The 528,313-nt window shown below is 38.9% G+C and overlaps 8 protein-coding genes and 4 long non-coding RNA genes across 49 annotated transcripts; 3 read left to right on the top strand and 9 right to left on the bottom strand.

Annotated features, from left to right (window-relative positions):
• Positions 1-5,102: 5,102 nt before the first annotated feature.
• EXOSC3 (exosome component 3) lies at positions 5,103-9,359 on the bottom strand. 3 transcript variants are annotated; one of them, XM_040563018.1, is made up of 6 exons: positions 9,237-9,359; positions 8,887-9,042; positions 7,870-8,370; positions 7,618-7,767; positions 6,775-6,926; positions 5,103-5,398 (listed from the first exon to the last, which is right to left on the bottom strand). In XM_040563018.1, the coding sequence occupies exons 2-6, from the start codon at positions 8,998-9,000 to the stop codon at positions 5,197-5,199; spliced, it is 1,119 nt and encodes a 372-aa protein (XP_040418952.1). In that variant the 5' UTR covers positions 9,001-9,042; positions 9,237-9,359; the 3' UTR covers positions 5,103-5,196. The 3 variants fall into 3 exon arrangements, with proteins under 3 accessions (XP_040418952.1, XP_040418953.1, XP_040418954.1); XM_040563019.1 differs by having other exon boundaries at positions 8,890-9,042; XM_040563020.1 differs by having other exon boundaries at positions 7,870-8,291; positions 8,890-9,042; positions 9,237-9,353.
• Positions 9,245-47,149, top strand: MAT1A (methionine adenosyltransferase 1A). Of its 5 annotated transcripts, XM_040563015.1 has the most exons (12): positions 9,245-9,359; positions 10,828-10,908; positions 11,820-11,912; positions 13,450-13,508; positions 37,373-37,450; positions 38,276-38,398; positions 40,098-40,210; positions 41,744-41,887; positions 42,600-42,818; positions 44,994-45,176; positions 45,690-45,823; positions 46,401-47,149. In XM_040563015.1, exons 3-12 carry the CDS (start codon positions 11,893-11,895, stop codon positions 46,465-46,467), a joined length of 1,140 nt encoding a protein of 379 aa, XP_040418949.1. In that variant the 5' UTR covers positions 9,245-9,359; positions 10,828-10,908; positions 11,820-11,892; the 3' UTR covers positions 46,468-47,149. The 5 variants fall into 5 exon arrangements, with proteins under 5 accessions (XP_040418949.1, XP_040418947.1, XP_040418948.1 ...); XM_040563013.1 differs by lacking the exons at positions 9,245-9,359; positions 10,828-10,908; positions 11,820-11,912; positions 13,450-13,508 and adding exons at positions 27,936-28,030; positions 29,614-29,773; XM_040563014.1 differs by lacking the exons at positions 9,245-9,359; positions 10,828-10,908; positions 11,820-11,912; positions 13,450-13,508 and adding exons at positions 28,096-28,110; positions 29,614-29,773.
• Positions 47,150-69,225: 22,076 nt separating this feature from the next.
• LOC121072850 (pulmonary surfactant-associated protein A-like) lies at positions 69,226-71,279 on the bottom strand. Its single transcript, XM_040563005.1, has 3 exons — positions 71,085-71,279; positions 70,373-70,450; positions 69,226-69,723 (listed from the first exon to the last, which is right to left on the bottom strand). The coding sequence occupies exons 1-3, from the start codon at positions 71,230-71,232 to the stop codon at positions 69,347-69,349; spliced, it is 603 nt and encodes a 200-aa protein (XP_040418939.1). The 5' UTR covers positions 71,233-71,279; the 3' UTR covers positions 69,226-69,346.
• Positions 71,280-77,916: 6,637 nt separating this feature from the next.
• Positions 77,917-92,035, bottom strand: LOC121072849 (pulmonary surfactant-associated protein A1-like). Of its 2 annotated transcripts, XM_040563004.1 has the most exons (8): positions 90,987-92,035; positions 89,678-89,802; positions 84,695-84,770; positions 84,339-84,429; positions 82,379-82,523; positions 81,480-81,554; positions 80,478-80,555; positions 77,917-79,317 (listed from the first exon to the last, which is right to left on the bottom strand). In XM_040563004.1, exons 5-8 carry the CDS (start codon positions 82,506-82,508, stop codon positions 78,941-78,943), a joined length of 660 nt encoding a protein of 219 aa, XP_040418938.1. In that variant the 5' UTR covers positions 82,509-82,523; positions 84,339-84,429; positions 84,695-84,770; positions 89,678-89,802; positions 90,987-92,035; the 3' UTR covers positions 77,917-78,940. The 2 variants fall into 2 exon arrangements, with proteins under 2 accessions (XP_040418938.1, XP_040418937.1); XM_040563003.1 differs by lacking the exon at positions 84,339-84,429.
• A 7,072-nt stretch (positions 92,036-99,107) lies between these two features.
• Positions 99,108-122,778, bottom strand: SFTPD (surfactant protein D). Of its 8 annotated transcripts, XM_040563002.1 has the most exons (9): positions 122,730-122,778; positions 119,963-120,088; positions 113,934-118,824; positions 112,439-112,551; positions 107,037-112,280; positions 104,377-104,585; positions 102,294-102,401; positions 101,596-101,685; positions 99,108-99,896 (listed from the first exon to the last, which is right to left on the bottom strand). In XM_040563002.1, exons 6-9 carry the CDS (start codon positions 104,567-104,569, stop codon positions 99,517-99,519), a joined length of 771 nt encoding a protein of 256 aa, XP_040418936.1. In that variant the 5' UTR covers positions 104,570-104,585; positions 107,037-112,280; positions 112,439-112,551; positions 113,934-118,824; positions 119,963-120,088; positions 122,730-122,778; the 3' UTR covers positions 99,108-99,516. The 8 variants fall into 8 exon arrangements, with proteins under 8 accessions (XP_040418936.1, XP_040418933.1, XP_040418931.1 ...); XM_040562999.1 differs by having other exon boundaries at positions 107,037-107,168; positions 107,422-118,824; XM_040562997.1 differs by having other exon boundaries at positions 107,037-107,612; positions 107,751-118,824.
• A 5,634-nt stretch (positions 122,779-128,412) lies between these two features.
• On the bottom strand, positions 128,413-142,971 carry LOC121072847. Its single transcript, XR_005821414.1, has 5 exons — positions 142,762-142,971; positions 142,132-142,222; positions 135,699-135,911; positions 131,072-131,445; positions 128,413-130,894 (listed from the first exon to the last, which is right to left on the bottom strand). It is a non-coding gene; the product is annotated as an uncharacterized LOC121072847 (long non-coding RNA).
• A 554-nt stretch (positions 142,972-143,525) lies between these two features.
• On the bottom strand, positions 143,526-181,942 carry LOC121072843. The gene is made up of 8 exons (XR_005821412.1): positions 181,380-181,942; positions 180,072-180,161; positions 174,471-174,535; positions 159,993-160,089; positions 156,018-156,124; positions 154,119-154,289; positions 149,520-149,730; positions 143,526-145,298 (listed from the first exon to the last, which is right to left on the bottom strand). It is a non-coding gene; the product is annotated as an uncharacterized LOC121072843 (long non-coding RNA).
• A 160-nt stretch (positions 181,943-182,102) lies between these two features.
• On the bottom strand, positions 182,103-396,553 carry LOC121072842. 2 transcript variants are annotated; one of them, XR_005821410.1, is made up of 5 exons: positions 396,082-396,553; positions 327,304-327,392; positions 190,097-190,269; positions 185,854-185,958; positions 182,104-183,260 (listed from the first exon to the last, which is right to left on the bottom strand). It is a non-coding gene; the product is annotated as an uncharacterized LOC121072842 (long non-coding RNA). The 2 variants fall into 2 exon arrangements; XR_005821411.1 differs by lacking the exon at positions 327,304-327,392 and having other exon boundaries at positions 182,103-183,260.
• Positions 230,083-392,143, top strand: RASGEF1A (RasGEF domain family member 1A). Of its 8 annotated transcripts, XM_040562992.1 has the most exons (14): positions 230,083-230,448; positions 341,496-341,610; positions 366,999-367,178; positions 373,940-374,068; positions 379,157-379,294; positions 382,726-382,947; positions 383,249-383,323; positions 383,526-383,618; positions 385,245-385,347; positions 385,643-385,722; positions 386,355-386,546; positions 388,045-388,168; positions 388,403-388,475; positions 389,494-392,143. In XM_040562992.1, exons 2-14 carry the CDS (start codon positions 341,569-341,571, stop codon positions 389,516-389,518), a joined length of 1,476 nt encoding a protein of 491 aa, XP_040418926.1. In that variant the 5' UTR covers positions 230,083-230,448; positions 341,496-341,568; the 3' UTR covers positions 389,519-392,143. The 8 variants fall into 8 exon arrangements, with proteins under 8 accessions (XP_040418926.1, XP_040418921.1, XP_040418924.1 ...); XM_040562987.1 differs by lacking the exon at positions 389,494-392,143 and having other exon boundaries at positions 230,228-230,448; positions 388,403-389,477; XM_040562993.1 differs by lacking the exons at positions 230,083-230,448; positions 341,496-341,610 and adding an exon at positions 342,636-342,865.
• Positions 396,554-401,054: 4,501 nt separating the features above from the next.
• CSGALNACT2 (chondroitin sulfate N-acetylgalactosaminyltransferase 2) lies at positions 401,055-433,031 on the bottom strand. 16 transcript variants are annotated; one of them, XM_040562973.1, is made up of 10 exons: positions 432,944-432,991; positions 425,093-425,207; positions 417,864-418,021; positions 415,477-416,718; positions 409,692-409,908; positions 409,077-409,178; positions 407,267-407,445; positions 405,627-405,721; positions 404,149-404,230; positions 401,055-403,016 (listed from the first exon to the last, which is right to left on the bottom strand). In XM_040562973.1, exons 4-10 carry the CDS (start codon positions 416,132-416,134, stop codon positions 402,724-402,726), a joined length of 1,626 nt encoding a protein of 541 aa, XP_040418907.1. In that variant the 5' UTR covers positions 416,135-416,718; positions 417,864-418,021; positions 425,093-425,207; positions 432,944-432,991; the 3' UTR covers positions 401,055-402,723. The 16 variants fall into 16 exon arrangements, with proteins under 16 accessions (XP_040418907.1, XP_040418919.1, XP_040418906.1 ...); XM_040562985.1 differs by lacking the exon at positions 417,864-418,021 and having other exon boundaries at positions 415,477-415,989; positions 416,504-416,718; XM_040562972.1 differs by having other exon boundaries at positions 425,093-425,203.
• Positions 433,032-444,888: 11,857 nt separating this feature from the next.
• On the bottom strand, positions 444,889-528,037 carry RET (ret proto-oncogene). The gene is made up of 20 exons (XM_040564043.1): positions 527,857-528,037; positions 483,817-484,068; positions 481,873-482,166; positions 481,161-481,402; positions 478,895-479,096; positions 478,235-478,434; positions 472,165-472,423; positions 470,984-471,109; positions 470,316-470,426; positions 466,457-466,576; positions 464,648-464,904; positions 463,248-463,395; positions 459,473-459,580; positions 457,700-457,914; positions 457,471-457,593; positions 455,989-456,059; positions 451,677-451,814; positions 449,516-449,615; positions 448,290-448,437; positions 444,889-446,394 (listed from the first exon to the last, which is right to left on the bottom strand). The coding sequence occupies exons 1-20, from the start codon at positions 527,900-527,902 to the stop codon at positions 446,237-446,239; spliced, it is 3,318 nt and encodes a 1,105-aa protein (XP_040419977.1). The 5' UTR covers positions 527,903-528,037; the 3' UTR covers positions 444,889-446,236.
• LOC121073261 lies at positions 474,201-488,100 on the top strand. Its single transcript, XR_005821587.1, has 4 exons — positions 474,201-475,416; positions 479,355-479,363; positions 485,967-485,972; positions 488,087-488,100. It is a non-coding gene; the product is annotated as an uncharacterized LOC121073261 (long non-coding RNA).
• Positions 528,038-528,313: the final 276 nt, after the last annotated feature.

Here is a 528,313-nt window from a genome sequence, read left to right as displayed (position 1 = left end):
TACAGCTTGAACTTTTCACCCATTTCCTTCTGAGGGCATATCTACCCAGATGCTGACACAGGTTTCAAACAGACCAGGCAGTAGTCATCTCATTTGGAGGATGTACATACTGACACAGTGCTTGCTTTCAACCCCATCCTGATTCTTGGGAAAGAAAAACAATCTATCAACAGCCTGGACACAGACCACAGACTTATCTCAAGTTAGATCAGTGCATGGTAGTCACTGAATAAACCAAAGGACCTGCAGGTCTTTTGAATGTTTCATTCAGATGAGCACTTCATAGTGGGGAAAAAAAAAAGAAAAGACTGGTGCAACACCATCCATCTAGACAAGAACAGGAAGAAAGAATTAGTAAGTCTTCTTAAAGGGTATACAGATGCATATACAAATCTCTTTTGGCAACAGCCTAATAAACACTGAATCACAGAAAAGCCTATCAGTTACTACAATAGGTAACCAACGCCTCTGGAAAAAGCTGATGAGGTCATTAAACCTTCTGTGTTTTTCAGTCCAGTAACTTCACACCAGACTGACTTTGTATTGAGCCCCTTTTTATATCACCTTTCTTCAAAAACGAGTTTTCTTTAAGGTATGTTTTACATAATTACCATTCATGAAGCTCCCTCCACTTTCTACTCATTTACTGTGTTGGCTCCAGCTAGCTTTATGAGTACTGAGATGCTCTGTTGTAAGGGTAACCTCCTGAACAAACATTAACCTTTCAAACACAAGCTCAGAAGCAACAGATACAGGAGTCACCTGCTCCCACAACAGCAGGCACTCATGGGAACAAAGAGGAGCATTCAATCGATCCAGTAACTCAGGCACAAAGTTGAAACAGTCAAATACAGTAATAAGGAATTACAGAATTTATGACTGAGAAAGAAGTAAAGCACCATCTCAGAAACATCAGTTAAGTTCACCTACTACAGAAAAATCTTCCTTAAACTTAAGTATTACAGAAGATGTGAAGATACAGTGAAACAGTTTCCATACTGGCAAAATCATTGCCTCAGTGGAGAACCCATCCCATGCTATGAATAGGACAATCCATTGCTCATACAAATATACTTGCGAGCTTACATGAAATATGCCTTTTTTTTTTTGCATTGCTTAGTGTAATTAAAGCAAAATTGAATCTAGGTGGCCTGTAGTTTACTTACCTTGTTTACTTAAGTGCTACCTGTACCATGTTTCTATTACATTTTTAAAGTCTTCTCACATTAGGTAGGACATTGAGGTCAAGTAAAAATTGGCTACTACCTACTACTCTGGTTATGAGAACAGTGATCAAGCTTCAGGCCCTACAGGCAAAAACAAGCTCTTGAGCATCCCAAAATACCCACGCTGATACCACTGAAAAGGCAGTAACTCTGTATTTGAGAGATCAAGGCATTGAAGGAAAATAGTTATTCTGCAGCAGTCCTGGTTAACTGCCCACTACTACCTGATTTCTGTTAAAATCCCAACACTCAAAACTGTTTCTATGCTTTCTCTTTCAAGTTGTTGGGACAAAATTGACAGGTTTCATTCTTTACTATAAACTTCAAAAGTCTAATAATCTTGCAATCTATACAAGTCATTAGTAAGGGCAAGGCTGCTTCTAATACTAATACATCTAAAAGTGCCCTATATTGTCCTTAAGACAGCTCATCTCGACGTTCAGTCAATTTATTTCATAAAGTTGGTTCCATATACCTAGCAATAGTAGTATATTTTCTTTTAATATATGCGCTTACGCAAAGCTTGGAGGTGGCCAATTTGTAAGGTTTAATATAATCTGTTGATTTAGCTGTTATCAAAAATTGTTCAAGAACTAAAGAACAGAATGGGGCTTTCTATAACAAATCTAGTCTTCTCCAGTAGCAGATGAGCAGCTCTTAATATTTAAAATCTGGGACAAAATTTCCGTGACCTCTTCTGTTAAATAAGATCTAGGTTAGAAAAGCAAAACAAACCTACTATGAAAAGCTTTGATGTCAATCTGGGTCATTTTGACAGAACTTGGCTAGGAATCAAATAAACACCCCAACAAACCTCAGCTGTAACTCCTAGTTGTAAGGTAGCAATGATCAGGGTGCAGTAAGCTTCTCATCCTGAAGAGGTACAGCCACACATTAACCATAGCCTTAGAGGTAAGCTCTTAATCTTCTTATCACACTGAACTATTTGTATGTGCAACTTTCTTCTGCTAAAGCAAAACAAGCATGTTTTATTCTCACACTGTGTTTCAACACTTTTTCAATTATCCTTTGTCTCCACACAACACATCAACATAGGCAAGCTCACAAACTATCTATTTCTAATGTATTCTTTCCACCGTGAACTTTTTAAGTGGTTGTGCTCATCTTTGGGAATGTGCTGTGTCTATTGACATCTATAAAGTTTAATTTTCTTTGGTAACTTTCACTACAACAACTTGAAAGAAAAGCAATATAGCTAAGCACACAATGTCCATTCATCCAGCATCTTAAATGACTTTAAATGACAACTTAAATTGACAGGGATGTATATCATGCATAAAAATTAAACAGGAAAATGTTCCACTAAACAACATACATTTCACATCCACAGCATTTCTTCTGGTAGATCCATTTTTTTTTTTTAAAACATGCATTCATACACCTTTAACAGGGATGTGAAGAACTTCCTGCAACATTTCCAGCAGAATATGTAATTAAACATCAGGCTTTCCTCATAGATCCAAGCTATTTAGTATGTTACTCTTTCTGATGATAAGGGTTTAGTCACTGATCCAGAACTTAAAAATTCAAACAGACTGTATATTGTCCTGCCAATATTCAGTAGTGGCCTGAACATTTTGTTCATAAGGTAAACCTGGTCAACTGTAGCCATTGCTTTAAGGAATGTATACAGCTTTCTTTCCTGATTAAAAAAGCCAATACTGTCTTCTTTAGAAACATTTGCTTTAAACATTTTTCCTCCTATATCCACTGTGACTTGCATTACTGCTTAAATTGTCAGTCTTAAGTGCAGCAAATACTAAAAATAGTTGGTAATAGGGGTAAAATTCAGGTACTTGGGGACACATCATTTTACTGAATTAAAAACAAGCATAATTTTAATGGATTTGTTTTTGTTTGCTGATCTTGATTTAGCTAGGGTTATATTTGGGTAATAACCAGTTGGCAGCGAGACAGAACAATGGGTGGTGTGAAATAGAGCACTAATGATGGAGAACATTTTCAAGGTCACCAGTTGATATGTTGCACCACAAAAGCAGCATTTTAAAGTCATGGGTTGTTCATTTATCATGCAGGTTATACTTAAAACTCAGATTTCTGGGAGGGGGGAAGTTGCTTAGACAGGTAAAAAAGGTAAGACTAATTGCATTTCAAGCCACAACTCTTTAGGAAGTGATCTACAACATTCCCAATTCTTGTGGTTTTACCATTATGATCCAAGAACATTCACATGGAAAAGCAGCAGTTAGCTCCCTGAAATGTGATTTGGCAAATGCTTTTCTTATGACTCCTGTTTTTCTAATAACAGACCACTCCCATGGGCTTTGGTTAGCTTAAGTTGAGAAAACACCAGGGAAGAACAATTACCAAAATCCTTATTAAATTACAGCATCTCTTCATGCATAGCATGAGACATTTATAAGCCTAAAAGGATTTATGGGATGTAAGTCTTCTTAGCTAGGAGAAAAGGAAACAGGTGAAGATAGAGAGACATATAAAAAGACCTACCAAGCCATGTAAACAGTACCCTAAATGCTAAATAGGGAGGACAGTGAAGCAAAGAATTCTGAATTGTAGCCATTAGACCCAGACAAACACCATTAGAGTTGGGTTTTTACTGAATCAGGGGAAGCCCTAGTTAAGCATATGAGTCATAGATGTGGCTCTGAACTGAAGGCATTTCTTAAAGAGCAAGATGCTAAAGAAAACCACATCATCAAACACCATGGACTGAACTTGGATGAGAGAGTAGGAAAAAATGTTTCAATTTGGAATTAAGTTTTAAGGCTTACTCAAATTGTTTAATCATTTTTTTTCTGGTGTCTTAACTATTGCTTCTCAAGCATTCAGTTTAAGAACATCTAAGTAATTGCTTAAACAGCTACCTTCACTGCTGTAGTTCATTTAGTGAATAGACAAGTTTTTCTCCCACAGGAAGCAGGTGTCAGTAATCCCCCCTCCATTACTCCAGGGATCCTTCTCAAAAGGTCAGGAGCAACCCACTCATACAATAAAATACACTGACATATCCTTCCTAGAACAGCATTTCCTCTATATGCATGTGAAGAACTATCACACAATGAAGCCTAATATAGCTTTATCTGGAGATGCTGATTTTGTCAAACATGAAGCAAAGATGAATCAAATCTTTGTGACGTAACTACACAAATCTAAAATGTCCAGAATTGAGAAATACATGGCTCTTCCTCCAGTGATCTTCAGTTCAACTCTATTTAAAAAGCACTAATAAAGGAGTCCTAAGTGACTTCAAACAGCACTGCCATTAAGTATATTTTTAGCTCCATTACACCATCAAGTTTCAAGCCATCAAGTTTCCCGAATGTTTGCACTGAAGCTATATCCTAATCACTATTCCCTTAAGACTGTTAGCATGGTTATCTTTAGGGAAAGTGGCAATGCCACTGTGATGATACATTGTCTTATCTGATCACTTGCCTCAACTACCCTGTATTTACTTGTGGTACACCCTACAATTACTTTCTTCTATTTCTCCACCTGTGTTTTTATTCCCAAATTCTGTAAGAATATTAAATAATCAACTCATCACTATATAAATAAAGCACCTGATCAGAACAAATGACCTACAGGATGCTTTCAGCTACCCCCAAGTAAACATGTACTGTTTGAAGCTCTAATACTAAGAAGTAAAAGCAAATATATGCAGTTTATAAATCAACCATTTTTTTAATGGAAGACTTAGAATTACACCTCAAAACTCAACTAACAGAAACTTTTATAGACTCTCTCCGCATTCTCTCCACATCAGTCAAAATTCACAACAGGCAGGGTTTCATAATCACAAAAGTAATCCTAAATAAGGCAGGACCAACTGAGTAGATGCAGGTAATTGAACAACAACAAAAAGTCTAGGACTTCATTTGGAATATCACTTTTAATATAAATATTTTGTATACAAAAATAACCAAAACACCCTGTAGTTATCTCAAATCCTCAAGTTGTTGTCTACTTAATTTCCTGATAGTTTGGCAAGCGCTTGTTTTCTCTGCTCTGAAGTCATATACTCACAGGCTTCTAAAATATTTACTATAATTAAAGTCTGTTGAACTGTTTTTGCTTTTACCCATATTCTTCCATTCATTCCCAGCACCAGCTCAAATGGGTACAACTGTGACAACTCCTGAATTATTTCACATTTGGGAGCCAAGAGCCTGTAAATAAGATTAAAAAAGAAAGGAAAATGTAAACATTCACATTTGATAAACACTGCATTATTTCAGTCAGTAACTAAGCTGCAGCACTGGTATTATGGGAGCTATTATAACTACTCCAAAAGGTTAGATGATCCAGTTGCGTATCCATCCAAAATAGTCATACAATATCAGATTTTTCATTTTCCTCTGAAAATATATGCACTTAAAATACAGCACTTGTGAATTTATCGCTGTTTTTCTAACTAGATTCAGAAGAGTTACCTGAAAAATTTAAAGTAAATTGTTTCTTTTATAATAATTCTATAATTCTCCAAGTTCTAAAACTACTGTTTGTCAAAGCAACATTTTGAAGTGCTGTTACTTACTAGTTTAACACCAGAGGTAAAAATTTTTCCAAACAACAATTCCCTTCTCCTCCTTTAGGAGGCAATACTAACACAATTAGATGGAGACCTTTTTAGTTTTATATCATAACACATCTCACATTCAAATCAAGCTTCAATAAGCTTTTTCAAAGAGAAAAACATATCAAGAGTAAACAGTAATATACTGTTATTTCTTTACTCACATATACAGATAGGCCACAAACCAAATCATTTACAAAACCCAGATATGAAATAGCTACTTCGCATTTCTAGATTGCTTTTCCGAAGAACAGTCCCCCTACCACCTACCTTAATCACCAAAACAACAAAGCTTGACTATCATTTACCTGTATCAGCTGGTACTTCCAGATAGTCACAGAAATCTTGTATTTACCACAGCATTAACCTAAGTAACTCCAAAGTTTGAAATACATTTCAAAGACTGAAGTGTTTCCTGGGTTAACATATCAGTTTTAAATGAAAATTCTACTTTTTTTTTTGTATCTGTATCCTTATTTCAAGGTAACATTTTTCTTTGGAAATTATAAAATAAAGTGTATTGATGTGAGAAGATCCCTTTACTTAGTGGGGGATGTAAATTTAGCTGACAGCTATCTCATTAATCAGAAAAAGAATTTTCATTTAAGCTTCAATACAGTAGGTACATACTGAAACCACACCTTGAATGTTTGATTCCCTCAGGTATGGTTGTATTTTCTATACTGCCTTGGCAGCCGCGTCCCTTTTTTTTTTTTAAAAAAAAAAGCAGGTTACAACACAATATGGAAGAGCATCTGGATTTCTTCAGGGGGAAAAAAATGTGTTATTTCTGACTCAAAATACATGCATCTTCCATCCAGTAAAACTAGTATAAATGCACTAGAACAACTACGACTCATATCCTGATTATTGGTTAGTCCATACTTCTCAGAGTATAAATAATTGTGCATGTTCTACCTAAAACTACAACCTTACATGTTAAGGGTGACTAGTTTTCTTGGTACTTACTTTCTTATCAGACCTAAGGAAACTTTAAAGAGGAATCCATCTTCTCCAATTACTCCCATGCCACTTGCTCTTCCACTACTGTCTATACAGACCATCTCTGGTTCCATGTCTTTATTTGCTACAAGGAACTGACCATAAATAAGGTCTCCCACCTAAACCAAACAGTGTCAGAAAGCAGAAACTATTACACATGATCATACTGCACATTCATAACAAATATTCAATTTATAAAGATCCTCCAGGATGACACAAAATAGTTGTAAAATATTGGTGAAAGAAAAGTAAGTAGAAATTTTTATTCTCTTCTACTAAAGACAGCTTTCCATATGAACAATAATATTGTATCACTACTAGAATCTAAGAGACGTTTACAAAAAATACAGTATTCTATTTTATGGAGGTATTCTTTTCTGTTTTGAAATACCAAACATGAGTTCATCTCCTTCTCCAAACTTTAAGGATGTTAAAAGTCAAGTCTAAGCAGCTTACTCTTGTAACTGTTTATCAGGACCACAAGAAAGCCACACCAGCTTATTTTGCTTTCCTTTACAGGCCATTTTACATTCTGGCGATGGTATTTCAGCTGAACGCAGAAGCAGTGACATGCACGTGCCATGCTTTCAGCGGTGTTATGAAACAACCCCCGTTTTCTCCCAGTATCAGCGTAAGAGCTCGTTTTACAACCTCAGAGTGCCCCCTTGGGGCGAACATTACCGCACGACCAGCATCTACCGCTGGCAGCATTATGGAAGAGATAATAACAAAGCAACGTTTTTGCTTTGCCGTCCGGCTGACCCGAGCACCCGTGGATGAGGAGAAGCGGTGCCGCCCGGCTGGCGCTACCTGCACGTTGGGCCGGTTCCTTTTGGTCGCTCCCTCGAAGGCCAGGTAGGACAGCGAGGCCTGCTCGCTCCCACCGACGTCCAGCCTGAAGACGTCCCCCGCCCTGGCGGTCACGATGCCGATTACCTGGTCGCCCTTCACCGGCACGTACTGCGGGCAGCGACACGCGGCTCAGCCGGGGCCGAGCCGGGCCCCGCAGCAGCCCCTCGGGAGGGGCCGGCCGAGCCCTCCCCGCCGCCCCCCGTCCCCTACCCGCTTCTGCTGCGAGTCCACCCAGTAGGCGCCTCCCGCCGTCGCCCCGCCGCCGCCGCCCGGCTGGCGGTGCCGCAAGAGCCCGCACTTGGTCACCAGCAGCCCGGCCGCGCAGCGCCGCAGGCCGGGCCCGCACAGCAGCCGGCCCCGCGGGGCCGCCCCGGAGTCCAGCGGCAGCTGCTCGGCGTCGTGGTCGGGGCGGGCGGGCAGCAGCAGCACGTCGCCCGGCAGCACCACCTGCCCCACGCGAGCCTCCGCCGCCATCTTGCCGCTGCCCGCCGCCATCTTGCCGCCCTCCGCCATCGCCGCCGGGCCCCTCCTCCAATCGCCGGCCTCCCGCCGGCTACGTGGCGAGCGGCGTTGCTTAGCGACGCGGCAGCACGCGCTGCGACCGGGCCGTTGCGACCGTTCGGGCCGTTGGGGTCTGAGGGTGGCGGCCGGGGCCAGCGGGCAGAGGCCGTGGGCAGACGACTGGCAGCCAGGGCCGGTCTGCAGGGCGAGGTGCCTGTTGCCGCAGGGGCAGTCCCGGGATGGAGCTTGGGGAAGGGAGGCAAGGTCCTGGGCTGCGCTTATATGGAGCTGGGGGCAGCGGGTGTGGGTGGGGGCCGCAGGTGAGGGCGCTCAGGGCACTTGAGGTGCGCCTGAGGGCCTGTCTGGGCGCCCACCCTGACAGCCCGCCGCCGGCAGTGACTGCCCAGCCGCCGCCCCCTCCCGGCCTACCGCCTTATTTCCATGCAGTTTTTTTAATGCTACGTGCCTAAACAATGAGTGGGGGCACACAAAACTAAGCACTTTTCTCTACCGTGCTTATTATAGTTGATCTATCATTCGAACGTTTAAGAACTAAATCAATATTAAATGTAAATAACTTTCCTCTATTAACTGCCCGATTAAATTAGCTATAATAAAATAAGAGCTGTAATGTCATATCCAGTATTTGGTACCTGAGTCAATACTTCTTAAAAACCCTAATTTAATTCTGACATTGATGACTAATGTATGTCTGTTTGTTGTTAGTAGATCTGAATGGAGTCTCAATATCTGAAGAGATGCCTGGGAAGTTGCCTGAAAAAGGGACTGGCAGAGGTTGTAGAGCATCGGCCAGCAGACCCAATAGAGTACCTGGCACATTGGATTTATAATTACAAGAGAATCTTAGATGAAGAAAAAAAGGTGGATATATAGTGGATAAATAGTAAATGAAATGAAGAATATCAGATCGTGTCTAGAGATAAATCACAGAAAGTTTAAGAAATTGTGTAATATAAGTTATGGGAAAGATGTTGAACAAATATTTTATGACAATATAATTGATGGCTATTTAATCTCTATGTTCTTTAACTGATTCTGTGTTACCTCTGAAATAGAGAATGTTGGAGAGGATTGAGCTGGAAAAAGAACGGGAGGCAGCCCTGGAAGAACTTGAAATGTTAAGAAAAATGAAGGAGGAAGAGATGATGATTCAGCAGAAACTCGAAGAACAACGTCAGGTTAATAATATTAATAATAGATAATTATAAAAGCATATGATGTTGTAGAAACTTGTACTACTCAGTATGCCTTTATTCTCTGTATACTGATTTTGAGAAAAAGGTAACTAACATAAAACAAGTATTTCAACCTCACTTTTCTAAATAATAAATGAAATGACCAGTCAGCAAGTGGGAAGAAAAACTTACCTGTGATGTGGTAAGATGTAACCAAAAAAATGAAGGAACATAAAGTAAAGAGGAAATACCTTAAGACTTATGTGAGAAATAAAATAAGCAGACTGTCTTCTGTAGGTAGTTATGAACAAGAGGTGGTGTAAATAAAGCTAGAATTCAGTACAAAAACTTTTGACAGGCCTGCAAGGAGGCCTAGGAGTAATAACCACTCATTGTCTCAAGATATTTCAATGTAGTATCAGTAAGGCAAAAATGGTAATGAGAATGTATACACAATTATTGATTCCTGAAAATAGTTGGGAATCAATTAATCAATATTGCATATTTAAGCAGCAGCGGGCCCTGATTCTGTCCTTAGCTATTTGAGCATTCTGCTGACATAGCAGTTTAAATCCTATACTATGTGGACTTGAAATATGAGAACTAAAGACGACATCTGTGTTTGAAGTTGTCCTTCATGGATGAGTGTTGTGAATATGACCACCTGTGTCAGACAGCATGCATGCAAGAGCCTCAGTTGTGCATGCTGCTGTATTAATGTAGATATTATTTACTGGATTTTTTTTTTTAATTGGCTCACTTTCACGTGATCAAATCAAAAGTGTGATTTAAAATGTAAGCTGATCATATTAAGCGCAGTTCTGGTGTAAGATGAGTTCAATCTATTTCACTTGCACTTTTTTTAAAATTTGGAATTTACTAATTTGGAAACCAAAAGTTTTGTGCAAAGTAAGTAATTTTAAATAGTATAAACGAAGAATGCTCATACTAGACATGTTTTTTAACCCAATTCACAATTTTGATTTTGGTTATGTACTCAGGCTTGTTTTGATTGTATGCACCAAAAAGGCACGTGGAAACCAGTTGCTACAACATGACAATGTTTGTACTAACTATTCACAAAAGGCTACAGCAAGCAGTATTCTCTAGGCCCTAGTGTATGTTGAATGTGAATGCTCAGATTATTTGGTTTCTGAAGTCCTGATGTAATAGGGCTTGCAAAGAGTGAACACATTATATTAGATATTTCCAACTGGAAAATGTAAAGGTTGATGAAGGTGGTTAATCTAAATAGCTTATCATTTTTATTCATAAATTTGATTCTATATGATTCATCTGTGAGATGAAGTCAGATGATAGTGAGAGGACTTTATATTATTAACATAAAATTGTGTTTCATGCCTTTTTTTTTTAAATATTTCAACCATGAAATACATTGGAAGCAATGGGGTGGGGAAAATGGACATGTATTTTTTTCCTTCTAATTTGTCCCTTCATTAAATGACTGCAGAGGCAGTTGGAAGAAGAACGTGCGAAGCTGGAGCTGCAGAATGAAGAAGACAAGATGCAGTTGCAGCAGAAGGATCAAGAGGTTTAAACCAAAGCTTAATCAACGGTTTAAAAATGTTGTTAATCAGATGTCTTTTCTAGATGCAGTCACTAAAGACAAAACACAAGGCAGAAACCCAGGGTTGTTGTATTAAAACAAATTAAAAAGAAAAAAAGTGAAAACTGGGGAAGAATGTCTAACCCCTTGCTTCCAGTCTGTGTTTTATACTTGAATTTTCATCTGTTGTATTAGGTTTCTTTAGTTTATGTTCAGAACAGAGCATAAATTTATTGCAAAATCTGGCTTAAGTTTGGCTTAACTTTTATGAGAAAGTGTTATAACATAAACATGTCTAATTTAAATATTTATACAATAATGTTTTACTGTGTGGCAATGCCAAGTCATTTGCTGTACCTGGGAAAGGGACTATGGCTGGAATTGAGATGTCTTTTAATTCTAAGATCCTTGTGGTTCCCAGGTATTTATGCTAACAGGAGTGCGTATACAGAGGTCCATGTAAATATATTGTCATATAATGCTATTTCAGTAAATAATATAGACGGATATTTGCCATAGTTAACTCAGTAAAGCTTTCAAATCTGAAACACTTCTTAAATTTACAGGGACCACAACATTTTAGAGATATACATGTTTTTAGAGCACTGTTGAAATACTGATAGTGTATAATTGTAGAAAAATGACTGTGAATGTGACAGGGAAAAATGAATATAGAGAAATTTAAACCATAAATTCATGTTATTTAAAAAATTATAAAAATGGTATAGACAAGCATGGAGTGACCCCATTGACTAACACATTTGTGTAGCATGCATCTGAAATATTCTCTTTATATTAATACATAAAGTCATTTTAGCATATCTGAAGTATTCACTGTAGATAATTACTCATGACATGGAATACTTTTAACTGAAAACACATTTTCATTACCACAGGGAAGTGAAAAGACAATTGCTGAACTTACAGATAGACCTGGAGCACCTAATTTGACCACAGTTGAGGAGCTAGATGAGAGTGGACAGTTTGAGGTAAGTGTTTAGAAAGAATGAGGAGACTATAAATGATTAATTTTAGGGATTTGCTTATCTGTGTTGACATATCAAAAGCTAAGACTGTTCTAGTTAAAGCTGTGCTGTTTCTCTCCTGTGATCTTAAGGATGGTATTTTGGCCATAATATTCAAACTGTCCTTAGCCTGTTGTCTGGTTTGTGTTAAGGCATTCTAAAAGTCTCTCTACGTTGGCTGGTGAAATCCTCAAGATTTAAGATGCTTGCCCTTTTGGATTCAGATGTGCTACAAATGAAAGCATGAATATTCTCAAAGAGGAGGCAGCCTTCTTTTGCCATGTGAACAGATAGTCATACAGGACATGCACTAAATCATGAAACATGACTCACATTTGAGTGAAGTTATTTGTATTTTTCTGAGTGGTTCTGATTGTTGGTGCAGCAGAATGCAGTCTTGTGCAGAGATATCTGAGCAACTGTTTAACAAAAAAGACCAGGTACTAAGAGTGCACAGTGCTCATTGTGGCAAAGACCCACTGAGATTCTGGTTGTCTGAGCCCCATGCCGGCATGACTACTGCTTTCAGTACTACAGCTGTGACTGAAGTGTGATATACAGGCAACTTCCACGCCTGTATTTTTTTTTTCTGTTTGTACTTATCCAGAGAACTGAGAGGACATCAGTCAACCTTCATTTATTGTAAGTCATGGCAGTACATTTAACAGTTGATGCCAACTCATGTGAAATCTTCCACTTTATGTGCATTCACTGTAGATAAGAATATTGTTACGTCTGTCTTTTTTTCAGTTAGAGTATTCCAAGTGGTGTTATTTGAGATTTTGGTAGATTTCCTTTTTCCTGTATTAGCCTTACTGATTTGCTCACTTGATTTCTGACATCCGTAGTACAATTCGAGCTCAGAACTTAAAATTGTGGTGTTAATATGCTTTATGTTTAGGGTTACTTTAGTGAAAAACAGTATTATAAGTGTTTTCCAAATATAATTGTGAATATATCTATGAATATACTTAGGGCCAGTTTTTCACAGTTACTTTGATATTGCCAAGAGGTAAATCTGATGAGATCTCAAGGTCTTGTCTAGTCCTAATTTTTATAATTTTCTGACAATTGAATATTAAAAACTATTCATGAGGCTTCAGGCATATTTTATGTGTCCTTAAATAAGTGAATTGCAAAACCAGAAGTGCAAATGAGTACTAAACTTACTTGCTGCTTCTTTTATGTATCCTCTTCAAAGTTTTCATGCCTAATGTGGTTTAAAGTTGGATTATGTAGTCCTTTGATGATGTTATTTCAGCTTTTCCAGTGATACATTTGTTGTATTAAAGTACAAATCAAGGACAGATCAATAAAATGAAAATATATACACCTGTACTGCTGAAACTGTTCTGTTCTCAGAATCATAATGCTTCATCCAGACTTACTGGATCTTATAATAAAAGTCAGGTGATTGTTTAATCTTTTTTTTTTTCTTTTTACAAAATTCAGTTAATGCTGGCAACTGATAGACTGATAGAACTTTTTGTGTTCTTTTTAGACTGCAACAGACGTCATGGCAGAATCAGAACACGAAAATTCCCAACCGATCTGAAAGCAGTAAATATATTTTCTATTCATTGCTTGCTGAATAACTTTCTATTCATTGATTGCTGAAGGGCAATGCCTTAATTTATGTATTTTATATATAGAACTGATTTGTATACCTGTTATTTCAGTTTCCTTGCTTTCTGGGTGTATGAAGTCTCTTAGTTCTGGCATGCCATGCTACATTTTTGCTCTTAAACCAGAGTAGCTGTCATGGATGACTTGAAGGAATAAAACTGGAGTTGTGATAAAAGCAGCAAATATATATTTTATTTACTGCCCACTGATTCTTGGAGAGTAACAACTTAAAATTCATATGGATTTTATAGATATAATTCATGTATCAAGGTTGTTTTGGAGTAAGGGCAACAATATGATAATTTGAATCAATAATAAAAAAAAGCGAAAGATCAAAAAAACTTTACAAGAATTTGAAAGGTTTCTGATATTAAGAAAGCATGATATATATATATATATATATGTCAGGAGATGGAGAGAGAGTTCTATACATCAAACTAAATGCAAAAATTTAGTCAGAAGATTTATGCCATCTAGAAGTAACCTTCTCACTCAGTAGACAGGTGTACTAAAAGACCTTCTGCGTCTAACATAGAAATCATGAGATACTTTTTGTAACTCCAGGTGTTTGCTCTGGAGTTTAGATAAACCTTTCTGGTTATTGTGTGATATTAGGTGAGCTACAAGTGTCTGCATGTCCGTTTTGGTAAATCAGGTCTTAAAATAATCCTCTGCATTTGTCTTGAATTTGCAAGTCAATAAACTATGTCTGTGTTGATTATCTTTGCTAAATACCATTATTGGTTTTCAAAGCCTCACATCTAAAATTTTGGAAGAATATTTAATATTTTCCATATCTATTTAAAAATCATTTTTATATCCCTTAAAGATTGCATTAATTCTTATCACCATTTTCTGTAATCACTGATACCTTGGTACAGGTCGTAAAGAATGTTTCATGTCTATTCATTATAAATGGAAAACACACCAGCCTTGAGAAATCCTCTGCTTCTTGGTTTAAAAGTGTCTTCATATCTCAGTGTCTTCTAATAGCATGGGTTACTGGACAATTAACATTAGGATATTGCCAATATTGTATGATGTGATACTCTTTGTTACGAATTCAGTGCGTAGATAATGTATTTGCCATTCTTCAAGTGTGGGATGAAAGAATTTTTTGGGTAGTTTCACTTTAATTCATTTATATTATAGCTAGCTTTAAGATCTTTCTCTTTGGAAAATGTTAAAAATAGGTATACCCAATAGGCAAAGGTCAATCATGTAATAAATAAGGTCAAACATGTAATAAATATTTTTCTGCTCTAAATAACTTGTTCTGTTCATGCAGCTCATACTAGGCAGGATCCTATCAATTTTTTAAAAGGTGTGCACTGTTATTTTTAATATAGTAATATATAGCTTTTTCCTTACATATAATAAAGTTGTTGGCCATTATTTAAAAAAATGCTATCACCCTCTTTATTGTCACATTGATTTTATTGAAGACGCTATTAATTGTTTATATGCCTTTTATGACATATATTTTCCCAAAAGGGAAAAATGGCATTTCCCAGGTATAAATATTTACAAATGTTGATTTAATTAGCAAACTTAACAAAAATTAAACAAATTTAACCAAAAATCATGTTATTTAGATATGTTGACTATGAAAATTTCAGCCTTCACATTTAGTTAGGACATATGCTTAAGTTATAAGACAGGATTTTAAACATGCTAGTAAATAATTCTAATTACTAATTCCAACAAGTGGCTTTCATTGTCTATTTTTTCATAACATTTGTGTCTTCCTTTTATTTGGTTATATGTGTGTCCACTAGAGTGCATCCTTAAAAAAAACAACAGAGGTGGCTGTGCCTGTTACAAACCATGATTATTTGTCATTTTGTTTCATCTTGTTTTAATTGTGACTTTTTCTTTGTGATCTTTCCATTGCTATTTCTCATTTTCTTTCTAGATAGCATTTGAATTTTCAAATGGAAACTTATCAGAAAATTCCTTTAGCAAGGGTCAAAATAAAAAGGCAGATTCCAGTTTACTTATTCCTTTGCTGTTATATTAATCTGATCATGTACATAAAGTACATAAGAAGAAATAAGGTGTTCAAATATCGTTCAAGAGAATTCCCATTGTTCAGAATCTGATGTGCACAGACCTAGTGCACTGATTGCCTCCTGCAGCTTTATAGGAATTCTTATCTTAGATACGGGATCAGAGGGTAAAGTATTGTTGGTTCAATACTTTCTTAAGGTGCAAAACAGTTGTAGGTAACTTGGAAATGTTACTGTAGTATACAACAGGGATGACTTCTGCTTAGTTGTCTAAGCTAGGATGGAAATGAAGGCAGCTTAAAATCACTGCCTTCTCTTTCTGTACTTCAGTCTTTGGAGTATAGCTAGAATAGAGCCTGGAACAGGAGGAGACAAGGAGGAAGATACCGTTCCATTGTTACTGCAGATGATGTGATTCCAGAAATGTTAGTACAACTTAACTTTTGCATAAAATCTAAGGGTGTATATTGAAAAAACAAAACAAACAAACAAACAAAAACCAACAACCCGCAATTACCTAAGTTAAGCTACAGCTTTCTTTTCCATCAGAGGCAGATAATAGAAAATGTTGGTGAAAATATCATAATAAATACTGACAGAAGATTTACGAAATTATACATTTTCCTTTCTTCAGACCAGGAACAGACTTTTTTGGTCTGTTAAAAGACCCCAAGTACAGATTCTCCAGAGAATGTGCTGATAGTGATGTACCCAATCACAGCTGTTCTCATTCCAGCAATACTCGAGCATAAGGATGCAAACAGATATGAAGCCCAAAATAGGACAAAATGAATCAGTTTAACTACCAGTCATTTCATAAAGATGGAAATTCAGCTCTGCAATGTGAGAAAATTCTCCTGGAAGGAAAAATATATGTTGCAGCAAGCACATTTTTATGTTACCATTTAACAGAGTAGGCTTTATTAAGTAAACAGTCCTCTTGTGATAGGTGATTTTCCTTCATAGTCTAAAGAAACTGATCCTTTTGTAAGCAAAAGCTTTTCACAGCAACTTGCTAATGGCAGTGAGAGTTGGATGAATTAGTTGGGATTAAATGTAAAATTGATTTCCTCTGAACTTTGCTAATACAGTTTACTTACATTTGAAGTCAGCTATTATTTGTTTTACTTCTGTCAAGTTTTCCTGTTCTTAGGTTAGATAAAGAACAGTGTTGTCTACTGACTACAGCTAGAAGAGAGAGGCTAATCCTGATGTTACTGATATGAACTGATGCAAATTTTAAAATATCTTACCAGCTTTTTTGATTATTTTATTTTATTTTATTTTATTTTATTTTATTTTATTTTATTTTATTTTTTAGGTTTGTTTGGTTTCTGGCATTACCATTACCACTCATGCAGTCTTTGTGCTATATACTTGTGTATTTGTTTCAATTCAGATGATGGAAGAAACTACACTATTATAAACTTTTATGTAGATATTATTGGGCTAGTACTAGTGGAAGAAAGGCAAGATAGAGGAAGATATCATTTGAGATGTCACAGTGTAGCGAACTTTTTTAAGAAGCAGAGGGCTTTGATTCACGGAATTTGAGAGCTCTCAGTTGAATATCCAGCTTAAATACTCTGGATCTTCTCTGTTAACCTGTGTATTCATCATTATCATAAACCAAAATCAGCGTTTATTGTAGATCTGAATTGCTGGGGTTTATACCAAGTTTTCTTTGAAATTTTTCTAGAAGATGCTACGTCATGAATGATTATATCCATTAAGGCCCTTTACTGAGATGCTCAGTGCTTCCATTTTATCCTCAGTTATATGGCACCTAAAGTCAATGGCTATTTTGAAAAAAAATTGGGACCACTAGTTTCTTAGAATAGTCCTTTGACTGTTTGAACATGAGTTCATGAGGGTGAGGTTGAAAAACAAACAAAAAAACCCACCACCATCACCACCAACAACAAAATGACTATATTAAGCCATTTGCCATTTTATTATTAATACCAAGTGTGGTTGTATTATTACCCAAAAGTAGAGCAACAGACAGTCAAGTAATTTAACAAGTAGAGAAGGCTCAACATTGGTTTCTTGCTAGTTAATCTTATTCAAGCTGTTATTTATTAAAAAGGCTGTTTTGGTGTTTCTGTAGTGACACAGAAACATATACTACACTAAAAATCAAAACTATTCCTCCCCATCAGTTTTGCATCTGGCATATTTTAAAATTTCAAACATACTTTAAACAACTATATGAAGTTTGGGCTCGATTTAGAATAAACATTCAATATGAAACATTCAATATGAGACATACCATATGAAAGTTATCTGAATTACCTTACCCTCTCTAAAGAATATTTAGAAGGTTTAGGAGTCTTTTAACAAACTCTCGAAGGAGATTTTGCCACTTTTTGCATGTAGTCATTCCTGGATATAATAATTGGAGATGCTATTATTAAGGATTTTTTCCCCATAATCTTGGGAAAGTGGGTGTGAAAAACATACTATTTTAGTTTGATGTAAAACCCATGGGCATTTGAGTTCAGCAAATGTTTCTTTGGACAAAATAAATGATTTTACTCAGTGGTTTGTCTATAATTTAGCTGTGATCTTGCAGATTCCAGATAAAAGCATTAGCTTTTTCTGGGGGAGTAGGAAGTATGTCTGAACTTGATCAAATGTCTACTTCTTTTTAATGAGCTGAATCAAATTTCCAGCTCTGTAATAAATAGAGCTGATTTTTTTGTTGTTGATTGAAAAAAAAAAACAGAGCAAAATGTATACATATTTTTTGTTGTTGCACTGAGGAAGTAGTCTTTTAAGGATCTCAATTTTGTTCTCACTGAATTTGCTGAAAAAGCTCTGGTTGAAATCATTAGTAAGAGGGTTGTGCTCTCTACTAATGTAAGCTTGAATTCTGCCTCTGAGAACTCATCTCTTCCTTATTAAACTTTTACTATACTTAATTTTAGAACGAGAAAATTGATTGATTCAAACTATGTGTAGGGGAAGACACTGCAGAAGAGAAGAGATTCATTGTGGCAAGGAGGATGGGAGAGAGGGAACATTCTGACAATAAATCTTTCCCATTGCAGCAGCAGGGCACTGCAGCTCCCCTTTGCTCAGTTTCAAGTCACATTCCTGGGAGTGTGTTGGGCTTCTCCAATCATTCTGCTCCATTTCTACCCCACCTCCCGAATGTAGTTTCTTCCAGAAATGACTGGCTGCATGCAGACACACCTGTATTTGGTTCATTATTATCTTAAGCAATTTTGGTTTTGCCACTGATGTGTTTAGTAGATAAGTTTAAAAAATGCTATTTATTTAACCGATAATTGTAACCCTGGAAACAGGATCTGTTGTTTGTTTCATTGGAAACCTAGCTGCACTGAAAAGTTACCCTTAGGCACTGACAGCTGAAAATTTCTAAAGCTGGGACTGCTGTGAAGTTCTGAGGCAGCTGTTCTTCAACATTTTTTCAGTGCTCATATGTGTCTATATAAGTGGAGTCTATAGAAAAAATGTATCACTATTATTTTTCTCCCTATGGCTTGAGCTATGTGTTACTGTATTTGCTTGTATTTTAAAACTATTCAGGCAAGTTTCTCTACAAGAACTATAAGTCATCCTTCTGAAACATTGTCTATCCTTATCTCAATAGAGTGTGTTTCTAAAGACACTAAATATATTTAGAATTGAGGTTTTCATCATTGCTCAGACCTAGGCCATAGGTAACGTTCTCCTTACCCTTCTTTTGTGACTTTTCTGATTTTTTATTTTTTTTTTAGTCTATCACCTGGAAACTCATCACAGTTACATGATAAATGAATTTGTCTTAGAATTTTTCTAAGCTTTGCTTGGCACAAAAAATCAAGAGAGTACAGGCAGACCTGTATGTTCCTAAATATTTGGGCTGACTCTTGAAATACAGCAGAGAACTGTCAAGGCAGTTTTCCGGTTTTTGCTGCATTTTCTTCAGATATTCTTCAAATGCCAAGCAGCAGCTACAACTGTTGCCATGCTATTCTGTGACTACAAGAAAGTTGCCACCTGTACATGTAGAGGCTCTTGCAGCTGGGAGCAGTACACCAACACTATCTTTTAAATTTCTTTTATTTTGCAAAGACCATGTAAACTTTAAAAGAAAAAATCCACTGACTATTCTGTGTTTTGCTTTGTTTGGGAGGATAAGTAATTCGTATTTATTAAGATAAAATTTTATTACTTGTAGTATTTCAGTGTTGTGAACTGTAAACATAAAACCTTCAGTTTTGAATAGGTTCAAATATATGTGAATTCAAAATCTGGAAATGAGTTTTGAATTCTAATTTTCTGTCTGTGTAGAGAATACTTTATTTTCTAAGGAGATAGGTCTGTGCTTACTGAACTTATTGGCAGGACTCTCACTTGAGTCCTGGTAAAACATTTGTGCCAGTTGTGTGAGAATGTGTGCATGTGTCTTAAAAACAATTACACATTACAATCGCTTTGCTGACCTTACTTCTAAAGACTTACAGAATCCCAGTGACATATTTTGTGGTACTGCAGAGGTGGAGAGGTAATGAAATAGAACTGATCACCCAAAACCTCTGAATGCCTCCTTCTCTGACCATTGCTGTTGGAATTCTAAGGCATTGATAGCAATTGGGAAGTAGTTAATAATAAACTATTATATGGGCATAGTATTAATTTTCTCATTAGCCAGGATTTCTACAGGTACAGAAAAGAGCATGTCTTTGAGGAGTTGGTTTATGATGGATGCCAATTTCAGTATTAATTTTCAAAAGAAAATACCTTCTGCCTAAGAGACAGAATTAATTAATCGTGTGAATTTGGGAATTTAAGCACTCCTAACACAAAACTATTTGTATGAAGAACTGGAAGGGATAAAAAGTCAAGAGATGAGAAAATATTAGAAGAAGGAGATACACCTAAAAGCAGTTCTTGCACTTGTTTAGTGCTGAGAACTACAACCCTTGTAGGGTAATGTTCAGCTTGGTAAAGAGTGTAGCTGCTAGTTTTTTTCTTCTCCTTCCCTGCCTAACAGAGCTGCAGGCTTCAGTTTCCTTTTACAGGGCTGTAACTGAGTCTGCTTCCTTGAGAAGATGTAGTGTCACTGGTCCATTGTGTGGAGTAATGTGATTTTGGAGTAATGTGATGAGCATAAACTGAATACATTGCAGAAATTAAAAAAAAAAATCAATCCTTAAGAACTACATTCTGAAGTTTATAGGCTTAATTTACATTGTGAACACTGACACCAGATCATAGTCGGGTTTATTTTGGTTAGTTTTAGTCCTTCTTGTATGTTTCAGTACAACAGGAAAGGTGTGACATTCGTAGTCCTGACATTTCTCTTTGTTAAAAATGTTCCTGTTGTTAAGGATCGAAGCAAGAGGTCATTATACCTCACAAGTCCCACCTTACTTTTCAGGCAGACCATTTGGCAGAAAATTAAAATCTGTCCTCACAATAAATAAATAAATAAATAAATAAAATAAAATAGTTACACATCTTCTAGCAGGGGTGTCTGGGTTGGTTTAGCATTCTTTGGTGGTTCTGCTGTATTTTCCAATAGAGAATGACTACGGTGTCAGTCACAAAGAACATGAGGAGTAAGAAACCACTGCATGCACATATTTTTGTAACTAATAATTTTGGAAAGATTAATAAATTATCCTTTTTCTTTTTTTATATTTTTCAACTTTGGTAATCCTACATGTGACTTATTAAAAATTTCTTTTTAAAAGGGTATTACTGACACTTCACTCATGATAAGCATTCTGTTGCAAAAATAATGGCATAGAGAATATGACTCAATTGTGCACTCAGCACACCTATAGCTCAGAGCCTACTTGTTATAAGCACCTTCGGCTCATATATCTCATTTCTGTGTATTGTCATGATTAAGTGCTTCCAACCAGCTTGCGATGAAAAAATACTTGTTTAGAAATGGAGAAAAAGGAAAAAATTCTCACGCTGTAGAAAAAAATGTGTGCATATATATTTACATTTAATCGTATGAAAAAAATGTAGAGACCTCTTAACCTTTATCATTCCTTTCTAGTTGGCTATGAAACATTTTTTAGCCTGATTATTTTAATAATTTTTGGAAAACAAAACAAACGGGGGAGGTGGCTGGGTGATTCCTTGCACTGCACATCTTATGAGTTTTTGCTGCCATACCCCAGAGTTTCCTCTCAATACAGTATTTCAAAACGAATTCAAAAAACTGCAAGTCAGCCTTTCTGGAATGCAATTTAAAATGCCAATAGCATACAGTAATAGATGTTGAGCTTTATTTGTCTTGTCTTGAGAAATCAATTTTATTTATTTATTTACAAATGTGAAATATACTGAAAAAATCCTGAGACTTTTAGTCTGTAAAACACTGGGCATTATAACAAAACTGTGAAATGGCAACTATATCTATAAGCCTGAAGATATTTTGGTGGTATTGAATTTTTCCATTCTATATTCCATCTATAAATAGTAATCCATAGAAATTTTTATGTGCTCCGGTTACTGTATGTATTTTTGTCTAGTACCGTTTATGCTCTTGTGTTGGTTGATGTTACGTGCCCTTCATCCATTAATGTTCTCTGGTTAAGCACACATGTAAGAACATTTTGGCTGTGTTTTATTTAAGACTTGTTTATTTGAAACTGCTAAATGACTAGTTGGAGTGAAGTCTTTCAGACATAGATGAAAGATAATGATGTTTGCTGTCTGATAATATATTTGTCCAGCTCAAGTATGTGAAATTGCTACTTGAATGGCAGCCTTCCCTGGATGAACCAACTGGTGACAAGGTCAGGTTGGGGGTGTTTCTGAAAGACGTAACCAATCAGATTATGTGCATAATCGGCACATCCCAGAGCACTGGTAGTGCATTTGAGCTCTGTAGCGATGATGGTGGGAGTATTTCTGGAAACTTGTGAATAACCTCCATGGATAGGAGTAATGACTAACAAAGTTGTTGGTTGTATGTTGTATCTTTTTTCTCCAGATATCCGTATAAGCCTAATTCTGGAGTGTACAGCATTGTGCAGTCATTTTCAGTCATGCAAAATTAAAGTAAAATTCTGCTATGCATTATTGACTAGATTAATACTGAGTATACAAGTAAATGTGTTTGTCTGGATCAAGCAATTTCCAGTACGCAAATATTTTCATTGTGAGCATAAATGAGCTACATCTGCAAATATTGGCTGTTGGGACTGTGTAGGTCAGGCTGATGGTTGGACTTGATGATCTTGAAATTCTTTTCCAACGTAGATGATTCTATGATTCTATACACCGTGCATATAGGGCAAGTATATATGAACATTTTTGATTATTAAATGGTTAAGAAAAGTAATTTTAGTCCTATACCACATGAAAAAAAGGTCCCTTCTTGCATTATATATCTAGAAGAAATAAAAAGCATCTGAATTTAACCTAATGTTCCTTGTCAGGAAGCCAGAACTTAGGGATTCCACAACTATGTTCCTGCAAATAGGTTCCTGTAACCTCACTTCATGTACTAGAGTCAATATTTGTTTCAAAGTCCAAAGACCACCTGTACTGTAAACATCTATGAACGACTGTAGCAAAAACTGTTGGGTAATGGCTATTTGAATGTATCAGTCTGTTTCCTAAGGTACTGAGGAAATCCTAATGGTTTACATATATACACCAATAATGTTGTAAGACATGTAAATGCAGATTGTACAGATCCCAAGCTGCTAGAAGACTGTTGTGTTACCCTAGCCAAATTGTTTTTGAGATAAAGATCTGTGGCTGTAATGGGATTTAGTCTGGACAGGTGATTAGACCTGTCATTAGCAACGAGGAGTCCTAACTATTTGCTCAGAAAGGAACTGCGGCTCTGTATGTATCTGATGTATGATCACACCCCTTGCAGTTGAACTTAAGGGTTGTGCTTTGTTACGCAGCAGATGACAGTCTTTCCCAACTGACCATGACAACTGGAAAAAACATCCAAGGAAAATACATAGATGGCTTTTTGTAAGGTTTGAGGGAGACCATATATAATTTAAGAATTTTCCATTCCTTTCCAGGACATAACTTTAACAATGAATGGGTTAAATTATTAAATTTATCATAAATATCATAAGCAAAATCCTGAGTTATACGTTATCATGTTTGCAAACTAAAAAAAAGGCTTTTTGCTACATGAGTTGAAGATGAAATAGGGCTCCATTCTATCTCATCATTTATGGAGGACCCATAGAGGGTTTATGATTCTGTTGTAGCAGGCCTTCATATAAGGACGTAACACCAGCAAATGCTTTAATAGGAAAAAATGACAAAGACAGAACTATTATATAACAGGAAGGTTTAACGCTGTTTAAGCAATAGCATATTAAAAAAAAAAAAAAAGAAGAAAAAAAAGATGTAAGTGAAACCTTAAACTTCAATTACTGTTGTTATTTTTCTACCTTTTCTGGTACACCAATTCTAATTTATGAAGACTGATTTAGAAAAAAACAAGCAATTTTTTGTTATTTAACATTATTATGCAAGAAACTGAGGTGTCTATCTAAGGGCTGTTAAAAATGCCTGACTTTGTAAACATGTACTTAATTTACAGACCCTTGAGGAATGATCTCAGGTTTTAGACATAAACAGCTAGGACTTTTATTAAAAAAATCAACAGAAAACAAAGTAGTATTCAATTCTCCATAGTGGCACAGTTCTGGGGAAATAATGCTCCCATTGAAATTGCAATCAAGACTACATTTGACTTTAATAAAAGCAAAATTTAATCTCCAAAGTAACTTTAATTATTTCATAAGAAGCACCTCAGAGTTGCTACTTCATGGCCCTGGCACACATTACTTAATGACATTATGCTGAGCAACCTGCTTAGGTGGGTCCTGTTTTGAGTAGGGTGTTGGACTAGAGACCTCAACCTTTCTGTGATTCAGTGATGTGTCAGAGTAGAAAATTCAAGGTCAAACATGTGCAAAGAGGACAAGCACATACGATATGTGCAAAATTAATTATTTTCTTTCTTATTAATAGTGGAAGAATCTGAAAAGACTTCTTAGGAAGCAGGGAGGAAGGTAGATGGGAGACACAGCAGAGAATCTCTCTGAAGCTGAAATAACTGTGGATTAAGTCAGATAGAATACACAGTAAGAATTTACTGTGAATTGGTATTCACTCAAAAATTTAGAAAAAGGCTCAAGGATGAAATCAAAAATGAATTGCTCATGGTGGTGTGCAGAGTTTGCAGGAGGTCCCAGACTCCAGAGTGAGAAGGAGAAAGGTGGTATGAAAGAATAAATGCTAGGTGATAAACATTCATCACAGAACACATAACATTTCCTTTCTTTGTGCAATCACATTTTTTTTTCTGTCCCATAATATTTGATTTTGCCCTGAATGGTTATGGGTCAGTGAAATTTTACACCTGCATGTCTGAGAGGCCTTGAGTCAGAATTTTCAGGTAATAATAGTTAGAGGTGAGAGTTTTGAAGCAGGTGGGAGTTCTGTGTTGAGTTCCCGATATACAGGCTCTATTGCTTTGCTTGTCATTCTTTATGCTAAAGAAATAAACCCAACTAAACAAATCTTTCTTATGTTAACTTCAAAAACAAAATACCCCCCCCAGCTTCCTTAAAACAAAATATACAAGATAAATCAAATTTTTTTATCAACAAATCAAAATGTCCTCAAAGACATCTTATGAGGCTTCCATAATTTAATGCTTATTTCTAATAGGAAAAAAAGATGACCTACAATAACTTCTTGAAAACACACTGTTTGTACTAATATTAAATACTTATTCTAAACAGCACTGATGAAACTGGTATTAGAATTATTTCCATAAACAGTTAGAAGACATATTTCTACATTTTCGACATAAGTGGAATTTATTTCTACATGTTCCACATATGTTAGGAGTAATTTCCTTGCATGATTTTGTAAAGTGAGAATAAAATAGCAAGATAAGAAACTTAACTGTTAGTCTGTTAAACAGTTAACATCTTATCTGATGATAAAGTTGAGAGAACAAAACAAAAGTATTTGGGAAAACACTTTCGTATGTGTTATTTGTATTCATGAGGTATTCCTGTGTATTGTTAAAAGTTAAGCATGAGTTTTGGTCCTTTAATGATAACAGAAGTGTAGTTATCATGAAGTGTATGCTCTCTACAAATCGATTTGTTTTTCAGTGCTTTTGAAAGTTGTGGTGAGAGAGCCAATTGCAGAGCTTAAAGAATGGTTTTCCCATGCCTGATTCTTATCATGTAGGAGACCTGAGGAGTTCTTGACATAATTTCCTCATTACTCAGAAGGAGTTACCTAAAAGTTGCCACTGCAGTGAAATGGTACGAGCAAATTGAGTCTAAACCTGTACTGCTTCACCTGTACAGTGAAAATATGATTTTTTTGCAGGTAAAGTAAGGATGTCCAGTTCTTAAGGACAGCTACCTTCTTCCTTTTCATTCTGTTGTGGTAGTTTGGAAGCGTTTTATATCTAAGCTCATTTTTCATTTCTACAGATATCATTCATTCAGGTAGGCTCCATTCTCAGTGTTTTATAACATAAATAGGACATCAGTAGAGATATGTAGGGAGAAAGAAAAGAGTGAAAAGAGTAAGCAAAGGGAAAAAAAATGAAATGTGTCTTAAATAACCAAAAGGATGTAAGCAAGACAAGATGAGTGGAGGGGAACAAAGGATAAAAGCTGATAAGGGCAGGAAAGAAGGTGAGCAAGTAAAATGAACTGATGAGACTATGTCATGAAAGGTCTAGGGTCGAGGTGATTTATCAGTCATATCTGTCTAGAGAATCAGCAGCATCAATAGCAGTCATTCATAAAATTCTTTTCTAAGTTACTTCTTGTTCACTTCGTTACTTCCAGGGCTTTCTCAAGGCTGCCATAAAACCGTGCCTTCCGACAGCTGACAAATGTTTTATGAACTAGAAGAGGGGTAGTTTTGCAGAACTGCTATGAGTAAAAGTAACAAGAACATGGAATGGTTCCAAACAGATTACAATTAATAGAAAGAGTTGCATTGCTATTCCAGTGATTGGGATTGTCATTACTGTCAACATGAATAAATACTGAGAGTATTAGACATTGTAATTTTTACATTACAGTTGTCTTGTCTTTAGCCTCATTTCAAAGCACAGGAGTCATACAGCTTCAGAGGATTTTGCCTTTAGGTATCTTTTGAGTAAAGGTCACAGAATATAGTCTAAATATACTTAAAACAATGATGGATAATAATAGGATTTATAAGAAGATTTGCAGAGAAACTAACTTTCTTAGGGCTCAGTACCACAAAGCTGTTGAGTATTGCAGTAAAGTTAATAGAAATTCTGCAAGCCTGTTACACTAATAGATGAGTCACTATCTGTAAAATGGAATAGGGAAAAATGCTTATATCAATCATTATTTTACTATCTTTTTTTTTTTTTTTGGCATAGACAGGAGATATACACATGATGGTAGAGCTCTATCTTACCTTTTTACAAATATTTAACAAGTCAAAATTGTCTGCGAAGAGAAGCCAAATTAAACATTACCTAACCCTACACTGGTGTAGAGTCCTGGAAGATGTCCTGGAAAAGAACATGCTGAGGTGCTTCATGGCCATAAAGCAAACGTGTTGCTTTTGATAGTAAAACCACACCTGGAATCAGTTCAAACTGGAGGTTTTACACAAGTTATGTGAAATGCAACTGTGCAGCATTTCTAAAATACTATTAGCAGAGAGGCTATTGTAATGAAGGGTGACCCTCCAAAGGTCTCGAGGACAGATGCATTTAACTAGGCAGAAATGAGTTCAAAAGGAAGAACTGCAAAGGTAAAATAAACAGGGACTGCAAACTCATTACTTGTGTGTCAAATTAGTTGCAGTCTTCAGCATTTTAAGAACTTGCAATTTTTATTTTTAAATAAGGTTATATGAGAGGAATAAGGTTGTGTGAGAGGCCTGTTCCTACATTTTGCTTAAGTGTTACCTTAAAAAAAAAAAAGGTCTAGTCCCAAACTACATTTTCTGTCCTTAAGTGGCATTGAAAAACAAGAAAAAGCAAAAACAGAAGCAAGAGAGAGTGGAAGTTACAGACTGAGTATTCAATCTTGTCTGCTTTTGCTGGAGGATTGCTTGTAGAATTAGAATGAGAACTCTTATGTGTACAAAATGAGTTCTTGTCAGAGGTGTTTCATCCGTTCCCCTCATGTCTTTCTGTGTTTCCATGGAGAAAAGCATTTGCATTTAAGAATGAATGATTATCACTGACATTATTTTACTTTAAAAGTTAATATAATTTTTTAATGTTACTGATTAACCAGAGTTAATATAAGTAGTTACTCTTTGGTCTTCTTCTTTTTTTTTTTTTTTTTAAATTCCATTTTTCTAGGTGTTATTAATGCAGGATTTATTCAGACTGAGATAGAATCCTAGTGTCAGTGGGGTGATGACAGTTTACTCCAGAGAAAGCTATGCCTCATAATGTGTCCGGTACGTGAATTCTGCATCATTAAGTGCAACCAGTGCTTTTCATTCTCTGGCATGAATTCTGTGTACAAGAATACCAAGAGGTTGGTTTTTTGAAACAAACTTTTCCATGTCAATGATCGTTAGAAGGGGGCCAGTGCTACAGCAGATTACTGGGGAACATTCACAGAAGTTGATCATTATTTTCAGGAATGTTGGTAGAAAGTGAAAATTGTAATGAATTCTTACATTAATATGTAGCAATGCAGAAATTTGAGTCCAAGGGACTAGTCTTTTAGAATAATACTGACAAAGAGTTTGAAGTAAACTAAGTTTTTAAACTGAAGAGCAGTAAGGATGTCATTGCTGTCAAAATTGCAGGGGCTATGGTACAAGCAGCATGTTATTTGTTCCAATCCAACTATCAGGTACTTTAACATCTGAGTGAATGATTAAGAGAGTATGATTCAGTGTTCATTGAAGTAAAGGGAGAATTTGATTTTGGTAGATCAATGGTTCGGTCTGAGGTTGAGACTAGAATGATTTCTGTAAATGAATTAAGAATAGTTAAACTTGTTTTGTTTTGTTTTGCTTTAATGGTGCTGGGCATTTTCTGGGTCTGCCTCATGTAGATATTTGCACTTTTTTTTTTTTGTATACAAGCTTACACAAAATGCTGTCTGTCTTCATACCTGTCATACCATCAGCATATTCCAAATATTAGCCATCTGACTGAAGACATTTTTAGTAGTGGAACTGAATACTGAGTACCCAATTGTGGCAGTTAGTGTATTTCTGTGGGTTACAGAATGTAATATGAGAATATCATTCTCAAAAAGAAAGTTAAGATGGATCTTAATTAACAGAAAAGAGGACGAATGAAAAGGAAGGCTAAAGCTGAAGGCAGAGGTCTGCATAAATGAGAAATTTGTCATGTGCTATATCTTATCAGGTGTCTCTCGTCTCAAATGTGCAAGAGTAATGAATGAAAATGAAAAAAATATTTCAGGAGAGAATGCTACGTTTCAAGAGATGAAAAGGGAAAAGTAAAATCCAGTTGCATAATGCAGAACAAACTTCTCCCAGTCTTTTGCTACAAAAGACGTGCATTTGCAGATCTTTTATCTATCCCTGTAAAACCACAACACACGGTTGGAAACACAACACAGATCCCAGAATAAGGGGAGACACAAACTGAAGAAGCAGCTAAACTGAACTGTCAACAGTACTCCTGGATTACTTCATTCTCATTAGAGTTCCTATGGTATCCAATCTTGCATGGGTTGAATCTAGCATGTTGCCAAGAACAAAGTTAATTAGTGAAATATCCCCAAATTAACTAACTCCCCTACCAAGAAATGGGCTCTTCCATTTTCCTCACATGATTATCTGGGCACTTTCACTTTTCCATATATAGGAGCAGCCCAGGGACTGACAGATCAGGCTAGGTAGGGATACAGACTTCAGGCACATGCATACTCCTTGCATGCATGCATGCACAGATACAAGCCCATGCTGAATTCACACGCTGAAATTCAAGTTAGTGTTACAGGTAGTAAGTGAAGACGGTGACAGTCCTGCTAATAAAGAACCTTCACCTTTAACAGAAGGCACTAAAAGTAGAACTCTTCAACCACATTTTAAAATAATCCACCTGGAAAAGCATCACAACCATGAATGGGCCAGTGGATGGTTTATGTGATTACACGCTGGATGATGAAGGGGCTTTCATGTTCACATCGGAGTCAGTAGGAGAAGGACATCCAGGTAAGAAGCCCACTGTGGCAAATACATAAAAGAAAAAGTATTTTCATTTTAAACATTTTAAAAGCCTGAAGAAGTCTTAAAAAGAAGTTTTAGAAGCCTGAGGAAGTTTTAAAAGCCTGTTGTTAATCTTATAGAAAGTCTTTGTAACAGTGATTTTTACATTATTTCCATTGGACCTTTTCTACATAGTGATAGAACTGCTATAGCTAGCAGTAACTGCCATAACTAGAGAACTGCTACAACTAGGGTGCTTCCAACAGGACTTCATGTGCCTTTGCTGGGTGTGTGTTACAGTGGGGAGGGCAGTGGGGTTCATGGTTGCTACTCCTTCCTTATCATCTGATTTTTTTTTTTCAGTAATACTGTGGAGACACTACTGTATCTGACAGTTCTGTATCTCTGATAGACTAGAATTTCACATATGGATAAGAGTGCATAGCTTGCTTCTCAAGTTCCATATCCTTAGGGGTCCTGTGAAACTGCCTTATATATATGCTATGGTCTAAAACTGTCACCTATGACAGGAATATCTATGAGCAGGCTATTTTAAAGCATTTAAAAATCAGTGGTCCCACCAGCTGCATGTAGCAAAGTCACTGATAGATTTTCCCCCATTTCATCATCTGTGTATAAATGCAACGTATGGAATTGCTTAAGCAAATAGCAGACAGTTATTTGCTAAAATTTATGTATGGTCAGCAGAGCTGAGTTTGATTTTATAGAAAACAAATATTCATCTACCCTAAGCATGTACCTTTTGTCAACAAGTGTTCCCCCAAATGAATCCAAGGGACAATAAACTCTTTGATGTCCTGAAAAGCGTATTTATTTTAGAACGCAATTTGGCATCCTGTACTTTGTGCAAGGTTTTTTTTTCAGATATGTACTCATGCAATGTAAGTAAAGCATAAACGGTGGATGGCATAGGGAACAAAAAGATCAGAAGTGAGAATTTTATATCAATAATTCTGGTACTCCTCTATAATATTAATTATTAGTGCAGGTCAAATCCATGGCTGATGCAATTGAGTCCATTGCTGTCAATTTCAAGGCGGCTACATCAGGTTAAGCCAGTTGGGGTTCTTTCTGATGTAACACCATCAGAAAATGACAACCATATTCAGTCCTTGGGACGTAGGTTCCGTCTCAAATTTGTGTATAATTACATCCAGCAGCTGTAGAACAACATAGTGTCATGGAAAAAATAACATTATCCCATAAGGTGATTTTAAATTGAACAATGATATTTCTGAAGATGACAGGTCACAACTGATACTACTCTCATCATTTTCTAATCCCCTTGGGGCAACAATAGATAAGTCTCAGAACAGGAAGAGATGTAATCCAACTTAGTCCCCAGGTTTAGCTTTGTCCCTTAGTTTCCTTTTCTTAAACAGTTCTCTTTTTTTGTTTCTTGTTTTAGAATTTGACCTACTTTTCAGTTGTTATTCACATTGCCTTCTTTATTTCCAAAAACCCTATTGGCTCTCGGTAAGCCTTCTTTTAAGTCCTGTTAGCATTGTCCATCTCTGAAATGGATGTACATTTGAGAAAATGTTATCACTTGTTAGATTTGTATGCAGCATCTCATCTGGCAGAGCATGCCAGATCTCCGGGTATTTTGAGATTTATAGACCCAAGAGATTTGTTGAAGGAGTGGAAAGTTGAAATTTATTGGACTTTTTCAATTCTGTGATGCTTGTATTTTTCTAAGCAACATAGGTCTTTATATAGAATACTGAAAACCCAAGCACCCATGACAAAAGAAAGAACCAAATGAAGTGAGAACAGGATGACAGTAAATAACTCTGGGTGGTCCTGCAAATTCTTTTTCCTGAACACAATCCGGCAATAGGTCTTAATGGTCTCAGAGACGTGTCTAGTTTCTGACAGCAAATTGTCCTTTACTTCCTGGCCAAACCACCTTTTTCCTGGCTATGGTTTTACTCTAGAGGTGTAGACATGCCATTAGCTTTTTATCACCCAGGAAAATCTTGGCTCTTTCTTAAAACTGGGGCCAGTGTCTGAGGCTTGGGCTAGTTGGGCTTTTGATGTTATCAGTAGCGCTAAACTTCTATTGTGAGTTTTGAGCTCCTCTGTTTCATATCAAATGGATAATTTGCGTGTTCTTGATTACTTCCCTTCTGTATGTGATAGTATAATTTTGCTAGAGGGCATTATGTGAAGTAAAGATCCTGAACCAGATCCTTGTCTGGTGGAAATTTGAATTGTTCTGATTATATTAGTTGAGGATTGAATGCACTCGTGTAGTCTTCCTTCATAATAAACAAAGCAGGGGAAATTACATACTTATTTATTTGAGTATATAGAAAGCTGCCTTATATCTGTGCAGTGCTTTAAAGCTTTGTGTAATTAAGAAGCTCAGATTCCATAGAAGCAAGTAATAGCTGCCAATAATTATCATATAGGCGTTACCTATGCTCTCCAAAGAAACCCAGAGAACCAGAGAACTCTGTTCATCCCATCTTCTCAGTCCCACTTCTTCAAAACAATGTGGGTATAAAGTTTTGGACTCCCTTCCAGAGGGTCTTTAAACTTGGCATTTAGTAGGGTGAATTCCAAACTCTCGGAAGACTTACATATAACCTCCTTCTTTTTAATATAATAAAAACACATGAATAACACGGTTTTTTTCTTAGCTTTTTTTTTTTTTTTTGGTCATTGTTCCATTTTGCTTCATCCAGAAATGTCTGTCCATGCTGCACAGTGGTTTCATTGTGCTTTGAAAGACATTGTGTGTTACTCTGACCCACAATGTCTTACAGGTGCCAAACTGCTTAGAATTAATTCCTTCCCCTTTCTGGTGTGGCATCAGGTGGACTTCCCTGCAAACCGAATGTCATTCAGTTTTCCAGTAAGTATCAAGGAGTCTCTTTTAAAATATGGGAAAAAAACATCTGCTAAAAGCACCTTCAGACTTTCAACTATGTTAAAAACATGCTTATCTTCTGGATGTCCACAGAAGAAAAATTACACCCACACACCCCCAAGAAAACAAACCAGAACAAAAACCAAAAACAGAATATGCAGATCTTTCCAGCCAGTTGATGTTTGCATGTCTGATGTCTAACATTATATACACTTAATATATGTAATTGTTCTGTAAACTGCACAAAGAGAACATGTAAGATAAGCTCTTTAAACAGTGCAGTGTTAACACTGAAGTACCACTGCCATTAGCACTCCTGAAGAGTGCTTTTAAATAGCACTCACTCCTTTTAAATAGGAAAAAAGTAATACAGCACAATTCAGCTATATGAAGTCCTACCAGTGAAACTTTTTTTGGTTGGAATGTTTATTTTTTGATGAAGTGTTCAAGATAAGTATCTATGTTTATTAACGGTTCATTTTTCGTAAGAAAACTGAGAATTGCTCAGTTTCTCGTATTTTGAATGCATAATTTCACCTCCAAGTGCTGTTAACATAAATAAGGTATCCTTAAAAATAGTGCTACCCAAAGTGATTTTGATCACAGGTTTTTAAGAAAATAAACTTTACCTTTTGAAATGTTTAATGTTTATTATATTTACTGCATGATCAAAGCCAGAAGTGTGGTAGTACCTGTTTGCGGTTTCAAAGGGTGGAGCTTTTTGAATTAAATTTTTGGTTGCTACTGTTGTTCATAGATTTTATTTTTGATGAATGTGTGGGGAGATCCCAAGAACTTGCAGATATAACTGATTTTAGTTACAGAACATATAATTTTTGAGGATATAGCACTACTAACTGTTATGCTCGTAATGTAGTCTAGATTCACATAATAACCTACAACCAACTATGCAGAAAGATGCTTGAAGATCCTCCTAATTTGTGGAGATCACCTTTGTTGTTGAATACCTCCTTTACTTCATAATTTGACAACTGGGCATTTTAGTAGGGTTTATCATCAGCTCTCCTAAACTCATTCATTGCTTTTATAGTTAGCAGGAGCAAGTTTTATGGCCAGTTGGCATCTCTGCCATAAGGCTAGCTCTGTGGCATGGTTGGATTTCTTAATAAGAATTGATGGTTTTCTAATACTTTCCTGTTTGTTCAAGAAATCCTTAAACTAGACGTTGCTTTTTCAATATTTATCTTACTGGATAGTAATTCACTTTGTAAGGGTATGCATGAACTGCGTTCTTACCTATGGTAATCAATGTTTTAGATGATAATGCCTCACCAGAAGTTATCCCTTATGCCTTCCCTGTGTTTTTTTTTTTTTTAAGATAATAATAGACAGACATATTCTGTCATATGTAGCAGCTATGAGAGAAATGGGACAGTTGAGATGAGGAATTTAAATAACAGAATGAAAGGCGCACAAAGCCTGCTAAGTATTGCTAAATATAGAAATGCCTGGTTTTATTTTCTATTAGAGACCTTTCCTAATAGAGAGACCTTCAATATGATGCATTAAGCAGCTGATCATCCTTCTAGATTTCTCTTTCTGGTTTTGATATTTGTGTCCGTATTTGTCAACAAAGGTGTCTAGTTGCACCAGGATTCAGATCTTACACCAGCAATCAGATCATGCATGAATTATCAAACTCATTTGTCTGAGCCTATTTTAATCCAAATTGGTTATTTTCAGTGATTGAAATTGTCACATAGTTTTTAAAGACCAGAAGGTCTTCTGATACATAATCTAGTCTGAACTTTATACGCAAGTAATGAAATTTCATGCAAGAATTCTTCAAACATGTTATTAAACTATGGCTGAGTTTCATTCTTACTTTTAAAAAGATTTCAAAAGTAAGTTTTGAAGGAATAAGGGATCCTGCAGAATTCTAGATGGATTTAACTTTTTGAATCTTCATCTTTCTCTCTTTATTTTCAAGCTATCAAGTGTAGTTACATTATTGCCCATCAGACAGAAACTTTTCCCTCAGTATACCATCTTTCAGGTTTTTCGAGACTGTGACCCAGTACTGTTATTTCCTCAAGTAGGTTACCTTTCCTTCAGCCTTTCAAAACTAGATTGATCTTGATTAATTTCATCCTTTAAGGCACACTTTTTTGATTTTGAGATGTTTTTCTCAGTCTGTCCTAAAAACCTCCCAATAGCTTCTTATAAGTCCACTTCAAATAAGGGGGCTTATAAAAAAGGTGGGAAGCAACTCTTTGCTCAATCGAATAATGACAGGATGAAGGGGAAAGGTTTCAAACTAAAAGAGGGGGGATTTAGATTGGAGGTTAGGAGGGAATTCTTCACTCATAGGGTGGTGAGGCACTGGAACAGGTTGCCCAGGGAGGTTGTGGATGCCCCATCCCTGGAAGTGTTCAAGACCAGAGGTTAGGTGAGGCCCTGAGCAACATGATCTAGTGGGTGGCATCCCTGCCTATGGCAGGGGGGCTGGAACTAGATGATCATCGAGGTCCCTTCCAACCCAAGCCATTCTATGATTCCATGATCTTTAAATACCACCACCAAAGTCGAGTATTCCTGGAGCAGTCTCGCTGATGCTATTATATGAAGATAATTCCATTTTTGTGGCTGACTCCTCATCTGGCTTACTATCATGAGCTTTTCAGAGTAACACTTCGCTGAGATAAGAGTCTCCAATTCTGTGAAAGTAGACTATATTCTTTGTTCTCAAATGTTTGATGTGCTATTTCGTTGTGAGGGAAACAGAAGAGCTGCTTTTTTTTTTTTTTAACCAATAACATGAAGTAGTGTAGATACTAATGATGTACTTCATGAAAAAAAAAAAGCATGAAAACATCTTGCTACATGCACTTGCTGATTTTACTGCCTACTAATGCTCCCTTGAAACATTTTCAGGGAAGTTTTAGTTAAGAAATTAATTTCAACCTGCAAAATCTACGTAAGGTTCTTTGTACTGGATAGGCGCCATAAAGAAGAATGGGGACAAATTAGTAATGGGATTACTTGTGTTCCTCTTGAGTGTTTTGGAAAGTCTGCATATAATAAATGATATATTACATACAGGCAACTTTTACTAGTATGGGACATTGACATCTAATGCAGATGAGACATGCTTCATGTAGGACAAGAACAGGATAAATTTTTTTATGCCATAGAAACTTTGCATGATGAAAAAAGACTGTACAGCAGTCTTAATCACTTGGAGTTTACTGCAGGGCATTGGACATGCACTAAGAAGGTCATCCTGTCCCAGTTGCTCTGCTGTCCCACCCAGGTAATCAAAAATTATGTATTTTCATCTGTTTTTTGTTTTTTTTTGCTTTTCTGCTTGAAAATATGGCTTTATTGTCTAGTACAAAATTGAAAATGTGAAGAGAGCAAGCAGAGATACATTTTAATCAAAGTCCTGCTACCTTTGTCCCCAGTCTTGCTAAACAAGGTTCGTTTGGAATTCCAACTAAATTGCAAGAATGGTATCTGATTCCTGTTTGGTAATAATTGTCCCAAATTTAGTAATCCACATACAGTCCTTGTGAGGCTGAATGTTCCACTGCAGGCTACATTTGCTAAACATATTTTGTGTTCATTTTTTTCATATCAAAGTGGTTAATATAGGAGATGAGTGTCATAGTCAGATTAGTTATCTAGTTTCTGATTTTGTCCCGCTTATCTAAATGTACCCCTTCCTCATGAGATAAAAAAGAATTTATTTTGACTTGAGATTAAATGTAGAAAAACTCAAATGCCATAAACATGGCTTTCCAACAGATTGGGTTGCAAATGGCAAAGAAGAAGATGTTTATTTTGCCACACAGCATGTTATGGCAACACCTAAACATTGTATGCAATAATAGACTTTTTTTTTTAAAAGAACAAAATCAAAATATATAAGAAATACTACAATTTTTAGGTGATATGCATTGTTATGGATGCTGCTCTTTTGTGTTCATTAGATTAGCTACATTATTTGATAAAGATTCATTATTCATTAAAAAGGTAAGAAGAAGAAAAAAAAAAAGAAACAGAAAAGATAAACCTGAGATGAAACCTTTGTAGTTGGAATGTCACTGAGGATATACTCAACATTTAACTCAGGCAGACATTAGTTGGTAGCCCCTTCTTGTTTCCATATTTGCTCCTCACTCACCCATCTCAAGTGGGATGCAGAGATTAAGAGCAGATGACATTGCAGGATGGTGGGAAGCAGTGAGAAGAAGCAAACCTGAAATAGGTGCTTGACACTGAGCTGTGCATTATGTGTAGTGATTTAAACTATTAATCAGGCTTTATCAGCTGTGTAACTCAGGTACAGTCTAACTTTCTGCTGGGGAGATGGAAGTTAGTGGTGGAATATTACCTTCTTGTTAGCATACTGCTGTGGCAGACAAGGAGAAGGCAAGGAGTAGAACGTTACCTCAGCCTCTCAGGTAATTCTATGCATAACATACTTGTTTCACACTGATGTGCAGAAAACTACAGGTGAGGTTGTAGTCAGTATTAGTTTACACCAATAAGTAAAAGTTTCATCTATCTATTGGTTTTGCTTGCAGGATGTTGCATGTGACTTTTTTATCTATTTTGCTTAAATGCTTCAGTAGTAAGCAATAAAAGAATTCCTTACTAAAGCACTTACCTACTCAAATGGATGCAAACAGTCTACATTTTGTATTAAGTACCCTGGTTTGAATAACAGCTTTGATGTCTTGCAGATAAAATCTGTGATCAAATCAGTGATGCTGTGCTAGATGCCCATCTCAAGCAGGACCCAAATGCCAAGGTTGCTTGTGGTAAGTTGTTTGCTCCTTTGCTTTAAGTCATTACCCAGTCGCTGTTCTTTTATTTTTGATATATGTGCAAAGAGCATGAAGGTGTCATGTGCTAACTCATTTTACTCTCAAAAAATATGTAAAAATTAATAGTCTTCAAGAGAAGGAGAGACAAGAAGGAACAGAAGTTTTTACAAAGGCTGAAGCCTGAGCAGGTAGCAGAAGGATAGAATACTACAGAAGGACAGACAAGATTGTTAATTTTGTGTGTTGACTGAATATTCTGAGAAACAGATTGTATTTCATCATGGTGGATTTTTTAAGGAGTATTTGTATGTTGTTAAAAAGTACATTTTGTATGTTGTTGAAAAGTACATTTACTATATTTATTAAAGTCCTCATTTTTCAGTGTTAGACCCTGTAACTGCTTGTTTTCTTGATACCTCTTCAGACAGTTGTACCATCAACCCTCAGCTCATTTTTCTAGTTCATTTAACTAAACCCCATCCTCAAATTCTTCCTCCTTGGGCTGGAGGCACGTTTTCAAAATAGATAATCACTGGAGAATTATTTAGCCTCAGAATATATCTTAGAGTGATTAAAGATTAAGTGGATTTAAAAATCACAGTTTAATACTACATTTCCCTAAACGACTCCGTATATCACTGAATCATGAAAGGAATTGGTTGTGGAAGGAGCTAGTATTGCCAAAAATATGACTAAAAAGTACTAATACTGTATATATCCAGTATATTTCTCTAAATCACCATCATCACAAACGTAGTTGTTTGTCTTAGCGGGCTGGTTATTCTGCTACTTTAATCCTGTTTCCATCTCCCTTTTCAGAGACAGTATGTAAAACAGGGATGGTGTTGCTCTGCGGGGAGATCACATCTCTTGCTATTGTGGATTATCAACGAGTTGTCCGAGATGCAATTAGACACATTGGCTATGATGATTCAGCTAAAGGTTGGTGGAAAATCTTATGAACTCCTTGAAGAGCAAGCAATAGGCAACTGCAGACCAGGTCTGTCAGCACTTCCATAAGTGGGCTTTAGCAAGCCTGATAAAAACTGAATATCCTGTGTGAAAGCTGCTTATGTGGTGCTACGTGATATGCTTTCTGGCTTTATCCCTGTAAGTAGAAAAAAAAAACATCATATATTAGTTAAAACTGAAAAGGAGAAGGCAGAATCCACTTTTATCCATGAACCTGAGCCACAGAATCTACCACTAACCCAAACTTGGGAGAACGTGAATCTGTTATTTGGCAAGCTGATTAATGCATTTTGGTCAGAAAGAGGGGGACGAAGAAACTTAGTTCATTTTGTTTTATCATTACGTGTTTGCACTGCAGTAGCATCCAGAATTTTCAGGCGGAGAGCAGGTATTCACTGTACAAGGTGCTCTATTAGTTCTGAACAAACTCCTAGGCTGAGCAGTCCAGGTCAGGTTTGTGTGTTGTATAAATGACAGAAAAGACAAAATGATTTATATATCAGACACATTCCACCATCTGATTTGCCATGTATCTCTTTATACACTATGGGTGTTCCAAAGATGCTGTTAACAATAATTACATCTTTTAAGGGCTTTTATTTAAAAACAGTTTTTTCCTGCAATCCTTCAATAGCTATCAAATTTCCAGGGAGAATGTATTGGAAGAATATTACAGCAACACATCTGCAAGTTACCTCTATTATGACATAGCAGCAGGGCTTTCAGAATATACTGTCAAATCCATTAGTTTGTAAATCTGATTTTTACCTTAACAGCCTAATGATAAGGGCAGATGCAGTGACCCAGTAAAAAACACCTGCTATGCAGAAGTACACAAAAGGGTAAACCAATTGCACACAGACATTGTTTACTTCTCTATTTAGCCTACTTAAAAGAGGGTGATGAGGATTCTTCAAATGGATCATATGCATATGGATGTGTATGTATGTTTTATTGGATGAACGCGAGTTTGGTTAGCAGTTAGCAGTAGTTACAGTTTTAGAAAATGCTGGATTTGGAGAGATGCAAATTACTCTTAATATACCTAGTGAAAGGTGGAAAATTTTGCCACAATCATATGCAAGTCTTTGAATTTATTTTTTAAATCTTCCTTTTGGTCTTTGAAATTAATGTGAAGTCATTTCCTACTTCCAGATTTTCTGTGAGACTCAAATATATATTTTTTTTTTTCCTCTGTCTATGGCTCTCACACAAATTCCCGTAAGAGATTTAGGTGCTTACTCTACATGTATTACAAATAATGTACCAGGGAGCAGATCCTTCAGTTGCTGTAAACATCAGCTCATAAGAATTTATAAAAAAAAGGTTTTCAACATTGTTTATTTAGGACAGGCTCCCAAATAGTCAATTTTTTTAAAAACTGGTTTTCTCCAGTTAGCATTTCCTAACCTGAGTTGGCTTGGCAATAGGGTGCCAATGCAAGAGAAAATAAACAGTAACAATCAATAAAGGTGACCCTGTATACCCTATCACCTCCTCAAAAGAATGAAAGTGTTGTATTGACAACAATTTAACAAGAAATAGTAGTTAGGTTGTGAATTCTGGATGTGGTATCCTTCAGAATGAAAAATGTGTTGTATGGTTACATATTACTTTCCTTAATTGTAACAGAAGAAAATAATTTGCCACTGTTCTTTTTTCTAAATAGGCTTTGACTACAAGACTTGCAATGTTTTAGTGGCACTGGAACAGCAGTCACCTGATATTGCCCAGGGTGTTCATCTACACAGGGATGAAGAAGATGTTGGTGCTGGAGATCAGGTACACATGACATCACACCTGAAACATTAAAGCTGTTTGAATGGAAAGAGCTTACCCCATCTCATTGCCCAGTTTTCTAAAACAAAGCCCATCTGAAGATTTGCACACTTCCATCTTGGGCTAGCCCAGAATAAAAAACATATCTTTATTAAAACAGTTGGAAGTTGTTTGAGGGCAGGCTTTTAAGTGGTGTTTGTCATGGTACTCCACAGAAGTCAGGAGAGCTCTGTCAGTTTGTACTAGCTCGGAATGTGTCCTTCAGAAATTAACAATTTCTTTTTTTTGCTTATGTTTTTCATGTTTTTGTTTAGGTGTTTTAGATTCCTCAGACCATTCATCTTGCAGCCCGATTTGTTTTGTACAATGGAATAAACAAAAGATCTTACCACTTTCACAAAGCTCTTGAGATTTTACACAGCAAAAAATTAGGCGATGCTTCAACTGTCTGCAGCATTAGTACAATGAAGGCAAATATGCCAGAGTACTTTTAATTCTCCTTTATTTCCCAAAGGCAGAGATCTGTTTTATTATAGTAGGTGTTCCACATAATTAAGGCTGTCCAAGCTGTGTTTCTGTGAGCTAAATAACACATGTAGATAATTACTGTGTTCCCAAGAGAAAGATGCTAACATAAAAACTCCATAATCTGACTGATGCCTATATGAATGAGTTTAACATTTACAGTAGTTATCATTAGTAGTAATATCTAGTTTATAACAATGCTTTTGAGAACCATAAATGGAGATATCAGAGTCCAGGAGCCAAGCTAATATTGTTCAAATAAACATTGAGGACTAAATTAAAATGTTTTTATGCTGTCATGGAGACATAATACTACATAAGATGAAAAGATACCTGACTTTCTTTGGCACTTTCATGATCTCCCTTACTGTTGAATATCTACCTCTCTTTATTATTTTTACATCACAACATATGCTGGGTGAGGAGAAAGAAAATCCTACTAACTGCTTAACAGATAATGTGATGCAGGGAATGTGACTGCATAATAGTAGAAGCTGTGACTAGAAGCATGCGGTATTGCAAATCTCAGGCAGGTACCTTAACTGTTGAATAGTACTTCTTTTATGCAACATTGAAATTCCATTCCACTGAGATGTCAGATGTGAGCTGCAGTAGAAGTTAGTGGCAGTATTCATACATAAAAGCCTCTACAACCTTTCCAGACCAGGAAGAACACCTTTTGTATGACAGAATAGCCCTGATATTGTTTTGCTCAAACAGATCTTTTCTTGATGAAACTTTTTTCAGAGAAACTTCTCAGTCTTTGTCCACATTTCTAGCCCAACATGGAAATTTTCAGGCCCTCAGTAAAAAATTCTTGGAATGCGGTTTGTTTCTCATTACACTGTAGCATGTTGGAGCCTGATCCCAGTTTAGGCTTCTTGGACTGTAATGTAAAAAGTAGAAAGTAAACCTGAGGGTACTGTTTACTTTTTGTTTCAGATGAAATCTCATAGCCTTTGGTTGTGGTGCTTTTTAACAGTAATTGAAGTATCTCTTCTCCTCCTATAGGGATTGATGTTTGGTTATGCAACGGATGAGACAGAGGAATGTATGCCTCTAACAATTATTCTTGCTCATAAACTGAATGCCAGGTTAGCAGAGCTGAGGCGCAATGGAGAGCTTCCTTGGCTGAGGCCTGACTCTAAGACACAGGTAAATATTGCCGTCATGCTGGTTTCTCTCTTTTACCAACAGAGTAGAAATCCAGTCACTTATGGATAGTCCAGGTCATTGAAAACTATCACTTTTTACTTTTGCAAAATGTTATATGTTTCTAAAGGAAAAATCAATGGTGTTTAGAGTATCAGGATTGCTACTGTATAAGCTACAAGTAGCAGATAAAGAACTTGCAGACTTATGATAGTCTCTTTGACTGTTGGAAAATGGTTAACCTGTATCAGAGTGCTAGATGCATTAACCATATATGGGTGATGGAACATTTAACCCTTTAGATCTAAATGCTCGGTGCTGGTTGAAAAAGTGACAGGAAATTTGAAGGATTTATTTGTATTTAGGGATTTAGACTGGCCTTTTTTGAAGATGCACTGAGAATGTAAATTTTTGAGGCTTGGGAGTTTAGCTAGAAATCCCAACCGAAAGGCGCATTGTGGACAGTTTCATAGAAAACCAAATTGTCAATATTGGGTCTTTTTTTCCTCACCACTGCATAAATGAAGAATGAAGAAGTAGGGTTCATCCCATGGCAACAAGGTGAGCAGTGATCATTATAATATCAACATTGACATTCTGCTGCAGTTTTTATCTTGGAATAGCGTAGCATGAGGTTTGATGTATATGTAGCTACAATTTATGGTAACTTTGGATTGCTTTTTTTTTTTTCCCCCCTTCTCCCTGCTCTATTCAGGTCACTGTTCAGTATATCCAGGAGAATGGAGCAGTCATCCCAGTGCGTGTTCATACCATTGTGATATCCGTACAACATGATGAAACCATTTCTCTGGAGAATATGCGCAAAACCCTGAAGGATCGTGTAATTCAAGCTGTTGTCCCTGCAAAATACTTGGATGAGAGAACTATTTATCACCTTCAGCCTAGTGGACGTTTTGTTATTGGAGGACCTCAGGTTTGTATCATATTATTTTGTTGTTTTTATCAGCTTGTCATTGTCAGTGGGTGCGTGCCTTAACAGAAATGCTCAGCTCATCTGGCACATCAGTCCTAAGTTGTGAGAAGCAACCAGCTTATCACTATAATTTTGTGTGTCATTGGTATTCTAGACTATGGACAAATGGAAAGCCAAACTTGAGCTGTAACTTCTAGAAAATCAACCTGTGGCAATCATGGCTGCATGCCAAGCAGAAGGCTACACATACGAAATTCTTCAGCTGTGCACTGAATTGCACCCATTAAAAAATGCAAGGCTTTGAGGTGCGCACTAAACTGCACAAATTTTAAAATATAGTATAATTACCTGTAAGTCAACCAGCAATACCTTTCCTACTCTTGTGGTGGAACTGTATTGCTTATGTTTGCATGTACAAACATAGGCATGTTGCAGCGTATGTTTGCAGCTTTTTAAGCCTGGGATAAGTTTCCTTAGTGTGGGTCAATCTGCTTGTGTGTCCATGGCCTTACAGCCGCTATCATCACCGGACTTGCACAATTTACGATGTGTTGCAGCAATCAGAAAATTACTGTTTCTTTCCTTGTCTGTTATGTCTTGAACTTTCTGAGTACCACTAAGTTTTATTTTTAATAAAGCAAGCTATGGAAGGCTGTCTTAAACAGCAGCTCCATTCATCTAAGGAAGACGTGTACCTCACTTGGGGATTTTCACCTTATGTTTCCAAGCATAGCAGCCCCTTGAATTCTGGCTGTGCCATAGTCAGTCATTTTGCGGCTATCACCGTTTTCCCAAAAGCAACACCTGCTGGTAGTATAAGGACGTCACAACTCATTGCAAAAGTGACTTCCACACAATTTATTTGTGCTCTTCAGCCCCTTTAAACAGAAATGTGCTTTTTTTCTTTTCACCTGTCCATTTCTCTTCCTCTCACTCACTTCTGCTGTCAAGTCATAAGGGCACACAAGGTGTTCCCACTGCACCTGTCTGTGTCATAGTCAGAAATTAAGGTTTGAGTCAAACAGAAGAAGCCCAGGAGGACAGGGTCTTTTAGGCAAGCTCAGCTATCTGCAATTCAGATTTTCATCTCGCTGTTTTCTTAACAGAATGGGACAAACAGTGCCAAAGGTTTTATTCTGTGTATATGCTCAGTCTTTCTAAGAAAAACTTTGGCTTTCCACTTGTGTTTGCTATGCAAACATTCTAGCAGTCAAATTTTACTGGCGTGATATTCTACAGAAAAAGAATTTTAAACCTGCCCACACAGGTGGGAACTGAATGTCAAATTTGACTAGGTTTCCATTCACACCAGAACACTTAAAAAATTATTAAATAAGGGGTCAGACAATTAGTCAGGTAGTGATCAGCTAACCAAGATCGAATTAAAATATCAAATACTTATAAGGAGCAATCAAGATAGCTGCGCAGGTGGCTAGAAGGTTGTCTGTGTTTCGTTATTTAATATCTTACAATTTTTGCATATAAGTATCTGTTCTAATGTTTCCTTCTCAGTTACGTTTAACGGCATTTACTCCATACGTGTTCTGTATCGTTTGCATAAGAGTATAAATATTTTGAAGCTGGAAATGTGTTTTTAGCATATACTTGTATGACAGTCTCTGTAATGATACTGCACCAGAAGTGCTGAGTGCTAGCCTCCATGTAGTGGTGTATAAGGTAGCACTGGCATACCTTAAATTAAAGAAAAAGACTTAATATACACACAACTTCAGATTTTGGCCAAAAGATATGAAAGCCTCATCTATTTTTTTAACCCAACATAAAATCTCTCAGTGGTTCATATATGGCATGTATTTTGTTAGCAATATTCTGTATTCGGTTTGGTTGTGGTAGATAGATTGCATTTAAACCAAGGCTCCCATATTGTTCCCATATTTTTGAAGCAGGCATTGAATGCTCTAGCTATCTAGGTGTAAAGCTTTTTGGTTGGCTACCAAACACTAGTCATGAATGGCTTATTTTACGAATCTGACTTTAAAGAGCATTTATAGCCACTGTTGCAGCTCAGTGAGACGAGTTAATTCCTTCAGCTATCCCACAACAATCCGTAAGTGGAGAACTTATATATGCATTGTCTTCTGAGGGCTGCATAGTCTTGTTTGAGAGTTATAAAAAAGTGGATTGTAAAATGGCCCAATTCTTTTACTGATTCAGGGTGACGCTGGTGTTACTGGTCGAAAGATCATTGTGGATACTTATGGTGGCTGGGGAGCCCATGGAGGCGGTGCCTTTTCTGGAAAAGACTATACAAAGGTGGACCGATCAGCAGCATATGCAGCCCGTTGGGTGGCCAAGTCCCTTGTGAAAGCTGGGCTCTGTCGCCGTGTTCTGGTTCAGGTATGTTTTGTTCTGAATGTTGCTTTTCTCCAAAAGATAGTTCATTTTCAGCTTTACCTTGAACAAATGTCATACAAGACACTGTACTAGAAGCTGTCTTGCTGTTGGATTTGGGGCTGAAGAAAGAAAGATGTTGATGTGCTTGGTTCAAGACCTCTGTAATGTGGCTAATAGCGCATCGGCTTCTTGAAGCTGGAACATTTTACTTAGCTTTCATTTTATCGGCTGTTTTTCCAGACATTTCCTGAGCCCTTAACCCTCTGACACTTACTGTCATGAACATGGGATGACTAGATAATGAAGAGGAAATTTGTCCAGAGACATCAGTATTTTCAAAGGTTTCTTTTTCTTTTCTTTTTTTTTTTTCCTACAAATACAGATTATACAATTACAGGACATGAAGCAGAGGCCTTCGGTTTCCTCAGAAGGATCGGGAATGAGTGCTTTGGTCTCTTGCATTCTCTTGCCCAGCAAAGTGCCATACTTGATAATTGCATTGTATTTTTGCTGTAGGTGTCTTATGCCATTGGAGTAGCTCAACCACTGTCCATTTCACTATTCACGTACGGAACTTCACAAAGAACAGAGAAAGAACTGCTGGACATTGTGCACAAAAACTTTGATCTTCGGCCTGGAGTCATTGTCAGGTATGGAAACACATATATATGTAAATATCTTGGCGATCACATCTTAGAACTGATTACTTGAAAAACCATTAGATGTTACAATTTAATAATTAGCCTCTTAAGCTAGCATGGAATTGTTCTATGTGCTACAAAAGAGACTTTTTGTCAGACTTCATAGTTGATAGTTTTTATGGATCCACCAGCGTGCCATATCTTTAAAGATGACAGCTGTTTTCCAGTTTCATACACTTTCAGCCTTTGGCCTTATATAGTCTACAGAATTGAAATGAATAATTTTTTTATTCCAAGAATTTTAACTTTGCTGTGAAAAAGAAATATGTTTTGTTTTATGAAAGGAAATAAAGATACTTCTTTTCCATTAAAATTCATAATTCTTGTAGCCCTAAAGTACTTCATGTTTAAGTTCTGTTGTCAGTTTTATAATTCCTATTTGAACATGTTCACCAGTGTGTTTGCATCTCCAGAAAATGCCTCCTAGATTAAGGGCGTGAAATGGGTATCAACATCAGGATTTTATTGATAAATACCATGATTATCATAATGTGAAGAATTTTCTCATCTTTTTTATTATTCACAGGGATTTAGACCTAAAAAAAACCCATTTACCAGAAAACTGCATGTTATGGTCACTTTGGAAGAAATGAATTCTCATGGGAAGTGCCTAAAAAACTTGTATTTTGACACTTGCTCTCTATGTTTAAAAACACCAAGGAAGAGAAGTCCACTAATGTGAGGATGCTTCCAAAAATCAAATCCGACAACTTTGTATTCAAGAAATGGAATTTTAGATTTTAAATGGAGAGAAAGAAAAGGATATTTTCTTGGAAATTGATTTTTTTAACCCTCAGTGTCTTTCATTATCTAAGATATAAAAGACAGAGTCTTTTTTAATCAGCATAAGACAACAAAATGCTGTTTACTTTTTATTGCTGCTCTGTTGGTTCTTTTGATAAAGTCAAAGTATAACTCAGGTACTCAAACCAATGGCTGAACCTCAAACCTTTCATGGGCAAAGGAAAGGATGACTTTCCCAACTCTGACTAATGGTCAGCAGATCTCTTGCTTCTAATTAGACAATGGGAAATTCTGGGGTCCAATTTCCTTACTGGAGTTAGCATTGCATGCAACTGGGGGTTGCTTTGATGGGAGAAGGCTGGATATCACATAACTGTATCTTGGCCTCATCTGTAGAAGATGTTAACATATACATAATATTTAAATCTTCTTCACTGGGTATGTGCTGTTACTGTTGTGTTTCAATTACCTGTGTTTTTGAAACGTGTTCTCCTATAAAACAATCATACAATAAAATGCTCTTTCCTACCATTTATGCCTCTTTTTTTCTGTTTTTAATGTTACAGTATAATGGTCGGCTCCACTTAGCCTCTTTTACTCTTGTAGGATTGTAGTTTATTAACAAAATTGAATTTTAGTATATTTTGTAATTGTGATATAAAGTTATTTTTCACTACACGTGATAATTGGTTAGTCCTTCTGATTAATAGAAACTTGGTGAAAATGTATTAGATTTTTAACTCGTATGTTTGCACTTGACAGTATTCTCTCCCTTACTTTTTACTCCCAAATATTAGGTTATGTTTATTGTATTGCTTACTAGGTTTTATGTGATTTTGAAATAAAATAAAGTGAATAGAAATAATTGCAAAAAAACATTAAAAAATATATATATTGTGAGGTTAAAATTTGGACCACTGCCCTGTCCAGCAGTCTCTCACCGAAGAACTAGCCGCTAGATGGCTGTGTGTCCCTCTACAGCTGTGGGAGCAAGTCTGTGCAGAAGGTATGTCCCCATTTGTGCCCGTGCTCGGCTGCTCGGTCCTGGTACCAGTACACTTACTCCTCCTGGAGATGGTGATGCCTCGCCTCTTACCAGCTTTAGATAACCAGTGTATATGGTGGATTAGTTAGGTCACTTAACCTTAGCTTTATGGTTTAAGCAGAAGCCTGTTAGTTCTTCTACACTGAAGCCCTGCCACCCCACGTTTCTCTCCAAATTCACTGTCTTTGTATAGTGTCACCAAAACAGATGTTGAGGTGGAGAATGCCTGACTGATGATCATTAAAGAAAAGCTGCCATTTTCTTCTTTCAGTCCATCACAAACATAACTTTGTCTGATCAAGCCAGAAGTTTTTCCACTTTATTAATTATACTAATGTGCTATATGAACTGTGAGTTGAGCAGAACAAGTAATAGGTTTATGCGTAGCATCTGATCTCGTTGGAACATTAATCAGACCTGTGGACACATTTTGGCAGAAAAATATGTTAATGTACAGCTGCACCTTAAATAATGGTCAAAAATTTCCCAGGGACTATTTCCCAGCTGCATATTGTTCATCATGCAAGGAAAAAGATTGTTGTGTGTGTCAGCCTCAAAAATATAAATTGTTTGGGTCCAGGTCCGATCAGTCTGCCTAGAAACATAAACTTTGGCCTTCAGTATTAAAAAGTTGTTTTGCTAATGAACTTTTACCTATCAGTAATGTATACAGGGACTTTTTACTAATTAATGAGGATGTCCCTATTCATGCTGCCACAGAACTATTTTGTGGAAGCGTGTTATGGTTCAACTTACAACCCTTTATCAAGACTTCCCTGAGATGAAAGGAAAACCTATCTTTGTCAGGGCAATGGAGGCCCTGCTGTTGGCTTCGCTGGGCCAGGATCTCCTGGTCATAACAGGTTATACTGCAACTAGCAGAAGCAAGCAAACAAACACAAAAAGACACCTGAAAGAGTGCTGTATAAATAAATGTGTTGTGTAACATGACATGAAAGCAGAACATCCCCGTCTCAACAAAAACAAACACCTGCAGACAAAACGAACAGTTCTACTCTGACAGCAACAAGAACAACCATTAATGAATTTGGTGCGTTTCTTAAATGTGCATGCATTCCTAGGATAGGTGATGTAAAGCATAAAACATATGAACCATAGGTTCAATATATGCTATAGGAGTCCCAAGAACAGACTCCTTGTCTGGGGGCTGGGATGTGTGGGCGGGCTGGCCTGGTGGCCCCGCAAGGCCAGACAGTGGGGTGATGGTGCATGTGACAGGTGGCCTTTCAGGCGTGACACCAGATCCTGCATTTTACAAATGGAGTCAGTCACATCTCCAGCATGTGAGCAGTGTCCAGATACTGAGCTAATCCACTAGTAAAGGATAGAAATGATCAAACTTGTGTGGCAATTTTGCTAGCTATTCAGCTTGTCCTATGACTAGATATGTGTGTGAAGTTCCTGGTCCCCTTAAAAAGTACAAACTACAAATGGATATACCATGCTACTGATGATAGGATATACACAGGGAGTAGGTTCATGTTCTCAGGACTTTTTTTCTTTTTTTTTTTTTTCCTGCCACAGTTGCTGCTTTGTTTAATTTGTATTTAATAACCTAGAAACTGGAAAACATAACTTGCCCTCTTTACTAAGTAGCTGAACTCTGGATGTTACAGGATAATAGTGTGCATCCCCTTGATCCAAATATATGTAGCCATTATCTGTTGTTCTGAGCTTTCTCTTGGAGACTGAGATACAGGTTCGGGCCCTTTCTGCCTACCGACATTGTCTATATGAGTGTGCACGTGTGTGTGACAGACAAACACGGATAGATAGAGTGAGAGAGAAGGAGAGTGAGAGCAAGAGCATGCAAGAGAGTGCATGCAGTAAATCTGTTTACAATACAACATTAATTAATCTGAACATTTCCCAATGGGGCTGGCAGCAGCCACAGGGAAGCCAGCCTACCCCAACAGTAAGGAGCACCTCCCCTTGCCCTCCCCAGCCTCCTCTGGCAGACTGTCCAGTGGCTTCCCAGCAAGTTAGACAATACCTGCGTCCCCCATCCCATCATAGTGTCCTATCACACCACTGCCTGGTGCCCGGCGTGGTGCAAACTGGCTGCCCAGCCAAACGCAGCCCCGTGCCTGGCATCAGCACTTCAGCTTCTAGGCTCCACAAGCAACGGGTAGCCAGGCCCTGATCTACCACAGCAAAAATGCAGTTCGGCTCCTGCCTGCTCTGGGGAACGCTGCTTTTTGTAAGTTCAGCAGACTTTCTTACAGGTAAGATAATGCTGTTCTTAAATATGAATTGCAATTACCTAAAAAATGACTATCTCAATGAAATGAGGCATCCCACTTGGGAACCCAGGCCTGGGTAGCCACACATAGGCAATCAAATTGTAAACTGTTTAGGGTAAATCGATACTTGCCGGGTTTATTCACATTTGAGCCCTGATTGCTACAGATATACAAGGTAGCACTAGCACTGCAGCACAGTGGCACAATTCCCATAAACAAGTACTGGTTTTTGAGCTTTGGGGTTTGTGTGTGTGTGTGTGTGTGTGTGTGTGTGTGTGTCTGTGTCTGTGTGTGCGCGCGCCAGAGGGGATCATTAACCAACTATGTACATGCTTCTCTGTTTGTCTTTTAGATTTTTCTGGAATTGGAGTTTTTGCCAGTCCAAGTGACTGCAAAAGTGCAACCATCGATGACGTGAATAAGTGTCTTGAGGTAAGAGGCTGGCTGTGCTGTCCAAACCTGGAGAGGTAGCACACACCTTTTGCTGGTAGTGGGAACAGCAGGGCCCTGCCGGGAATGCACGCACAGTGGGACACGAGCATGCTTGCTTTGGCACTCCTGTCCCGCTTTGTACATGGTGGGAGGGGAGGGAGAATACAGGCATTTGACCTGCTGTGTCTTTGACCCTGTTACTGCCAGTCAAAAGCCTTATAGATGTATTTTGCAGTTTTGCTTTGCTCCACATATACAAAGGTGCTTGCACCATCTCTTTTACCTCACATGTATAAAGTTTTCAACTCCACCTTCAAATATAACATTAAACATTTTAAATATAAGTAAAGCTAGTTAACTGAAAGCCTCTGCTTTATGACTTTTTGCCCCTACCTTCTATGGACTAGGTATACCATAAGGGAGTGACCAGGCAGCAACCCTAGAATATGGTAGAAATGATATTTCTTTGCCACATATGTGTGATTGATGTCCATCGCTTTCACCAATGTCTCTTAAAGCTTCAAGACTAAGAACCAGAGTTACCTATTGCTGATGAGTGCTTCAGCATCTGGTAGTGAGAATTGCACTGTCCCTTTTTCCTGTGTCTGAGTTCAAAGTAATTGGTATCTGGCATAGTGATGGCAGACACTTGTGTTTTGGTTGTGGAGTTTACCACAGTCTTTAACTATCCACATGTGCGCGTAGGCATATACATATGGAGAGGCAATATATATTCTTATCCATGTAGAGCAACTGCTAGATAAAAATACAGAAACTTATTTGTTTACACACATTCACAAATATCTACATTTACACACATGCACACACACAGAAAGTCTGTGAGATGCCAGCATTCACAGACAAGAATGGCAAACCAACGTTTTATACAGAAAGAAGACACACACAGCTGTTTACAATTATGTATTTTCGCACATAGAAGAAAAACATCCATACCAGTCCTCTCTTTCAAGCCCAGTAAAATGGAAAAACCCTCTCCCTCTTTTCCTAAATCAATTCCCAGGCTTTTCCTCCTCAGCTTATCCTTTTTTCCTCCCTATCTCCATAGAAATATTCAGAATGCTTCCCTGAAATGGTCAAAAAAGGTGGACGCGATTCCCTCAATCGCCTCATCTGGATGCTGCAAGAAAGTCTTGATATTCTGCGACCTAGTCAAGACAAATGTGAGACCCCTACAGCAGCCATGTTCCTCTTTGTTGGGTGTTGAACAAAGCAGCAGTGGAGAAGCCACAAGATCATTTTTTTTTAACCTGCAGTCAGAATGAGCTAACTGCCCGCACTTCCTGAGGGACCAAAAAAAAAAAAAGTTAAAAAAAAATAAATCTCAACAAGAAGCCAGCAAGTAAGGTTGCTCAGCCACTGCTCTGGCAGACAGCTGGGAGGCACAGCAGTGTCTGTGCACAGCCCAGCTGAGCTGCTGAGCTGCTGAGCTGCCTCGCAGAGGTGGTGGGGCCTTGGGGTGGGCTTTTCAGTCATATTTTCCCAAGAAATACTTGGATAGTTTTACCCACAACAGTACTGAATGCCGGTGCTGTGATGAATGCCACTTTGATTCACTTTTAAGGCATAACTGGGGCTGGCAGGGACTTTGATGTCACAGTGACAAGTGATGGAAAAATTGGGTGTTGCAAAAAGAAAAAAAATAGGGCTTTAAGCAAACAAAAATGCTTACTTTGCCGAAGTCAGGTAGAGGGGAAGTTGCTACCCAGCAAAGGTCAATGATCGTGCATATAGTTTGCTTGGGAAGAGACTGTTATACTCATTTTCACTTGAATGTGTTTTTCTTCTTTCTTTTTTCTTACTCCATCTGAAAGTTTGCAAGCATTCACCCCAATGCCCACAGCCTCTGGCCCCTAAGAACGGTGGGCTGGTGTGTGTCACCATCGACAGTGTTGAGTACTGCAAACCCATGTGCAACAAGGTAATAGTCACGGTTCACTGCTACTAGGTTGCTGGCTTTATTCATTAATTTACAAGTGTTTATTGTGTAATGCATGATTTTTCTTGGTACACTTTTTCTGCCCTTGGACAGGGAGAGGGTGTAGTGTTTGTATTGATCTTCACTGGCTGAATGTTTCTTCATTTACGGTTACTGTGATGTATCCTAAGACACACCTGTTTTTCCCATCCTTGTTTCCCAAGGGTTATGACTTCCAGTTCCTCAGAAGAAGCAGGCTGTATGAAACCTGTGGCAACATCACTGGGTTTCCTGGACGACTCAGATGGTTGGGGGGCAAACACTGGCTGTTTGCAGGCGTGAGTAGTTCTCAAACATCTGGGCAGAGGGATGGAGGATCAGCCTGTTTTGTTTTAAAAAGGGTGGCAAGAAAAACAGCCTTGGCACACATGAGACTGTGAGGGCTGATGCTGGGCCAGCAAACTGCTGCACCAGAAAGCAAGTTAGTTTTAAAACTACCACAAAAGCCTGTGCTGATGAGCACTGCTATTTCAGGTTGGCTTAGCAAATAGGACTTGCATGGCTTAGGTTTGTGGGATGGTGCACTTTTTTTAACTGAAAGCATTTATCGTCTTGATACAAAACCTACACTGCCCAGTGGCTGTGTGACCAGCTGGATTGGCAGTGGCAGCACACAGCTGCAGTTTATCTTGCAAGTGTACTCGAAGAGCCTCAGTAAAACTGGCCAGCACCTGCAGTATTCACTGTATGTGCACACAATAAAACCCAGCAGCTGTCCCTCAGCCAGCAACACCACCATTTCATGTGGCAGTCCAAGGGTTTTAAGAATGCTCCCATTGCTTCCAGCAAGCAGTGTGTGACCATCTGAATCCGTCATTATTTTCTTAATTTAAAAATAAACGTGAATGCACATACACAAAAATATGAACCTCTCTCTCCCCTATGGTTAATGAAAAATACTTGACTGTTGACTGTGTCTTGTAGCTAGAGCAGTTGGGTTTCCCAAGGCTTAACAAAGCAATCATACAGTCACTTTATGCCAGGTTGAAGACTTCAGTCTGGAAAATGGGAATGCTGGAGCTTGTTTAAAGATTGGGACAAATATGCCTGGGTTTAGCTATGTAATTCAGCTGCTTCTTTTGTTGTTGGCTTTGATCTTTCCAGCCTCGGAGACGGCCGTGAGTGGAGCTGATTCTGCCTATTTCCCTGCCAACAGCAGCTGCCTGCACACATTAGCCTTCTCTGAGCCCGAGCAGCTGAACATTTTCCTCAAAGAACTTGCTGAGCAAGGCGTAGACATCTCCAACCATGACAAGCAGGCGGACTGTCTAATGTGTGGTTACTAGCGCCGAGGATGGCAGGCCCAAAACGTTTGTGCCACCAGCCAAGTGGCTGTCTATGGTCGGACATGGGTATTTTGATGACAGAAGCAGAGCAGTGAAATCCCTGCTAAGACCTGCAAACATACAGCTTGTATTTCATTAGAAAGTTAGCAATCATAGTCACCATTTGACCTCAGCTCTTGCGCAGAGGCTACATAGGCTAAAACTAATCACATAGCTCACAGTGGGGGCATTTCAAAGAAAGAAGATCACTTTTTTAAGCCTTAAATTTGTCTAAGCGGAATTATAAAAGAATTACAGTTGCTTAATGGATGTGGTCAGTAGTTAAACACAGTAATTGTTTTCAGAAATCACTTTCTCTCAAGGTCCATCTTTATGATGAAAGGGCCATAAGTGAATTACTTTCACCATTGCCAATCAATCACTGTTGTTGCTCTGGTGACCATTAAAGCAATGCAAGTCACAACAGCTGTGTCTGTAGGGTAACTCTTTATTCACACACCTGTGTACTTGGAGGTGAAATCAGACCTTGCATACAAGTGCTCAGGGTGCTGTGGTTCACATGAGCTACAAACCAAAGCTCTGCAGTTTGTTGGGGGACAGTTCAAATGTCTCTCGCTTTGTACTTATGAGCTTATGGATGTCCCACAGAAGTACATACCCTTAGGTAGAGTTCAGTGCACGTCTAGCATTCCAAAAGTGCCCTGTGTGCTTGCTGTAACTAGATAAAACAGCAAAAAAATCGTAGCATTTCAGGCCAGCACAAAATGTGAGAAATGGGATTGCCCTAAACTGATGAGCATTGATTGCCATAAACTATCTGATATTTTCATCATATCTTCTTAGGCAGAGGTTGTGGTTTCTGCAAGTTGTGGCTTAACTTCAGAGGAGGAATACAAAAGCAGATGAGGTCTGGCTGATAATATGGTTGGGACAGGCTGTATATAGGGTAGAGCTCTAGGGCTTTGGACTGAGTGCAGGGCTGACTGGCTAAGATGCTCTGGTGTCAGCACAGTAGTGCTGGGGCAGCTCCTGGCCCTAGCCCAAGATTTCCAGAGCTTCTGACTAGTCACCCTCCCCAGTATCCCCCTCTTGATGAACAAAGAGCCAAGTGATATTTTTTGTCATTGATTCTTTCCAAGAAATATAAAACCTCTTGTTCTTTCTCCTATCCCTGTCCTTCTATGAGCGCTCCCTCTTTTACACCACCTCATATACCCCCTGTGCTCGTGTGTACACTGGAAACCCAAAGCCAGAGAGTAAGAAGCATAAAGAGCAGCAAACTCTGGTTGTTGGCTGCCTGGCATGTAGTGTGAGTGAAGGCCAAGACAACACAGCACTGGCAATCCAGTTTATTTGTGGAGCTGTTGCTACAGAACAGACGTGTATGTGAATTATGATGAAATCTAAACAGAAAGCTTAGTTATTGCTTGCTTGGTTTGCAGTGGAATCCAAGCTTGGGGTTTTGTTTTAATTTTCTTCTGTTGAGCAAACACTGAAGCCATGGATATGAAGACAGCCAGCTCATCTGTTTGTGTTTTCTTTCTCTTCTTTACCTTTTCCCTATTCTTGTGAATCTCTCAGATACAGTGGTTACACTGTACATGATGTGTAATTGACCTTTACCTCATTAATCAGTTAAATGATTCAGATATATAACATTATTTAAGAAAAATTACACACTACTTTTCAGGTTTAGAATCCAGTCATTACAAGCAAAGAAAAAAAAATCAGTTGCCTTTGGGCCCAGAACCAGCCAGTCATATGACTATTTGTTAACATAGCAATTACACCAATGAAGGGATGACTTGGCTGCTTTGCCTGCATATGAACTGTAAGGCAGTAACTTAAGTAGTCACTGTGTTGGTGAGAAAAATGCTGTAGTCTTAAAGAAAAGCAAATGTTTTTCAATCATGGGTGAGTTTGTTTATTTTTGGCAAAGAAATCATGAACAAAAATGAAGTTATAATGTCCTTGAGTCTTTCATTTCCAGCCAATTCATTATCAGCTGATACTCAAATGCAATATCTATCTGAAGCACTGAGTGCCTTCCATTATCGTTTTTCTATTGGTACTAAAAATATTTTTCTCTGAGTTATATTGAGCTATTCTAGTGACTTTCCAAACCATCTGACAAAAGAAAAGAAACACAGCATCGGATTTTATGAGGAAATCAAGCCCATTGCTCTTGTAAAGTAACAGAAACTGTTAAACCTGTGCATCAGAAATCCTACTAATGGGCTTCACATAATATGGAAGAAATAGGCTGGAAGGCTTTAATTTGATATTGCATGAATTTGATATTAAGCTGAAAATTATTTTTGTTATAAACTTGCAGAGAAGCTGTTTTGTTCTATTCCCACTGTCCAAGTTACTATTTATATATGAGAAAGGGCAGTTGAACCAATAAGCCTATATGACACAGTTAAAAACTAAAGTAAATTTAATCACGTTATTTCCCAGAGTAAATTTGCATAATGTAATTCAGGCAAATAGTTGCTTTTTGTTTGCATTAACTTCAAGTTGCCGTCTGGCCAGGCATGTCTGAGCATTGGGCTATGCCTCCTGCTCCTGCCCCAGCCCCTGGATGGGGAGGGCTTTGTGTTCTGACACAGGATTTAGGAAAGAGAAGAAAATTCATATAGAAGAAAAGAAACAAGCCAAAAAAAAAAAAAAAAGAAAAAAAAAAAAGTAAGTTTTCAGACCAGACAAAAGAAGCACAAGATACTTATTTATTGCACCATTGTCTGTTTTTTAGGTTTCACAGTACAAACAAACTACAAAACCTGCTCCCCAGACTACACTGCTTGCTCTTGGTATGTCCACAACTTGTCAGTCATCGCAGTCAAAGGCTTTGGCAATATTTACCATGTAACTATAGAGAGGCAGGCTTTACTGGTATTAGTTAAGGGAATACAATTCTGAACTGTGCTTTCTTCTCTTTCAGTCCTGTTTTCGGTCCATTATAATGCAAGAGAAGAAGTTAATCTAGGAACCGAGGGACCGATAGTGATTACAATGTAGACCAGAAAATGGAAGGCAAAGTGCTGAAAACTGTAGTAAAGGAAGACAAATTTCTACACATCCTCTTTTTACAGGAACTTAGCAGCAACGGAGTGGGAAAAGCGTCACTTAGGGATAGATCCTAGGCAGTAACTGGTTCTGTGAAATCTCATAGTTTTGAAGCATCCTATAAAGTGATGCCTGGCTGGCTCACACAGAGCCTTGCAGCGAGATCGGAGGCACACGCTTCATTCTCCAGATCACCACTGCTGCGGGGGGCAGGACCATAAGGAAGCTCATGATCAGTACTGTAGCAAAAATGACCAGCAGTATTTCCCATGGTGCCAGGATTGTTTCCACCACCATTTCCTCCATGTCAAGAGTTGGAAGCTGTAAAGCAAAAAGCACACCACATTACTTTCTTGCAAATATGACTGTATAGATGTGTTTGTTTTACCTAGCAAAGGGATAGGAAACAGAGGTGTGAAGTCAGATTCATGATGTGTCAGGCGGTCAAACAATGCCTGTGCTGGATGGCATTATCGAAATGGCAGCTCTAGCACTTTTCAATCTAGTTCTTAATTTCATTTCTCAGAGTGGAGCACTGGCTTTGTTCTTGTGTGTTTTCCCATCAGCATGTGATGGGGAAGTTAAAGTGTGTCACTGGGGGTCATCTTCCACATACGGGACCACAGTTAGCAGATTAAAGACGTTACTGCTTTAGAAATGAATATTGCTAGTCACTTTTTGATATTTATCTAACAAACACATTGCTCACCAAGTAGGCAAATCAACCTGATGTTAGTGAGTAGAGCTGATAAAGTGTCTGAGGAGAAGGAGAGGGAGAGGAGGTGGGAGACAAATTGTGTTTGTGTGTGTTAAAGACTGGCTCACACAAGGACTGGTTCCAACTGGCATCGACATGACACACCACCAGGGAGTACTTTTCTAGAAACCTTTTCTCAGGACCTGTCGCCAGCTGTCCAGCAAAGTGTTCTCTTGGGAAGGAATTTCAAATGGCTTTCCAGCATTTTAAGGTTTTGTTTTCCTGGTTTAGTTTAGTCCAACTTTAGATAAAACCCAACTGACTAGCTGGACCACGCTTTTTTGCACATCAGGTAGAGTAATATGTGAGTCAGCCCAATTGACCTGCTAAACAAAATGGAGGCCCTCTTGGTCTTGGAGAGTTGGGGAGTTTCACCTCACAGAGACGTTCACCTCTGTCACTTGCTAAGCCTTGTCTTGAGGAATAAGCCCACTTTCCCTGGCTGCAGGCCCCAGAAGAGTGCTCGCTCTCTCTTTTTCTTGTCACCCTTTGTTCCCTCAAGAGCCGCTGTGGAGGATCAGCCTGCCCTTCCCTTGTGTCTCAGTGGCAGTGGCTGACTTTGGTGTAAGACACCATACCGACACACGCCCCCCCCCACAAGGCCGCGCCTGACCCTAGTGCAAGCCTTTGCCAATGGCCTGTTCAAATGGTGTCAGTAAGGCCTCACCCCCCACACCTGGAGCAACACCACACAAAGTTATGCTGACATCTACCAAAGCTAAAGCTGAGGATAAGAGGATATGATGGAAGGAAGGGTGCTCTGTGAGTCATTTGCCATCAGGTATTTTATTTTATTTTATATAATTTTTTATAATTTATATAATTTTATATATTTTTTATTTTTATTTTATTATTATTATTTTTTTCTTTTCCTACAAAGTGGGCTTTAGAAACTGTGTTTGTCAGAGAACTGCAATGGATGCTCAGTAAAGAATTATGTGTTTTATGAATGACTGCAGATATATTTTAATGAAACCGTTAAATCTGTATAAAATTAATTTCTGTTTGAAATGCTTTTTATTGAACACATGTGAAGAGGTTTAGCAGTCAGGCCGCGGCATGTACTTGCAGAGCAGAAGCAGAGCTAATGTCTCACAACTTTAGTACCATAAAGTAGAAGTAAAAGCAGAGCAGTTAGGAAGGGGTTAGATCACATTTGTTTTGAGGCAAGGAGAAAGGGCTGTTTACAGGTGTGCCCTAGTTCATCAAGGGCTGGCTGCAGCGCCTCAGCACAGGCCCACACACCTGAATGCCATGATGCATATAAAAGGGGTGGTTGGGGGTAGCAGGGCTTTCCCAGAGCCCCTTGCCAGTGTTGGCTGGGAGGAGGTTTCCTGAGGGATGGTGGTGCAGCCTGCAGCCTGGGCTTCTCTGGAGGACGTCCAAGGTTTGTCTTTAGCTATTCAAAGTGGGGATATAGGGGGGTTCAGTCATTGAATCCTGATCCTTACAAGAAGAATAAGATGTAAGCAGGACTGAAGAAATATATTTATTTGGAAGAAGTAGAAAAAAATGTGTATTTGGAAATTAACAAGCTGCCAACAATTTTGTACCTGGCTTAAAAGCATTAAAATCATACACAGTTAGGAGCATTGTACTGAGGTCTGTAAGGAGAAGCATCAGATATCTAATACCAAATCCTGCAGGGTTTGTTTGCGTGATGATGTTCCTTAACAAAGGCTAGCAGCCTGTTAGGCAGACTCTAGCTGGAGCTTTGCTGGGCTGCTAAACATGCAGGACTCTGTTACTTTGAGTCAAGTCTTTGCTCTCTGGTGTCAATGTTTTTGTACCTATGCTCTCTCCATTTGAGGTACCAGCTCAATCTTTTTTTGAGGGAAAGAGAGAGGCTTAGCAGAAAACCTGTTCTCCTTCCAGACTCAGCTGTGTCTGTGCCTGCCCTGCAGCAGTGCCGAGACCCTTCCAGAAACTTGAACCCTTTGAAAGCTCATGTTAGGTTTTACACTTCAGATTAATGCCCACTCCTACAAACTAGAGAATGAGATGGAGGGTATGGGTGAAGCTCCCCTAGCTCAGTGCCTGAGGCATGTGTGAGGCCTCCCCACCAGCCAAGCACATACCTGTGGCAGGATGGCTCTGGAATGCCACTTGCCAGGCCTGTTCCCCGTGACACTCTCACCTTTCTTACGGCATGAGATTTTTTATTCTTCCCTCTGTGCGTGTGTGAAGGTAAGTGTGTGTGAGACCACTTACTCCAGGGGAGGCAGCTGTGGGAGAAGGGCTGCTTGGGGAGCTGCCCTGTACTGCTTTGTTGCTGACACACAGCTGCATGGGTAGTATCAGAGGTGGGCCTTCTGTCCTCTGTCCAGTTGTCCTTGTCCATTGATGAATTCTTTAAATACCTTAATTTCTGACCTTGTGCTCTCTCTTTTTCTCCCTCAGGCATTTTCTGTCAATGTCTTGCTGCTTCTGTCTCTAGGTTTTGTTTTGATTCCTGCTGTTTATTTCACTCTCTTCCTCATTCCCCTCTTTCAGTTCTTCTGTTTAGACAGGCTATTATTCAGTTGTTGTCTGCATAGGAAACCCCCGTCCCCGTTTTCTGTGATGCTGATCCCTCATCAGCAGATGGTGAAGGGAGAACATCCACTTAGAGTACCCAGCAGGCCTCTCACCACAGGCTTGAGGTGATGAGAGTGGAGAGACCACCCCTTTCTATAAATGCTGGCTGTTTGAGGAGGTCACACCAGTTAAACTGGCAAAAAAAACAACTTTCAGTAATCTTCAGTTGGATTATATCACATTGTGTGGGAAAGAGATGGCATCCTGGATGCTGGGTATGAAGGTAGGCTCTGCTCTCTTCCTCTACTGAGAAAATAAGATGAGGTGTACTTCGGCACATGGGCAGTAGAAGCACCAGAGGAAGGCACCCTCTGCTAAGTCCCTTGCTGAAGATGACCTTGTTATGCTTGGATAAGTTGCTTGAATATGGTTGCTGTGTTGCAGTATTGCCCCTGGCAGTAATGCAAAGGTCAGACAAAACCCTATGCAAGTCTGTGGGAGAAAACACTCACTGGGAGGAGTCAGCTTTAGTTGGCCTTTCTGAGGAATGGAAATGCTCTGCAGGCAGAAAACCGTGGTGAGGATGATATAGCAGAGGCAACTGCACATGCACCCCTTTGGTCTTTTGGGGACTGAATAGGTCAGGAACTGTTCCTGGCCCTCACTATATGATGAGTGGGACATGCCATACATCAGTATTACTCTTTTACATACCTTTCAGTAAGAAGCCTTATAAATAAGTTAATTTTATGACTGGAACATGTCCCAAATGCAAATAGTCTGAAAAATAAGTCTGTTAGACTGCATTGCTGAGCAATTAGCAGGCACTGAGGCTGGAGGCCATGACCTTCCTAAATGTTGCCTATCAGTGTCAGCTAGCCTGTTTCATTCAGTGCAGCTGCATAAGATCTGGAGCTGCTGCTGAGATAATGAGGTGTTTGTCACATTGTCAGTACTTGATGCACACAAGCTGTGTGGTTAAATCTTCCCAAACAGCCAGTAACCCTACTAACTTTCTAAACCTCTCAGGTTTGATTATAGGAGGGTACGAATGAAGAAAAATCAAAATAATGGTCAACCAAGACATTGCTCTAGAAATGTATAAACACTGCTGAGTTTCTTTCAGAATAAATACACGGCCACTGGAGCTCTGCAAGCTCTTTATCAACTAAAATCCTCATCAGTAAACATATCAAATCTGGTGTCTAAACCACAAAATATTTTGCAGTGAAGGATGCTCTAGATTATCCCCTAAACTTAACAGCTCTCCAGAAGAGCAAAGGCCTTTGTGAGGGCTGGAGATGAATGCAATAAATGGAATGTAATAAATGACTTCTTTGGAGAAGCATACAATGATGAGGACATTTGAGAAAGAAAAAATAATAAATTAATATTAATAAAAAGTGGGGGTTTCTGGTTGCACCCTCCATTGCCAGCATTTCACTTAAGATTTATCTGAAGCTATGTACTAAAGATTTTTTTTCTGAGCTACAAATGATGGAAGACCTCTCTGGACACTAAAGAAGGGGTTTTCTTAGTACAGTTGACAGACTTTTTTCTTAAAAAAATCACAATTCTATTCTTACACCCTTACACCCAAAACAGAATTATAACCTTGTGACACAAGTCTGGAGATGAAGCTGGTATGCTTCATTAATTGTTTAATGCAATCTAAAGTAGGTCTTGTAAAACACATCTTAATTAGCGGATTGCTTTGCTGCTGCCCTTATCTTAACACAGATCTGTTTATGAATGGTAATGTCTTTAAGATGATGGCACACAACTCTTGCAGAGGACTACAGAAGCAGGAAACAAAGACTTGCATTATGGTATGTTTAGGTGATGCACTTGTCTGCCAGTCTACAGCCTGCTACCACACAAAAGCCAGAAACTATTTTGTCTGCTTGATTTGAAGCTTTTACTTATGATTCTTGGGGGGGGGGGGGTTGGGCGGGGAATCCATGTAATCTATTCTTTGACAAAGGCTGCTCTCTTCCAGTGAGGTGGATGGGCAGAGTCTGCTGAGACAGCTGTCTGGTGGCTTCTGCCCTGCAACTAATCTGCAGTCTTTCCCCACCAGCTGAAACTATTCAAGAGTGCTTGTCCTGCCTGCTGCAGGCATTGCTGTAATGAGTGTTATCTTTGATTTCAGCTGCAATGAACCTGTGTTTAAATACAGCTATTTTTCCTCTGCTGATCTTGCATTTTCTCCAAGTTACTCATGAATATCTTTCCTAGTCTTAGTTCTCAAAAAAATGAAAAACCTGATGAAAATCCAAATGTACTTATCTGCCTATCACAACTGGGGTGGTGTGGGGAGTTACTCTTCCTCAGTGCGATGAGGCCAAATGGTGAAGATTTCAACACAGTTATACAAAAAAGGCTGATTTACTAACTACAGAACTAGTGTTAAAGCTTTTACACAGCCTTTATAAGCTCATGGGGTCACTGTAACATGAGAATGTCCCTGAGCGAGATGCTTGTGGGAGGTGGTGGCCTCCCAGTCTGTTACTTGCTCTCAGTTGTGGGTCCTCTGAAGATGCTTTGCATGGGGTGGAAAGATGATCTGGTATCTGAATTGGCATCAGAAATATCTATTTATATAACTCATCCTCCTCCAAACTTCAGAATACTTGACTATCTTGTAATTTTTCTCTCTACTTGGAAAGGTCACAAATCTAGTACCGCTGACCAACCTCTACGTACAGAGAAAGCAAGTTTTAAACTCTTAATGGCTGCACTTACAACTTTACAAGGCTCCCAAAAAGGCAGAATGGATCAAAGCCTACAGGGCCTGTTTTGTATTATCAAATTGAGTTATATTCTCTTGTTTCTATCGGGCTATTCTCTTCACTAACTACAGCTTTCAGTGTCAACCAAAAAGCATCTGAGTAAAAGACAGTTGGAGATGAAGAAGAATGTGGACAAAGGCTGTTTGCCTTTCCTCATCTTGAATTCTAACAGAAAAGCTGCAGTTTCTCATCTTCCCTAACACAGTATTTCAGGTTTAAGCACATATTTACAGGGTTTTAGAAAGAACCAATTCTCTGTAAATCCTGTGACTCTTGCATGATTGCTGGAGGTAAATAACCTCAGGCAGGGGGGAACCTCAGTGCTTGCAACAACAGAAATTCCCGACTGGTGAGCTACTCAGTGCTCCTTTTACAGAGTAAAACCCTTGTTGCTAAATATTTGTAAAGCAAGCGTAAACATGCCTCAAGCTGACACTTGCTTAGAGGCTTATGTGACCGAGTATTTATGGAAGCACATCAAGGAAATTAGACCCTTGACTAATGTCCAAACAGGTGAATTCAGTGTTTAATTTTGTGCTGGGTGGCCTGCTCTAAGATTCCTCTTTCTAATGTTACTGGAAACTCTTGGCAGCAGCACTGGGGTTCTACCCCAATGTCATTTGTGAAGACCTGGCTGCATCAAAGAATGTGGCCTTCAGAAAGACCTATCAGCCAGAAGTTTTCTATAAGGACTCTAGGCCACTATTGCGCTGTTCACTAATACCTGAGGATCAGTCATTCCCTTTTCCTTCCCCATCCCAATGGGCATAGTCCTATGGTGTATAAGCTTGGATTTTCATTGTTATGGAAACACACTAAAACTAGAGCAGACAGTAAAAAAAAAAAAAAAAAACTATGAAGTGTAGTTGTATGACAGCTTTTGTGAATACCTTGGTCATGCTCCACTTTGTGTAAGTAAACAAGGCAAGCCCTACTTCTGCAGTGCTTGGTTCCTAGTCTGCCTTCCTGGCAGAGATAAATACTACCAAACTGAATGAAAAAACAGGACTGACAGTACTAAGCAAAAAGATAGATGAAATGTTAAAGACCGAATATTAGTTATTTCCTTACACCTACATTTGTTATTTTAGCATGTTGGAAGTCCCGCTAAAATACACCAGTTCAGAATATCAGATAAAACCAGATATGTGGTATTGTGTTTCCGGTTTCATGTGTAACAGGGCCTGCAGCTCTTTGTGGGAGGGGTTTTACAACTTAGATGTGAGAGCTACCTAGATAGATGCATAGATTAACTGTTGCTTTAGCACAGCTGGAGCTGCAGAAGGCTTCCTGTTTTGCAGATGTGAACACCTCTTCTAAGCAAGTACTTGTTTTAATGGAAAAACAAGTCAAAAGGGCTAAATCTGCAATAATGAACTTGTTCTGCTTGCTGCTCTTCCTCACTCACTGATCAAAATCTTTAGACTTCAAGTGGAGCAAATGAGTGTTACCGTGTGCTGATTCTTGAACATAGCTGCCAGCTCCCTATCAGCATTTAAAGATTAGACATGTCTACACAATTTTTTGGAGAGGCCATCACTGCTGCAGTGTCCCTAGTCTGCCTTGTAACAGTGTGTGGCAGCAGAAAGGTGAATCTCTGTGCTACTTTTCTGACCTGAAGCCAGAGGTAGCAAAGAGCAGGAATGTGAAAAGTTCTGAAACCTGGGGTTCTTGTACACTGATAAACTAGAAATGAGGGTGATGGTCAAGAAAGCTATCACTGCAAAAGTGTCGCTTAAAGCTCCTGTAAAATCCAGAAATCAAATCCATCAATTTAGTAGCTTAGAGAAAAGGCCGTATTTCAACTGTATAAAACCTCAAAGATCAAACTGCACTCATCCCTAAAGGTCCTATGCTTTCAAACGAAGAGTGTTCTGAAAATGTACTGAATCATAAAATTAAAAGAAATCTCCCTGAATTGGCTTGTATTACAGATTTGCCTCTACAAGTAACAACTGAATGAAGTGCTAATTATAACAAATACTTAGGCATTCATTTTAAAAAGGATTTCAACCTTTCCACAGCATGCTGTAATTTAGTCTGATTAAAGTAAAACCAATCTAGCATTGTGAGTAAAGTCACTAATTACAAATTTAGTTGAAAAAATCTTAAAATGAGATTTGGCTACCAAAATCTAATCTAACTTCTAAAATCTTACACATGATGAAGACAGAGCTTATTTAATAACACACAAGCAGCTCAGAACACTGGGATTTGGCTGATGGTGCCTTTAGTTGCAGTACATTTCACCTTATTTTTCTAGAAAGCAGGTAACTAAAATGAAAGTTAAAATAAAACAGAAGACTCTGTCTTTTAAAATATGCATGAATTGCTTTGGACATGCAAGTTCTATTTTTTTCTATATTTCACCTAGCAAGGTGTTTTTTATCCTAGTTCCTGGCATGTCTGTTAGTTTTTTCACTCTTAAAAGTACAGTGGAGGGCTATATACACCTGTATGCCAAACAGACATTGCCTATCCTCAAATGTTTAAATGCTTTTGGAGGGACTCATACAAGCTCAAGGTCTGCTAACTTTAAAAGGAAAATAAAGCATTGCCTTACGCAGTGCACTTGCTGACATAATAAACTATTTAGCAAACTGACTCTCTTGATACTAGCGAGCTTAATATTAAATACATGAATAGAAACTTTACATTTTGACTACGTGAAATAAGTTCTAACTTTGCCTGAGGTGTGATGCAGATGAAGCAACAAATTTGAGTGATCCTGTAGGAATTCAGCTCTTTTCCATCCACTCTTACCTTGTTAGTGTCCCCAAGGTGTGTTGCAAGTCTTGCTGATGAAACTGAGTAGGTTTGTCTGGGCATCCATCCTCCGTCCAGCAGCCTGAGCGTGCACTGGAGCTGTGCTAAACCTGCTGGGGATCGTGAGGGCAGCGGGCCCCTGAGCCGAGGTGCGCAGCGGTGCACAGGTACTTGTTTGTACAGTGGTGCCTGCACCACCTCCCACTTGCTGGTTCTTAAAGTGGCACAATCCTTTTCAAAGCGAGGGTGAAGCAGTTCTGCCTTGACCACGGTTTGCTCGGGACCAGTAAAACAACACCCTGCTTGTTCACTTGTGCTCGAGCTGCTTTAGGAGACAGTCGCTTGCGATAAGTGATGGCTCTCTTTCTGCCTGGAAACCACTTGAGCTTTCTCTGTAAAAATCATATTTACTCATAGTCAATATTCTGATAATAACCAGTCAGAAGCTGAGTTATTAAGTGAGAGCACAGGAAACCTTCAGAGTATGAAGGCTGACAGCCCCTAAGGTTGTTGCAGATTCAGGGGGTTCAGCCACCCAACTCCCACAAATGTAGTTTGGTTCAACACTTGCTACTTGTGAGCTTAACTTTAAGTATTTAAAAAATCATGGCTGTGTTATCTATTACGGGGAGTAAGAAGCACATAGAAACCCCTTCAGGGGTTTTGCTGTACAATTCAGGCTCTACTCCACACTGGTGTGGAGGTGGCCTTGCATAGCCCCTAAGAACTGACCCTCTTACCTGTACGCAGTGCCCCAGAGTCATGACCATCACATTTGGAAGTGGTGCTCTCCACTGGCTGAGATATTTGAAGCACATCGGTTTGGCTTGTCAGCATGCTGGGCGGTGTTGTTGTACACCCACGAGACCTGGTACATTCACATAAGGCGCAGCTGGTGTTCAAGGTTAGAATTGAGCAGATTAGGTTTTTAAAATATTTTCACAAAGGTTTCAGAAAATAACATTGAAGTAATCATTAATGATTGTTCTAGCCTTGGGCATTTTCTGTCTTTCTACAAATCAAAGGATTCTGTGCTGCCCTCTCAGTCAGATTTTGGAAATGAATGAAATAGGTGTCCAAATGCTGTATGGATTGGGTTTTCAGGTTGGGACCGCCGGTTCCAGACCTGTCTGCTGTTGGCAGGGTTGCTGGAGGGACTGAAATGAAGCAGAGTAAGAAGTATTTGCTTTGGCTGAGGTTTTACGTCCTCATCTGGTACCACAAGTAGAGTGACTGGACAGGGTTAGCATCTGTAGCTGCAGGGTAACACTAAGTACCTTACCCTCTCCCTGGGGAGTCCATGGGGGAAAATGCCCAAATATCGGGCAAACATTTCTGCAATGGCACATGTTTGCTAGACACCCATTTTCTTTTAAGTACTTGCAATTTTTTCTGATGTTGAAATGGTTCTGTAACCCCTGTAGATAAGCAAGGAGATGTTCTGATACTGAAGCTTAAGTTTCCAAGATAGGAGACATAAAATAAAAACTTACCATGTCTTTAAATGTTGGTGGGGGTCAAACTTCATTCTTAGGCTGATGTTAATTGTTGTAAGCTTCCTAAACCGCATTGAAATACGATGAGTGGAAAACTACTGCACGAGGTGATGCCTGTGCTCCTGTTTCCTTGTGCTTGTGGCAGAGGTAGTTTCACAACAGGAGTCACGCAAGGCTGAAGGCTGTGGGCGGGTGAGCTGGTGGGTGCAGACATTTACTGGTAAACTGTAAAACATTTCTGAGTAAGAATATAGTTTGAAAGTGAAACAGTGCCTGCGAACTCTTGATTCCCCATTTTCCCTCGGCATACCTGTTTCAAACTGGGTTAGCATAGCAACATAATAGTCTACCTAGACCTAATATGAAAGGATTCAATGTTTTACGTTGTGATTGTGATGCCCAGAAACAGTGCTCTAGTTAACAGCTTGTGGATCTTATCGCATGCTAAACAGATGTGTTGGATAAATGGAGGACTTTGCTCTAAAAACATTTCTTTTTATAGGTTTGGATAACTTTACCATTCCAGGAACAGGGAAGCAGTCCTATTTCATATGCATTGTTGTGATGAAGAATCTGAATATTACCAGAGTGAATAATTAGGTACCTTGTGGAAGCAAACCACCTGCAGACACCAAATTGTTCAAGCAGAAAGGTGTCTTGGTCTTATGTTGGTCCTGTAGCGTTAATCTACTGAAGTAAATACCTGTAAGATAAATTGCTTGGTTTGCAGAGAATAACAGCAAGAGTGATTCGCAGGCCATGACAACAAGCAAAGAGCTGAACAGAGGCCAGGAAGATTGGTATCTTTCCATAGAGCACGTGGTGAGAATGTGTACCCAAATATTCCAGTAATTGAATTTAAGCCAGCTCAGCAATGCCATGCACAGCCAGTTGCTGCTCTGGAATTGCAGGGATGTGCATGGCTATGGGGCTGCAAGCAGACCCCTCTCTGGCCCCAGCATTTGCACCAGTTGTGGGCTTGCCTTCCTCCCCCCCACTTACCTTTATATGTTGATGGTTTGGCCTCCCCGTCACCCAGGGGGAATGAGGAGCTGGTCTGGCTCTAGGCCTGCATGTTTCCTTGGTCGGCTCCCTGTGACCAAGCTGGGACTAAGAAAGCTCATGTGAGTGGGTGCAGCTGATAGTGAGTCGTTTGGCCTGGTGTGTATGGAGGTGTGCCTAAATGGTCAGCCAGCCTTTGCTCAATGTATCTGTGGAGCTTATGCAGAGCCTATGGTGTCTAAGCTATGCTGGAGTCAACTGCCCAAGAGGAAGGAAAAAAATTCACAGACATCTCTGGGTGCATCTGTTGTACTGCCCAGCTCTACCTTTGATCTTGGGAATGCCCAGCTTTGGTTGGTGATTGGACCCCAGCAGCAAAGCTATTAAAAAAGCTTTGTTTTAAACAATAAATTAGCTTGAACAGGAGGGGACAAGCTCTGAATGGTTTCTGCAATGAGCACGGAATACAGGTGGCTTCCAAAACCCACATTTCCACCAGACTTAGCCCCAGGGAAATCCTGCTCAAGATTTGTACAGCTCTGAAAATGCCAGTGGTGCCTAGAAATCAGCACTGGGTATCTGAAACCATCTACCTTTTGGCTGAAATAAATTGACATTCCCATGGCTCTGCTGATCTCACCAAACTCCATGGGCACTGTATCATCTTGTCTCCTGTGCATTTTCTTCCACACCATGTCCCACATGGCATGAGATGTTGGTCTTCTCATCCTGCTAACGTTGTGTCAAGCAAGCCATTAGGAGTTGCTAGAGGTGCTCAAGCCAGGTGGCTTCTGGCCACTGCTTTTTAGGTATATGAGGATTAAAGACCTGCTGGTTCTAAAGCTTTCCCGTGGGAAACGTTAAGATGGGTGAGACCCTCTTGTGGTAAGGTAGGTTTGGTGAGGGAAATCTGGGAACTAAGGGGATCAAAATACAACTTTAAGGCTCGTGGTTACAGAGGGATTGGAAGCTTTTGTAGCTGCAAGTCACTTTAGGTATGTGCTCAAGAGATCTACTTTTTTCTCTTGTAAAAAGTCAGCAGTTGAAGAGAGCATAGGAACACATGGGCAGTCTTACTGAGAGAGTCAGTGGCATTGGACAATCAGAAAGAGAGCAGACAAAATGTTCACTGCTCTCATTATAATGAGTCTCTTTATGGATGGTATTAGTTCAGAAGCCAGATCAGGCTGGGAAAGTAACTTTTATTTTTTCATGCTGTTATCTTAGTTCACTAGCTACAAATGAAGAAACAAGGGATGGGAAAAACAATTCCAGGGACCCTGCCAGACAGCAGCAGGAGGGAGCACTAGAACTGGCAGACAATAAGGCGATTCTGGTTGCACTTTTTGTTATTCCAAGTACCATCAGTGTACATCTCCACGCACTCCTCTTCCCCTTTGCCAGAAGGCTCGTTTGGATGCCAGTTGGTATAGCTCAGTTCAGCACCATCCAGGAACTGGAATTTGCCTGGAATTAGAGATTCCTTTATCCCTAGGTAGGCGTACTTATTGAACTGTTTCACAAAGTACAGAATGGCATCATTCTCGCCTGCATTCCTTGGAGTGGCAATAGAACCCCCAGCCTCTCCACATTTTTTCACTGTAGCGTGGAAATCGGCTGTTTTCCCATTGGTAGCAAATATTTTTCCTTCAGATGCTGTTATTATTCCTTCCAAGTGGAGGACTGCAGGAACAGGTGGAAGCTGTTAATCTTTTGTGCATTGCTTTGTAGTTATTTTGCTGCTAATTGTAATTCCCACTGCCTATTTTCCTCCATAACTTTAAGTTAAACCCAGAAATAATTAAAGGAGAGGAAAGCTTAAAATCAAAGATTAAAAATAGAGAAAAAAGACAACCCCTAAAAGCTGTATCTTTACATTTAGATAAAGTACGCTATTATTCCCTCTGAGTCTAGCTCTACTGCACAAGCCGTCTGTGATGGCTTGCAGAATATAGAGATAGTTGTCAGCCCTTGAGTGAGTAGGATCTTAGATATGATCTGGTTGTGGATGTTTTGGTATTTTTTTTAGTATTCAGTTTCTATTAGGGACATGACAGATGGCCATGGAGCACTTTTGCATAGGCAGAGATTTTAGTCCAAGTTGGATTTGTTTGCAGCCATACTTCAGGGCTGTTAGCTAGGCATCTCCCCCTAGTTACAGAAAACTAATGCCCCCTGCCCCCCTGTCAGTTATCACTATCTGCCACCAAACAAAGCATAAATGTAATGAAAACTCTGAAAATTCTGCTTTTTCCTGAGAAGCCATTTTGTTGCTCATCTTCTTTATGCCCCCTAATCAAGCTACAGCAGAAAATAAAGGTAGATAAATTACCTCTTTCAAGTTTGGAAATCCGATCTTCTAATTGAAGGATAACATCTCCCATTTCTTTGCCAGGAAGTGATTTGAAGCCTAAAAGCAAAATCAGATTATGCACTTTGGTTCGCAGTTTAAATCTTGGCTTTTAAGATAAAGCAGAGGTAATTGTGTGAAATTAAGATCAATCCTTGCAACTTGACCTGTTAGTTCATTGTTGCTTTTTAAATAAGGGATTATTTCATACATAATATTTTTGAGTATAAGGAACAAATTCATGGCAACTACTTGCAGAGATGCTTATGGAAAACGTGATTTAACGGGCTGGGTTAGTCTTTAATCTACAAATGTTTGAGACGGTCCAGACAAAAGACTGGCAATTGCACAGTGGGTTTGTTTGATTTTTTTTAATGGTATTTTGGGACTGTTGACAGAATTCTTCAGGCTCTTCAAGCACTTATTCACAGTTCCAACCTAACACCTGGCAACAAGTTTTTTGTGCCCTGTTACGGAAAATGATAACCTTTTCTTGATGTGAACTGAGCCACTGAGTCATTAAGTAGGAGAGTTTTAAACATCTTGCTTCATACAGGAAATTAATAAAGATCTGATTATTTTTCATCAAGTAGAACCCACATCAATTCACATAACATAGCACTGGGTTTATGAAGCATAAAGATGGAACACAACAGTGTATGTAAATACAAAAGGAGCTGGTAACTACAGGTACCTGATATAAAGCCTTCAGCTATCCCATTTTCAGGTAAGATCCTGAAACCGGGCACTGGAAACTTGTGTGCTGGGTTACCTCGAGCACAGTAGGGGAGCAGGAAAAGAGCCACTGCTAAGATTCTGTGGAACATCTGTGGTGACAGCATTATTCAAAGCCAAATATAAAAAAGTCTTGGTTTACTCTCCTGTGTAGAGTCCTGTTTAAAAAAAAAAAAGTGTTTCAGAACTTTGTCTGGATTTGAAATTTCTACTAAGATACCCTCAGTGAAATGAATGTGATTGATAGTTGTAAAGCTATGTTACTTAAGAGGTATAGAACGACAACAACAAAAAAACCTTGTCCCTCAAAACCCATTTTTATACAGCAGATACTATCATATGCCATTTTTCCCATGGAACAAGCTATAGTTCCAGTGTTAATCTTACAGAAGAGCAACAGACATATGCTTTGGTAAGAAAGAAACAGGTTAAGGCAAACTGGGACACTCTCTATCAATTTAAGAGGGAAACAATTATTAATATTCACCTGTTAAAGTATCTTCACTGCAGGATATATCCTCTGTCACAGTATGCTAAAGTTTAAATAAAAATGTTGAGATGCAGATATCTAAACCAGAGAGGTTCGTGAACAGCTTGAGAGAATTAAACACATTTTAAAGAGAAACCTTTTTAAGGATGTTTAACTTACCTGACAGCTCCTATAAGAAATAGGAAAGGCACATTAAATAGTCTAATTTATAGGGTGTGTAACTTGAGATTCATCTTATCTATGGCAAATACGAAGAGTGTGTAATATGATATGAATTTGCACATGAATAGAAATTTCATGACCTTTAATTTGAATGATAGGGGTTTTTCTTCAAGAGGTGAACACTTGAAATGTGAGTACAAAATTTGAGGGTACTTTGACTTGTAGAAACACTTCCGCATGTTAGAAAAAATGGAGTACAACAAGCAATTTCTCAATACTTATTTGAAATACTTGATATTTCCACAGAATTGCTGTGTAAATGTTAAATTGCAAATGTCAGTTAAGATAAGCCGAAATAAGGAGTTTACCTGAAGCATAATATTCATCAGGAACACCCCTACAATGTTGTCACTTTCAATATCACGATAAGTCCTCTGTCTGTAATTACTGAAGACTTGTAACTAAATAGAATCAAACAGTAGCAACAAAGCCAGAAGACAATAGTACATCACTGACTTAAATAACCTACAGATTACTCTAGGGGAAGTTTATATATTACAAATAACAATTCTACAGTACAATGTAAGTCATGGTTTTATCCAACAGCAAAATCACCTTTGAGTGAGGAAAAAGCTGCTCTGTATCATTCCTGTAATTACAGAAGCCTTAAGGCATGGAGTCTCACTGAAATGGAAAATGTTGCTATGCATTTCTAAGTTAGTCTCAGCTAAGAGTTGTTTCCATCTAACTGGGACTTGTAGGAATGGAGTTTCAGGCTGTGTTCCAGTTCAAATAAGTAGGTGGGATCACAGCATCCTTGTGTCAGGACAGCATCCTGATGTTGCATGAAGGCTAACAGCTAAGTCGGCTGAGGAATGGGTGCTTTGAGGTTAGACAAGGAACGCGAGCAATATCCATACTGGCCTAAGATGCTACTGCATTGAAGCAAGCCTAGATCACCTCTGTAGGTATCCTGTACTCTGCACCCTCACAGGGTGTTACCTCAGCAGCTAGGGTGGGGTCCTTTGCCATTGGTGTCATACCCACAGAGGCCTGATTAATTCCCTGCATTGTTTATCGAGTGCCCTGGAAAAGGCACCAGTCCTGTGAAAAATAAATAAGCAATACCAGTTGTATGTGGGCCAATTTAAATTTGCATAAGTAACCTTCGCTTAAATTTTCATGCTAAAATTTGAAGTTCCTAACTTTTGAGTGTTTGACTTGGTCCTCTTAACGTTTTTTGGCTGAGGTTTTCTAATTGTTTCATGAAACAGACTGTGAGGCAGTTACGTGGGGTCCAGATAAGCCCTAGCAAAAGACACTGGCAGAACCTGGGTGTTTGCATCTATGGTGGGAATGACTTCAGCACTTCAGCTGCATCTGGCAGAAACTGTGGATTAGGCAGGTGTGAGAAGGGCTTGGCCTCTGTTAGTGAGTTTCATGTGCTGACTGATGGCCTGGGAAACCGAAGTTGCTTTGTACGCTTCCTTCCAAGAAGAACTGATGTGGATTTGATAAATTGTAAACTTTTCTCCTCTCAATTTTCATCAGCATATTGATAAGATGGAACAAGCTAAAATACTTTAAAATATTTGCATTTCTACTGCACTTGTTAATGCTTAATAGAATAATGTAATATTCTTTATAATTATTTTAACTTGTAAACTATTATTTATAAGCTTTTTTATTTTTAATCACAAACTCAACCAGGTTCAAGGATATGGGCCTCACTGAGTACAAATAATTTTTGAATATTGAGAACTTTTCGTCAGTGTTTCTGCATCTATTGTTGAGAGGCTTTATAATTCCAGTGCTAGCGAAGCAAATTAAGGAGAATGACAGCTTAGTGTTATAAAATGTAGGTAGGTAAATAAAACATGCTGAGGACGGAAGTCTGTCAACACATCTTCCTTAGCTGCTTCAAGAAATACAGACACTGAAAACTAATTTTAGGTTATGAAAGTGGGTACATGTTCCTTCCATGAGCCTGTTTGTTAGCATTTCTTCTATATATTTAACCTCCTGAAAGGTGTGCATATATATATATATATATATATATATATATTTCCTTCATGGTGCTAGTCATACCATAGATAACTTTAAATTCTCTCCTTATTCTCTCAGCTTGTATTTAAATGATTCCAACCCTGTTTATATATATATTTCCTGTTTACCCTGCTTTTGTGCTGTTCTGCTGCTGTTCCCATCCTATCTCACCACAACCTGGTCCTGTACTTTCTGCATGTCCTTTTCTATGTGTCCTTGTCAGACTGCCCCCTTATGCCTGGGAGTAACAGGAAGAGTGCAGCACATGTGGGATGTAGCATCTCCCCTCCCAGTGCTGGTGTCTGGCAGTGCTTCTCAGAGGAGAACTGAGGCTATTCTTGCTGAGCTTTAAAACCATGGAGCAAAGAATTCAGCAACATATGAATGCCTGAGAGGACAACCTTCAGCCTGGCATCTCGTTGAAGTTACAAGCAGCATTTTAGAGCAGAAAGTCTTAATTTTACCCGTAGACAGCATGATCAGTGTTTGTAAATGCAACCACCATCTTGCTCTGCTGACCCAAGTCACATGTGGAGGATCCAAGTGGAGGTCACTTGGTGTCTCCATTTTGTCACTTTGTGCAGCTCAGCTGAGAAACAGAGGAAGAAGTAGTTCTGTGTTTATAACAGGTAGAAAGCAAAACAATATCTCTTCAATGGTTCTTACTAGCAAAATAGCTCTCTAATGAGAGCGAGAAGACGACCTCAAGTTTATGAACTAGTTGAAACTATTTTTTTCATATATTCTGCAGTTGTCCACCATTATCTGCACAAGAATGTTCAGTTGTTCGCTACTGTCCTTATGACCATAACTGCAAACCCTGAAACTTCAAGGATTAAGGTGCTCTTGGCTCCTGGGCCTCAAGGGAAGACATGGGTGAAGGTTTCATTCCAGGCTTCACCTGGCTTATCACCCTTGAGCCAAATGCCACCAAACCCTAGTTTCCTAACAAGTACTTCAACTCAAATCCAAGTTCCCTTATTTTTGAAAGGTGCTACTCTAATTTCCAAACATCCTGTATTGATCATGCTTTAAACCCAGGTCTGTTTGTGCAACTGTAAGTTAATGCAATTTTAAATAGTAGACTTCAACTTCAGATAATGAAATTTACTTGCAATCTGACTCTCTTCAAGGTCTAAATAAACGTGCGTTACACCATTACACAATGCACTCAAGAACATTGTTTTCCTCTAGCTCAGAAGAGTTGTAGAAGGGCCATTAGCCTTTCCACCTCTTTTCAGTGTGGTTGCAAAACCAGCTAACAATTATCCTGGCAGCAAATATTTCTTCTCCTGCTTACACTTATTGTTCTAAGGAAAAGCTGTAAATAAATGTAAAATGTATGATTAACCTTTACCTTGTATTTGTAACAGTGGTAGGATATTGCAGCATTAGGTACTGGTGTTTTTCCACCATGTGTGGTCTCCTAGAAAAGAACAGAGGAATAATATAATTAAACTTAAAAATTAAAAAGTATAAGGGAGGTACTGGTCACAGTTTCTACAAGATAAGGTAGCCCTACCACCCTATGTCATGTCCTGTCAGTTACCGTACTCACAAAGTCAAATTTGAGCTCAAGTTTCTGATGAACAAAGGGACTTGTTTTCATCAGCTTTTCCAGAAAAATCAGGAAGCCACTAAAAGATGCTTATTTGTTGTAATCTAAGGTCAATTTCTTTACCTGTGGCAGGGATTTGTGGGGGAGTGGGGGGAGGTAATAATATTTCTAAGATAAAGCATCTATTAAATTACACAGTTATTAGAGGATATCACTCTAGATCAGAGATCCCCTCTGAAATCAATATCCATCATTTTTATGGCCAGACAACCCCCCCAATGTTAATTACATACTGTAATTAATAACAATTGTATTAAACCTGTTATGTGATACACAACCCTCTTGCTTCAGAAGATACTGAATTTTTGTGACCTTTTAACTTTCACTAAGATCTCAATTTTCAAGATCTTCTTTTATAACATTTGGAAAGTGAAAATATTTTCTGAATTGCAAGATCCTACTGTTAGATTGCTTATCTGTTATCACAAATAATAAAGACTAAAAATAATAAAGACAAAAAAAAAACACTAAAAGACTTAAAAATGAAAAAGACTAACCTGGATTTTTCCGGGTCTCCTCACTATGTACCACTGATACAATAATGAACAGGGACAACTTATTGCATTCCTCCTTTTGCCTGGCCTCCTCTCTCTTCATTAAAAACAAACAAACAAAAGTTTCCATTAGTACACGTAAACGCAAAAGTTGGATCTCTCACTAAAAAATAGACCAATTTAAAAAAAAACAAAACAAAGAAACTGACTGAAAGCATTTTAAACGTTATTTGAGAGTTTAAATTGATATGGTTACACACACATGCACAAAATGCTAGCTAAAAGAACAAAACAGTCTGGGGATGCTTTTCTGCAGAATATAAAACACCAATCATGTAACCTTCTACTACTACACCAGTAGTTAAAAATTGTTATACCTTCACCAGGCTTTTAATTACTACACATGAATCCCATGAGATACAAATGAATTACAAATATATCTGTAGAATATGGCTTTTACTGGGGAATTATTTCTTCTAGGCATGGTGGGTGACACTGGATTGCATATTTTCTGAAGTTGATAGGAGATAAATGTCCATGCAAAAGAACATGGACTCCATTGTTTAACAAGAAGACAGGAAACTAGCAGATGTTTCCTTGATATCTTCAGATTTACGCATGAGCAATAAGTTGAGACTTTGGGCACAGAAAAAGGAGGGCCACCTCAGAATGGCATAAGAGGAAGGGTAGAGTATAGAAAGAGAAGAGCTGAGTATGACTGACATTATAGGGAGAGAGATTTTATGAAAATAACTGAAAATTGTTGTTTGCTTACCTGAATTGTTTCTGTTCTTGGAGTGAGCCATAGACATTAAAATGCTGTCTAGCAGTTCTTTGACTTGATGAGTTTTCATTTTTAAACAACATGCGTGTGTTTGGTTGGGTTTTTCTAATACTAATGGCTTAAGCAGAAAAATTGTACTCGGCGACCTAGCTTAGATGCTTTGCTTTTTGATGTAGTAAAAATTAGCTTTTGACACAAAAAAATGTTGTGTTTTTTGACTGGATAAAAAGCACTTAAGTGTCTTGAAGTATAAATCTATTTACAGATAGATGATATATTATGATAAGTCATTTGGAAGATTTTACATATTAATGATTTTAGTAAGAACCTTTTATAGTCATATTGTAAACATAGATGTGATGGGAATAAATCATTGATTAACCAAAGGAATAGGATACTCTAAAGATAGTTGGAGATCTATGTAAATTAATTTGTGAATTTGTTTCAGATAATAAATTAGCTTGTTGGTAGAGTGATTTTTATTTTGGGGTTTCTCCAACATGATGTTGTTTTATGCCATTTAATCGTCTCACTTTAACAAAAAACCTGTATGTTTGAAATACAAAAATTGTTAACAAGGTTTACTTGTTAAAATATTAATTATTACCATTCAAGAAGTAGAGGTAGTTTTAAGTAAACCTTAAAAATTTCTCTGGCAGATGCAGTGCAACATGTCAGAGTCAAACCTAAGAAAAGTAAAAGGTATTACTTTAGTCTTACCTTTTTTCAAGGTAACCTGAAAGTGAGATTTTTTGTCGCGGCATGATCTATTCCCTTCCCATTTGAAAATTTTGGTGAAAATGGCATTATCGTCATAGGTTTCCACGGAAGCTATTGTGTAAAGCAGTTTCAGACTTTGAAATCTATCCAGCTTGCTACTGGGCATACCTTTCCCATTTCCACAACCCTGTCCATTCTCAGATCAGTTGAACTGTTGTGTGTGATGCTGAATGTGAACCGTCTGCTGCCAAAAGTATCCCCTCATCTTCTGTCTGAACATCCTAAAGCTTTTCTACTCGACAGGGCTTAAAATGACCACATGGACAGATCCCATTTCTTCCCCAGGCAGGCTAGGACAAGAGATGACAATGCCCAGAGTCACGTCTAGGTTCAGACGGTCTCCCTGCACAGAGCCAGTTGTGGGGGAGGAGGAGAAGGAAAAGGGTAGTATAAAGTAAAAGTTTTTATGCATGCATTTTAATTTCAGTACTTTCGTTTCTCCCTCAGGTTGAGAGAAAATGAGCCCACAATGAGAATGAGCCCAGGACTTCCCCACTGCAAGGTGAGTGACAATTTGCTACTCATGGTCTTTTACTGAGATTCTACTGCCCAAATCAGCTACTCAAACTGAGTGGCAGTGGAAGTACTTTCTGAAAAGACTGTTCTGGATCTTAGGGGTTTTGAGTCATAGTCTGACTTTGTGGTTTCAGCAGAAAAATAGTTTTTCTTTGACTTGATTGAACTTCCAATCTTACCTCTGCCCCCAAGATAGTGTGTGCTTTGTCAGTGGTTTGGGAGATGGACAGGCGGCCTTCTGCAGTGGTCATAGTTTCATGAGAGAATGTGATATTTTAGCAAAAAATGCAATATTTAATATTTTATATACATTTTATATGTTTATGAAGATCAAAGACAATGTTTATCAGTGTTTTATAGCTTCTGATTTAACTAAGAAAATTAATTGCAACTGGCACTGTAAATTTTTTTTGTAAAGGGAGTTAAATGCGGAAGCTAAACATATCAATGCATGCTTCAATATGACACAGTGTAAGCCCTATAATTCTAGGAGATAGGCAAATCCCAACACCTTAATTGCTCCAGTAAAATCAGCCTTTGTTCATCTCTTTTAACACATAAATTACTAAATACTTAGAAATGCTTCCACTATGAAGCCAAAGGCAATTTTTAACCAATATCTGAAGCCAAACCTTGGAATTTTCCTCTAGTCTTCACAAAGACCCAGTGCACAGAGACAGTCTGTTGTGACCATTGAATTCTGAGCTATTCCCAACCCTCCAAAATAGAGAGAAACATATCAACTTAAGCACATTTTAATTAAGTTAATCACCTTCTACATTTGGAATTTTCTTAAGGATAAAAAGATACCATAATATGATTCGTTTTAGATTTTCTGAGATAGAACAATATCAGAAATTGCATAAACGTGAAGCGTAGGTTGTTTCATTGTCTCCATACTCTCAGGTGCCTGAAACATCATTCTTTAAAATTCACAGATTGTGAGGCGATACAGGTTGCATTTTCTGTCATTCCAATTCCCATTGGTGTGCATCTCTACACATTTTTCTGTCCCTTTGCCATTAGGCTCATATTGGTGCCAATTGGTGTAATTCAGAGGTGTGCCATTCATATACTCAAATTGTCCTGAAGTCTCACTCTCTTTAATGCCCAAATAAGCATAACTGTTATACTGTTCCACAATCCCCAAAATAGCTTTGTTCTCCTCCTTATTCATGGGAGTTGCAAGAGTTCCTCCAGTCTTTTCACAGGATTCTAGAGCAGATGAAAATATCACTTTCTTCCCATTGCTGGCAAGTATTTTCTCTCCTGCTTTTGTTATTTTCCCATTCAAAGTAAGCACTAAAACACAAAAAGAAAAGAGCTAGTTAGCTTTCTTATTTCTTGTGGCATATTAATGAGAAAGCAAAGACAGAAATCAAGATGATGAAGAGGAAATTAAAAGTTGTAAGAGGAACAGAGGAGGGAATGGATGAGGGCAAGAATGAAAGTGAAGGGAGGAATAAAGATCTTCAGAGTTTTACGAGTTCAATAGGTGTCCAATAAGTATATTGCTATGCTGCTTCTGACCACAGATGGTCTCCTCCAAGACAAGGATGTCGTACTAACAGTTGCTATGTACAGTATCATCTCTAATAGCTGTGTGTACTCCCTAAAGAGGATCAATTTTGTTTCAAATTTGAGCAAAGGAAACAGAGAAACGATCATTATTTTTGTGAACTCAGTACACAAAACTTTTTCTACCATCTTTAATAACTTCATTGCTGGTAGATAGAAATGCTAGCAATAGGGTACAAGGCTGAGAAGTTCCAATGAATCCATGTAGAAAGTGCAACATCATTTGCAATATATATATATATGTGTGTGTATATATATAAACCAAATCCAAAAAAAAAAAAAAACACCATTAAGTGTTCCTGAGAACTCTGCATTTTATTCTCCTACTAAGAAAGTACCTTTCTTTACTTTGGTTCTTATCTCATGTTCACAAATGGAGTATACTTAAGTATATCTTGTCTTACAGTTGAAACATGAATGACTTTGTAAAATCCAAAGTATTATTCCAGGTTGTCTCATGAACAACCTTTATGTTACTTACTGGACATCTATTTGTATTGAGCGTTATTATAGCATCTAAGTAAATTCAACTAATTCTGAACGATCTTAATAGATAACTAACTGCACAATTATTGTTTTAAAGATAACACAGACAAACCTGATCTTATTCTATGCTGTCAATAATGGGAGTAACGATTTTAAGATTTAGGTCTAGTCAACCTCTCTGAAGCCAAAAATTAGTATGTGGCAATACAGAAAATGAACACAGGCCCTACAGTATTCCTAGAACAGCTCATTGGTGTCTCACATCAAGTTCTAGTTTTGGAATATAGGACCATTTTTCAAGTGTGATTTCTTTTCTACAAGTCTCAGTTCTATAATTAATTTTGCCCATTACATTTGAAAATGATTGATAGCTGAAAAAGTGAAAATGGAAAAATTACCTCCTTCAAGTCTGGAAAGTCGTTGTCTGAAATTCACTAAAACATTGCTGAATTCAGTGTCAAGCGAAATAGGTAGACCTAAACAGATAAACATAGAAGTTATACAAGCAAGAAAAACTAGGTTCTGCTGATAGGAACTATTAATTGGATAAAACGTAGCTATTTTCCAAAACTAGCTAGTGCATGATGTATTTTAACATTGCGTGGGGTAAAACAAATATTTCCCAATACTTTGTCACTTATTTGCTAATCTGTATTAAAGAAAAAAAATAAATAAATCCCTCTGAAATGCTCATAAATTCACTTCTGCATAGAGAAGGCCTAATAAAACTACAAAAGAAATACTTTCTTTTTTTTTTTAATCTAGCTTGAGGTCTTATGTGTGTCATGCCTATGAAAGTGTAAAGATCATAAGATAAAGTATTTGCCTATGGCTTTGCCAGGGATAATTTTTCATTCTCATAATTGTTACTGAACAGGCACAAGAGATATTTTTGAGAGGGAACAATTCCTGTGGCATTAAACAAAATTCAACCTATATAATTTTCTTTTTATTCTGCTGAATGGATGCTTTGTGTATTTACAGTGAGATCTTATTTTAATTGGAACTGTAAATGCTGATATAGGTGGGTTTCCACATAGGTGGAGTGAAATACAGAGTCCATCCAGCACTGGATGTTTAAGATGGGAACTGACTGTATAGGTAGAAACTTATTTCATACAAATTTCCACTGGTAACAAAGGTCCTACATGTAGTACAAAATTACTGATATGCTTCTCTGATGGTGTTCCCATTATTCACAACTGAAACTAACGGGAACGTAGAAGCATAAAAGATGTTGCACCTGAGTTGCAGTGTTCCAACACTTACATACTGTGCTTCACAGCCAGTGAAAAATAACATTACACCCAATAGAGAGAGTTATTTGTCTGATAAAACATTATATAGAGATCAGCCTTTTTCACTTGGTATTGCAATATCCCCTTTTTGTCATTTTTTACCTTGCAGCCCCGTGGGCGCTTGAGGTTCAGGAAGCCTTCCTCTTCCAAAAGGCCACATTGGGCCTAGAACAGGTTCTAGAAAAGAGAAGCAAAATTATATATATATAATTTATATAATGGGTGTGTATTTGGGAAATTTCAGTATACGATAGAACTTACATGTAACAAATTGCAGTTTGAGATTATGAATAACTTTGTTAGCACTTTAGCCCTGATAATGGACCTGGAGAAAATATTTCCATATAGAAATAAAATTACCCAGTGTGAATTATATGCCTTACCAGACTCCTTTTGCACATACCATCTTTGAATACTATAGAAACATACTAGGCACCTTTTAATTACACTTTAAAATGCATATTGGGATAACATTTTATTTATAAAAAAAAGAAAAAGAAAGCTTCTATGCTTTTGTTATGGAATATATAGCACTGGAAAGGCAATACGAACTAGAAAGGTTTATTTATTTGTTTATATGTATTTCTATGTTTAAGTATTGATAAACTGCATTTCCCCTCTTCTCCCAGAAGAGAGAGGAGCTCTTCCTTTTAGAAAAAAATTAAACTGACCATTTACTCCATTCGTTCTTTCCCTCTTCTGCCTACCACTTCCTTGAGGACACATGTCCTTCTGTGTTAGCTGCTTTTATTCATTCTGCCTTCGTGACAAGGATTTTTTCCCCTGAAATTATGTTTGTTGCAGGCTGAAAGTATGGGCCAAAAGGTCAGGTAGAAAATCTCTCTCTGTATTTATTGGAACTGGAAATACGTAGACATTTAAATAAACCTACTATTGCCTTATTTTGTCTGAATGAAAAGACAACATAAAGAGTTTTTTTCCTTACTGAAGACTTACAGTTAGTACATATGTATTACAATGAAGACGATCACTATTCTTACTTAGTAGTTGAAGTAGTCCACCAACTCCAGGGATATCGGATAGCTCAGGAAGTCCTGGACAGTTGAATGCATGGCAAGGCACTAGCAAAGCAGCTGCTGCTGTGAGCATGCAGAATGAGTAAGACATCATGGTTGTCCAGGGCAGCTGTAAGAAAATGCACATATTTGTCAGGCAGTGATTCTGTAAGAAATGTAGGCATTGGCTTATATAATTGATTTTTTTTTGTCTCGAAATTTGCACTCTTGCCTTGTTCAAATAAGGTGTAGTTTGAGGTATAAGACTCGTTTTGCTACCATTGCATAGCTTATGCACAAAATTGTTTCTAGACTGATACAGATTGCTATACTTATTACAGAATGACAGTTACACCTTTGGGAATAGTGGAGACATATCTTCTTTTTTGATATCACTGACTATTTGTAGGATTAGTCCTTGAGAAATGAGCTCAGATATAAAACTGATCAAGCTTAAGACATTACTTGTCTGTTAGGCCTATAATCATTCAATGAAACATAGACGTATATGCCACCAACCTGAAAGGTGCAATCTGTTACAGTGGTTCTTGTGATATTTTGGAGCTAGTTAGCAATCTCTTTAAGCACAATATTGTTTAGGGACATTTATTTGAAATAAGTTTTACACAAGGGAAAAGTTTCATAGCTCTATTGACATTCCTATCTTGTTTTGAACAAAATTCCACAAGATTAAAAATGGCAGTTAGTCTTGCAGAAAATGCATGTTTGCTGGTTGGCAACAGGCCCATTCATCATATCTCCGCTTATTTCATCTTTCAGGTGTAACATTAAGTAGGGTTATAATCTCGGTGCTGAGATATGAGTAAAAAGCACTCTGAAACTACAGATAATGGCTTTACAATGCAGCTGCCGGGTATGCAGCATTGTCTAATGCTGTGTGGTTATAAAACCTGAAATGATGAAATATAAGACACCATGGCATGGAGATATCCAGTTATTATATGAAAAGCAGAATCAGAATCTCAGTTTATTATTAGCGCCATTTATTAAATGGATACTCTAAAGCTGGATTGAGCTTTAAAAAATAAGAAATATGGCTTCATCTGCAGGACTGACTTTATTGTAAAAGGCTTTTGACATTATCCTAGATCTGCAGCAATAGTGATTATATTTAAGGGCAAAGCCCACTTGTTCATCTAGAGGCATGTCTAATTAAACTCAGCTCAATGGGACATGCCCCCAAACAATATTTATGTCATAAATTTCAGCCTTAAGATGCATATAGAACTGTTTGAGCAATACTGTCTGTCTCTCGTTGCCAGGAATATCCACCCTAATGAGTACATTTCAAATCCACCTGAGAACATACATGCAACATTAAAAGCACTGTTAAGTTGCATGTATTGAATCTGAGGTAGGATTCCTCCTGGTAATACCAGCTGCTTTAGGCTTTTTTTTTGTGGTTGGAACTAAATGATCTTTAAGGTTCCTTCTAACCTGAGCCCTTCTATGACTCCACAGAGCAGATTATTAAAGTCCCTATCAGAAGCCTACCTTAGGTGGCTAGGCATACTTATGTCCCTGAGATAAGGAAATGCAATTACAACAGGTACATTTCCTCTGGTGCTGATCATCCAGGGAATTACATTTAAATGGACTGTTGCACCCAGCTCATAATTGGATCATGATGCAGAGTCAGAGTTCTGATTAGTTAAATAACAAAATGGAAAAACAGTTCTTTAGTTTTAATCCAGTTTGAATGACCTTCATCTGTAACTACAATCTGGTGTCCTACAGGCATCTCTGCATCTAGTAAAATTACTAACATAAGAAAAGTGAAAAACTAAACAAAACCAAACAAAAACCCACCACCTATTAAAGGGAAATTTAATTTTAAAATAAATATGACCACAGAAATGAAAAGGAACAGGTTTGCCTTCTACCTGAAGTTCCTTGTGATTTATGAGAAGCAAATTCAACTTACCTTTCTGCTTCAAAGTGAAATGAAAGAGCAGCTTTCACAAGTCCCCTTTATATAGTGTGGTGCTTGTTAAATGACACTGCTGAAGTGGAGACTGGATAATCAGGGCACAAATGAGACTTTTTAGTTTTGCTTAAACACTTTTTATGTGAATACTGAGAACAATTTTAAGGGCTGATAAATTTAACTTTCTATTCTTATAAGAAAAAAAGTTCAATTTTATATTTTTAATGGAGAAAAAGTAATTAATCTAACAGATAACTCCAGATTTGTACACCCATGCAAAAGGTATAAAAATATAAAGAAACCTTCAATTAATCTAATTACTGCAAAGATATTGTTACAATTGTTTTTCTTACCTGAAATAAGAGCAGAAATGACATGTGGCCATGCTTTAACAAACAAGTTGAAGAGTTTTTAGTGTCCTTTTCTTTCCTTAAAAAAAAAAAAAAAAAGCTTATAAAAGATCTATGTTTAAGTCTTTCATGATATGCAGCAAAGGTTTGAATGCGGATTAGTCATTTTATAAAACCTCTAATCCCACTGGTTGAAATTATGGTAGATGAAAAAAACTGCTGTTAAGTGTATAAAATGTAGGTTAGATAGTACCCAGTAGGTAAAATGACTTGCTTGTGAATGCTGCTGTGGTTTGTGAATGGCACAGATATAGGGCAATTTAGCACAAGACATTGGCAGTTCTGTTTCTGAATGGCTGCAGACCTCTGGGGTACCTACAGCTCTGAGAAATTTGTGTAGCTGCAAGATAAGATTAAACTCAATGAATCTAGATTTTGTGAAGCAATATTTTAAATGATAAAGTGCCCAAGTTCTTGGGAATCTAACTTACCAGAACATGATCTCGTATAGATCCAGTTTCCAGGCAACGACAACAGTTGTAATGGTTAATACTGATCTGTGGTGCTACCCACATACATCTCCATGCATATGCATGCAATTTCAATATATGAACAACTTTATAAATCTTTGCAGGTTAGTGCTACTTTTTCCACCGAACAGTTTGTACTTCGCAAAATTAAATACAGAATTTCAAAATTAAGCAGGGAAGTCAATGAAACCCCACCAGGTACACACTATCTCTGTTCATTCAGGAAAGTGTGGCATAAGCAAAACAAGGTCTGTAATGGCATAAGATGTATAAAAAAAATGACAAATTATCTTGTACACCCCCCCCCCCCCAATTAATATGAATTTCAGAACAATTCTTCTACAATGAGCCAGATTGTGCTTGCACAAATAAGCTGATAAGACATTGAAACATCATCCACCATGAATGATTACTTAGTCATTAGATTTACTTTCCTTTGTGAAGTAACAGAGAATTAGGCAAAATAAATACACTGAAGAATAAGGCGGAAAGAAAGTAAATATTTTTTTTTCAGCAACCTGGCAACCTGTAGAATAGCTAAAAGGCTCAGTATTCTGAAATCTACAGGTAAGCTTATGTGGCAATGGCTGAAGATTTTTAACAGGGTAACACCCAAAAAAATTAAGCCAACATACCTGAGTGATTTCAGTGGAACCCGGATACTAAATCCTTCTTTCTGTCTTAAATAGAACAATAAGATTCCTTCTGAGGTCCCCTAACGCAAGAATTATGCTGCATTTTTGATGCCAGAAAATAAACCTAAGCCCCACAAAGGCCTGTTCAACTGTTAGCAAAGGAGAATTTTGAAAAAAGATGGAATCTGATTTTTAAAGATGCTGTGTATCCAGAAAGACTGCTGCTTCTTATAGCAGCAGTTCATTCAACCCTCAAAAAAAGCAGTTTAACGACTAATAACTTCTAAGGTGCTTTCAAAACCAAAACAAATTTCTTTTAGATAGCCTTCAAACCTCTAATTTTCTGAAAACAAGGTGAACTCTCCATTTTGCTCAGCTCACTGTTTTGAAAGGAGCTGATTACTAATGATGTTATCATAGCCTGATCTACATAAAGCTATACAGCACTCTTTCACATAAAACAATGTTGTGTAGCCATGCTAGTTTATTTTAGCAACCTGTGAGACATTAATCTTAAATGTGTTACTGTGCTGCAAGCTCCTGATATCAGCTGTCTTAGCTTGTCCTTGGCACAGCATCTGCATGGCAAGCTGGTATGGTCAAATCTCCATCTTCACCCTGTTCAAAGCAACATTCACGCTTGATATTTGTCTAGTATTTTCTCTGCAACCTATCTGCTCTGCTGCTACTGATCTTAAAATAGGCCAGACTTGGGTGCCCAAACCCAGTTTAAGACTCGTTAGTTATCAACTTAGGCCCTCATCAGAAATACAGGAACTAAACCTACACCACCTACTAAGTAATGAAACAGTCCAATGGGTAAGTGCTCCCTGCTCCTCAGCTGCGGCAAGTCCAAACAATAAACAGGGGAAGGTCAACCGTATCCTTGTCTTTGGAAAATAAGAAACACTGATAAAATCATATTTATACTAGTTTACAGTGCATTGATACAGAAACAGGATGAAAAAAGTAGAGATTACGGTACCTTACTATACCTCTAGTAAGGAAATAATCCAAATTCTGCTGCTGGTAGGGCTTAAAACGTATCATTGCTGTGTACTCTAGCCTCATGCCACTTTAATTGGAAGATAAGCATCTCAGATGTAGAATGTAATTGCTGATGAGACGTATTTATATTTATAAACACAGTATCACTGACATGCTGTCATCTTAATAATACACTGTCATCTGGGGGGATGGATCCCAGGGCAGAGATTTCTAGGTCCAAGTGTGTAAGCAGGTTGATGAAGGAGGAGAATGAACTGCTGAATACAGATAATGAGGTTCCTAAAGATAGGACAGTAGCCATAGGGAGCAGAGCTTGGGTGAGTGGGTTTTAAAAGCTGGTTTCATCAAAGTATACCAAACAGGCCTTGCCTAGCACTGTGCTTGTAAATTAGAAAAAACTTTAGCTTAAGACAAAAAAGAATGCCTTCAAGCAATTTGATGAAGAAAAAAAAAGTCATCCCTTTCAATCTATTTTCTGTTCTAGGAAAAGTAAATTGAACCTGTATTATCAAGGAAAGGGGTGTCTGGGTTTTCCACAGCTTTTGTGAAAAAAAGCAGGCGCAGTTCTTTCCAGTAAAAAAGTATATAACCTTAAAACTATGTTAACAGAAGAAACACTTGACCTTTGTTGTCAGATTATACCTGGTTGCTTCTTTCTCATACACCTGAAGCCACTGATTTAAACTACAGATTCAAAGCCAGCATACTAGAGAACATCAATATTTCCTCAGTAAGTTGCAATAATTGACTTTAATCCCTGGAAAAAAATAATTAAGTAGTCTGGGGGAAAGGCACACTAACGATGTATTAAAGCTTATTTCTTTGTCCATGACGTGGGAGGTGATAGCCTTTAAGGCCTCCTCTGCCTCCAGAAGGAACATGTTTTAAGAGGCTCTACTCAATGTAAAAGTTGGAACACGTAGAAATACACTTGCAATAGATACTATGGGTCAAAATTTGGAGCTTTTTAGAGCTACAGGAAATTGAGAGAATGGCTAAAGAATATTTAAGAACAGTTAGGAAATGGCAAATCATCCTTTTATTTTGATCCTCAGTAGCAGATAAAACTCTGACATAGTCATTTCATGGTAGAGACTGAGGTGCCAAGAAACTAGGCACAAAAATAAAGCGATGAGTCAAAAAGCTAAGTTATGAAGAACCAAGGGAAACGAGGCTGCCTTCTGCTCTGACTATTGGGTCCCTATCATGATGGCATGAGCTACGTCTGAGGAGTCCTGTTCCTGAAATAACAGTCCTGAGCCTGAAGACTTTTAATGGACAAATTCCTACAGGTATCAAAAGGAATTTCTCTCAGGAACAAGCAGAGAAGGACTCTCGGGCCTAGCCCATGCTGGGTACAGATTTATGTTTTGGAATATGATGTCTGAACCTTCAACACTTACTGAGACCTTACACGTAACCTTTTGGCCATTTTCCACAAGCCAGACCAGGGAGTACACAAATCAGGAAGAACACGGATGTAAGAAAACGCCTATTGCAAAGGCAACCTGAAAAGTATTTAAACATCAAGTTGATTTTCTCCTGATCTTCTGAAAAAGTGTTTATAGGAACTTACCAGTATCTACAGAAATAAAGCCTCCAGAACTAGCACTTAAATAACTAAATTTTATGAAGAGCACATATGTAAACAGCAGGGACTATATATATGTATATTTTAAAGTGTAGATTTCATGTTAATTTGTGTAGGAATACTAATTCCCAGACAATAGTGAAGCTACAGCTCCTTGTAGTTGAAACAAACAAAAGTCCTGTACAAAGAATAGACAAAATGCCTGAAAAAAACTATTGCTCATCATTTCTGCAGCCTCACCTTCCTCAGCTGTGATCACTTTGATCAGGTTTTGCAGTTAGTATGACAAAATGTCATTAATGATTAGGCAGGACACATACTCTCCCCTTCTCCCTTACTATATTCTTTCTCCAAGTTTAGTAAAAAATTAACTGTCCAATCTATAAGTCAGCTTTTGTCTTGTACCTTCACAAGCAAACAAGCAAAACCCCAGAAATGATCTCACTCAGACATCACAACCTAACAATGATTTCTTGAAAGTCTGTACCTTTAGAGTTTCTGTAGCTGTGAAACAGCTTAGAGAGGTGCAATCCCTAAAATCATTGTGGAAGCCAGCTTTTCTTTTTTAATCTCAAAGTATCAGTTTTCTGTCCCGCAGGCCATATTACTAGCTTTGTAATTCCTCCTTACATCTTCCTTGCTAAGCATATAACCCTGCTTTGGGAATACTGCACAACGCTATGGGAGACGATTCCTAATACTTGTTCAACAACATGACAGAAATACCCACTGCAATGACAATCTGTAGTGTCATGATGGAATAAATATTGTCTGTCTTTACTGGAAATAATACAAAGAATAATCACAGGGCTGTTCTGTCATGTTGTGTTCCCATGGAGATGAACTATACCTCCTCTGAAAAGAGGTAATAAGAAGCATTTTTTGCTTGAACAGCCACTGGCCAAGATTGCCTTGGAAACATATGCTCGTAATTCATATCTTGTTCTTATAAGCAGCCACCTGGCCCTTGTTGTCAATTTAAAATAAAGATAATCTAGTCTGCAGATAGCAAGAAAAAAACAAACCTTTTTAAGCTGTTGTTATGCTATTATTGCTGGGAAATGGCCCATCTAATGTCTCGCTGATAAGTGTTACAACATATATATCCAAAAGCACTGCCAAAATTTTATTTGTGATTGAAAGTCAAAGTCCTTGGGAGAAACTTGTTGTTGAAAACACATGGCAGAAAATACAAAGTTATAAGTGAAAATAATAAACTCACCAAGCTGCTGTTCAGGTCTGACGGTCACAGTAAAATGAAGCTGCTTTGCACCTTACTGAGGGGATCCCAACCGATAATGAATTTCCAGGAAATGCCACATTTCATGGTTGTTATCTTGCTATAAGCTGAAAACAAAGACAAAATAAGTATTACAGATGCTCATTTTTGCACCGAGCTTTTTAGGAGAGTGAACACAAAACTGTATGTTTTAGCTAATTGTGTTGTTTGATGCATATAGCATTTAATATATTGAATCTGTTTCATTTGTAACGGTACATTTTAGACTCTCATTAGTGCACAAGTACAGAGGGACACTTGTTATCTTTGTGATAGGTGATAGATATTAAGGCACGTCATCATCTCATTTTCCAAGAAACACAGAGCTATGGAGCACCTTACCAGGCTGGTGACACACAGCTGTGAGTCCATCCAGTGCCTGCAAGTCAGTGTGGTGGCTTTGTGCTTCACCTCTGGAGGACCAGATCTCACTCCCCGGAGGCAGGAGGGATGTGACAGTGGCAGCAAGTGATGCTTTGGGGCCCCATCACTTCCTGCCTTGGAGCAGTACTGTAACAGTGCAGGCACATGGCCCTACTTATAATGACTGTATCTTCCACTGATAAATCCCTGGCAGCTCCAAACCAGCTATGCTGGGCGCTGCTGGCAGCACAGCCAGAGCTGTGTGATGCCAAGGAAAGGCCGTGGACTTAAGTGCCCAAGGAAGCATGTTAATTTCCTCATCTTTTACTAGTACTTGAGCTGACCTGAAACTATGTAAGGAACAGTTATTAGAGAGACTTCAGTGTAGAAATATTCTTGGAAGATTCCTCTAAAGGATGTAGAGAAAATAAAGGCTTAGCTACAGACATATATTTATTAAAACCCATTTTCTTTCACCCTGAGCATTCCCTGACTGTAGCTGGTTATCCAGGACGCAATAATCTGGAGCCAAAGTACTATAGAGAGTTATTTTGTATTTTTTGCAGTAATTTTGTTTATTACTAAGTTTTAAAAAATCTTAGACTAAAAAGGTTATTGATAGAAAGGTGCTTATAGTTTTATTCTTTAATTACAAGCCAATTTCTTTGCTGAGTTCTCTGAAAGCTTTTGCAAGCCAAACTCTTAATGAAAATAAACATAGTTTGTTGAAATCCTATTTTGCTATATAGTGAGATTTGACCAAAACTATTCATATACAAACAGAGATAATAAAGAGGATGCAATTGTAAAAGTAAATAGGTTAAAAGTGAGCAGATTCTCTCAAGAAAAGTATAGCTATTTAAGACCAAAGTATCTTTGTTTGCAATACCTGTTACATTACTTCAGCATATGTTTTGAGATGCTCCCTGAAGAGTGAGGAATCACGTTTTCACCACCTAAACATAAAAACAGCAAAAATTGAGCACAGAACTCTTCACATCCTAAATAGAAGCTTAAAACCTATGCCTGATGCCCTAATAAGAAATGTGACCTCTCCAAGCAAACATTTGCCATGCTTACATCCTTAGATCATCATTGCTAAAGCTATACTCTTGCTATACCATTCTGATTATTATTCTGTTATTATAATCTTGGCTATACTGAGGTCTTTTGTTCTGATTGTAAAATGTTAACACCGATCCCCAAAATCAGAAAGATTAACGCAATGAACCATATATATCCATTCATTCATGAGGATTAGAAGACTGCTGCAATGTAACTGAAATTGAAGCAGATGAAACTACAGCATTCTAAACAGCATTGCATCATCCAGTAGTATTTTTTCTTTGTTTGCTTCTATGAATATTTCAGTAAAATATCTACAAGGAACAGAGCAAAACAGTGAAAAGTTCTTGAATTTTTAGATTTGAACCACAAAAATGCATTTTTTATACTGAACAGAATGATTCAGGTCATACTATATGCAAATTACTTTGAGTCTAAAATGAAACAGCGCACTTCTAAAAATGTAATTTTCAGTGACCTTCAAAGGCAATTGGATACTTAACTGCACTTTAGAAACTTCCTTAGGCATATAAGTTGAGAAGAAAGGAAAAACTCAGAGGATGAAGTTTTGAGAAATCAGTGGGAGGAAATTCTTTCCTCTAATTGGATATTGAGCGGGAAAAAAGGTGGGCTATTCAATCGCTGGTCAGGATAACAGACACTACTGTTAGTGTTTTCCTTACGCTGAGGCACAAGCCATTGCAACCTTTAGCACAAATAGCATTAAGAAATACATACCCATCTGTTTTATTTTGGCTCTGCAGTATATTTTCTTTTTTAGCTAGCTAATTAAAACCCCCTGGAGTTCATCTAAGTAGACAAAAAACAAGGAACAGATGAAGGCCAGTGAAATAGAAAGAAAACAAAAGGGAACGAACAGAGTCCTAAAACCTCAGATTCTCTCTGGAGAGAAATGGGAGATCTGAATACTGCTTGAGGCCAGTACAATTCCAACTGAAACTGTTTAGTAGGTTCTTAAAACACAGCAGATTTAGCTTGCGTGACAAATCAGAGAGAATGTTTAATAACCTTGAGAACCGTAATAACCATGAGTGCCAACTACTTAACTAATAAAATATAATTTTTTTTATTCCATGAGGGTCACTTCTTACAGTCTTTATAGCAGCCTTATATGAGATTTTGAAGATTAAATATTGTTTTTCTTAGTAAAACAAGGGAAACTTTATGAAATTATTAATAACCATCTGAGCTACCTGTTGATTTTTTTCAATTTGTTTTGGCATTCACTGCTTTGAGGACTCATTCTGTGAGTTTGGCATGGAGAAGTCCAGCCCCCATGTGTTTAAGCAGCTCACCACCTGGCTAAGGAGCAGTTGTCCTGTTCTTACTGGCCAACCTGAACTACAGCCCGGCCTAGAGATTTCAGATCCATTCTGCTAAGCGTGACAAATGTATACATACCTGTACAATAGACTGCATATATCTCCATACCTTTTCCATCTGAAAGGCAAAACACAAAGAGCAAGTTCTGCTCATTGTCTCTCAGCTCCCGAAGTGCCATACCATGCAGCCACATAACCATTATCTTGTTCAAATATTATCTCTGCAGCAGTGACTATAAAAGATGTTACAGATTGCTGGCCTATCCATGCTATTCAGGAAATATAAACAGCAGCACAGCTATGGGTACCTTTGTTCATTGGCTGTTTTATTGCCATTCGTTTTAGCAGAGATGTGAACTTTCTAACACGTGCTGAATTCAATCAAGCCTTTTCACACGTCACAAGTACAGTGAGGTTTACCTGAAGTCTAGACCAATATTGTCAGATACATACACAAAATCACTGAGGCAGCTGTTGTCCTGTTAATAATATTTTCAATTCTTTTGCCTTTTTCCACATCTCTCCCATCTCCTGAAGCCCTCAGTGGTTTCTCACATCTATCAGCAGCCAAAAATTTGCTTGTTTTCTGAATATTCTTCTGTATGCTCATGAGAGGGAAGCAGGTTGTAGTATTGCCTCTGTAAAAGCAAGCTATGATATCTTATAACCTCTGGTTTGTGAGGGAATGCACTCCAACAGAGATATCTGGAACATCAGCAGCTGGCAGGCAGGAAAATAGTTGTCAGGAGTGGGTACCTACAAAAGAGTGCTTCAGATATGCTTGTTAGTAGTCTCATTGCTTGTCTGTCTTACCAGACTGTCTCAGGGGATCAAGCTAGAAAAATAGGTATAGCATAGGGTTTTCATAACGGTGCCTTTTCAGAGTGTGTTCACATGCCCTCGGGGCTAGACTGTGCAATTGCAGCTGTGTGCACTTTACACAAAGGAAGAAATACCTTGGGACTGAAGAGAGGGTGCAGCCCCTAGGCATGAGGGCTTAATGGCACTCTGCAGGGGCTTAGCCTCCTCCCTATGACTCAGTCCTGCGCAGAGCCCAGCCTACTGAGTACACCGAGTGCCGCTTTCAAACGGCCAGTCCATTTCCACTGTTACCTTGGGCAATCATCTAAAGCTGAAGTGGATTTTTAAGTATTAACTTCTAAAAATTAGTATTCAAAACCTGCAGAGAACAATCGTACTTCTTGCAGTACCAGTGTTATCATGCAAGCGGTACACTGCATTTCTTTCCACCTTTTATGTTCTTTTATCTTTCCAAAATAACATACTGTGCCACTGTAACAGAGATAAATGATTCAAACTATTACACTTTCCAACAACTCACACAATTTCCTAGAATAAATGCTAAATTCAGAATTATTCTGAGAGCATTAGACAAATATAAACTTCAGGGCTGCAGCATACAAAACCGGTGGAGAGCTCCCAGTAACTTGAGACAGAGGGTAGTATACAATATTCAGTGAACTAACACATAATACACTTAAGCACTATAGACACATCAGAAACATTTCTTTAATAGCTTTTACAACTGCTGTTGTGCAAAGAGCTGGCAGCTTTTCTCGCCACGCTATTCCTGACACTTAATCCCTATTTGTTAAAAATACAGATTCTGCCTTAATTACAGACTTTAAAACATGATATTAAAAGGCAATAAACATTTTCACCTCATTTGTAGAACTTTTCAATTGAAAGGCTTTTAAGCTTTGTTAGCTTCTTTTCTCTCCTTTTTCCCCCCCCCCCCCCCCCACTGTTAAGTATGCAAGCTAGAGATGGTCTTTACTTTTGAAAAGGAAAGGTGCAATTCTCCAGATGCTGGCAATTGCAACTCTAAACTAAGTAACAGGTACTAGAAGCAGTACTAGAATAACAGCACACAGAGGGCAATCTGGGGCTTCAAGATAATATTTGCTTTACTAGTTTTTGATGCACAAATACATGATTTACTTAGCAGGCTTAGGAAGTAGTATTAATACCCCTTGTTTTCATCGTAGCTGGTAACAAAAGGTAAAATGGTAAAGAGGTTTAAAAAAGCATCCCTTTTTCCTCCTCCCCTTCTCTTTTCCTATCTTTGCCTTGCTTTCGTAGATACATAGAGCTGTTTAGCAAGGGTAGAGACTGCATAAGGGGGATAGAGGGGTTAAAATGTTTTGGTCTGTAAGCAAAGCAGCATTGTGCAAACTGCTTCTGAGTGGGATACCCTTGCACAGGTGCCATTGGATCCATAAAGTGCAAGGTAGGAGATAATGAAGTACTCATTATTATGCTACTCAAGAGGTTTCAAGATTTCCAAGTAAATTTCAACTGCTGTGGCCAACTCAGTTTGTAGTAGTTGAACATCCCTTGTTTACATCAAAAACATGGTTGGGAATAATTTTTGGGGTGGGTGGAAGCACGCAGAGCCTTTTCTTGTGTACATCTCAAGCACAAGGTTAAGGTGGCCAAGAGCAGTAGTCCACCAAGTGCAGATGGGAGAGGGGGGAAAGGTGCAGAGCTCTGACCCCAAGAAAGCACAGAAAACCTGATGGGAAAAGCTGCAAGGTGACAGCAGGACCCTGGTTTACTCCCTCCTTACCCTTCTCATTTCCTTGATGGGAACATCTCTGAACGTTTTTCAAGTACAGGCTCTCTGCAATTAGACACCTAAATGTGGGTTGACTACTACTGTCATGTTTTGTAAACAGTCCAGGGTAAATTCCAGCTGCCTGAAGTTTTGTCTGTACTCAAACTCTCCAGGGCTCGAGGAGGATGCCAGCCAGTTACACACTGTGGAGTTTTCCTCCCGCTGCAAAGCCGCCTTGTGCAGCATTAATGCACAAACTCAGCTCTGTGGGACAAACTGTGCTGCTAGCTTTAGACATAAACCAGAAAGAAAACAGAGGGCCAGGAAACAGGTTTCACACCAGTCTGCCCTGCAGCACTGATATAAACAGCTCAAGCTACCAATGCCTGAAACATCACTAGGGTCACAGACCATAAAAAGGGGATGTTAACTGCAGGTGCCTGAGGATAAGATCATTCACTAGAGTGAATACAAAGGATCCAGTGCTGCTGCAACTGCTGAGAGGTTTGGCAGAGAGTTTAAAAGAGATTTGAAACTGCACTTAGGTTTCCAGACTCTCCTGCATTACTTCTTTTCCTGGATATTATTGGCCAAACTACAATCCAAGAATTATTTTTCTTACCTTATGTTGGCAAGCCCTAGGCTAAAGAGCCATATTGATAGTACTAAAGCCACAGGCCTCCCGGCATAACTCTTCTCTGCACATTTCACACAAGAAGGTGATGCCTTCTTCCATAGCAGGAAACAAGCCAAAGGAAAAGGCATGTTTCTCCTCTGCTCTGAGCATAAATTATCCACTCCTCCCTCACATTTATAGTTTATGATTAAAAAGGAAAGCATAAGTACAAGTTGCTACTGATTGAAATAGTTTCCTGTTTCCATCTTGTAGTTCCCACAGAAAATTGCCACTTGAAAAATGAAAAGAAGGAAAAGAGCTTTTCAGAAATCATGTTTTTTCACAGGTGACAGGATAGCTTTTCCTAAGCCTATACTTAGCCTAAAATTGTGCTATGTTTTAGAAAGATAAGCCCAGCAGCTGATTAACAAATGCTGCTCTCATCTTGAATTACTTAGAAGCTCTGTGGAGGTCATATTAGCACCAAATGAGATGGTTCTAATCAGGGGCAAACAAATACAGATTGGTTTCTAATTAATGCAAAATTAAGTGGTCATCAGGGATGCTGATTTAAGCCTCTAGAAAAACAATTTCAAACTCACTTTTTGCTGTTCAGCATCTACTAAAGAACAGTGTTCCTAAAGAAAGAATGGTGTCCCTAACATGGGTGGTGAGAAAGGTCGGAACTGAGGGCACTTCTGAGAGCATCTCACTGAGTTTAAAAGCTTCAAATAATATAACTTAAGCCAAAGAACTCAATGACTCAAAAATGGTCTGACTAGATGTTTACTTCAAGCAACAAATTCAAAAACTATATCTCAGACTTCCTATATACATTCTCCTTTCTGAAGGCTATATACACCTCTCACATACACAACCTAGTAATAAGGATAGTTATCTAATAACTTTGGACCGTATGAAACTGAGCCTACCTACAACATGAATATTCACCCTCTCCACTTCCATGAACTTCTTCAGTATTTTTAGCATAAAAATATTTTTGCACTTACCTGAAAACAGTTTTTCAGTCTGTAGAGATCCCATCTGAATAACATGTAGTGCTGTCCAAATGCAAATAATCAATATAAGGTTAGAAGAAGCTTCATAAAATTCAAACAAGTGTATTAGAAATTCAATGGGCAAAATCATGTAAAAATTAGTCTAAATTACATTTCAGAGCTGGACTCGAGACATTTAATGACATGGAAATTAGGAATAGTATATCTAAAAAATTTCTGTTGAAAGACAGCTTTCATTCATTTAGAACATATTTGTTTTAAAATCACTGTGTGCAATGAAATATCAAATACGTATCTACAAGCACTATCTACAGTTCTACAAGCAAGTGTATCTAACAAGCACTACTATATGTATTCCTGTCATTACTCTCCTAACTGTTACAGATCCCAAAAGCTTATATTGACATCCTATAATAGTTCGACTCAGTATGATTGAAGCTGTAGATGCAGTCTAAAAGAGGAATGCTGATGTCGCATTAATATTTTGCCACTTCATTTCTAGCATTGTGAAGCAAGATCAATTTTTTGAAATGACAAAATGAATGAAGTACAAGTGTCATAATAGATATATCTGGTAGCATGTAATTTGCATGTTTTAATCTTTCCTCGCTGTGATTACCTTTGGGCATCTGTTATTAGGTGCTACATAGCTGATCTTCATGGAGGACAATTTGATGGTTTAGGTGACTGACAGTGGGAAAACAGAGCCATTCACATCTGCAAAATACTACATTAAATCCTTTTAAAATTTACAGATAAGACATTGTAATTCATTGGCTGGCCTACTGGAGGCATTGCTCTTAGTTCAGCTTTAAATGAAATGGTCACAAAACATAGCACAGTGCTTGTGGAGATAATCTCAAAGCAGACTTGCTTATTCTTTACAAGTAAACGCACTGGAGGCTGAATTACCACTGATCCTTACACCTAGAAGCACAACAGGACCATATTTAACTCTCTAGAATATCTCTTTTTTGTCCTAAATTAACCCAAATCTGTCTTTGAAATACTGCACCTTATCCTGCATTTTCATGTAATAAATATTGATTAAAATCTCCAGGCACAATTTTAAAAGTTCCTGTTTTCATAGCTGCAGGATGCCAATTAATGAAGGAAAGGAATGCAGTTCACTTGAGAAACTGCAGAGATACATTGCCAGTAATGACAAGGAAAATATACAGATCAGCAGATATATCATACTCTAGAAAATACAGAACCTTCAACAATTGCAGTAATTGTTTTTCCTTTGTACTTACATATCCTGGTACAGATAAAGAACTGTCATTACTTACAAAGGTTGACACAAAATTAGGCAATGAAAATAATAGCTGTAAAACAGATGAGTTGAGCAGATGAAGTAGATGGATACTGCCTAAAATGTCTCTCTTGGGACACAGCATTAGACTGTTTTAACTTTGGAGGTGTCTTAAACTAAGCTCAGTTAAGACCGTATTTTACATTTGACAACTCCTGGAGAATATATTAGAGCCTCAGTTTCTTCATGCTCCGTACAGAGCCTCTGTCTAGAGCAGGGTGAGAGCTTAGTCTCTGACTAAATAAAAAAGCTCTACTCCTTATTGCTGGCAAACACAACAACAGTTAAATATATTACCATAACGACAGACTCTACAGCAATACTTTCCATTTCAGTTGTGAAGGCTGACCGAGTAATCTAGGTGCTGTCTATTGCAGCATTTGAATTTGCCTCAACAAAACTGCAAACAAACACACACACACATGTAAAGAGGACCTGTCTCCTGTGTGCAGGGAGCACAGCCAGGGCCTTCTAGACACACTTCAGGGGAAGGTTGTTGGTCACCTAGTAGGTCACAGTACTTCTCATAGAAGCACAAGGTGGAAAAGGTGGAAACAGTGGTGGAAGGTGGAAAAGTTATAAAGACAGGAATTAAAAACAGACTTGTGGAACAGAGACAGAGAGGAATAAGATGGGTCTTCTGTGAAGGCACAGTTCCAAATCATCTGCCTCATTAGCTGTAGACAGACACTTTTGTTTTATCAGCAGGAGAACACACCAATTATTTCCAACACTGAGCTGCTGTCAGCTTTGTAGACTCCAAAGAGAAACACAGAGAAAAAAATAGACGTGCACTTTTCTTTTCAGACTCTGAGGAAACCACATTCCCATGTGTGATGATAATATGGCCCAGATCAAGACATGGTCTTTGAACCACAATTCCACATACGAATGCCTGCTTGATTGATGCATTTTGCTTGGAATGTATGTTTGCAATGGAGCAGAAATACCATTTATTAGCTTAATCACTTAATAATAATCATTAGTTTAAAAATTGCCCATTATATTCCATAAACTAGTTTTAAATGCTCTATCTTAACTAAATTTCCATGTTTTTAAAAATGCGTTCCATGGTTCACATGTGTAAAATTTATTTTGGCTCACATTTTAAGTTCAACAACTCATGAAGTACAGGTTAAGCTAACAGGTCAGACTGTGCTAGGCCACGAACTGGAAAACACATTTCAAATGTTAGTAGGCACCCTGTCCAGGGGATCATATTAGAGCTGATGTGGAGTTCAGCCCTCCAGAAGCCTATATGAACGTAAGATCCCCAGCAGCCTATGTGGTAAGCACAAATTAATTCATAGTGATTGAACAAACAGGTCTATTTCATTAGTAGATTCAAAACTGAATGTCAAAAAGAAAATGATTATAAATACATGCAGGTTTTGATTTTTCCAGGCCATAAATGGTAACAAACTTCTATATCAACCAACTTCTGTATCAACTGAGAACAAAAATGTTGATTTTCCTAGATTTGTCAGCTCAAGAATTCACAGATAATTAAGGCCTGTGTATTTGAACAGTCCACATCATTCCATTTTCCAGATTCTTGTATTACCACACAATCTTCATTTCTTAGATTATTTGGTTCTCCAGTATTCCATTTTGAGTAAGTTACAGCCCCTCCACTCAGGTACACAAACCTGCCCTCAGTCTGTGCATCAGATATCCCTATATGAGCTTGCCTTGCAGGTCTCAGTAAGTCTTTTAAAACTGTATTTTCAGCATCATTCCTAGGAGAAGCAAGTGTACTTCCAGCTCTCGCACAAAGGGATTTTCCATTTTCAAAAGTATCTTGGTTTCCAGTTGAGACAAACATTTTTTTACCAATGCTTCTGATGTTCTTTAAAATCAAAGCTAGAAACAAAAATGAACACCAAACTGACTTATACTATAAATTGAGGATGGTATAATTATATAACTATAATTATATAACTATAGTTATTTTCCATAATATCACAGTTGTACTTTGTAAATAGTTAACACCAGTTATAAACAGACTACTCATTGCAGTAGTAGGCAGAATCCAACAGAAGTCAAACAAAATAAATATCTGGAAATAGCAAATCCATGCTTTAACAAAACCGGATTTTCACAAGACCTGGATCACGAGTCCTGTTTTATTATTTTTTGTTCCCAGTTCATACATTATTACGGTTCTTGAATCAGGAACTTAAGGAACTCGTGCTCTAATGTAAATCACAAGCATGACAAAATAGCTCGCCAGGTTTCAATGCAAAAACCAGAGATCAATTAAAATTCATGAAGAGGAACCAAGCTGCAATTAGGAGATCTTCTGTACCCATCAGCTTTATCACAGAAATTCCTGGTATCACACAAAATAAAGCTGAGAGACTGTAATGAAATTCAGGGTTTAAAGCAACAGAGCAGAAAGAGGAGACACAGGGACAGCTTTAGCAAGTCTGTACAACCGAATATTTGTCCTGAAAATTTAAATAATCTCAGGAGAGATAGGAATCTGTAGCTTACACACCTGCCAGGTTTTCATGAAAAACCAATGGAAAGTGAGGCTTTTGATCATTTAGTAGATAAAACAGGGCTTGCAATAACTCTTTTGAAATGCAGTTGCTGTCTGTAACAGGCAAGTTATTTTAACTTATTGTCTCAAAATTGTTTCCAGGAGTAGTGTGAAGTCCGTCCACCACCTTATAACAACTATACAAAAACTGTGACATATGCATAGTTAAATTTTCCCTGATATTGTGAGAATGGTAACAGTGCAATGCTCCTGTGGGCAAGGGAACCTCTGCTCACCTCCTGTTTTAGACACCCTTTTCTAGGGCATTGATATACAAGCACAGGAGAAAAGGGAGATGGCTGAAGGGATTACTGCTACCAGCTGTTCAGCCTCTCCACGTTCTGCAGCTTCTTGCCCCAGTTTCAGGTTACCATCAGGCTTTTCACACAACTATGGCTTCAAAGTTGTGCTTTCTGCAGGGAAGACACCCCCCTTGGAAGGATGATCAGAGCTACATGACTTGCCTCTGCTGATGCTTATGCTGTGCTAAATTGTAGACTGTGCCATTTCCTTCCAAATTAACCTAAGAACAGTAATGGACCCTGTGCCTTTCCGACTGCGGCATTTGTACCAGTAACAGTAATGCAAGGATGAGACATTCTTTGAAAATTTTCATACAGTATCTCTTGAGAGATTACTTACAGCCAGGCTTACACAGACAGCATCCCAACCCCTGTCTACTCATAGAAAACTATCTAGAACTGAGGCAGTGAGAGAGAGATAACACATCACTTAAAGCACAAATGACCAGAGAACATTAGCCGGTCCTGCAGTTCATGTAACAAAGCCCCTGAGCTGTATGTTGGCAAAGAGATCCTTGAAGTTTGGCAGGTCAGTTCAGGAAGGATGTAAAGTATGCAGTGAGAAAGCATTTAAGTAATGACCATCTCCCATGAGCAACACAAGAGAAAATTGCAATATTTGTTTCAACCTCCTGTTTTCAGTTCCTTCTCCAGCACAAGCATGCCCATCATATCACAAAGCCAAAAAGAAAACTAAAGAATGATTGTATCTTACCATTTTTGTATCTATTTAATTCATCTTCCAAAACCTTGAGTTTTGTTTCCAAAGCAGTTACTTGTCTCTGCAGGCCATCGGTTGCTACAACTAGAAGTTTATGGTATTATTTAGTAATTTATATTAAAACGACTACACAACTACTGTCTTTGATGTAATGTGATGCCATGTGAGAGAACTGTTTTCCAGAGCAGAAACCACAGGCCACATTGCAGATTTGTTCCCTGGGAAACTGTGCCACTGGGAGAGCCGCATCCCTTAGTGGGATGGATGCTTGGGTGAACTTTGAATTCTCAGGGTTGACAAGGTCATTCCCTATACAGCTGGAAAAGCCCAGTTCTCAAAGGCAAAACACACATGTAAACATTTTAAATGAATTAAATGTAAAGCAGAAAACGCACGATCAGTCAAAGAATGAAAGGAAAAATGCTGTTTATAATATGAGCCAGAGGGTTTGTTATTTCATTCACAGACAATAAAGTAATGACTCATTCCAGGCACTTTTTTCCCCAGTTATATTGGGCAACTCATCTCCTAAGTAACAGACAGTTTATCTTTCTGCTCCTCGCACTTGTGTGAATCACACCTTCCCTCAAATGATGTTATAAGAATATAAGACATTAACACAAATATTTTAAGGAAAATATAATAAAAGATTGAAAACTAGATTATAGAAACATGAGAATTTTATTTCTTACTTCCTTGTTCTCCTTTTTGTCCTTTCTCTCCTCGTGGTCCTACATCTCCTTTCATTCCAGGAGGTCCTGCTTTTCCAGGAAAACCCTGCAGACCTCTCAATCCTTCTCCTAGAGTTTGATTTAAAAGAAAATGGTTTTATTGTTTTCTGAGACAATTCTCCCACAATGTTTTCTTACTGCTTGGAGGGAATGCCAAACACAGGAATAGTTTAACAACAAGCAATGGTGTGCAGAAGGCACAAAGAGACAGAAGACACTCCTAGGAAGATAGGTTGCAAGGTCCAGCTGAGAATAGGGGATAAAATGGAATATGTTTGGGAAAAAACAGTTAATATTGATAAATAAGCAGGAAACAGATGATGTGGGTAGGGCCATCTGTCAGTCTTCCTCTTCAAGGAAGCTTTTCAAGAGCAAAGTAAAGCCCCTACATTCTCACCTAGCAGCCACAGAAATAATGCAGAGCATAAGATAACTTCTTGGTCACCCATGATTTCTTAATACTCACTTGTTATTTTAAATTTTTATGAAGCACTGTAAGATGCATCTGCACTTTATTCTTGATGAACTTGTTCTGAGAAATATTCAATATTTGAGTTTTGTATACAAGACACAAAACTAGCCTCAAATTCAAAGTGACAGGTTTTCATAGAAACAATGGAGGCTGGGTATTCATTTTCTATGGAGATTAAAAAACAAAAAACAAAACCACAATAAGATAGATATTATCTCAAAAGAATAATAATGTGCAATATGCAGCTTGAACATCAAGGAAGCAAAAAATAGAGCATGGCCAGGAGTCCTAACTCAGTGGAAAGGAGGGGAATGTGGCATCTAGCAACATCCCCAACGGACTACAACACTATATTAACTTGTAATTGTCATCAATAACATTTCAATTCGTCTTTGTCCGAATCTTTAAATCTTTCATTATGGGTCAAATACCGCCCTCACCTCTACCAGAAAATTGTTCCTGTGGAAATATTCATTTGCTAGGAACATATTTACCATTACTACACCATTACTTCAATGAAAAATCACTTTGATGGTAAATTCCTTACTACATCTATTTATGACAATGAAAATCCAATGAAATAAACACTTGTTATTGCAGAGGTACACATGGTCTAAAACCAGCCACACCAATCACAATATATTATCTAGAAAATGAGCTAAATCATAATAAAGGTTAAGGATACCTCTGAAACAGTTATTTAAACAGGTAGTGCTGGATTTACTTATTTCAACTATGAAATTGCAGAGGGCAATCTGAGGATATGTGGCACTGAAAATGTGTATACAGTATATCAATATACACCACTGAAATTCTATGTCTTAGATCATATGCAGCGGTATTGGTAGTGATGAGAGTTTGCTTTGATGTTGAAAAGCAATTATATAATGCCAAGCTCTGTGGTAAGCACCTGACAACACAGGATATGGTAAGAAAGCATACAACTCTGTATGTACTTATTAAATGTTTGGACTGAAATGATGTGGCATCTTGGGAGAGCTGGTGACTTGGTTCTATTGTGTGACAGATAGCACTTGCTGATCTGTTTGTTGTTTGCAGCAATTGTTTGACAAATCATGTCTTGGGGGAATTCAGTTGTTGGGACTTAGTGAGTTTGAAGCAATCCAATTATGATCATCAGATTAGCAGCCAACTCTAGCAAGCATGATTTCTGGTTTTGAGAGCCGGCCCCTGGAAAGGAAAAGCAGACCTAATTTAGTATGGTATTGTAGGAAACTCTGTAAGTGGTTCAGAGTACAAATGGTACATTCAGATCAAAATCTCATTGCATCTCCGTTTTATGGGCTGTTGCGAAAATGTGGTTTTTATGTATTTATTATTATTATTACTCATTTCTTAAAAGCCAGGTATCCAGACTAGAATTATAAATGCAGAAAGTGCTTTATAGATAGCTTCCTGCAATTGTACAGAACCTACAGAAGGTTAATGGGACAAAAAAAGGAGAAACGTTAAAAAAGAAAAATGAAGGATTTCAAGAAGTATAAAATAAGACTAAAGAGATGATAAAGATTGTTAAAAATGAAGTATTGCTAAATGCTCATAGCTCTGTACCTGGGTCTCCCTTTTCACCTTTGGGACCATCTCTTCCATCTCTGCCTGGTAAACCATTGACCGCAGGAGCACTGCACTGAATTACTGGGCAGGAATACCTATTCTCTTCAGGTTTATCTGTGTTAACTGAACTCGTTAACATCATCAGTGAAATCCAAAGTACCAGGGCACTGAAAGGCTGAAGGAGAGTCATTGCTAGGTCCACAGATCTGCAAAAAATAAGGCAGATTCATACCACAAATTTCTCCATTTACATCATTTTAAACGGTTGCCTAGCGAAGAGTTGCCTACAATGCCCAGAAAATATACTTGTCTTCAGTCAAAAGACCAAGAACAGGGGATAGTGCCTGAACCATTTCATCTAGACTCCGATTGTATCTTTATGTATAAAAAACAGAAGAGAAACAGCCAAGCTCATAAGAATCTGAAAATCTCAAGGTGTAATGAAAATACCTAATAGAAACAGTCACCCATCTCACGTGCTGCAAATCCACTGTAATGTTTTCTTCATTGTATGTGTAAACTTAAAACATTTCTCTTTATGCCAAACGAGTCACACACAATTACAGTTTGGGACAAATCCTAAACTCTCCAACTATTGCATCTCTGCAGGGATGCTTCTGTTTACAGCTATCAGGATGTCTAAATCTATACCGATTAATCTATTTCTCTTAATAACGTCTTCACTGCCAGCAAACATCCACAGCTTAACAGGACAAAAATTTCATGTGTGTTTACGTAGTTATGACCTGATTGCCTCCCAGTTTCTCCTTTCACACCTTGTACATTAATAAGATACATTTCTTCCTCAGTATTACATCCCAGAGCTGAAGTTCTCTTGGATTCCAGATCTGCAATACTTTGCTGCCCTCTCTGAGCAGAACAGTAACAGGCAATAACATCATACTCTGCATGATGTTTCGACAAGTTGCACCACTGTAATTATCCTCCATTTTAACATGATAGCCAAATTCGATGCAATCACGTCCCATGTATTTTCTGTTTAACTGAAAACCAACCAACCAACAACAAAAAAACAAAAACCCTACGGCAAACACAAGCTGACAAACTTTTATAGTAAATGTCAATTGACTTTATTTTCTCGCAGTTCTATCAGTCAACTTAAAATAGCAAACAAGTTTAAGGAAGTTCTGCTAGGTTAACAGAGACTAGGGTAAGGAATCAAATCCAGCATGAATATTGGTAATAATGTCAATTATTTCTCTTTAGTTTAAGCTTCAGGAAAAATTTCCCATGGAGAGCAGACTCCCTAGTCATGTTTTATCTGATAAAGTACAATGCAAAGCATAATCACTAGCATATTAATTACTGTGAGAACATTATCATTAGAAAAAATAAGCAGAGCTTAAGAAGCACCACTTTTCTATATACTTCTCTGTGCTGCTACTTTTAGGCTCAGATGAAAATCTGGAGCAATGGCCTATTATAAAATAAAATATGGTAAAGTATTTAGATGGCCAATATAACAAAGCTAGAATCTTAGTTTATATTTTTTAGCCAGCTTCATGAATGAAGCCAGTTCTTGTCATCCCTCTATGGGTTTCTTTCTGCTGGATTTTTATACTATGTTAATTATCCAGTACCAGGGAAGTTGATATCGCTGCAGTCTCCCATGAACTCAGTAAGAAAAAAATACTAATAATGGTCCAATAAAAGAAAAATTGAAAACAAAATGTTAAGCTCACAGAAAAGTGCTTTCCCTAGAGAGAATCCCTCTCATACAGATCTTTGTTGTTTTTGCCTACTAACCTGCCCAACCTATGTCCTTCCTACAACCTATTTACCTCCAAAGTTTTCCAAGTTGACCACCCCATTTCTTTATTCTAGGAGATACAAAGTGCCTGTTTACCTTCGTGAAATTGGAGGCAGGGTTTCCTAGCAGCTAAATCACTTCCCAAATAGATTAATGATAGTTTGCACCAACAGTAGTTTAGTTAAATACGCAAAATGTTCCAAATTTCTCTGAAAAATCTAAGGGAGATAAAATAGGAAAAACAGATTTTGCAATCCATATTTAGATTTAGAGGAGAGGGAGAATCCCGCATGTAGGATCATACTAAGTGTGGGTGTAACAACACTCCTTGTGTCCCGAGGCTTACACAGTTGCAGAATTTCTCAGCAGAGAGATTAAAATCAGACTCTGAAAGATGTCATGAAAATTCTTTTATATTTAGGAGGCTAGTTAGCTCTGGAGTAGATATAGGAGATACTATTTCAAGACATAAATCTCAGGAAATTCTTCCATTCCTCCATAAAAGGTGCTTTAGGACATGATTCACCCAATGCAGGTAAACAGTGGGGAAGGGATCCTGGAAAAGGCAGCTAGGAGTCATTGCTCCAGTCCTAGTCAAAGCAGTAACAGCTCTGAGCGATCAGCCCCAAAATCTGAGTTTGACAGCACAGGACAGCTTTATTAAGTCAATCACTGGGAAACTACTCCTCAAAAGTAAATATTACATTTATAGGGGCCAGAAATTAAACTGACAGATCACATATTGCTAACATTCCTCCTCAACAGCTTGTCGTGCACTGGTAGGGCAGCCAACAGAACTCCTTTCTAAGCAGCATGTCTGTACCTGCAAGGGTTGCAGGGCCTCAGTATGGTCAAATAGTTATCAGAGCAAAAGAGCTTTACTTACCAGCACCTTTACCTGATCAGTACACAGTGAAACTCTTATCACTCTGTTGGCTTTCCTGACAGCCAGCGTGACAGAACGTAGTAGAGAAGAATTGGAAAAGACACTTGCTGGATTTTTATCTTGGGGACAAGCCTGCCAAGAGGAAAAAAATCCCTTACATTTCTACTAAAAGCTGTAATTTTGTGCTTTATTTTGGGAAGAGGTGGCTTACTGGCTTATCTCTGTCTTGCACAACATTAGTGATTGCCTACTTCAACCTTACCACCCTATTTACATGTTATTGCATACGACATTCTGGGATTAAGCCCTTTGATCTTTGCATGGCCTTGGAGAGATATTGACTGTGTCACAGTACAACCAACCAACCAACAAAAAATCAGAATACCTGCAGGTACCAAACATTTTGACTGCAAGATGTTTCCCCTTTATTCAGTCAATGGTTTAATTTTCAAATTGGTAATGAGGCTATAATTCTCAGTAGAGCTTGCATGTCCATCCAATTATGGTACTATTGTGTAGACATGAAACATACTGTAGCAAAAATAGTGTGTCTGGGGGGTATTGCCATGGGTAGCTCTGCAAAATGAGTAACAAAATACAGTTTTGAGGAAGAGATATCTCTGGCACCTCTGCTTGCAGAGAACTTCCTTACCTTGTGTGAGGAAACCCTGTTTGACATCTCCAGCTGCAAAAATCAAATCAAAATCTCCATACCTGCAGCAGTGGCAGGAGTGATTTTGTTCCTAAGGTCCCGTTTCTGGGGCTGATATTCTCCGATGTGATCAAGTCAGATACAGATGTTGTAGCCTGTCAGGCTGCATCTCTATCTTTTCTGTTCAGGAGCTAGAATAAATTTAGTGTCAGTAAAAATAAAATGAAAACATCAAATCAGAGCAGTGCTGTTTTTCAGATGTGATTTGCTAAAATCATTGTAGACCCAACACCATTAAACAGGAATTTGGAATTAGAGATGAATTTCTTTAAATAGAAAGCTGGAATTTCCATACCAACCTTTGCTATTTTGGCTAAGAGCCTGAATGTGGTACCCATTTGCTGTCAACACGTGACATCCAAGGTTCATGTTGTCACCTTGTAACCCATGAAAACATCTGTTTTATTTTTCTGGTTTATTTTTCCCTGTTGAAATTCTCTGAAGGTTCCTTGCCTGCAGAAGTGGAAGCATGTGGTAGATAGGGTTCTTAGCAATTTCCCTGCTCCCAGTTCTCACCTGCTGAGAACAACAAACAGTATCATGTGAAGCATCTTTTTGAACTGTAGTTTATCACACAGTAGAAATGTTACTAAGCTGTAGCACAACAGCATGTTTATGCACTATCCAAGCCTACGGGACTATTGTAAATTCCTGCATTTAGTGACAAATAAAAATCGTAAGGGCAAGCGGTTCATTATTCAAAATTATTAGAAGGTTTTCTTCATGGAATTTGTCATTTCATTTTCTATCGCCTTATTTGTATACAGACTTCCCTTCCTCCAGAATTATTTGAGTACTCAGTTCCTCACTATTTAGATGCTTGAATGTATCTTCTTTCTGTATATCACTCTTTGTGGGAATGGTCTTTTCTTATGTCTGTCTGCACTTTGATGTATGGTGCTGCTCTCTGCAAATGTCCTTGGAGAAGCAAACAGCCCAGCACGTGAGAACACTTGGCTTTTGAAGTTTAAAGTTGACTTTGGAGCCATCAGTTTTGAGTACTCTTCACCAGCAGCAATATCATATGGGAATAACAGAAGTGGGAGCTATATCCAATTATTTTCATCACAGCATAGCAGGGTGACAGCTTCTAGAGGCTTGCAAAGGAATATATGGCTAAAGCAGTGGATAGAAACGCACAGCCAGCTCATTGATTCACTTTGATGTCAGACCAACAGCGTGCTCTTATCTCCAAACCAGGAGCTTAAAAAGTATTTCAAACTTTTCATGGAGAAAACTAGAGGCAGGATTAAAGAGTTCTGAAGAACAAGACCCTAGGAATAACCTTGTTTCAGAAAAACCTCAGACCAGGTATTATGGAGCACAAGTCTTAATAGGTGCTCATACAGAGAGCTTAATTAAAGCCCTTAGAAAGATGTAATGTGGAAGCTGTCCTGTGCAGGGTCTTTGTCTTCTGAATTAGTAGTGATTTATCCCTTGCCTGCGTAACCTACCATGCATCCGTACTTCTGCACAGCAAGAAGGATGGAGCAAAGCTGAAGCTCTTAGTCTATTTCTTTTCACTTGTCAGCCAGCCCCAAAGACTATGTGGATGAATAGTTGTTTCCTGTGTTGGTCCACCACCTCGAGTCATTCCTCACTAATGGTAAAATCTTTGGATGTTCTGTGCCCACTCTATGTATTAAGAGCAAGGTAAAATTATCAATTGTCATGAGAGATGGAAATTTCTATAGCAGGACACACTAGGAACAATGCCACAGCAATTAACGCAGATAAGTAGGAATTGGAATAATATTGTGATTAAAATTATAGTCTCACCCTTTATTCACTGTAGCAGTTAGTATAAGCATCAACATGTAGAAAAGTCTGAGTTCATGTTACTGGAGTCTGTCTATAAAAATAGAGACCTAAACAAGTCGTTCCCAGCAAGTTTCCAGTGAGTGTTAATGATAACCAGGTATTCCTTTATTTATTTTTCTATCATGGGCCAAGTAGCCAGGAAACTAGGTACAAAACTGATAGCAACTCCTCCTCCCTTAAACTTTAAATGATTGCATTTTAGTCTGGACCTATGCTTATAAACCAAAAACTATTTCTGTGGTTTTTTTGTGTTTTTTTTTTTTTTTTTTTTTTTTTAAATTAAAACCAGACTCTATAGAGATGCTGGTCTATAGTTCAAAGTTAGCAAGACTGAACATAGTCTTTAGAGAAGCAGTAAGACAGTAAGATGAATCTGAAGCAGACCAGACAAAAACAAACAATTTTCTTCACTTAGAGGAAGTTCAGGTGTGTTTGAGGTTTCAGACAAAGTTCACAATTCACATAGCATCTCCTCACACAGGGAAGAGATTGCTAAGAACACACATACTGAGTTCCTCCTTTTCTTTTGAATATTAGCTGCTTGAGCTTCCATCTACCTGAGCTAAAAAGCATCCACGCTTTTAGAGCTCATAAAATATCATGTCTAATTTCCAGATTTTCACTTTACTTACAAAAGACGATGTAGAACGGCACTCCTGTAAGATGAGTTGCTCAGTTTGTTAATTGATAAGTCAAGTAAAGAATTCTGGACGTTTTTCTCTGTACTGAAAAACTTGTCAAACACAGGCCTCTCCAAGCACATGACAGATGAAACTCACATACTGTTGAAGTATCAGAAGCCGTAAATACATTTTACTTCTCAATTTAAGTGCACATTGAGAAAGATTTTGTGACAATTTAGATAAAAATCCAGATATAAATTTCACATAGATTTGCTAGCACACAATAGTGTCTGGTTGTACTGAAAATTCTTTAATATGCACAGTAAAGCTTGCAAAGCATGGGGTAGTTACTGAGATTAGACACTCAGGGATGTGTCTTAGGTGTGATTATGGGATCAATTAAATACTTTTCCTGTTTCAGCAGGATATTGCCTTTCTGTCTTTTAATGATTCTAGAAACGAGTCAGTCATTAGCAGGATTTTCAGGACTTGCATTTGCACAGCTGATCCAGAAGTCTACGACAAGGGAGAACAAGAGAGGCTAACCACTCAACTGAAAGCACAGCCGATAATGAATAAAGTGGCCAGGAAGTGACCTCTGGTGGACAGCAACAAGAGTGTTAAATATGCATATGTACTCGGGAGAGTAGCTTATTCATTTAACTACTTTACATCCACTGACTTGAATATCATCTAATATTATACCATAATCAAACTTTCTCCTTAAACCAGAATCATTTAATGCAAAAATTGGAAACCAATACCAGACTGGTAAAGTTTTGAATCATAAACTTTAGGAACCTCTGTATCAAAAAGGATTATTGACTTTGCATATAGTAACACTATACTTTTAATAAAGTGAACCAAAGGCAATCTTTCAGGTGATATAAAATTACAAAATTACAAGCAATTTCAAAGAGAACAGGGTCCTCTTTTGAAGGCATGCCAGTAATTCTACAAAGCACATGCTTTTCACAGACAGGGTGAGGTGGTGGAATCTGCTGCTTTCAGCACACGCAAGGTGCTGATCACAGCCTCTGTACTAAATCATGAAAACTTTTATAGCTATGCACTAAAATACAGAACATCCCTAAGGACCTCATCTATTCCCAACTAACTGTTGCTGAAGAGAATTGTAAGCTTTGGAATTCCTTTTGATATTGTGGCCTGAAGAGGCTCATAACGCTGGGTTTTGGGGCCCATATTTGCAGAGTGCATGCACATTCAGAGAGACCGTGAACTTTGTGCAGATCCACGTGAGATTGCAAGCTCCCTCTTGGTGGTTAGAGTCACTTGCCCTTCCTACTGTTTCTCAGTTTCCACCTGGAAACTCCAAGAGCTTCTCGCATGGGTCTAACAGTAAATACTGGAGGTTTGCTGTATAGAAATCACACAGTGAAATTGTTCCCAAGGAAAACCAGTCTGTCTTGGCAACGGTTGTCCTGGCAACAAAGTCTCCTAGCGGAGGATCATGGCCACTGATCCACGGAAAGTGATCCATGAGTCATTTTTCTCAGGGCTGGGGAACAGAGCTGAGAGCCCCCTACCATTTGGCTTTTCCCCCAGCTCACGTTGTGAGGAGCTCCCACGAGCCAAAGAAGTTAACTGGAATTCTGCCTTTTGACCATGGATCCAGAGCATACTAATTACAAGGCATATTAATAGGCAGCACCCTTACAGGCACTTTTTTTTTGTTTTTTTAGCTAGTCATGTTAGAAGTGGCTTAGCTCTCCAGTAGGAGACAAAAATTGCACTGGAAAATAACTTTCAAGTGTAAGTAAAGACAGCCACGACAGTACTAAGCAAAGCACAGATAAAAGTAGCAGAGCACGTTTCTGTCTAAGATCTTCAGAAGTTCATGTGAAAGCTTTGAAGAGCTGCACAGCTTTCAAAGGAACTGCACTTGTAGCTGCACAGCCCCAGACCTGAGCCCAGCCGAAGACGAGGGCATGCATCAGACGCACATCAGGGAGCTAGAACCGTGAGCTCTTACCTTAGACAGTGCTCCCATGCTCAGCTCTCCCTGGCTGCGCGTTATGACTTGATTGCTCTTGATTGCTGAAGTGGCATTACTGCAAGTCTGTATCACTCCAGGACAAAGCATGTGCTACGTTAATCACAGCTCTTTCCCCAGCACAGCGTACAGCTAGCACTCATTGATTAAATGAACAAGGGGTTGAGCAGTGAGCAGAAACTTCCACTACCATGATTTGAAACCAGTCCGTTATAAGAATCAGGAGAACTACCTGGGTCCATTCGGGCTCAAAAGGTCCATCATGAGGGTGAGGATGAGCAGGGCTGCACCAGGATGCCCGGGTCCAGAATCAGCAGGGCTTCCAGCCATTTCTCAGAAACGGATCTGAAAGAAACATTCCTGTTTCAGAAAACATGACTTTTTAATAAAAGCATTTTGTTCTGGGACATTTCTCACAGTTCATTCTACTTCTTTGATATGAACTATGCCAAACTATGCATATGATTATTAAGTCATGAATATTTGGACACATGGCATTTTCATATAAGAGGAATGCACAAGAGTTTATTAGATGATAGTGCAGCCATTGCATGAACTAATCTTTGCAGAAAAAGATTTGAAGCAGAATAACTTTCTTTTTCAGCAGTTTACACTTCTTTTTCCATTACCTGCACAGTAAATGTTTCAGGAGGCTGTTAGGCAGCTGGACTAACAGAGACTGTCAAGGAGGGAGAAAAAAGCACCTGTGGCAATAAATCATACAGACTGAAAACTGCATAGAAAATACTTGGAGCTATGTAAAATCCCACTTCTAACCTAAACTAGTAAACAACTTGAAAAAATGAGCGCAGACATAAAAATTATGAACTGACTACAAATCAGCTGCAAACACATTAAAGGCCTGTATTTGTTCGAATACATTATTCATAATGAATAATTTGAGCAGTAGTTGTATGCAATTTATGTTGTATAAACTTAAGTAAATACATGTAACCAAAAGCTGATTTAAAGAATTAATGAGCAATCTCTAAATAAAATTCTATTACTAAATAACTCCCTCCCCGAGTTGCAAAGCCATATGTTTCCTTCGGCATATATTCCAATATTTCTGTGAGCAGCTAAGCCTTGTAATGTTGGGATACTGACAGTTTATGCCTGATGAAGCTTTTGCTAAACAGGGGAATAAACAATTGTTTTTGAGAAGTCCTTAAAGTATTTAAGGTTCAACAGCAACACCACCTGTACATAGGTTTACTCTACGTAGTTACATTTCTAATCAAGGATCAATTTTTAACAATTTTTGGTAAAGGAATAGAAGGATTTTTTTTTTTGCCTCTACCAAAGCACTTCCACTGACCTCCTGCGCTCGTTTAGACATGAAACATAGAAATGAACATCTCAGGTTTAGAGGTGTTGCAATACAGTGTAGCACGTCTGCACAGTCTGAATTGATGTACCACACTGGCACATCAGTTGTGCTTTTTAGTGACTATAAGCAATTAAGAAATTCACATTTCACATGTCTTTTAGTCAGCTGTGTCAAAATCTTTTCCTACACACCATGACACACTTATGTCATCTTAACTTTCAACAAGAAAACAGCTAAGTATTATTACCAGTTAGATACACATGCAAACAATAAGCACAACTTCACCAAAGACTTCTTTCTACACCCAGGATCTCCTTCCCCTCTTAACTCTTCCTTCCCATCACTACCTGGCAAAATATCTCTAATATGGGTACAAAAAAAAAGCATGTCCACATACCTGAGGGACTGTGCTTACATCTCAGTCCACAGCTTTGAACTCAGTGATGGCTGCAGAGAAGAATGATAACTGGATTTGATTTGCACAAACTTCACACACTTCTGCACTAATTCTGGACTAAATTTGAATATTAGGTCAAACGCAAACAAGTCGTGCTAAAGCAATATCAACAGAGGCATTAGTAAACCAGGTGGCTTTGAACTGTTGGAGATAATGAAGAATGTATACAAATGAACCCACCCTCCAGCTATTACACCGCCAAATTATTATCCAAACAGAGGGAAGGACTTCTGTGGCTTTAACAGTTAGGTGAGCTCTTACCAACAGTTGAGACACTGTAGAGCTTCCTATCGACTTTTTGGACTGTGGATTAAACACATACCAGTGATAATGTTGAACTAAACAACAAATCAAACATCTAACATTTGCACAGAAATGAAGGACCTACAATAACTCTAGTGCAGTATTTTGTATTACCTACTTTCCACTAATATTTTACCAGCTCTCTCATATTCACTTTGTCATGCAAATGGTACAAATAACTTCCTTTTATGTTTTCATTTATCTTCTGTTTCAAAAGCAGTTTTAGGGTTCTGAATGGTTTTGGAATAGATTCACAGCTTGTCACAGGGCAGATGCCATTTTGCAGGTTGAGCCTGTTTAGAGAAACACTCCAAGCTTTACTCCCTTGTTTGAGATGCATCCAGAGGTTGCTATGTAGCAGATGGGCAGTTAGGCAGAACAAGCTCTTCCTCCTCAGTGCCTCCTCTAGATCTGACTCTTGAATGCAAGGGCAACATTGCTGAAGTTTTGCCTTTTATAAATGATATGCACAATTACCCAACATTGTAGAATAAACCCAAATATATGTATTTTTTAACCCCCTCCACAATGCAACTAGTTTATAGCAGCAACTAAACAACTAGCTGTTGTCATTAGTCTTTGATAGCACTGCTACTCAAATATCAAAGTTGTTTCATTTCTATAAAATGTGTCTTAGCATTTGAAAAATATTTGGTAATGAATTGTAACTGGTCTTAAAAGTTGCCAGAAATATGGAAGTTAACATGATTTTTTGAAGCCAGGATTCTGAAACACTAGATTTTTCTAAAGAGAGCGAGCCAAAGATGTGTTGATACAATGAGAGATGCAAAAACGGGTTTGTTTGTTTATTATGACAGAGCTCCTTAGCTCTCAAGTACTTTTTGGTCACATCCCATCAAACGGGGGTTTTGCAGCTCCAGTATAATAATGACTGTTATTCTGTTAGTCACTTACCTCATATAGTCCGAATAACATTTACATGACTAGTAGTTTGAATAGAATCTTCAATGCAAATTGATGTATATATTAGAACAGAAAAAGTACTCCCTGTGACCTGGCACAGACTTTTTTCTGTTAGTAATTGCTGCAGCAGACAAGCAATGGCTGCACTCTAGAGCCCCTTTCCACTAAAGCCTGAAGACATTCGTAATCTTTTCGAAAAGCCTTGTACCCCAAAGTTTTCATTGACCTCAATAAGAGCTGTAGGTTTCCAGAATTTTTTAAAACATACCCATTATTTTTAAAGCCTAATTTTAATGTATTAGTTTAAATAGCATGTGTAAATGCAGAAATAATTCTGAAAGATGTGGAATAGAACCCTAGCACCTCCATATATACAAGAGGAGCCCTTAAAAACAATCATCTGTTTCCCCCAATGTTTTCTAACCTGTGTTTAGATAATCATAGGAGACTTCACAGCTCTTCATACATAACTGTGAAATGACTACTAAATGACAGATACTATAAATGACTACTAAAATGATAGACTACTAAATGATAGGTCATGGGAAGATTTATTGTTGCTAATGTCACCTTGCTATAAGAGGGAATGTTCATTTTCTTTCAGTGAGTCACTACACAGCAGATGTTGTCTGTTTCTCTAAAAGTGATAAGGAGGGCAGGACACAAGAAAATTAATTTTCACTGATGACAAAACAAATGATGGAAGAAAGTCATGTGGTTGACAAACTGCAGTATGACATCCAAGCAGGAATGCTAAAACACTGATGATACAAGTAAAACCATAATATCATTTATGCAATACAGTCCAAAATGTTACTTAAATCTGATACACAGACAATATATTAAGTAACATGTACATTTATACCAAGTGACAAATAACCCAGGTACAGATAGATTAGAGGCAGAAATTTTAACAGGATCCACCTTTCCACTTATGCATTTGTCCGTTGTTCTCTTTTTACCACTCTATTTATTTCTACTAATTCCCTGTCCGAGTTATAGGATTTTATTACATACATGCCTAAGCATTTCTTCTGCCTGTATAGCATTTATTGCAGGCAATGATCTCGTTATGCCTACCTGCTACTTATTCTATAGCACTGGTCTCTGCTGACTTCCTTAGAAAAGCAAGCAGCCGAGCAGCTTGGCAATGAGGAGCTTTTGAAGTCTCAAGTCACCTTCAAAAAAATGGTTTTGAATATTTTTCCACTGGCAATCATGTCTTTTGGGAGCAGGAGAATAAGGAGGACCCAGAAGCACAATACATCTAAATTACTGTCAGCACAGCATAGCAGTGTGGCAGCCTCTAGGAGCCTGCTGAGCAAGGCCACGCTATTTCCCTGAGTGACCCACATGTGAAAGCACTGCATACAAATGCACAGCCAATTTGCCAATTTACTTTGATGTCAGTTCAGCTGAGTACTGCTGTTCCAAATGAAAAGTTTAAATGGGTTTCCAGCTCTGTAGTTCTCTGAAAAGGGGATCAGGATCAAAGGGGTCCTGGAACAAGAAACCCTTTGAGATGGCCTTTAGATCATGGTGTTAGTAAGATCCTGGAGAACGACTTCAGCCAGATCTCAGAGGAATCTGTTTTAACTCTGAGAAACGCAATTTCTTGAAGGAACATTGTATTTCTTGTATGAAGTAATTGGCCGTGGTTTATGCCACCAGCATATCACCACCTGCCGTGCAACAGTTTGGCTGCACAGCTCAGGTGTGGACAAAACAAAGCCTGCACCCTTTCAGGTGCCCACATCAATTGCAAACCACATCTCTGAATCTAATTCACCTATATGGTGAAGTGACTAATGGAAACTGCTGCACCTCTGCTACGCCAGCTTCTTCTACCTAAACAAGGACCTTATCTGCAACTCTCACCCTGGAAAGTGCACATTTTTTCCCTACTTTTATGACATGTTTGTTTACTCTACAAGGCTTCTGTCTATAATTGTAAGCTACTCCTTTTATTTGTTTTTTGATTCCTTTAAGAAAAGGATGAACTATGCCACTCAGTTCTCATAAAGTCTTTAAATGTTGTCCTGTTTGGACCACACAGCCCATATTTACCATGATCTTTAAGATTTCATCATCCAATGAGTTGAATCAAAGAAGTTGAAGAGAATGAGATGAAGAGAAACAGTGCAAATAAAGCAAGTCTATACCATGATTTCATAGTATTGCAAACATTTGCATGTTGCTCGCAAAACCACTAGACAAAGGCCATAACAACTAAAAGGAAACCCTAATCTTTTACTACAGGTGTAACGCACAAGATTGAACTTTACGGAACTTAAATGGAATTCCAGAATACATATATTCATATTCAATATATTTAAAATTTTCAGATGTTTGCGTTTATATCCTTTTTGAATAAATTGCTATAATTAACGGAGTAATGGCTTTTTAAGTCTTCCTTTTGGTTTTAGTAAGATTATTTAAATGGAAACAAGGCATTGTTTTCTCTGCAAGTTTGCCCAATCAGGCTTTGTAAAATTATGTGATGGGAGGAGATACAATAATGAAAAGCTTTCTGTGCTATGCAGTGGATTTCTTCTTTAAGAGTGGGATAATTTAGACAGTAGTCAACTTTCCATGTAGACTAAACAACTGCACTGACCTAGATACACTGGAAGTAAATTAATTACAATTTCAGGAGAAAATGCGGTCTCTTTTGAATCTCAAATCATCACTAAACCCTAATACTTCATTCATTAAGAGGGATTTCTCTGGTAAATAGCAACTGCTATGTGTTACTGTTTGAAATCACAAACTTCACTGCCGTACTTAATCTCAGAATATGTTGGATTTATTGGAAAATGTGAAGCAATGATATTCTATTTATAGCAGTGCCATGGTGATGAATGAGCACTACCTTAAGGTAAAATAATTATGGTGAGTTAATACTGCCTTATTAGAAACATGTCTAGACTTCTGTCTTTATTACTAGCTAAGCTGGAAGGCTCCTCTGGCTGGGAAATTGCCACTGTTTTATCTTGGTCTCCCTATCTTTCTGTAGTATCCTGCTTGCCATCTCTGCTGCTCTGAGGAATTCTGTAAGGAACAGAAATGCAAAACATTCCTTTCTCATATTTGCATAGAATGGCAATTAATTGCTCTTGACAATGACATTTCTAAAGAGGAAAATGTGGAAAGCAAGAGAAAAATATATTATTCAAATATCTGGCCTGAGAAAATGATGGCAAGAAAAGAATTGTGTGCCAGTATGGCATATTTGCCAAAAGCTTCATCTGGGAGACATTTCTGCCATCCTCTCCAGGCTGCTTACAGGGAAACTATGACAAGTACCAGTGCAAAGCCATAGAGAAACTCTAGATATCTGATAGAAAACTACATTAGAAAACATCTTGAAAAGACGCTGATATTCAAAAGCAACAACAAAAAGTTTTGCCAGGACTGGGGTAGAGTATATACTTACGGAAGACTTTTTTTTTTGTAAAGACTAATAAAGCGATTGTTTTGCTGGACAGAAGGGGCAAACCTGCCTTGCTTTGTGCCACTGCAGCTCTGGCGCTGATGCATAAGGCTGCCTGTTTGTGACCAGCGTGGATCCCTTCTCTTCCATTATGTCCTTTTCAGCTGCCTGCTAACACAGATGAGCAAATAAGTCACTATCAGTATCGAAAGGATGAGGAAAGGACAGAAGGCCTTGCTTGCTTGAATCAGAAAGGTTTAAATTTTTCTGCCTAAGTAACTTCAGTAAGATATAAAAGCATACTGCCTTAACGATTTGCCCTAAAGGCATTAGTCTTCTATCCTTCCTTCAGGCAGAGATGGATTGTATGACCTTTCACAACCTTTAAGCAGCCCTTTCTTCTATACTGTTGTTTTTTCATTGGTTTAATGCCTTAATAGTATTTCCTTGTGAGCAGCTTCATTTTATGAGTACTCAATCTCTTATGACACATACATTTGCATTCATTACCATTTTTTCTTAACTTGGTGGTGAGAAATTTTCAGACCTTCTCTAAAGTTAAAATTAAATTTCTTTCCTCCAGCCATCTTGAAACATCAGATTTCTGCAGAATTTAACAGGAGTCAGAATGATGCTTCCAATAGGTCCAGGCACATTTAGTTTTGCATATCAAATCATTTTAGTTTTAATATAAGCATTTTAAATTGCCTTAATAATACTTCTTCAACTTTAAGCCATAGATGAAAATAATGTCATTTTTTCTTTACAATATTTTGAGTGTGCTTGGTAAGGATGTTAGCTGAGTATGCTCAGATAGCTAACGAATTCCTTCCTCATTACTAGCAACAACTTCTATTGGAAATAGTTCTTATGCCTACATAATTTCCCTTATTTTGGCCTTTCTTCTTGTTGATATGGAAAAAGAAAAAAAATGACATTCTTATAGACGTTTCCAGCTTTAGTTTAAAATATTGAGCTGTGCTATATATTACACACCTTCATATTTTACTTAAAAAAAAAAAAAAAAAGGTATGAAGGATTCTTCAGAAAAAATTCTGAAACAACTCCATCAGGAACAGACTTCATTCACTGTCAGACCAGAATGGATTTAGATATGGTAACCAAAAACTGAAAGCTCTGTAATCACACTAAATCAGAAGATTTTATAAACCTTCAGAATAGCTATGCTCGCAAGTCTTCTAAACATACTCTGCAGGGTGAGCAGAACTGTACTAAACGTTAGTTTAATGAAGAACAGTTGAACGTAGTTGTGAGCAAGACAGATTGGAGAAAGAATTTTTTTTTGTACCTGGATGCCCTCCTGTCCCCCATTTCCTGTTTCTGTCTTCGCAACGCTGGAGCTGTCGCCAGGAGCTCTCATTCCCGGGGTTGACGTACTCTGCTTGGACGCAGCAGCACTGCTCCATCATCTGGTCTGGAAGAGGTAGTGAAAGGGCTGTTAGCTCTCCTCAGCTGCTCACGCTCTGTAATACATCTACACTAAATCAAGTTGCCTTGATTACCACTTTTCTTTTCTTTTTTTTTTTTTTGCTGCCATTTAATACGTAGCATGAATAATGAATACTCCCAGTCAGCTCTTAAATAAACCCCTTAAGAAAGAAGCACTTAAAAAAAATAATTTCAAAAATCACTTAAAATTTGGAAACCCAAAGTGGCAAACTGAGGTTTTATTTCACCATCCTGTCAGAGCCTTGGCACATATGTACTCCCAGATGCATTCCTCCTCGCTCATAGTTGGGGGTGTGCAATGCCCCCTGAAAATAACAGGCCTTAGAAACGGGGCAGGTATCCAACATGCTTGGAAGCCTCTATTTCTCAAGTGTTAGGTGACGGGCTTGGCGAGGGCTAAAAAGCCTGGTAATTATGGGGGTATTTCTGGTAAGCCATTAAAACTGCAAAATTCAGCCCTTGTAATTCTGTATCTTTATATTCCATTTTGCTGTTTCACTCGTTAGCTGTAGCAAATGCCCAATCTGAGCTCACAGTTGCTCTGAATTCATGGAGTTTGTTCAAACAGAACTGCACTAACATCCAATTTAGTGAACTTAGATCTTTGTAATCAGCAGCCAAGAAACATGCAGACTGGATCTATCAAATATACATTTATCTACCCTGCTGTGAAAAAGGTAGATACACACAGATAAGCTGTGTTGTAAGTATAACACCAACGTAACCCAAGGCCAGAATTACGAAATCTCAACAATAAGAGATAGCACATCAATATATCTTCTGTAAAACAGGAGATCAGAAATATGGTTTGCCTCATACACATTTAATGTAGTGCCATATGTTATGTTAAACTCAGAATCATTTTAGTAGACCTATTATCAGAAAGTCATCTACATAAATGCAGACTCTGAATTAAAAATAAATAAATGCCACCTTTTCTGAATGCAGCTTCATTGATAAATGACAAAATGAAAACTAGAGGCAGAGAGAGCACTTGGTTATTTACTCTGTAATTTTTGTTGCTTTGCAGAAGTCTTAGTAGAGCTAATTTTGGAGTTCAACCTTCCATTAGCCTGCTAAACATTTAGTGAAATGATCTAAAATCTCTCCCTATGCCACTTTACTTTAGATACATTTAAATAATTAGTCTAAAAGAATAATCTAAAAATGGTAAACAATTATGCTGTAGCAGCAAGAGAATTTCAGATGATAGCTAATTAACTCATATGGCTACTATCTGGCATAATAGAAATCAAATGTAGATTATTTTCTGACTTCCAGAGTACTTAAAAATAACAGAAACAATGAGCAAGTTACTGCAAGCTAATGCTTAAGCCCATGCAAAGTCTACATTGAAGATTGTGATCAAAAGTCTAATAAAAGCAACGAAAATATTTTCACAGACCATTACGTCTCTGAATCATGCCTCTGTCAAAGTTAACTTGCATCATGTTGAACTTAGCAGTAAATCCAAAATCTGAAATTCAAACAGAAAGGATTTTTTTCTGTGCTATATTGAACTGACTTCATATTCTTCCAATCGCATCTGGAATTCCCACTGTTCTTTCCCCATACCCAGTTGTCATTTTACTGGCTACTGTAGGATATCGAGATCTAATTATGGGCTGCTGTGGAAGATGTTCCACAGAGGTTCCCATTTCTGTAAGGCTTATTGAAGATTCAGGCGTAGATCAAATTTTATACTCCTCCTATTCCTTCCTTACATTATTCTCATATCTGATTTAAATTTAAGATCATTTTTCTTTCCATGGACAGTATTTTTTAATAATACTTGAGGAATTTCTAATTCTGCTAAAAAAATGCTGAAAGATTCTTTGCAAACCTCCAGACAATCTTGAAGTAGGCTAATGTTCTAATAAGAGAGTATACTCCAAATTTATCACCTGTTATGCCAGTTATAAATTCACTGATATTAAAGAAACAATGAGGAGAATCTAATCTAAAGAAATGTGGAATGGAATGGTTCTGTTCAGTTCAGTGGAAAGGGGCCTTCGGAGGTCACCGAGTCCAACTGCCTGACCACTTTGGGGCTCACTAGAAGTTACTGAGGGCAGTGTCCAAATGCGCCTTGAACACTGGCAGGCACGGGGCACCAGCCACCTCACTGGGCAGCCTGCTCCAGCCTTTGGCCACCCTCACAGGAAAGCAATGCCCCTCCTGCCCAGCCTGAGCTCCCCCATCGCAGCTTGGTGCCACTGGTGCTCAGGGAGCAGAGCCCGGCACCTGCCTATGCACGAGGTTGCCTCCCAGCCTCTTCTCCTCCAGGCTGGGCACCCCGAGCCTCCTCAGCCTCTCCTCACAGCATGTGTCCTTCTGCCCTTGGCTGGCTCTGTTACCCTCCTCTGGGAGGAAGTCAACAAGGTCCTTTCAAGGACCTTAACATCCTTTTCATACTGTGGAGCCCAGAACTACACACAGTATTCAGAGGTGAGGCTGCACAAACACTAAACGTAATGAGAAAATCACCTCCTTTTGCCCATCTGGCTCTGCTGTATTTAATGTGTCCCAAATGTACTTCAGCATCTAAGCAGCTAACACACAGCTACACCACCACCATTACAGCAATGTTGAAGCCTAGTGCTTACCTTAGTTTAGCAGCAGGCAGGCAGGCACTGAAACTCTAGCAGCTTTACATTTTTCAGAAAAGGTTCTCAAAAGTCTGCAAAAAAAATTCCAGACACACGCACAAGGGGCAGCTTCAGTCCTCTTTCCCCTGAAAGCATCACGAACTTGGGTATGTTACCCCTAACCTTACACCTGTGCACTTCGGTGCTCCTTCATGCTGCCCGAGCTCGTGCCTTCAGCTGCAGCCCCATGGAGAGCCCAGCTCAGGCTGAGCAGGGCTCTGCTGAAGTCCCAGCTCAGAAGCCCTCGTTCCCCTAAGCCAACTCTAGCCATAGGTATCCTGGTCTGTAGTGTACCTAGCTTCTACCTGGATCTTGAACATTGCTTTTGCTTTTTGTTCCAGGACTTTAACATTTAAAGGTTTAAAGGTTACAGTTTAAAGGTATCCAAATCTTTCATTCTTGAGCAATCATTTAAAACAGACTTATAGCACTACATGATATAAAACAATAGTTCTTTGGATCAACTAAAAAAAGAGGTTAGAGCGATGAATAAACAGTAAATAAATAATTGTACGTCCTGATCCATCTTTTCTCCTTTAAGGACATCCATACCATTCCTTCATTTTAGAAGTATTATACGTGTACTTGGTTCCTATTTTTGGAAAGTCTGTGTTGGAGTAGAGCTAGCTGTTATTATTTAGGGATTGCACCAGAAGAGGAGGATGTGAAACTGGTGGTAGCAGTACCATGCAACTGCTCACCAGCTCAGTTGTAATCACGGGATCTTGATGCCAAGTAAGGTACATATTTTTCAGTACTATAAAAAGCCTCAAGGCATGCTAAACATCTACAACAGAACTTATTTGCATAAATACATGCATACAAAAATTTCAGTATTCATAAAGACGTTTTTAATCTTTAGTCTTTCAGACAGGTCTTGCTAAATCAAAAACGTTCAAACAGTTCCTCGCGCTTGAACATTCCTTACTTCATGTCCATACAAAGAGTCAATTTGTTGAACTTGCCCTCTAAGGCATTTAGAAATTGTACTAAAATATCTGTACACTTAACATTCCAGTGCTCCTACTGAAGTCCTGCCATTTTTGTGCTACAGAGCTATTTGTGCAACTACAATATTTAAGTAGGCAATGACTTTAAAAAAAGGAATTGCTGTATTTGTAACCTCATGTTCATGCTTTAAAACTACTATTCTTGCAATATTTCACTCTGCAATCAAAACTGCACCCCTGTCACACCAATAATTTTGCTCATTTATGCCTCAAGTTTCCTGCATTAACAGCATAAATTTAGAGCTGCATTTTTGCTGCTCTCAGGAGAGCATAAAAAAGAGCTCCACATTTAATATCTAAAAGGCAAATGCATTAAGGAAATGAAACTTTGGCAATTTATGTATTGCTTCATCCTGAAAGAACAGAATTAAAAGATACCTAATGGACATCAGTCCCTTTGCAATTATGTTTCAGATAAAACCTTCCCTTAGAATCTGGCACATTAGACATATACATTTATACACGTATACTATTGATTAGGAGATAAGAGCTTTGGTTTCTTAGCTGTGCCAGTTTACTGTAAACAGGAGTGGCACCTACCATTCTTAAATGTAGTTCATACTGTGAACTGAATGAAATATAATTTAAATTATTATAATAAATTATAATAAATATATTATTACTAAATTATGCTACTAATGTGATGAAATAAAATAAATGAGTTAGATCATCATATGCAGTGAGTGAATACTAACAACGGGAGTTATATTGATTACAATATCTGGGAATCTACAACACAAGATTAATACATCAGACAAATGTTCTTCAAACAAATTTTCTTGCAAATTCCTGTTCATCATCATTTCAAACTTCAGTCATTGGCTTCTGTTTGTTTTTCACTGTTACCTGCCAAGCACATGTGCCAAGTTCTGGCTATCTGGGCTTAGTTTTACAGAAAACTAATCACTTATCTTGTGATAGAGCAAGAGAGGGGCAAAAGAGTCATGCAGCATAACTTGAATATTAATTTTCACATGGAAAAGTTACTTAGACTGAGATTTTTGGATGTTGAACTTGTTTACTATACAATACAGAGCAAGGCTATCATATACTCTTGAAACCTTTACCTTAAATTAATTTAATACACCTCCAGCACAAATATATACCAAATCTAGAAAATACAGATTTCACAAAACCATTTTATTTAAAGAGTTAATCAGGTAAACTTGCCTAGAACGTGAAAACTATGCTGTGGCTATCAGTAACCAAAAGCTCTATCTGCACAAAGAGCAAAGAAAAATCCACACTGAGAAAAATACTTCTCCGAGAGAGTGGAAAATCTCATTTTAAATACCTAAATACATTGTGCTTTTCGGCATGAAAAGAAACAGAGAATTGCCCAAAGTAAGGGCAACATCAGGTCAGAGAGAAAATACAATATAAAGCAATTAACTACAGAGAAGCATACAATTAAAGTTTACTCTTTGGGGACATGCCCTGATCAGAAACAAGTTCAGAAAGGCCTAAGGATAAAAATTATGCACAGTTACATGTGTAAATATATATATATATATATATTTATATATATATATAAAATATATATAAGCAAATTGTTAGAAGGTTTATGCTTTTAAAGACTCATTAATCTGACCTAGAATGACCCATAATCCTTGGGTCATTCAGCATCTTTATCTCCTGCAGTTTATAAACTCTGTCACGATCCACCTCCTCTCTAGTCAAGGCCCCAGACTCAACAAAATCCTTTCCACTGAACCCTTTCTGTTGTTTCTTTTTCCCCCTCACATTTGCTTGAACTCCCCCCTTACTCCAATGTAGCCTGAACAGGGTTGATACATTGCAGCATTTTATTCAACCTTTTTCAAGTAATAGATATGACATCGCTGACTTTATTCAAAATTGCATGTGCTCAGTAACCCAACAAGGTCATGCTTCCCACAGATATTTTGGCAGTTAGTGAAACATTTGTTATGATTCAGTCAGTTCTAGCCTCAAGGTTTTACTCGCTGGACAGAGAAGCTTGCTCAGTATTTCTATAACACTTTATCACATGTGGCTTTTCATCTCAAAAAAAAAAAAAAAGGACAGAATTCATCTTTTGATCTTAATACATCATTTTTTTCCCCATGGTTGCAAGTTAAGGGAAGTCCTAATGATATATGATGGACCATTAACTACAAAAAGTCACCACCAGGGTTCCATTTCAAGCCAAAACTGAAGAGATCAAGTGGATAAACTTATCCCCCAGGTGAAACACTTCAGTAAAAATGACTAGAAGCAGTGTATTCTGCTGCTTAAACATCTGATGACTGTAACTTCCATCTGTGCCTTGCTGAATTCTGGCAGCAGGCAGGATTATTTAGTCTATTATTGTTCAGCCAGTGGGAAGACTTTATTATGGCAGGAAATGTGGGACAGATTTCTCAAATGAAGGCAGCTCTCAGAACAAATTAGTAACTGAAGAAATAGGACTCCACTAGAATGATCTGATGACCTGCTTATCTATAGGCAAACTAGGCATCAAACAAAAATTGGAGTGACTTGTGATGTAAGATATTTAGATTTTGATTCAGCACATATCACTACCTCTTCAATCAATTGTGGAATATTACTTAGTGTGCTGAGTAAAATTAAGCTTTTCCTTCTTAATAAATGAGAAAGGTGTTTCTACTGTCATATGATAAGAGTAGAGATGAATTAAACTTTAATTCTTTACTTAAATTAATGAATTAAACCTTACTTATAGTGAAGTTTATTCTAACAAAAGCATTATATAGAATAAAATGTTCATACCTGGTATGCCATGGAACAGCAGCTCTAAATCCTTTTTTTTGAATATGTTAGCTTGTATTTTGTTATTTCAACAGAAATATGCTTTAGACATATTTTAATAGTTGGAGATTGTACAGGGCACTTAAGTATAAGCAAGCAAAAATTTCATCATTTAACCATGTCCTTTAATTACGGGATTAATCTTCAAAGCCTTGTGGAGTACATCTGCAAAGTCTCAGAGAGAATAAAAGGATTACAGAGGATAAAAACCGCACACAACACTAAAGGTACCAGTTGTATAAGTGAGCGGTGATAATCAAAAGATGCACATACACTAAGGCTATATTTATACACAGATTACACAGCATATGGATGAAGGAACCACTATTCTTCTGTCCCTTTATACCCGCAAAACATATTGAGACAAATGTTTATGCAAGGCTGTTTTCATATTTTAAAATCAGCTCTTTCCTAAAACTGGGTGTTATGTATCACTTACAGTCAATCTCAGCAGGTGAGCTTCAGTGTATGATATGATTGTTCTCAATTACAGTTCTTTATCCAATGGATTCTGAAAGTGGAAACTTCTGGTTTACTGTAGTCTCCCCCCACAATGTTATTAGACTATTAAGTTAAAATATCTTCCTTTTCACTCACTGTTTTCATGAGCTCTCCTAGATGACCACTACAGAGGTATACTTGCTTCAGCTTCAGAAAAGCTCAAGGTTACATGTGATTAAGAATCAGTCCTCATTCATGCTCATCTTGGCCTCTGGGAATTGCCAGATATGCTCCAGAATAATTTATTTAAATTATCATCATGTGAATTAAAGTTGTGAATGTATCTGAAAATACATTTTTACTAGCAGGTGAAAGATGTCAGTCCCTTCCTGCTTTTTATACCCATCTGATAAAGCTAGTCACCCTTAATAAGTGTTTTGTTCCCCAAAATATTTAAGATAAAGATAGTATCCCAGTTGAATAGTGTCAGCTTTCTCTTCTGCCCTCTGAGAAACTTGCAACTTGAAAGTGTATTTTGAATTAAAAAACAAAGCACAAAGACCAGTCAGATTTTTCCTTAGTTGAGGAAATACGATTCTATTTATGTTTAGAAGTTACTAGAGAAACCTGTTGAATTAGGTCTCTCTTAAAAATTGTCTCTTGCTGAATTCTCTGAAGAATACTTAATGCAGAATCTGGTAACTTCACTACATTACTTATGCTTAACAATAAAGCAGAACAGTCAGTCTTTTGAAATGAAATATAACAATATGAGGAACACTGAACATAAGTTATTTGAGAATATTGGATAATTTGTCTGTTATGGAATTCATATCTGTGCAGATAGCTAACAAAATATATGCAACACAACTAAAATAAATGGTTCATAAATGGTTCACTGGCCATATGTCTGGCTATGTATTTCACGCAGGATATACTCCCAGACAGAAATATTTCCAATATGTATACAAATCAGTTCAGTATTTTTCCTCTTAAGCATTAAAAATATTATGACTTTGTGCCCAGAACCTCATAATATTAATTTAAAAATTAAAATATTTTTCTTAAAACAAAACATTTTCTATGATTTAGACATGTAAACCTCCACAGTGCTCTGAAGTCCAAATTTCACTGTTAAATGCACCACACTACGGAAGAAATCTTGGAAAAAAATCAGCGTAGGAAGGTGAATGGATCTGAATAGGAAGGTTAAGCTTCAAGAAGAATTCAGAGATACAGCCAGGCTAGACAGGAGAGAATACTTTGTATGTAAAACACCACTACCTCCTTGCTTTTTATTAACACTAATGAAAGGAGAGGTAGCAACATCCTCAGGCATCCTTGAGCACAGCAAAAGGCTGCTGTCTGGAGCCCGAACTCCTTCCACAGCTGTGCTGCAGACTCCAAATGCCCTGAGGAGGACCAGTAACTACCCAGCAAAAAATATTACAAGCACTGTTTAGCTCTACTGAAATAAACAACTATGTGTTCACTGTATCCCCATATCAGTGTTCCAGTTGCTCAAATGTGAGGAGACACAAACATATCAGAATGACATTTGCTAAAAACTGAGACCAACCAACCCTCTGGGTAGGGAAACTAATCAAGGAAAATAATTACTTTTATCAATTCCTTGAAACGCAAATCCAACAGATCTGCTCTGCTATGACATTATTGTTATGTAGGATTTCCTGGCTGACAAAATAATCACATCCATTAAAAGATAACCAGTGTCTGACTGAGAATGAAGAATGTGTTGGACTCAATCTCTCCTTGGAGACCTTTCATGGACTTTTGCTGTTCTACTTCAAATCCTACCTGACCGCATCCAATCTAGCAGAAGCCAAAAAGGTCAAATTACTGCCCTTGTAGGAATTCCCTTAATCATGTCCTAATATTCTGTGTTTGTTTAAACACAAAAATAAGATGTTCAGTTTTTATATGGTTCTTTCTTTTCTACATTCTCCTCTTAGCTTCAGTTTGGAATGAGATGCCTGTTAAGAAGGTGGAGTCTCTGAAGTGGTAACAAAACATTCTCCCTGGTTCTCTGAGTAGCATTTCAAATGCTACTAAGATGTAAGCCTGTCCCCAGTCTCTAGATCTATCTTCTAGCCAAACTTTTGGAGCGGAAAATAACCTGATAAAAAATTAGCAAGCTCTCATTGCAAATGCACTCTTTTCCCTAATATTTGTTCTCTTATTTTTTCATTGCCAGACAAAATAAAAACCTAAATATGTTTCTATGATTATGAGGACTCAAACAAATAACAGCGCTAATCATATGCTAAGTGGCAATTTTGTAAATTCTGAGTATAGTTCAAGTAATACCAATCTAACTGAGAGCATTACATAGCTATAAAAGTAATATGAAGCTAAGTTTTATAATTTAGTTGCCATTTACATACATTACTTCCAATATTAGAAAACAAATTTGTAGCTCAAACTGTCTTCCTCAGATGCATTTAAAGTATATGAGATTAAAGAAGCTGTAGTTTAAATTACTGTAATGCAATTATCACAGATTATTACTTGTGCCCCAAAAATAGAATTTGAATTGAATTTGGGATTGGTTTGGAGAGAAATGGTACTGCTGCCAAATTTTAGCCATCTTTCTAGCCACTTAGACAACAAGGTCACCTTCTACTTCTTATTGTGTTATATTTAAGGAAAGCAATAAGTTAAACTAGAAAACTGAAGTACTCATAAAACTGAAGGGAAACATGAATGCCTTTGCATCTAAAACTGCATATACACATTCACAAACAAAACCTACTAAAGAACTATGGATGACTTTATTCTGGAACAAAAAATGCTTTTCCTTAATCACTTTTGATTTTTCACCAATAATTTTCCGTATGGTTTCAAGGCCAACTAATACAAATATTCTATTAACAATGGAATAATAGTATACTACTGCTTTCATCCAAAAGCACTTCACGTTCTTGCTCCTATACACTGTTATCTAAAATTCTATGTAACATTTCTCCTTTCAGTTGTGTTCAGCAAAATAAATGTGTGTACAAACACACAGTAATGTCATGTAGATAGACAAACATAGAGTGGCTGGAAAAATAAGAGAGGGTCTGGTATCACTTGGAAGGAACCTCATCTACTGCACTAGAATCTGTTAATCAGTTCAGTGAGAACCATAGAGCAACTCTGTAGAGGGAGACATTTCAGAGCCTGGCATCCTCTATCTAATGTGCTCTTGTTCTATTAAACCTTGTCTTTATGTTGCTACTTTATTTTCTAACTTGCATACACAGATGATCATGGACAGGAGAGATATCAAAATATCAAGAAAAAGCAGGAAATTGGTATTAACTGTAAAGCACAAGGGTATATTACTTCATATCTAAATCCCTCACTATCTTGACAGAAAAATAAATTGTCTTGTATTTTGGAGCCAAGCATGTTTAAAGGATGAGCTCCAGGTCACTGAGAAAAGAGAAAGGGAGAAAATTAAATCTCTACTGCAAGGATAAGTTATTTTATTGACACTCTTGTTTACCAGTAGTGCCTGAAGTTAAGCATGCTGGGACATAAACTGGATAAATGGTTGGTTAAAAAAGGAAAAATTTTGATTTCTACGTATCAAGTAACCTAAATATCACTTGCTGACAATCAAGTTAAAATACCAAAACGTTTTCTAGCATGTTTTTCTTTTACTTGCCAGTATTCTCTACAGTTTCTTCAGATATATGGTCTTGGGGTACTGTCCATGTTTTTCCACCATTTTTCCCTTCTACAGGCTTGTGCAGGCTGCAATGCTCTCCTTGTGTGTTTTTCACATGCTCTTCCTCAGCCTAGTTTAATATTAAACACAAGAATTATGTATCTCTCACTTTTTCCCTTTGAATCAATTAATCTCATAGTAAGCACCTGAGGAAAAAAAGTACAGAAAAACACACATATAAAATTAATATGAATTTCTGATACGTAATTTACGAGTTTTTTTTTTCCCCAAAAAGTATCTAATTGCCTCTTGAATTTAAATGTACATTTAAATAATATACAACATAACAACTCCTATTTCAGATAAAAGTTTTAGCAACAAACCTGCCTACTACTGCATTGTGCTTGGACCTATTGCACTTTTTGTATGCTTCCACAGCCCACGGTGGCAGTAGTTTGAAATAGCTTCTATAGGCTGGGCGCCTGCTAAGGTGCTGGAAGAACAGATTAACATAGGTGTGATCAAAACAGATCGATGCTGTTGTGGCACTCTGCAGACACCCACTTGGGAAGTAGGAGATGAGAAGGGAAGCAATGCTGATCTGCAGGCTGGAGCTGTGGCATCCTTTGGGCGTGGCTGGCCAGTGAGTAAGCTCTTCAGATATGGGCAAAGTACTGCATTTAAGCGTTGCAAAGCACTGTTTTGGTTTGCTTCATAACTCCTGTGGCTGTTATCAACCACCACCAGGGAAAACTGGCTGGGAAGGAAGATATAAAACAATGTTAAGGGAGAATAAGGGAGTTTACTAAGGGAGAATAAGCTGCACCGAAAGCAAAAGTTCCTATTTCTGTGGCACAGGCAAAACTGGCAGCTCACAGCCTTGCAGCTCAGGCAACCCTGCAGCCGGGAGCCACACTGCAGGCAGGTGGGGGAGCACGAGACCCAGTGCCACAGCCCCAGGCCGCTGCCATTTGTCAGCAGGAGCTGTGGTCAGGCCTGCAGGGGCCTTGCCACTGTGCCAACTTCTTGCCGAGCGGCAGTGCTATGTTAAGGCCCCACGTGGGGAGCCACAGTGTATGAGAAGCCCCAGCGTTTCCCTCTGGCCTAGGCCAGTAGCAGCTGCACTGAATGCGGTTCCCTGCCTGGTCACAGGCCGCTTCCCTGCAGGCAATGCACAGCCTGTCGTCCCCGCTGGCGCCTTAGGCACAGCCAGGCCTCAGTGATGGGTTTGGAAGGAACTGGGGATCCCCCCTCAGCTTGCTAACGTGCCGATTTCTGGGCCCCAAACCACACAGAGCTTTCCCGTCTCACCTGTAGGAATGGAAGTCACAGAACACCTATGGCAATGTCCTGCCTACACCGCTGTTTCCTCGCATGCAGTTATGCTGCTGGCGCAAAGATTTTATTCCAGAGCCAGGTGTGGCTGTTTTGCATCAGAGTCAAAACACATTGCTGGGGACAGGGCAAAGCTTTTCTTCCCCACTTTATCTCCCTCCTTTGATGCCACCGAGCACATCAGTCTCTAGCCCCACTGTTCCTGGGAAATGTACTTTTGGTACATTTCAGTTGGAGTTTCTGACAGAACATTATGGTCTCTCTGGAGGACTGTCTTACATCTGAATCACTAAGCTGAACATGATACACATTCAGCTACCCCATTTCTTCTTAAGATCCAAATGTAACTAGATTCCACGCAAGCCCATTGCTCTTGTGTGCTGTAAATCACCAACCTCAGCAAAGCCGAGTCATAAAACTGTAACTGAAGAGGAAGAAACATTCCTTATGGCAACAAAATGCTATCGCATCTGATGACTCCTACCCTTTCCTTCTCTTATGCTGTCTTTATTCTGTCATGTTCAGTAGATAATTAATTAGAAGATAGGAATTAATGTCTTTCCTCTCTAAGCAGTACTTTTGTATGAATTTTAATCTTAATGTAGCACGGAGCTCCAAATCCCATCTCACATGCAGCTGAACGCTATGTTGTTACACCTAAGGCCTAATCCCTTTTCTGTGTAAGTACAGATAGATGTTTTTAACCTATTTGCATTCGTCATAATTGCGGTTTGAGTCCGGAGAAGACTGATTACACTGCTTGCTTTGTTTGGGCAATTCCAGGAAATTAACATGTGCTAAGCTGTTTCTCTAGATACTGCAGACTTGTGTTAGCTGCTACAGTTACTGAGCAAATATAAAATGCAAAGACACCTACAGCCTTCACCACTGCCTGCTTCTGCTTTGATATCCAAAGCCAGATGAGGATGCATCATGATCTTAGGTTGCAAACAGCCATCTAACTCAGTGCTACTTACTGCAGCTGATGCAAACCCATTCATAGATGTGGAACCAATCCCAGCTTGGCTGCACCTGATCATTAATCTCGACGCAATATGAGGGAAACTGGCTGCCCTACCCGAATAAACTAATGACAATGCTATGTATCACCTAGATATTGCCCCCTATCCGTGTAGCACAGTGCTCTCCAAAGAGATCTACATATTTTATTACAAAGATATTTGACAAAAACAAATTGAGAGAAAATACAAAACTGTCTATATGACAGGGAGTCTAGTTAATGCACCTCTCTGATCATATATATGAAAGAATCTTCACTTAAATCGTCTTGTATTTCCTTTAAAACAGTACTTCAACGATTCTTTCTTGGCCCTTCTGCGCATTGCAAATAATTTCCAAGGTAATTCTTTTTCCATGCAAGTATTAGTAATACAGCTAATGAAGCCAGTTTCCCAACATGATGCTTGGCATATGTAGGGGAACTTCTCATCTGGAGATGATGTACAGAACAGTGCAGCCTCTGGCAGGCTGTCTGTAGGGTGCAGGCACACAGCTACGACTGTGACATCAGGGCCACACAAAAGAACATCATCATTGTCAGGCTCTGGGTTCTTCTGACTCGCCACAATCACTGGTGGTCCAGAAAGAGTAGGGGATGTCCAGATAAAAAACAAAGGAAGCCCAGCAGCTGAAAGCAGGGATAAGAAATCCAGAAATATAACTGCAATGTATAGAAATATATCCTTCTGAACCACTTACACTGGGCATGCTGCCTAGGTCACCTCTACTACAATATCTTACGGTAGTTGCAGCTTTTCGAGTAGACATTTTTCAACTAGCTGCAGCAGTGCTAGCTGTCTGCATCATTCTTATTTTCGTTTTTCTCCTTTGAAATAGTTCATCATGGCTTTAACATCTTGCCTGCTAATGCAGAAGAATTGCAGACTACTAGGAAAAGGGAGAGCATGCACGCACCAGATCTGCAGGAGTTTCCCCATCCACAGTCATTAGGAAAAAGAACAGATATGAGTCTTTCTCAATAATTTCATTAATCACATTTCAAGCTTTTATTTACATTTGAAATTGATATAAAACGTACCTCATCTATTCTTATGTAGTTTTGTGCATTTGTATTGCCACAAGCATTTTCTTCTACCCTTGTAATGAAATCTTTATTTTTTTTTTTTTTTGGGGGGGGGGGGGGGGGGGGGGATTGGGGGAGGTTGTGGCCATGTGAAAATGAGACATGAGCGAGTGAAACTGTAAGTTCCAGAAGCCTGATTTTGCTCCTGTTTTCCTGATTTGTACAAACTGCCAGGCCTTCTCAACAGATAAAAATTCCTTGTTTTTCAATTCTGCTCTGTCAGACACTCACATGCATGATACTGATCTCAGTGCCACAAGAGAAAACTCTAACTAGATTACTGACATAATGGAAGTACTGTAATACCTACAAAGTAGTAAATAAAAACAGAATCTAGCCTGCAGCTCATACCTTAACATGCATAAAATTTTTATTTCATTTCAATTCCATACTTTTTTTCTTCTTCCCCAGCACTTTCAAAAATTTATTTTGGAATTGAAACCTTCCAGGCTTGAATGAGTGTTTTTTTAAGTGAGAAAAATCCATTTGGCTGCCTTCCAGTTAGATAAAGCTAAAAGATGATTTTTACTGACTTAAAAAAAAAAAAAAATGCACATGCTTTTACTTCTACAGACATCATCCAAATTACTTTAATTCATGAAATTTAACAACTGAATATTTTTTGCATTCTAAGTTCAATCATCATGACAATTGAAAAAATGTTTGCATGTGAAAAATGGTTTGTTTACATGTCTTTTAAGATAAGAAAAGATTCCAAATTTAGAAAAAAAACATGTATTCTATCAATAATTCAAGAAATACTGTGTCAGGGTTTTTTTTTTTTTTTTTGTGATCCCTCTCCCCCATCCCATTTTTTTGGATAGAAACATGCGGATGGGGAAGAATTTATTTCTTTTTTTTCCAAGATGTCTTTTGAAGGATCATTTCTTGTACCAAGTGCTTTTTATCCATTGTATTGGGAGTAAGATCAGATCTAAATTGTATTCTGCTACCATGATGACTGATGCGTATAAATATTCATGAATTAACACCTGCAGTTGGCTATTTTCTAAAAGCTGTGCAACTGTTATTGCAGTTGTAGCTGTGGACTGTAACATCTCATTTGAATTCATGAGACTTGTTATACATTTTAAAATATATATGAAGTGATATTAAAGTCTAATGAAGAACAAGAATCCCATCTGCTACCTGCAACCTAGTAATACCTGCATAACATAACAGAGGGAAACAGTAATGTAAGCAGTGAAGATGGAAACTTGTTTGTTTATTAAAACTTCAAATTTGTTTTGATTATTCATTCTAATCCCTGTTGGTAAAAATTATGTTCCAAAGTGGCACCTTTCCAGATCTCTGTAGAGATCTTTGAGTTTTAGCCCACTAAAAGTTTGGCAGCGAATCTAGCTGCCAAATTTTTCTTAAAGAAGAAAACGACTTAAATTCTGTAACAGCCTATTTGATATTCAACTTTGCTCACACATGAGACTCTCTTGAAGATGTATGCGCACTTGTTTCTACAGACTGCAAGACAAATTAATTTAGGGTTTTCAACTGAGTTTTGTGTCAAGAGAATTGCAGGGACAAAAATGTTATTACTTTAAAAGTTACACTACCTGGAAAGATGTAAGATGTTCTTCTTCTTAATACAAAACAACATATTTTTTTCTCATTTGCCAATACCTTTCTAAAGTGATTTTCCCCAAGCTTCCATCACTAGTTATTTTTGAGCTCAGACAGGAAAGATTGAAAAGTGACTTCCAGGAGGCTGTGAAGATTCAGAGTTTAGAATATGATGACATTCTTGGTAGGATCCTGGTATCTGCTGCCTAGGGATAATAAGCACCATAACATACCTTTAAAACACTTTTCTTTTTTTGCTCTTTACAATTAGATTTATGGTGAAGGGAGGAGCAGGCGTGTTTTCCACTGACATCAGCAAGACTGACATTTCATGCCCTGCCTGGTCCTGGTCACTGGCATCATTTACTGTAGTATGTAAACATCTCATAGCTTGAAAAAACTAACCAACCCATTCCCAGAATATTTTTAGTATAATGAGATGTCGCTATATCTAATTTACCAAGAACACAAGTATTTAAAGAGTTTCCAAGAAGCCTGGAGAGTAACTGAAGAAGTTTGGCTGTGGGTTGAGATTAAGTCCCAGGAAAGCGCTCAACCTCTGTGGTTTTGTATAGGTAGCTAATATAAGTGTGCCATACTTACCTAACCAGGATATTTGTATTTGCTGTGGTATAAATCCATGGCATTATCCAGTGGCCTGAACCTCATGTTCAAGACTGTATTTGTAACACAATGCCAGTGTTATACCTATACATCTTTATGAACTGTGATCACACTAGACTTGCACGAGCAGCAAAACTCTAGTTGCAAGAGGGATATGACAGCACTCTGCAGTGCCTCATGATCCCCAAAGGGATCATAAACCCAGCACAGATTTGGAGTTCTGTACACTAACAAAGCTGTTTAAGCTATTTAAACTCAAGTCTGTTCCAGCAGTCTTGGTCACCATTTCTGATTATTTTCTTAAACTTCAAACTATGCTAGAATAAGGCTAACTGCCCATTTATTAGTAATTTGTGCAGCCTGTAGTAATTCTGATCCTATAACACTGAAAAGTCAGAAACTGAGAAAACCCTGAGAGAATACCTTTTAAAGATATGTATATATATATATATATATATATATACATATATTGGTTGAACAAGGTAACAGAAAAGGACATATTTTTCAGTTAAACTCCAGTTACTCAGATGATAGATGACAACCAGCATTTTAACCTAAGAGCTTCTCAAGCCTGAAATGTCATTTTCCTTCTCAGCTGTCCTTGCCCATATACTTTCAGGTGAAAATGGAAGAATCTGTCATACATCAGAAAAGTAGTTGCTTGCTAGTTGTATTCATAGTCACTAAAGGCAAGAGTATTTAAAAAGCTTATAAGAAAGATTAGTTTATAGGAACTCATTTATGCAAACTTTTGTGCTGTTCACATAAAACCTATGCACATTCACAAACATTCATTATCACCTATTAGATAAACATTAAAAATAAACACAATCTAGTAAGAATATTACAGGGCAGAAGTCTCAGAAATCACCAACAGAACAATGACACAGAGCCCTAATGCTTTTAGGTAATATTCAATTGTGTCTTAGAAAAGTCAGATTTGGCTGAAATTGGATTTTACGTGTTAACTGCTTAAATCACTTTTGAAAAGAAACCATACCATCCTAGAGTACTAAAAACTGACAGAATCCCATTTCATTTGTGGTCTTATTTTTTTTAAATACCCTATCAGTATACAAATTGCACTCAGAGTACTGCCAATCACTTCATTTTGATGCATGATTCAGGACTTCGCATATAATTACAGCTTTGGTTTTCTGTGGTTCCTAAGCAGACTTATAAAGGAAATTGAAAAAAAAAAAAAAAAAAAAAAAAAAAAAAAAAAAAAAAAAAACCTCTTGCAAGAAATTGCAGGCTATATGTTTTTTAAAATCCTACAGGCATCTAAGGAAAAACTGCAGAACAGTCTCTTAATAGCATTTAGTTATCAGAAGGTAGATAGACGGAAAGCCACTGGAAAAAGTATCTTGATCTTGAAATGATCATATAATAATTTCAGCATCAAAGGGAGTAAATTCTGACTTCAACACATGAAAACACAAACACATTGCATGAAATATTTTACTGTATAATATCAAGGGGCCAATCTAAAGAGTATTGAACAATCAGTGGCATTTTCTTTGTGTGTATCTAACCCCAAATTCATCTGAAATTTACTATCAGGTGACTGGGGGAGAATGAACTCACTAATGGAGTATGACTAGGCCTGTGCAGATTCATCACCACATTCCCTGTCAAAGAGAATGAAAACACAGGACTCAAGTCTGGTCCCGAATGATCACAATTTCCTTATAGGTAGGGTCAAGCATTTTCTGTGTTTCTCAAACTAAAAGAACAAAATGCAAACAGGAGGAGAAGAACTTCAAAGATTTCTTCTTTCTTCATTCTGAAGAAAAGCTGTAGGGGGAGGAAAGGATACAAGAGCAAAAAGCCAGAGAAGTATGGAAAGGATGGGGTAATGAGGAGTTAGCATGGACAGACATAGACAACATTCACTGCGTAGACTTCAGGAAGAAAAAGGATTTTTTTTAATATTTAATTTTTAAGTGTAGCTTAAAACCAAAATATGCTAATGATCTATACTAAAAATCTTCTATTTTCCATAGATACACCAAACTTCTTTACTAGAGACATTTCTAAACTGTTTATATCGGCCCCTTGTGACAGTCTCCAACATGCACAATAATTACAGCATTTCTGTCTCCATATCACTGAAAATATGCAATCATCTACATCATTTCCCTTGAAAGATGCATTTAAATGCTCCAATGGTGCCACACACAGCTTTCTACACTGCCTTTCACCCAGCAGCTGCAGCACAGGAGGAACAGGTCTCTCCAGAAGGAGGAAGAGGAGGCAGCAGCAATGCTGACTTGTTACAATCCCTGTCACTAGCACAGAAGAAAAATTTCTGCTCCGTTAATAGAAATCTGAGTGTTTTACAAATGGCACAACAGATGCAGTGCACCGATGGAAATGATGTAGACAGTGATGCTGCAAAAGCTCTTCAGGCAGAAACACAGTTGTCATGGGCTGAACAATGTCTCGCACACACGTTGCCACAGGAATAATTTTAGGAACAATTGGTGGGGCCCTAAGGTAACCCCCCTGCTCTTTCTGAAGAATTCCTTGGGGTTTTAATTTCCAGATGGAGAAACCATAGAGCTGAGTTCATCATGTCATCTACAGGATGACATCTCCCACGATGCAATACCCCCTGTCACTGAAATACAGTGCCAAGCATTGGGTATGAGCCTAGTACATGAGGTAGAAATGGAAACCACAGCCTTCTGCTGCAGAGATGCAAGCCAATAGTTGAGTCATCTCAGGAGCTTCATCTAAATCCTTATACACTGTTTTTTACACTAGAAAATTGATAAACCGATACAAATGTGTGCTGCCAGGATTCTGCCATTCAGGTGGAAGGAAGGGAGTAAAGAGAACAAACACTGAAGTGTTCAGGCAGAGTTTTCTGATGAACGGTATGCTCCTCATGCATTCCTGGCAGCATACAAGACTGTATCGTAATTAAAACTATGCAAAAAATAATTCAAGATTAAAAACGCAGGGAAACAAACAAACAAAAATCAATGCTACCTGAAAGGCAGATCAAGACCTTACCTTGACAAACAGGTTGGCAAAGGGACAGCTGGCCGAGAATTCATTTACAATTAATCTGCACTAGACATACTGTTTAGCTGCATTATCTGATTCTACCTCATCTTCTGACTCAAGGCCTCATTTGTTATGTCCTGTCTTTTAGTCTCGAAATACAATGGCAAAGTGATTGCTTGTGATTTTATGCTTTTCTGTGCCCAGCACAATGAGACTGCTCAACTGCTCCAAAGAGCTATGATGAGAAAAGAAAGTCCAAAGCCGCCAAGGAAAGCACTATAAAAAATCTTATGCTAGAGCATCACTTTTTCAATATTATATATTTTAAATTGCCTTAGATTTTCTTGAAGTAAAAAAAATTAGACACATTGAGACAAGAAATTATCAGATGCATTTCATCCAGTTAAAATATTCAAGAGCCATTTGGAACTGTACTAGTCCACTGTGATTCAAAATGCTAAATGCTTCATCAAATACTACCAGATAGGAGGATTTCAGTAGCAATTTGTGACTATGAAGGTGAAGTAGTTGCACAGTGGGCTTCTATAACAGCATATAATCTCCTTAACTCTTAAAGAGGAACCTCAGTTTGACACTTACTTGGCTTCCTGCAGACAGCCTGTGTGTCTGGGATGCTTTATGTCTTCCAGACTCATTAGAAACTCTATTAGGGCTCACTATAAATAAAGTGGAGCCTTCTCACTGCAACAAGTTTCAAAAAGAAAAGAGAACATTTACAGAAGAAGAAATTAACTTGAACAGTTCTCTCTTTTGCTTTTTCTTCATTCACTTTTAGGCACTTATACATGTATGAAAATACCTAAACCCCTTGAATCCAGGTTCTTCTGTTGCTTAATTCAGGTGTGAAGTCATAATTCTGTGCTTGCAACATCATGAGCTCTCTGGAAATAACTGCCATTTTACAAAATCAGCAGTTTAGAATTGTTCTGCAGAACAAACGAAGAAGAAAAAGGATCCAACCCTATGTGACACTATATGCCTAGTGCAAGAGTGAAAGTCCAGTTATTATTCCATAACTATAAAGTGTTTGGGTTTATTGTAGTAAAATTACAAGAACCAATGGATCAATACTGAGAAATATCGTTTTGTCTAAGAGAAAAAATAGCTTCCAAACAAACATAAGATGACGACTCTATCAAGCTTCATTTATTTATACACACACGCACACGTAGAGGAACACACAGCCCTTCTTTCCTATAAAATGTCTCCCAAATCATATCTCAGAATTATTTTCATTTTAGAAGGAAATACTGATTAAACTCTGTCTGGGGAGAAGAATATGAAGAACTGCTATAGACTTCTATATTGAATGGAGCTGCAATTTCAAATGAGAGGAAATTCCTTTCAGACTCTGCCTAAGAAGTGGCCTTAGCACTTCTAAGACCACGTGCCAAGCCAAATAAAATAAAAATTGTCTGGTAAAATTAGAATGATATTGATAGACTATATGTTGTAATTTCCCAATATAATTGCATTTATGTAGGAGGGGGTCTCTTGACTAAGAGCTACATGTCAGGTTTACTCCTTCCTCATCGCTTGCCAGGATATTAGAGGGACAGAAATAATGACTGAAGATTCACAAAGACTGGGCTTACAGCAAGGATGATCAGCCTCAGCTCAGGAAACCGCTCAGTCTTCTGAGACTGGAGCTGTGAAGCCACCCCTGACTGGGCATGGCTGGTGGGCAAACTCTCCCCTAACATCAGTCTGGGTTTCTTTCCTCAGTAACTCTGAGGCCACTTGATATTATATTATCACACATGGATAGTAACAGAGGAAACACTTGCTTCCTGCAATGGCTAGATGATACCACTTAAAGAATGCTTTATGCCAAAAATAGATAAAACATTAAAATAAAATCCTTTCTGCTGTCAAATATTTTGGCACTGCAATATAGAAGATACAGCCAGTGTTGAACAGGAATTGGGGTTGCAACAAAGCAAGGAAGTCTTTAATGAGACTTCCTTTTGGGAAAAAGTTTTGCATGTGCTTAGACAGCTAATGACAAATTACTAAATTTTTTATTTAAGAAGAATCTCACTGAAACACTTTCCCCTTTGGCGTACTCTTTTCAGCAGGCTCAAGAGATGCCAGACAAACATATCTCCAGACCTTTAACTGTACATAGAATCTAGCTAACATAAAGATAACTGGGAGTTAAAACATGCAGTTAATGTCTCAGATAGTGGGAAGCTTTCAGGACAGGAAGATTAGCATCTGACAGCACAAAGAGTTATGATGACAAGACACTGCAATAAAATACTGTTAGAATAGCAACTAACCTTCTGCAAAAGTGATAAGACATGAATAATAAAATTAAACAGATGAAGGAAACTAACACAAAAGGAAAGATGAAATGATTTTGAATCCCTGTTTATACTGCAACATTATTTCTTCAGAAGCTTTATGTCAATAGCAGACCTCAACTGTTTAAAATAAATGACTGCAGTGGTATGGAAGACAATGAGAAGAGGATAATTAACCTGCCGACAACACAATGATAAATTAAAAACAAAACAAAACACATTCAACTCATTTAAAACCTGTAAGTTTGAGGGCAGTCTCAGGAGCATGTTAGAAGATGTTACAGTCAGAGTCCTATATGAGTGATAGAAGATATCATATAAATATATATATATAAATATGACGTCTTCTACCACAAAGAGGTAAGGATCACACTTGTCAAGCAAACAGCATGTTGAACCCTCACAGAAAAGGAAAATGAAGCCACTATTCACAGAGAACACTAAAAATTGATACACAAACCTGCAGTCCATCCACATCTGCAAATGCTTCTACCATCCTTCCAAGAGATACATATGGGGATATAATCCTGGTCAGCATTTTCTGTAATAAACTGTAATGAAAAATAAGAATAAACTTATTCTTTGATTTCAAAAGCTCTAGCATCTGATAAATGAAATCCAACTTCATTAAAGTCAAAAGCAAACCTCTACTTGTTTCAAAGAGCAAAATTTCACTGAGTGATATCATAAAATACAAAAAATGCAACAGGAATATTCCTTACTGTTTATTTTTAGTCCTAATCAATTACCATAAATTTGCACAAAAAACAATACTCATTCTAGCCCCTAGAGGTTTTGGTGTCTTCACTGAATTCACTGGGACAGTGAACTTGAAGATTTATTTACAACTGCGGAGATCCAATCTAATCTTAATTAAAAGTGGTTAAAAATAGTAATAGAAATAAATATACATCCCAAGTATGTTTCTCTTCATCTGGCAGAATAAACTGTGTAATGAAAATCAGAATTAAAATAAAATCCTGTCTGTTTGCTCAGGTTTTATTGTAATGCACCTGCACGCTTGGTGATTTTTCATAGTTCCCCTCTTCTACTATTAATATTGCATTTTCATGTCTGGAAAGCAAATTACCTCTTTTTGGGAGGAGCTTGTGTTCTTTGCTGATGATATCTAAGATCATGCTCGGCAACACACAGAAGCTGTGAGATTTCATTGACATGATCAACATCTCCGACTTCCAGTGGAATAGCATATATAATCTTCTAACTGAAAATCTGGTAAAAGGCAAAAATACTTGCCCCTGCAAGGGCAAGTTTCTAGGTCTTTTTCTTTGTTGCCGTTGTTTTTTTCCTATGAAACAATGAAACTACAGAAATGTTAATTTCACTTTAAAAGCCCTTACTAAAATTTTCACTTTAAATATGAAAATACTTAGTAAGAGATAAATGCACTTATTGTGGTTAATATATAACCCAGCCAGATTCTACTTCTCAAAGTTCAGCTTGAACCCCAGCTCTACTGCGATCAGGAAACAAAATGGGCTCAAAGTGAAGCAAAGAGCATTCAGACTAAAAAGACAGAGAGATTGAAGAGTGAGATGAAAGGAGGAGGGAGGAATGGCATTTTGTTAAAAAAAAATACAATATACTTACCAGCCTGAACTGTGCTACACCTGATGCAAAGTCTCCTTTGCTGTATATAGGTTTTGCTGTGAGCCCAGTAAAAATATGGAGTGGGTTGAAATAGCTACTGTTGTAGGATTCATCCTCCCCAATGTACTGCTGGGAAAACTTGGCAAGTGTCTCAAAAATGTCTTTAAGAATTCTGGAAACCACAATACAAGCAGCAAGTATTCCTTCCTTCCCTTCATAAAATGCTGAAATCTGAAGCTGAAATGGTCAGTTCAAATCCCTGATATTGACACCCATTATCTCACTACTTTTGACAAGATAAAATTGAAGAAACCAAAAGAAGTTAACTGAGACTCAAGGATGCTTAGTTTCAGAATTTCGGTAAATTCTTTTGTTTATTCTTTATTTTGAAAGTGGACTGGCCTTCCTGAGTGTCTGGACATGGACAGGAACACTTCACAAAAGAGCAAAAAGATCAAGACAAAAATAAAAACATATAAAACAAACAAACAAACAAAAAAACCTATACCAACCAACCAAATAAAAAAAACCCACAACACAAAAACTTAAAATTTAAGCTTACAATTTATTTTCTGAAAAGTTCTCTGTGATCACTTTTGCGCATAAACAGAGTTGCTCTTGTATTCATAGAACTTCTTAAAGTCCACAAATAGGTCCTCAATATGATTCTATAAGTTATGAGATTCTATAAAATTCTAAGATTCTATAAGATACGACTCTATAAGTTACACTGATATTGTGTGGATTTTAAACTACAAATCACTATAGATCCAAAAGTTCTTATTCAAAGTCGGCATCATCCACTTTTCTTCCAATTAATCATCTGTTTTCTCTAACAGATGTTTTTCTTGCTGTTTCGTCTACTGTTCTGTGAATATATGTTTATTCATACTCAGTGTACTTAAAGTTACTTACACTACGTTCTGGAGAGACAGATCAAATAATTTAACTTCAAAGACTTTTCAGTCATCTTGGTCCATAATGGGGAGTGATCTCACATGACCCAGATGACAGTGACATGAAATAAGAGCAATGTCCAGAGACTGTGAATGGTGTGATAGAAAATATTTTTCATATAAATCACAACAAAACACAACAACAAAAAACTCAAGAGTATATGGAAGGAAAAGAATAAATGATTCACAGGGAGGAACTTCACATGTGCATGATCATGCTGTGGACAAACCTACTTCCAGTGACATTAACGGAAATCTTGTTCTTGGCTTTACCTTAATCCACGCAGTACGTTCATCTTTCTGCTCAGCCTAACGCTAGATGTGAAGCCAAGCTATACTAATCATCTCACACAACAGATGCTGAGATCAGATTGTCAACAGTATACCAAGACTCAGATCATGAATACTGTCACCTTAGTGTGGTCCTGGATTTACATATCTTAAGCATTCACCCAGATTCACACACAAGCATCCCAGCTTGGCATAACTTCGAGTCTGAGTTCATGAAGATTCAGTATTTGGACAGGAGGCAGCAAAGAGCAGTTTCTGAAATTGTGCTTTGGCCGTTGCAGCCTGTGCTAGCATGCTGGGCCTGCTCAGGGCAGGCTTAGCAGGGATTTGGGTGCCACTGTAATGGGCTGAAAGCACCGTGCAGCTGCATCTGTGGAAGGAGAGGAGGGAGCGTGCCCTTTCTGCCTCAGCTCTCTCACTGCACCTTGCTGTGGCCTCTTTGACAGGCGTAGCATGTGCTAATTCATCAAAGGAGGCTTAACACTTCCCACATTTCAGGCAGGACATGGCTGGGTGAGGAGCACAGCTCACCACGTTGTCATTTGGATGTGCCTATTTTCAATGCATTTCCCTTACTGAACAACCGCCTCTCTCTGCTGGGGCATTTCACATTCTTACCTTAACAGCTTTGGTCTGCTTTCACGTGCTGTTCCCCAGACAGGTATCAGAAGAATAGCGAATAGCTGTTGGCACCTCACATCTCAAGACATCCCATGGACAGACTTTCCATGTTTTAGCTCTGCCAAGCTTGCTAAGCCTCACAGCCAGGCTAAAAATAGAAGGGAAAATTCTCTTGATTTCAGGTATAACGTGGTTTGCCACATAAGATCAAGTATTCTCTCCTTTCCTAAGCAACCCTGTACATGCACAGTGGGTGTTTAGTCATTCTCGATGGAAAGGCACTCTGCACAGCCTATCTAAAGTAACTGGGCTGCAGGGCAGAGGAGCTGCTGCAGGTGGACCTCAGCCTGGGGCCGTACAGGATGTGACCCTCTCTCTGCTTGCTTCAGTCTCTCAGTCCCTGATGGCAGCATAAATGATGACAGAAGTGAGCAGAAAGCTATTTTTTATCCATTGATAAATAATACTGCACCTACCAGTCCCTGTACACTGCTTAGGAGTGAACGAGAACATGAAAAAAAAAAAAAAAAGAGAGTCTAATGGTCTACAAATAACATTCCACATGAACGATTTACTTTTCTTTTCCCCTCTCCAGAAAATAATAATGAGCAATAGGCATTTCAGAAATGTTTTCAATTGCTGTGTTTCCTGTATAACACACGTATCTGAAAGGGGGAGATGAATTGCAATAATATAATAAACAGTTCATAGGAATACACATATTACAGTTTTGCAGCTCTCTTGTGAATTGAATGGATTCCTGTAAGATTTTGTTTAAAAACAAGTAGCATGATTACAGTGGAAAATAATAAGCCCTAGATAATTATAACATATGTCTGAAATATTAACGCTACACCAAAATCTTCCCTTCCCCAACTACTTTTCCTTAGTGAGCAGGTGTGGATCAGGTGTGGATTAGGTAGATTACCTGGTTTAAACTGAGGTTCTACTTGTAGCTGTTGTCAGCAAGAAAAGCAGAAAATGCCCAGGACAACAGAATTGTTGAGACTATAGTGCCCGCTCGATGGAGTGGCCCATTAGTGCTGAAACATTACCCACTTCTGATGGCAATCAGGCTGTACCTGATAGTTACTCACACAGGTGGCTTTCATGTTGGCTTTTGCTACCTGATTTAATTAGATATACATAGCACTTATGAAAAGATTGTTAGAGGAAAACAGGAAAGGAGCTGATAAAACTAACAGAGTTTGTAAATATTTTTTTAGTTACAACTCATATTGGCATCACAATTTTTGTATATGCATGTGAGATAGGCGTCCAAGGTGGCAAAAAAGGAGAAAAAAGGAAAAACAAAAAATAGTTAAAAGCACTAAAAAGGAGAAGGAAGCAGCAGCAGCAACAGGATAGAAAAAGAATAGCTTTAATTTCATTGTATTATGCCATTTATGTCCTTTTTCTTCTCCTCACTTGTAACCTTTTAGAGGGAATCATTCATAGCTGTACAGATCTTTGGTAAATACTCCCGTCTTTGTATCACAGAGAACCCATACGACACAGTGTCCCTGCCTCATTTTCACACATTCCCTGAATCACCAGACGAAAAGCACAAAACATTAAAAAAAAAAAAGAAAAAAAAAAGAAAAAAAAAAAGAGTGTGATTCCCACCACGGTAAGAAAGTATCACAGGACCTCTAACACTACAGTTGTTACAGCTGCAAGTTACTGCTGTCTGCTTACATATTCAATAGAAAACAGCAATAAAAAGCAGTTTTATGTGGCTTAGGTGCAGTTTCCGTTTTATATTTAGGCATGAAGGCTTTTCAGCTGTTTCTCATCAACTCAGAAATAGTATGTCCTAAAGACTGACAGTTTTCAGTGGAATATAATGCACACCAAGATTATTTACATTTCCAAAGCACCATGATACCGTGCTGAAAATAAAGCCAGGCAGAAGTAATAATGTTAAATACAGCTTACTACAAAGATAGGAAATAATTTTCAGTTTTATTAGTAATACATCTGAGGATTTGTACCAGAAAATTACTGGTAGGAAAGGACAAAACTACTGATATATCGCAGCACCAGATTTGTGTTAGTTCATGAAATATGTTTGGTAACCATGGGTACTAAACAATTTCATGAGGACTTCAGATAATCTAGGAACTATAAATAGATTTGGAAACAAAGTAGGAGCTTAACTGTAGTATACATGGGAAGCACAATATTATTCGTAACAGAATTCATTTCTTTGTGCTCCAACAAACATTTTAAGGTATTTATGACAATGCCACCATCTCTTTTCTTGTCTTTCTTCTTTTCTAGCCTTCCTTCCCCATCTCCTGTGACTCAATCAAGCTGAACTTGGGTGATAATGAACAGGGTAGTAATCATAAGCTCTCACTCAATTACATTTAATTTTTAGAGAAAAGAATGCAGAATAATGCATACTAGCCAACACAGAGAAAAATTAACCAAGTGAAAGATGTGAGGAATATTAGTCAAGAACTCGACGAAAACTACTATTCAAACACAATTATAAATATTCCTTCAACGTTAACTTTTTTAAACCTCTTTACACACTTGCCTTCAATAAAAAAAAAAAAAAAAGAGAAAAGAAAAGAAAAAAAAGGCAGAAGAACTGAATATGTTCTGGAGAGAAACGGATAAATATAGTGGGGTTCTCCACAATTCAGGGAGCTGCCAATGTGCAGATAATTCAGTTAATCATATCATCTAAGTCACGGTATAAGCTGCTTCAAAACAAAGCTATCAATAAACTAGGTTCAGTATTGCAGGTTCTGAGGAAAGCTTAGAAATTTATGATAACATAAAGACCTTCAACAGAATAGGATCTGCTATAATTACTTGGAGTAATAATGCAATGGGACTTCAGTCACAGTCCAAGTTAGCATATTTCATCATCTGTTAATCGGATCACTCTGGGCTCCAAAGGCTGTGGCTAGGCTGGGTGAAAGAACTGGCAGCAAAGCCTGCAGTGAAGACAAAGGCTGGGAGCACACCCAGCCAAGTTTAAGCAAATGCTCCAGCAGTTTTTCCTCTGTCAAACTAATTCATGGGTGCTCAGCTTTTAATGGGAAAATCTTAATGAGTTTAACACAAATGGCTCTTTTTCTAAAGGCTAACTAGCATATGGATTTATACTTATATAACTGGAGCTAATTATAGATTTTTTTTTCATGCTTTTTGGCTACCCTTATCATTAAAGTGGAAAAATATGTACAATACAACATTAAGGCAATGAAATGTTTTTCTCATCCTAGCAAGAAATCTCAGCTACTAGATTTCTCATTTTAAAATAAAAGTCACCAGTAATCTTTGCCAGCACTGACTGGCCACAGTCAACTGCTTAGCTAATAGCTAATCATTTTAATGGTCTAAAGAGGATTTTCATTAGTTACCTATGGGTATTTAAAAAGTTTTAATTGTTGAGTGTTTAAACTTGCACACCACACTCTTTGAGAGATTGGACAATGTCCCAGGGAGCCTGGGGACCCGATCTGCACACTGGGGTTCTCCAGCCTCAGCACGATGGCACCCTGCCAAGCTGGCAGGTCTGCGCAGAGCCCCTCCAAACTGCCAGAATAAATATGCTCCCACTGGGCTGGCCTCTACTGAGGGAGGCTGGTGCTCTGCGAGGAGAGACACAGCGAGAGCTCTGAGATGGGGAAGGCCAGGAGGACCACTGCCATCCCGCTCCAGAGATGACTGGAGTCATTCCCAGCAGCATTCACGCTTTCCCATATGTGCCTATGACTGCATTTTAGATCATTAGACAGAAATTATTTTTTTTTATGCATGAAAAAAAATGAAAATGATCATGATCATAAAAAGAAACCTTATGTGAACAAATGCATTAAAGCAAAACTTTCCTTTTTCTTAGTTTATTCCAAAATTGTGCTTGACTTCACATTCATTAGTAGGTATACTCACAGACATGTTAGACATTCAAGCTAATACTGCAGTCTAATTGAGCTTCAGGAGTGAAGCCCAGTGTAACAGAATGTTTTCACTTTACCTTTCAGCAGAAACATGACCATTTATGGATGAATTCAGGCACACTAGAAAAAAAAAAAATCAAAGCTTTAACCTATATTGTTTTTTCAGTACTCCCTAGAGAAAGAAATCCATGCCAATTATCCCACCAGGTAGTACTTTCTTCAGCGAGTTAGAATCTTAATGGAACCATAAATCAGGCTTTCCTTGGGGAAGGAATGGAAACTTCATTAATTTGTATCATTTGCAGATGTGGCCACCCACTAAAATGGTTGGCTACCATGTGTTTTGCTTCTCAGAAGTGGAGGAGTCAAAGACCTATCACAAAGCACAAAGATGACCAAATGTTTGGAAACTTATAAACATAAGCAGAATGATACATATATCTACCTACCTGATAGCAGGTGTGTACACATCCCTGGGAGATACAAGACATATTTTATCCTTCATTTAGAAACTCTCTTTTTCAACATCAGTTCTAAGTATCAGCTTCCAGAAATGGCAGTGGCAGTTGAAAGTACAGTAGTAATTAACATCTCTTCAGTTCAGGCCATTTTTCTTTCTTCAGGAGCTACCATGAAATCCTTTTGTAAGTTTTACCCTGGCTGAAATAAAGTCTAGAGTTCTTATTAGTTGCTAGAATGAAGTAAACAACATAACCCTTTCTCTGCTTCTCCAATAAGGTCACATCACAAAAAAAAATAGAATAAAAGCAATTGTATTTCATCTAAACATGAAGTATGGGACAGAAATGATAATTATATAAGGAATATGTGATGATGATTCATGTACTAGATCTGTAATTGGTTAAGATGAAAAATAGACCACCATTATCATCACTTGTATTGAAGGAGCTCTAGTTCACGGAAGAAAAATATTCTCTTATTCTGTCTATAAATTTAAGAAGTATTTTTTTTTTTAATAGGCACTAATTACACCAGGAGAAGATTTTAAATTCTTAACTACTTTTTTGTAAGTCTATGTTGTTAATACTATCTAAACACTGTAGTTATTTTTCTAGCAATAACCTGTTTGAGTCTCACAACAAACCAACAATGCTCCCAATTTACAATACGCTCAGCATCTCTGAAGACTTGAAAGAGATTCTGAAAATCCTCTGAAAGTTCACTATGGAATAAATATCTTAACATGACCTTATTAAGCAAAGCAGCTATTGGAAAAATTGTTACCTTCTTCTCCAACTGCATTCATTTGCAGAGTCCTGCACATGCTTATAGTAGTCAATACAGGACAGTTACATCATTAACAATCAGAGAGGAATAAAAAGCTTTATTCTCATCCATTGAATAACTTGTGTTCTTTTAACATAATTTAATGGAAAGGGCATCTGAAAATATATAGATCAGGATTAAGATCTGTGCCAAACTGCTCTCTGTTAAGTTAGTGGGACATGTGAAATAGAACGTGAAAATTCAAAGTTTTTCAGTCATTATCATCCTTTGCGTCTCTTTTGTCTTTTCTAAGGGACAAACACAAATTCCACCACCACTCTATTAACTTCCTACTGCCTGCTTAAAGGGTGAATTACTCGAAGGCTGAAGCCTCCTCCTGTTACCGTGGTTAGCAAAGTTTCCTACCTGATGAATCAGGTTCCAGTCAGGATATCTCAAGCTGCTGCTACTAGTAATTATGTTTTCTTTCCTCTCTGTTGTTATTCAAACAACAACAAAATATTTTCTATTTTGGAACAATCTTGACTTCCATCCTCTGAGGAGTGTCCTAGGACTTAGCCCCCCCTTGCCTGCTCTTCCTTGCACCTGACAGGTGCTTTCATTTACTCCATCCTACTCTGTAATTCCAAATTCTACAGAAAAAAAATGGTTCTGACAGTGGAGGAAAATGAGCTACCAAACAGAGGACACCTTCCACTCTGACATCCCAAGGGAGTGGCCCTACCTTGCAGGAACCGTGTAACAGGCAGACTGAATCTGATAGACTGAACAGGTACAAATCAGCTGTACAAAACATACTTCCAGTGGTTTGAAGAACCACCAGAATCCCTAAACACAGATAAGCAACTCTGAAATGGACACAATGTTTTCTTTCTGCTTCTGGAAAGCTGTTGCTGAAAAATAGCACCAGCAGCAGGACAGCCCTGCTTCTCTGCACTTTATTTTTTTTCTTTCTTTTAAATAATAAAAGAGGCCATTCTTTTTACAGAAACCAAACTGCAGCTTCAATCCAAGGTAAATGCATGGCTGGACCAAACTACAAAGTTATTGATGAAAAACCACATAAAAGAGGTCATTCCTATGTTAGAATTCTAACTAGGCTGTAGTGAAACTGCTAGAGCAAAATTGTGATAACATCACATGGCATCTTGGCCATTGTGTACGCTTTGCAGTTGTTCATTTTTAAAAGGATACTGCCGATCCCAACTGGGAGTACACACAAATATTTACCTAACATAATAGTGCAACAACTCGCGGAGATGAAATAAGCTTGAATGGCAAGTTCAAGTTCCCTGCCTGCGTCTCCCCTTGTGTGGTTCCTCCACAGTACATAAACGCTGTCAAGCATTTTCCTTGGCTTCTTTAAAATTAGCAACAATTATACTTAGCTTTTAAAGTAAAACAAACCTTTTAATCATGACAGGATTTAATTAAATCCATCTTATTTAAAGTAACAGCCCCCGGGGCAGGAAGGGAAAGGCATGAAAAGGTGAAGAATCAATGAGTAACATAGGACATTAATCAAACTCAAACTAGAATGAAATGATGATTCCTCTGCATATTTTCCAGAGAAACTTTCCAATTTTGTGAGGACTTTCTTGAAAATTGATTTTCACTAACTATCTCTCATATCTCATAGGGTTTCTGTTTTAAGGCTGTGTGATAAGAAGAATGTTATGGGAGCATTCTAGGTATACAGGACGTGTACTTGGGTGCTCAAATTGGTTTAGCAGTTAATTAAACCATTAGAACTGGGAAAATCATTCCTTTTTTTTTTTCCCCCACATCCAGTAAGAGGGATGCAAACTTAGAGAATGGAGTGTAATGAAATTCTTTGTGAAACAAACACCTCACAGATATTTTATGTCTTTTTTTATTTCTGGGGTGTTTTTTTTTCATTTAAAGCAATATTTATACTTCTAATTTTTAAAAACAAAGAAAACCACAAGATCTTGTTTAATTGTTTTGTTTACATAATTCAAAGGGAAATAGCTTGAACTTAGGTTTTTAAGTTTGGCAGGCATGAAATAATTTTTAACTATCTTAATGTAAAAATCTAGGTAGATTAACTTCAGTAGAATAACCAGTGCTCAGCAAATTGCATTTCTGAGTTGACAACAGGGATAATAAGACAGAAACCCCAATGATTTTGTAACCTCATAAGGAATTCATTTTCTCCACAAATTTAAGAGATCACTGAGAACAGAAGTGAGGCAGAGAAATTGCTGAACTCCTCTGTTTCTAGGACAGCTGTTACAATATGAAATGATCCTATAAGATAAACTCCCAGGAAACTCTGATTTTATGAGTTAGAGTCTTCAGTGTTCATGCTAAATCTAAATTATTGAGGTCTATGTATTGTGACAAAAGATGGGCCTCTTTTTGCCTTCTGTTGACTGACAACACAGACAGTTTTCATCAACAGAAAGCAACGGAGAAATGAACACTTGAACATTTTTAGGAACACACCACAGGGTTTCCTGGAGTTTCAGAATTCCTGCCTAATATCCAAAATATCAAAGAAAGTGGTTATCAAGCAGACAGATATGAGAAGCCTCTACAACGATAATGCTGCTGCCCATATGCCTACTGAAAATGAAATCTATTTATGGCCTCACTGTACAGGCACACAAAATTGCTATGACTTTTGAAAACCTTGGCCAGCTGAATTGCTCCAAACCTGTCCTTCACTTGATGTGCTGTTATATTTTTGTTATAATGTTAAAACAACACTGTCATTTCCTTAGAATAACCAATACTGTAATTTGCAAAACCAAGATGATGGGAATAGATCAAGTCAAGAGTTATTTTGGCTTAAAACTTAAATGTCTGATGAACCGGGTGAGACAGAATCACAGAAAACTACTGCATAACAATTGTGGGAACACAAAGGATTGTTTGAGGATTTCTAAACTGCAAAGGCAACAAAGCATAAGATGGAGGGAGATCAGATCTGGGAAACTATGCAGCTGTTGGTATGTTAAGGTCTTAAAGTTCTATAAATTACAAAAGTGACATGGAAAAATCAGTAAGATTTGATGGTCATAAGAAGAGCTGGGCAGACCAACCCTACCTTTCCCAAATTCCTAATAAAATAATCCTAATAAATCCTAAAAAAAAATGTTATTAGATGATCATTGTATTCCAAAAACAACAGTCTAATGAAAACCAACATTTTGGAAAATCATATATGCCACTGTATATTATTATTTCACTGTTGCGAAAATACAGTGTTTAAGGTGACATTAGCAGCAGACTGATTTAATATCCATTTAGAAGGCAAATATGCAATTTTAATTCCATTTACTTTTGCTGTGCTTTTTAAACTCAGCTCTGACAGAAAGGAAGTCAGACATCTGGATAAATGAGATAGGTTGATTGAATATTGATAAGCCAATTTTTAATTTATCAAGGTTATCTAGAGGTGCTAACCTGGTGCCACATACTAACAAGAAATATCAACACACTAAATGATGTGTGCAGTGAAATATTTCTTTGGGGAAACAGCTCTGGATGGGCTGGGATTATTAAAATTAGAACCTTGCAGTGGGGATAGAAAGTGACTTCCTGAGGGGAAATTAAAAGCAGGTGAGAAGTGTGACAGAGAGACAGAGATGAATAGGTGGCAAATTTTATACTTTGCTCAGACTGCAACATAAAAGCCACATCAAATCAGTACAGATGAGAGAGAAAGAAAGAGAGAGAACTACCTTTGTGAAAAGTACAGTTAACATGACACAAAAAATGCTAATGTTTCGCTTTTCCAAATTTTCACAGCAGGGCAGGTAATCATTACAGACCTTACAGTGCACTCTCTGCATTGTCACAATCCGCAAAGCTTGGCAGCCGCCCACAGAAGACCACGTCCAAACAGCTGAGAGCGGGTGAGCAAGCATTGTTCTTCAGTCTCAGGGATTCAGAGCAGAGCACAGCACATTGCAGCAAGAATAATGTCACAGGAATATGCAAGACTGTGGGGAAAAAAAAAGCACAGATTGGCCCACAGAAGAATTTCAATAAAATGGAATTTTGTAGTAGCATGGGAGCAATCTCAGATATTTGCATATTTGTTTTCATTAGAGAGAAGTCATTAGAATATTTCATTTCATAGATTTGTTGATAATTTAAAAGCAACGTGAGACTCTCAAGTAAACATCACTGTGGGAAGAAAAGAGCAGAAATAAAGCTTTTCTTCAGGATTTTTTCTTGTGAATCTAGAAGTACTGAAACCTTACTTCAGAACTTCAGTCAGAATAAGAAAATAAAAAAAGAGAATTTTGATGCATGGAAAGAAACTGCTTTGAAACACTGCTTCCTTCAAATTCTAATGGTTCCTCAAATACTTCTCAATAATCTTATCTCATAGTTTCAAAATTTATAAGAGAATAATAATTTCTTAGAAGACAATTAGCCTACATGGTCATGTTTGCTTGATAGTTAAAATCAAATAACACAGGCACATGACTGTAGCTGCAACCTGCCTCCCAGCTGGAACTAAATCAGCTTGTCACGTTTGGACACATTTTGCTATGGTGGAGTTACAGTCAAGATAATTTTCTTTTCATGTGTTTTAGCTCCTGCCCACTCTACTATGTCAGCAGTAAGTAGCATAACTGTGGCATCTCACACTCCCCCTGACTGGTGCCAGCTGGGACAGCCACAGTAGCAGTGTCTCGGTGTTGACTGCTGGCAACGTAGCTCTAGGCATGGGTTTTCTACCATAGCTATGTTAGGATGCGACTTCACAGATCACTTTCTTGTTGCTGTCCTGCATGAAAGAAACTGAAGTATTCGATGAAAATTTCCTGTTGTTACTCATCTTTTACGTCTTTTCCAATTTTGCAAGACCTTACTTACTGCAATCTTTCACCTGTATTCGTAACAGTGTGGGACATACACATTGAAATAGGATTCCCCCTAACTCAAATCTCCTTTCATCAATTCCCCAAACACTTTTCCCTAATAGTCTCTCAAAGTTTCATAGTTTGTAGCAGATAAATGCTGTAGCTGCTTTACATTTCAGAGACAGACACAAAAGTGTCCTTACAGCTTTTTCTCCCAGATAGAAACACAATTAAGTACACCAGAGAGAGAGCCCGTGCATCTCCCTGTCACATGTATCATTCTAGTCTCATGCTTTTCATCTGTTCACTGTTCTACATGCTTCTGTGATTTTTCTCCTGTATGAAACAAATTACCCCCTGGTTTGTGTTTAAACACTTACGTGTTTAGTTCTTCTTAAGGTTTTTCTTAATTCTTTACTTATTTAAAATAATACCTCCAGACTTTGTTAGATTGCTTATCTAGGGAGATCCCATCTTCATTACAAAGACAAATTCTTTTACACCCCATATATTTGTGTTTGGTCTGTACAGAGTAGAATTCTCTCCTTCATGACTTTACAGCTGGTTACAACTGAGCACAAACTATATCAATAGCTCATGATTTGCCCTCCTTTTAGGACAGCTTACCACCAGCTGCACATTTTGGCCTGCCATTTGTAAAATCTGCTTCCCCCCACACACACACTTTTTTTTTTTTCTTTTCATTTTTGGGGACCCATTTAATAGAACTGTCTGAAATGAAAATGGTTCATTGAAAAGGTAGCTTCAGGACCTGTCTTAGCACCTACCTATGTACTCCACCATTTCCCAAGTGACAACTTGATCAGAAACATGTTATTATTTCTAAAAGCTTACCTCCATGTCTGCATTTAAGGTCGTATTTCTTATTTGTTCTGAAAATACTGGTGTTTCAGATTGTTACAAGGTTTCCCCAGCAATAAAGAAATAATCCAGGGTGTTTGCTGTAAAATAAAGCAGAATAAAGCGAAATAAAATATATAAAAACATAAATTCATACATCTGAGAACACAGGCAAATATGCTAATAAATGTGTAGTGTTTAGATCTACACATTTGAGACTGATTCTGATTTTTTGCATTCAATGCACTGTAAATGAATCAAAGCCAAGATAAAGGAGTAAATCACTACTACACTTGAATAAAGGTAACTAACTCCTGATAAATAAATTGTTTCAGAATTATTCTAGATTCCAAAAATTATTTCACGCTGCCATAGTTTTTCTGTGCTTGTAAAACATATATGATTTTATCACTGCAGCTGAGATTCTTCATGATTATAAGTTTTTACTGGTCACATTCCTCTCAAAGACAATACAAAGGAGCACAGAGAAGCTGGAACTGATAAGGACATAGTCTGAATTTGACCTCTTTTGAATGACCCATACTACTGTCTTGCTTCAATTCCTCTTACCTCTTAGAGGCTATCAATTGGAAATAGAAATCTGAAATATTAAACTGATAATGTGCAACTTTAATTTATTTCAGGCATTATCATACTGTATCAATTTGCACAGCTCTGAGAATCAGTCTCTGTGAATTAATGATGCATCTCCATATCTTCATGGGAAAGATAGAGGGCTGTGACAACGTTTACATCTGATACTATTAGAGTCTCTTCAATGATAATCATTAACAAGTCCATTAATGAGAATATATTTCCCTGAGGCACTATGGCCATTTGGCATTGTAATCTAAATCTATAGTCTCCAGAAACTCTATTCAGAAGGCAATGAAGTAAGTCCCTGAACTATATGAAGGTTATCAGTCAAATTGTCTCACTGAGAAAAAAATATGACAGAGACTTCATTCAATATTGGCAGTATAGAAGATTAAAATGTACAATTGTCTATTTTTGTAAACCAATAACTATTAGAAACGCAGTGAAAAGCTAAATCCTGTATTCCAAAGGTTTTGAATAACCAAGCAACAAATACTCAGATCCTTAACTTTTAAAAGGTTATATTTAACTGGAGTAACAATGGTAAGAAACTCATCACACTGATTATTTTAAAAATCTAATAATAATGACAGACTTGTTAGAGCACAAATCCTGTTGGCCTGAAATCTGTACCATAACTTATTTAGATATGACTGAATTAAGAGCTACTGCAATATGCATTTCCTTATTGCTCAGCAGATGAAACAACGGTTCAAGGAACAGAATAATTACTTTCATTCCATTTTTTTTCCCCTTTAAATAAAAATACAAACTTCTTTCTATCCGCTTTGAAACCGGTTTCACCTAAAACAAAGTGATAATCATTCCCCTTACAATGTGTATCTAAGTTGACAGCTTCACAAGAAACAAATATTATGGGCAAAAATAGACAGCTGTTCCCAAGTCCTAATATTTACTGAAAGAAAGAAAGTGGGCGGGCATCATTGCTGCAATCTCTCCCTCTACAACTTTAAAGCAAACAGAATTGCAAACTCCTGGACAATACTCTTGGCATCCTTCATCTATGTTAAATGAAAAGCTTGCTGGAGTCAAGAAAATGGAAGTCTTCCTTTAAACCTGCATTACTGAAGAGGATTTTTCTTAAACCACCACAATATCACATCCAGTTATTCTCATTAAAAGTCCCTTCATGAAGGCACAATTTCCCTGAATGTCAGTATTATGTAAAGTAAAATAAATTATTCCCAAAATATAAAGAAAGTATAGTTTGATGTACTGAAGCTATGGGTAATCATTCCTGGAAAACATAACCTAATCAGTATCTCTATAGCCTCTAACATGTCTGCTGAACAAGTCTCATATTACCACAGACCTGACCTGAACCTGAAGGATTTTGCTTTTGTGGATAAATATCAATTTATCTTGAAAGTATTACAGAAGGTGAAAGACAACTAGCAATAAATTATTATTTTTTTGATTATATTGCAATACAAATGTAAACAATTTCCTCAAGAGTTAGCACTGATCATCTGTTATTTTTGGGATTATCAAACTATTTTTTTTTCCCAGCAATAAAATCTATTGATTTAGAAGCTGATTGTGTTTTTCACTCCATGTATCATGAGGAGATCCTGTACGGAGATTGACTGTTAGCACAGAATTGAATACTAATGTCTTTTCATATTTTTATTATATTCATGATGATCCCTATCGTTTATTAACATACTGACATGAGAAATAAAATAAACGTGGAGGAGATTGAATCCTACACCTGTTTAATGTGAGATTCTTATTTTTTTTGTTTGTAGCTGCTGTGAGAAACAGAGGAATGAACTAGACAAGCCTTCAGTTTAATCCAGTGTAGAAAATTCTGTCTCTGTAAGCAATACCTAGTTTAGAAAAGCCTTAAACATCATCTGTTTCCTTGTAGGTCTCTCTCAGACAAGTTGGGTAATTACGTACTCCGCTTGTGTCTTTCTTCAGTTTCTTTAGCTATGTTACAATTCAAGGTTAATTTCCTAGAGTGAAAAACATGCTTTAAAATTTCATGTATCATATACTGCTCTTAGCTGTAAGGGAAACATTAAGACCATCAAACTTCGAAAGCTATTATTACTTTCTAAGAATCTAACATTTAAAAACAGAACTTGAAATTTCAAATAACAAATAAGTTATAATTTACTCAGTGAACATCAAGGTCAGTTCTAAGGAACTGCTTGTGAAATGTTACATTTAGAAATGTAAAGCAAGTCTTGTATTATAAAATACAATCAAGTGTTTTAAAATCCAAATCCCTCCACTCTCTCAAAAGGAGCAGATTATTTTTTCCTGGAAATAAGCACACTGCTAGATTCAGACTATGTTTGCCAAATCTGAGTCTGGATTAATGTTTCAATGTGAAGACATAATACCTTGGAAAGAGAAAACAAACATAATGAACCTGACAAGAACAGCAGTGCACACAGGGGTTAGCCATGGGAACAAGAACTGTACCAAAATTAATCACTTCTAGAAAAGTGCAACTCCTTCATGATCATCTTAAGCAGTTGCCAATGATGAGGACAATTTTCAACATTAAGCAATATAGTAGACAGGCTTTAAAAAAAATAATAATGCAAAGAGATTAAAGAATGGTGATAAGTCTCCTCATATTCAGCTGAAGCAATAAATAGTGATGAATCTTCTGAAACACTGGGAAGCGTGCGTCAGCACACAAAGGTACTTGAACCGTATTTGTGGCAATTCACAAGAAAACTTGAAATCAAATTTCCCAGCAAAATGTTTCTTTCCCAGTACATTCAACCACCTGGGGTGTTCTAACAGTGTTGCTCTCATCCTTTGTTGCACTGGCTGAGCAAAATGTCTGGCAGAGTTCTACATCAACACTTCTGCAAATGGAGTTGAATTCAAATTCTTAACAAAAGTATTTGAAAAATACTCAATAGATTTTCACTATCCCTATTGTTTATTATTTTTTTTCTGATATACAGAGCAGTACTTGCTTTTCTTAAACAATCAACTGATTTTTTTTTTTTAACTGGCTCACAGGAACTTCAGCAAACTACTGTATCTGTTGTCTCAAGTAGGTGCTTACTATTTATGTATGAACATTAATTTGGCACCTTCAAATTTAAAAAGAGACATAACTTAAGATTAAATGAATCATCTTTACAAGATAATTTCTCTAATATTTTACATACAGTGCAGCATTACAGTCTCCAAATTCTATTTCAAGCAGGGTATTAAGAGTTGTCTGCTTTTGTGACCCATTATATTCTGCTTTAAAGTATACTAATGCATAACTTGCACTACTGAATTGTCTCCTTGAGGTTTGGCATCTGCTTAACAAGGCCATCTCTGGCAGGAACATGGCTTCCATGGTAATAAAGTAGCAGAGAGATTTCTAATTACCTCTGGAAAGCTAACCTTCATTATTGTTCCATGACTCCACTGTGTCAGTATTCCTGGAAATCACTCATCACAGGCGATGCCTCCAAACAGGCTGACTCTGCAAGACAGGAAAAAAGTCGTTTTAATGACTTAAAAATAATAATCAGAAATATACAGAGAGATGAAATGGAAAAGGAGAAGGAAAACACTGTTATGCAATGATATGAAGATTAAAACAAAGAAAAATAGGAGAGAACAGAAAAAGATAAAGTGGGAAAGCAAGACTAGGAAGAAGGCAGCAGAATGGGAAGAAAGCTCAGGGACAAATGTCAGAATAACTGCTCTTGCTTCTCCATACACAGAGAAGTTGTATGTCAAGTATCCCAGTCTAGGTACATATACAGACTAATGTCAGTTTGCTGTACAGTATCTGTCTCTCTAGTCTTCTGGGGTAATTTCACAAGTCAGGCTCAAGCTCTTCCAAAAAGGTTACAAACTGAAGGGTACACCAATTTCTATGGACAACTGCTCCCTGAACTGTGTAGTTTTATAAGAAAAACAAACAAAACAAAAATCTGACTCTAGATTGGCCTTTCTGGGTCTCCAAACACACTTCTGTGCAATCACATGGCAGCTCACTTTCGGGAGAGAAGTTGGCAGTTGCTGGCAGTTCACAGTCTCAAAAAAAAGCTTTTAATAACTTGTTCACTTCACTGTATCTGACTATAAACAAACCTTTTGTTATCTTCTAAAATACCAGTTGTACCGGGAGTACACAGAGCTTCAGAAAGGATTATATTTATCAAGACTGTTGCTGCAAATATTACTTTTACAGTCTCAAATGTCATCTTCAAATCTAAACACCTGCAAGTCTCTGATATGGCCACATCAATTCTGATTGGATCACCCAGTAACAAACCATCAAGTCTTGCTGGTTTTGTGGTTGTGTGCCCTTACCTTTTTTTCCTTTCTGTAGTCTGCAACAGCTTTCTGGGAATGTATTATTCCTTGGGAAATTTAAAATCTGCACTGGGCTTTTCAATGAAAGAAAATATTCACCAGCTTTATAAACAGTAAAAAGTGCTGTAAACATATTCACAGAAATGAAATGGAGCAATTTTCTTATCGGTTTCAATGTAAATAACACAGTACGAGACATGCAGAACTGACTGCAGATCCATGTTTTGTTATGCTGTTGGCATATACATGATGCTTTGTACTTAGGAAAAACTGATGTTGCAAATGCTGTTTGACTGACCAAGTCATGAAGAAAAAATAATTTTATCATTTGTGCCCTGGTTTATTGTGGTAGCATCCGATTAAATAGTGGACTAAAACCATAGCTTCCCATAATCTCACAACCACCACAGAGTATGTATAACCTTTTTAAATTTCAGAGTTGCTGCTGATGTTTAGACAAGTATTCCAGCTAAAATATTTGCCTTCCAAAATTATTTTCACAGTAATTCTTCAGTGAATTTTGGATACTTATGATCATTCCTGTTTCCGAGTTTCAAGTGTGATCCGAAGTTACCTGCCATGGAGAGAAAAATCTTCATCCCTGATACTAGTGCCATACAGAGAACATGGGGACAAAGAAACATCAGACAGTGGAAACTTTTCTGCCAGACTGTGAGATAGGAAGACTCATACCGATTGTCACTCCTGAACCAAGACCTAAGCCGAGACTTGCTTTTATCTATATATTTTAGTTTTGGGAAACTGTAGAGAAAAAATGAAGTAGAAGGACTACATGAAAGTCTCCTGAGATTGTCAGATATTCAGGACCTTGCAATGGAAGAAGGGTTGAGAGTAGGACTAGGGTTCAAATTTGGATCTTAGAAAGGCACTCCAAACATTTTATTCAAAGTGCTTTCTTTAGAGAGTCAGCCAATTTTTCCATCTTTTACTATTTTAATTACTCGACTAACGCAAGAACTGACTCCCAAATAGGACAAAAATGTGTGTTCCAACAGAACAAGGCATTTTCTAAAACTACTTATGCCTTTTTGGAAGGAAAGGAATTTCAGAGGTCTTCTGAGATGAAAACTAACTAATTTTTAAATAAGCTCATTTAAGTTTCTTATACAATGTCTTGTCTAGAATTACTTGAATCTTTAGCTTCATCCTAGCAACCAATTGCAGCCCCAAAATAACTTTGTAGATTGTCCTCCCGTAGGTAGTTTTGAGTCTTTTGAAATAACAAGTACCATGTGGCATAATTACAAGGGATAATTTGGTAGCACAGAGAATATAATCGCACAGTATTTCATAACTGAGTCATCCCAAAGACAGAAATTAAAAGTAGCAACAAAAAATAAATTGATTGTAAGCTTAAAATATTCTGGCCAATAAATGCAAGCATCCAACATACTTCACATGTATGTGCTACAAGTAGCTCTGGGTAAATTATGCAGCACCTGGTAAATACTGTTAATTTACTTGCACCTAAGTTAATTACAGATTCCAACAAGCAATCAGATATGATTAAATTATTTTTTGGGAAACGATCAAATGGTTCAGGCTGAAGGAAGACAGCTTAAAATAGACCTTGAAAGGTAGCACTAATTAGGCAAACTCTTAATTCTTCTTATTTTTCAGCTTCAGAATTTTCTTCAGCTTCAGGGACAAATTTTCCTTTCAGAGCACCATGTGAAAAACAGCTGTAATCATTGCAGGGATTGTACAGGTAAACTGAAAGCAGAATTTTAATCTCCCATGGAGAATTTCTTTTGACCTCCTTTATACTCCAAAAAGTATTTGACAAAACAAAACAAAACAAAAAAACACAAGCTTTGAGAAAAACCATCTGCCTGTTCTTACTGAGTTTTCATAGTGACTTATGACAACTGGTCCAGATGCTGTGGTGAATTCACACATCAACTTTCTTCTTTAGAAAGATATTAAAGTTAGGGACTATTGGAATATTCTGAAAGCAAGAGGTGGAAGAAAACAGCTAAGCAAGCAGCATTACTTGAGAAGAGATAATAAGTAGGGAGAGGAAGGAGATGGGAGGTCAGGAACTCTCTGGAGTCATTTGGGAAGCTATTTTCAATAATGCAATATGCAGAATGATTAATATCACCCAGAACATAAATGATCTCATATCTGTCTCTGACATCGTCTCTCAGTGAGGCCCATTTTCCATTTTGATTAGAAGTTACCTGTTCCTCCCTGACTTCCTTAATGCTCTTCCCTTTCTCACCAATTCTTGGAACTGTCGTATTTTCACTTTTTTCATTGCACCAAAATATGCCTCCTTCAGTAACCTCAAAGCACCTTCCTTCTGCCTCTTGTTTCCATTTCTAATCACACTAGAGACTTGAGTTAATCCAAAAAACAAACAAACAAAAAAACCCACAACCATAGTTTTCAACATACAAGTCTAACCCACAGTAACATTTTACATTTACATTTTACAGAAACAAATTACAACCACCTCCTTCTTCTGCAGTAAAAAGATAAACCTCTGTACCTACATCACCAGGAAACTGCCTGATTAAAGATCATGGGGTAGCAAATGTGTTTTTAAGTGTCACTAATGACAGCAAAAGATAACTTTATACACCCAAGTACAGCCATGCTGTAATAACCACTATTAACAATAATTGCCACATTTTTCCCGTTTGATACATTAGGTCATTGCATAAAGACAAGTGACATGTGCCTTATGGATAGGTAAGTCTCGGTTTATATTCAGGATATACCTAATACCGTGCAATCTTTCAATCTTTTATAATTGCCAGGAAAATAAAAGGCATATTTCAAACCTCCAAAAATGCTCAAACTTGTTTTATGATCAAGAATACTGTGTACACGGTGTACACTTACAGATATAGCCAATACATGTTTTGTTTTTAATAAGGTACTAGTAATGGTTTTTCCATTCTTCTCTCTCAACAGAATAAAACTGTTTTACCACACTAATACTTTATCTTGAATGGCAGTACATATAGTTTAACATAAATAACTGAGAAATGTTAAAATTATACTGAAAATCTCAGGTTTTATGAATTGTTCTGGCTACAGCTCAGGCTTTTGGAAAACACCAGCAACAAGTTCATTTACTCAGCAGTATATTTTCCCACCTGTAGCATACTATTTGTTCATCAATTTTGTATTACTGAGCCCCAGAGTGCAGCACTTCAGATGAAGACAGAAAGGACAAAGTGTGGGTGGATAGACATAAAGTGTTTATATATGCCAGGCTGTCTGATCAAAAAAAAAAAAGGAATTACTCATAAACGGAACTTCTGAGACAAGTATTAGACACAACTTTGCCTCCTAATTCTGTGAAAATTCAAGAGAGCCTCCACTCCACTGCAGGTAGAACTAGCCTAAGTAGCAAATTAGAATTTTTTTCTGTTCTTCTGTTTTTCATGACTCATCTGGCACTGGTAGAGGGCTTAGTCTTGCAAGACACATCTTTAGTTGTGAACTTCAGTACGACAGATCAAGGTCTGCTACTGCTACATTTAGCAAGATCAGTTCCTTAATGTAATTGATATGCTGGAGGGGAATGTAGAGTTGCTCCCAGAGGACCCTTGTGAAATTAATCCACCAGACTGAGGGAAGAACGTATGGTCTCCCTATCTTAGGTGGAATCAAATCCCTTTGGACACCCTTGAATCTTTTCAGTAAAAAGCAGTTCTAAGTCCCAGGGATATAAAAGTACTTCTGAAGATCTTACTGTATTTTTCTTTTTAACAGACTGGTTACACCAAAATGCCAATATTTATAAAGAAATTGCCAGTTAAGGAAAAATTGTGAATATCACAGAAGAATCTTCGATCCCATACATGCCTAAACAACAAGAGGTACTGAATATGTTCTATGAGTAATAAGCTGATAATAAGCACATATTTTGATACTAATAAGGAGCTCCCCACCTCTAATGTAAACTTCTATATTTTCATGTATAATCATATATTGAAATATACCTTGGTATATATATCGATAGATTTATATATGCCAGTTCCCCTTCTGTATAATATATATACATATGTGTATAGACACACATTTAAAAATGTTACGCACATGCAGAGATACAAACAAATGCAAATAAATAGAGGCTCTATTATAATGGAGTAAACCAGCTGACTTTTGTGCCTACTGCACCAGTCCTCAACTGTGAACGTCTACATCTTCCTCCTTTTCCCAGGGACCCCCATGTCATACAAGATTTGCACTCAGTTTCCATCTTTAAAACAAATTTCACCTGAAAGAGGCATCGGTACAACTTTCCGGTCACACATTATTTCTGTAGCTCCACCCGATCATCACCCTTTCACTGTCTGAAGCATTATCATTTAACACTTAAACTAAACAGCTACTAAGCTCTTTAGGCTTTGGAAGATGCCCGTTTACACACCCAGAAATAAATCTTAAAAAATAAATAAAATAAAATAAAATAAAATAAAATAAAATAAAATAAAAACACATGGTAGGACTGATGAGAACAGCAACAGCTGTAGATGTGCAGGGACACATGAACACTACCACCACAGGGAAGTGAATCAAATTAATAATTTGTTCATTTGGGGGAATTAAGTTGATTTTTTAAATCACCTCTTCTTTTAAATACCATCATTCCACCTTCATAAGAACTACAGCATACATCTGTGTGCACACAGGTGAAAGTGTTAAGCATGTGTATTTCCCACTTGTTTTGAAGCTGAAATTCACATCTTTGTTTTAAAGGGCACTACACATCAAAGTATTACATAATTTGACTATGATTTCTTCCAGAAATAACTTTTGCTGTCAGTTAACACCCACTGAACACTATGGAAATTCAAAGAAAAACAGCCTGGGAACATTGCAGCTGACCCATAAACAAGCCAATTTGATACGTGTGCCTTTTCTCTCAATAAACAACTCAGCTACAGGAAAGTTACCATGGAGAAAGGTACAAATTTTGGAAAATTAAGATAATCTCTGAGAATGACTGCTACTCTTTTAATGAAACTGATGTTACAAGATACCTCTTACTTTACAGCAGTGGCTTTTGAGCCACTCGTTCATAGCTAAGCTTCAAAGATGCATTGAAGTCAGTTAACAGGTACCAGAGATGCACCAGAAACAGACTTAAAATAATAACAATATTAAATATATATATATATATATATATATATATATATATATATATATATATAATTAATTGTATCTTATTCCACACCACAGACTTAATATTTCTTGGCTGCAACTTCCTATCTTTCCATAATACCCTTAAGTCTGTCTCTGGTGAAAACATCACCAAGAAGTGCACTTTTGATCTGGAAGCACTTGATGTCTTTAAGCAAGATTTTTTTTTCCAGAGGTTAGAGAGATTGGAAAGATTTCTAGCTGAATCATCGTACACATCCAGACCAGGCCAACAACAACTAATGGAAATCTGGTGACCAGGACTATAACAAAGTTGGTTGTTGGGTCCATACCTGCAATGGGTTTGCAGTTAACAGAAAGACAGTAATTGAACAGGGATAAGAGCTGTTCTCAGCTCTGAGCCTTTCCTTCAACTTTATTTACAAAGAACAAAGGCAGAACAAAGAATAAAACCTTGAAAGGTTTTCTTTTAACCTGACTTAAACCAGGTTTTGCAACAAAGCCTCTACAGTTGCTGTTCTAGGGTTCAAGAAAACCACTGAATGCATGCTTTGAAAGCTGAGATAAATATCTGTAGCTTTTTTTTTTTTTTTCCCCCTCCTCTGTGCAATTTGTATTCAATAGAGTAACCAGAATCTGCTTTCTTGAAAAATATCTGATCTTCAAGGAGGGGACAATTCATTTGACACAAGGCAATCCGCCAGCGATACTTCAGTCAATCACACAGATAGCCCGCCTTCCTGTTGTGCTATGATAATGCTGAACTACAATTTTAGTCTTTTTTTTTCTTTTAAATGGTGAATTTATGTTACTATGAATGCAAAAATGGTACTCTAGCTTTCATTTCAGAAGACGCTGGTTATCCTAAACACTAAAACCATTCAAACCAGCTGCTGTTTGGTCAGACCTGCATGTTTCTGTGCTGAGTTTTCCTGAAGCACCTTCTCTCTTACTACTTGCTTATTTGAACATACATTTCATCTGAATTTTAGAAACACTAACTAAAATACATACACCTTTTTTATTTTTCAAATATATCCCTAAATTAGGCTATACTAATTAAAGTAAAAATAACTTTGTAAAAATCCATTTAACAGTGATGTCTAACAAATAAATGTAGCAGAAAGTTGGGGTTCAATTATACATGCATTGCCTATTAATTACAAAACCATCTCAGTAATGTTCAAATCTTGTTTACATTGGTTTAATATCATTTATTCTGGAGATAATATAACAACATTAAGATTACCCTGATTAATTAAAACCATCACTAAAGTGAATTTTAAATTTTCTTAGCATGGCTTCATTTAGAAAAGCTTTATCCCCATAATACAGGCAATATTATCAGTATAGTTCTTTGCTCATATGTACACCATTAGTATCCTCAGATATCATTCAAGAACGTCCCTAAATATAGGAATAAAGAAAGTTTTTTAGGCAAAGAGGGATGTAGGAAAGGACTGTCTAGTGTCCCATGGCAGAAGGGTGTTTTAACCCACAAAACAAAACCAGAGAGCAAGTTTCAGTTCCTTGATTCTGTGTGACGCTGAGAATTGTTTGGTCTTAGCACAGCCCAGTTTACTAACTTTAAAAGAAAAAAAAGTAACAAAATCACTTCAGCTCTCATCTATCAATCTATACACTTAGACTTTTTGATTGAGTTATAAAAGAGTTTATCTGAAATTCACTCATTAAAAAAAATACTACCACCAGCTAGTGAGCTCCATCTATGCCATAGCATAGCAACAGAAGAATTAAACTGTTAATCAATAGCAGATATTGATTTATTTATGTAGCATCAAAACAAAAATAATCTCCTTAAATGCACAGGCACTGCTTCCTGAATTCCTCCTTATTTGTACTGCCAAAGACAAAACCAGCTATTTAGATCTGTGCTGCAGCAGCAAACTCAGTTCACACCTGTATTTCTTTCTAAAATACTTACATCACTGAGATTTATGCCTTTCCTGGATTCTTTCTAATGTTATCCAATTAGCCAACAATGCAAAGTAATCCTCAGGCAAAACTGAAAGAACACACAAGGGTCCAAATGACTGGAGTTTATGATAAAATCAGATGGATATCAAGACTTATACCACTTAAACACTGATACAGTGAAACTGCAGAAATAAAAACAGGAAAAAAATAAACCTCATATGACAAATGGAGAAAAGGAAGAGAGGTGAAAAATGCATCTGTGAGAAACAGAAATGGACAAAAAGTTGTGGGTTAAGGAAACATCAAGACTATGAATATGATCTAACAACGTCTTTATCAGCAGAAAGGACCAACTGACACTATGCACAATGGTCATTCCACTTTTTTTTTTTCTTAAATAAATAGATAAGTTCTAAATTTATTTTGAACATTATTTTCGTTCTAAATAGGCCAAGTATACTTTTAGTCATTTTTGCCCAAAGGAATGCTCAGTTCACAGTTACGTATGTCTGGTTTTAGTCACTCACCAATATCTGTCTAAGTGGTTTCCACTCTTTTCATGTCACAAGAAACCATCTGTAGGAGATGTGGTCCTTATTTTAATGCTGATTGTCGGTTACATCCTCTTGACTGCTTAATCTTCTGGTAAATCAGAGTAAATAAAGATTGTTATTTCCTCTGACAGTCAAGGCAGACCCATAAGTGACAATTAACAGGCCTCTAGGCATGTCTATAAATACCTGAAGGGAGAATGCAAAGAAGATGAAGCCAGGCCCTTTTCAGTGGTGCCCAGTGCCAGGACAAGAGGGAACGGGCACAAACTGGAAGACAGGAGGTTCCCTCTGAACACCAGGAAGCACTTCTGTGCTGCACGGGAGACAGAGCACTGACACATGTTGCCCACAGAAGGTGTGGAGTTGATGGAGATCTTTGGAGATCTTCAAAATCCTTCAAAACGCCTGAGCAGGAAGGAGGGCTGGACCAGGTGGCCTCCAGAGGTCCCTCCCAGCCTCAACCATTCTGTGACTCTGTGATGTGTTGACCTGGAAATCAATTATCGTAACCTGTGACCAAGCCGCTATCTGCTTGGCATTTTCAGACCTCCTTCTCAATCTCAGTCTTTACCATGAATGGAAATTAATGCTCAGAAAAATGATTCCATATTTAAAAGGAACATTCAAGTTAGGATGTTTCGTAGCAAGATAGTACAATGTCATGAAAATCCACACCAAAATTGTGTGCATTTTCAAGTTCAAAAACTGAATTACTTTCAAAGCAGTGAAAACTTCTATAGTGAATGACATGTACAAAAGGCAAAAATCCTACATAGTTGATTTAAAAAGCAAAATATATCTCTTGCTTAAAATCAAAGTGAAATGAAAGATTTGTTGAGGTACCCTACCATCCAGAACTTGCTTCCTCCACGTGACAGTACTAAGCTAAGAACAAAGTTTGACACAAATGTGGTTAGCAAATTTACTGGCACATCCACTCAAAACACATAAAACACACACTGCTGGGCTTGACGTCAAAAAGTTATAAATCAACTCAACACAGAAAAAAGCTGGAGGAATCTGACGTCAGATGAAAAGGTCCATCAGTGACTTAGAAGCCCGGTTTCAGCCACTTGCACATGCACGGATTACACTACCATCTGTGAATGACATGCATGCTGACACTGTACAGTGGTCTGGGCTTTTAACCTGCTTATCTAGCCAGCCAAAAGCAGTTTTCCGTCTCCAGCTAGCTCAGCTACTATTTATGAGTATTTTAATTCTCATTAAAAATACATCACTTCTACCCTGCACTTATGGCTTTACAGGGTTGCTTGATGCACATATACAAGCTACCTAATTCCTCTGAAGAGTTGCTAGCAATTCTGATTTTAAGACTTACAGTTTTGGTCTATTTACTGGATATGTTGTGGGTATACTTGGTCGTTCACAAAATGAGCCTGATAGGCTATACCTTCCTGTAAATTTTGTGCAAGAACATTTCTTTCTGTTGAATTTATTATCATGACTCACCGTCTTTTCTCTCTGAAGAGCAGACTATGATTCTTGAGGGATCCGTATCCCAGTCCCAGCTCTTGTATTTCTTTGGAAGAAAGAAAGTGGTTTCATCTCTGTCCTAGGACAAAGGATCTTTGAAACCTTTCTCTCTTCCTCCACATCATCACTTGCACCCACTCCAACTCATCTCCTATATTATCACTGGCTCCCAAAGGCTGACTCCTGGTCTATCAAACCTCAGCAGCCCACCTTTCCTTTAAGCTCCTTTTCTCAGCCACCTTGTACAGTCTCTCCTTGACATATTGTCTCTCTTTCTTCCTTCCTTTTAGTTCAAAGGCTCTTTGCCTAGCAAATCTCCGCACTTGCACCTGTACAGTATTTTTGCACAAGCCATACAACCCGAATAAAGGAATAATTTAAAACACACTAGAACATATGAATGGCAGCTGTGCTATGTGCCAATTAACTTATAATGGGGTTCTTCAGAGCTGAAAGCTAAATGAATAACTTAACATGAGAAAAAAAAAGTAGTAGTGAACGGTTACCAAAAAGATCTATCGTATGCTATATTAAAAAGACGACACACATCCTCTAACATATTAATTTTAAAATGCTGATGATTGTATAAGACTTATTGCACAGTGTTGACTTCAAGAGTTGAAACATGCTATTAACATGAAAAAATGTGATTGAGAAAGTAATTCAGAATCCTCGGTCATTTAATAGATGTGTATATCAGTCTTTTCCATTCCCTCACTTTTACATTAGCATTTACCCAATTGCTTCACCTCACATGATAGACAGTGGGTCAGAGATTGTAGAAGTGAAAGCAATCTAATTTCAAAAGTATCTGCTATTCCCTTATGATTCTTAATTTGTCTTTTATTCTACTGAGCAGATAATTAAAAGAGCTTCATGAAATAAAATTGACAGGCAGCTTGCACAACCAAGATAAATCACCATTGTTACATCCTAACACATTATAAAGACACAAATAGTATGGAAATATTCCAAAGCGATGACATAGGAACAATTGACTGACTGAGATCCACCCAGTTTTTCTGCTAAAGTCTTTATCCAAGAATATACTTTAAATTATTAAGCTATCCAAGTTCTTTCCTTAGACATTCAGTGCCTGTTCTTAAGCACTATCACACTGAAGGAATTCAGTAAAATACCACTAGACTTGACCTTTTATTAACTTTGATTCTCTACCCCTACTTTCTAGGACTGATAAGTTCAGCTTGCACTACAGTGGCTGTTTCACTCCTACCTGTGCAATACCTTTGTTTTCCTTTTTCATGACTAGTTCACCTTTTTATTATACTGTTGAAAGAACACTTTTTTTTCCCCTTGAAAAAATAAATAAAACAAACAAACAAACAAATAGTCATCTTAATTCATCAGCTTCTCCATCACACACAAAGCAGTGAAAAGAAGTAACTGTTATAAACTGGTTGTACCTAGATTGTACATTTTTTTTTGTATTTGTAAAAGATAAGAGCACGGAAATTGATTAACACTGCAACATACCAATAGAGCTGGTGTGTGCCTTGAAACACTTGCATGAATTACTAATGGAAAAATAATTTTATCTCCCCCATGCCACTCCTGTCCTTCCCAGCTTTGTTCTCCCTTAAATCATATGCTTCTCACTCAGGTGTTTTGGACTGCTGAAAGGTAGTAAAGAGCTGAGGATTGCTTCATTTCTTCTTGCAGATAAGTGTGGTACTGAGGAAAATGAAGTGAAATAGAGGGCCTCCCCTCCAAAATGGTGAGGAACTGCTTCCTTCTCACAGCAACTCAAGAAGATGTCCCAGATGGATGAAGAGTCCCCTTCTGTAATCCAGCCTATGCTGTCTGAGTGGAGGACAGCATAGCTCAGCCCCACTGCTTCAGCTCCCCAGCAGGTACTCACAAAGGGTGGAGGCCGGAGCACAGAGGGAGTTGTGATCGCCCCAAGTTATGGAAATGGAGAAGAAAGAAAAGAACACTGTTTCCCAGGAAGAAGTGGGAATGTGCACAACACACGGCTGTTTCACACTGACCTCTCCTTTAGCCCGTGGTAGATGTTTACCTTGTTAAATGTCAACAGACCAAGACTAGCTTGCTTCGTAATGCAGTGAAATACTGATGTCAATAACTGGATTCAAAGTATGTGAAATGTACTTCTCTGTGCTCCTTAATAAGCCTGACTTTTTACAGCTGACCTATAGAAAGGTCCCAGAGCTCCATACCGATTAGTCTGCAGACTACTTACTCGAAACACCTTTGCTGTCAGCAGAGAGCTAACAACTTTCTATCTAGTCATCTCAAAAGCAAAGCATATTTCTTCCTTGTAGCCAGCTGAAAACATTTAATGCTTTGACCTCCAGAAAGCACACTGCAAGATTACTCCCAAAATTACAAGACGGGTTGTAGTTAGAAAGCTAATGGACTGCCACTGTCTCAACTGCGGGGACAACAGGACTCTTCCCTCCCAGAGCTGTGGATCTGCTCTTGCATGGTACAGCAACAGCTACGTGGCTGCTTGCTTACAACTGCAGCAGTTCCTGTGGCAACCATTGCTTCATATTTTGTCACAGAAAATCCATAAATAGATGCCATTGCGATACACAGGATAAAGTAAGTGGGTTAAAGATGGTACAGCACATTAGATTTACACGCATTAGAGTGACATCTGACTAGATGTCATCTATGAAAGTTTCATATTATAGCATAAAAATACATGCTAGAGTGTAAATAGAATAATGAATGATGGAAGATTCACTGTAGGGCAACTGTAAGGAAAGACTATTAGATATTTAGTCATTACCAATGGACTTGATTGTTTATACACACCATTTCCCCCCAGTTTCAAATGGGCAGGTTTGCACATCCCTGAATTCCCAACAACTGCTGCTCATATGCCTCCGTGTGGGCAGAATCAGGAATACAGCCAAGAACTAAATGAGCAGGAGGAAAAAAGGCTATATTCCTACTGCTGGAGGGGACCCACAAATGCACTGGGACACTGGAGGAGCCAGGCAGTGCTGCTCTGGGCAGGCACTGGCAGCCACTCCCGCCTGAGCTCTCAGCCTGGCACCTGCAACAAAACACAAGGTTCCCACCTGCTCAGAAATAAGAATCACTGGACCACACGACCTCGCCCCCACGGTGCAGCACTTTTAAGTGATTCCCAATTGCCATTAGCGGCAGATAGGGCTGCCTTTGGCTTGCAGCCTCTGTGAGTCTGGCAGGTCTGGGTGCCTTGCCTGCCTCCTTTATGTGAAGGTTTTTCTGAAATACAGACAGGCAATACCAGCTGAAGTTTGATTAAAGCCTGCCATATCAACATTTTGCTGTCTTTGTGCAGGCCTGGAAGAAGGAAGGAGGGGGAAAATTCGGAAAGTTAGTTCAAGTACATATTTTCTATGCAAATCTCATTTTTCTATAACTTTTAATGAGTTTTAAATAAACCTGTTATCAACAGTCATATTATGTGAATTAATACAGAGCACTAGAATGAAACGTCAAATGTGTTCAAAAAGATAAAACAGGGCAGGGTTATTGGCTGTCACTTGTTTCACTGAAATACTGCATTCCCTCTACTGTACCATCAAAAATCATCTTCTCATTACTTTTTATTTGCTTTACTTCTCTATAATACATTTACATAAAGAATAAAATGTCATAATTTTATGTGCTATGAATGGGACATAGATAACAAGGCAGGGAGAATGCCTTTGCACTTCATAAAGGACAGCTCAAAAATGATGTCTCTGAAGGAGGGAGTTTACTGCAGAATACATTCATCAAAAACAAGAGAGCAGCATCACGCTGGAGAGGAAGCGAGCAGGTCTGGGACATTTGTCTGGCTCTGGGCCAGATCTGCATCTCATTCATGCTGATGAAATTCAGAGCAACTGTACTTAACTAATTTTGTATCACTTTACCCACAATCAAAATCTTGTTCAGAGACACAAGTTTCCAATCAAAATATATCAGCTTCTTTCCCCTGCGGTGTGATCTACCAAAGACTACACTAGATATAGCGATACAGCCCAGTACTATCCTTTTCTATATAACCAAGTTGGCAACCAATTTAAGTTTCTTCTCTGAAAGCAAGGTGATACCCTTCCTAAAATTTTTCTAAGATATCAGAATGAGGTACAATACATTAGGTGTGTAGTATTTAAAAATATTTATCAACAGTTTTCAATAATACTATATATAGCACCAACTGTAACTTCGAAGGTAATTTTACAAGACAGGGTGAAAACAACAATGCTACTGTATCAAAGCAACAATACTTTTGCAGTGTGTCCTATACAATCCTCAGTTACCTATCAGTTTCTGGGTCTAACACTATATATGAAAGACAATGTTGCAAGACGTCATAACCTGATTTATGGATAAATTATTAATTGAACACAAAAAGTACAATGATGATTGAATTACTTACCTGCATTCTGTAGGAAGGAGTTGTCCATTCTGGAAAGATGGGAATCCAAACATTCCTCCACAGTCCTAATCATAAGGAAATTGATACAAGCTCTATTTTACATTTGAATAATTTTAAATAACTCCACTGTCCCAATGTATAGTAAGGTGACTTTATAAAAAAGTCCTTTTAGCTTAAGACAGAGTATCATGACAGAGGACTCCAGTGATTAAAAGGGTTGGACTTTAGTAGTACTACGTTTGCGCCTTGTCTAAGGGCAACACCACCTCTGCACTGAACGTGATTTTGAGGCAAGGTTTTCCACTCTTAACAGTTTGTGATCTCAAGATGAATTGCACAGTGAGTAACACCAAAAGATGAACTGTATGTGTTCTTTTCACTTGTTTCTACAAGCCACCCTTAGTCACACATCAATACAGATGAATACTAGACTGTCCATTGTGATCAATGCACAGATATCAATTCTGACCCACCTTACTAGACTTGCTATTTAAAGCACAAATGTTTGGATTCCTTCATTTCCCCCATTACTATCAAGATAGTAAACCTTCCCCTTTTTAATTAGTAGCTACTGACTTGCAAAATTAAATCTTTATTCTCTGTTTATGCTTGGAGATCATTTGCATTCATGGTAACTCTCTAAGATAACACGGCAAAATGGATATAGGAACCTCCACAACAGGGTCACTTCTTTCCTCAACTTGTGACTTCAATGTTTTCAATTTCATTAATTTAAAATGATACGCACTCTAGGGTCAGAAGGTGCTGAATCAAATATCTTAGGAGTCAAATGTCTTCACATCAACTCCAAATGAGTTTGACTCTGCAGAAATCCAGGTTGTGGAAGTTAACAAAAGTGAATAAATAAATAAAATAATCCAACAGGCATGCAAAGGAAGGGCTGGTTAATATACATACTTTCTCAATGAAATTCACAGGTACAGAGGAATGAAGTAGCAAGACAGTTTTGTCAGTGCCCTGTCATTAACAAGTGGCTGTTGTCGCTTAAATACAGAAAATGAATCTAAACTAGAATCGAATGGCATTAAACATAAGGTCCATGGAAAAGTTTAAACATATGAATTTCATGCTTACAATCTTGGCCACCTTGTTCAGAAATATATTAAAATTCTATTTATATTCAGGGACATAATGAATTAGAGATTTAAAATATTGTGAATTTTCACCTGAAAATTTGAACTTCTGTGACCTGATAAGTTTTTTTTGTACAAACAAAGCGGCCAATCTGCACTATCTGTGGGAAGGAAGCAAGAGAAACAACCAAACATCAGCAAAATAACAATGTGTAAATGAACTGGCCCCTTGTGCAACTGGCAGAATGGGGCTTGACGACAAAATCAGCAGAGCACAAGCCTGCAGACCCTAAGGAGACCAGCAGTGCTGGGTATTCTCACACAAGCTAGTTAAGCAGATTGTGCTGTAACCCGTCTTCTTACAATCTCATCCTTTCCCATCACTGGTGGACCATTTTCCTAAAAACTACTTATTTGGATTGAATGTTCTCCTTTCCAGATGTGAAATCTCAAATGTATTTTATATGTTCTGAGGACCAAATACTTCTTACTACTTGTTCCTGAGCTGATCTGAATAGAGGACTGACTTCCAGGGGCCTGCCACTTTTCTTTTTTGCTTCTTCCTCCTATAGATGGCCAAGCTGTCAGTTTTGACCGCCTTGTCAGACAGTGAAGAATGGCTGCAGTTATCAAGAGAGCAATTACATCAAACTAAGTTCACGGAAGTCAGTGGTCCTAACTGACAACACAGATGGATGAAGTGAATGCACTGATAAAAAAAAAGTGGTCTTTCAAACCATTCACAATATACTGTGAGGGCTGGCGTATGCACGTACACCTACTTCATGGGAATATATGCATTTTTCCAACATTTTAATTAGGAAGATATTTGCAGCCCTAGTTCTGCAGACTCATCTGACAGAAGAAGTTCAAACTGAATGCTTGTTTAGGCAAAATTTTGTTATGCAAATCTGTGCACAATTTTGTTCCCATTGCAGCACAGAGCTGATTAATATCAGAAGACTAAAAGATCTATGGAACAGACCTCTCTTCAGGCCAACATCTGTATCTATGCCATCCAATTCAAAAGGCAGAGAATGAGAATAGAATAACTCTAACCTCGATTGTCCAAGCTGCAGGAAAATGATTTGTTATGACTAGGGTATTAGGGACTTCATTAAAAATATTTTCCTGAACAAACACATTTATAATTTTTCTTGCCACATTCTCAGAAGCTTTGCTTCTTCTTTCTTCTCTTGCTCTCTTGATTTCCAACTAGCAAGACATTTTGTACCTACCACAATGTGGAGGTTCGATTCACTAATGAGAATTCAGCTTTAATGCATTACCCTTTGCGCTCCATCACTGAGATTTTAAATCCCAGCTGGATGTTCATATTCATGATGAGACTGCAATTATTTCTGGATCTCTGTTGTACTAACATGGGAACTTCGCTTTCAGCAATAAGCAGAGAGGTTGTAAATTCTCCGTGTATACGTGATTATCTGAGATAGTAAAAATCCAAGAGAATTTCATTATCCATCACCCATGGGATCCAGAAAAACTGTGCTTTGTCTTCTAAAAAGATGTAAGAATCTACATTTATTTCTCAGAAACAGAAATATTCAGGTGAAGAACTTTTCTGTATACAACTCCTTGTATGTAATATTTTGCATGAGGGTTGTTTTCCAATTTAATTTCTGCAACATGGAACTTGCCTGGGTGACAATGAGACAGAGTTGCTCTGATATTATTGTAATGGCAATTCCCAGAGCCAAAAGGATAACTGATATCCTACACCTACTCTTGCTAATTGCTTTTACTTTGCTATCAAAACTGAGCTGTGTTTTAGTTTTCAGACCTCTTGGAATTAACTGTAACTGGAAATTAGAGTTGGTAAATATTGAAATTTGGATAATTAGATTGAGATTCTCAGGTTGAGAAGTTGAATTTAGGACTCTAGCTATGCCCAAACTACATTGGTGCTACACCCTCCATACCCTTTAGTTCATGAAGAGCTGAGGAGCCTGTAATGATGTGTCATGTAAAGGAACCGCTCAAATATTGGTTATTGTAATCAGCCTGCATAACAGAAGTCTGTAAAGAATCTGCCTTAATTATGCATCCAGCAGTCACTGGTAGGTCAGCAGGTTTTAATCACAGAACTGATTGCCAACTCTCTTGTACCTGGTCCCTAATGAATTACACTATTACATGTTATTCCTCAAACTGGACAATATAGCATATATATGTTTTTCATTTTGAGGATGTAATATACTTTATACCAAGTCTCTACATGCCTCATTTTATAAAAAGAAAAACCACAGACTGTATATATTGCTTGTGATGAGAAGCTGACACTTTTGCTTCATTAAAATATCCTTGCCAGAAAAGGAGAGCTAGGAGCAGAAGTACTCCAGCTATAGCAAGAACACAGAGTGCAAATCCAAAGAGGGCAGCAGCAATTACTATGCACAACACAAGGGCCGGTATCTTGTCAGAGCCCTGAATGCAGGTGATAAATTACATTAGCAGAGAGCTGAAAAATTGCCTTCTTAAATACAGTAGTAACTAAAAAGGGAACTGATCCTAACTAGATTAGATACAAACAAAGCACCTCTTCTTTTTTCCTTTTTTTTTTTTCCCCCTCCAAATTAATGATTATGGTGCAACACAACATTATGTCTATCATGCAGACCTGACTAGAAAGTCAAATGTTGCAGCTTTTTGCTGTCTAAAGTCATAGCTGCAAAATATTTTTGATTCGCGTCTCTCTGCCTAATACTTGCTTAGGGGACAGCCTTTATAATATTCTTAAATGTACCAGGGAGCTGAAAGGTTGCCGTGATTTAAGCTTCAGTCTCACACTTCCCCCAAAATGCAGTGAGACTGGCAAAAACACCCCACCTTGCTCCTTCTCTCCCACACAAAGCAATGCTTCATAGTTTGGTTCTCCTTCTCATTAAAGAACCACCCACCCTTCTTTCCTGCCTTTTATTTTCCTTTGTAGAACTAAGGTTTGCACTTGGGCAGGTAACCAGGGTGACTCAGCACAAGAGTCCTGCAACACTTCTCAAGGTCTGTAATATGAACTCTGACGTCATTCCTGATAGACCCTCGGCAAAAGCACCGGACCCTTCTGAGATGGGAAAATGGCACTCACTTGTCATGTGGAGCATTACAGACACAGCTTCAAGCCAGAATCCCAAAGTACCCAGTGGATAAGTCTGAGCTAATCTCTAGAACTAGCACTGTGGCTTAGGACCACTCCTTCAAATATGCCTTCTGCTAGTGTATGATGTTCTCACCAAGGAAATCTGCAACTCATTTCCAGCAGGCTGTTGTAGTCTTTCAGTAGACTGGTAACCTCTATCTCCTGCTCTACAGCTTTCTTCATCCTATTACAGGTTCATAATATATCTTTGTCCAAATAATTTCTACATAAAGTTGCAGGTTTTTTGAGTGGACAGGAGTCACTCACCTGAAGTTCTTTTTTAGTAGTGGAGACGTATTTAGATCCAGCTAATTAGGAAATATGAAGAACTAAAACTGCAACGACTATGCGAAAGAACTCTAAACACTCCTGTTGAAATCGGAACAATTACAAGAAGGCTATACATACATCATAGACACTTTGCTTGTGAACATATATATGCAAAGAGAGAAAAAGAAAGAAAATTCTCTGATGTAGATAATCTCAAATAACTTTGCATTTCTTTAATATCCTTGAGCCTGTAAGAGGGGTAAACTCAGAATGCCTCCAATTTTTCATGTATATTCACACATCTCTAAGACTAACAACACTTATATACATCAGAGGGGTGCTGTGAGACTTAATTAATGTTTGCAAATCACTGTGAGATACAGGGATGAAAGGTGCTACAAAACAGCAATATCTCATTGGTAAAACTTTTAAGAACAAATCCTCAGCTGGAATTAATTGTCAGCTCCCCTCTAAAGCCACTGAAGCTATCCAATTTATATAAACTCCTGCTCCTCAAATCAAAACAGTTTTTGTAAGGACAAATACCATTCTTATTAGAGTGATATCTGCAGAACAAAGGCCAGCTTATCAGCATGCTTCCTGTAGTCTGTTTCTGAATTTTAAGATACGCTTTACTTCTGACAAGTTCATCTCTTAAACTACAAAAAAGATATTTCTTTGTGTATTCTAAGCCAGTGTCTGACAACCCCAAAAATGAAACACTGTAGGTGCTGACAAGTTATGTCTTGTTTTCTTAAATATCAAGTACAGATATAACAGTCACCATCTTAAAACAGCTGAAGTTAAATAAAGGAGGCAGGCTTTTAGCTGGAGTGCAGGTGCAGTGCAGTGGGAAAGGGGTGGACCATGGAGGTGCTTTGGTCATGCCACCTGGAACATCAAAATAGAGCTCTTCTATTCTGTGTGTCTTTGTCGACGAACAATTTCCAATGCTCAGAAAAGACTATGAAACTCACCCCACAATTCCTCAGCTCTTATGACTCATGCTCGCAGGTGCAAACGGTTTCCAGGGTGACACACATTCACAGGCTACAAGCCTCAAAATCATGGGCGATTTCTTACCATGTCTTGCGACAAGCTGCTACACCAGAAGCCAGGATCCTTCTGTGAGAGCTCAAGTAATTAACCCACGAGGGCATGCACTGAAAGAGCCTGTAATGGGAGTAAAGGATCAAACCATGCTGGTTCCTGCCCGTCTCTTTAATACCATCTGTCAGTATTGGCTATTATGGCTACTTTCTGACGGCCAGAGTGCTTTTAAAGAGTTGCAATCCTCTGAACAACAGGGAGCACTTCTTGCTAAGCTCATCTGAGAATTTCCAACGGTCATCTTTGTAACAGCTCACAAATATTTATTGACGTTTCTTAGCACTCAGTTTCCCTCTCTCTCCATCTTCCCCTCGCCCCACCCCCAACCCCAGCTCCCAACCAACAAGTACAATGCTTGCTTTCATATAATTACTTTTAAAGCTAAAAAAAAAACATAACCCAAAGTGCATTTAAGAGTTAAACACCAATCCTTGTATATAAAAAACACCTGAAAAAATAAACATAAGCAAGCAGGTGGAACAAAGCATACCAGCCTGCTAAATCCCTTCCTAAAGTTCTTTGAAGAGCTGTAAATCCCTCTTCGGGGGACAAGGTTTGACAATCACACTCCAGTGATACCTATCACTACACCTGCCACCCTAAATTTTGCCTAGCTCCCTTGGCATTGCAGACTCACAAAATAAATATTGTTGCTATTAGGAAAACCTATCTGTAATTACACTACACCTATATGCATCCAAGCTGACAGAATCTAGCAACACTCATGCACTTCAAAAGATTAAAATGGTGAAATAATAAATAATTACATTTATATCCACTCTTCCTTAGAGGATCCCCAACCACTTTGTGAAAATAAGATTAAGCATCACTGAGCCTCTCTGCAGTCACATTATTCTTATTTTATCAAAGGGTGGAATGTACAAAAAGAATAAGGGTATTCCCTACAGTCGCATGGCTAGTCAGCTGCAGCACAGGGAATTTAATATATGGGATCTGAGTTCTAGTCAACTTTACTGCTCCCTGATACAAGCACACTTTTCGAGTTACATAGCACTCTATGTACTGCCTTGTACATTTTCTTTTCAGTGGGGAGAATACCATCTATACATTTCAATCATTACAGCACTGTTCTCAACTTTCAAAGAAATTTTGAGCATAATAAGAGGTTTCTTATAATGAAGGTGATTATAATAAATGCAATGTAGCTGGGAGCCATGGGGACAACAGTCTTATATCATTCTGTGGAGATTCGGTGGATTAAGAGAGACATACCAAATTATGATCACAAATGCAACTAATTAAAAAGAGAAGTACACTTACATCGTCTCATAAGACAATTATGCTAGAGGGACTCTCCTTTGGTGGAAATCATCTTATCACCATCTTCTTTTTCTCTTGAGAGACAAATGATACAAAATGTTCATTTCATAGATATAAAGTAAGATAAATAATCAATAATCCCAATTATCACCAAAACATTTTTTTTTCCTTCTCAAGTTTACAAGCAGGAAAGCACTGTAAAAGCCTAGCACAAAAACAGGATAAGATAGCTGCATTTTAATTTAGACTTTGACAAGTCTTAGCACAGATTGCTTGAATGATTCCTTCTGCTGAACAGGGACATATGCTGGCCAAGAGTCAGAGTGCCAAAACGCAGCCCTGAGAGGAGAAGACATAAAAATCCTTGCTGTGCCTCACTCAATGCTCCAGCTTGCTTTTCCCTTGCAGTTTTAAGTTCCCCTTCCTTGAAAGAAATAAAAGGAATAATACTGCTGTGCAGCGTGCACTTATGAAGGGAATGGGGAGGTTACAAAAAGAAACTCATTCTGCTGTACTATATGAACAACTGGTAAAGTGTAAAGAAACCTAGTAGCAAAAATTAACATCCTATTTGGAGAGACAGAGGGCGAAACAAACAAACCTTACCTCTGAACTCCAGATCAAGCAAGGTTATTTGAATTTGACTTTTATCACAGAAAGATGAAACTCAAGATAGGAACATGGACACTAGAGTATCTTTCAGAAAATCTGGGCAGAATTTCTAGAAAGCTTTTTTGTGGTTTGGAATAAAACTTAGCCAAGTTTTGAGCATTACTGAGGCCAGCCTGCATCCTGGGAGTGGAAAACAAACAGTACTTTCAGAATGATGAACCACTGCTAGGAAAGGTTCCTGTAAGGGAAAGCACCATCAGACTATAAGTTTTTTCTGTGCAGTTCACACTAGATTCAAAAAGCTGAAGGAATCCATTTTGTAGGAAGCTGCAAGAACAAAGTGAGGGCTTTAAGCAAATAAATGTCAGATTCTTTTTAAATATTCCTTAATGTGCTCCAGTTACGCTGGACTCCTACATGATAACCTTTCAGCCTACAGATTTTACTTTTTCATTACTTCTCATAGGCTCTTAGAAATAGGCTGTGGATTTGGAAGGAAAACACTATTTAAGATCAAAAAATACCACAAACAAATCTAACAAACTCTTATTTCCCGATGAAACAAATCATCCCACAGCACAAACACAAGAGGAGGCACAAAGTTTCAGGAAGTTGTTCTTAAAACTGGGGAGTCTGCTGGGGTGTTTAACAAAGTAACTCAATAGAGCTGAGGTTTCACCCTTGTGCATATAAATTTTATGTAAAACACTAACCAGTAAAGAACTTTTAGAAAAGGGTATCAATCCCCAAAACAGGATGACATTTATAATTAAAATATCGCTAGCACATAGACATCATTTTTGCCCTAGCAGACTTTTCCTGCGTCATTTTAGAATGTCATTCATGTGTTTTAATACACTTTTCTGGGAAAAATGATTTGGGGATGAAAGAACAATACAATTATAATTTTAAGACAGTTTCATGACATCAGCCATTTCTGTCTATCAGGTTTCTGATCTCATGGGCTACACATCCAGCTGTTCGCAGCTGGGACGACCTCTCAAACCATCAGAACTAGTCCCTGCTAGATAATGATCTGTCTTTGAGTCCAGCCGAACAAAAGCCATGAACTGCTAGAGAACAGCATCAGAGCAGATCTGGCACTGAATGACTGGGTTTAGCGAGGATTTTCTGACAGAGACTTCGAGAGTCTGCTGGGCTGGTCGCGCAGAGGCCAGACTCAGGCAGCAGGAGGGATTCCCAGCCCGCTTGTGGAACCACCCAGGGCTTGAACAAGCTGTATACACGTCCGTGCCTTGACTTCTCTGCCTAGAAAAGAGGGCTGACAAGAGCATGTCTGACTCGGTAGGAAGTAAATTCTAATCCACAGAAACACGCAGGAGGGATTGCCCATAACTCTTCCCTTCCAAATAACAGGTGATAAAAAAAAATGCAGTAATTATTTCAAGCAGCCTTAAAAATAACAAGAAACTATCTTTCCATATCTTGTCTTTTCTTTGGGCAGCAGATGATTTCTCTGACTGACTGCTCTCTCTTAACATGTTTTCTACCCTAGTCAGTGATCCCTTCATTACTAAGTCAATTTGCAGTTTTAAATGAAAGACCTTAAAAACACATTATGGGGAGGAAAAAAAAAAGTACAGAAATGAAATCACTCTAACAACAAATCAGTTCAGATAACATCTTTAATATGGCCTTGATTTTGCAAATCACTTATGCATATATTTAACTTTAAATCCCCAAATTATCATATTAAAGCCAATGAGATCTTTACTTGCAGAAGCACTCTAGCAGATTAAGGGATTTATTGCAATTTGCATAGGCCTCTTCATTTTTTAACAAATCAAATCTAGTATCTATATGTATAAAAAGAAAGAATGAAAGAAAGAAACACTCCATATGTAGCATTTGTGCCTAACATCAACCTCCATGTAAAAAAAAAAAAATAATCCACAGACAGAAGAAAAGCATTGTGGTTGACTACATGGTTTGGAGACAAATATCCTACCACTACTAGCAGTCAAATTAAGGGGCCAACATTTCCCACAGCCACACACACTGGATTTAAAAGCACAGAGTGAAGCAGGTGTTTCCCAGGTGACTTTCACCCCTGGTGGAGGCAGTGCTCCCACACCAATGTCTGCTATTTATTTACTAGAGCACTGCAATTCATGGCAGTATTGAATTATGCAGTCGAGTTCAATTTGACATTCAGTATCAAATTACATCTTCGCTTCTATCATTTCTTCACTTCCATCTCCTAATCAGCACTCTTCGAGCTTATATTTATACATTTGATTACCTGCTCCCAAAGGGACCACTATGGCATTCACCATTTCAGCCTCACTCTTCTGATTTCTGCCTATTACTCCTCACTTGTTCTTGATGTCTTTGCCTCAGAATTAAATATGCCTCCTAATATTTGTGTCAGTGTATTTCAGCAGATCTCCCTTGAAAACTGCAAACGATGCTCAGCACTGAACCACTTGAGAGCTTTACTCACTTATCCCCACTAACTGTCAGATTTGAAGGCTTTGATTCAAGGTTTTCATATTTGGCCAACTTCTCTTTCGTACAAAATGATTTGTGCAGTGTCTTCCTTCTCAGAAAAGAGGAAGCCTCTTTTTGCTTTCTCAAAACCTCAACCCATGAGAGATGATTCTCCATGAATAATGCAGGACTGTTAAAAACGCTGAATTGCCACTTAAGAGGACAATAGTTTTCCCATAAGGATCACTTTCATAGGTGAAGGAGAAAATTGTTTTGCTTCCTGGCTACTGAAAGAACTTGCTTTGGATGCATCGTCTAAATTTGCAACAGTTCAGGACACCCTGTAAATGCAAATTGGCTTGTGCATGTGGGTGGTTGCTGGGCTTGTTGTTTTGTTTGTTTTTGTTTTTCCCTTAAATCTTTCAACAGCAAAGCTACCAGAAGTTTCAATTAAAATTGATCCATCTCTCTGGCTTATCTGCTTCTTTCCCCCCTCCCCCCCCCCCCCCCCCCCCCCCCCCCCGCTTGCAGACAGGAAACAGATACTGTAGCAGTTAATTGTAAAATCTTACTCTATTAGACAGATCATAGAACATGCATGGCAACTCAGTCAGTTTTATTACTCCATCTTAGGTTACCCACTTCTATCGTTCAGAGCTATTTATAGCTGATTTTTTCATGGCAGAAGTTTGAAATTTCAGTAGTAAGCTGCACAGAAACGGATCCATCTCTGACAGCATGCATCCTTCTCAGCACCAAGATTAAAGATGTTTTGATGCCTAAAATATGCCTTGGAATTTTCTCAGCAGAAAGATTTCAGCAAGGGGAGTATGCAAGCAGCACAAAGCCCAATTGCCTGGGAGAAAAAGTGGAATTCTGAGGTTATATGCCCATTTGATATATAATCTCTCAAACAAGGAGCAATAGCAATCACGGAGGTGAAGCATGTCATACCACCTCCTCCAGCGCTCCCCATTTGTACCCAAAGAGGACATGAACTTCCTTATCAAACCTTAACGGTGCAGAAATTTCCCTGACTACAGCAGTCTACAGCACATTTTAATTTATTGCATTTAGGGCTATAAAACCACGTTTTACTACTGAAACTAATCGTGTCTGACACTTCCATCACATTAACACACATTAGGCGCCATGACCTTTGGACAATCAAGGAAGACCTAATTTAATAATTTAGAGACAGTGTGGGGCCTGAGTAGGTCCCAAAGGGGAAAGAAATGCAGTATGAAAAATGACGCTATTTCACTAGTGGGGATATTTGCTTACTAAATCTGCCAGACGAACTTTGGCAGCTACTTTACTGAAACATCTATGGGTCACATGCTGTAACTTGAAGTTCCCAAAGTACAATATATTCCTTATAATGCTGGATGTGTAATGCTCTGTCACATACCTTCTAAGTTCTCTGAAGAACAACCCGATTTTTCTTGCTAGACTCCAGGCTCACAACAGACAAATGTTTCTGAAACAGCAGCTGGAATAGCAAACAGGCCAACAACTGCAATTAAACAAAGGCATCCCTAATTCAGTTGGAGCTCACAGTACAAACTGTAGTAGTAAACTGTAGTAAATAGTGATAAAACAAACACTAACACTTCATATGGGCATTAGTTATTTAATTTCTAGCTATGGTTAGGGAAGGATGGGTAAAAATATGAGATAGAGGGGGATCTAGAAAGAAGAGACATACACTATACAGGGAAATGAAAAAGAAATAGATCAAAAAAGAAGGAACGTGATAGGGTAGTTTCACTGAATGCCACAACTGGATATCACCACTGACAGAATAAACCAACCAAATAATGAAGACGATTAAAATTCTTAAATGCTAAGTGACAGCTGTATATTTATGCAAAGTAACTGTTGCATAGATGTACATGCTACATTGCTGCAATATATTTACGTAAACTCCCACTGATTTCAGAAGATAACCTCCCTCTTGATAAGGCTATAAAATTTTAGATGTAAATTAGTAGAGGGGATCAACACTAAAAATATAATTTATTTTCTCCCCCTTCAGCAAATTTAACACTTCTGAACTCCAGTAAGACAAACATGCCCCAAAAACCTATCCAAAAAGGTAAGACTGCAATTCTCAGGCAGTGCAGCCCGCTATTAATGGTTTTATAAGACCCATTTCATCTGGGATGAAAAGGATAAAAATACACGAGCAGGTAAAACACAGGGCTATTTTAGCTTCTGATTGAACCTTTATGGACTTAATGAATCACGGACATCTTGATAAATACATAGCTTGAGAATGGCAACTTCTTGATACAAGATGTAATGTACCATACGGAATGTTGCACAGCACACACAGCCAGATAAACTTTTTCTCGTCAGAAAGAATTAAGCTTCATTCTAATGCACTAACAAGCACTTATTTACTTTCTGTATCAGCTGCAACATCAAGGCTCCTATAAAGCAATTAGCAGATTGACAGGAAAGCAGTTACAGCCACTTTACAGGCACCAGACAGTATTTATACTTCTGTTTTTTTCACACCTTAAGAAGAGCGTCCTAGTTTTCCCATTTGCCTCTCCACACTTTCACAATTGTGTCATGTTTCTCTCTCTGTAACGCAAGCAGTTTTGTTTTTGACACAGATTTACCATCCTCAACATTTAGTGTACTTTCATGAACAATTTCAGTGCTAGTTAGGCTAGATTTTTTTGCCATTTCCTGTACAGCAACTCAACTCATATTTGCTCGTGGTGTTTACTAAAACAGAGCTGCTAAGAAATCTTCATCTCTAAGAAGTGTTTTGTGGTGCTGTGAAGGGATGCAAGATGCATTGCCTGTCATTCTGCCTCTCAGCCCAGCACAGTCCTGGGTTAGGAGCAATGTGTCCACAGGTGGGTGGATTTGTTCCAAGGCCCCTCCACCTCCACTCTGAGATGCTGGATGCAGACTCTGCCAGTTTCCTCTCTCTCCTTCTCCCTTCGCCCAGTTGTGTGGGTATTATTTGATCATTTATGCACACACTGGTGCTTTACAGAGTGAAGATAATCATAAATTAAGCTTTCTGTTTCATGGGATGCTGTCTGTTCTCTCTCATTTCTCACTGATGTGAAAACCTCTGATAAATTGCGGCTTAATTGCATCTTGACCAATTGGAGATTGGGAGTAGACATGACATTTTTTAACTGCAGGCACAGGGTACTGCTTGCTGTCTCTTTATATGGCTTACACTAGGGCAGATTTACCATGGGACATATGGGAAGCACACACAACTTACTCATTTTTCACATAGCAGGTTCATATGTGCTACGATATGTGCTATGTATGTGCTATGTCACTGCTCAGGCTAGGTACACACGTGATGACACACAAGAGGGTGTGCAGGTAGGAAGTGAATTGTTTCTGCAAGCTTCCCTTGCTGTTTGATGCTTATATACTCACACCATTGGTTTGGACGGTAATGCTACAGAATGATAAAAATACAGATAAAATATCCAACTTCTGCTATAAAAAATTAGTAAAGGTTTAGGTTGAAAAGCCCATTCTTTTGTCCCCCCCCTAAGCATTCACATGCTGATGGGGAGCTGCTGTTCTGCTGGGAATAGAATCATTAATTAAAGTGAAGCATAACTTTTCTGTTTTATAAAATTCCACTGGGAATGCAATTGTTATCCAAAGTGAAACATAAAGTTTTCTGTGATATAAACTTCTGTTTTACAGATCTTCTTCAGTACCTCTGCTCTGGTCTTCCTAATGGACATCTCACATCAAAAAAAAAAAAAAAAAAAAAGGCCACAACAACCCACAATAACCATATGTACATGTTCTTCTTTGCTCTTCCCTCTCAGAAGCACTTCTTTTAATTTTTACATCTAAGAACTCAAATCATCTTTACTGATCAAAAATATGTAATTTAATCAGTCTTAAACCTCAAACCTACTTTGGGCCCAATTTGAGAAAGCACATTAACATGCTAAAATCTGTCAAAAACAATACTCCCTTTTCAGCTGGTTGCTGAACCTAGTTGCTTTGCTTTTAATGAGGTAACACAATGTTAACATTCTTTCAAAAAAGGATGTAGTAAAATTCAAAAAAAAGCCTTATCGCTTGACGTTGCCTACTTGCTATTAAATGATCATTATTATAGAGAAGGCAAAGCACCTATCTGGCAGTGTCCATTTGATTGGAACTGTTTGCTTCTGTTTTGCTTTCACATCTCTTTTCTGTTTTGGGACTTTTCTGTTTATCTCATGGGACATGGTGACACAGAGTGTACAGCTTGACTCTGTGCAAAGTGCTTTTTGCTGCACAAGTACTCCCTGTCCTTGAATACTTGGGGATTAATAAATGTGACTTTTTTTTTTTTTCATTCTGCTAAAATTACAGGGCTTGCCAGGACCAAAACCACTTTTCATATATTTCAGCAAAGAGTCTCTGTTTACCTCAGGCAGAAAATTATCAATATAAAATCATTACTGTTGGAGGGAAAAGAGGGAAAAAATTATAGGCTAAAATTCTTGAAACATACCTCTCTATCTTGAAGCGAAAATCTCATTCATAATTTAGACAACCAACTGAATAGAATGGCATCCTTCCTTGAAATGATTTTCACATGCTCTACTGCCTTACCTGCTTTTGATGTGATAATTAAGCTTAAAAGTGCTTACTACCCACCTTGAAAACAATGAGGGAAACTTTGGTCCTGCATATATTATATGGAACAATTTGGAAAGAAGACGAAAAAGGAACGTGACATTTGGGACCATTTTATATATTGGTAGTAGCAGATAAAAATATCTCAAGAATTTTTTTCATGTAGAATTGTGCAACATGAACTCTGACTTGCAATTTACAATCTGCAGCTACGTTCACCAAGCACTAATTAACTGGCCTCTAAAAATGCTGATATCAAGCATTTGGGGGGTAGGAGGGAGGTAGGAGGAAGGAAGAAAAACTTTGGAGACCAAACCAGTTCCATAAGTTTATCATTTTGGATTATTGCTTGAGATTTCATACAGCTAAAAATAGTCTAAAAGCACTACTGTCCTGCACTGCTATCCAGTTCTTACCATGGAAAGGCATCTTGTCTTGAAAAGATGCCAGCCAGCAAAAATTCCTGAGAAGCCACATAAGAAAAATAAATAAATAAATAAAAAGCAAATGGCACTATGTTTTTCCTCTATACCCCTCATAAATACTTCTGTCTTTTGGGAGTCCTAGGAAGACAGTCCCTGCAAGACACTGTGCACCTTGAGCATATGAAGTATTCTCAGAATTTCCTCCCTGTTGGTATACACAGATGCATATTCTCTTCCTCTTTCTTCACTATCTGTGAATCTGGGACAGAAATTCCTGCTGTATCTTCACTATAGAGAGATTATAGCCAGTAACAGCACCAGATGAGATGTACTACAGATGCTGTTCCTAACCTCCACGGCCACTACCAAAAGCCAAATTTTGGTCTTTATCGCTTGTAACCTTTCATACCAGCAACACAGAAGCAGGAATGTCTTAGGCCACTTGCAAGTGTCACTCTCATACAAACAATTTATTTAAGAATATTCTTCACAGAGATGCTCCATAAAAAACAAAAAATCATTGTGATTAAGTGACATTTTTCCACAGAATTTCAAGTATCAAAGTGCTTCTGCTTCACAGGCCAATCCACTTACTACCTCATCGAATACAACTCAGTAACTTCACCGATAACGCATCGGACCAGCATTTGTATGCTCTTTTGCAACGTGAAGACAGATGACAAGGAGAAACAAGTCTTCGATATTACCCTCCAAGGAATACTTGAAAAAATGCCCAAATAAATTTTATTCCAATGCCTTCTTTACTTTACCTGTGGCAATAGGAAATCAAACAATCAACTTACTGTTCAGAATCACAAACAGTATTTCACTTCATTTGTTTCAAATCTTAGGATTGTATTCATGGTTCTTCCTTAAAAAATGACCAGAGTAATTTGTTTGCATGAGAATCTTAGCTTCCACCATAAAACAAACAAAAAACTGTAGTGCTATGGAGAAAATCTGGAAAATTTAAAACCTTCATGATTCAAAACCCAAAATGTAAAAAGGAAATGAAGTTTAGATTAGTTTTATAAACAGCTAGCCTTCTGAGCTTACCTCATCAGATTTTGGTTTTAGTTGTTGAAAACACTTCTATCGACTTACCAAACTTCTTTAGAGCAAAATAACAGCAAGAGTGAAAGATATTTTTCAAAGATAAGGATACGTATCTACTAATAAACTCTGTTCCTTCACGGTCTTCAAATGCATCTTTCACATCAAATCAAGTTCCTATACATATGTATTTCTATTTCTTTTGAATTTTAGGCACTGATACACACTATGGTCTTGTGATATGGATAGTAATGAGAATTCTTCACAGAGCATTATCAAGCTTTGACACCAGAGAGCTGGATACACAGCATTCACAACAGAAATAAAACATCCTCCCAGAACTTTTGCCACAAAGATGCTATTACATTTTCCAAACTCGGACTTCATTTTTCCTAAGGCAAAAATTTGTATATAGCTGTCTTGCAACACAGAAATGTTGTATTTTTTTTTTAAATGATTTATTGCAAGAATGTAGCAAAAGAATAAAATCTATGTAAGTATAAATATTTTGATTTTCTTCCCCACCATGAAAAACACCCCAGGAAAGGAAGAGTGTTATGCCCACACTTCTCGGGAAACAGGGATAAAGAAGTGTCCGTCATGCACTAAGTATGCTTGTTGCTTCCTTAATTCTGCAGTAGCATGACTGAGTCAGGTCTGTGTGAAAATGGGGAATTCCTCTCACCCTGGGAGGGATTTCTTCAAAAGTTTCAAACAAAACTTGAGGCTAAAGAAAAAAAAACCTTTCTCCATGAAAGAAATCCCATGGGATTGCCTGATCTGTATTCCACTGCCCTTTATTAAACACAACATTAGCTCTCATCAAATCTGTGTTCATTATTAAGAACAGAAAAACCATACTGAGACATTTTAATCCTACTAAAGGGTGGAAAAGACATGGCTATACTAGAGACAGAAGAAGTTGTTCTGTCAAGCAGAGAGATGTCTGTTAAAACCAGGGCTCCAAAGAAACTAGCAATGACAAACTGCACAAGTACCTTTGCAGGTCAGAATGAGCGAAGCCTGCTAGGAATGTTTGGTGCTGAGAGCATTGCAGTAAAATACTTCTTCATAGGCAGAGTACATAGCAAATGGACAAAACAGAAGAAAAGATAGGAGTCTGACGGTTTTACTAAATCTAGCAAGTTTTTATGGAATGAACCAGAAGCGCATGAAATTCAGCAGCTTGAGACAAAGCTGAGGCTTGCCATGTATGGAAAAGGTTGCCTGAGAAACCATGACTGGTGTCACAGGGTCTACAGGATGAAACCCTTTTTCTTTAAAGCTCTTTTTCTGTTGATCCCGTACCACCCCAGGGATGTTTCATTGTGGCAGGCTTCTGAGCTGCTCACACCACTTCTTATCAGGTACGGTCATAGAGCAAACGTCTCTGGATTTCACTCAACTAATAATGTTTTGTGTATATATGCAATCATGTAGACAGCAAACAAAATCATTTTTTTTAACGACTAAGCAACATAATGGGTGCACAAAGTGTATTTCCAAGAAAATATTGTATGCTACAAATCACCAAAGCTGTAACTGCAGATGTGATTAGTTGTTGGTACATGACAAAAATTAGATTCCAGATGTGAAATCCTGGAATCAAAGTCAGCTGTACTGCTAACTCCTCCCCATTTCTTACAGCCCTCCTCAGATCCTCCCCCATTATTTCTGCCTTTGTTATTTTTGATTTGATATGCAGAAGAGTTCCATGGACTCCCTTAAAATAATTACACTTTCTTCTTCTGCATTACCTTATTTTTGGTAGGTTTCCAAGATGCTTTTTCCAGGCACTCTACCACTTATCAACACTTCAGAGAGAGAAATGAAAGGAAAAGAAGATACAGGAGGAAAAATATTTCCTTTCAGCAGAGATTTGAAGTGACAGTTGAAGGCAGAGCAGGCTGTCCCAGGAGCTCTCTAGAGAACCCCTGGGGGTGGTGAAGGGGCAGGGGCCATGCCAGTACCAGGTGAGCCCAATCAGGAAGGACAGTTTTCTTTGTCTCCAGGTAAGGCTTTGCTGCAGCACTGCCGCTACTGTGAATGCACTGCTAACCCTGACATATTCATATCATCCCATTTATCCCATGTAGCCAGAGGAGCATGAAGCTCACAGTAATTTGCTGAACGTTCGTTCAGTTTCTCAAGTGGGTTTTATCGCCAACAACATGCCTGAACTATTGCCTCTTCCCAACCAAACCAGTTTAAAGCTGGATCCACTCCGCTGCAGTCACCGCAGTTTGGACAAGCCCTTAGAAATCCCACTGTGCAGAGCATGTGGAATACATCAGGGCTCTTTGTCAAGTCACATATTTCTGCTCTCATAAGCAGCAGCTTTGGCCTAAGGTATGTCCTAGAAGCGTAACTATTTCCAGTGAAATAAATCTACTACAAAGTGCTACAAATTAAAAGAAAAGTTTGGAGATCATATCAAACCGAGCAATTTCATTGGCCTTCCCGTCCTTTAGCAGTTGAAAAATAAGCAAGGAGCCAGAGAGTTACATCTGCATATCCCCAAAATACAAAAAATACATCAACATAAGAGCTAACTGGAAGTTTTTCAGCTGAACATTATTATTATTATTATTATTATTTTAAATCAGAATGCGTCAGTTTGCTGAAACCTTAAACTTTTAATGAGAAAACATCAATTTCTGGCAAAAAATGTTCATGGGAGAAACTTCTCATGCCCCAGCTCCTGGGAGCTTGCACTGTGGTTTACTGAGTTGCTTTCACACTCCAAGTATTTCTGTAGCTGGAACTCCTAGAAACGCCAAAGGCCTTCACTAGGAAGCTTGCAGGCTCTTTCCTAGGAAAGCAGGAGATTTGTGGGATACTCTGAAGGCACCTGGAAGTACACAATCTTTTTTTGATTCTGAACTGTTGTTCTACTTACAAGACCATGGAATATTTTGAGAGAAAAAAAAAATTCCTTCTACATTTTCCCATACCATTTGAACAGTTTAATTTCTACCAATTGAACCTAATATTGCAGTAAAGTTAATTAGAGTCTAAAATCTGAAATGCCGGTTTTCATTGGCCTTAAAAACCCTTATGTTAAATTATGTTGAACGCAACAAAACACATAAGCACTTCAAGATCTGGCATGCTTAATACGAGTGTTATAGAGGGATTGCATAATGAATCTGTAAGAACAATTCTAAAAGTTTATTTCATGTTTCACAACACCAAGAAATCAAAAGCACCACCAAAAGAGCTGTTACTATGAAGTCTGCCTGAAAAATGCTTCCACCAAAGAGTATGCTTAGTGCCCATGCCCAAAAGAAGGTGATTTGCCTGTCTCAGCACTAATTTCAAAGAAGAAATTTGCAAATGCAGATCCCAAAGAGCCTTTGTGATCAGGGGAAGGTCAGCACCGTTTATTGAAAGTTCTGTATTTTTGTATTGGCGCAAGAAGTACTCTTGGACTTGAAGTAGTTTAAGTGAATCTCGGCTTAAGACACAGAGTCCAGGCTTAATTTATTACAAATTCTCATGAGAAGGGCTTTTATGAGATAAACAGCCATTTGAAATGTTTTTCAGCTGGAATACACACCCTCTAGTTTCCTTTACTTTTCAGTTCACATATGTGGTTTTGTTTGTTTTGGTGCTACATATAATGCAACTTTCCCAGAGCTTGCTTCCTAAAGTAATCACGAATGCTGGCAGCCCAAGTGACAGAGCAGACAGCGCTCACTCTCCCCTCCTCTCAAAACAAAGCAAGAAACCAAAAAAACCCACCAGCTGATGTGGTACAAACTTAGGTTTTAAGACATTGCGAACCATTCCTGCATCTGATACTTTAATGGAAAATTTTAACAACCTGCTTTTACTGGACCCTGCTAGTAATGTTTTACCTAGCATATACGTGTGAATTACCACAATAGGTGGCAAAACTATGAAACCTACAGATGAAAGCAGTATCCTCAAGGGAAGAGACCTTCCTCATCAGACCCACTATAGCACGTATGTATGTGCAAGCACGTTTGCTAGAGACCCTATTAATTAGCCCTGCCTGAGGGCAGCAAATGGATGCTTTTCTGGGAGGATCAGGTTTGCTTTTGGACGTTCAGTTCTTAGTAGCAAGTCCTAAGACTGCTCTGCTGTTTTATGGACTCACATCTGTTCATGTTCCACACTAAGAAAAATGATCTAGAAAGGCACTCTAACCAAAGACATTTAACAATATGTAAAAGCATTAAGTTCATCGCACTAATTCACTAACATCCATTCCAAATACTATTGTGCAGTTATTTCGTGTTGTCGCCAAAGCCAGTGAGTAGCCAGTCAGCGCCACAGCAGCTGTTACAAAAATCACGACAAAAAAGAGGCTAGCCCACACTGCACCTCAGAGGCAGGGTGTGTGGGGAACACACAGACACACAATTCATTCAGATGAAGGAAACATGAGCAAAAGCACATATAGATGTGACTTTTAATTCAGAAAATTATCAATTACTCTGTCAGCTTTAAAGAAACCTGAAGAAATAACAAAGAAAGCAAGCTCAATTTTGAAATGGGAAAAAGGAATGGCAAGGCATAAATTAAAACCTGTATTACTATCAGCTACCCACCAATGGAGAAATCCCAAGTGTTTTCTGTTTAGTATCGATGTAACTACTAAAATATGCATTGTTCTTTTCACATACAGCATATTTTCTTTTGTACTTTCCTTCAAGAGGGTCACCAAGATAATTTTTTAATTATTTAAGCAAGAACTTTAAATTCATAAAGGCTGTATTCCTCGAGTGTTAATGCAAGATGCAAGACAGTCTCCACTCTTTTGACATAATGTGTGCTTCTTACTTATACGCAACTACTTTGTAATCAATTAATTGATTGTTTTAATTTGTCCCATTGCTGACTTGTTAATAAATTCCCTCATCCCCCAGATCAACTAGTTATGGATCTTAAATGAGGAATCAGAACAGCAAAACTTAATCCATCTGTATATTCAGTAAGGCTAGAAATGTTATTAATATAATAATAGGAAGAAAGGAAAATGTACAGAAATTACCACATTATAGTCACTCACTTGAAGAAAGTCCATTTACTCAAAGAGAACTGAAAAAGGGTTATAATCTTCAATGGGCAAAATTTACATTTTCACCAGTTAAGCAGTTTGAAAAAAAAAAAAAAAAGAAAGAAAAAAAGGCTTTAACATTCATAAAATTTTGAACATTTACCAGATAAAGGATTTTCCTAGTATGCATTCACATAAGACCAATCCAATTAAACTTTTAAATAAAATCCAATTTGTTGCAACTTGGTTGATTGGAACTATGAAGTGCTTATAAAGATGCACAGCAGGATGGTGGAATAAAAAAAAATAAAAGCCACACGCTTTACTGCAATATTTAGCACAACAAAACCAAGTCTGCTTACCCCTCCATATCTATAGCAAGTACTGGGTGCCTTAATACAAACAACACCCTACAAACACCTCCATCTCCATGTGAGGTTCATCGGTATGCACCAGCTTATTACCTAATAAATCCAGCAAAAGCAGAATGCATCACCAAATTACAGTGCATTACACACCTCGTTACTGAATGTATGTTTGGATGATGATGGTTATCAATACAACCAGATTACACTACACGGGCTTTCCCATCACACACCCCCGCTAATACTTGGTATTAAACATCACTAGTACTTCTTTTCTCAGGTTGATAGCTCGCACTAAGCCCATATGAGTAGTACCAGGTAGCTGTTCCTGTTCTTGAAATACTGTAAACTGATGAGGTGCAGGAACTTCACTAGCTACAACAATTATAATATCAATATCCTCTGATATGCATTGCTTTACTTACAGTTGCCCATCCCAAATAAAAATATTTACAAGGCAATCTCAGCTTCACTTAAAAGAGTGGGCCGGTGAAGAAGAGTGTTCCAGAGAAATAACAAAGAGTGTGCGCAGAGCAAGGTCTAAAGGCACTAAGAAGGAATTAAAAGAAAATAATAAAACTGAATAATTTTCAAGCCATCTACTGAGACCTGAGTGAGACTTTTTTCAGCATACTCTCTGATCAGAAATACTTCTTGAACGCTGATCATCCCCTTTGTTCCTAGTTTAAAGGAACAAAACTGTTGGAGAGAGAAAAAGAGAGGGCAGAAAAAACACACTGAGATGTTCCAACAGTGACAAATCCTCCAGTAACTCAAACAATGCTAAAATACACAACTAATTCCCTGGAAAAGTATGTACTGCAATTCTATGGAAACATCATGTATGTCCATGTGGAAGAAGGCTGCAAAGCAGAGTGACAAACACTGGCATGCAGGAAGGACACATCTAGATAAATGGACTAGGCTGGGAGGAGATGCAGTGGTGGAATGCAGCTCCAGCAAATGCCTGCAACAATGTACATAGGAAGAAACCAATGCAAAAGGATCCCATTTGCAAAGGCGGGCCCTAGGTGAGTTTCCCTCTGCATGGGAATTCGGGTAGTGCCGGAACACTTTCTTGCTTAGAGGTTGATTTCAAAATGTGTTGTACCAGAGAGTCCTTTCCATCTCTTGCACCTGTATTTGTCGGATGTGGTAATGAACAGTGAATGCCCGAAGCATTTAGCATTTCCCAGTGACAATAGTGACCTGGCAGTAATGTCACGTAAGTAAATGCAAAATCACATTACTTCCCCACATAGCAAGGGAGAGATGGAAGATAAAATGCGTACTTGGACAGGCTTACAAAGTTGGCAAGTGAGAATGAATGGATTAGACAAGAATAGAATATGTTCTCCGCTCCATTAAATCACACAGATGATTATTTAAAGTTAAAATATTCAAATACCAGTTTGAAGGCATGGTAATACCTTGATTTCAGTATCAGGTAATGACTAAATTTCAGGAATATTGCACCATTTAGAAAGACTGCAAGACCTAACAATCAAAATAGACAAAGCATCAGTTCTTCTCATCCCAGAAGTCTCCAGGGCAATTGATTTCATTTGGATGGGGGTGGGTGCGATCTGACAGTATGAAATAGCCCAAAACAGAACAAAGTATTTTTTCAGAATTGCATTAGCTAGAGATGGACAGAAGAGAACTACGAATTAGTGAACAGAATTTAACATAGCTTAAAATGTTAAACCATTATTATGTACAGTTTTGCATTTACTCTGTATTTCTGATCTCCCTGTTACACATTTTTATTAGAAATAGAGATGCTCATATACATACGGGCACATTTTTCTTTTTGCAAATACCACCTCAAAATTGAAGCAGAAATAGAAATGGATTCTAATTTCCTTTTGCAAAAACAGCAGGAATAATACTTCTGAAAAAAAACTTCTAGGTCTCCAGCAGAGCTGTCCTCACTCTGTACCTTGCTATTCCCATGACCTTCTATTTCACTGGCAGTAACCTGCCACAGCATTCCTAACTCTGTAATTTGAAGCCATTGCAGTTCTCACAAGCAGACTTCGTATTGAAATTTTCTTAACAGCTCAAGTGGCATATCATGATCACCAAAGCCACTCTACCTTACTTTACTCAAGGTCCATTTATGCAGAGCTGACAGATATTTATTTCTAATGAACGTTAGGGTGTACAACAATAGACCGAGGGTAACTGCACTAGCAGACTTCACAGGTTTTCAAGAAGATTCTCCTCTTTTCATGGTGCATCTTTTCTACCACAATGCTGGCACATAATGATAACAAAAATCTTCTGTCTTTCATCAAGCCATAGAGAAAAGTTTTCTCCAATAAGCATCTTATGGAAGACGATAAAAATCCTGTCCTCCTTTTAAGAGTAGCTTCAAAGCTTCAGAAGCTACACAGCTCCTGAAACATCCAGTGCTGCTGCTCCCCTCTCAGGCTTTTTTTTTTTTTTTTGATGCTATGGGTCCCACAACAATTTTCAATAATAGTAAAAATTCAAATCATCAGTCCTTATCTCATCTTTTCTGTTCAGTAAGTCTAAAAGCATAAGATGCAATTTAAAAAGAAAGAAAACTAAACCCCTGAAGGTTGTTTTTAATTAAATTTAATTTTTAGAACTCTAGGTTTAATTCCACAGCATTTTACTGCATCTCTGTGTGTAAATACATTTATTTCTGCATTTCAGGGAGGAAATACTTGTTGAAAATATTTTCTCCCCCACACTTGGATTAAAAGGTTACAGAAAAAACACTACAATTTTCCTACAGACTAATTGGTTTATACTCTGCATCTTTCCTACACAGACTACACAAAAACGTAGAACAAAAACTTTACGGGTACGTGCTCAACATGATTGCTATACTCAAGGGTGGTAAAGGCCAAAGTGAACTACTCAGCTACAGTCAGTGAAGCACCAGTAAAATCTTTCAGTGCTCCACACTGATGACCAGCATTCAGTTTGTACTACATGCTTTGCAGAAAGACAACTTCACAAATGTTTAAAAGATCTTTAAAAAGGTACTGAAATACTTCGTTCTTTCTCCTGTAGATAGAGGTGCAAGCTTCTTCTAAGTTGGATGGTATGGGGCTCAGAGAAAAGTATAAAACCTACAAAAATCTTAAAATCTCTTTTGTACCAACAGAATCAGAAATCCTTAGACCTGTTATTACAGTTCTTTTCAATGCTAATAATAGGAGCTGCATCTCATTTGGGGGAGAAATCCAATTTTTCAGACTAAAACTTCCCAGGATCTTCTACCATGCAACAGAAAAACATCTCCTTTTCTGCATGATATAAGTCATTTGATTCATGGTACACATATACGCTATTTTAAAAGGCTGTATTCTTGAAAATATATTTGCTTCTTGCTACAATATTCCAGCATTAGTGAACTACCAGGCCCCATCCTACTGCACTATATTTGTAGCTGCTCAGAAAGAGAAAAAAGGGAGAGAGAAAGAAAACTGGGTACATAAAGCATTCTATTTGTAACTGGTGGACGTTATTTAATTATTGGAAATGTAAGGGAATCATTATTAAATTCGGACATTCTTCAGGGTGGAAATATTGTATCACAGAGAACATGTTTTTTACATCATCATAAATCAGGATCTATTGTGTCATTTTGAATTAAAAGTGATAGACTTTTTATTATCTCCTGTACATTTCATTGTTCCAAGAGTTATTGCTGGTGCATCAATGCAGAAGTTTTATTAAAGGTGAAAGTATGAATATTATAAATCTTTTGATTTCTGAAACATAATTAACTCATTCCCCTGCTAAAAAAATAAAAAAATCAAAGAACTGCATTCAGAGAAAAGATATACTGATGAACAAAACAGAATCTGTTTCTATATCCTATAAATATACACAGTAGTTCTAAGGTTTCAACAAATTTCAGTTGGCTAACTGCTATTTTTAAAAAATTTTCATAAAGTTACTCTAAAAATTTCTAGTATTCTTAAAGTATTCTTAAAGAGAAAGGGATATATATATAGAGAGAGAGGAAAAAACAAAAAACAAAACCACCACAGGATGACGTGCAATTTATTCCTTGCAATAAAAAAGGAAAGCAAAACCACCATTATTCCACATCTGACTTCATTAGTCCAATTCTGTTCTGCTTCCTAAGTGATCACAGTCTTGGTCTACCGATGAGAAAGGGTTTTACTGCATAATTATTTGCTTTTGCCTACATCATTGGGCTCAATTTCTCCATTAGCACAGTAGTGTGGGTTAAGATTTGCACTGCAGAAGAGATAACCCAATGAACATAAGGAAATCTGAATAGTTAATGACTTCTCCTTCGTATGCAGGCTATGATTTACATTAGCGTAACTCTTTAGCGAAAAGCACCGATATTTTCCTTAGTGAAACTGCGCTAAGAGGTAAAATGATGCAAAGGCCAGTACACTACCACCAATCTTTCTTGCTGTTAATCATCCAATTTGTTAATGTCTCACCCATTTTCACACTGGGAGCTCAGTTGTATAGCGAGATCAGCTTCAGGCAACTATTATTCTCAGTCATCTCAGATATTTTTCCTACTGCTACAAATGTGTCTAAAAGCCCTCAAAAAGGGCTGTAGGCTCCTCTTTTTTAATAAGTATAACTTATAAGAATAGTTTAAATATTCCAGTATCTCATTGACCTAATGCTTTAGATCATTTGGGTAGCAAAAACATGATATAATGCTGAACAAATTCCACAACAGCTTTATGCCTGACCTGTCTAATGTTTGACAGAAAATGTTCACAACAAAACTAGCTTTCAATGCTTCTGACCATCTTTCATTTTGAAATGTTAACCTCACAACACACTTTTATTTAAGTGAATACAGATTATAAACAACACCGAAAGACTCTTCACAAAATGTGATTTTGGTAATTATAGGTGTAAAATATCAGCTGCTGAAGGTACTCTGTCTCAGCCTACCACTCTGAATCCAAGCTCAAAGTCCATCCTTTTCAAAGGGGAGCTCATATAAGAGTAAAAAAGATATCAGACACTTCTATTTGGAGAAACCAGCCTGAGTCTCTACATGGAGCAAAGAACACACAGGACTTTCTGAAAATTTTGTACCTTTAAAATGCTCTTTTATTGGACACACAGGATGAAAGCAAACGCATTCACAAAATCTTTGAAGTTCTCACCCTTGGATCTATAAAGACTCAGTATCATGAATATTCTTCCGCAGTCCCAATCCCAGCTAAACCATGGCTTTAGTGCTTGGAATGCTTTAGGTACAGAAATGAAGCTAATATCTTTGCCAACTATCTCCACTCGAGAAGTTTTCCCTCCCGGTCTTAATCTGTATTCAGGACTAAAACAGGTACTCTGCAAAAGGACTCCCAAACCAACACAGGACATATCTACCCTTGTTCATCCTCCAGCCTGGGTGCAGCTAGATTAACACGTCTGCACACAAAAAGAGGGATGTCCTCTCTCAACACTTCAGCACGTAATTTGGTCCAATTTCTAGTGAATGCAGTTGACTTTTGGGATGACTTTACGTTGTGATATACATAGGACTTCCCAAAGATATGCTACCAAAAAATGCAAAGCCCAGTCCTGCTAGATCACAAGCTTCCATCTCAAAGCTGAACAGCATAAATAAGACAGAGTAGGAAGCCTGCTGTCATTGCTATGGCATATTGTTCTTGAATAAAGAGATATCATTAGATTTCCAGTACCATAAAGCTTACATCTTTTATGAGGCAGAACACATAAATAAAGAAGATGCATCTCTCCTGTCTCAGAGAAGGGGAATTACTCAAAGACTGGCATAGTATTATGATGACAGGATCATTTTCTCACAAGACTATTTTTTTCATTCATCTGGCCTATAGCATAGGGTCTTCAAAGTTCTCCATTGGTTTTTGGAACATCACCCATTCTAAAACATATTTGCCCTGTAACCTCATATATGCCCTCAAATTAAGGAGTCAGGCAGAATATTTCATCTAAAGCATTGTAAAGCATTCTTCTCAGTCATATTTTTCTGGCTAAATTGTGCAATGTCTGGCTTTGGCATGACTCACATACACAACACTCTGCAGTCTGTGTTTTAGTATTGCTGCTAAGACAATTACATAGGTACAATGCATCCCTCTAGCCTTGGATGAGATTGTGCTAAGAACAGGGAATTGAATTCTTCTCTGCTATCAGACGCTAGTAACACACAAGTCAACGGCCCAAATAGCCTTAAATACAAGTGTTTTTGTCTTTTTTTCTTCCTCCGTACATAGCAGATTAGGAATGGAAACGTTCCTGTGTTACAGGATTACTTTATTGAGGGTGGAGAGATATTGACTAAATAACCCTTACCTATCTCATGCAGATTATTGGATTCTGAACATTTCCTGCTCCAAGCGTTAGTTTTTAAAATTGCAGAGCAAATTGCTTCCTTCAAACTCCACTTTTATATAAGAAATTGTATCAATTTGAGAGATTAAGCCATTAAAGCCTGAATGGAAAGATTCACATAATGCCAAATACTGATATAAATGGCACAATTTACATAGCATAGGCAAAAACTAGCTAAAAGAGGTCAGTCACCTGCTGGAAAGCAAAAACCTTTAGGCTTCTGTTTATTAACCTATTGTTTATTTATACTAATGGTGGCTCACAATGGGCTTTGGCATCTACAAATGATTGTGTTTTGCCCCCATCCCACAGTGAGGAAATAAACAAACAAACAACCTAACATCACTAAGAACTCCTCTCTTTCAATAGGCTTCTCTATATCTACCCAAACATAGGCTCTGCAGCATCTGTGAAATGTTTTTTAAACTTAGTGACTTAGAATCATAGAATCATAGAATATCCCGAGTTGGAAGGGACCCATAAGGATCATCTAGTCCAACTCCTGGTACCGCACAGGTCTGCCCAAAAGTTTAGACCATGTGACTAAGTGCACAGTCCAATCTCTTCTTAAATTCAGACGGGCTTGGTGCAGTGACTACTTCCCTGGGGAGCCTGTTCCAGTGTGCGACCACCCTCTTGGTGAAGAACCTCTTCCTGATGTCCAGCCTAAACTTCCCCTGCCTCAGCTTCACACCGTTCCCATGGGTCCTGTCACTGGTGATAACAGAGAATAGGTCATCTGCCTCTCCACCCCCTCTCGCGAGGAAGTTGTAGACCGCGATGAGGTCCCCCATCAGCCTCCTCTTCTCCAGGCTGAACAGGCCCAGTGACCTCAGCCGCTCCCCATACGTCTTACCCTCTAGGCCCTTCACCACCTTCGTCGCCCTCCTCTGGACACTCTCCAACAGTTTAATGTCCTTTTTGTACTGTGGTGCCCAGAACTGCACACAGTACCCGAGGTGAGGCCGCACCAGCGCAGAGTAGAGCGGGACAATCACTTCCCTCGACCGACTAGCGATGCCGTGCTTGATGCACCCCAGGATACGGTTGGCCCTCCTGGCTGCCAGGGCACACTGCTGGCTCATATTCAACTTGCTGTCAACCACAACCCCCAGATCCCTCTCTGCAGGGCTGCTCTCCAGCATCTCATCGCCCAGTCTGTATGTATAGCCAGGGTTGTTGCCCCGTCCCAGGGGCAGGACCCGGCACTTGCTTTTGTTAAACTTCATGTGGTTGGTGATCGCCCAGCTCTCCAATCTGTCCAGATCTCTCTGCAAGGCCTTTCCACCCTCATCCGAGTCCACAACTCCTCCAAGTTTAGTATCGTCGGCAAATTTGCTCAGAACACCTTCTAGTCCTACATCCAAATCATTTATAAAGACATTGAAGAGGACTGGCCCTAAAATGGAGCCTTGAGGGACCCCACTAGTGATCATCCGCCAGCCAGATGTGGCCCCATTTACCACAACCCTTTGAGCCCTGCCCGTCAGCCAATTGCTCACCCATTGTATGATGTTTTTGTTTAGCTGTTTGCTGGACATTTTGTCCAGTAGGATCCTGTGGGAAACTGTGTCAAAAGCTTTGCTGAAGACCAAAAAGATCACATCAGCTGGTTTCCCTTGGTCAACTAGATGGGTGATCTTATCATAAAAGGAAATCAAATATGTTAGGCAGGACCTACCCCTCATGAACCCATGTTGGCTGGGACCAATGACTGCATTGTCCCCCAGGTGCGCTTCAATAACTTCAAGGATCATCCTCTCCATAATTTTACCAGGCACTGACGTGAGACTGACAGGCCTGTAATTGCTAGGGTCTTCTTTCTTACCCTTCTTGAAAATTGGCACAACATTTGCCAGCTTCCAGTCCAATGAGACCTCACCAGATTCCCAAGATCATTGAAAAATAATTGAGAGAGGTCCCGCGATGATGTCAGCCAGCTCTTTAAGCACCCTGGGATGAATCCCATCCGGACCCATGGACTTGTATGGATCCAGGTGGAGCAGCAAATCCCGCACACGTTCAGGGTCGGTTGGGAGTTTGTCATTCCCACCGTCATGGTCCTCCAGCTCAGGGTACACTGGGTCCCGAAGCCCATCATCAGCGTTGAAGACAGAGGCGAAGAAGGCATTAAACGTCTCTGCTTTGCCTATGTCATTGTCTGTGAGGAGACCCTCCCCATCTAGTAGACGACCTATGTTTTCTTTGGTTCTCCCTTTTCTGTTCACATATCTAAAAAAAACTTTTTTATTGTCTCCCACAGACATGGCCAGCTTCAACTCTAGTTGGGCTTTGGCCACACAAATTTTCTCCCTACAAACACGAACAGCATCCCCATATTCCTTCATCGTCGCCTGACCCTCCTTCCAGCAGCCGTACACTTTCTTTTTTCGCCTTAGCTCCAGTAGAAGATCCCTGGTCAGCCAGGCCGGCCTTCTGCCCCGCTTGCCTGACTTCCGATATTTTGGAATCGCCTGATCTTGAGCTTTTAGGAGGCAGTGCTTAAAGACTGACCAGCACTGATGGACACCAATGCCTTCAAAAGCAGCTTCCCAGGGGACCTTGCTGACTAGTTCCCTGAGCAGCCTGAAGTCTGCTTTCCCCACATCCAGGGCTGAAGTTTTGGTGGCAGTTTTCCTTCTGTCACCATAAATTCTAAACTCAACCACTTCATGGTCACTATGACCGAGACGGCTGCCAATTGCCACGTCTCCCACAGGACCCTCTCTGTTCTCCAGCAACAGGAGGGCGCCTAGGAGGGCGCCTTTCCTAGTTGGCTCACTTAGCACCTGCACCAAGAAGTTATCATCTAGGTGCTTTATGAACCTCCTGGACTTGCTCGTGTCAGCCGTGTGGTGATCCCAGTTGAAGTCTGGCAAGTTAAAATCCCCCATTAGGACGAGGGGAGTCGATCTCGAGGCATCTCTTAGTTCTGCAAAGAATAATTCATCGGCGTTGTCGTCCTGGCCAGGTGGTCTGTAATAGACTCCAACAACATCCCCTTTATTTGTTCGTCCCTTAATCCTTACCCTTACAAAGTTGAGATGGCTCTCAACTTTGCCATCCCCAACTTGAAGTTCCACACAGCCCAGCCGATTCTTCACATACATCGCCACCCCACCACCTCGCCTACCACCCTGCCTGTCCCTCCTGAAGAGCCTGTCACCATCTATTGCAACACACCAGCCACAGGACTCATCCCACCAGGTTTCGCTTATGCCGATGATGTTGTAGCTGTGGGACTGGGCCAAGACTTCCAGCTCGTCCACTTTATTCCTCATACTGCGTGCGTTCGTGTAGAAGCACTTCAAATGCGCCTCCCTACACGCAGCACCTTGTGTATCCGACCAAAGGGCCTCACTAGGACACAGTCCCTCTGATTCTAGCACACCATCCCTTAGCTCGTCACCGGCGTGCCTGGTTCTATCCCCTTCCCCCTTCCCCTCTTCGACTTCCTACTGATTTAGTAGAATTCATCACCAGAAACCATTATAAACTCTTCTCATGCAGCTGTTCTGACCGAAGGACTGAACGGTTACAAAGGCAGGGAGAAATGCAGGAAGAAGTAGTGAAGGTGGACACTAGTTTAGTCTTGCCACTTGTGGCTGATAGCTTTATGCAACAACTAGCAGCAATGCACTTGCTGTAGTGTTGATTTATGAGATATGAGTTATCTGCAGAGATTGAGGTTTCTTTCCATAAGGAACCAGTGTGCCTACCTAAAAGAAAATTTAATTTTATGTTGAAGGACAAACACAATAAGAGGTGTTTAATTTAAAACCTTCACATTTTCCTCAACTACCAAGGCATAGCTTTGCACATAATAATGTAAAGAGATGAATGGTTTCTTCAATAAAAGGGGATTTAGAACAGAGTAGATATCATCTTTGCACACAGAAATAAGGGAGATAGTCTGGACCTATTTTACCTGGGGACCATAAATCCTCATGCTTTTGCGATACAACACTTCTCTGAAAATTCTCAAGTCGAGGTACCATTGCCCTCTCTTTCCACAAGTAAAACTACACAGTCACAATCGGTTTACATAAAGATGATATAGAAAACTATCAACAAATATATGAAAATCTACAATGTAGCAATAAACTTGCCAAATGTGGAAGCTCAAAAATATGTGTTTTGTTTGGAAAACAGAAGTATCTGAGAAATACTGCAGAACTAATTTGCAAAGTCATCATACACAAGAAAGGCAACAGATTCTGCTTTTGCATCTAACGCCTAAATCAAGAAGAAAACCCTCATGCTCTGGGGCATATCTTCAGCTGTAGTAAGATAAGACAGCTAGAGGGCACTGGCACAAAGCTAACACCATTTTAACCCCATTGAGGATCCTGAATCCCCAAAATTCAGCCCTCTGCATCTGTTACTAAGAGACTTCCCACCAGTGCTCTGTGTATGTGCTCTATTCACAGTGCCAACAAGGCACCAAAACATTATTCCAAAGGTTCTTCCAGCCCACAGATGACTTCCGCAAGACAAGCAGGAGTGTGCAGGACTTGCTTTCTTTTGAAGGAGCTGTCAGCCAGCTGAGGAAACAGAACTGGTCCATGTGGATGCCAAAACCCCTGTTCAGGTTGACTGACCCTTCCCTGACCAGGAAGGAAGCATACACAGAGCTCCTGAACCCACCCAAAACAACTAACTCTTCTACAGCCCCCATGCCTTTCTCTTTCTTTCCCAGTCTGAGTGTCAAGGGGTATGCACACACAAGCCCCAGGGTCAAGCAGCAGACCAGGAGCCTCCCACTCCTCTCGGGGCTGCACCTGGCGGAGAACCAAACTGCTTCAGAGCAGGCAACAACTCCTGCTGTGTTGGCATGGCTGTAACAATGGTTGCATAGGACCACACAGCTATAAATTGCTGATTTTTTCATTCTGAAAGATAGCATTGCAATGTTTACCAAGTACTGAAAAAAAACAAAACACAAACCATTTTTTTCAGATGAAAGTCAACTTCATGGATTTCTTCAGTATCTTCCTCACACAACAATTAAAACAAACCAGAAAACTGCTTGCGTCTTTAAGCAAACTGCTGCGGGGGAGGAAGGGAAGAGGAAAAGTCATATAAACACTCTTTAAATGTTAATTCCAGAGTTTAATTGTAGCTCACTGCAAGCCTGTTAAACCCTGACTAAGTGCACCTGACAGACTGACAACAGCATAATGCTAATGCATGCCAGGGAAGAACAGTAATTAGCTTTTTTTAAAAGGGTGAGGATTTGGGGGAAACTGCTAACAGAACAAAAGAAAATGGGAGAAATGGGAGGAGGGAGAAGAAAAGGAATTTTTTTTTCCTGTTATACCTTTTTACATAATATGCAAATTTCTCTATAGAACTCTATGTGATAAAAATTCTGAAATAGCAAAAACCCAACAACAACAACAAAAACAACACCAGCAAAACCACCAAACAACAAAAAGCCACCAAAACCAACAAACAACCACCAAAACCAAAGCCACAGAACACCAAGACTACAGGGGAGGAGACAAGGGCTGTTTACATTTTATATCTTTCATTTTCTGCATGGACTGTGAACAAGCTAAGGCACCACTGAAATGGATGTTAGAAAAGACCTTGGAAAGAACGTTACTTGCTAGTCTGAAATTTCTGCCAACTCCATAGAACTGAGAACATGTTCAGTAAATAACCTTATCCAATGTAACCCCTGTCTTTGCTGTGCACATCAGAATGAACATGTGTCTGGCAGTACCAATCTCATTGTTGGTAATCTCCCTCTCTAAACAGATGCATTACAGTTCACTGGACATGCAAAGTTAAAATTTGTTCAATCCTAAACAAGGATCAGATCCCTTGTCCAGCATAGTGCTCCACAGCTTCAGAGTACAAAAGGCCTTGGGGGGTTAAGTTTTGATTTTTGAAACTATACTGCAAGTATATATAACACATTTACCTATACATTAGATTTGGCCTAGTGTAATGCCAAAAAGACGGCAGATTTCAGTAGGAGCCTGAGCTAATCTTGTTAGGTAAAACTGTAAGTTTTACTAAAACTTTTCCACTTTATCATTTTATTCAAAACTATGAATTGAGAATTCCATGCTATAAATCTGCTATTTCTTTTTCTTTCTTTCTCTATTGCCCTTTGCAGCATAGCTCTTAAGTAATATACTCCCAGACTATTTAACAATATGATAACTAACAAATAACAGTCCTGTGGAAATCAACACCACTTCTGAGATTCCTGACACAAAATGTCCTGTTGGTGCTGGGACTGAACTTTGTAAGGTGACGGCTCTGTTCTGCAGCAGCATGGCCATTGTCTAACAAAGACATCACTCTATGGAGGAGAAAAGCTCAGACAACACGTGGCAGTGAAGGAACTTCAAAACATTAATAAGCTGAGACCGTATGTAGAAAGCTGAGCCAGATGGGAATATCATTTCTCTTTCACTTACAGCAAACATTTTCTTAAGATCTTGAGGGCACATATCTATGAAAAGCATATACACTATCCTAAACCACAGTGAACTGAGTGCAAACTGTAGGTTTACTTTCACGTCTGCTTCCTTATTTAGCTACCTTTGTGACATAATCTAACCAATCTTTAAATTAAAACTAAAGGAATTAGATTTCATTTTCATAAACATTTTTACTCTCGTTTAAACTCGTTCCTAATTTCTACACATATCAAAACAAACTGCCAGCAGTGCTGTTGTTTTTCAAATTATTAGTCTTACAGATCTCTGTTGGTTCCCAGGCCCTGAGGTTTGGAAGCAAAACGATAGAGCAATTAGCTCCCATTTCGTTGGAAGTGTGTTTTGTGCACCTGGTGGGAGAGATGTCTCTTAAATGGCTGCCCCAGGAAAGGGGGAAAGTCCAAGAATTAAAGTGTCTCCACAGCAATAACTGTGCAAGCTGTTCCCTTGGCTCTGTGCTTGCTCTTTGTTAGAAATGACCTTGCAAAGGTGGCAAAGGCAGCAAGAGAACGCAAAGAAATGAAAACAAGCAAGGAAACAATTAGAAAGCAAGATGTTCTAGGAGATGGAATAAGAAGTGATCCTGAAGGCTCGTGAAAGGCTACCTCTTTTTTCAGTTTCCCCACTCCTCTCAGCCATCTAGTTTTATTTCAGTATACTGTAGGGTATGAAATACCACTCTGAAATATCAGTTTCTTAATTTGTGATTTCTTTTACCAGTGAGTAATACATTGGAGTTTTGTGTGACATGCGCTGCGTATTAAGAGACGCTTTTTTTGGTGAATGCAGGTATCCTCTCAGGCAGTAAATTGCAGCTATAAGTAGCGTTGTAGGGGACTGAGGCTGCCTTTTGTTGCTATAGAGAAATTTCCTCTAAGACTGATCCTTTCACTGTCGTATTGTTTGTGTCTTTAATGACCCACTGAAACTTGGAAGCATTTGTTCGCAGCTGCCTCTGTCCCCATGCTGGATCACTTCCACCATCTCCAGCTCCTCGCTGGTGGCTGTGGTAATTCGCTTGATCGCGCCAGCCTCCTCGCTGTGCTGCCATGTGCAGCCAGTGGCTGCTCTCTCACCTTTTTCAGTTACCATTTGAGCCACCATGTGGCAAACTGGCAGGTAGGTAAGAGATGCAGTGCTGAGAAGCTTGCAGTACCAGGTCCTCTCCGAAGTACCTCACTTTCCTAACAAAAGCGTGTGCAGCCACCCTCAGCTGGGGCTTGGAAGAGGCAGAGGTTTGCCACGGGGTGGCTAGGCTGCCCACTGCTCCTTTTGTTCCTAGCTATTGTTCATCACCATTATTACAATAATCCTCTCCAGATAGCAGCATTCAGTGCCCCATCCAAAGAGCCAGTAACCAGCTTCTATTTGTCACAGTCAGAGGGTCCGGTCAGCAGGGACACCCCACACCTCCAAATCCCACCTTTGCTGTAAATTGCAGATCACCATGGCAGACACAGCCAGCCTGCTAGATCTGCAAACACAACCCTGATCCAGTCAGCTGTCTCCCGCCATGTGCTGTATTCGCATGCAAAGCCCCAAGCTGAGAAGTCTCACGATTTCTCATTTTCTGTTTGATTTTCCCATGACACCTGGGAGAACAGCCAGGGAAATCTAGCCAAATTTACCCAACCTGTAAGCGAACAGCACTGCAGAGTAGTGTAGATCTCCAAAACATGGCTAAGGACAACCCGTTACAGTTTTCTAAGCTTGAAAAACTTATGACACTTCATCCTTTCTCTTCTCATTGAAGAATTCTGCCATTTCCTTTTAAATAAGCAGATCCTTTTCAAGAAGCTGACTTCTAGCTTTAGTTTTGCAATGACACAAACCTGATCCCAGGGTAATATACACCACATATTTATTCAGCTTTGTACTTTAAAGACCAGGAAGGAATACTGTAAAAAAAAAAGACACCAACCAGAAAGTGAATATTATCATACTTTGCCATGTTAGAAATCAAAGTTTATGCTTAAAAAGAATAATATTCTCTGGAGACAACAGACAAGGCAGATGAGAACATGCTCAGTTTTGGGGGAAGGCATCTGCTAGGACCCTTTAATCACTCTGCCTTTCCTTAGTATTGTTATAATGCTCTGGTGCAATTTGCAGACAGTACTCAATCAGAAGGAGTTGTGAGCACCAGTCAGAGCAGAGAAGTAACAGTGACAGAGCCACAGGCAACAGTGGGCAGAAAATGACAGTGTGAGTTTCAATTTAGAAAAATGCAGATAAAAAACACCTCAGGAGACAGGATTCCACATGTGGCTGGCTGCTCCGTGGGTGGGAGAAATCTCAGAAATACGAACAAGAGAGAAGTATGGGTGACAGACACACCCATGTTACAGCAATACCAAAGAACAACACAGGCTCAGTCCAGTTGTCCACAGAGTAAAATCTGTGAAGAAGTGCATCTCGGAGCACAGAAATGGTAACTGCCTGGCCTTTGGACAGCTTTCAGTGCATGCACGCTACAAAGAGTGAATTCAGTGCAGGACATAATGTTAGCAGTAAGAGTGACAAATTGCATTGAGTTAAGACGAGCAGCAAAACAGATTACAGCACGGAAGAACTGATTTGCTAGGGAAAATTTATATAATTAAATATTTATTGGCCTGCCTAGCTGAAGCTGGTAACAGGACAGGAAGACATAACAGTCTGCCTATTAATACCTGGAAGGCTATTAAAAACGGAAACAGAAGATGGATTACGCATGCCCAGGTCTGCAATGTGCTGATGCTTGGGATCAAGTTCTAGTACAAGATTTAAACATGAAGTCCTAGGCTGTTGCTCAGCAGGACAGCAAGAAGAAGTGAATGGTCTTACAGGGAGAACACCACAACTCTCAGCATATCAAAAGTTTAAAACTAGCTTGGAGAAAATCTGAGCAAAGAGGGGTCCCACAATGGCACTGACATATTTAGCAGAGTTTTGCTCATTTGTAGTGAGCGGGGGTGACCGTGCTGTGATGTGCTAGTTATGATGTTACAATAAGTTTCTAAGGATCATATGGGACACACATTCACCTAAATGCATACTTAAGAACCTTCACAGAAGCCTTAATGTGTAGTGATGGTTCCAGAGACAGGGAGGTGCTCAGAAGCATAAATCAATTTGCTTGCTCAGCGTATAATAAACGTTGCCCAAATTACAGCAGTTAAGGTATTATTTACATGAACCTGCAGCCTGTGAATCCTAACATCCTTAAGCTGTCAGCTGACAATATTATTTTGAAATATGAAGAAAAAATACAAAAATTTGCAATGTGTTTTATACAACAAAATAACCCAATGATCTGAACTTATGAAAAGTAAATGCATTAGCAGCAACCGAAAAGCATACTTTCATCCAAAGAGACAAATGACTACTGTCATGATGAATTAAATCCTAGTTCTAACCAGTACAAACTTAAAGAACTATGAGCAAGGGAAAGGAGACTGTGAGGTGCCAAGGCAATAGACAAGAATGAAAGAAATTCACATGACCTCTAGGGAACATATTCCAGGACTCCATTCCTTCTTATTTCATGTTTTGTTTCACCCTAGAACCTACACTTCCTTTGCTGATGCTGACTGTTTTTCCTTGTAACATATTTCACCAATTCTGTGTAAAAAATATGATATTCTGCCTACCTCAACTGGTTAAATAAAAAATTTTTGCTGTTAACAAGATCAAGTGTTGGGACCTTAATTCAACCACTTGTGAAACCTCAACTTTTCCCTGTCCCCAAAAGATGGCACATCAGGTCACATTGTTGGTTTAGTTCACCTGTTTGTGAGAGAACAACTGTGTGCACAGCATCACCCAAATCCCTTCCAGCAGGGAGATTGCTTACAACAGATTGAGTGTTGTCCATACAGCTACTGACTGAAGCAAATGTAGTACAACTGCATATTTATAAACCCACCATTAAATCTCTGATCAACTGATAGCCAATACAAGAAAAACAACTTTTCCATAAAACCTTCATCAAACATGTAATTCAACGCACTAAGGGTGCACAATTTAAACACTTCTGATACTGTATTCTGCAATATTTCAACCCTTCAATCATGCTTACACTGAGCATGGTTTTCTTTGATAATTAGGTGTAGTCTCTCAAAGTATAAGACATATGGCTGACTTCCTAGGCTTCAGGTGAGAATCCACTGCCTTTAGACATAGGTCTTGGAGACAATATTCCAAAGAAATTTTGTTTGTTGGAAAATCTATCCAGGGCTGATAATATTTACCTATGATTCCCAAAACTTTCCAGGAGACTTAAATGCAATATCTGAGAAAATCAATGAGACCTGATGTTATCTTTAGAAATAAAAGGAGATATTTCTTTTTCTTATAAAAGATATTAAAAGCTTTTCTCTACCCCAAGAACTCTGATGATGTTAGCCATCACAAGTAACATGCCTTCCTAATGAGTTATATGTACTTCTGATCATCTTGCTCACTGTACAGGGGATAAATAATGTCCCAGGTCGTAATTTCCATTTTTAAAGGTTCCCCACAGATACATTCCTAAACCATCTGTTCGTTCCCTGGACCCAATGGAAATGGATGTCTGCATCGTGTGCTACCTGCTGGGCAAGGCTGACAGCTATCCTTGGCTTCACAGCACTGTGTTGGCCTCCCAAGAGAGGCATTTTTCGAGGAATTAATGACTGAGAGGAACTATTACAGAAAGCTATAAAATCATGAATAATATAGAGAAAGTGAGTAGGAAATGAATATTTACTGCTTCTCATAATATGAGACACGCAGGCAAATCAGTGCTAGGCAGCTGGCTAACACAAACAGAAGACAGCTCAAACAAGTATATTTTGAAGCTCACTATCACAACAGCACCAAGACCCAATACATAGATTGACCCAATATGAAAGGTGAGAAATTCATGTAAAGCATGTCCAACAGTACCTGTAAAACCAATAACCTGAATTCATATCTGAATCCAACTCAGAACTGCATTATTGTTTCCAGACGTTCTTCTACCTTGCTTCCTCTTAAATCTTGACTGTATCTGTTTAGTTCTCCTCCTATACAACATCTTTCTCCTTTATCATCCTCTAAACCTTTTACATACTTAAGAATTTGCCTTTCATTTATGCTGAATATCTGTAAAACGTCAATTTCCTGACTCCAGTCATATCCATTCACCCTTGTGCTTTCACCCCACTATTCTTTTGCTTTGGATAAATTTGGTCACTAGACAGTTCAGCACACTGAGGACAGGAAAGTGTACAAAGAGTATTAATTTGGCAGAAAATATTGTCATATAACTCTACTTGTGTCTTGATAAATAATGTCATTAAATCTGAAAATACCAAATGTTTTTAGCAATACATGTATGCAAATGAATCAAAAGAATGCCTATTGTAATTTATTAATTTGAATTCTTCAATCAGTCAGGATTTATTTCTGAGGAATACATTATTTTTTAAATTAACATTTAAAAATTACCGTATATGTGTATTCCTAAGTGATACTAGAGCAATACCCCAATCTTTTTAAAACAAAGGTCATATTTATTTTCTTGCCTACGCCTAGCAATGCATTTCTCTTCAATATGGAGCTATAAGACAAAGGCATAACTCCAGTTTGCATTCCCATTAGCTGCAGATGCTGCTAGGTGAGTACCATCAAAAGATGAAATGAAGATGTTAGTGTTGCTAGACAACCAATTCTCCTTTTAACCCTACTGGTGACTCAAGCTGAAAGAGCAAAGAGGAAAATTCACTGCCTCATCTTTGAAACCTCTTCAGATATATTTATAGTGACTTATATTATGCTATATTATGATTTTTCTATTTTTTAAATAAAAAATAAAGACTCATGATCAGCTTAAGTTACACTACAGATTTGGTGCTTACCAATGAGAAGTTACACATAAGGTTTATTGTTAAAAGAATAGTCCAGCTGGAAGAGACCTTCAAAGGTTATCTGGTCCAACTGCCTGACTACTTCGGGGCTCACCAAAAGTTACTGAAGGCAGTGTCCAAGTGCCCCCTTGAACACTGGCAGGCACAAGGCACCAGCCACCTCGCTGGGCAGCCTGCTCCAGCCTTTCACCACCCTCATGGGAAAGAAATGCTCGCTCCTGACCAGCCTGAGCTCGGTGACGCCAGTGCCCAGGGAGCAGAGTCCAGCACCTTTCAAGGACCTGAACATCCGTTTCGTACTGCGGAGCCCAGAACTGCACACAGTAGTCAAGGTGAGGCTGCACCACCAATAAATATAGTGAGAGCATCACTTCCTCTACCCGGCTGGCTCTGCTGTGTTTAACACGTCCCTCAGTGCAGTTTGCCCTCCCGGCTGCCAGGGCACGCTGCTGGCTCACGGTGAGCCTACTGTCACCAACACCCCCGGGTCCCTCCTGCTGAGTTCCTCATCCCAAAGTCTGTGCCTGTGTCTGGCACTGCTCCACCCCCAGGGCAGCACCCGGCATTCTCCTTTGTTGAACTTCATGCTGCTCCTGATCACCCTACTCTCCCATCTATCCAGATCCCTCCACAAGGCCTCTTGTCCCCCCAGGGAATCAACAGCACCTCCCAGTTTAACATCATCAGCAAACTTGCTGAGGATGCATTCCAATCCTGAATCCAGATCACTAATAAAACTATTGCACTGAAATTTTTCTTACTGTATTAAATTGATATAACAACAATTAAAATGTATTGGTTTTTAAAGCCATTTAAAATATATTTTTATTAAAACATAGATTGGACTTCCAAACATGTTCGTTTTATCTCTCTCTATATTTCCAACAAACTGGCTTGCTGTTTTTTTGTAGCAGCTCTTGGGAGTAGACTGGGAAGCATGAGGAATTCAAAGATAAATTCAAATCCTGACACTCTCCTAGGTCATCACATCTATCCCCGGCTCCCCTAAGATAAAAAGTGCTGATTGACAAACCAGGTACTTGAGAGCTGTAAATTTGTGAGGGTTGTCAAGATTATAATCACCATCTTCACTCATCCCCACTTGCGCCAAATTGCTACTGGTACTATACACTGTATAATCATTTAAACAGGGGTAAATAGATCAAATAAACACATAGTCAAGGCAGGGAGAAAAATTTACACATACTGTACTATCACAAAATACATAGGTGTAGATTTTTTAAAAAATCTCAAATATAACACAATGAAAGCTCATATTTATATTCTTAAGGCTTAAAGCTTACTTATTGTGCATGAGCAAGTGGAAAATCTTCAGCATTAAAGCTCAGCTTGATGTACTTCCTAATTTTTCTGTAGTACTCATCCAGAAAAGGATCTAACGGAAAATTAATCATATATTTATAACAGAGCTGCAGAAATCTTCAGCTCTTTACAGACTGCTGAAAATTGTTTAGAAGTATCCTTTTTGCCCCATCTCTATCAGAATAAATACATCCAAAAAAGATTTCATAGTTCACTTTTAACAACTTTTTTTCTCCCTGCTTATTCCAGACTTACATAAGTATTTTACTGATTTATGGTACTGAAAATATGTACAAACATCCCCTCTCCCATATATACATAGACACACAAGGTAAACTATTTAGGTAGCTCAAATTCTAATATAGTCCAAGCGCTGTTTTAAACCTAGATTGAGCGGCAGGTTTAAAATCAAGCACATCAGTCTCCCTCAATCTAAGCCAACGACGGAATGAGAAGGATTTCTACCTCTTACTAAAAATGTGACTTGGAACTAACATGTTAATTTAGCAATTCAACATGCTAATAGCATGCCTTTTTCTACTGAACACTTGCATCCAAATTCACAACACAAAAAGCCAGAAATGCCATGTGAACTGTCAGAGAGAGGACGCCCTTCAACCAGCTCTTAGAGAAGTCAGTCCACAACAGCAAGAAACTTTCTTTTTGCTCTTTGGATTCTTTCCACTCTTTCAGTCAGAGACTGATTGGAAAAAGGGTCAGCGTGGCTGCAGCAACTGCCTCATCCAGTCAACAAATTCTGTATTTCAGACAGAAAGAGTCAGGGCTCTCGGCTGCCTTGCCATGCCCACCCCAAAAGGTGATAGGAGAGCCGTGCATGCTCCAGAATAACATCCAAGAGATCAAGTGTTGCACAGGGCTTACAAGTGAAGTGAAGTGAAGTGAAAAAATAGGTTTTGCACTTGTGCCATGCCTTTCCTGCACACTTTTTCCACATTCTCATTTTTGCATTGAGAATGGATTTTTTTTTTTTTTTTTGGCATTTGCAGACTCAATCTAGCAAGATTTTATCATCCTTGCATCTCATCTATCCCATGAAAACATTGAATGTTCACCTCTCCTGCTGCAGCACGCAAACTGACCCCAACAAACACTTTTGAAAAATAGATAGAAAAATACTTTCATCGTGAAACAGTCCAAGCAAAATCAATTCTGCATGACCATGTTTATTAGGCACAGGGAAACTGAAAGCCTGTGGGTTTAATCTAAGAAATTATACACGCTCAAATGTGCATCTTGGATACTAAAGCAACTTTGGCAGAGTTTATAGCAAGAGTGTTGCAGAGCAAATCTTAAAGTTCTGTGCTCCTCTCTTTTTCCAGTGAAGAAGTGTTTTCAAATTAGAATCCCAGATCCATAATTTTAATACTTCATTGCAGTTTCCAGCCTATGCTACAGAGCAGTGCAAGTTTTTTTTTCAGAAAATCAGCTAGGAAGGTTCCGGATTTCTGTTTGTGAAGACCTTTACTATACTTGGCACTACTACTCCAAGAAAGGAGTCAAAAATTTCATCCAGCAGAGACATGCATAGAAAAAAGAGATGAGGAGAAGTCTGTGGCATAATCATCCACCTACTGAACCTCCAGTTTTTCTTTCCTTGTGGAAAAGGAGTGAAGTTTTTCTTTTGCCAAACCAGAAAATAAATTTGAGAGGCCCTTTCCAGATCTAAATCCTGGCTCAGCCTAGGTCACCAGGAGCTTTGCCAAAAGCTTTAATAAAACTAGGTTTCCAGCTTTTGTGTTTAAACTGATCTAATAGTGATAGCTAACAAGGGTCAGCTATTGAACTGCATGACTGGGAGGATTAATATTCCAGTCTGTAGAAGGCTTAATCTCCTAAACACCAAATATAATTTTCTTTAAATATAAATTGCCCTTTCAGTTTGGAGAAAGGATTTAGATGTTAATTACTAGCCTCAATATTTTTCATATTTCACAAAGTAGCTACAGCTGCAACAGAATCTTTAGGAAAAACAAATACCCAAATAAGTGATGAATTACTGCAGTTACCCCCAAGAAGTGTGCCACATCTGGGGAATTCTTTTGGGTAAATAACCACGTGTATTTGGAAATTTGTAACAACACGAACAGGAGCAATATTTATTGCAAATAGAAATCCCTAGCAATATATTAAAATGTGGAAAGATTTTCAAGAAAGTCAAGAATATTCTATATAGTTTTCATCATGTGAGAAAAATTCAAAGTTTCATCAAAAATGTTGGTCACCTTAAAAAATATGTAATTGCCAACCATATTCAGAAGTTTTATGCTATTTTGGTGACAAAGTGGCAGATACACGTGGCTAAATATGTATACACATGGTGGCTGATCTTTTGGCATAGGTTCTTCTATAGATAACACAGATTTTGGAACAAAATCAACCTAATAAATGAGCAAACCAGAACTGTCTTTACCAGGTAACAGTATTAAAAATGAATGGAGCAGACAGGTATTGGACCAGGAGCAAACAAGAGGGCAGTAGAGTGAGGGGAACCTTGAAATCTCTGGTTTAAACAGGAAAAATACTGGAGCAGAAAGAAAAAATACTGAAGCAGAAGACCAAGACACCCCTCCACACACACACACAGCCCTTAGTCAAACGTGCTAATCATCGAATTGAGAAATCTTCACACAGGAAACAAATGTCCGCTTCTAAACTAAACATCATTTGAAAAAATTAAATTGCATTTAACTGAGAAGTGGCACAGAACCAGGTGAACAACATGAGCATAAATTTGAGATAAAAGCAAAGGTGATAACTGAAATGTCAGGGACTAGAGCACAGCTTTGAGATCACATAGGCTTCCTGGATGTTTTGAATGTGTCAAGGTAGAGGAAATAAAGAGCAAGGTTGGTAAACACTGTTTCAATTAATTTTAAAATGTTGTGCATTTTAAGTTGGTACAGGTCCTCTTTCTAAAAATGGACAGCAATATTTATTGCACTGGAAAATATGTCCCTATGCCCTGCTTTTCTCTAGAAAGGCCATTATCTACAAAATCTGAAATACTGATAATGTAGTATTAATATCAAGTTACATTAAAAAAATACCATTTACTGTATTAAAATAAAAATTATGTTGTAGCCTAGAGAAATATCAGCTTATTGGAAATTATAACCAAACATAAAAATAAAAAGCAGGATACTTTGGGGAAAAAAGATTTTTGATTATTCTTTGGAAAGGATATTTTTGGCTCTTTTTTTGAGCAAGAGAAATGAAACCTTAATTGTTGAGAAACTTTAGAATATCTCCTGAAATATACTTTCTGATAAGAAATTGCAGAATCATTTTTAATTCAGATGGACTGATTCTGGCATTCAATGAAACAAAAATATCAGTTAAGTAAAAAGCAATGAAGAGCAAAAGCAATGAATTCCCCCAAATCCTCCACTGAAAGGGATTAGCCATGCAAGACATTTAATTCACTTATTTTATTAAGTAAATTTACTTTTTTAAGTAAATGGGTCACAGCTACTGGGGTCCTGCTCCCCCTGGCATGCTGACCAGGGCAGCTGGGGTGCATGGAGCTGAGCAGTGGGTTGCTGCCAGCCCTGGGGAGCGACACGGCCTGTGCTTGCTAGGTCCGCTACAAGACCGAATCACTGATAGGGATGTTTGCAGTAGTGCTGTGTATAAATATCTTCAGTAAGGGTATTAAGAGTGGTGTTAGTAAAGGCTTCTTAGTAACCACGTTCTGCCTGTGGCTGCTAACAACTGGTTTACTGTCCTGGGTGTAGCTCTTTCTAAACAGTAAATTCCCCTGAGCATCTGCTGTCCGTTCCCTGCATGCGAAAGACCTTCCGAGAACTGATCAATCCCAAAAGAAAAGCAATGAAATTCCAGCTGCAAACAGGCCAAGTGAATAACTGTTATTCTCAACTATATATGGAATTAAAAATCCTACAAATCCAGCATTAACTACCTCTGTTAAGAACAAGCAATCCGTATTCATGCAGTTGCTATTTTTGACACAGCTGCAGTTATGGGACAAACTCAGGTAGTGGGACAGATAGGGAACACGCTGTAAATTCTCCAAAAGCCAAGACCAGAATTCAACCGAGAGCGAGGTCCAGTGCCTGGAAAGATCTCCAGCTTGGCCAGCTAGGATCACTCCTCAAGTAGCCCCAGTGCTAACCAACAGCTACTTTTGGCCCTACACAATGCCCAGATTAGGTTTTCTGGTCTTATTTGCACGATCGCCTCAATGTATGAAGGACACAGGCAGGACAGAAGCAGACCTGGCAGATGCCACACCTGTTGGTAGTTTCTCACACTGGAAAAGAAAGTTAATTTTGTTTGTTTACTGCATTTTATCTGCAACAGCTATGGAAATACTAATATATATATATTTATATTAGAAGATATGAATTTTTAAAATTATATCAAGAACTTCCTAAGGATATCTGCTCAGACTTCAAGTTCTGGTGATAACATAGTTAACACAGGACTAGAGAAGATGCTCCAAGTTTCTCCCTTTAGTGAGATTATCTGGATTTTTTTTTTATCATTATTTATTTAAAATCTTACAATACTAATTAAAATATGGCTTGCAGTTTCTGCAGTGGGAAAACCAAAGCAAACAGCTGCAAACCTACTCAGCAGTCAGGAGAAACCATTTATATCTAGCACCCAAATATGCATGCCAGGAATACAGTCGTACTTAATTCTCACCCACAATTAGATCAGAAAAGTAACCGAAAGAAGCAGTCAGGGTTTATCTAGCAGATGTACAGGTCTGGTCTTGCTGAATTTGGAAAGACTAACACTACCGCTTCCACTAGCTTAAATCTGTGAAAATTAAAAATGACATCCAAATGTCATAATTGGGCAAGGCTGAGAAAAGCCCACTCAGAATTGTCATTATTAATGAAGCTGTCACTCCCTGCACCCTACTCTCCATTTCTGTCATTATGTCTGATTAGAGCCCTGACACTACAAACCCTTTCTGACTGGCCTGTGCAACAGGCTGGTGTGAAACCTCTCCGCAAGATTCCCTGAATCACAGTAAAAATAGCTGCACTGCATTTGGTTTAAACCCTTAATTGCATAATGTATTACTCATTTGGGCTGTTACTCATATTTATAATAGAGTCATTGGTTATTATAGCATATTTCAGAGGAAGAATATTAGAAAGACAAAAAAAAAAAAGCATTCTCCAAAATTCCCCCTTTATAAGACTCTTCTCCCATTTTGTCAAAACTAACCAGGTCAGCTGTAAATTTCTATGCCACATATCCTTCTGACATGGAATTAAATTTGTGTTTGTGTGGGTGTGCATGCATGTGCATACATGAAAAAGGGGGAAATACATTTTTCCCATAGAAAAGGTAATACAGTTCTGTTGCAAACATATTCTAGCAGACCCAGGACGTAGACAAGTGACGTATGTTTTTAATTTGGAAGGGAATACGCTGCTTTGGTAAATGACATCATGAACATTAACCCTCTATAAACCCTGCTGCTGTTCAGTTACCACAGCTCCCTTCAGGTCTGCACGTGCAGTTCCTGAGCTGGGCAGCACGTGTCATTTTTCAGCCAGGCACTGCAGGGAACAGAATTCCTGTGTTTCCAGTGCTTTTAGCTTTGGTGCTCACCAGGCCATTTGCTGTGCTTTCTATAGGTTTCTGCATGTTATTAATAAGGCTAATCACAACAGCAGGAAATAAGCTGAGAAATGAAAGGAAAGCCAATGACTTCTAGAATAAAATGGAAGCAGTAAATTATTACATGGAATGGAGTACGTGGTGGAACCATAGACCAGTGATATTATTGCAACATAAGATACACACTGCAAAAGTCTGATTTCATTAATAAAATAAAAGTGCTTCATTTGCCACCGCTCATTTCAAAGCTACTGAGGACTTAAATCAAAATTATACTACATGCATACACTACCAAAAGAATACTCTTAATGCAACAAAGCTCTCATGGTGCCGAAGAACAAAGCTTTTCAATTTGCTAGTTTCAGATTGGATTTACTACCATATAAATCAAAACTAGAAGAAAGTGAATCATTCTAATTAAACAATTTATTGATCCATTTATATCGTTCTTAAAAGATATTTTAGGAGCATCTGCAAAGAAAATCTCTCAACACAAAAGTTTATTCAAGATTAGAAATGAACTTGTGAATTTACAATGAATAAAGATACCAAACAATTTTGACTTAAATCATAATGCAGAAAAACAAATGAATGTAAACTAATACAGATACAAGTTAATTAATGCAAACTATAGGGAAAAAAAAAACCTATCAGCCTTTTATTCTAATGTTTCAGCTGAGGAAGAAGTCAGCCAACCACTGCCTGAGGATTTAGAAATTTTTTTTTTGAATGGGAGAAGGATACCTTAACTAAACTTAATACACTCATAAACACTCATACAGCTAATGGAAAAGTTTGCTGAAAGTCACTTTACTAAAAAAAAAAAAAAAAAAAAAGGAAAAAAGAAAATAGAGGGACTACTGGCATTGTTCAATACTCTCTCTTTAATGCTCTAGGTTTTTAAAAACAAAACAACTTTTTCCCCATGCCCATCCTTCCTATGTCAAGGAAGAGTGGCTGTGCTTGAGAAGTAGCCTGTCTAAATTGCTATTTATAATCCTAACATTTATTAGATTTAAAAACAAACAAACAAAACAAACAAAAAAAACACCAACATGACTACTTGTGAGAGCTTCTTTTAATGAATACTTCTAAACTGGATTGTGGACTGTAGCAAGGAACAGATAGGTATGTCAATGTACGAAGGTTAAAATAGAATATTGCCTAGGAGAGTCCAGCCAATGGTCCCATATTTCCGAGTTTTACATCATTTGCATCTCAATATCCTCATGCATTTATTATTTGCTACCCTTATCAGCAGGTACTCACAGTGTCCAAACACACTGGTTTTCAAAACCTATGTTAAAAAAAAAAATAAAATTAAAAAAAGACCATTGAAATCCACACTATAACGATAACACTCATTAGGAAGATGTTCGCTAATTTACAGTTGGAAGGCACCCAACTATGGGAAGATAAGGAAAAGGACACAAAATCTTTTAAGCAGTAAATATTTCAAATCTTTTGATAGTTGATAGGAGGCAGAAAGAGAAAAAAAATGTGACAATGGATGTTAGGATCATGGCTGAAAGGATACCAGAAGTTGGAAAGAGGAGGCAGGAAGAAGAAAGACCAAATTAACCCCGGTGAGAACAGAGAACTTTGTACTGTTACCAGAGAGACAAACAGAACCAGTATTTGTGTTGCTCTGGAAGACTATTTTTCCAGGTGGAAAAAAAAAAGGCAGCTAATAGCAATAATCCAGGTATTTATCAATGTCATAGCCAACAAATTTCTTTGCCCTCTGTTAGACTGACTTTGGTGAAGAGCAGTCGTGGGTGGGGAAAATATTCTTACGTGGAGCAACACCAAGTTGCTTCAGAAAACAAGGACACTTTGGATGTCAGAAAAAGTAAGGATGAATAACAAGTATTAAAAAATATCTGTAACAGAGGTAAGAATTGTTGAAAGCCAAGCTACTTAAAAATTTGGAAATGACATTGAAACAAATAGCAGTAGTAACACTTGGAAGATTACCAGGGAAAGTTAAACAAACCCTTGCCCTTTTTTCCATACAGGGCTGATGAAACCGAAATTGAAGCATCTGTGTACTGAAATGGAAATGTCCACATTGATGTGGAAGCAAAATTCATAAAAGAAGCATCAGGGGAACTAGAGACTGAATGACCTCCAATCCAAATTGCAAAGGAATACTATAACACTCCAAAATTCCAAATTGCAACTCCAAAAACTCCAAATTGCAAAGGAACAATATGACACTCCAGCTGCATAAGCCAGGTTTTCTAATAGCGTCAACTGATCTAGTCTGGTACTGCATGACTGGAGAACAGAAAATATAGTAAACCACATTTAATAAAGGACGCGATAAGAAACTACAAACCACTTATTCTGGCTTCAGTAATATGCAACCTTCAAGGGAAAACAGATTTGGGAGTAAATTATATAACATTCAATAGCGTGAAACATTCCAAACTAATCTAATACTTCCTCCCCAAAACAAACAAAACCAACCACCGCCACAACAGCTCAGACAAAACACCCCTCTCCCCCCTCATATCACTCTGAATTCAATAAATCTGTTCAGTAGGGTTCAAAAAAAATCACATCTTTAGTAACTACCTGAAACCCATACACCAAACAGGTCTTTTCCCAGTCCTGTGCTCCCTGTTCCAAAATCAGAAGACGTTAAGCAGATAAAAATAGAATCATCTGACACCAAAAATTTTCCCCTGAATTTTACCTTTATTAAAAATATTGACCCTTGAACATGATGTCATGGTGACTAGGCCATTCTGCCACTATCCTGTATATAGGATTGGGTACCCAAAAGGAAGGGAGGAAATCCTTAAAAGAAGATATTGGAGGAAAAAGTCAACAGAAATGAAGGGCAGGGCAGAAAACAGGGTTGAAATTCCTTAATATTTTGAAAATAAGGCACATGTAGTTTCTCGGCCATTAAAGAGGAAAGGCTTACTTAGAAATAACAGCTGGCCCTAAAACACTTGTGGTATTACAAAAATAGAATTCCTCCTTCCATTGGTTGCCCTATTTCTGGCTTTAAAAAAAAAAAAAAAAAAAAAAAAAAAAAACAGACCCAATTGTTCCTTATTGCTGTGACCTCGGTGGCTAGACTACAGTCAAATCAGGCATCCCTGTGTGATTTCTCCAAGCTCTCCCCAAGTCTCATGCAATTAAAAGCATCAGTACTGATGCACATTAATGACAAAAAGTTAATGCAAGGGCTAATTGAGACCATCTCCCTCACAGGCCATTTCACAACATTAATAGCACAGAAAACAGCCATTAATATGCAATTAAATTTCCGAGATGCATGGGCTATGAAAACCAGGTAGCTGGAACGTTTCTCCACACTTTTTAACCTCTCACTACTGCTCGAGCCCAAAATAGCTGCTGTGCCAGGCACTCCTTTCCCCTACAGCAGCAAACTGGCCTGGCACCAAGCGCCGCCTCTGCCAGTAACCAAGGCCAGCTCAGTGAAGCAAGGTGCATCTTCTAAGCTCTACCCATCAGGGAGATCAGCAAACGACAGATTATTAACTAGTTTTTCTGGGGTACAGGTACAGAAATGTTTTGCTAACTGCAGATACCAACTGCTTGGAATGTCAAGGCTTTGAACAGTTTATTCTGAAATATAACCATGTTCCTCTCATGCAAACAAACAGGTTTCATTAACAAAAGAAGAAAGTCCTGCAATTTAAATTGCTTATGAGTCTTTTCCTGCAGTGCATCAATGGAAAAAGATTCAAGATGAAAAATAAATCTAGCTAGCTGGGGTTGAAAGGGGTGCTTTCAGTGTTGTTGGGAGAACACTGAGATTTTGGAGAAAGGTTCTTTTTGTGTTCTCTGGATTTTATCAATTTGTGTTCTCTGGATTTATTTATTTATCACTTGAAATTTATTTGGGTTTTACAGCAATCTAAACCCAAGACGTGTTAGTAATATGGAATAACAGTTGATATGGCACATTTCCCAGCTCCTCTGAGTCAGGGACAGTCTCTTTGTCACTCATTAGAAGACAGAATTTTGAAAATGGCTTCAGAAAAGGAGTCTTAACCATGAATACTGGCTGGATCTGAATCTATCATTCATTTGAAGTGAATTTTCATTCATTTGAATAAACTCTTCCAGATTTTATTTATTTATTTATTAACCAAAACAGACACATTTGCAAGAGGAAAGCAGGAAGGTGTGGGGGGAGTCCTGCTAGCCTAACAACTGAACCAAGTGGATTTTTTTCAGGAATTTTTCAGACCTCAACATATTGTTCCACAGTGGAAACTGCAACTGAACTAAGCTAGAGTATTTCAACTATGTTACAAAATCTGTTTTCACAGGTTCATCATGCAGTAAAATCATGTAGTACTTGATATATATCAAGGCTATTGGTTTAGAAACTGGAGATCATCTCCTTGATGCTCAGGGATATTGATTCACTGATACAGCCCTGCAGAATTAAGTTCACTTGAATATTCTGCAGGAAGAGAATCACTTCTAAAGCACCTTCTCATGTGAAGATACAGTGAGAGGGCAATGTTTTCGGAGACTGGCTGCCCATCTCATGAAGGTGAGATGTGGGGGGACATAAGTGCTGCAGAAGAAGAAAGGGATTAGTCTACTCCCTTCTTTAGGACTAGGACAAAAAGTGACGACAGTCAGGGTATTGTGATGAAGCACTGCATTAGGCATCAGAAAAAAAAAACACAACTTTCTAACAACAAACATAATGAACTACTAGAACAGGTTGCCAGGGGCAACTGAGAAACGCATACCAGCGGCATATTCAGAGGCAGTGCAGGAAAACCAAACATGACATCACTTAGCTGCATTGTGGCACAGGGATGAACTAGATATATTTTCTCAGTCCTGATTTTTTTTAATTTCAATCTTTTCACATCTTTTTTTATTTTATTTTATTTTACTAGTTTCCTATGAAATACAAATTTCAGCTTTTCAGTCAACTCCAGCAATCATGAAATATTCTTGGCAGTTAGCATTACAGCTTAGTCATCTGCAGACCAAAAGTCTGTTCTGTTTTCCACAGGGCCCTCAGGTTCTCCCTCAGTGCCATTCCCCATATTTAAAAGTAAGCAGAAACACAGAGCTCTGCCTATAGCCAGTGGCAGCCACGTCCAGCCATCTTTTCAACTCAGGCACTCATTCATACCATTCATTTCTCTGCTTTAAAAATCATCATTTTTCAATATGAATAACTTTATGGGCATAATATCTACCATTTAAAAATAGCGGCATTAGAGTCAGTTCAGATTCTTGAATATGAATACATTTCTAACACCACATATAATATTTCTGACTGCAAACTGAGTATTGACAAAATAAATACAACTTTTGTAATGGCTTTGCACTCGGGAATTGTACATTGTAAATCAATGATTTCTGTATCTAGCAGATCATCACTGGAGCAGGTTTGTCCTTAACAGCCAAGGTTACAGTTTCTCTCAAGTCTATATTACTTTCCAGAACTTGAGCTCCATTACTTGAACTTCAAAACAATGCTTGTGAGAGGAGATACAGAAGGTCAAGCATCAGGACCAATGCTTAGAATTCATTACCAGAGTTCAAAATAACAAATATTTTCAGCACTTAGACAGAAGCACAAAATTTTGACATAAGTGTAACTTTAGATGAAGTCTTAGCTGCAACTAAACCTGAAAGCATAACTGAAGAAAAAGATAACATTTATTTTAAAATATATATATATATTTTGTTCTATCTTTGCAGTTAAAAACAAAGAGGTATGAAGGGATGAAACTGAGAAGCAATAACAACTAGAATGAGGAAGATGAAGACACAAGTGTATGCCTCGTATTGCTTCAGAAGAACACAGGAAAAGCAGCGATTTCCAGAGATTTCAGTCATTCCTTAGAAAGCAACCAGCTACTTGAAAGATAAAGCTAAACAGACCAACCCAACGAGTGGTTCTGCACTCAGGTGGTTTTGTGGCTTTCAGTAGTAAGTCAAGGAAAAAGACCAGCTCTAAGCCTGCTCCACTCACATATCCAGAGACTGTTTTGCACATAGGAAAGAAAGAAAAACACAGCAGCTACATGCAGATTAAAAGTGAGTTCTCTCTGCTGGATGTCCGCTCTCATGTGCCTGGGCAGTTTCTGAATGCCGCAGTGATGCGGACGCCACAGCTTCACCAGGCATCTAGGATGGCATGGCAGCTGCAGGCAGATGTGCTCGCTCCACAGGGTTTTGTATGCAACCCTGCCAACTCCTGCCTTACAACAGCATTTAGTTCTTGACTTGTTTACTACCTCCAGAGTAAAGGCTTCCAGTTATACAGTTATATCCTGTGGGGTTGTATTTTGAATTTTTTTTTTTTTTTTACTAAGGAGTATTCTGGCACAGCCAGCTCCCAAGAAGGATGACAAGCAACCTCCCCAGAAAACAACCATATGCGTTAATGCTGTCATTAACAGACCACGGGTACCACTAAAAGGCACCTGAGAAACAACCTTATGCAGCTCTTGTGACACCAGGCTGTACAGGTGTAACTGAAATTAGAACTGACTCCATATTGCAACTCTGATGCAAACGGTTATTGCCAAAGCACGAGCAGTGTTCCCCCAGCCCAGCTGGGGACAGACTGGGTCAGCTCTTCCTCAGTCTCCCACACAGGCTGGAATCACAGCGGAGAATGGAATTTGCCAAGAACCAACACAGTATCCCCTCGGGGATCTAAAGGACAGCGCTATAGAAAGAAAGATTTTAGGTGAGCCCTTCTTCCTTCTTTTAAAGCATTTTTCATGTTCATTTTGATATCAATATTAATGTCCTGTTGATAACACAAGTTAGTATATAATGACATTTCTATCAATGGGAAATGCAGAATGAACCGCACTACAGAATAATCTACTGAGTCTGTGGTTCCCTGGCCATGCACAAATCCCAGTTGTAGTCACTTTAATTGCTCTAAAAAAAAAGACAATTGATTATGTCCACCTGCTTCATTTTTCCCCCATCAGTAAATGTCTGGGTAAGCAGCCAATTTCTGACTACAGAAACGTTAATTGTGTGAGCAGAAACAGGTATGTATGTGTTATTGTTTTGCCAAGTGATACTGGCAACGGTGACAAATGAGTTCAATTAACTAAAGGTCTCTTCAAAATGCACAGCTCAGGTTCACACCTGCAGGGTTCACGTGGCTGCTGAGCATCCTTGACTCACTGCCAAACAGACAGAAGGGGAATGACCAGTGTGGAAGAAATGACAGCACTTTTCCACTTTTTTTTTTTTTTTTTGTGAGTACAGGTCCTGCACACAGCTGATTCTCCCCGATGATGCGCTTCTCCACACTAACTACCCAGTATTGCCAAAGACCCCTTTCTCCTAATGAATTTACGTCCATAGAGAGTTCACATTAAACACTTTTCCACATACTCCTCATGCTGTTCACACACAGGTAGAAGGAGAAAGCTCCTGTTCATAAGCCCATGCAACATTAGATAGGGAAATTTAAGGTTAAAAAAAAAAAAAAAAGGTGCTGTGGTGGTTCAAAGTTATAGGGAAAACACAAAGTAATGTTTTGCCTCCCATCAGCCTCAGGAAACTTTTCATAAGCTCTTGGATCAGGGCTGCTGTTCTGTTTCATTATGAATGACGAGGGTGGCAAACCCCTAGTACCTTCAGCAAAGTCAGAATTATATATATAATTAAATCAGATATTTAAAAAAAAAACCAAAGATCTGAAGAGCTCGTATCTCATTCTCAGAGGGCCCTCCACAGCCAATAGCGCCAGAACAGAAGAAAACATTGTTCCGTGCTCTGCAGGGGGGAGCAGGCCGAACTCCTAGTGGACATTTAACTGGTGCAATCATTTGGAGTAGATGTGAAAAATCAATTCAGTTTCTAATCGAGAATGCATGCGTATTTCAGCTCTTCCACCTTTATGCTGTTATGCCTTATTTCTTTTCCTAGTTTACTTTGGGAATTGAAATATGTGTCAATTAATCAGGATTAAGGCCGTTGCCATTCACACTGCAGGAAATGTAAATTATGAAATAGCGCCCTTTCAGAAGGAGATGGATTTGACGAATATTCAGAGCATCTGAACAGAGCTTGACACAGAGGTTGTAGCTCTTTCTGATATTCTTAAGACCCTACAGCAACTATTTTTAGCAAAGAGCCTCTGAAAGCCCATACAGGCCTTCCACACTTGCCCTGAGAGAGAGGCTAAGACCCAGCAGCAAGCAGCGGGCATCTCAGCATTTCCTCTTTCCCATCCACACGCGAGTGTTTTTGGCAAACACATCCCTGTGAGGCTACCTACTACATTTTGGAAAAACACGGGTACAAACTTATCTAGAGAGAGAGACTCCTGGGTGAGGGGGTGCAGCGGCGGGGCTGAGGCGCGCTTTGCAGATTTAGGGTGGTCGGAGCCCAGCAGCGCTCCCACCGGCATCCCTCCCGCTCCGCCGGGGAAGGAGCACGCTGCTTTTCCCTCGGGGATCCCGCGGCCGGGCTCCTGCCTCCGGCACCGGCCCGGGATGCTCAGAGCCACGCCGGCGGGCGGCGAGGCGGCGTTGCGGAGCTGCCCCCGGCCGGGAGCGCCCTGAGGACGCCCCGCTCCCCGCTCCGGGCGCTGCTGCGGGCGGCGACTTTGCTGCGGGCGGGCACTCGCCGGGCTCCCCCCTCTCTTCTCCTCTCCTCGCCTCCCGTCGCCGCTCCGCCCGCCGCCGGCTGCGGAATGGGCGGCTCTGGCCGCCGGCTGCCGGCAGCTGTCACACGGCGAAGGCAGCCGCAGCCGGTGCGAGGAGCGAGCCCACCCTGCCGCCGAGGATGACTCACGGGGAGCCGGCGCTCGTCTCCCTCGTGCTGGCCGTGGACGGAGAGCAGCCGGCGAGCTCCGCGGGGCGAGGACAAGGTAAGCGGATCGCTCACCCCAAACTTAGGCGGCGGCCGCAGGGGCGAGCCCCGGACCCGGGCATGCCCCGGGGGGCATCCCGCGGGGGGCAGCCCGGCCCCTGCGCCGAAGTCGGGTTTGGGGACGGGTCGGGGGCTGGCTTGAAGGAGAACATCTCGCCCAACAGCTGGGGCTCCGTTTCTGTCGAGCCACTGCTTTCCCACCTTCAGAGGGTGACACCGTCACAGGAACCCAGCAGGGCGCTTTGCTATTTCGGTAGGCAGAAGAGTAGCCGAGCTGGTGCCCGCTGCAGCACCCCCCAGCTTTACCCCGGGCTCTCCGACTGCAAGGGAGGCAGCTGGGCTGGTTTACAGCTTCTCTGTGCTGTGAAGGTGCTGCAATCACGACTGGATGCACCTGTGCTTCCTCTGCACTGTACGATATTTTTCTGCAGCCTCTTACCTGTTATATCTGTTCAGACCGCCTATGTGCTGGCAATCGGCTTACTAAGAGTTGACTTTTAAGCAGTGTGTCACAAATTGCACTGGAAACCCACAAAGAGCTGCCCTGACATTACTGATGTGAAAAGGCAGCTCTGCCCAAGGACGATGCCAAGTCCCACTCCGATCACATGTGTGGAGCTGACAGGACAGGCACCTGCAGGCAGCCCTGGACACCACTCAGCCTCCAGGTAGCCACCGAGACCCACAGACAGTTGGAGCGGTTGTGGAATGAACTCAGTAAGAGGATGACAGTAGTAATGGGCCCTCCCCCTAGCTGCTGCCCCTCCATCCAGTCTTTTAAATGGGTTAGGGGGACACATTCTTATTTTAGAGAACTTAAAGCACTTGGTATGGATCCTCAGGAAGAGGTAGAACAACTGCTTGATGTGTCAGCATGGACCCTACCTCGTTTTCCATCAGAATATGGTACATGCTTTCCATTTGGTACAAATGGATTTACCAGCATTATGCTTTAAGATTATTTCAAATCATTTGGACTGCTACAGAGACTTTGGTGTGTATATATATATAATTTTTTTTTTGAAGTTACCTTTTTTAGGACTTGGGTACACTACCTGACTGCAAGGGTATCAGACTGCTTCCATAGAAAGTAACCCTGCAATGCCCTTCCCACAACAGATTCTGGTGATTCTGTCTTGAACCTCTTGGTACTCTTCGTGCTATTTAGTTTAAAATTAGTAGCTATTTATTGCATGGAAGCTCTTTTTCACTTGCTACAGTAGCACATGTTGTAATCTCTGGGGCCTGAACAGCTATTTTTGACCCTGTTTGTCTGATGTCTAGAATACAAAATCATCCTATTTACAAGTTGGGTTTTCCTGTTTTCTTCTCCTCTCTTCAGAGACATCAATGTATTACCAGTTCTCTTCAGTATGGCTCCTCTAGGTGGAACCTTAGTCTATTTAGACAACCCACTGTGATCACGCTTTTTTTTGTAACTTGGCAACAAGAGCAAAAAATCAAGTTATATCCATCACACATGCAAACCTTGCATTGTGCTGCCCCATACTCAGCAAATTAAACCCTCGAGATAAATGACACTGGACTCGCGGACAAGGCGTTTTAATATCATTAGCTTGGCTTGACAGTTGTCCTAATTACAGAAGTCAAAGACTGCAGGAAGCAGCTGCAAAGTCAGCACACGTGCAAGGAGCTGTCTGCAAAGCAAGAACACATGCTTTAATTTGAGGCTTCTTTGTTGCAACATGTGTTATTAAGGAAAAGTATGGCTTTTAATATGGTTGTTGAAAAAAATGGTCTGGCTACTGTTCAGGTGTTAAGAATTGCATGGCTGTGTGGGGTTATCACTCACCTTTCTGTAAGGGCTCATTTCTGACATGGTATTTTTGCTGAAGTAAACAGACATGCACTTCCAATGCTATTCAGCTGTGATCAAGCTCTTGGCTCATTTATTTACTGGGGAGGACAGTGAGGGGGAGATAAGTCATGGTGCTAAGGAGAGGTCAGCACGGTACTGTGCCCATCCTCCCTACCTCCTCCCAGCTAGGCAACCCACCAGCACTGTAATTGTAGGGGTGAGGGATGTGAGATGACACACAGCAGCTACACAGGAATATCAGTAGGAAACTCTCCTAAGACACAGAGGTGCTCAGCTCCAGGCCTCTGAGCCTAAAAAGATTAAGCCAGCCACAGACTTTGCTCCTAAATCTAAGCCCATAGGTATCTGGGGTCAGGCAGCTGCTTCACTGGGTGGCAGGGGATGCCCCAGCTTTGAGACCCACGTCTCTCCTGGCAGCTCACCTCCACAAACTGAAGTCAGGGGAAGCAGAAGTTTTGCTGTGGTTAGTTAAATGGATTTCATTCCATAACTGATGCCATTCAGAAAAGATTAAGGTTCAGCCAAGTTCTTCAGCTTAAAAAAATCAGCCTAAGTAGAAGCTGCTTTCAAGAGAAATCCACAGAAATAAGGGAGAACTGAAGTGAAACAAAATCCCATGCAAAGATGAAGAGCTCCAAACAAATCAACAAGGTTTTTACACGTCAGGAACATATCAACACATGATTACAGCCTCTGGGAAAGTATGTCCTTCATCTCAGCTATTCGATCAAGCATACTGTCCCTGCACACAGATGTGCAAAGACGGGTAAAATTTCATTCTCCACTGCAACAAGCACACTTTGCCCCTTTTATGGTTCACTGTTAATGGCACTGTAGCTCAGGCAGCTGTAGCTCAGCTCATTACACACCAAACAGAGTTAAGGTTACCTCCTCCTCTTTGTGTAGTACTTTGTTAAAAGGTAAGCAAACAGGACCTACTGGTAACACTTCAGAGTTATTATCACTATCAGAATGGTATTTTAAGTTGGATTGTACACAGGCACTAGTTTTAGCATGGGACATTTCACACACTGGCTGTATTGCTTTCCAGCAGCTTCTTGTTACAAAGTCTCAAATTAAGTCACCAATTAAGATAAAATCTAATCTTAGTCCAACACTGAGGTGTTCATAGAGATGAAAGAAAGGTACGCACACTATGCAAAACATGCATCCAGCCCTTATGATCAGGCATTATATCCTGACTGGGCAAATCAGTTTTCCATGAAAAATTGTATTATTTTTTCTTTATTTATTGCAAAGAGTGCTCTTTATGTTTTCTCAGATAAAACACAGATGGTGCAGTTTCCGAGGCACCATTCTAGTCCATTCTTGCTCAAGCAAAATAAAAACAATACTGTGTTTACCACAAAGTAGCTTTCCCCATACTTTTGAGCTTTGCCATATAATTTGAATTTGTGGAAGCTGATGTCTTTCAACTAATGAAACAACAGAAAAATACTTTTGTCTTATCCTTCCTTTCATTAACATGTGAAAAATCTTTTCACTCAATATCAGTTTGTCTGTTTTCCTGTGATTGTAATTCAAATTTCCAAAATGATAAGGAAACTAAGTATGCTAGGCACGTATTCCCTTTAGTTTTTAAGGCAATTTAGTTATTGAGTTATTGGCTAGCATAGGGATGCAACGCTAAAGAAACTGCATGAAGAAACTAACAGTTCAAAAAGGGAAACCCGAGAGCAAAGAGTACATTCTCTAGAGAGGTACCGGTGGATGACACATCTGAAATTGATCTTCGCCATAATATGAACTTTGGGCTTTTCTCTACAAGCTATGCATAACATTTACTTACTACTTCTCCTTGTGTCTTTCCTAGCCTTGCCATATTAATGCTGTGCGTTTGAGAAAAACATGCTTATTCTGAGGGCACCAGAAATGCTGGGCAACATCTAGCAAAGCGTGTATCACCTGAGCGATTCGTAGGTGACAGCACAATACCACAATTCGCAGGCTGAAACAACCAGAATGAAAGCCATCCAGGAGCAGTACACAGTTACTGAGACTGTTGGTTCATAAGGAGTCTGTAGCAATATATGACTTGAAACCATACAGCAAAGGACAGATTTGCATACTGCAGAGGTACAGGACAAGACCAATGCATCAAGATGCACAAGGGCACAAGCAAAATGTGTGCTGGAAACAGCAGATGAGATGCACAACTCTAGCAGACTTCTTTCCAGCTTTTACAGTGAAAGGACTCAAGTTTTTTCTAGGTTCCAAACAATACAAGTTGAAAAAAAGATAAAGCACTCAAAAATCATATGAACTTGTGTGTGCCACGTGTATATACATGTGCATGTATTACATCATAACAGTGCCAGATACTAAAAGCAGAAAACAAAAGAAAACAAACAAAAAAAAACCCACAACAACCCAAAACAGAAATAAAACTGCAGTTCCACAAATCATATGTGGTCATTCTAAGGCAAGCTTTCACGTAGAAATAATGAATTTAAATAGGCATCCTCAAATAAGTAGAAAAGAACACAAGCTTTGAGAATTCTATCCTGTCTGAGCTCCTAAAGCAGCTGCAAACTCTCCCTTGGTTACAAACACATCCTCACAACTTTACCATCACTGCTGCATCATATCTACTATATTGAATGAGAACATATAGAGTAGGTATCTAAAGAGATTAGAAACCTTTCTCATCTGGATGCATGAGGTCATCTCTTCCTTGCTGTTAATGAACACGTAACAAACCTACTCGTAGGTTATTCATGTGACAATTCCAAGACCAGAGTTTAAACATGGTTAGGAGTTTTTCACCTTGATAGTTCTGGTTACACAGAATAGTACAAACCTAGCTCTACTTCGTTCCCTGTGGTCTTGCAACCAATGAACACAAAAAAGCACTGGGTGGACCAAAGAGAAGACACAACAGAATTCCTTTCCCTGCTTTTTTGGTTGGTCAAATTTCCCTTTTCTCTTCTTCCACCTCCTCTTTATGGTGAGCCCAAGCAAACTCCATTATACCAGATGATTCTCAGCCAAATTACTCCATCTAGAAAATCACCCCATAAAACTCCAGGGCATAGTTCAGGTCATAAGACACCTACAGACCCTGCCATGCCCAGGCATGGTTCAGGTTTCCTTCTCGGGGACACCGCTGGGGTAGCACGCAGCAGAACAATAGCATGTACCCCCAGGAGGTGCCTGAACCCTGCATCCCCACCTACTGTCCTTGGAGGTTGTGCCCAAACAGAACTGCAAACAGACCAAAACATTAGGCGAAGAAAAGATAATGTACACATCACCGGGAACTGCAGAGAACACCTATCAGGTTATAGTTAGCTTAATTATACAGGAAAGGAAACAATACAGAAAGCCATGCACTTCTAAGAAGGCCAAGTAATTCTACAGCTAGTTTCTTCACCAGGGAAATGGAAGAAAGAGTTAATTAAACCTGTTATCTGTGGTCTGAAATATTAACCCGACAGCCGTGTTTATCTTTTCTGAAACAGCTTTAATGATGTTATTTGTGCCTTTACATTTTTCCTCATTGCTTTGCTCACTGTCCTCTGATGCTACTAGTATTATTGCACTTTCAGTATTAGTAATAAAACAATTACCGAGTCTCTCTGCTGTTTAATGGGTTTGAAACCTCAGGAGTTGAAAATAATTAAGTTGAATATTTTTGCTTGCAATGAAGTTTGAGATTTGATGAAAAAAAATAACAGATCCATAAATATTAAAGTCAAATGGGACTAGTGAATAACTAAGTCTGACTTCCAGCATACCACAACAACCATGTAATTTCATCCAGTTTTACCCATATCATATTTACCCTTATCTTGTGCAGATAAGTCTATTGTTAGAAAAATAGATTCAAGATCTTGAAAATGATAATACAGGCTGCTGGTGCAGGACGTTACAACTGCAGATCACACTTGAGTGGGATTGTTCCCTTCCGGCCCCACAAGTCACTGAAGCCAACCAACCCTACCTCTCAACATATCCACTGTCTAAGCATGGGAATTTAATCTCAAAATATATTTCTCACAAAAAGCTAAGAGAAATTTAAAAAAGAAAGGGAAAGTGATGACAGAATATGAGCTAGGATTCAATGCAGGTGACTGGCACTTCTACCACTTGCTATCCAAAAAAAAAGAAAAGTTATTGATTATTTCAGAACTCTGAGGAGAATTGCAACAACATCCCATTATTACTCTTTTTTTTTTTTGCCTGAATCATTTAAATTTTTCTTCAGCATATTGTTCTTAGATACCATAATGGGGAAAAAGGAAAACTACTAAGTTTAACATTAATCAAAAATTTATCGGTGCCGTAGCTCTAAAGGTAAATTTAACCATTAATTCTCTTTTTGCACTTTTTCACAAAGGGAGAGAATAAAGTTGTCTGGAGCCAAATGCCTATGTACTGTCATGGATTCCAAAAACAAAAAGACAGCTTTTATGCAATAGGAGAGAGGGAGACCAGGAGAGACAAATATTCCTGCACAGCACCGTGGTAGGATTTACTGACAGGGCAAACTCAGTTCCCTCAGCCAGCCTCTGCATTCCTTGCTGCAGCCTGAAAAAGGCATTTGCAGCATCACTGATGATGATGAAAATGAACCCTGCTAAGGAAAAAAGGCAGAGGTGGGTTGGCAAATGAAGGAAAGAAATGAGGAGAGAGAGAAAAGAAAGGGAAAAAAATATAAATAAATAAATAAATAAGCTGTTTGCTCCCCTCCTCTACTTCCAACATTTCCCACATTTGTAATGGATCTAGGGAATATTCAGTAAAGAAGTAAGGATTAAAATAGAAATGAATACAAAAGAAAAAGAAAATAAATGCAAATGGAATGAAATGACGTGGCAAATAGAATATACAGGTGTTGTTACAGATGTCATCTCCCCTAAACAGGGTTGTCCAATTGTCCATGCTGTGGGTGGGAACTAAAATAAAAATCTTGAAACCCAAATCTTCCTACAGGATGTCTGCACCTTCAGCTTGCAACCCTTGTACCATGAAAGCAGGTGTAATGCCTGCTGGAGACGGGGGGAGTAAGGGAGCAGATACCATAGCAAGAGAGGGTTCTCTCTGTCACTTTAGTTTATCATATGTTACAAAATCAATTCAACATCATTCATGGTCTTGTCAATCACTGTTCTGAGGCACTGCAGGACAAATGGATTTTTTTCTGTAGAAATGCGATAGAGAACATGAATTTTGAACCTTACAGTGGACAGTTCAATATCCATAAAGTTGTCTTGTCAAGTCAGCAGAATCCACACTGCCTTTTAGTCTCCTAGTGCTGGTGCACGAGGGTGGGCAACCAGAAGCAGCAGAAACAGCGCATTTTGTGATGTGCAAAAGGAAAAACCTAGCAACAACCACTAAAATAAAAAATACATGGTGCTAACACCTCCTTAAAATACCCAAACTGGAGAAACCTGTAGTCTACTGAAGAAAAGAGAAAATGAAGGGAAGAAGTGTGGATGTTAGCGTATCACTAGTGTGAAAACTGAAGGCTGTAGAACTAGGTGGGGACTTGAGTTTCAACTGCTGGAACTCAGAGCCATGCTAAATTGTGCCAATCTCTTTTCCCTGAACACTTGGGATATGTGAGATCCAAGCCTTCTACATTAGTTAACTGGCTGGGAATGGGAAGCTGATGTTTCTGAGAAAGGAAAAATAAAAGTCCATAGAAAAACAACTAAATACCTATGATTTCATCTATCATCAGTCTATAGTTAACTAACACCGCTGTTTGTACCTTCAGATCTGTACTCACAGTAACTAATATCCCATTCATATACCACTAATTGATATGTTTTGACAGGCAGAAAATTGTGCCTCCGCCAGAACTTAGGAAACAATTTATTTTATTTTCTGAGGTGAAAATGTAAATGTAACAAGGCACTGCAGAAATATCCCAGTCCTCCTCTAGTAAACAGGACAATTAGTGGTATGAATGCTCAGCCCTCATTCAGAAGCCTCTTTCTGTGAGTAATAAAACTGCTTGGAGGGTAGGGCCTAAACGAGTTTACCTACTTCTAAGTTGTCAGTAACTGTTAAGACACCGTGTGTCTGAATTGTTTCTCCAGGACGACTTCTGTGGCTGTTTTTTTGAGAAGGAATGGGGAGCTGGTTGCTGTTTTACAGACTCACAAGCTATTTTATAAAATGCAGACACCATCTTATTTTACAACTCTTAATCAGCACAGATTTTTTTTGTTCTCGCCCCCCCCTCCCACTTTTTCCTCTGATGAGTAGAGCCATGAAAACAGTTAATGAAGAATCTCAGTAAAAACCCTTTTTATTAACCTGTGATCACAGCTAGAAAAAACGCATGGTACCTTTCTGGCAGGTAGAAGCTCATTTAAAATCCTTAAATGAATTTTCCCTTCTCCTTCTCAGTCAACAACAGATCCTTCCAGGACAACAGCTCTAAACTGGGAGGCATGAGTTTTGTCTTAGTCAGGAGGAAGCTTGAAAGCATACATCATGTCTTACCACAGACCAATGTTGACCGAGCTTGTGAGACCCCAGTGAGACACGTGTCCATGGCCTGTGTTAAGCCCTGGCACTCATGGCATCACGGGCACATTGACACTTTGGTGCTATGCACAGACACAGGATGGGATGGGTGCGGGAGGGAAGGGAAGTGCAAACCAACCCATTGACAGATTGCAGGTAATGTGTACCAGAAAGAGGGTGGGAGAGGTGAGGACACAAATTTTAATGTCCCGTGCTCTGGAATGTGGACCGATGTCCTGCAAGTGGGATCTCAGCCTTGTGCAATCAGTGCTGTCTAATTGCATTTTGTCTAAATACAGGGCTTTCGCCACCCAACCCTCACCTCTGATCATCATTACAGTTCAGCTCTGAAAACTGCCAGCTCTTGCCTAGGCCTCTGCGAATACAAATAATTAAATGTCTGCAATAAGCCAGGCAGCTGACTCCAGGGTTTTAAAGGTCAATAATTTCTTTGTAAAAATCAATATATTTGTAACTAGCTAGGTAAAAGCTTCCAGCCTGAAAACATGCTTAAATGGACAATCCAATGGGGCATTTTTCCAAGCTGCATGAATTTTAACAATGTTCACACTTGTCAGTTTTCCAATTGTCAGAAGGCCTTTTATAAGGGATGGAGGATTCTGAAGATTAATTCTGCTCCTTTCTAAGAAGTCACCATTTCATCATCTCCTATTCACAGCTTATCACATACAATGGATACTATTCAACAGTGACAACTCAGGTACATTAAAACAGGACAAGTGTGTAGGCTATAGCTGAACAATGGCATTTCACTGTGTCAAAGGGAGCAGGCATGGCGCTGTGTGTAGCTGCCCTGAATGGAGCATTTTCTTTTAGCTCATTCTGTTCTCCAGCTGTTGCTGCTGGAATCATTAATGGTTCTTGTTTGACTTTTTTTTTTTTAAAGAGGGATTGTCTGTGATCTGAGGAAAAGGGCTGAATTTAACATCCCCCCATTTGCGTAAATGTTTGTGCAACTTATAAGGATGTGAGTAAAATCACCTGCCTTTCCTAGAAACCATTTGGTTAGTTAGCTATGATGTATTTAATTTAATATTTATTGGCTTGAACTGTTACATCATAATGACAGCTACTCAAGCGGGCCTGTATTCTAGAATTCAAAATAAGCATGATTGGGAAATGCATTTGATTCAAAGGAATTCAGGTTATTTGATCTCCCTTTGTGCGTCTCACTGTGACTACAAGCAGCAATAAACCATGATAACCACTGCCTGAACAAAAAGATACAAAACCTCAAGGAAAGGTTATGGCAGGGGACATCTTTCATGCAAGCAAGTAGAGCCTAGAAGAAAATAGCTGTACATGTTGCTGTTGCCTGTCATTAAGGTATTCTCAGACACCAAGGCAAGTCTTGGCTATTCCCTTGTAAAAGGGGCTCGCAGAAGATAGACTAGGGAGTCACACAGGCCCCACAGGAACCCAGCTTCCTAAAATTAGGTCAACAATGATATAAAATAAGATTCAATGTTCTGCTGACCAAACAAAAAAAGTGGAGGAGTGATTTTTAATCAAGAATTCTTCAGGGTAATGTTATAGCTTGCTGGAAGTCACCAAGTATGGGCCACAAACTTTCACACTGGTTAGCTCCTTTCTCTTGCCAACATCTGCTAGCACTCATTTGAAGCCCAAGCACAAATGAGAACTTTTAAATTAACTATGTTGCTTAAAGTCAAAGCATGCAGTATTATTGAGACAAATGATTACACTCCTATCCTTAAAGGGCATTCAGCGTAACAGTTATCTACTGAAATTAATTTCTCAATTAAATTGCCAGATGAAATCACTCATGTTTGAAAGAACAAAAAAAGGAAAAAAAAACACAACCACACACACAAAGCTACAAAACCCAAACTCCAAACCAAAATCTACTTCAATTCTAATCACTCAAAGTAAACATTCAAAACATGTCAGTGAAGTGGTGGTTGTATTTATATAAAGTATGATGTAGCATCCTTGGAACACGCTAAACAATGATCTTGAACAAAAATTTCCTAAAATCAATTCTAGCCATCCACTGTCTTACCACACAGTACCTCTGAGGCTTGGGAACCGAATGTCAGGGAGAAGGAAATGTTGCTCTCTAGTAATGAATGAACTGACTTTGACTTAGAGAATCCTCTAAGTAGAAGGACTGGACTAATGAGAAAGGAGAGTCCACAACAAACAACACTTAGTACTGCCTACTTAGTAGTTCAAGACTGTTTCAAAATATTGCATTATAAACTTGTTTAAACAATAGCCAGTATCATTTTGATTTGGGGTAGACTGTATACCTATCCAACCCAGCGTCACTCAGGTTGCATCCACTGTGATTACTGTTTGGAGGGTTAGGCGTACACAGACTGACCAAGAGAGGTCCTGCTGGCCTTACCAGCCCATACAGCAATTCAGAAGGATGTTCAGAGAAGCATCCAGTGCACATCCAATGCAGAAAAGCCCTTTTGGGGATTGCAGCAATGTGCAAGGATGCTGGAAGCTGCCAAGAATGATATAAGGCAGGTTTTGACAACTCTTTGACAGAATTTCTTTGTGTACCTGGGGAATAGGCCAATTAGCGCAATGGAGGATTTTGTTGTTTTGCAGACATAGTTACTCCAGAAGCTCAGCATAAAATCATCCAGCCTGAACCTACTGCAGACCCAGGCAAGAAATTTGTCCCACTCCTTCAGCATCACATTCTATAGCAGAAAGCTCTATCCAGTATTGAAGTCTATAAATTATCTTCCCCAGGCCCTCCAGTATTGGCACAGGTTCATGGTTAAATAAATGAGAGCTTGGGAGATTAACTCCTGGGCTACTAGCCGGGAACAAGCTGGGACAGAAATTTTTAATACTAGTATGAAGACTGTTTACCCAGAGCTGTAAATTGCAAGGAGTACCGCTCCGTCATTCTGCAGCGCTTGTACAGCACACCAGAAGGTTTATGAACACCAGTGTGGGAAGCACTAATGAGATACCTAACAACAGTGCTTTGAAGAGGACTGGCTTTTTGGAGCTAGAGAAACACGTATCTTCTTTTCATAATGATCACTGACCAGGAGCTTCGTTCCCAGTGAAGCTTCTCCTGGGGTGCTGAGTTATGGAGGAATTCATCATGCTCTGCCATCCATAGCATTTGAGGTTTTACCATACAACTTAAAATCCAAAGAGATAATCATGTTACTTTCCTTAGGGTTCTCCATGGGTGTGGTACAGTGGGCACTTGCAATGCTGATGCTGCTGCATCCAAAATCACTTTTAAGCTATCACAACAAACTTCTTGCGCAGGCTTATAGCCTGCTGCGCTCCAAATAGCATCTGTGAAACCAGAAACAAGCATTGACTTACAGAGGGGATGTAACTGATTCATACAAACAAGCAGCACTCCCAGGAATAGCATCATCGTATGTATGTGCATTTATTGCACATGTGGCAGTCTTAATGAGTAATGAATTGCTAATATGCATGCTGTTTTGTGACAAACTGCTGTAAAGCATATTGTTCTCGTATGTACTGGGGTTCTGAAGTGCCAGTTGTGCTTATTTTCCAAAAGTTCTTGGATGAAGACCTTGCCAATCTGCATGCGGTATTTTGTGGCTGATTAATTTTATAGATTGTGCTAGGTAAGAACTCTCTGACTTGCTGAATTCAATATCAGTTTTAATCAACTCTAGTTGCTTGCTAATTTGGAGACGCAGGGTGCCACTTTATTGGTTTCTGTAGATTGCTTGCTCTCCCTATATATAAATAGTTCAGAGAATCCTTTTGGCATACCTATTCCTTTCCAGATGAGTGGACCAACACGATTTTTTCATCATAAATTTCATGGTTTCATACAAAAAGTAATTTAAGAATACTGCAGCTAATTGATATACATTAAAAAAAAAACAACGACCAAACAGAACAAAAACAGCTAACATAGCAAATGGAAAAACAAAGATCAAACTGAAATATGAAATATAATACAAAATTCAAGCTTGACAAAAAGCCAGAATACTACTTGCAATATAGACCACTGACCGGGTCCTGGAGAGCCACAAACAATTCCACCCCACAAGCAGTCAGCAAATACTGAAAAAGATGCGTGAACCCATGCCTAACCCTACAATGAACTGTGGAACTGAACAACGATTAGTAGGAGGTTCTGTTTCAGTATCATGCTCAACATGTAATACTCTGTGGGGTCCTGGGTCTGCTCCCTTTCTGTAATCTCCAATCTTCTATAATCTCATTGTGCAATTTGACAACAGCAGCTTCTGCGCCCCTGTTCACAGTATGCTAACAGTAGCTACATGGATCCAGTGAATCTCTGAATATCATTCTCCACAGGATGATTTCCTTTGGCTGCCTGATGCTGCATCTCTGTGGCCAGGCTCATTTGAAGGTGTCTATTCTTAAAATCATACAAAATAACTGTACAGGAAAGGAGTTCTTTTATCCCCGTTTTCAGAGTCAAAAAATTATTCTCTGCACATTGTCTGCACAAGACAAGTCCACAGAGTCTCAGGATTTTACCCTTTTGCATTTGTAAGTTTGTAAAAAAAAAAAAAGCAAAACAAAACAAGATAACTGAATACTGCAAGTTGTTTTTTGTTTGTTTTTGTTTTGTTTTGTTTTTAAAGGTTTGCTACTTTTTTTTTTGTGGATGTGTCAAAGACATAAAATTAGGTTCTCTGAGTTTTGGGTGTGGTTTTTTTTTTGTTTGTTTGTTTTTGTTCTTTTTGTGAGTTAGGCTGCCTGCTGAGGACACACAGCCTGGAGCTCGTGAAGTAGAAGAAAGCAGTTGCAATCCAGGACAATGATTATTTTTGCAAACCTGGAGAATACACAGCACATTAACAAAGGGCTTATTTTTATGGCTTAGGCTGCTTTGCCAACTGGCTTAACTAACCAGCTGCATGACAAATTTGTCAGAATCACCTTCTGGCAAATCGTAGTGGGTGGAAGGTCCAGAAGGAGTACTGACAAGCACTGATAAGCTGTGAAGTCAGTGGTGTTTGACAGACACACAGCAAACGACTTCATCTACTATGTAGAGAACCACAAGAGAAGGAAGGAAGGAAGGAGGGAAGGAAGGAGGGAAAAATAACACACTTTTTAGTGATTTTTCTTTAACACTGGATATTCAGTAGCAGCCTTGCAATAAAACTGAAAAACTTAGAAAATCCTACCAAGAGCAGTGGACTTACTGTTTTGTTGATAAGCTCTGTAGAAATAAACAGGGAAAAGTCCTTGTGCTCATTAAAACTGACAGATATAGCTCATTAACGAGACTATGCCACCTTCCACAAAGTTACAATTTCCTGAACTCTAGGACTTTCCTTAAACAACACTATATGAACCGTGAATATTTTACGGATCATGACAATGCTTTAGAAACATTAGCTGATCTTCCTTGACAACTCCCATGAAACGTGCGGCTCTGTGATTGAATTTAGTTTAAAAAAAAAGTCCAAGTGATTGAACATTAATTAGCCTATTTCATATTGTCATACACAAATGCATATTTCAGATAATTGAGGATAGGGAATTTTGTGAGGAAGGGTGCTGAGGCAAAGCACAAGTACAATGTTACGTGCACCAGGAAGGCCCTCTGCCAGTGCCCCTCAGCAACCTCCCTCTGATGGCCAGCAGAGGCAGCTGGTGCACATTTGCCTGAGGATCTGATCACTCTGTTTTTATTTTAAGGAAACACTGTGGGCCTACAGGAAGCTTTAAGATGACACAGTGGCCAATATATTTTTTAAAGAAGCTCATCCAGCCATAGGGGTGGCACGGAGAGACCCACGCATGCAGAAACGCAAGCTACAGGTCATGAGACTGGCGCTAGGCCCCTCAGCCATGTGCGCAGTGATGGCAGCGAAGGGCCGCAGGCCTGAGAGGCTTGGCTGTAGACCTGGACATGAGGGGCCGTACTGCCTTGCCTATAGTTTTCTCTGAAAGCACGGCTAACGAGATCAAGTCATCAGGCTAATGTGTATTCGTTGGCTTTATGCAAGCGCTGGTAATGCGTGCGCTGGCTGTGATAAGCCAATTAGAGGCTTCTGAGGCCTGATGCCATCTGTCAAAGAAACGGCTGGCGGTCCAGCAGGTAGGAGTCTGTCAGCCCCCGAGTGGGTTTCACATGCTACCCCCTGCTCCTCGCAGTTATCCTTCCCAGTACCAGAATGGGCAAGAAAACGAAGAGAAAAGCCTTAGGCATTGTGAGAAGAGACAGGAGAGACAAAGAAGGTGTTTGCATATGCGTAAAGTTGGTCCTTGCGCCTCCTCACTTGCCGCACTTCCCACTTCACCTACAGGAGATGGAGGTTTCCTGTTGCTGTAGCAACTGTATTAACAAATATCAGCATGGACCTGGCACAAATGATGTGATTGTCAGCAGCTGGGGGGTAGTTAACAGGTTTTTATGAACCTTTTTTTTTTCCTCTACAATACATGCTTTCTGCTAACTTACTAGCTAACATAAATCCATCACTTTTCTTTCCTTACTGCACACTTCTCATTTTATAACACCAAAGGTTTTTATTTAAGAGAGTACACCTATATTAGAAGCTTCTAAATAGGATATACCTTATCTTTCATGTCTGAGAAAGGTGTCACACAACTGCAGCATTCTTTAAAAGGCATAGACTAATTTGCATTAAATGCTTCTCTCAGCAAGCTAACTGGGGGACTATAAAGACAGCTCTTCTGTCTTCAGGATTACTTAGCATTTTTGCTCTGAAGGGGAAAAAAAGGGCAAAAAATCTTCTGAGACAGATGGGAAGGGGGAGAGAAAGTTCTGTACATTATCCAGAAATTAATGATGAATCCGTTGGTTCCTTTTAAATGTAAAATTTATAAAAACTGAATTACACCAACTTCAACACTTGAACATTTCTCCGGCATGGTTTTCAAGGTTCATATGCATTTTTTGAATACATTACTGATACTCCACAGGATTAAATATTAACTTTGGCAGACTTTCTTTCTAGAGAGAACAAAATTTAATTTTAGCTGAACTATAATAGTAATAGCATTTTGCATTTCTGTACTCCCTTCCATCTTCATGCTTCTTTCAAAGCACTTCAAATACGTCAAAGCTATTAACTTGAAATATGATCACATCTTAAGGATAAAGAAACTAAGATCCCATCCTCAAAGGAACAGGAAAAGTCAGGGGCATGATAAACCACACATCACGGTTAACACCAAGAGCTGATTAACTATTCTCTATGCCTAAACATTTGCTCATCTTTCTATCAGCAAAATAAGACAGATGAAGTTTCCCAAATAATGTCATATAATAAGTAAAGAATTTATGGATCTGTTCAAACACAATCACAATGTATGTGTACAAACACAAAGAAAAAAATTAGCTTTGCCAGTTGAAGGCTTATTTTGTAGTCACAGCGAATTTCCTTAGCCAAAGCAATGGCTTTCATCCTGCACTAAATTTGCTTTCTACTTCACATAGGTATTACACTGGCTCCAGAACTGGCTTTCTTCCAAACTCTTAACTAGTACCATGTCAAAAACTGTTCAGCAGAAGTGCACTCTCATGGCAGCTGGCAGCCAGAATTTCAGATACCTACATTACACATTTTCACTCCACTGGCCATTCCTACCTGAGGAAGATGCTAATATCCTGAGATAAAATTGCGTAGAAGATTCTTACAGAAGGTAGTTAAGAGAAGCCCTTAAATTCTGTTTTTCCTTATTTTGTATCAAACAGATGTGCTTTCCACGTAGCTGTAACAGACTACTATTATCTGGAAAGACAGTGAGGTACTACTATTTCTACTTGCAATTTACTTTTACCTCTGCAATGAAGCCTGTTTCCATTGGACATCTTTCATCCGTATCTGGTTGTCTTGATAATGAAGCCATAGATACCCTTGCGTGCAGCTAGTTAAGCCCACAATTCTCTCTCCATTTTTTTTTTTTTTTTTTTTTTTTTTTTTACTAACACTGAAAACCAGGTTGAAACAGGTGCTGCTAGGAAGACTTCTAAGTGTTTTCTCTTTCCCTCCCTGTCCTGGTTTCAGTTAGGACAGAGTTAATTTTCCTCCTAGTAGCTGGCAGGGTGCTATGTTTTGGATGAGAATGAGAAGAGCGCTGAGAACATGCTGATGTTTTAATTGTTGTAGAGCAGTGCTTACACCAAGCCAAGGACTTTTCAGCCTCTCTCTGTCCTGCTAGCGAGCAGGCTAGGGATGCAGCAGGAGCTGGGAGGGGACAGACCCAGGACAGCTGACCCAAACTGGCCAAAGGGGTATTCCATACCATCTGACGTCATGCTGAACAATATATAGGGGTGGCTAGCCGGGGTGGAGGGGGGGGCCGGCTGCTCGGGGATAGGCTGGGCATCAGTCAACGGGGTGGTGAGCAGTTGCATTGTGCATCACTTATTTCGTACACGTTATTACTATTAATACTATTATTATTATTATTATTGTTCTTATTCTTTTCCCTGTCTTAATAAACTGTCTTTATCTCAACTCACAGACTTCACTTTCCCATTTCTCTCCCCCATCCCAGAGAGGGAGGGGGGAGGGTGAGCGAACGGCTGTGTGGTGTTTGGCTGCCAGCCGGGCTAAACCACAACACTCCCCTATTAGCTTCCCAAGTAAAGGGTTAGAAAGATTATCTTTAACATGTAACAACTGTAGCAGCAAATATTCACTGCAAACAGAAAATGTGACACAGGTGCAATTTTCCCTTTTTCTTTGCAAGCCATATCACCTAGCTGGGATAAGCAGCTGCTTATTTCAAGTACCTTTAAAGGAGACTGAGCTCTTTATACCTTCCGTATGTCTGTGGCAGGTAGCACCTTGGAGAGCCTGAACCAGCCAGTCAGGCTCTGTACTAATTTCCACAGGGAATTCCCTCCCAATATCTCTAATTATGCCTAAAGCATTTATAGAACAGCTCAGTTTCAAAAATAGCTCACAAGATTTATATAACAGAGACGATTCACTTCACCTACCCCAGGCAGACCGCATGGCAGTCTGACAGTTCTCAGCGCTACCACACTCCACATTTTAAGGAACGCTGTGCAGGAAGAAATACATCCACCTAACACTTCAGGGAGAATTTACATAGATGAACTACAACCGCATAGGTTGGGGTGATATTCATACTCTAGGGTTAAAAACTCAGGGCTGTAAAAGCTATCAAAGGGATCTTAAATGTCCATCAGCTTATGCAGTATTGATTTTACAACTCATTATATATAGTAGATTTCCCAGACTGACATTCTTCACCAACCTTACTAAAAGATCGTGATTTTTTTTTTTCTTCAAGAAAATTGTTACTTTTGATAAGACATTTCCTTGGAAATCCTTGGAGTGAGTCCGTCCCTCCCCCCCCCACTTCTGGTCAAGAACGAATGTTCCCATTTAAAACAGAAGGGTCATCACGATATTTAGCAGTAGGCAAGTCCCTATCTCAACCCTCTAGGAACTATTTTGGAATCTGTATTTCCTGTTTTTGGAAAGTCCTCTGTATAACATGACAAGTGAGAGAGGTCTACTACCAGTGCCTATCTGTTGAGTGGCTCAGGTTTAACGGTGCTTTCTGAGTTCCCGAGAGGTCTCCCAGATGCTGAGAAGTGCTGAGATAATGCTGCAGGTAGTATGACCGAAGGTTTTTCCCTCTATTTTAAAAAATTATAAGGAAAATGTCTGAAATAACAGCTTACAGTGGCAGGGAAGGCAGACACAGTCAACACCTGCACGAAAAAGATCTTTCTGCAGCTGACTATTTGTCTATACTTGACCAGTCATGTGCAGAAGAGCTGCTGCCAGAGTTGCAAGCAAGACCTAAATAATCAGATTCCCAAGTTCAAGCACAGGTTGTCACACATTGACTAACATAGCTCCTTTTTCAGTAGGAAGGGAAGCCAGGCAAAACCACAAGAGGACCAAGAGTGTAGTCTGACAGAAAGTTACTCTTTGGAATTATCGTGCTCTGCCAGTACCACACAATGTAATGCTATGCAGAGATACCCAAACAAGCAAAAACATGCCAGCTAGCAAAGTAACAGACCTGCTTTAATGTAGTCCTCCATCCAGGCTCATTAATCCTTTTGAGAACCACCTTGCCACAACGGCAAAGCAAGTGCAGGCAGCTCTGCATGACATGGCATTATGTCCCAAAGATTTGGAGTAGAAGGCAGTTTTAGCAGATTCCAGGTTAAAAAAAAAAAAAAAAAAACACAAAACTGACTCTTGTGACTAATTACTACTTGCCTGACCACTGCGTTAAATCACACTCTGTACAAGAAGTCACTTAACATAATTTTTTTTTTTTTTTTTAAATTGAGAAATACTGTTTTGGTAATTAAGTAAAAGTGCACATGTGGCATCTCTGAGGAATTTTTGTTGTGCTTGAGAAAGGTGCCAGACTAATACAGGCGTGGAAATTGAACCACTCCATTAAAGCAGAGACAAGTACAGCATGGGCAGTAGCAGTGCAAGCTGCCTCCACAGCTTTCACAGCCAAATTACATTAATCACAGCCACGGGAGGACAGATTTAAGCATAGGGTAGTACTGTACATCCACAGCCAGGCAAAATTTGGCCTTCCTGAATGACTCCCAGAGAGTGCCAGCTGCATGGCATGGACAGCTGCCCACACACCAGACCCACCAGACTTTTGAACACAAAGAGCCAAACAGCTGTCAGAGTAATAAACTTTTGTCATATTAACCAGATTAAAAAAAAAAAAAAAAAAAGATTCTTCACGCCACTACTAATCTCATGAGCCACTCTTTTGTTTATTTTAACAGACACTCCTGTTAACAGATATCCTGGCCTTCAGTATCGTAGTTTCTTGATTTCAGTTGTAATTCATGTGCAGATAGCAGCAAGTTATTGAATCATGCATAGGCTGAATCTTTAGTGCTATTGGTTGCTCATGGGAAAGACATTACCCATTAGAATATTAGTACTGTCTGATTTATACTATTCTAGATTTCTACACTAAAAAAAAAAAGGGAAAACACCTATGTTGTATGACTTCTTGCTGTGTTAAGAAGATACAAGACCCTTTGAACCAGACAAAAATGATATGATGAGAGAAAAATAAATAAATAAATAGCTTCCTTATCATATTACCATTTTACCCTTTTTTTTTTCCTTCTCATATGAGAGGTGTTCCTAGAAGAGTTCCTTTCAGAGTTTTTTTTAAATATGGATTTTAAGACCCTTGCTGGAGGCCATGAAAGATTCCAGTAATTTGGAAAGATTCGGAAGTGGAATTTGGCATGAGAGGCAGGTACACCATCCCACTAGTTTCAGAGTCTCTCACAGCCAGAACTCTGTTGCGAGTTACCCCCTGCAAAATATTGTGATACTCATCAGAAGAAGTATCTTGAAAATGGGAAAAAAATGCTATAGGAACAACACGGTATGGCTGCAGTATTTGAATTATGATCTGAACAGCTAGGTTCAGTTTCCAGTTGCGTGACCTTGGGCAGAACACTTCTATGACCATTTCCCTCATTTATGTGGAAATGTGGCAAAACATGAATGTTATGCTCTTTTTATGCATTAATGCTCTTCTTATCTAGAGTGTCTTTGCCCTACTATTAAACTAAGTTCATCACAGGCTTAGTGTAGGTTTATCAGGCAGCACAGAAGTATATAATACTAACTGCCCAGTTAAAACTATGCTTGAGAAGCACGCAAATGTTTTTCTCCCTTTAAGCTAAGATCAGGCATCACTGCACAGCTGTAAGCACAACCAGCTCAAGTCACTGATCAGAAACAGAAGGATACACTCGTTCTCATTCAGGTCAATTTGGATGACAACACAGGTAGACCATCAGTCTACAACTAATATATTATTGCAACATCTTAGTGCAGGCACCAGTGTTTTTCTGTTTGTTTGTTGGCTGTTGTTTTTTTGTTTGTTGTTTTGTATTGCTTGCAAATTACCAGTTAATTCAAAACAATTAAAAAAAAGGAAGAGTAAGGCAGTAAAAATGAGTGTTTTTAACACTCATCCTTACCTAAAGTGACAGTAGTAAAGTAATTCGCATGACATGACATCAGAGAGATGTAACAGCTGTAATCTAGGGGAAGGCCAGAATAGCCCCGTCTGTTGCTTTTTATATCTGGAAGAGAACAAACAATCTTAAGACAATGAATATACCTAAGAAATTTATCAAGGTGAAGCCAGCTTCTTTAAAGTAGGTTTTGAAGGGAGAATGGAAGACAAGGGGTATAAATTGGGGAAAAATAAAAGTTTTAGAGCATGTATAAATAAATTTTTTCATCACAAAGAGAGACATATGGCACTGGTTGCCCAGAGACATTTTGCCATCTCCATCCTTGGAGATTTTCAAGACCATGTCAGATAAAGCCCTCAGCAACGTGGTCTAACCTCACATCTGACCTTGCTTTGAGCAGGAGATTGGGCCAGAGACCTTCTGAAGTCCCTTCCAACCTGATTTATCTGATAATCCTGTAACAGACACTGCCAAAAATAACCCAGATGTTTAAAGGAAAACATTCCATGCACAGGAAAGACCAATGAATAATGGAGCCAAAGAGAAGAAAAACAGAGCAAAAGAGAGAGTAGGGCTTTATATGTAACTGTTTCAGATGCTTATGGAAATGTATTAACTTTGCTTTTGCAATCTACATAGGTTTCTGCATGCAGAAGAAATACCACCATATTTGTGAAGAAAATTATAGTGACAATATTTCTCATCGAAATTCTCATAGTACAATAGCCTCCTTACAAAGTACAGTGTTTATGATGAATATATTATCATTTTTATAGACCAAGACCATTTTTACTTCTTCCTCGAGAGAACATTTATTTATAGGGAAAATTGTCAAGTTTCAAGACTAAACTAGATGAACAATAGAAATTTTCTCTCCATATCAGCAAAAAGAGAAACTAGGAAAATTCTGTCCTTCTCACTCAGAAATTTACTAGTTATTCTACGTCCCTGCAATATTCACCAGTCTTGTGGGTAAAAGGCAAGTTGCACATTGCTGTCCTGTGATTCATCCTGAATGCAAAAATACCCTTTTTGTATGACATGTGGTGTTAATCACTGTCTTCCTCTCACTTGATGTCAGAGTTGGCAATTTTCTAGCATCTTTGCTGGGTGGCCATGTGTATATCATTTCTGATTTTTTCATTACATCCAACAGTGGGCAGCAATTGCAACTAAACTAAAATCTCTAAGAGATGTTTTGGACATATTCAGCATGTCTCATTTTTAGGCAGTGTTAGATATTAGAGAGATTAAACTACCCTCAGTCCCAGTGGATATAAACGAATGTTTGGTTTTTTTTTTTCTTTAAACATTTTTTCTTTCCTCAACTCATGTTGCTGTAACCCTCTCAGTTATTTATAGGTGGGGAAAGCCAAGTACATTTTTCTACCCCCTGCCAATAAACTGATTGTTCTTTGGCTCAAGCTGTTCAATATATTCCAGATTAGAGCAGGCAAGTTATTTGTCCTCAACAATTTGGCAGTGTTGTGCTATGTTAAACAGATGCTGTGTTTTACACCCCATCCGTAACTACTTATCACTGGTGGACGTAAAGATCTTTGTACATCAGCTCTTCTTTGTTCCCAGAGACCAAGATGCACATTATTATATCTCATTCTTTCCTCCATGTTCATACTGTGTGTTAATCGTATTAGAAAACTTGGTTTAGCTCAGTTTGCAGCATTAGGATTTGCATGTGGTTCTTGGAGTAGGTCCTTCTGAACCTTTAAGGTTTCACGGGCAATTGCACAAGTAAATTCCGTGTACAGTAAGTTTCAGTTCTCACCAAGATGCAAAGTCAGTGAGAGCTGTGAAAACTGCAAACAAGTAACAGGAATATGTCACATACTTGTGAAGGAAATTCTCACTGTTACAACAGTGTTTAGTTCATGGAAAACTGTCTGTGAAATGAATAATTCTACATTTCCACACGTAATCCTGCAACTAATAAATATCATCCTTACTGTAGCAACAAGGGGCAATGCCAAATCTACCGTTATGTCATAAATATTCTTCTACAATAAAAGCCAAATTCTAGAAGCGTATGTTGTTAGATTTTATGCATATGCCACTCCTTTACTCATTCTTCAATTATGCAACTTCTCAACCACCTAGCTCACTCTACTCTTTACAACATCATACATTTTAGCCAATTCATACAGTTCTTTCAGAATAAATAAGAGATAAAATAAATAAGATACCCTAGCGTGGAACATACCAGCCTAAAAAGTGATAATTATTCCTCAAGCACAGGACAGCATAGACCCATTCAAGATGTTCATAAATGCTAATCCCTGCCTACCCCAATAAAACATCCAGCAGTACACACAATATGTTCATAATCAGCGTTAGGTTAAAAATCACAGTTAATACAGAGTTATTTCCTATAGACAAGTTTACATAGGAAATTTAGAGTGTAGATGTTGTTGAAAATGAATGAACAGAGCTAAAAGATAATATGAAAGAGGCTGGGGAGTATGGCAGGAAAAACATGACACTGAGAAAATGTCAAAACAGACAGAAAAAATAGTCAAAATATGAGCATTATTTGAATAGAATTTAAAAAAATGCACTCTTGAACTTATTAGAAGATTCACTAATTCCTAATGAAATAGCTCTATTGAAATAAGTATGATTCAGCAGAGAACCTTTTTCAAATCTGTAGCAATTATTTCTTACAGTAGGATCCCTAGCAATATATCCTCTGATCTTAGCAACAAAAGAATCAAAAGAAAAGAGTAATCGCAGAAAAACCTGGATTCTTCCATGCTTTCACACTAAATTTACTCAGCAAAACAAAACAGAGATGGTCCATCTATGGAGGAAAGAATAATTTAGGTAGAAAGATTTATTTATAGTATCTGATGAAAATCCATGATCATGAGAAAAAAAATCCTTGGTCTGGAAATGTAAGTGCATGCCGTAGGATCAAGATAAAAGTTATAGTAGGAACTTAGATGATGATCAAGCAGGTACAGAAATGATGATGAATGAAACAATTTTTTAACAAACAAGTAACTAGTTACTTCAGCATTTAACAACATTTAATGATATAAAATGATTGCTAGCAGTATTTTTTTGTTTCAGACAAATATAATTTGTGTGTTGGGGCTACTGTATCCCAAGAAACTGCTGCGTGTGTGTGCATGTGCAGGAGGGAGAGCAATTGCTTCAGTAGATGGCACAGAAGATACACACAGCACTGATGTTGTCTGCACGTATGTTAACAGGCACTTTGCAGGAGGAAAGGAGGCCAAAAGGGCAGAACGCAAAAATACTGGCATGGACATAACATTGGACCACTTATTTTATGTGCAAATGAGCATGTCTACTCTGACAACAGCTTTCTAAGTGTCAAGTTAGGGAGGAAAAACAATATATATTATCCAAACCCATTTTTTAGAACTAGCTTCTTGCCTTTATATACATTGCAAGATATACATTACAATATGAAATATGCACACTAGTGTACTCCACTCAAGCTAGCAAACCAAAAATAACCCAAGAACTCATTTCCAGAAAATGAGCCTTTAACTGGAGACTTTCAGTGTGACGTGAGCTCTCTCCTCATGTGATGGATAAGACTACACGACTTGTGGCTGGAAAATGGCAGGTCAGCTGCATGCCACGTAGGACAAATTCAGTAATGCCCCATCATTTCCCTTTTGTATTCACATTCAATCCAGAAGCATAATCACCAACATATAAAATACTTTAAAAATGAACTTTTCTATGTAAAGTTCATTCACTAGAGATGAATTCTGACAAAAACAATACTGGTTTTCTGAACACATAACCCTATTGTCCAATAGGCATGTTGAGAAAAATTATCACGACAAAAGTTTCCGGTACACAACATTTCTATAATGCACAGTGGTGCAAATCAATCACATTCTCCTCCCCTTATCCTTCCCAAATTTATAAGCTCCATGGCAAAGAAAAAACAATATAAATATGAGTGACTGAATAGCAGAAGGTTGCAAAGTCAAAATTGGGGTTAGAAATCTCTTCCCAATTTCAACTATTCACATTTTATCGTAGCAATTTAATGTAAACCACTACTTTGCTTTTTTAAAGTGCCAATCATGTGGGTGGCAATACCTTAGTTATTTCCTGCTATTGCTTGAAAAATTTATAAATATGACCTGTGTACCAAGAATTGTTTTTCATTTGCTGCGTAGAAATTTTCTCCCACTGGTGATAGATAAACTCTGTATTTTTGCTTTGAAAACGTAGGTGGTATTTACTTGTCCTTTGTTTTCAATCATACAATGTATGTTCTACAACTAGACACCATCTTGAATTAATAATTAGAAGTAAGTGTAATGAAAAGATGCAAATTGAAGTACACAAAAATTACTGTTCAGAAGTATAAAATCTGCATCTACAAACACAACCTTTCAATTGATACTCTTTTTCATGAAAGCCTGGCAGAGCCACACGCAGTTGTCTGATGAGTCCCATCTGTGCTCTCATCTCAAACAAGGAGCTGACGGGTAGCATTATCATACAGGGTAATTTGCTTTCACATGCATTACTTGCACTTTGAAACCAAACCCATCAAGGCACATGGTTTCTCAGAGCACTGCCCACAGAAGATGAACTGTCTCATGAACCAGGTGAAGAACCTATTGGCATATTCCTCTGCAGTCAGCAAGCAAAGCCTATTGAATTAATCAATAAGAGCAATTTAATTTCTCCTCAGAACACTCCATTTTCAAATAGTTTTATTACTCACCTAAGACTGGGAATAGTACTTGACAAATAAGCAAAGTAATAAAGACTTACTGCTTTAAGAATATATATATATATATATATATTTTTTTTTTTCCTATTGGCTGTGTTGGGTAATTGTGACAACCTTAGACATTATCTAACTAACTATTTGCAAATCATTAAAATAGTCCATAGTTTTTTTGTTTCGTTTTTTTTTTTTTTTTCCCCAAAGTGAAGTTACTTAAAAAAATAGGAAAAACAGCTTAAGGATCCAATCCAGCTTGCTTTGGCATTCCACCTATCACTGTCCTTGTGGACAGCATGAAAGAGGTATGGCATCATTAAAGAAATCCACCCAGAGAGCATTAAAGGGAAAAATTACATTCAACTATCATCAGACATAACTGCACCATACAGAAGCTTTCCACTTGCAACGTTTTTGTGATAAATATACATCACTATTATCTTAACCCTAAATTGTGGCCATCTTGTCAATGGCCCTGCGAGCAGCTATACATAATAGGTGAAACAAGCAATCACAAAGGACAAAAAAAAAAATGTACCTGGCTGACTTGAGAAAAGGTCTTGGAGAGCATACACACAGCCTATAATCTCTCTTTTTTATCTTTCCATTTAAAGATGGAGAAATATTGATTCCTCTGCTGGACTTTTGAGTAGTGATAGAACTGATCTGTAAAGCCTGGAAAACATCAGGGGTGTTGGCAGGGACTGTTTGTCATAGGCAATGCCTAATAATACAGGCAACATCTCTGTGCAGATATTAAACTGTCATTGGAAACAACAGAAGCTACAGACAAAGAGACACAAATAGTACTTTGATAGAGAGTTGTTATACCCAGCTTTTCTCCAAATGTTCCAGTACTGACTATTAAAGAGTAATTTGATGCCAGGCCACCGCCAGATTTTCATTACTGCCTTTTTAATGTCTTTGCATGGAAGCATGATCTCCTATTTGATAGTTGTCAAACGTGTTATGAAAATAAGTAAAAATCTTGTTCCTACATGTTGAGCTCTACACTTAAGTGTAGGCAGTGTATTCCAACAAGATATGCTTGACAAAGAAACGTTTCTTTTGGCTTTCAGTTGCTTATTCATATAATACTTTATGTACAAATGCAGATGCATTTTTCATGGAAAAATACATGGACCAGATACTTTTATGTATATATATATATATATAAAATATTTTATGTGTATATATATATATATATATATATATTAAAATACAAAACTGAAGGGTCCACAGCAGATTTTGTATGCCCAAAGCTTCACACCTGCAAATTTTCTTTCCCAAAATGATCCAGCATATGTTATTTACAATGTCAGAAGAGGTTACGTGAATCCAGGACTTTAAAGCTTGCAGTAGCACTTGAATATAGACACTATTGAACCCAACAAAGTACCCAACAAAGTGACTCACGCACCAAGATTCTAACAACGTGTGATACCCCAAAAATCCAGACTACAAGAGATTTATATTTTTATGCAGTTCCCTAATGTATCTGCTTTATTGCCTGCAACTATACCAAGCTGTGCTTTCATCCTATCACACTTTCCACACAAGCAGGATAAAATTGCCTCGTCACTGAGAAGGAAGTATAAAACTGATTTCCATATTCAAGGAAATTGTAGTTTCAGTAGATAATGAATCAATAGTACGTTGTCTCCTGGTTATCAAAGTCCCATAACACTTTCACAAGTGGAAGTCAAGAGCCTGAGATCAGACAGTGTCCTGGTAAGACTGTAATTTGCTTACCTCTTTTCTTTCCTCTTACCCAGTTTTGTCTAAATCAGATACTTCCCCCAGGTAGAGCACATTTGTTTTTAAACTGGCCTTGATCACTCTTTCCTGCCAATTGCTTCCTAACCTTTGTCAAGCCCTGTAATTTCCCACCAGTGCTTACATCACGCAGTACTCCAGCAGGAATGCCAATATTAGGAATGCTGACCTACGAACACCATATGGCTGCAGATGTTCCCAAGTACCATGCTGTCTAACCCACCTCACTGTAAGCCCAGATATCATCGTAATTAAAAGCTGGATACAATCCAGAGGCTAGTCTACAGCACACTCCCATCATTCTCCAGTATGCTGAGATACTCTAATTTTATTAATAGACAATTTTAGGAAAATAGATTTAACAAGAGTTAGGGCAACATACACAAATATAAGCCAGGGCATGCATTTATAGAGGGGAAGTAACTATGAGTCTTTTCTTGCCTCCATACTGTTGGTTTAGTTAATATTTAGATGTTCTCTAACTAGCTATAGTACACCAGAATATTCTTGCAGGTGTATTTATTTTCACTTATCTTTTACACACTGGATTCCAACTTTATTTCTGTAACATTGCCAATAAGAATTCTTAAAAAATATATAAGCAGAAGTATGAACATTTATGCAGAAAAAGCTTAATTGCACAAACATTAGTACTAAACAAACCTCAAACTGTCCACTATCAAAGCAACCTCATTTAAACATTTAAATGCACACTCAAAGGAAATACTTCTATAACATTTCTCCTGTAGCTCTGGGAACCTAGAATATGCATCATCCAGGCCTTTTAATCAAGAATCTTCATGATCATCAAATTAAATTACAAATACTACAAAATGGAAGATTCCACACAGTAGCAAAAAAAACACTGTGAAAAGCACAGTATACTAGTCATTTATTTTTTTTCCCCAAAAGTCAAGGCATATTTTCTCTGCATGAAAATATTATCCCCATTGATTATCAGTACATCTCCTTGAAGATTAAAATTACTAAATGTTGTTTCTGCATTACAGAACACTTATCTTTGACAGTCTATGAATACCCTCAACAGATATCACCAAAAAGGAGCATTTACAAAGAGGGACATATCATCTCTCTCTTTGTAAAGACGTGGAACACACTGTCAACCTATAGAGAGCAATTGCATTTAACATATAATTAGCTAACTATGCACACCCTTCACTATACATTCAAGCTAGCCTAGAATGGCATTAAAAGCCTATGTGTTTGGACACAGGTACAACAAAGGACAAAGGACTATTATTGTTTTCAGTTTTACTGCTTCTTTCACTTGTATTTATTGCATAAAGATTATAATGTAGGAAATCAGAAGCAAGAAGAGTCTTCAGACAAAAGGATGATGAAGATATCTTTAATAATGTAGAAAGGCTGTTTTGGGCAGGCAACTATCTCTCTCTTTAATGAGAAAATGCCCCAGTGCTAGAAGAAGTATGTTCATCTTAACTAGCAGCTTGATGAGTGTAATTGTGTGCTACTAGGAAAAAGGACCGACTTAATGTATATGTTGCTTGACCAGTCAAAGCACAGCTGAGAACACAGCGTCCATAAAATGGCCTTGGAGATCTTGGAATGCTTCCTCATGAGACTGAGTATTTTCTGCTTCTAAGAAGAAATGATCTCTCTAAGAGTATTCCGAATATTTCCACACATGAAAATAATAATGCTGCAACCATCATATGTCTATGCTTGACCCAAATATATAAATGGAGCCCCTAGGTCACAACAGCCAAATTATCACCTATGTTATCTCAGTGAGTGCTTGGACTTGGATCCCTCTTATTGATTTCTATGGAAATAGGAAGCAACTCAAAAACAAAACACTATTTGTTCAAGGAAACGTAAGACAAGACGAAAAGGGTAAAAAAAAAAGTGCTAAGGACATAAATGCAAATTTTTCTTCCAAGCTTTGGTAGGTCCACTTGTTCCAAACACCTGCCCTAATTGGGAGCAGGTGAAATCGCTGTCCAGAAACCTTCGTCTTAAACTGATTTAATCAGTGTGCATTCCTCTGAGTTCACAGGCAGAGTTTCTTTCTTTTTGAGTTTTCTTTGTCTGTTATGGTAATTTGGAGCCTTGCCAGTCTGATTAGTTCATCAGTAAAGGTGCAGAAGACAAAAACGCACTTTTAAAGAAAAGAATTGGCTGTTTATTCAGCGCCTTAAGCTAAGTTAGCATCATCGCAACCTTCACAACCTTCAGGTAGGCCTCCTTTAGGAATGAATTAATGCTTTTTACTCATGTAGAAGAGATCATGAATAAAAATAAATAAATAACAACAACAAAAAAAACAGACATGCGCTAGCACAAGTAATATTAAACAGAAATAAATACCGCATCCCTCACTATGGCACTAAGCTCCTTATGGAAACGGATATGGTCATCATTGCACATGAGTGTTGTATTAACACTTTTACAACACTTTTCAAATATCTCTTTAGAGTCATACACTGGCATCCTGGGGCTCCAGAGTCCCTGCCCCTGCCATCGGTTACACTTTTTTAGTGACTCAGTGAAAAGGCAAACAACATAAGCATACAGGAGGTAACTGGGGTCACGATACAGGCTGCTCAGATACTGTGAAAACAGAATCCAGATAATAATCTTGGACAGATACATTTGCCTGGACAAAAAATAATATTCTCCCATAAAGATGGACGGATTTATTAATGAGAATATTAACTAGATAGAAAAATAATTAAATTTCCCTTTAAGCTAAAAGCAGAATTTAATCATTTATTGGAGGGCACAAGCCTGGCTAGCGTGAACAAAGTGATAGAGTATCAACTTTGCAATTTTGGCACTGACATTTGGCTATGCTACGCACACAGCACAATCTAAAACAAGAATAAGAATAAGGAAAGCCCTTTCAGTGCTTTTCAGATCACAATGCACAGGTGCAGATGAAATCATACTAGCATCATGGTTCGTGGCAAGACCATGACGGTAACCAAGACAACAGCACAACTGCATACCACAAATTCCTCTTATTAGGGCATATAGAACATGGTAGCCAGTCTATACTTTACTCCATATAAAGCCCAGTCATCTGTATTAGCATAAAATCTCATTAAGAGCAAAGCTTCTCTTCACTTTGCATTTATCATGCCCAGATTTAGTCAGCTGCTGCACCATCAGGGGTTCAAATCGGGAAGGAAATGAAGGAATCCCTAAACCATACAACAACACTCAGCAGAAACAAATCTTAAATTCCCTATGGCAGATATCAGTACAAGGACGTGCCTCTACAAGTATATAGACCTACTGTCCATACCGGTCTGCTGCACTACACTGTAGTCACTTCAGTGCACTTCAGCATACATGCTGTTTCCCTGTAGTTAGACCCAGACACACAGCCAAGTGCTCCAGGTATGCAGAGTGCCATTGGACTGGGAATGGGATGCCTTCTTTACAGGGAAGGAAGGAAAAACTTTTTCATATTAACCAGTCTTTAGCTCTAGCAACTCCAGCACATCGTGAATGCATTTCTGAACTTTGAAATAGGTTCCATTAAATTTCAACACACCTCTGCTCTTATTGCTTTATAGTCAGTTGAACACTTATCTGTACAAAACCTTCTGAATTATGTTCATCATTACTTTCAGGTTCACGGCTGCTCCAGCTTCCCTGACAGGATCAGAATGACCTCATTCTTCACATTCATTTGTTCTTCCCATAAATAAATTTCTCAGGTTACAAAAGTTCACTTCAAAGAAGTGTTTTCTTTTGCTAAGCACCGTGACATGTCAGTCATCAGGATGTGTGATGGTCCTTAGTTGCCTACTTCATCATGGACTGTCTCAGCACACACCTTTCCTTTGCACTTACCCACAGGCTTAATCCAAACCTTAACGAAATCAAAGGGCTTAAGGGAGCCTTCTCCTTTTCCAGTGTCATTCAGATCAGCCCTATTTTCTAACCTGCAGCTCTTGATACAAAAAAATCCCATTCAACAAAACATGTGTCTGTCTGTTCAGGCCACCGGTCATTATCAAATGTAAACTAATTCTTCCCTTCTGAAAACATACGTATCATCTGGGGGGAACAGGAAAATAATTCCACTAGTTGTGTTTTGTTTTTTTTTTTTTTTTTCTTTAAGAATTACTGTTGCTAGTATCTTTTATTTAATAAGCTCTTGAATCACCACAAGCAGCATATTTCAGCAGAAAGGCTACAAAACTCACCCGTCTATGATTTATCACATGTGCACTAAGAAGACATCATAAATTTGGGACCCTTTTCTTACTACAGGTTCCACATTTTATTCAGTCACTGTGACACCACAAACAGCAAGAACAAATATCAAAACTCTGTTTCTTAGACAAAACCGTTTCTGTTTACAGTGCCTAAATTTCTGTATCAATATCAAATTATTATTGTAGTACAGAAACTCACAAGTGCACTTAACATTTTTTTTGCAAGACTCCATTTATTTTTATATGCTAGTAATATCTAAACTACTTAGTATTTTTTTAGATTTGTTTTTCAGAACTTCCCAAGCTTCTCAAAAAACATCTGCATTATCCCAGTAGGGTTTGTTTGTCACCATTTTTGGTGACAAATGGTTGTCACCATTTTTGATGGTGAACAGAGGCAACAGTGAGGTTAACTAAGAGGCACAGAGCATCTTCTGGGGGAAATACAGGGTTGCCATTGTAACCACATGGCAGTACTTTTTTCCTCCTTTTATTTATAAACGAACTTTTAAACATAAAGATTAGGGTACAGAGCCTTGAGAACTTGCTGTTAGATTACTACACCTTTGAAGATTCTAATGGTGGACTTAGAAAGATGCCAGTCAGTAAAAAGCAATTACAGGAGTCGATTGGATACTGAATTAGAAATGGAGTTGATTTGTTATTTAACCAAGAAACCTGTTGCTTAGGTTTACATTTGTTTTCTCTCGTATTATTCTGCTGCAATTGCAATAAAATTTAAAGGCCCAACTGGCAGACAAAATATAATGAGTTTTCACACTCATATTGCCAGGTCTGGAAATTAAAAAAGGCCAAGTCTTTCTGAGCACAAGTGAGGTTTTCTAAGAAAATCACCCACAATTCTTTCTGAAAAGAGAATTTGAATATCAAATACTCATTAGCTTTGAGTGGTCGGAACTATTTTGGAAAAGGTCAAATCCATATCCACTTTCAAATCCATTAAATGAAATACTTATAACTATACTTCAAAATAATTCTAAAATATTTGAACAAAGAATATCTGGCTGCTACTTGCAACTATTTAGCAAAATCTCCTGGGTTTAAATGTGCAATTTTGAACTTTTCCACAGATTGCAAGCAGATTGAGAAAGACACATTTAAACCTCTGCAAGACTACAAAAATGGAGTCAAATGTCAGAAAGGATACGAATAAAACCTTAAAAGTTAAATATGTTAGGAATTCCCAAAGATGACACAATAGATAATAAATAAATTTTCTAAATACTGTCTCAGAGAAGGGTATGTTGATGAAACTGACTCAGGTAGCAGGTAGATGTTTTAAGGCTTATTTTGAAAAAAACAGGTCCCTCACAATTCCCAGTACAGGGAAATAAAGCTGATTAAGTACTTTATGTGGGGGGTGGAAAAAGGCAGGCAACTTGTTGATAATGGCAACATGTTTTTAAGATAGCTGCATCCTTTGAAATAGCATTACATAAGAACGGTTAACGTCACCGCAGAAGAAAACTATGTATGCCTTACAGCAGAAATGCTGAGATATGGCCATTACTGTGAGCAGATTAGATGCTTTTATTACGTCATTAAAAGAATCATCTTCCTCTTCATGCATCAAAACCAAAAGCATCAGACACCAGGTTGAATTATCAGGTTGAATTCCCTTCTGCTTGTTGCTAAAGCTGACTCCTCAGCACATTTAAGGCCTTCACCACTTTCTGTCCTCCAAATTGTTACTGCTGAAAGTCCCCCACACGTCAAACACCTCAATACTGTCAGCCTTATTTTAGGGTATGTTAGACTTCATTGTGGAAAGTTTTGATCCTAAGAGACATACCAAGTATAAGATCTCTTCTATGTGCAGGTTCAAAATATGATTCACTAACAGCAGTATAGAAAGGTTGTGTATATGAACATCTACAAGTAAAAAGTTGTATAGATATGTACTATCTCACATGTATCCAGTCTTTACTTGGAAACTAGAGCATTAAGAAATGTGTTTAATATTTTTGCTCAATTCACTGCCACTAACCTACGTGGCTCTAGCTAAATTTCATGCTAACTTCGCCCATACCGAGCAACGGCCATAACTACTAATAGCCATAACTACAGTTAGCATGTATGGTTTTCTCTCCACTATAACTGCTATGAGTTCCGTATTCATCTTTTATCTGATGCACTGAACAGAGCATGCTAAGGAACCATAGAAGCCTTTCTGAAGGCAGCCAGCTGCCAGCTTGCAGCTTGTGAACCCCAGCAGTAAATTGCCATTCTTTATCATGCATATATGCCCAACTGCATGCTTCTTTCTGTGAAGTACAGCCTGAACCTTTACATAGTTCACGTGTGGGGCTTTTTTTCTGTCTTCTGAATAGACTATTTGATGACAACCTGGGCTAGATTTGACACAGTAGCTTCACAGAATCACAGACCTGAGCTTTGTACCCCTTGCTAATCCATGTAGCGCTATGCTGGCACCCATTCCCCCTTCCTTCACAAACGCCATGACATGGACAGCTCTGAGTGCTCAAAGCATTTTGGCTCCTCGCTTATATTCACCTCACGGCTCATGAGACTTCAGAGAACCTCCTGCTTTCCTCCCCCATCAGGGAGGCCCAAACTTTACAGAGAAAGAAACATGCATGTTTTCCACCTAGTGATGAACTCTCTGCTAGAGGAATGGTAAAGGGAAGGTACAGAAAAGCATTTTTTGATTTCTAAACTCCATCATTAGTGTAAGAAGAATGACTCAGAATATTCTCTGCTTCTGAGACAGCGCCTACAACATTACACCTACTGAAATGGTTTCAGAACCTCTCTGCACGTCTTTGCTTTAATCCTATTATCTGTCAGATAGCACAGACATACCTGGTGTTGGGCAAACCAGGATAACCTCAGTTGTGTTGAGTGATCAACTACCAGTATCGCTATACAGGTGTCTAATTGCTGTGACAGACTAGAGATTTTGGCAATAGCAACTAGAACTTCTAAGAACTTCTTGGTAAAATAAGATCATTCTAAAGCATAGTTGGAAGTCCTCAAAAAAAACATGAATCCATGATAATTGTTTTATTTAACAAATTACCAAACAGAATGTTTGTCGTTGTACACATTTTCTTCTCACATATTAACCTTTTCAATCAATATGCCACTGGTCTGTCAACAATAGTTTAAAGATCAATGAGTTCTCACATTGCTGTAACATCTTTATTTTTCAGTCAGCTGTAGGCTGTTTCTTTCCTTTGGTTCTTTTATTTCTTTTTCTTCCATCCTTGGCTTTTCCTCTGATATGCCACTCATTTATGATTCAAAACAGGCAAGAGTCTCCATATCAGCTATAATAAACAAACCTCATAATCATTCATTCTTCTATTTGCCAATTATTTACATCCCTTCCTAGCCCTTCCCCCCAGTTTATGTTTTTAAATGCCATTATATCTAATACTTGAAAGGCCACCTTTCTTCCAAGCTCAGGACTCTGTACCAACTGAATCAAGAGCCCGTACCCCAAACAGGATAAAAGGTCTTTGACACCAAATGCTTCTGTTATCGCATACATCAGTGATGGGGCTGACAAGGCTACCCGTGCTCATCCACAGCCTCTGCCTTTCTGAGCACTTTTGAAACTCTGTGTGCTGCTGCAAGATGCAAATAGGAATTGTGGAGGAGCATATTGCCATGGAGATACTTATGAATGCCTTCATTTCTGACTCACACTACCACAGGGAGTTTCCAGCTTGCTGGGAATGACTCAAGTGTTTATCTCCCATTCGCAAATTATATCCCAATTATGTCTGGATTCTGAAAGTATCCCCTTTTCTCATGATTTTCTCCTTTGAGTTGAGCTTCATAGCTCCTGCTCCATGAAACTGTTGTGCTTATTTCTTTATTTTGCTTTTCTATTTTCTTCTATACATAAATCTGATGAGAAGTCATGGCTCCAAATATAGATTATTACAATAAAAACAGCCCCTTGCACAAGTATCTTTTGATCTTAACCGGTATCTAAAAAGGCTCATAAGTTTCAGAAATGTTCCCTGTACTTCAGTTCCTACATGGACACTTACAATCAGACCTTCATGAGAAATTATCATCCACTTTCAATACACATTAATAGCAAGGCAACAGTGTGCAGCTCCATTCATTCCCATCAGCTCTCTGATGCAAATTAATCCTTTTGTTAGGACATACGTTACTAGATGTTATTTGTGCATTATTTATGGGTTTCTGTTCTATGCAGTAAGTTTCCCCCAAACTAAAGTATGCTTAGTGTATTTCCTCAGCTAATATGCAATCAATTCCAGACCTTTCTGCAAATTCAGTGGGCACAAAATAGGAAAACTTAGTCTTGTTGAATGGATCTGCCCAAGAGAACTTATCTTCCTTTGTTTTCAAGTCTGTGAAATCTGGACTTTCAAATAGTTGTTCCATGTTCAAAATGTAATATATAATCAAAATACCTTTGTTTACATTAATCCTATCTACTAAGTGTTTTGAAAAGGAATTTGTAACAGATGTCAGTACAATATCATACTATTAGCCTTTGACAACTATTTTGTCATTATCAGCATATTTTCTTGAACATTTGTTTTTTGGGTAAGACAGATTCTCTTCACTTCGTAATAGTGGCAATTGGCAAATGACTTTTAATATAATGAAGCAAGAATAACAATATAAAGGCTAATCCTTTGCAGATAGTAATGAGCAGCAGTAAAAATTTGCAACTTAACCTTGGTTGTCAAGAGAAAATCAGACCTATAATTATGAGTTGCTAAGCAGAACCTATTCACTCTGTCCTTTGGACAAGCTCTGATAAGTTATGACTGATTAGTAAGTTCTCTAAGCAAAAAAAGAAGTGGCAATTCAAGGTGCAGCGGTCACCTTTACAAGATTATTGCATAAATCTTGCATCTCAGCTTGTCTCTGTAACATGTCAGCCTAAATTCCCTAGGTGCTATCAAAGCAATTTCAATTAGAAGTACAATAGTTATCATTAAGAAAGGCAGGCTTGCATGCTATTGATCCACTCATGGCTTTGTCCTATCCCTTCATGCCAAACTGTCCCCCTCTCAGAACACTGTTGCTGATAAAATACTTGTTCACTTAATTACTTTTATAAATGATAAACTTCAAGCTTCAAAACGTGCAACAAGGACAAGAGAGACTAATTAGGTATTAAGTTGTCTTTATCAGATTAATTTCAGTTAATCCCCAACCGTTCCCATTCAATTATTTCAGACCATACATTTTTTCTTCTCAGATGGGGATACTATCCAGTGAAAAAAGTCATCTTACTGAGCCCCAGTAAAGTATAGTAGGTCATCTTATGATGAGATCTAGAGGAGATCTAGAACTGAAATGGGGTTTCAAGCCAAATTAGCAGGGCAGTGAGATGGGAACGTTCTCAAGCAATTTGTACCTCCTCCAATCTATGTGGGAAAAGTACAGAAATAAGGGAATAATAATAATAATAAATAAAAAATATATATATATATTATCTGTCCTAGGAATTACACAGCACCTATTGACATTGTCTGACAGCATCCTGTATAACTCAGTGCTCTGACAATCACACTAGGTTAGTAATTAGTAGACAGAATTAAACTCAAATTTCTTCATCTACCTTGGGTTAAGAGCATGACCATCTATCAGACATCAACTCACTTCAGTCACTTACTGCATGTCTGCACTTTATCCCACTGCATTGCATAAATGGAAAACCTCCAAATTAGTAAACATGATAGGAGCAAAACGGCTTCCCTTGTGGGGAAGAAAAAAATAAAAAGGAAAAAAAACGTTAGTCAGGTGAAAATGCAGAATGGTTCCTACCATAGCCTCATCTAAATGTGGCTATGTGTAGTGCAGTGAAATCAGGCAGATAAAACAATTTCCCTGCATTTTATTTGTCCTATTATTCATATTTTAACTGGTCCTATCATGGAAACAGCTCTCTTTTCAGGGGCTACCCTACTTAAGGCATAATATGCATATGGGGCTCTCTTTAACCACTACCACTTAGATTACTCGTACTTGTTGCTATAAATACATCAAACATCTGCTGAAATTCTTCCAAGTTAGCCAATTTGTGGAGTTTATTTCTGCTATACTTCCGTCTATCCTGTTTTATAGTCATACTAGCAATAAGGCACCTTTTTGGCTTGGCAGCAATGGTGATTTATGGGAATATTGTTGCATAGTCTATAAAACACAGCAAAAATCACCTCTCATGAGCAAACATCTTAGAGACCCTCATTTGTTTTTATAGAAACAAAAAGATATGGTTTGTCAGTAACTAAAATCATGTTAGAGGGCATAGCCTAAAAAGACAGCCTAGAACAATGTGAGTATAACTTGGGAGAGTTAAAGAAAAACAAAACAAAACCCAAAAGACCCCCAAACAAACAAAAAATGCCAAAAAACACAACTAAAAAACAAACGAACCTTCCAAGAGTCTAGTCATAACAAATTCAGGCAGCAAATCAAAAACTGAAAATGGGATACACGTGAATTTTTCTTCCTTTCAACCAAAGCTGCAGGGAACAGTTCACCAGAAATGCAAAGTCTGGTGAATAAGCCCCTAAAGACTCACTTGGAAAAGCTTGAAAACTGATTGGTGTTTTCCCATCAGGCTTGGGATGAAAAGCAAACCTGAGAGCTGCCAATATTTATCCCTCTGCAGTTGGAGACTGTGGTTTTTATCTGTGGAGGAAACCAGCTGGGGAGAGGAGAAGCAGAAAGACTTTGTGAAACCAGAACAAACACTTTACAGTTCCATTTTTTCCCCACAGAGATTTCTCTGCTGACATTAATTAAAATTTCTTAAGGGTTATGCACTTGGAGAGCTTGCTTTCTTTTCATTCTTAAATAGCTTATTCACCATGCAACCAATTCTGTTCTGCTTGGTGCACTAAATGCTGCAGGAGAGGCAGAAATGTGTATGGGAAGATGATGTTGCCAGTGGTTCCGAGCACACAGGCGAAGCCTAACTCAAAAGTCAGCATAACAACATAAAAAAATCCAAATATCGTGTCACAAAATGAATCAAACCCGTTGCACAGGCAGGCAGCTCTTGCACAAGTCATCACAGTTTATGGATGGCACGCGAAGGAGCTGCACAGTGCACATGTCAATTCAAAGAGCACAGCTCCATCATCTCCAGAACTTGCTTCCCAAAAGCAAGGGCTATGACCCACCAGCTCTAGCACATTTCACTGTCACAGGTTAAAATGCTACTAACCCAGACATTTTTCCTGCTTCTCTGCTCTCTCACAGGGTAGCATTACAAGAGTGGTATATGCATAACTAGTAGCCCTATTTATACTAACTCAAGTGAGCTGTGCTTCACAGATCAATCCCACAGGTTGTCCTACACAAGCCAGTCCCCACCAACCCCACAACTGGCACCAATATCAAGCCTTCTGTTGTAGATTTCATCATTTAAACAGAAATTTGACTTTACAAGATTGATCTTGGTCTACTCATTTATATTTTTTATTTTTGTCACTAGGTAGCCAAATTAAGGCAGAAGTAAAGATGGAAGCTTATATTTCTTCCATGCCATTATGACTTTATGAAGAGAGAAACACAGCAACATTCTGTCAGCATCATGTGCTGACAATAAGGCATCATTTTTTAATTTGTAATGAGACTGGAATGAATAGATTTTTATACATGATTCTCCTGAAAAGTGGAGAAAACTAGACTAAAATCTTTGCCTCATTCTCTCCCCAGCTAGAAACTTTGTTGTTTAAAAGTCCTGCTTTCCTCTCTACTCTTTTCTACATTTTCGCTTCATTTCCCTGTGCAGTCACAGAATTAGAATTCTATGGCTTTCTATGACCGACCTCAGTACCCCTTGAGTTTTGGGGTTATATATTGACTTTATGTAGGGTCTGCATATGGCAATAGAAAATAAGTGAACTTCCAGCTTAGATGACAAACCAGGTTTGTTATCTATCAATTTAGTGGGATTTCTGGTTAGAAAAACTAGATGCCTGTCTGGGTGCTAACCACCAAGAGTTTAGACTGCTGATGGGAGTACCTTAAACAGATCATGAGTCTGAAGTTGTTTGGAATAAGTATTAAAATATAAAATAAAATCCCATGTTTCTGCAAGTTTCCCAAGTCTGCAGAACTTGGCAGAAAATCATGTGAGAAAGTCTTTCTTAGCATTGCCACTGTTTCATATGTCCCATCAGACTGAACACTTGAGGATTGCCTTATGCCTAGCACAGCACAGCTAGTTCTTACAGCAACCTGCAGACACTGAGTTTACACAAATGCTAATGAAATGCAGGTTTTCCACAAGATTGGATGAACAAGGATGTTTTGCACTTCACAGCTGGGTTTGCCTATTTAGACATTAAAAGGAAAGCTGAAATACAATGAAAAGAAATCATGTCATTTGATTAGTGGGGGAATTCTAGCAGCACTAATTGTAAGGCTTACTGGCACCATAGCAAACCTCTAAATACGTGTCTAAAACTGCCTCGAGAATGACTAACGCAGCAAGACCTAGTTGAGCAAAATAAGTTGGGAGAGCAGTGTAAAGCCATCCCAGCCCATCACAGGCAAAACATTCCAACACAGGTCTGAAAAAAAATAATAATATATTGTATTTTCAGACAAATGACTAACTAAATAGAACAAAAGAGCCTAGACTGAGAAACTAAAGTTATAGAATCATTCTTCTGCAGTCTGCCACACTAGTTAACTCATGCCGATTCAATCACTGGAAAGATTTCCCAGTCCAGTGCTATTTTTCTGAATCATCTAATCAGAGGTTATTTGCATGTAGTGGGCTCTCAAATGATGATGGCATATCATATAGTCATTTATTTTTCCTTACTAAAAGGGATCCCTGAAACCCCTGTTCCACTGCAAAGTGCATTGAGCACAACATGGTTAATGTCACCGCACAGTGACACCGTCACCACAGTAAGGAGCATGTCACACACAAATTAAGGTGTCTCTGTATTGTTCTTTAAAACCTACTTTGATCAAACCTCAGGAGATGCCAGATGAGCATTACTCTGCCCTGACATACAACACACTGAGTGGAGAAACCACCTTCTGCTGATTGTTAAAGGTGTCTGAACAGAACCCACCCGAAATGCCTGGAGACACAGAGCTCAGTGGAAAGCAAAGTTTGTGATTACTCAGTACGTGCCTGTAAATTCTAAACACAAATGCAATCTAAAGTCCACTCAAGTATACTCTTAATTGGCCAGTGCTTCTTCACTTCATAACTCATTTCACATTCCCACAGATCATGACAGTCAGTACCTATGGCATGCATGAACTGAGATGCGTTAAAGACAGAAATGCTACACGGTTCAAATTCTCATTAAGTATTATTATGCTGATACAGCTATCCAGCCAACAATAAGTGAGTTTTGATAGAAGGTAAACACAGTGATAGTTACTTTTCTCTAAAGGAGTACCAACCATCAATTAAAATGGAGTTCTGCAAATCAAAATCTGTAGAAAATCCAGATTTAATTCTGTGAGCTACAAGTGATTATGACTTGGATATAACACAACCTAATTGTGCACTTAGGCAGCCAGCTCTTGGAGACGTGTTACGGTACTTACTTAAATAATGTCAATGTCTTTATAAATCATTATTAGATTACCCAAATAAAAAAAGCAGATGAATTCTGTAAATTTTTATTTAATTTAATTTGCTTTTAATTTAGCTGTAACCTTCAGAAATGCAAAAAGCATCACTGAGAGACAGAAGAAATATTTTTAAATGAGTTTACATATTCAAAAACATTTTCTTCATCTATTGGCTCAAAAAAATAGAGAATGCTTACCTATATTATCAAATAAAGCTGACTTGCAAGCAGATTTTCTTTTACCATCAGTATTACACAAGTCACAGTGCTCAAGACCTACTCACATACCAGCACATACCATTCTTAGCAGATCCAGGCTCATCAGCTTTCCCTTGGTATAACAGTGTTACCTGTTGTATCTGGTTTTTTCCAGTACCTATTCTACAGAATAATTGAGCTGTCATTTACATGTATAGCATAGTTATAAAAATGGGCACGCAATCCCCACTGGAAACACTCAGTAGAAAGAGCTGAAATAAAACAGAGAATTTAAAATATCTTTTGCTGAGAGTTTAAAAGAAAAAAAAAAATAATATCCAACCAACCAGTAGCAAACACACTCCTCCTTGTATTTTATATGTATTTATGCATTGTGCAAATACTTGTTTAACAAGCAGAATATGGAAAAGTACCTTTGGTGGGTTCTTTTGTGTGTTTTTTTTTTTCTTTCAAATTTCAGAGGAATTTCACTATATATTATTTTTTAAATGCTTGTGAATTTGTGGAAGAATGACAGAACAGAAAATGCATGGAAAGCAGCCATCACACCAAGCGTGATCTGGGAGTACAACCCTAAGAAGAGACTCAAAAAGAAAGCTTTCCAGGCTGAATGATAGATCAGGGGGATTTGGAGATAAGAGAAGAAAAAAGGGGAAAAATAAGTTACTATTGAATTAATTTCTGATATTTTTCATAAAACAGGATACATAGGTTACCTGTGAATTAATTGCACACCATCTAAGTAATATGTAGGTTTATCTTTTTTTTTTTTAACCTTAATTGAGGTGGCAACAAAAAAAAAATGTTACCAAATTAATTATGCTACCATCTATATCAGTTGCAAAGTAGCTTACCCTGCAGAGACCAATCTTAGGTTTGAAAAATTATCATCATCTAAATTATTCCCCTCCTGCATCAAACTGATGTGAAGGAGAAGGAGAAATCCATTCAAGAGAGGAGCCAGGCCGTGCACATTAATAACATGGTAGAAGAGGGAAAAATGTAAGAGCAAATCAAATAATAATAATTTCAAAAAGCCTATAATTTAAAACTTCCAGTGTAGACAAATGAATACCATGAGAGGATTAAATAACTAAGTAAATAAAATCAATTAAACACTTCCATAATATTGCCAAGTCATTTGCTTTTGACCAGCTATTTCTGTTTCACAGTCCCATGGTTCATAATTCACACTCACGTAGCATTTTATGGAAAGTGAAAAATTGAAAGGGGGGGGTTGCTCCATCATTGCTAGTGAGAAGACACACTGAATAAATTGATTTCAACCAGGAAATTGCCCAATCATGAACACAGATTACACAAAAAGTCAGTCCCAGAAAGCAGTTCTTGAGACCCCTGCATGATGAAAGTTGATTAGACAGAATCATTTTTGGTACAGCCACTGGGAGTTCTGAACATTCAGCAGCTCAAAGGGTCAAGCTTCAGCTAAGTTTTGTGGAGACAAGCTTTTCCCTGTATATCACATTAATCGAAAATCAGCATTGCAATCAGTACCATCACTACAGACAAAAGAACAAGGATAAAACTAAGATTAGTCAACACATTGTGCTAAGATACAAATTTTCTTCAGTCATCTACAACTATTTGTCTTACTTTTTTTTTTTTTTAAACTGCTATAAGTGGGAGTGGAGGAAAATTGCTGGTTTGTGAAGGCCACAGCCAAACCCAATTCCTTGTGCAAAATCCTTAGCTAAGCCCTTCTTGAGTACATCTACAGGACGTGACATGAAGGGCTTTTCTCCTCTCTGTTCCTGTTCATATTGTATCACTACTTATTTTGTGAAAATTATCTCCTGATTAGATGGCTTGAGAAACAATTCCCAGCTCATGTGACTGCACTAGCTATCAGACGATGCTTGTGTTCCTATTAGCAATAATTAACTTTTCTTCCAGACCTTTATAGGTGGAAAAAAAAAAAAAGAAAAATCAACAATATGGCAGTCTAATAAAATTGCTACCACTAACCTTAAACATCTGCTTCTAAATAGTAAGGCAAGAGCTCCCTTTCTCTGCAAAGGCTGTTTTCCCATGATAAGCTGTTGTTCCTTCTACTGTGGTGGGTGGGATTTAGGTTAAAGCATAGATTTATACCAGTATTTCTGTTTTATCTTTCTCAAATAAATTCATCAAGCACAGGACTAAGGTAGACGTGACTTTCTGAAATTTTAATTACAGCAATGTAACTCTCTGTAGATCTGACCTGTGATTATATGGGCATGTTCTTGAGGCATGAAGTTAGACACTAAGCCTCTAACATGCATAGCAGAGCACTGCATGCTTGCAGGTCTTCCTTTATCCACAGGACCGGTTTCTCAGAGAAGATAAATCTGTCCCTGTGCAAATTAAATTAAGAGGTGCATAAATATCTCTTATCTAAATATTGATTTAGTTAGAGGGATTTTTATTTATCTTTATTTTTAAACAACTACTGTAAGCAGCAGTAGAGGAAAACCTCAGCATAATTTGTTCAAGGAATAGAGCTTTCAGACCTGGTTTCTTAAAACATAAAAGCTTGTTGGAACAGAAAGACCATCCTGACATCAATGAATTGGGAAACACTAATCCAATAATCCCCTGCTTTGAAATGCTAAACCAAAAAAGAAAGAAAAAGAAAATCCCCAAGCTCCACCCTCACATAAATCCACCAATCTGGAATGGAAACCATAATCCAGCACTGCTTTCATCAGTTAGCAGGTTTACACCATGTTTCTCTCCAGGAGTAAAAATCTGAAACTTGTTAATACAGAGAAATTAATACTACAACTGATGTAACTGAGATCTGTTTTCTCCTGATCTATGAAACTGATATCCTTCTCATTATTTTTATTTCTAGTCTTAACCCCACACTTGCCTGAACCTCCTTAAAATTAGCAGCCAGTTTGTGTGTAGTAAAGCATGTAGAAAAAGAGAACTGCCATTATACAGAGACAGCGTGTGATCACAAACTGTACCACATGCTTGTGGGATCATTTTCCACTTTGGGAGCTTCATTCTAAATCAAAAAGACTTGTGTTATTATTGAAGTCCTATTGAAGTCCTTCCTAAAATTTCAAGCTGTTTGGTTGGTTGGTTGGTTGGGTCCTGTTGACAGACTCAGGATTTCTTTGCAAAACTCAGGTCCTGCTGCCTAATGTCTCTGAACAAAACAAACAAATAAACAAAAATCACAAGTCAAATGACAACTTCTCTTCTGCTTTTCTCTCAAAACAACTTTTCAGAGTCCTTACAACTGGTTAGCATGAAAAGCCCTGTGTTGTGGTTTAGCCCGGCTGGCAGCCAAACACCACACAGCCGTTCGCTCACCCTCCCCCCTCCCTCTCTGGGATGGGGGAGAGAAACGGGAAAGTGAAGTCTGTGAGTTGAGATAAGACAGTTTATTAAGACAGGGAAAAGAATAATAACAATAATAATAATAATAGTATTAATAGTAATAACGTGTACGAAATAAGTGATGCACAATGCAATTGCTCACCACCCGTTGACTGATGCCCAGCCTATCCCCGAGCAGCCGGCCCCCCCCTCCACCCCGGCTAGCCACCCCTATATATTGTTCAGCATGACGTCAGATGGTATGGAATACCCCTTTGGCCAGTTTGGGTCAGCTGTCCTGGGTCTGTCCCCTCCCAGCTCCTGCTGCATCCCTAGCCTGCTCGCTAGCAGGACAGAGAGAGGCTGAAAAGTCCTTGGCTTGGTGTAAGCACTGCTCTGCAACAATTAAAACATCAGCATGTTATCAGCGCTCTTCTCATTCTAATCCAAAACATAGCACCCTGCCAGCTACTAGGAGGAAAATTAACTCTGTCCTAACTGAAACCAGGACACCCTGTCATCCATAATTCTCTCAAATCCCAAGACAAGGTTGCCCCAGCTGCCCTACGTATGACCGTCACGATGAAGTAGCATGATAAAGCTCATAGTTCTAGAACATAAGTGACAGATACCATAAAAGTGTATCTTCTTCCAAATTTCCTTTTCTAATAAGTTTCTGCTGTCCAAATACCCAAAGCACTAACACACTGTCTCTGAAGCCTGAAGTGCAATTCCTAGTTCTGCCACTGCATTGATGGGTCAGCTGAATCAACCTCCTTTGCGCCTCAGACGTCACAGGGTTAATAGGAAGGAAAACATACAACTGCATGGATTTCAAGAGTGGTATACATAACATCAAGACTATTTTTAATTGTTAAGATTATGACAATTTCCTGTATTTTTATGGCAAACACTTTTCTATAAAAATGATACTATATTATGTGGGAGACAAAAGGATATGGCCAACCTCTTTTCAGTGGTTTGTGGGGACAGGACAAGGCAATGGCCACAAAATGGAACACAGGAAGTTCCGCACCAATATGAGGAAGAACATCTTCTTGGTAAGGGTGACAGAGCACTGGAACAGGCTGTCCAGGGAGGTTGTGGAATCTCCTTCTCTAGAGATATTCACGACCTGTCTGGATGCGTACCTGGGCAGCCTGCTCTAGGGAACCTGCTTTGGCAGGAGGGTTGGACCCAACGATCTCTTGAGGTCCCTTCCAACTCTTACAATTCTGTGATTGCAAAATGCATGGTTTTGATTTCAGATACACTAGCTACATCATCAGCATTTGACTAAAATATTACTCTGTGGTTACAAACTGCCTTTACCCCAAAGGTTTTTTTAATAGGAGTTGATAATTACTGATAGTGCTTGGTAGAAAATGATAATTAGCCACATTTACATGAATGCTGTAAAGAAATTTGAGGGAAAAAAAAGAGAGAGAGATTTAGGAAGAAGAAAAAAAAAGTTGCTTTGACCTGCATAAACACTTAAAAAAAAATCATTAAAGGCTAAACATTTTGCAACACAACTAAATGTAATGAAAACATACGGTTCATTTCTACTATACAGTTATCCATACTGTTGATTATAAAAGGAACTGAAGTAAATCTTAAAGATGGCTAGTGAATTTGCTTTTAAAGTTACTTTAATTTAACACTTATGGGAAATTCCAAGTATTAAACCCAAACATGCTTAACGATGAGCGTTCTCTGAAACCATATATAGCAACCTCTGCTCGAACTTAAACTTCATTTAAAAATTTCTTCCTAATTATTTTTCCATGGCATAGAAAGGGGGAGAAAGGAACGGTAAATGGGATCTGAAGAGCCATCTCTCCCTACCTCCTGCATAACACTGCAAGTGTCTGGAATAAACCTGAAAACCACTTAAAGATTTCTCTGCAGAGTACATAAAGATTGGCTACAATAAGATTTATATTACAGAGTCCCATCAGAGTCTCTCCAGGAGTAACCCTAGGTCATGGACCAAATCTCATTAGCATTCCTCTATATCCCAGCTGGTTTTCAACCAGGACCACCCAGCTGTTCGCTGACTACTGTCTCCCAGCCAGACATACACGTGTCTCCTCCTCAGACTACCTCCATGTTACACTTTCCCTGTCCAGAGTCTTTTGGGAAAGTATATTCCACTGGACGTAAAAGGTTTACTAGATGTTGCCATTAGAGTAGAAAAAAATTAGTTTTATTTCTGTTTAATTTTGGTAAAAGAATTGTTAAGTGGATTGAAAGAGTAAGAATTTCTTAATGAAAAAATCTAAAAATATCAAAAGTCCACTGTTGTTACATTAAACTACTCTTATTTTGATTCAAACCCAATTAAAGAAAAAATAAAAATGAGGTAATACTTATTTTGAAGTGAAATATCTAACCAGTCCAGCCTGAAAGATGGAAACACAGAAGCACATTTTATTTGGGGTGTCCCCTCAGCAGGATATATTCTTGAATTTTTTGTATTTTAGGCCAACAGAAAAATGTTATGTCAGACCAATTCCATTGTGCTGGAATGTTCATACTTTACAGTCTCCGGTTGCATTTTTGCCTTCACATCCAAATCATGAAAACTTTCATTTTTCAGCCACCTCTGCTGATCTTCACTTCCAGCTTGAGATGTTTTAATGACATTTTTTAGATTAAAGACTTCACCAGAAAATTACCTTATCTTCAAAACAGTTTAATCATTCTCTTAAGTCATTCTAAACACATAATCAAAAACCAGAAGAAGACAGACCACTTCAAACTTAGCCAAGGCAGACTAACTTTGTCTTAATAATAAGACTTTTTTTCCCCAGTGCTACTCATTACTACTTTAAGCATGAACGTTTTGATGAGTTCCTTCGTAATACACCATATTACATAGACCTCCATTAGCACTTTCTACAAAGACTTGGATTAGAAGAATGGAGACGTTGAACTCAGTACAGTTTTTGAAAGATGAATTAAATCTTAGAGTAGATCACATCATCCAAAATGTGATAGAATACACAAAGGTACAATCAGAAACTGCTAAGAATTGATCTGTTGAATAATCAGGAATCACTTAATACCGTTTTTAATGTAGGTTACTTATTAAAATCAATTTAACCACCAAGTTATACATGCTCACTTTAGTAACCTGAGTAACTAAGCAGAAACACAATAAAAGAGTTCAAGTATAAAAGAATTAGCAGTAAACTTTGGAAGCTGTTCTGCTCCCTTCTCCCTCTATTTTTCTAGATACCTTTGAGCACAGTGTACACTAAAAGAATGAAGTGAGGTAGTGTTAGTTCTTCATCAGTATTTCATGTCTACATGTAATTAATTTCATGACTCTCTCTAGTGGCAGCAAATTGCACTACTGCTTGGTATTAGCTGTCAGTTTTGCTTTGGAAATGGTTTTATTTACAGGTTACTAGAAAACAAATTTATTTGCTCCTTATGTTTCTGCAGCACATTTAAAAGTTAATTATAAGATGAAAAAACTAAAGCTAGTGAAACAATAATACAGTCCTGTTAAACAATGGCAGACCATTGAGAAAAGCCATTTTTCAGCAAACTGTGATCCATTAATATAACAGGAACTGCAAAACCAAGGCAGCATCTGTCACCACTGATAACTCAAATATTTATATTGGGAGAGAATTCAAGAACTGTGAGGACAAACCATCACAAGTTTCTCAACTAAGTTCAGAAAAGGTGAGAGACCTGTGAAATACTATATATCCCCCTAATACTAGCTTTTAACATAAATCACACTAATACCAGACAACCGTTTCCTTCAAAGGACCACCCACACAATTCATTTTGCTATGTCCAGACTGCAGTGATGCAAATTAGGTTGCTTCAGGTTAAAAGCATAAAATGAGCGTGTACTAATAGAAATATTCCAGAGATCCGAGAGTCCTGATGACATAAGTACTTCTCTGGGATTCAAAAAACAGATTAAATTCCAGGCTATTCTCTGCCTCTTTTCCCAATGCTTACTTATAGAAGAGCATAAATCCTTTGTCTGCTTAGATTACTGAACTTTTTAAAATGAGGGATTGCCTCTCTCTTCTATATTAAATCTCCTGAATATACAAGATAAATACTGAAATCAAGATAGCTCTAGACAGTGACATAACTAACACACATCTTCAACATCTACGAGTCCTTAGGTATTTGCAGAGTATCTCACTATTTAGAGTGCAGTTGGAAAAAACTCTTCTAGTCAACACAGCACAGGCTGATACACCTCTCGGTACTCAATAACATGACAGCTGCATAAAGTGTTCACAGTGTCTTCTTTCTAAGACTAATTCAGAAGGACAGGGAAAAGACTTAATTTACTAACCTCTTCATGACTCCCATTTAAGAGACTGAGCAACCCAGGTCACCCACTTGGTTTTCAACAAATGCTTGCTGACTTTTAAGTTGTTAAGGGATTAATGTGATATATCTGTGCTAATTGCATGACATGAGGCATTTAGCCTTATTCTTATCAGCTGCATAGAATATATTCTACACAGATGGATGATTTCTCCCGTCTGATGGGAGATTTGGGGGTGTATGGGGCTTTACTTCATATGGTATCATTTATTATTTTATTTATACCATTTATATATGGTATCATTTATTATTTTGAATATGTCATAGGCAATGAGGTTTGCTTAAAAAACAAACAACAAATAAAAAACACCACACAACTAATTGCAACTTTCCTTTCTAACACTGCTGGGGAAAAAATATGGGGAAAAGTTGGGGCAGGGAGGGAGAAGGGACAACAAACAGCTCAGAACATTTAGCAATATTCATTTATGGCATGAAAGTGCTGGCTACACCAAAATTCATTTTATATTACAATTGTGCACACTGATTATCTATTTTGAAAGAACAACATGGCCCCAACATCTTCTAGCCTTTATTCACTGCTCATTTTGACATGCAAGCACAAGATTTAGTAATAGGATTTTATATATATATATATATATAATCCATGATTGGATTACAGTTCCTGATCCCAGGGATGTTTTTCAGCCCCATTAGAGATTTTAAGTTCTGCACCTTTAACGACCAGCAATTTCTGTCTATGAACATTTTAGCTTGAAAAATAGCTACAGATACAAGTGGATACTGAATAAGGTAGCAGAGATTACTATAGCTTGCACACATGCTTATTGTACTAATTTTATGAGTTCTGTTAATATAATTTACTTTCTTTATATTGTTACTCTGTCTTTATAAGCATTATTCCAAGAAATTAAAAGCTACCTTTGGCAGGCTATTTTTCAAGAAGCATAGACAGGACACTCCAGAGATCAAACCTACAGCATCTTTTCCAATACTTGTGATCAAGAACAATTTGTCTCTTCTACATTCCTCATCTTGCATATTAAGACTTTATATTGGCTCTTCCTAAGAGGAGTTAACTTTTATTATAATCAAAATATGGTCTGAGTTCTGTCGCTGTCATATTTATGGATTTACCTGTTTGAGCCATGGAAGTGTTGTTTCATGGAGCATGGGGTGGCAAGAAAAGCCTTCACTATTTTAGTCTATATAGTTGAATAGATTTTACAAAGTAACGTTAATATTCACTACATTCCATTAACATTCATTATTATAATTATATACTCTATATTATATAACATTATATATTAATAACAGTGCATTGTTATATAATTTATAACAACACATTAACATTATATATGTTATATATTAATATTATACCTAATATTGTATATATTATTATTAATATTCACTACATTTTAAAACCTCCTTGCTATCAAGATTGTGTTGGCAAGACAGAACAGGTATAAAATGTCTTAAACCTGTTTGGTCTGACCTGTCTGGAAAGCACCAGTTATAAGCATCCTATTGATCTTGCTGTAAACACAATTTTTACAATGCTACAGCACAGTGATGCAGCATTGCAGTCATGTGATTTCCTTCCATTGACACGGGTTATGGGAGCAATTGCAGCATGACTACCAGGATGGCTTTGCTTTTACAAATGACTATTTCATTGCTTTCATGGTTACCCTGAAGGAAACAAAGGGAAGGGATAAAAGCTGATATAAATCTCAGTGTTGCCCTTTCTGAGTCAGTATTGAAAATAGGTCTGAACTGAGGACAAGGAAACTTCTTGTTACACACCGTAAGACGACTCACAATTGATTACTCATGCTCATATTGCCATCACGCCAGTAGCTCCCCCCGTGGCTCAGACAGAAAGGTGGTGCAATTTCTCTTCTGTTAATTCCTAGTCAATTTATTGTGGTGATATGAGGGGAAAAAATAGAAAAAAATAAGTGCGGATGGTGAAATGTGTAACTTTTACCATCATGAATGTTGATATAGTTAACAAGTAATATGCACAGACATAAATAGTGACAGATTTCCAAGCTTATCATAGCACATTATGCAAACAGATATTCTCCTATTGTGGTACCCAAGACCCTCTTCCTTCCAGTTTTTATTAGGCTTAAATTTGACTAGTGAAAATGAACTAATATACTCTGGCAAACTTTGTCTCAGCCTTAACTTAAAGGAATACCAAGTACAGTCTTCTCCTCCCTGAAAACAAGAAAAAACTCTAAAGATTTGTAAAATATTCAATTGTGCTTTACAAATTTTCCAACCTACAATAAGGATTAGAACCTTTGATGTTCAAAGGTGTATCTATCAAGCAATCTAAAAGACCTATACTCTAGTTTCTAGCTTTAAATACCTGAAAGATAGTCTCATGGAGCTTATGCTTGAAATTAAGATGTATTTGGTCTTTGCTTAGGGCTTTCATGAGCTTCTTTACTTAATTGTATTACACAAAACTATAATACAGTAATAAGTGTTACATAAATGCTTTTCCAGTATTAATTTTTTTAAATGCTAATCACTTGCCATTTCTAGTTTTGTCCCATGTAGAAGGGTTTTTATTTATATTTTAAGGAATGTATATGTTTTGTCATATGATATGCTATGTTTTGTATATGTTTTGTCATATGTTTTGCCATATGATACACAGAGAGAAATAGTTCATGCACTAACAGTGGGACATATCCACACAAGAAGAGTTTGATTGAAAGTCCAGTGAAATAAAAAGAAGAGGGATCCACAAAAGGATTATACGCGTGTGAAAGTACCTAGCCTCTGCTGGCAGAGAAAAAATGGGACCAAATTTTCCCTGAGAGCAGTGTTCTGGCACTATAGTTAATTGAACTATTATAGCTCAACATTTCTTTAAAAATTTAATCACATAAAAATTCAAAATCCAGAATCTTCTTTTAAATTCAGAAGCATTTGTTTAAAAATAATCACACTGCTGATGAGATGCAGACTAAATTTGCAGTCACTGACAAATTTACCCATCTGATACTTACGACATTTTGCTTAAAAAACAGTAAGAAGTTGGTGGAGCTGAGAAGTCAAAAAGCCTGCACAGCATTCTCAGCTTACGTCTGCTTCCCATAGTCTCAAGCTGTGAATTGGACACATGATATACATTATAAGGTAGCAACTATAACTTGAGAACAGCACAGAATCAGGTCAACACATTTTGGGGGGAAAACTGCTTACAATGCAGAGCAGCCGAGTAGCCATGATGACTTGCCAGATGTGATCCTGCTCACTGTAACACATTCCCCATATCAGCACATATTATTAATCAAATGTTATAAGAAGCTGCCTGCAGCAGCACTCTGCAACCATGATTAATTAGTCAGGGGCTTGTACAGGGAACCAAGTCACTTTTTTTCAGACTAGTCTCTAGATCAGAAAATTAAGTACAAGGGTAGGACTGCAGCATGTCAGCCACTCAGCTGATTGCATGTGTCTTGAATGGCAGAGGTGCATATCAGGCAAATTAAATGTTCTTTCATTGCACATCCAGAAGTACTGTAGAGAAGCATCACTATATGGTGCTGAGTTGTCTCTGACCAGTCAATAAACAATGATAAAACTTGGTTTTCTACGAAGGATGGGCTCTCTACTGAGAAGGCAGGGCCAGAACCAGTAACTAGTGACAAATAACTGCAGTTTACTTCAAGTCCTCAGCTAAATTGTGCCACAGGAGGAAAAAAACTTAAGTCTGAATAAAAACTCAAACATTTGCACTTAATATATTGCTGAGTAGACATTCTCCACTGGAAGAAATTGTTGGTAGTTTTGTCCTGTATACTGTAGGCAACAGCAATACACATGTTCTAAAAGTGCTGCTTGTTAGTGAAGGAAAAAACAGTTGTGCCACATCCAGTTAACTATTAGCCATTTCATCCAATCTAGTTCCAAAAGTTGATTACATATCTACCTTCACGAGAAAACTTTTTGCTCTGGGATTATATTATTCAATGTTACACCTAATTATCATAGTAAATACTACCTATTTACTAAAATATCCAGGATGTGGTCAAGATTTTAATTAAATCAATTAGAATTTGAAATAACTTTTAGTTGCTAAAAGAGAAAGTTACTGCAGTTCAAGTCTGAAAACGTTCCATATGTAATCAGAAAGGGGGAAATACAATGTGATCTGTATTATTGAACACATGTACCAGGAACCACCAAAAGAGACAAAAACATAGAAAGATTAAATAAATGACAAGTGCGAACAACGAAACAAAAAAAGAAGAAAGGAAGGGAATAACAAAGATAAAGAGTTTAAAACAGCAGAACGGAAGTGTTGTCTTGGGAAGCTTTGATTTCTTACTAGCCTTGACCTTCACAGCTTACGGTAGCCCATAAGCCCTTAGGTACTTCTTGAGTTAGAGCATTGAACATATCCAGGCTTGGTTAAAGTTCCAGTATTATTATTATTAAATAGAGAGATGAACTCTGGGCACTGGACTACGAACTTCAGTATGCAGGTTTAATTCCTACCTCTGTAAAATACTCTCTGCAATAGGTCTCGGATTCCCCTCTGCAGATAGAGCACCATACTTTCTTTCTCATCCTTTCATTTCCTTATCCCATTTCACTCATCCATGTACTACATCAGCCCTTAACATTTTAATATCCATATACCCATCAGCCCTTAACATTTTAATATCCATACACCAAGATTTGGCTAAGCCCACTGACCTAGAACGTGGTTAGGGTTTCCAGAAAATAGAAGTTCCTAGGAGTCAATATGAGGTCCAGCCCCACCATGCCGACACAGAGCAAACAGGCAGGGGCAGAAAAGCACCGAAGAGCACATGTACTAGTGTGATAACACACTAAATAAGTACGGAAGTGAGCAGCTACTGGTGGCAAGAAGGAAAGATACAGTAACAGGAATATACACATAAAATAATACTAAAATTCCTCTTCTACCGTGTGTGCAAAGGATGGAGGAACATATACAACTGCAGTAGTCTTGGAAACAAATGGTCTATTTTGAAAGCTCACACTTCTTTTTTAACAAGCCCCTGAGTGAATGACATGGCCCTGATTGTGCTGAAGGCAAACACTTAATGGTTTTGAACACATTTTAAAAAATGAGTAACTGATGTTTGCTTTGTAGCAGAAGTGTCAACCTGCATACGTTAAGAGCTGTCAGAGAAAGATATCCAACAGGCAGCACCAAACAATCTCTGTTTTTAAACCACTATTGATTGTGCTATAATCTTTGTACTTTCTTGATAATAGCTGTTTCCAAACCGGCAGACATCAATTATGACTCACATTGATGTAATGCAAATAATACATTTGCCACTGATTACAGCAACTTTAATGTTTTATCTGCAAGCACAGAACATATGGTATAAAACTACTTGTAAAATGTATAGCAGTAGAAGTAGCTCCTATGTACCAGCAAAGAATTAAACAACAGGAACCAGAAGACCAGAAAAGCAATTACAAATTATCCACTTCCCTTTTCAGTTGCAGTTTTCATTTATTAAGAAAATGTGGACATGCAAGAACCAAATATGTGCCCTCATTTTTAAAAAATGAACAGTACTTGTTAATTCATTGTGCAGAATTCACTGAAGGGCCACCACCAGCATTTCTATGAACCCCTAAAACTAGAAACTCAGGTTGGAGAATGACTGCTGTGGGGCAGGTAGGTAAGCACAGCTTGTGCAAGCAGTCCAAATAAAGGTGGCTTGCACTCAGCACCCCCAGTCTCATATCCCCTTGCCCTACCAGCGCTGTGGAACATGTGCGAAACAAAAACCTGCCAGGTTTAGGGCTGTATTTGATGCCCTCGGTGAGCTTGACTCTGGCATCAACGCTTCAACACAGAAGTCCAGGCTTTTATACTACTATCTCACAAATAGCGATCTAATCTTCTTACCTTTTCTGGTACTAGCCCAGAGGATCCTTGAAGATCCATCTTTGTAATTATCACATGGAATTTAAGAAGCAGGAACTATTCTGACAAGTCTTGATGTAGTATCCTAATTGCTGCTTTGTAGCCCTGGATATTCTACTATCATTCTGTTTCTCATATTTATGTGGACATGTTCTTATACCTCTCAGAGTCCAGAAGTGTTTTCACCCATCAGAATTGCTTAAGAACATTTTGAAGGAGAGGGAAAAATGACAAGAAAGATGCTTTTGCCTGCAAGTCATACTGCCTTATCTCTCCAGGAGTGGAAAAAAAAAATCAACAGCAAAATCCCTGAATAATCTTATTCTGATACCCATACGTGCATGTAAAAAAAAGCAATTCATTTTGACAACTGACCTCTACTCCATAAAAATGGGATCATCCCCCACGGTGTGCAACTGCAAGGCTAGCAGCCTACCCACCCCTAGGCAACACACAGCACCATAGGCAGCTCACTGACCTCGGTGGCAGTTGGTACATGCTAATTGCTCAAGGCATTTGAAAAATCAAAACAATTAAGATCTGGAGTCAATCAGAACCCCAGTTTTTATTTTTTGGTGGAAATTCTTGGAACAAATCAGAATTAGGTTAAGGTGATGTACATTAGGATTTTAAGACACCTTTCCTTATCAAACAGTCCAAAAAATCTACTTCTCCCCTGCTTAGTTTCAAAAAAACAAATGTATTGCTACTTTATCGCATTTCACAGTAGCAGTGCATCATATGATGTGTCAGAAAGGACATCAGTCCACCATGGTATGACACTGGACATATTGACCTTTCCTTCATTTTCTATCAATAAATGCCAAGGGCTACATAAAGTTATATTTCTAGATTCAAGTGTTTGTTTTGTACCGAATGGAAGGATTTGACATCAAAAAATGAAACCTGTACTGCACAAAGACATTCACAGATATTTGACTAGCTCCGGATTAATAAAAGCTACTGCTATAATATTCATTTTCATGGGAAGAAACCAAACCCAACCTCAGAGAAACTGGCATTGCATAATTTTTCTGTTCTCCTGCCCACTGCCAGTGGTGTAGTGCTTTTATTCCCCCATGCAGAAGAGAGCGCCCAGCCTTGGGTCAGCCCCGGCCACATGCTGGGGGTTCTGGGGCTGCAGCGGGGTGTTCACAGACACTCCATCCCACCGGGTCTCGCCAGCGTGCTGCATCCCTGCCCAAGCTGCCAGTGCAGCTAGTACCTTGCCTTACCCGTAGTAAAATGGCAACTGCAATAATACGTGCAACCAAATACTAAGCTGAACACACTGTCACCTGAAAGAAAACCAAATCTGTGTGCTCACATCCTTTCCATCCCATATGCCCCCAGCTAGTTGCCAGGCACACCAAAAACTTGCCTTGTGCGTCGTGATATCAGGAGCGGGGAAAGAACACAAGTGCACAAAGGGAACGCCGCAGATACAGAGAACAGCCTGCATCTGAAGGGTTCCTGGGGCATGCGTCCCGAGCCAGCTGCAGGGCAGTGACACACTTCGGCTCCTGACAAGTGCTGCAATGGGCGTTTTTTGCAGTCACTGGTTGAAAAGGACATGGATCAGGCAGTCTCAAGTCAGTTAGGTGACCGAGCTGCTGCACGTGGCCAGGGGGTTGCAGCGGCGCTTTCAGAGCAACTGCAGGAAGTCAGATAGGAGTTGCTTTATTTCTCACAGGCAAGCAGCACTTTCTTGCAACCTGTCCACTCTGGGAAAGGATAACTCCTGTAAAACGAGCACTGGGTGAATTTGGAGCACTACACCAATGCCCACATTCTGAACAGTAACTAATGTCACATGAATACTACACATGCACATCTGCATTTTCGCCAAAGGGACTTCTGTGCCATGAAACAACCCCTGCCTACCAATTTGTTAAGTGGGGACATCTCGTGACCAAATTCCAGCCTGCTTTTAGAAAGGACACCGCCAGTGGCAGCAGGCTGAAAACATGACTCTAGGCAGAACCAGGCAGGGGAGAAAATGCACCGGCAACAGGATAGCTTTGTGAAGGAGAGGCAAACTTCTTCTGTTAAAGGATGAACCCTAAATCTTTGTAAAGTTATTCCAAATCATCCATCACATAAACCAATGCTTTCCAATAACAAGGTTTATCATGGAACCGTAGAAATGCTGACTGGAAGAGACCACTGATGGTCGTTAAATCCAACCTCGCATTCAATGCAGGACTGTCAACAACATCACCATGAGTCACTTGTGGCACTGCCCACCTGAGGCTGGAAACCCCCAGGGATGCAGCCAGGAGCCCCGCAGGCAGCCTGTCCCTGAGCGGAGCCGTGTGCCCCAGTAGGAAGCATGTTTCTCTGATGGCTTCTTCATGGAAGGGGCAACACGGCCCTACGCAGGAGCCGAAGTAGAGGTTTAAGATGAAAGGCACAGGGTCCTACTCCCAGTCTCCAGAGACACTGGGTTTATTGCATAATCCTTTGCAGCTGGTGAACAAAAAAGGCTGACTAGAAACATCCCCTCTCTAGACTACGGCAGTACTGGAAGCTGGCACGCTCTACTTTGATTGAGATGTTAGGAAGGCCATAACAGAAACTGGCTTAATTTCCAGTTGGACTGAACATGGTTCGACTTTGATCTCTTCTGCATCTTTCCTACACATACGCTGCATCTGAGGATGAATTTTGGTGATAAAGATCTCACATACATGTTTCAGTAAGACAAAAATGGATTTGTATCTTGAAACAGGCCAAGCAAAATCAATTCTTTATAGATCAAGTTTTTAGGCACAGGAAAGCTAAAAGCATAAGTTTAATCTGTGAAATTATGCACAATTGAACATGCACCTCACATAATAAAATAACCCTGCAGAGCAGCAGTCTTGATTTAAAAACATTCATCCACTGTTCTTAACACTTAGCTGGCAAGGGGGAGGAATGATATATACTCACACATCCATGCACAGTACTTAAAAGGAGAGCACTTTTTTTGACTCCTGACCAAGAGAGAGGCAGAGTAAAGAAATAAAGCACCGTATGGAATTCTCTGAGCTGATCTTCACTCGCGTTCATCTTGTCTGTACATGACTCATTCAGATAGGTATCAGCACACCATTTTTGAGTATTCATTCCCAGAGAGCCACCAAATTATTACAGTCCTAGGCTAAAGCATCCATAAACGGCACAGGGAGCTTACACAGCCTGTGAGGATTTATGCTCCTATCTTTTCAGCCTACCCTAACAGCCCTCTGCAGAACCCCTGTTGAAAACTGAACCCCATAAAGACCAGACCCAATCGTCCATGATAATCTTATCTACACTAAAATGCATCTATGTTTTGCCTTTTTTTTTTTGATAATGACAATGGTTAAGCCTCCTATATAAGAAACATACGTAGATTCCAGTTTATCTGATTTTTATTTTATTTTTTTCTAACAGCAACCTTGACACTATAGCAAAACAACTTGCAGATTTCCTCTAGAAATCTATCTCTTACCTAGAATCAATACCAGGACTACAGAAGATTACTTGCAAAGATAATTAGCTCCCATGGACAAAACCACTTGCAAGATCTTTTGTAAATATTGGGTGGCAAGCTTAACACCTATTAGATGCACATCAGCACTACTGGAAAGCTAACCACTACACAGCTGCTTTGTTTAACCACCAATTAATCTGCTGAAAGATTCAGTTGCCGCCAGCCTGGCTACTGTATATCTCAAAGTGTTTGCTATATCAGAAGCTCAGATCCAAATACATTTACTTATTAATTTCTTTACCTGAGAGCTACAGCAAGTATATGGAAGACATCCTTTTTCCCAGAGGTGACAGATTTCCTAGCAGCTTTACTCGCCAATTCTTCTATTTTAACAAACTTTCCATTGGGATTATTAAAAACATCTGACATTACCATGAGCTCAAATTGATTTCAAGGGTCTGGGTTACAACAGCTCTGACTTCAACACCTTGTTCATCCTCAGAGCAGATCTGAGGACTTTATGCTTCAAGCGCAGCAGCCTTGTCTAGCCAGCTTCCAACACAGGCAGCAGCTTCTGGTTCCAGCCCTTAATTAACAACATGGAGAGGGCCTGAGTATTGTACATACCTGACTTCTAAAGAATTTGTTCCTTTCCTACTCATTTTCCAGATCATTTTCCCTAAGAAACATTTTCTCCCACGATTATAACATCTTCCAGCAAGCACTACCAACAGCCTCGTCTGTTTCATGAGGCTCCTCTCGAGCCAGCCCGCAGTCAGTTCTCATCCCTCAAGTACTGCGGAAACGAGAATCCCCTCCTTGAGCTCATTATCAGCCTGCTCTAATGCCAACAGCACCTTCACGGTTTCAAGGTAGTCTACTCAAGAGAAAAGTAATTTGTCTTGCACACTGACATTTAACTCTCACCTCACAGGCAAGAAAAATCATCAAGGCAAAAAACATGTCTGATGTAGAACAGATGAACTAAAGCACATAAAGAGAAGTACGAATTTTATGCCAAAATGCTGAGAGACTGAGAGAGGCAGAAAGGCTTTCTTCTTCTATGACATCTGCAAGAGAACTAGAATCAATTTCCAAGGAAAGAACATAGTATGGAAATCAACTTATATATAGCACTGTGCCCTCAATATAGCAGCACTGGTCGGGTACTAAACCAGCCTGGAAAAGCCACATCGCATTTTTCCTGTCACTCCTTGCTAGAAGTCTGAAGTGAATGATCAGAAGAGACAGCTCTGCTCCAGGGTCTGCTTTGTAGATTAATTGGCACTTAGTAGTTACCTAATAAATGAGGTGTACGAGTAGGTAGCATTGACCAGGGAAAGGGATTAAGTACAAGAAATAACTTTGAGAATGACAATGTGCGTTTTGGGATTGTGTCATTTGCTCTGACAAAAAAAAAAAAAAAAAAAGACCTTTATTCAGAAGTACTGAGGCATGTTTCAATACTTTTTGACAACACCTTTTGTTTCTATTCTTTCAGGAATTTGTTGTCAAATTTGTAGTAGCAGTGGTAATAATAATAAAGTTTGTATTTGACTTAGCAAGAAATAACAGACTATTTCCCCTGCATCAGACAAGTAGTTTTGGGGTAATATGACAAGCAGGCTACCCTCCTCCATAAGGAATGGCAAATCTATGCGCAGTACTGACTGTGTAATATGGACAGGCTGCCAAAAGTGCTTGGCAATTCAGTCTGCAGTGACCCGTTTTGAGATCTGCTGAGATGAGGAGGGAGGTTGTCAGTGGGCTCGTCTCCTTGGCAAGCCTGAGACAGACCCTCTTTCAAACAGCAAGCAGTGGGTGGTGGCATAGTTCATGTCTAGGAAAGCCACTATGTGCTATGAATCCTCTGAAAAATAAAAGCAAATGTCTATCATCTTAAATAAGCCTACCTTGAAGGTAGCAAACCTAATAGTTTATAGTGCCTTTTAAGAGCTACAAAGCAATAACATTTTAGATCCTACTAATCTGGTATTTATACTACAGTATAAATAGCTACCATGTCCCTGTTCACGCACAGGCATGATTCATTTCAGTTCTTCCACTCCCCCTTCCTTCTTCCTCCCCTCAGCCATCTACTTTATTTCTGAATATAACTGTAGAGATGTGAGAAAAAGCCTGGCCAACTAGAGAACTAACATACTAGTTATGTAACAGAAAATGCAAACAAAAGGTGGAAAAATCCCAGGATAAGAATAAAACTGCCGTCTGTGACTTAGGTTATAATTCAAGTCTGCAACAGCATTGCAAAGACTCGAGGACCATAAAAAGGTAGTACAATATTTGCAGTACTGTTAAGAGCTGTTTCTAGTATATATGATCTACAGAATTACTTACAGCTTCTGTTCTGCAAAGCAGTTAAGCACGTAATTAACATTAAGCGTATGCTTAAGTCACAGTGATTTTGAAGCAGTTTAGACACAGATAGGCACTCACAGAATTGGAGGTGTCAGAGCCAGCCCATCAGCTGACTGCACAGTTCTGAGTGAGCTACTACACACTTCAGATGAAGATCTGCATTTAACTCCTTCGTTTTGGTCCACTGCATCAAGGAAAGCTTTTGTTAACCTTTTCTTGCACCAAAGGCAATCCATATCTTTAAAAAGAAAATCACAGAATGCGACTGCATGAAGCAGGAGAAAGCTGAGAGAATTCAAGGCCTTCTGTACCAGAATGACTCAGGAACTAAATTGTTGCAGCAACATTTTTCCCCAATTTACGTCACACACAAAGTATTGTGTGAGCCTTTAAGCACTAGTATACAGCCCTTACTGCTTGTTTCAGATGATCAGTTATTTCACTATTTCTACAATATATGTGGTTTTTTTTTTCCATATGTAGCTAATAGATTTATATAACGTAAATGCGGTTGTATAGATATGATGTAGGTATATAAAATTAACTGACTTCCTGCTGGTGTTGCTACAGAAGATTTATTACAAGAGATATTGAATAGGGAACAAATTGAAGGGATGCAAGACAGGGATTCCTGATGGCTCTTGAACAGGAGATATTTATTGCCCTTTTTCACTACTACATATATATACTTTCCCTGTAGCCCCACGCGCTGTCCACACGCCCACATCTGTCATACAATTGGTTAGAGACCCTCAGACACACGCCTCGAGCCAGCCAGCAATTGGCTACTGCCCAAAGCTCATCTTTAACACTGTAGCCAATTTACTTTATCTCGACCTTGCTCAAGTTTTTTTTACTGCTTGGTTCCTCATTATCTCTAATTCAGGGACGTGTGAAACAGCGCAAAGCCACCTGCGAATTCCTTCCCCGCAAAATAATACCTTTGCAAATTTTGTAGAGGAACTCCCCACACACAACTGCATGAAAAAGAACCAGAAAACACTGGGGACAGATTTTTCAAGTCTCCTATACCAAGACAAACTGTACCTGAAATAAACCTCTAAAAGTTGTCAGTTGTGCCAAATGTTTGTTCCCAGGCATCCCATTAACTTTCAACACATGCTGTCAGTACAATTGCTGCAGAGCACCATTAGTGAAGGTCTCAATACCAAGCTACGGTTCTGGGTCAAGTGCCTGTTTAGCAGAAGTTATTAATGAGCATTCATTTTGTGTATTATTACTGCCATACCAATTACATCGCTTCAATGTCACAAAAAGCAGGGCAAGCCAAGATTTCCTAACATGAACTGCATCCAGAACCTGCCCCTACTTTTATTGCTTCGGAGGAGAGATAACACTGAGCACCGTGCTTCCCTGGCCGTGCCATGCAGTTGAAAAGTCTGCAGAAATCATCAATTTACAGCCGCGGGAGCTGTGGGCAAGGCAGCAGCAGGAGGTGGCCACTTCCCAAGAGAGGCCCCTTCAGCCCACAGTATGGCAGGGGAAAAAAGAGGGACAGGCAAAAACTGGGGATGGATGTCTGCTGTGTGCTACTGACTGCTTGCGGTCCCAGATGCATGCTCTGCTCTGGGCTTCCTGAAGCAGCAGCACCTGTGCCTGCTGGAGCATCGGCAGGCTCTGCAGAAGGCTGCCTTGGTGCAGCTCCTATCTGCCTGGCAGCCCTCTCTCGTCCGCTGGCTGTCCTCACACGAGCTACATGGACCCTTTTTTCTTGTAAATACATTTACTGCACTACTTTCCTGATGATAAGGTTTTTATTAATGTGTGAAGTTCTAGTACTTCAATTATCAGCCAAAAACGGACATTTTAAATCCTACAGTATTAGGAGTCATTCCCAGGTGTGCAACACTGATGAAATGTGGACACCCAGAAACATTTGTGGCGATCGCTACAAAACAGAAATCCAGTGAACATGCAGCTGATGTACCAGCAGTATCACAGACAGCACTAATAGGAAACAGTTTAGTAAAATGCAAACAGATGAGCAGTGCGTCCACATTGCTCACTCTCTTCAGTCACAGCCAAACTGATGTTGTCACAGACAGAGGCACAGCATCCTCATTTAGTCGTAGCTCTAACTGCATTTTCTGGTGTGATGCCTGTGGAAAGCAGAGCTCTGTTCTTTTCAGCACATCAGAAATTTACTACTGGGCTGATATTGACTTAATGGAGGAATCCTCCGAAGGGAACACAATAAAACTTGATTTTAACTGAAAGTGCAGGAAAAGACTACTTCTACTTAAGAGCCATCATAATCAGTGAAGACATTTCCTAAACACAATGGGTGGAAATCCTCTCCTCCCCTTCTCCCCAGTATCTGGGCACAGATCTCTCCTCTCCTCCCGCACATTCCTTCCTCCCAGCGGCACCAGCTCGCTTCTCAGTGCTCCAGATTACACTGGCAGAGCACGCAGAGCACTCGCTCCTATAGCGAAGGTGCAAAAGGTGCTGTGCCAGGGTGCTGCTGGAACCCCAGTCCCACCACGGCCGGGTCCTGGCAGAGCTCTTCCTCTGAAAAAAAAGGAACTCCTGGGTGCCTCTTCAGACATCTACCACAAACATCAGGGATTGAGGGGAAAGCTAGTAAGGGAGTACTCCTTTCGTGGCCCCCTCCTGATTTTTCTACCACGAGAAGGAATGGTTTGGGGCCCAGATACTGCAGGTATACGAATAATACAGCTGTGCTTTGGGGATTGGGCAGTAAGCATGTCTAATTAAAATGAGTGCAATAATTCTGACCATGTTTCTAAGGGGTTAAGTTTGAAAATGAGTGATTATGAAACTAAATGTATGTCTGCATATGAGAACATTAATTACGATATCTCAAATGAGTACAGAAAAAGCCACACATCTTTTAAAGAACCATATGTTTCTGCTTTTAAAATGAAACAAATTAAAATATCCACAGGAGCTTCTCTAGTGATTAAAAACTGCCAACCAACTGAGCTAAGTAAGTTAATTAGCACCAAAGAAGCCTCAAGTGATCTGCAGTTTTAGGCACTATTCCTTTGTCTTAAATTTAGACAACTAACGTTATTTTATATATTTATATAACTTATATTTATATTCAGAAAGATTTAAGCAGCATGGCACAAAAGACAAAGAGTAACGTTGGAACAATTTTTACCTCATTTCTTTTCTACCATATTTCTTATGCTTGCTTAGTTACAGCACAAAGCTCACATCAGATAATAGGAGGCTTTGTGTAATCACTGCTGTATCAAATGCAAATGCCATGAAGAGGAAATTCACTTTTTGTAAACTCAAAGAAAATATCTGATAGAGCTAAATGGCTCAGCCATGGCCAAATTTAAAATGAATGCAAAAAACGTCTCCTTTTTGTGCTTTTTGGGTCTCAAACTGTTTGAAGGTCTTTGTACCATTTTAAATATATCTTCTAAAAGAATTGATATTACAGCTTTTCCTCAAAAAAAAATAATAGCATGACATACTGAAAATCCCTGACATTAACTTATTAGCTGCTCTCTAGCTGTGGCTGAGAAATACACACAAGACGAGTTGCACCCAGTCATAATGTAACAAACAGAAAGAAATAATTTCTATTTTATTTTTGCAAATAGGTCTGCAAAAGTACTGAAAACAATTTTCTATGAATACTAGTTGAAATTTTAAATTAATGTGCCATTGTATGTATGAGCATCTGTGTTTATTTTCTCTGAATAGTCTGAATCTCACGAATATTTACTGGCAGCATTTCTAAATGAATAAAGTTACTGGCAGCGCAATTCATGTAAACAGAATTCACTTCTTGCAAGCACCCACAGCAATCCTGATTCAGCAAGGAGCTCTTCCAGTGAAAGAACAAAAATAATAAATGCAAAGAAATAAAAGGTGATGGGAGAAAATGAAGCTCCTCCTATGTCAGCACAGGACCCGGGCCATGCACAGACAGGGCAGGACATTCGGCCAGTTTTCCTATGACCAATATCCACAATTGCTTGTTAATGAGCTGATGAAATTATTTGATAAATTCCCCTGTGAAATGCATTTGGGAAAAATGTCATCCATCAGTGACAGTTTGTAGACATGAAAAAGAAAGAAATTAGTCAAATAATTAGTATCAAATTACAAATAAAGAATGAATTGAGACAAGCACTTCAAACAGGCAGTGTGAACAAATGAAGAGCATTAATGATCACTGTAGAAAAGCAGTATCTGTGCGTTGTGCAGGTGCAGTGAACCAAATGGTTTCTATGAAAAGATCCTTTATGTTTTGTCCTGTTCTTCAGGAATAATAATAATAATAATAATAATATAATGGCCTGCAAAAGAAAACAGGTGAAAATGGCACTGCAGTCCTCTGCCCTTTGAATGCTGAAGTAAGGCTGCAGTGGGCACGTCAAAACTCCCCCCGCATGCTCTCAGCTGCCGTAACTGACCGCTACCAGGCATTCCAGGCTGGTGTCCCCTCACACAATACCCTCAAATCCTTTGGTCAACTGGCAACAATTCAACATGTTTGCAGGTTTTCCCTCTCCCTTACAACTTCTCAACACTTAATACTAAAGTGCTGGCACAAACCCTGTTTTTCTTGACAAAATGGGATTTCACTATCATACCCCAATCAAGCTGTACTTTTTTATTACTATTACACCACAAGGGAAGAACATATTTCTAATTTCACTGGTATCACAACTCCTTTTGCAGGGTTTCCTTTGCTATATATAAAATTGCCTTCTTCCTTATTGCAAGTCACATGGTATCTCAGCAGTGTAGCACCTCATAGTTCAGATGCATAACCTTTTGTTTTGTTTAAGTTCATGAATGGCAGAGCCTTGTGTAAAGACCAAAGATAGGAACAATATTCATTATTACGGAAACCTAATCAGGATAATAGCAGTCTCACAATTAGATCATTAAACCTGTGGAGAGAAGTGACAAAATACTTGACTAACTCCTACGTTTTTCTGACTGTACATTTGTTTTATGGATTTTCAGCAAGAAAGCTTGATGCTTTTATCACAAAGTGCTTCTGATGATCTTCAATGAATGATCTGAGGCTGGTGATCTCTAGGAACCTTCCATGGTACTTACTGTATTGTAAATTAGGTTAGTCTTGCATGCCTTGTGGGGTACTGTGAATATCGTTTTTTTTTTTTGAAAAAGCTTAGAGACACAGCTATGGAAGCAGAGTATGGAAGAAAGAGTATAGCAAATGTGGGGGCTTCTTTTCCCAAGCCCAGCCTGAGATGCTGGCTCAGAGAAAGGGGCCTGTGTATGAGAAAGTGCAAAGTCTTCTGCCCCCAGAGATTTAGGGGTTTTGGTGTGGTTATCCACAAAAGGAAACGATTATGCATTTGGAAAACCTGGCAGTAATGGGCATTTCCTTCACCTCAGCAAGATTAGAGTAAAGTAAACAGTCTGTATTAGGGGTCACTAATGTCAGTTGTACAGTGGAAAAAATGTATAGTAAATGAGACAACCTTACAGCAATACAGATCTATTTATTTAAAGTTAGACCAACAGATATTGCTGGGAAAAACAGGTTTTGTCCCCAATAAGTTCTTCCTCAGTCTGAAACTGAAGCGATAACTTTAAGTACCAGCTGAGATGAAATTATCCTGTCAGTTTGACTTGATTATGCTAACTGACCAGTTTGATAGAAAGTAGGTAGTAGCACAAGGAGATAACAGCAAAAGCATTTTTAACCTGTTACATTTTGTGCTTTCTTGAGTTACTGTGCAGATGGGCAGACTGAAAGCTTTTCTAACCATGCAGCAACACAGCAAAACTAGTAAATCCTGGCTTAGTTCATCCACTAGTCAGTTTGAAAGAAAATGTTAACGGTAATTAATTTGCTTTGTTAAATCAACATCAGGGCTGTTACCTTTGGCCATCAACATGAGCTTAACCAGCATGTCATGAGATGCCAAATTAACAATATTGAAAGATTTTGTTTGTTTGGTTGGTTGGTTGGGTTTTTTTGCTAACAGATTAGACTTTTTCTGATATTTGGTACAATAGATATTGGGTGTTCTTACTATTTTTTTTGTTTGTTTTCTTTTATAAACATAGATAGTTTTTCTGCTTAAGTAGAAGGTCCATGCCCTGCCCCACAATATGACCATGTCACAAAGGTTTAAATCTTAGGCAAATCAAAACCAGTGCACCAAACTCTAAATTTGCCAGAAAGCATAAATCTGTGTATAACAGCTGCAAATAACAACTACAGTCAAGTCCACCTGCACAAAGATGTAGTACTGAGGGGATGTAAAGGTGGGGTTGCTATCAAGATGATAACACCATTTAAGTCCTACAGTAATGTATAACTTTTTCTGAACTGCTACTGTAAATTATCATAAGCCACCTTTTATCTACAAGATATGACAATTGGACATCACAAATGTCCACTAACTTAATTTTTGGAAGTAGTATCTTTTTACAGTTCTCTCCTCCATCCTGGCCCATATTTAAGGACTGTCACCCCAGAGACCTAAAACAACAGAGACAAAATACTTCCCGAGGAAAGAGAAAATGAGGTTACAGAACCCGTTCTCCAGGGTAGAGAACATTCATTAATTCCGACACATAATAATTTTCCAAATTTGTACAGCATGGGCATGATTTTGGAACTGAAATGTGGATGTATGGTCATTTGTAGTTTGAGCTAAACATTACATGATTCCGTCTTTGTGAGAATCCATAATATTATTATAATCTACCTGTAGATCAATGCATCTTTTTCTCCCCTCAGTCTTATTAGTCTAAACTGTGATTGCTATCCTATTGGAATCAAGAAAATAAATTAAATATTTCCTTTGTCTAGGTAGCAGACAATGAGTTGATTTAAATGGAGAGTGGATTGAAACATGGAAAATTTGAGAAAAAAGGAAGGGCGCACTAACATAAGCAAATATGCAGTCAATCGAAGCTTTGCAAAGAACTAAGTACCTTGTGGGAAATACAAACAAACAATTTTCAAGAGTACAAGATATATAATATATATATATAATATATATATATATTACAGAAAAGGAAAAAAGTGGAAGGTAGGTCTAAGAAAAAGCCAGGAAAGGAAGGGGATTTAATTTTTAAAAGTCTGATGAATAATAACTAACCCTCAATAGCTAGAAATCTGTAAGCAGGCAGAGGAGCAGCAGCACAAGTGTTTCCCCTTGGCTGCTGTAATTCTTTCTCCATCTTTGGATAAATTTGAAAAAAATCAGACAACTTACAGAAGTATTAACTGGGGAAGACCCAAGGCAGCATTTGAGCAACCTACATTCCCCAAATATTATGTGCTTAGGGTGAAAACAGATTGGAAACAAATTGCATACATTCTCCAACCGTATTCTGAAACTGCCCATTTCATTAAGAAAATAAATTGAAAATCAATAGTCAGTGACTTAGTTTGAAATTACACATTATATAGTAACTATAGCTCCAGTCAGCCTAAATGGGTCACACAGCTAAAGCTCACTCCATTTGAGTTCAGGTTGGTCACTTCAGCTTGTTTTCAGAATTATTCAGCTGAGAAATAAACACAATGAGTTTGATTTGGTTTTCTCCTGAGTTAAGAACAATGATTACATGTGAATTGCACTATTAAAACAATATTGAAAGCTGGACACAACAAGGGATGTTCAGAGTTTACTTGCAGTATAAACTCATCATTTCTCCAATTACCACAAATGAGTGTGGCAATGACATATGACCGGATATTTTGATTTGAGAAAATGGTGATGTAGTCAGCAATTTTTTATATCATTTACTTGTATCCATCTTCTGCATTTACAGCATTACAGTGTGCTCCAAATGTAAAGGAATATACAGCAGTTTATGGCAAATACTGACCATTTCCAAAACCAAGAAATTAACCTTTATACATGTTATCAGGCATTACTTGCCTTTACTGCAGATATTTCTGATGTAAATACTTGTTCAGTAGAAAAAGTGGGGAGCAATTAATGCTTGACCAATACTTTGAGTTTCTCCAGCATTCACTGTCACGATGTTGTCAGGTAACAGCCATATACATGATTGATTTCCCATGGATTTTCTGCTATACTTTAGTTGCCAAACAATAAAACCAAATGCTTTGTCCCAGACAGTCTGGCAATACAAACTGCAATTTCACATAGCTTCATTTGGACATGGAAGAGAGCCACTCCTATCAGAATAACTAATGCAGTGAATTTCTTCTAAAAATTAAAGAAATGTAGCAATGCACAACTGAAAGGGAAAGGTGAAGAGATGATCTAAGCTAACTGCTGCTTTGAATTAGTATCCTTACAGATATCCATCTAATCCATTTTAAAATATTTTCAAGAAAACCTATTTTGCAGTTTCATAAGGAGACAAGTCTACAGTTTATTTCTTAATGTAGAAAATTGCATTCATCATTTCTTGCTTAAATCTCCCTTGCTGCAGTTAAGTAACTTAGTATTTGACCTGTCCGTAGTGAGAGTTGCCATCCTTATGACAAGATTTTTCAATTGTTTCAAACACTGATAGGCTTTTTTCTCTAAACTCAGTCAAACTAGCTCCTCAAGCCCTTCCTCACAAATCAAATTTTCTAAAGCTATATTTTTTCTGCAGTTCCCTGGACTCTCTCCTATTTCTCTGCATTTCCCTTAAATGCAGTGACCATAATCAGATCAGCCTCACCTCCTGCATGCCCTGGAAGCAACCAGAGGCAGATGATTGCCTCTCATATTTTACACACAATGCTATTGCTATCACACTCAAACCAGACTGCTATTTCTCCATGCCATCACACTGTTGGCTCGCGTTTAGCTTGTCATCCACTGTAAACTTCCACACTGTTTTGTGCCGTACTGCCTTCTAGCCAGTTGTTCCTGGTTTTTTTTTTGTTGTTGTTGTTTTGTTTTGTTTTATGAATTTGTGGTGTTGCATCTCAATGCACTACTTCACTACAGTCTTACTGAATTTCATCGTGTTGGCCTCAGACCGTCTTGCCATTTGCCAAGCTCTGCTCTCACCAAGCAAGTTGACCTCTCTCAGCTTGGTGTTGCTGCAGGTTTTGCATAACCCCAGTCATGATATCTAAGACACTAAGAAGTATAAAGTGACCTGGAAATACATTCATCACTTCTGGGAAATCAGGTAAAATGATCTCCCCATTGATGAATTTTACAGGTTGATATTTTGAAGTCCCCTACAGCCACTTGGTAATTCACCTCATGGAAAGTTCACAGATACCACCGCTCTTCAAATTACAGATTCCTGTCCTAAATACTATTATAAGCCACTTTCTGCTCAGTCACAATACCATTGGTTTATTTGAAACACATATATGAAGTGAAGCTCACAAAGTAATCCTTGTTTTCAGAGGAAGCTAAATTGAGAAGAATGTGAGATCTGCCAACCTGAACCCCATTTCCTCAGCTGTGGCAACGTCATGTGGAACAGTCAAAACTGTGACAGAAATCAAAGCAAAAATTCAGCTAATTCACTTTCTTGCACTGGTCCAAGTTACCCTGTCAGTATAGAAAACTAAAAATCTTGATTTTACCTAAGTGTACGACTTACTGCTGGATTAGTCTCCAGCTGCTTACCTGTCCAGACGCACCAGCAGGACGGCTGGGGCTCCCTGTGGTGGCAGGGCAGGGCAGAGCCCGGTAGCCAGGGCCCATCCCACCCCTGCCAGGATCTGGGGACACTGGGGCAGCCCCAGCACTGGGCACCTTGCTGGGGACAGGGACAGGCTGGGGTGACAGCCCGCGAGTGACAGCCTGAGACAGGCCTGTCTCAGTGTGTCCGCAGCCGGGCTGACGTGGAGTCCTGGGCCAGGGGCTGAGGTGAGGGTGAGGTGAGAGGTCAGTGAGGCCTGTGGTGCCCCTGGCATCAGCAACTGAGTGCTGAAACTTGCTCTCGTGCTTTTTTCAAGCATCACAGTTATAAATTATACAATAGATTAACAGACTTACAATTTTTTCTTTGCATCTTTTCCCACTTTTCAAATTTCTAAGCTCTATGTTTGCACTCTAGTTGGCTGGGATCCCATCCATCCTCCAACACCTCAAGAGAAGTCACTAACATTTCAACAATATTGTTGCAGTTAGTTCATGATTTGTAATTAACTAACACAGAAACTTTGTATTTACTAACACTAGTGATTATTTTAATTTCTTGCTATGTCAATACTATCATCCAAATTGCAGTCTCCCTAGTACCTGACTGCAGTTAGTCTTTTCTGTTTTTAAGACAAAATAAAACACAATAAAATCCATCGGACGCTTCAACCTTAGTCAAAGATCATGAGAGATCTCAGCCAAGCTTTCACAAAGGCAAACTCAAATCAAGGATTTGAGAGAGTTTTAACAACTCTTTGGATTTAGACTTTTTTTTACACATAGGCCTTTAGCCCTCGGTACCAAGATGAAAATCTTTAAGCCAAATTTAAAAGCAAGTTTTATCCTAGTATCTAATTCTTCCTTTAGTCCTTAAAATATGTAATCAGAAACATTCATTATTGTAGCAGCCTACATTTTGTTCCCACATATTCATTTTTATATACAGGATTATCACATACTTTCACAAATCAACTCCAAGGGAAGACTTTGAAAAACTTCTACTTTAGAAAAGAGATCTTTGTACTTATGTTTATGAAAAAGTTTGTATCTTCACAAGGAGAAGGAAGCACAAGGAGACCATGCACGCTGTTCTGAATTAATTATAGACTAAGACAACATAGTAGGACAAAATTGAATTATTTTGGAAGAGTTGTGTTGTTAGCAGAAGTGGCAAGTTATTTACTGCAACCAATCCAACAAAAGTAGATGTCTTCTTGTCTGCTCTTTATTCACCCTGAAAGACCATGCATGTCATATGATAATGAGAGCAGAAGAGGAGACATCTCCGTGTCAGTCAAAGCTTTTAACTGCTATATCTCTGAGGTCTAAATCTTCCCTAAACAACAATAATTAATACAAAAGAAAAAATTTAAAACATATAGAGAACAATAAGTAATTTTAAGGAATAAAGGTTGGAATCAGAATCAGGGTTAAAGCTTCATTTTCCCTACTGGACTGCTTCAGTTTATCTATATGTTTTTATTCCAGCTGCTCTTCTTACTAGAGCTGCCAGTTCCTACTTCTGGTTTATTAAAGACAGCACTATCAGAGGGTTTGTGCTTTATGCTGGGCTTTTTAATTTGCTCCACAATTCCTTCTTCTGAATCTTAAATTCACTGCTACCATTTAAGATGCCATCTAAATTCAGCATCTTTTTTATATAGAGAATTTACTTCCTAATATTCAGCTTCATATTTAGCTCTTCAAGAATGCTTCAGTATTATCTCATTTCTAGTTACTAGCAGAATCTCACTTATCTGCAAGGTAAATTTAATTTAGATTTTCCTGCTTTATTCAGAGCTTGATTTTCTACAACTGTTAATGAAACCACTTGATACAACATTAAGCCTTTCAGCCGACCTCCATAAAATTAATTTTGTTTCCTGTTACATACGTTTAAGGTTTTAAGATTTGTCACTCATCAATCTGCCACCAGTCTCCTAAATTTATGTCCCTCTCCCTTGTACAAAACATTGTCAGTGGGGAAGGTAATCTCTTTGCTAATGCTACTCTTGATACAGAGCTAAGTTGCCTTTTGTGTGTAGTAACAAAAGCAAAAATGTGCTTTGTGTCATTCTTTCTCATCACCTATTGACATTTTAATGAATTTTCCTGTTCCAGAATCTCTCTAGCACCATTCATATTCACCGGAGAGAGCTTCCTTTGGATAAACTTTTCATCTTGAGCAGAATGTTCTTCCACTTTGCTGTCTTTAGCATACCATTAGTTTCTACCCTTTACCTATTGTATTACTTCTTAATCATAACACTTATAGAAACTGTGCTTTTATCTGTAAGTTTCAAAGCACCTTAAAATAGATATATATTAATAGATAAAAAGATCATATAAATATGCTGGAAAGTTAGGTGAATAAAAACTGCGAGAGGGCATGTTTAGCTCTGCTAAACTTCTAACTACCTGAAAAGGTAACTCCATAACTTTGGACAGCAATAAAAGATAATTTTGAAAATTACTTCCACAGTTGTGGATCCTGCTAACTGAGTCACATTCATGCAAGCCTTCCCAGATTACAGAGTCTACCTTGCCTGTTTTCAAACAATTAAAAATCTGCACCTCTAAAAACCAGGACAAAAAAAAAAAAAAAAGAGTTAGACCAGACCCATTACCAATATATAAAAATATGTCCCACTAGGGGAAAGCTTCACATCACCTCAAGTGTTATAGGATTTGATGAATTATGCATAAATAATTACTACAGCAGAAGCTACATCTCAGCCTTCACTGAATCAAATATCCCCTGAACAGGGCATGCTAAAGCCAAAAACTAAGACACACTTCAAGCTACCAGTCTAGCACTGCTGTTCCCTTGCACCCCTGCACAACCACCACTCTTCTCTTGTGCTAGCACAGGCACTTGTGTTGTTGCTTTGCAACTCCAAAGTCTGGTTTACAGCTAACCATTATGCTTGGGTTTTGTTCTGTGGGCTTGGTTGGATGCTTGGTTTGGGTTTACCAACACTTGATTTAAAAACCTCTTGCTAGTATACATTGCAGCTTAAAGTAAATAATTCTGGCTGATTCCGAAGGTTATGAAGATACTGAGAACAGGAAGCAATATACAAAGGTCAAAAAAATATTTGTTTTGCACACTTAATCACTGTTACATACGAACTTCAGTTTGACAGATAACAAACTATAACGCAGATAAGTTATAAAAAGTTTCTAGCAAATATTTTGTCCCGTGGACCACCCTTTCCAAAAGCCCACATTTTGGATAAGTCAAAAACTAATTGGTTTCTACTCAGGGAGCTCAAAATAAATGCTATAGCAAAGACAATCTTTATCATCCCACTGAGCTGACTAGGATACAACATGGTTTAAAGCAGAAGAAGCTGAAAGAGTAATACGATATTTTGTTTTTTAATACATTGGAGTGCAATTCTTTTCCCACCCCAGTTGTAATTGACAAATGGCAGTGTTGCTCTAATATAAAACAGAAGGAGGCAGAAAACCCTGTACTTTGCATAACTAATGGAACAGATTGCTCTAAATCAGAAATTAGTTCTTTGTAATTCATCTGTTAAACTTGCACCCAAGAAGCATTTTCCTTAAAAAAAAAAAAAAAAAAGCAGAAATCTAACTGCCATAGAACATTTGCTTCTATAAGTAGCTTCTTTTGCTAGATATTTTGGGGTTTTGATAACAGAATCAGAATTGATTCTGAACAAATGGGGAAAGCAAATTTTAATTAGGGAACTGAATATCGCTTCTCTTCCATTTTGTACAATCGGAATCATTCATCTCGGCAAGGTGAATGGATACGAGGAAACAGTCACAAGTTAAGCCAAGGGAGGTTTAGACTGGATATTATCAAGTATTTCTTCATGGAAGGGGTGGTCAAGCACTGGAACAGGCTGTCCAGGAAAGTGGTGGTGTCCCTATTCCTGGAGGTATTCAAGAAGTATGCGGATGTGGCACTAAGGGACGTGGTTTCGTGATGGGTCTTGGTAGGTCAGGTTGGTGGTTGGGCTTGACGATCATGATGGCCTTTTCCAACTTACATGATTCTGTGGTTCTAAGGCCCATACTTCACTACTGACAGTCTTTTGACTGAAATGAATGTTCAGTTTCTGCTCAGTGGAGGGTGTAAGCTCCATTCAGAAGTGGAAATCTTAGAAAAGAAGTCTAAGAAGTAAAAACAGCTGTGGACATGGCATTCACAGTGGCAGAGAAGAACACAGAATGAAGCAACAGAGTCAATCATAAAAAGGAACAGGAAGATCTGCACTGTCCAACCTGTGGCTGCCTACACCTGATGACTCAATCTGAAGGGTAGCGGTGTTCAAATACAGCATGTGCACAAAATGAGTGAGAAAGCAGAAAGACAGAAAATGAGGCAAAGACCCTCTCATAAGCATTGGTTTATGACTAAAACCAAACAAAAATAAACAAAAACAACAACAACAAAACAAGGACAAAGAGGAAGATAATGTAGTCTGATTGAGCTTCAGCATGCTCCAAAAACAGCACCACTGTTATTTAGTAATATATTTATGAAACAGAGATAAAAGGTTTTGAGGGAAAGAATGGAGTGAAAACACCAAGCTCTAAAAAGAATGGACTGAAAATGTAGACAAAGTGCACTAGAGACTGCAAAATCAACATCCTTACTTTTACTCAGTAGCTAAGCACACATAATCTAATGGCGTCACCCTGTCACCACAAACACGTCTCAAATAAAGTTATCATCACTTTAGCATATCTATGAACTCTAAACCAAGGAACTTCAAAGTACTTCCCTCCCTGCTTTGGATCTCACTACCAAGTCAAAACACTGAAGCACATTCATATCTGGGAATTTGAGCCTGTCCGTCTTCCCACAAACAAGAACCTATTCTAAGAGGTTCTGACCGTGACTCATTTCTCAAGTGCACATAATGGGCCAGTTTGCACTCAAAGCTGGCGCATCCTGTTCTTGATTACATAAATAAAGGGGCCAATTTAAGTTATTTTTTTTCCCCTTAAAGTGATTGCTGTACTAATGAAAGATGCCAAAATGACAGCTCCATAAGATAAGTTTCACCATTAATCACTGGGTGGAAACAGTTCAGCACAAAAGTCAGCAGAGCAGACTGCAGAAGCAGCCGTGGCATTTCTTCTCTTACTGTCCTGCCAATACATCTGAGCCAGCAGTGACTCCCCAGGCAATTGCTTTCCTTGCTTTGTCTTCTCAGTCTTCTCAGCTGATATTCCAAAGCATGTCAGCCAGGGTTGTTTCTTTTTTTTGTTGTTCAAGGTGGAAAGATACTTCAATAATTCCAATATCTCACCCCAAACTGATAATCCATTTCATGTAGATTAATCAGACAACAGTCAATTGTAATTACTTCATTTTCCATTGAAATCTGTATTGCATACCTATTTTCAGCTCTTGAACTGATTTCAAGTCAGCACTTCTAGGGTAGTGTGCCAAACTAGCTTGCAATCAGTAATAAATTCATAAACTAAACTTTTAACAATGCTCATGTTATTAAAATGGGCTGGCGATGGGAAGTGGAATTTGCTGATTTATTCAAATTTCATGGATTTCTCTGTAACCAATTACCATTGAAATTTCAACCTGCTTTTTAGCATCCCAAATGACAGAATTTTTAAGGGTTACTGAAGGACTTACTGAGAGCTCAGATGGAAGTCTTGTGGTCTGATAACACACAGGGAATCTACAACTAGTTGGAATGCAAAATAACATTAAACTGCAATCATCCTCTGAAGAAAAATATATGAAGCAAAATGTTAAATCACAATCCATGACAAATTTGTCTAACTGATGAGCAGTTCCAGACCAACAGCCTTAAGCTTCCAAATTCTTTTTGCTCACAAAATTAAATGAGACATATGGAAATGGAAAGCAACAAAAGCTGCAAACATGAAAAATGGGAACAAACACACAATTAAAGGCATCTGAGAGTTCACGTCCTTTACTGCCTCCTCAGAACAGGCTGTCTGGAAAACTAGATAGATAGCAGTAATGACAGAACATAACTGAAGAGCTGAAAAATAACAACATCTCCCTGGCTGGGCCTGATGGTTACCCCAAACAAAAAATCTTCTTTCCCTGAATTGGGAAATGGGTGCCAAATTTTAACCAGATCTTGAGATAACAGCAAGTACATTAATTTCTTGATATTAGAACACAGACATCCAGGAACTTTGCCTTGTGAGATCCCCTAAACGCAGGAGTTTTGCAGAGGTAATTCAATCTCAAGCGAGGTTAGCAGCTTGCCTGTGCTATGAAAAGCTGCTGCAGGCAGCCGGAGCATGGTGCTGCAGGCTAGAGGTTGCCAGCTTGCCATGGAGAGGTCCCACTGCCTGGCAGTGTAGAAACCTAGCACTGGGACTCACAGGGTGGAGACAGGGCACAGGAATCGGGTTCATAATTTTACCAAAGCATGTGAAGAGGCTCACTGCAGAAGGACAAGGGGTTTGTGAAATTCCCCAGGAGCAATGCAGGTGAATTTCACTGTTCTGCCCTAGCAGACAGGCTATCCCTCTGCTTTCTCCTTCACCAGTCTAAAAGATACCTTGCTACCTTGAAAACGGAAAGGTTGAGTTTTAGCCAAAGAACAGACTCCCTTTGTTACCTCTATAGGGACCCCTGTCATGATTAACCAAAATTCCCATTCCCTGTTTTCACATTCTTTCTATCATATCATGCAACAGTGCTGTGCCTGCTTACTTCTCCTTTTTTGCCAAACAATAGCTGCATTTCAACGATGCTTTACAAATATATTCTTGGACTGTGCAGCCCTTTGAATGAAATGCCTTATACACATGTACAATATGCCGTGAGTATTGTCAAGGAAACCCTAGCTCTGAAATGCAGTAGTTGCTAAGAAACACCACAGCAGAAGGGGAACAGGGCGGACCAGCAACTTCTTTACTGGAAAATATATACATATTTAAAATATTCATCATTATTATTTGGGGTATTTGTATCTCAAACCAAACCTATACATTCTTAACAACCAGTTCTAATTTAATTTTCTTCCTGAAAAAATCCATATGTATCTTAACATTTCTGAATCAACAGCCCCAATTTCCCCATGCTTGCCATAGCTCACCACCACCCCCAAGGAGCTGACTGACCTGCAGGAATTTACTTCCACTCTCCATGGGCTCCAGCAGATTTTGTATCAAGTATTTTGAAACAGAGAGATGTTTTCCAAAAACACAGTTTCTGTTTACTTTCAACCAACAAATTATTTGTATAGCTGCTTGAACAAAACACCTAGAGGAAATCAGCATTCCTGAAACTTTTGCAAGCAATAAGCAACACAAGAATAGGACATACTGTATATGTAAGCTACTCAGGTTAATAAAAGAACGTTGTCAGAAGCCACACACTCATCCTCTGACTTTATTGCAAAATGGAAAGAATTTCCTCAATGTAACTGAGACAAATGAATAAATGAGATTCAAGTGCAGACAAAAAGAGAGCAATACAAATTTTTACAAACACAATCATCCAGTTCCAGAACAACAGGAGAAAGCACAGATTAGGAAAACTTGACTATAGTTGCCAAGTCAAATAGTTAGAAAGTGCAACATAATATAATAGAAAGCAAATACCCCCCCCCCCCCCAAAAAAAAAAAAATCACCACCACCACCAAACTATACCACTTGAATTTTGTTCTTTTCTACGCATATATCATGTTAGGAATTGTGTGATAAAGACTGCAAGAAAACCATTTTTTCCAAGATGGCATTCAATAGCTTAAAACATTCCATTTTTCCATGCATTTCTCCAAGGCAGTAAAATTCCCAATTTGTAACACGTGAGCCAGAAGTTTCACAAAACTGCCATGCTCACTAGAAAGAGCTATCCTGTACCTAAATGAACCAGAGAACCTGCGGAAAACACTGCAGTAATTAAGGAGTAAAGAATAACACACAGAAAAAGGCAGAAGCTGCAAAAGCTATAAAAGCAACATCAAAATGGAAGCTCTCGATTTATTAACACTTGACATTGCACATCTAATAATATTCATGTAAAATACAGCCTTTGTGCATTAGAACAAATGGGAAAAAAAGGAGTTTTAGCGTCTGGCTGTATACTGGCACCAGTGTGAGTCTGCAGCAGAATCAACCAGTTTGTTGAAAATGTTGATAACTTACTCCCATTGTAAAACTCCACAGAAACAATTTCAAAAACCTTTCATTCCAAAAAAAAAAAAAAAAAGCATTTCATTAAGATGAATTTTTTTCTCCAAAGTTCATTTTTAGACTGCAATTTATATCAAAGAAAGCAAACCGAAAACCCAACTGTGAGCAACCCTTTCTGATTTAATGGAAAATATAGCATTTTGACTACAAAGGCTAAAAAGGCAACTAGGCAGCTAGAGCTGTTGTCATTCTTTCAAGGGGACAAAAATACTCTTAGCTGGACTCATATGTGGCCCCAAATGGGTTGGAATTGCGTAAGGAACATTTGGATTAGCACATGCCCAACATTTATTTTCTTGTGCCCAGGCACAAGATGAAAGTTTCGTACATCATGTGCATCCCACAGCCCAGCTGCAGCCACCCAGGAGCGGCACTGTGCTCCCAAAAACCACTCTGCAGCATGCAAAGTCCCTCTGTCACTCAGGCTACCTGTGCAGCACCTGTCCAGCAAACTCAGTGCTTTCTGCTTTTAATGAACTCATCAGGTGCAGGATGTGAACCCCCAGCCCCTCAAAAAAAACACATTTCCATCTGGGAAATCCCCAGGAAATATGACAACAACCATCTTCTTGCTGCATTATAGAGGCCTGCTACAAAGCACGCTAATATTGAAAGAAATGACCACTTGAATGTTTTACCAGAAGAAAAACCCTGTATTTGTTTCTGAATTTCTTATGCGAAATAGTTGAGATTAAAAGGAAGCACTCTACAAAAATAGTAACACAAGCCAGAAAAAAAAAAAAAAAAAAAAAAACACCTTAAGAACTTGTAATAGGAAGTGTCTGTAAATTTTACTAATTCAATGGTGTTGATGATCTTGCTATCAATGATACCCGTAACAACTATCACTGGAGTAGAAACTGTCCATTAGCAAGTACACAGAGACCCATTTGTAAAAACTCCGCTTGCCAAGTTGAGATTTTGATGTCATCATAAAGAGAATTAGATTAAGAAAATTGTCATGAGCCCAATTATGACTCCATTCCATGTTCGTTTTCAACAGTAAATTAAAAGGTGAAAAAAATACAAATTTTCCATCATCCACTTTTTATAAGCTTGATGCTTCATCATTATATTGCGATTATCTACGCATAGAAATTTTGTAGTGAAAAGGTTGCTTTTAATATTACTGGTCATAAGAAAGTGAGTATGAATAATAGGATCTTGAATAGCTGAGGAAAAATTCATTATATCTGTTGGGGATAGATAAGCATTCATGAACAGATTCCTAAAGTGCAGATGAGTTCCAAGGGAACGTGATCTGTCAATCACTCCAGTGGCTTTCGGAGACAAGTCTGCTGAATGGACATGTTATCTTCCAAGTAAGTGGTTAAAAAATGTAGGTGCTCTTAGACTCTATTAGAGTTCACCGGGTAAAATCAAGATGACATTTTTAATGCTCCACAAGTTTGTATAAAAATATATAGTACGGATATCTACAACATAAAAATTACTTCTCATGTTAATAGTCATTACCCAAGCAATAAATTGGCATATCTGCTAGGACGGAACAAATATGCTCTACTGTGAACTAATTGAAGTTTCCACCCCAGAGCACAAACCAAACTTGGAGAAAAGAAATGAGTGATTTATCTCCACTCTTGTACGGTAAAACCAGAAGCAGAGAGCAGGAATGCTGGGAGGCTTCTAGTCAAGAATGCAGATGAAAGCCTTGTCTAAAATTTAGGGAAGTATCTGTGTTTTAGAGTCCTTCCCCAAATAATTGTGCACAGTTACTTGATAGTAACTTGAACACCTAAGAATTTCTGTCATTGCTTGCTTCTTAGGAAATTGATATAAATCTTTGTGATTTTAGAGTTTTAAATGTCCAAGGAGGTCAGAGGTTTTAGGGATCAGTCTTTTCCTTCACAATATTCTTTAAATGTGATTTGAAAGAGTTCTGGAAGCCTTGGTTTGAACCATAAACTACATAGGAAAATGGTACATGCTCACTAGATCTAGTATATTAGATGTATTAAACCACTGAATTCATTTAGAGGCAATTAGGGACAGAAGACAAGAAACACAGCTATAAAATTAAGAAAAGTTTAAGTGACTGAAATTACAGGCTGTGTGTTATGGAAATTAAGGTGCCACTATTCAAAGACCATTTGCTGATGCCTATCGAAAAAGAGGCATAACAGATTTTCTGCCTGTGTGGATTTATCTTTGCATCACCTAGCCAAAAGTAAGCTATCAAGATAGTTGGCACATTAGCTGTTAGTTTTCTGAAAATTGCTTAAAAATAGGAATCCTTCAGTATCCAGCATGATCTTCCCAGCAACTTTCTTAGAGCTGTAATTTACTGATAAGAGCTACATGGAACCAGTATATTATCATGCCTCTTCATCAGTTCTGTAGCTTTAGAAACATTTATCTCCTGAGGCCACTGAGAGAATCTCAGCTTCCCCCAACCACGTCAGCAGTCGGAGCTGCAAGTTGTGTACCCGACAGCACCTGGGACGTGGCCGCCTGTGTCAGCCTGCGTCAGCTCTCTGACTCCAGTACTCGCTCCTGCAATGCTGCCGTGGCCTGAGGCAGGCCAGGGTTGAGGGAGATCCCCCAGGGCATCATTACAGGCTGTGTAGTGACCGCTCTGGAAGTCAGAGAGCTAACATGGCTGTCAACGAAACCCTTGGCTGTTCTTAGGCCACCTTTGGGTTCCCTGCAACCTTAGTCAGAGCTCAGCATTTCTCAAATGTGGTAAATATATCTTATTAAAGTTCACAACGTGAGTAGGAAGGCTAGATCAGAAGTATGATCTGCTTCAGAGATGGACAAAATGTACTTTTTATTTCTGAATTCCTTTGAGCACTTTACTGCTATGGTTCTTGAACTGCAGTCACAGAAGTGTGACGGACCACTGGAGTCAGATATTTTGCTCTTGTCACGAACTGTACCTATGGCCATGTAGGCCCACAGAAATTGCTTCTGATTACTCAGCTAATTGTTTGGTACTGTATATGATAGATAGACTGACAACAGCATGCAGATTTAAAGAAATATTTCTCATTTTAGCTCTCGCAAGATTTCATGAAGCTGCCTAGCATTCAGATTATATATTCAATACTCTTATACTATTCCTCAGCTGAAGCATAGGGAAAGGGGGGCACAAAGTTTGAACCACCTACATGAAACCACACAAGAAATCTGGCAAAGCAAAGAAATATAACAAGGGAGCAGGAGGCTGCTTGATGACTGCTTGAGGTCCTACCACAAATACCCCATAATCCCACGAACCCACCATTCCCATAGCCTTTTGTACTAGTCCTATACATAAGTATAATGCCATTATGGGAAACCTAGCTGCAGAACTTCTTTTACTGAAAAAAAAAAAATATATAGACACAGCCTTGCTTTGTGTTAGTCATGTACTGTATTAGACTAGTATTGAATTCAAACTTTGAAATAAGAACAAAATCTCAGGGATTAACTCTGAGATTCACACTTGCTACCTGTATACTTCATTCCATAATCTCCTCTTTTGGACTGCTTTACTTGCATCCTACACAGCACTAACTCAGGCCAGCCAAAGCTGAATGAAGGGATTTGATGAACAGCAGGCACAGAAAAAGCAAGCAAAATAATCTCAGGCTTCTTAAACTCACATCGGCCAGGATGATCATAATGTCTGTCACCAATCTTGTTTTTCAGCCTTTATTAGGCAGACATTTCATCCGCTGTCCAAGGCTTCAGCTAGTGACTTTGTTCTCTCATTTTATGTCAGACGTGATATGTAGCTATGAAGAATGATTACTATAGCTATTTTTCAAGTGGATCTTCAGCTAATACACATACAAATTCTCAGTTCAGCAGCTAAATGATGTGTATGTTTGCATGATGAACTAACAGCTCAGAAGGGGGCATTATATACTGCAACACAAAGAAAGACAAGTTTCTTAGTCATCTGTTTACCTTTTCAAATTATTGCTGCATATCATGTCAGTATACAATAACGATACCATACAATGTTTTGAGATGGCAGGCACCCTTCTGAGCAAAATAATCACCTGCTTAGCAAGATCCGAACAAACACTGAACGTAAAACCTTTCTTAAATAGACCAGGCTAAAGTGTTAAAACATGCAACCATAACACACACATGTAAAATTTTATTTACACAGGGGGCAATTCCTTGCAGGCTGTGTTTCTTCAGCCACTCTGCAGGGGCAGCAAGGGAAGGAAGTGTTTGCAAAGCAGCTGTGGGGGAACAATGGGAGGAAGAAGAGTCCTGTGGGTGTCAGCCCTGCGGGATGTCTCCATTGTGTCACACCTTCCGCAGGGGTCGGGGGCAGGAGGAACAGCAAGCCTCTAGAAGCGAGGACAAGTTGTGCAGTCCTCACACAGTCTCTGGTTTCTTACAGAATTAGGTGCACAGCAGCCCACCCCCTGCCACCGCCTAAGTGGTGCCTGATGGCTTATACTGGCCTAAGCCCCTGTCAGCTCAAAAAATGATTTCCCTACAGTATTTACTGTTGTTGCCTCTGCACACAGCTTACAGATGCTTAAACAATCTCAGAAAAGTTATCCTTCCTTCTGCAGACAGTTGCCATGGCTATTTAGCATTCCTTTAATACACATTTTTGTGGCACCTATTATACAAAAGCTGGGACTGAGCTGAAGCTGACTAAGGAAGGTGGCTGCTTGATGGCATTTTCACGGATTTCTCTTTATGGTAGCAATATTCAAGAAAAATAAATAAATAAATAAAAAGCAGCTCTCCACATATTTCAGCAGTTGATGGCTTCTCAAACCCTAAAATCATTCTTGATAGAAACAGAAATTATAGTGCAAACACGGAAACATTTTAGACATAAGTGCAGGCACAAAAAACAGAAATTACTGACGAGTAAAAATTGATTCCTTTTACTAAGGAAAGGCAAACACTTTGAAGAGATCAGATTGTGCTGTGTTATGCCATTGGAAAGCTGATGAAGTTTGAAGCTCTGCAGAGGCAGAAGAGCTAGTTCTGACAGAAACATGCTGACTAAGAAAAATCCCCTTCTATATTTAAAAATTGCAGCAGATGGTGCTAGCAGTGGGATGCTGCACCAAGTTGTTATGACTGTGGGCACTCTCATCTATCACGGGAAGTCTTGAAATGCTGTCACCCTGCTGTAGGTCTCAACCTGAACTCTGCAAAATGCTCCGAGTATGTATATGATTTATTGGGTACCAGGTGCCTCTGGGTCAGGCTTCATTGGAAAAGCTTCAAAAATTACATTCCTATGGCCTGGGAGAACTTGAGATGTCTTTAGGATAGCCAGGATGCTGGAGAGCTGTACCCTGTATTCACTACACAAAACTGTTTCCCTCCTAACCACGTAAAGCCGGTAGCTTTTGGAGGTCGGGGGTATTTCTGCATGGCATAACAGAGATGCTGCAGCCCACAAGCATGCCAGAAGGTGTGCAGGGCTGCCAGACGGGGCCTGGCATGGAGAGGATGGTTCATGGCTGTGGAAGGTGCCTACCAGCAGACACAAGCTGCATCTTCAGCCTTCCTGGTGCCACGAGACACTTGGGTTTGGGGGCCTTCACCCAATGTGAGGGGGCATGAGCACGGGCTTTCAGACACATCAGCTAGCAAAACCATCCCCAGCCTGAATGTGCTGCCAGCCTCTCCTCCTCCTCCTGGCAGAGGGGAAGGCATGAGGGATGCTTGCAGCCTCCCTGCCTGCTCACGCCACCCACGCTGCCTGCAGCAGCACAGCTCCCTCCCACTCCGCAGCCCTCCACCGCAGTGCCAGGGAGCTCAGCTCTCTCCGCATGAAGGTGTGAGCAGGCTCACACCCACGCCAAGGCTCAAAATCACACCGTCATGCAGCTACCTTTCCCGGTCACCTCTGCTCTCCAGCAGCATCTGCAATCATCTGAACAGAACGAGCCAAATCAGCGGAGTAATTCCCTCCCTGCCTTCTGAAAAACCCACAGTATTTTTTTATGAGTTATTAAGCACACAGCCCTGCTGAGTGATGATTTTGGAGTTACAAAGGTATTCGCTGCAGGAATTTTTTATTCTTTCTCACGCTTGCCATGGCAACCAGGGTATCGAAGTGCTTCAGAGTAAGACAGTGCCTCACAGTATCTAAAATAATGTTTGTGGTACAACTGACTTGTTTCTTTTTTCTATAATGGATTAAACATTTTTAAAGCTGTCTTAGAAAAGTGGCTGAAGAAAACAAAGCCTACAGAGCACTATTTTTTTCTGCCTACTTTAACAAAAGAATGTGAATATAGCCTACGTTAATAGAATTAGAGGACCAGAACTCTAATAAAGAGAAAGACTGCAAAACAGGACCCAGCGTTTTTTTCTTAAAGCTACAGGGCACCTAAGGGAACTGGCAAAAGTACAAGAAAAATCTCTTCATCTTTTAAATGTGATTTTGTGTAGGATTTACGGCAATGCATTCACTCAGGTTTCTCTTTTGGGGGGGTGGAAGGGGGGCAAAGCTCAAAGTTCAGGATCCTGCCTTTCTCATATCTTATCTGCACACCAGCAGCTGATGCCTCTCCTCAGGTGTACAAGACAACAGAGAAATACAGGGGAAAGATGACATACCTAGAATGCTGCACATTTGTGGAGGGAGGGAATAGATAGCTGAAGGACTCCCTTCACCAAAGCATGGATGAAGCCTGTAGAATTTATCTCGTACCCAATCACAATAAAGCAAGATATTTTCTCATTCCTAAAATAACATAAATTATTACTGTAGTATTAAGAATTTGGTATACCTTTCAGAATCAGGATACAATTGATAGACATGTTTCATGTTTCTAGAGATGAACCTCTCAGATTAGAAACTCTTCTGAAAAAAGAGCTGTCAAAATCAGACTGATCTCCATGAAAAGAGGCTACGCCATTAGCAGGCACCATCTTGCCCTTCTGTTGGTATCCTTGTTGAGGAAACAGATCTGTCTCCATAATTCTTATTTGAGCAAAGATAAATTATGTGCCCTAGGTAAAATCTTATGACAGTGCTTTCAACCAGTTAGCTAGAGTAGAAAAGTGTTTCTATAAATTGTTTATATATACACCTTCTTTTGTCTCCATTCATTCCCATACTGTAGACCACAGAAAATGGGATGACTGAAGTCTCTTTTTCCATTTTAGGAAGCTCAAACCACAAACAGGCTCTTACTCACCAGAAAATTAAAGAATAAGATAGGACACATCTCCTCTCTCATCCTTCTTTTGGTGTTTTAGGATGAAAACTGGTGGTGAAATGAAAATAAAACTCTTAAGAATTGTCTGGAAATAGCTTTTAGGCTTTCTGAGCAGTGTGACAAAAAATTAGGGAAAGGACTCTATTCTCAGCTATTAATAAATGTAATTTCCAAGAAAGAAAAATAATGAATACTTCCACTAATGAGCACTTCCCAAACACTTTCACACTAGCATTGATTTTATTATTTATTTCCTGCAGAACTACAGTTATCTACTCTTATGCAAATTAAAACCAGAGTGAAGAACAAATAGGCCATTTCTATACAAATCATGACAGATTCTTAAGTTACCAACAGTTATTATATTATCTGATACGAACAATTCAAATCCAGGGGCAAAACACAAAACCAAAAAAAAAAACACCAGACAGTATTGAAAACAGATTTCTCACACACCGATTTTACAAAACGAGCCACAATGTGCCAAAAACAAAAGCAAATTCTATCTTTCTGTACCAACTAAATTTTGGAAACCAGTCAAAATATAATCATCTGATAATTGTGTTACTTCCCATTGCAAAACAAAAGCAATTTTGCCATCCAACCCTAATATCTTGTTTTATTATCCTAAAAAACATTTATTATTGTCTATTGCTGGAATAAGTTCATTTACTTCTTTCCCTTTTCCTTTTTTTTTTTTTTTTTAAATATTGTTTTAGTAGTCCATAATGTACAATGGGAAGGAGGCTTATTACTTCTGAAGAACAGTATTTCCATGGCAATACCAATCATCTATACTAACAATCTCCTACCATCTTTTCCCAACACCTATAACTGTTGGAGCTTTGCTTAAAATAAGTTAATAAAATACTCTACAAAGAATATATTCACAATAGAGATTTCATTACTTCCTTTATGTATCTTAGATATTCTTGGTTTTTATAAGAGCATTTGGGTCATAACATCTCTTAAGCAATTAGAAGCTCTTTAATTAGATGCAGGTCCATGCAATGCCGGCACACTTTTTCAGAAAAAAAACTCAACTCTGTAGACTCTTACTGAAGCTACAGGGAGCAGAGGACCATACCTACAAGACCAAAATATTTGCTCTCACTTCTTTTGAATATATGTTAAAAAAAAATCCTGTTGTAAAACCAGTTAAAATTAGGGGTTTTGTTTTTGTTTTTAAATTCACAGTAAGTGTGAAGAATAGGCACATGGCAGGACTAGCACTATTTGCTAGTGTTTTTAACCTTAATACCATAATACTGGCCATAGTTAGAAACACATGCCCTATTCCCCTGTCCACAAGGCAAAATCTGCCACCAATGGCAAGGAAAAGGCTGAAGTTAAATTATTATGCTGTTGCTCTTAAACCTGCAGTTGATTTTCACTGTATCAGAAAGACAGCGTGACTGACATAAAAATGAAGATATTTTGACACAGCAAACTGATTATTTTATTTCTACCCCTCACTGATAATTATCCAACTTTCAATCTGATCCAGCGAAGAAGGAACACAAAGGCCTATTATAAACTCAAGCATATGGCACCAATCAAAGGAATTTAACTTTCTTTTCTAGGCTAAAATTATTTTCTTTGGTAAGATCAGAAAGCAGCATCGATCTGCTGCTTTCATCTTCATGTTTCACTTCAGCAGGATAACAGCAACTCAACTTCATTGTCAGCAATAGACATGGTCCTCAACAGACAGACAGCAGTAGCCAGTGAACAAAGTCTCAGACTTCTTCTGCATCCATGTGCTCTCATGCATGCGTTTGCATCCTCAGAGAACACAGAGATACAGAAGAATTGCAATATAACTTCATCTCATTCTTTCATAACACAAAAGCAGTCTCAGAATTCAATAAAAACAGAAATCTTAACTGAGAGCATCTCCCAGAATTTTCTGTACAGACAGAAATCTAGATGGAAAAGGAGGAGGAAGAAGGAGGAAACCTTAACAGCAAGTTGATGAAGGAGGCTCTATGTGAAAGGAGCAGAAACGGCCTTGGAGAAGTGACAACTGTCCTGGCTTCTCTCCCTGCAAACTGGGGTGTAGGCCTCCCATGCCCCGAGAATCCTCACAATTTTCCTCCACACAAGATGCCTTTTACACCATCAACACTCTCTTTTCCCCTTCAGATACAACTGGTTCTGATCCTTTGTAAAAGTTGAGGCTCAGCAAGAAATAAATCCCTAGCAGATAAATCAGATAGATAACCCTGTGGCACATCACAGCCCACAGAAGGAACCACGTATTACCTCCCCCCAGAAGAAATTGCCTTTCCAGAACATCATACAGGCAGCTAAGAGTCCCTTTACTCCTGCCTACATGTAACTGTGAGAAACCATTTCCTGTTAGCAGTCAATACAGAAATTCCAACCTATTAATACATATTCCCAGATATCAGAAACTTAAGAAAATAAGCCTAAAGTCTTGCATTGAATTTACAGTGCTTTTGCATGGCAGCTACAGCCATCAATTTTCAGGCTGTTCAGAGGATATCCTTCCATAGCACATTTTGTACGGGGAACAACTTAATATTAGTAGCCTCTATGTTAAACTGTTGGAAGAGTAACATTGCATCAGTAAGGACTGGTACTGTGCATTTATTTTTCAGCAGGCAATTCCAAACAACATAAACCATTAAACAAACCATAGCATTTTGAAAGATAAAGACACTGTGTAAACTGATGGTGCATGCCGAAAAATCTCCTCCCCTGAAAAATGTGAGGAATTTGCATTGATGGCTTCCCACATTACATATGGTTCAGTGACATCTCTCATTCCATAGCAATCAAAAGTTGTAGGGGGAAGGGGCTGAAGAGAGAGGGAGAAGACAGATGACTAATTACAATGACTGAAATAATACATACTAATGAGGATTTACTCTCTTGATCACTTGCACATGCAAATATATACCTGAATCAAGAATATATACAAATACTTCAAGATCTACTATAATAATTTTTGTATAATTTTAGTCATGGTTCCCTGACTACTTTTTCTTGCTCATTTAATTTAATTGGGAAATCTGGAGTAAGTTATTATTAAGCAAAATAGAACATATACCTTTGCATGTTTTGGATGAAGAAGAGATGGAATATAAAATAGTAATCAAAAGACGGTGTGCTAAGGAGAAGGTTATTAAGGCTGCAGAATGATTTGATTAATCATTGCATGTAGAAGTAAAGTATTCCAAAGCTAGGAAAGTCTGTGATTAAATAGGTCTGTACAGTCTTGACTTCATGCTCTGGAGTGTTATGAACCAGTCCTCTAACTGTAACCATACCTTGCTCACTGTGTACACAACCGCCAGCACTCGGTGAACCAGTCGTCAATTAGCACTTTGGTTCAGTCTCTGTTTGGTGTAAACTGCCACATACTGATGTAAGAGTCAATGACAAATTGCATACTAACCAAAAGCTGCTTTAAGACAGAGCTGCCCCTCCATAGCCACCACTTCAGTACCCGAGTGCTTCCCCAAGTCTTTACTGCAGCCTGCTCTGGGAGGGGGCATGACGTTTCTTACTTTACATCAAACTCTGCACTGCAACTTTGAGATTCATCATAGAAAATCTCTTAAGGCTGTTTCTGTTACAATGGTAGCATCAACTAAAACATTCCACAAATAAAAAGCTTTTTTTTTTTTTTTTTTTTAATTGATGCTATCCTGTTCAACAGCTTCATCCCTAACTATTTACAGACCCTTTATGGAATCAGGGACACTGAAATCAGTTTGAACCTGCGTGACCCAATAAATCTTAACATTCTGTCTTAAATTGTCCTGTCTCAGACATCTGCTTCAAAGCTCTTCTTTTTCTTACTGGGTTGAAATTAAGAAGACCACATTGGCCTTGGAGGACAATCATACAAAATATCCTTGAATTTCCCCATAAGTTTTGAGTAACTTTTATCCTCTCCTCTTCCATTCTAAAAGGGTTTGTCATGCTTGTGTATGTTTCATAGTCCTTCCAATCCAGCAAGAATTAAGAAAAGAAAGAAAACAGCACATTACATAGGCTTCTGAAGGCATTAGGTTTAGTACTTTGTAATTCCTTCTTTTGCTAAATATTTTAATCAAATGGTTTGAGCATTTTTAATAGAAAACTGTTCCCTCTGGGGAAAAAAAAAAATCAAAAAAAATCAAAACTGACAAGTTACTCCCAGTTTAAAGAAACAGAGAAAACTGCACAATGTTTCTTTAAGAAAAAATACCACAACCTTTTTACAGAAAAACACCTCGTGACCAAAACATCAAATGTGGTGTTGAGAGACTAGGAGGGATGCAACTGCTACCTCAGAAGTGTACAGCCACACTTACTCAGCACATCTTCTTGTTCAGCGTTTATAATAAAATCTGACTTTGTAAAGTTTGAATGACTTTGTAAAAAGAAAAAGGATAGGAAAAAGCTTTCTAAACAGAAAAAAGAGGTAAAAATCCCTTTGAAGGACACAGAACTCCCTCTTTTGACACTTTTCCCACTTTTCTCTAAGTGACAATATGAGACATACCTTAACTTTTCTAACACCTCAAAAGAGCTGTAAAAACAACTTATGTACGCATTCATTCATTGCTGAAGGAAAGAAAGTCAAATTGTTCAAACCAATAATATCAGGGGAAAAAAAAAGAAAAAGAAAAATTGTGATGTATTTTGTTTTATCCAATGCTCAGTTTCTCAGTGAGGAAACATTTGGGCAGAACATCTCCACAAACTTAGTCTGTTTCTTTTTTTTTTTTTTTAACGAGGTAGGAATTCCACCTTTTTAACACAGGCACTAGATCAACCAGTTTTATTTTGATACTGGATGGTCACCAGGCCATTCAGCTGACATGGCTACTTGAATTCAGGGAGCACGGGCTTCCCTTTGCCTAGCGCACGCTACTACAGTTTAGTTCTGCCCTACAGGTCTTGCTGTTCCTGAACCTAGGACAGCAACATGAGTCAGCTGCTTTCCCAGACCAGGCTTTCTCTCATCTTGGAGGCCTTCTTTACAAAGTCAGGCTTTTCTCTTATGGATGACTTGACACACTGGGATGCATATCTCTCCAGCACGCACCACTACTGAGACACTAATTCAGAAGAGCCAGGGCAGCAAAGCCAGCTGCAATGTGAGCCACAAGAGCATTTAAAATAAATAGTGAGGATAGAAATTGAGTCCCTCAGAGCAGAACAATTCTTTGGTGGCCTCAGTCTGGTCCTGGAATTGTCTTTATGTCAGCACAATTTACATATTTCTTTTCTTTGTTTATTGCAATCACAGAACTGCTTCAAAAATATTTAGATACTGGGAGCTCAGAGGAGACATGTTTACATAGCTGACATTGTGAAAAGATAGAGATTTCTCTGGTGTACAATGATCCAAGAGGTTTTATCCCTTGAGCAGGAAATACTAGTACCCTAATCAAGATAAATTATGTTTTACTAATGTAGACAGACACTAAAGGATATTTTTCAAACAAGCAGTATAACACAAAGTCACTTGCTGATACACTACGCCATATAACATTTAGGCAACCAGGTATTTCAAGAGAAAGAAAGCAACAAGATTAAACATATTAGGACCAATTTTCATAGCAAGTTAAGCAGCAAAATTAGTCTAGTGGCTGCTAATGGAATACACTCACATTAGCAATAGATAATAAGCCTCCAAGCAAGAATTCTTAAAACCTATTTGCCCTTTTTCTGCAATTCCAGTGAAGTAGCAATTGTGTACCTGCTTGGTACTTTTGCTATCACAATTTCCCAAGGAAAGCAGTAAGCCAGACACTCCAGCACAAACTGCAATACATATGAGGTATTTTGTTAAAGGAATGCATGTGAGCTTAAATGGATCATCTTTGTAAGGGATAACAACTCAGCTTCCAGATCTACATAATGTAATTTTATGATAAAGCTACCAGTTCCAGTGATCTATGGAACAAACTCCTAACCTTTCAAACAGTGTTGAGGCAATCAGCAACATACTTTACGGCAACAAGACTTAGTCATTTTGATACTGGGCCCACAAGCAAGTGCCTTGCATGTGAAAAACGCCATTCCTCAGCCACATCTGGCTCTTCAAAGCAGCTCAGCTGACCTCATACTCACATATACCTCTAACATGAATAGCAACAAAAAGTCATATTTATTTTACAACTCAGATTAAAACTAACCATGTCCATGTTACTACTTACAAGCAGTCTCTCTTGGAAGACTAGCAGATACCCCTAGATGCACCTTTAATGTCTGAGTTTTCCCAAAGACAGGAAATGCTGGCAGGTATAGGGTTTCAAAGCTCTGGAAAGAACACTGATAACTCCACACAAATGTTAGGATGGGCATGCTTTTTCAAGGTTATCTAAGGAGGAAAAGATTTTCTGCAGATGAGACAAAACATTCACATGAAATTGGTGTGACATTTCTGTGAAATTAATATTTTTAAAAGCCTCCAAACGTTCCCATCACAAGCCATAAATTGCTTAACAAATCACTGGGGCTGAAGACCCACAGAGCAATTTTCTTAAAACTTGTCCAAACCCTGTGGTTAAAAATGAATAATAAATAAATATGCCCATAGCACCAGTAACTAGCACTGTCTAGAGCAATAACACAGAGCTTGAAAAGGCCTCTCCAAAAATAACTTTGCGGAATACAGCATTATGAGGGATGTTTGTGCCCTGGGGGCTGCTTTAACAAACACTGTTTCTGTTAAGGGGATTATTACTGCTGGGCAGTCATAAAGCTGATGGCTTCTTTAAAAAACTAAAGCAATCACTACACAAGTGCTGAAAAAGGTTTACTGTGGTCAACTTAACAAGGGGTCAAGAGCAAAACTAACACAGAAAAAAATGTGACTTAGAGTCTATCCAGAAGACATAGATAAGACTGAAGTCAGGAATACTTGAAGTTATTTATCCTACAGTTCTCAAAGGACTGGACAAAGAAGTTAGTGAGATCTGCGCACTTGGGATGTGGAGAGCGCAAAGTAAATTTGATTAATTGGATTAAAGGACAGAATGTAGCATCCATTTTTAAAATGTGGAGGAGAACTAAGACTTGCAGAGTTGTCAGCCTACACAGCAGCACTGCTGAAAAATATCAGTGCTAATATGAATCACAGCTGAGTCAGTTATGTAACACTGCACAAAAAAAAAAAAGCCATTCTGGGAGGTAATAAAAGGAATATTATATGCTGTACGCAAGATAGGAGAGGTAATTATGCCTTTCTTTTTATTATGTTCAAATGGGAGACTAGGCTCAACTGGAGTTCTTCCCATCAGAAAGGACAGAGACAACATGCAGTGCCCAGAACAGGCAAGCAGAAATGAAACGTTGTTTTGGGAAATGCAGCTGGATTGTTTTGTTTAAAGGACACCAATTCTAATTTGCCAATAAGTAAAAAATTTCCACGCAATCGACAACGTTAATTGTTCTCAATGGCCATGTACACTGGGGGTTAGGAAAGGGAGGAAAAAGGAGGTTACAAAGAATTTGCAGCAAGAAACACTGAGGTTAAATATTGTGAAACTGTTGACTTGTTCTTACTGAATCACTTGATCAGGGCAGGTGTTCATGAAGTCTTGGTCTGACAACAGAGTGCAAGCTTTGCACTATACAGAAATGAACTCACCACTGGACATTACAAAGGGGAAAGAGGAGTGAGCAATAAGAAGAGGCTCCTTGCAAAAAAACCCAACAACAACAACAAAAAAAACCCAACAACTAACAACAGCCAAAAAAACCACCAGCCCCAAGTTAAATGAAAACGTTCAACAACATTTCTTAGTACAGTACTTTCTTAATATTTGAAAATAGTTCCAAAAATATCCACCAGGAAATTTGCAGACAAATCTGATCTTCCTCAGTGTATGGTGTTGCAGTAGGTAATCTCCTGGGGAGAAAGAAGCCTTCCTTTCTATTATTCTATTTTTAGATGCAGGAAAAAAAAATCATTTTCAAGAATAAATTATAGCACCTACAGCACAGCTTTAGCTGAGGTTATTATGAAGAGAGTAATGAGGCTCAAGTCCTAATGAAACTTTGCCGTAACATGGAGACCTTAATGTGGTTTTGGTTGGTTTGCTTTCTTCTGATGACTAAATAATCTACATAATTTAAAGTATTTCAGAAATAAGACAGTCAAGCACCAACTACGGCTAACATATTTTCCCTTTTTGTATGGCTTAAATTTTACTCCTTACCTTGAACAAAACCAATCAGCTAAAGATTTTAAACCAAAGAGGAGCTAGTTTATTAGGTTAATCTGGCTTGCAGGAAAATTTAGCCTTCTTCTAAATTCCTGATTATCTCAAAGTATAGAAATAGCAGCAGATGCCAAACAGGCTGCATTTAAGTTGCTGGTTTCCCAGCAAGTGTGTTTCCTAGGACTGCCTCATGCTATGCTGCATTTCAGAGCCATAACAACCCAATCCTATTATAATTAACACATTGCCTATAGCCACAACATTTTTGTGCCATGAGGCAGTCACTTCAGCCAAAGAGTTGCCCGGTATTTCTGTGACCCTCAATGGCTTCCTGTCCAGCTTCTATAAGAATTTGGGCAACTGGAAGAGCAGAGTGCTTGCTCCTGGCTGCTAACCCATGTTTCCTGCTTCAGCTTCTAAATGAACTTCTTGCACCTTTGCTACTTTAAAAAATCTCAACATTTTGAACCGGTCCTCATTTCCTACGCAGGTCCCCCAAGTGGTGCTGGTAAATTGGCTATCAGTGGCTCTCATGCCTCCCTGAAATAGACCTTTTCCTTTGCCAATGAATGAATGGATGGCATCCCATATTTTGCAGGAAAACACTTTTGCAGTGATTTAATGAAGCTCTGAGAGGAGCAAGTGCGCCAGGAATAGCTACCATTTGATCTACCTGAGAGTACTCATTACCAGGAGCGGTGCGTGACCTTCAGCAGCCCACTGTTGATGTGCTGCCTCCTTTGGCTGGTTGAAGCCGTTTTCCAATATGCCCTGACACTAAGAATTACAGCAGCACGTGTCATGAGTGGTTCTCTTGTCTATGCAAGTTATCACAAGTGAAGCATCAAGCTCCATGTGTTATTGTACTTATTGTACTCTGCTGCAGCTATTTTTAAATAGATCGCTCTGCAGAGAGAAAGTTTCTGTGAGCACCTGTTTTCATTCATATTTTATGTATTTACACACACAGTATTAGGTTTAACACTTATTTTATACCTTTCCATTTTTCATTTATTTTCAAAATAACAAATTATATGACGGAAAACAACAGAAAGCTGAAACACAGATGCAGTCAGTAATTTTATGTAGATGTTCAGCTGATGGTGATGTTTTTGAGATTTATGACTTCCGCATTATCTCTCATTTCCAATTACTGCTTTGTGTGCAAGTTGCAGGGTATGTGCTACGCTTTATCACTGCCAGATGGTTCTGAGTTTAGTGAATGAATCTGTAAGGTTTCCAGGCAAAGCACTGGTGTTGGGAGTAACAGGGAAGACTCTGTTACAGATTTTTAAGCATCTCCCACGTTGTACTGATTCAAATAACTTGTATTTACTGTGGACTGCCCTCCATGTCAAAGTGAAATGCTTGGTGGGGAGAAAGCATTTCCTAGTCCACAGCAAAACACATGTCATTCGAGATGCATTTATAATGGAATTTGACTTAATAGAGGTGGAGGCCCACAGACACTGTTAATGCTTTACAACAGTAAGGCTGTAGCAAGCTTTTAGCACAATATAATGATTTGCCAGGCTAAAATTACACACAGAGCAGCGCTCGGTTGAACTAGCATATTATGTTTTCACTACATACTCACACAACTTGGCAAAACACAGCTCCTTCAAATTGAAAACCATTTATAATAATTGGCAGTATCATCCAGCTACGCTGGCTCCAGAAGCTCCAGACAAAAGGGGGTTAAACTATCCACACTGTCATCGTGCAACTAGTTTTATGGCTCCCCTCACAGGGCTCAATATTAAAACCACAGATACTGTTGTTTATGGGAAATTCTTAATTAATAAAACCTAAGTATAATGTTGTTTTCAGTAGGAGACCATGTACAGAATACATTCTTATCAGCTCTGTACAAAATCCTTTTAGATGTGCTTATGGAATGCCTTTGTGGAGCAAGGAACACCAAAAATTACTATGAGGTTCCTTGTCAGAGTTTATTTTGCATTAGCTACAAATTTTCATTTGTAAAGGCATTACATAAAATTATCAGAAGTGGTTCTATGACATCTTTTAATAAGAGCAGAACATATCAAATTTTCTTACACTTCTCTCTCTCTTACACCTGTGGAATTTTCCAGAGCTGATAAGAATATTTTTGGTTGTATTTCAAGACGAATTTTAATATGCATAGAGAACAACAAACTGATGGCTCCTGGGAGTAAAGCAGCCTGTTTATCTGAATGACAGATGCAGCACAGGCAACCCGAGGGCACGTTTCCCTTACACGTGCTGCCCTCCCACTGCCCTGAAAGGATCACCTCTAAGTTGACAGGGGATATCCTGGGTCTATGCAGCGTTACTCCTTGGCCTCTCTGCCAGGACTAGGAGCAAAGGTCTCCTCCTGCCCGTGATGATAGGGACACCTCTCCACCCACAGGTGACTGGACCCATTACTCCTCAAACCCAGTCTCCTCAGATAGAAAAGGCATGTAGAAATCAATGTCAGACAGCAAATAGGCTTTCCAACCCAGAAAGTATAACTGCCTCACTGGTAAACAATCTAATATTTTCTTCTGTTTTAGTGCAAAATGGCAGCCAGACAATTTTTGTATTTGAAAATAGTTGCATTAGTTTGCATCAAACTGCATTTCTTAGCCTCTTTTAATTTACTAAGCTATAATATCTAATTCATCAGTCTGAGCTGAAGGAAAAATATGCTTCAAACTACAGCCAACTCTACTAGGCAGCCAAAAATCAGACTTCAGTAACAGCGAAGTCGGATATTTTACTTTCATAAGTTTCCAAACAAAATATCTTTGCAGAGACAGTTAACAAGTGAGAAAGGGAGCTGGAAAAGCAAGCCAATAATCCCCTAGAATTATTGTGCATATCCATGAAATGCACTGGTGTAACTGGGAGCATCTAGACAAAAATGTTGAGGATTAAGAACTGAATGGAACATTAGGATAGGACTGGAAATATCAGTATTCTTTGCCTACATTTCCAGACTACAGTCTTACTGCACCAAAAGGCACATCAAGATTTACACACACAGGGACTGTACTAAACTCTCAGGCAAGCGGGGATTTGAGATACATCACTAAATCCCAATACTTTCCTGCCGTGTATTTTGTCCCTTCTTTCCACATCAGTTCCCAGCACAGATCACAGTTTTCACCCATCCATGTCAACATACTAAATCTGTAGGAAGCTAACCAAACGATCAGAAGTCAGACAACTTTCTTGCAACGACAATGTGATGACAATGAACACTGAATAGATCTCAAAAATCATGCAGAAATCCCAGGTCAGGCATCCGAGTTGTAACTGCTGCAAGCTGTGCACCAGGGCTCACCCTTCCTCTTGGCAGGCTGAGCACAGGGCGATCCCTCCTTCCTCCTCCTGTCCACCCCACAGCCCCAGGCGCAGGAGAAGAGTGGGAAGCGCACTTACCTTGTGAAGCAGCTCTAACCGGAGGCCTGTCAGGTGTGAAGGCAACTCAGCAGCGAGGGTTTCTCTTATGGCATTTCCCAGAAAAGGAACTGTAAAAACAAAACAGATTGCTTTCACTCATTTTATTCCTTGGGACAGCTATCAAGAGCAGCTCAAAGCATCTTCAGCAACATCTACCATTTGTTACTTGTTACAAAACATCAAAATAGGTACAGTAGCAATACATTTTACAGAACCAAAATGCTCTCACAGCAAAAAGAGCACTTGTTCTTGATAAATTGCGAGCTAAAAGTATACGTTGGTTTGTGGGTTGTTTTGTTTGTTTTTAAGCTTTCCTAATGAAATACACAGAAGAGCAAAGCAAAGTGACTGAGTCTCTATATTAGTCCATTTGCTAAAGGCACAGGGTATGGGCTTTGGGTTGGAAGACCAGGGAAACAGCAACAAACAAGCGCCACTCCGTAAACACCCACCAAAGGCAGACACAGGAATAATAAGAAAATTAGCATTCCTTTAATACAAATACAATAAGCTCCAGCTTGAATTCTGGATCCAGATGGTTTTCTCTGTACCATTTGGAAAATCATTGCTTGATCCTTTGCATTGATATGTCTAGCAGAGAAAAATGGTTTCATGTATTCAACGTCATATCTACGTGACAGAAACCTTACAGTCAGAGACCACTACAGCCTCACAGCATGACAGTCTTCAAAAGGCAAATAAGATCAGTTTCAGAGACACCTCTTATCCTGCCCTGCTCTGTGCCTCTTTATTCTCCCCAGCCTGCCGCACCGCTGAGCTTGCTGGGACTGACAGAGAGGTCTGCAGCCTGTCCTCCCGAAGCACAGCCACGGGGCTGCTGGCAAAGAGCAAGCCAACCACAGGCTGCGGGTTATTTCTAGTGCTCGGGCTGTGCATGGTCCTAGAGAATTAACTTACTGATAGATATTTGCACAACTGGTGGTATGCTCATCTCAAGTTATATTTCCAAGTGATTCTGTGAATACAAACTTTTCAGTAGCTATTGCATCCACTCTTCCCCTCCCCCATACCCTTTCACCACCAGCATCTCACATGCAAAACCACTGAAGTACAATTAAGTAATCTAAATGAGATTATTGCAAGCAGTATACAGAGTTGTTTTTTTAATTAAATAATGCAATTACATATGTATATATATGTACATATAGACACAAATTGATATGCATACAATTTTCACAGAACTAGCAAGTCTATTACACCAACCTATCTAACAATCAATCTTCTGTATTCAAGGGGCCAGTCAGTCTCTGCTTGAATGGAAAAGGCCGGGAGCAAGACAATATTAGCTGGTGCTATTGGCATGGAGGCACTACTTTATAGTTAGCAGCAGAGTTATTTGGAATTATTATTCCACCACAACCTATGATAGAGTATTAAAGAAGCACAAAGAACTGAAATCTTGCATGTTTTGCTCAACAGGCCAATGACAGCACTTTAACAGTGCTCTTGTTCAAAGTCCTTTCTAACTCTCAGATCCCAGAGCACTAAGCTGTTACGGTACCCTTAACATCTGTTAAGATAAACTGGCCACCTTCATACTAGTTCAGATAAGCCTGGTATCCCAGTTCAGAACCGTATAGTTATAAACCCAATGGATGGCAATGCTTAAGATGCGTTTGTGAATGGGGATCTAAATGAGAGAATTAACATATTGACGCCACCTCCTGCTTTCTGAAGTATGAACAATTTCACCAATGACGACTTCTTTTTGATTTCCTCAGCACATTATTTACAATTCAAACGCATCAAAATTGCCAAAGGTGACCAAGAAAAATATTATTATGGCTTTGTAAAAAATAATAAATAAATAAAAATCACCGTGAGCCAAATCTAAGAGTTAACTGAAAAAGAAATTAAAAATCTGTTTATGAGCTAATTGCTTTTACCTTTAAAGATCATCATTACTACAGCACAGAGAGATTAAGGTTTACAGTTGATTTAGCAAGCTAAAAATTCCAAACTGTCAAATAAACTTTTCTGAAATAACATATAATGGCAATTTCCATGGAGAAGAACATTGAAATAAATGCAGTCAAATTAGATTGCAACTATCTCCAAACAAATAATGCTTCTTTTCTAAGCTGACAAAAAAGGAGAGACATTTAACTGTATAATTACAAAAAGCTTTATAACACAAAGAAGTAAATCTAGATCTGAACATATGGAAAGTTATACTTAGAATTGATTAAGTGTGAACTAAAGCAATGCTCCAAAAGGTTAGAGTGGGAATTTGTAATCTCTGAAAGACAAAAGCTTATTTGCAACACCAAGCACAAAATACCTCTCTTTATGCACAGTATTGTATGTAGTAGTTCTGCCAGCTTCCACAGGCTCCCCTACCTTGCCTTGCACGTATGGTGAAGGACCCATCCATAAATGTTCTGGGGAATAACGCACAGTGGTATTTTTGCTTCCTAGCAAGCTCATCATTATTTTCAGAGTACTCCAATTAACTATTTATTTTTTCCTGTTAACACTAAAAATGAATTAGTACCCGAGAAAGCTTCCTCTGCTCACTAGATTTGGGAATGATGTTATAAAATCTCTGCAAACAAGTCATCACACGTCTGTTGTTAATGCCTCTGGTCATTATCCCTGCACAGAAAAACACTTACAAAAGAACAGAGATTGTCTGTGTTTAAATCACACGAACAGGCCAAGGATTACCCTGTTTAGCATAGGCTGATGGCATTTACATGAACTTCATTTAGTGCACAACAATCCTGCTAAATTTGTGACTATTAACAGGATCTGTTCATGAGACATCTGACGAAGTTTCCCTTGATATCAAAGCTAAACCCAAGAGATGAAAGATTAGAATAATTTGCTAATTTTTCTGAATCAGATGCTTTGTTGTTATGCCTCAATATTCAATGTAAACTGCTTCCCCTCTGGAAACAAGAGACCATGTCTCCTTGGCTGACAGGGACTCCTTAAAAATACACAATCTGAATGATAAATTGTACTTGTCTGTATTCAGGACAGGGTTTTTCACAGCTGGCTTGTAAGGTGCTAGGAAGATAGCTGATGGCTACCCTCTACAAATTCAGTTCTAAAGTAGATTTGACACTAAATGACACAGATGAATTCTTTCTGCAAACATAACCCAAGCAGTTTACATCCAGAGAATACCTTATCTTAATGGTTTTACTAGAACTAATGCAGCCAAAGTGTCTTTTTTATCATAACTTGTAGCCCTGAGATAGATGGACACTGAGATTTTGAGGGTTAAAGACTGTGGGTGAGCGTAATGGCAAGCAAGAAGAGGGCGTACCAGCCCGAGAAACAGGAAACCATGAGTGGGTAGCAAAGAGACTCAGAGGGGTTTGCTTTCTCAAATGCCATCAGTTGAACTTGTGATAATGCTCAGAAGAAACATAACAGATTTGCTGGAAGCAATACTTGCAGTCGTGTGACTTCTTGGAAGTATGCTTAATGCTAAGCTCATGAATAATCTCTTTGACATCAAGGAAATTTTAAATGGCTACACACATATTTTGTAAAGATCTGCAAAAGGATGTCAAATACAGCAACAAATGCTTTGCTACACAATGCAGCTATGGAAAAGGGGGATCCCCCTGGATTTTGACACTTCAATTACACCCCTGGTTTGCTCTAATTTTTCTGCTTCTTTAGGTTGGAGGAATACAAATGGATCAGCATCAGTTTTGGCTGTTAACCCTTTTTGTTAAAGATAAGCAGACGTATTTGAGCAACTGTTGCTAAGGTGGATTGCAGGCGTGCTTCTCTCAGGAGTTGTTGAAAGGGCTCAAGTGTCTATTTGGAGCAGGGCAGTTAGTGTGTTGGTGTAAAAATAGCAGAAGTTTTCCTGCAAACTAGCTGTACTGTACCAAGGATTTGTTGTCGCTGAAGTTTGTGTGCAAAAATCACGCCAAGTTTAGCATAATAGTATTGTGCATGACGTAAAGCTGAAATATCCGTTAGCTGTAAACTTCTGATGTTTGTTCAAGCTAATTAATCCTCTAATAGCGGCAGTATTCAGATGAGAAGCTCATGAGAATAGACATGTAATTAGTTTTCCATTTGTGCCAACTCCGTAAAGTTCTGTTCTGTAAGCATCGCGGAGCATAGACGGGGAGACACTCGAATACTGGAGAAAGACAAATGCAGTATTTTAGGAGGTGGAAATGGGTAGGACTCGCTGTGTTAAGTACAAGGACGCTAATTGTAATGCTCAGGCAGACCCAGGAAGAAAATCAGTCAATCTGTAAGCTCCTAGAGCACAACAAGCCATGAGAAATAGCCCACACGAACTTGTCAAGAACAGATCATGTCAAAGCAATCTAATTTCCCTCCTTGACAAGATAACCGGCCTGGTGGAGCAGTCAGAGTGACGCATCTTAACTAGGTTAAAGCTATTTGCTCTGTCACGGAGGGCGTTCTTAAATGGAGCCAGAGAAAGTTTCCTCCGCAGGGAACGACCGTAAGCAGGATGCACAATCAGCTGGAAAATCCTAATGGAGCCACAGTGATCAGTGTCTGGTTGTCCTATTAGCAAGCTGTCTCCGGTGGGATGGTACGGGGGCTGCGCTGTGTGCTGCCCGGTGCGTTCAGGAGTCCATTAACACCACCATCAGCGGCATAAACGACACATGAGAAACTTGGGAAAGTTACCAGGGTGGGTGGAGACGTACTCAGGAAGAAGGCATTAAAATTCAAAGTGTTCCTAACAAACCAGAACTTAAAAATAGCAGGACAAAATTCAGATTAGACATGTGCGCGATGAGTGGAGAACTGCAAGCAAATGCGCTAACACAACCAGGAGAACTCATTAGGCAGGAGGTGCAGTGGATCATGATAGGAGCCAATAATGTGACTCAGAGCGACTGCTAAAAAAAAATTAAAAAAAAAAATTAAGAGATGACAGGAATGTTATATGCAAGCAGTGGTGGCAATGATTCCACTAGTTTCAATGCTGGCATTTATCCAGCTGGAAAAGAGCCCAGATTTGAGCTCCAAACTACAAAAACCCAGGAAGTGCCTAGGAAAAAGCTAGAGAAATGAAAAATACAGGAAGACATCTTACAGGCAAACACCATGACTGTTTCGTTTACAACACACATACAAAGCAGAAAACAGAAGGTGTTATGATAGAAATCCCTCACTCCTTCATTAAAACTTTTCAAGAACCATTGCAAAACTATGTGCCAAGAATATTGGGCACTTTATCTTTGGTGGATTTTAAGTGAGAGACCTCACTTTTCAGAGACCTCAGGTCTCTTCCAGGCCCCATTCCTATGATGCTCTTCCAGCAAGTAAAACAAACCCCACCACTGAAAGCCTTTGTTGCATAAAATAGATGTCAGTCTCCTGACAGTCAGTCTCCTACCTACTTGGGAATGAAAACAATTTAATGAGTTTATCTCTATAATTCGGAAGTCAAAATGAAAAATCTATTTAATCTGTAAATATCTAATCTAAACTACAGAACATTCTTGTCAAGAGAAGCATGCACAGTGATAAGATAATACAGCAAAGAAAAAAAATCACATAACTTCCACCCGTGATATTAAGAGAACAACCACTGCTAATGTCCCTACATGCTACAGTAATTGGAAAAAAATTACAAAAAATAATAAATAAATAAATAAATAAAAAAGATGAAAGAACCCTGTTAGTAATTCAGTTTTAACATCTAGTAACTTCTTTTTCAGTTACTGGGAAAAAAAAAAAAAAAAAAAAAGAATATAAGTACCTGCCTTCTACATCAGCTAAGATGTATTTAGGATCAGAGAATGATGATAAGGGAGAACTTAATACTCAGAAACGTATTGGAAAATATTTTGGCATTCTGGCACTGACCTCAGTAGATAGAATTGCATTAGGCTCATTAAATACAGACTAATCAGGCTTCCCACAGGAGATCATATGCTTATGTTAACTATCTATAAGAAAATAGAACTCACTTTCATAGGGCTATGATTAATTATGAATAAGCTTTACAAGATTATTTTATTTTCCTTTATGAAGCCTCCTTTGAATTCAGTGCAAGTGAAGTGGCACCTGAAATGACTTCTTTTGTACAAACTAGTGTTATCTTTACTGGAAAGCTGCATAGAGAAAAGTCCGCCTACACATACCTGCAAAGCAGTGATGAAAAGCCAAACGAGATAGTTTTGCTCTGGGTTTCCTGGTGGGTTTGGTACCAGTAAATTGGCTGAGTGGGTCACAGGACTGGGTGTCGTGGGAGCTGAGCTCTTCACCTGGCTCTACCTTCAGCCCCCGACTCTTTCCAGGGACCAGGGCAGTCTCCAGCACTTCTACATTATATGCCTGGCACTTCAGCTCATTCTGGCCACCAGAATTAGTTGACCAGGTTAAGTTTAAGCTAAATGCCAACACTGGCTTTCAAAGCAGTGTAATCTGAACACACTTCAAAAACCCAAGAAGATTTTACCGGGCACTGTGGGGAATCCTAAATGCACGGAACTGCTAACAGTGCTGTTGCTGGCTGCAACAGAGGTCAAGGGACTCAAAATTGCAGGTCTTTTCCTCTAGGGTCAGATGCATGTATTAATAATCATTTTTAGCACCCAGTTGTGAATTTATTTTTTTCCTGTGTCTCTGTGGGAATGACTGTCATTTCTTTAATTATCAAGGACAACTTTCTTGCTCATTGCAGAAAGTGTGTAATACGTGAGACATTTTTTCCAATAAATAGATGCTGTCATTTTTTCAAACTGTAAACTAGGATGGAGACATTTCAGTAGGGAGAAAGGCTCAGCAACAATCAGCATCAGATCACCAGCTACTGTCGCCCACCGGCTATGAGAAAAGGGAGGTAGAGAGATGCGGAGTTGCTTGAAGGAAAGGCAATAGGGTGGGACAGAGTTTCCTATTCTTTCTGCTTTTCTCTCTGTGTGATGTCCACACCCAAAGCACTGGAGCACAGCCAAACACTCACTGTTAAAAATAAATAAATGAAGCACCACAGTGGTGTGGGACACTAAAACTATCCAAAGAAGGAGAGGTGGCCTGCGCTTTTGGCAAATAAAACCCCCTCCTTGTTAACCATGATGCTCTGAGCACAGTGTTCTTCTCTGGGAAACAGGATTGCAGGCACAGCATCTCATAGTAGATGACACCACTGTCATCTGCATTTGGTTTGTTTTAATGTAGGTGCTCACCCCCAAGCAACTGGAGTTTTCTCTAGCAATCTCTAATCTGTCTTCAGATAGCAACCACTGCCAGCCTTTATTATCGGATTCATTCCCTCTTAAAGCAATTCACAGATTTGGAAACCAGAAGAGAACAAAATCATCATCTAAACTAACTTCTCACATAATAGGGAACACACAATTTCACCCACTAATGCTCCCATCAATCCTCTCCACACTTGCATCCACGGGAGAACAGAATGCCACGTGGCTCCTGGCCAGCACACCACAGCTCAGGGCTTCATCACTGCTCCAGTCAGCAAGTCTACTGCCAACACCAATACTGCCTGGGGAGCCCTCTGATATGGAAACACTGCTCACACCTTGCTAAAGCATGCTAGCCTTGGTCTTCTCCCATCGTCGTGCTCTGTTCTGACAGCTCCATCCAGAAACTTGTGAAAAGCCAAGGATGCCTCTACCCAGTATTAAGTAAGAAATGAAAACACGCTCAAGCAAATGTTCGGGAAAGAAAGGATATGACCAATAAAACAAACCAATGGTATTCTGAAGCCAAGTGTCTAACATTGCCCTTACTGCCACATCCTGATAAATGAGCCGTGGGCTTTCTTCTCTACACAGCGTGCAGCTGTGAGACAAGAACCTGGCGGGAGCTTCTGGCTGAGCCTTCCCTGGATGTTTTCTACAGAGTGATGTGACATGGTGACCAAGCTGCAGCAGGGCTGGTTTGTTGTTTTCTTTGGTCCCATTTGTCACAGCAAGCTTAACTTATTCATTCAAGTCAATTTTCCGTAGAGCGCCCTTTTACATCTACCAAGAAAACGACATGTCACTGAGCAAACCAACAACACCACCATTCATTCCAGAAGCCAAGGTCACCGCCTGCTGGCCCTCAGCCCAGATCCTGGAGTATCCATGCTTAGTTTGTACGTCTGTATTACCAAAAGGGCAATGCTTTATTAGCAGAGAATTTCAAACTCCTAATTTCTGTCAGGCTTTTTGTGGCTACACGACACATGCCGAGCCCGAGTTTTTTTTCACTTCCTTTTCACCTAAATCCAATGAAGCATCCTGGCTGCAACACCAGCCATCCTCTTTTTCCAAGAAGTATTGTGTCTCTCTAGCTCAAATTGCCTTTTTTCTTGGAATAAAGTCTGCTTCTCAAACCTGTTCACCTTTCACACGATCACTTTCAAACACCTTTTGTAACAACTCCCACATGGTGACTGTAGGAACCACTTTGCCAGCAAAGAGTTTGGAATTGCCTGTAAACAAGAAAAATGCTGAAGATTTATGTGAGAAATCTTTTGGTGCTTTCCAAGCTGGATTTTTTTTTTATTTTATTTTCAGCTGAGCTGCTGGGCATTTCCTTTCAGAATTAGGGATAGCTGTTTTTTCCGCAGCTTCTGCTTTGGTCACGAGGCGACCGCCTGAGGTCTCACGCCCTTCTGAGGATCCTCATTCTATTCTGGGACCTATTGGGGGACATCAAAAGCACAAGACTGTGGCCATAGGGAGTAGCTGAAAACATCAGGTCATACACTGATGGCTCCCTTTGAACAGGCAAGCTACAGGGAGCTATCTCAATACCAATCAACTAAAACACTGCCCTTACAATAACACAAACCAAGGAAGTCCACTTCGTTTTAACACAACTTTTCAACCAGAGAGTGTTTAGTAGTAGACAAATGATGGTTCATCATGAATGCAAATCTGAAGTGATTCACCGGTTATGACACTTGTTTTTGGAGGAAAATAATCTTCCAGTGTGATCTGAGTATAAATATTTGTGCTAAGAAAGATGATCAAAAATTGAGATAGTGTCCGCTGAAAATTTGGCTCAAATCTTGCAAACGTTGAGCCTGTGCCAGGCAATCCACTTCACCAAGGAAATCCCCAGTAAATAGCTTATTTCCTAAAAGTGCACAGCAATTCTACAGCCAGAAGTTCCACTTCTGTTTTGCAAGTAGAAATCCCTTTAAACAAAAAAACAGCAGACTTAGTACAAGTAATTTAACCCCCGTATTCAACATCGTAATGACTCCTACATGATGAAACAGTAAGGCATAGCACAGCCTTACCAATCAGGTGCCCATTTCCACTTTTCAAAGTGAAAATGAAATCAAAATTTTCATTAGGACATGGATGAAGGTGAAACTGTTACTAAGAAATGGAAATATATATATATATTCCATCCTTCATTACTCCAAGTTTTCAGAAAAAAAAGTCAATGCCAACGTAGCCACACACATACCAAAGCAGAGACTAGGGAGCTGACACACAACCATATTGACCTATCCCATTCCTCAAAGGGATCCAGAATCTGGTCTCGGTCCCGATTTACATCTTCAGACACTCCCAAGATTACACTGCTGTAATCAGATTTATAGTACCGGTATATATACATAAACTGTCAGTGTGCATGTGTGCCTTAGTGTACGTTCTGTAATTATTACGGATAAACACAGCCAACCTTAGTTTAGATCCCATTATCATGGTTATCAGAAGTAACAAAGAGGCTTTCTTTCAAACACAGATGCTGGTTTCAAGCTCAAAATCCCTCTTTCTCACCAAAACTCTCTCTAAAACAACAAGTTACATTGGGTAATCAAAGATAATCTTTGGAAAGCCACAAATCAGACATCAAGTGATGATATTCTGGGCCTTTTTTAGAGTGCTTCCTCTTTCCTACTTTAAATAAAACTGAAGAGGAACAGTTTTATTCATCATGTACAAGAAATAGTTCAGAGGAGATGACAAACATTCCTCAAAATCTTCTCTACTAAATTAATCATTTGAAATAGAAAATACTAAAATTCCTGCATATTGAAAAAGCGTGACTGTTCTCTTTCACTTTTAACTCTCCCAAGCTTACTTTCAGAATAAGATACAAGTTTCAACATCAAGTAATGCCCAGTAAAAGCACTGTTCCTGCAATCCTGACAGCCCTGTTCTACAGTGATGGTGGAGCAGTAGAAGAACAGAGCAGCCACCACTTGCTGCAGGCTGTGTTGCTACCCGCCCCATATCAGACCGTGCTCCTGTAGGCAGGATACCATGAAACAAGCCCCATGTGTACAAGGAGTGGCACAGTTCAGCCCAGCCACAAGAAAATTCTCCTGCTATAGGTACAGGCCTATATGTATCCGGACCTTTTCGAACCACACGTGCTCAGACTTCCTCTGGGCTCCTTCCAGCTGCTGGCAGCCGTACGCAGCAGCAGCCACCAGCAGGGCATGCTCATGTCCACAGGTGCTCTGCTCCTGCCACCACTCCCATTGCTGGTGCTGGTGCCATGGGCACCTGACAGTCAGAAAACAGGTGTAGCTTTCCTTTGTGCAATAGCATATACCCATTACAAACACAGCAACTCCATCACAGAGAAGTAGACTCTGAAGGTTCACTGGCTTCCCCAGTAGCAGCCAGACAACTGAAAACGTCTCGGCACTGTGTTCTGTGACCTCTCCATCCCTCAACCTGATGGACTTTCCAAGAACCCATACCATGACAGCTTCCTACACATCAAACTATATATCTTTTGCTAACCAGCTACTCACCGTCCTCAACTAGTATGGAACACAAAAGTGTTAAGCTCCATGGATTCACCATCCCTTTGTAAAGCTTTGCCTTCTTTCCATTTTGCTAACAGCAGAGTCAATGGTGCTGAGTGACAAAAACAAACCGGTACTGAGCAGGAGGTGACACCAAGACAACTTTTATCAGCTTAACGAACTATAAGTCAAAATACAGACACTATGCAGGTACAAAGAAGTGAAAAGAAATCTATATTCATACGTTGTTGTGGCCTTGACATTGCTTAAAGATAACACTCCATCAAAACCAAACTGCAAGAGTAACATTCAGACAGGGACTCTGCTGCCAAGCACTTGGAGCCGACCTTCGCACACGCAAACAGAGGGAAAAAGAAGCATCTCCTCCCAAAGGCAGTCACCTCCAATGACAAACGAAGGCTATCTCTGTGATTGCAACTCGACGCATTAATCACAACCTGCCTCCAAAAGGCACCTCTTTTGTTCTACATGATTCTAACAGATTTCTTGGGAAGTAAAGCTCTTCTGATTTTAAGCCTGCAGCATGTATGGGTCTTTTATATTAGGAAAAAATGCAACTGTTTGCTCTCAGCAATAAGTAGCGCTAGGACATTTAAAAACTGTATTTGGGAAATTATTTTTTTTATCTTGTCATCATAATATCTCAGGAAGGAAGATGGAGCATAAGGGACATCACTATTGTATTCTCTAATACCAAGTATGATCTTCAGTTCTTCAAAAACATCCCCCAAAATTCAACAATTTCTTTGGGACTTTATTAGCTTCTCTTTTTTTTTGGTCCTTTCCCCAAAACAACTATATTCAAGTAAGTGGGTGGATGATGAGGAAAAAAAAAAAAAAAAAAACCAAGAAATTTTCACTCCCACAGCAGTTTCCCACTTCTCCAAAAATAAACGCGCCGTTTGTTGTGTTTTTACACTTGCTGTAGGTTCCACTACATAGCACTGAGGGGGATGGGGGTTTCCATGCTCCGCACAGGGCTGTACTGCAGTCTGGGGCTGGCAGGAAGCTGCTCTCTTTACAAAAAGGGAAGCTGGCTGCCTGCGTTTTTTGAAGTCACAGCCTGGCTTAACCCTATATGGGCAACCCAGCTTCCTTCAAAACCGAGCCCCATCCAGTGTTTTCAGGGGTGAGACATGGTTGTGAGAAGTACGGTAAGAAAAGATAGAGCAAGTGTGGATCGCAGCCACGCATGTGCCCAGTTCATAACTCAGCAACTACAGCAGGTCACATCTCACTAGGGCTGAAGGTCAGGAACTTCACGTGGATCCCATTTAGGCTACGGTGTTATGAGGTTTTCTCTGATTCTCAGGCAATAGGTCCTGCTCTAGGCTTTTTGTCATCCTCACAAGTAGGCAGGAAAAGCGAGAGCTGCCCTTCCACGGGAAGTCCGTACGTGTGGCATTACAGCACTGCAGGCTTTACTGAATGAGAAATCTTGACAAGGCAGCTGCACAAACATAGCTGGTTTCCCAGAAACTGTACTTACTAATAATGCAACCTAAATACAGATGTGGGCTCTTAACTGTGTTAGGTTCTGATAGCTTCTGCAGCCGGGCTTAGAGAGGCCTGCCAGCAGATCTCTCAGTTACCTGTATGGAGTCATCCTCATCCTCAAAGTCCTTAGAGAAGCTCCCCCGAATCAGGAACATAGTTATTCATTGATTTTTATTTTATTTTTTGAAGTACTGCAATCAAAACAACATTTTCACTTCAGTTTCAGGCAAAATCTGCAGCTATCAGCATGGAATTGGAGCAGCATTTTTTCACTGATCTTTTTAACAAGGAGAACCCTTGCGTCATATAAAAGTAACAGAACAATACATTACGTCAAACTCAAAATTGCATTTTTCTAATTACTTGCTTACTTCCTATATTTCCTTATGTTTGGATAATGAAAATCAAAGAAATAACGTTTTGTTTTGAAACCAGAGAGTTACTTTGGATTAAAATTGCCAAAATTGAGACCACAGGAGCCCTAGAATTTTTGCAACAGTTGGTTTGAAGTAAAGGAGGTCGAACAAGTACTACTTGAAAGCAAAATTAATTGGTGACATCGAACTGCTGTGAAACATTCAGGCTTGAAGGTGCAAGTGTATGAAGATTTTGTCCTTAGTTTCTTATGGCTGCCAAGTCACTACCACAGCATTAAACCCTTATATTAATATGAGCAAATGTGCACTCAGTACCAGTAAGGACCACGCATACAACAGGCACATCATAGGCACAACAGGGATCATCTGACAGCAGCCCTCAATCTCCCTTTTCAGTGGTTGCAGCTATAGGCACAACCAGTTTGTGCCCTACTTAAAAATAAATGATGTTAAAACACATTTTCCTAGCTGTGCTTCCTTAAGAAGGGAAATTTTAATTTTTCAGCCACAGCAATTCAGTTGCTGTCAGTTATTTGGATCAGGAGAGGACAAAAGAAAAGGTTATCCCTAAAAAAAAGGCAAAAAAACTGAGATTACTCTGACACAGAAGTAAATTGAGCTTTTTTTCCCCCTCTTTCGTCATGTCTTTCTTAAAGCTAAGCTATTTTAATTTCATTTTGAGGAAAAAATAAAAATAAATAAAAATAAAAAGCCTTAAAGCCACAAACAACAGCACCCAACTCAGAATCACAACTTCAAATTCACCTTAGTAATTCAGCAACAATGAATTTCCTGTAGAGAAGAAAAAAAAAAAAAAGAAAAGAAGAAGAAAACCCAAGTCCTACTAAAAGCCTATGGGACTCTGCTCCAAAATTGGCCTGTGGCAAATTATCTCTGAATACTGTGTGCTCAAATTTGGATTCTCTTCAGTACATTTTATCTTAGGTGTCAAGAGAATGGTTGCCAGTTTCTTTGTATCTTTATTTTTATGTCACATTGAAGACAGTTTAGTAGATATTAAAAATATATAGTCAATGATTTACCCATCATTCTGATGAGATATGATTGTGTTGTCACTTCCCTTTGTGCTGCCATAGTACTTCTCAAGAAGAAAGATTTATAATTCTTCTATCACCATAACCATGCTAAGGAACAGAATTTTAAATTCCAAAGCTTTTATTAAACACTTTTCAGCACATACTTTTATAACCAGTCAATTTAACAATGTAAATATTATTGATTTTATTCTAGATAATGTTTTTCACGGACTATTACAAGACTAGGGTGTTTTGTTGGTGGTGTTTTGTTTTGTTTTTCAGGGGCGGTGGGAGGCATTATTTTTACCCCAAACATGCTCCCAATTCCTTTCCTATTTCTCTTCACCTAGCATCTGAAATTCTGCCTTTATCCCTTTTTTTGCTATACCAGAATTTGTGCTATTTCCTCCTTCTTATGAACCTCACCTCTTTAAAGCTACACGTCAGATCTTATTCTGGTTCTAGAATGCATTTTCAGTTTAAAATAACAGTCTGTTCTGAATAGTAATCCATTGCACCCCTCATTTTAAGGGGAAGGAGGCAAGACACATGACAAAAATCATAGAGTGAAATAGCTGGAAGTCCACCCACTGGGAAAGGCTGGATGGCAGAACCACTGTGCAATGCTGCTGTAAAGAAATGCAAAGTAAGTATTATTTTACTTCTTATGATTTTTATGTAAAAGTTTCTTTCATATGTGAAAGCACTAGCGTAGGCTAATTTCTAGTTAGAGACTTATTTTGTTCAGAAGTCATATTGGGCAGTCTTATACTTCAATAATTCCATCCAATTCCATAAATTATGCCATCCTCTTCAGCAATCACCTTTGGACCTTCTTCCTCATTTCCTATGACAATTTCCCAGTTTCCCCATTTTCCTTATTTCTACATACTTATTTCTATATCTCTATACAAAATCCAACACAAATAAAAAACAACAACAAAGCCAATAGCATGCCATCATTAACTACAAACTAGCACCACCTATATAGAAAATTATTTTTGCTATTTTCTGCTTTGCCTCTTCTTGCAATAATTCACAATGTGGACATATATGTATACAGAGAATTCGTTCTTTGTTATTATTTTATTTAGCAAAGATGCAATACCACGCAGGAAACCCATTCAGGTTTCCATCAAAGTACATCTAGTATTGTTTCTGCATGATTTAACTGAGCTTCTGAAAAGTACTGGGCATACTGCAGATATTACTGGGCAAAAATTAAGTACAAAGAATGGTCAACTGAAAATTGATTTTGAAAAAAAAAAAAATCCCAACAAGCTTAATTCTAGAGTGTTGGTTCCTAGCTGCCAGATTTCCATGGGAAATACTGCAACTAATTGCCAGATACATGTGTAGGAATTTTGTGTGTTCCCCCTAAAGATAATCAAATTGAAACATCTCGGAAATGTTGCTCTAAAATCACACCAAACCAAACCAAAGCCAGAGAGATTCTAGCAGCAATGATATTAGCAGTGGGCCAAACAGAAATTCCTGCCCCAAACCTTCTTCCTCTCCTTGACCACATCGATACTCTGCCCTACCCAGCATATGAACTCCTACGGACCTATGTGCAGGGCAGATAGTAGAGCAGCTGTGGCTTGGCTGGAGTTCAAGGGAGGCTGAGGCCAGCGTGGAAGTTCCCAGCCCAGCCATCACCAGCTGCAGCACATGACACCTACGTAGTGGAAGGCCGGGGCCGTCAGAGTTTCCTCTCGTGCGCAACCCTCGGCAGCACTTTCAGTTTTCCTGGGGTATAACTGGCATGGAAACCACAGCACCCACCACAGCCAGCACGCTCTGCCTGAGCGCAGAGGGGACACAGAGCGGCGGCACGGCAGGGAGGGCCTCGGGCACCAGCAGAGGCCCAGCTGTGAGCAGAGATGCTCCTGCAGACCCCGGTAAGTTTGGCACAGTGCTCCCCTTACAGGGGACGCACACGTCTCTGGGAAAATGAGGGTGGGAGCAGATCCTGCTCCTGCAGTGATGACAGCAAGTTCTTGGGCAGCTAGCTGTGCATGCAAGTGTTTAATACGATGGTACAGGGAAAGCATGTTTAAAAATGTGATGCAGTTTGTATATTCACTGGTGGTTCTGTGTGTTACATCATGCTTGAATCGTATGTAATCACAGAATGATTCAGGTCGGAAGGGACCCTTGGTGAAGGGAGTCTGTAAGGATTATGTGGCATTGGCTTTGTGCAATACTGTTGTGGAAAAATGGAAACAGTGGTTGATATTTCATGCTACTGCGGTACATGAGTATTTCTTCCTCTTGCTGCCAGTGTGGGATACCAGAAAAGACACAAGGAGTGGTGTGAACAGACGTTCACCAAGTGCAGTGGGTCAGAATTGGGCAGGCAGGTTTGAAGCCAGGCAGTACCTCAAGGGGTGTTCAGCTCCCAGGGGTGCTTCAATTTACCTTCGGGGGTCCACCCATCCCAGACCCGGAGCATCAACCAGCAGGTTTCAGATATTCAAGTCAGAGTTAGGTATGTTGGGGCAAAGACTTCATTCTCAGTCCCACTTTTTCCTCTGGTTAATTAATTAAACAAATGAAGAGCAATAACAAGCAACAAAGTAATCCTTCTGTTAGGTACTACAATCAAATACTTTCCTTAAGACCAAAATGTAGCAGGTTTTCATACAATAAAATGAAAACAATTAGAAAGTGAGAGCTCTTATTTTCAGATGTGAGAATTACCATCCCCAGAAGATGTTGTTCAGGGGGTGTTTGCAGTGCAACTTCTGCTAGACCAAAAATGCTATCCTAGTGCTTTACAAGGGGATGGTTCTGCTGCAGCCAGCAAAATCCCACGTGGAGTTTCTCAGTCCGATGAATTTAAGCTTTAAGTGGATTGGTAGGGACCTGATGCACATAAGCCATGCAATCCCTTGAGAAACGATTTTCAAATTAACTAATAAGATATTGGACTGCTTATAGCTTATTAGAGAGAAACAGTGAGCAGCAATACTAATAGCTACTATGCCTGGGATTTAAGAGCTGGATTTAGCTGTCATGTCCATAATTCTTATTGCACTGGTTGTGTAAAGGAGTAGGTGAGAGGAGGGTTTAGTTTCATATTAAGGAAAGTAAAAAGGCTCTACAGCAACGTAATTGCAGGATTAGTAAAAAGTATAAGGCAGCTTTGCTCCACTATTTACACATCAAGGCAATTTATGGAAATCCTCACACAGAAAACTTTAGTAATTGAAAATAAGAGTAAGCTGTTTCTGAATCTCAAGTTAAAGGACAAGCAATATTATTTTTCGTGTTAAAATACAATGTGTAGAGAAGAACGGTAAATTTTCACAAGATACTTTAAAGGTCATCTCCCCAAGGGAAAAGAATAAGATATGAGAGCTTCTTGACCAACAGTAATTGCTATGATAGTAATCGATCTGTAAGCCTGTAGATATCGAAACTACAAATTCACAAGATTTCTGCACGAGACCATTTTAACACTAATTGCCCCTCATCCTGCAGTGGAAAGTTAAGGCCAAAGGGACAGAGCAACCAAACACCTTGAGAATAACCTGGTACAGGAGCATCACAGTATATGGACATGTAAGAACAGAGAAACCATAAAGACAACAGACAACATGAGTCAAAATAGGAAGGGGCTCGGCAGACCCAGCAGGGCAGAGATACTAGGCTGATTAAAAATGGAGGTAGAAATGGTCAGATTTGATAACAATATAAAAAACCCTAAGCACAGAGAGTGAGGTTATCATAAAAACAATCTTTAGCAAAGCCATCATCTCAAAACTAGAAAAGCACAAGATTTTGAGATTGCACACTAGAATGCATCACTGAAGATGACCAAGGTAGCAAAGGGAAGAAACCAGGCAGCTAAATTTATGAGCAACTGGTGGAACAAGTAATCTAATTGCATGTGATAGCAAAAAGAGGCAATTCACAATAAAATAGAGCCATTACAGAGGACCAAAGTTAAAGTGCTCTGCCTGGAATACATATGAGGCCAGTGACTACTGCTTTCTAATTCATGAAGCCAATTTCAGAACCTTACCACCTCTTCTAATACAGATGACATGTTAGAGGAGCTGAAAGATTAATAAAAACATAAACTGTTTACATGAAAATGAGGGTTATTAAAATAGCTATTTGATGTTTGAGGCGTAAGTAAGGAAACCTTTAGTTTCAACCTTTAACTGCGATCTAAATGGAGATGGATTACCCTTTTGTGACAAAGCCATCCTTGCACAAGCCCTTGCACAAGCCCTTGCACAACTTCTCTCCTATCCTAAGGAGGCACAGATCAACCTCGCTGTCACATCCCATTAAGAGCAGAGCTGACAAAATGCGCTGGGATTCCAAGGTGACACAGCTGCTTTCGTTACATTTGTCACAATATTGATTAGATTAGGTCTGAAGCCCATCTTTGGCCTGCTGCTGACCCATCGCATCTCTAGGGAAATTTTGTGGAGTGGGAAACAGAATTGAAAACTACTACAACAACAGAGATGTTCAAGATGGTTACAGCTCATGGGACTGACATCGGTGTGACAAGTGCTGATTTTTACTAACTATGCATCCTAATCCATTAATCCCCAACTAGACAACTAAATATTATGTTAGCATCCCTTTCACAGTAGTTAGCTTTTGGGAGCTTAATAGCATCAGAATGACACATTAAATATTTTTCCTTCATTCACTGGAGTAAATATTAATAACAAAGTGCTGCCTCGCTCATTTTACCCACCAAACTTTAAAAAAGCAAATAAAAAGCACTAGGTGCTCTCTCTGTGGAGCTTTATAGCGTATCATTTGTCTTCTGCAGGACGTTCAGTTGTAGATATTACACAGCACACAGCATAGCTGGTGATGTTTCAGCTTGAAGAATTGTGCAACTGAGCTGTACGGCACCCAGTTAAGCCCAGCAGCACACAGCTAAGCACCCTTACGTCTGTTCTCATGTTTTCAACAGGCTTTACTTACTGTCATTAAATATTTCTAATGTAACACACACCCTTTCATTGATGTAGCCTTTGTATGTGGCAGATTTGACAGTTCAGAAGGCACAAAGGACTACTTTGAATTGCTAAATATGCTTCATGTTTTAGACAGCATGGATACCAGAGAAAGATTTTTTATTTTTCCTTTTTAAGCATGAGATCATTTTTTCTTCCCTTTCACACGGGGGCTACCCTTATAAATACCATCAGCAGACACGTCTGAACTACAAAGAGCCTGAGCAATAAGTTCAGTAAATGTCATCCCTTTTCCCCACGCCTTTACCTCCCACATGTAACATCCACTCCTGTGACAGCACCACGATGGTTTCGTTTTTCCTTTCTTCCAAGCGTTCCCTTCTCATGATCTTCATACCGCTGTACAAAATACCACAGCTAAACAGTTAGCACCCTGTAAGTAAAATAAACATTCCTATCTGCAGCGGGGAAATTGCAGTACACCCGTCATGCTCTGTAACAGAGCCTGAGACTAGCTGAGAGACAGCCTGCTGTGGACCACCACTGTCCAGAGCGACTTCTGCACACTCTGAAGGATGCAGCAACATGAAGCAGACCAAGCATTGTGCACTGTTATGTTTAACATAACAGGGTGTTACAGCTAGATCCTGCATTTATTTTATTTCCATGGGAGTGGGGGGGGGGGGGGGAAGAGAAAAAAGAAACCTGGGATTTTCCTCTACATAAAACTTTGCAATCTCAATGTACCTGTGACAGTACATGTTTCAGGTTGCTATTTTGATCCTTTTCAAAACTGTTAAACTTTCTTCAAAATTAAGTCCAAGAAATTGTTTTGCCCTGTTCTTAACCTGGTCGTACTTTTTTTCACTCAGAAAGAAGGAGCATAACTTTTCTTAATAAAATCCTAGATTTTTTTTATATTAATATTAAACTAATATTAAATCTTCAAGAAGCTCAAACAACTGCTTTGCAGAATCTTGCCTGTTATTACTGTGCAGACCTCAATTAAGATTCTGTGAAAGCCTTCACATCCTCAAACTATGGTTTGCACCCTAAGAATATGAAAGAACCAAACTTCTAAGAATTGCCTGGTGACAGATAGGGGGTCAATTTTTTCCACTTTAAGGGCTGAAAACTTTGCAGGGTGGTTTCAGCCAGAATTAGAGTTTTCCTGAAAAGGGTACAGGTTATGTCCCAAAGAAATACGTTCGGAAGATCCTCTCCTGAATTGTCAGACAATATTCTCTAATTATACTAAACGTGTTCCACTTACACCTTTGCTCTCACTTTTAAACAAAAGCAGTAAAGCAGCCGCACCCCTTAAAAGTTATACATCAAAAATTTTCTGAGTGTAGACCAAAAGGAAAGTGACCGTCCCTTGATACAGTACATAATTTTAACATTCTTTTTTTGTTGTACATTTTAAACAGTCATTTATTTTTGTGCAGAATAGATCCACAATCTAAGAGGACATTGTCTTGAAACTCTTCATTCAAATTGACATGGGAAGCACCTTTCTCTCCTCTGAGAAAGAAACAGGCTGATGTGTGGGTGGAGAGAAGTTGTTCTGACAAGGTTTAAATGGCCTACTTCGTCATCCTCTTTTCCGCATCCGCTCCTTACACGCAATCCTTCCCCAGCTCATCCATTTCTCCTGCCGTTCCCCTCACAGCATGCTCCCCTCTCCCTGCCTCATCCTCTTCTCCATGCTAACCTGGACATGCTGTCTTGTGTCCCATTCTTAATTCCATTCCTTCCCTATCAGTCTCTGGCCTCCTCATCACCACTGCTGGGTCTGGTTACGAGAGCAGGATCTATCCCCACTCCTTGCCCACCCCTCTGCTGGTCTGTGTGGGCAGGTCAGGCTGGAACCACGCACTCAGCCTTGACAGAGCTGCTCCTGCCAGTTGGGGGTCTGCATCCCAGGAATGAGAAATGTTAGTTGAAGGCAGACTGATGGCTTTTGCAGTTTGGGTTTGTAGATCACAGACTACACCAGAAATGGACTTGACGTAGTTGGTTCTGTTTGACAGTTTCTAATGGGGCTTTCCACTACAATAACAGAAAGCTAAGGCACCCTACAACTCAGCTGGCACTCCGCTGCATCAATTTGCTACTAGCATACTTCAGAAGGAAGCCAGAAAAAGAGGGTGGAGATGCAAAAAGCAATGTCATTCTTCTGGACTACGAGCAGCTCACTTGTGTGGGGTGCCCTCCTCTCCCCAGTGACCATTTCTGCTGCACACAGTCCAAGGTGTAAACATGTCTCTGGCCCATGCTCCCTTCTCACCTGCAGAGAGAGCTTGCAAGTCGAGCTTAAAGAGTACAGCAGAGCACATGAAAAGAACTGTACAGGAACCCACTTCTTTGAAAGTGCTTACACTTTGGAGGATGAAAGAGGCTTGAAATCTCCAGAGTTCCAGCCTCACGGGCACTAAAAAAAATCCCTTGAAAAGAAAAGAAACAGGAGAAGAAAAGAAAAAGTGCACATCTCTGTATTTAGAAGTTCATATATTTAAGTCTCTTGAGGAAGGAAATAGGTTAGGAAACTGACAGTGAAAAATACCAGATTTGAAATGCTGAAAATAAATCTGATTTTCTGATACAAGTTTTAATTCTTTTTAAAATGAGAAACAGGCCTTAAAATGTAATAAAAACAATTCACAAAACACAAACCCAATACGATTTAGCCACCAAAGGGCAAAAAGTTAGGAAAACACATGCTAGGAATAGTCTGGCCAAAATTTAATTTGCTTTCAGAGACTACATGCTCACCATCAACAACGGGCATCCCATTACTGTTCCTGCCACCAAGCAATAACGGGGATGAATGCCGCTCATTTTTTATGCAAGACACAGATGGCCTTACAGTGCAGAGCAACTGAAGCTTTAACCTTGTAACACAAGTCTCTCGGTAACACGTACAATCATTTTAGCCAAACTGGATTTTTTGAGAATAATCTGGAAGAACAGCCATAATGCATCTTGGATAGCATTATTTATCTCATGTGCTGACGATGCCTGCAGAGATAGTGCTGAGTAACACATACGGATCACTTTGATATTTATTTGCAATGAGAAGAGCAAGTCCGTGCTGCTTGCAGGGAGGGGGCAGTTGGGACAGGGAAGCAGCAGCCTCACACATTTCATCCTGAAGGCCTTCAGGGAAGCGTAAGGATGCACAGTAAATAAATAGCTGATGTTTAAAGAACAGACTAGAAGCAACTAAAACTTTGCCTCCTGCAAAACAATAGCATAATTAATGGTTCAGGAATTATATTAGAGTGCAATGGCTTTTTCTGTAGACTAATGACACCCAGAAGAAAAGAGTCTCTGCTTTGAATGAGAACATCAAATTTGATTTGTGCAGCCTAAACAAATAAATAATGATCTCTTAATTTAGATAAATCTCTACAAAAACAGAATCCTCGCATTTTAATTGCAGATGAGACAGTATAAAGTAAACAAAGAAGTTGGGCAGTCCTCGAGCATATGAAAGAAGTGGAGAATCTGCACGAGGCAGACCTCTTTGGTAATCAGTCATGGCAAATTGACAGGCGTTGCATCTGCTTGGCATCTTCCAGCATCGTGACTCAGAACCGCACTGTGAAAGCCGCTCGCAGCTCCTTTCTTAAGGGGCGGTTTGCAATGAAGGGAAGGGCGACTTGTCAGCAGGCCGAGGGCAGGACTTAGAGCTTCAACTACTGCTGGACAAAGATAACATCTCAGAGACTTTCTGGGTATCAGAGCTTGCCCTAGCCGCTTGGTACTTCCTCAGCATGCAGCAACAACCTGACGACCACGTCTGTTCTCAGGGAGCTGAGGCCAGCAGAGGCGAAGGCAACAGAGGCCACAAGCAGGCGCAACCCAGGACGTGAGGGTCCTGCGGCCTCCAGGCCCGTGCCCCTGCAGCAGCGAGCCCAGCTCTCACTGTGCGCTCACTTAGCGGCTCTGTTCAGCACCACAGTCACTGGCGAATGCCCTGACCCCTGACTCGCTGACCTCTGCAGCAGCAGAACAGAAGGCAAAGGCTGGCAGAGCCCAAGTTTTAGATTGGTTTAAGCAAGGACCTTCCTGTATGGCAGTACCACACCTTGCAGAGCTGTTCATGTGAATAAACACAGGCCTTTCCCCCCTGAAGATCCCTGTTAGCCCTTTCTCAAATTTAGGAGTAATAAAAAAGCAAGCAGATAACTGATCCAACACAACCATATATAATTCAAAGGATAACCTGAAAATCCAGAGCAGCCCACATGGCAGTAAAAGAGTTTTAATCAATTCTAAAAGAGTGAGAATATAGAATAGAGATAACAGTAACATTTAGTTCAGTTTCTACTGGACAGAATTTAAAAGAGCCTGAACCCTTTTCCCTTAGAAAACTGAAATAGGAGAACAAGTTTTAACCACACTTCTGTGAACCGCTGGGGGTCAGGGATCCTTGAGACACACCAGTGCTGTTTTAGTTACCATAAGGAGCTTCGGCTGTGCCTAGGAGTTTTGTTCTTCATGGCGAGATAACTGGAAAAACCCTGAGAAAAGCACAACACTGCACTGTCAGGGCCTGAAAAACCTCTGCACTTTCAGAAGGAGGAAGCCAAGACAGACTGCAAAATGGTTGATGAATGCTGGGATGAAAGCTGGGGTTTGGGAAGCAAGAGGCAGCGGGTCAAAGGCCAGGGCCACCCATGCTCTCCTTCCACCCCGTGCGCTGTCCCTGCTGGCTCTGCCCACACACCAGGCTGGGGCTGCCGGCTGCCACAGCGATGCCAGCCGGGGGTGGGCACTCGCGGCCTCAGCACCTTGCTTGGAGTACAGGGGAACAGCAAGTCTATTTCAATGTGCTGGCAGTGCCAAGAGAGGAGTTTTATGCATCGTGTTTTGCAAAGGGCAGCGTACAGGCGGCTGAGGGGCACACAGTCCCCAGGGAGGCAGGCGGCGGCAGCGGCAGGCCGCAGCTCACTCCTTCGGTTTGAAAGGACGGCAGGGAGTGAAAGGGCATTCTTTTACACAAATACCAGGCAGAGAAAGGTCCTGCAAGCAACTCAAACCCTGGTTGTGAGCACTCACAAGAGCTATTTAAATTAGCAAGCAGTCAGCACCCACAGGAATTAACACCACAGGCGCAGAAGCTCAGATGCACACCCTCTAGATGTTCTTTTCTACCAGGGAAATATTCACTGCATGCAGCTTGTTTTGACAAGTTATCTGTTTTTAATTCAAGAATTCTAGGTACTTTTCACTAAGATTTTCACTTTCAGTTACTCTGTCCTCAAGGTGTACGTACTATTAACATAAAATAACAAATACAGCTCAACAATCAAAATATTATTTCCTCTTTCTTACGTATTATGACTTTTTCCTCCTCACTCCACCAGGGAAACAAATGGCAAGTTATTCACTATAACACCAGAAAAAGTTAACTTGGAGTGGGATGGGTCTAAAGACCAACAGAAGCCTGAATTTGGCCATTCACCATAGCTGCTTGCATATTATAAGAACTAAATTGTCTGATGTCAAGGCACTATCAAAACCTAAGTTGATAGTCAGCTACACCCAGTCTATAGAGCACGCGTTCCTCATCAATTCACATTCCCACATACAAAGCATCTTCCTGCATACTTGTTACAGGCAAAGTCATTTACATTTGCATGTGACCATAACAGCAGCGCTAACAAAACTCCGGTCCCCAGGCTAAGGTATTATTTATGAGATCATCCACTGAATAACAGCTGGGTACTTGCTCCTTGCATCTTGGGACCCAGCCAACAGAAGTTACACATGATGCCTTTCCTCACCGATTTGTCCTCTCATTGACAGTAACAGTTCCTTTAACATTACAGACATAGTTTAGACACAGTCATAGTAAAAATATACGTATATGTTTTGAAATCCTGACAAAGACTGAGTTTCCATTTCTGACAACACGTGACAATATATATAATTGCTGATGTGGTGGGGTGCTGAGGTCAGATTAATATTTATGATTAAGAATTAGTGGGGGGAAAAAATCAGCTAATAAATCCCCCCAAACCAAGCAGGTATCGTGATTCATTTAAGTGTGAAACATGTTAGGCTAGTGAGGTTTTTACCAAACCAGGGCAAAGTTTCAGGAGCTAAGGATGATTTTTAGGTGGCAAAATAGCTTGGACCAAAAGAGACAACAGCAGCTCTTCCATTTGGAGCTTTGCATTTCATTTTTCAGGGTTCATTCTAACCCCTAAAAACTCAAAACAAAACTCCTTGGGTGTGGACTGAAACAAGAGGTTTGAGTGAAAAGACTGGGCGGAAACCACTGAGCCTGAGAGCCAAAACAAGCGCTCGGACCTGTGCTGTGCACACGCCTGGCGAGCCTGACGCAAGCGTTCATTTTCCTTGTCTGTAATTCTAAGCCCAACTAATTTACCCTAAGAGCTTTCACGGTAACCAAGGGTCTGGGGGCCAGGGACAGGAGGGAATTAACCTGAAGCGGCACCTCCTAATGAGCAAATAAAGATCAGAAACCTTGGGATCTACTTGCGCAAGAGCAGGGAAATTACCTTTGAGCGTTTGCTTTTCAGGAGATGAAGGGGAGAAAGAGAGAAACGGAACTGTGGCCACAGGGGGGAAATTTATGAGAAATGCAAGTTGTGTGGTTGAGGCAGCCTCAGGGACCGCTGAAAGGTTTCAGAAGGTGGACAGACTCCTTTCTCATTAATGAAGGGGCCCTGACTCTGGATCCACTGAGCTCTCTGCGAGTGGAGGGCTATTCAGCAATCTCCTTTGATTGAAAGCGCGAGCCTGCTGCTCGAGAGCTCCTGGAAGCTTTCCTTTTAATGAGGAGCTGGGGGAAGGGGGGGCGATGGCCGGAGGAGGGGAAGGAAAAGATGGGTAGCAAAAGCGCTGGTAGCTGGACATGGGACTTGAAAGGATTTGCAGGACGGGCCTCTGGGGGAAGGTTAAAAACTGACAAGGTAAGTGATGCCTTGCCCAGGCTGACTTTTTACTTGCTGTTCACTGAAAACTTCTCTGCATCTTCAATCCACCCTCAGCCTCCTACTTTCTCATAGTTTTATCAAATCAGTTATTCTGCTAGCACTGAACTTAAAAAGAGAAAAATGCTGATTTTCAGATTTTGCCTAGTTGACACAAGCTATTTGAGTAATGTTTAAATATATACATATATAAATAAAATCCTGATCATCTTCACTGCTGCAAGAGGGAACATGCAGCTTGCTGTTCTGACTTGTGCACAGCCGTGAGCTCTCATCAGACTATGTGTGGGCTTGAAATGCTCTTTTAGTCCTCTGCAGCTGAAAGCTGAACACACATTATCACTAAAAAGGATATGAAAGATGGTGCTGGGACATTTGCCATAAATATACAGGAATGCTCCTCAAAGCAATGAGGAATGTGAACAGATTAGTAGCTACTGCAGTTCTGAGGATTGTAATGCCAGATAGCTGTTTCTGTTAAAGGTTACAATTTTATATTAAAAAATTACAAAAAACACTTGAAATAAATTCACACCTGTTGCACGTGTCCATGATATTTACTTGCTTGTAAGTGAGCTGCAACAGAGCAACGTGTTTAAGCACTGATGTGTACTTTAGAAGGACAGAATCTTAAGTCACATATTCAAACAATTTGGGCATAATTGCCTCAATGGATTTTAAGATATTTAAGGCATAAAAGAGCCTAAATTAAAAATAATATGAAATGTCATTATAATGACTATACCAGCAGTACAAGTACTTCCAGTACTTCCTTTGTGACGCAAAGTGTAATGTATTCAATTTTAAAGGCCCAATTGATGCTTTTACAAGGTATAATGTTATTAGTGTTTGACTTAGTATTCAAATCTTTCAAAAGCAATATAGCTACAGAAAATGCTTTGAACTCACTCACTTGTAGCCAAATCTGTTGAAGCCCAAAGTCTTCAGCTATTTCAGTATTTGGACCAATCCATAACGGGAACTTCTGGGAATGGTTATTGTCCTCCCCAGAGACAAACTGTACATTATTTTAACCTACTGTGACATTCCAAACTACATCTCAGACCAGAGTTCGCAAACCCAACTGAGGATACAATTTTATTTGCATTTATAAAACCAGCATGGATTTACCTCATCGGCTCCCCAGCTAGCACACAACAGTGCACTAAGTTAGAGTCTTCTCAGACACAGCTCTCAAAGAAAAGCTGAACTGTTAACTACTAGAGCTCTGTGGCCCTACAGATGCTTGTGTATATAGGATTGAGCTCAAAGTCTGATAAAACCCAAGATGACACACAATTTACACGAATTAAAACAGTGTCACAGAAAAACTAAAGCTACCACTTTCAAAAGCATACTTGAGAACAGTTGAGCATAATTAAACATCCCTCCCTTTCCATTTTAACCACTTCAGTGCTCCAAAAATCAATTGCAAAAGATCTCATTTGACTCAAAATGAGAAACCAAAGTACTACATAGGAATAAGTAAACCTAGCTAATTAATAACTATTTTCTAAAAACAAGTAGGTGACTTTTAAGCAATTACTTTACTGCCCAAAAGGTATGGTAAAAACCATTCTTGGTAAAGGAAGGAAGAAAAAAAAAAAAAAAAATTTTCTATTATTTATTTATCAACAATAAGAAAAAAAATGAAAGGTGCAGAGAAGAGCTGTGGTACATTTATAAAGCAAGGGATTAAATTTTCAGTTATATCTGCTAATGCTACTGGTGTCTATAGATGTGTGAATTCAGTTTAAACAGCATTTTGCTAGCTTTTATCAGCTGCCAAGGAGGATATATCAGCCCCTTGCAGTCTGCAATCACTTTGTTGATTACTTTCTAAACTGAGCAGAGATCTTGGTGGGAAACTGAATGGGAAGTTCAAGATAAATCTAAGACTGCCTGTGTGTGTTGACTTGGGGTTCAGTGCTGTGATGTCTGGAGTGCTATGATCTCAGTTTGGTGGAGGTCCTAGGTGTGTAGAATATTAAGTCACATTGACAGACAGTATTATCTAGGGAGTAACAAAATATGAGCAAAATCTGTGTTTTTTTTTTTTAATTTTATTTTTCTAGGCACATTAATGAGACGGTTTGTGTCCACATTTAAAACAAAATACATACAGAATCTGATTTTAAGAGTTGAGCATGTCATCACTAAGAGAAATGGTTTATAAGGAAAAATTGTAATGAAAAAAGATGAGGCCATTTACCTCAGTGATGAAAATAGTGACTTATGATTGTAGAAAATAATGATATGGGTTATTACAAATTATACAGTAGAGCACTTGAGCGCTTAATATGATAATCCCCCCAAACCAGTTCTCAACATTTCATACATTGCAAATGTTAGGAGGCAGATGCTAGTGAGAGGCTGCTCGTAACTGCCACTACTTTGCAGGACAACGGTGCGCTGTAACATTTGTAAGGTTGTATGAAGCATATAAATGAGTCAGGTTTTAACAACTGTACTTATAAAATATTTAGAAAACTTCAAACAGGAATTAGGCACACAATGTTCTTGAGCCTCTGCAAGTTTCCTTCATTTGATGTGATCAAAATCAAACCAAGCACAACACAAAGCAGTTCAAGCAGCCATCCTTATCCCAGGTCTAAGCCCTGCTCTCCCCAAAGTTTCAGATGCTCGTTTATCTCCCATGCCTGCAGGAGAACCCATGCATCTGATTACTTTCTCAGCTTCTTGGGCAACAAGTGCTATTTCAAGCCATAAACTTTCTGCACATCAAAGGCTAATTGGGCAAAGCAGGACCTCACACTCTGCTTCCTACCAAGCAGATCACTCAGCAAATCCCGCAGCTTGAAAAGCAAATATCTTCCAATTCTCGCTGCGCTCCTCACCAGTCCACCTGAATTTGGACTGAGCTTAGAGAGGCAAGGAGGAAACAGGTGCATGCAGCAGAAAAACAAATAACAGATACGTGGAGGTGTTGATGATTCCTGCTAACAGTCTTGCAGCACCAAAGGGAAAGGAGTGATTAGGTAACTCTGATGACCTACCTTGACTTGGGGCTTTACCTAAAACCTGCTTAAATTAGTTCTGTTGCCTACAAGGAGTTTTGGACCAAGACCCAGCTATGCAGCATTGGACACGGTAACCTAGGTCACCACTCCAATGAGACCATTGTGATTTTTTAAAAGTCATTTATTTTTGAAAGAACCGGGAATGTCCCAACATCACTAGCAAAAAAAGCACCTCCTCATGCTTTAAAACACACGCATACATACACTGCAAGAACAATGCTGTTTGCCGACTTCGCGCTCTTTGATGTGTGAACGTATGAGACAATTGGAGACATTCCAATTATCTCCAGTTCAAAGTTATGCCAAAATTAGAAGCAGTTATGAATAATGTATTAGGTTTTAGTGGAAACAGCTATGCTGAGTAGAACAAAGATGAAAGTTTAGCTTACCTGTGAATATGTGAAATAGGTGAATATGTGAAATAGGTAAGCAGCACTGCTGCCTTAGACAGAGCTGTTTGGAATTGCACATCCTCAGAAGTTCAATTAACAAAACATATGTCAAAACAGAGTTTTGTGACAGGTTATAAATTGCTTTCAAATGCACTTCTGATGTTTTCAGAGTAGAACTGGAAGCCTAACTTTCCAGTGAAACCTCCTCTAACTTCTTTATGTGGCTTTTCAGAAGAAATAACCAAGTCAGACCTATTATCATTTGCCGCTGCAGGCTAGAAGTTGTTTCCTGGTCAGAAGGTGTATCCTGAGAGGTTCCTTAGCCAGTACTGCAATACACTGAGACAGATCCTCAAAGGGTGCTAAGCAGTCTCTTTCCATTACTTTCAGCAAACTTAGTGATTTCCTAAAAATCTAGTATTTTAAGTAAGGAATAAACTACTTCCAGGTAGAAAAGCTTCTAGATAGATAAGCTGTTCTTGCTTGGATGTCTACATTATGTACCAGATAGATGTCCAGTAGGTATTCCAACATCGCCTTCTATTATTGCAATTCTACTTTGTGGACTTTGTGAAAAAGATTGAACCTCAGAAGATGATCACGAGAGTGCAGGCTGTAGAATGAGAAGATAAATATAGGTACTTCTTTGGTTTTGCATTCTAAGAAACCTGGTTTTCTACTCATTACCCCACATCCTCATGTTCTTTTTGAGTAATTGGAAGGAAGCCTTTCTGGTAAGGCAATGGTTACCACTTGAGCATGGTCAGCAATAAGGACCACACATCTTTGACAAGGGTATCTGACAACAGGCAAGAGATTATTTTTCTTTGTTTTACGTATAAAGTTATCTGTACCGTTATTTACAGATGCCCTTGCTGACATCCTGTGTTGCTTTCCTTCACTGACTTCAGTTTAAGTTTGCTAGTGTTTTGCAAACCATAAAAATGAAGTCATTGTATAAAACAATCCCACATTCACTAGGTTTTATTAGCAGTAAACAAGCTTTAGCAACAATAAAAATTGTATCAGTCAACAGACTCACTGGGGATTACAAAACAACAAAGAACATATTTCAACAAACAAATTTGTAGTACATCTTACAAAAGTTAGTTAATGTACCAGCTAGTATGAAATATTTTTCACAAATAGCATGTAATGCTAGGGCAATTCTAGGCTTTCATTTACTTTGGAAAATAACTACCAATACAAACCATTAGTGTACAGAGTGCTTTTCCTCTTTTGTCTTAAAATTTCAATTCCATTTCCCAGAACCAAACTGTTCTACTTGAGCAAACCCTCCTTTACGTCACCAGGCGTAGATGGTAGATGATGTCAAATGCCTACCCCTCTAACAAGAGCATGCAGCAATTCCTCCTGCATCACCCAATTTTTATGCCGATGAAACACAGCAGATCCAATAAGCAGCACGGAAGTAAGCACAATGCCATTTATCTCCTTTTCTGGGCTTGTCTTGCACAAAGTAGAATATAACAAGGAATTGTACAGCCTACATATCTCAGTGATGTGAAACAGACAGGTGTGTAATCACAGGAGTAATTTGCCTACAATGTTCTATATTATGCTCATAACCATTCTTAGAAAAACATAAAAGGGAATATAGCGTCTCCAGTTAAGCGGAGTTCGTGTCTATAAAAAACTTAGGTTGAACACAAAGTGTTTCTGCATCTCACTGATTAAGATTTAGGCTAGATTTCATTCATGAATTTGAAAAGATCACTATTCAAGTAACTTAATGCATTTGCAACACTTCATGTGAACCAAGTTGTATTTTTCACTTCAGGATTAGGCTGCCTGATACCCTTTCAGTTAAATCTATAGCACAACTAACTCCCAGCGGGATGGCTTGTCAGTTTAGAATTTCTAGCTCATCTTTGCCATGCACATATCCTGTGGGAGAAGCTAGTGAGAACAGAGCAAACTAGGAAATGCTTATAAGGAATTATTCTCCTACACAAGGAAAAATAATCTGATTTTCAGTGTTATAAATCACTACTGCAACACAGTTAAGTCATTATTTTTAAATAGCTACATTTGAACGCAAGGCATCTGGACACCAGTTTCCTGCATATAGATCTGACAGAAATGTAAGAGTACTGTCTGACCAAAATTCCCTTACCACTATGAAAATTAAGGCTGTCCAGGAAATCTGCAATAGCACAGAAAAGCATACAAAGCTTTTACTTTTATGCCACCAGCTAAAGTCTCACTCAGACAGTAAGCAACCATGTACTAGTTCAGAAGACAAACCAGCACAAGGGAAGGAATGGAAAAAAATCCCTTCCATTCTTGCTATCCAAAGTAATTTAAAACTTACTTTTGGCTATGTTTATTATCATTATTATCATGCAATGTGCATGATTGTATGAGCATGAGTTTTACATAACATTTCATATTTTGCATGTATAGTGATGTCAATTTGTTTTGAAAGGTTACAGAGAAAGAACTAAATAACAGAGATGATAACTATATTTTCCCAAACTAGTGGAAGCCACTCTTCCAAACACCACTTCATGATTCTTCATGAAATTTATTTGCATTGCAGCCATTTCTTAAAGATGGCTACCCATTTCACAAGCCCAGCCTCTCTCTCTCTATAGCTTGTCTCCCCAGACACATCCACGATCTGGACCCATTTCTGGCTTGTCTAGCTCTGGAGAAAAAAGGTAGTCAGGAAAGCTGCATCAATCACGGGAGTGTGCTGTGAACTGTACAGAGATTACAGATGCAAACTCAAGTTCCTGACTCTGATATGACTGTTTATTTCAGGGAGATTTGTCATCCCCACTGAAATGACAGTATTTAAAAAAGCAAATGTCCAGATAAGTTTAAAAAAATCCCCAAACCTGAGCTAGGAGACAGCTAGGAGTAAAACAGGCTCTGCTCATGCCATGTACAGCCTTTACTCACCAAGAATTTTGTCTGATGAGGAACACCAGTGAGCACAAGAAAGAACAAGCTTCCTCCGGGGAAACGACATCAGCTTTATGTTTCCCACATGTTCATGCCTGGGGAATCCCCTCTGAAGTCGCTAGCTAAGTGACATCTGTTTCTCACCACTGGAGCGAGGCAAACAGCAGCAGTAAGGTTCAGTCTCGGGCACACCAGAGAACATACAGGGCTCCTGAATTTACTCGATTTGTTTTATACTATCCAATCCTCCTTATTCTGGTGAGGGGGGAAATAGGAGGGAAGAATATAAATGATAACATTCAAATAAAAAAAAAAACAGTTCCCCAAAAGATCTTTAGTGTTGGTGCAATGAATTTGAAAAGGCAAAGGAAAGGGAAACAAGTTTGATAAATTATTATCGTACTGACAGTGAAATAACTAAGTGTTCCGTCTCACCAAAAAAGACAACCTATGAATATGGAGACTACTGTAACTAGGTAGCCTGTGTAATAGCTAACTTTTGGATGACTGCCAGTCCCGAATGGTAAAGCCAAAAAGTTCAAGGCGCACATTGTTTATTTGTTGTCAGTTATGTGATTTGTGACCTGGTCAATACAGAGCACAGGGAAAATGTGAGTTCCGGGGAGAGAATAAATCTCTTTTATTTGTAGTTCACATACATTTATTCTCTTATGCAGACATTGTCATAAAGGGTTGGGCACAGCAGCTCAGTCATATTAATTCTTGGACCAATTCATGTCAAGCTCCTTTAGCAAAACAGAAGACTAAGTAATTGTTCAGTTAATTTCACTCATGGAAGAAAAATATATAGTTTGTTTTTGTTTTACTTTCAACATTTATGCATAGATAGTAAGAGGGTGTTCACCAGCAGTTCAGTCCTCAGTTTTATCCAGTGCAAAAACTGACCACAAAGGGCCATCATGTTTTAGGGTTCCATGTTTGAAGTTTATTTTGGGATAGTCTGAGGCTGCATCCCATGATAAATAAAAAGGCTAAACTCACTTGTAGAAGAGACAATATTGTATATTCTGTACTACTCAGCATCAACTCAATATACATTTGTTTATTCACTATGCTTGTGATAAAATAGGGCAAGTCCTTCCCATGTGCCTCAAACTATACTGAAACACACTGTAGCCAGTCCATCTACACACACATTTCTCAGCAGGCTTGGGGACTCATCCATCTGTTTGTCAGCTCCCGTTGTTCATCAAAATGTTTTTTTAAAAATAAATCCATTTTTGAATGCTTAGTGTTTTGGTGACAAGTTTCTAAAATCAATCCATATTTATTTTCTCAGTGTTTCTCCTTACCTTTTACTTAAGATATTAATACGCATACCTTGAGGTTCCTAGTTTGGTTCTATCCCAAATAAAGTCATCAGAATTAAACCAACAGCTGTTAATTGCCTGTACACTGAGTAGAGTTTAGGCCACTCTAAAACTTCCCTAATAATTGTTGCTGAACATCTTATTGGTATCAGCAAAAAGAATCCAAGCAATAGATGTGCACAGGAACTGAATTACTAGCGGTAATTCAGGTAAGAGATACATTACATGTCCAACAGAAATTTGCTTGCAGCAGTACCGATATACAAACAAATTACTGCAAGTGAGCTCATCTACCCAGCATTCGCACCATCAGCTGTAAAATCAGATTTGTAAAACCAAAGAGACTGAAAACAGGAAAAAAAAATAAAAAATGATCATCTCACTGACCTTAATAAATCTTCCAAAATACCTGTGGGAATGCTAACAATGTTGCTGTTATAGGTTCTGATAAAGCAAACGGAGGGCTGACTTCTCAGATTGGCAGTTTTGATTTGCTAATTGTGATACCCCAAAGCCTATAGCACTAAAAATAAACTTCTTTTTTGTTGAGATGGTTTAAAAAAATAGCAACCCACGTGCATTTACAAAAATACCATATCAAGAAGATTGACATCAGCACACATGCAGATTTTTTCTTCCCCTGGGCACCAAATTGCTGATGTATGTACATGCTCCTTTCTTGGCATAATTGATTTTCGCTTTCTGCACAGTGGCACATTCTTGGAATAGCTGGTGTCACAGCAAGCATGAATATGCAAGTGAAGGACAAAATAGCTAGGATTAGACCAGAACTCCTTCATTTTGAACCCAAGCTTGAACCCATTTAAAATAGAATATTGGCTGCCTTTAAAAATTCAGCTTAAAAAGACCCTAAAAAAATAATAAAAAGAATGCATATTACATTGACATGCTTCTGTTCTTTCACATTATAGTCAAAATCACACTGAAGCACTCACAAACATTAAAAACAGCCTTTATATGTTTTTTATGTCTTTTCTTTGAAAACAAGACACAAGCAAAACCGAGCAGATTCCAACATCTCCACAAAACATACAACAAGAATAAGAAGGGAACAAATCTACACCTGTAGTAGAAGCAGCTGTTCAGCTACACCCCAATTGCCTAAATTGGCATTTATGCATGACATGTTGTCGCAGTTCCTTTAAGCAGAGCAGGCTAAGCCAACTATCTTTTTCCGAGATCTTTTTCTGTCACTCACTCTCTGACTAGCTCTCTACGCATTTAAATGACCTGAGATCATCAGACTTGTAAGATGTTCCTGTTGCTACATCAGTGATTCAAGGAAGTATATCACCCCTTTTTAATCTGCTTTGTATGCGCGTGTTTGTTTTTTAAACAAACTTGATTCATGCGTACCACCAAGAACATAAGGACACCCATGATACATTACAGCGATGTTTCCCAACTTGATGTACCCTAAATCTCAATTAGCAGGCAAGTTAATTCCTAAAAGGAACAGAATTCTAAGACCAGAACATGTATGAAAACTGGGAAACAAACTTACTATTAGCGAACTTCTTTAGGCGACTGTGCCAAAACAGCCATTAGCATCTCAGTCAGTACTGAGCAGCCACACCCCAGTATCATAGTCAACGTGTGTCACGTTATGTTAAGAGTCTGCTATGTTGGCACCAGCGCAAACAGCTGGAAATAAGCACCATGCTCTCTCTGAATCCTGGGGAAGAGCATTTCTTTCAGTCCAACTGCAAGATCCAGGCCTGAGCATCAGCAAAAGATTAGTTTCACAGTGCTCAACAGTTATTCTCAGTGGTGTGTCACAGGGCTGACCTCATGGCAATAAAAACATTGTTCCCCAGATAGGTAAGTGAATTTTCACAACTAGCTTTCCATTTCCGGTAGCATTGAAAACATGCAACAATGAAACACATCTTAAGTTGTTCTTATATTTTCAGCTTGGTTTGCTCTGAAAATTGCTGGATATTTCAGGGGTAGAGCTGGTCAAGACCTCTTCAACACAACATTTTTAAAATGGAAAATGCCGTTTTCAAGCTACAAAATTAATTGGCTCTGACAAAACTATTGTGTGGAAATATTCATCATGTCCCAGGTCAGAGAGAGAGAGAGAGAGAAGCGTGGTTAATAGTAACCACAGACAGATAGAGCTACAGCATTCAATCCCACTTCAAGTCCCAAGCTTAAAAAGCCTTGCTGAGTTCAGAACCATGATTTGAAGCTCTTGTCTCCCACTCCCATCTGCTGCCAAGTTATTAATGTGCCATCAAATTATTCTGCAGCATGAATCTCTGAAATTCAGCAATGTTTGAATTCATCTAAAAGCTGCCTGAGAATAGGTTTCAAATCTTAAAATTTGTATGCGACAAGGAATCCTGGAACATCTGTGCAGCCCAACAAATAAGTCTAAAAACCTATTGTTCCCTAAAGACATTTGCCTGAGGCTTTGAAGCTGCACCTCCATTCTACTCCTGAAATTGTAAGTTCTTACACTCCATACTAGCTTGTTTCCATGCAAAAGCCCCACCCGAGGCCACTGTCATTACTGCTTGTAGAATTTGATGACATTTCCTGGACAAATTCCGTATTTTAGATCCAGATAAAATTGATTGGTCTATAACCAAGGCCACTGATCAATAAAAAATATGTATAATAATGTGCATTTTTAATTCACCATTTTTTTTTCCATGCTCTAAATGTTGATATTAGGCTATATTCACAAAAGCCTTCTGAAATGTAAAAACCAAGAATATACTGTTATAACTATGCTTGTAATGGGCATATCAAAATGGTTTCCGAAATCATGCAGCTCTGTAGGGGTAACACACTGCTGGAGAGGGACATAACATGCTCCTCTCTATACCCTGGCCACTCTCAACATCACGTAGATCCCCGAGTAACAGTTCACCCTCGGAGTAAGAAACAAGGCTATGCAGTAACTCAGGCTTGCTTCAAAAGATGAAGACGAAGGCTTTGTCCCATTTTGTTATTTAATCAGCACTGTGAAGAATGTCATGCTCAGTTAAGTCCCCTTTCCATGTCTTCTCCTCTGTTTTTGTGCCTCTTTACTTCCTTCACTGCAGATACTGGGCCTTTAAATCAGGTTGGCATACTCGGTTACGTGAAGCCAAACAATAACAACTAGATCCCTATGCAAGGTGACCAACAAGCATAGCTTGACAACGAAAGCTACAAAGACAGCATTTCTGGGAGAGTCCCTTTATACTTGAAGTTATAGTCTCAGATCAGCATTAACGATATTTGTAATTGCTTGCTTCTCTTAAGTACAGTTACGTTTTAAACATACACAAAGGCACATTTGAGTCAGTAGTTTCCAAAACGCTGGTTTATAAGACCACTGAAGGAAAAATATAGATTTTTTTTTTCCTTCCCTTACTCGTTTTATAATCTTAGCTCTCAAAACAGTTTCTCCTTCACTTTCACCCATTCTTCTTTGCTAATATTCCTTAATTTTCCCAAGTTATCGACTAACAGACCCCAAGAGAAGATGTGACTATATAAGGAAATTCAAACAGTAAAACAAGGACATACTGTCCAAATATAAAAATGGACAAAGTAATGCAACAGTGTGAAAACACATCCTTATCGACATCTCACAGATGAACACCAAGGCTCAGTGGGATCAGACAATTCGGACAGCAAGTGTGCGGCACTGGCAGGAACAGAACCCAAATGGTGCAAATGCCAGTCCAGTTCATTGATCATTAGGCAGCAGAAGGTGTTATACTATGTATGCTGATGTTAGCTGGTATTAGACAGGCTGAAGCAGCCGTGGAGACTGAGACAGGCAGGCATTGCTCTGCTGACTCACGCTGCAGCAAGAGAATCCCCGACCGGCCCGGCTGAACCAGCACAGCGTCGCCTCAAGTTGTTTTTGCAGCGAGCTACAGAACAAGTACAAACTGCGCTGGTTCCTGTCGCTCTAGGGTCCGCCCACCAGTAACATGGGGCAGTGCCTAATGAAAACATCTTCAAAATGCAAGCAATTTGTTCAGGAACAGAACTTACATAACTCCAACAAAACAAACAAGCAAGCAAACAAAATAATTATTAAAAAAAAAAAAGGGGGAAAAAATTAAACCTTAGGGAGTTTCTGTACCTACAGGATTCCAACGTTCAGAATACAGATAGCTAAAGGTCACCATCCAGGCTTTACAGAAAACGAAATGGAAATGAAATGATAAAGTGATTCATCTGTTGCACACTACATGAGCTGAATTTAGGTCCTCAGCTGCTCTGTGTTGTAAATGTTACCTCCCAAGACTACGTGATACAGTGCTCCAAAAAAGAGCATCGTGCATGCTAGAAAAGGAGCAGTACACCTCCCTCAATTTGTTTACTGACACGTGCCAATACATATATACATACACATGCATGCATACAAGCACACGCACGCATACCTACATTTATATATATAAACATGAAATACGCACATGTATGTCCTTTATACAGACGTACAAAAAAAATCTAAACTGTATATCTGACTGCAGAAAGGAGTAATAATATGGAAACCAGAAAGAAGCAGGGGTTGTGTTTATGGCTGCTTGAATTTGTGACTAGAGCCCGATTAGCTCCGCGTGTTCCCCTCACACGGGTGTGTAACGCTGCGAGCCGCAGCAGACACCCGAGCAGGGCAGGAAGGCAGAGCAGCACGGACGCAGAATGACACCGGGTATTTATGTGCGTGCGTGCTTATCCTCAGACCTGCTGGCGCTCTCCGCTGTAGGTACCGGACGGGTTACCAGAGCGCCCCACAGCCCTCCTCACGCAGCACCGCCTCAGGCCCCCGAGTGCAGGGCCCACACGCGCGCCCGGCTGCGCGCTCCCGCGGGCACGCGCACCGGCGGCCCCGCCCCCTGCCGCGGCGGTCGCCATGGGAACGGGGAAGCCGGGCCGAGGGGAAGCGCGGGGACAGCGCCCGGGGCTCCGGGCCCCGAGCCCCTCAGGCGGGCAGGCACTGGGCAGGCAGGCACTGGGCAGGCGCGCGCGGCCCCGGCCGCCCCCGCGCCGTTGGCCCGGCTCCGTTTGAACGGGCCCCGGCTCGCGCCCAGCCAACGGGCGCCGCGCTGGGCGCTGACGTCACGGGCGGCGGGCGAGGGGCCGGCGGCGCGGCTCGGCTCGGCGCGGCTCAGCGGCTCGGGAAGATGAGGGTGAGCGGCGGGACCCGCGGGGGGACCCGGGGCGGGCGGGCGGCGGGGCGCGGGGAACTTTCCCCAAGGCTCCGCAACTTCCCCGGCCGGGCTGCGGGAGGGCGCGGGGCTGGGCGCAGCGTGCGCGTCCCTTAGGAGAACCCGCACGAAGAGAACAGCGGCTCGAAGCGCTCCCTGAACCCCAGTCCTCGCGTCACGGGGAGTTACGGGTTCCTAAAGGGGTTCCCGACGTGCTGCCCCGACAAGTGCGGCGGGAAGCAGCGGGCGGTTCGAGGTCCTGCCCTGCCCCGTCCCCTCCATGCACACCGGCGCCCCCCGATCGTGCGCCGCCGCCTTTGTTGGGGCCGGTCCGGCAGCGCCGCTTCACCTGCTGCGGCTCGGCACCGGGACACCGCCGGTACCGCTGGTCGGGGGCGCTTCCTGCCTCTGCATACGGCAGCAGCGTTCTGTATCTAAGTTGTAGCCAGTTTTAAACAAATAAACAGAAAAACCCCGGAGTGTACTCACGGTGGCGGCTGCAGGGGACCGATAGGGCTTGTGGCCAAGGGGAGGGAGGTGGAAACCCCAAACCTTCGTGTGGTTTGTGTGTTAACGACAGCAGGTTTGTTTCCTAAGCAGAAAGCTCCAAGAGACTGCTACCAGAGCTGCATATTTCAGCGTATATGACAGCACGCCCTTAACACCCAGCCTGTGGTGTCACATACCAGAAACAGGCAGTTTTGTTCAAATGGTGTGAGCCCCTCAGTCCCAGTGACACCGACAAGCAGGAGTTGCCCTTCTGCAGAGATCCTGAATCTCATCCAGCTACAGGAGTAGCGAAGGATTTATCATCACAAGTTCATCAGTATTGTGCCCAAAGATCTGACTTCAGAAAAGTAAAAAGAGGGGTATCAGGCCAGAGTTTCTGGTGTTTGGTCAGTAAGGCAGAATTCAGAAAGCATTTTACATATCATCCATGTTCAGTTTTAAGCATAAGGAGCAGGGGCAAAACTGGAGAGAAAGAAGAAATCATGTGCAGTGAAAAGATCTCGTATAGCTTCTGCAGCTACAGCCTTAGTGACATAGTTTCACGTGCATTTCAAAGCCAAAAGCCAACTCCAAGACATGCAGCTGGACTCAGAGCTTAGCTCAAATGCCCAGGCTGCAAGCAGTCAGATATGTAATTGTGTGTAATGTATGCCTCTGTGATACCTGTGCATAAGACAAAAACAAAGCTTAACCCTTTTTCTTTCTCTCTCCCCACTTCTGCAGGAAACTATGCCCCAGACGCCAATATTTTCCAGTATGCTTGGTTCCAGTTGTAGTGGGCAAGTGCAGCCAGACATGGGAGAGAGGTGCGTGGACCCTGTTTATCAGGACGGGAACATTGTTTCTGGATCACTGGAGGCCTTGATAGAGCGCCTGGTGCCCACCATGGACTATTATCCAGACGTAAGTAGGCACTGAAGAGGGGTTTTTTTTTCTTCTCATGGTTTCCTGGCATTAGGGATCCAGATTGATGCATCCTCAAGAAATTCTACCTCCCCCTGATTTGAGATTAAGATGTAGGCTAAAGATGCATTGATTTCCTTTGCAATATTCACTCCATAAATATGTTGCTCAGTGGGGGATACTCTCCTTTGTTTGTTAATAAGGATGCCTGTTAGAAAGGTAAAGCCATGTTGAACCCAAATGGGTGCCTTAAGAACCAATTAAAAGCAGCATTAGCCATAATTTTCAGTCCTTCTAAGCTGCTTTACCTCTAACACAGCCAAGATTAACTTTTAACCAGCTCCTACCTAGAGAAGTAGACCAGCTCTTTCAGCTCAAATCAGCTCTGGTATTTTTTTACTGCTTAATTTTCTATGCATCTCCTAGTTAGACCATCAGAAAAAAAAATAGATTGTGATTATAACACCGTCTTTCTCAACACGTTTAATGGGCGAGTGCTGTGATTATGTTTCTGAGCCTGAAAATGATTTTGCAACTGATTAAATGTCCTCACTGCAGTCCCCTGAAGTAAATGTTACTGATAACTGTAGGGCATGCGGTAAGATTCTGAACTTAGGATATTATTAAGAGATCACTTTATCACTTAAATTGACCCTTTGTACCCATTAATGAAAGATGTTATTTAAATCGGTTGCCAAAGATCTGAGAGGTTATATAGGTTATATTCCGAGTATGAAAAAGCAGCAGCTATGGCAGAAGCAACCCCACTCTTTTTAAGACTGATAGGGCAACAAGAAACTGCATTCAGTACTGACTGAACTTCCACTGTGTTAGTTGCCCATGCTAGAATCTATACTTTGCAGTATGTTTCTCAGTCTGATCCGTTTAGAACTTTTTACTCTGGTTTCACATGGGTCACAATAAAATCCCCTCAAGCTCACACATACACACCACACATCTTTACAGTTACCACGCACAAAAAAGGCACCCTCCATATGGGTTTAGTGGGTATAAGCAGCAGAATTTCCAGCAATGATCAGTGAGAGATTAAAACGAAAAAAGCAAAATGAGGATGTTTTAATTTTCCAATTCAATTCTAAACCTCTCATTTCAATAGGCGCTACCTTCAGTGGATGCTAAGTACCAAGTCCTTTATAAGACACAGAGGAATCGCCATAGTTAGGCATTAAACCCCTGTTGCACCCCACACAAACGCATAGTGTAGAGCAGATGCAGAAGAAAGTTCGAGCTTGAAGAGAACCTTGAAACATGGCATACCAGTGAAATAGTTCCAGGCTGCAATTGCTAAGCTTTCCAAGGACTCTGCTCCTTGGATTTTGTTTAATACCAGAATGTAGTTATTTGCTGCTTGGATTTCTGGAATATAGCTAAGTTTTTTAAGTAGCTGCTAATGCACATCCCTTGTTGTAATATAGGATCTATTTATAACACAGACACTCTGAAAATGGTTCCATAAAGCGAGCACTACTTAAGGGGTCTGTGACTTATTTTGGAATGCTGCTGGTTTCCATGGTGCTATCCCATACCCTGTGCAAGGGAGCATCGCAAACCACGCAGGCACAGACCCCACCCTGGGAGGCTGTAGTTTAAATAGACAGCAGCGAGCTGACAGCTGGGAGAGATACAGCAGAAGCAATCAAGAGAGCTCCTGGGAAAGGGAGATGAAAAACAGTATTAAGACAAGTACATCTCCTCTACAGCAGGACACATTCTTTTAGTTAAATCAGATCACCCAATTTAGCTAAAAGGATTCATTTTAAGACAAGTAGATAAATAAGCTTTGAATGACATGAAGAGGGAGCTGTATTGAGTCGGTGCAAGTTTTGCATTTCAGTTCAGTTTCATGTTTATGCTTAATTTCATGCCCACTTCTATTTTTAGGGAAGTTGCCACAAAAGGTTAGTGTGATAGCCACTTAATGCCGATGTCCTGTCAGAAGAGGGGCCAACACTGTTTGTTCAAGAGAAAGAGGAGGCTCAGGGGCGACCTTATCGCTCTCTACAGTTACCTTAAAGGAGGCTGTAGTGAGGTGGGGATTGGTCTGTTCTCCCACGTGCCTGGTGACAGGACGAGGGGGAATGGGCGAAAGTTGCGACAGGGGAGTTTTAGGTTGGATGTTAGGAAGTACTTCTTTACCGAAAGGGTTATTAAGCATTGGAACGGGCTGCCCAGGGAGGTGGTGGAGTCACCATCCCTGGAGGTCTTTAAAAGACGTTTAGATGTAGAGCTTAGCGATATGGTTTAGTGGAGTGCTTAGTGTTAGGTCGGAGGTTGGACTCGATGATCTTGAGGTCTCTTCCAACCTAGAAATCTGTGTCTGTGTCTGTATAAGCACCTCCCAATTGCCCATCTCTGGCCACACAGGCAGAGAAAGGGGGCAAGGCATCACCCATTAATTCTCACCAAGAGAAGCTATAGGTTACGTTTGCAGAGATTACCTTTAGTTTCAGAGTGACACATCTACAAGTTGCTGTACTCATCCAAATTTTTGGATCAGTACATCTAAGCGCCATGCTTAGAAAGCATTCCTGTCTCTGTCGACCTTAAGCTAAAGATTGCAGTAACCTTCCAGCTGGAAAAAAAGGGAGTGGGGAAGAAAGCAAACACAGTATCTTTCTGTACTGGTTACAGAGGCAAAATAAAAATGTATTTGCCATGTTGGCAGAACAAGAGACAGACAAGGGAGGACAGGAAAGATAAGGGCCTACATTTGTGTATGCTCTTTTGAGGTTTGTTTGTGTACAGGGACTTGTTCAGCACACAGGAAAACGTATACTCGTGAGACAGAGGAGTTCGGGAGGTTAGGAATGGAATGTACCAGTCTGCAACCCTTGTGCCCAAGCAAGAAAGTGTTTCAAGAAAGTGTTTCACAAACAAGAAGTTCCAGAATGAGCAGTGAGTGCATGAAGAAAGTATTTTTTTTTCTCCTCCTCAAGACAACATCAGTACATTCTTGGGTCAGAGAGTAACAATTCCTTCTTTAGTCTTGTGTGCTTGCCTTTTTTTTTTTTTTAAATATAATTCAGCTCATCTCTTAGCAACAACTTTAGGCACTAGAGGAATCTGGCTTCGTTTTCTCTTGTAAAGCACAAGACCCTTTTGTGTCAGCTAAGTTGTTCCAAGTACAGAAAGATTTTCATATTTTTTTTGCCTCTCCTCCCAAATACCTGTCACTTCTGTAGGATGAGGAGCTTAACTTTCAATCTCATAGCTTACAGAAGCATTTTTAATCATTTTTTGTCAAACCAGCTAGCTAAGTTTCCTTCTCCAAACCATCTTCTTCATGTGTGGGGGACTGCCTATGAGAGAGTGGGGGTCTTTACGCTGTTGTAACATCTAGCCTATATGGGTGTAGGTGTACAGGTGTAATAAATCACAGAAATCCTCAATCTGGAGAAAACATCTGACATTAGTGTGAAATATTTCCTATCCAGAAAAGCTATGTTCCTAACCACCGAGACCTACCGCTAAGCTGATGTGTACAGCTTAGTTCAGCCTTGATTTTCTCTATTGGACAGGAAGTGGTTATTAGCAGAGGCAGGGAGACAGGGCTCAGTACTGCTGTCAGACACAGAATTTTTAACTTCTTTCTTACTTGCATTTACTCCCTTGTCTATGCCAGCATAAGCAAAAAGTATCAAATCTATGCCAGCAGTATCAAAAAAGAAACCTAAGAAGTAAGACCGGACACTCATATATTGTAAACCAGCCTCAGTTAAGTGACTTAAGAAGTGGCATAAATACAGCAGATGAGTTCCAGAAGAATAATAATTTGTTTCTACAATTTAGCAGTTCAGTGTTGTCTGGAAAAGCATCGCACGGGTCCAGTACAGATACTGCTGGTTACAGAGAGACACTGGCGAGCCTGAAATGGAAAGCACGCACTTCTACGGCCGCGTATCTTCCTGTATCTTGCCACTTCAGCACTTTTTTGAACCTCATGCAAAACAGTACCAAAGAGACCAAACACAAGTACAGGTCATCTGGGTCACTCTTTTCTTACAGTATAACAACAGGGAAACGATACTCTGAGTGGGGCTTTCTTAGAGTAGCTCTGGACAAACATTGTCCCACATCACACAGACTTCCACCAACAAGACCTACACTAGAATTAGTACGAGAAGCAAAATTATATCTTTCCTTAAAAGAATGTGTTCCAGCTTATCAGAGCGAAGGTCACCAACAGGGCAGCACAGCTTGCATTTTGGTTCTTTGCCACTAATGTGTACAGGCAACTTTCTCGTGGGCTTCCAGACTTCCAAAAAACAAGAATGTGGGGAAGGGATGAAAAAGTATCAGAGTTCTTTTTTTTTTTTTTTTTTTTTTTATTCCCCAGCTCTCTTAAATGCAAAATAGGGTAAAAGCAATAGCTGCTTCGCATTTCCAGAATTAAAATCTTCACACTACCCTGTGACAGCTGACACACCCAGCAGCTAAATTCCTTTCCCAGATGGGCAAGACTCACAGTTTTAAGCTCAGACACAGTACTGATAGAAACAAAGACAGAAATTGGCTACAAAAAATGAGAGGACAACCAGGCATAGGTTGCCCGCCCCCCCCCCCCCCCAAAACCAAGAGCATTCTGTCTCATGTTTTAATTCTTAAAAGGAAGTGTATCAGTTTAAGGATCATTCTCACATATATAAGCATACAACAAGTGATATGTTGTCCCCATAACATAACCAAGTCCCCTTTTGTAACCAAGTCAGCTCTTCAGCCCGTAACACATTGCATGTACTACTCAACATTTTATATATAAAAGTTTCTCCAAAGCTAGCACAATGTTATCAACTGTTTCCAGATGCAGGTGTAAGAGCTACATTAAATTCCTTGTTAAAATTCATAAACTTTTTTTTTGTCATGTAACTCTAATTCTGAAAATTCTGAAGAGACATAAGCAATGTTGGGCAGAAGCCCAGTTTAAGTTATCACTATGTCCATTTTTGGGATGTTTGCAGCCATGCCACCATGAAGGGAAACTGTGCTGTGTCCTGCCACTGTCCAGGCCACCCACTTGAAGTCATTATGAATTATGAAGTCATTATGAAGATCATTAGGTGGCCCCAGCTGTCTGTCTCTGGTAGACAGTGGAAGTGCTTCTCAAGAACCCAACCCAAAGTGCCCATCCAGTTAACCTAACCCTTCTCCTCCTCTCTTCCTCTATTCATAAGCTGTAGAGGAGGCAAAACCTACAGATGAATTCGTTTTAATTGCACACATTTAATACTATTCCTAATTTAATACATGATCCCTGGTGCTTATAAGGCCTTCAAATCATAATTTATATTTTAAATGCCTCTGCAGTGTCACACTTCACTCTGTTCCTTCATTAGCTTCCTCTGCAAGCTTGGGAAAGAGTTGGATTTTGGATTTTCCATGGATACATACTTAATCTATTATATACTTCGCACACTCTCAACACTCCCAACTCTCAGCACACTGACCTCTAGTTAACTTCATTTATATTTTAAAAACACTCCTTTTTCCCTGTCTGATATTTGGAAGTATTTTAATACTAAACTTACATTCTAGGGCACGCTGGATACTAGAGAAGTGGAAACATTTTTCATTAATAGCACATATTATTGTAATTAGAGAGCTAAACTCCATAATCTTTTTGGATTCGAAGATACCTTTGTTGTTTAGCTACAAGTGTTTTAGAGACTACAAGCGGCAAAATTCAGTAGCAAACAGTAAAGATGCCATATTTTAGACAACTGGTTTTAAGTTTTTAGATGTCTCAATTTACTTGCCCAATCCATGGTGACACGTGCACATCGACTATTTGTATGCACAGCCGGCTGTGGCCTGCCAAATCACATTTCTAAAAATATGGTGCAAAGTAACAGTACACACTGCAAACATAGCATAGGGTAATTGAAATCCATAGCAAAGGAGATCCCCTGCAATTTCCTAACTTCAATTTTTGTCAAAAAGCCTCAAGGAAAAACAGAAGTCCTTATGAGATGCTAACAACGTTACTCTGGCGATTACATCCAAATACAGAAGCCAAGTTTCAAACACCAAAGCAGGACCAGGGCACAAAGGCATTCTCACATCAGTGTAATTGCCCAGAGTATGATTTGGAATACGATGCATTACAGTTTTTACGAGGCAAATGGAGAGGCTCTTTCTAATGAGAAGTAATAATTGTTGACACATACTGGTAGAATTCATGCTGAAAGGAGTCTGAAACAGGCCCACATAGGTAAAGTAAGCCTAAAACTGAATTACTGTCATATGTCCTCGATCTACGCTAAAGCTTGCGTCAGTGACTGTGGGAAAAAGGAAAGAAAAAAGATACATGAAGAAATTACAGCTGTGGTTTGGAATACACATGAAGCAGTTTTCTGCAGCTCAATGAAAAACAGTCGTTCCTGCAGAAACCAAGCAGCAAAAATAATAGCGTTCAAGTGGCATAACATCCTAGACCGGACATATTTCATTTGTCTTTTGGTGAGTGATGACTAGTTAGGCATATTAAGTTGGCCATTTTAAAGAGAAATAATTTGACAATCTGGAAACACCACCACAGTAGCCTTAAAGCCTACAACATTTCCTCTTAACAGCGCTAGAAAAGACCACAACCTCTCTGGAGGAAGGAAGAATTACATAAAGTTTAAGAGAAGTAAAACTACATTTATATTTTATAGAATAGTTTTTGTTATTAGTCTCCAGGGAAGACAGATGATTTTTGTCAAAGTTATTCAACTTGCTTTCTTTCCTCTCTGCTCCCACAGAGGACTTACATCTTCACTTTCCTGCTGAGCTCCCGAGTCTTCATTCACCCCCATGAGCTCCTGGCTAAAGTGGGGCAGATCTGCATCAAACAGAAGCAGCAGCTGGAAACGGGGGCTGAGGCAGAAAAGGTAAATGAACATTTATGTCCCGCACTTGGCTGTGCTGCTGTCATTTATTTCCCACTCTCCTTTTCATTAAAAAGCTAAATAGATGGATAAAAATTAAATTGAAATTACAATCAGCATGTATTACTGAATGTACTTTTATTTGGGTTGTCTTCCTTGAAGCACTGTTGCTTCTTTGCTGACTACAGCTGTAGGTTACGTAGTACCTTATCAGGCCGGTACAGTGGCCAGAAACACAACTTTGCTTGTGAGCTCCAGGTCAGTGCCGCGTGCTGGAGCAATGCTTATCTGCTGTGAAACCTGGCCAGCAACTCGCTTTGCACCTTTGGGCTTTCGCCAGGCTAGGTCTGTCTGCAATCTGAGTCCCGTCATCATGCTATCAGAGCTGCGAGCTCTGCTAGAGGTACACTAGGAACCTGTTATTGCTGGGGTGTTATATATAGCTTGGTGTAACAGTAAATCAGGAAATTTCCTCTCATGAAAATAAAGGGATGCGCTACTTGAAATGGTAGCCTATGCTTGCACATATGAATATGCAGTTTTACTACAACTAATTAGACATAACGGGGACAGTTTATGATATGCACTGAAATCCATTTAAGTCTCACCATTATGGAAAACATGTATTGAAGGACTTGACTGAAAACAAAGTACCAGAATAGTCCCAGCTGGGATGCAAATATAAGCAGCAGAAACAAGGATGAAGTCAGCAAATACTTAAAGATCTCAACTCTTCAAATCCTGGTCATATTTTAGATCCATTCTTCTATAATGAGAAATTAGAGGCTCACATTCCTAATTCTCAGCACTTTGATAATCCCATTTCCTTTTCTCCTTGTTGCATCAGGAGTCCAAATGGGAGCACAAAAGGTAACCCTGTGCTTTGGCAACACAGGCTTTTTGACAGCAATACTGGCTTAAGGGCTTCGCTCCCCCTTTCTATTCCTGGTCTTCAGTCTCATATTATGTCACAACACTCCTCCACAGGGAAAGCTAACCACTTGGTGCAGGGTGACTTGCATCCAGGTCAGTCCCCTGCTCCACTCACCAAACAGCTGTGTAACTAGCTATGTTAGTGCTGGGGAATTGGAGGTTCTCAGGGAAGGCAGATGTAAGAACTACTGCATCCACATTTGTACAGAGGTGATAACAGTTCCCATCACCACCCCGAACTAGTTCATGACTTAGCAACCCCACGCTGCTCCTTTGTAAATTGTAGTGTTTAGTTAGACAGAGCTGAGGAACCATCAGAGGTAGGAACTTGTAAGAGATGCTGGGACTGAAACATGTCTGAAACATGGGGTAAAGCTGACTACAGATATGTGATAAGGATGAGTGACTGCTGTCAGTAGTGTCAAAATATGTATGTGAAATGCTTGGATTTAAAAATAATGGAATATAAGATGAAACTCTTCTGTGAATAATAGTATATTTAGACGAGTGTTTTTTAAAACCAAAACAGTAGCTGGAGACTGAATCACTTGACTGTTAAAGATACGGCGCTAGTGGTAAAGTAGTACAATTCTGGCTTTTCAGCAGATGCATTTAAAAAATCATCATGACTTCCACACTGAAATGAATTAGCATTACATCCTAACAACAGGATGTGAAGTAGAGCTGCTCATATTCCAAACACCCACACTCTTACACCTTCTGCTGACAATTTGGAAATGGGCCTACAGGAAAACCAACAGCAGGGTGACAATAAAACATGAGTGTTTGGGAGGCTGCTTTAATTTACATGCTTTTCTAGTTGCTTTTCCTACTACGCCCTTGATCCCTTCCATCCCCCTTCATATGAACTGTAATTTTTTCCAGCTCACTGAACACAACATTCTTGGTAAACACTACATAAAAATTCTGACATCCCTCTTGAATGACTACTTTGCAGACCTGTACTACAAGCACCTGTATCTTTTACACAAAAACTTGGCCACTAGCATATGCAAACATTTGTTTTTCTATCTGGCAACAAGTAAAAGCTCATTTTACAGGCAGCGTGGAAATTGTCAACTTAAGGCGCTCTACCTATTCACACTCATAACCCGTCATCAGCTGTCCTTACCTTCTAATAGGGGACTTCATAGCAGGAAATAGCTGGCAAAAGTAGTTAAAGCAGCCCTGATCACGTCTGATAAAAGATTTGCATAAACAAACTCTAAGACAAGAAGCTGGCTGACTTGTTGCCTGGGTACTGTGTGAGCTGAAAAAGTGGCAAGGAGAGATGGGTGTTTAGGTTAGGCACCACAATACTGATCGTTCCTTTGTTTTTGACATTTCTGGCAGACAGAAGAATCCTGTAGAAAACAAGCTGAGAGAAAAGTAGATTAAGAAGAAATATGGGATGTCTTAGAGCCCACTGAGAGTCTTTTTGGCCAATCATAAAAAGAAAGGGTTTCACGGTTTAAAATGCCAGTTATACTATAGATGCAAGTAGTTGAGCTTGACCATAAAGGATAAAATTTAACCCTCCAGAAGCACATTGGAAATTGGAGACCCAAAGAAGATGGCCACAGAAAAAAAGCACTTGTGTATAATGTAAAAGTTAGCTCCTATTAAGCTTGTCTTACCTGTCTCAGAATACATAAGTCCCTTCAAAAATACTAATCTCCCTCAGTTTCTGTCAGCAGTAAGATCTCCTTTTTAAACCAAAAAATGGAAACGGTACTTGTAACCAGGTCAAAGTCATTAAGCCTCCCTTTCCTGCAGCCACTTTACTGCAGCTGCCCTCCTTTCTAACTGGGAGCTGGTTCTCAGGCCTGCCTGTCTTTTGCCTCATGTAAAACAGGGCTGACCCAAGTACTTAACAGAAGTATTTTTCTTCTCGAATACTTATGGGAGAGGTGTTCCCACTGACTCCAGAGAATTCAGGCCTTGCAAGGACAGGCTGACATCTGGAGCAGGACTACAGAAAGAGCAGGTTGGTAGGTTTATTGCAAGCATGACAAAAAAGAGAACGCGTGTTGCTGCTGCCCACGTATCTGTGCAATTTCTATCTAGGTTATCGCAAACCACGTGCGGCCAGCCTGTCACGCTGCTCTGGGTTTCATTAGAGCACACATGAAACCGGAATCTCATGTTTTGCTGTACTGATGGTTTTTAATGTTGCGCTCAAAGCATGCCTCCTTTTCATGAGCATTAAAGCATCAGATAAAACAACAGGTTTTTTACACCTGTAATCCCAAAGACAAAAATAGTTTGACGTTGTCTTGCAAAAGATGCCCAGCTTTCTACCAAAAAGAAAGCAAACACTAGTGACTCCCGAGTACAGATACATGTGATGGGAAGTCAGAGTTCACATGGAGCTGCTCACCACAGCCTAAGGATTTTGGAGCCTTCCTTCCCCCATCCCTCCATGCTAAGTTTCAAAAGTTTTAAAAAAAAAGGTCACGATAACTAATACCAAAACCAGTTCTACAGCGGCTTTCGGTGACCAAAAGGGGAGTAGGCATGTACCTGTTAACTCTGATGGAATGGAAGCACGCTGCCTCGCTAATTAGTTCCCTCATCACCTGCAGGTTCTTCTTTTAATAATGGAAGGCTCCATGCGTTTCCTAGCAAAGAAGCCTAAATTGTCTTTTCCTCAAGGCAGATGACAGTGGGAGCTCCGAAGACAGACAACTGTAATCTGGAGCTGTGTTGCCCTCTGTTTAGAAAGACCTTGAAGGTGGGCTCCACAGGAGCGTCACCAGCAGAAACTGAACTGTCAGAGCCTTCCTTTCCCTATCTGTGTGCTTTGCAGGAATGCCGACTGCTGGCAAAGAGAATGTTTTCTTGTTGCCATCACTACCTAACTGTTCTGTGCATCTCGCACTAGCAGGATCAATTAAATACTGTCAATAAAAAGAGCTAGGAAAAGCATGCTAGTGGAGTGCAGTTTGCAACTCTGGAAAAAAGGCAAGAAAATTCCCTTCAGATTCCCTAATTATTTATTAATATTCTGACTGCATACCTGTGAAGTGTAAAGAGTACAAAAAATAGTTTAGTTTGGTTGACTTTAGGTTTTGATTAAGTGATCCTGGGAGATACTATGATCAGAGGATGTTTTGGGGCAGAAATTCCTATCAATTCTTGTAAAGCATCATCTGTCTTAAACTTCCTATAGCAATATTCCCATACTAAAATCACCTTCTGTAGCCCCCAAGCTTCTGATCGAGAGTGCAGTAAGGAAATTACATTGCAGATGAGAAGAATGAACAGCTGTTTGATGGGACTTCTTTAGCTTACACAAGTAGGAAAGTAAACAGATGAAAACTTCCTCATTTTCCCCTCAGTGCATCACAGGTTGGGTAGAAAATAAACATAACTCAAACTAAGTTTTGATTCTGGCTTGTTAAAAGTCTTCCTAGTACACCCACCCAGTTTTGCATGAGTGCTCCTTCAGATTTACTGATGCTGCTCTCTATTGCTATGATACTGGTGTAATTGACATCCAATTCAGGTCTAACCGATGAAAAGCCTTTGAAGATTCGTGAGTAACAGAAGAACTTTGAAAATAAAGTGTTGGCCCTTACTCAAAAAACTATCAACCACAGAACAGGGAGGAAGAGCTATTTTCTCCGTCCATTTTGATTTAGATGTCACGGAGAGAACACACACATCTTTCCTGTCATTCATTCATTTTAATACACAGCTCAATCTGTAGGGCCTGATAAATTCTATAGAACAGAAGCGTCTTTGTGAACATTTCTCATGAAAGATACCTGGTACAGTGCTGCATTTGGTATGCATTTGAATTGTAACAGTAAAGGTACTGCTGCCTCAGATGGCGTAAATCAGCTTAAGTCCCACGGACTTCAATCAATAAGACGCTTAAACTATCCTGTCATCTTCCTGGCTTTATAAAGCTAACCTTGAAAATATCTTCAAAGAGTTTGGTAAGAAACATTGCCAAGCTATCCTGAAAGGAGGGTAAGTCATCTTATTTAGGAATCTGGCTCACAGTTAAATATGCTCTTTTTTTCTCCCCTTGACCTACCACAGATGCAAAGTATATTCAAGGGCATCTAGTTTTATGCAAACCGTCATCAAGTATTTACTCTGCTGCCAGAGAGGTCTATGGTCAGTAATTAACACATTGCTTCTTTCTAGGCAAAGCTGAAATCCTTCGCTGCCAAAATCATTCAGCTCCTGAAGGAATGGACTGAAACTTTCCCCTATGATTTCCAAGATGAAAAATCCATGAAAGAGTTGAAGGAGATCGCTCACAGGATCACACAATGCGATGAGGTAGGGGAGGGGGAAAGTAATATTTGTGTCAACCTCTACGTAGTTTATTGTATTAAATTAGAAACTGTTGCTCCTACATACAGTATTTTCTAAACGGACTACAGCAGCAGTTGCTAAGCTGTCAGCATAGCTGCAGGACACAGGCTGAGGGATGAACTTAATGGTCTATTAGCAGAAACTCTCTATGTATAATCACCGAGTATAAGATGAAGAGACAGAAAATTCACAGTGATGAAAAATAGATGTATTGCAGAAGCAGAAAGAACAGTGACTATAATGGCACAATATAGTTAACTCTCATGATGACTTATGTCCCATCCTTCGTGCTTTGCTACTACTCAAAGACTATCAAGTATGTTGCATCAGTGTACTCTAGCTCAAGATGAAGATGCTTATGAGTGAATGGGGTTTTTTTGCTACATTTAAGGTGCCCCTGCAGTATTTCCACAAAGGAAGTTTGAGATCTGCTAGCTGGTCAGTCACCAGTTTTAGCCTTGAGTTTTCAGTCTGTGAAGAAAACTAGCTCTCACAAGAAATGTTTCTGAAGTGATCAGATAAAGCAAATTAGAAGATAACTACAGATGTTACTCTTTTTTTTGTTTGTTTGTTTAAAGAGAACACTGACAAAACCTACACTTCTTCCTTATTGAGCAAGTCACTCTAACTACCAACAGACAGAAGGCAGGCTATAATTGAGAACTGCAAGGGAATTAACTGTGGAGTGTTTGTGTGAACATGAAGGGTTACTTATATACAAGGAGAAGCTTCTCCTTGTTTTGAAAGCCAAAACTTCAAGATTCTTTAGAGAACAACTAGCAGGAAACAGGAAGACACTTGTGTGCTGTTTTCATTGATTCGAGTACAGAGACAGCGAAGAATAACAGGTCTGACAGCACAGTGTGAATCAGCGATAGGACGCAACGCAATAAGGCGTTACCAGGTTGTCAAAAGGAAGTATGTCAGTTTTGTTACATCAGCAGAGCTGTTTACCTGGATGCTGCTATGAAAATGTCAGTGCCTTAGTAGGAGGGGAAAAGCAGATAGGATTATAAGGCGCCTTCTATTCCCTTTGTAAACAGGGCAGAGAGGTGTATGGTGGCAGAGATACTACTGTGAAAGGGGACTTGGCAAAATTGCAGAGGTTTTGTTTAGCATGTGTATCTTGGTATTTATTTTGCCCATTATTTTGATCTAGAAAGAAGTTGTGACCTTTCTTTCTCTTCCTCTTCCTCCCCACTCTTACATATGAATGAGTTGTCATTTGCGAGAAAACACATCTCGCAATGGCTCAGTGCTCTGATGTCTGAGGCTTCTGATGACATCTCTTAATTACAGCATCGTAGTATTTATATCATAGTATTTATCCCCTTAGCAAGGCTACAAGTCAGGTTTGATCAGTGAAGAGCTATGCCACATCTGACCCCTAGGAGATTTAATTTGACACTGACAAAAAGCAGCTCTTGCTCTCAGTATTTGTTACCATCTTTCTGTCCTAAGAAATTACCCATGCCATGCTTCAGCAGGGGATTATGGCAACGGTTTAGATTTTTATTTTGTATTTTAAAGCTTTTCCAAATCCCCCTAGGACACTGTTCACATATATAAGATAGGAGTTAAATCAAGAACTGACACACAACAGTCATGTGCTTGTGCCAGTGATAGAAGGCTGCATAACAGATAGCTATAGCTACAGCCAGGACTAAGTACAAACATCTCACCTGAACTCAAACAAGGACGAGTTATTGTCAACTCACTGATGCTGGAAACCAAACTCGGAGTCATACCTCTCAGATAGCTGAAACTTTCACCTTTATTTTCCAAAGTTATAAGAAAATTTAGGACAAGATCACTAAGGAAAGGAAACTGCTAAAACTCTCAAAGAGCCTTTGTCTGAAAATTAAGATACCAATAAAATTACAATAGCTTAAGCAAGCCATAGTTTTTAATACCATTGCAGTTTCTTTGTACACCTTCAAATAATGTCTGATAGCCTCACCTACCCTCACATTTGATTCCCTATGATCCACATCTAGAAATGTAAGGGGGTAGGCATGGGTAAGTGAGGCACAGTGGCTTAAGTCAAGTGGTTCACAACAAAAAGCTCAGCATACTGGAGAGCAGAATTAGCTCTCTATTTTAGTCCCCCCACCAAGCTCCCTTGGCATTTCTAAGCACTTGTAGCACAATATCCGAAATGGCTCCAGCCAGCTGCTGTTCAGTGGTAATCTAGTTGCCTCATCAAGATGAGCTACACTGCCTTCAGCTTTTCATTTGATTCCACTTGGGAGTCAGATTATTGCCTTGTAAAGCAACATTCTGACACTATTATTGCTTAATTATAGCATGCAATATACAAGTATTTGGTAGTCATCGTCTCTCACATCTGCTGCATAATTTCAGTCATCACTGCACATTAGTGGCTTCTTTGAATGATCAGAGCCATTGCAGTTCTTTCTACTACATCCAGTTGACTGGTGGAAACCAACACAGTGTGCTGTAAACCAACAGTTAACCTTGTGGCTAACTTCAACAGAAATAATTTGCATGAAATGAAGAGAACAATAGCCTAGTGGAAAGGAGGACTGTCTCATAAAACTAGTTTGTTTGTTTGTTTTTTGCCTTTTTTTTTTTTTCCCAGCAGCAGGGAGAGCAGAGTCAGAGAATTTGTATCGTTTCAAGTAGTAATCAGAGGGACTAAGGAATAGGAACTTGATCAAGGTAGCTCTTTGGAGTTGACCTCAGAGGGAAACATCTATAGGACAAAAATCCATGGCAGAAAGAATTCAAATGCCTTAGTTGTCAAAAAAAAAAAAAAAAAAAGACTGTGGATTGTATTTTTATTGCTTTACGAGTATAAGTGCTGGATCTGTAAGGACACAGAACCTGCACCTGGCAAATAGAAGGGCGTTTTAATTCTCCTAGAATCAAAGATATTGTGCTCTTACCTAGATCGTTGCATGCAGTGATTATTCAAAGCCACGCTATGGTATTTTATGGGTATGTTCCTGGATACAATGTACATTCCCTGGATTCTGTTGGGCTATGCGGTCTTACTTGGTCATCAGAGGGTCTGCTCGGAATGAGAAAGCTTTTGTCACTTGGTACACAAAGGATCCAAGAAGGCCTGTACAAGTAGCTCTGCCACCTTTCACTAAACTCACTTCTAAGCTGTTTACCCAAAGGCCTTTGAAATGGGGTACCAGTCAACAACTGCTACAAGGAACAAACCAGCCAGGCAGTGAAACAGGGCTGCGAAGGCAGGCAGGCACAACATAGTTATGTGGTTGTGTAGGCTGTTCATTTGTCACAGGATGCCCAGCCCAGATAAGATGGAAGATAATGGATTTATTTTTCCCAGTCAGAAATTGTTTGGTGATGTGTCTGCAAGAGTTAAAGGTTTTTAGCAATCATTGTTTCTGCCTTTTGCTTAGGAAAATGGCACAGTGAAAAAGATCATTAGCCAGATGACACAGAATCTCTTGATGGCCCTCTCCGCACGGAGCCAGTACCAGGAAATCAGAGAGAAATTCCGGCAACCTGTTACTGACAAGGGCACCATCCTCAAAAACAAGCCACAGTCAACTCAAAAGGACATCCTGAGCGTGTGCTGTGACCCTCTGATCTTGGCACAGCAGCTAACCCATATTGAACTGGTGAGACATCAATTTGTGTGAATTATTTCACTTTCCATTTACTAAATATTAATATATTCATCAATATGAATTTTGCTATAGGCTTCGCTGAAAGCCTCCGGTGTTCTAATCCAAAAATACAAAATGATGAACAAGAACAATAAGGTACACTCTGTAGAAATGTTGCATACTTATCAGTAAAGAAAGCTTAAGGAGATGAAAGTTACCAAAACAATCTCACACCTTTGGATTTATTGATGCATTTTTAACTGATCTCCCTGTCTGCCTGTACAGTGACAATCTCTCATCTCTCTGAACACAGGAACGGGTGAGCAACATTTACCCAGAGGATCTGATGCAGATTGTCAGCCACATGGACTCCCTAGATAATCACAAGGTACAGAGGGAAAAGAAGCTGTAACTAGGATTTGAGTATACTCTGTGCAGAAAAGGCTGCCACTTTCTGATCTTTGTTAGGCTCATGCCTTAAGAAATATCCAGTAAGATTTCAATCAAGACATGAACGGAAGTTTATCCTTTGGTGTGTTGTCTTTATCATAATACAGGATAGGATTAATATGTGGCCTTTTCTCTTGCAGTGCCGAGGTGATGTTACCAAAACCTACAACTTGGAGGCCTATGACAACTGGTTCAATTGTCTCAGCATGCTGGTGGCTACAGAGATTTGTAGGGTGGGTACTAGTAGAAGATAATATAGGAAAATAATCCTGTCCTTAAGGACAAATGGCAGGCAGCGGTCTAATAGATTTAACCATGAGCATTCCAATTGAAGATAATTGCATTATTTAAGCATTAAATTATTTGCGTGCTTATGTGATTAACAGCTCACAGCTACATTTGGCTTTGCATATATTCTCTGGTTTTGTGTAGCTTCTGTAGTAACATTAGTCATGCCGTGAAATGGAAGTTGTGTGGCATTTCAGTTGGGAGTTGTTTTTCTTAAATACATCCATAAAGTGTTAAGGTACTCACTATTGAAGCACAGAATTACTGATAAACTGCTCTCCTTCCACTGTATTTAGAGATCATTACCACAGCCATACGTACAGTTTTGTTGTAGAAGAAAAAAGAAATAAGGAATAAACTTCTTCAGAAGTATAGAAGGAGAAAGGTTAAAAAAAAAAAGAATAGCCTTAGTAGAGGCTAAAAGTAACTTCAGTCATACAACTAGCAATGAAATGGAAGATACCGCTCCAGAAACCCTTTCTGCATGTGTAAACTGTCTTTTGAGATTGCTAGTAATATGTACCAATTCTATCAAATGGTACATTTCCTCTTTATTCCCACACATTTGGCAACCTCGTGGTGGAAACCCAGATGCCCACAGCAGCTTCATGCTGTCCCATTTTATCAACCCTAGCATCTTAAGATTTCCTGCTCTCACAGAACTTATTACAAAACATACTAAGTCATCTTCTTCTAGAACTGGCTGATATAACTAATACATTTATTAAAACAACCACACAAAAGGTTTCAGCATACTGAGGGCTAAGCTAACTTGTTGACTACCAAACCATTTTCTTCTGAGAGATCCCTGGTGAGGCAGTCTGCAGTCACCACTCAGAACCCATTTTGGATAAGCCAGACAAAACTTCTAGATGCAAAACATGGGAATGAACGACAGATCTAAGCAAAAACAAATAAAACTGATGGATTTCTGAAACAAAGTTTGGAGACGATGCTATATATTAATTTTGCTTCACTAATTATAAAAGCAAATCTGCAAAGCAGATGTCCAGTATCACTGCTAGATCCTTCGCATGTTTGCATGGATGAGGATAACGTATATTCACGTATCCCTATCTGCTATTAACAAGTCATTTAAGAGTACGCAGAGCATAATGTGAAAATCAGAACATGGCAATTACTCTTTACTCACATCCAGGTTACATGTCCCACTCTCAAGTCCCTCCACTACTTCTCCCCTTCTCCTTTTTTTTTTCCCCCCTGTAGTCTTCTTTCTGATAGCCACTTCATGTTTTCTCCCTTTTCCAGTAACAGGAAGTTGCTTGAAAGTGTCTGACTTGATCATACAAGTTCCCTAAGACACTGAACTTCATGTATAAACAAGAAGTTACACTCCCCCACAACTGAGCAGATAATTGATAGCAGCCCCAAATACTGCTTTTTTTTAAAAAATAGATCTGAACAAAATATGCTCAGGCCTTCATAATCAGATTGCTTAACTGGATAACATCTTGAAATGTCCCTTCAATCATCTTATAATAATGCCTTTAACTGAACATCCTATTCAAAGTTCAGGCCACCCCTTCCCTCTTAACAATTTTTTTTTTCAGGTTGTAAAGAAAAAGCAGCGTACGAGAATGGTGGAATTCTTCATTGATGTGGCAAGAGAGTGCTTCAATATCGGAAACTTCAACTCAATGATGGCTATTATCTGTGAGTATTCTCAACACAGATGACAAAAGGTACTTCATTTCACAACCTGACTGGCAAGACTGTGCTCATACTTGCCTTAAGTTGGCTGACCACATCAGCACTTCTAAAGCAGCAGCGTGTTCCAGTGACAGATTAATGTGTGGGTGGGCAGCATTAGCTACCACTTGTGGCTGTCAAGCTGAACTGCCTTCCAAAGCATAAGCATGGTGCTGAGATACAAGCAGAGGGTTGCATTAGCCCTGTATTTTTTCAGCTCAGTTGTTTCTGTTTTGGTCTTCTCTTTCTCTCTATTTAGCTGGCATGAACTTGAGTCCTGTGGCACGGCTAAAGAAAACTTGGTCAAAGGTCAAAACAGCCAAATTTGATGTTTTAGAGGTATGTATAAGGTTCAGACTTTATTTAGAAATCCATCAAATAGTAATTCCACAGCAGATGTTGGGAAGAATCAAAGTCAGAGATCACAGACACCTGTCAGTGGTCACCAGTAATATAAATATCAGGCAGAGCATTTCCCAGATTTCAAAATGCCTTCTTGCCTGAGAAGAAGAGCTAATACAGGTTTTCTGTAGGCTGTTTCTTCATTCCATATCTTTATTCCAATTTAACATCACGGTACTTTTCACCCTTCATGCAAGTAAATGCCTTTTTACTAACCATAAAACTGATTAGAGTTCGCCATCTAGTGGCGAACTGAATCAAAACACAACTGAAAGCAAAGACTGGTGACAGCAAGTTGGAATTTTTTTCTTCCCCCAATAGTCATTTATTATTTCCTTTCAACCTCCCATTAGCTGTTGAAAGAAAGTATAGATGTAAAGCCAGTGCAGAACCATACTTTCAAGCAAGACAGGAGTTAGATAAACCCTGAACCAACCTGATCAGTGTAAAGTACTCTATCTTGACAGCTTAAAACGGTGCTGAGATATTCAATATACTATATACTCTCTGATAAGATCACCGTTTAAAATGTTTTAAAAATGTGCATTACATGATTGCCTTCCTCCCAGCACCACATGGATCCTTCCAGCAACTTTTGTAATTACCGCACAGCCCTGCAAGGAGCAGCACAGCGATCTCAGACTGCCAACAGCAATCGAGAGAAAATAGTCATCCCAGTTTTCAATCTGTTTATTAAAGATATCTACTTTCTGCACAAAATACATACGAACCGCTTACCCAATGGACAGATAAACTTCAAGGTAGGACTTCAATTTGTTCAAACTGTAACGCTAGTTAAACATTGTACATTACAAACATTTGCCACTTTTAAATTTTAACTTGTTATATTGCTGAGTCCCTTAGATTCTTCAGCATTGCTGTAATCTAGACAAAGTGATATCGTTATCTAGGGGAAGCAATTTTAATGTCTCAATACCACGTTTCTGTGAAAGATAGTGCTTGCAATTGACATGTATATGTTATATATCCAGCAGATCCACACACAACTATGCATACCGAAGAGAGTCCATAAATCTGCTGGAATGTAACTGCCTTCAGTTAAAAGATTACTTTAAAAGTATACTGAAATAGAGATTAATTCATATGTTTTTATGTGAAATAGGACAAATGGACTGCAAACCATAAAATGTACATAAGCAGAACTGGGTGTAATAACATTAACTTGTAATGAAAACTGACGCGCGAAAGGACAGACAAGAAAATAAGAATTTCAGAAGCCATAACTCACGCTTTAAAGTTACTTAAGTAAAAAATGAAATAGTCTTATACTAGCCCACTGGAAAGGGAAATCTCTTCAAGGAAGGTTGTACTCACGCAAACTTGAAAATTCAGTAAGAACCTGAAAACAAGTACTAGAATTTTCATGTACCAGCAATGATGGCGGACAAAGATTTGACACCTCAGCCCTGCTCCTGTCTTATGTTCAAAAGGGACTGGAAAAAGTGTGTGTGTATGGGGGAGAAAAGTAAGCCCTTCTGTGGCAACAAGCCATTGTATCTGATCAAATTGTAATAGGTAAACTTCACCCTAAATCTTCAGGGTTGCTCTCATCAGGTTAGCTAGCTACGAATACCACACACAACCAGCTAATGGTATTTAGCAGGTCTTCGAAGGAATTTCTACTCTCTGAAGAAATGCATGCTTGACTCATAGTAGGTGAACGAAAGGGAATTCATGCCCTATTTTTTTTTTATAAGCTGACATACATTTATGTTGTAAAGATTCAGTTATTCAAAGATTCTGTTATTCAGAGTCATTTTCGAATTCAGAGCTAATTCGAAGGTGACAATACATGCTGCTACAGAGAAAAAAATGGCAGAAGAGTAATGATCTCGCAGAGTTGGTAAACATGAACGGTTTTCACATCACCAAGCATACATTATTTGCAGCAATAGATGGAAACATTTGGCCACCTGGAGATACATGAAAGGGAATGGGGAAGGGATAGCACTTACAACAGTATGTCCTCTAGTGTTACATGTCAGATTTGGAGGGGCGGAAAAAAGTCCAAAACTTTCAGAGCTGTATAAAGGTCACAGAAATTCCTTTTTTACATTGAGTTCCTGAATATGAAGGTTGAAAGGCTAACAAGGAAGAAAATGGAATAAGAGATACTCAGAGTAGAAGTGTGAATGAGAACAGTGAATGAGAACAAGGCTGAGAGGCCCTGAAATTATACAGAATAACTAGTATTTGAAAGAAAAATAATTGTAACATTCTTTTCATTACCTCATGCAGAAATTCTGGGAAATTTCAAGACAGATTCATGATTTCTTGACATGGAAGCAGGTCGAGTGTCCTTTTGAAAAGGATAAGAAGATCCAGAGTTATCTACTCACAGCACCCATTTACAGTGAAGAAGGTAAAATCCCTTATTGAACATGATAGTGAGTGTTCCAACTCAAAGTGCATAGACCATACAGATGAAAAAACATGCAAAAAAATTGATAAGCACGTATTACCACTTCCATGTTGGCTCCTGATGAGAATAAACCTCACAAATTAAGGCTTAGGTTGCACCTGCTATATAGCAATTATGTGTATTTTTTTCAGTTACAGAACCCATTTATCTGATTATTCTTATTGTATTTACTAGCTCTGTTTATTGCATCCTTTGAGAGCGAAGGTCCAGAAAACCACATGGAAAAAGACAGCTGGAAAACACTCAGGTATGAAGCTTCCTTAGCACATGGGGCTTTTGCAGACATACACAGGCATGTGATTGCTTCGTATGCACTTTTGTGCACTCAACTCACGGTCTTCTCTGAGCCCTGAGCACACAGGTACAAAGCTGTCAGCTTCTTCCCTCCTGTTTGCAAACCCAACAAATAGCACCATTATGACCTAAATGTAATTTTTTTCCTTCAAAATACAAATGTGGAAAAAATGCAGTAGGATTCACGTACAGCTTTCCCAGCCAGTGCAGGCTACAGGATCACTGCTGAGACTATTAGAGAGAATATGCTTGGTTTAGACTATGAAATAGAGTTAGAGAGTCCACATTCACAGCAGTTCTCAGACATGCTTTTCTCAGGGGGACAATTAAATAAAGATACCAAGAAGGTGCTATCATTTATCACACTTATGTCCTTACAGACGTTATAAAAAGATGAAATTTTATACAAACACTCTTATTAAGGGAGAAGTTCTCGATGACTCTTCCTCCCTCTTTTAGAGTGAGAAGCACCTATTCCACATACATGAGATCAGTTAATTCAGATGAGAGATTTAGACCTTTGCAAGTCATTACAGATTTAGATCTGAGGTAACTGTACCAGATAATGAATGAATGATGAATCCAGCATGTCCTGAGCTGCAGTCAAGCTACATCGTGACTGCATCATGAGTAGACAGCAATCCCAGAGTCTCCAAGGAAAGCCACGTGAACTTCACGCTTAAGACACCTGTGCTCTCTATGTACCTTGTGCTAAATCCAGGGCTGTTCTAAGCAATAGTATGTTATTTGTCTGAGTGCATCCTAAATGCTCAAAGGTTAAAGAGGTTATATTTTCATTTAAAGGCAGCATTATTATTGGAATTTAGAGTTAGGCCAGCTTATAGCAGTTGAAAAGTCTGTCCTTTGAAGAAAGGCTTCCAGCTACTGATGCAAGATAGTTCTATTGCCAACCTCTACCAAAACTATGAAAAATATGGTTGTGATAGAAATTTTTTTATTACTTTTTCTAGGACAACTCTGCTTAATAGGGCCTGAGATTTTTGGATCCGATCTGCAGACTTTGAAGCACACAGAACGAATGTGTTTTTACAACCTGAAAGAATTGGACTGAGCTAAGAAAGACCTCACTGGCTGAGGTCTGTTTTGTATATACAGTACCTTTTATGAAATAAAATGTGGTAAATATTTCACATGTCAACCTTGAGGCACTTAAGTGAAGGATTTTGTTTTTTTATTTAAAAAAAAAGAAAAAAGGGCAGGGCCCTGTTCTCAGAGATGAAGTGTATTGCGGGAGGTGGGATCCCTGGGGAGATCTTATTCTATCAGCATCCAAATTTTTATTTTTTATTACTTCCGCCAAAATAAAACAAAATTAAAACACATCCCAGCTACAGCCAGTGTTGAGGTTACATACTCCACTGGACCAATAGCCTACAGAACACTCAGTATGTCTCTCTATCCTTGTGGTTTCATTCAAATCAGCGAGACTGATCATACATGTGAGTGTTTGTAGAGCCAAGGCCTTAGACATCTGCAGTAAGCCTGTTCCTCTCCTACATCAGAAATAGTGCCTTACAAGGTACTGGTATTGTTTAGTGTACCTTCTATTACGCTGGATTGGAAGCAAAGAAAATAAAAATATGGATGTCTCAAAACCAGCTACAATGTACTTTTTAAATAAAACAGAGAATATGGCACATGAGGTAGAGTATACCTGCCTATAACATTGACGGTGCAGCAAACATATTTTTGTTACGTGACTTAAAGAGAAGGTGGGGTAACTGCTGGGGGATGTGCGTTTGTGTGTGCGTATGTGTGTGCATGTGTGAAGATGCACACTTCTAAGTTTTAATACTTCTGGGAACTATCCTTTAAATTCTGGCTGTCAGAATAGTTTGTGTTTTCCTTTTTAAAATCAGGGATTTTTTTTTAATTTTTTTTCTTTAAGAGAAGGATGTCTAACCTAGATTATCTCTGCAAAACAGGTTCATTGTGTCTTTCTGCAAACAATTTATGTAAAAAAAATCATACATGAATTAGGAAGAGGGAAGTATACTCAGATGTCCAATTTGAAACTAAGGCTGAAATTTCCAAAGAGTTCATCTCTACTGACTCGGGCATTTAAATCCCTTGGTTCCTTTGAAAATGCTAGCTTGGACTTCAAGACAATTAAAGCAGAGACCAACTTGCATCGTAAATGTTTTTTAGTATTTTGCAAGCCATGATTAACAGTCTGGACCAGAACCCATTGAAATACATCAGAAAACAACATAAGAAATTGATCAAGCCTTTGAAGCCAGGTCAGAATCAGAGGTGATCTGTAAATCCACTGATGCTCAGCATTTCTAACTTCTCCTTTAAACTTTGATTTTACACCTAATTTAGCTATCCAAATGAGCATATGAGAAAGTTAAGATTCAAGCTATCCATTTCAGGAAAAAAATTGATACATTCCAGGATTTTCTGTCTCCCCTGACCACGAAGTTCAGAAAAAGAGAAAACAGGCTCAGATTTAGAACTATTTTGTTTAATGAACTATTAGCCATGAATATTTACTATACTTTCCAGTAATTGTTCTCCTAAGGCACAAGGGCCAGACATTTGGAAAGATAGTGACTTGAGCCAGACAGTTGTATCAGAATTTTTCTTCCAAAGAAAGCCCTCGGAAGTTTGCAGTGGTTTCAGCCTCTCTCATAGAGCCTCGCCAAGGACCTCTGCGCAAGTTTCTTTAAAAACAATCAACTTCAAGTAGACAATTTGTATCCTACTCTGCCCTGTGTTGAAGCGGGGACAAGCCTCGCTGGACTGAGCATCAGGTTTATTCCAGTCCAGCAGACTATTCTTGCTGAGTGCCTACAACCTCGAGCAGCACCACTGTTGCACGTAGCATCAGCATTCACTTCACAGAAATTGCTAGCTGTGTTGGCCCTGTAGTACAGTGAAATATTAAAGAGCCTTCCCTCTCTCCCTGTTCTCCCTCCTGCTCCCTGACAAATACTTAAAATCAGAACAGTAAGTTGGGGTAAGGGAGAGAGATAATCAACATTTTGCTATTCCCATAGCACTGAAATCAAAGAGAACCAAAAGCGAGTTAGGCCATGGAGAAGGAGGAAGAAGTGGAATACTAACTGTTAACAAGAACAGCCCAGAGAAGGAGACGGGATAATTCTTATGATCTGCTGCTATTTTTCCTGTGCTGAAGTACAGACCTTCAGCCCTGAACTAGAGTAAGAATATTTATACTGTATTATTACAGTGTTTTGCACTTTCAGAGATGTTCTAGCTAGTAACATTGTTGGACACTATAAAAGGGATTGTATATCAGCTTTGTTTATGTAACTGAGATTTAAAAGGGACGCTTAAAATTTAAGAAAAATATATATTTGAAATGCAATTTTAGAATACTTTCTGTATATGTATAAAAAAAAGCTTTCACATGAATGTGCACTTCACTGGTCAATCAGTCCTAGTATATACTTGAAATCAATGCAGTATCCACATTGGTTCCTTTTTATTTTTCTTCCCTCAGTTTGATACATTCTTTAAATTCTGTGTTTTGCTATTCTGAGCTGAAATGCTAAATATAAAGCTGTACCATAAAGCAGGATATTCCGTGTTTGACTGGATGTGCTTGCATTAATAAAAAAAAGTCGCTTCAACCAGGCTTAACTTTTTCCATGGTTATTTTTCGCTTGCAAACCGACCAAACCACAAGCCTGTGGCTGAACGCAGTGAACCAACCATAGAAGATAATGAAGTTGCAATGAACCAACCGGTTTCTTAAGTTTAAATCCTGACTTAAAGCTGCATTATAAAATATTTAAATATCTTCCAGCAAAAGCTGAGCATGACACTAAGCCAACAACATGCTGCCAGTTCTGATGTGCTATCTCTGTGCTAGTATTACAGATTTGATGCAGAGCATCTGTTCTGGAATATTTGAGTACCTCAATGAATCTGGTTAACAAATCCACTGAACAAAAGCATTTTGTGTCCTAGGAGTTGAATTTTGATGTTCGTTTGTTTTGTTTTTTGTTTTTCCCCCCTCCCATACATTTACCTTTTAAAGAGGAAAGCACAGAAACATTTGCTGCTGGCTGCAGCACACTGTGGGATTTCCTGTAGCAGGTTTCTGTTAACATTTCAATACTCCAGGACCTTCGGTTGCAACTGCTACCCTTTTTCATTGCCCTAATTTACAGAAGCAAAGCCACTTCTCCAAGGTCACACTGCAACCAGGCCAAGCACTGCACTGTGAAGTAAATCCAGCCTTCCTAACGCATTGTCCCAGTCCTACCCACGCTACCTCCTTTATCTGGGATATAAGCCTTAAAAAAAAAAAAAAAAGCTGAGCCTTACAATTGTGGAAGCTCTGGAGATACCCTAAGCATTTTAATCAGTTTAAAACTCTCTGGGGACATTGTTTTGGTAACCAGATGTCCACAACAGACTCACGGAGTAGAACAGTACTACTTTCAGTCATCATGGGTCATTAGGAAAGATAACGATGCTTACCAGTGTTAAGAGGATCAAGCAAAGTCTGATGGTCAGTTCACACTCATAATTAACATGCATATTACATCCTTGAAAACTCACTTCCAATTATGTCCCATCCAGTCATTAGGATAAATTACCTATTTACACAGGCATAAGAGTAAACAATAAAATTGTTTTCCATCTACTTTACTTCCATCAGAGTACAACCAAACTATGATAAGCAGCAACTCAATACCAGCAAGGTGTTTTTAGTGGTGTTAGCAGAAACTTCATTTATTGAGGTAATAGTTCCCAAGAAACAGTTTTCTTTCAGCAAATAATTCTCAGGTAGCAAAGTTCAGTTGACAACAGATATTAGTACATCTTTATTGAAGGGAAATCAATAATTCTTCTGAGGACATGTACAAACAAATCTTTCCTCTCCAGCCTGCAACATATATCAGGTTATCAAGGCAACCCCAGCCTCCGAACTAATTGGAAAAACCTGCAAACAGCAGTGTATGGGAGCAGATTTCTCTCATAGCTTTCTCTCATAGCCATTAAATAAGGCAGCACAGACAGTGAGATAATTCACCAAAAAAAAAGTTTTGTTTCTTAAAATAAAATTGCAGAAAGACTTAATCCTAAACCATTAGCACAACTGAGGAAGTTTCCAGATGAGTGAGCACACAACTATTAGCAAAAGCTGCTTTCTAGTTCTCTCTTACATGCCTGTCCCTGGAAACACAGCTAACTGGGCACACTGAGCTTTCAGCACACCTCCATCAGCCTCCAACAGAGGTGCCCTGACCCTGCAGAGACTCCTGCCCCCGCTTTCCAAAAGCCTCTTCTCTTTGCATTGCGCTTACATGTGTGTTCCAAGCTGAGTGTGAAAGAGACAACATCTGGGAGTACATTCTGGAGTAGTTTAGCAGTGCAGCTTAAAATGAGTCCATTTCTGAGACTTGGAATGCTGAAGGATTTGAATATTCCTATGATTTCTAACCTTGAAACCAATCTCTAATATCACCAGTTCTGTGGCTTCTTGACGCCACATTCAGCTTTTACACAGAAAATGGATGCAGCTAGCTGTTGCAAAATAATTCATGTTAGCCTATTTTTGTAATAAAAAACTAAAAAGGAATTAAGTTCTACATCACACAGAGCGTGCTGATACAGTTTCAGATAACTATTCCACCTTCTATTCCTCAGATGTTAGAAGAAAATTCAAACCACCAGGAAATGCAATGAGTTTAAAAACTGTAACCCAATAAATATACTGTTTCTGATTTACTAGAATACACAACTTACAGTATTAAGAATGGTTAGGCTTCTAACAAATAAGACACTTTTATGTAAAGTTCTGATAAAAAAAGTGTTTGGTGAAACCAGTACACATTTACTTGAAACTATTAGTAGCACCTACCAGAAATAAACAGGGCTGTTGACATGCAGAGAATACATGTAATGTGTTTGATAGAAGCCTTTTGACATTTACAACACTCAGAAAACTTAAGATATTTAAGTATTCACGTTCATCACCATTAAAGCTCAGTGCTGAAGAACTTGGCCCACTTTGAAAAATCTCTCAAATTTTTTTGAAGACAAAATCCAAGCAAAATAATGAATCTTCAAATCCAAACCCTTTTCCCCATATACCTCATTTCTCTTCTCAGAAATTTCACAGTATCTAAATACCCCAAGATGAATTTCACAAGAAGTCAATGGCCAAAAAGTTACTTTCAAGAAAGTTACAAAACAACCACAACAATAAATGGGGAAAACAAAACAAAGCAAAACTACACACCCCAAATCCTCCAAGTATTCACAGTCCACAACAAGATGCCAGCTGCCCCCAATAACCGCCTGGCCCAACACAGGTGCTGCCCATATTCAGAGTAGCCAAAGTTTTATCTGTCTCTAATATTGTTTCCAAAGTATACCTGAACACAAAGTAACCCCAAAGGCTTTACTTTTCATATTATTCCTTTAATAGACAAAGTAACCCTTTTCCCCAAGGCCTATAATGAAGATGGCGGAAAGCCACAGTGGAGTTTGCATAAGGTCACAGGAAATCTGTGCAAGAGCTCAGGCTCTCCTGGGCTGCACAGCTTCACCTCATGCTTCCTCCAAATTCATCACACTCTGCAAATGCACACTGCTGTCTCTCATGAGAGAAATCCCCAGTTTGTTTCACATATTCTCTATCTTCAAGAACAGCATTGCAACAACCCTACTGCTGGGGCATAGCTGTTGCTGCTTTTAGGAGGAACAAGGAAGATCTTACATCATATCTGTGAAAGCTGTTTATAGCCTCTACATCAATTCACAAGAGATTTTATTTTACTCCAGATGTGGTTTTGTTTCTTTTTGATGAGCTTTTTAAGCATAAGCCTAAGAACATTTATGTGATAGCAAAGGACATACATGCCCTGATGGACAGGCAAATGGCAACGCAATTACATAAAAAACACTTAGTTGCTATAATTTTTACATCAAACTGTCACAATCATAAGTAAGATAATACTGGAAAAATGGTGGATCAATGACATTGAAAGTAGCAGGAAGAGGTTAACATGCTTGTTTACATACAATTCAGGTACAGTTTGCAAAGCGTTCTGCCCACAGAAGAAAACAAATCTTAGATATGTTAATTTGCATTGCCAAAGGTGGTTTTATTTTCAGCAGTTAGTGAAAGCTTAGAAAACTTGAGTCAAGAGACCTCAGCCATACAAGTCCTATAGTTAAAAGGCAACACTACACACAAACCTACAGCAGCTCCACCAAATCAGCCGAATCACTGAAAACTCTTATCTAGGTGTTTGGCTTCAAGCTGAGAGAGATTTGCTTCATTTTTCACAGAACACAACTATGCTAACCCAAATACAGCTGTATTTTAATACAGCCCTATCCAAACATCTAGACTTAAACATAGAATCAATTTATTTAGCATTCCACCTTAAATTCAGACGTAGTTTGGCTCACAGTAACGCACCACATATCCCAGCTACAACACCAATTCTCCAAACCCAGCACAAGTCCTTCACAGAACCACACAAGATCCCCTGTTAAAAAATGAAAACCATACCCTTTTTCTGGTGTAATCCAAAAAAAACACTTACCTTAAATTAAGCCACAAAGAGGTAGACCATGTTGTCCAGAAGAGAAGCAGAAGACCTTCTCCAGCTTCAGATACCTACTGAGGGCAGCCCATTCCTCCACACAACCCTAACTACGCACACAGCTGCCATCACTATGGCAATTACCACAGCTGTGGCAACAGCCGCCCATCATGGCAGGCTCAGGGCAAGGCCTCACCACACAGACACAAGCCCTTCTGGCATTGCTGCCCCCACTCCCGAAAGAGGTCTGGGACCTGTCTCCAGCTGGTACAAATTCACCTGACTCTAAGAGCAATCCAGAAGCCATCATTTGGAGCAGCTGAAAGCCTGGTTCCTCAAGAGCAGGCACCATGTGGCAGGGGCTGGCGCCCTGCAGCCCAGCCAGCTCCCAGGCACATAGAGGCCTGTAATGGAGGCCACAGTTGGGCCTGAGGAGATGGGCCTCACAGGCACAGGGACCAGTGCTGCTCAGTTTTGGCTGTGCTGTGCCCTTGTGTTCCTTACTCTGCTGTGCCATTCAGTAAAGTCCTAAGTATTAACGTCCTTCAGATGGATTTGGGGGATCACGTGCACAGTTAGTGCACCCCAGCCGAACTAAAGCTTAAACCACCTTTGCTGAACAAAAAGCTCTTATTGTTACACTGACACTGGAGTCAGTGAGTCACAGCATTTATCTTGAATCATCAGCTATTTCCAGTTCTTTTCCTCTAATTTACTGATCTGACAAAGGGAAATGTTTCATTTTATTCTAAATTTAATGCATGAGCATGCAGTAAAACAGTAGCTCAGATGCTTATCCGCACTCAGACACAGTGGTTCACCACCTTCTCTTTTTCCCTCCATATGCAGTTCTTCAGTATTAAATGCTGAGAAGTGCTAACACTCATCAGCACAAGCTAACCAGCATTCAAAGATATTTCAATAACAGGTGCACATATCTCAAAGTCCAAAGGATCACAGAATTTCATGTAGTGAATCAATACAAGTATAAAGCAACTAAGTATTTTCTCCTGGACGCAAGGAACCCGGAACTATGTATTTCCCTGTAGAGTTTTGTTTTTTCACCTGTATTTTCTGATTATTTATTTTTCTAATTCAAAACTGCGCTTGTACCATAGCTTGGCATATTTTAAAATGGATTCAAGTCTGCAAATTCAGAAGCACGTCCTGAATTCATCCTTATATGGGGTCTAACATGAAAGCGTGTCCCAAGCTAATCTCAGTTTGACTTCCCTAATTAAGAACACTTCCCCTTCCCTCTGCAGATGCAAGTTCCTTGGAAATGTTTACAGTTAATGCATATAACATGTAACAGTTAAAAAAACAAAACAAAACAAAAAACTATTACTTCTCATTCCAGCAGAGCATGTTGGTATTCTATATGTACTGCTCCAACAATAAAACAACTCCTCCAGGAAAACACAGCTGCCTTTCCACACTCAGACCACAACTTGAAAAAAGGAACCTGAGTGTCACATAAACAGCATTTACTATGGCCCAATGCGGCCCAGTGCAGGCACATGTCTGGCTCAGAACTGCATGCTGTGGTTTCCTTGGGTCATGGCCCAGTATTTGTGACAAGTCGACAATCCAGGTACACCGTTCAGCTTTAAGCCACTCTATTGCGGCCATCACACCTCAGTCACATTACATACCACAGACCCAGTTCATAGCCATGACCCAATACCGGAACTAGGCTAACAGTGGTATGTATTTGTGGCAAAAAAGTGCCGGAGAAACAGGCAGGTGCCACTACCACACCTCGCCCTCACCTGGCCCTGTCCGGACTGCCACTGGAGCCTGCTCGCACCTTTGGCCCTGAGGGAGAGGAGCAACACGGAGGCAAATAGAGCTGCAGTATAGCCAGGCAGAGGAGGGTTGAAAGCCCCTGTGGCCTCACAGCTTTGCTCTCTGCCAGGATTCAGAGCTGCTGAACCCCTAGGGTGCAAAATGGGAGTGTGAAGCACACTGTAATGTTATCTCTTCAGTCCCATGGCAGGAGTTAAGAGGTTGAGACTAGACACTTAGCTAACATTTTCCAGCCATGTAGCCAGATGTATGCCTAAAGCAACATGCGGAGATTTCATGTTCGAAACATGACTAATTTCCTCCCCTTCTTGGATGAGGTTAAGAAACACCTTCAAAGAAGAGTTGCATGTTTTAGTGGGAAAGAGCAAATCTGTCTCATCTGCACAGCCGAACGCAAACACATGCACTCGTATCACAGCCTGGTGACTGCAGAATGCAGCCTGAAGTTCAGTGTACTCAGATAAATGAAATTACTTAAGATCACTTCATAATGAAGGAATATCCTACTATTTCTAGTTTCATTACAGAACAAAACCAGTCACGTGCAATCAACCTTTGAGCATTAACTCTTAAATTACTGATCTTTGCCTTGAACCACATGTTGTCATAATATATCTTACTGTATTTCAACATGAAATACTATGACAAATCAGAAATAAGAAAAGGTTTTAAGACAGATTTCAAAGCCAGTAAATGGCAGAAAGCAATTCCTGTGCACCCTTGCTGCTCCTGTCCTGCTTACAGGATCCAGACTTTCCTTGCCACTCATCAACGCTCTTCCTCCCAGCAGCTCAGTTAGCTCCAACTCCCAGTGGCTCCTGTGTTGCTCAAAAGCCAATACTGGAGCTTATAAAAGGCTGAAGGCTTCGTGGCACAGTGTTTTAAGAAATGAGAAAATCCATATCAAAGAAAAAGAGAGACTGGGCTAAAAAGGAAGGCAGCAAGTACACTACTGTGATGAAAAACAGAGGACAACGCGATGCAAGACAAAGTGGTGAAAAAATAAGTCATCCAATTTTTCAGGACATGGTATTATTTACACAGCACATACAATTTGTTTCAGGTATGCTAAGGAGTTGGGGAAAACTATTTGTGCTCCAGAGTTGTACATTTTTCTGCCTAATATTGGTCAGTGACATAGCATTATGTTAACTGCTCAGGAGCATAACTGAAGCATCACTAATATCCATAGCCAGATAGAAGATAGTCAATTTGTTAGCTTGGGATAACGCAGTGGTAACAACTTCAAAATCTGAGCCCTGAAAGTGGCTTCGCTCATGCATTTCCCTAAGACTAAGGCAGAGGAAGAAGTGAAGCACTTCTAGAGAATGTGTAGTCAACAGGCTTCTGTGGAAATGGAGAAAGACCCAAAGAATGACTAAAAGCAGAACAGACCCAGGAAAGAAGCAGGTAGATGGTGATCTGACATAACCGTACAACTTTAAGTAACTTTTGAAGCAACACACTGAACAGAATCATTCTCTCTGCAGTCCACAGGTCTCAACCTTTTCTCTTTTTATTTTGGGATTACTAGGGACATCTTGTCCTCTTCTGGAGAATCCTTGTTAAGATAGACAAAACAATCCATCTGTGCAATATTCATCAATCAACTCCATTCAGTGAAGGCCATTCAGTGAAGGTCATTTTGAAAAATGCTCATTAATTCACTGAGGAACAATCATTATCTAAAGTATAACATTGTTTAAGCTAACTACTTAAAAACATTGGTAAGTTCAATAGCAACATTCAAAATGCTACAGAACAAAAAAAAGAAAAAGGCCTATTTTAAGGTTAAATTAAAAGCTGCAAGTTTAAGGCAGTTATTTATAATCTAATTCCATTAATGAGAAAAATTAAGTGATAAATCATTAGTGAACATGAGGTATACATGATTAGTAGTAATTCCCTGGAAGTACAAACTTTAAATCATAACAGCTTTTAATTTAAGTAACTGATTTAATTTCCGCTGTCACCATTGTTAATAAGCTACCCCACAAACTGTAAAAACACCATAAAACACTATTAAAGCTATTAGAATTGAGCATTTTCCTGCTGTAAATGTTCTACAGATTGCGAGCAGTAAAATCATCTTGCAGAAGGGCAGACGAGTTGTTGGATGTGTACTGTATCCACTATTTAGCAACAAAATGTATCTGAGGAGATTCCATATCCTTGTTATTACCATTGTAGAGCAAGTACCTTGCAATGACTTAACATAGCACAGAGCCCACACTAGTCTCTCTGCATTTCATAACACAGCACAAACACACTCTTAATGAGCTGATATGCCATTGCACATGTTCTCACACAAGCAGTTACTGCAGAGAGCAGAACTAATTGTGCAGAAGAGAAGAGAAAGGGCCAGGCCTGCAAGGGCTCCAAGAAGTTCACAAGTCCTCAAATCATTATTTGGACTGCTTGTGTCTATACCCAACCCTGACATGAACAAATTCTAGTAGTTCTGACTTCACTTAACTTCAATGCCTTCACTTCCACATTCTGGGGTGATGAACAGAAAAAAAGTTCTCAAGAGTAGTTCCTATTGATTGCCTTCCAGCATCTATATCAGACCAGTTTGGATTGCACAGATGCAGGGAGGTAAAATTTTTCTCCTTCCTCATTTCAGCCACTTATGATAAGCACAACCACTGGAAATAGTAGAAGATAAGAGATCTGGCTATCAGCATCAGTCTGCTCTGTGCAAAACATGGGAACTAAATTGGTTGAGTGATAAAAGCTGAGCTGCAGCAGCACGAAACATGTTCATACAATCCCAGCAGTCATGCCAGTGTGTGAAGTGAGAGGCATTTGATGCTTATTCTTGCACCAGCAGAGCCAGGACAGCAGTAGCTGACTAAGTGTTAAGGGTTGGAGTTTCAGTAGAAGTTCCTACTTAAATCTTACTAAAACTCATCATGCCTACATACTTACTCTTTTTCTCACTGGTATGTTATTTTGTAAGTACCCACCACCAAGGTATCTTACAATAAAACATCTGGTATATATGTAAGTTTTATATCTGGTCAGGGTAGATGCTCACTTGAGCTGCAGAAGTGTGCTGGTTGAACTTCTCACTGCAAATACTACTACTTGAATCTGGTGTGTCATCTACCTGGTAAAATATTATAAACATTTATTTCAAAGAAACAGCTTAAAACGATTTCTAAAATGCAGATATTCCATTTATTATACAGAGAATCAGTTGCAAGAAGTCTTGCAATGCATTCTCTTCACTCTAAGTACAATACAGGAAACTGTTCTCCACAATAAGTTACATAAAGGCAAATTTTATGTACATATAAAAGGATCAGTGCCTGGAACTATTTGCACAGCATATCTGCTATTCAGAAAAATCAACCATTTAAATTTTTAATTGCCTTTAGAATTCTTGAAGTAAACTGAATTCATTAACAAAACTTAATTATCTGGTTTGAAAAGGTTTGAGAAGGGTTTTGGCCTAGTTTCTAAATTCTGTGGAGACCATGCAAATGGTATAACCACTGAATTAGCATTCTCAGCATTAATTTTAAAAACAAATGTATTAAAAATGAGGCATGCCATATGGTAGCATAAGACAACATGGAGAAAAGTGACCTGCCTGCATTTAAACTGCTTATGCATCCCAGAACACCCAAAAGGGGAGTAGGAAAGTAGTAGTGCCATTGTACAAGACACTCATGAGACTGCGGCATAATTCTGTTCATGCATGCTTGACCCCTTCCACTCCCTCCTCCCCAAAAAAAGAAAAACTGAAAAAGTGAAGAATAAGGCTACTGGGATAAATCAGTAGAACAGAAAGTATCCTGTGACAAAAGACTGTAACAGCACTTGCTTTTCCAGTCTGTGAAACAGCTAAGAGTATGTGACTTGCTTCCAAAAACACGTCAGGAAAATGACAGAGGGAAAGAAAGGGACAACACTGGCATAACAGCAAATGGGTCTCTAATAAATTTACATGGCAATTAAATGATGGTTCCTCAGCTTAAAGGCTGAGATGCACAAGCAGGGCCTCTGAATAAGGAGTGGGGCCAAAAATCCTTAAAAAAAAGTTTAATAGCATAGCTCAGTTCATAGAAGAGATTCTATGATGTGGTATGTACTGTGGGAAAAGACTACATCCAGAAATGCCCCACTGGAACATTCCCACCTTCTTTGATCCATCACCAAGATAAGGCGGTGGTGTCTTTTGCAGTGTGAAATTATATTAAACACTCTAAAATTCCACTTAACATTATCATTCCCCCGCTCTTTCGCATCAATTTCTTTGTATTCAACAATGTGCATGTCTGTTAATACAGCAAATGCAGCATCAAGCTATTGCTGTGAAGTCAGCCTGAACAGACAGCGTACCAATTAGCATATCCTGTACATCTTTTACAGCAAGATTCTTTTTCACACCTCATTTCCACAATGGAGTGTAAGTATAATAGCCTTCTAACATCACAGTGCAGTGAGCCGTACAGACTGAAAATACTCAGCACAAGATTTAATTTAATTCTTAAAATAATATAAATTTAAGAATCAAAATGTACCATGTGGAGAAGAGTTGAGTTGTACATTCCACTGATCTCTCCAATCGACACTGAAGACACTTTCCTTGAACTACATATACTTTCCAATTTCTTATTTGAGGTGCTTCAACTTGCAAGATATGTAGGTAATAGCATATCAGTCAAAGAGTTACTCAGAAAACAAATACAAGAACCAAAAAACCCTAAACTCTTCCTCACTGAAAAAGAGGCACTGCATTTTTAAGCTGAATTAAGGCTGTAAAATGATGCTGGTTCATTGTGAACATGAAGTCATCAGTTTCACCCTGTCACAGGGCTCCATTTAACCCACGGCTTCGCTGTTAGTCCTGTAAGCCTGTTTACGGAGGTGAGTCTCAATCTCCTCCCTGAAGACCAGCATCCCAAGGTGCGAGTGAGAGGCTTCATTCATGGCTTTGGACTGGATACACATGCGATACTGCTCTGGAGTGAGTTCATCTGCACAATGTTTCTCGTGCCAGAGGTGAAACAGACCAGGGACTGGTGTCCTGATCACAATAAGGTCACCGTGCAAGTACTTTCTGTAAAGGTGAACGTCCTCACCACCCCAGCCTTTCACTTCCAAGTCAAAACCCCCTATAAAAACAGTATCAGAAAACATGTTAGCATACAAGCTAGATCCAAGGTAAAAAGGAGCAACACTCCTCATATTAGACAATCTTCTATGCCATACCAGAAATTATGGAGCAATTAAATTAAACTACTGCATGCCAAAGCATGCCAAATTGAGGGAGAGGAGCTTCAAGCATTCCACAACTTTTACAGTGGAAGCTGTCCAGGACATAGATCATGCACTGCTGGCTTCAGAGAGTCTCTTACAAGAGGGCATCCAAATCACATTATGCATGACACCCCATGTGACAGCTGCAAGAAACTGTAGGCAAACCACACTGGGTATGCTTTTGTGTTATTTTTAGCAATCATAATGGATTTTAGCAGCTGGAAAATGAGGCAGTCATGTACCATATGAAAAGCCCTCTCTAAAAGCATCAGCAATTACTCCATAGGTCATAACTCAAAAAGCTTGATTAAGAAAAGTAATCGATTGCACCATTTTAAGGTCTCTCTTGCCTTTCCAGGACCATAGTGAGTATCAGTTCAGATTGGGGTATAGATTCAAAACTCTAGAATTATGAGGTCTTCATTTAGCATATAGCATACACATGCCAGGCAGTATGCCTGCTATTGGAAATCAGCCTGCATTCAAATCATCATATAGCACATGAACTATATCATATCTTCTGGCACATCATCTTCAAGAGAGTCTTCCAACTTTAAGTACATCAAGTTGTTATTTTTAATAGCATGCCACAAGAGGGTGCCAAAGCATATTTGTAAAACCTTGGAACAACTATATTAAACTTTCAAGCTTATTTGAAAGAAAGGATTTTAATGTTTTTTTCTGCTAGCTGTTTACTTGAGGAACATGCTTCTTAAACTGTTCATTTGCTCCAGGCAGTCAATATGAAATATGAAAAAGTAAGCTTTGTTAACACTAAAAAATATTGCAGCTTTTAACAAATGCTCATCAGGTGGAACATCAAAAACATGTTTTCATTCATTGGTCCAACTTGGTAATCAGCCAGTTGGACTTGGGAAAAATAAAAATTAAAACATTACTTCCCTGTAGTTAGATAAGAAAACAGGGAACACAGGAAACATCTTTTGAAGACCTCCCCACACTTTTTATGGTATAGTTTCATCTTACCAACAGTCAGGAAGTCTGTCCGGTATTGACAAGTCATCCCAAAGCCAAAATCCCTCCAGAAACCAGAATCCTTTTTGTGTACCTACAATTTTAAAACAATAGCTTTTTGAAATGCAAGATACACCCAAGGACATACATTGCACTTGGTTTAGTAGAACCCTAAACTCTTCTGATCATTTGCTCAATGCGGGATACAGCATGTAATGTTTCCAGTATTTCTTTGACATATTGCACATGTGGCCTTCCTAATTACTTGCTCACTTTGCCCTTTTCTATTGGGCTTCAAGTACTTACTCCTTTTGCAGTTTGCACTTTTACCTTTCAGCAACACCACATCTGTTTTCCATGTCATCTACTCAGACCAATCATTGCATTTTTGATAGTTTATTGCAAAGTCATCTGTTCTTGGTAATCCAGTTCCTACCCAGTTTCTAATAGTGCATTTGCCTCTCCTTATTCTGATACAGTAAGGAAAGTATGCTTCATTAAGTCAATCATAGAACTGTTGGATTCAAATAAGCAAATAGCATGGCCTTCAGACAAATAGTTCACCCCTCTCAGCTGTGACTACCTGAGGCCATATGCAAAAGCATCCCTCCTACAGCATTCTAGCAAAGAACTTGCAGCGAAGGGAGGGAGAATTACATTCAGTGACTGCATTGCTTTTTGCTTTTGCTCCTTCAAACTTACATACTTCAGTCCCAGCTGCTAAACCCCAATTTCACTTACACAACCTCTTTAAAGAGTGTACTGCTGGATATTCAGTGCGGCCATTCCAACAAAGACTCAGAAATACAGCACTTCCAGGTTATCCTTAAACCCGTTCTCTCGAATGTTTGAATTTTGTTTTTATTTTGCCTAAAAGTTCCCCTAGAAGTAGTTTTTTTAATGAAAAACACAAGATAAAATTAATGATATAGCACCAAATTTCATAGATTTGGATAGCAAAGGAAAATAATTTGCAGAGTACAGCTGCACACTCAGTCTGAAAAAAAGCCAGACATCTTTTCCTATCTTGAGTTACACGGCACACTTCTTGAACCACCATTTAGGTAGTTAGCAAAGAAGTCTACATTTAGAGAAGCTTAGTGTTCATAGTTTTCTCCTTTCACTTACTCTGTTTGATGGAGCACAGGATCAGAGTTGCTGCCATGTTATTCCCCATCCTCCTAAAATACTGGCTTTCCAACCCAGAATTTGGAATTAAGCAATAGATTAAGGACTGATTAAGAACTACCAACTTCATTTGTTTAGTTGCACATTTTTTAAATTTAAGAAGAACTCCAAGCTTATTTAAGAATGAATTTGGTACTGTTTAAGTTTGTCTTCCAAAATGCTTCGCCTATAATGGAGAAGAGTGTTTACATATACACTGCCAAAAGTTATAAGATATCCCACATAAGACTATTAAGTTACAATTAATTCTCTTTTAATAGAGAGCACAACTAATTCTATTCTGAATAAGTCACACTACTTACCAACTGTTGTTCTACAGGGGGTGGTATATCTTGGTTGGCATAGACAATAGCAGGATTATAGAGGCTGAATACCACAGGATAAAAAACCTTTTTCCCTAGAAGTCAAAAAGGAAGTTGTTACTCACTGCAGGCATCCTTTCTGAAGGAAAGGGGAAACTAGAAACTAGTCTAAGTGAAATAATAGTTATTAGCCATCTAATGAAAACAAATAAAATGTCTAACCACTAGGATTTTCCATTCAGGTAACCCATGGCATCTTGTGGGCCAGAAGCTACAGGGGCAGGGGGAATACATACACAAAAATTCTTAAACATATGTTTTATATATATCCACATTATATTTGTATATATTGACATGACATTAGAAGACAGTGAAAAATCCCTGCAACAATGTTAAGCAGAAAAGCAAAAAAAAATACTCAAGTCCAAGTAACCACTCGCACAGCTTGAGTTTTACTACCTTGCCTCTTTCCACATGCACAGAAAGGCATGTACATCCAGGATGCCCAGCAAGAGCATTAAGCATCTTGAATACCCTCATTATGCTGTGACACCAGTTCTATGCCTGTTCCAGAAGCTTGATAATGTTCTTGCTATGCCAGTAGTGCAAAGGTATCAGCGATAGCCCATGAGAACACTCAGTACCTTGATTTGTGTATAAATTTGAACGTGTCAAGTGTTTTCAGATCTCACTTGAAGCAAAGTAGACAAGTTGTCAGCATGAACTGCTAAGCAGTCTCTCAAACTCTTCCTTGTACAAGCTCACAGAACACTCCTCTCCCAAAGTTTTTCCAATTACATACGCAACTCACTTCATGAAGCAGAGACAGAAATAAAAGAAATAAACAGAACCAAAATATCTGCCTTATAGCAGTCTCTTGTCTGTTTATTATGTGAAGAAAAATATCTATTAATTCCAAATGAACTAATTTGAATTTAGAGAATGTTTTGGCATTTGGAGAAAAAGTTTCCTGGCTGCAACAAATCTGGAGTAAGAGTAAGCATTAAAGAATAAAACAAGTGTTTGACAAAAGGCCTTCACTAGCATGCTTGTTAACTAAAGAAAGCTTTATCCACTGTTACACAATCTTGTACAAGTTTCATGAGCTTGAGTAAAATGGTCAGAAGAACTCTGAGCTTGGCAAGTAAATATAGAACCCTAGCTCCGTCTCTGTGAAGAGCACACTGTTTAGCTCTACTGAAAACCATTCCTGTGATGCATCTTGGCCATGCAATCGCAAGTATGAGAACACACAAAACGAACTTGTTTGTTAGAGATTTTGTTGCAACAAAAGTCACCTTCTGTAAAAAGTGCTGCACTGAGTTTTGTTACGCAAGTTTACATGGTTTGTTAAAACAATTAAGCTCTACAGCTTTCTTTTAGACTTCCAGAAGTTAAGAGAATGTGAAAACTGTACTTATTGTGCAAAAATACAGGTTCTTAAAACAAGTTACACTAGGGTAAAAGTTATTTCTCAGTCAAAATAGTGTTCTCATTTCCGCACATAGAATTTCATTTTCCTACGTGTATGGGATTAATCAACTCCACCACTGAGATTAGTCTTCTGTATACACAACTCAGATCAATTTAAGCCAAACAAGAAGATAAGACTCAATTTCAGCAACTTTAAAGGAACATACCAGGCTCAGCATTTAAGCGACAACTGTTGAGGAACTCAGCTGTGAAATAAACATCAACATCACAGAAGAACATCAGGACCTCGCCCTTTTCCCAGGCTCTGGCACCCATGTCAAGTCCCCGGCCACGGTTAAATTCCTCATTTAAAGAGACGAGTGTGTAATTGTGGAAGTTAGTTTCTCTAGAAGAAAAACAGAGCCAAACCCAAAATAAATCCGTGTGTGGAGTGGAAGGGACTATTTATACTCCTTCAGCATTTTACAGTAGTGTCGCTCCGGAAGCTTTTTAACATCCCATTATATCATCAGGATGAGAAAAAATATCAGTTCCACTTTGTCTATTTCAAGTACCGGAGTTTAGACATTGCAAAGAGGTTAACCTCAGTCTTATTCCATAACTTCACTTCACAATTAATCATTTAAATAGATCAAAAAGGCCTTCTGGCAACTGATATTAAAATCACCAGGCAATAGCTGTCTGCTCCTCTGAAGCCTTCATCAAGTCTGAGAAGAGGGCACATGAAGCCTGAACACCAAACTCACATGGCAAAAGGTCAGCTGTATATTTATGCCACCATAATCCAGTCAATTGGCTTTTCTTCACTGTTTCACACCAGTAGTACACATGGATGTACTCACTGTAGAAGAAAGGAAGAGTAGCCAAGGAAGGTTGGAAATACACCTGAGGAATACTTCAGGCAAAGTGTCTCATTCAGAGACATTACAGAGGACAATTCTCAAAGAGAATGGAATGAATATATCTAACAGTAGCACCACTAAGAAGATTCAGATAAAGACCCAGTGAGTTTGCTGCTCTAAGCCTGACTAGATGTTATGAGAAAAAGTCTCACAGGGAGCACAACAGGTGGCAGAAAGTACCCCAGGAACAGAAGGCAGCAATCAGCAAGTTGTGTGTCACAGAGGCTTTACAGGAGTAAGACAAAAGCATTCCTTGCTTCCTAGAAGATTTCCATGCATGCCAGATCTACCAACCACGAAATTTTAAGCCAGCAGCATATCTGTCCATGCCCATTCCTGGCTAACCAATGTCATGGGCTCACAGGGTTAAGAACAAGGGCTCAGGCAGAGCATGAACTCCTTAGAGACTTAAAGACACTATTGCCTGACCCAAAGGTGAGCTGTTGTTTAATTGTGAGGTATCTGTTGTTTAGTTGGGCAAACCTGTTCCTGGAGGCAAAAAAGCAACATTTGAGAGTTTTATACCAAAGCTGCTGTAATGCTACTTGTTGTGACAGTCATAAAAAACACTTGGTTTCAAGTTGTTTTTACAGCAGAGGGCAAGTGCTGGACTCACTATATATTACCTAGAGGACAGAGGGCGAAGCTTAAACTCCTTTAACAGACTCAGCAGCCCACCAGCCTTCCTTGGGTATGGAAGCCAATCACTTCTCTTCCTTATCATTAAATAAAATCAATTCTCTAGTAAAACAACTATCAACACATAGATCCCAGTTCAGAAGAACTTCAATTCTTATCAGATTATTAGCATGATTGAATACTCATGGCAAAGTTCACCCCTGTAAGTTTTTTTTTGGATTGTCAAACTGAAACCTCCAAACAACTACTGTTAATCTTTTTTGGCCTCTAAAATGATTTAGAGTAGTTTTCAGGAGACTTTTGCAACTTCAGCTGTAAAATGCCAACCAAAAAAACTGTATAAGGCTTACTTTTCCTTTTAGCCTGTAACTGACTGTAAGATTCTTCTTTTTATTGTTTCAACTTTTTTTAAAATAAAATTTTAAAAGTCAATCAATATTATTTGTATTGACTAACAGCATATCAACACACTTACCTAGCTACAGACTCCAGGATGTTTTTCACTTCTGATAAGCCATCTTGTCCAAAATATACCACTGTGAGGTGGATACGCTTATCCTGATGAATACACACATCCCTATAAACACAAACATAAGCTGATATTAATTATTACTTGCAACATAACAGAAGCTTCAGGTACTTTAAAGCTATTGTGTTTAGAAGTATTAGCAGATCTAAGTATTCTGGTCAGACTTCCACCAGCTTCCAAGGAAATCTGAAAAAATTTCCCCACTTTTCACATCTTTGTTTGAACCAGAAGGCTCCAATACTATGCGTCTCCATCACACACCTTATTTTGTGAGCAGAAGCTCAAAAGCTCATGTAAATAGAAAGTCTTCAACATCATCTGGGTCCAGACTCACAGTGGCCCTGGCATTCACTCTAAAAGGGATGCTGTTTGAGAATCTCTCAGTTCCTTTTAGAAGGAACATCTCCAGACAATTGGTTGAAATGACAAACATCCCAAGGCAGCTGCACAAAACACTGTAATTAGTTTTGTCACAAGTCCATCAGAACAGCAATTCATTCTGAAAACAAAACAAAATACTAAGTCACCAACATAACTCACTATATTATCTCATGCACCTACCTAAAGTTTTGCATAAATTGTGCAAATGCCTCAGTTCTTCCAGCAAGAGGTACAATAATGTTTATGATTGATCTAGAAATATCAACCGTTTCACTCTTCACTTTCATGAGGGGTCCAAAAGGTCGGAACAACGTGACATGTCTGTATTCCATGCCATCCATCTTCTTATAAAAGAGCTCATACTGCGTCCCCTTATCTCTTTCTGTACGATAGTAACCTGAAGAATAAGTCACACAAGTAATTTATAAAGTCAAAGATGCCAGCAGTTGCATTTCAGAAACACTTTTTCCTGAGAACTCTGAAGTGAAAAATAGAACTTTTGAGAGCATTTGAGAGCAAGTTTCTGCTTTTTCCTAATACAAGCAAAAAATATCATGCTCACCCTCCTAGCTTCGTAAAACAGATCTGAAAAACACTTAAGTAATCTCTGAGTCCCTCTGTTTCTTAGAGGTCACATTGGGCTTTATGGCACTTTATCAATTTCTCAGAGCCCTCCTTCAGAAACATCCTAAAATTTTCATATCCTTCTTCTACCATGGGGCCCAGAATTGCACACAGCATGTACACCATCTTACCCCAACTTCTTCCCTCTATGCCTTAAGCTCCCTTTACCTCCCTCTCAGTTGCCTAAAAGCTTTCCCTAAACCTTCCTCTGTGTTATTCTACCCGTTTCCCTCCACAAACGGAATCCAGTTTCATCCACCAATTCCCCCTCCTGCTGCCCTTGTTCTGTATTCACCCAGTCTTATAACAAACTCCCTATTCAATAGTGATTTGTCAGACCCCTTCAGCTCTCCATTAGACAATTCCCCGTCAGCTCTTTGTAAGATGCCTTCTTGCAGGTGTACGTGGGCACTGGCAGAATTCACAGGAAACGCCCATTACTGCGCTAGAGGGACTGTGGGAAATAGGCTGTAGCAGAAGTTGGTGCTGCAACTGAAAGTAAACGGTAACTGAATCTAACTTTTCTAACCTTACAAATTAAGTGTTTTTCACTCTTTAAACAGAGTTTGTAAAAACTCCTTTAAGACACACAAATCCATATTTATTCCTTGTGGAACTGAGCTATATAAAATATGCACATCTTAACGCAGAACAAAAGTATGACAGCTTCAAGTCAATATTAATTGGAAGTACCAAAAAGGGTGGTTTAACGAACAAGGAAATCCAGTGTTGACTGTTAGAAGCAGATAGGTCACAAATCCCTCAGTCTTATTTCACTCCAATCCTTTATGCCTGGTAGTCGAGCAATGTAGCCTGAAAACAGCCTCCTGGCTATGAAGCAGCTGAAGCACCAGTATTCTCACATCACGTTCTCACATGCTATGCAGCAAATGCATTATACCACTATTCCTGCATATGTTAAAATTCAGTACTGTACAGTACTGTACATTATATACCTTTTTCTAGCATCCAATAGCTACGTAAAGATAAGTACCCTATGACTGGTAAGTGAAGTATTTAAAAAGCAGAGTTGCCAATAGCTTACCTTTAATCAAAGGATAAACTTGTATGACACTACAACAGAAGGCTGGGGTAGGGCAGAATTAAAATTTCTAGATTAAAGTAGCTTGATCAAGTTACAGCAGCATTTTTTCAGACTCGAATGAGAGTCCAAATTTTGAGCATTGCCTTTTCAGCATTTAACAATTTCATATTCCAGCAGTTGACTTTTGAATCTCATCATCTTACCAGTTCCATAATTTTTTTTTTTTTAATAGTATGTGATCCTAGAGTTACTCCTCTTGCTATGAGCTAACCTCCTTTGGCAATCTACTAATGTGAATATTTTTATGGGATTAGAACTTCTATACACAGAAGTCAGAATTGAGATCAGCCAGAAAAAAAAACGACATCTGGTTTACTACTTAGTCTTTATTACGTGAGCCAGTCCTGGGTGTTAAAAAAATCTGAATATACTATCTCACCTTCCAACTAGCATATTCTGGCTGCCATCCAGAAACAGAGCTTTATAAGCAAAGAAATAAAAAGCAGCAGAAGTAATTTAACAGTTGCTTTTCCTGGTCCAAGAAGCTTTATCAGCTTTGCAGAGTTCTGTTTCTCACCAAACCTAATCTTACGAATATTGGGGATCAATTGTTAATCAAAGTCAAAAGGTTTTCTTCAATTGCCTTAAACTCCCTTACTTGTTTCACATCTATCAGGAAAGCTACCAAGCATTTGGTCTGTGGAATGCAAGATATATGTCTTGGTTTTTGTGTATTAAAGTTACCTGTTGACATTACCTGGGTGCGGGCCTATTTCTGGTCTTAGAATATACTAAAGGGGTTGTTTGCATGACAAACAGTTCAGTATAATAAGGATTCCCAAGCAGTTTCAACTTTGAGCTTAGAGCACTGGGATAAACAATTTTTACATGCTGAGGACATTTTGGGTAGGGAGTCTTCCCTTGAGTTTCAGATCAAAAGACCATTTCTGTCCTTGGCCCTGTCCTAACCAGAAACACAAAAACAAGGAAAGCAGGCCCCAACAGCACTCGGTCTGGCAATCACACAGTAGCAAGACCTTCATTAGATACTAACAAAGTGCTCATTAACTTCTCAAAGTATGGTAAAGCCCCTGTTTTCCAAAGGCTATTTTTAAGTAGCTATTCAATGGAAAAGCTTTCAATCTAAAGCACTCCACAAACTTCACTGGTTTATTTGTGATGCATCAGATCGAACACTAAAGAACAGATGACTACGAAGGCTTAGTTTTGCATCACCATTCAAGATTTAAATACCACAGGCTCCTGAAGAAAGGGGATGGACCAAAGTAATACCATTATGCTCTTCCCACCTTACTCACCCCGTGTTCTCAACCATATTCAAACACGGATCTCAATGAAATTGTCTATTTTAAGCACTACCTTAGAATTCAGTACTTAGGTTCATTGCTTGTAGTTGCAGACCCCTTCATTTGTGAACATAGGTGTACTGCAGCTTCATCCTCTCTAGGGGTGCTTTGCATGCAAAGGGAATAGCGTACTCTTGGTTTTTCTCATACTCTCAAGAGTTCAAAGACCTAATAGCAATAATAAGAAAAATACTTAGATGAAAATGTTTCTGAAACAGCAGCTGCAGAAATAGTTTTTTTTAAGGTCAGATCTTTGTTAATATTAGAATTCTAGAAGTTTCATTTGGGGTTTGATCAAAGCAAAAAGGGTAACAATGCAAAAAAACAAAGCTCTATAGATCTGAGAAACTTACTGTTTTTCTCCTCAAAAAAGTCACTTGAGCTTTGTGCAAAAATCATTTCAAACTTTCAGAAAGGACCTCTATAGTTGCAATGCATACTTGCAACTTCTTTTATTATTTTGTTTTTAAACTTCATGTTACTGCACTAAGCTGGGCAATACCCATGTCTTTGTAGACACTCTGCGTAAGCACAGAGGGGAAAACAGCAGCAACAAGAAAGCTACCATCCATCAGCATGTATTTTAATTTTTTTTTGTCGACCTAAACTTGCTAAAATTTCTCAAACTTGCAGGCATTTCTCAAAACTTCAGTAAAATCAGCACATCTACATTAAAATGTGATGGTTACGTATTAACTAATGCAATATCTGTTTTCTCTTCTTTTGCCCTAGAGCAAGAAAAATCCAGTTTCTCAGCCTTCTGTTTCGAATTGCATAAAACTCTAGTCTCAGTCATAAATCATTGATTTTCAATTATTCCTATCAGCAAATAGGATGAGAATACAGTACTTAAATGACATATCATTTGTTTAAACTGAAACTTTAACAAACTGTCTTTAAATGAATAGTTGCTGGATTAGCATTGTTAACTTGTGCTCTTTGCACATTTACACAAATTGTTGACAACTTCAGTCAGCACACTAAGTTTGCAACAAAATTTGAACCAAGTAGTTTATGATAGCTTAAGGCAGCAGTATTTTCTAAATGGGAAGGCATCAACTGCCTACCTGGACTTCTATCAGACACGGTAAGTAACACTAGAGCATTGGTCACAGCTCTACAGTGCGAGGGACCTGTAGGATGTGCCACCAGCTGGTTCCATTTCTTAGCTCTACGTTTTCAAACAGAAAACACAATTAACATTCAGAAGCTTTTGTTTTCCTGGCCCAGTGTCTAAATTAGCCAGTAGTATTTTCACATACACGAACACAAAACACCCACACAGCCCACAGCTTGTCTGAAACAGTACAGTGGTATATAACACTATAGCTAGCTGCTAACACACCCATGAGCTACAGCATGAAAATATTTTCATTTAAGTACACTAACTGTAGAAAAGATATGCAGTAACCTATGCTTGAAGGGACTGCCTTTAAAACAACAGGAAACTAGTTTGTTTTCCAAGAACAATTCTAAATACACTGATGTGAACAGAGGCCAAGGTATGAAGTACAATTCAAAGGTCCTAGATCTGCTTGCTTGGACATCTGCAGCCATGAAATGCAGTACCCTAACAGAAGTGAACATTTATTTCAGTACTGGTTAAAAATCCACTACAGACTATGCACTGTCCAAAACAAAGGAAAAGCAGCTGCACACTTAAAAATACGACACCAAGAATAATTTCCAGACAAAATAAAGTTTTAAATGAAAGCCCTTATAAGAGCCTAACACTACACTGGCTTTGTTATACGGCGAGTGAAGTAGATTCTATATCCAGCCCCACCTTCCTGAACAAAGAAGAGCTTGGCATTAAACTTAAAACACAGTAGCCGTCAAAAGCAGAGACTGTTTGAGCTACAGACCAATTACATCATCTTAGACTGAAAGAACTGATTATTCCAAGGCCAACAGCACCTTTCTCCAGCATGTGTTTGCTTAATAGTGTAGACATCAGTACTGCTGATATCCAGAGTCCCTTTTATAGTAATGTTCTCTCATTTATAACATAGTCCAACCTATTTTTATGGCAGCATGAACTGTATTTAATATTGTAAACACAAAAAAACAGGTACTGGGCAGTTTTTGATAACTCATCTCCACCAGCATTACACTATATCTTGAAAGCCAACTTCTACAGGAATTATTGCTAATGCATTTTTTAAGCATCCCAGTAACTGCTGAAAGCATAAATGCTATTTGTTTTTGCATGTTGTACAATTAAATTTACAAGCACTGAAAGAATTGATGAGAGAACAAATTGATGAGAGAACAAGAGAACTGAAAGAAGTGCTGGTATTAACAGTCCCACGTTTCAGTGCAACTTTGTTACATGCTTTTCCCCAGTAAGCCCAGTTCAAAGATGCACAGCCTGGCAGACCTCATGACTAGTGTATCATGAAAGGTCTCTTCAGAACATCACATTCTTCAGCTGACAATCTTACCACGTTAATCTACCTTCCAACATGAGTACGCCAACTTGATGAAAGTCCGAAGCGTGAATATTAACTAAAGGTGGTAGTATATGGATGTGTGAAGAAAAGAACCTGTACCTTCTTAACCAAGTAGCTTAACTATACCGGAGCAAGAGATTCAATCAGTTTCTCTGCAAGTCTTTCAGTTATTCAAAAACATATGCAGTTGCATCACAGACTTGAGCCAAAATCTATTACGAAGGCCTCTATTTTATGCAGATACAACTTGCCCTGCACACTTCTTTTGAAAAAGATGTCTTCTGAAATGAGTATCTTGTTCCCTACTCAAAAAACATAAGAGGTATTACTCTCATCACCGGAAACAGAAGCTCTTGCTGTATAATTACTATTTCAAGACTATCTTCAAATAGGTAAAAAATAAAAATACAAACATCATTAAATGCCCATTGTGATATTGTTCTGTTAATTGGCTGGAAAGCATCTAATACACATACCTTCTACAAAATCATTTTCGCTATACAGCTGCCTCTCTCCTACTCCATCATCATCATCTTGACCATCTTCTTCATCTGGATTATTGATAACTTCTAGGCCAGCCTCAATGACTTCCACCAATTCATCTCGTTTATCCTTTCTAACGGGTTTCTCTTCTGGATGCCGAGTGAGACCCATCTCCAACTGGAATACTTTCATGGACGTAAAGCTTTCGAAAGGAACGACGCCGTATTCACTAGGCAGTTTGGCCCCCATGCTCACCTCAGCTTTGTCAATCTGGGAATGGAGGAACTCTAGGAGATCATTCGATGCTTGTTCTTTGGTGCCCTGGTAGTTCATACCATTGACCTTGGGGCTCTTTTTTTCCTGCAGGGTTTTCAATTTATCACTCATCTCCTGAAGCTCTTGCTTTAACTGGGCAATCTGACGTTTCAGACTGGTAGCTCGGTTTTGGTAATGCTCTTCTTGTTCCTGCAAGAGAGCTTGATAGTACTCTTTACCCATGTTCTCACCTATAATGCCAGGTAGAGATCCATTATTATCTGTTTGTGGGGTACACTCGAGCAAATACATGAGCAAAACTAAACTGAATAGAAATGCAAGGCCCACTAACAGCCAGCGAGTCCTGGCTTGAATTACTAAGCCTCTTCTGGGCATTCTCGTATTATTTCCGTTTCCAAACAAAAACCATAAGTTATCTGCTCATGCCTTTTTGGGAACATCACCTCAATTCAAATCTCAGGAAATGGAAGAAAGCATGACCTTAACTGTTACTGTAAGCTCTGACAAAGTAGCAGATAAGCAATTTTCAACCTCTTCCTTAATCAGGTGTCATTGGAGAGAGAAATCTGAAGTTCCTGCATCAGCCATGACCATCAACTGTATGTTTGGCTGACTCCATACAATTTGTTTAAGATTTCCTACCCCAGACAAAAAAATGCAAAGGGGGGCGGGGAGAAGGAAGACACCAGTGAGGAATCATATTCCCCTTTCCTAACAGAAAGGCTTAAAGAGTTTTTAGCCTACTTGAAATTCAGCGACGAAAGTCTGCAAAAGTCATTTTTATAAACTTTGAAATCAACAGCATCTCATTTTCCCCACTGTGAGAACAGTCTACTGTTTAGTAACAGTAATTGTCATTGGCTAGTCTGACATTTTCCTCTGGCACTTCAGTATTTTATTTCACTTCTCCCTCCTTTCCTTGGAATCTGTGGTTTGAGTCAGCAAATTGAAGACAGAACCTAAAATTAAAAGAAAGGTGCATATTAGAACTACAAAGCAGCTGATCATTTCAAAAACACATGAACGAAGTTATAACATATGGGTACAAAGGATGACAGTGGGAAGGGGTGGCAAAAGTGAAAAAATATTTCTTTGCATTGCAATACCCAGTGATCCCCTTTGACACAGGGTCTGGAAAACAGTAGTAGAAACAATCCAATGAAATGCATTTTTCACATAACTAGCTCTGAGCTAACTAAAGCAGTAATGGTTCTTCTAGTCTCATCAGGTTTTATTTAATTCTCCTGCTACTTTTTTCCCCTTCCCACTGTGGGAAGAAAAAAAGGAGCATACTCTTCTTATCCCTCTAAATAAAAATCAAAAAAACCTTTGAGGCAGAAGTTTGCATTTCCATCTGCTTTTACTTCAGTAAATATATTTTAGAGAATACTTACTTATTAATAAAGTATTGCAGACTTAAACTTTGAAGTTCACAGAAATGGCATTTCAGAGTAGTACACACAACAGAATTTGTATTTCAAATCCAGATTCCCAGGTGAGGAAAAGGAGCCTCAGACAACTGGACCACTAACATTTCTACCTTTCAGTTTGGATAGGTAGAGTAAAGAGGCACTGACATTTTGACCTGGTCATCTCCTTACAGCACTGACTGAGCAGACTACGAACTAAAGACCCGTGAAAAGGTCACAGTTATATAAGAGGACATCCAAAATGACCATCAGCAGAATGGTTCATGGGCCTATTTCAGTGACATTACAAAGAAACAACAAACAGGAGGGATGCAGCAGAAGCAAGCTTGAAGCAGGTTATTCTGCTTCCTAAAGCTAGTAAAACACTCCATTTAAAATTTGGTTGTAGAAAATAAGTGAAGTTCATTAAAACTTATCCAAGGGATCTATTAGTTCTACCTCCATTTTGAACCATGTTGTAAAATTGTCTTGGGGAGATTCTGGAACTTGACTAACTTCAAGTTTTTTTTCAGTATGCTTATTAAATTGGAAAAAAATGCTTACTCCAATCCTCTTTATACATAGGTTGACCAGATTGCTATCTGACTGCCACAAACCAGAAAGCCGGCCTTCTACCATTCTTCCAAATAAAGCCAGTGCCACAAAGCACTTCATGCATTTAGAATACAGCTTACATCCTTGCAACATCTTTCTGATATGTCCTTGTAATATTTCTCACTTTCCATTCAGCTTCCAGCACCAGGATAGTGCTTCAGTGAGTATCAGGTACCATGCATCAATGGTAGCACGATATTCAGCACCATCATTTGCAAGCGAACTCCAATGACAAAGCCTGAAAGATTAAATAATTTATTTACACCACCAATACTGGTGATCACTGATCCTAAATTTGCATGCATACCATGCACACCAAGTCTTGCAAGAGCTGCACACCTTGTAGTCATCCAGATGAAGCCTATGGTACTGCTTGAAACCATTATAGTACTTCTAGTGCTAGCATCCACATCTGTGACCCAGTCACAAGTATAAATTAGATACTTTATATAACAATTCTATATAAGCAGTTTAAAAGCAACAGTTATCTGAAACCAGAGCTTGTTCTACTCATGTGAAGCTACTGGACACTTTGGTACAAAATAAGCTATGTCAACTGAACTCCAGAAGACATTTTAAGCCCAAATAAGACAAACATTAGTCACTTCTCACTGAAGAAACATTAAGGCACTTTACATGCATTTATGTGAAGTGACCAGCACCAGATGTATCCTCAGACTACTGACCAGGGTCCAGATGTGGTAAATCAAGGCAGACAAAAAAATCTACAGGCTAAAGCTAGTTAACAAAAGTGATGCAATTTCCTACGGTTTCTTTAGTTGCCCATATGATGTTTTTGCACATTTCCTCGTGAATTCTTGTTCTGTTAGAATGCAAGAGGTGAAGCCACAATTAGTAACATGAAGAACCATGTATTTCTTCAAATATACAGAAATGCTAGACTAGCAAAGCCCTTCCATGCAGAAGCTTGGACATCTTACATCAGTTATTGCATACTGAATAATTGATCAATGCAAAAAACACTGAAAAATCCAGCTCCAATTATTTACTGCACAGCCCTATTACTATTGTCAAGAACAACTGTTTGTATATACAGTGATGACAAAATGCTATCACATCATCACAGCAATCAGGTTAAGAGATGCTTTTGGTACTGGGAACAGGGTAGGCAACAAGGCTAAGCCTTACAGCTCAGCAGAACATGAAGAGCACTTGCCGATTTTCCCTTTGCATTTCTCTTCCCTTCCACAGGATAATTAAAAAATGAAGGCATGCAGTAGAAACTAGATGCTAGTATTTCTAGTGAAGAGACTGTCTTAATCGCCTACCACCGTACAGTTCAATGATGGGCAGTGCAGGCAACTGTAAACCACTGCTAGATTTGGTTCATCACAACCCCTAGCTTCAAACTGCTTAAGTCATACGACCTCCTACCACCACAGGCTTTAAATAATCCCTAGTTGTTGTAAAGTGATATGCAGAAACCCCTGAAGCCGGGGCATTAGCATATGAGGCCTTCATTCAATTCTCTGATCAATAAGCTGCCTTGTGTTCAATTTTGGCGAGTCAGTAAGTTTCTTAGGTCTTATTCTTCTTTTAGAAGAAAGTGAAAACAGACTGCCTGATGTGGTGGCAAGAGGACAAAGTATACTAGGAGATTAAGACTCCCTCAGACAATAGCAAGGGGCCATGAAAGAACAACTCTAGCCTTAATTAGTTCCTTTACTGTGGCCAAATGTACATCATTATGGCAATCATGAATTGAGTCATCGCGCCTACACAGGGACTAGCCATTTCCATTGCATCGTCAACACAAGAACAAAAGATTGAGTAACTACAAATTTTTGAGTCTTACCTACTGGCACTAGACGTCTGTTTCATGGAGCACTGCCTTTAGGGGTATTTAAAGCAGAGAAACAATAAAGCCTTTGCAGCAACAGAATGTACTCATGGTGGGCTGTAGAGACCTCACCAGTTCTTTTCCTTATTGGTTTTAATTATCCCCTCATTAGTTGAAAGCCTTTCCTAGTGAGCTACTGACAATCTTATTAAGACAGACTTTTGCATAGAGATGGACTTCGTCTATTTGTCTTCAACAGTTTTAGTGCAACACCTTAAAGAACAGGCATCTTCCACACTATTGCTTCCCTGTGGCCTTTAAAGGCAATCAATGTTTGTGCAACTGATTGTCTTAAACGTTAAGATTTTAAACTGCACATGGAGAGCTGAAGGTATAAGTTAGTTTGCTAAAATGGTGGGGGACTGAGCCTATTCCGATATCTTGTCTTTTTTTTGGTACTATTACTGCTCAGAGAGTCAGAGGAGTCAGATATTGAGATTTTCCCCTCAAAGAGCTTGAATTTTTCTCATTTACTACCTTCTAAGTGTGCTGCCATCTTTGGAAAAGGTTCCAAAGATCTAATAGCTACCAGTAAGTAACGGGACTGAGCCCCCCCCACCACCCTGTCTTTGTTGTTTCAGTTGTAACGTGGTACATTCTAAAGTTTATAAAAGAATAAGATAGCTGAAGAAGTAATCATGGTAGTTCCTGTGATCAGCATCCTACCATTTAAAGATCAAATTCCAAAACTTTAAATGGCACATATTGGTATTTCACTTCATTTCAATTCTTCAAAAGAAGAATATTTGCAATAGTCCCCATGATCTCCAAAGAACAAGACCTCTGAGGCTTATGCAATGCTCAGGAAGATTTGCAAGTTCTCTAGAAGCCACTGGTTGTTATTCTTCCTGCATTTCCAGGGCCTTATGTATATTCAGCTATGGAAATGCTTCTGTTCCTTACAAGAGAGCTCATTGATTCTCTAAGCACAAGGGGATAGACCTGCATGCTAATTGAAAACACTTTTAAATTGCTTTTTTATTGTATTAGCACTCTGTTTTGGTTCCTTGTTGCAGAGGATGAGTACTTCTTTCTAAACAGGGGAAACATTCACACTTGGAGCAGCGGCCTAATTCAGTATGCTTCCTTCGTGCTAGACTGTACAGACATTCCTCATTTTAACATGTTCTACTTCAGACATGTCCTTTTCATTCTGCATGCCCTAGATGGTCATAGTTAAGCTGCTTAGGAAATTCCAGCTGATTTTCATAGTTATTTTGTTTGTAACTTCACCAGATGCCACAGACATTGTGTCTTAAATCCCTCCACACAAACACTTTTCTCCTTGGCGAGTTGTATAATGAAAACTTCAGGTCCAGTATCATCCCCTGAATATTTTTTTCCTGTTCAGTGACACCCTCCTCTCAGCACTGCCTGTGAACACTGGAGAAACGCTGCACAATCAGTTCATTTCTCCCTTGCTGAAACCAACAAAAAGTTCAATGTTCCTGCTGTCTCAGAGAATCTTTGCATAAAACCCTAAAATGAGAAACCTCAAACCATACCTCCAGTATGCAGAAACACATACTGTGCGCTTAAGTCCACTGAGGTACAACCTCAGAAGAGACGGAGGAAGTTGTTCAAAGGCTGCGTTGTACAGTTCTAGTCAGATGAATACCGAAGTCAGGCTTTTCTGCTGTTGGGAACATTACTAGGAAGGTAACAGCAAAGAAGAACACATCCAAGAGGAGTTAGTGGCCAATTTCCTGAGAAAGGTGAGAACCAATCTTCAATCTGGTACCTCGCTCACCCTCACTGGACTACCTATGGCCAACGTTACTATCGTCTGACTTGCTTTCAGCTACATTTCTGCTCCAGGTAGCCCGAAGACAAGAAAGCAGCTAAAAACCACTGTCCATTTATGGAAAGAAAGCCAGCAGGAAAGTGAAAATAATCACAAAGTGTTTGGAAAAAGAATTTGGAAGTTGCACATATCACAACCACTGCCCATGCACATCACAGTCACTTGCACTGGGCAGCAGCTCATTTGCAGCATTTTGAAAGCTTAGTGCCTAACAGTGTTCCAATCCACCACAACAGGCAAACTTAGTTTAAGTACAGACCTTAACCTTTGCAACTCGTTATCTGACTGGAATTCAACTGGTTTTTCTTCACATTGCCTCTTACAATCACCCAAGTTTCCTAGTGACTTCTCATACATCTTCCAGCACTCCCACTGGAAGTCACATTACCTCGGCATGCTCACATGGATACTACTGTATAGAACAAAACCTGTAAAAGCACACACCACTGTTCTCTAAACCAAACAGGACAGTTACTGCAGAAAGTTGTTTTCCAGACACTGCAGATCAAAGCCAGAAGTCCAGTCGAACTCCAACCTAAAAATCTGTCAACCTTAACACTTATAAACTCATCAGCTCCACTTGGCTGATAAATAAGAAAAGTGGTTGCATTCAGCTGGAGGCCATAAGCCATGCCACAGACCTGCAGCAGTAATAGATACCTAACCTTTGAGGTACTGCAACCTCACCTGGCTGCTCATCAGCTAACAATCCAGGATAATGCTGAGCTGTAAGTTTAACACCACTCATTCACTCACAGGTGTTTTATGGTCTCCCTTTAATTTCTTTGTTATGAACTCCCACTGGCAAATCCAGAGTCCTGCAGGGGAAAGATGACAGTTGCACACTGATCACTGATCTTCCTTCATTTTTAACTGAAGATGTGGGAAAAAAACATCCAGGCAACAAAAGCTACTGCATACATTATGAAAAGCCTGTAATGAATAATTAAGTGCTTGAGCATACCTGCAATAGCTATCCTCAGACATTTGTTTAGTTCCTAAACAGGAAGGAAAACATCAGACCTTTGGCATAAGGATCACAGTAGTACTAGCAGCATACCCGCAAAAAGTTCAGACATGGGAACCACTGGGAAAAAGTTACTTCAGTGATGCATGACAATCACAGGATTTGTTACTGAAAAATACAGGCTTAAGGAGAACATCTGCATGGATATTCCTTATGCTAATGGTTTACTTGAACAAAAGCAACACCATGTTTTGTGAGCAGACACTGATCTCTGAGATAAAATTAAGACTAGCCTTCCACATGTTTCTACTTCCCTATTACAGAAGGGAGTACATAATGAGGATGTACGGGGTCTCACTTCCCTTCTTTCATACAGCAGATAAACTCATGTCCAACACACGAGGCTTTATCGCTAGGACATTTTGCCCTTACCCACTTATAAACAAGGTTCTGATGCTGTATCTTGGTTGCATCTTTTTGGGAGATGCAACTGAAGCAGGGCACTTTGTATTAGCTAGAAGTTTCTTTAAATAGAACAGAATAGAGTATGGTTTCATTTTAATAGCAAGTTCAATCATCATAGGATTGAGAATACTTACATTTATCCTATGAAGGACAAATAAGCAAGTCTTACTCATCACACATTTCAAAAAATCCCTTCAATTTCTACTTCAGTTTCAATATGTTCAATTCCATGTATTTTCACAATTGTCTCAAGTCAATACAGAAAAATCACAGCTGTGAAGTTCCTGTCCTCTACCACATTCCCCCCTTCCCATCCAACATGGACAGACAGAAGGACAGACAGAAGGTAAATCAGCATGCCAATCCAACAGAACAGAAAATCTGTTTTCCATAGTGTGAGTTCTCATTGCTACAGCTAAAGCAGCAGAAAAAAACAAGCAGAAGATAATATACAATCCAGAAACAGTGCTACTTTTGCCACAACAGTCCCTGGAAGAAAAAAGAACCCTGCTGTCACCCTCAGATGAGTGATGTGCAAACTGTATTGAAACCATTTAACCCAATTCTTACATGACTTGCTGTGAAATGACAAGGAAAAAATGGCCTCTTGATAAAGTGGTTTTATCTTCCTTAGGTGTGATAGAAGGAAATGAATTATTGTTTGTCCTGGCAGCTGCTGCTCCTACACAAAACAGAGTGCATTATATAGTTAAGTGGACAATGAATGAATTTGATTCATATTACTTACTTTATACCTAATCCAAAATAAACAATGAACTCATGAAAGTGAGTCCTATTTTGGCTTCAGTGGAGGCTAGAACAAGCCCATTTATCTGGAAACTTCTGAATGGAAATGGGAACTCAAAACCCAAACAGCTACACCTTAAATGACCTGTTCATTATTATCCTCATTGTAGATTACACCACGAAATAGAATCAACTCATGGCTGCTTAACTGTCTTAATGAAGACAGGCATCTTCTTGGCAAGAAGCCAGTGACGAAGCATCCCATGTAAGGCTAGTTGAAGGGTATGGGTTTTTTTCTTAGTTTTAGAATATTGAGTAGCTATCCTGAAACAATCACTAGCTCCCAAAACCTAAGTTGCTTATTTTACACAGCTTTTCCTATAGTTGATATTATTTTGTTGGCTTTTGCATTCCTGTAGGCACTATTCCCCTTTTTAAAACTGACAAACTCCAAACTTGGGGAATTGAATCTTCTTACTCTTATTGCAAGGGGATTAAAAGAAGAGCAGCACTAATATGACCAGACTCATTTTGCATACCCTGTATTATTACACTTAAACCTAGAAATAGGAACAGAAATATAAGTCATAACCTTAGTACAAGTAGCAGTGAAGCACTTTATCATCATTCCTAACATCTTAAACAGCAAGTCATTTTTTACATGAGCATTAAGCAATACAGGCCAAGAGCCTGACCCACTTGTACCAAGTGCTTTACAAGAACCTTGTTAACAACCTATTCTCCATGAGGGACTGTATAAGCTGCATGGGAAACTAACATTACAGCAAGTTGTTTTCCAGGTCCAGAAGTGCAGCTTACTCAAACACAGCGCTCAGGTCTGCTCACTGAAGGCTGCCAGTTAGAAACAATATTTTGGAACGCAGGTTCTGGAAGCTCCAATGGTAAGGGCAAGGCTGGGAAGGGCTGTCTGTCTTCATTCAAAACCAGAACTATTGATTATGCAAGAGCCATCAAACATACCCATGGCAATTCAAGGCAGTCTGTCCACATAAGGCTTCAATATAATTTTTTACTGAGTTGTGTGCTACATGAAAAATCTACTTTGGTTCACTACCCTCAACATTTTCTTTCTAAGCATATTGAATTGATACCTACATAATTCATGAATAAGTATTACACTTGACCAATAATTCTTCTAAGTAATACTGTATATAATTAGAAGAAAACACTACAGAAGTACTGATGCACCTGTTAATTCTTAGAATTTGTAAAGGAAATTATAAGTAGAAACATTATTCTACCAGCTGAAAGTTGCCATCCTTCACAGTCACTACCTCATAACAGTACATGCAACACTACAGTCAATCAAGGATGAAGAGCCAGGTGCATTACCAGGAAAGATAGCTCAAGCAAAACTAAATCACCTTTTTTTACAGCAACTTCAGCTTGTCCTCAAAAATGCATAGCAGTCTGTTAGAGTACATGCAGTGCAACCTCTACACACCTTTCAGTATGATGAAGCAACACATGTTGCAAGGAACATCAATAAAACTTCCAACATTCGGTAGTCTTCAAAACAAAATGCTGTAAAAGGCTTGTTGTACAGGAAAACAGCCTATCTGGGGAAAGAAAAAACAATTACCCTCATCACATCATCTTACAGTGAACAAGGAAAAGTAAAATACACTGAAAATGTTGCATCACTTCAAGCATCTAAGGCAGTGACAGCTAAGCGTTCCTCTCATACAAGACAAATATGTTCCAGCAAGTGCTACGGAGCCCTAAAAGGGGCATCTAACCCAAGAACATAGTATTGGCACAGCATACCTACATAGAAAATTGCATCAATACAAGTATATTAAAAAATAAAAAGACACAACAACTGAAGTTGTTAGTTGTGCGAACAGTAGCAGACAAAGTTGAAAATCATGTGCTTTCTGGAAATGGGGTATGCTTCGGTAAAAAAAAATTTGTTATCAAAATCAAGCGTTCTTCCATTTTCTCAGTTCTCCTAATCATCAACCAGTTCTCTCTGTGTGGAGATCTCGACATGGCAGTTATGATAGCGTACGCATAGTAAAATGTATGTATTCCAACATGCGAACTCTTGTGCTATATTTAAAGGATAGCTGTCATCTGAGTTCATACACAGAACCAGTGGAACGTTTCCCACCGTAGGAGGTAAGGAGAGAAGTCAAACACTGTTCCCTTACAGTTGTAAAACAGAACTGAAATGCTTTACAACAGACCAGACCCTCTCTGAAGCTCTCAAAGACAGTTAACAGGCAGTTATCATAAGCTGTTTTCTTTTTTCCCCATCAAAAGATGAGACTGAAAAGGACAGTCCTCAACCAGGCTTTCCTTTCTGACTGTTACACAGCTGATTATAGCCAGCATTTAAAAAGACAAAAAAATCCAACTTGTCCCCAGGATTGAGTTTACCTTCAATATTTTTTCCACAGTACGAGCCATATTACTGTTTCCACAGAGTTACAAATCCAAGTTATGATGAAGCTGTAGCAGTTAAAAGGAAGAGAGTGAAGTTAAGTTCTCAAGTGCACCTGAATCTTGCTTAAAAAGACTTTCAGGCTTCTATTAATACCAGCCCTAAAAGCTGGAACATAAAGGCATTGATTTAAAGTTCATCGTAATGGTTTAATTGGAAAACTGAGGGCTAAGTAGTATCACAGAGGTGTTCCCAAAGTTACAATTTATTAGTGAATTTGTGCAGTACCCTGAACTAACTAGTATTTACCTAGAAATCTCTCCACTGTGAGTCTGAAGAGGAATAAAACCACTACAGCCACCCACTGGAAGACACTTATGTCCATTCTGTCCAACTGCTCTTAAGACATCCAAAACACCTAAAACCTGTTTAAAATGCAAATAGATACAGAAATTGAGGAAAGGAACGATTCCACAGGATTTTTTTTTTCTTTTTAAATAAATAGGATCGGCTAGCTTAAGTTGACATGTGGTATCAGAACTGGGACGACTTCACTATTCCTCAGCCCATGGAACTAAGACAAGGGGAACACAACCTACAAATATTTTGAAAATAGCTCACAACTACAGTGGTTTAAGTTCTGCTTTCAGCACAAGTCAAGCATGAATATGTCACCAGAAATGAAAACTGGATGCCAAATGACTGAGAAACATCTGGTGCATTCCAGAAGCACAGCTACATGTGCTTATACCATCTATCATTTCTCAGTTTGACATTAGAACTGAGGAGAAACTTACTCGCAAAGGAGTTGAAGCAGAGAAGCTAGCAGCTTGTCAGAGCTATTTATCTTGGTGTTTCTTCTCTAAAATGTTGTCTTGCATTGGAAAAAGACATCTGTATGAAAAAATAGAACTCTCTCAGCACTTAACATTACCCTGCTCCTTCCCCTTTTGCTTCTCAAGTGCCTGAAATCAGCTTTTGGGACATTTGAACCATCTTTCCTCCTCTTCCCATCAACAGCAGAAGACCACCATTTAGAGGGGAGAGACATCAGGAGTTTCTGAACAGTGTTCTCTAGTTTTTGCACGTCCTTCGTGCAATTCTTCTACTGCACTGATATTCTCCAATTATTGTTGCTGGTTTTGTTGCACAGCAGGGAAAGATTAAGATGTTACTACAGACACTTATCACAAAATGTTTATTCAAAGTGACATTTGACACATGGTACCACTGGCAACAACTTCTGTTAAGCTATTTTAACACCTCGAGGGTTTTTTTTTTTCCTCTCCTTTCTCTTCTGGTCCCTTCAGAGGGTGACTTAAACCTCTATCACTTCTCACCTCTTCGTCTAGCAAGGTAAAACTAACAGAGGCTCAGCAACTTGCAAGACTGAAGAGCAGTACTGAAAGGTTAAATGGGAAAAATTCAAGGTCACTGGATTACGTCAAAAGAAACCTGCAGGACATGTTGAATAGCACCTACTAGCAGAACCTAACAGAGCAATTTGGAGGCAAAGCCTCAGCCCTGCTGCCAGCAGGGGCAGGAGGTGGCACCATGCAGGCTCCTTCGCAGGGCAGCACCGAGCCAGAGCCACCAGCTGCCCAGCAAGCACATCCTTCTGCTCTGCAAGCTGCGGGTCTGAAGCCTTCTCTCTGTATCAGAAGCTCCCACATCATGGCAAAGATGGACCAAGACTGCTAAGTGATAACAGCTTCATTTCCACTTTAACAGAGCACCAGCAGCACAAAGATGCAAGCCCTCCGCTGCCCACAGGGCTGCAAGAAGCATCGAGACTGCTGACAAGTGTCCCATCATTTCTTACACCACTGCTTGGATAAACCTTTTACAAGACAGCAGAAGTGCTACTGCAACTCATCTGAAAGCTACCACCCAAACCACTCTTCCAGGACAGACTTCATTATAGAGAAGCTAATGACTTAGCCCTCTGTATAACTCCAGAGCCCCTTAGTTATGTTCAAGATGAGCATTTTGGATTTTCAGAGTTTGCTCTAAAACATGAGTTAGCTTGCCTCATATCCTCAGCTTTAATATACTTGCACTGCTTTAATGCAGCATTCCCTGTTGCTCACTTTGCACTGCTGCTGAACATCTGCCCCGCAGCAGCAAGAAACACAGCCCAGACAAATCACCCACCTATTACTGCTGTTTCTCCACAGAAGATACAGGCATGCAAACTCCTGAGACTGCACGCTGAATTAGGAGAAAATCGGCCTCGTTAGCTATCAAGTTGTAACCATAACAGGATATCCCCACAAACCAAGTGTCAAACATCTACACACACGGTTACTTACAGCACCTCTGTGTAACAGCACCTCACCCACCAGTTTTAAACTCACACAGCTCTACGTAGCTGGACACCTACAAGCTGCAAACTGTCCTTCTTTCAAAACTGGCATCTGAAAATTTATTAGGGTCCTTTTTCCCTATGAGATTATCTGGGAGCAGTCACCCTAATTCCCAAATACTAATATTAATACAAAACTAGCATAGCTTCATGTACGACCTTCTGAATGTATCCTACAGTTTTGATCCTTCATGAATGTGCTCATCTACTGTCTTGCCAAAAAACATGATTAATAGTGCAGCCACATTAACCTCCTCCTTGGGTGGATATTCATTAGCCACCAAAATTAAATACAAGAATCCAGTACCTCAATAGGGACAAAAAATCTGAAGTGTTTAGTGGTTTTACTTGGAAATATTTATTACGCGCTAGTCTTACATTTTAAGTTTACCTTTAGATCATAGCTGTCCTGCACTGTATTGTTTTAACTTCGAACACACAAAGACAAATCTTACACAATGCTCGGCTCCATGACTTCTTTCTGTGACAGCCACTAAGGATGTGGCAGGATCCATCTACAGAGGATTAATTAGCCATGAAAGAATTTTATTTCTATTCTACAATTGGAATATCCATTTCATTTAAAAGCAATTCCTTACAATAAGCCAGAGGAAGAACAGTAGAGTTATTTCCCATGTTTTGGGAGAGAGGTTCCAAGTGTTTCTGCCCACCCAGCCCTCCCCAGCTTCAGTCCCACCACCTGTTGCCAAACACCCCACCACTCCTGCACATCACATTTTTTAGTCACCTATTGGGCACCCACACTCAAATGTGAAGCCTCTCACCCCTCCATCTATTGAAACAGTTAATTGGTAACTTGGGTCACTTCTTGCCATAGTAGAGAAGTTACTGGGGGCACCTGCTGCAGACACCAGAAGCACCTGTACACTGGCCTCAAGGTGCTTTCTGGACAGCTGCCCTGAGGAGAGCCCATCAGAAACCCCAGTACCATAAAGGACCATAAAGGAAATTGATCCTCTTCCAGAAGTGGCTTTACCAGCAAAACAGGACTGCTTAATATGAAGAAGGAAGTAGGGGAAGAGAAAAACAGACAAGCCCTCTACCATCCACCTCACCAGTGAGATAGCCACATTTAATACAAAGGAGGAAGACAGTGAAACAAAAGCAGGGACAGACCTGCCCTTTGTGTCACCCGCCAACACCACTGCTGGCAACAAAAGCCTCCCATCTGTCTACTGAGGAGATGCCCAGCAGCCACAGCAGGGTGAGGAGAAGCAGCAGAGGGCTGAAGACCCCGAGCCCCAAGGGAGCGCAGCGAGGGGCTAGGCCCAACATGTGTGGGGCTGGGTGGTGCTTGTGCCACAGGCAGAAGTCAGCCAGTAAACACACCAGTCACCATGGTTATTTTAAATTTCGGTTGGAGATGACTGAGGCAGGAAGTGGTTAGATTACAAAAAGTATGCGCAAGATTTCCTCAAACGATAGCTTCCTCACCTAAGGTCTTATTTGGATGCTTGGCCTTGAAACAGTGACACGCCATTTATGCATTTTCCAACTCTCATATTTGCATTCACAGCACCCGCAGTGGCTTCCCAGTTTTACCAACACACTAAAACAAAGCTTTAGAGAACTTGGTGAATGGGATAAGCCTTTAAAAACCGTTAGGGTAGAAGATGGATTACGTATGCATGAGTTCCACCATACTCCACCCTGCAATAGCTATCAAGCAAGCATCTCCTGCTAGTCTCCCAACATGCAAAACGCAAACAGTATGGACAGCATAGTGCCAAGGAAACAAGCTTCTCACGTCTGCTCTAATGTGCTGTATTTTCGATGCAGCAAAGTCCTCCAGGATTAGGAAAACAAGCTCACTTTTCTTTCCCCTTGAGCATTTGATCTATATTGATTACATACAGCTTCCATCGACTATCTAGTTATTTTTGCTTAAAAAACACTCAGTACGACTGATTTTAAGACACACACAGCCCACTTTAAGACTCCCAAGAACTATTAAGCTAACTGACCTGTCCACATTTTTTAGTGGATGCAAGATACCAGCAGGTCTACTTTAAAGGTGGTTATAACAGGCTTAGATGACAGAAGCAGCTAGATGGCCTCAAAGGTTCCAGTCCGTTCACGCCTAACAACACTCGTGACACGAAGAACCACAGGTTGCTGAACTGTTCCTACCTTGATTATTTTTTCAAGAATAGGTTCACAAAAAAGAAATTAAGAACACAAGTCAGCTCATACTTCCAGACTTTTCTAACAAACAATATTATTAATGGGAGTGCTGGGCTTTTTTAATCATACAAAATGAAGCTGGTCTGGCAAATAGTTACAAGTGCCTTCCTGCAAATGCTTCTTATAAGCTGCAGTCATAATTCAGAAGTAATATTATATTCCCACTCTTCTACAAAAGCATAACATTTCTTTGCGAACATTTTGTGATTTATGATTTCACTTTCCCCCCCACTTCCAGCACCACGCTTGCAAGAACGTAAGTAGTTGCACAGATAAAACCCAAAAATATTTATTTTTTTAAGAAAACCCACTACACTCTTCAAACGTTTTTTCATTGTGCCCTTTGAAAGCTTTTTCTTTAAGAAATATTTAAAGAAATAAGAAAATCTTGTACTTGAAAACTTTGTCTGTTTGCTATTTTATCTCTCCAGAACCCAGATCATTATGCTCTCCTCCTGTACGTTTACTCTGGTGGGCTAGTCCTCTATGAGAGCAGAAGACAGATGAGGTAACTGAAAGCAAAACATTATTAGTTCCTACACCACCCAAATCCTTACCCAAAATCTGAGCACCATCCCACCTCCACAGCCCTGCTCCAACATTATTTAATGAGAAAATACTGCAAGTCATGAAGTTTGCTTCATAATGACAGACTGTTACAGAGTTAAGAAAAACATTGTGCAATTCAGTTAAAAAATGGCATCGTATTTCCCACACCCTCCCTCCCCCATGTTCAGTTTTATTTATTTAAGATTGTTCCATTTTGGTGGTCCATTTTTACATAGAGGTCAATTGAATGCTTCTGACAATTAAGAAAATAGCCGACTGTGGTGAATGGGTAGAAACTGTTACACCAAATATGACGTGGGTTCTCTTGGCAACAGACCACAGCTGCTTATCATTCAGCTATGCCCTCAGATGAGGTTTTTCACTCACTTGGGAAGACCCAGATCCCAGGGCTAGAATTCAAAAGCAAAGAATTTAAATTCACAAATAACTTGATGCAATTTATACCATGATGCAGCAGCCTCAATAATACCTTTGGGGTTTTCTGTTTATTCATTTGTTGATTTTTTGTTTTTGTTTAAAGCCTGAGAAGGACACTGAAACAAACTCACAGATGGAAGAGACAAAGAACCATTCAAGCTCAACAGATCTTAATCACAAGTTTTTGTGGGTTTCCTCCAGGAACAGGCAAGCCAAACAATTCCTATTTGTGCCGTGCAGCCCTGCACTTAATAAACGTGTTCCTCATCCTACCCTCAGGTTATCGATGGCTCAGGACAGGGGTCCCATAGCACCACCCAGTGCAGTCTCCCGACGCCCACGATACAGACCTACCAGCCAGAGGCTCCCATAAAAGCCTGCGGGTGTAACTGAGGCCCTCAGCTAACAACACTCTGTCAGCAAGAGCCATCTACCTCCCCTGACATCTGCTGGGAACACATCCAAGCTGCTGTCTCTGCCAGTGCCTGAGGACTCGCTATCTCACTAATAAATAAAGGGAGCCCAGAAATCTCCTTCTACCACACCGAAAGAGAACTCCAACTTAAAGCCAGCACAAGCTGGGAAGTCTTGCTCATGGTAGTTACAATCCCTCAAAGGAAAAAGTTTGAGTACACAGCCTTAGCCTGAGGACACTGCCTCTGTGCTAAGCCGCCCTCACCTGCGCTGCCCATGGGGCAGGATGGCACATGGCTCTCGTCACTTACCTACAGCTCCGCAGAGAGCCCTGCATCTCAATTCCTACCTGACAGAGGACTGGGAAAAGAAAAAGCAGCCCAACAAGCCACAGAGCCACAGATTAAAGTAAGTGCTAAAGAAGCAGATCTAGATGATTCCTCACCGATGTAAGTTCAATGTTTTGTATGCCCAGCTTTAACAGTTACCTCACCGATCGCAACCCCCCCGGCTCTGCTTTGTATTCCCGCGATGCACGAGCTGATTTCAGGGTTAACAGGCGCTAACAGGACTCGAGGTGACCCGATGCCGCCAGGCAGCCCCGAGGCGCCCCCCCCCACCACCACTACCACGGGGGTTCCACGACCAGCGGCCGGCCCGGAGCGGAGCGGGGGGCACCGAGGCGGCTGGAGGGACCGCGGCTGAAGCCTGGCACGGCGCCACCGCGACAGAGCCCCCGCCCCGAGCCCCAGTCCACCCGGCCCCAGCCACCGCGGTCAGGGCGGTGCAGGGCGAGCACAGCGCGGCGGGCTGCCCGCTGCCCGCTGCCCCTGCCCAGCCGCCGGCCCCGGGGCGCCCCGCAGGGAGCGGGGCAGGTAGGCGGTGGGCGGGTGGGTGCCGGGGGTGCCACGGTGCGGTGCCGGGACGCCCCTACTCACCCGCGGGCCCCGCCGCCGAGCCGCGGCCCCACTTCCTGTGCGCTAGGAAATGAGCGGGCGGAGCGGCTCCCGGCCGCCCTTAAAGGGGCTGGCGCCGGCCCCCCGACCGCCTCCGGGGCGGGGCCGGGCCGCGGTCGCGCTGTGGGGGCGCCCCAGTTCCGCACGTGGCGGCGGCAGCGGGCCAGGGATCTCTCCGCTCCCCGCCGCCGCCCCGGGCCCCGCCGCGGCCCCGCTCCGTTAATGCTCCGCTAATGCTCCGCCTGTCACCAACACTGCGCGGCTGTGAGGTGACCGCTGCGGACAAGGCACTGGTCTTGACAAGGAGACCTGGTGGGAGTCGTTCTCCACTCGCCCCGGTGTTTAGTTACAGCTCTGTATCAGTTCGTTAGTTCTTCAGTTCATCAAATAAAAATAATAATTATTAAAAAAAAAAAAAAAACTGTAGGTCTTAGCTTAAAAGGATGCCAGGTTTAGGATCTTGGGCACTCTTCAGCAGTCCGTGTGGAGGGTAGTGTGTAACGACTTGAAAGGGTACAGCCAAAACCATGAAGCGGGTGAGATAGCAATCATAGAATAATAGAATCATCAAGGTTGGAAAAGAACTTAAAGATCATCTGGTCCAACCATCACCCTACCACCACTGTCACCCACTAAACCATTTCCCTAAGCACCACGTCCAACTTTTCCTTAAACACCCCCAGGGACGGTGACGCCACCACCTCCCTGAGCAACCTTTTCCACTGCCTGGCTGCTCTTTCTGAGAAGACATGTCTCCTCGTTTCCAACCTAAACCTCCCCCGGTGCAACTTGAGGCCATTCCCTCTAGTCCTATCGCTAGTTATCTGCGAGAAGAGGCTGACCCCCAGCTTCCCACAACTTCCTCTCAGGGAGTTGTAGAGAGCAGTGAGGCCTGCCCTGAGCCTCCCCTTCCCCAGACCAAACAACCCCAGTGCCCTCAGCTGCTCCTTGTAGGACTTGTGTTCCAGGCCCTTCACCAGCTTCATAGCCCTTCTCTGGACACGCTCCAGGGCCTCGAAGTATTCTTGAAGTGAGGGGCCCAAAACTGAGCACAGGACTCGAGGTGTGGCCTTCACCAGAGCAGAGCACAGGGGAACCATCACCTCCCTGGTCCTGCTGGCTACATTCTTTCATAACTATATATGAAATGTCTCTGGCCCTGTTCATCAAAAATCGATTCATATGCGCTCAGAAGTGACTAAGGATCTGTTCTGTGAAGATCCATGCCCCGCACTCTGCTGGTTTGCCCACAACACCGTGGCGCAGCATCACCCACATGAGGGAGAGGCGGGCATCAGCACTCTGTGGAGCAAGGCCTCGCAGGCTCTCGGCAGGGGACACTGCCATCCCTGGCACATTGTGGGTGCATCAAGTTCCTACCCAAACCAGTACAGAACAGCCCTTTGTCTTCAGGCAGGCTGAAACTGGCCCCTTCATAAATAGCCCCTTGCCCTGTGCACTGCACAACCTGAGGGAGGGCTGGATGCTGGGGAGCCTGATCTGCCCGGCCTAAATTCCAAACAGTGTGAACAAAGAAGGTCTTTCCAGAGAATGCCTTGAATATGCTGTGGTTTTAAATAGGCAGGGATTTTCCATGCAAACTGGGAACTCTCTCACTACTCTTCGCTGTCAGGCATTCACTTCACTGCTCTGTTCCACTAACAGCAGGGCCGCACCTCATAGCAAACCAGCATATGGGGAAAATGTGTGAGGCTGGTGTGACCGGCAATCAGCGGGGGCACTTTCCTAAACTTTGAAGGTTGTTGTGAGGCTGGATCCTTAAAAGATATCTTCAAAATATCTTTAAAGAAACTCACAGAGAGGAGAGCAAGTTTTATATTTTCATATATGCGCTCCTGAAACTAGGTAAACGTGGGTTCTATCTTTCTAAACTATATGTAAATATACTGCTATTTTAAATCTGACCTCATACAGAGTTTCAGTATTGCATATTAGAGATGACTCTCGAGTACCGCCCCACTGCCGTTTGAGCTCTGTGTAGTGATAAATGCGTTGGAGTTTACTAGATGCCCGTGTTATTTTACTGAATCTGGAGACTGCAGAGTTCTACAGACATAGTATTATCTGCAAGTTCAAGAAGATAACGGAATGGAAATAACCACTGCCACCCAGCCAATTTCATTAACCAATACTGTGAAGTAGGTCTCAAACAAATTGACAGCCCTGTGTCACACGCTGGTTGGTCTACAGAGAGCAACCAGACTGAATATTGTCCTTCGAGCTTCCCGGGTGCCCCTTTTCTGTGCAAAGGCTGGTTGCTGCTGTGTGCTGAGATCTCCACAGAGATGGACTGGTGATTGCACACAGAATGCTACTTCTTCTTTAAGGGATGCCTTCCTCTACTTTAGAGTTTCTTCACTTCCAGAAAGATTAGTTTCTTTTTCTTCAGCTTGAGAGAAGGAAAGAATAGGTTTCTTAAATTCTAGTAAAAACAACTTAGGTATTCATAGTCATATCTGTATAAGAGGTGTACCACAACAGGAAAAAACATTTTTGCAGTTACATTTATATATAACTTCCTGACTCTTCTGTCAAAATGAGCCATTCCAAGAGTAGATGTTCCTTCATAACTCAGACCTATACTCATGCTGACAAATGTTGTTGTTTCTATTTGATCTTAGTCTTACAGCCCTACAGAGGAATTCCTGTTTTGTTTGTGAATAAATAATGCAATAAAACATTAGGAAATGTCTGTTTTAAGACAATTCATTTCAGCTGGGGGAATTTTCCTTAGAGAGGTGTTTGTAGACCTCCTAATACCTGAACGCAGTAAGTGTGTTTATATGGGTGACAGCTTTGAATTTTACTAAAACATTATGATAGGATGATTATGTTGGAGACGACGAGACAGACTTTTAAAATATTTTGCTAAAACTTTGGTAAATGGTGTTCTTAAATTGGTGCAGCTAGGGAAAAGGAAGTGGCTGGCAATAGCTGATCTCAAAAAGAAGTTTTCCAGAACAGCATTAGCTCTAGCGCTTTTTGGTTTTTCTTGTCTTTGTATTTTTTTAAGCATATGTGTGGGCTGGAGGGGAAGAAACAATAGAAAAAAGAGAGGAGCTGATCTGAGAACATGATGCCAAAGTGAAGGAGTAATGCAAATGAGACCAAAGGGGAAATTAAAAGAGAAAAAAAAAAAAAAAAAAAAGCAATCCTTCAACAGTAGATATTTTTGTTCTCTTATCCTCTCGAGCTGAAATGAAATGTGCATGTAGAATAAGAAAAATGGTCTGTTATTTTGCCTGAAATTTCAGAGCTTTAATTGCCAAACAATAGTCATTAGTTTGCCGTGACACAGGGCTTTTTGTCAAATACTACAGCTCAGCCTTACTGCTGGCACAGTTCCAACAATGATCCCATGTGGAGCTGCTTTTTCTTTATCCTTGTTTTAATTGTTGCAAATTATTTGTAACAGATACTGAGCAACACAACTAAAAGCTTAATTGTCTTGGTTTGTATATTTTCCCCTGAAAGTCCTCATTTTGAGCTTTTATGCCAAATTATGTTCCATAACCTTTTTGTCACTCGTCCCATCCAAACACATCTTGTGCTATGGGCTATGAAATAAGGGGTCATAGAGGAGGTAATTCATTACCGCAGAATTAACAACGCGAAACTCTACCTCAGGCACAGATAATGATGCTGTAGCATGAGCCTCAGCCAAGTCACCGAGACACTAACTTAGTGCTCTTTGTGCGGGTGTACCTCCCAAAGTAAAAGGGACACCATTACTGTTTTATCGTTATCGCGGGGCATCTGTGATGAATATTAAAGGTGCTTTGAAGGTCTGCATGTTTCACTTCACTGCTTTAGAGGCTGAAATCATCTCTTGAGTTATGATAGGTTTAGAAGAGAATGTATGTGCAAAATTACTTTGTACCAACACACTAGAGCAATTTACTATGCAGTAATCTTCCTTTATTTATTGTTATTGTTCCCTTATTTTGCATTTATTTGACCTTTGACTTTGCAAAGCTCAGGCTTTTGGCATCTACTTCTTTGAATGTTGAAGGACTGCCTATATTTATATACTGTTTTAGTATCAAATAAATGCTGATTTTTTGGTACTATAATATAACCGATTTTAAACCCACTGTTTGGGATTGTTTGGGAAATGAACTGCTATAGATTGTTCTGTTTTGTGTTGCTGCTGCTCTGGGATTGCTAAATTACTTCCTTTTAGAAATTCCCATTAGAAAATAGAGTTTGTACAGACTGGCTACAGCATCAGCCAACTTTAAATTCATATATTGTCTCCTTCCAAACATTAAAGCAGACAGTTTTTATACTCATGAAAACAGAAGGAATTCTCTTAATTCTTATTGGAAAAGATAACCAATATAATCACAGTAAATTAATATAAATCAGATTTAATAACCACCTCATGTCTGAAAAATATGGTGAAAGCAATTCTTATTTCTTATTTCTCCTTTGAGTTGTGACAATTTAGTTTAACCTTATCAATGGCATTGGCAACTATCAAAGTGTATGGAACAATGTATCAGAATTGTTGGGATTTAAAAAAAAAGTGTATATTTATTTTGAAATTAATATATAGTCACTGTTAGCAAGAAACGTTTGCTGAGCTCTTTAATGATAGAAAAAGAATTCGGAAAATGGTACTATACGGGAGCACGCATTTTTGGTTTTTGCTGCAGAGGAACAGGCATGAAAGTGAATTTCAAACAGTTAAGTGCCCAGACTCCACTCCTTGCTCCGGCTGAAGGGAGCGTGCCGTATTCCGCAGCAGTAGCTGATCATTTTCCTGGCTGCACGGCCTTATTTTTTCTGGCAGGCACCACGGCTCACATGCCCAGGGCTCCACCGCTCATTTGCAATTGCGGTGGGATGGGGGACCAGAATAACCAGTAGTGGCATCGTGGAGCACAGCAGTACTGAATTCTGCATTGGTTTATTTCTGAAGACTCCGAGGCACCTTTGCTATATGGCTTCTTTCCAGTGTCGCCAGGAAGGGCTTTAGGCATTCTTCTAAAAAGGGATGACAATTTTGTCACAAATCTGTTGACTACAAAGCAGCTCTGAAACAAGGTCCAAGCAGCTGTATTCTGTACCTAGAATGGAAAACAGATAAGGAGGACTTTGACTAGAAGACATAACACTCTATTTTGTGCAAAACATACAAAAAAAATATTTTTTTCCTATCTCCAGTATTGCAGAACAGAAACTCATTAAAACTATGAAGTAATATATTTAAAATCAGTCCTATTAAAGTACCTTTTAAAATGTAGAGTTCACTCTCTAGGATGCAAAAAGAAACATTAGATCATTCTATATATGAGGCAATATTGGTCGCATTTAGAATAAAACAGGATATATTAAAATAAGATATAAGCCACACAATCTTTCATGAGCACTCTTTGCCTCAGAAGATAACTGTAAATTATCGAGGTTTTTTGGTTATATATCTGGTTGGGTTCCTTTTTGTATTTAAGAATCTCATGTACCAAAGCTTAAATTGCTGAGATAGGTATTAAGTATCTACAGTAAATACAGTATCTTTAGCGAGGGAATTATTTAGGCTTCCTTAATCTGAGATGTTTAATGTTTTATTCAGTATATCAGTATGTAATATGCTTTACTGAATAATCTGTTGTACCCTCTGTTCCTGTCCTGCAGACAAAAGAAAACAACAACAACAAACCACAGCCTTCCCTACAAAATAAAAACTGTAGAGAGTACAGTATGGAGATGATCATCGATGTTGACAAATTAGCAAACAGCTAAGTACAGAAGAGTTGTTCATTTCTTTGTACAATAGACAGGATCAGAGACAAAGAAACTTCTCATGTGCTCACTTGTCTGTACCATGCTGGCCCATTTTTAACAATAACTATCTACACCAATCTTTTTTTTTTTTTTTTTTCTTTTTTGGCAAGTGTTAGCTACAGGCTTGTCTGTAACAGCCACAAAACCTTTCCCTTCCTTTGAGTCCTAACTCCAGTCAACTTATAAGTTATTTTTGTTTCCCTTGTTACCATTACCCCTCATGGTTGCGCATACATCATTGAAAAGTTTTTAAGTGCAATGTTTCTGGTATTCGTAAACTACTCCTTCAGTTGATTGAATCTTTTACTCAGTCTTGCCCATGACATGTAAGGAAATGCTGCTTAATTGCTGGGAGGAAAGTGAGATTATTGTGCGCTTCCCTTAGTAATGTGGGTTACAGGGTCGATATGCAAGGTGCACTACTGTACCTGTTCCCTCCGGTCCCCTGATCCATGTTCAAATCTTGTATGACAAGGCTTTTAACCATATTCTTGAATCCTTTTATAGCAAGAAAGATATTATGTGCTATTCATATTAGTGCATTTTAAGGTCTAATGTTGCTACAAGCAGAGTTGTTACGTGTTCCCTATTACATATATGATTATCATTTGAAATGGTAACTCTTACAAATAATCTCTAAATTAAGGCTTAGCTTTTCAAACCATTTATTTCAAATTTCATAATTTCAGTAAATCATAATGGAGACTCAGTTAAGCAACTCAAAATAACTGGATGAACAATTTCTACGTGATTAAAAAATTGTCTCTGATGACAACTCATTGCAAACCAATTTGCTTACTTTATCTTTGTGCATGTAAAAATGGTGATAAATATATTTCAGTATAAATAAAAACATTCTCAGTATTTTTATTTTTTAACAAAACCCCACATCATCTGTTTCTGCTCAGTATTTAATTGTCACAATTCCTTTTAACAAATAATCCTGGAAGAGCAACACTGGATGAGATTTCCAATTGTCTTTTTTTTTCTTTTCTTTTTTTAATAAAATCCTTATAATCCACATAAACTTAATACAATTCTATTCACTATGTGTGGACCAGGCCCCTGTTCAGAAAGTCTTCCTGCACAGGAAAACCATTTAAGTGTTGAATGGCTTTCTGACTCAAGGCTAGAATCTCTCTCTCAATTATTTATACCCTGTAGCAGAAAGATTCATTCTTGTCTACCGCTGTCAAATCAATCACTGACGCTCCTGACCAGAAGAAAAAGAAAAAGAAAAAAAAAGGAAAAAAAACCACCTTGGGAAACAGGGAACTCTGCTTGTATCGTGCTGGCTGTTTTTTGAAGCTGTGCACACAGCTATACACATGGGTAGGGAGGTAGGTGTCTCCTGCATCTGAACCCACACTGGATGTGGTTCATCTCTCTGAAGCTCACATCTCTGACACAGAAGGTTTATTTTGGCATTTCCGAACCTTCTTTTTGTTGTTGGGGATTTGATAAAATTAAAAACCCAGATGTTTCTGGCTAGCTATAATTGTGTGTTTAGAGAGCATCATGTAAACCCATGGGTTAACTGTGAGCACCCAGCATCAGGTGTGCCAAGGGCTTTTAATAGCTGTTGGCTACAACCCCCTAAGAGCCAGGATAATTGTCTGTTTTCATAACATCACAGCTCTGGATGTATACAATCACCAACCATGCTATGCTAATTAGCTACTAACCCTATCTTAACATCAGTGGGTACCTGTAAATTAATTTTTCAGTTCAGGTCGGGAGGATGCTTTTAACGTGAAGCTCCTTACAGTCTCTGGATACCACACTGCAGTTCCCTTCACGGAGCAATCCATGGCAAGCTAGGTTGTCTGCTGGCCAAAACGTAAAGTGAAAACTAAGCAGTATTTACTACGCCCCAACGACTCATGCATTTTCACTCTGTAAGACTGCACTTCATCTTATCTGAAGTAAAGCACACACTCAACTTCAGATTGCTTTTGTTGCAGTGCATGCATGCTCTGCGGGTGTAGGGGTTGATCAAGAGGGGGGGACATGGGGCTGGGCTGGTGACTTGCAGTTGCCTGGCTGTACCACGCCTCTGCACCGGGCCAGTGGGACAGAGGGCTTCTGCCTCTTCCGCCCCATTAGGAGATTCTCAGGTCGCAAGCTTAGAGGGTGAGAAGGTCAGGGAACCCATCCTGCAGGACATGAGTGAAAGCAGGTGTCTCCGTCTTCTCACCAGCACAAATCCTTTTGTCCCTGCAGGCTGCAGCATATGGAAATCTCTCCCCTGGGCACACGCATTTTCCTCCCCAGATCAGATCAAGTGGTAAGGGAATAGTGGGGTGAAAGCAGAGAAGAAAAGGGAGAGACCACACGTGTGCTCTTTGCACTTTTCTGTTGACCCCTTGTCCAAAAGACATAGTGCCAGCGTGGTATACAGTAATTCACACCTACTCTTAGAATCAGCGTTGTGAATGATTAAAATCATATGTCCCTACAGTGCTCAATAATAAACTATTCTGCAAATATAAATCTAAAACTAGGTCTCTAGATGTGTTAGTTTACATTTTCTTCCATCCTCCACTTACAGAAGATTACTAAATATGCAAAAACCTTGTCCCACTACAAAGGACATTTTCCAGCAGGGCAGCACTATTTCCCATCAGAGAAATACCAACACGTTTCTGAAGAAATAATCATAAGGTCTGTTAATAATCATCTCTTGCAGAGAGCGGTAAGAAAATGACTTTTTTTTTTTTTTTGCACAAGTCTCTAACGTTTTGCTTTATTTGTATGTCAACTTAAAAACAGAAGAGGAAATTCACACAAAATACTTCGTTGAAGTGACTTTACATGGGGACTTGAGTGGATACAGGGCTGACTGGACCGGCCCCGTACCTACAACCTAGGTGGCAGCAGTGATTGCTGTTACCTTTATGCCCCACTCACATTTTAAAACATTGCATCTATGTACAGACATATTCAGTAATTCCAACCATGCAACTGGTGGTTCTTTCCACTATATCAATATCATGATGAAATAAGCATCTTTGGTATTTTGAGTCAAGATTTGTCCATTGGCTATACTTTCTCCATTAAAATAAGCAGAGGTTTATCAGGGACATAATTGGAGATGACTGACATCAGAGCTGAGTGTTTTTTGAAAACACAATCTATTTTTATTTTTAGGAGCAAACAAAACTAACAAACACCTACTGCAAAAATGACTATTCAAAATATGCATACTGCTTGCTATCAGTTTAATGGTTTGAACCTCAGCAAACTTCTGTGCTTAGCTGAATAAGTGGAAGGATTTTTTATTGTGGCAAGTTAAAAATAACACTTAAATCACTTATCTGGTATGTTAATGCACTTTTGCTTATATCAGCAAGGATATAGTCACTCTCATTCTGATACCTAATGATATCGTTTTGTCACTGATTTCAAAAATCACTTTTTTTTCACTACCTTGGAGATGAACACACTTTTCTTGCATTCTCTTTTCTAACAGAGAAACTTTGATGGTTAATTCTTGACATGTCAAGTACAACTGCACTACTTTGAAACTGTTCATATCATTTTCGAGTGGCCTGTAATGCAAATGAAACAGCTTCCAGATGAGGTGAAGTTGGGTTATATAAAATGTACCTTGTTAGTACCTAAGTAAGGAACTAATTACTTCAGATGAGCTTAAGGGGAAGTGTACTTGTCTGTAGTCAGCTGGGCAGAATGATTATACTTAATTTCAGAACATTATCGGTAAAATGAACTTTCATAGCAGCTCAAAAGAATGTTTTTAGCAAGAAATTCGTTGTATTAAGATATCATACAGCTCTTTATAAAACCAGGTGAAATCAAGAAACACACCATGAAAAGAACTATTAATCTTCTCAAAATGTATCAAGAATATATCTATCTTAACTGGAAGACACAGGTTGCTGTCCCACAGGATTAAAAATGAAAACAAATGCAAAACACAGGTTACATGATCAATTCATCTTTACTGAAAAACTTGATAAATACTGAAAAATATTTCATTCACTTTCACTTCTGGGTATACATAGAGGTATAGTTGTGCTTACTTGCCTTCTAGTGTATAGTATAGTACCTACTTCTAAATATTGCTTCTAGACAGATGAGTTACACTATTGTGCTAGGGATGGGTAAATCTGTGTTACTGCTACTTTGTTCATTTTTTGATAATCCTTCCACATTTTTGCTAGCAACTACTGGGTTATTTGATTTTAGATTGGCAACTATTCATGAATAATTTATTCATGAACGATCTCACTAACTTCAGAGGGGTACTTACAAAGCTAGATGCAACAGACTTGAACAGCTGACCACTTATGTTTTCTAATTAATATTTTAAATACTTTTATACCCCTTTAGAGAATGAGGGTTTTTTTTTGTTCTCCCCCACCACCGAGAAAAAAAAAAAGATAACTTAAGCAGAAAAGGTCAAACCATTCATCTCATTATGGACAATCTGCACCTTTTTTATGGGGATCACTGCCTAGTGCTACCTAGAATTTGGTGCTGCTAAAATTCATCTTTGTTTTACCATACAACTGTAGGTGTAGCTGCAGTGAGAGATAAAGGGATTTTAGGTGGGCCAATTTTTGAAACAGCATTTCACAATCATAAGTAACTTTGTTTGAATTTTCTAAAAAAAAAATCCGTAGAAATACCCTTTTTGAAATATATTGTGAGGCTTGTATTATTCATATAAGACTATATATAAAATCAAGACATAGAAATTTGCTTTTGCTATATATTTTTGAGAACTACTAAAAAAGGGCCATTTTAGTGTACAATAGAGATTTATGCACATTTTGCATGAGAACTCAGGTGAAACCAAATAACGGCAATATTATGTAACTCAATTCATAGATTTTTTACAATTTGTATTATATTAAACAGGCATATGTCTGCACATTAAAATATGCAAGCTCACAGTAGATTTTCTGAGAATCATACCTCTGGAAAAGTTTGTAGAATTAATATTAAAATAATCTCGTGCTGCTAAAATTTTCTTGTGCTGACTACAATGGCACACGAGATTGACCCTCTCCTCCACCTGTCACAACACAAAGCACAGGCCAGGTAAATCACTTAAGCTCTGCTGGTATTTAGAAAAGGCTGGCAGAAACTTCCAGAAATATTCCCTCCAACCTGTACATTTAGATTAGTCACTCGTTCCCTTTGAGTTCACATTCCTCAGGGCAGCCAAGTGCCTAAGTATTTCTGGCACTGATGGAAATAACGGTCTGCATATCACTTTTTTCCCCATGTAGGAAGTATATTTACTCTCATGTAATTGGGAACTGAAACAAGATTGCCACCGTTCTGACTAATAGAAACACAGAACAGGAAACGCTTTAAGGGAAATTTTTACAAAACAATTATTCTGAACCCTGTATGTATTTCATATGCAGAATCTGTCAGGTGACATAGGTGGCAGTAGTTATTAGTGAACTTTTTCACGGGAATTAATGGTGAAACAACTGTGGCTTATGCTGGAAGTCTAAAATAAAATATGCCATATGCTGTGCATTCACTGGTTATTTCAGTAGCTCTGTCTCACTCACCTACCGTAGAACAATGTAGCTTCACATCTCCCAGTTGAATATTGTTGCTGGAAATAGCTGATAAAAAGAAACTTAAATTAAGGAAGAATTAAAAAAAAAAAAATCTTAGTGCCTTGATTGCTTATGGCCAATAAAGAATTCCCATTTGCAGACATAAAACACAGGAAAAGAACCAGACAAAAAAAAGTTACCAGAAATGCCACTTTTTTTTTCCATAATCTCTCAAAAAAAAAAAGCCCATATAATGGGCTTGTCGGTGCCATTTATTTTACAAGTATTCATTCTGACAGTGTTCTGAGTTGTGTCGTGCCACTGAAGACCACCATTACATCACAACTGAACCCCTTTTGTATATATAGCTGTATCTGTTTGCAAATTACACAACACGGTAATCGTTGGTACAAAGAAAAACTCACTCTGCTTAGTGCTTGTCTGAAGCAAGGACAGAACAGAAGATGATATCTAAAAGTGAAGTTGTCTAAATTCTAACACAGCACTTTATATCCCACTTCTTGTAACATGAAAACCTGTGTTAGGGTTTTGGCAGTCTGACTCTCTTGTTTCTGAAATCACAAACTTTAATGGAAACAAAGTTGGTACACAAAACAACATCTGAAAACAGCTAAATTGGATTGTAAGTGACAGGAGTAAGCTTTGGTAGGATTGGATTATTTAGAATAACCATCACAACGTTAACAACGAGTCACTCGGGATTTACATCCCAACATTTGTAGCAAACAAAAGTTATCTTTAACCATATTAGATTACAAATAAAGACAAAAGTAGTGCTGATCATTTACTCTTCCACATAGAACACATGACCCATAGTCCGATCATTCTCCTAAATATCAAGTCAGTGTTGTAAGAACATTTTTGTATTTCACCGTAACAAATTCAGATGACAATGACTTTGTATGGGTTCATTAAGAGTATTGGACCACTTTTGCTGTGCAAGTGTTGCTTACTCGTAACTTTCAAGATAACAGCTTTATTTGGAACTATGTCATGGCAGTGTCCTGTGCATGGCAGTGTATCCAATTTTGAGCTGAGAGGAGGGCTCCAACCCACTGAACGTGACTGCAAACAAAATCTCTACTTTAATTCAATCTAAAAAATCCTGTACAGTCCAAATTGAACTCGTAAAAGGAACTATGATTGTACAAGACTGTACGTTTTAGCATTCAGCTGTGTATGATGGAAAGTAAACCGTCAGATGAACACTCTTGATTGCCATCAGTCTATACAGCATATCTCGTATCAAATTTATCTCCATTGTGCTAAAGGTAAGAGCAGTTAAGAATAATAAAACAAACTCTCTTCTCATTAAGACAAGACGATACATTTTACAAGACTTCAAATGTTGAATCTCAAGTCCTCTATTGAGTTACTAAATGTTTGCTTCCAAACCAAGATACAGGCTTCATTAGTGCCAACATCATTGTAACACTTCTCATCTGATAGCAAGCTCAGTAGTTTGGGAGCGTTATTTCCCCCTCCCTTCCATAAATTTGTGCTTCCTGCTTAGATCAAGTGGTCGTATGCTAACAGCCACTATAAAAGTAGCAGTTCGAGTACATTTTCCCATCCAAGAAAGCTGTAGTATAGGATGGTTAATCTAAAAACAGTGAGAATGAAGTGCAGAGCCATTTGCAGTAACAAGTTGCCAAATGGAACCATATGCAAGTGGCAATCTAAAAAGAAGTACTGGAACTACAACTCTTATCCAGCCTGATATGTTTTCTGAAAGGGGAAATCACCAATTATAGCCTTCAGCATGAATAACACACTTCAGAAACTACCAATAAAAGTTTGCCAATCGAAAAGTTGTTGTTTGTACAAAGAACGAGCCAATGGACTTTCCATTCTTTGCATGTTTGTTCCCCTCATGAGTCCATTACCTTTCGCAAAGAAAATTTTAGCTATCAAACTTGTCCATAAATTTTGCCGCTGAGTGTGAAACCATCCAGTTAGCATATACACTATCATTTGCATATCTTGAAAACACAGAGTTAGTGCCATCGAATCTTGTGAGTGGAACGGGGCTCTCCTCAGGCCAGTTCGGGTATGACATGCCTAAAAATGAAAACAGATAATTTTTTCTGCACTGAAGAACCATAACTTCACGTGCAGACAGTAAGGCCCTTGGCAAAACTCCCTTCAATATTTCAAGCCAGTCCACTGGATTTTGTCCCAAATAATTAATAAAAATGACGTTTCACAATCCCTGAAGCATAAATTCAGATGTAGGCAAAATTCTGAAAAAAATAAAGTGCTTTCTTGATAAAAAAAAAAAAAAGTGCGCACGCACACGTGCATAATAAAAGCTAATAATTTTTCTTTTGATAAGCCTCCAGCTTTCCGTCATTTTATTTTTTAATGTTCTTATAGCAATGTATTGCTTTGCAAGAGGAAGTTCTTGCTGTACAGAAAGTGCTCCAAGAATTAATAAACCTATTTGGGACAGGATCCAAAGTCCATTTCAATCACTGAGAGTATTTCCACTTTCTTAAATAGGTGTCTTTTTCCTTTGCCTTGAATGAGTTTTGGGGGAGACTCTCATACCCTTCACCAGGGATCCCCTGCTTAATTTTATAAAATCCAGGAGCACAACTGTGTAAAGTCCAACAAAGTCCTGAGCACTCTTGCATTGATTCAGCATTTAAGCGTGTATATAAAGCATGTAATTATTTGCATTGAGTCCAGTGATGTTTCTCAGTTGAGGCACAGGGGATCACCAAATCGGAAACAGAGTGCTTAGCACCATGCCAACCCAGCTGTGCAAGGAGTCAACTACACCGGGGTCAGGATTTTCAAAAACAGAAATCTTTTGTTGCTTATTACGTATTCAGCATCTGCCATCAACCTCAGTGGCAGCTTTTCCTGCTACTGCATTCTTTTTACAATCTGGCCACTGAGCACCCCAAAGTGAACGTGAGTTGGGGGAACCTATTAAAAAAAATTATAGCTAGGGTACAGATAAAAACAGACCAAAAGCCAGGTATTAATGGCAACTTTTACGCTACAAGACCCAACTTTTCAGAAGTCATACTGCTTGAAGAATGAAAAAAATATCTATAATGTTAATAAATGTCTAAAAACATGTAGAATATTTAATCAGGAGACAAAATGTAGGAGTTTTGGCAAGAACCATTTTTACTGTCCATCTCACCATCACAATATGAAAGCATATGTTCTTTTTAAAAACGCTACATCATTCAATCGGGATTTAGTACTGACATTTTTGTAATAAATCAAAGGACGTGAAAACAGCTGAGTACTTTCAAAATGCCTGTTGTTAAGTCATTTTTTAAAGGGCTTTACATGTCGATTTAGTCTTTATATAATACTTATATAGGTATTTCTACCTTCTGTATATGATAGTGATTTCATTCACATTATATAGACATCTCAGCTTACAGATCCAGAATGCGTTAACAGCAGCTGAAATTTAGAAATCCATCTCTATAAAATAAAAATGTTGCAAATGGGTCCTATCATTTAGCTGTGGCAAAAGAGAAATATATATATTAAAAAAAGTCTATTGCTTAAATTAGAGGTGCAGATTCTAACATACTTTAAATGTTCCTAGTCCCCCCCAACAGGATAGTTGAATTAGATACTCATAAGCATTTCGTATTTCCCCTGAGAATACTTCCCTGATCTTTTTTTTTAAATGTATTTTACTGTATGATATCTAGTCGTTTTACTTATTTTCACATCCTTTTGAAAGCGTTTATTTTAAACACAGCTGCAAAATGACTAAAGGATGTTCTTGATGCAAACTTCAACATTTACCAAAAGAAAAAACAAACAAACAAACAAAAAACCCAAAAGAAGCTTCCAAGCAAATTTTGATTGGCTTCATTCAGACAAGAAACACTGCAATGGGGTTACAGAGTCTGAGAACAGTGCAGAAGAAAAATCATTTTTGTGTTGCTAGAATCTAGTAAATGCATGTGAAATTCTACCATAGAGTTTGTTTTCAATCCATGTGGAAGGGAGGGTTCGAGGGAGGGGAGCATTATTACAGTCCACGAGAGGTGTCTCCTCTTCTGAGAGCCCATCATCATAAAGTAAGGAATCAGAAGGGGTGGAAGCCGCAAGATCTAAGTAGTCCTAAGAAGCGAACACACAAAAAGCTGGGTTAAAGTACATAGCAGTGTGGCTGGTTGGGTATTAAGGCTAAACGTGCATCTGGTTTCTTTGAATCAAGTAACTACGGACCTCACTGTATTTGTCTTTGGATCATACTTCTAGCACCAGACTAGGCTCTCCCTTTCTGAGGCACCTTTGGAAGTAACCGATTTGCCAGCACACTAGACATGCTGTGTACATATTAATACTTCCTTTACTTAATTCTGCGTATCAGTAAGACAACCAAGAAGTTGGTTGTGCCAGCTGAGTTGTCTGACCTTCAGTTTCTCTTATGCCCGATATCTGTGTATGCCTCATATATATATGCTTGAAGGAGAAGGTACTCAGATCTCCTCATCTTTGTACACAAGGTAAACGCCATCAAGTTCCCAACTGTCCTAACAGTTGGTGCATTCACTCTGTTTCTCATTTGAATCTGTGGCCTACACCCCAAATCCATCACATAACTAGTAGATTTAAAAAAAAAAAAAAGTGCGTATGTGCAGGTAGGTGTATGTATATACATATATATATATATATATATATATATATATATATATATGCATCTTCTACACATATGCAACTTGGACTTATTTTCAGACCTCAGCATCCATTTTTCCACAAAAATCTCTACAGGGTTATAATGGTTTTAAAGTAACTCCAACTGGTGGAATCATACAGCTTTAATATCTCTGTTGCTATCATCATATCATTAAACCAGATTCACAGAAATACTGAATTCTTTTAGTTCTAGGCGTTCTACTCAGGGTTATTCATCCAACAGTGCAATTTAGGAATAATATTTTACAGCAATTTGTTTGTTCATTAAGGAAGCTAGACAAACTAAGGATAAGTCATCTTCTATACAGGTTTGAAATCAAAGCCACTACATGAGGTAATACTGCTTTCAAAAATTGGGATGCATTTGGAAGAAACTGATTAAATGCTTTAAAACTTTTGAAGAGTAATCGTTTTTAAAGAAAAAAACATGTAATAAATTCTGTATATTCAAACTCTCATGATCAGAAAAAAACTCAGAGTTATGCTTGCTCACACTTACCCTACTCTTCACCATCATTTTCTCTAGTTCCTTGCTGATCTCAGCAAATGTTGGTCTTTTATCTGGTTCTTGCTTCCAACAGCGCAACATCAAGTTGTACCTGTGATTCCCACAAGGTAGAAAAAAGTATTTGTAAGAAGTGGGTCAAGCTTCTGCTCAAACAATTTATAGTATTCAAGTTCAACCACACCCTGAAGGCCACACACAATTTACATCTTTGTTTTCTTTTGTCATGTTTTCTGTTAAACATTCCCCTGAATTAATGACTGACATTCACAAGAATGGGCTTTTATTTTCATGAGCCTTTGTAAGTTCAAATGATGATGCACTTGGCTGTCCTTGTAGGACTGCAGTCTGAGGTTTCATTATTTCTCAAAGAACCACCTCATGTGTAGGCAGCACACCAGATTTCTAAGTGATTTTTTTTTTACTTGCCAACAACTTTAAAGAAATTTGTGTATCATCACTGATGTGCATCTCACAACTTGGAAAACTGCTGTTATGTCAGAGAGTTGAACTTTGCTGCTTATGCACAGCTGTGGAGAGGAGAAGATTGGCTTTGCTGTACACAAGAGACTGCAAATTATCCTTACTGTTCTTGCAGAAACACCCCCCTCAAATGTTTACCATCTTTATTTATTTAAATACTGAAAAGTTTCTGTAAACTTTACTTTGAAGTGAAGTCTTGAGGAAATACCATACCTAAGACAACTTGTACAAACTGATGTTCTTTGATTGCCTTTTTTATTATTATTATTATTATTATGCCTTTATTTCCACACCAAACTCTATAGAAGGCAAGTTAAAAGGAAACAGAATAGTCAACTGGCTATTGGACATATGCTAAGTTCTGGACGTGTAACTCTCCAACCCAGGGTGCCATTCTTGTTATTTTTCTAGCTCAAGTATTTTCAAGACTAACAGATCTACATCATCACAAAACTGTTCTGAGGAAACAGTTGACTGCAAGAGCTACAGAAAGCTCTTGAAAAACACTACATTTTCTGCCTCATCCATGATTTCTTTTTTACTTGACTGTTTGAGATAGAGAATACAATTGAAGTAAATGGTCCCCAAAGTGGGCTCACAAAGACTATCACTAAAATTTTCTAAGAAAACAAAAAAAATAAAAATAAAAAATCTAAACGAGTCAGAAAACCATGATATGGCTTGAATAGAAACTTAGACATGGTCAAGCTCGCCTAACATACGAAGCATCAACGCTGTAACATATGTTGGAAGCGTAAGGTCTTATTCCCTTCTGAGATGGAACAAACAAAAAAATTAGATTATATCCTGGAGGATATTTACCAGTGAAACTTGTAAACTTCTACTCTGCTCTAGGTTGAGAAGTTCTTAATGTTTTTCTCCATATGCAGTATTAAAAAAAGATAGTTATATTATTTCTACTGTATTTTCTTTTTCATGTGGTCAAAGCATCCTTCATATTAAAAATCAGTCAAGGTAGACACCATAATGATTATAGGTTGGTAACTTCTTCAAAACAAAACAAAACAAACAAAGCAACAAAAAAACAGACCATGACCAGATTTGCAGGCTGAACATAAAATCATGCCTCATCTCCAAGTGCTATGTGAAGAACCAGCGAGAGGAGGTATATCACGCAGAGAATTTTAATAAATCAACCAATAAAATGTGAATTATCTCCAAACAGAAATTGTAATGGGCTTATCAAGTCACAGAAATATTATGTAAAGACTTCCAGGCCAGGATACTTTTTCTCCCACGTAATGCCAGGACATTCAGACAATTAATACCAACAACTGTGGATGGAATGTTTTTGTTATTTGCTGAAAAGTACTCAAATGTTTTCCTGAATATTTTAGCTAGCACTGATTTATGAAAATCTCCTCCTTACCTCAGAAGTTTTGAATATTCAAACTGATTTCATTGATTGGCAAGTGTTATTCAATAGGCCACAGATATTCGGGAGATAGCTGCAAACATTGAGTTGGTAATTCCTTTCCTGTGCTTTACTGTTCATTAATTTCATTACCTTCTTTTGAGTACTCCGTATTTTGATTATACTTCTGAGATATACAGAAGAATATTTATGTGGTGTTTATTCAAACCATTTTTATATATATATTTTTAATTTAACAGATGTTTAATGAATCTAATCAAATCAAGAAGTACTTACATTTCTTCGCTGCAGTTTTCTGGTCTCTCCATTCTATAGCCTGTTTTTAGGAGGTTAAAGAGTCTTTCAGGAGCAATACCTGGGTAGGGATTGCCTCCCAAAGTTACAATCTCCCACAGCAGAACTCCAAATGACCATCTGAAAAAGAGAAAATGAGCTTTTATATACAGCAGTAGGTTTTAAGAGCTCGGTGTGGCTTTCACCCAACAGATCTCTTTCTAGTGTTTTAAGAAACCAACCAAATTCAAGATGTTGCTGAGCCAGAGGGGCCACACAGGGCCATTGTTTTTCTCCAATACCATTCATTACAAAGATTAGGAACCAAGAAAGTAGAAATAAGGGCTGTCCCTCTTTTATCCCTTGACAAAAGCTGTGTCCTGGGAAGTCCCATCTTCAGCAGAAAGTCCTCCCTCCACATGTTGTCCCAGCTCAAAGGCTGGTTCTTGTTCTGTGTAGTGCTCCTGGAGATGCTTTTTCCATTGGCTATCCCCTAATTAGCACTTACAGTCCTAATCAGACATGATTGTCTAAATTTACAGAGGCTGGCTTAACCAGTTACCAAACTGAAGACAGTTTGCTGTCTTCACTGTGAGGTTGTTTTTCTTTATATGTGCAATGAGTTTATTTCAGTCACAAGCAACACCTTTGATGTCAGCTGCTATGTTTGGCCCATTCACTCATTCAGGACTTAATTTACTACTTGGAGATAATGAAAGAAGAGGAAATAATCCATTGTGGAAATAACAAATGACTAAAACGTAGTTTAACATAGAACAGAAAACAGAATAAGCTGTTTTCCAAAATGAACAGAAAAAGGAATGACTTTTTTAACTCATTTTATTGATGAACTCAAAGAAAATATTTTTTTTCAGTGGGTTGGAAATATTTAGATAGATTAAGTTAGTCCATCTTGGAGGACAAACTATGAGAAAAGAGGCAAAAGTATTTTTTCTTCCTTTAGTGGAAGCCTTATTCTAGACACAAAGAAGCTACAAATTACTGGGAATCTGCTCGACTGGGAGAACTTGCCAAAATTTACATGTTCAAAATGAAGGAAGCCAGCCAACACTGTCTGTTTCACTCAAAGAGGATACTCAATTGGATGCATCTGGAAGCAAAATTACATATAATTTATGACAAACGTTAGCTTTTGTACTCTCATTGGGTAATTCCTCTGAAAACTGCACTTTCAGTAAAATTTTGGGAAAGGTTACACATTGAATTGCAAAACAAGGGGAACGTCTAATTCCCTTTGAAAATTCCATCTCAAAATTTTAGGAGCAGAACTCACTTCTTTGTGCGAGGACTACAGTCCAACTGTACTGCTCACATTTTGAAGAAAAATGGTAACCCAAAAAGTACAGCAAAAAAAGGCAGAGAATCCAAACTACCAGTTTCACGCAGTCCTAAATGGTTATGCAGCAGCTATTCTCCTTGATGCCATTCATTGAATTAATTTTTAATCACTCTGCACATTCTTGAAAGCTAGTGAATATTTATAACATTTTAATATACTTTATTAATATACCACCTCATACCCTTTTTAAAGTCAATTATGCTCTAGCATCAGGTTGTAATACTGTCCATGATTAATTCAAATAAACTCTGTAGCACGGCAGGTTTTATTTTTAAAATCTATCTCTTCTGCTTAAGAGGAATTTTTCAGAATGTGGAAGGAGGGATCACAATGAGTACATTACAATGAGTAATTTCTTAATTAGCTCATGTTGTTTTTTGTAAATGGGCACACTAGAACAGAATGCTGTGGAATGCTGCAACGTTTTCAAATTGTTATACAAATTGAGCAGTATGGGAGGAGAAATATGATATGAAAATTTTCCCCCTGTGCTGTATATCAATGAATAAAAATGTGATCAGAAAAAGCCAGAAAAGAAAAAAAAATAATGTGAACAGGAAGACAGTAAGCTAGCTTTCCGCTGATGTCACCAACCTCTGAATCAAAAAGGGATTTTGTGAATGCTGGCAAGTGGTACTGCTATTAAGCACTGCTAACCACTAACTACATAGAAATGCTTTAAAAGGAAAAAGCTGGAAAACAAATACAGAGTATGAGAAAAAAATAGCATACTGGAATGGCTGTTGAATTTATTAACATATGTTCACCTCAAATATAATTGCATCACCACAAAGACTAAGGAATATTATAAAATAATCTTTGCAGTGAGTGTGATTATCTAAAACTAAAATCAATGCTGCAAAGAAGTAATTAATTTATCAGTTTGCTATGCTGTTGGAATGGCAGTCATGGAACCTTGTACTGGAGATGATTTTCTTTGCAGTTCTGTCTCTCTCTCAGTAGGGAATTTGCTAAATTAGGTGCTGCTATAAAATAGTCTTAGATTACTGACATGTATAATGCCATGAATAATGAAGGTGACCTCACCAGTGGGTCAAGGCTGTGTGTAAGTGTGGCAGCTATGTAGACCTTTGGTGCAGTTGCACTGAAAAGGAATTACAAAGCACAATGCACACTGTTAATACCCAGCACATCTCCAAGAAAGCTGCTGCATCTGCATAGCAGTGCACAGAGGTAATATCTGGGAAGATCTGAGAAGTTGTCCAGTTACACAGCATCACTAGGCTACCCTGGGCTCTGAGCTAGCCTGTTTGAGACCAGGTGGGCATCATCTGCAGAACTGTTGTATCACGTGTATGAGAGAGGTACTCCTGAGCTTAATCACAGCCCATCAGGAAAACAAACAGGGAGGTTTGGGTGGTGAGGCACTGGAACAGGCTGCCCATAGAAGCTGTGGATGCCCCATCCCTGGAAGTGTTCAAGGCCAGGTTGGACGGGGCTTTGAGTAACCTGGTCTGGTGGGAGGTGTCCCTGCCAATGGCAGGGGGGTAGGAACCAGACAAACTTTAAGGTCTCTTCCAACCCAAACCATTCTGTGATTCTATGAATCTATCAATTGCAGTGGATTCAGGAGATCAGTCAACAGTCCACAAAAAGGCAGTTACATTGCAACACAATCTCTTTCTGGCCCTAAACCATAATGCAAATTGCAGAAAATGGAAAAAAAAATAATGTATGCTTGGAATTTTTAAAAAGAATTTTTTAATTGTCTGGGAAAGGTCACTGTAAAGAAGCAGGTCAGCACAACCAATACTCTGAGGAGGAAAAAAAGAAATCCAGAAAGACCTGTAGACAGGCCGTAGTAAAATTCATGTTCTCCTGAGAATTGCACCTACTTTTTTCTTACTCCAAATGAAACAAAAAAAATGAAAGTATTTTTCTAATTCATTTTATAGGGAATTTTCAAGTTAAGCAAAATAATTCATTTCACTAACACTGTTCTGACCTGCAGAGAGAAGAGTAAAAGCTGAATAAAATTATTTTCAAAAGTAAATGTCGAAATGTTCTGAAGTGAAATGCCCTTGAGATCAGTATGTTTTATGCAATTTGAGTTTAATGAAAATATTGCTTTAGTCAGATTCTCTTTTAAGGGGTGTTTGGAAGGTATCCAAAATGCCACCTGGCAGAAGATGAGGCATAAGTACTGCTGCTTTTGCAATCCCTTAGAGGTGTTTGGCTTAAATAAATAATACTTGGTTTTACAGTGTCTGCCTAGTGACTAGCCACAACCACTATTCATCCCAGAGAGAAAGGAATGTGAAAGTATGTGTTCCTGAGTTAACTGTATAGAAACACTCTTCTGCTGGGCTCCTTCCTCATCAGGAAGTGAAAAACAGCTTTGCTGTGGTAGTTTTGCAACCTACTCATCACAGATGAGGTAGAAGCACATCTTCAGAAACTTAGTTTCCCTAATGCTGCAGACAAGCTTGCATCTTGGCACTGGAACCAGACTGTTCCCCTAAGGTGTGAGCTGGCTGTCATTAAAATTAATTGGAATTATGTCATTGATTGCAATAGGAGTGAAGTCAGACATAACATCACTCCTCTCTTCCCACTCCGTCCTGTATCTGCCGGCAGGTGTTATGGACAAGTGATGAACGAGAACTGGGCACTTTGCGTACCATCATTATCATTAGCAAAGGTTAATGATTTTTGTCTAGATCTCCAAAGGCAATCATCTCACATTTACAGATCCAACCCTTGTTGATTTCAACAGGAATTATGTACCTAAATACCTCTCAAAATTTTTCCCTCAGATTTGATTCAAGAGCAAAAAACTCAGATATTACTGCCAGCAAATTGTGCCATCCAGGTTGTGTTCTTTACATCTCTGTCTAAGCGTAACAGCTTTGACTACTATGTAGACTATTTTATTTCCTCCCGTCACCTTAAACAAATGCATAAAGTGTAAAGAAAGCCAGAATTTAAACTTACACATCACTTTGTGTTGTATAGATATGATCAAATAGGGATTCTATGGCCATCCATTTAACAGGTATCCGACCCTAGGAGGGAAAAAAAAAAAAAAAAAAAGGGCAATTACTGGTCAGAAAATTAAGCTCCCAAGTGGAAAAACAACTTTTTTTCCAGTAACAGATACTCTATTCATATTCATATTCTAATATTTTCCAATGGACTGAATGATTTAGCATTTAATAGGAAAAAGTGAAGAGAATAATTGTAAGAATTTTTTTAAATCACTGAATTTCAGGCTCCTTTCTTTCCTTCCAACACTTCAATAATCTAATTAAGTACAATACTACTTTTTTTTTTTCCCCTGGATTGTTATCAGCTTAAGCCAGATAAACTCAACTCTCCTCTAAAAAAAGTTTCATCCAAAAACATATGTTTTTCAAGCATGAATGTTTTTCTTCTAACAGAAAATACTCCATTGCTTTTAGGAAATGGACAAATGCAAAAATGATGGGAAATGATGATTAAAGAAGAAACCTTTGGTTTCAGAACCGTAGCTGGACAATCACAGTCAATTATAGAGTACTAAATTGAGTCTGTAAGTTGCTACTTTCCTTTGGTAGGGGATTCACTGTTGAAATCTGAGACATATCCATGAAAAACTCAGCTTTGAAAAATTTCCTAAATGTTTCATAACCTTAACAATATCACTGGCATTAATATGCCATACATCCTCCTTATTGTCATGAAATACATATACATATATATATATATATATATAACAACTGTTTCAGTAGGTTTTAAACATATCCTTTTTCCTTGCTCCCGATTGCTCATCTTTTCCTCTTTTCCCTATGTAAGAAGACAGATGTTCTGTTAAACTCTATGGTGACAAGTGTCTCTGAAGTAAAGAGAAAATATCCATTCAGTACATCAACACCCCACCAAATAAAACGGAACTGCATTTAAGTAAATGCATCATTCCTAAAACATCGAGCAACTGGTATGTAAAACACATGCATCATAAGACAGCTAATGCATATGGGAAAGCCCTTTTTATGTACGATCATGTCTTCCAAAAAGTCTTTTTCTTTCCAACTTATTTTACCTTATAGAACATTCACACAAACAGCACTACTGGCCTAAAAACAAACAAACACACACAGAAAACTAAACTTAAAATTCACAATATTTACACAAATATTTTCATAAAATTGTAAGTTTAAAAAATACAGGTATATTTACAAATGAAGAGAATGAAGAGAGGAACTAGTAGTGACTTAAATATGATAATTTTTACATACATTACTGTCCTGCTAGTTAAGCTTATCATTTTGTTTCATCTTCATTCTTTTAAATTTAAGAGAATTATTCATAGTTAATTGTTGCCATTATTCATAAAATTAGCTATTATCTTTTTCTTCTGTGCTTAGGTCCTGCAGTATAAATTCTCTCTCTTGATTAGGCAATAATTCTCACAACTCTTTTTAACATTCACTCTACCTTGCTCCTCTTGACATATGAATCTTCTTCATATACATCACGGGATAGGCCAAAATCAGAAATCTTCATTTTGCGCCCTTCTGCCACCAGTACATTTCTGGCTGCTAAATCACGATGAACAAGCTTTTGAAAGAAACCAACAATAGTGTTTATGCTTCTTGTGGAGGAACAAACTACTGCATGTCCATCTGTCACAAGGACATGCTCAGATCACTATTACATACTCTACCTTCATTTCCGCGAGGTACTGCATTCCTCGAGATATCTGCCATGCAAATGATATCAGATCTCCCATTGTTAAGGCTCTCTCATCAGGGTTATCCAAATAACTTGAATTTCTGTTACCATCACTACCCACATAGCTTGGTCCCACTTTTCGACTTTCCCTGAGAAAACTGCGCAAGGAGCCATATTTAGCGTATTCCACAATTAAATACAGAGGGCCTGAAAGAAGCACACACATCGATAAGCTTGCAATTAATAGATAACCATTTTTGATTTTTTTCAAAACAGTCTCTTCTAATCAACATGTTGTTTTTAATAGTCAGTGGCTCCAGAAACCTTTGTTCTTCACATAAATGGCACTGAGTCAGCCACAGAATTTTTTTCTAGCTTACATCCTCTATGCAAAGCGAGTGAGTTTCAGCCTAAATCAAAGCTAAATTCAGGCTCTAGCCTGTTCTCTCACCTGGATAACTTGAGACTGAAGAAATACAACCTTCTTAAAAATCAGACCTGTGAAACAACCTGAGTTAGAGAAGCTTTAAAAAAAAGTAACCCAAACCCAAAACACTTTTCTGTAGTGCATGATACTGAGCTCACAAATCATCTTCTAATTCCAGTGTTGTATTTAAGGTGCCTTTTCAGAGCACTTAAAAACATTCTGACATTTCAATCCATTAGCTTCTCCACCCTGTTACCCACATGAATAATATCCACTCAGCATGTTAATGCTAAATACATTTGTCTGCTCTATCAAAACCCTCCCACCCCATACACCAATGAATTAGCTTGATATTTATTAAAAGCCTGTGACTCAGAAACAGTTCACTTCCTTAGGGATGAAAAGAAACATTGTACTGAGAAGAAAAAAAAATCCTGCCCTGCTGGTTCATTACCTTACTAAAACTCAGAGATGACTCAATCCTGAATTACATTCTCTGTCTACAACTAATAGTGCCATCTGCAACAGAACTGGGTGAGCAAAGAAGGCAGGCCTTAGCGCAAGGTTGCCACATGTATACTGTAATTTTAGGCTGCAAAAATCACAAACTCTTTAAGGGAGAAGGACCACAATTAGAGACACAAAAGGAAGAGGATGTCGCCTTGCATACCCATTTAACATGAACAGAAATTACCCAAACTGATTCCTATGCACAGCAGTGAAAATTTGTTACACCGGAAGTTTTAATACATAGATCTGAAAATTTCTTTCCCCTTAAAACATACCTTTCAATGACTATGGCTTTTAACAAATATCACAGTAAGAGAGAGACAACAGTTTTGTGACAGAACAGGAAAACTGTGTGTCAATCTAACCATCAAGCTCTACTTTAACAAAGGGATCTGTAGTTGTTAAAAAAAAAAATCACCTCACTCCCTGACTCAGGCCTCAAAGCACTGTTATAGTATGAATAATAGTAAGAATAATGAAAGCTCCATTAAACTTTAAATATAGTCCGTATCTAAAAGGTTTACTGAGCAATAGTATTAGGAAAATACATACTGTTAGGAGACAACTAGCAGTAGAACGATTAGTTTCCAAATAGTTTCAGAATCAAAATGAGTATAGAAAATACCCTTGGGAAGAATGTTAGTTACACTGAATTTGCATTTCCTCATCCCTTCAAAGTTGCTTGTCGTATATGCCCTCATTTTTTCAGTCAGAAGCATATTTAAAAGGTGTTCAATGTTTTTAATCCGTAGTCCAAACCCAACAATGAGCTGCTGTTTATTTCCTTTTTTGAAGTTTTCATCTTAATAATGAGTTTCTAATATTTACCATCTTGACTGCAGGCTCCGTGAAGTTTGATGACATGAGGATGGTTCACCTGTTTCAAAAGGTTGAACTCTGACAGCAGATCTCGCAGTTCGCTCTGGGAAGCATTTTCTGCAGGTGTCCAAAAACATAGTTGTGGTTAGGAAAGCATTATCCGAAAGTTCTCTTCATACCATCTGAATTTTGAGATGCACCATTTATCATGGAGTTGGCAAGAACTTAGAAAACTCTTTCCCACAGGAGAGAAATGTCCACCGTCCTGCAGTCACTCATATCGGAACCAGGCAAATGAGACAGCTGCTGTTCTGGCTGGGTGAGCTGCCATCATCACCCCCCTGCCCTGATACAAAGGGCTACACAAAGAGCAGGTCAGCCAGCAATCAGAAACAAGAGTCTTCAGTGTCTTGCAGATGCCATGAAATTATGACAGATCTTTTCCTGTGTTCTAAAGCTATTTCTAGGGTGAATCAGAGCAAACTAAGAAGCATGTGAAAGCCTTTTTTTTTTTTTTTTTGGCTGAGCAAGCAAAAAAGACTTGCTCAGTTATCTCCCTAAGATTTAATCCTCTTTCTCTGAAATAAGTTTTCCAATGGAGTGAAAATCCACTTATCTACTGGCTTACCGTTGTAGCACACATCCAGATTTAGAGTTCAGAAACTAAATGTACAGATCAGATTGATTTTACTGGGAGACATATCTGCAGTCTTTGCTGATGTCAGTGACAGTAGTATGACATTATGTAGCCCCCAGAGATTTCCTTAGTCTTTCAAGCATTTTGTTTTTGCCAAATTCATCTTACAATCTTCCTCTCTGAACACACTGGGGTTTGAAGGAGATCTTACTTATAAAGAAACCACAGGTCAGAGCTAAACCTTTGTGTGCCTCATCCTTAATGTCCTTGACACAGAGAATCTCCCTATATTGTTCCTATATAGTGTTATTATCAGGCAACTTACAATTATGTACTGGCCCTTACTTAAAGTTAATTTAAAAAAAAAAAAAAAAACTTCACTTTCTGATTTTTGTTACCACACTGTTTGCTTTCTGTGAAGGTAGTAAGCACCAAAAGGATACATTTACATATCCATTTAAAATGTGTGTGCTCATAGTTTGCCCTGGTTACAATAATATTTGATTCTGTTCTACTGTATGTTGTTGGTATTGGTCTGCTATATCGTCTGCTTATATTATCTTACTGAGAACCTATACTCAGACTTGAGTCTTCTGCCTCACAGGAAGTGCAATATTAGATGATCACTCACTACTTGTAAGGGGTACAAAAAACATTAATTTAGCTAAACCAAAACCAAACAATATGAACATTATGCCTGTGAAAAATTTATTTTTCTAGCTCTGGGACTGCATAGTATGTGCAAGAAGAGAAGTTCCCTGGGGCCCCTGCTCGTCTGTATTCTTGAAAAATCACCTTCTATAGTTGACAAATGGACATTACTAGCTCTGAAGCTTTATGCCCCTTGTTTTTAGGGAACAGTGAATGATATCTATTTACTTGTTTGCAGGTGTTGCCCACTTCAATTTTATTCTGAGGGCTTTCATATCATGCAGGATCCGTATGAGTAAAGTGCTAGAAAAGGACTGAAAAAAATTCTCCCTCTGTTCCTTTAAACCTCCATCCACAGCTCCAAGACTATTTTGGCTCAGCTAATTCCTTACCTCTCCTTGTTCCCTCCCCAGAACATAGCACCAAATTGACAAAGTAAGCAAAGTCCTACCTCGTTATGTTCTTAACCACAGGTTGTGCCAAACTACACAGTTAGGAGGAAATACCAGGAAAGAGGTATCTTTTATGAAATAAGCAGGAGGCTTTCTGTGCTAATTTACTGGCTTAAGATCAGGCAACGTAGAGTCCCTAATGCTAGGATAAGTAACCCTTTGCATCTGAGTATAAATCTGGTTCTACTATATGTAACAAGGATAGGATGATCGGTGTTGGCCTGATCCAAAATAACTGTCCCTTATCCCTGGCAGCATTTTATAGATCACTTTGGACTAAAGCAATATTTCTTATACTTGTCATGTGTTAACAGTAAAGTTAAAACAGTAATGGATAAATATTTCCAGTAATGACAAATGTTCTCCACAATCAAGTTGGAAAATGTAATTTCAGGTGACTATGTGCAATGTAATTTACATTACAAAGGGATTCATTAGAGCCCCAAGTATTACTGTAAATGTCAGACCAATTTATTAAAATAAGGTGCTTAAAATAAAGGGTTACTCCTTCCTACTGTCAATTCTGTACTTGGTAATAGCTAGGGAAAGCTGAATGTTAAATCATCTGCAAGTAAAAGCAACATTTTTACCACTATGTCTTGAAATCTTAACTCAGTCACATGTTGTTGTTGACAATGTGCTAGAAAATCAGTAATACTGAGTGCACAAATAAATATGAAATAACGATCATGACAAACCCATTTACAATGATATACAGGTTGTTACTTGAACATTGCAAGACTTGACTAACCTTCACCTCTGAAAAGACTTAGTTCTAAATTTTTTCCATATGACTTATCTCCACTGAACCTCTTGCAATGTGGGCATGCACTTCGTAAACCATTTACTCTTTTGGTAAAGTAATGGAATATAAAGCATCTTTGCTTTAAAGCAGCAGAAGATGGATTTTTTTCTCTTTAACCATATATATATGTTTTTAATAATAAGCAGCAGCAAATAGTTGAGGTCATTCAGATAAAGCTAGCTACCCAGCTAAAGGAATCTTCTTGTATCCATAAGCCTTTCTGAAGGTTCTTGTTTCCCATCTTCATCCTCTGCTTTCCTAGGTGCCTGATACGTAGGGACTACATGCACTTATGGATTAGCACACAAAACAACAGAAAAGGATACAGCTGTGTGAATAACTGACCTCCTTCACCACCACTGTGTATCTAGTGAAGTCATCAGGCCCAGACATTAGATATGTAAAATCTACATTCATATTTAACAGTAAAGGTGGCAAAATGTATGGATTACAAGCCACAGATTCAGCCTCTGCCTGAAATGTACACTAATACTGGAGAACTTCTACTTCAGAGACCAAAAAACAACTAACCAAACAAAAAAAAAAATCATCTTTTTCTTTCAATATCATTTCTTTTTCTGTACGGCAAAGAAACAAGTATAAATGGGGCTTAAAACTAAACAGAGACAGGGACGAGCTCAAGGTCTCATATTATCATCCTAACATAACCTAGGAATACATTTTTTCCCTATCTTTAAAGTCTTAGGCAGAACTGAAGACATCACAAGAAAACATTAGGCTCTTCAAACCAGTTTGGCAGAACTCCTGGTAATCGAAAAGTAGATCAGAAAGTACAAAAGTAGATGGAATTCTCAATCAGAAAAGTAACTTAATAGGCCTATTCTGTCTCTTGCCTTGCTTATAACACGATTTATTTTAAAAGCTCTGCCAAAGATAACCGCAGGAGGGGAAGGGAGCATCAGAAAGCTTTAACATGCCCTTGCAATATTTCCATCAATGCAAACCAAAATTAAATGTATTTGCCCTGTTAAGACAGAGGATCCTTGCACATCATGAATCAGAACCACTTGTGGAAGTCACTTATTTGTATCAACATGATGCTAGCTGCTAAAGTCAGAAATCTGTCAGAATATAACAGACTGCTGCTGGAAGAAATGAAGGCTGTGGTACTGGTTGTTCACAGCTGACATTTTACTTTCATGTTAGCCCCTTTTCAAATCCATGCAGAGGTTACAACAAATAGTTTTCAAAACATTTCAGACGCAGATGGGAAGGTACCTTTTAGCATTTTCACTGCCACAGTAGTATAGCCAGCTCTTCCCTTGAGTCTGAAAGCTGTTGCCTTGACAACCTTTCCAAATTCTCCCTCTCCAAGAGTTTTACCAAGAACCAAGTTCTTCCGAGGGAATTCCCACTTCGGATCTTCCTGCAGGAGAGAAAAGGAACCCTATAAGACGAGTAAGAACAGAAGTAGCTAGCTACAAGAGAAGCATTAATGTTCAATAGGAGATTATTCTTCAGGAATAGGTATACTTTGGTGTACAATTTTGGTTGCTCCCTTTTTTGTCAATGAGTGCATTGCTATGAAAGCTTCTGAATCTCTAAGCATTTTGCAAGTGTTTTTACATTACCTTAAAATCACCTCCTTCAAAAAAGGCTGAAAATGCAGCCTGTGGATAATAGATTACATTTACAGGACTTAGAAATTGTGTACAAATGAAACACGAAGTGATACAATATAAATACTTGCTTTCAGAATAACTGTGAATATGTGACTGTAGACTTCACTGAGAAGTAAATCAGTTTTACTTGAGGAATAAGGCTTTCCCTGAAGAGTTCATCAGACACAACAATCCTCCTCTTAGGAAATGAGCGTTATTGAGCCTTACAGCTGCAAAATGGTGACAGATGTACAAACCAGACCAGAGATGAAAGTAAACAGAGCACAAGGTCTGTGAAGATGTCAATATCTAACATGCAAATAGAGCTGGTGTTGCCACATGTCATACAAAATGGCAGTGTTTCTTTACTATATTGGTCCATGAAAACACACCAGCTGGCAGGCATCCTGAATGGTATGTGATTTACCAACACAGAAGAAACTAGATTGAAGGTATGATAATATGACTGGACAAAAAGCATGGGCACAATTCCCACATGACCTGACACCTACAGTGTGTCTGTATAATAGAAATCAGGAACAGATCTCAGCTTTTTTTTTTTTCCTTTTTTTCCACCCTAAACTTATCCTCTGTGGAATACTATGGCTTACCACAGAGATTACAAACCTGCTGATTATTAGACTATTATTTTATTTTAACAATGTTAAATGTAACAACTTTAACAATTATATTACTTTAAAAATGTTAAAATTAAACCACACCATCAAATGTAGAGTTACATTTAGAAAAAAATGGCTTAAATTTGACCCATTGTTACAGTATATTAAAATGGAACAAAAATGGAAGAATATACTGGCCTTGTGCAGTAAGTTATATGATTTATTCAATTACTCATTAAGTATCTGTCCCTCTATACATCACTTCTGTTTTAATCATTTGATTTGGGTGTTTCTATGAGCAGACTGCACTTCTGTAACATTTTCTGCATGCATAAACACCATACTTTAGGAACAACACAGACATGAAAAAGTATATGCAAAACGATATCAGACTTACTGGTATTTTAAAGGTGTCTACAGACACCTGGTTCTCCATAGAATCTAAAGAAGGTCGACGGACATTAGTAGAAGAATAGCTGATGGGATAGGACTGGGCTGGGCGCCGGAATGTCATTTCTGCAGAGGCAATAGGTGGCTTTGGAGAATTCTTGTGGTAGCGATGGATGAAATAGGAAGAAAGCAGCACAGAGATGATGAAGGACAACAGCACTGCCCCTGCTATGACAGTCTTGCACACATCATCACATAGTTGCTCTGTGGATCAAGAAGAATTTATTAGAACTCTGTTGTTTCCTATTTCAGCTTGGACAGTTCACGTGACACAGGTATGACAAAGAGAATTCAAAAACATTTTTAAAAGCTACAGGAAAACCTAATAGCTGATTTTCTCTTTTGGGCACCAGCAGGTAATCAAATGCTTAATTGCCTGTGTAAAATGGAAGGATAGCTAGCTTGAACCCATATTCCTTGTCTTTATAGAAGTAGCTACTTCTAAGACTCTTCTTTAAGGTCCAGCCTACCATATACTGATCTTCTGATACTACTTACATCTCCAGAGACCTGTGACTAGATTTCACTTGTGGAGAACAGTTTATGTTAGAACCATTCTGTCCAAATAAGATCATCTTCACATGTTAATTTTACTTCATTATGATGCCAATTGTTGGACATAAGAAAAATACTTCTCTTCATCTTTTTGGATTCTAAAGAAAGAGACTTAGAATATTTCTGATTTGTATTTAACAAAATTTTTTTTGTGAAAGTATTTCCTTATGCTGCAACTGCATATGTAATATGCATTTTTTCCTCCACATTTACTACTTCTCCTTTTCCATAAGGACTTTTAGTGTCTTTCTTTGGAAACCAAATTATGTAAGTGCCCCTAAACATCATTCCTCTAAGGTTGCATGTTTCTCTCTGAAGGAACTGAGAGATTCAACATACTGTCCTTGCACTACTTATCATGAGATAATTCCGACCCCAGATACACAGTTAAGTTAATTACATCTGCAAGCTGTACCTCAGAAGTAAGTGAAACAGCATAATATTTTTCTGGAATGTAAGGGCAGGGGGAAAATTTATGCTTCCTCTTTTTCTTTTTATGCCTATAAAAAATTTACTCAAGAGTAAATTGGGGTATATTCTAAACAATTTAGTTTGAGAGATGTAAAATATTTGACTTTATGTTTCTTATTAGTAATAGTAAAAACAATTTTAAAATAATAGTATTTAATCCCCATTAATCTGCTTTAAAGAACTGTATAAAGCTTTTTATCTTTAAACAAAGGTCACTGAATAAAGTAATCCACTCCTCTTCCTAACACTATGGGTGTAGGCTATATGACATTTTAAAGCTGAGATTTTCAAAAATGATTAGGAGGCTGGAATTACTTGAAAGTAATAGAAGTCAGTATTCTAATTCTCCTAGGTGTCTTTGCAAATATCAGGTGAGCCTCACTGAAATGCAAATACTGCTGAAAAGCAAAGGATGGCCAACCTGTTTTTCATGTAGTAATGGATAAAAATGAATTTTTGCCAAGGACAGAAACAACCCCCTCTGGAGATTCTCAGTCTCCATAGCCAGAAGTCAAGGTGCCTGCTCTTAATTAATTTTACATTACCAATAACTATAATTATCTGAATATATTTTTATTAAGATATCTTAAAGATACAACAAAGAACCAAATACATTGCTAATTAACGTGTCCACAAGTTCAGATTGTTGCATGTATATAAACATGGAAGATGGAAGATACAAACAGAGGGAAAGATTAATATGAGAACAGCAGATAATGTTTAGACTTACCTTTGATATCATCTTTCTCACAATAACAGTTCTGTCTTGGGAAGCAGTAACAAATCCCATGTCCTGACTTAATTCCAAGATTTCCAGTGCCTTTCCCATGACCACCAATAATGTTTCCACCTAATTAAATACAGAAACAAGCTAAGATTCGCATGTAGTTAAAGAAAAAAAAATAAGGTTCAAAGTTTTCCATGGGTTTATCCCCATATGCATCTGTAAATTGGCAGCACAGCACAGTGCAATGATAATGACAGGGATTCTTGAGAATTAGGGTAGATTCTAAATGCTGAAATTTCTGAGGTCCTGAAATGAGGGGATCTTGGGTGGCCTGAACATCAGCCCTGATTAGCTGTTCTTCCTGTTATGGAAAACTCTTGATTAAAATTGATCTTTTATACAAATAAAATAGTTCTCTTTGCATTCCATTGTTATAATATGTTCCTAATTTCATGTACACTTTAAAACTCTATGTAAAATCCCATTATTTAGTGCCAAACTTCTACCTCAAATGATCATCTCGTGGCTGTCCTTAGTTTTGTCAAAAAACATTATGGTTCTGTATCAGTGAGGTCTTCTCACATTTTAAAATTCTCCCTAAAATATCTTCTCTAATCTATTTATTTTAGTTTTTCTCTACCACTGTCTTCAGGTTTTTTTTATGCATGAGATGATGTAGAGAGCAGTGTTAGAGCATACAAATCCAGCAGTCTACAAGTTGAGTTCTGTTCCTGGTTCTGATGCCAATTTCCTCTTACCTCGGAAAAGTCAGCATACTGTTCTATATATTATTTGTTCTATTGCAAATGTAGATAATGATACTGAATCACTTCTGTAAAGTGCCACGAAATAATCTAGTGAAAGCTCTAAAAATAAGTGTCAAGTGTTTAAAAAAAAATTTCATTACTAAAGAAGGCATTGTTTAATAATAGGAAACACTTACAGAACTACTTGATTTTGAGCAGGAAATGATCATGCAGAGTAAATGCAAGGTCAGGCCCAAACCGTATTTCCAATTAAATGTATATTTTTTCTGTATATAGTATCAAAGTGACCATTAGGTGTCACGTTTTTCATGTATAAGCTGCCTTTAATCACAAACAGCATTGCATTAAGAGATATAGAGAGGAAACCAGTCAAGTTCAACAAATTTAGCTGCCGTTCAGAAGGATTGTCTAAACCATAAAGGGATTCAGAAGGTTAACAAGATATGTTCCATACAGTCTTATTACTTCAAATCATTTTCCTCCCTCCTAATTCAATAGCAGAGTGAATGACTGTTTCTTTTCTTTGGATACGTAGCAAAAATTGAGGAGGAGGATATTTTGGCAAAAGGAAAGCAAACATCCTTCTTTAAAAAAAAAAAAAGTGAGACTGGGACTTGGGTATCCAAGCAAAATAGACAGATTTTGACCATCTTTGCAGAGAGACCTACTAAAATGTACGCATGTCAGCATGTTAATTTGGGAAGAGACTCTGCTGAGTCACTGCCCTCTCTGCTGACACTTGTTTTGAGAAGTGTGGGTGTTCCCAAAACTCTGGCTTATCCCCCCAACCAGCCAACTTTCTCTGTTGTGAAGAGGTGATGAAATAAAGTTTCCATCAGCCTTAGAAAAAGCATATTCTTTTATATATATATATATATATATATAAAAACTGTATCTATCTGTGTTTGAGGACCTGGAAGAAAGGGGGAGCAGAGGATCAGTAGATCCTACCTAAATGGCTACTGAGCAAAAGATTTGAAGACAAAGGTTTTTTACACAGCAGGGAAAGAAGGAACACATCTTTACTGTGGTTGTACACTGGAAACACGGAGCTTCCTATATGTATTCCAGAGGTCCATAAACGTATTTTTCACCAATGTACTGCTGGTAGGGAAATTCCAATACTGTTTTGAATTGTGGGGTATTTTACGTATTCGCATTTTAAATCATCAGCTGTTTCCATTGCCTTGTGGTGGGAAAGAGCTTTCCCTGCTTCAAGATAATTTGGAAGTATGAAAAACAGTAATCCTATCCCACACCACATAGAAACTCCAGAAATTCAAAAACTAAAAACAATGATTTTCAGACAAAACCAAAGGCAGTGAACAATTACTGCCAAAAACATAGCAAGGTAGAAGCCTAAGAACTGTATTTTCTTCCATTATCAGAAGGTCAAAGTTCAGAGGAACCTACAAAGATAAGTCATTTACAAATATTTAGTTAGATTCACACACCCAGCCCTGAAGCAGCTTGTTATGACAAAAAAAAGTGCCTCATTTAGAATGCAGTTAGGTTGCCTCTATTTGATAGGCACAGCCACAGAACCAGCTGTTTCAGCTGACTGCCCTTGAATTTAATATTTACAGTGTTAGTGTGAGAAAGCAATTCTGGGACCCCAGCACGCAGCTATCTTAATGACAGATGAAGTATAAAAACAAAGTATTTTAGCAACTGTGTGTACTTAAAGAATATCCTTGATCTTAATGCATCTGGGGCTTTTCTATTTATTACTTGCTGTTTATTTCCAAAGAAATGTCCTCTGCCAGGAAAAGCTGAAATAATGGTACTTCTGCACCTCTGAGCTCCTAAAACATGCTAATTTCTCTGTCTGTAAACATACTGGTTTTGGGCACTATCCCAGGCTCTGAATTGCATCAAATTACATATAAAATTATCCAACTCAGCCATTAAAAAGGCATACATAACATCTTGAAAGCTTGTCTTGCTTGCCTGCTGCTATTATCTAATAAGACTATTTCTTTCAGGCTTCTGTCACAAATATTTCCACTAATTCCAGTTATTACCAAAATAAAAATAAAAATCAGATGATCAGAGTAGTTACTTGCGTTCACTTCAATCATTTCTGCCACTTTACAGATTGTTTTTTATGCACTCTAATGAAATAATGTCATAAAAGTCATTTAGAATACACAATCACATTCTTTCATGTGAGAAATACAAAGGTGCATATTTATTAATTCGTTTTTATAGAATAACTTCGGTCCTAGCCCATAATATACTAGTAGCTCCTCAAAAACTTTTTAAAATTTAAACATGGAGTATAGAATGCCAGAACCAGGAGAATTAATCAAAAAAAACAGTAAGGTGCTTACATATTTATTCATTCATTAGATACTGAATGCTGTATAAATGGATCAAAAAATGATCATCTCATAGAAGACTGAACTTGCTCAAGTATAGTACATTGTTTTGCTAACCTTGGTATCTTCAGGGTGATTTGTGACCCTGCAGGTATGTGTGTGTGAAATGCAAATAAATGTGTTGAAGAAAAACCTGTAAATGTATTTCAGTTCTTCTTTTGTAAATGCTGTTCATGTGAGTCTCTGCCTGTACCTTCAAATAGATAGCGTGTTGGATCACTTTGACGGTTACTTATCAAATAAGGCCAGATGCATTTCTGAAAATGATCCTTCTTAAGCACATGTATTTTGAATTGAAATTTATTTCTTTTTACTTATTTAGTAAATAGTGAAATAGTTCAAAGAGACGTGGTTTCTATTTCAATGTGCTACAGTTTGGAAATACGGCATTAACCTGCCTAAAATCAGTATTTGTTTCAGCAAATATCTCCAATGAAGAACACTACCTGCAAATTAACAGAGGGAGCAGAATGAGAATTACTGAGAAAACCTTATCTTGCCATCACTGAGAGCCAACAGGTGTTAAGCTGACTGGCTTCAAAAATAACAAGTCTTCATAACCATAACGTTCTTTCATGATTCATCTGCAGGTATGACAATGCATATATGGTAAATATGTGGAACTTGTAAAAGTATCTGGGCTTAAGAAAGTAGAACTTGATGAACAGCGATCAGCTGCGACACAGAAAAAATAATCCTAAAACATTTCCATACTTGTGCAGTCCTGGGGGCACACAGCTGGATCTTTGCTCTCAACCACATCACAGGTGCCATCTGGGCAAGTCTTGATACTTGGGGTGCATGTGGAATAGTTTGTGGTGATTCCTATTAACAGAAAAACAGAGTTATACAAATACCACGAGGCTTTGAAGGAAAACTTACTGCATCTGCTTGGTGCATAGTGACACACCAAAATACAGGTCAACCTTATTTTAAAAATAAACATCTGTGAATAACTATAAATACTTTCCCATCTTCTAATGTAATAGGACAGACAACAGCTAAAAGCAACTGGAAGGAATATAATTTTCATTGTGTTTTCTGATTTGTGTCTTTGATAGCACTTTGGGTAGGTCACAGTTACAGTGAGAATTACTTGAAAAAGAGGTAGGAGACCATTTTGAGACTGACGAGTAGCTTTTACAGCTAAGGACATTCCTACACAATTTTACACGTATTTGACTACAAAGGTTGTCAAAGAGAATTTGAAATGCTCAATGCAGTTTGACAGGATAAAGAATCAACACAGAAGCATTGTTATGGAATAACCAAAAGTACTGCCACCTATCAGATCTGTGTCCAGCTAGAATAAATCAGTTTATAGAATTCCACAGATCAGTTAGAACTAAACACAAACTTGATTTCAGAGAACAGAAACGTACCTTTCCCACTCCCCTGTCTCCACTGGCATCTTCCTGTTAGGACTCCCAGGCCACCACACTCTTCACATTCAGCATAGCGCTTACTCACAGCGCAAGAGTCTGGGCAGTCCTCTTCTTTTTTTAAAACTGTTGGGGAGAATGTTTGCTGTCAGTTCAGTAAAAGGGAGATGAATACAGAACAAGTTAGCTCAAACCAGAAGGAAAATTCCTTTCTTTGGGGTAGGAAGAAAGGAGAGATGAGGGAAGAGAGAAGACAAGAGTGAAGACTGACCTGACTATCAATTTGTTTAAGTAACCTTTTAAAAGTCCAGGCATTTCTCTTCTGTGAAATTAAATAGCAAGAACATGATGGCATAGTCATTTTTTCTTGATGGCACACTGTCAATGCCTAGAACTGTAGAAATATGCTAACGTATTTCTGGTAACAGCAATAGGGACCATAGGTCGCAGTTTCATACAAAACTTTTAATTAAGCAAAAATATTTTGTACTTGGGCTAATGCAGTAGTAGCCCAAGAGCGCAAGTTAGGAATGTGTGATTTCAGACAGCACGACGCTCTCACAAAAAGTAAAGTTGAGGCTTTTGTTTATTCTTCATCAACCCATTCCCTCCTGACATAGGAGCTATGATACAAAACAAGGAAACTGAGGAAATTACGAGGTAGAATTTTCAGGTTCTGCACAAAGTGAGACAATGGTTTGGAGAGAAATGGTTACATCCCCTGTGTAACCCTCCTCTGCTGTGGCTGTTAAAGAATATTTCTAACACTCTGCCCTTACAGCGTTTTCAGTAAAATGAGACGAATACAATTGTGTCATTAATATTGAGCAAAATGTAAGACCAAAATAAATAAATAAAAATGGAGAGGAAAGTTGCGAGAAAGATGATTAAATATACTCAGGCCAAAGAATTATGGTTTCATACACATATGAGTGTGTGTATAAGCATTAGAAATTACACATGGTGCACCACTTTATCTGCATGACGTCCTCAAATAAACTTCTGTTGCAGTTAGGTCTGAATCAAAACTAATAAAAACACAAACTGCAGTCTGTATCTTGTAGCTCAACTTCATGCTCGTTGTTAATGCCATCAGTTTATGGATCACCGAACTAACTCATGACCTAATACCAGTAACACATGTTAAAAAGGAGATTGTTCTAATTGACTCAGGTACTTACGAGTTCCTTCTAAAACAATAGTGAGAAGTGTTTTGGTATGTTTCCTGCTCTGCTTGTCTGTAGCTTGAATAGTGTATTGTATTTCTTTGCATTCGGGTCTGCGTAGTACAGAGGAATCATTCACATAAAGGCTTCCATATTTGTCTTCTCTCCCTTGAAGTATGCTGACAGCGTAGCAGCTTACATTGGGGGACAGTAACTTGTAGGTGATGTTCACACCACGGAATTTCATGCAGTTTTCAATACAGATTTTTCCTATCTAGGCTCAAACACCAACAAAGAAGTCACAGACAACAGAAACAAAACTGTACATCAAAAATATTCTGTTCTTCCCCAAAATATCTTAAAGAAATGGAGAATAGTTTACCTTCCACAGCTTAGCATTTATACATGATTTGATATTTTAACACCAAAACAGAACCTGAACCACAGAATCATCTAGGTTGGTAAAGACCTTCAGGATCAAACACAACCATCCACCAGACCTGCCAGGTCCAATCACTAAACCACATCCCTTTGTGCCCTGTTTATATGTCTTTTAAATACCTCCAGGAGTGGGGACTCCAACACTTCCCTGGACTGCCTGTTCCAATCCCTGACCGCCCTCTCCATGAAGAAATTCTTTATAATATCCAATCTAAACTCCCCTCACAACTTGAGACTGTTCCCTCATGTCCTATCACTTGTCACCTGAGCAAAGAGACTGACATTCACCTTGCCACAGCCTCCTTTCAGGTAGTTGTAGAGAGCAGTGAGGTCTCCCCTCAGACTCCTCCAGACTAAACCCTCATTCCCTCAGTCCCTCCTCAGAGCTCATTTTCTAGTCCCTTCACCAGCTTTGTTGCTCTTCTCTGCACATACTCAAGCAACTCAAATATCCTTGTAGGAGGGGACCCAAAACTGAATATTTGAGATGTGGTCTCACCAGCGCTGTGTACAAAGGGACAGTCACTTCCCTGATCTGGCTGGCCACACTGCTCCTGATGTAGACCAGGATGCCACCGGCCTTCTTGGCCACATAGGCCCACTGCCAGCTCAAATTCAGCTGGCTGGTGACCAGCGCCCCTGGGTACTTTTTGTGATGGGCACCTTCCCAGCGTCTCTTCCCTGAGCCTGTCCTGCTGTGTGGGGTTACTGTGAGCCAAGCACAGCACCCAGCACTAACCCTTGTACATCATGCAATTGGACTGGGCCTGTCCATCTGGCCTATCCAGATCTCATGCAGAGCCTTCCTGCCCTTAAGCAGAGCAACACTCCTACCTAACTTGGTATCATCTGCAAACTTGCTGAGGGTGCACTGGATCCCCTCGTCCAGATCACGGATAGAAATGTTAAACAAAACTGGCCCTAGGACTGAGCCCTGGGGAATGACACTGGTGCCCAGCCACCCTCCAGACTGAACCCCATCCCCTATGACCCTGAGCATGGCCACTCAGCCAGTTCTTCACCCAGCCAACTGTACCCCTGTCCATGCCTTGGGCAGCCAGCTTCTCCAGGAGACTACTGTGGAAAACAGCATCAAATGCTTTACTAAAATCCAGGTAGACAACATCCACAGCCTCAACTCTAAGCAGGTCCTTCAAATGTGATTTATCCTCAGTAAAAACAAGAGGAGAAGGATTACCATTGTCTTCTGGCTAACAGTGGAAACACTAAAAACCTTGGCCCAGGGACTCAGCAATATTTGGTGCCTACTGCTGGTAGTAGGTCACGTTCAGTGAGAACATAACCCTATGATTTGGGAAAGTCTAGGTTCAGTCTCTGCTCTGTCCCAGGCCGATCTGTAAGAAAAACTTTGTATTTGCTTAAGAAAGCAAATGGTTCAGCGTGAACAAAGCTGAGATTCTTTTCAAATAAGACAGAAATAGAAATTGCTAATGCATAACTTTTGTAATACTACAGTCAAAACTTTCTGGCCAGCAGAGCTTTCTGAAAGCCTTAAAAGGAAAAAGGAACTCATTGTTTCCCATTTGCAATTTTTTAAACATTTTCATCTAAAAATGAAAATATGTGGATTTGCCATACATGAACTCCTGCCTGCCAGAATATCTATGCTAGAGCACCCGTCGATCTGAAACAATCTATCTAAGCAGCACAGGAATGTAAAGCCCTGTCTCCTGTCCAGCTCCTACAGGAACTGATCCAAAACACTCTTTGTTTTTTCCATTTACTAGAGTGGGATTTGGATCAGATCCAGACAAACTGGCTTTCCTTGCAGAGAAAACCACAATGTGAAGGGTGGGGTATTATTTAAGGAGACTTGGTGATGGATTCTTTTCAAAGGCTTCAGTTAAGATGTGTTTTCAAGTAGCACTACTGCTGGTTAAAAAAAAAAAAAGTTGATGGACACATCTTGTTTTTAGCATTTTTATTCAAGAATGTAAGAAGAAAAAATGTTTGTTTGTTTGTTTGTTTGTTTTTAACAGTAAGCCCTCCTCCTATGAACCTGGACTATTTAGTCAGACAGGAAGCTCTTGCAAGTCCTAGAAGCATACTCTGTCATGGGATAATCCTACTTCATCCAACATTTCCCTTCGCGTGCTAACTGGTCACTTGGCACCATTTGTTTTGTTGTGTTTTTTGTTTTTTGGCATTTTTATTTTTCTTTGGTGTCAGGGTAGCATACAAAGACTACTAAAGCAAGCAGAAACTAGGCCATTACTGGTAGTCAGCTTCCATGCTGTCTTCTCCTGACAGCATGCTGGGACTGGCAAGAAGAAAAGGAAGTGAAGACAGGACTGCAACTGTTCATAAATTCTGTCTAAACAGGCTCCATCCAGTACCATGTCATTTTAGGTTTGGTGTTGTATTGCAATTGGCAGTATTTTCCAACTGTTCCCAGTGATGCTTCTTTGATGCAGTAGAACATAGCTACATCCCATGACGTTAACCTTTACATAGACCAGATAAAAATTGACCTTTCTTGCTGTCTACTCTGCCATAACTGTTTTGTCCAAGGACTCTTTTACCAACAAAAGTTTCCTGCAAATGGGATGGACGCAGCATAAATTTAGAGCTCCTAAAGAACAGATTTTCTCTACAGTAGAGCAGGGGCCAGTTTTGCTTTCTTTTTATCACTTAAGGAGAAGCTAAAAATGCCCCTCTCAAACGTTTTCTGCAGGAAAGACGGTCTTTCCCATTTTTGTCTGGTTCCACTAGAGAAAGACCAAGCTTGTAATTTTGCTCTGCCTCACAGGTTCTGGAGACAGCACAGATCTCAAATGCAGCAGGGCACAGCCCCAGGGGAACGAAGTAGAAGCAGGAAAGCTCCTCTTTGTCATGAGGAAGGTGGAAAAAATCCTGATAATCAGGGTTGACATCAAGATACAGGGAAGGAATCTACAAAGACGCAGTTTTTAAGACACAACAGTTAACGCAAAAATATCATTACCAGCAATAGGAACAGAAAAAATCCATCTTTTGAGCTCCAGAGTTTAATAAAGTCTGGATAATGATAATGTTCCTCTTCACTGAATTCCAGGGACATTTAGACATATAAGCTCTTTAAAAATCTCAGCCTATGTTATTCATCATTTATCTCAGTAAATGTCAATAGGGCTTTAAGTCCTTTGATAAGTTAAATGCCACTGGGCAAGCCTGTACCATCAGGCCATGCTTCTGTTATTCAATTCATTTAGCTGCTCAAATAGACAAATGGCATCAGCCCAGCAGTTAATCATTTCTTCACGCTCTTGTGTTTTCCTTAGGGTAAGAGACAGTTCAGCCTTCATATTGATTTGGCTCAGTACTTTTTCTCACTGCTCTGCCACATCACAGCTAATTATGCAGCCAACTTTAATAATGTGAAGTGCTGGGGACTAAGCTGCTTACATCGACTTGTACTCCAAACCTGACCACACTGTAAATTCAAATGCAGTCTCAGAACTAAGTGGATGACACTTTAACTGATCAAGAAAACCATCTTCAGAGCCAGAATAAGTTTTCCATTTTGCTGGTTGAGAATCAGAACAAGATCTCTTTGTGAATTTGCATGTAGGCAACACAAAGATATTCCACAGACTTGGAAGTTCTTCATGGAAGAAACAGTTTTTCCCAGCTACTACTGCCACCCAGTGAAACTGCACGGTTACTGTAAAGTGTAATTGTTTCCAGAAACCCTAAAAATCCATGTCAAATGTTCGACTGTCCTGACAAAACACACGTTTTTGTTCTGCTGTTCTGAAACTAAAAAAAAACATGTATTTTCAGTCTTCAAAAAAACACATTCAGACAATTTAGGGCATGCACTGATAAAAATGGTTTAACCAAATTTAATTTGGACAACAGAGAATTAATTCATTAATTCATAACGTTATTGTATGTCTGCTTGTATATATACATGCACACACAAAAAAGAATTATTTCATACGTATTCATGCATACCTAATAGTCAACTTTTGCCCCTTTTTGCAATTACAGTCATGTTGTGACATACATGCAGTTAGGAGTCATTTTTAAATGATAAGAACTAGACTGTAAATATCTTATGCACCTCATGTTACTTCTTTTAGGACAAAAACCACTGGTTTCACCTTGTCTCCACGCAACAGTTTTTCTACAGTAGTGAGAATAAGTCTTTCACAATCTAGTGCTACAAACAAACAAGCAACAAAACCCTCCTAACATCACAATTATTGTGATCTGTGCAAAAAGCACAGTATGTGTTCTGAAGTTTTTAACAGGCTGCAAATTTAAAAGCTGCAGCAACAAGGAATCACAAAGTGATTCACAGTTGTTTTCATAAGGAGCCCGCTATGTGATCACTCAGAGGCTTTCTCATATTTAGACTATTCATTGCAGACTGTGGGTAAAATCTCTCTTGAATAAGCAGCGTTTTTATTCGTCATGTAAGGCCTATTCTGTACTCTCAAAAGCTACCAGACCATAGTGCATTTCATCAGATTAAATATAAAAACGTGATTTATACACAACTTTCCTTTTTCTTTCTTTTTACAACTAGCCAGAGGCTTCAGGATGAGTAAAACTGAGTTCTTCCTTAGGAGACTTCTAATGAATTGGTTTTCTCTGCAATTAGGATTATCATATTTTAGTCTCAATCCTTCTCTCTGTTGCAAATACAGCAGTGGTATTACAGCTTTATTTAGTAGTAAGATATACTTCTCAGCAGCTCCCTCAAAACAGCTCATCATTGATGTCTTTAATATTCACTTTCATAAAATTAATTATATTGAATTAGTTCCTTATTAATGTACATGTTCCACAGGAATTACATTGCAATTTTCACCTGATTAATGTCAACCTGTTAGAAGGTGTTTCTGGAAGGCATTATTAATGGCAGTGGTAGTGATTAAACTAAAATGAGGGTTAAATTAGGAAGCACATTAATTACTAACTAGCCATTATCTAGAGAAAAGCCATTAAAAATGCTAGAATATGTAGAGCTGGGACTCAATAGCTAGGACAAAGCACTTTTTTTGCTGTTGACATTTTCCCACTTATTTATGCCTAAGACGCTAATGGCTGCCAGTACCTCTGATGATAATACGTCTCTATTTCTGTCAATTAATATTTTCACATATGCCCTCTATTCTGCTATTATATGGTGAGAGCTGGTGTCCAGTCTACTCGATATCCACTGTGTCCACATCCAGCAAGTCATCTTGTCATCACATAAAACAGCTACAAACAATGCTTTAACCATATGCCTATCGGAGAACACATTTGTATGTCAATTCTTGAAGAGTTCCTGAAAGCTATGCGCATGACAAAAAAAGTAAAGAAGAGCTCAGCTGTTGCACAGAAGCAAGCAGAAATAACCATGTAATTGCAGAAAATAAACAATTAGGAATGAAATACTAGCAACAACTATGCCAGTATGTAGCTAAATCAGTAGGGAGAAGCCAGAAACAGTTTTAGAATTCTCACATTTCATAATCTAATATGTAATTTCATAGTGTGCCATGAAACACATATAGCTAAACTTCACCTGCATACAAATGGGAGCTGGAATCAAGAAATAGAGCCTAGATTTCCTGCATCTCACCTACTAGTGATCTACCTACTAGCTCCGACTCTAACAGAGTGAAAGTATAATTAAATCAGTTCTTACCTGTGCAAAGCGTTCAGCATTTCTGTTCACTGTGAACTGGTAAGTTGTGTTTGGAAACTGAATGCTGACAGGGAGGATGGAGACATTGAAATGAAGCATCACCGATCTTTCCGGGCCATGAAATTCTGTGTCGTTCACCAAAACATCCAACTGGAAGGAACGATGCTCTGTGACTGAAATACTTTTATTCAGCACCAGTTCTACAAAAGATAAGATTAGTCTATTATAAACCAACATTATCTGAGAATGCATTTTTTGATACTGTACTCCCCCCCAAGTTATAAATATCAAAGTTACTCCTAATAGGAAACGAAAGGAAATTAAAAAAAAGAAAACGCAGTCCCATGGATTTATGCTCTGTGCTATACAAGATGTTTGAAGAGGTACTGAAAAGGTGATCTTCCATGCTAATGACCATGTTGAGAACCCAACCGTGGCTTAATCAAAACCTCTCACCTGTCTGTACAATGAACATCATCCCATATAATCCCTATCCCAGAAATACACCATTTTTTCAGTACATGCTTAAAGCTCAGTGTTTTGCTTAATTTGAAATTTATCAGCTTTCTTTGGGTAAAATTTACAAAATGCTTGAAAAAGTTAAATAGTAACTGTCAATCATTAACAAACAACTTCTTTATTTGAAGAAAGAGACCTTACTGTACTCGTGTTGAGTTCCCCTCACTTGGCTGCCATTTGGGCTGAAGTGGATTTCATCAAAAATGTGCTCTACCCGAAATGTTTCATTTATCCACGGATCATCAGTAATGATGGTTCCTGTGTATTTCTTTCTGCTGCTTTCAAGAGGATAAATAGGTGTGGTGTCTGCATCACATACAGTTAGTGTTGCAAGGACAGTTCCCTGGAAGGAAATCATAAATGACATTGCTGACTGACCTTGAAGTTTTCTTCCCTTGACATGTGTTTGGGAGATTAAAATATTGGTCATATAAAAATTTTCAACTTTCACTTAGGCCCACTTTTATTCAAATTAATTTTAAATTCAGGATACCAATATTTCACACTTGTTTGGTTTTGTTTGTTTTTGTTTTTCTCCAGAAAATATGTAGGAGCATTTTATTAAGGCAGGTTAGTGTTCACAGTCACGTTCAGGGCCCAGGAAGGGAGAGTTTATCTGGCCTTAATATTATTGTCACAGCAATCTCCACTTAAGTAAGTTTGAAGTTTGACACTTGGATAAATTAGTGAGGAGCCACATGAAAACCTCAAACTGGACTGTCCCCAGTTGTGCAGCTAGAGTACTCAATCACTTTTTTTTTTTAAAATATATATTTACATATACAACATACTAAAATATTTATAGATTCATAACATATTATATATTTAACATATATTAATTTCTATATTTTATATATATGTGTGTGTGTATATATATATATATATATATATATTTATATACACACACACAGTACATCATTATATTGTAATCTAATCCAAATACAATCCTAAACTTTTAAGGCAGGAAATGAGAGCACATGCACAGCTCTTTAATTGTATTTTTGAATGTACTATATTACAAATATATTTAATCAGTGTTATTCTACAAAACTACTAAATAAGCAGGTAAGTAACACATGTACTTAAATGACAAGGAAATTCATTCACTCAGGTCAAGCTTCACTTGAAATGACAGAAGTGGCCCGAATTGTCTGTCTTCTTCTTAGCTTACTAGATTGCCATTTTCTACCCGGACACTGAATGCACGCAGCCTTTAAAATTCTTTATTAGTAATGCTGTTATTTCAAGCTCATTTAGTTGCTAGAAAAGATTGACAGTTTCCAAATATAATGGTTGTCTTTCTACTACAAACTCACAGTGAAACTCACCACATTCTGAACACTTTGCAGGCACATAATTTCAAAGATAATATTTCAATTTATAACACAGCTTTATGAGACCTTCCCCTTTTTCATCCAGAGCTAAGTGAAACAAATACAGAATTCTTCCAAAAACGTGAAAAGGAAATGCGTTATGTCCTGGCAAACATAGTGTGTTGTCAACGCTTGTTGTAGTCTGGAGGTGGCAGCAAACTCCCCAAATTACTCTTTTCCCTTCCAGACACAAACATGAGCAAAACATACTTCGAAGGGAAATTTGACTGCAAAAAAAATAAGGTTGCTGTTCTGAAACAAAAGTCCTGTCATGACAGATGCATCATTTAGGCCCATAAAGAAGTGCCTTATCTATATCACTGATGTATTAAGTTTTCCGACTGGAAGAGCCAAAAGCCCGCTTGTACTCTTCTCTCTTGAAGCAATGTGTGTACATGTACAGGGGCACACACAAAGACATTCATGGATTCAGTCCACTTGAAAGATCACCTTGGCACAGTAAAAGAGAATTGGGAGGAGACCATTAAAGTAAGATCCTGGCGCTCTCCTTTAACAGCCTAAAACTGGAAATGTTATCACATTTGCAAGTGCAAAGTTTGTCTGCAGGGACAGAATCAACACTGCAGAAGATGAGCACCTCTCCTCACTTTTTGACACTGGTACGGCATCCTAATAACTGTTCTGAACGTGTTTCTTATATCTTGTAAGGATTCTCACATGCACCTGTTCTAACAACACTCAATTTCAGCCGCTTGGTGGAAACAACCCTGTAACAAATACAGTGTAGAGCACTATATGGAAAGATACAATAACCCCAACCACAGCCTTGGCAATGGCCCATCCTGACCTCACAAATTGCTCATGTTTGTTTACATTGTTCTTTCCTGACCCAAATTGTTGTTATTTTGGGGTCTGAATAAGATATAACGAGAGAGGTGTGGAAGAATTCTTCAGAATCACCATTTTACAATCATGGCTCTGAAGAGCATGGTGTGACCATGTGCTTGATGCCAATAACCGCGCCTACAACCACTGTGCTCCTTCTTCAGAGACCAGATCAAGGAGAGTATTACCTCTTTTCTGTTGAACTCCACGACAGCATCTGCAGTATCAGTGCCATTAGGAAGGAAGGGAGGAGAGTCATCTTCATCTAACACATTTACCAGGAAAGGCACCTCAACCTGCATTTCCCTGAAGCCCTCTCTCACAGTACATTTGGCAATCAGCTCGTATCTCTCTCTCTCTTCTCGGTCTAGGCGCTGTGTCACGCTCACGCCGGTGGTGTTCTCATTGTATCGAAAGGGCATACCTTCGGCTGAAAAACATAGCCACAGTATAAACGGGGTTAATCACTTCCCATTATAGGACTCTGTTTTCTTCTGTAATATTCTTTTACATTCCAGTAATCTATTTGGACATTTTGACTGCATGATAAAAGGCAGAGTCAGAAGTGAAACAGAAGAAAGTTGTGGGGCTATATTAGGGTAGACAGAAAACATGGAAGATCTTACACTCTAGAAGAAGCACAATTTAAAGCTCAGCATATTCCAGATCTGCTCTTGCCAGGTGAAAACTACTAAAACCCATCCTTTCCTTAGGGAAGGAAACAGTCCTCCTTCCCATCCTTTCTGTATAATTCAAAGGCAAAATGCTTAGGCTCAGATCACATTTGCAAGGGAATTTCCTTTAGAGAATCAGTCTAGCAGATCTACTACAAGAGAGATCTTAACAGTGCAGCTGTTTGCCTTTATTGCTGGGACCCGAAAGATTCAGTTCCAGTTTTACCTGCCAGCAGTTTGTAGGAAATGCTGAGATTCTGACACAGATGATGAACTGAGGGTAACTGGAGCTGATGAAATGTGCCAGGTGGTTTATTTTCCTTGATGTGAAAGGAGAGATCCATTTCCGTGAAGCAAAGCTGCCTTGCTGTCAGTGAACTGCAAGCTGGTGCAGTAGCATTGATCAAGGAGAGGACAACTGTCGTACGAGTAGCAGAGTCACATTCCTTCTCTTGGAAAGGGTGGGATGAAAGGAAGACATACAGCATCACTTTTGATAATGTCATCCAGTTTCCTACAGCTTCAGAAAAAACACACCAGAAGAAATATTTTATGGACGACAAGCTATTTCTTTTACACTTTCTAATGTTCTAGCCCATTATTCCACAAACAACCACATAGTTCTATTATGTAACAGAGAAAATCTTGGATATATAATCTGCTGGTTCAACGACCTTAAATTTTAATCCTAATAACTCTAGAAAGCCAAAAACCTATAGGTGTTACTACCCGTTTTATTATATAGAACATCACTGAATGGTGTCAATGGTTCTGCCTGTAAGACACTGACATACAGTAAGCCACTACTAGTGATCAGCTTTATGATAGGACCATTTTCAAAGGGACTAGAGTAGAGTGGGGTTGCAGTAGGGAAAAAGAGTGTGCAAAATGGTAACAAATATTGAGGACAGACGCACAACTACTAACTGTCATTTAAATAACAGTGTTTTGTGAATTTATACCAGTTGAGGATATGGATCAATTTGCTTATGTTTAGTGGACAATCTGCTTCATTGTTCTGAAATAGAAAGAGCTGATCAAAAGATAACTGACATTAAAATCAACCCATGACATCTACAAACACACCCTTAAGCTTTAATTATTTTGACTACCAGTGTTTTACTACAGACAGAATGATAGTATCTGTGACAGAGCTAATTCACTTGAAAAGAGTCTATAGGTCACTATGATGTGAACAAAACAAGAAACCCCAAGACACTCAAGTTCTGGATAGCTATTCTTCCCTTGCTCAGTTACAAACTGCTATCTGGTATACATGAACACCAAGTACCAAAAATGCAGTGAAAATGGGTAAGATAACAAGCAATAAGCATTAAAAAAATAAAACAGTAAGTGCCTGAAGTTGAACATTTAAACATCAAGGGACCCAAATCAAAGGGCAGTGTTGATATATGGCCCTTAAACTCGACAGTTACTACAGACTTTCCAACAGCAGAATTTCTGCAAGTGATCACAGCAGTCGGCCATTAGCTCCTTACCCATTTCCTCCTCCACCATCTAATGATATCTAATTTCCTCATAGATCAAAATCACCAAAACCAATTTACTGCTAGAACATAAAAGAAAGGGAAAAACCTAGGGTAACTCATTTCTATAGTTCAACAATAAGCTTCTTTAACTAAACCAGATCTCAAGAGAAAGAGAGCTACACATAACTACTTCTTCCAAGAACTATTTGGTGTTACGTGCAAATTAACTCTGTGAATCCAAGTTACAAGACTTTGAGGGCTGTTTATATGGGAGTTAGAAGTAAACTAAATGCATTGGTTTGGACACTAAGCACTCAACACTGACAAAGTGGAATTGGCTCAGTTTGCACCAGTAGTTGAACAAATTGCAAATCTCAGTGTAAAGCTGGAACTTATTGCAGCTGTGAAATGCAGGAAAGTGATTTGATGTAGTCCAACATTCCTGCTGTATTGGAGCCTGCAGTGAAAGCAACTGGATCCGTCCCAGGTTAGCATTTGATTTAGTATGCATCTTGTTGCATTTGCTGTGGGTTTTGTTGGTTCTGGTTCCCCATTTTTAAAAGGTATGTGTTTTTTTTCTCAAATTCAGTGGTCATAGGCTGATTGATAAATCTCATGATCCAAACAAACTTTCCTTTAACAACAGATACTTCAACAAGGAAAGATAGTCTTGTACTTACACAACATGTTAAAGTCTTCTCTATCTATGCTCCTGCTGAGGTAGAGAAGTCCTGTTTTTTCTCTAATTTGAAACCAATGATTTTCATGGGATCTTGCTCGAGAAATGACAAGATTCTGGCACAGATGAAAGTGAGCCGCTTCTCCGTGTGAATCCCTCAAGGCATGGATGCGCAGGAGCGGTGTACCTGCTGGCTGATCAATGTAGACGTTCTCTGAGTACTCTTTCCTGGGGAAGTACAAACCAAAGGAAGCTGCAAAGGAAGGAACACAACAAGAGAGTTACTTGAAGTTAAAGGATTTTTGCATTGGCATTTTCTTAAGAGATGCATTTCCAAAGAATCGAAAGCTTCATTTTCTAAGGATTAAAGCAGCATTAAAAAATATGAGAAAAAGACAGATCCTCATCTGGTGTAAATCAGTCTAGTTTTGCTGCACTCAAGCCAGGGACATAAACTTCAGGTTTTTAGTGGTTATGTTCAAGTTACAAAGTCATCTACTTTTTCAAAGCAAAACTGCCTTGCTGTAAACATGGCCCAGCTTAAGCGGAACACTTAATGAAGCTCTGCTTGCCAGGTTTTACTTAAGTTCATATCTGTAGCTCTCATCTCTTCTTCCATTATCTCACAGATGATATTCAGAGAAGGAAAAAAACCTCTGATGAAATCACACATGAAGTAAAAAAAACTGAACACTTTTTCTGCTGAGAGAAAACACAGAAATGCATCAGTGGCTTTCAAACCTTTCCTCGGATTACATAAAACCTTTCTTACATGAAAGTCCTTTTCTGGCACCTTTCTAAACAGGCCAGCATGATACTTTCCCCACAGAAAATAGGACTTGTTTAAAGAAAACTAACATGGAAATTATATATAAGTACTTAGATATTACCAATAGGAAAGCTCAGAACTGACTTGCCTGAACAGGGGAGGCAAGTATACACCTATTTGTAATACAATGAATGTGACTGACTGATTCTTCTTCCATTTTTTTCCTCTGTCACATTATAGACATTTGCATGTAGCAGGACTCAGCTGCCCTTGATGCCTATTTCTTCAGCTGGTATCATTTTACCAGATCACTTTGCAATGGCTTCTCCACCCCTTTCCTATGCCTCCGTTCCAACTGTACAGCTTGCAAAGCTGATGGCAGTAGAATGGGTGATACACATTGAGCGAACAGTCATTAAAAATAAGCATTAAAAGCACAGCATAAGCACGCTCTACTGAGGTGTCAGAAACACTAAAAAACCTGACAAAGCTCTGGATTGTGTAATGGTCATCAAACAGGACTACTCCAAATTCTTTAAAAAAAGAGCTCTGTTATGTTAAAAATAAGTAAGGTTGAGGTGAGATTTTTGGAAATATAAGAGACAGGCTAACAACTGTATCCACTGCAGCTGGCTGAAAGAGGGCTAGTATCTTCTTTGGTTGCACAGGCAGACTAATGATGGAATTAATCTCAAAGATTTCCCACCTGTATCTTCTGTACACAGTGATACTCATCTGCACTGAAATACTGGACCTGTCACCCTTGTCCTTCATCTGCACTGACAGCCTGTACTTGCTCCCATACAACAGAACACTTGCACTTTGCAGAATTTTGCAGCATCTAACGTGATTTGATAAGGAATAAGGCATATGAAAGGCTCATACATCTGCTGAACAAATGAAAATAATAACAATCTCCATATGGTACAAATACAAGACTATCTTAGCTAAAAATCAAGCCAGATACAAATGGAAATAATGGTAACACAGCAGTAAAATTGTGAATATAAAGCCAAAACATCTTCAAAACACCATCAGGCTGTAGCACTTACTTATATTATTATTATCACACCCATATAGTATTCTACTGAATGAAAAGGACCACAAACAAACTGCAAATGAGAGGCATCTAATTTCATTTGGAAACACCACAGAAACCACTCTACCTTGCAATGCTTCATGACATCAGTATGCCTGGATGCAATTACCTCCATGTGATTTACAGGGCCCCATTCGTCATTCTACATATACTTTGCAGTATTTGAATAAAGTGGTAAAATGATGCAGTAGATGAATTTGCTCCAAAGTAATTAATTCAAAGAAAAGCCAACAATAATTTTGTGAGAGTTTTAGAAAAGCAGTTTAACCAGTGACTCCTGAAGCCCCCTGTCTGGAAGAAAACAATTACTTCTGATTCTGGCCCCATTACCACCTTTTTTTGCAAGTTGGATTCCTGAACATTCTTAATATATTTCAAATCTCTTTCCAGTCTTGCTGTCTCTCTCAGTCTTTTTGGGTGCAGGAAAGGATGGGCAATCTGTACCACTAAAATTCCTAACAAACAGGTTCATTAATGAGAGGGATAAGGTGATACCCAAACAGCAAGCCCAGCCCCAGTCCAAATGAATAGATTTCCATGAGGTATTTTCTATAAGATCGTGATTCTACAGTTATGAAAATAGGCTTATAAAGAATTAGCAACAAGATGAAGGAATTTTATTTCCTTACTTCTACAACTGAGGTGAACAATTCTAATGTGAGTGAGGAAGGTGTATCAGAAACATCGCGTGGTGCAAGGACTAGCACTGTAGCAGATGCAGAAAAGCATCTCCAATAAAAGGAATATATAGAGAGTATATATAAGCAGTATTGATCCATAAAGTGTGAAACTATACAAAAAAAAGGAAAAATAGTTGTAATTATTTCCTCACCTTAAAGGAGCGTGTTAATCTGTACAAGCACACAGATACAGTAATCTTGACTGTCTGTCTATATACTAAATGTAGACTTTACCTGCTATTAAGAGCCTTCACCAAGACGTGTGCACGCAGAGTCCTGCGACCACTGGTGCACATAATAGAGAACAGTTACACTGGAGCAAGCATTTGGATCACACCGAAGCTTTTGAAGTGAATCCCAGAAAAGACCCACTCGCGTGGCTCTGGCTCTTCTCACAGAACCGTCTTCGAGCACCTGAACTTGATTCCTCCAGCCACATTCAGCCGCTGGAGCCAGATGAGAGCTGGTCCAACGTAAAAACCTCTGCAACATTGACAGTGCAAGCATCAGGTTGTTGGCACTGCTGGCTTTGCTCTTCAAATCTGGGTCTACACTACATGCCAGTGTGTACACAGTCATGTTTAACTTAAAGTACCTTAATAATTATTACAGAATTAAACGTCTAAAACTTTTTATACAAGTACACCTCAGCATCCTGACTGCTTGGCATTTACAAAAAAAAAAGAAAAGAAAAGTATTTATGCTGCAGACTCCTTGAAATTCTTTGGTGTGTGTTCACATGATCAGTCATCTCCATTCTCAGAAAAACAGGGAAAAAATCCTGTAATATAAAAAATCTGATTTCTCTGTAGGTAACAAATGCAAAGCAGTGCTTTGTATTTTGAAAAGAAAGGACTCTGTCATAAAATAATTTAAAATTTGCTTCAGTAATGTAATTAATGTAAAGTAATTAATTTGACTTTTTTCACGAATATAAAAAAACACTTTAAGAAACTTGCTGCCACCTTGCTAAGTAGAAACATGATTTTTTTTTTCTCCCTTATTCAAACCTAAAAGCTGAAGAAATGGAATTCTATCAGAAGTGTTAGTTTTTAGTACAGAGCACATTTCTACATTCAGGACAAGACCTTAGGATAGTTTTAAGTGACGCCAGTGGATCTTAAATACTATCATGTTCTACTTTGAGAAAAGGTAATTCAAGTGAAAAGATTTTACAGCAGTGTAGAAACTTAGATGTTTAAAAAAATAAAATAAGGAAGTTACAAATTTGATTTACCATGTTACTGTTATTGTATTCATCCAGCGCTGCTGACCTTGAAATTACTGGGATATTGTAAAGTGGTTTGTGCCACTTTCTAGTTTCATTTCAAGCACTGGAAGAGATGAGAGGTATGCAACAGACCGCCCAGGTCCCAACCATGCTCTGCATATAAATTTTTGGGGAGTGATTTTGCAATAGACTTTTGAAGCTGAAACGTAGCACCCACTTCTCTGAGTGGTGTTCATTCCCTTAAGATCTAGCAAGTTAAAACCAGATTCAATAAACTTGCCATCTGGTAAATACACTACAGGAGGCAGAGGTTCTGATCCTGGCCCCAGTACCTCGTGTCCTGAGAAGAAATCGATTCCGATGAATTTGTGCAAGCTTCCTATGGAAGCCAGATGGAATTTTTATTCAATCTGCCATTTAAACAAAGGTGAATTTAGATGGTTAAGCTCAAAACTGATGGTTAAAGTGCTTTTGCTTAGGAATTAAAAGCAGAGAAACATTTCACATCATAACCTTGAAATACACCATAGGAAGGTTTTGCTGTGTAACATACATGAGTAACATGCTATGTATAGGAGAGAGAGAGAGAGAGAGAGAGAATTATTGGAATATTTCGGCATGTCTGAATATTTTTGCTAACACAATGCTGCATCTGGCCTCTGTTCTGCAATCGGTGCAGAAAACATGGCAATCTCTGATAGATGAGCAATATAACATGATAATAGCATATCAGTAACATACAGATGAGAAAAGTGATCGCGTTTAAGCGGATGTAATGCTGCTGACTAATAGCTCCTACAGGAAATAGATAGAGTTATGACAGCATTTTTGCAGTTCAAGGAGAGAAAGCAGATAAAAATGAGAGTGGAGAAATCTGATTATATATACTTTGAAGCCTTGATGTAAACAGAGCTTTTGAAATAAGGTAATTTTTCATGTAGCTTTTTTTCCAATCACAAATGATTAGGTCAATAATATCTTTTTGGAAAAAATTGTGTGTTTTTTTTTTTTTGTACAAAATCTGTTGAAGAAAGATTGCATATTTTTAATTTTTTTATGCCTCCCACTGTAGACTTGAGTAGCATAGGTAGACAACTCTTGATAAAAAATATGAACACTGAATATAGCAACGTTATACTATTATCAATCATGAGGAGGAAAAACAATTTTTTAGTCACAAAATGAGGAGGCATGAAGTTTTTTATTAGTAAATAGAAGACTTCAGTGTGAAAGTCTTCCAAACGATGTTTGCAACCTTATTTAAAGGTAAAACTGCTAACCTTGGATAACATGTTTTGAAGTGAATTATCCCAGTTACAAGCTTTGCTCTGGGAAAGGACATACTTAGGCCACTGAAAAACCATCTCAAGTCCATGTGGATGCCTGTGTTTTCTACTGAATGAAAACCTTCACAATCTCACAGTGTCTGCTGGATTAACAGACACTTAGAACACAAGCACTAGTTTGTGTCCTTAAGAAAATAAAATGAAAAAAGTAAATCAGCAAAGTGGAAATGGAATGAGGGTTGGTTTTCACTCACCAAGTAATAGACATCTATACAAACTGTGTCTTGACAAAGTTTGGTCAGAGTTCCCCAGCATTTTGGAGGACAACATGACGATTTATTAAGAATGGAACAGACCTCATGCAATCGAAATCCCTCATCAAAAATTGACATGCATGTCAAAGAAAAAAGGCACATTTCAACGTAATGATAGCCCTATCATTGTAATGTATAGGAGATAATGATGTAGATGAACATAGGAGTCTGCTGCTAATAATCCCCCATTTGCTGCACAGCATCAGATTTCAACAAGCAATTACCTGTCAGGGTTAGTTTTGTGTTCCTGAAATAATTACCTTTACTTTTGATGAGTAGCCATTATGTTCCATTACTAGTATTAATATACCCAATGTTTGATACATCAGAGAACGAGAGCAGCAATGCACCTGTATATTTTAAATTAAAGGATTCACCCATTTAACACCATTCCAACCCCTACAGAATTAAGCAGTAAACTCACCCTTATAATCCAAAAAGTCAGTCATTTAGAAAAAAGCACTGTCACTGAATGGAAGGATAGTATGAAACGAAATGGCTGAAAACAACACTACGTGGACTACATACCCTGGGCAATGTATTCAGGACACTATGTGCCATTTAACAGAGGCTGATCAATCCCACACAAATAAAAATGCTCCCGCCAGCATTTAGATGAATGGCTCTTCAGCCAGAGATGGTTTAACAGAGAGAACAATCTCCACCTTTATGCAGGGAATCGCTCCAACCTTTCCTCTGGTTCAGCAGCAGGGTTTTAAATGAAGAACTCCTCACTGCACTATCCATCACTGCACTGGGACTCATTTAAAACGTAATCACTGGAGAAGAACTATTTCCAATAGACTGGGCGACACATCACCAGACGTAACTGCTCAGAGAAAATATTCACCAGGGCAAAACATAACAACGTTTTGTTAATAAATAATAATAATTAATAAAACAAAGCACCCTGAAAAGCTGTTGGAACACCTCTGAGAGGGATCAGCCAACAAGGAGCATCTCGGGAGCTCAGCTAACATCTGCAGCTCATGCCAGAACACGAGCTAACAGCTTCCTTTTTTAAGCCAGGGCGAGAGTCTCAGTGCCAGAAACTGAAGCGCGTATGGAAGAGCTCAGTGCACACACTGCCACTCGCTCACCCATCTCCCCAGAGCCAGAGGGGGACACAGCAGCAGTGGAGGGGAACGCAGGCTGCTGCAAACCCTCCACATGCTTGTGCAGCTAGGTGTCAGTGAGCCCCCCGACCCTGCCAGGTGTGCAGTCACCACTCAAAGGAGAGTATTTTGCACAAATACAATTATTAAAGTATTTGCCTGGTATTATACAGAGAAGTACAGTCAAATTCTGCCCTTGCTTCACTGAGTTTGGGCTGCAGCGTTACTGCCCTCAGTATAAATCACAGCACATTCAAGAGTCACCAAAACAATGACAAATGGGATAACTGACAAACACCTAATTAACTAGCAAGCAATTAATGCAGCTCAGCAGCATGACATTATTTATTTTTAGGTATGTTATTTTAAGCTGATCATTACAGAAATTTTAACAGATGTGATGTGAACCAGTGAACACAGGAAACTGTTCTAAAGTGAAAATGAAATGAATTCCTGCTTTGTAAAGCTGCTTTTCCAGATCCTAGGTTAGAGTGGACTGGGTAAGGATTGCTGTAATGCTTCATATTCTGAAAATATATTCAAATTTTACAGAGCTGTGTAATTGCTGTTTCACCTGTTGTGTGCATTTATTTGTAGCACAATTGCTACAGAAGGACAGAACAAATTTAAATGGCAGCAGTATCAGCGGAATACATGTGTTTTACAGAATACAATACCTCCAGAGGGAGCAGGTTCTTGCAAAGTGATGGCAAACAGAAACAGTACTTAACCAGAATATATTCCAGACCTGAAAAACTGGTCTGCTCTAAGTTAATTGCCTCTCGGGTGATTTTCCTCACCAGATTCCCATGCTCATACTGAAAACAAACCTGGTTTTTGGATTGAAAACATAGAAATTACGTAGATACAAATATCAGATAGAAAACCTCAGTTGACCACCTGTATTAACCTACCAGTAAGGAAAAATGAGAATTCTACAAGACATTAATAAGATAAATCTGCCAAAAGCCAAGAGATTATCTGACAAGAATGGTTTCTTACAGCATCAGGTATTTTAAACATAAATTTGTAAAAGTCAGGACAAAAAACTGACCCTAAATTTGTCAAAAAGAAAACTATTCCAACTGAATTTCTGAGGATTGTCAAGGTTTTGATTTTTTGCACTAATCCATGACTGACAAATGTGTATTTTTCACAAAGTAGGACTGTGACTCTCTAAAGCTCTAGAAGTTCTCTCTGATGTCCACTTCAGACTGAGGTCAAACCCATGCCTACACTTTCTTGTCAGAATCTATATTTCAAGGTAAGCTTTAGAGAGTCACTTTTCAGCTTTTATAAGCACCAAAAAAAAATAAATAAAAAAGCTTCTTTTCTCTTGCTTTCTTATGGTTTGTTATTATTTACTTTAGCAAGAATGCATGTCTTTGATGCTGCGTTGATCTAAACACCAGTGATACTAAAACTTAAACCATTCTTCATAGAAACAAACATGCACAAAAAGCTTCTGTAAGAGGTTGCAGGGTTCTTGCAAATTCTTCAGATCCTGATTCTGTCACACCTCATTACTTATGTGATCAAATAATAATGCTTTTTAAAATGTGGCTTAATTGCTTGAGAATAACTGGATATAATTTGGCTCAGTATGTGTATAAAGCTGAAATATAAGACAAGAAAACTGATGACTGTATTGCAGCACCAGTTATATTAATAAATGGTTAATAGAATTTATTTCCATCAGGATGCATTTACAAGGCAGTATAAAAAATGAAGATGACTTTCATTTTTATACCATTTCATTTCAGTTCTGAATGGGCACAATTTGTCTTGTTACATACATTTGGACATCCAATGACTTCTCTGTATTTTACTTTGTCAACTAATCCTGAGTTCAAGAGCACTGCAGAGAAGATCTTACGAAGATTTCCAATGCTAAAAGCTGCAAAACTTGGGGCTTTGTTTGGCTTTGCTTACAGAAGGTGACAGGTAAAAATATTCACTTAATGCCTGTGAAGGTAGAGTGTATGTGCATACATACATAGATATATGTGTATCAAGATTATAATAAGATCCTAAAGAAAATATTTGTTGGATTATGAATTTGTGAAAATATACACAAGTACACAGAGCTGTATTTTCAGCCACTTTTTTTTTTTTAAATTGTTCAGCTAGAAAAATTTGCAGGACTACCTAGAGGTGTCTCAGTCCGCTAATATACACAGATGCAAAAGGAAGAAACAGTTGCACTACAATGTCCCTATAAAAGGCTTTCCATACAGCTCAGCAGTCATCTGCAGGATCATAAAGCTTACAATTGTAAACATAAAAGAAATATTGATCCACAAATCCATAATGTCGATACATTATTTCTTGTATTACCTGATCCTGAAGTAGCATCTAAGTGTCTAATAATTATACAAACGATAAAAGAAACAGGATTATCAATAGGTTCAAACTGTATCCCCACGCAAAAGCTATATAGCCTTTTCTAACTTAAAGATAGAAGGCTATTTTAAAATATTTTAAGAAATGATTTTTCTTTTTTTCCATGAAATAATGCAAATCAGTTCTGTAACTGAATAGCACCTTATTCGGTGTGAATCTCTGAAGGAAAAGGAACACTAAGAAGAGAAATATTTTTTAAAAGACTGTCTCAATCTTGGGAGGTATACAAAGGTTTCAGGCATCAGAAACAAGGAGGCATCTCTACTGAGATTACTTCAAGTACTTCCTTATCACCGGAAACAATCTTGTACAACACTAAGTACTGTTGTTTGTTTTTTGTTGTTGTCATTGCCTTAAAACCCATGTGTTGGAACAGTAATGGTTCTTAACTTACTCTCCCTAGAGCAGGAAGTGGCTAGAGCTAGTGGCCAAGCTAGCACCACTCAGGACATACAAATAAGAGATCTTACAAGCAATCAGAAGTTCTTCATTTTAAATGGTTCTCTCTTTTCTGTAGCACATAGATTTATTTATCTTGAGATTATCAAGAAGAAAGGCAAAACTGAGAATAAGTGCTCCAATGCCATCACACTCTCAGCTCCATCAAAGACGGATTCTGCAAGCACCGATACGTGGGTCCACCATTTCTTTGCTTTTATTATTTTCAATGAACCCCAACAACCCAACATATCCCAGGTTCATTCATGGCGCTCATGTTTCTTGCACGTGGAATTTTTCTACATCGTATTTTAAGAAATGCCAAGATAAGAAGGTAGACTCAGTCTGCTGTTTTATTTGCAGTTTTCAAAATAAAGAGCAATTTTCCTATTCACCCTCCATATGCACTCTCTAGTGAGTTCCAGAATGTGTTTATATACGACATATATGCGGAGGTTGTGATGCATGAGAAGCTAGAGAAGACCAGTGATGTATGGATCACTGTTCTGTGCTAAAAACGGCACACAAGTTGTAAATCTCAACCATAAAATCCTTAATTAATAATGTAGTGACATAGAAGTGCTCTAAACTGTTGTTATATTCCAATTAGCTTTCTCATATATTTGCTCCAAAAATGCTGAGCTCATATGCAGGGTAAATATTATAGCACTCATTTGGAGAACCATGTACTAAAAACTACCTACATTTAAATTGTGCAAAAAAATAGAAATAAATCGCAAGACAATCTCATCCATAGAAATTGTTCAGCATACTTGATAAGATGAAAGGATCATTGAGGATAAACCAAATAAGCTTAAATTAATTATTTTAGTCAGAATGACATCAGTATCACAGTGCATTTCCTGCATTAAGGATTCAGATCACTGCTGCTTCTTTAATAAACACAAAAAATAGTAAATTTTCACAATCCCAAGTCATGAAAAAGAATGAAAAATAATAACTGTTGATTTATGACAAAGATTTGTATATGCACAAACTCCTGAGCTGCATTACCACTTTATCTCAAGTTTCCCCATTTCCTTTCCTCCAGCTGCATTTGATTCTGTATCATCACAATGAATGCAAACCTTCCTGTCAATTATAAATAGATGGAGTCAAGGCATCAGGGATCACTTTCTGACGTTTCAGTGCAATTCAGCTGCTAATGACCACAAACAACTCCATTTCCTACTCCTAAGCATCTTCATAGGGTAAGTACAGTCAAGCGAAATAAGTAAAAAGACTTCTCACAAATAGCTTTTTTGCCTCATCACCACTCAGTCACAACGATTAACAAGTGGTAACTTGACCAAATGGTAATAGTATGGCTTTGGGATAACTACATAATGCCTAACTCTTCTGAAGGGGATCAACAATGGTGGCTTCTCTACCTCAGCATTGGTAAAAAGGGGTCTGATTTTCAGAGAAAAGGTGTATGCATCACCTTCTTATTTTCTGAAAGGTGGATGAGTTTACTGCATCTTAATCAATTTTTACTTTGGATTCCCCACTGTTGCATTGGAAAAGCTATTTTCTATATTTAGAACAGACATGTAAAAATTATCCTGCTAGACCTTGTACAGTGACATGGGAAATAGCTCAGCCTGAATTGTGTTTTATCCATATCTTATACCGCTAGCTTCCCTTGTTTTCTCCAATTCATGCAGTTCATTAAAGAAAGAGACAGCAGTATCATTACCTCCTTACAGTAGGAGGCAATCAATGAAAACTTTTGCTGCTGGTTGTTGAAAATTTGCCAGAAAAACGCTAATGACATGAACGTGCCCCTCTCACAGGAAAGTGCTCTATTATTAAGAGCTGCTATTCTCTTTCCAAACACTCAAGGGAGCTATGAGCTTGCAATTCAATTTCTCAGTCCAGGAAGTGAAATATCAGTGTAATTGTTAGCTTTATTTATTTATTTATTTATTTAAAGTTTTGTCATGAATTAACAGTCCATTTTGGTTTATATTGCTATATTTTAGGTTATCTTTGAAATGGAATGCAGGAGGTAAGATGTTGTCAATTTGCTACTTTTCAGTTTTAACTTACATTATTTCCATCTGAGGAATATACATATGCTTCAAATTAAAATAATGACTTAAAATAATGTTACAACACATCTGCGCTTGACCTTTAATATTTTCTTAAGTGCACTACAGACCTGCTTCTAAAATAGAATTAAAAAGCTGTATTACACCTGCCAACATAAAAATATAAATAAAATAAAAAAGACAAGAAAACATCCTATCCCAGCTGTGAACATCACTGCTTAATAAGACAGAAGAACTTTTCCTCTGGGGACTTTTAATCATGACCGCACAGTAGCTAGTCATTATGCTCTTGTCTTAAAGCATAAGTGTTGTCAGCAAAATAGCAGAAATTGTATTGACAAGGCTTGGAAACAGACTGACATAACAGTAATGATAAGCATTTGACAATGACAGGTTTTTTTAGACAGCTCTTATCAACTAGCTTTAAGACAGAAATGAATTACTTCGTATTTCTGACAAGTTACAGGAATGAACCAGAAAGTCTAAAAGAAATCAAGAATGATATTCAGCTGTGGAAGGAAGTGCCTCTAACTTTCCAAATCCACAGTACATTCTCATACCCTGGTACTCAGTTCACTTTTACAGAGCAGTGAACCTGGAGTATCAGAGGTCTTTATTAGAGTTCACAAAAGCTTTGTTTTCCTATAAGTGAACTTTTGGGCCTTAGCCCAGACCTTTTCTGCTGGGTACGCCAAACTAGCACACATTGCCAAGCAACCACAGACACTATACATCCCACCTTTATTTATTAAAGACTGATTTTGCTTATTTCATGGGTATCTCAATATAGGCGTTTATAGTTTTTGCTATAAAATTAAATCCTTGCCCCACACTTATATCCTCCACTGTTAGAACAAGAGATGGCAATTCCTTTCTCTATCATACAGTCAGTTTTGGTACAGGTTTCACTACCGAGAAAGAAGCAACATTTCTGTTGGGAAACTTCTGATCACTTACTGTCTTTAATCATTAACAATGTCTACTACATACAGGTCTGAACTGAGTCCAGGGTTGTACTGATGCACACAGATAGCCCTTCATATTGACATTTATTCTGAACTATGTGTAAGACTACCAGAATAGGCACTCTGGTCACACGTTTTCACTGTAAAAGCCAAGTGTAAGTGACAGTCCCAGAGCTGAAGAAAGTACTGCAGTAGTTCACTGACTAGCCCCTGGGTAACCCCACACAAAAATAATATTTTTGATAGATTTTTCTCAAATGGTGAAATCAATGCTTTCTCTCCATTTTTTCTGCTCTTTTTACAAGCTGAAAAAACCTCCAGTGGCATCTCAAGTCACAAAGAAATACTCAAGTCTCATTTCAGCATGGTATTTCCATGCCTAATGTATCACGGCATTTAGATTTTTCAACTCCTCTGCAAAGGTGCTTACTGCACCATTTCATCTAGAGCTCACATTTTTAATTTAAGTGTCAGCACAAGATCTCATTTCCTCTGCTTCCCCTTTTCCCCTGTCAAGGCAGTAACATTCACAGGCTAAAGGACTACAATACATAACAAAAATAGAAGTTCAGACTTCAACTGAATACCACAGAAATATAAATTCGAACATGCATGTTGAGTCTGCTCAGAAACTTTTATCTGTGTCATAAAAGAAAGGACACAAACACCTGAGCATGAACACACAAACAGGGTTTTACATGATGGCTAGGACTCAAGTACTTGGACTTTTCCATAAATGCTTTCCGTGAAATAGAGTTTCCCTGCAGCAAGAATGAATAGCTGGCTGGCTTGATGCTTTTTTCTCTGAGAATAAGTGTGTAGTTGTAGGAGCCTGACGCAGTATAAGCAAGAATAAGTCAGACGTAACTAAGAAAAGTCAGAATATACCTTATCATTAATAGTTACTATTAAACTTCATGCCAAAAAGAGATCATAAAATACAAAGATTTATAACTCAAATTTCTGTCTATGCTACAACTACCAATAAAACACTTGCATTAGGCTGTACTCCCCCTTTCGTAAACCTTCTCTGCTGACAGGATCAGGACTCAAGGCTGAAGCTAAACTTTCCTAGAATTTGCAAAGTCAGCGTGACAGAAAGAAAGGAAATCAGGAAAAAAAAACTTACTGGACTAAACTCCCAGGATTCTCATGCTACACTGGATTAAAAAAATACTGGAGAAAGAAATTTCAGATAAAAGTTCTTATTTGCAGATAAAATTCAAAAAAAAAAAAAGGAAGGAAGGAAGGGAAGAAGAAGGAAATATAAAATAACCTCTGCAATGTAATGAAATGTCCAAAACAAAATGTTACCTCTACCTTTGTACTCAGAACGTGAGCTGAATTCCAGAGATAATTCTTATGGGAAGAAAAAAAACAAGTGACCTAATGTTTGGTAAACCAAGCCTTACTGAAAATTGTGCATGTGGTTCACAACACAATTCAAAACCATTTGGCTTCTGGTACAAAGGAACTGTCTGTGAATTGATACCCTCATGATACTGGTCCATATCCTCTGGAGGTACTCATTGTAGGTCTACCTCCAAATATTTCAGCACATCAGTTCCATTTAATGCTGCAAAAACAACTGAGGGAAGCAATTTATACAAAGGCTATCTGATCTGTTCCAAAGGTGTCTCCCCCACTAACAAGTATCATTTTGAGTGATAACATCACGTATACATCATGTTTATATTATCTAAAAAACAAAATATGAAGAGCACTGAAAGCACCCAGCCTGCAGCCCCATCTCCTTTAATGCAAACACAATATACCACCCTTACTGAGAGCATGGCATTCCACTTGCATTGCATACTTGCTTATAAAACTGGGTGCTTCAAAAGGAAAACAATTAATGGCCATCAGATGCTTAGTTACATGGATTATAGGTAGCACTGAACTGAGAACGGAAATTTGGGTAACAATACATAAGGAGTAGACCTGCTATTTGCCAATGCTTTTGACTTATTTTCAAGCCTACGATCTCATTCATCTTTCTGGAAGAAGGGAACCTTGAAAAACCACAGACTGACAACTATGTCTCATTAAAGGGTGCACAGTGTGCTCAGAAGTTTCCTTAAACACTTCAAGCTCTAAGGATCATGTGTTTTTCATCAGTCCCCTTGGCTCTTAGATTGGAAATAGTTTGAGAAGAGCTGTGTAGCTAGCTGACTAGGAGATAATAGTTTGCATTGTTGCACCAAGCCTCTTCAAATTTCATAAAGGAGTACCAGGGCATTGAGCACTTCAGCTCTTCTCCTCAAAGACCACAGGTTAAATGCATGCCTGAGTTCATGCTTCAATGCTGAAACTGTACCAGAGCATAGACTCAAATCGACTGACACTGCAGACACATCTTACAAAAATACCTATTTTTAATACAATTACTGGCCTCATCCAAAGTTGCTGAGGTCAAGAACCCTAGAGACTTCACCAGGTTTGAGACTCGAGGCAACACCATGCAACTGCTCACTGACAGGATAACTCAACAAATTTTAGCATATCTGCAAAATGTGACAGTATGGGTGACACCTGAGGAGAAAAAAAGACATATGCTTGGAGATTGTTGCATAAACATGTTTAGTCAAAAAGAATGCAGAAGTGCTATGTTTTAAGAACTTCTACTAAGGAAAATGTATTTAAATGTCTCAGCTTCTACTCCCTGGGTAATGAAATGTGTTGTTTTAAACTTATTTGTCCAGAATTTAGGTTCAAAATTGTATTTGGACTATTAGCACTATTCTAAGAGTTTAACAAGTTTAATGTGTTTCTCTGTAGCTATAAGCCAGTAATATTTGGTTATTAAGGTTGGACAATATTCCTTCTTAAACCAAAATTAATGTAGCAAACCGATTATAATTCTTCAATGATCCCTATCCATTTGAATGAACGCTGCTTTACCAAAAGGCCCAGTGGAGTCACTCAGTCTACACATCATTAAAAAGGACTTCATGGACCTACCCAACTCAAAGGTCTTTGGCTGACCTGATTTTGCCAAAATACTACTTTTAACAAAGATCACAATGCTTTGAGTCTCAAAATGAGAATGCTTGGTTACTTATATTTTATTTTGTATTGTACTTTATATATTTGATTGGCGAACCTCAGAAAGGATCTCGCATGTTGCTGCAGTGATGATCAACAATGTAATTTTAAAATTAGATTTATTCATTATGGGTTTAATTCACTTTTCTCTGAATAAAGCCAGAGTAAATCAACTTATACAGCTGTGTGAGCAAAATATAACTCTCTTCTGGAGCAAGAGAGAGGGAGTAGAGTTGTACAGCAGACCTCCACAGTCAAGAAGAGAGCATGGATGACCTCCATAGCCATACAGCTCTGATCCAGAATGAAATAGCTTGCTCATCTGCAGCCTATTTTTGTTTCTTCAGCATTACCCCAATCTTGGCAGATTGGTTTATTTTTGAGACACCTTGTCCATCTCTCAGACATATCCAGTTATCAGTATCTTTTCTGCTATAAAGGAAAATTATTCTCTTATATATTTTTTCAAAAAACAGTCCCTGTTACTCAGGATAATCTCTTTTACATTAAGCCCTAAAGAATGCTAGCCAAAAGACATTTTGCTCACACGGAGACATAATAACAGTCACAATATTATTTCCTAGATGTTACTTTTGATTCAAGAAAGTTCAGAAAGTTAGATTCTGGTGAAAGACAACCTTCCTAGAAATGTTTCGTTTCACAAAATGAGAACCATCTGCCAAAGACATAGGATTATTTTAAAAGAGTAAAAGTAGCAACTTTTTCATGCAGCTATGGATTTGCTATCGATACATGCAAACATATATAAATAAAATCCACACTTAGTAAACATGTAATACAAACAGCACTATGTAGATCTTAATTAGAATCAGAAACATTTTTTAAATTGCAATCATGTTTCTTCTGGAGCAATTTGGACTAAACCTGTCTCTTCAAGTATGCAGAATACCCTGTTTTCTAAAGCAATTAATTTACCCTGGAAAGTTCGTAAGTGAAGCCGCTAGCTAACACTCAACACATCGATCATTACAGAGACCAATGTCTAATACATGGAAACAAAGCAAGGGCAAGATTAATACTACTCATATTTCTATTCTGATTTAAACAATTTACATCAATTTCACGTTGGTCAGCCACAGGCTAGAGCGTGTACTAGTAACACATGCTCATTCATGAACATGAATTCACATCTGGGAAAATCAAACAGAAGTAGTAGTACAAATACACACAGACTTTGAACTCTAATCTTTTAGCTACAGTCAGGAAACATTTAGCACACGTGCTGGGATGTTGTTTTGAAGAGAGAATATTCATTTAATGAGTACAGATTTTATGTACAAATACATGACTACATCCAGTGGACCTAATAAAACTGTAGTTAGCCTTTCCTGTGTTAACTTTACGAAGTCTTATTTTCCTTGTAGTTTCACTCCCCTTCTAACCTCCTGTGCAGCTTTATATCCTAAGTTTTCTTTGAATTGTCACAAGACTGCCACCAGTAGCGTTCCAGAGCTCAGGCAAAGCAGAAAACCGTCTCTTGCCATCCAAATTCGGCTTCCAGTTATCAACATACAGAAGTGAGCGAAACTGGATTGTTTCCTAAAATAATGCGCTACAATGAATTTTCCAGTCCTGGAAACATGGTTCTTGTGGCTAAACATAAGCAAAGGAGGGGCTCCCTTGAAGTGAAGGAAGTTGCCCATATGCACTGTATTAAGCTTGTGCCTCAAGGCTCTGGGACCTCTGTGCCCCAGACCTTTGCCTTTATTGGCAATACCAGCAAAAGCAGTTCTCACCCGAAGTTCATCTCACCACTGCCTCTGCTGTGCCAATGCATTGCAGAACCATGCTCTGGCTGCAGGAGCCAGCTGGGTTTCAGTCAACTCCACCCAGAGGAAGGGTTGTACGGAATACCCAGCCCTGCAGTTCCTAGCCCTGAACAAAGGCCATCCAGTGCAAGGAGCTGCCACAGTCATGGAGACAGAGAGCCTGGGTGAATTTGACAAGTAGTGCAACTGCAACGGGTCCAGTGACTAATTTGTGCTCTGCAGCAGATGAAACCCCAATGGCGAGAGTGGTTGCTCATCCTTCTCTCAGACAGAGGTTGCCAGCCAAAGCTAAGAAAATTTAATTGTTCTTTAAAAGCTACTGCTTACAACCCAGGCTATTATGATAAACCAAAATACCCTGAGTTGAAAATGGTCGTGGTTCAAGGGTTGTCTGGATGATTTTCACTTGCCCTTGGTGCCACACATCCCACATGAGAGGAAGGACCGCAGCTGGGGGAAGCAGGAGCAGCCCAGCAGAGCATGGCCAGCCATGAGTTAAAGCCTGGAGGCTTCATAAGACCCAGCTCCCTGGATCTGGACAGGGCTTCACCACAACAGCAACCAAGGGACATCTCACTGGCACAACTGGCAGGATTTATGAGTTGTTTGGAATATATATGTGACTTGTTCATCCACGTGAAAAACATATGCCAAAGTCTTTTAATGAGGACTACATGCAATGTCTGATAAGAGAACAAATTGCTGTATTCCCTCTTCAAAGATAATCCAGACAGGTTGTCAAGCATAGCCTAGGTCAATAGCATGTATTTCTATAAGATTTTTCAGAAAATCAAGGAGAAGAACACAGCAAAACCCCTGTGAAAGAGCTGATGGCTCTTGTATTTTGACATGACTGTACTCTGGCTTCAGGATGATAAACTTTCTCACACATTTGATTGATGTAACTAGCTTAACTGATTAATCACTTTGCCTCCTAGCAGTTCCTTCCTGCTTATATCCAAGGAAACAGTCAATTAGGACTATAATTAATTCTTCCTCTCATGATGGGGTAAATTTGGAAGGTTGTGACCACATGAATGCAGGCAGTGCAGCTGGTTAATCTGCAACCCTGAGCCTCATGCTCCTAATGAGCAAACTACAGCTCTTGTACTTCAAACAGCAGACAAAATACCCGAGTCCTCCACAGGCTGTTTGGATACTTCCAAAATAACATGTGGAGGAAATACAACATTTAATTAGGCAGTTACACTGGAAAACTACAAATGTGCTTTTATGTCAAAGATGCATTAATGGATAGCTCAACAGAAACCATCAGAAACTGCAAGACAAAACAAAACACTGAAAACTAGTGAAATTGTTTGAACGAAACCAACTACCAAGTGCACATGGCTAGAGAAATAGGATTAAAAGGTTTAGCACAAAGATAACAATGGAAAGCCTTATCCCAGATATACTGTAGTTTCTTAATCATATTTTGAAAATCTAAACTAGCTGTTTTTGCAAAATAAACTACACCACAACAACAGACATTGGAAAGCAAAAATTCATCCAAGGAACCTGCAGCCACAAGCTGTTCAAAACTCAGGCTATAGAGCTAACACAAGCCCTTCTGACCTTAAAGTGAAAGTATTCAACAAGCATCTAAGGAAGAATTCAGAGACTATTTTAGTACTTCGACTGCACTCTTATAATTTCCAGTGATTTATCTGCATTACAGGAGTTTCTAGAAGACGTCAATCCAATAACATTGACTCTGCAAAATATAGAGACCAATTCCTCCAAGCTGTCATAAGGTTGGAGATTATTTGGTTCTTCAATTCTTCACTATTTTTGTGAAGTAGTTTTTGAAAACACATTTTACACATCTAAAAACAATTCTGGCTGGTCACATCATGTGAAATTCATGACTTCAAATGTTTTAATGTATTTTTAATGTATTTTTGCATTGAGCATGATTTGTCACATAAATCTGTGAAGGCGACAGACATAGACAGATTAGCAAACTAGTGGGAATAAACTTCTGAAATTATGAGTGAGCTAAAAAAGATGCCTTAATTAAATTTTTTTTGGAATAAGCGGAGGTGATACTGAGTTCCATAAATACAAATTTACCCTCAGAGTAACAGATCTGGATCAGACTTCAGACTGAGGGGTTTGGTTTCCTGCCCAGATCAGCTGCAGAGCAATTTCATGAAATTACCACAATTCAAGAGAGAAAAATGACAAAATCTTAACCCCTATTTCACTTCATCCTTTTTTTTTTTTTTAAAGGTAGAATTTACATAGTTTAATTCGGGTCTGTACTTCACTCCTTGGAACATTCCAAATGGAAATATCATCAACATAATCCAAGTCAGCCTTACCTCCAGGCACTCAGCTCCCCACTCCGCTCCTCCTCCTTTTTCTTTTAATCCCAGTGAAAGGAAAAATTGCTAACAAACATGCTAAGTAACATACCAGTTCCGTATCGCTCATCATTATTTACACGGAAACACCAAATGGGTACTTAAAATAATGATAATAGTGAGTTGGTAATTTGATCACAGATTCCAGATGATTTCCAATGTTTAAGGCATTAGCTACAATAAAGTTTGATTTATTATTACATTTTCCCTATTTATTCTCCCATGAATGGAATAAACCTGTGTCACAAAGGAGCAGCTAAGACAATAACCTTTTATTACCCTGCATATGTATGAACATGTGCACTAAGGAAAGCAGTGGATGTACTTTTAATTAAAATTCAAAATATTTATTTTCGATCAAATAATATTTTAAATAACCACTCTGAAAAAAAAATCAAGTTAACTTCATGCCAATTTTTTTTTTCAAATAACCAAACAGATGTCCCAATGAAATTTGCCATTATTCTTTCCAGGAGGACAGCAGCCATGATTTTTCCAATAACTTTAACAGAGTTCATTCCAATTCTGCTTTCCTGGACAATGTACTAGGAAAAAATGGGAAATTGCTTTCCTGAACATTTCTTACACGGAAAATACCATTAAACCAATTCTCATTGATACTACAACAACAGATTGAGCAGGCAAATGCCATATTCTCTGTTACTCTATGTATTTGTTCTTTACTCTTCTTAAAACTCTTAGGTTACTGCAATTAGTAGCATATCATACAAAAGATACTGCTGTATAGTTAGGTGGCCACAAATACACAAAACTTATTATTACGCCTCCATAGAACAGTGTCTCCGTCTACTCAGTACATACTACTTCAGTACAATTATTCCTCAAGTTTTCTATCATCGATGTTTTTTGTCTGTACTTTCCTACACATTCTGAAAAACATCATGGAAAACATACTGCTGAACTCTTCCTCTTTTTTAAGTTCTTATTTCTGAACTAAATCTGTAACGAATGTAAATGCAGTATTTCCAACTCCTTCGGGTAAGAACAACTACTACAGCTGTTTACAAAATCAGGGAGTGAATGATGACAACAACAACAACAACACAGTGAAAATTAAGGAACATGATATTTTGTTGCTACCTGTTGAATATTAGTAATAGGAAACATAGCCAAAGTAAATTAATAATTAGATTTTTGTCAGGACAACATGTGAAGTGCACTGAAGACATTCTAGTATCAACCTAAACACCTTAGAAAATGAATGTATTCTGCTAGCACATGGCTGACATGGATATAGACTGGGAGCCTAGCAATCGAGCCCTGATTTTATCAGTGCTTAGAAATGAAGTCTACCTCTTGTCAGGAAATCATGCGAACAGGAAGTCCAAGGCACTGATCACTGTTCCAAGTCACTGATCTAACAGCGACAGCTTCAATAGCTTGGGAAGCAAATCCTGGACTGGGAGCTCTAACAACTGCTTGGAAAAACTTAGAGCGGCCTCCAGGATCACCTAGCACTGCCAGCTAGATGGCTTCATTTTCCTTTGGTTGCAGACATTGCCAGCTGGTTGAAAAAAAAAAAAAAAAGGCAAATCTGAGCTTAAACACACGCCCCCAAGAGTCCCCTGTACGTAAGTATTCAGTATGGTACTTCTCCTCTCAAAGAAGGAACATTCATTTAAAGATGTCTTGAAGACTTCTGAAAAAATCTATTTCCCCTTTGGGTCTGGCAAGTATTTGATGGAGTATTGCCACTCCGGTGGCCAAGATACCCTCCCACAATTACTCTCCAACATCTCCTAGTCCACATTTCCTCCTGCCCAAACCCCAACAGCATAAAGTGATAAATCATTTTCATGCCAGTTGGCTGACTTCTCCTATGGTTTAGTATCAGATCAACAGTAAGAAAATAAGCAGTCATGTTCGTTTATGCAGTCACATTTGTTTGGTACTGTAAACAAAGTTGTAAATTCCCCAGCATATTTCTTGCAATCCTTTTCCCAGTACTTACACTCTTTTTGTAACATCTGATTTAGAACAAAAGCAAGCATTTCAAGCACTAGGCTGATAAATATTTACTTGCCCAATCAGAAAAGCACAGGATAGTGAATGTACAGTTTTACAACAGCTGTAAGGTATTCTAAAATGAAAGAGGCTTCTGCCTTGCAAAAGGTTTTAATTTAATAACAAACGCAAATTACATGGTGAGGTTTCCATATGGATCACTCTTACCAAGTTCTTAGAAATATAAATGTGAATCCCCTCCTTACAGAATCCCACCCCTTCACTGCACTACTAAACGTTCTCACCATGTTTTACTGTCTTTAGCCCCACTTCTGCCTGGAGTTTTCAAGAACCTTATCCCCATATTACACCTGGAGAACTGGGACACACAGGTTAAGGACTATCTAAATGGGTTTTGCTATAAAAACTACATCCAGCAGGTAAAATCTCTAACAAAGACGCCTGCAGTACAGACCTAATCCATCAACAAACTATGCCTTTAAGGATATAATTTCCTTTGCAAAGAAGAGCTGGAAGCAGTAAGGGGGTTATGATCCAAATACAAGTTCCTCTCTAAGAGTGCTTTGCATTGACAGTCCTAATACAGTGCATACCAGAGGACCTAGGGGACTTAACCAAAACCACACACCCTGCTTTGTCACAGGCACCTCATTTAACTGAGGTCTAATAAATAATAGATTAAAGCCCTGGCCATGATATCGTATTTTCTCTTGCTGTGATTCTTGTAAAATTGTACAATAAGAATTAAAAAAAAAAATCTCTATGAAAGTATATACAAAGATAGTATTAAAAAAAGGCATTAGAGCAGGACTTTGCTTAGACGATAGCTGCTAATGGCCAGGGCATGCTCCTCAGGGAGCACCATGAGCATCTCCTGAGCGAGTGGAGGAGATGCGAGTGCCTTGCCCCTACATGGCATCTGAAAACAACCTGGGCTCTGTGGGGTCCTGTGGCTGCTTTGGGCTAAGCGACCGGAAACCAGGGCTGCAGCAGGGGATGGCCAAAGATAAAGACCACAGGGCAAACTGCACAGTCCCCTGCTGCGTGATGAGCATCATCCACTGCTGGCTTAAATTTCACAGATTAAGGCAGTGCAACAGCGGTATTACTGAAGTAGTTTTGAGTCATGCTCTTAGGTGTTCCTGAGTTCCAAGATTTTTTGGTACTTTTCCACCAAAATAAGAAGAGTCTGATCAGAAGTGATCATCACAAACATCAGCAGCTGCTATGCATAGATGGTACTGATACGGAGACAGCTGGGTACACATTTCTGTGGTCATTTCCTTGATGAATAGAGTGCACTGTTGCACATAGAAATGACATTGTGAGCCTTTCTGGAAACACTATAGGTTCAATCTTGATTTGAATGACTGAAACTTGTCTTTGAGACAGAACGACTCCAAAATCTGTCAATCCTTCTCCTATTGGCATTCCACTCCTAGGAAGGCAGTGGCTTTCACCAGCAGCTCTTCAAACCTATAAGACACGCATCTGACTCTGCAGAAGGTCACAAGTAACACATCACTTAAGCGCACAGGGAACAGAGGTTTTTAAAGGAGTATCTGTTCAGCCAGCTAGGTCCTTTCTCCAGCAGGAGCCAGAAAAACACGTCCTGAGCCCTCTGGGAAAACTGAACTGCTAAGTATTCTGGGCAGGCAATCCAGGACAGTTGGCAAAACAGCATGTGAGTGAAAGAGGAAATCTCAAAGGCTAAAAGGGAAGGGGGCAAAATGTGAGCATGCTGTAGTCCGCTCCTAAAATGGCTTTACCAAAGGGGAAGTTAACGGGTCTTCCCTTCATCTACAGGATGCATTCTCTCCCCCCATAAGCTATCATTTAAAGAATCAGCTAGTACTAAGCAAGCATGCTATTAGCTGTTGATATTTAATAACATAGGAACAGAAGCCACAGTCCTGTACTTACCAGGCCTCCTGATTAAGGGGAGCACTGTAACTAACAGTGCCTTTGGCACTTTGACAGTTTCAGGAGGTTAGTGCAAATTTCTGACAGGATATGCACATCAGTGCTTGACTGAATCACCAACCAACCCTTCTGAACAACAACAACAAAAAATTATAATAGTCTTGTAGTTTCAGAAATATCAGCAAAATTATCAAGTTTGCTCACAAGGTAGTGCTTCTGACCTTTAGATAAGGGAGAGTGGGACAGCAGCTTCAAGTCTTGGACAGTTGAATTTCTCCACTGTACCAGCAAAATGAATATTCAGTAACAGACATACTGGTGACCCAGTCAAAAAACATCCAAAATAACCAAAACCCCAGTACCCCTGGCACAAAGAGGACAACTGTCAATAACATGGAGCTGATGAAGAGAAACTCAGAGTCCCTTCTAAATTCAAACAACCTAGGTCAGTAAACAGAAAAGGCTCAGAGCAAGGACAGAGCAATTTCTTCCTGTAGAAACTACATTTATGTTCTGTGCGACATTCTGAATACTAAAATCAGTTACGGAGGTCTCAGCCCTCAGAAAACAAATCAAAACAAAATGAAAAACAAAACAAACACACACAACCCTGCAAAACCATTTCCACAAAAGCAACAATCCAAGCTACAAAAATCTGAAGATACCACCTACATTAACCAACTACAAGCTTTTAAGTGTTGTTAAAACACAAGGGCAGAGATGCAAGGAAATACATGAGCAAATGCAAAAGCAAGACAAACACATGAAAATAGTTTTCCAAGCTTCCTTCTAAAGAGATGAATTAGACCATGGAACATGCTCATCGCATGGAACAGGGTGAACCAAGTTGGAGGCAATGCTGGAAATGCATACAGCAAAGGAACTTTGAAACCAGATTCTTCCAAAGGTTCTATCCATCTTTAACACTGCTTATTCTAATATTATTCTACAACTAGAAGGTCTTATACAAGTGTTACACAATCATATAGTTTCCACAGTTCCACTGAAACATGGATGGGATATTTGTCACTGCAAAGCTGCTTCTAGCAGGTAAGCTACAGTAGCTCAAAGCAACAAGATAAACCAGGCAGATGTCAGAGCTCTCCCGCTGAGTGCTTTAGTCTGAGCACTCAGTTTAGCAACATGAAGATGTTTTTGCTGGCTGCAAGAGGACTTCAAATGGCTTGTCTACAGAAATTACTTTAGAGGAATATTACACATGACATCATCCAACTACATTAAGTCAGTTCAATTACTGCTAATCAACTTAGAATATATCTGTGTAGTTATTTTTAGAGGTTTTACAGAGGTTTATTAGGAGAACATATTCTAGCACTCCCTTTATTAAGATGCCATGATGTTCAACTATTTTGAAATAGGACAATTTGATTTTGTATAACATTGAGATTTCTCAACAGGTTTAACTTTTCTTACATTCCGCAGGATTAGTTACTTCTGAGGACAAATGTCCATTGATTAACAATGAAAACATACCGGTTGCAGAGAATTTAATTAGAGGACAGACTACAGATTGCCAGGTCTAACTATCCAGGAATTTGCTTCTCCCTTTTCATTTGAAGCTCAAGGAAAACAGTGAAAATCCTGACAGCACTCAAAGCAGTAACATTTTTTGTTTACAACACTCACAATAACATATGGTGTGTAAAGTACAGTAAAGTTCCCAATAAACACACTGGCATAGACAGTTTTACATTTTGACACTGGATGCTGCTGGGATACAAGACCACGGGTTTATTTGACTGAACAGAAGCTTAACGTTTTCTTTTGTGACTTGCAGGCGGAGCAGCTCCCAGGTCTGGAGCAAGGCACAAAGCCCAGTCCTCGTGCACTGCCACAGCTAAGGACAGCCAAGCTCCTTCCCCTCAGTCAGCGTGCCGTACTGCGGTTTCAGTACTGCAGCTGCACAGGGCTCTGTGCACCCCTGAGGGTACTGCAGTGAGTGCAGCTGTGCACGCAGCCTCAGCAGAACAGATCCCACACTATTTGCTAATGCACAAAAGATAGCCAGCATCACATCAGCATGGCAGATAGCGTACCATACAAACACTGAATAAGAAAACTTTTCTAATTATTATGGGAGCGGGAAAGGGGAAACCTTTTCCAACCTCTTTAGTTTTCACTCTCATTCTCTTTAGAGGAAATAAATTTAAAAGTTATTTTCTGCCTACCTATTCCACATGGACCTTGTCTTACCTCTCATGCCATAATAAATCAGGAGTGAATCCACAAAAATAATATTAAGCCAACATTAGCAGAGTGAAGATAAGTTAAAGAGAAAGCAAATAAAAAAAAAAAAGACTCACCTTCCCACTCCACTTCCATACTCTTTTGAGGCTAGGTTTTATTACTTGACCAACATTTTTTAAGGGTCTGTTTTGCTTTCTATACACATGTAACTCCCATTACTGTCAGTGGAAATTATGTATGCACATCAGTAGCAAAACAGACTGCAGGATATTTAGCTCTCTAAGGTATCCATGTCCCCGTTACAGTCATATTTCAGGAGAAAAGCCAACAAATGTATTTGGAATTCTGCCTTTAAACAAACACTGTTTTACAACAGACACAAGTACAAGTACTGATTCTTCTAAATGGAAGTAATACCCAAGAGAGTTCTAGTTAAACCAATGAAAGAGTGAATTGACAGCATTTATCCTTCTCCACTATTCCCAATGTTTCAGTTTCACATGATAAAAGTGATGAGAAATATCAGGGAAGAGAAACAAAGACGTGATTTTCCAATAAACTGTATGCTGAAATGGTAAAAAATTTACAGCAGTGCTTGAAAATAGCAAACAAGGCAATTGTGATATTTAGTTACTAGAACTAAGAGTCTTTATTACTATGTTCAGTGCATTTCCATTCTCATACCACAAAGAGCTTTTACGATATTAGATCTCTATCTCCATACAATAGGGGAAGAAACAAAGGGTGAAACGGTAGAGATTTGACCAACAACTGAAACGACAAGGAAACCATGTTTCCTAACTCCTCATCTGACATCCATTCCACTGTAACACTTCTTGACTAGTCACTGTGATGCCAGCTCAGCAACCAGAATCCCATCATGTAGGTTACTCATTTCCACATAAGAAATCCCAACACGCAAAAGCTCCCAACTCTGACAATAACCTGTTCTTTCAAGTTCTTGTTATCTTTCACTGCATGAACAAGTCTCTTCATCTCTCCTCATATACCTACACTGTTTTCATTCTAAAGCATCTATATTCACATGGCTCTTAAGTGTTCTTATACTTCCAAGCCTAACAGCAAAAAATGCACGTTGGCAGCATCGTATTCATCACTGTATGCCTTAAAATCAGAGGAAAGCACTTGATTTCCAGTAAGAGCACGTCTTTTCATTCCACCACTAATCATCTGACACCACAGTGTTTTCCCCTAAACTACATTTAATTTTTTTTTATTAAGAAATTAAACCTAATTACGAAGGCAGGGCTATAAACTACAGTGTCTTTGGGCACAGGCACTTGTCCTGCCAGCTTGCTTACCATGTGATTACACGAGCAATCGTGGTTTCTAAAACTCTTTATTTCCTCAATGAACTTACTGCACTCCACAAGCCAAACGAAATTCTGACAGGGTCTCAAAACCAACACAAAAGGTGAGATTGAGATAATGGAAGTTTTGCAGCTAAAATCTACAAAGCTTGATCCTATCCAAAGTTATTTCACTTCAATCACAAGGGGAAAATTCGTAATAGACCTTAAGCTCCCTTTGAACACCTCTGTTTGAAAAAACAGACCCGCATTAGCAGTGTATTAGAAGTTACAAATGCTAGTCTAGACATTACAGCTACAGCCTCCTTCTTTAATCTTCTCTGACTCATATATATCTGCATGCACCAGGTTGTGTTTGTCCGCATGGTTTTCTTGGTAATTTGAATACCTCAAGGACCCTGGCCTGAAAATTGCTCTATAAATATCCAGTGCATCAGTTTTACTTACAGAAGTGATTAGCTGAAGAATCTGAGCTGTTACTACCTTGAATAGGAAATAAAATGTCACCCGGAAAGCCATAAATTATGAAAGCTACTGTTAAACACCTCAACTATGCTGCAAGTCAGAAAAATGTAGGCATATTATTTGGAAAAAAAAGCAAGTGTACATCTTCACTACAAAAACATACCAATCACTTGTTTTATTAAACAGCTATAAGCTTTTCAGCCAATAGCTACTTTTCACAATGTATCCTTCCCTGATTTATCCTAAAATGGATGAAAATTTGTTGATGTGCTCATTCAGGGATTTACTATTTATTTATTAAAGAGGATGAGTCATAAGGATTGGTCCAAGCCCTCTGAAGGCAGCAGAGTTTGTCATAACATTTGTACAAAACTTAAACTTTTTTGGCATGTGGTTATCTTATTTCCTACCACCTTTAAAAATAATCATAAAAATAAATCCTCCCCTTTCCCCCCTCCCAATCATTTAACATTCTGGAACCAAAGAGAACTGCTTGATTCTCAAGTAACAACATTTTGAATTTGTAAGGGATAAGTCAAACAAATTCCTTTGGTAAAACTCTTACTTGTACTGGAAATACATCTATTTTAAGATTAATTTCATCACTGTCAATCAGCTTGCAATGAAAAAATCAACATAGACTTGTTGGCACATCGTATAGTTTTCTGTAAGGCATTTGTTAAACAGCGTAGCTACACTGTAATAATGTTTTTTACTGTAAATCTGTTTATTTCATTAGTGTTTTTTTCCCCTCTTTTCAATAAATCTCTTTTGCATGTGGTAGCAGTGGAACCACTTCAATAATACAACTCCTATTCTGTTTTACAATGACTGTGAAGGGATGGCATTGAATTTTGATTTATCTTTGGCAGAGCTGGTAGAGATGTATAGCATGTTAAAATGTTTGCATTTAAACACACACAAGCTACCATGTTTCCCTCTTTTTCACAGTAGGAATGATGCACAATGATCAGTAACAGAGTTTTTGATACATGGATCCAGCAGTTTTCTAATAAATCAAGCAGCCTGATGAAGAAAGATATCTTAAGTTGCATTGTTCTCAGGAAATTAAAAATGGTTCACGCTACATGATACGTATCAAGAGTTGCGAGTAATTATAATCATTGCCTAGCAAAAACATTCTACTTCATAGTTTTTTTTATAGTGTCCGTGACTATCATATCTAAATGCTGCCTAAGTAAATTACTTCTGTACTCAAAGATTAAGAGTTGCTGTAACAGAAGCATCTGGACTCTGCATCTACCTCCAAAAGGAGCTTCTCAGAACAGGTGTCTCCTCTTAAATTTTGTCTTGGACACAGTGTTTTACAGGGTGTTTTGGAGACTTAAAGTAGGTTCCTCCTGTCTCCAGCCAGCCTTTTCATCACCAAGTTTCCCCATGAGCACGGAGTTTGAGTCTGCATTTTCGTGTGCTTTACTTGGTCTTGCCAGAAGTATTACGTCCCAAGAAAATCAAGGGTAACGATCTTGATCTAGACCAAGTCCACACTCAGTAGAAATGCTTTGTTGGTCACACCTCTGCATACACAGTAAACATCACTTCATAGACTCAGCCTTCTCTTCTCCAAGCAGAACAAGCCAAGTGTCTTCAGCTGCTTTTGATGTCATCCCCTCTAGAACTTTCACCATCGTTGTTGCCCTCCTTAGTGCACACTCTAACAGAGTTAAGTCTTTCTTACATTGTGGCACCCAAAACTGCACACAGTGCTCGAGGTGAGGCCACACCAGAGCAGAGCAGGACAACCCCTTCCCTCAGCCAGCTAGCGGTGCTGTGCCATCAGACGTGATGTGCCTGATGCGCCCCATGATGCAGTTGGCCCTTTTGGCTGCCACGGCACACTGGTGACTTGTGTTCAACTTGCTATTGCCTACATCCCCCAGAATACCTTCCCGTGGAGCTGCTCTCCAGCCACTCATTCCCCAGTCTGTGTGTATATCCAGGGTTGCCCCATCCCAGGGGCAGAAAACAGCACTTGCTCTTGCTAAATTTCATGTAGTTGGCGACTGCCCAGTCCTTTAATTTGTCATGATCTCTCTCTAGAGAGATCTCTCTTTGTCAAGGCCTCTCAACAGCTCCTCCTAATTTAGTACCATCTGCAAACTTGTTTAGTATGCATTCTAGTCTGGCATCCAGATCCTTCATAAAAAACATTGAAGAGAACTGGCCCTAAAACGGAGCCCTGGAGAACTGTACTAGTGACTAGCCGCCAGCCTGACGTAACCCCATTTACTATAAACCCTTTGAGCCTGACCCGCTAGCCAATTGTTCACCCAATGTTTCTGAAGCAGACAGCGACAACAGCAACTACCTGGCTGTCAGGCAAAACAACTAGCTTCTGCGTACCAGAAGCAACCTCAAGTGATGAGCAAGGAAGTATGGATGGAACTGTCAAGTGAAGAGAGCTAGGTACAGCTTGTTTCTAAGAAAAATCAGCCCTCTGAAATATCCTTTTATGGCTTGCTATTACATCAGATTTTCCTTGTTCTTTTGCTGCAGCTCTCTTTAAAAAGAAAATAAACCAAAAAGCAAACACAGGTGTTTACTCAAGGATCAATTCACCTGCTGTTCTGCTGCTCCACCTGCCCCGTCACCTCAGTACCGACTCCAGCCTTACAGCTGGGATGACTCATATTTGCATGAGTACATTTTTCAATGATGCATTTTCAGGTGCTTGTTTCTGCAAAATGAGAAGGAAGGATAAAGACCTTTCCTTAGTACCACATCACTTGTCCATTTTGCATCCATCTTTTACCTTTTTTTCAAGCACAAAAAAAGCACAGTAGTTGAATCCTTCAGGCTTCTGAATGTCAGGCTGATGTGCAATTCACCCCTTTGTAATGAAAGGCATCATAATTCAAGGGCATCTGCATCATCCTCCCCCAGATAACAATTTACTGAGGCAGCGAAAGGGAAAGAGCTTTCAAAGTTTGTTGCAAAATTTCAAATCTGCGTTTGAATGGAGTTGATGGATTTCCAGAAGCAGAGTGGAGTGATCTGCTTTGAATTAGCCATTATCTTTTACATCCCTCCATGTTTCCTGTCATCACAGAAGAAGATGAGTTACCCTTTAACTTACTGTAGAATAATCTCTGACTACCAGCAAAAGGGTAGTTAATGCTATTGGCAAGGATGATTTAGGAGACAATTTCAAAGCTCGGTTAACTATAAAAACAGAAGTCCTACTAGAACAGCCTCATTCATTTTTGCATACCGACTGCGAGGAAAGCAGAGCTTAATACCACAACTGCTTGGAGATGTGACAACACGACGAGAAGTGGTCATTTCTTTTCCCACCACTTTCTCACTGACAAATGTATCCAGCTTTGCTGACAGGAAAAAGTGTTAATCAACAGTTGCTAAAATATGACACCTAAAGTATATGACATCAGTGCCCAGAACTGCCCTGGACCAGATCTGGCAGGCCTAAGTGTACAAAGAGGAAATCCTTACCTTACAGATTAATCAGATTAATCCTTACTTTACAGATCTCCAATTTAAACAAACCAAGCCAAGTAACCTGACAGCTGCACACAGACCAGACAAACCTTTAGTATTTGAAAACAGTTTGATTTTAAATTTAAGCATATTTTTAAAATTCCTATAATGAAAATGGCCATTGTTCCAGAAAACTACTTAGTCTTTTTTTTTTTTGTGCCTAAACAGCAGCAAGTAAATGCTCTGAAGTTCACTAGACAGCCTGAAGCTTTTGTTTGCTTTGACTTTTTTCTTGCTGAATGGATTTTCTTATACACTGTTAAATATGCATGCTATTTTTTTAATGCAAAACAGACAAAAACAAAACAAAATAGAGGGGCAGGTAGGCACTTCATATAACATCTTTTTAAGACAAGTCTAATGACCTGCAGTATTCAAAATTGGTTACAGAGTATCACCTCCTACAACAGAGGTTCCCTGCATTTTGTATGATGATACCTCTCATAACCCTCATCCTTTCTTTCAGAACAACATGCATGTTTATCATCAATATCGTAATTGCAAGCACCACTGAAATAGTTGTTTAAAATGACTGCGTGGTTACTTCATGGATAACTATGGTTGACAGACCATCCACAATATGAGGCCAACAGTTCAAGAACCAGAGAGCAAAATGTAACATGTTTTCCCTGGACATTCAGCTGCCAGGAGCACAACACAGAAACACCAACATCAAGAGAATGACCACCAGCATCCCTGCATCATGTATTGAGCTAAAACATGATTTAAGTACCACCACCCTACCGAGTGAAACCAAGCAAAACCTACAGACACTTGGTTGCATACTTGACAAGTTGCAAAATCATGATGTCCGTCACTGTCCGTTTGTTTCTCGTAAAGCCCAAATGGATAAATTCTTTGCCTAAACAACTCCACTAAAATGATCAGCAATGAGGGAGTTGCCAAGGACCCTATTTAAATGACTTTTAAAGACTTCAATGTTAAAGTCTCTGAGATAAATGGGGAAATACCTCCCTTTCAGTTTTTATTCCAAAGTAATTTGCAAACTCTGGAAGTTGTCACTGAATTTAGTTTTCATTAATTAATGTCGGGAAAAACTACACTGATGGAAGGAATGGAAATCACTCTCAATGTACATGTTCTCCTGAAGCACACACAGCAACTTTAAAAGGAAAACTGAAACTAAAAAACCCTTCTATTAATAATAGTGGCAATTTCATTCTTGTCTCAATTATTTTACCATCTGCAGGCTAATTGAAGTCTAGAGGAAAACACAATCTTCATTAATTGATGTTAGAAAAGAATATGACCCCATTAAAAACACTGGTGAACCATTATACGAAAATCTTGCCCATTCTGCTTTTGACAGTACTTTGTGCATAGACAGTTTCTTGTTTTCACCTTCACAGAGGTCTGTTTTTCCCAGTTAAGTAGATCTGCCATCAGCAACAGAAAAGAAACAAGCATTTTAACACTAACTTTGCTGGAATGTCCCCAAACATAACCATACGCAGAGAAGCTGGAGTGTACTACCTGCACTAATTTATGGGTTTGGGTTTTTTTTGTTTGTTTTATACAATTATTTTGAATTTATTCACTCTTTGGCAACTTAATTTTTTTTCATCTTTTCTAAAGCACCAATACATTAATACATTTGGCGAGGATTGGTCAACCCAAACTACATATGGGCTTCTAAAAAACAAAAGCACAAGCACAAAAAACTTCAGAGTTATCAGTGTTTTAGGCTACCCGTTCCTTAATACATGAGTGTATCCACTTCTTATCTAGTGATATCTAAGGGAGGTCTTAATTAAAATTGCCAAAAGGAGATGTCTGTCATGAGCAAGTAAAGATGACATGTTTTGTGGATTCTCTAAGCCAACTCTGTAAGACTAATGCTCCTTCCTGAAAAAGACTTAAGTCTCAAGGTTTTCATTCTATTGCAAAACTGATGGTGTTTCACAAGCTATTCAAAATCAGGGGCGAGGGGGGAGATGAACAACAACATTTATCCCAGACAAAATTCACATGTCTAAAAGTCACAGATGCTGTTGACAGTGTCTATTCTATTTATCAGAACATTTGGAAAGGTAATCACATAGCCCAGTGCAATTCCATTTTCAACAGCAGTTCCACACATTTGGAGGTTTCCATCCAAATCCCAGAAAAGTTGACAAGTTAACAATTCTGCTTTAAATGAAAACAAACTAGGATTAAATTCAGTCCTTGGAAAGGAAGAATGTAGTCTACTACTTCTTCTTACTGATTTTCTGTCTCTACCTTGTCTTCAGAATAGGATACAACATACTGTTATGCCATGCTGGCAAATACATGGTAAACAAAAGTGTCTTCAAAATGGGAAATAGGATAACATTATAGGATTGTACCATTACTACCCATGGTTTTATTCTGTAAAACACCACCAGTTCCTTCCACAACACCAGCGCTGCTGACCAACAGCAGCTAAGTAGCTCATGCCCTAAACTCCATTTTAAATTACGCACATTTAAACTTAAACAACTTAATTTGAAAATGCTGTGGAGTTACAACGAATTTATTGTTGCAGTGAAAGACAACCGTGAAACAGAACCAACAATGAAAAAGTACAAGATGAAGTTATTCAAAGATTATAATTTAGCAAAGATTTTATCTGCACTGATAAAAAGGAAAACTGCAGAAGAATTCTCAGCAGCAGAAGTCAGAGACAAACGGTCCTGACAACTGCAAATTAGGATTCAGGGTGTAAAACACTGATGGTAGAGTTACAATCCTGGCACTGATTTTGCACAGTCCTTGTGCTATCATTACCTTCTCATTTAGTTGTAAGAGCTGCTTACCCAAACCATAAATCCAGTTTAACTCTTAAGAAAATAGATCCTCATATCCTATGTCTATTTCAGTAAGTTTTATCACTCCAATGCATTTCCCTCACTGACAAAAAGAGCTCTGCCTCTATTCATCTGGGTGACAAGGTTAGACCATAGGCATACAGAATTTTTTCAAGGCCCTAATTGGAAATGCTCAGTACAAGTGTGCAGTCCCCAACTCATTGCCTGAGATTTGAGAACTGTGAGCATGGTATTAGAACTTGATTTTTAAAAAAGACAAAGACAACCACATATCAATTATATCCCCAGGGAAATTCTTGAAGACCCTGGAAACCAGAAACTCCAGAAGCTTGCCTTGACATCAAAGGCATCCAGCTCCTGTCTACTCAGCTGTTGGTGATTAACAACATACGTATTTTGATACTGACTCTCAAATTGCATTGAACACAGACTCAAGGTATCATGCTCTCTTAAAGAGTGCTGATTGATCAAACACCAGGCATTAGCTTCAGATATACAAAGATTGTATTCATCCTATTTCTTACACCCTAAGCACAAAATCATCAGTCAGAAGTTTCCTTCAGAGGTCATCTAACTCACCAAAAGTAGGAATGACTATGCATAACTGACTTCAATGCATTCTTGTCCTACCTGTTCTTAAAATACTCCCGGTGACAGAAATCCCACAGTGATTGCAGCCTTTGTGAATGAATATTGCCAGTCATTTCTACCTTTCTTCAAAATCAGTATTTCTTGAATTTCTTGTTGTTATCCTCTGCATTCCAAGAGGTATGAAAGCCAAAATGTACCATTCAAAACTCGATACTGCCAGTCTTCATCAGGAGATGATGTCGCTGTGCTAGATGGAGTTTTAGTGTTAACTCCATATGGTAATTCTTGCATCAGCACCACCACCAAGGATCAACATGGAAAGAAAAAGAAAATCCCATCTCATTAGGATTCTTAGTGACAGAACGCTTCACAAAATAAGGAAAAGTCCTTGTTACCACTCTCTTCGTTATTCTGACGGTAACTACTTAAACTAAGTTTGGGATTACTGGCCTAAATACTTCACATACATTTCCTTTATCGTCTCCTGGAAGCCATGTCATAGACAAATAAACCCTGAAAGGCTAAAAGTACAGAATTGTATAGCTTCTTATAATCCGCTTTCAAATTGTCAGGTAGTTAGAATATCTATATCACGATGCCAAGATTTCCTGTGCAAAGGCAAAGGATGGAATTTTTTGGTACAGTGAAACAGAATTCCCACCTAGCTGCATGATGCTAGAAGGCAAGGCTTGAACAAATTTTTGAAAAAATATTGTCAAAATACAAACCAAAATGGAACCTGTGGCAGCCAGAAAGGGGAGAGGGAGATAAAGCAAGAAGTAAAAAATCTGAGGCCTTCCAGACTTACTTTCTTTAGGCATTTACTGCCCTGACACTTCTGGTCCAGTTTTCATTTCAAATTTTAATAGACTAAAATGTAAGAAGAGAAGTAGTTAAATAAGGACCTTTACCACAATAATAACAGGCTGGATCAATAGTATAAGGAAAAAAATTTGTTTTTTTTTTTCCCTTTTTTTTTTTAAATAGAGGTTTTATAGGAAATTTATATTTAAAATCCTTTAAAATCCCTTAAAATCCTCCTTGTTGAATTAGCAGAAAGTGTTTTAAATGTTTTTTTTTTTTTTTAACATTTGTACATATTTTTAAATACAACAGAAACTGGAAAAATGTGCGGTATAAACTCTCTCCCTGCCCAAAAAAGTCCTTAGCAAAGCAAATTAGGACAACTCTTCTGCTCTTCTCTAAGGCAAAAGTTGAGCAAAGCAATAAAACCGTTTAGAACGCTTTCTCATTCAGAGCGTGTCAGCAATGCTGAATTGAAATGCACAATAAAATTTATATTGGAGCTATATTGTTCCCCCCTCATCACTTTAAAACTTGTGTGTTCAAAAGCAAAATTTAAACAAATTGCTTTTTTTTCCTTAATTGGGATGAATCATTGTACAGAAATCATCTCCCTTGGTCCTTTATGTCTCAACAACATCCACAGCCTCAACTAGAGAAGCCTTTACCCTGAATTACTCAAAAGCAGTAACAGGCAATTATAATTTCTTTATATTTGTTTCTGTATTTCTTTCCAAAGATAGTGCTTCCAAACTAGCTGGATCCTTTGTATCCAGGGTGACAAAGGAAGTCTGAGATATTACATTTAATTGTAGTGCATTACTAACACACCAGGAAAACCTGCCTTTTGGAGCCATGACAGTTGTTCATCTATGTATACTCCAGGAAAGGGTAAAAAAAAGAAATTTGTGACCTAAACGCGCAGCTACAGTTTTAACTTTGGGTGTGTCTGTGCAATTCAATTCAGAGCATGCAAGACTATTTTAAAATGCTTTGCTGGGACAGGTTAATCCTAAGCACGTGCCTATATTTCTTGCTAAAACTGGTCCTGATACCTCAGAGATGTGAGAAGGCTTGGCTAAAGGGCTTTCCAAAACAACATTCTTAATACCAGAGGTGCCAAAAGAACATTTTGTTGGTGTCACTAATAACAAGCATTGAACATTTGCTCCAAAAGTTCTATCGGATCTTTGCAGTTATCACAGTACAATTTCACATGACAGAACCAAAACAGACAACGCCCTTTACCCAAATCCACTCTCATTCCCCTGTCAATTGATTATTTTTTTTTTCAGAAAAAAGATCCTTTTCCTAGTAAAATCCACCAAAATTTTAAGCCCTCTCCTGATTAAAGTTTTTTATGCTCTCCTTTCCACTCCCTGGTATTTATATTTCACGACCAGCACCCTTCCGTCTTACAGTCTTGCAGACCACAAAGCAATGGCAATGTAATTTAGAAATATTTTTATATAATTTGCCAGTGTCTGTTTTTATTCTTTGTAAAAGAAAGCTTGATTACAGCCCTAGAGTACATACACATTTCAAACTCTCCTGCTTTGAGATGACTGTCATTATGTATTAATCATTCTATACTGGGTATTCCCAAACAAACACGCATAATTCATTTCAAACAAATTCAGCTATTTAAAGCCATACATGAACATTATGGGCTAAGTTTATTTAAGTCTAGCTCTTCTTTGACTTTGTGTTCCATTTTATTTGTACTAATCAGATTTCTTTTTTCCCCCCCCTCCCTTCTGTGCCAAGCCACAGGAACACTGGTGGCCAGTATCTGTCTCCCAAACACACAGCAGCAATACAAAAGTTATTTTCAACCTGCGAAGTAATTTTTGAGGAACAGTGTGTGAGGATGGCGATGATAACCTACAGAATCAAATCCATTCTCACCAACATTTTGTAAGCTACTCGTATGTCTTACATCCTCATTTCTCTTTGCATAAATGTTTTTCAGTGTCCACTTGTAGATAATGGGATATAGAAGGCCACCTTACCAGTAAAAGCAAAAGAATCCTGAAGCTAATCACTATGGAGGTGTACTCTTAACTGAGTCAAAGGGAACTGCTCTACAACAATCTTGTCAGGCACCATTCTCAGAGTCTCAGCTCTTGATAAAGGAATGGCACCCGAAATTACGCATCTACTCTACAGAAAAGGAGAGAAACTTCTTAGTGTCTTAAAGACACTGAGATTTAAGTCTCATCTCCAAAACAGCTTTGGAACGGTGCGGACAGGAGTAATGGCTGCCTGCTCTAACTCAGTGGCAAAATGAGTCTGTAAGGGGTTTCTGAGCTATGTGAAATTCTGGTCTACTGACGTCAGCATGACTTTTGCCATTTCACACAAAGAGAACAGATAATCAAATTGTCTATATAAGAAAATTTGGTGTCTCTGAATTAGGAAAAAAACAATGTTTAATACTATTATCTGAGAGTAAAATTTGTCTCACTTAGAAGAAAGCCATAATGGACACTAAAAAAAACACCCATTACAGCAACACAAGCAACTTTGTTATATCAGTTAAATATAATGTTTAATTAGTTTTCTAAATGCATACACTGAAAAGCCATTAGACAACCATTAGGAGTAATATATCCATTTTCTTTTTACAATCACCTGATTTAGTTAGCCAAATTTCTGAAGTAATTCAGTCAAACAACATTTTTGGCAATATTATCCCAGTAAAGCTTCTAATTCCCTTTTTTGATTGTGATCACTACAATTTTCCCTTAAGCTTTAAAGAGCTGATGATCATTTTTAGTTCAGCATTTTCACCTAGCACCTCTTTTAGGTTAAAAGAAAGAAAAAGAAAAGCGTCCAGTACAGTTATGGTTCAGAAATCTGACACTATTTGTGTTTATTGTTGTTGTTGTTGTTGTATTTTGTTTTGTTTACAAGTGATCTTTAAAAAAAACAGTTTTGTGTTCTGTGTACATGGGGGGAGAAGACAACATATCTGAAGAATAGGATAGCTGTAGATACCTTTAACAGTACTTTTAAAACATCTGAACTCCAAAAGCAGCAATATCCCACTGGCTATTCACTCCTCAGCTGACTTCCTATTTCACTTTTTAGTAACAAAAGTTTTCTTAATAACCTTATTAACTAGCAACCCAATATAGCAACCTAATAAACATTACAACTTGTCAAAAGGTTCATGCTGTAGCGACTTTGCCAAAACACTGTAGAAGCGGCCAATAGATCTCACTGACAAAGGACAAGATCTGGTTGTAAAAATGAAGCCTCTGAACAGATCTTACTCTATAGCTTCCTCCAGCTTCTCTGATGCTTTGTTTTTGCCTAATGCACATGCCATCACTCTAGAAATTCTGTAAAGTTTTTCAGCACATTTTCTCCACTTTGTGCCAGCCCCATTATGCCTTGGGTTTGTTATATACAATCAACAGTATATATGATGTGCAAAGGAGCGTTTTATTGATGGCAGCATTCTACCAAAGAGAAAACTAGAGATAGAGCGAGACACAGAGCAAATCTGTAGTACAGCTGTTAACTGAACTTGAATCCTGATCTAACCAAACTAATATGCAAACCTCAAATCTATCCTTCTCCTATGGTAAGTGCTTTATTTATCCTTGCAATGCTCCAGTTGTTTGCCTTCCAAAATGTAAGAGAGTTTTAAATAATAAAAAAAAATACATCTGGAGAATAAACAATTTCAAATTTTATTTTGAATAACGTAGTGAATTTTAATGTTCTGCTTCTGCCAAACCAAGGGTAAGTAAAAAGTAGGAACTAAGAGCAGTTCCTGACTCTGCACCACAAACATGTCAATGCTGAAGCAGCATGCTCTGAATATAGCACCTCGTTCACTTCAGCAAATTACTGTCTAAGTTAAAAATCAGTTTTGCAATATTACAAATAGACCAACTCAATCAGCAGTGCCGGGCAGTTTGTTACATTTCATAAACAAAAGACAATGCCAGTCGATCACCAGCTGGTAACAACACCCTCAGTTCTGCTGGAAAACTTAAGAATGCCAACGTACGAATGGAGCAAACCTGCTCTCCATCACAGATGGACTCTTACCACCTTTGTGTAAAAACACAAAGGGGCTCAGCAGAAAACACTGAGCTCCCCTAGTATTTTTCCCAACCCGTGGCACTTTGGCGTTCGCTACATCACGCGATGGGGGAGACAGCAGCCCCGAAGAAGTGGTAGCTATGGATTCTTGCTTACTGACTTCTTTCTCCTGTTGGTCTATCTCCTTTTGAATACGCTGAATGCATCAAACCATAAAGTTGCCAGACAAGATATGGAGGAGAGATCTACTGACTGTTTTCCCCCAAACAAGCTCCAATCCTACACGGACCAGAATTTGTACTTGCCTTGTTACCAGCCTGAGCAGTGGTGCCAGGAAAGCAAGTACACCAACAAACGAGCAAATCCTTTCACTCCTGCCAAGGCCCAAAGCAGGGAGGAAGAGGGGGAAGAGGGAGTGAACAAAATACATGTTTTCTCATCAGTCCTGTCTGTTGTTTCAGTAAAAAGAAGAAGAAAAATAGCAGACTGTAATGTAACACGCAGATGGAAAACAGAATGCTGGCATACTGCTCAATGTGTATCTAGTATTCAGGTGCTGAAGCAGCACTGGCATATGAGCTGACTGCTTATGTTAATACTACAAGAAATTTCTGTTAATCAAAGCTTAATGAATGTGAGCTTTAGCATTAAAATGCTGTCCTTTCATAATCTTCATATTAATTTCCTTTACACTGTCTTTATGTTAGTAACAAAACCCACGAATGAAGCCAAAGACCAAAAGCCCAACAGAATGACTGGCAGAACTAATCAAGCCAATGCTGAATATTGCCCTATAACACACAGTGAGAAGACAAGGCAAATACAGGCATCTGAGGTACAGAAGGTACAGCAAAAATAACCATGGAAAGTAAGGGAATTACATATAGCACAAAGATGGGTCCTATAGTCGTGGTTTTAAAATCTCTCCCCCAAAGCAAAAAAAAAAAAAAAAAAAAAAAAAAAAAAAAAAACGAACAGCCCATTACTGTTTGTGAAATGGAAAAGCCTACAGGTTATGAACTTCAGTGCAAAAGTTGTTTTGTGGAAGGACTGGAAGGTGAAGAACCTAGCAATGGGAATCAAGTGGGGAGAGACACGGATGGCGCGAGGCACCTTCCCCAGACGTCAGGAGGAGTGCTGGGGTTAGCCCTGCCACCAGCTCTGCAAGTGAAGCAGCAGCTTCATGGCCGCACAGGCAGCAGCTGGGGACCTGAGCGAGGGGAAGCACTGGCACCACCAGTGGGCAGCTAGGTGCCTGGAAAAGAGACAGTGCATAAGATACTAAACCTAGGGACAGAGAAAAATAACAACATAGGAAAGAACCAAAGGCTCTTATTGATATTTCTTTTCCTCCTAAAAAGAGTAGCGGGGGTTGAAGTTTCTTCTCAGCTCCTATGCCCTCTCCAAACGTGATATGTAAGATCTAACAAAGTACCACTCACTTTTCTCCACAGATTCCATTTTCCCTTGCCCTACAGCCAGGAATATAATCTAAAGAAAATAAAATGAGAATCACATATTGTCTGACCAGATCACTGCCAAAATGACAGGCACACAAACAAATTTATGTCTATCTTTAGCCTGGTCTGTGACTCAACTCAGTGGCCTGTGCTCCACCATTTGATCCGATTAGCACTGTTTTGGTCTAAAAACATTAGTGCAGAGGCTATCTTTTTTTTGGAAGAATCGCATAGGTGTTTTTTTTTTTTTTCAAAGGAAAACATCCTTTTTCTATCAAGAAATACAAATATTACACTAAATATCTAGAGTTAGGGGAGAAGAATGTCAATATTTGCACAGTTGGTTTCTAAAGTCTGTCCTTGATCTGAATGCATGAGTTGAGCCAGGACTTGTAAATTATAACCAGTCAAAATAAAACATTAACAGTAACCCTAGCAGCATGAAAGTGCACAGTAAGAATCGGTCCCACATAGTGCTTAAATGAATACCAGAATTAATACATTCATCAGTAGTTTCAGATCACAGTCAATAAAATTAAAGTTTTAAATAGCTTGTATTCAAGAGAGCTTGTGTTCAAGTTGCATCCCTACTATTTACATGTAGAAGCATGTTTCCCTTTCATTCTTATAAAACACGCATAGTGTAATGCTTACAAACTTCACTTACTGAAAACAGATCCTTTAGAAAGTACTTCCTTCAATAACAAAAATTACTTTCCAGATGAGACAATTGTACTAAGCATACCCCACATCCCACTTCTGAAAAATATTCATATTCATTCTATAACATAATTCTGCACTTCTTTTAATTAATATTGATGAAACAACAGTAGGCTTAACCTGACAAGAGACATTACTTTTATTTTTTGCATTTCTAGGCTGCCTCATGTCAACATCAGTGCCTACAAGAGACGCCCACATTGCTCATGATGCAGAAGCAGCAAGGCTGCAGCCTTTCTGCTTCAGAACAAATGGTCTACTGCACTTCTCAAAGCCTGCCAATAGAAAAGAACCAGATCTGATCCTTGCAACCAACAGCATGCTCACCAGATTGATTAATCCAGCTCACCTAGTAAAAGACAATCTTATCCAAGTTTAAGAAATCTCTGGATTACCTGTGAGCACCCCTCTTAAGAACTACTGCAATTCTAACCTTTCCAAAATGCCACAGGTTAGGTAAACCAAAGATACACCAACAGGAGCTGAGTGCAAGGGTATCACTGTATATTAACCTTGGGTGGCAATCCTCTATGGCCAGGTGTAATGCAGGTGAGAGAGATTTCTTCATAACGTCCAGTGAGGGCATGGCATACTCAGCACTGAAGAAACTCCAGACTTCCCCTAGGATGGAGCTCAACAAAGTTTGACTGCGTTCCTCCCTCTGCCAGGGCACCGCGGCATCACACACAAGTTTCTAAACTAGCACTCTTTGCACCTTGGGATTTTGCTAATGCCCCCAAGACAAAACGACTGATCTCAGTCCTCTTGTCAACTCAGCTTTTATTACATAAATAGGAATTAGAGTCACACATCTAAACAATGTGAAACAGTGCTTCTCTAGCAGCAGACACCCATATGACATTGCTAATATGCTAGACTTCTTGCAATGACTATGAATACAATTACTCTGAAGTACGATCTAAATGTATACAACTTTTCTTCCCCATGGTTTTAGTAAAAATTAAGGGGAATCAAGCATGAAGCCTCACCAGTCAGAGCTGAGAGAGTAAACAAAAATAATATTTACGGTAAGTATAAGCAAGTGGTATTAAAAAAGAAATCTACTTGGCAGTCTGTCCAACTCAAATTAACTTCTGTAATATTCCTCCAAGCTATGGACAAATCCAAGAGTTAACACTTCATGGTCATATTTAATAACAAGTCTCTCATTGAACTGATATCCATCTGCTTAGGTTGGATACTTGAAGAAGAAAGGTTTAGATATCTATCTGGAGTAGGGAGAAGACACAGAGACAACTCCCTTCCCCACCCACAGTTAGAAAAGTAAAATCAAATGACAGTCCAATTGAAAGGGATACACTGAAGAAGAAGAAAAAAGCCATCGGAATAAAGCAGCTTAGGAGGGTGGTCTAAGCATCCATTGTGTTTAGTACATACAATTTTCTAGGGGATCACAGCATGGATAGGAGCAAGTTCATCTGTCCAGCTTAAACTGAAACCACTGAAAATCATTTTCAAGCAAATGCACATGCACTATTTAGACTAAATAAACCATACCCCTCAAACTGAAGATCCTGGGTAGATTACATTTCTCTTAGCTCTGTCATAAACATGAAAGAAAATGGATTTGCCATAAATACAAAGACAAAAGTAAAGCAGCATGATAGATCATCCATTAGCAATACAAGTATGGCTAATTCTTCCTGACAGTGAAACGACTTGGGATACAACACATTCTATTTATTTATTCATTTTTAATAAGTACTTAGACTATGCATATTCTACCTATTTTAGTCGCAGACATCCTAGGTCTGAGCACCAGAGAGTTTTTATAAAGATCAGAGGGTGATAAAAATAACATACCAACATGAGAAAGAGTAGGGGCAACTTAAATATTTTAGCATAGAAAATGAAAAAAATAAAATAATATAAAACAGAGGCTTTACAACCTCTGACTTACAAAGAGTAGTTTAAGATGGGGTGAACTACTATAATTAATTTGAAACAATAACGAGAAGGAGCGAGCTGTTGCACTTTTCACAGAGAATCACAAGTACAGCATTAATATTGCACTGTGCTCCGTTGTTCCAGCTGGTGGACTACCGAGCTGGTTTAGGCTTTGCCTTTTTTTCAGAACTGCATTTTTGGTCTGCAGGGTTGTGCCGCGTTCTCGAGCAAACAACAACTTTGATTTACTCACGTAAACACCAGAAATGCATTGGCAAACATTGCCATATGGAAGAAACGGAGATATAATGGGGTTTCTGTTTACTTTAGAAAGTTGACATCTGTGGATAGCATCATCTAAGTTACGATTCAATAACTTTTCATCTTTTGGTCATTTTCACTTATCAATCCAATCCCAATTTAATTTGACGACGCATAAAGCCCTGGGAGGGCGACAACAGAGAAGGAGCGATCTTGTAGAAACTTAAAATAGGAACGCGCTTGAATATTCTTCCCTTTCACGTCATAAATTTAAAGGAGGAGGAAACTCACATCTGTTCTAACTTAGCTTTAGAGCTTAAAAAGCAAAGAAAAAGTATTAGGGTTATTCGTACCTCGTCCGCCTTTTGGCAAAGGTTGGCGGAGCCGGACCGGCGGCCCCGCAGCCCCGCAAACTCGCCAGGGGACCGGCTCTCGGGCACTTACCTCCGCAGAGCAGGAGGAAGCCCGCCGCCCGCCCGGCGGAGGGCATCTTCCCCGCTGCGGGCTCTCAGTCGGGGCTGCCCATGGCCCGGCCGGGCACGGCGCTGCTTCGGGACGGACGGCGCCGGGCTGCCCCCCTCCGCCGCTCCTCCTGCAGCCGGCCGGCGGCCGGGAGTGAGCTGCCCGTGCCCTCCGCGCTGCCGGCGCCGCCGGGGCTCTGCGGGGAGAAGCCCGAGTCAGCGGCTGGGCGCAGCCCCGCGCCCCCCAGCGCTGCCCGGCCGCCGGCACCGCCCGGCTGGGGCCAGCCCCCGGCCCCTCCTCCGCGCCGGGGCGAGGCCGCTCCGCTCCGCTCCCCTCCGCGCTGCCCGGCCCCCCCGGGACCCCCCCGGGGCCGCCCCGCGCCCCGCCCCGAGCATCCCCGGGGGCGGCGGGACCGGCACCGGGACCGCCACCTGCACCG

Source organism: Cygnus olor, chromosome 7, assembly GCF_009769625.2.
Source record: "Cygnus olor isolate bCygOlo1 chromosome 7, bCygOlo1.pri.v2, whole genome shotgun sequence".
Classification (NCBI taxonomy): Eukaryota; Metazoa; Chordata; class Aves; order Anseriformes; family Anatidae; genus Cygnus; species Cygnus olor.
This window is presented reverse-complemented; position numbering and strand designations above follow the sequence as displayed.

Bases quoted from the DNA above. Each gene is read 5' to 3' on its own strand.
- CSGALNACT2 (XM_040562970.1), bottom strand. From the start codon at position 416,134: ATGCCCAGAAGAGGCTTAGTAATTCAAGCCAGGACTCGCTGGCTGTTA. The intron at 409,909-415,476 runs GTATGTGTATTA...CTTATTCTTCAG, and splicing joins CGAAAATGATTTTGTAGAAG to GTTACTATCGTACAGAAAGA. The intron at 404,231-405,626 runs GTAAGTAGTGTG...TTAAAATTGTAG, and splicing joins CCCCTGTAGAACAACAGTTG to GTACACAAAAAGGATTCTGG.
- MAT1A (XM_040563013.1), top strand. From the start codon at position 29,680: ATGAATGGGCCAGTGGATGGTTTATGTGATTACACGCTGGATGATGAA. The intron at 41,888-42,599 runs GTAAATATTGCC...TGCTCTATTCAG, and splicing joins GGCCTGACTCTAAGACACAG to GTCACTGTTCAGTATATCCA. The intron at 45,177-45,689 runs GTATGTTTTGTT...TTTTTGCTGTAG, and splicing joins GTCGCCGTGTTCTGGTTCAG to GTGTCTTATGCCATTGGAGT.
- EXOSC3 (XM_040563018.1), bottom strand. From the start codon at position 9,000: ATGTGCCAGGTACTCTATTGGGTCTGCTGGCCGATGCTCTACAACCTC. The intron at 8,371-8,886 runs CTAACAACAAAC...GGCAACAGGCAC, and splicing joins TGAGACTCCATTCAGATCTA to CTCGCCCTGCAGACCGGCCC. The intron at 7,768-7,869 runs GTAGGGGACGGG...CGCTGCCCGCAG, and splicing joins TGGACTCGCAGCAGAAGCGG to TACGTGCCGGTGAAGGGCGA.
- LOC121072850 (XM_040563005.1), bottom strand. From the start codon at position 71,232: ATGCTGTCACCACAGATGTTCCACAGAATCTTAGCAGTGGCTCTTTTC. The intron at 70,451-71,084 runs GTACCTGTAGTT...TTTTGCTTTTAG, and splicing joins AGCTGAAGGCTTTATATCAG to GCTTCAAATCACTTCCTGGC. The intron at 69,724-70,372 runs GTAATTTATCTA...CTGTTCCTGCAG, and splicing joins GATTTCCAAACTTGAAAGAG to TCCTCCACTTGGAAGGAATA.
- RET (XM_040564043.1), bottom strand. From the start codon at position 527,902: ATGCCCTCCGCCGGGCGGGCGGCGGGCTTCCTCCTGCTCTGCGGAG. The intron at 471,110-472,164 runs GTAAGTACCTGA...TCTCCCCAACAG, and splicing joins TATTGTTTTAGAAGGAACTC to TTTTAAAAAAAGAAGAGGAC. The intron at 446,395-448,289 runs GTAGAATTTCAC...TTTCATTTTTAG, and splicing joins GATTGAAAACAAACTCTATG to GCATGTCATACCCGAACTGG.
- SFTPD (XM_040562995.1), bottom strand. From the start codon at position 104,569: ATGACTCTCCTTCAGCCTTTCAGTGCCCTGGTACTTTGGATTTCACTG. The intron at 101,686-102,293 runs GTAAGAAATAAA...ATAAACTTCTAG, and splicing joins ACAAAAAGGAGAACAAGGAA to TTGTAGCAACCGATGGCCTG. The intron at 99,897-101,595 runs GTAAGATACAAT...TTTTGTTTCTAG, and splicing joins ATTAAATAGATACAAAAATG to CTTTGATTTTAAAGAACATC.
- LOC121072849 (XM_040563003.1), bottom strand. From the start codon at position 84,718: ATGTCATTTCTGCTCTTATTTCAG. The intron at 82,524-84,694 runs GTAAGAAAAACA...ATTTTCTTACAG, and splicing joins CATTTCTGCTCTTATTTCAG to CTGCCCTGGACAACCATGAT. The intron at 79,318-80,477 runs GTAATTTTTCCA...TTTGTGTTTTAG, and splicing joins ACTTTCCAGACTTGAAGGAG to TGCTTACTTTGAATGGGAAA.
- RASGEF1A (XM_040562987.1), top strand. From the start codon at position 341,569: ATGGCAGAACCACTGTGCAATGCTGCTGTAAAGAAATGCAAA. The intron at 383,619-385,244 runs GTGGGTACTAGT...TTTTTTTTTCAG, and splicing joins TGGCTACAGAGATTTGTAGG to GTTGTAAAGAAAAAGCAGCG. The intron at 388,169-388,402 runs GTAAAATCCCTT...TGTATTTACTAG, and splicing joins ACCCATTTACAGTGAAGAAG to CTCTGTTTATTGCATCCTTT.